The 568,178-nt window shown below is 34.9% G+C and overlaps 6 protein-coding genes and 1 pseudogene across 17 annotated transcripts; 4 read left to right on the top strand and 3 right to left on the bottom strand.

Moving 5' to 3' along the window:
* Positions 1–40,526: 40,526 nt before the first annotated feature.
* On the bottom strand, positions 40,527–48,568 carry LOC127544087 (probable 2-ketogluconate reductase). The gene is made up of 5 exons (XM_051970578.1): positions 48,187–48,568; positions 47,402–47,573; positions 46,429–46,607; positions 45,085–45,181; positions 40,527–42,660 (listed from the first exon to the last, which is right to left on the bottom strand). Exons 1-5 carry the CDS (start codon positions 48,566–48,568, stop codon positions 42,504–42,506), a joined length of 987 nt encoding a protein of 328 aa, XP_051826538.1. The 3' UTR covers positions 40,527–42,503.
* An 18,421-nt stretch (positions 48,569–66,989) lies between these two features.
* LOC127547192 (uncharacterized) lies at positions 66,990–97,240 on the top strand. The gene is made up of 3 exons (XM_051974008.1): positions 66,990–67,076; positions 67,287–67,789; positions 95,331–97,240. The coding sequence occupies exons 1-3, from the start codon at positions 66,990–66,992 to the stop codon at positions 95,374–95,376; spliced, it is 636 nt and encodes a 211-aa protein (XP_051829968.1). The 3' UTR covers positions 95,377–97,240.
* A 533-nt stretch (positions 97,241–97,773) lies between these two features.
* LOC127547181 (uncharacterized) lies at positions 97,774–131,447 on the top strand (annotated as a pseudogene).
* A 225-nt stretch (positions 131,448–131,672) lies between these two features.
* On the bottom strand, positions 131,673–197,743 carry HSBP1L1 (heat shock factor binding protein 1 like 1). 4 transcript variants are annotated; one of them, XM_051970572.1, is made up of 6 exons: positions 197,655–197,743; positions 179,866–179,967; positions 172,835–172,997; positions 169,608–169,674; positions 167,860–167,950; positions 144,822–144,915 (listed from the first exon to the last, which is right to left on the bottom strand). In XM_051970572.1, the coding sequence occupies exons 2-6, from the start codon at positions 179,928–179,930 to the stop codon at positions 144,888–144,890; spliced, it is 414 nt and encodes a 137-aa protein (XP_051826532.1). In that variant the 5' UTR covers positions 179,931–179,967; positions 197,655–197,743; the 3' UTR covers positions 144,822–144,887. The 4 variants fall into 4 exon arrangements, with proteins under 4 accessions (XP_051826534.1, XP_051826532.1, XP_051826535.1 ...); XM_051970574.1 differs by lacking the exons at positions 144,822–144,915; positions 197,655–197,743 and adding an exon at positions 131,673–131,926 and having other exon boundaries at positions 179,866–180,418; XM_051970575.1 differs by lacking the exon at positions 197,655–197,743 and having other exon boundaries at positions 172,868–172,997; positions 179,866–180,405.
* On the top strand, positions 144,806–162,089 carry TXNL4A (thioredoxin like 4A). 4 transcript variants are annotated; one of them, XM_051970570.1, is made up of 5 exons: positions 144,942–144,958; positions 145,059–145,122; positions 147,649–147,722; positions 152,272–152,375; positions 158,530–162,089. In XM_051970570.1, exons 3-5 carry the CDS (start codon positions 147,696–147,698, stop codon positions 158,699–158,701), a joined length of 303 nt encoding a protein of 100 aa, XP_051826530.1. In that variant the 5' UTR covers positions 144,942–144,958; positions 145,059–145,122; positions 147,649–147,695; the 3' UTR covers positions 158,702–162,089. The 4 variants fall into 4 exon arrangements, with proteins under 4 accessions (XP_051826528.1, XP_051826531.1, XP_051826529.1 ...); XM_051970571.1 differs by lacking the exon at positions 145,059–145,122 and having other exon boundaries at positions 144,860–144,958; XM_051970569.1 differs by lacking the exon at positions 147,649–147,722 and having other exon boundaries at positions 144,860–144,958.
* Positions 197,744–206,934: 9,191 nt separating the features above from the next.
* SLC66A2 (solute carrier family 66 member 2) lies at positions 206,935–368,430 on the top strand. 4 transcript variants are annotated; one of them, XM_051970566.1, is made up of 6 exons: positions 206,935–208,890; positions 210,295–210,652; positions 229,168–229,301; positions 240,632–240,685; positions 288,566–288,782; positions 364,967–368,430. In XM_051970566.1, exons 2-6 carry the CDS (start codon positions 210,438–210,440, stop codon positions 365,172–365,174), a joined length of 828 nt encoding a protein of 275 aa, XP_051826526.1. In that variant the 5' UTR covers positions 206,935–208,890; positions 210,295–210,437; the 3' UTR covers positions 365,175–368,430. The 4 variants fall into 4 exon arrangements, with proteins under 4 accessions (XP_051826526.1, XP_051826524.1, XP_051826527.1 ...); XM_051970564.1 differs by lacking the exon at positions 206,935–208,890 and adding an exon at positions 208,924–209,150; XM_051970565.1 differs by lacking the exon at positions 206,935–208,890 and adding an exon at positions 209,795–209,893.
* A 7,332-nt stretch (positions 368,431–375,762) lies between these two features.
* Positions 375,763–546,045, bottom strand: KCNG2 (potassium voltage-gated channel modifier subfamily G member 2). Of its 3 annotated transcripts, none has more exons than XM_051970561.1 (3): positions 545,905–546,045; positions 472,487–473,336; positions 375,763–378,753 (listed from the first exon to the last, which is right to left on the bottom strand). In XM_051970561.1, exons 2-3 carry the CDS (start codon positions 473,240–473,242, stop codon positions 377,929–377,931), a joined length of 1,581 nt encoding a protein of 526 aa, XP_051826521.1. In that variant the 5' UTR covers positions 473,243–473,336; positions 545,905–546,045; the 3' UTR covers positions 375,763–377,928. The 3 variants fall into 3 exon arrangements, with proteins under 3 accessions (XP_051826521.1, XP_051826522.1, XP_051826523.1); XM_051970562.1 differs by lacking the exon at positions 545,905–546,045 and adding an exon at positions 545,285–545,573; XM_051970563.1 differs by lacking the exon at positions 545,905–546,045 and adding an exon at positions 531,149–531,200.
* Positions 546,046–568,178: the final 22,133 nt, after the last annotated feature.

Raw genomic sequence — 568,178 nt, 5'->3', positions numbered from 1 at the left:
AAAAAACCTGTTAGAAACAAATTCTATAATTAGTGTTATTCAAAAGGAGAATGAAAGGGAAAAAAAACCAGAAGAAATGTGTATTGTTTTGGGGAACAAACCCCAAAATCTGAAACAGTTTTAGGAAGAAATTTATTCCATCTTTTGATAGAAGATAACTGACTTGGAAAAGAAGTGTAGCTCCCTTTCCACCATGATCTGAAAGGTTTACATTATATAAAATTTAGATGAGAGTGAAAGACAAATGTGTAAGACCCTGACTTGGTATGTCCTTGATCCTCTTCAATAAAGAAGGATAAACAACATTTTCAATAGCATTGTTGCTCTGACCAGGTGTTCCCTAGGTGCGAGTTCATCTTTCTATAACATACATTCTTCCCACTAGTAATGTGTGTGCATTTATGAAAGAGTATGCCCCAAGTTGATAAGGGAAATGTTTTATTGCAAATCTGCTTACTGATATTATTTTGTAATGTGTCCAAAAATGATTAAAGAATTTTCTGTCTAACCAACCAAGGCTGCAGGAGGGCTTGGTGGGCTACATTCTTTCAAATCTAAGGCAGGAATTGGGATGGTAGTAAAGTAGCAGCTCCAAAAGATGAATTCATAGTTTTCATTTTTTTGTATAGAAAAAGATTAATCCCTGATTCCTGTCCTTTTTGGTGGTTCAGCATGATAATTGATTTTTTTAAAAAGAGATGTTATGTGCCAGTTCTACATTCAGATCAATGCTCTTGTTATCTTTTAGTTCAGTAATCAGTTGAAGGGACTGGAGCATTAATAAGTAATGTTTCCAGATTTATTCAAAGTTGTCTAACAAGGAAACTATGGAGGGTCTAATGTATTATTTCAATTGCTATGTGTTCATTTGGATATAGATGGACATTTGATCTATGAGGTTAATATTGAGAAAAGAGAGGAGGACTTCTCCCAGCTCTATTCTCTATACTTCTTCCCTTTCTGCTAATCAGCTGCCGTACTATCCTGAAGATATCTACATCCTGAGGCTCCAATATGCTGTTTGATGACTGACTTTGTGCCTAACAGATATAGAATACATAAAATAAAAATAAGCCTTTATCTGTGCATACACTTTGATCCAGCAGTGTTTCTACTGGGTTTATATCCCAAAGAAATCTTAAAGAAGGGAAAGGGACCTGTATGTGCAAGAATGTTTGTGGCAAGTCTCTTTGTAGTGGCCAAAAACTGGAAACTGAGTGGATGTCCATCAACTGGAGAATGGCTGAATAAATTGTGGCATATGAATATTATGGAATATTATTGTTCTGTAAGAAATGACCAACAGGATGATTTCAGAAAGGCCTGGAGAGACTTACATGAATGATGCTGAGTGAAATGAGCAGGACCAGGAGATCATTATATACTTCAATAACAATACTATATGATGATCAATTCTGATGGACGTGGCCATGTCCAGCAATGAGATGAACCAAATCAGTTCCAATAGAGCAGTAATGAATTGAACTACACCCAGAACTCTGGGAGATGACTATGAACCATTACATAGAATTCCCAATCCCTCTATTTTTGTCCGCCTGCATTTTTTATTTCCTTCACAGGCTAATAGTACATTATTTCAAAGTCCGATTCTTTTTGTACAGCAAAATAACTGTTTGGACATGTATACTTATATTGTATTTAATTTATACTTTAACATATTTAACATGTATTAGTCAACCTGCCATCTGGGGGAGAGAATGGGGGGAAGGAGGGGAAAAATTGGAACAAAAAGTTTGGCAATTGTCAATGCTATAAAATGACCCATGCATATAGCTTGTAAATAAAAAAGATATAATAAAAAAAAAAGAAAAAAAAGCCTTTATTATTTAGTTTGTCAAGTTTTCAAATCTGAAATATAAATGCATTAAAAATCATTCAAAAAACTATGCTATAGTTTCATTTTTTATATCTGTAGGAAGATAAAAATTTGTGGGAGATTTTAAAAAGAATACCAAAAAAATCCATTTAATTCATGGAAAATAATGGAGTCTTAGAACCAGACAGAATTTTAAATTTAGCTAGTTCAGTATTTCATTTTAGAGATGAAGTATCCTGAGGCCCAGAATAAGAATACACAACAAATTAGTGGCAAAACCAGAGTTAGAACTCAAAACTTCTGGCTCTTAAATCAGGGTCTATATACCAAGTTTTCTTTTTGTAAAATTACTTAAAAACTAGCAAAACTAGGTATTATTTTGAATACTTATAAGTAAAGGCCTAAAGGGGCAAAAAAAATCAATTCCAGAAGATTGTATAAAGTATATGTAGTGTTGTCAAGAGTTCATAAAGAAAAATCTTAATTTCTACTCCCAGGTCTAGTTGACCACAAGCTTAATAGGCCAATAATGTAATATGCCTTTTTATAATTTTTCAAAAGTCTAATATAACTATTGACTGTATTCATAGAAATGTAGCACCAAGTATTATGAAATATTTCCATCATACAGTGCACTGGCCACATTTCACATGCTCAATTTGTGATGTAAAATATTTAAGAAGGACTTCAACAAACTATTGTAGTCAGGGGATGGTGATCTGCATGGCAAGGAGTCTGAAAACTATTATCTGAGGAAGAGTTAAAATTAATGCAAATAGTTAGCCTAAAGAAGAAAAGAATAAATAGATTCACAAAATCTGACTTCAAACATTAAAGATGATAGAAAAGACAGGTCCAATAAATGGAAGTGACAAGTCAGTTAAATTTTAATCACAGACATAGAACCTGAAGAGTTGTGCTACAAATATGAAGTGTTAGCATAATTTTGTTATCTCTAACAAAGCATAAGATCTGAAAAAAAACCATTACACTGCAAAAAAAAAAGTTGCTACAATTTTATTGATTTCATTGAAATTATCAAACTCTTCTAGGAGCCAAGATGGTAATGTGAGCAGGAATCACCTGAACTCTCCCATATTTACCTCCAAACAACTATAAAATAATGTCCTAAACCAAATTCTGGAATGGCAGAGAGCAAATATATAGGATGAAACAATTTTCTCAGCCAAGAGACCGACAGGAAAAATCTCTCTCAGATAAAAGGAGAACACAGTCCAGGTCAGACAGCATCTGGGCAAATCAGCAGCAAGCCCTGCCTCAGCAAGCTAGCAGGCAGCCCTGGCCTCCAGAATGGCTCTGTGTGGAATGGAAAAATGTGATGAAGAACTTACAGGGATGTGAATGCGTTTTCTTTATTTTATTTTCATTATTTCTGTGTCTCCCTATGACTTAAAATGTGGGCGGGTCTCTATTTACTTAAACCTGGGCCAGTTACAGAAATATTTACTTAACATTTATCAATATTTGACATTATTTAGACTATTAGTTTAAACATTGTTAGTTTAGTTATTTGCTGATTTATGGTCTCCTAGAAAGCAGGTAATTTCAGGAAAACTGAAACATTCCATTTCTATCTCTTTTGGCAGTGATATTCAATTAGGAGGCCCCACACTTCCTAATGCTTTCCTAATTTGTGATGTAATCTCTTGTAACAAAAAATTATAAAAATGGTGTGTATCTTGGGTCTTGGGCCCTCTTGCTGTGAGTCTCTTTATCTCTCACGGCCGGACTGCCCCACTGAAGTGCCCAAGTGAGAGAAAAACAGGGCAGCCAAAATAATGAAGTTTTAAGAGCATTTATTGCTAGCTAGCAATTGAACCCCAACACCAACACTGGAGGGGTCAGTAATGAGTGACCTCAGAGCCATATATTTATAGAAAGAAGAGAGAGACATCAAAATATCTCTTGATATATTTGTCATAATAAAGGAATTTCTATTCTAAACAGGAGGCAAAAAAAAAAAAAAAGTTATTACTCCAAGGGAGTCATTCTCAGGCAGCAGCAAGCAGCATTTCTTTAAGCTTATCAGGTTGTCAAGGTCTGAAGATTCTCAGGACAGTACATCTGGGTTGTTAAAAAATACCATCTGCATTAGGGAGTGAAGAACTAATAATAAACTTCTAACTACAAAGATTCAAGATTATGTTTCTCACTGTCCCATTTGGGGTGCTTTTCCACTTCACTCCCCCCTTTTCTTGAGACTGTCAGAGACTGGACTCATTCAAGGCCAGTAAGTGACCCTGGCAACAAACAACTTAACAGCCTGGATCCTCTTCCTGATATACGTGGTTAAACAATCAAATGAGGGGCAATCAGTAGATCTAGCAGAAATAGGACAAGAGAGGTTACCCAGGGGGAGCAATTGAAAAGTGACTGGGACCAAGACATTGATTGGCATTGACACGTCTCCCAGTCCTTGATCTGCTGTTTACCTGCAGAGAGGGACTCTCTTATTACCCCAGAGTTGTTACCCCAGTAGTTGAAACAGCAAGCTGCCCCGAGGGCCATACATACCTCTCCTTGCTTAAGATAGAGAAAATCTAGTCCCTGATGATTCTGTAGGACCCCTCTGCCAAGGAGTTTAGGGAGTTTTCCAAGAAGGATATTTTATTTTCCAGGTCCTTTAAATCCTGGTCCACCTGGGAACCTAGAGCCAACAGCTGGCTGTCCCCATGGATCAGGGCAGTGGTCCCCACAGCCGTGGAGCCTGCTATCCTCAAAACCACTAGGAGGGGAACTAGAATAGGAGCAGCCTTCCTTGACCTATCTAACAGACAAAATGTTCTTCGGCCCCTTCCTCAGAATACAGATAGACCTGAGGGAGCATGTACACAAGCAGGTAAAACTCGGGGGATTCTTTCAAGGAACTGATAGAAGGGATTAATCCCATAGTGCATGCACAATAGGACCCTATGGGGGCCCGTATTGAAGAGTTTAAGTTATCTTTGTGTGGGGAAAGGGCGACAACTTCCACACAGTGCTTCTTGTACGGGGAGCGCTCCAGATTGGAGCCCTCAGACTTGATGCACTGTGACTCCCCCTGCACTCTCCCAAAGTTAACCTGGGAATGTGTGCGGTGCACTCGGGGGGCAGGCTCTCAGCCAAGAGTGAAAGATTCAGAATGTAGGGGGCTTCTGTCCCCTAGGTGGCATTTAAGTCTATGCCCACAAAGTTGGGGGGAGCAGGTCCAGGCAGAGCCAACAGCTTGTGGCAAGGATTAGGGCTGGTCAAGTTTATCAACTGGTGTATCCCATCACAGGGTGACATAAAGGTCCCATAGGGAGACAGCGGTCCTCCTGGCAGTGGAGGCTGAGGAGGTGTATTAGGGTCTATGGAAATGTTTTCCCTTGGGAGGTCCTTCTTTAGGCTATGAGCAGGGCTCCTAAATCTCTTCCTGACACCCCAGGTCCTTCCCAAGAGCTGACATAGGTCCAGATAGAACCATGGCTGCCCATAAGTATCATTTCAGGCCTCCACCTCCCCCCAGTAGTTCTTATTAAAGTCCACACATATCTATGAGGAGAATAGTGGCTGGGCTTCCCCAATGGGGGGCAGGAAGCAAGAGAGAGGATCAGGCCATAAAAGGAGATAAGAGATGAAAAACCATCTTCCTGAGTTGGGTCCTGCAGGCGCCTCGGGAGCAGGGTAATGCTTCACATGTGAACGATGGCTCCGAGCCTTACGGTGGGCCATTTTCACTGCTGAGGGATTGGAGAGGATGGCCTGGTGTGAGCTGGTCCAGCAAGGTTCCAAGGCAGAGCCATAAGGAAATTTTCTGGTCAGGATCCAATCACCCAGTTGGAGGTCTCGTCCAGCAGGCTGGGGCAGGGGAAGCTGGACAGAGGCATGATAGAGAGTTCTGACCACTGCCTGGGTTTCCTGGAGAGCCTGTAGGGACTTGAAAAGGGAACCATTAGCAACATCATAAAAGCCATCCTGCCCCAAGCAGGGAAGGATGGGGGGTGGAGCACCAAACAGGATCTCAAAGGGTGAGAGGGAGAGAACAGAAGGACTAGGAGTCTACCTGGCCCTAAAGAGGGCAAAGGGAAGGAGCCCTACCCAGGTCTCGCCAATGTCCAACCGGAGCTTAGAAATGTGCTCCTTAAGTGTCCCATTCATCCTTTCTACCTGACCCAAATTCTGCTGATGATAAGCACAGTGAAGGCGCCACTTGAACCCAAGGGCCTTAGAAATGAAGGCCAGGCCACTGTCAGACAGAGGTTTGGGGAGCCCAAACCAGGGAATAATCTCAGTCACAAGTTTCTTAGCTACGACCAAAGCAGATTTGGACCTCACAGGAAAGGTGTCAGGCCATCCTGAGAAGGTATCAACAAATACCAAAAGAAAACAATGTCCTAGAACCTGAACTTCCATGTCCATGAAATCAACTTCCCAGTGTTTCCCCGGTGTGAGCCCTCGGGGGCGCAGGGCAGGCACAGTGGGGAGGTGGGGAATGGGGGTGGGAGGGGGGTTTCACCTTAGCACAAGTCAGGCATCTGCCAGCAGCAGTTCCAGTGAGGGTTTTCATCCCAGGCAAAGAAAAGAAATGGGAAAGCAGATCATATAAGGGAGTCCCCCCAGGTGAGTTTAGAGGGCAGTTCTGAAACAAAGAATAGCACAAGGCTCTTGGAAGAATCACATGTCTTTCTGCAGGACGCCGCCAGCCCTGGCCATCAGCCGGGCCAGGAGGATCTTGAGATCCATAGGAGGGTCGGTTGCTCATAGGTTTCGTTGAACTCCCCCTTATCTGGAGCTGGCATATGTACAAGTAACTAGCCCTAAGTTATATCAGTCCTAATGAACAGGATGAGGGAGCTTGCAAACAGGAGAACTGAGGCAGAACAATTCAGGGAAACTGAGGTAGGGCCATTTAGGGAACTGTGGCACAACAGTTCAAATCATTGAATTACCTTCCCCTAGATAACCTGAAAGGCCCCAGAACTATAATGTTGACCATCACTATTTGAGGCACATAAACCAAAATAGAAGTAGAAAAATGCAAGGACTTATATGGCAAGGGCAAGTCTCTCCCTGACAACTCCAAAGGCTCCCTGTTGCAGCATGACAGATGGAGCACCATCTCAGCCAGAGAATCCAGCTTGAGATGGACAGTTCACTGTGTTAGGTGGGTCTGCAGTCATTTGTGCATTTAATTCAGCCTCTGTTTATATAGGGAATAGCAGTGCTCAAGACAATCGTGCTGCCCATTCAGAGGGGCAACCCACTCCAAGGGAGAAGGGTGAGGCCTGGAGTAGCTCCACCTGTCCCTGCCCAAAGCAACAGATAGGGCTGCCACTAGGATACAAGTTCCTGAGCAGAACTATGAGAGTATGCACAGTTAGACCATCAAGGCAGGCAAACTCCAAACTTTAGAGGCCTGAAACATCCTTTAAGAACACTGAGATACAGTTAAGAATCTGGGGTTACAGGACTGGAGACTGCCAAGTCCCGAGGTGCCTGATTTCTGGTTGTTTAAAAAAAAAGTGCCAAACACTGAGTCTGCCAGGGCAACTCCAACAGAATAACAGTTTCAAAGTTAAAGCATAACCAGCAGTCACATTCCAGTAAGTTTAAGCAAGGAGTAAAAACAAAAAAGGACTGCTTAAAGGACTTCTAATTCAATCTGAACTAGTGAGATAGGGGGTGGGCACAAGTACCTAGGGCAAAGTGAACAGGAAACTAGGGATTCCCATTCTTCCCCTTTTCCCAATTTCCTATCTCTTCTTCCCTCCCTTTTTTCTCAGGCAAATGGAATTATCAAAAAAAAAAAAAAAAAAAAAGCAAATAAATTGTCAATTAATCATCCCACATATAAATCCAAGAGTGAATTTCTATACATATCACAGTAGGGTTTCCTAAAAATCATTCAAACATAACAGCAAGAGTTACACAATTTTAACAATTTCCATCCCAATCTCAACACACAGCAATAAATGAGCCATTCAGGTTTAACAGTCATTCATCAACCATTTTCCAATTCCCCATATCAGGGGCAAGGAGTGAAGCATCTCATCCAAAAACTACTTCATGCAGATAAGGGGCAAAGACAGTCTGAGATAGAAAGACTGATCCAGAAGAACTGCTGCAAGATGTGAGGAGGCCAAAATAGACTGGCCAGCAACTGCCCATGGAAAGAAACATGCTTGTCTCACAGGACAACCAAATGTCTGTCAGCTGTAGTCCAAATAAAAACAGTTGGGTTTCACAGACCACTGTTAATTGTCCTCTTATCATTTAGAAACCTATAAAAACCTGAATATCTTCGGACATGAATGTCTAGTAACATAGATGACTAGGTCAAACACTCATTTGCCTAAGTATTTAGGATACAATGATTACATATAACCAGACTGGAAACAGCAAGGTATTATATAATTGAATTGCATTAACAAATTCTAGTGATTATTGGCTCCTATTAGGCACAAGAGGAGAAAAAAATGCAGAAATATGAGTATAACAATATAAAAACTGATCCTTCAGCACATACAGGACACAGGATAAAGAAGCCTTAACCCAGTTATACTCCAGTAATTGTCCCACTAATCATCAGAGAGTGGAGCTTAAAAACTCCCTATAAATATTAATTACAAGCCCATCAAATTTTACCTCCAATAACAAATTCCATTTAACAAAGTTTCAGGTAAATCCCAAACAGGTATTTACCATGACCTTATATTGATAACAGTAAGAAATTTGTTCCAGTAAGTTCACAAGTCATCTTTCATATCTAAGTAGGCAGTGTCATAAGTTGAACATTATACAAATCATTTTGTTTTAAAATACCTAATACATAGAAAAATTCCAAATTACATATTGCCTATAACAGAAACATTTCCAAAAGGACAAAGAAAAAAAACTATTATTTTCAGAAGTCCTTTAAATGATGGGCATACAATCAATACAATCAATTAAAATTTATACAGAATATCCTAATACCACATTAAAGAATCTGAAGGATTCTTTAAAACATCAATTAAACTTTTAAAAATAACTTTACCAAATTATAGATTACATTTATAACTATATCCCTTAACCAAGGAAATCATTATGTATTCAAAAAACAAAAACATAAACAAATGTAGGCTATCTCTTTAAAATCACAGGTGTTCCTGTCAGCCACTGCAACTTGATAAAAAAGGCTGGAACACACTTAGTGAGGGGGGGGGGGGAGGAAGAAGGGGAAAGGAAAGTGAGTTAAATCTACACAAAAGATTCCCCCCTGTTCCCACTTAGGATTCTTCACACAGAAATACTTCCATTAGAACCCTTCCTACTTAACCCTTTTCTTTCCCTCAGCTACATACTATAAACACATTTTAACAACCCTTCTATTAGAGGCTCCATTGCTAAAGTAGCAAAAGCAGTGTGGGGTGAGGAGGAGGCGGAGAGAGGGGTTGTGAGTTGAATCTTTGCCTTTGAAGATAAAAGATCCTCTCCTGTTTTTCTTACCCCCACCTCTTCTCTTTCCTTACTCCTAAAATCCTTCAAATCTACAACTGCTCTTACAAATCAATCTTTCATAAATCACCGTCATTCTCCTTTTCTTTTCCTTTTAGAAGTTTTAAGATTCACAATACAATAAATAGCTAAATAACTTTATAAAACCCACATGTTCTGCAAACATAACCCATAATGTTAACAAATTACCCAATGTTTCAGAAGCAAACCAGATAGTTTTTTTTTTTTCTTTTAAGTTTTTCCTCCTTCTGCCTGAGTGTTTCAAGGCCACTAGGATAAACTTCTTTTCCCAGATGGCATTAAGCAGATAAGGTTTTATTACCATTACTCCTCTCTAGCAGACTTTGAAAATCTGCTTTTCAGGGAAAACTTCCCCACCAGTTTAAAACAGTCAAGTTTTTTTTTTTTTTTTTTTTTTTGTTCTTTTACTTACAAATTAGTACAACAAGTTAAAAAGTTTAAAATCACACACAAAAAAATTTTATACCAAACATAGTTGCAATATGGAAATAAGCAATTGCCAAATTTCTTAACCATTGTTCTTAAAACTTAACAGAGCACCCCAAAGAGATACTAAAGAAGGGAAAGGGACCTGTATTGCCAAAATGTGGCAGCCCTGTTTGTAGTGGCTAGAAACTGGAAAATGAATGGACGCCCATCAATTGGAGAATGGTTGAGTAAATTGTGGTATATGAATGTTATGGAATATTATTGTTCTGTAAGAAATGACCAACAGGATGAATACAGAGAGGACTGGTGAGACTTACATGAACTGATGCTAAGTGAAATGAGCAGAACCAGGAGATCATTATATACCTCAACAACAATACTGTATGAGGATGTATTCTGATGAAAGTGGATCTCTTCCATAAAGAGATCTAATTCAGTTTCAATTGATCAAGGATGGACAGAAGCAGCTACACCCAAAGAAAGAACACTGGGAAATGAATATAAACTGCTTGCATTTTTGTTTTTCTTCCTGGGTTATTTATACCTTCTGAATCCAATTCTCCCTGTGCAACAAGAGAACTGTTTGGTTCAGCACACATATATTGTATCTAGGATATATTGTAACCTATTTAACATGTAAAGGACTGCTTGCCATCTGGGGGAGGGGGTGGATGGAGGGAGGGAAAAAATTGGAACAGAAGTGAGTGCAAGGGATAATGTTGTAAAAAATTACCTTGGCATGGCATGTCAATAAAAAGTTATTAAAAAAAAAAAAGACATTAGCCAGCTAACATACATATTGTGTTATAAATAGAAAAAAATCATGTTAGATTTAAGGCAAAAGGTGATAAACTTTGTTTTTATATGTAGGATTATGAATTTAAGATTTTAAGCGACATTAGAGATCTTTAGTATTATGGATAATAGACACTTGGCATTTTCTAAATAGAATGGCACTTAGAGATCATTTATTCCAATTTTCATTCTGCAGATAAATAAATAAATGACCAGGAAAGATAAATCAATTGTCTATGGTCCAAGGGGTAAACAGCTAGCAGAGCCGGTACTAGCATTGAGTGTCTTATATTTGAGTTGAATTGTCTTTCCATTAACTTATCTGCTTTTCAGTACTTCTTTTCACAGGAATAGCCTACAGAGTTTGTTGTAGAATGGGGAAATGAATGTTATATAATATATATTATTGAGAATAAAATAATATTTGAAAGTTCCTTCCTGTAAAGGCAAAAAAAAAAAAAAAAACTTAACAGAGCTCTTTAAATCAACACAACAGACAAGTCAAACACAAAACAAAAATCACACAGACATAGGGGACACAATTACAACGTTAAACAAAACATTTAACATATACATATTCAGAAACCTTAGAACAGCCCTGAGGAAGTTGTTACAGCTTAAGAGCCTTCTCTCCCAGAAACCAAATGGAGATTTTTAGGCTTCCAAGCCTCAGTTTGGTGCATTTTTCTGTCTTCACAGAGAATGCCCAGAGAACTAGAAAGTGCCAAAAGGCACTCAGAGCCAGAGTTGTGTCACTGGCACATAGAACCAGATAGTCCCAAGTACATTTAAACACAAAGAGACAGTAGACAAAAAATTTTGGAACACAAAAGACAGACAACCAGCCAGGGCACTTCAACAGCGTCCTATGGAGGCCAGTAGGCCTCCTTACTATTGCTGCAAACGGTGTAACAACTTACAATCCTTGAAATTGTAATTTCTGTAAATTCACGCAGAAATAAACCGGTCCCAGAATGCTCAAAGCCAATTGAGTCAAATTTATGTCTCCTCTCCGGTCCGCAAAGATGGATTACCGAGGTCTGAGGCCGAAGAACGTCTCTCTTGTTGGCCACCTTCTAGAGGCAGTAACCCTCTTTGCCCTCCAGGGAAAGGGACTGGCTGTTGAAACAGAGCCAAGGGCTATCTCACTGGGGCCTCCAAATGAAGTGCCCAGGAGAGAGAAAAACAGGGCAGCCAAAATAATGAAGTTTTAAGAGCGTTTATTGCTAGCTAGTGACAACCCTAACACCAACTCCAGAGGGGTCAGTAATGCGTGGCCTCAGGGCCATATATTTATAGAAAGAAGAGAGAGACAGCAAAATGTTTCTTGATACATTTGTCATAATAAAGGAATTTCTATTCTAAACAGGAGGTAAAAAAAAGTTATCACTTTAAGGGGGTCATTCTCAGGCAGCAATAAGCAGCATTTCTTTAAGCTTATCAGATTGTCAAGGTCTGAAGACTCTCAGGACAGTACATCTGGGTTGTTAAAAATACCATCTGCATCAGGGAGTGAAGAAGAAATTTCTAACTACAAAGATTCAAGATTATGTATCTCCCAGTCCCATTTGGGGTGCTTTTCCACTTCACCACCATTCATGAGTTGCTGTAATAAAAACCTTTTCTGCTTTCTACTTTGAGTGAACTCTGAGTAATCATTTTGGATAGGGGTCTTTTGCATCCTACACAGCTCTAAGCAAGCAGCCAACATCAGGCTCCTTCATGTACCTAAGTGCAGAGCAAATGCCACCATAAGTTCCTACTCTTCTCATATGAGTGAATATAGCACCAAACAAGCAGCAAGACCAGCAAGACTTCAGTACAACATGGAGGTTCCCCAAGGTCTTCAGGACAGTACCAATTTAGCATCAGGCAAATAACCAGGGCCTGGAACCCCAGGGACAAGAAGCTTGGAACAATGTCTCTTCCATCACAGAAATGAGTTTAATTTCCATAGTAAGGAAAAAGAATAGAAAAGATAATAATAATAGTAAAAATAACTTGAACATAGATATTATGGTGACAAAGAAGATCAAAACAAACTCAGGAGAACAATGTCAAAACAAAACAAAATAAAACAAAAAAACAATGAATGTGTAAAGCCGCACAGAAAAATACTAATTAGTCTCACAAGCCCCACTAAAAAGCTTCTGAAAGAGCTTAAAAAAAAAAAAGAGTTAAAAAATTAATTAAAAGAGAGAGGAAAAAAAAGTGGGGACCCTGGGCAAGTCACTTAACTCAATTGCCTCAGCAAAAAAAAAAAAAAAAAAGTGGGAAAAGAAATGACTGATACAAAAGAATGTTGAAAAAAGTCAACAGTTTGACAAAGAAAACACAAAAAACTGGAAAAGAGATACAAAAGTTTACTAAAGAACTTCCTAAAAAGTAGGAAATAAGATTTTAAAAACTAATTGAAGAAAATAACTCTTTCAAAATTAGTATTGAATGAATGGAAGCTAATGATCTTATAAGACATCAAGAATCAAACAAAATCGAAAGAATGAAAAAATAGAAGAAAAATAACTTCATTGGAAAAACAATGAACTTGGAAAATAGATTCAGGAGAGATAATTTAATTGGACTACCTGAAAGCCATGATCAAATAGAGAATGTGGATGAATTTTTTAAAAAACCGTCCTAATATCCAGCCAGAGGATAAAATATATATTAAAAGTATCCATCAATCATCTCCAAAAAGAGGTCCCAAAATGAAAACTCCCAGGAATAATTTAGCCAAATTCCAGAGCTCCTAAATCAAGGAGAATATATTGCAAGCAGTCAGAAAATTTTTAAAAAACAAAAGATCAAGGAGTCATAATTAGGATTATATAGAATTTAACAATTTCTACATTAAAGGATCAGAGTGCTTGGAATATAATATTCCAAAAGATAAAGGAATTACTAACTAAACAATAACTAAAAATCACTTATCTGATGAAATTGAGCATAATCCTTCAAAGAAAAAAACAAAAGGTTAATCAATTAAATAGAAGGCTTTCAAGCTTTTCAGAGGAAAAAAACAAGAACTAAACAAAAAAAAAACTGATTTCCAATTTCAAGACTCAAGAGAAGCATAAAAAGAAAATAGAAAACAGAAGGGATTTAATAAGACTAAATTGTTTATATCCCTCACGGAAAGTAATGCTTGTAATTGTTAAGAAATGTATTACTATTAGTACAATTAGAATGAGTCTATATAGAGGATGTGAATATAAGGTAATTTTAAGGAGGTGATATAAAAAATTAATTTAGGAGTGAAAAAGAGAACCACACTGGGAAGGAAGGGAGAAGTAGAATGGAGTAAATTATTTCACATGAAGAGATGCAAAAAAATATTACAATGAAGGGGAAGACAGGTGGGTAGGTGGGTGGTGGGCACCCTCTTAAATCTTCCTCTCACCTGAATTGGCTCAAAGAGAAAATAACATACAAAATCAATTGGATATAGAAAACTATCTTACTCTACAAGGAAGCAAGAGGGAACAGAATTAAGTAAATCTAACCACAAAATGAATAATAAAGAAGTTAAGGAGGAGAGTAGAAAATAGAAAAGTTAGATAGGACAGACCTCTGGAGAAAAATTGAATGGAAATAGAAAAGAATAAACTTTTTTCCTCAGATGTAAGTGGACCCTACATAAAAATTGACCATGTATTAGAACATAATAATCTCAAAATCAAATATAGAAAGGCAGAAAAAACAAATATATTTTTTCACCTCAAAATGCAATAAGAATTACATTCAATAAGGGACAGAGAAAAGAAATATTAAAAATGAATTGGAAACTAATATCCAGCTATAAACTGGGCAAATAACTCTTAGTGATGCGATAGGAAAAATTCCTATAATATTCAACATAGTCAAGACAGTCAAAAATCAATAAATATTATAAAGTACCTACTATTTGTCAGGTACGCTGCTAAGTGTTGGGGACAAAAAAAAAAAAAGGAAAAAAGAAAGTCCTTGTCCTAAAGAACTAATCATCGACTGGGGGAAAACAACAAATAGAAGAAAGATGAAAAGTCTGTTTGGAAAGAAGGGGAGAAAGTACTTCATTTGGGAGCATGACAAATAAGTTAGAGAAGATGCAAAGATGACAGACAGGTAAGAAAGCAGCACTAGAAAATCTCTAGATCCTATGAGTCTATGAGTAAGATATCAATGAAAGAAAACTTTTATGGGCTGGAAACTTTGCTTCTATTTTTATTTTTTAAAGTTTGCAGAATTAGTTTTTGTTTTTGTTTTATTTTACCTTGACAGGGTATCAGGGTAAGTCATATCTAGTCCAGCTTTAATAATTCCAGGTTGAGAGCTTCAACTAGAACATCTTGATCAAACAACTGACCTGAATTAATGTAACAGTATGTTGTTGTCACATCATAGTTAGATTATATATAAGAAGGAATGTTTATATTTCAACCTGTTTCAATAACTTGCTTAAAATCAGAAGTAATGTCTGTTTTAACTGATCAAATGAGAGGAATAAGTAAATATTAAATTATGTAAAATCAAAAGTTATACAAAATTAAAGATGGAATCTAGGACACAATAACTATGACCACATAAATATTTTTGGTGCAAAAAATATTCTTTTATAACTCAAGAGAAATTTAACATATAAAACTTGAGAGGGAAAATGTTCTTACGGAAGGAAAATTGGCCTGAGAAATAAGACAAGGGTTTTAATTCTATTTCTCTCTCATTTGCTAGTGTATGTCTGTGGGCAAGTCACTTAAATTTTGGGTTTTCAATTTCCTCATTTACAAAATTGGGTTGATAATCATAATAATAATATTATAGAGTTGTTGGGAAGAAAAAGAAGATAATCTGCATGAAGTATTTTGCAAACCTTGAAGTGCTATAAAAATGACAGATATTAATTATGATAATTCAATATCATACATTTAGAATTGGAAGGGATGGATCTCAAAGATCAGAGTATAACTACCTCATTATGGAGACATGAAAACTGGTAGTCAAAGAGGTATCTGAGAAAGTATTCAAACCCAGGTCTTGCTGACTCCAAATTCACTATATCATGATGCTTCTCATTTAATTTCAGGTTCAAAATAATATATTTATGTCCCATCAAGTAGTGGTTAAGCTAAGAAAGAAACTTATCATTTATGGTTAGAATCTTCACAGACTTTTATGATGCTCTTTCTGAATATCAAGAGACAGTATGGGTACAGTAGGAAAATAATTAGAGTAAAAGTCAGAAAAACTGTTAAAATTCTAGCTTCAAATGATGTCTAATAAATTTAAAATATTTTAAGATAAAAAGGTTGGTAGAAGGAGAAAACAATATATGTGCACATATTGTGTGTGTGTGGGGGGGTGTATTTTCATGAGGAAAGATAGAGTAGCAATTAATAAAAAGGAGTCTATAAAAATTGTGTGCTTCCCACCAGCCTATTCAGGCAAGTCTGAAAAGTCCAAATTACTTTATTGTATATTATTTGATGTGAAAAGATTCTTCTCTTTTACAACTAGATATCTGGGTGGGGAACAAGATAGGTAAAGAGAGATAGAAGTAATACTATATACTAAAATATACTTTTGAGGAAAAATTCAGGAATTGGAATGGGGAAGAAAGAAAAAGAAGAGTGATAGAAAACATCTGACTGAGGGTGTATGAAGAGAGACACAGAAAGAATTTTATCATTACACTGTGGCAATAATGGAATCATGGGTTTCATTTAGAGAGGCAACGCTTCAGTTAAGTTTAGAAATTCATTTATTACTGTTCCTATTATGACACAGAATCTTCATTTCAAATGCTTTAACTTGCTGAGCAACTTTTTAGTCAATGTTACCCATACCTATGATTTTCAAAGAAGAGCAGGTTATTTCTTGTCCCTTCCAGTTATTACACAAGTACTTATTGTCTGGTGAAATAATTACTTCATTTCCGAAAAATCCAAGATGCAAAAGGGAGCCATGGAATTATCTCCACAAGCACTTCTATTGTGTTTTTAAGACAAAGAAATGAAGTAATAAACTAGTATTTATATCTTGCTTTGCAATGTTTCATAATTATGAGTTGTCCTGAGAACTCATTCTCTGGAACACAAATGTCTTATCCATTTCTACATAAAGTACAAAAGTTTCAGCAAAAATAAACCATAGTATATTGGGAATTGGTAGTAGTTTTATTCATAGTACAAAAACAGAATATCCTGGCACATTGTAACATTTATTCTAAATTAATTTTCTGTTACAATAAGGCTAAGATTCTTTTTTTAGTGCACATTTCTTTATGAATCATGTTGAGAGAGAAAAATTAGAAACAAAAGGGAAAAATCACAGGAGAAAAAAAAAGAATTAACATAGCATGTGTTGATTTACATTCAAACTCCAAAGTTCTTTTTCTGGATGTAGATGACATTTTCTATCCAAAGTTTATTGGGATTGCCTTGGAAGAGCTGAGGTTCATAACCTTGAATCTGAGAACTTGTTTTTAATATTTTTGATAACTTCATTTTACTAGAATTGGTTTTTTTTTGGGGGGGGATCCTGTGAATTTTATTTATTCATTTAAATATATTATTCTGATAAAAATTCCAATAATGACTGATCCAATATAATTGTTTGAAGAGCAGTTTTGAGTGACAAAACCATTTTGACTATTATGAATACTCAAATTAACTACAAAGGACATACAAAGGAAGATGCCATCTGAAATCAGAGAATGACCTGAAAAATAGAAGTATATATGGAATAATTTTACACACACACACACACACACACACACACACACACACACACATTCAAGTCTAATGATAGTCATCTCTAGGGCAGAAAGCGGAAGGAGAAAAAATTACATGATAACTTATGTATTTAAAATCTCAATTGGAACATTTGTTCATTATTTTCACAAAGAAAGATTGTCTCCTTATCAATTACCATGAAATTAAGTGGCTTAAAAGGTCATTTTACCTTCTAATATTCTTTGAGCTGATGCCAGAAATAAGGCCATTCCCATATCTGTAGTACTGTTAGTAACTGTATGTGGAGTATTGGCCAATTTCACACCAAAGATGTCAATCATGTTCAAGCCCAGATGATCCAGACCTGTTCCCAAATTTACACCAATCTTCAAGTTAGGTACTCTGCAAAAGTTCCTGTTCAATATGTAGTTTCCCTTCCCATACATACATTGCTTGTATCTTTTGACAGAAATTTATTTTATTTTCAAGAATTTCTTGCATGGTGATAAAATTAAAATATTTCTTAAAATCTGCTACATGATCTTCATTCATACTATATGTGTCCTTCAAAACTATCAAAACACAAGGTAACTTTTGATCTTGCATAATCTGTGGAGAAAAATAAAGTGTTTCTGTAGCAAAGAGTAAAAAAATCTTTGAGCATATGGAGTGTGTTCTTTAGTCAATCATTGATTTCCTGAAATATGATAAGAATGGGATAGGGTTGTTTGAAGCTTTTGAAAATTTTTCTAGCATAGCTCACAAGACCTAAGAGCTCTCATAAACATGGGTGATATATCTCTTTAACTCTCTTCCACCTTGGCCATTCTTTGTTTTAAAATAAATAATAATAGTAACTGTACCATATATACATATATATGACTAACTGTATTGTCAAAGCACTGTGCTTAAGCACATTGCAATGATTTCCTTTGGTTCACACAATAATCCTGGGAGGTAGATACCATTATAATCCCCATTTTACAGATGAAGAAACAGAGGCAAACAAAGGTTAAGTGATTTGCTCAAGGTTACACAGTAACCACCTCAGACAGAAATTGAAATGGGATCTTTCTGACTCTAGGCTCAGTACTATGGAGATGCCATAGAAATCAACATCATTTTCTATATTTGCTATAAATATCGATATGATAACTTTTACTTAAACTAACTGTAAAACATATAACTACTTGTGACTTTAGCTACTAAAATACAGTCAAGAACTATGTGAATAAAACTGCAAAATATCATTTTGGAGGAAAAAACCAAACCTAAACAATTAAAGAAAAACAATAGGCAGGGCAAATAAATATAATAAAAATATTACCTAAGTATGTTTATTTAGGACCATACCAATCAAATTAATAAAAGATTACTTTATAAAACTAGAAAGATAATGAGGATATTTGGCTAGAGAACGTTTGGGAAAACTACCTGCCAAATAGATCTATCTCACTGCAAGTAAAGTTTTATTGTACTTTTAAAATGTCAAAACCATTCTAAGTCTAATAAATTAGGTGAAGTGAATTTTGCCCTTGGGCCACAATTTGCTGCCCCTAGAGCTGGAGGAAAAAATGGTAAAAGATCCCAAGAAAAAAATAAGAAAAGCAATATGAAGTAATACAGCCTAGCAGTGTCAACTTCAAATTATACTAAAAATATTAGTCAGTAAAAAGATTTGATAGTAGTTAGAAAATAAAGAGGATGAATATAAATAATATAAAAAAGAAAGAGATTGAATAGAAAGAATGGAAGAGATTAGGTATGCCAATTTGCTGAGGCAAAACAATACAATAGCATAATAGCACTATTCTATAAAGTCAAGTTACTTAGCAAGTACTTATTTAAAAATTGCTGAGATTAATGGAAAGCAATCTGACAGATATTGAATACGGTCCAACATTATATATAAATAAGGAACTGATCCAAGTTTATAAGAAAAAAACCATTTACTAATTGACAAAAAATATGAATAGGCTGTTCTCAAAGAAAGAAATACAAACTCTGAACAACTCTACCAAAAAATGTCCTAAATCATTCTAAATCAGAAACATGCAAATTAAAGCAACATAAAGATTCAACCTCACACCAACTAGATTGACAATGACCACCAAAAAGATGGAATGATCATCATTAGAAGAACTTCAGAAGAGTAAGTATATTTTTCATTCTTGATAGAACTTGATAGAAAAATTGCTTATATTCTCTTTTATGCTCATCTCTATCCTATGTTTTGTTAAGAAACTTTTTTCTAACTAGAGATTTAGAATTAATTGGTTCAGCCATTTTGGAAAATAATTCATAACCATGCTCAAAAAAATCACTAAAACTAATTAGATTTTAATCTAGCAATAACACTAATAGGTCCATACTCCAAAAGAATCACAGAAAGAGGAAATGTCAGACCCACACATACAAAACTGTCTATAGCAGCTCTTTTTGTCCCTCAAAATGGTCAAAAGATAGCAATGAAGTTCTCAAAAGAAGAAAAGTAAGCTATGAATAATTATATGAAAAAATACTCCAAATTGGTAAAAAAAAAAAAGGCTAATGCACCAATAAGCTTATATTTAAAGAGATAAGAGGGAAATATGTACATATTTCCATATATATACAAAATTGTTCAAAATAGTAATTTTTTTAGCAAAGAACTAGAAGTCAAGGAGTGCCAATTGTAAAATAAATGAAGAAATTATGATTTAAGAATTTAATGTAATACCATAAGAAATAATGAAAGAGATAGTTTTAGAATAATTTAGGAAGACTTGAATGAACTGATTCAGAGTGAAATAAATGGAAGAATGAGAAAAAATTTATACAATAATAACAATAGTATAAAGAAGGACAACTTTGGAAGATTTAAGAACTCTGACTAATAAAATAATCAAGAATAAATTCAAAGATTTGATTATGAAGTATGCTGCTTTCCTCCTGAAAAAAAAAAAAGACATGATGGCCTCAAGATGCAGAATAAAACACAACAAAAGACATTTTTAGCAAAAGACAATGATTGTTTCTTTTGCTCCAATATGAACATTTGTATAAGTTTTATTGCAATCCTTTTTCTTTTGGAGCAAATTTGAAAGTGAAAAATTCAAATAAGTTCATCAATTAAAAACAAAAAACAAAAAAAAAATGTGTTCCAGTTTCTCCTTCTCCCCACCCGCTCCCCTAGATAGCAAGTAATCCAATATATGTTAAACATGGTAAAAATAGATATTAAATCCATTGTAGGCATACATATTTATACAATTATCTTGCTGCACAAGAAAAAGCAGATCAAAAAGTAAAAAGAAAAATGAGAAAGAAAATAAAATTCAGGCAAACCACAACAAAAAGAGTGAAAATGCTATGTTGTGATCCACACTCAGTTCCCACAGTTCTCCTTTGGGCGTAAATGGCTCTCTTCATCCCAAGTCTATTGGAACTGGTCTGAATCATTTCATTGTTGAAAAGAGTCACATCCATTAGAATTGATCTTCGCATAATCTTGTTGCCATCTATAATGATCTCCTGGTTCTGCTCATTTCACTCAGCATCAGTTCATGTAAGTCTCGCCAGTCCTCTCTGAAATAATCCTGCTGGTCATTTCTTATAGAACAATAATATTCCATAACATTCATATACCATAACTTATTCAGCCATTCTCCAACTGATGGGCATCCATTCAATTTCCAGTTTCTAGCCACTACAAAAAGGGCACTTTCCCTTCTTTAGTATCTCTTTGGGATATAAGTCCAGTAGTAGCACTGCTGGATCAAAGGGTATGCACAGTTTGATAGCCTTATCAAACTGTTCCATATTGCTCTCCAGAATGGTTGGATTCATTCACAACTCCATCAGTGTCCCAGTTTTCCCGCATCCCCTTCAACATTCGTCATTATTTTTTCCTATCATCTTAGCCAATCTGAGAAGTATGTAGTGGTGTGGGATCTAATTCTGTCCAGCATATGTGTCATATGAGATGATGCAAATGATACAAGGAGCTGAGAGGCAACTGAATGTCAGTGAAAACCTCTCTATCCCTATACAGAATATAAATGTTTTCAAAGCACAGCAAGGTTAAAAAAAAAAAAAAACCATGTATTCCTTTGCAAGCAACACCTGCATCTGTAACTATGTTTTATAACCTCTAGCATAGTCAGGGCCACATGAATTCCTGTGAGGCTGCTAGCTCAACTTAGAAGTAAGATAATAGTAGAGATTGATCTGCCACTCCTTAACTCACAGCTGCAGAGACTATGAGAATCGCCTTTTTTTTTTTTTTTTTCTGAGACAATTGGGGTTAAGTGACGTGTTCAGGGTCACCCATTTAGGAAGTGTTAAGTGTCAGAGAACAGATTTGAACTCAGGTCCTCCTGACTTCAGGGCTGGTGCTCTATTCATTGCACTACCTAGCTGCCCCCTGAGAATCATTCACATCCTTAACTTCTCAAAGTGTGCTGTGACACAAGCCTCTGGGATTGTGAGGACCAATCTGCCTTTTTGTGCAGTTCCCTGTTATCCTTTTACAAGCTTTCTGGGTTTCACATTATGCATAGTCCTCACCAAAAAGTATTTTGTAATTGTGTTTATATAGTTCCTAGGTTTGTTTTGGCAGATAAACTCCCAAATATTTTATATTTTCTACACGGGTTTTAAATGGAATTTCTCTTTCTATTTCTTGCTCCTGGGCTTTGTTGATAATAAATGAGAAATGCTAATGATTTGTGTGGGTTTATTTTATATCTTGCAACTCTGCTAAAATTATTGTTTCAAGTAGTTTATTGATTTCCTAAATATGTCATCATATCATCTGCAAAGAGTGATAGTTTTTTTTTTTGGGGGGGGGGGCTATTCTATTCCTTTCAATTTATTTTCTTCTCTTATTGCTAACACTAACGTTTCTGACACAATACTGAATAATAATGATAATGGACATCCCTGTTTCATTTACTTTTATTGGGAATTAAGCCTTGCTAATCATTTTAGACACTGTTTGTAGTATTAAGAAAAACTATGTTCTCAAGTGTTTTTAATGGGTGTTGTATTTTCTCAAAAGTTTTTTTCTATATTTGTTGAGATAATCATATGATTTCTGTTGGTTTTGATTGACCAATTATGATATGGTCAATTATGTTGGCAGTTTTCCTAATATTGAACCAACCCTGTATTCCTAATATAAATTCCATTTTGTCATAGTATATTGTACTCATGATAAATTGCTGTAATCTCTTTGCCAATATTTTCTTTAATACTTTTGCAACAACATAAAAAAGGGGAAAAGACTCATATATGCAAAAATGTTTATAGAAGCTCTTTTTTTGTGGTGGAAAGGAATTGGAAATTAAATGGATGCCTACAAGTTGAAGAATGGCTTAATAAGCTGTGATATTTGAATTAGTGGAACACTACTGTTTTATAAGAAAGGATGAGCTGTCTGATTTCAGAAAAGCCTGGAAAGCCTTATATGAACTGATGCTAAGTGAAGTAAGCAGAACCAGGAGAACAGCGTACACAATAACAACATGATTATATGATGATCAATGATGATATATTTAGCTCTTCTCAGCAATATAGTGATCCAATACAATTCCAATAGATCATGGATGAAAAATGCCATCTATATCCAGAAAAAGAACTATGGAGACTCAATATGGATCAAAGCATATTACTTTCAGCTCTTTTGTTTTTTTCTTTCTCATTGTTTTCACCTTTTCTTTTGATTTTTCTTTGACAACATGAAAAATATAAAAATATGTTTTAAATGATTGTACATCTATAATCTATATCAATGATTGCTTGCTGTCTTGGAAATGGAAGAGGAAGGAAGGAAAGGGTAAAAATTTGGAACTTAAAATCTTATAAAAGTAAAAGTTGAAAACTATCTTTACATGTAATTTAAAAAAATAATATTAAGTGAAAAATTATTTTTGCATCAATTTTCATTAGGGAAATTATTCTATAATTTTCTTTCTCTTGTGTTAACTTTTCCAGGTTTAAGAATCAGCACTAAATTTTGTCATGAAAGAAATTTGGTAGGGCTCCTTCTTCATCTATTTTTCCAATAGTTTGTAAAATACTGAAATTAATTATTATTTAAATGTTTAACAGAATTCACTTGTACAATCATCTGGCCTTGGAGATATTTTCTTAATGAGTTCATTAATATTTTCTTCAATTTATTTTTTTGAAATTGAGTTAACTTTTTTTCCTCTTCTGTTAATCTAGGAAATTTATATTTTTGTAAATATTAATTCATTTCAATTAGATTGTCAGATTTGGCATACAGTTGAACAAAAGAGCTCCTAATTATTTCTTTAATTTTCTCTTCACTGGTGGTGAATTCATCCTTTTTAATTTTGATATTAGTGACTTGATTTTCTTCTTTTTTAAAAAAAACAAATTAACCAAAGGTTTATCTATTTTATTGTCTTTCCCCATAAAACTAGCTCCCACTTTTATTATCAATAGTTTTCTTGCTTTCAACTTTATTAATCTCTCCTTTGATTTTTAAAAATTTCTAATTTGACATTTAATTGGGGATTTTAAATTTATTCTTTTTTTAGTTCTTTTAGTTGGATACCCTTTGCATTGATCTGTTATTTCTCTATTTTATTCATGTAATCATTTAAAGATATAAAATTTCCCCTTAGAAATGTTTTGGCTTTATTTTATAAATTTTGGTATGTTGTTTCATTATTATCATTTTCTTTGGTGAAATTTGGATTGTTTCTATTATTTGTTGTTTGACCCCCTAAGTCTTGAGAATCAGATTATTTAATTTCCAGTTAAATTTTAGTATATCTTTCCTTGGCCCTTTATTACACAATTTTTTATTTCATCATTATCCAAAAGGGATGTTTTTAATATTTTTCCTTTTTATGCATTTGATTGTGTAAGTTACATGTGCTGCTAAAAAAAAGGTAGATTCCTTTCTATAACTATTCAGTTTTCTTCAGCATTCTATCATATCTAAATTTTCCAGAATTCTAGTCAAAGTATTCTATACTTTTCTCTCTCCTTTCACTCTGTTCCCTCCTCACCAGTGTTTTGCTTCTGATCACTACCTCACTCAATGTTTCCTTCCATCAGTACTCATCTTTTCCTTTCTCCTTTCCCTTATACTTCCCTATAGGATAAAGTGATCTTTTTTAATTTCTTTTTTTAATATAGCTTTTTATTTACAAGTTATATGCATGGGTAATTTTACAGCATTGACAATTGCTAAACCTTTTGTTCCATTTTTTCCCCTCCTTCCCTCACTCCTTCCTCCAGATGGCAGGTTGACCAATACATGTTAAATATGTTAAAGTATAAATTAAATACAAAATAAGTATACATGTCCAAACAGTTATTTTGCTGTACAAAAAGAATTGGACTTTGAAATAGTGTACAATTAACCTGTGAAGGAAATAAAAAATGCAGGCAGACAAAAATAGAGGGATTGGGAATTCTATGTAGTGGTTCATAGTCATCTCTCAGAGTTCTTTCGCTAGGTGTAGCTGGTTCAGTTCATTACTGCTCTATTGGAACTGATTTGGTTCATCTCATTGCTAGAGATGGCCACGTCCATCAGAATTGATCATCATATAGTATTGTTGTTGAAGTATATAATGATCTCCTGGTCCTGTTCATTTCACTCAGCATCAGTTTATGCAAGTCTCTCTAGGCCTTTCTGAAATCATCCTGTTGGTCATTTCTTACAGAACAATAATATTCCATAATATTCATATACCACAATTTATTCAGCCATTCCCCAATTGATAGGCATCCACTCAGTTTCTAGTTTCTGGCCAATACAAAGAGAGCTGCCACAAACATTCGATGAGGTAAATTTTTATACTCAACTGAGTGTATGTCTATTTGAACCAAATGCAATGAGAGTAAGGTTCAAACAATGCAAATCTCCTTTCTTTCTCTTTATTGTAATAGATCTTTTGTACCTCTTTATGTATTGTAATTTATCATATTTTACATCTCCCTTTACTCTTCTCCCAGTACATTATTTTTTCTCAACCCCTTAAGTATTTTTATATCATAACATCAAAGACAATTTGTATCATATTCTTCATTTACACTACTTTTAAGTACTCTATTCAAGATACAATTCTCAAGTTACAAGTCTCATTTTCCTGTGTAAAAATGTAAACAATTTAATCTTATTGAATACCATTTTTTTCTTTCCTGCTTACCTTTTTATGTTTCTTGAGTCTTATATTTGAAGACTGAGCATTCTATTCATCAGGAAAGCTTGAAAGTCCCTTACATCACTGAATTTCCATCTTTCCCCCTGAAAGATTATGTTCAGTTCTGCTGGGTAGTTGTATAAACTCCTTTCCTTCCAGATTATCATATTACAGGTCCTTCTATCCTTTAATGTAAATGATGGTAATATCTGTGCAATCCTGATTGTGGCTCCCTGAAATTTTTTTTTTTTGGCTGCTTGTAGTAATTTATCCTTGATTATTAGAATTAATAACTCTAGAATTTTTCACCAATATTCTTTGGAGTTTTCATTTTTGGATCTCATTCAGGACATGATTAGCGAATTTTTTTAAAGAATGTTTTTATTTTTTTTCACAATTACATATAAAAGCAATATTAATATTTGTTTTTCTTATAATTTTCCAGTTCCAAATTCCCTCCCTCCTTTTAGCCTTCTCTTTGAGAAGTACTTTGATATAGATTAAACAAATGCAGTCATGCAAAATATATTTCCATATTTAGTCATGTTTCAAAAGAGAACACAGACTAAAAGAAAATAGCTACTTTAAAAAATAGTTGTTTTTGGTTTTGTTTTTTTAAGTATGCTTTGATCCCCAATCAGACTACATCAGTTTTTTACCCTGGAGGTGGAGAGTATTTTTCTTCATAAATTCTTCCTAATTGTCTTGGACTAGTATTAGTGGATTCTTTCAATGACTATTTTACCTTCTGGTTCTAAGATAACAGAGCAGTTTTCCATGATAATTTCTTGAAAGATCCTGTTGAAGCTCCTCCCTTCCTTTTTTAAAATCATGGCTTTTTAGATAGTCCAATAATTCTTAAATTATCTCTCCTGATCTATTTTCCAGGTCAGTTGTTTTTCCAATAAAGTATTTTATATTTTTTCTATTTTTTTCCATTCTTTAGATTTTGTTTGACTGATTCTTGATGTCTTCCACTTGCCAAATTCTAATTATTAAGAAATTAATTTCTGGATAGAGGAATAGTTCATGACCAAATAAGAGATTAAGAAGATTACAAAAGATAAAACGAACAACTTTGTTACATAAAATTTAAAAGCTTTAGCATAAACTAAACCAATAAAGTAAAAATTAAAAAAAAAAACAAGTACAAGAAAATAATGCGGCAAATATCTCTGATAAAGATCTTATAAAGAATTGATTCAAATACAAATGCTTATTATCTCTTCCTCAATTAATGAATAGTCAAAGGATATGAACAGATAGTCCCTGATAAATGGAATGGTTTCAGGAAAATCTGGAAGACTTGTATGAACTGAAGAATAGTGAGGTAAACAAGGAAAATAATTAAAATGACAACTATAATATTATAAAGTCAACATCAAAAAATCTTAAAACTCTGATCAACAAAATGTTTAACCATTATACCAGAGAATTCATCATGTAACATGTTGCTTATCTCTTGATGGAGTTTTTTAAAATAAAAACTGATACCTTGTTTTTTGGGTCATGGCCAATCAATCAATAAAAATTTATTAAGCATCAAAAAAAAAAAGGAAATTAATTTCTTCAGTTAGTTATTATACCTCCTTTTTTAATCTGTTCAGTTCTACTTTTAAAGTAGCTATTTTCTTTAATGTAATTTTTTCATATCACTAATTCTATTTTTTAATGAGTTTTCTTCAGTCAATTTTTATGTTTCCTTTTTCAAGCTCTTGATTCTTTTAAAAATAATTCTCCTGCATAAACCTCTTTTCCCAATTTTCCCCCACCTTACTTGATTTTTAAAATCCCTTTTTGAACTCTTCCAAAAGGACTTTTTGGTCTTGAAACCAATTCATATTCTCCTTGGAGGCTTCACTTAAAGGCATTATGGCATTTTTGTCCTCTTCTGAGTTTGTGTTTTGATCTTTTCTGTTTCAATAGTAGCTTTATATAGTCAGAGATTGTTTTGCTTTTTGCTCATTTTTAAAAGTAGAGCTTTGCTTCTGGGACATAAGGGGACACTTTTCTAAGCTTCTTGTGCTGAAGGTCAGGGACCTCAGGTGCTTTTAGCTTGCCCACTGAGCTCAGATGGCCTGGCCTAATAGTACCTATTGTGCTAAGTTCCAGAGCCAGCAATTTTCTTTCTACATTGGGACTACAGGCCTCCCAGCTGGCTTGTAATGCCACTATTTAGCTGAGCCACAATCAAGAGGCCTTAGTTGTTGATCTGTGCTATAGTTAGACTCTTGCTGGCTTATCTGAGAACTTGTGCTGAGATGCACCTCCCTTTTACTCAAGTGAGTCAGACCTTTCCTTGAAGTCCTTCTAAATTATCTTAAGTTGTAAAAGTATTTCACTTCATCTTTTTGAGGGTTCTGCTACTTCAGAATCTGCTTAGGGGCTTGATTTAATGTTTCTGAGGTAAACTGGGAAGATCTCAGACAATTCTCTGTCTTCTCTCTGCCATCGTAGCTCTGTCTCCAGATTTAAACAGTATAATATTTTTTTTCCTGAACAATATGATAAAATTTTCCCCCATATGTGCTTCAATTTACAATCTGAGTCCAACAGTTCTCTATGTGAAAGTGGATAAGGTGGATAGCATGTTTCATTATGAGTTATTTGAAATTGTGGTTGGTCATTCTATTTATCAAAGTTAGAAATGAAATTCCATGATTCTAAGATAAGATAAAAAGAAACTGCCTGAAATTAAAGTAACTCCAACCTAAATGGTCTAAACAAGGTAAAGAAAAAAAATTAATTTAATAAAAAGGACAACAATCCTCATACTATTTCTAAGAGAATTCCAAAAATAATCACCTCAAAAATGACAAAGTCCTGAATTCATCCCCTTGTTATTTTTATAGCACATTTCATATTCTATCATAAACATTTAACATAACTTATTCAGCCATTCCCCAATTGGTGGGACATCTCCTCAGTTTTCAATTCAATTGAATTCTCAATTAAAATTCTCCACAAAAATATTTTAAACATTTTTATGTGTCTGGGTCTTTTCATCTTTCTTTAATTTGTTTGAGGTATAGACATCATTGATAGATCAAATGGAAGGAACAATTTCAAGCCTTTTTGCAGAGATTACTCTTTTCAAGAGGAAGAAATACTATCTGGGCAATGACTTTAATTGACCCTAAAAGCAAACAGAAGCTCCACAATTATATGTCCAAGGGGGCATCTGGAGGACCATCTAGAAGATGATCTCAAAAAAACTACATGTACAGTTTTAGGGTCTAAGATCATTTTTTATCCTTCTCTTTTTAATATTAGGAGACACCCTATTTTCCAGAGGTAAGGCCCAGCAAGCCAAATTTGCCCTGAGCATAATAGCAATCTTTTGCACTCACCCTCTGGGTGAACACTGCTGCAATTAAATCATAGAACTGAAAGTCTATGTTCAGGTAAAGACTAAGAGATCCAGATATGAAGCCTTGCTATGAATGGATTTTTTGTCACTAGATAGCCTTGCCTCATTGATGCTATTATGCCTCACCACTGTTGCTACACTACACTGTTTGATTCTTTGTCTAGCCACAAATATATAAATCAAGATTTATCCCCTCTGCCTTGGATCTTCTTCTAGAGGAGGCTCTGACATATGTGTCTAATTCCCACCAATTCCCCAATGGAAAAAAAGGTTTTCTGCTTATAAACTTTGAGAGCTCTTTGGTATTTTTAGAGTTAATAGCAGTTGAAAAATCTCTGTGACTATTTGGCCATTTGTTACCAGAGTTGACACCAGTAACACCAGCAATACCAATTGCCTTTACTAAGTGCTCCTTAGAGATGTGTGGTTTTCTATGACTTATAGTATAAGATAAATAACTAGATTTATTCAAGGTTAGCTAACCTGGAGCTTTCAGAAAGTTTAATCTATGATTTTTGCTATGTGTTCACTTGGATGCAGATGAATACTTGATCTATTGATCATTATTGGGAAAAGAGATAGGGAATTCCTCCCAAATCCTCCACTTCTCTTTTAATCAACTTCTGTAGCACCTTGAAGATATCACCATCCTGAGGATATATGGTAGGTTCAAGAAATATTAGTACTTTTGTTTGAAGGCTACAGAGCTCTTTTAAAGGCTGCTTTCTACCTCTGGGGTCCACTTAATTCAATCAACTCTCACAAATGACTCCAAGAAGCTGTAGCATGAACAGCAGCCATACCCCATAAACTGTTTCAGCAGACTGGATCAGCTAGGTTGAGGCTAACTGAGGGATTTCAAACACTTTAAGAAGTTAGGGAGATGTTTACCCTAAGCATGTGAAAACTCCCAGCTGCATGGTGTGAACAATTTGTTCCAATATCTATAGAAGTGCCTGATACAGGCACTGTAGAGTGTAAATTAGAGCTTGGTTAGAATTCAAAAGCACCAAGGTGATCCATTACATTTTGAACCATCACCATTTTTGACTTTTGTCTTATCACCGAACTTTGATGACTCTGGATGAGTGAGGCTGATGACTTGTGTAACTCTGACTCCCTTAAATCCAGTTTATGTATAAATCAAAAGACATTATCCATATCATTAAAAAAAATGAAACTTTTATTGGAGAGATTTTGTATAACCCTCATTCCCCATTCCCAGCAAGGGAAAGAGAGAAGTAGAATGATATAAATTATATGCCATTAAGAGGCAAGAAAAAGTTTTCACAGTAGAGGGGAAGAGAAGGAGAAGGTGAGTTAGTGAAATTTACTATCATCAGAAATGGCTCAAAGAGGAAATAATATATACACTCAATATGAGTGAAGAAATCTGTCTTATCCTGCAAGAAAGTAAAAAGGGAATGGGAAATGGGAAAGGGAGAGAATGATAAAAGAGAACATATTGGGGGAGGGAATGGTCAGTAGCAAAACACTTTTGAGGAGGAACAGGATGAAAGGAGAGAGAGAATGGAATAAATGGGGGAGGGGAATTGTAAAAAGAATTTTGAAGCTAGTTTCTCTGAAAAGGTCTCATTTTTCAAACATAGAGGGAACTGAGTAAAATTTATAAAAAATAAAAGCCATGCCCAAATTGATAAAGGATCAAAAGATATGATCTGTGACCAAAGGCCTATAAAACCATGCATATCCTTTGACCTAATAATACCACTACTAGGCATGAATCCCAAAAGAGACTTTTAAAAAGGAAAAGGACATATATGTACATAATTATTTATAACAGCTCTCTTCTCAGGGTAAAAAATTGGAAATTGAGGGAATGCCCATCAATTGAGAAATGACAGAATAAATTATGGTATGTGAATGTTATGGAATATTATTGTTCTATGGTAAATGATGAGCAAGATGCTCTAGAAAGACCTGAGAAGACCTCCATGAACTCAAGCAAATTGAAATGTACTATATAGAAACTAATAGCATTGTTTTGGGATGTAAATGACTGCTATTCTCAGCAGTACAGTGATCCACCACTATGCTGAAGAACTTTTGAAAAATCCTATCCATTCCCAAAGAAGAAATTGTGTCTAAATACAGATTCTCTATCTGTCTGCCTCATTTATTTTACTTTATTTTTCTTAAAGGGCTTTATTTAGGGTGGGAGATTTATGTTTTCTTTCACAACATGACTTTTATGGAAATGTTTCACATAACTTCACATGTGCTTTCTTGATGGGGACTGGGAGTAGGGATAAGGGAGACAATCTGGAACTCAAAAGTTTTAAACAAATGTAAAAAAATTGCTTTAAATGTAACTGAGGAAAAATATTAAATACATAAATTAAAAAGGCCAATTTTCTTTTTTTTCCTTCTAATCTTGGTTTTATTTATATAAGAACTTTTTAACATCATCAAAATTATTCATTTTATTCCTCAGTGATGCTAGCTTTTGTTTTTTCATATACTATTCTCTTATCCATTACTATGATAAGTGATATATTCCATATTCTAATTTTTTGTGCTATTTTCTTTTATATTTAGGTCATGTATCTATTTTGACTTTATCTTGGTACATGGTTTAATTATTGGTCTATGCCAAATTCCTGCCAGGTTGCTTTCTGGTTTTCCCAACTTTTTAAAACCAAATAATGAATTCTTATTCCCCCCAAACTTAAATCTTTACATTTGTCAAACACAAAGTTACTATATTCCTTTTACTACCATATATTGAGTGTCTACTCTGATCCACCTTTCTGTTTCTTAGCCAGTACCAGATACTTTTGATATTCACTGCCTTATAGATTAGGTCTGATATTGTCAAATCTCTTTTCTTTACATTTTCTTACTCTTAATTTCTTTGAAATTCTTGATCTTTTGCTTTTCCAAATGAATTTTGTTATTTTTTTCAGTAAAATAATTTTGTAGTAATTAAATCAGGATGGCATTGAATAAACAGTTGGGTGAAATTGTCCATTTTATTATATTGGTTTTGCCTACTCATGAATAATGAATATTTCTCCAATTATTTACATCTGACTTTATTTGTATAGTGTCTTATATTTGTGTTCATGTAATCCCTATGTTTTATGTTCATGTAATCCCTATGTCTGATGTGTCAAATATTCTTTAAAGTATTTTAAATTGCCTAGTTATTTGAAATAGTCTAAAACAATTATATTGGTCACCCATAATATAGTTTCCTTATTTTTCTCTTTTAACTAAATCTATTTTAGCTTTACTTTTGTCTGAGATCAAGATTGCTACCCCAGCTTTTTTTTTTTACATAATTCTACTTCAGCCTTTTAACTCTTTATATCTCTCATTCTTATTGTGTTTCCTGAAAGCAACATATTGTTGAATTCAGATTTTTAATTCATTATGCTTTTTTCCATTTTATGAGTAAATTCATTCTGATCACATTCAAAATTATTTTGGTATTTCCCTCTATCCTATTTCTTCTATCCTTTTTGACTTATTGGTCCTATCCCTACTAATTTATTTAATCTATCCATATCTCTAAAAGTCCCTCCTTTATCCTTTCCTTACTTTCCACCTTAATCTATTTGTCTTAAGAGTTTTTCTCTTATTTCTTCCTTCTCATTTTCTTAATCTAGATATTTTTCTAACAGTACCTCTCTTATTACACCCCTTGCCTTCTTTCTAAATTTAAAAGATTTCTTCAGACACTTAACACTGCCTAGCTGTGTGAACCTGTACAAGTCACTTAACCCCAATTGCCTCAGGAAAAAAAAATTAGATTTCTGTATCCTCCTAAAGATATATGTTGTTCCCTCTTTAACCCATAACCCATTTTCAATAAGAATAAAGTTCAACACTATAAGCCCTCTACCTCCATTTATTTTCTTACTTTCATGCCTCATTTGTATGAAATAGTTACTTAGTCTTTATTCATCCTGATTCAGTTTTATTTAGAATCATCTCATCATACACAGTTCAGCCCAAGGCTTTTTTTCAAACTATTCAGATATTGACAATCATGAATAATCTTCACATATAAGTAACAGCTTTGACCTTATTAAGTCCCTTTTAATCTTTAATGTTTATCTTATATTTCTCCTAGATCTTATATGTCAAATTCTCCATTAAGTTCTATTCTTTTTGACACAAATGACTGAAAGTCTTTTGTTTATTAAATGGTGATTTTTTTTCACTAAGGAATATACTTTGTTGGTTGCAATCTAGGATCTTTTGCTGTGTAAAATATGTTCTAAGGCCTATGTTCCTTTAATATAGAAGCTATTAGGTCTCATGTGATCCTTATTGGAGCTCCTTGGTATTGAATTTTTTTTCTTCTTGCATTCAAATTTTTTCCTTGACCTGAGATGTTTGAAACTTTGCTACGATATTTCCGTAAGTTCTCCTCCTGGAATTTCTAGCAGGTGGTGATCAGTGGATTTTTTTATTTCTGCTTTACCTTCTTATTCTACAATTTCATGGCAATTTTCCTTAATATCTTGCAAAGCTTTATCCAGATTTTTATTTTGATCATAAATTTCAGATATTCCAGCAATTCTTATATTGTCTCTCCTCAATCAGTTCTACACAGCAATTGTTTTTCTGATGAGAAATTTCAAATTGTCTTTTGTTTTATTTTGTTATCTTATGTTATTAGCTTCACCTTGTCCAATTCTCGTTTTCAAAAGGTTATTTTCTCAAGTTTTTGATACTCTTTTTCCAGTTCAGTTTTTCATAATATTTTTGGTTTTCTTGTTCTTATTTTCCCTAATTTTTCTTCAATTTCTCTTATTGAACTCTTTTTAGGTTTATGATTGCCGCTTCTCATTGGGAAATGAATGGTTTGGGGCAGCTACATAGTGCAGTAAATAAAGAAAGAGCCCTGGAGTTAGGAAGACCTGAGTTGAAATCTGGTCTCAGACATTTAATATTTACTATGGAAAGTGTGGAAGAGAAGGGATATATCTAACACACATACATAAGCTGTGAAACACTGAACATGTTGCTTAACTTCTCAGAGCTCTGAGTTCTTATTGAGGTGGAAAACTTTCTGCCCAAAAAACTTAACATAAAGGATCAAGACAGAGCAGGAAGCTAAAGTTTTCCCCACAAAGGGAGGCTTTCTGCTATTCCAAGGCTACTTGCTATTTTTCTTTTTCTTTTTTTTTAAATTTAATTTTATTTAATAATAACTTTAGATTGACAGAATCCATGCCAGGGTAATTTTTTACAACATTATCCCTTGCACTCGCTTATGTTTCGATTTTTCCCCTCCCTCCCTCCACCCCCTCCCCAAGATGGCAAGCAGTCCTATATATATTAGATATGTTGCAGTATATCCTAGATACAATACATATTTGTAGAACCAAACAGTTCTCCTGTTGCACAGGGAGAATTGGATTCAGAAGGCAAAAATAACTCAGGAAGAAAATCAAAAATGCAAATAGTTCACATTCGTTTCCCAGTGTTCCTTCTTTGGGTGTAGCTGTTTCTGTCCATCATTTATCCATTAAAACTCAGTTAGGTCTCTTTGTCAAAGAAATCCACTTCCATCAGAATACATCCTCATACAATATCGTTGTCGAAGTGTATAATGATCTCCTGGTTCTGCTCATTTCACTTAGCATCAGTTCATGTAGGTCTCTCCAAGCCTCTCTGTATTCATCCTGCTGGTCATTCCTTACAGAGCAATAATATTCCATAACATTCATATACCACAATTTATCCAGCCATTCTCCAATTGATGGGCATCCATTCATTTTCCAGTTTCTAGCCACTACAAACAGGACTGCTACAAACATTTTGGCACATACAGGTCCCTTTCCCTTTTTTAGTATCTCTTTGGGGTATAAGCCCAATAGAAACACTGCTCGATTAAAGGGTATGCACATTTTGATAACTTTTTGGGCATAATTCCAGATTGCTCTCCAGAATGGTTGGATTTGTTCACAACTCCACCAACAATGCATCAGTGTCCCCGTTTTCCCACATCCCCTCCAACATTCATCATTATTTTTTCCTGTCATCTTAGCCAATCTGACAGGTGTGTAGTGGTATCTCAGAGTTGTCTTAATTTGCATTTCTCTGATCAATAATGATTTGGAACACTCTTTCATATGAGTGTTAATAGTTTCAATTTCATCATCTGAAAATTGTCTGTTCATATCCTTTGACCATTTATCAATTGGAGAATGGCTTGGTTTCTTATAAATTAGGGTCAGTTCTCTATATATTTTGGAAATGAGGCCTTTATCAGAACCTTTAACTGTAAAGATGTTTTCCCAGTTTGTTGATTCCCTTCTAATCTTGTTTGCATTCGTTCTGTTTGTACAAAGGCTTTTTAATTTGATATGATCAAAATTTTCTATTTTGTGATCAGTAATGGTCTCTAGTTCATCTTTGGTCACAAATTTCTTTCTCCCCCACAAGTCTGAGAGATAAACTATCCTATGTTCTTCTAATTTATTTATAATCTCGTTCTTTATGCCTAGGTCATGGACCCATTTTGATCTTATCATGGTATATGGTGTTGTGTGGGTCCTTGACTAATTTCTGCCATACTAATATCCAGTTATCCCAGCAGTTTTTATCAAATAATGAATTTTTATCCCAAAAGTTAGAATCTTTGGGTTTGTCAAACACTAGATTGCTATAGTTGACTATTCTGTCTTGTGAACCTAACCTTTTCCACTGATCAACTAATCTATTTCTTAGCCAATACCAAATGGTTTTGGTGACTGCTGCTTTATAATATAATTTTAGATCAGGTACAGCAAGACCACCTTCATTTGATTTTTTTTCATTAATTCTCTTGAGATTCACAACTTTTTATTGTTCCATATGAATTTTGTTATTTTTTCTAGATCATTAAAATATTTTCTTGGAAGTCTGATTGGTATAGCACTAAATAAATAAATTAGTTTAGGGAGTATTGTCATCTTTATTATATTTGCTCGGCCTATCCAAGAGCACTTAATATTTTTCCAATTATTTAAGTCTAACTTTATTTGTGTGGAAACTTTTTTGTAATTTTGCTCAAATAATTCCTGACTTTCCTTTGGTAGGTAGATTCCCAAATATTTTATGCTATCAACAGTTATTTTGAATGGAATTTCTCTTTGTATCTCTTGCTCTTGGATTTTGTTGGTGGTGTATAAAAATGCTGAGGATTTATGGGGATTTATTTTGTATCCTGCTACTTTGCTAAAATTATGAATTATTTCTAATAGCTTTTTAGTAGAATCTCTGAGGTTCTCTAGGTATACCATCATATCATCTGCAAAGAGTGATAGTTTGGTTTCCTCATTGCCTACTCTTAATTCCTTTAATCTCTTTCTCGACTCTTATTGCAGAGGCTAGTGTTTCTAATACAATATTGAATAATAATGGTGATAGTGGGCAACCTTGCTTCACTCCAGATCTTACTGGGAAAGGTTCCAGTTTTTCCCCATTGCATATGATGCTTACTGAAGGTTTTAAATATATGCTCCTGACTATTTTAAGGAAAAGTCCATTTATTCCTATGCTCTAAAGTGTTTTTATTAGGAATGGCTGTTGGATTTTATCAAATGCTTTTTCTGCATCTATTGAGATGATCATATGGTTTTTGTTTGGTTGGTTATTGATATAGTCAATTATGCTAATAGTTTTCCTAATATTGAACCAGCCCAGCATTCTTGGTATAAATCCTACTTGGTCATAGTGTATTATCCTGGGGATGATTTTCTGTAATCTTTTTGCTAATATTTTATTTAAGATTTTAGCATCAATATTCATTAGGGAGATCGGTCTATAATTTTCTTTCTCTGTTTTCAGCCTACCTGGTTTAGGTATCAGTACCATATCTGTGTCATAAAAGGAGTTTGGTAGGACTTCTTCAATCCCTATTTTTTCAAATAGTTTATTTAGTATTGGAGTTAATTGATCTTTAAATGTTTGATAGAATTCACATGTAAATCCATCTGGTCCTGGGGATTTTTTCTTAGGGAGTTGATTGATAGTTTGTTCTATTTCTTTTTCTGAGATGGGAGTATTTAGGATACTTCTTCCTCTGTTAGTTTAGGCAAGCTATATTTTTGGAGGTATTCTTCTATTTCATTTAAGTTGTCGAATTTATTGGCGTAAAGTTGGGCAAAGTAACTCCTAATTATTGCTCTAATTTCCTCTTCGTTAGTGGTGAGTTCTCCCTTTTCATTTTTAAGACTAACAATTTGATTTTCCTCTTTCCTTTTTTTAATCAGATTTACTAAGGGTTTGTCTATTTTGTTGGTTTTTTCATAGAACCAACTCTTAGTTTTATTAATTAATTCAATAGTTTTTTTACTTTCAATTTTATTAATCTCTCCTTTTATTTTTAGAATTTCAAGTTTAGTGTTTGACTGGGGATTTTTAATTTGTTCCTTTTCTAGCATTTTTAGTTGCAAGACCAATTCATTGACCTTCTCTTTCTCTATTTTATACAAATAGGCCTCTAGAGATATGAGATTTCCCCTTATTACCGCTTTGGCTGCATTCCATACATTTTGGTATGATGTCTCATTATTATCGTTTTCTTGGGTGAAATTATTATGTCTATAATTTGCTGTTTCACTCAATCATTCTTTAGTATGAGATTATTTAGTTTCCAATTATTTTTTGGTCTACTTTCCCCTGGCTTTTTGTTGAATGTAATTTTCAATGCATCGTGGTCTGAAAAGGATGCATTTACTATTTCTGCCTTACTGCATTTGAGTTTGAGGTTTTTATGTCCTAATATATGGTCAATTTTTGTATAAGTTCCATGAACTGCTGAAAAGAAGGTGTAGTCCTTTCTGTCCCCATTACATTTTCTCCAGAGATCTATCATATCTAATTTTTCTAGTATTCTATTTATCTCTTTGACTTCTTTCTTATTTATTTTGTGGTTTGATTTATCTAATTCTGAGAGTGCAAGGTTGAGATCTCCCACTATTATAGTTTTACTGTCTATTTCTTCTTGCAGCTCTCTTAATTTCTCTTTTAAGAATTTAGATGCTACACCACTTGGTGCATATATGTTTAATATAGATACTGCTTCATTATTCATTCTACCCTTTAGCAAGATATAGTGCCCTTCCTCATCTTTTTGATTAGATCAATTTTTGCTTTAGCCTGATCTGAGATCAGGATGGCTACCCCTGCTTTTGTGACTTTACCTGAAGCATAGTAGAATTTGCTCCAACCTTTTACCTTTATCCTGCATGTATCTCCCCGTTTCAGGTGTGTTTCCTGTAAACAACATATTGTAGGATTCTGGCTTTTAATCCATTCTGCTAACCGCTTCCTCTTTATGGAGGAGTTTACCCCGTTCACATTTATGGTTAAAATGACCAATTCTGTATTACTTGCCATCTTGTTAACCCCGGTTTGTGCTTTTCTCTCTTCTTACCCCCTTCCCCCCTTCCCAGTATTAAGCTTGTGAGCACCACTTGCTTCTCACAGCCCTCCCTTTTTAGTATCCCTCCCCCCCTTAGAGTTCCTCCCCCTATCTTACCCCTTTCCCTCCCAGTTACCGTATTCCCTTCCACTTAGCTTATTCCTTCCCTTTTCACTTTTCCCTTCTCACTTTTCAATGAGGTGGGAGAAGTTTCACCATAGATTAAATATGTCTAAAATTTTTCTTTTAAAGCCAATTCTGAAAGCAGTAAAATACTCACTATATTCATCCCCCTCCATTCTTTCTCTCAGATATAATAGGTTTTCTTTGCCTCTTCATGAGATGTAGTAACCCCACTTTCTCCTTTTTCTGGTACAATGTCCTTTCCACATCTAGTTTCTAGAACAAGGTATACATGTATTCTTTATATATCTTTATAGCCGAAATATAGTTCCCAAGATTAATCTTTACCTTTTTAGATTTCTCTTGAGTTCTGTACTTGTAGATCAAACTTTTTGTTAAGTTCTGGCTTTTTCATCAAAAATAGGTGAAATTCGCTTACTTTGTTGAATGTCCATCTTCTTCCCTGGAAAAAGATGCTCATTCTAGCTAGGTAAGTTATTTTTGGTTGCATACCAAGTTCCTTAGCCTTTCGGAATATCATATTCCAGGCCCTTCGATCTTTTAGTGTGGATGCTGCTAGATCCTGGGTGATCCTTATTGTGGCTCCTCGATACTTGAATTGGGTTTTTCTAGCTGCTTGCAGTATTTTTTCCTTCATCTGAGGATTCTGGCATTTGGTCACTATATTTCTTGGTGTTTTGATTTTAGGATCCCTTTCAGTAGGGGATCGATGAATTCTTTCAATGTCTATTTTACCCTTTGTTTCTATGACTTCTGGGCAGTTCTCTTTGATAATTTCCTGGAAAATAGTGTCCAGGCTCTTTTTTTCCCTTTGGAAGTGTATTTAGTCATTCAATTCCATTTGTTCGACCCTGATTTTCAGTGAAGTATTTTCTTCACTCACTTTTTAAAAATCTTTTTCTAATTGTCCAATTGAGTTCTTTGGTTCTATGGAATTTTTTTTCCATTTCGCCAATTTTGTTTTTTAGAGAGCTATTTTCTGTTTCCAGTTCACTAATCCTATTTTTCAAGGATTTGATTTCTTTATCCACTCTCTCTTTAAATGAGTGGGATGACTTCTCCAGGCTCTTTTGCCAAGCCTCCTTCTCCTTTTCCCATTTTTCTTCTAGCTCTCTTGTGAGAACCTTTTTAATTTCTTCTATGAGATTCATCTATGCTGAAGAACAGATGATCTCCTCCTTTGGGGATTCACCTGGAGACTGTTTGTTTTTAGTCTCCTCAGGATTTGAAGTCTGCTCTTTATCTGTATAGAAACTGTCAAGGGTTAAAGTCTTCTTCAGTTTCTTGCTCATTCTGTCTAATAATCAAAGACAAACTATCAAAGAAACAGAAGAAAAAACCCTTCAATGGAGGCTGCTTTCTTTGGGGGAGGGGCTGGGTGGTGTTACCGAGCTTCCTCTACAGACTGTGGGGGCAGCAGTGAGGCACTAGCCCGACTGTGCTGAGCCTGCGCTCTGAGACTCCAAGAGCGTGCTGAGTCACTGTGAGGGAGGGGTGGCCAGGTCCCGAGAGACTCCAGCTATTTGGGGTTGTATTCTTCACCCCCGATGTTTTTAGCTTCTCTGCTGGGCTGCTGGCTTGCTGCTGGAGCAAAGTATCCGATCCTGTAGCAAAGCTCTCCCTGCAGAGACTGCTGCGATCACGCCCCACCCCCTCTCCACTCTGCTCGGCTCTGAGCTGCCTTCCCTGCTCTCACTGCCGCTGCCCGCAGCCTGCTTCCCATCTAAAACCGTCCCCGCCCTCACGCAAAAACAGACCTTTCCTGACGAGTCTCAAGGATGGCTTCTCTTGGCAACTAATTGTAGGTTTTTTTTCAATCAAGCATTAATTCAGAGGCATGAAATGAAATGGATAGTGAGAGAAAACGTGGAGCTATGCAGCTATGTGCCTCCTCTCTGCCATCTTCTACTTGCTATTTTTCTGAACGGATTATTATACATACCAGGACTTTAAACTGAAATAGACTTTTTTATTTAAAATTCTCTCATTTAAAATTCAATGTTATTTTCAGTTTCAAATTCTCTTGTCCTTCTCTCATATCCACTGAGAAAGCAAGAAAAAAATCTATTACAAATATGTATAGTCCAACAAAACAAATTCTTCGATTAGTCTTGTCCAAAGTAGGGAGAGGGGGTAACAAAGGGAAGAATATATGTATTGTTTGTGAGAACCAAAAAATCTAAAATAGTTTTAAAAAAGAAATTTATTAGGTCATTTGGTAGAGGATAAGGATCTGGAAAGAAAGTATGTCTTCCTCTTTTTCAGACTCTATAAGGTTTATCTTACATAGGATTTAGATAAAGGTCCCCACAAAATAAGCATTCATACACAGTTAAGCAAAGTTGATGACAATAACTTGAAAGGGAGGTAGGTTGAGATGGAAATGAATAACTGTAAACATTCAACAAAATTTGGATTAAGCCAAAATACAAGGGAACCCCAAAATATAAATTTGGGTGGAACCATCACAAGTCCTGGTTGTGTTAATTCAAAACAAGTATTATTTGAGTGGATTCAAGATCTAAAGGAACACTTTGTAGCCATCTCCAACATTCCTAGACAGTTAATGAGATCAGGTAACATTCTGGGAGAAGACAACTTTTAATCATATAGAATTAGATTTAAACATATAATAATTTTCCCTAAACAATAAATCTTTTTCCCCCATATATGCTTCAATTTGTGATCTGAGATCATCAGTACTCTATATGGAGGTGGACAGCATGTTTCATTATAATTCCTTTGGAAGTGTATTTAGTCATTCTGTTTTCATAAGAGTTAGAAACCAGATTCTATGATTCTAAAATAAAGATAAGAAGACAGTACCTGAAACTATGGTAACTACAATCCAAATAGTCTAAACAAGCTGATGAAAAAATTAATAGAATTAATGAAAGTAATATAAATCCTGGTACTATTTTTGAAAGAACTTCAAAATAATAACTTAAAAACTCACCAATCACTGAGCTGATCCTCTTCATCATTTCTTACAGCACATTTAATATTCTATCACACTCATGTAATTTTATTCAACTATTTCTCACATGGTGGGCATCCTGAGTTTTCAATTCTTTACCTCCACAAAAAGAGCTACTATAAACATTTTATGGATCTGTGTCTTTTCCTTTTTCTTTGATTTGTTTGGATTATAGACTTAGTCACTGAGTTAAGGGAAAGGGACAATTTCATACCTTTATACAGAAACTATTCTTTCAAAAGGAAGAAATAGCATCATAGCCAACAACTTAAGTGGTCTGAAAGCATACAAAAGCTCCACAATTACATGTCCAAGGGAGCAAAGTCTGGCTATATCTAGAGGAACAAAATCTAATAAGGACAACACTATTGCTCTGACCAGATGTTCCCCAGGAATGTGCCTCTCCTATGATCTACATATTCCCCCACTTTTAGCGTGTGTAAATTTATGGAAGAGAATACTCCATGTTGATAGGGGAAATATTCTATTGCATCTTTCCTCATTGATATTACGTTAATAAATACTTTTGTTTATATTTCCAAAAATGATTAAAGGATACCATATGTAACCAATTGAGGCTGCAGGAGGACTAAAAGTAAGTGTGGCATGCTATATTATTTCAAACTCAAATCTGGAATTGAAGTGGTAGAGCAGCAGCTCCAAAGAAGGATTCTCAGTTTTCTCTTTTTGTATAGAAAAGTCTCATCCCTGATGGGTATGAGAAATTCTTTCCTTTTAATGGTAATTGATGAAAAGGAAAGCATTGTTTGCTACCCCTATTTCCAGATCAAAACATTGGTATCTTTTTGTGCAGTAATTAATTGAAGGGGAGTAGAGTCTTAAAGTGTAATGTTCCCAGATTTCTTCAAGGTTGGTTAATAAGGAGGTTTTGTAGAGTCTAACCAATGATTTCAGTTTCTATGTATTCTTTTGGATACAGGTGGATACTCAATATATAAGATTATTATTGGGAAAAGAGATGGAGGAATTCGCCCAATTTCATTCTCTGGGATTTCTTCCCCTCCTAATCAGCTGCTCTATCATCCTGAAAATAACTGAGATCCCAATTTCCTGTTTGATGACTTACATATATGACTAACATATATAAAGTATATCAAGTAAAAGTAATCCTTTGCCATTTAGTTTGCCAAGTTTTCATCATTATGATCTTTCCACCCAAAAAAATCATTTAAGACGTACTTCATTAGGAATAGGAAGGCCACCGAAAGCAGCCAGAAGGCTTTCAACCATAGTTTCCTTCATGAGGAGAAGACATTGACGAGTTCCACATCCCATATGAGGTGTCAAAGTAACATTCCTTAACTTTAATAAAGGATGAGATCTGAAACACAAATACATTTTAAAAATCATTTATGTTGAGTAGAGCCAGGAGATCATTGTACACGGCAACAACAATATCATATGATGATCAATTCTGATGCATGTGGCTCTCTTCAACAATGAGATGATTCAGACCAGTTCCAATGGTATTGCAATGAAGAGAGTGATCTATACCCAGAGAGAGGCCTGTGGAAAGTGAGTGTGATTCACAACATAGCATTTTCATTCTTTTTGTTGTTGTTTGCTTGCATTTTTTTTCTGATTTGATTTTCCTTGTGCAGCAAGATAATTGTGTAAATATGTATGCATATATTGGATTTAACATATATTTCTATCATATTTAACATATACTGGACTACTTGCCATTTGGGGAGAGGGTGAGAAAAGGGGGGAAATTGGAACACAAGGTTTTGCAAGAGTTAATGTTGAAGAATTATCCATATATATGTTTTGAAAAATAAAAAGCTTTAATAAAGAAAAAAATTATTCATGTTTCATTGCTTTACATTATTTTGCTGTAGTTACATTTTTGTAGTTATAGGAAAATAAAAATTTGTAGGAGATTAAAAAAGAATACAAGAAAATTCCATTTGATTTATGGAGTAATAATGGAATCTCAGAATCAGACAAAATTTTAAAAGATTGCCTGGTCCAGTATTCTTATTTTATAGATGAGGAAACTAGAGGCCCAGAACAAGGATACAATGCAAGAAATTAACCTGGAGAAGAAAAGACTAGAGACACAAAATCTGACTTGAAACATTTAAAGTATTAATAGATAATGCAAGACATTTGTTTTATATTGCTAATGATGGCAAAGTTAAAATTAATAAATGGAAGTGACAAATCTGTTCAGTTTTAATCATAGATATAAGAGTGAAAAGTTGTGCAATAAACATGAAGGATTGGTATAATTTTGCTACCTTTAACCAAAGATGAGACCCAAAATACTCTACAGTGAAAAAACTATTGCAGTTCTATTGGTTTCTTTTTAAATCATTACCAAATTGTAGTTACATTTTTAATACTTATACAAAGATAAAAATGTAGAAGGTTTGAAAAAAATTCAAGAAAATTCCATTTGATTCATGGAAGAATTATCCATGTAGTAAGAAGTAGAACCAAAGAAAGCTTTAAAGATTTTCTCTTCCCAAATTTCTTAAATTATGGTCTGAGAACCTTTTGAGAGTTTCTGAGACCTATCTGAGGGATCCACAAGGTCACAATTATTTGAATATTATGATATCTGCCTGTTAAAATACTCCATCTCCCAATTCCAAATCTATGAAAATCAACCAAAATGAAATACTGAATATAGAAACAGGTATTAAAATTCAGCTGTTGCCGATTAAGTCAGACATTGAAGAGATTTGTAAAAATATGTAATATTTTTACATACTCTTCTCACTGAACTTTTTGTTTTGGAAAATGTAGTTATTTTGTTATTTATGTTAATATGTAGGCTTATTTTTGCAGGAGTTAATATTTTAAAATTTATATCAGTTTCAATGTCAGTAAAATATCAATAGAAGTAATGATTTTAAACATGTAAAGGGATACAGAAATCAAAAAAATTTTAAACACTAATGTAGTCAAATATTCTCATTTTGCTGATGAGGAAACTAGGTAGTTAGCCTGGAGAAGAGAAGACTAAATAGAGACACAAAATCTGAGTTCAGAAAATTCAAGTATATTCATTTTCCCAAAAAAACTGGAAAAGCTAGGACCATTGGGAAGAAGTGACAAGGGGCTCTTTCTTATAGCAAACCTAAATCTATTTAAATATTAGAACTATTTAACAATGGAATAGATTAACTCATAGAAGTATCAAACAATTTGTGTCTGCAAGATATTTAATTTTAAGTTGGGCAAATAACTCTCAGTGCTGTTACAGAAAAAAATTGCTATAGTAGGTGGGAGATTGGATAGTCAAAAGGCAATAAACATTTATCAAGCGACTACTATGTGCCAGGTACTATGCTAAGTGCTAGGGATAAAAAGAAGAAAAAAGAAAGTCCACGCACTAAAGAACTAATGATCTTATGGGGGAAGAAAACATACAAAAGAAAGATGCAATGTGTAATTGGAAAGGAAGGGAGAAAGTACTTCATGTGAGGGCATAATAGAGAATTTAAGGCCCAAAGATGACAGCCAGGTAGGAAACCAATATTAGAATCCTGTAAGTCTATAAATAAGATATCAGCCAAAAAAAACTTTTATCCTCAAAATCCTTCTATTTTTATTTTTCAAAAAAATTTTCAGGGCAGCTAGATGGCCCAGTAGATAGAGCACCAACCCTGAAATCAAGAGTATCTGAGTTAAAATCTGACCTCATACACTTAATTCTTCCTAGCTGTGTGACCCTGGGCAAGGCATATAACCCTCAGCAACAAAAAACAATTTACAGAAACAGTTTTGTTTTTACCTTGGCAGGGGTTCAGGGTAAGTCACATCCAGTCCTGCAGCTTTAATAATTCCAGTTTGAAGAGCTTCAACTAGGGCATCTTGATCAACCAACTGACCTGAATTAATATAATAGTATTTTTGTCATTGTAATTTAGTTAGACTATATACAATAGAGGAAAAAATGTCCACATGTAAAAAAAAAATTCTCCTTTATGCTTAGAACTTTCACTTAGAACAGACTTGCAAAAGACTTGTGATGCTTTTTCTGAATGTCAATCATTATTCAATAAATGTCTAATTCTAAGACTCAGAAGAGTAGCCAAGTTGCTCTGACAAAGGTATTTTTCTTTTTTGAAGACCAATTCTTCAAAATACTGTTCTTGTGTTTGTTGTAAAATTTTCTGAATTTAGATCATTTACATGTTTAGTGCTATTGCAATAGAAGCATCAACCATTATGATTTAATGCATCTTTCATGGGGTATTCTGTTTACTTAAGATGCTTATGGGGCACTAGGAGCAAAGATTGATATAAACAATGATAATGTTATATGTTCATTATATGTTAATATAACTTTCAATAATTATCTCTTATTTATATAATTATAAAGATTATATAGTAATATATACTCTTTTGTATATATTCATAATATAAATTCTTAGTTTTCCAAAGGAATTTTACCTTTTTTTAATGCTTGTGAGTTGCAAATTCCAAATATTATCAGTATTATATATACATAAAGGAATTAAGGCATAAAGTCATAGTTAATAGCAGAATCAAATCCTTGAACTCTGGCTTCCATACTCCGCTATTTGCTTTCTGATCATCAGTAATACTGACACATAGAATTGCCATTCATATCAATAGTGTCATTTCAATATCTATAGAACTTTGTCTACTTATAGTAAACTCTGTTAGGGTTCTAAGTCTTAAAAGGTCTATATTCAATCATGACTTACTTTTGTCTACTATGTGTAGATTTTTAAATTAGGTATTATAAAAATGTTAAGAAAAAATAAGATTTTGCTGAGAAAATGATTAGACACAGAGTTGAACTTAGAAGACTTAATGTGCTACAATTCTTGTGAAAAAAAAAGGTATTAAAAATCTTATTTCAAAACAATGATTTTCTTGACTTATTTAATAACATGTATTAAAAATGCATTCACAAAAAGATCAAGAACTCGTAACTAGAAAGTAAATTTTAATTCACTTGCTTACCAATCTTGAGTTATTCTTTGAACTAAAGAGACTGCAAGAGAAGGAAGTTGATAGAGAATGCCAAATAGCTCAGATTTATTTTCTGCATCTTTTCAATGAAGGAGAAAAAATTTTGGTAGACATATCTTATGGTATCTATTACCTCTGCCAATGTTTATAAGAGTAGCAGTGGGTTTCATTAGTCCTAGTTCCCTTTTTCCAATCATCTTATAAGTCTGAGGTGTTAAAGGGGGTACCAGCAACACAAAATCTGACTGTTGTAGCAGCTCATCCAGTTTTGCACAGTAATAGGCCCCAACTGCCTGTTCTTCTTCCACCTTCCTGCCAGAGTTAACAGAGAAAATAAAGTAAATTTCCTATTAAAAACAGCCTAAGACCAAAGAAACCTCAAATGACCAAGGTCAAAATCCAGGGAAAAAGTCACTGAAAAGGAATCTTAAACAAGGTAAAATAATTCAGATACATAATTTAGATTAAAGGCTGACAATTAAGTTCAAATTGAATAAAAGAAGCATGATAATAGTGTGGCAAAATGGGAAAATAATTAGGTTTAGAGTTAGAAAAACTGTTCAAATCCTAGCTCCAAGCTCCAAGCTTATAAATCAAAGGGACTTTAAAATTAAAAAGATGGGAGAAGGAGAAAACAGCCTATATATATTCACCAAGATAGATACAGGGTAGAAGTTCTCAAAATGTGAATTGTAGAAAGTGGAGGATTTCCATATCCTTTCAGGGGTGATGATGGTGATAGGCAAGGGTTCTACAAAATTAAAACTACTTTTACAAAACATTGTTTACTATTAAAATATTCTTCTGTCTTTTACTACCACATATCTGGGGGGAAACAAGATAAAGAGAGATAGAAATAATACCGTGTAGTAAGAAGATATACTTTTGAGAGAAAATTCAAGAATTGGGGTCGTGGTGGGGTGGGGGAGAGGATGGGAGGGAGGAAGAAAAGAGTGATGGAGAATATGACTGAAAGTCTATGGGGAGAGAAACAAAGAATTTTATCATCATTATGCTATGGTGTAGCAGCAAATGGAATCATGGGTTTCATTTAGAGAGAGCAAAGCTTCAGGTAAGTTAAGAATTCATTTTGCGGAAAGTTTTACCTGCGGTTCCTATTGTGATACAGAATCTTCATTTCAAATGCTTTGGCTCGCTGAGCAATTTTATAGCCAATTTTGCCCATACCTATGATTCCCAGAGTAGAGCCAGTCACTTCTTGACCCGTCCAATTAATAGAAAAGGACTTAGTGTCTGGTGAAGTAGCTACTTCATTCCCTAAAAATCCAAGATGCAAAAGTGAGCCATGGAATTATCACCACAAACAATATTATTGTGCTTTTAAGACAAAGAAATGAAGGAAAGTAAATTGTGATTTGTACCCCACTATACAATCTCTAATAAAATGAGATGTTCTGAAAGCTCATGCTCTGGAACATACAACTCATCCATTTCCACATGAAGTAAAACAAGAGTTTCAGCAAAAAATAAGCCATAATATAATTTGGAAAAATCAGTATTCTTCTTCAAATATTCACAGAATATTTAATAAAAAGGCATATTGTAGCATTCATTCTAAATTAGAAATCTTCTGCCACAATAAGGCTGGGGTTCTTAACCTTGGGTCTGGAAACTTATTTTAAAATTCTTTGATATTTCAGTAGAATTGGTTTCTTTTTGTAATTCTATGTATTTTAATTTATTCATTCAAAAACTTTTTTCTGAAGGATTCCATATTTCATAACTCATTATCTAAGAATCAGGACAACTTGAAAAGGACTTATATTTTTAGAAGATCAGTTTGAATACTTTGTCATTATTTTCACAAATAAAGACTCCGAAAATCTTTATCAATCACTGTGAAATTAAATGGCTCAAAAGGTCATTTTACCTTCTAATATTCTCCGGGCTGATGCCAAAAGTAAGGTCATCCCCATATCTGCAGTGCTGTTAGTAACAGCATGTGGAGTGTTGGCCAGTTTCACACCAAAGCTGGCAATCAAGTTCAGGTCCAGATGATCCAGGCCTGCTCCTGAGTTTACAATAATCTTCAAGGTAGGTAGGCTCTGCAGTAGCTCCTTGTCAATAACTGGTTTCCCTCCCCATATGTATATAGCTTGTATCTTTTGACTGAAATGTGTTTTGTTTTCAAGAAATTCTTGCATGGTGACAAGATTAAATTGTTTCTTGAGATCTGCTACATGATCTTCATTCATACAATATGGTTCTTCAAAACTGTTTATCAAAACACAAGGTAGCTTTTGATTTTGCATGATCTGTGGAGAAAAATAAAGGGTTTCTGTAGTAAAAGAAAAAAATCTTTAAGAGTATGGAGTGTATTCTTTAGTCAGTCATTGACTTCCGGAATTATAACAAGAATGGAAAAGGATTGATTGGGGGTTGTAGGGAAATTTCTGGAATAGATCACAGGTTCTAGGAGCTCATAATTACCTGAGAATACATGTCTCCTTTACTTTCTCCAACCTTAACCTTACTCTGTTCTAAAATTAGCCATAACATAAAAATAAAGAATATTTTCAATGTCCTTGAAATTTGCTAAATAAAATTCTGTGTTCCTGATGCCTAGATAAATAACTAAAACATTTTATATCTTAAATAGAAAAGTCTTCTTTTTAAAAAAAAAGTGTAGTGAGAAAATAATATCTGCTTTTTGTCCTATTGATCCTTGATGGGAAAACTATTTTTTCCTATGAGATTTTGATAAGATCAGTTGAGTAAATAAAGTGTAATATAATTACTGAGTTGAAAATCTCTTCAGATTATAATAAACACAATACAAAAGAATCAGAATATATATAATCGACTTACATATAATATAAACAAATATTTAGTTATGAACCCTTAATGAAAAATTCACATTTATTTTAATCCTTTGAGTTTGGAGTTCCAGTATCCTATACTGATTTTATGGTACTACAACAGACCAATGTGTCTACCAAGGTAGACAGAACAAAGTTATGGTCTGGGCATTCAAATTTTGAAAATGAATTATCAAAGTCAAAATTTTAACTTTTGTTAAGTTTATAACAAAATTGAAAGCAAAAAAAAAGCTCCAATTATATTGATAAATCAAATGAAGATCAGTTTAAATTTTTAAAAATAAATTCTAGTATGATTTTAAAATAGAAACCAAAATTTTGAATCAAAGGTGAATAAAGAGAATCCATGACAAATGAAGATGAAACAATCAAAAACTATTTTGTCCAATTCTATAACAAAAACACGATAACATTGAGAGAATAGATGAATATAAAGACAAAATGTGCAGTTTAACAGAACAAAATACAAATTTAGATTGATAGAATTCCATCAAATTAAATATGTCATTAATTAAATCATAAAGACAAATCTAGAAGCAGAGTCAGATGGATTTCCCAAGTGAGTTTTATCAAACTATCAAACATTTTACAAAGAATCAATTCGAATATTACTTAAGATATTTACAAAAAGAGAGGATGGGGGAAAAATCCCTTCTAGACTCTATGATACAAATATGTTATTGATACCTAAATGAGGAAGAAACAATGTAGATAAAAAAAACTACAGACCAATAAACCTAATGAGCATCAAGATAAAATATTAAATGAACTATTGGTAGGGAGGCTACAGAGATTTCCAATAGAAAAATGCTTAAAGGACACGAATTTTTAAAGGATGAGTTGCAAAGTATTCACCATCATAAGAATATTCTAGATCATTAGTAATAGGAGAAATACAAATCAAAACAGCCCTGAAATTTTTACCTTGAAAATTGAAAAGATGACAAAAAACAGAAATGCTAAAAATTGAAGTAGCTGTGGAATGATAGGCACATTAACATATTGTTGATAGAGTTGTGACATGGTACAACCATTTTGAAAATTTGGAATTATGCAATTAAAGTGACTAAAATATCCAAACTCTAGAGACTCTAGTAGTGAGATTATCTTCAAGGAAGTTATTAATAAGAATTCCCCATATACATAAAAATATTTATAGCAATACTTTCTGTGATAGAAAAGCAATAAAAACAAAATTGATGTCCATTGATTGGGTAATGATGAATACAGAGAAGCTTGGAAAGATCTACATGAATTGACACAGAATTAAGTGAGCAGAGCTAAGAAAATAAAGTATACAGTATTTACAAGAACATACCAAAAAGTAAATAATGAATGTAACAAAATTATAAAGCTCAAGTATGACCTGAATGAAAATATATTAAAATATTTCCCAACCCATGTCTTAGTTGTAGTAGAAAGTCTATAGATATTACACATTTTTCAAATCTTTAGGCTTTTTCATTGTATCCATCAGTTGTGCTCTCTTTAAAAATATATTATTTGTTTTATGAGATGGCTCTCTGGGAGGAAAAGGATATCGAGATAACTAAGATGGCATAAGACAGAACACATCAATTAAAAACTTTTGTTTTAATTCTCCAATTATTTGGGCTTTTTTCTCCAAATGATAGCTTGTAGTTTTATTCACATAATTCTTGGCTGTATTTTAGTAGTAAAATTTAGTAGCTAAAAAATTTAGTAGCTAAATTAGTAAATTTAGTAGCTAAAAACAAGTACTTTATATATCTTAGTTGTTTTAAAGGGAAGTTATATTGATATTTATAGCTAATATAGAGATGATAGTGATTTCTATGGCAGCTCAGTGGTACTAGGCTGAATCAGAAAAATCCCAATTCAATTTCTGCTTTAGGACTTTTACTAGCTGTGTAACCTTGGGCAAATCAGATAACTTTGTTTGCCTCGGTTTCTTCATCTGTAAAATGGGTATAACAATGGTATTTAACTCCCAAGATTGTTGTGTGAACCAAATGAAATCATTACAATGTGCTTAGCACAATGCCTTGACACACAGTAAGTCATAGACACACACACACACACACACATATACATACACAGTAAAGTTATTTTTATTTTATTTTAAAACAATGAATGGCCAAGGTGGGAGAGAGTTAAAGAGATATCACTTATATTTGTAAGAACTTCTAGGATTTGTCCAAAAGTTCCAACCCTATTCCATTCTTGTTGTACTTCAGGAAGTCAAAGAACACATTCCATACTCCTAAAGATTTTCCCCCCTTTACTACAGAAATTTTTCTCCCCCTCAGCGCAATACCAAATTTTACTAGGTTGGAAATAGTCCAGGAACTTCCTTAGCTACAGAGTCAAGGGAACAGCTGCAATACTAATGAATGAAAATTGTCTTCAGGTTTCTAAGAAAGTACTCCCATTGAACTCCCCTCTTTTTCCACCATGAAGAAGTAAAAATAAAGAGTATAAGAGAAAGAAGTCATGCTTTTGGTTCTGGATTAGGGAGTGGACCAAATGGATTTCTTGTATTACACAATTCCCTGTTCCTTCCCATGATGAAACATTTACATTCAATTAATCACTGGGCCTTTGACAAGCTGATTTCCTTGGTTGGTAAATATTGCTGGGGAAGATTTCCTCAGATAGCCTTAATCATCTATACAAGCTGCCCTATGTATCTTAAATATAATGTATTCAAATCATTTCACTCCCAGCTAGATGATGGTGCCTTTTGCACCTGTTGAAGAATATCAAATTGACTCCAATAAACTATCATTTTCAAATAGATATAAATTGGTCCTCGTTATGGAATGTATGTTTCCCCAGGGAGTAAAAGCATTCCTACTTACAAGCTGTAGCAATGGCCACTGCCAATTTCCTCATTGAAAAGATCTTTCGTATCTGAATGGTACACCAACTTCATTGGTTGTTTCATCTACTAGCTTCCTGATCTATAAGCCAATATTTGCATTGTGCATATCACCCCAAGTACTCAGGGCTAGTTAAAATGGTGTTTTAAAGACCCAAATGGCCAAACTAATTGAAGTTTTATCTTTCCTCTCCTGGAGTATTACCCTAGTCCTACTAAGTTTGCAAGTCTGTCCTTTTGATAAAAAGTCTCTGTTATCATAGGCCATAATAACAGGTTGGCCCATGCCATTGTTTCCCTAGGAGAGTGGATTACAACCAAGAGTACCCTTCTTTCTTCCTGCCAGGCTTATCCAAACCATTCATCCAGAAAATTAATTTTTTCCTTAGTCTCAATTTACACATCATCTACCCACTGTGCAATTCCTAGAGCCAGGTGACTGATTTATTGGACATGCCACCTGAGGAAAAATCCTTGGAGTCCCAATGGAAAGAATCATATTAAGTCCTTTTGATAAACTTGACAGCTATTTAATTTCAAGAGGTTGAGCCACAGATTCATCTCACAGCTGAAGATAGCTCCTGATTTGACTGCCAAACCAAGAGAAAAAAATCAAGATTTACTTAAAGCAGACCTACAAGCCACAACATCCTGAAGAGTCAATCATCCCAAGATCCAGGGTGAAGGCTAAATATATGGCTACCATGACCCATGACAAAACAATCTTCAATCTTATGCTCACATTTTTAATCTGTCTTATCTGTTCTAAGTGTTAACCTCTCAACTATGTTATATATGTTTTCATAAGCTTTGCTAAATCATAATGCTTCCCTTTTTGTGTGTGTTGGCATCATTCCTGTCTGCTAAACCTTTGGTTCAGCATCCTTATTTCACTACACTCCAGGTATTTGCCTGGCAGGCTAACTTAAAACTTAAAAAAAAGCATTCATTGTTGGGACCTGGCCCTGAATTCCTGGGGGATTAATTATACCATGGTACTCTTAGCTGTGTTAAAGCCAGAGTATGTCAACTTCACTGGTGCTGGCTAGCTTTTTGGGCAGACTCATTTCCCTCGTGAATCAGTATATTCTGGAGAACCTGTTCACCAAATATCACATTTCACCAAGAACTTATCCCTTTGTACTAAAGTTCTCATCCAATGGGACTATCCCTAACACATCCACTGGGGATCTAACTGGGACATTTCCTATATTCCAAGCCCCCAGTGCATTCAGTCGTTCAGTTACATGCCCTCACTGGCTGCTGAATCTATGCAAAGAAGTAAGAAATTCACTGTGACCTTGGCACCTGTTGTCAGTTACCTGGAACTCCACTGGTTTTTAATGTAACTACTTGGAACATTGCTAACCTCGCCACAATTGCTCTTGGTAACTACTCAAATGAGCACTGTTTTGCTCTGTTCCAAGGATTTTACACCTTCTTACCTAGCACTCATGTCACTACATGGGAGGGGGTGAAAGTCTGTGGTCTGTGGTCATGACATTTACATCTTTCTTACCTCGTGCTGGATTGGATGATAGAGAGTTGTCACACTGGTGCCTGATATTCACCTCAGGTCCCATCTTCCCCCAAAATTTGTCTCTAACCTTGATCTCCTGGAAGCTAATAATTTATCATTCATGCTGGGCCATTAACTCTTTGATTACCATCAATATCAGATGATATGAATTTCTCCCATGCTCTATCCTGTGGTTTGGCATGGTCTCTTTTGAGATTGCTATATAGGATATCACTGTACAAGTTGCTGAACTGATAAATACTTTTCAGTTAATATCTGCTGTGCATGAAGAACTTATTTTTTCAGGAATGCTCCTGCAAAATCACTATGTCCTTAAGCAGTGCCTTGACTACAGCACAAAGAAGAACCTCTGTTTACAATGGAGAAGACTATTATTTCTTTATTAATTGCTCCAGTGCAATCCAAGTATCACCTGTGGCCCTGGAAAACAAGGCTCTCTATTTCTATTCCACAGGGAAATGGAATTTAGATCTGTTTAGTTGGTTCTTGCTTTGGCTCTTGGACCTGGGCCATCCTTCAGGCATTGGACCTACTGTTAGCTTTCTGTCTGTCAAACTTGTCCTTGTTAAATTTCTCTTTATCCTTATGCTCCACCTAAGTGGCATTCAAGATAATATTTTACTAGATATGGTCATCGACATGTGCAGAAGCCACCTTGACCACAAATGGGGGAAAGAGAATTGTTGTCCTGAAGCCAACCTGTCTTCTTGAATTGCATATTTTCCAGATACACTGGATCCAAGATATGCAGGAGGCCCAGAATGAGACAAGTCCCTCCTGAACTGACATGATTTGCTGTTTCCACCCAAGCTGGATTCTCAGTTTGGCTTTAAGAGTCAAAACAGCTACAAGACAGGTACCATTCAGACTGTACCAGCTGATAAATTGTTAGTGCAGCTAGGATCCTTGAGATTAACAAACCATCATATCTTGATAGTCTAGAAGTTCCCAAGGGAAAAAATTAGTGCCATTCCTCTTAGCTCTGTTTCTCCTCTCTTTTTCTTCCTTTTCCCTCCCTACTGTTCTCTTCATCCTCCCATGTCACTCGCCTTTGGAAGGGGATTTTCCTACATTCCTCCCAGGAGACACCTTACTTCTGTAAAAAATATTCAAGCTCCTGCCTGGATTGGTACTTGATATAAGGAGTTCCACCTGCATGTTCATTTTTCTTTAATAAATTTAGTTTCAATGCATGTCTCATGGAGTTATGACTACTGGTTAACAAACCACCCAGAAGAACCATTCTCCATTTCATTTAAAACACCATTCCCCAATTGATAAATGATCAAAAGACATAAACAATTTTCAAATAAAGTAATCATAGCTATCTATAGCCATATGAAAAAATATTCTAACTCCCTTACTGATTGGATAAATACAAATTAAAGCAATTCTGAAGTGCTACCTCACATCTATTAGATTGGTTAAAAAAAAGAAAAAGAAAATGTTGGAGGGGATGTGGAAAAATTAGACAATAATGCACTGTTGGTGGAGTTGTGAATTGATTCAACCATTCAGCAGAACAATTTGGCACTATGTCTGAAGCACTATATAAACCATGGAAAGGAAAATTTTGCAAGAGGGTTTGGAAAAGGCATATAACTCATTTAAAGATAGATTTGATAAAATGGAAAAAGAAAATAACTCCCAGAAAAACAGAATTTGTGAAATAGAAAAAGAAAATAACTCCTTAAAAAACAGAATTTGTGAAATGTAAAAAGAAAATAACTCCTTAAAAAACAGAATTTGTGAAATGGAAAAAAATTCCATAAAAGAAAACAACTCTTTTTTATTATAGCTTTTTATTTACAAAACATATGCATGGGTAGTTTTTCAACACTGATCCCCTGCAAAACCTTTTGTTCCAACTTTTCCCCTCCTTCTCCTCACTCCTTCCATTAGATGGCAGGTAGTCCAATACATGTTAAATATGTTAAAGTATATGTTACATACAATAATGTATACATACTTATATAGCAAAACAACTCATTTAAAAATTTGATTGGACAAATACAAAAAGAAGTTAAAAAATAAATGAAAATAATTCACTAAAATTCAGAATTGAACAAATGGAAATGAATGAGTCAATGAGACAACAAGAATCAATCAAGCAAAACCAAAAGAAAGGAAAAAAGAAAGAAAGAAAAGATAGAAAAAATGTAAAATATCTAATTGGGAAAACAACTGACTTGGAAAATAGATCTAGGAGGGACAATTTAAGTTTTATTGGACTCCTGAAAACTATCATAAAAAAGGCTTAGACACTATTTCTCAGGAAATCATCAAAGAAAACTGCCCAGATGTCATAGAATCAGAAGGTAAAATAACCACTGAAAGAATTCACCAAACACCTCCTGGAAAGAGACCCCAAAATTAAAACTCCAAGGAATATTGTGGCTAAATTTCAGAACTATCAGACCAAGGAAAAAAATATTACAAGCAGCCAGAAAGAAACAATTCAAATACTGAGGAGCCACAATAAGGATTACTCAGGACCTAGCAGCTTCCAATTTAAAGGATTGAAGGGCCTGGAACCTGATATTCCAAAAGGCAAAGGAACTTGGAATTCAGCCAAAAATAAATTATCCTGCTAAACTGAGCATTTTCATTCAGGGAAGAAGATGGACATTCAATGAAACTGGCGAATTCCATTTATTTTTGATGAAAAGACCAGAGCTAACCAAAAAAATTTGACCTCCAAATATAGAACTCAAGAGAAGCAAAAATAGTAAAAAGAAAAACCTCTTAAGAACTGTATTTCTACATTTTTCCAGTCAAAGGTTCTGATAAAGGCCTCATTTCCAAAATATATAGAGAATTGACTCTAATTTATAAGAAATCAAGCCATTCTCCAATTGATAAATAGTCAAAGGATATGAACAGACAATTCTCAGATGAAGAAATTGAAACTATTTATAGACATATGAAAATATGCTCCAAATCATTATTAATCAGAGAAATGCAAATTAAAACACCTCTGAGATACCACTCCACACCTGTCAGATTGGCTAGAATGACAGGGAAAGAGAATGTGGAATGTTGGAGGGGATGTGGGAAAACAGGGACACTGGTACATTGTTGGTGGAATTGTGAACACATCCAGCCATTCTGGAGAGCAATTTGGAACTATGCTCAAAAAGTTATCAAACTGTTCATACCCTTTGATCCAGCAGTGTTTCTATTGGGCTTATACACCAAAGAGATACTAAAGAAGGGAAAGGGACCTGCATGTGCCAAAATGTTTGTGGCAGCCCTGTTTGTAGTGGCTAGAAACTGGAAAATCAATGGATGCCCATCAATTGGAGAATGGTTGAGTAAATTGTGTTATATGAACGTTATAGAATATTATTGTTCTGTAAGGAATGACCAGCAGGATGAATACAGAGAGGACTGGCGAGACTTACATGAACTGATGCTGAGTGAAATGAGCAGAACCAGGAGATCATTATATACCTCAACAACGATACTGTTTGAGGATGTCTTCTGATGGAAGTGGATCTCTTTGATAAAGAGAGCTAATTCAGTTTCAATTGGTCAAGGATGGACAGAAACAGCTACACCCAAAGAAAGAACACTGGGAAATCACTATAAACTGCTTGCATTTTTGTTTTTCTTCCTGGGTTATTTATACCTTCTGAATCCAATTCTCCCTGTGCAACAAGAAAACTGTTTGGTTCAGCACACATATATTGTATCTAGGATATACTGTAACCTATTTAACATATAAAAGACTGCTTGCCATCTGGGGGAGTGGGTGGAAGGAGGGAGGGGAAAAATCAGAACAGAAGTGAGTGCAAGGGATAATGCTGTAAAAAATTACCCTGGCATGGGTTCTGTCAATAAAAAGTTATTAAAAAAAAATAAGAACTATATTTCTGATCCAGCCATTCTGGAGAGCAATTTGGAACTATGCTCAAAAAGTTATCAAACTGTGCATACCCTTTGATCCAGCAGTGCTACTACTGGGCTTATATCCCAAACTGATACTAAAGAAGGGAAAGGGACCTGTATGTGCCAAAATGTTTGTGGCAGCCCTGTTTGTAGTGGCTAGAAATGGAAAATGAATGGATGGCCATCAATTGGAGAATGGTTAAGTAAATTGTGATATATGAATGTTATGGAATATTATTGTTCTGTAAGGAATGACCAGCAGGATGAATACAGAGAGGACTGGTGAGACTTACATGAACTCAGTGAAATGAGCAGAACCAGGAGATAATCATACACTTCAACAACAATACTGTTTGAGGATGTATTCTGATGGAAGTAGATTTCTTTGACAAAGAGACCTAACTCAGTTTCAATTAATCAATGATGGACAGAAGCAGCTACATCCAAAGAAAGAACACTGGGAAATGAATGTGAACTATTTGCATTTTTGTTTTTCTTCCCAGGTTATTTTTACCTTCTGAATCCAATTCTTCCTGTGCAACAAGAGAACTGTTTGGTTCCGCACACATATATTGTATCTAGGATATACTGTGACATATTTAACATGTATAAGACTGCTTGCCATCTAAGGGAGGAGGTAGAGGGAGGGAGGGGAAAAGTCAGAACAGCAGTGAGTGCAAGGAATAATGTTGTAAAAAATTACCCAGGCATGGGTTCTGTCAATAAAAAGTTATAATTATGAAAAAAAAAAGAACTGTATTTCTGTTATGGGATACATAGAGAATGCATGTATAATCTGATTTTGCTGTTATAATATAAAAAAGAAACTAGAGGTGAAAATGGGATTGTACCAGAAAAAAAGGGGAAAGTGGAGATAAAATGAAAGAAACTACATCTCAGGAGGAAGCCAAGAAAACCTATTATAATTGCGGGAAAGAAGGGAGGATGATGAATATTGTGTGAATCTTACTCTCATCAGATTTGGCCCCAAGAAAGAATATTAGATATATTTGTTTTCATCAAGAAACTTCTCTCACCTTAAAGAAAAGTGGGAGAGGAAAAGGGGAAAGGGAAGAGGTAGACTAAATAGAAGGGAAAACGGAAATAGTACAGGAAAGATATAAGAAATGGGGAGGGTTTCTAGGGAAGAGGACTGCTTGAGGCAAGAAGTACGCATAAGTAAAATAATAGGGAGAAGGGAAAGGGGAAAAGGTAAAATTATAATTTGGGGTTAATAAGATAGCAGGAAATACAGAATTAGTAGTGTGAACTGTAAATGTGAATGGGGTGAACTCTCCCATAAAGCATAAGCGGATAACAGACTGGATTAAAAGCCAGAACCCTACAATATGTTTTTTATAAGAAACAGAGTAAAGGTAAAAGATTTGGAGCAGAATCTATTATGTTTCAGATAAAGTTAAAAAAAAAAAAAAAAGCAGGGGTGGCCATTCTGATCTCAGATCAAGCAAAAGCAAAAATTGATCTAATTAAAAGAGATAAGGAAGGAAACTATATCCTGTTAAAGGGTACTATAGATAATGAAGCAATATGAATATTAAACATATAAATATATATGCAAACATATATAAACATATATAAGCATATATGGTGTAGCATCTAAATTCCTAAAGGAAAAGTTAAGAGAGTTCCAAGAAGAAATAGACAGCAAAACTATAATAGTGCAAGATCTTAACCTTGCTCTCTCAGAACCAGATAAATCAAATCATAAAATAAATAAGAAAGAAGTTAAAGAGGAAATAGAATACTAGAAAAGTTAGGTATGATACATCTTTGGAGAAAATTGAATGGATACAGAAAGGAGTAGATTTTCTTCTCACAAGTTCATGGAATCTGTACAAAAATATATTAGGACATAAAGACCTCAAAATCAAATGCAGAAAGGCAGAAATAGTAAATGCATTTTTTTCAGATCATGATGCAATAATAATTACATTCAATAAAAGGCCAGGGGAAAACATACCAAAAAAGTAATTGGAAACAAAAATAATCTCACTCTAAAGAACTAATGAGTGAAACAGCAAATCATAGACACAATCAATAATTTCATCCAGGAGAATGATAATAATGAGACAATATACTAAAATTTCTGGGATACAGCCAAAGCAGTAATAAAGGGAAATTTTATATCTCTAGATGCTTACTTGCTTAAAACAGAGAAAGAAATGATCAATAAATTGGGCTTGCAACTAAAAAAGCTAGAAAAAGAACAAATTAAAAACACCCAATTAAATACTAAACTTGAAATTCTAAAAACAAAAGGAGATATCAATAAAATTGAAAGGAAAAAAATATATATACTGAATTAATAAATAAAACTATGAGTTGGTTTTATGGGGGAAAAAAACCAACAAAATAGATAAAACTTCAGTTAATTTGATAAGAAAAAGGAAAGAGGAAAATCAGATTGTTAAATCTCAAAAATAAAAAGGGGGAACTCTCCACCAATGAAGAAGAAATTAGAGCAATAATTAGGAATTACTTTGCCCAACTTTATGCCAATAAACTGGACAATCTAAATGAAATGGCAGAACACCTACAAAAATATAGGTTGCCCAGATTAACAGAAGAGGAAATAAATTACTAAAACAGTCCCATTTTAGAAAAAGAAATAGAACAAGCTATTAATCAACTCTCTAAGAAAAAAATCCCCAGGACCAAATAGATTTACATGTGAATTCTACCAAACATTTGAGGAACAATTAACTCCAATACTATATAAACTATTTGAAAAAATAGGGAATGAAAGACTTCTACCAAATTCCTTTTGTAACACAAACATTGTACTGATACCTAAACCAGGTAGGACGAAAACAGAGAAAGAAAATTATAGGCCAATCTCCCTAATGAATATTGATGCAAAAACTTAAATAAAATATTAGCAAAGAGATTGCAGAAAATCATCCCCAGAAAAATACACCACAACCAAGTAGGATTTATACCAGGAATGTAGGGCTGATTCAATATTAGGAAAACCATTAGCATACTTGACTATAACAACAACCAAATTGACAAAAATCATATGATTATCTCAATAGATATAGAAAAAGCATTATCAAAATCCAATACCCATTCCTATTAAAAACACTAGAGAGTACAGGAATAAATGGACTTTTCCTTAAAACAGACAGTAGCATCTATTTAAAACCATCAGCAAGTATTATATGTAATCAGTATTAAACTAGAAACATTCCCAATAAGATCAGGGGTGAAACAAAGTTGCCCACTATCACCATTACTATTCAATATTGTATTAGAAATGCTAGCTTTGGCAATAAGAGAAGAAAAAGAGAGGAATTAGAGTAAGTATTGAGGAAACCAAATTATCACTTTTTGCAGATGATATGATGGTATACTTAGAGAATCAACTAAAAAAACTATTAGAAATAATCCACAACTTTAGCAAAGTTGCAGGATACACATAAATTATCAACATTCGTATACATCACTAATAAAATCCAATGGCAAAAGATACAAAGAGAAATTTCATTTAAAATAACTGTCAATAGGATAAAATATTTGGGAATCTATCTGCCAAGGGAAGATCAGGAACTATATGAGCAAAATTACAAAACTTTCCACACAAAGTCAGATCTAAGCACCTGGAAATATATCAAGTGCTCTTGGATAGGTCGAGCAAATATAATAAAGATGGCAATTACTACCTAATCTATTTATTTAGTGCTATACCAATTAAACTCCCAAGAAACTATTTTTCTGACTTAGAGAAAATAACAACAAAATTCATCTGGAAGAAGAAAAGGTCAAGAATTTCAAGGGAATTAATGAAAAGAAAAGCAAATGAAAGTGGCTGAGCTACACCAAATCTAAAACTATATTATAAAGCAGTGGTCATTAAAACCCTCTGGTACTGGCTAAAAAATAGAACAGCTGATCAGTGGAATAGATTAGGTTCACAGAACAAAATAGCCAATGACTATAGCAACCTAGTATTTGACAAATCCAAAGATCCCAGGTTTTGGGATAAGAATTCACTATTTGACAAAAACTGCTGGGAAAATTGGAAACTAGTGTGGCAGAAACTAGGCATAGATCCACACCTAACACCATATACCAAGATAAGGTTGAAATGGGTTCATGATCTAGACATAAAGAATGATATTATAAACAAATTAGAAGAACATAAGATAGTTTACTTCTCAGATCTGTGGAGGAGGAAGGAATCTGTGACCAAAGAACAACTAGAGATCATTATTGATCACAAAATACATAATTTTGATTATATTAAGCTAAAAAGTTTTTGTACAAACAAAACTAATGCAGACAAGATTAGAAGGGAAGCAATAAACTGGGAAAATAGTTTTACATCAAAGATTCTGCTAAAGACCTCATTTCTAAAATATATAGAGAATTGACTCAAATTTATAAAGTTCAAGCCATTCTCCAATTGATAAATGGTCAAAGGATATGAACAGACAATTTTCAGAAGAAGAATTTGAAACTATTTATAGTCACATAAAAAGATGCTCCAAATTACTATTGATCAGAGAAATGCAAATTAAGACAACTCTGAGATACCACTACACATCTCTCAGATTGGCTAAAATGACAGGAAAAGATAAGGACAAATGTTGGAGAGGATGTGGGAAAACTGAGACACTGATACATTGTTGGTGGAACTGTGAACAGATCCAACCATTCTGGAGAGCAATTTGAAACTACACTCAAAAAGTTATCAAACAGTGTGTACCCTTTGATCCAGCAGTGTTTCTACTTGAATTTTATCCCAAAGGAGTGAAAGGGACCCACATGTACAAAAATGTTTGTGGCAGCCCTCATTGTAGTGGCAAGAAACTGGAAACTGTTTCTTGAGTGTATACTCATCAATTGGAGAATGGCTGAATAAATTATGGTATATGAATGTTACGCAATATTAATGTTCTGTAAGAAATGACCAGCAGGATGATTTCAGAGAGGTTTGGAGAGACTTATATGAGCAGAATCAAGAGGTCATTATACATGGCAAAAAGACCATATGACAATCAACTCTGATAGACGATGAGATGATTCAAACCACTTCCACTTTGTTCAGTGATGAAGAGAGCCATCTACATCCAGAGAGAGAACCGTGGGAACTGAATGTGGATTGTAACATAGCAGTCTCACTCTCTCTGTTATTTGCTTGCATTTTGTTTTCTTTCTCAGTTTTTCTCTTTCTTCCTTCTTGATCTGATTTTTCTTGTGCAGCAAGATGTATAAATATGTATACAAATATTGGATTTAACATATATTTTAACATATTTAACATGTATTGGACTACCTGCCAACTAGTGGATGGGATTGTGGGAAGGACAGGAAAATTTGGAACAAAATGTTTTGCAAAGGTCAATGTTAAAAAATTACCTATACATATGTTTTGTAAATAAAAAGCTTTAATAAAAAAAAATCAGAAGTAAGCAAAACAGCTTTGAATATGAGATTAAATACATGTTTTAAAAGAAAAATTATACAGAACAGCAATTCACAGTTTCATATGAAGTGCTATTTTTCTGTTTTACTATGTGTATGGACATGCCCAAATTATGTAGTGTTTGTCAAATTCCAAAAAAAAAAAAAAAAAAAAAATGGAAGGGGGAATGTAATGATTGTTAATAGTTTAGATTTCTAGTTTTAAAAATTATTAATGCCAGGAAGATTCTGGGAAGATGGTGGAGTAGGTCAGTAAATTTCAAGCTCTCCAGTTTTCTCCCACAAACAGAACAAATTTGTTCCTCAGGCTAAAACTGGTAAAAAAAAAAAAATCAAGATGACATGGGGCAGAACAGGGGTCTTCCTGTTACCACCCAAAAGATCTGAACATAGATCCCAGACCAGATATTAACTAGAGAGAAATCCAAACACCTCTTGACTAGCTCCACAGAAACAACATGGCTGGGGGGGGGGGGGGGAACCCTGGGACTACCTAGATTTGGCTGAAGCCCCAGCAGGAACCACAGAAACTTTCAACTCCCATACTGTGTGAGGAGTTAAGGGGTCTGAGTCCCAGAAGAATGAGGGAACCTCGCCTGACTGGGAATACCCAGGCTCAGTTGTGATACTGAGATGTGGCCCTTGGGCAAGAAGGAGTCAGCACATCCCATGAGTGCAGTAGTATTGGGGCAGGGACACTGCTAGCTGTGGACACAGAAGATTTTAGAAAAAAGTTAATCAATTAGAAAAGGAGATACAGGCTCAAAGATGAAAATAACTTTTTGAAAATTAGAATTGGACAAGACGAGGCTTTTTAACCAATGAAGCTATGAGACACCAAGAAATAACAAAAAACATTATAAAGAATGAAAAAACAGAACAGAATGTGAAACATAAGAAAAAAAAAAAGAGATCTGAAGAATAGATCAAGAAGAGAATATATAAGAAATTTATAAGAATAATTGAACTTCCTGAAAGTTGGGGCCAAAAAAATCCTTGACATACTAATGCAGGAAATAATCCAAAAAAATTGTCCTGGAGTGATAGAACATGAGAGGAAATTAGAAATAGGAAAAAAAAATCTATCAATCAACGAGATCCTTTGTGGAAATAGGAAACATAGGAATGTTACTGCAAATTTCAAAAATTCCAGGTTAAAGAGAAAATTTTGCAAGAAACAAGAAAAAAAAAACAATTCAAATATGTTGGAGCTACAATTAGAATTGTACAGGACTTATCAACAGCCAATAAAAAACCACAGGTCCTAGAATCATATTTACCAACAAATAAAAAGAACTAGGCTTGTGGCCAAAAATATCATATCCAGCAAAATTGTACATAATATTGAACGAGAAAAAAATAGACATTCAACAAACTTGCAGATTTTCAGGACTTTCTACCAACCAAGCCCAAATTCAATAGAAAATTTAACATATAAGAGCCAATAAGTTTTTAGAAACTTAACATGGACAAATTGTTTTATATTTTTTACATCGGAAATGTATATCATATGTTTAAGATTGCCAACAGCAATAAAGTAGCTTAAAAGAATGTTTAAGGCAGAGTTTAGGTAAAAATAGTAACTATGTTAAATATAAATGATGTACAAATAAAAAACACACACAGAGGCTTAAGAGGAGGGAGGAAGGCTTATCTGAAAATCTACATACATCAGGAATGGGTTAAATAGGACACTACATATATACAATATGCCTTTCCAAAAATCTATAAAGAAATAAGGGGGAAGATATAGCCAAACAGGGAAGCAAAGGGTTCAGGAAGAAGACAAGGGAGAGGATCTATGGCTGAGAAGAGGTTAAGTAATAGCAAATCAAGTTAAGGAGCAGAATTAAAGCAAAGAGTTAACAGGCATAAGAAAGATATGAGTGAATGTGTGTCTGTGTGTGTGTGTGGGGGGGATATAGATATAGATGTATGTACACATACACATATATGTATACATAAATATATCCTTTCTTAACTATAGCCTGCTTGGGGGAGGTTGGGGAAATGAAAAGGGAGAAAAGAATAAAGTAAAAAAGCTGCACAGAAAACAAAAGAACAACTTACAAAGAAGTAAAGAAAAGATGGACACTCATGAATATGATTCTTCTAACTAATATATATACTTTCTTGAAATGATAATTCATTGTAATATATTTTTAATCTTTCCTGATGTTCTGTTGAACATGTGACAATATTCTCTTTTGTATTATTTGTTTTGTATTCCTTTTTTGTTTTTTTTTTCCTTATTCTCTTTTTTCAAATAAAAAAATTGTTAATACCTTTTGGCCATTTATTTGTTGGAGAATAACTCTTGGTCTTATATTTCTTGTTTACATGGCTTCATGAAAGATGTTTGATGCAAAGATTTCTTTTTCCTTTCCTTTTTTTTAAAAAACCAAATAACATTTCCCCCTTATTCTAACTGAAGGGATTTGATTCATATTAAAAATTGCTTATATTTTCTTTTATGCTCATTTCTATCCTTTGTTTGGTTAAGAATTTTTTTTCTAAACAGAGATTTAGTAGATACTTTATTCCAAATTCATTTTCAATCCTACAAGTATTTCATTTCTTTTTAGTCTGGTTTCTGTCTCAGTCACTGCTAAGTCTTTCCACTAAGAATGCTCTCTTACTTGCTAAATATTAGACTTTGAACAACTAATATACAAAAATAAATATCTTCAATTTTTAAAGGTCACAAGATATGTGAGAGAGTATGTTATATCGTTAAAACATATACTTCAAAATTAGAAAATAATGATTTATGTGTACTCTTTCAGCTTAATTGAATGATAACTGAGATATTTTTAATAGAATTCTGTTGACTGTAACCTGAAGTTTGGAGTTAGAAATTAACTTTTAAAATTTCCTACTTGTAAAATGACTTAATTAAAAAAAAAAAAGAAATTACCTTTTGATGAAATTGTCTCAAGAATTTCAGAGTTCTTAAAGATGCCATTTATGTTTTTGAACCTGCAACGCTTTATTCAGAGAGGAAAATAAGTTGGAAAAAATAAGAAAATAGATTTATATACAAGAAAAGATTTTCTTTTTTCTTTCGAGGCAATTGGGGTTAAGTGACTTGCCTAAGGTCACATAGCTAGTTAGAGTTAAGTGTCTGAGTTCAAATTTGAACTCAGGTCCTCTTGGCTTCAGGGCTGGTATTCTATCTACTATACCATCTAGCTGCCCCCAAGAAGGGATTTTCTAGTAATGATTATAAGAGGGAATGATTTGCAACTATAGCCTATTATGTGGCAAATGTGTGTGTGTGAGAGAGAGATTAAAAAGTAACACTGCTCTTTCTTTAATGCATGAAAGGTACATTTTTTATTACCAACCATTTAATCAGTGAAATAAATGTCTTGAATCACACACTAAAAAAAAAAAAAAAAAAAAAAAGCCCTAACTCTTTAGTTGCTGTTTTTAAGAAAAAGGAGATTCTAAGTCCTAAGACAAAGGTGAATAAATGCTTGAAATTATAGGAACTCCAACGCAAATGAATAAGCTGAAGAAGAAAAAATTAAATATAAAAATAACATTAATCCTGCTACTAATTAACTACCTCAAAACTCACAGATTAACTCAATTCTAAAATTTATGATTTGCTGTGATCTCTTAGGCAAGGAAGCTAATAGAATTTCTTTACAATCTTTTCATTTTCTGGAATGAGACTTTAATTGGGAAATTGTCATATGACCAATGTGCATGTGATCAATTTCCCTGGCTAGTTATAAAGGTCACATTCTGTGGGTTAGTTTTGGCCATTTTTCAACTAGGGCAGAAATTCTTAACCTGGCATCTTTCACCTTGTTTTATTTTTTAATATTCAGATAACTATTTTATTGGTTTTCTATATAACTATGTGTTTTGTGTATTTAAAATTAAACTTTAATACCAATTATTTTAGGAAGATGTCCATAGGCTTAAGATTGTTCTTAAGGGAGGACGGGGTGCTGAATTTTCCTTTCCTGAATGGCCTATTTGGTGTGCAAGATATTGGGCCCAGAATTATAAGACTGAGGCCGCTTTTTAACATGTCTTCCTGCCTCCAGTTATCTATCTCTAACTACATCATACACCGTGGGGCCAGAGGACCATAAACACACATGAAGCTACATTCTAAATTTTTGCCTTTTACTGGGGAGCCAACTTCACGGCGGCAGCAACTCGGGTCAGCGCAGCAGCGCCCCACCGCATATTCCCCTTTCCCCTAGTTCGCTCCTCCTGCCCTCGCCTCTCCCTCCCTCAGGCAGGTATTCCCATTGCTGTCATTCCAGGGAAAACGAAAGGAAGGAAAACAGAGGAAATAAAGCAAGGTCATGACCGCCTATTTCCAAAACAAACGAGAAGGAACGGATGAACTAGGTTCAACCACAGGGGTATCTGACACCCGATAAAAACAGCCCCGCCCCGGGCTATTCCCCGCCTCCTTCAAGTACATCACTTCCGTTGGTGCGTCCGCCTCTGCTCCGCCAATTGGTGCGTTGTGCGGTGGAGCCCCACTGCCGCGAGTCTGCGGGTGGTGCTCCGAGGTTACAAATACTTGCGGTCGCGCAGTGCTCCCCTCGGGCTGCCGGCCGGAGACATTTTATTTTTCCAGCTCAAGTTTTCAGCTCCGACGCTCACTTTCTCCTTTCTTCGCTTCCTCCAGTCTTTATCGCCCGGGCATCCCAATAAGGAGCAACCGCCACCGGCGCGAGGAGCGCAGCACGTGGCTCTTTGCCGCCTCGAAGACACCAACTGCGGAAGTGTACATGCATTTCGCGCTTCCTCCTGAAGGCAACCTGCGCTGGGCTCGAGGTCGTGCCATTGACCCTTCGCGGCTTCCAAGAAGTCCGCCAGCTAGAGCTCTGCAGTTTTGCATGCGAGACCCAACTCGCCGGAGCATCGGAAGACTGCAGGCAAGGTGGGCAGGAGAAGAAACCCTGGAATATCACATCTGCAAGGGAATTTACCATCCCGTCCCTTTCTTTCTCTTTCCCTTCTTGCCGCCCCTCCCTCACCCCACCCCCCGCCTCCTTTCTCCCTTTCCCTCTCCCTTTTTTCCTTTCCCCCTCTCTCTCTCCTCTCTCCAGCAGCCTTTTCAGTGCCGATGTACTGTTGAAGTTTGCTTTGGTAGCCAGTTCCTTATTGTCGCAGTGCGTTTTCAGAAAGAGTATTGGAACTATGCTGTTAAATATGCACAGATTCTTGCACCCAACTACAATATTTGCAATCAGCAACTCTAGGGATACTTACTCCTAACCTTTCTGACCTGTCACATCATCTTTCCGTGTCATTTGCTCATTAAAAAAAGATTGTAATAGACTTTTACTACTTACAGGTTTGGTGAGTAAACCTTAAAGTGTCACGCTTAATGATGAGTTGTTGTAAGAGATTCAAAGAAAGGCAAATTAAAAGATGGAACTGAAAGAATTAGGACTTTCCTAAAGAATAGGAGGAGAGGGGATTAAAATACAGGGTCTAGATAGGGAAAATATTAACTCACTCGTAACCTTGTAATTTCCTAAAACGATACTCCTGGTAGTGAGTTATCTGATTGTCTTGTTTATTTGATTGATAGTGCCACTTGAGTTTAAAAAAAAAAAAAAGAAGGAAACTTAAAATCAAAAGATCTGGTTAAAACTCGGCCTTTGTTACTTTTATTTAATTACTCTACAAGTCAAACCATTGAAGCTCCCTAGGCTTCAGTAAAATGAAGGTCATCAACAAGAAATCTATACTGTATGCTAGACACTGTGTTAGGTGATCTTGATGCAAAGAATGAGAAAATTCCTATTCTCAAGGAGCTGTTATTCTAGTGGGGAAGATGACATGTACCTATAGATGTACATACAGCTTACACACACGTATATATATGCATATATACAAAATAGGAGATAGTTAAATACATATCAATGAAGGAATGTACAAGTTAGGAAGCATGATATGATAGATGAATTAGCAGTCATACAATGGTTATATAGGTAAAGGGGGAAATCAAAGGAAAACAAAGGAAAACCTAGTGAGGCAAGAGTATTTAGGAGGAGCCAACAATGTTAGATACTTTGGAGAAGTCATGAAGTATGAGGAAGGAAAAGAGGCTATCAGATTTGACAATTAAGAGATTACTGAGAACAGACGTTTCAGCTGAGGTTTGCAAGCCAGATTGCAAAAGATTGAGGAATGATTGAAAGGCAACAGATACAGACAGCTTTTCTAGTAGTTTGGCTGTGAAAGGGAAGACATATAGTTATGGTTTGAATAGGACCTAGTGGGAGTATTTTTCCATTTGAGGAATATTTGAACATTCAGCAAGAAAGAAACCAACAGATCAGGAAAGGGAGAAAAAGAGGAAGAGATGATGTGAGGGCTGTCTACTGAAGAAAGTGGGAAGTGGTATAGACACTAAGGCCTTGTTGAGACTAGCCACATATTTGTTTAAGGACTTAAGTAAAGAAAGAGAATGGAAGATGATATCAGAAGGTTTTAAGATGTAGACAAAGGGAGATGAAAGCATTCAGGACAAATGGCCTTAATTTTCTTAGTAAAGTATGAGAGGATGGATAAAGTTTGAGAAGTTTGGAATATCTATGTAGAGAATGGGAGAGATTATTAAGGAGAAGTAAAGAGAATGCTCTGTTGATATAAGAGCAATAAGATTATTGAGTTTGGAGACAGATTTTCTAACTCCATTCATCTAGCAATATGTAAATCGTAATAGAAAAGATGGCTGCTTGGAATAATTCAAAGGTTAGGGTTAATAGACATGAAAGTAGATTGTGGAAGTGGGGAGGGATATAAGATTTAAGAGTGGAGGATAGTATGTAGTTGAATTAGTGAATTATAGAATGAATTTAGGGAAAAGAAGAACTAGAGGTTAGAACAGGGATGATAGCCTAAGAAAATGCTTAAGGATGGAGAGAATAGAGATGCCATAGACAATGAAGAATAAGTTTAGGAGAAGTAAAGATTAGAGAGATATGTAATTATAGGAAGTTATTCAGTTACATGAATTATGGAGTTTTTGATCTTTTAAGTAGAACACTTCTCTATGATGGTAAGGTCAAGGCTGTGATTATTCCAATAGAGAACTGAGACTGAGGAATTGGAAGGTTAGAATAATTGAAGGAATATCAAAATGTAGGTCAAAATCCTCTTGTATAAGGATAGAAGTTTAGGTAAAAAGGAAGACTAATCCGAATATAGAATCCTTTGTGAAAGGAAGAAAAATGTTCTGGAAACAAATAGATAACTGCTATTAGCCTCAGCCTCCCCAGGAGCAAAGATTATAGATATGTGTCTCCATACCCAGACAAATATCTTCTTGGAGGAAGAGGATTGGAGTCAGAATTTGGTTTTGAATGCTGGTTCTGACACTACCTGTATAGTCTTAGATTAGTCATTGAAGTTTTTTTGGGCTAAGTTTGAGGGGTTGGGTTTTTTTTTTTTAAGTTAAATGTTACAGGTTTTTTTAAAAATGTATTTTTTTTTTTTAATAAATGAGGGAATTATAAATCCTTTAAATGCCTTTTACATACCAGGTATAAATTAAGTGCTAAGGATACAAATACAAAAATTGAGGCAGCTTATGACTTCAAAGATGTTGTAGTCTAATAATAATAACTCCATTTATAATGGAGTATCTAGGGAAGATTAGAGATAATGAATTAAACCAGAAGGTATAATTGACACAACCTTTCCATAAAGAATTGTACTATTAATTTTATTTTTTGAAGAGTAAGAGGATTTCAGGTATATCCCGAGTAGTTGGAACATTGCAAAATTGGGCTTGGGCAAATAGCTAGATATAGCATGTAAAATTAAATTTAATGTTAAAATTACAGATGAAATATAATACACAGAAGGCTAAGATGCCTTTGCAAAAAAGTACAGAAGATTCAAGCTCTATAACATATATTTCAGCAGTAATATTAAAAAGGCACCAAATCAGAAAATAATATATCCTAGAAGAGTTTCAGGTCATGTAATCAATAAGGTAGAAGACTTGATATTTTATTTTATATCCATAACCTTTCACAACTCTTCAAAATTATATTTATGTGTAAGAGGTAAACTAATTGCAGCTATCTCTACAGGTTAAGATACCAAGCTAACAGCCTATTGAATTAACAGCACAAAAGGGTAATCCTTAATATGCTTACTCTATAAACTTTCTCACTCCCTTCTATTCACTAGCAGGACCATATCACCAGCCCTGGAGTTGTGTTTTGGGATTCATTCAATTGTTTCCCTGCTGAAGCTATGATCTTAACCAGCAGAGCCCTCTGGCATCATTCCATCATTCTCTAGCAACAAACAACAGAACTTAATTCTCTGCTTCCCAGGTGGAGATGTGGCTATAGGAAAGCAGACATACTCAGCCTGGAGGGGCAGCCAGCACATTTTCTGTACTGCAACACTCAGTTAGAAAATTAAAGATTGGTATGTAGGATGGAGAGGCAATAGATGGAAGAAGAGAGGAGTTTCAGGAAGGTATGATGGAGTTTCACTAGACCTTAAGGAAACAAGGCTGGTATCCAGTTGGGACTAGTTCTAGTCCCCTAGAAATCAACTTGAAGCAGGGATTAAAATAGGCAAAAATTTCCTAACATGGAGGGGACTAGTTCTCAAGTGAACTTCCATTAAAGGGCAGTGAGTCAGAAAATGATCCATAGTGGGGAATATGAGAAAAGACTGGAATTGCCAGAGTTCTTAAGAAGAAAACTCAGAAAACTTGGATGTGAACAAATAAAGGATAGTTCTCCCAGAAGAGTGTAACCAAAAAAAAAAAAAAAAGTGATCACTATAATGCAAGAAATAATAAAAGAAAATTGCCCCAAGCTTCTGAAAATAGAAAACAAAATGCTAATTAAGGACTTTCAAATATAACATAAAGGAAATTTGAATAGCACAGGATTATTCTACATCATCTAGAAACTGCAAGAATGTATCAGTTAAACAGTGTCTTTGGTGGAACTAAACTGCATGGAGAAGAGGAGAGGATGGGAGTGTACATAAGGAGAAAGAAAATAGAGGAAATATGTGATAGATCCTAAAAGAGCTGGGAATATGAGAGAATAGATAGTGGCAAACAAAGCAATTGAAACAGGGAAAGAAAAGGCAACATCTCATTAGGAGTAGTAGGAAGAAGGATCCTGCTTAATAATTCCCAAGGGAGAGGAAAAACAGTATCTAATAGGAGATGGCGGGCTAAGTGGGTATAATCTGCAGACATTTGGTGCTTATAGAGACCACTGTCTCTGAAAGTGTGTTTCTATAGGTGGAACTATACCTCAGGAAAAAGAGAATTAGCATACCTTTGGACAGTTAACATCCAGAAGGTTTGAACTCAGAGAATACCTGGCAGTGTGGAAAGAAAATGATCTTTGGGTGAAATAAATGTACAGTTGGGTACATATAAGCATATCTACCATGTGGCAGTATTTCTATCCCCTTCATTTCCTGTAATAATTGATATTTCTAAGAGTGAAGGACAACCAAAATGGAGGAAGGACTTGGCAAGAGAGTGGAAGTTTTAATTCCATGAGAAATACAGAGATAAAAGGACCAAATAAAACATAGACTATGGATCAAAAGATTAAAATCTAGACTAGCAAAGAAAAGAGGGGAAATTATTTTTAGAATAAGGTGTGAGAAAAAAAAACAAAATGAAGGAGAGAAGAGCAATTTTACTCAAAAATTAAAACTCTAAAACTAGGATAAGGGGTGACAAACAGCAAAGGGGAAACTTGAGGCTAAGGGGAAGAGGCTGAAGGAAAAGGATTGCTTTGAGTAGATTAGACCAAAAAAATGAGAAAAAAACTTTTTATATAGAAAGAGGGATAATAACAAAAAAATACTTATTCAGAAAAAACAAAGTTTTTAGACAAATGAAAGAAAATGTAAACGTAATTCTCATAATGTTAATTGAAAATGGATTATGATCCCTGTGCAACAAGAGAACTGTTCGGTTCTGCAAACATATATTGTATTTAGGATATACTGCAACATATCTAACATATATAGGACTGCTTGCCATCTAGGGGAGGGGGTGAAGGGAGGGAGGGGAAAAATCGGAACAGAAGCGAGTACAAGGGATAATGTTGTAAAAAATTACTCTGGCGTGGATTCTGTCAATATAAAGTTATTATAAAATAAAATATACAAGAAAAAAATGGATTATGAGTCCAATTTTTTTTAAGTGACAGGATTGGGCAAGAAAATAAAACCCCATAATCTGTTGCTTATATGAAACATACCTAAAAAGCAAAGACATACAGAATAAAAATGAACTGGAACAATATTTACTAATTCTTAAAAGGTAGGAACTGGAGGCATACTATCAAAGTAAAAACTAATTCAATATAAAAAAAATAAAAGTAGGAAACTACATCATGTTGAAAAGAACCATAGACAAACCAACATCAATTGTAAATATACATATTCTATATGCCTTAGCATCTAAATTCACAAAGGAAAAACTAACTGCATTCCAAGAAAACATGGATTATATAGTACCAGCAGGAGATTTTAATGTCCCTCTTAATTTTTGACAAATCTCATGGAAAGATAAAAGGGAAAATGTAGAATTGAATAGAAAAGCTAGAGCTAAGAGACTTAGGGCATCTTTTAAATGGACAATAAAAAAAATTTTTTATATATGCAACTTCTGTGTGTTATAACAGTAAATATCCTTTAAAGGCCAAAATGGAATAAATTAAAATTCATTCTAGGAGTACAAACCAAAGATGATCCAAATGGTCACTTAACAGTGAAATCCTAAATAATGAGTGAGTCAAGAACAAATCACAGAAAAAATGATTTTGTGAAAGAAAATTGAAATGATTAAACAATATATCAAAATTTCAAGTTGCAGTTTAGGACTACTTAAAGAAAAATTCTCTCTCTATAAGCATAAGTTAACTGAATGGAGAAGGAGTCATTTTTACAAACCAGAAATCCAAAATAAAAAAAAGAAAAGAAACTAAAATAAGCACAGAAGAAGAGATACTGAAAATTAAGAAAGAAATAGATAAATTAGCCCAAAAAATGATAAAAATAAAACTAGTCCTTTGAAAAGACTAACAAAATGAATAGACCTTTAGCCAACTTGGTTAAAAAGAAGGCAGAAAATTAGATCAACAAAATAGCAAAAGAACAAGATGCAATAAGTAAAACATGAAAAAAATAATTTCCTGAACCTACTATTTTCAATTATACACTAACAAAAATACAAGAACAGAAAAGAAATAGAGGCATAATTTCAAAGATAGAAAGTACCCAAACTAATAGATTTTACATAATCCATTCTTTAGAAATAAAAGAAATGGGAAGTAGAACTGTTATATTAGTTACAAGGATTCATCCAAAAAATTGTTAATCATGATCGTGTTAGATTTATGCCAAAAATGTAGGGATGGTTCAAAATTTGGAAAAAACATACTCATTAAAAACCACAGTCTTCAAAATCACATCTGTAGATAAAGAAAAACCTTTTGAGAAAATAAGGTATTCATTTACTCTAAAAATCTACAAAATATAATCATGGATGGACCTTTTTAAAAAATATAATTAAGTCTTAATAGGGATACAATAGAAACTTTCCTAATAATATAGCAATTAAAGATATCTTTTATATTTATGATTTAAGGTCTTAAAATGAAGTTTCTCCTTTGTTCTTGAAGATGGTCATGGCATCAGGAAGATGATGCCATGACATGCAAGTGAATTGGATTTAAGTGAAGGAGAACTATGCAAGATCATCTGTCTCACTTTTCCCTCCAGAGCCATCTGGGTCCAGTGCCAGATATAGATCAAGATGGGAGAAAATGGCCCTGGATGCAATGAGAGACCTTGATCATTTTAAGTAGCCTAAGGTTTTCAACAGGTCTCAGTTTGATTGTGGCCTCATCCATTTAGTGATTAAGGGTAGCATTAACAATAAAATGAGAAAGAAATTAAAGGATAAAGACAGGCAAAAAGGAGATTTAAAATATTTATTTAGAAAATTCTAGGGAATCAAAAAAGATACTAATTTGAGACAATAATTCAATAAAATTTCAAATTACAAAATAAATTCTCAAAATGAACAGTCTTTCTATCTAATAAGAAAATCTATCAAAGCACGTAAAACATGTATAAATTGAATTACAAAGTTCTCCTTAAAGAAATAAAGAATAACTTAAATAGCTGAAGTAATATTCAATGCTCATGCCAAGACCATGCCAATGTAATTAAAATGATGATCAAAGTTAATTTACAGATTTAATACTATGCCAATGAAAATATCAAAGCCAATGGAATAGATTGGACAAGAAAGAATCAGAAATAACAATGCATACAATCCAGTATGAATTACACTGGCAAAGATAAATTTCTTAAGGAACAACTCATAATTTGATTTTTAAAAAATCTTGTTATGTATATATGCACATATGTGTGTGTTCTATATAACTTGAATAATCCTTATCTAAGAAATATGATGCATGATATAATGTGTACATCACATGAATGCACACACAATTCTAAGTCTTGGTATAGTTTAAAACCATGACCAAAAATCCCCACAAAACTTTGATACTATATTCAAGAAATCATAAATTGTTCAGATTTATCAGAACCAAAGTAAAAATAAAGATCTACTGTCACCTCCTGAAAGAAACTCCATAATGAAAACTTCCAGTAATGTCATAGCCAAGATCCAGTTTTCATGTCAAAAGAAAATAGCTAGAAAGAAAGAATTGAATTATATAGAACTTGGCAGCATTACCTAATACTTGGCAGCAGCCACTTTAAGGGAACCTTGTATTACAGTATTCTAAATGATAAAAGATAAATGTTAATAACTAATCATTTATCTTGCATAGTTAGCATAATCTTATGGGAGGAAATGGACCTTTAATGACTAGGGAATTTTCAGATATTCCTGGTGAAAATATAAGTGAGCACAAAAATTAGGATAAATTTAAGATTAATACATATATTTGAACAATTGGAAAAGAATAAACTAATGATATACTTACCTTTTAATAGTGAGTTAAAAAAGTGAATTCAGAATCATAATATCTTCAGGGGTCACAGAGAAAATTAAACAAGATATATATAGAAAGGAGACTGGATAAGTTTTTGTTCTGGGTTGAAAGTCTTAAGAAATGGGAGGGGAAAAGTTTTAAACTGGTGGGAACAAGGAAGAAAAAGGTGGTTCTTAGTATATCTTCTGTATGAAGGACGCAAGCATATGTAAGCATGGAAGAAAGGAGGAATGAGCAGCACCTGAATCTCATTCTTATCTGAACCAGAGGGTTAAATAATTGTGTGCATGCGCGCGCACACACACACACACACACATAGAGTTTATTATGTTAATACATCAAATTCAACAAGGAACATTTCATTTTAAATGACTTCTGATATAATTTGCTCTAATCTCACTTGAACTTTAATCCTAGGTCACCAGTTATCTAGTAGATATTTTAAACTTATCATGTTTAAACTGAAATTCATTATCTTCACCCCTAAATCTTCTGCTTCCCCAGTTCTAAGATACCATTATCCTTTTAATGTCTCATGTTCATAACTTGGCATTTAAACTGAATTCTTCTTCCCGCCCCCCCTTACCCTATATATCTAATCAATTTCTAAACTTTCCTGTTTCTACTTTCACATTTTTCAAATTTTATCCCTTCTCATTGATACATTTCAGATCCTTATCACTTCTTACTTAGATTATTAACAACTGTCTGGAGTCACTCTTTTTTTTTTTTTTTTACCATTTTTAAGCCACCCTATTTTCTTTTCTTTTCTTTTTTTTTTTTTAATAACTTTTTATTGATAGAACTTATGCCACGGTAATTTTTTACAGCATTATCCCTTGCATTCACTTCTGTTCCGATTTTTCCTCTCCCTCCCTCCACCCCCTCCCCCAGATGGCAAGCAGTCCTTTACATGTTGAATAGGTTATAGTATATCCTAGATACAATATATGTGTGCAGAACCGAACAGTTCTCTTGTTGCACAGGGAGAATTGGATTCAGAAGGTATAAATAACCCGGGAAGAAAAACAAAAATGCAAGCAGTTTATATTCATTTCCCAGTGTTCTTTCTTTGGGTATAGCTGCTTCTGTCCATCCTTAATCAATTGAAACTGAATTAGCTCTTTTTATCCAAGAGATCCACTTCCATCAGAATACATCCTCAAACAGTATCATTGTTGAGGTATATAATGATCTCCTGGTCCTGCTCATTTCACTCAGCATCAGTTCATGTAAGTCTCGCCAGTCCTCTCTGTATTCATCCTGCTGGTTATTCCTTACAGAACAATAATATTCTATTACATTCATATACTACAATTTACTTTCCAATTGATGGGCATCCATTCATTTTCCAGCTTCTAGCCACTACAAACAAGGCTGCCACAAACATTTTGGCACATACAGGTCCCTTTCCCTTCTTTAGTATCTCTTTGGGATATAAGCCCAGTAGAAACACTGCTGGATCAAAGGGTATGCACAGTTTGATAACTTTTTGAGCATAGTTCCAAATTGCTTTGAGTCACTCTTACATACTTCGGTAAAAGTATTTTCTTTAAGCACAAATCTGACCATATGGCTTTCCTGCTCAATTAATTCAAGTGACTTCTTTTTTTACCTAGGATTAAATACTAATTTTTCGGTTTAGCCTTTAAAGTCTTACACAATGTGGCACCATTTTACCTTTGTAGCCATATTAGATGGTATTTCTCTTCCTTTACTTTTTCATCCAAATTGGCTTCCTCCTATCTCCCATTTCCCTTGGGATTTACTCTTTCTATACTTCCTCTTCATAGAGTTTCCTTTAAATCTCTGCTAAGACAGCTAGATAGTACAGTCAATAATACTGAATTTAGAGACAGAAAAACCTGAGTTCAAACTCTGCCTCAGAAATTTACTAGCAATATGATCTTGAGCAAGTCATTTTATCTGTGTCAGCATCAATTTCCTTATTTACAAAATGAGGATTATATCACATACCAAACAGGATTGTTGTGAGGATCAAATAAATGTAAAGTGCTACATAAATGCTGTTTTCAAAAAAATAAAAGTATACTTCAGGCTTCATCTAGTTCATTAAATCTTTCTTGATTTTCCTCCAGTGGAAGTGCTTTCTCTCTTACTTGTAATTACTTATTTCTTGGGTATATTAACTTTGTTTATTCTGGATATATTTTTATGTATTGTTATCTTCTCATCATACCCAGTAAACATTTATTTATTAAGTACCTACTATGTGCCAGGCACAGTGCTAAATACAGGACATAAATTTAACAAAGAGGTATACAATACATAAAAGGAGTCAAGAAACCAGGTGTCAGGGACAATAGGAGCCACCTAAGACCTGTTGTTCTTTGGAGTTGAAATCAGGCAAAGCAGCGCTTGTAAGGTGTAGTGAGCAGAACATGAGCTCAGCCACAAAATGGAAGAGGATAGGATATTAGGAAGCAGCATCCAATAATATATTGCTTATAAGAAACACATCTTACTGATTCATAGCTGAATTCATTATACTATTATAATCAATTATACAAATGAAATCATACCAATACTTAATATATATGTAATGTAGAATGGTAGTTCTTAAAAGAAAAGTTCATTGAACTATAGGAAGAAATAAATGCAAAAACTAAAATATTTTGGGATTTCAACATACTTTCCTCACTCCTAGCAGATTAACAAAAAGATAAAAAGGAAAAAAGTTAAGAAATAAATAGAACTTTAGAGAAACAAAATATGATAGATCACTAATAATTATTGAAGAGAAAAAGGAAGGAATATGCTTATTTCTCAGAATTGGCCATATGCTAGAGTAGCCTTATAAATTCCAAAAACTGCATCCTTTACTGACCACAACACAATAAAATTATAATCAACAAAGGGCCTTTAAAGAAAGCATGAAAATATAATTGGAGATCAAATAACCATCCTAAAGAATTAGTGAGTCAAAAAACAAATCAGGAACAAATAATTTCATCAAAGAAACAGCAGCAGTGAGATAGTATTTTGGGAATTCAATCAAGGTAGTTTTGAGGGGAAAACTTTATATCACTATTTTTTACCAACAAGCAAAAGAATATATAGATGATTTGGGCATGAAATTAAAAAAAAAAAAAAGCTAGAAAAGCAATAAGCCAATAACATGGTCAGATACCAAAATAGAAATTCTGAAAATCAAAGAAAAGTTTGGAAAAATTCAAGGGCAAAAAAACAATATTGAACTGAAAAAGAGTAGGAGATGGCAGTTTGGTTTTAAAAAAAGAACTAATAAAATCAATATATTAAGCTATTCTGAATTTTTGAAAGAAGGTAAAAGTCATTTTTCAGATTGGCTAAGATGACGGGAAAAGAAAATGATGAATGTTGGAGGGAGTGTGGAAAAATAGGGACATAATTTATTGTTGGTGGAATTGTAAAATGATTCAACCATTCTGGAAAGCAATTTGAAATTATGCCAAAAAGGCTATAAAACTATGAATGCACTTTGATCTAATAGTGTCTCTACTAGGTTTGTATCCCAAAGAGATCACAAGAGGAAAAAGGATCTACATGTGCAAAAATGTTTTTAGCAGCTCTTTTTGTAATGGCAAGGAACTGGAAATTGTGTGGATGGCCATCAGTTGGGGAATGGCTGAATAAGTTGTGCTATATGAATGTAAAGGAATATTATTGTTTTATAAGAAATGATGAGCAGGCTTATTTCAGAAAAACCTAGAAAGACTTACATGAATTGATACTAAGTGAAGTGAGCAGAACCAAGAGAACATTGTACATAGCAACAAGAAGATTATGTGATAATCAACTATGATGGACTTTGCTTTTTTCAACAATTACATAGTTCAAGGCAATTCCAAAAGACTTATGATGGAGAGAACCACCTGCCTCTAGAGAAAGGAATATGGGGACTAGATGTGGATCAAAGCATAGTATTTTCATCTTTTTATTGTTTGCTTTTTTTTTTCCTCATTTTTTTTCCCTCTTGATCTGTTTTTTTGGGGGGGTTTTGTTTGAATACCATGCTGGATATGAAAATATGTTTAGAAGTATTGCACATGTTTAACCTGTAGTAGATTGCTTGCTGTCTTGGGGAGAAGGAGGAAGAAGGAGAGGGAAAAAAAAATTAGGTGGGATTTGAATTCATGAACAATCTCAGACACTTACTAGCAGTGTGATCCCAAGCAAGACACTTAACTTGTTTGTCTCAGTTCCTCATTTGTAAAGTGAACTGGAGAAGGAAATGGTAAGTACTTTATAGATTCAGTGTATGTCTTACAGTTGGTGCTCTCTTTTTTATGTTCTCACAGAACTGTTACTACTTTTTTTTTTTTTTTCCTGAAGCATTTGGGGTTAAGTGAGTTGCCCAGGGTCACATAGCCAGGGAGTGTTAAATATCTGAGATCACTCAGCTCCTCCTGACAATCCACTATACCAACTAGCTGCCTCAACTCCACTACTTCTTAAATGAACTACTACAACACACTTCTAATTCTAATCTCCACACCCCTCGTCTCTCTACCCTTTCAGTCTACCCTTGACACTACTGCCAGATTAATCTTTTTTAATCTGGTCATGGCTGTCCTATAGAATAAAATGTAAACTTCTTAACTTTTCATAGAGTGATGCTTTTCCAGCCTTGTCTCATATTTCATTGTCTCATCCTGTGTGTGATAATCTTGCTAAACTACTACTAGATATTCTTTGTATATATCTAGCACTTCATTCCCTTTGCTAGACTAGTTCCCTAATCCTGGAATGTCCTTTCTCTTACTCCCAAATCTCCACCTTTTAAAATTCTGTGGTCTATTTGAAGTCCACCACAAATGTTATTTCTTCTTTAAGCATTCACCAATCTCTTGCTTGTCCTCCAAGTTGGAAATGTTTTCTTGCCTCCAAATTTCAATAGCACTTTATAATTTTTTATTCTTTATATAATATTCTGTATTGCTGTATTGTATGTTTGGTTTTGTTCTAGATCTTAAGTTCAGGAATGCCAGCCATCTTGTTTTAATTTCTTTTGTTTCTCTCTCCCAAATCTAGCACAATACTTTATACATAATAATTCCTTAATAAATGGTTGTTGAATGAATTATATACAAGTCACAGTAATTTCTTATTGGTTTTTAGAATCTATATCACTTAGGAAGCAGTCTCTTTAATAGCAAATACTATTTTCTAGCATCATGAAGATCTTCTATAGGGCTTGAATCATGTCAATACAGGTGACTATAAAAAATGAATCAAATGCCTTTTACACAAAGCTATAAATCTGTGGAATGTTAACTGTCTCAGTAAATGTACTGCCATGTGGCATGTTAAGTAAATGCAAGTGCTGTAAAATCCAAATTTTTATATATTTTTATGTACTTTATCACAATTTTGGAGCATAATTTTAATCATTACCCTTAAATATGTATATATACATAATAAAATCAACTCATTTAATAAAAAATTAAAAAATAAACTTAAGGAATTTGGAATCAGATACCTTAAGTCTAATCCCAAGTCTGTGTAACATGACATAAGTTATTTAATTTCTCTAGGACTCATTTCCTTTATCTCACATGAAGGGTTAAGACTGGTTTCTTGCTCTTTTATTGGGTGATACTGTTCATAATTTTCCACCATCCTCCCCTATTAGATTTGAGCTTATGTTCTGAACCAATACTGATCATGGCTACTATAGCTGTCTATTTGTCAGATAAGTGCTGAAACTGAGACAATTTCTCTATGTTTAGCTATTTCTCTTTCTTGTGCTGCTTCTCACTGGGGCAATTGATTTACTTCAGTTCAACTTCCTTAGAATATGGTAAAAACTCTTTACATTATAGAGTAGAGAATATAATACATTTGTATTATAGATTGCCATGGCCAAAGAATTTATCATCAAGTGCTTGACTTATTGGTGATAAGTATTCCTGTACTTAGCTGGGTTAAGTCTCATAAAACAGATACCACTTTGTTTCCAGGTCTGTACTGGAAACTTTTGAGGGTGTTAGAACCTACCCAAGTTTACCCTCTGCTGGCAAACCTTCAAGAAGAGAGTCACTCATGTCATAGTGAAGCATCACCGCACAGTATAGGACTTTGGGGAATCATTCATCTACTAAGATAATCCTAATATTAGTTTTTCCTTGCAAAACCACAAACAACATTTTAAATTAGATATATTAGAACTTTAGAGCTCGAGAAGGATCTCAGAAATCATCAAATACACAAGTTTTTAACTCTTTGTGGGTAACAAACCCGTTTGTCAGTCTGGTAAAGCCTAACGGGAGTCCTTCTCAGAATCATGTTTTTAAATGCATAAAACAAAATATATACAATTATAAAAGAAGCCAATTGTATTGAAATGCAGTTATCAGAATTAACTTTTTTTTTTAAGTTCATTGATCCTAGGTTAAGAAACTGATCTAATGCAACGTTTTTCTTAATTGATGTGAAAAAACAAGGTTAGAGACAATTTATATAAAATCATGTAGCAAAGTTAATGGAAAAGTTAGAAGTAGCTATTTATAGATTCTCCTACTAGTTTTTTTTTCTACTTAATAATTTTGTTTGATGTTAAAATTTAAGATCATGTATCATACACAAAAAAATTGAACTATTTAGAGAAAATATTTATAAGACTAATTGAGATCTCAAATCTTTAGTATTTTTCCCTTTGCTTTTAAATTCTGGTTGCAGTTATATCTCCATGAAAAATAATTTGTACTTATTTTATGTCTCCTTTATAATACCTTCCTCTTTTCTTGTCTCCAAGGTCAAGGATAACCCTCTAGGCCATAATTATCAGAGAAGTTGCTGATCTACATTGATATAGGATGTTCTTTTATTTGAGAATTCTATATAGCAATGAAACAATTGATTCCTCCCTTTATACATATCACATAATATTAGTGTAAAAAAAAATAGAAGGAATTCACACAAATTGTATGAAGTAGTTATAAAGTGACATAAGCAGAACAGCAGTGTGCATAGTGACTGAAAGTACAATAATTTAATCAAAAAGGAAGTGAAAAGAATCTGAACTCTTGAGTAATTTTAGTAACTAATCTTGGTTCTATCAAGCAGATGATAAAGTACACCTGCCTTTCTTTAAGAAAAAAAAAAAAAAAGATTGGGTCCTATGGATATAGGATGAAACAGTTGTCCTTTCACCTCACTGGAATTAGAGATGTGGCAAACTGGCCATCTGGAAAATCTCTCATACCCGAAAAGAATTCTGATTTTTTCTTTTTCTTTTTTGAGGTGTTTACAGTATCTTGTAACATCTAGGTTAAATATTTGATCATAGTTTCTGTGTATCTGCTGCATTTGCCTATGGCTTCTACAAAACTCCCCCCAAATTCCCATTTAACTTCTTATGCAGACATACAATAAATTAAAATTGTAATGAAAGGTTAACTGTATATAGACTTTGAGAGGAAGTTTTCTGTTAGGGATAGATTGAGGAGAGAGGAGAGGAAACTTAAAACCAAATGAGTGGTGGTACAGAATAAAAAGGATAACTGCAAAAAAGAAAATATATGTCATATTGGGATTGTAAAGTGATAGTTGATTTTAACCTCATTAATAGTTGGAGACGAACAAATTTACAGGAATTACTGAAAATGATAAAAATTCAATTTGGACTGGCATGTGGAAAAATTGGTACACATATATTACAGATTGTTAGAAATCCTTGAAAGCACATTGACAATCGGCAGCAAGACTATCACAAAAATAATCACATATTTTTAATTTTAAATCCTTTATGAAGAATACATGTTAAAAGTTTGCCTATTAAAAAACATACATTATAATTACAAAGAAAATAGCCTAAAGGTCCAGAAGTTGAGGACTAGCTCAACAAACTGGCATGTCAGTATAAGAAAGACTTAGAATCTTATAGTTATTTTGCATTTGTTTTATTGGTGATTTTGAATGATTTTTCATGTAGATTATAGTACTTTGTGATTTTTTTTGAGGATTATTTGTTCAAATCCTTTGATGCCACTAAAATAATAAAAATAGAAATTTAGAAAAGTTTAGAAAAGCTTTTAGTGAGAAAAGCAGATTCAGAACACTATTTACATATAACTATGTAAAATTAAAATTAATGTACAAATACATAGATAATAGACACAGTATGAAAGGAAATATGATATTGTTAAGATATGCTGGCATGACCATTTTGTATGTTTAATTTTAAAGATAGAGGTTAAAAGATAAAATTCATGATATAATTCTAGTTTCTTTTGAAAATGTGAAATCTCTATATTTTGCCATTGGGAGGAAAAAAATCACATTTTCTTTTATTTCGTAGTTATCCATAGCTAATAACGAGTTAGTTCAGATAATGGGTGTGGCTAAGCTGACAACTCCAAGTACTGAATTTGCCTCATAATAAATAGCATTGGTAGTGTGGAAGGGCTAAAAGATCTAGTTTATTTGGAATGGCTCAATTTGACAGGAAATAATGTCAAGTGAAAGTATTTCTTCTTTTAAAATAAAATCTGGCTTCTGAATGGAAAACTGATGGAATTATTTGGCATTTTATTGTCCAATGAACAATTATGCATTTTATTTTGTTTGAACATACAGAGACTCTAATGTGATATATACCAAAAACAGTTTTTAAAATAGATACGGCGATACAAAGATTTTGAAGAGGAAAGATTTTCAAAGTGCCCATTCTGAAGTAGGGGGGTTAATGGGGGCTAATTTAATAAGAGAAATTAAAAGAATAAGCCACCTATCCCTAGATTACTAGACAAGCTTTTTTTTTTTAACTTTTATTTGTCCTTTTTGACAAAAATGATGAAGGAAAATAACACTTTCCAAGGATCTAGCCAAAGTAGATATATGATCATATTGTTTCCAGTTTAAATTTAGAAGATGGAAAAGAAGCTTAGTTTTGCAACAAAGGAGAAATTGTTGCACTTGTAAATGCAGAAAATTAAATTAAACCTTGAGACACATTATTTGACACTATTTCTTTTTGGTTCAACTAATATATCTTTTATTACAGATATCTTTTTTGTCATTCCTTCCTGAGATGGAACACTTATTAATAATGAACAATCCTTGTATAATGGCTATGCCATCTGTCCCAGAATTTAATTATAGGTCATATGTTATTAGTTGATGCCTGAATCTCAAAACTTAGATGGATATATGATTTTCTCAAAGAGAAAGGTAAATATGACTCTTTATTCCATGATTATAATATAACTGTAAATGAGCACTAATTCTTAATTTGAAATGTAACATTTTTTATGTATATTACATAATAAAACAGTATCTAATTGGAATTTTTCTCACATACTACCTGCAATGGAAGTTTTCTCAGCTTCCATCATAAAAGGGCATTTTAATGTCTTGGAGAGGCCAATTCATAACCAAGAAAACCTACCACTGTATGTCCTGTACTACTAGCTGTATGTCCCTGCACAAATCACTTAGCCCCTTAGTATTCTGGGCATCATTAAGTCTGTTAAGTTGCAGAGAAGTTCCCTGTATGCAATTGTACAAGTTTTCTTACTTGGGAGTTCCCTGTACTTGTGTTATCATAGGACCAGTTCCTAACCTCATCACACTTTCCCCCTTAGGGGCTCTATAAAATCTCTTTCATCTCCAAATCCTCTTAACCTACTTAGTTCATTGAAATAATCTCTTGTAGGAAGCAATAAACTGGGAAAATATTTTTACAGTTAAAGGTTCTGATAAAGGCCTCATTTCCAAAATATATAGAAAATTGACTCTAATTTATAAGAAATCAAGCCATTCTCCAATTGACAAATGGTCAAAGGATATGAACAGACAATTTTCAGATGATGAAATTGAAACTATTTCTAGTAATATAAAAAGATGCTCCACGCCATTATTAATCAGAGAAATGCAAATTAAGACAACTCTGAGATACCAATACACACCTGTCAGATTGACTAAGATGACAGGAAAAGGTAATGATCAGTGTTGGAGGGGATGCGGGAAAACTGGGACACTGATACATTGTTGGTGGAGTTGTGAATGGATCCGACCATTCTGGAGAGTGATTTGGAATTATGCTCGAAAAGTTATCAAACTGTGCATACCCTTTGACTCAGCAGTGCTACTACTGGGCTTATATCCCAAAGAGATCTTAAAGGAGGGAAAGGAACCCACATGTGCAAAAATGTTTGTGGCAGCCCTGTTTATAGGGGGTAGAAGAAGATAGCAGAGAGGACACACACATCTAGCTAAGCTCTCTCTTACCCTCAGACTACTTTTTTATGAAATGGCCTCAGAATTAGTGCTTGACTGAAAAAAAAACCATGAATATTGGGAATACAACATATTACCAACAGAAGATAATTTCAAAATTCCCCAGAAAAGGTCTGTGTTTGCTCATAGGCGGGGACAATTAGTCCAGGCACAGATCTCAGGCAGCCAGTAAGAGCATGAAAGGAAGCTAACTGGACAGACTGGAGTGGAGTAGTGGGTGGTCTCAGCTGGTAGAAAATCTTCAGGAAGAACTTTACCACAGTGTGGCTACTCTACCCTGGCAGCAAGCCAGTAGATCAGCAGAGAAGCTATAAACATAGAGAGTAAAGACTATAACCCCAAAAGGTTAGAGTCTTTCTAGCCCTGGCCACACCAACCCAGGACCGGGAGGGACTCAACATAATGTCAGAGCACAACTGGTAATTCCAGCACAGCCACTGCTGTTCCATTACTGCTTCACTGCTACTTCTTGTTGTCTGTAGCGGAAGCTTGGTACTTCTACACTGCCCCAAAAGCAGACTGCAGTTGTTTTGTTTTGTCAAAATGCATAGTGGCCAGAAATTGTAAACTGAGTAGATGCCCATCAATTGGAGAATGGCTGAATAAGTTGTGGTATATGAATGTTATGGAATATTATTGCTCTGTAAGAAATGACCAACAGGATGATTTCAGAAAGCCCTGCAGAAATTTACATAAACTGATGCTAAATGAAATGAGCAGGACCAGAAGATCATTATATACTTCAACAATAATACTATATGACGATCAATTCTGATGGACGTGGCCATCTCTAGCAATGAGATGAACCAAATCAGTTCCAATTGATCTGTAATGAACAGAATCACCTACACCCAGCAAAAGAACTCTGGGAAATGAGTATGGATCACAACATAACATTTCCACTCTTTCTGTTATTATTTGCTTGCATTTTTGTTTTTTCTTCTAGGTTATTTTTACCTTCTTTCTAAATCCAATTTTTCTTGTGCAGCAAGATAACTATATAAATATGTATACATTTATTGAATTTAGCATATACTTTAACATATTTAACATGTATGGGACTACTTGCCATGTAAGTGGGGGGTGGAGGGAAGGAGGGAAAAAGTTGGAACAGAAGTTTTTGCAAGAATCAATGTTGAAAAATTACCCATGCATATGTTTTGTTGATAAAAAGCTATATTAAAAAAAGAAATCTCTTGTAAAACATTATTTTAGACTAAATTATTAAGTTTTAAATGCCTATAGCAAACTCACTTTTAATGAAGAACTCATTAGGAAGCTAGGTGGGTTCCATGGATAGAATGCTGGGCTTGAAATCAGGAGTCCCTTAGTTCAAATCAGCTCTGTATATGACTGGAGCAGTCACATAACTTCTATCTACTTTAATTTCCTCAACTGTGAATGGGTATCATGATAGCACCTTACCTCCCAGGTTTGTTGTAAGTTCAAGTAAGATTTGTTTGCAAAGTTCTTAATGCAATGTCTAGCATTTAATAAGCATTTAATAAATGCTTGTTCCTTTCCTCCCTTTCCATTTACAATTGTTTCAGTGAACAAAAGACCACAGAAAGCAAAGTCTCATAAGATAAACTTACCACTTGTTCTAGGTATTGCCTCTTCCAATTTTATATTGCAGTGGGAAGAATGTTCAGTGTTTTGTTTCTGTCTTGGTATTGTGAAAGTAAAATCTGGAATAGAGACTAAGACACAAACTTCTGAGCACAATCAATTTATTAGCAAAGCTAGATTTGCCAATAATTGTGGTCAGTGACTCTTCAGTAATCAGAGACAAGCAAGAAAGTTAAAAAGCTTCTTTTTCTAGTAGTAAAATAAGAACTGAAGAATTTCAGAGTCATGAGAAACTTATTTTGATTGGATGAAATAAGTCTCTTGATTTGTGATTAGGCTAGGTACATACTAAAACATTCCCAGTATAACTTGGCATTTATTGCCAGCATTTCAGGACATGTTGGGATTATAATGGGAGATTTGGGAGGAGATATATACTCACCAGATTAGTATCTATTTGGTAGTGCTGAGATACTATCTTAATCAGTTAAATCATTAAGGAAATGATTGCTCTAACTGAAATGTTCAGGTTCTGTACTGAATGTGTTCAAATATTAACTTAGCCATGGGCAATGTTGGCTTGAGAAACAAGGAAAGAGTCTGTGATGAGTTTGGCTTTGTAAAAGCTAAATATTGCAAAAATGAGAAATTTAACTTCATGATAAATGACTAACTTAATTCTATCTAAAATTCATCTAGATTCATTCTTACGAGTTAAAACTATCTAAATTCAATCTTCCGAATCTTATAAAACAAACTAACAGAATAATCAAGACTAACTTATCAAAGACAATAATTCTTATAGTATATAACAGTGTCTGGAGCATAGTAGACATTTAATAAATGCTAATTAAGTGATTGATGGAATAAAGAGAAACTAGCAAATCGTAACAATGATATTTTTCTCCACTGATGCCATTTAATGTTAATTATTATAATACATTTTCAGTTTAAAAGCTAAATAGCTTTATAGTCAAGGTAAAGGATATTCATATCAGCCTGGCCAACATATTCAGTTGATCCAATATCTGGCTACTGCTTGTCCTCCTACTTCTACAATGGGCCTTCAAATTGCAGAAGATGCTAACCTGAAGAAGACACTGAGCAAGCAGAAGTGAGCCTAAATTAGTAACTGGTGTAATTTCAAAGAATAGTTTTAATTGAGGTAGCCTTCCTTCTTCAGAAAGAATGTAATCATTCAAATTCATATGCAAATTATATATCCCAAAACAAATTCTGCTAGGCTTTGAGGAGCTGAGAGCTGTTTTTCTTTGAAACATTTTGGTGGAGTAAAATCAATGCAGTACAACTGCACTTTCTCCTTTTTGCCTCTTGCAACCATGAGATCCTTCCACTTTTTTTATGATAAGGAGAGCTAAGCAGGCAATTTTCATGGTGTGGTGGAGTTAGATTAAATATTATATACAAATATAAGGTTTTTGCTCTGTGTGTGTGTGAGCATACTCAAAACACTGTACTTATAAGTACCTACTTTGGGTTTCATTAAGCAAGTTACTCCATTCCAAATTTCTTAAGTGTTTTGTTATATTATGGGCCAGAACTTGAAACAAGGTGCTAAGTCAGTGGAATTGATAGAGACAATGATTATTTAGCATGGTATTTTAACAGTTCTCTAATTCAGTACATTTACTTAGTACTTACTATAGTTCTACAAGATTCACACTTTTAAGAGAGCATATATAAGTTAGGAGCCTCAACCAGGATTCAATCGGGGAGATTCAAAGCCAGAGAAGGCAGGCGGGAGCTCAAGTTCTCGGAAACAAGATCCGGAAGGCCTCCAAAAAAACTAGCTGAGCCCCAAGTAAAGGAGACAATAAAGGATTTGGACCTTAATCCCTGGCTGTACTCATGTGGTGATTACTGAACTGAAACTAAGACTGCCTCCAGAGACTCCAAGGAAACCCCAACAAGAGAATATTACATTTTAGAGAAGAATATTACATTGTTAGGAATTATTTCCCTAATATTTTTTATCTGCTTCATTAAAATGAGTTATCAAAGTTTTAGAAAGGGTGAGAGGGATATTAGCAAAAAAATTTATGAACATCTACCTACCAGCCTACCTACATATTATTGGATTTTAGACTCTTTCAGAAGCAGTTGATGTGCCCAAATACAAAGGAAAAAGTCTACTTTCTCCAGTTCCAGAGAATTAGGAGTACCTCTGATACCTAAGAATTTAAGTCCAGCTTAAGAATCTCATGAACCTATTGAGAGTAGTAAGATCTCATTTTACTACCATGATTTTCTGTTAATGATTAGAGGAATAATGTGTTAAAAAGTCAAATGCAATATATGATACAACTCTTAAGCTAGTGGATGATTCTATAAGCCATAAATAAAAATCAGTCTTATTGATTACCTCATATTTGTTTTTATGAATATTGGGAAGAGGAATATTTATTATGATGACTCTTTTTATAAATACAGAATCTTTAGTGAATCATCCTTTTTCTGAACTAGAAGGTAAGATTATGCACCTTAGAGTTACTACTATAATATAGTTTGACTTATGTAGAATATTAAAGGGAAATGGTTTTGACAATTCATTGTTTTCTACTGTTTTTCAGGAAGTTTTATTTAAGAGCACAGATAGATAAATGTTTAGTGTTCTAAATGGAACTTTCTGTTTTCTAGAACTCATATTCAGATGAATTCTTGGATTTGAAAAAGCATCAATGATTACTGTTCATATGCTATTACAAATATCTTTCTTTGCACAAACCAAAAAGTATTCTCATTATGAGGTATTCTTGGAAGATAAACAGGTTGATGAAGATAAGCTGAACTGTAGCCTTCTATTCCCCAAATCTACTTTTATGCCTGTTGCCTCCAGTATTTAGTATCCAGTATCTCCTATTGGATTGATATCACATGATGTTGACTTGGACCTAAAAAAAGAAGATGCTGCAACTGAATTTGTTAAAGAAAGGAAAAGAGACATATAAATAATGATGAACAAGAGGCTTTATGGCCTACAGAAAGAGACATCAACTGAAGCACAGAAAAGCAAAGTCAATCTAAAAGGATATAAAAAAGATAGTATTGCCTTGCTCTGACCTAACAATACCTAGTTATGATTTAACTGATAGCATTAACTATTACTATGATACTTTCTCTTTAAAAACAGAAGTATATACTATGTCCAACACAGAAATGAATAATAATGAAATGTTAATTAAAACTATTTCAGAAAAATATCTTTACAGAATTTTATCTGAGCTAGCTATGGTTTTGGACCAAGAGAGTGCTGCTCTTCAGAAAATGAACTAGCCACTAAACTTTAAGCCTGCTGGAGGGAATTCTTCATAAGAAACCATATCCTTCAGACTAAAAAAGCACGATATGAAGTTTGGCTGAACAGAATGCAAATACATTGTCTGCTTAATTGATGAAATACAGAAATAGGTCAGAAGTCTTGTCTCATGTCTTTCTGTTAGTTTTGGACTGAATCCTTATAGCTATGATTCAGGACATTATGCATCTTGATTGACACACTTTTAGGAGTTCCATTTTTTTTCAGGTGTGGAAAATTAGGAAATGACTAAATAATTGAAAGAAATAATCTAAGTGGAAATAAAGGGAATAAAAATATTTAAAGAGAGCTATTAATTAACAGGAATCAAAGAAAGGGGAAAGAATGTCCACAAATGGCAAAAAGTTAGAATTTTTAAAATGCTAAATATAGCTAGAAGTTAGATTGGATTCAACCTCTATTAAATTCTGTGGCCCAGAAGGTAAATTCACTTTATCAATTAGTAGAATTTTGTATAAGCTGCGTTGGTAATGAAAGAATTTATTTAAAATTATCAACTTCTATTTCTATCTATACAGCATGTTGTGAAATCATATATTTCTCATATAAATATAACAATGAAGTGCATGTAAATTAATTGGATATGGATATATGAAATTCATGATTTGTGGTACATTTTCATTCTTTGTTGACCATTAACTTTATTTAATTCTCACCTGAGAAAATGCTAATCTTTGTTATTTTTCATTAAATTTAATGAAAGGACAAATTATATACATTATCACTTTTTCAGTTTTAAAAATAGATGTACAGAGTCCATATGAGCCTGAAAATATCATAGAAATATATTTGATTGTGTTGCTTATAGTACTTCCCAAAAATACAAGGAGAGCCATCCTAATAGAATAATATATTTTATCATTCTATGACTGACATTCTTGTTGCTATTGGCATTCCTATATAAAAATGGATTGTGGCCTATAATCCAGTATACTATATATTCAAATATCTCAGTTTATTTTGATACTGAAAGTTATTCTAACATTTATTCTTTAAGTGAATTACAAAGTAGAAAAGCAGTATTACTGAACTTCAGCAAATTCATTGAGCAATGAAGAGTAGTTTTGAATACAGGAAACAATATGCCCCATAGTGAAAACAGGATTGATTTTGGATTAAGAAAGACCTGGGTTCATATTTCAATCATGATAAGATACTAGATATGTAATCCTGGGCAACTCACCTACCTCTCTGTCCCTTGAACAATTTGAACTCTCAAGACTATAAATTACAGAACTGTTGCTGATCCACTTTGGTAGAAGGAATTCCTTAAGCCAGTAAAATCCCAGGCTAGGCCCTAAAAATAAATACAGGTTAGAAGAGTCCACTTTATTTACATCATTGAATCATTTATTTACAAAATTGAAAACATTTTACAGATTGAAAAAAGAAAGATGAATATAGACAGAAATTTGTGCAAAAGGAGGCTATTAAATTCCTTTGGAACCAGGTAAGCAAAGATAAGAAGAAAGAGAAATAGCCAAAAGAGAGAAATTTTTAAATTTTTTTCTAAATGACATCAGCACCCACATTTGAGGTTTTTTGCATATGTTTTCAGGCTCTATCTTCAGCTCGTTTATGAGACTTGAACACAACTTTGAAAGTCTTTGCCAACACTATGTTCACAATTTGTTTTGTACAGATCAGATCTCATTACGATAAATCTCAGTAAAAGACATCTGAGCAAGGACTAGGAATAATAGATCTTTGTTTTTAAAGAGAATTTCATTTAAATCATTTAAAGAAACTTTTTTACCTTACGTGATTGCCTAAAACATCTTAATTATAATGTAAAATATTTCTCATTATCCAGCAGAGACAGACTTTTATTATCATTCATTTATAAAATATTATAATGAATGTGACTTTATCAGATAAGATCCCTACAAAACTAGCAACTTTCTAGGAACCATTACCTCAATTTTGTCTATCATTATCATATTCCTGTGTCAAGCACTGTGCCATTGAAGTTCTTTCCATTATTCATACTAAATCAAGAGTTCATTTCTGCTAGTTGTTCTGACTGGTTGATGTCAGATGCCAAAGATCCTCTTGAGAAATTCCTTTTATACTTTTCAGATTCTGGTTTTCATTCCTCTCACATCACTTGCAAAATTCACTTACAAGATCACTTGCAACTTTCTCATGATTTTGAAATAAATTCTAAAGAAAATGAGAATTCTACAGTAGATAATTTCATAGAAATAGTTAGATGTTATCCAAATACCGAAGATAATCATGAAGAGCAGAGTTAGTTCTAGCAGTGAACCAAATAGTAATCTCTTACTAGATTATTTAATGTTAGTTCAAAAGTTTAGTGATGCTACTAAAATAATAAATACCAGGAATGAAAAGGAAGCATGTAAGCTCCATACATTTCTGCCCCTGGAAAATGAAAGTTCTTTGACCAATGATGCTGTAGACACATATCATGACATGGCTGCCACCTTGCAAGATGAAATTATTCAGAAACTTGAGAGGAGTGAACTGAAGGCAGAAGTTCCAGCATCTGAGCCAGCACGTGACGCTGAATTCCAGTATAGTTTTTAAGGAAAATCATATAATCTACCTGACTTTTTAACTTTTAAAATTGTGCATTTGGTTTCCTTTGTATGTATGTGTATGCCCTGATTTTGTTTTCATGTCTTTGTTTTTTCCTGTTTTACTATGTGTATAGAATTCTGTTCATCTTTTACTTTCTGGATTTTAAATGTTTTCAAATACTTTGCTATGCTAAACAATATTTTCCTAAAAAATGTCTGCAGTTTATTTTTGACTGAAATGTGTCAAAATAATTCTGTTTTTCTTGTACATTGTATTTAATATAATTTATAATTATGTTTCATTGTAGCAGATATATAAGTAGAATATTTTAGAGCTTGTTAAAATTTTGTTATTGTTAGTTTTTCTATCACTAATATGTACAACAACGATGTAAAAATTGCAGGCATATAAAATGGAAGGAAGTGGCACATGCAGCATGATGTCCAGAAAGAAAACCTAACTACGCATCCAGTAGGGATTAGAAATCACTTCTAACTGACTTTAATTAATTTTTCCTAATAATAAACTAAGAATATTTTATTAAAACAAAAAAATGTAATCTTAGAAGACCTCTTGGCTAAGAAATGATAATTCTTTTAATAAACAGGTCTTCAATGTCAAGCATACACAAAAGAGCAATAAGCTTTAATTTAGGCAAATGAAACAATTCACTCAGCATTAAAAATAGACTTGCTTAATCAAAATTAGGAAAAATAGAATGTTCTTACTACTTATCAGAAAACACAAAGCATTTATTCCTTTAGAAATTATGCTAGATCACATACTTTGTTTCATTTTTTAATTTATTTTTTCTTTAATTCTTTAGATTCATTGCTTTTTAAACCTTTGCTCTACTTGAATATATATATATATATAAATATAGATATAGATATATTCATATGTTTCATTGAAAATTTAGGTGTTAAATTGTATAATTATTGAACTCTCTGGAAAGCTATTGCACTGGGGTTATAATAATGTATACCAACAAATACAGACTTTTAAAAATGCCTTTTAAACTAGAAACATTGATTTCATAAAAGTTTTCATTAGGGCATTTATTCCTTAGATCCTAAATTTAAATTATTCTGCTTAAGGAAAATAAGAAGCTCTATTTTTGTGTCTGTCAAAAAAAAATTAAACCCTAATATTCAAACAGGAATAATTATCATTTTTGTGTATATTTATGTCTTAAGTTATATTTGGTTTTACCTATAAAAATATAAGATTTTAGTTATTTGAAATATGATATTTTTGGCTCCAAAAATTCTAATTCCCAAACACAGAATGTTTTTTAAACTGTAATTTTATCATCTTGCAGCTGCTATAAGAACAATAGAGAAGGCATAATTTTTAATTTATGAAGCTTGCTGCAACTCCATCCTAAATTGTCATAAAAAAAGATATCTGACCCTTCAAGAATGGCATAGCTTTTGTTGGTAAAATATTTAATTGATTACTAATTTTAAACATTCAACAAATAAAATGGTACATTTTTTCTGGTTTATTTGATAATATAGTCAAACCATTGAATTCTTCCTCTCTCACACCTAATTCTTAGAGAATTGAGAATATTTTACTTAAGAAAATCTTTTCTGACATCTATAACAGCAGTGAGAATCAGTGTGAAAGCAATGAATAGAGAACTGATCTTTTGAATCCAAAAGACCAGAGTCTAATTCTTGCCTCTGACATTCTGGCTGTGTGACCAAAGCAAATCATTTTATCCCTCCCTACCCTAGGTACTTCCACAAGTCAAATTCTGTTAAGATCAATATGAGCTGCTGATCCACAATGATGTTGGGAGCCTCCAAACCAGAAGTTTCTCTTATCAAGGAAATCACAAGTCTGGACCAGGACATATCTGGAGGAGCGAATCATAAGCAAACATCGCACTTGTCTATATGTAATTGTTATTGGGATTTACAGTACAGTTATTTATCTAGAAATTATGTGTTGGATTTATTGTAAATTGAAGCATTTTTTCACTCTGAATAATTCTAAATTTTCTTTGTTTTTACTTTATTTTTCAAAGTTACTTTTTTCAGTTTTCCATATAAGTGCCATGTTTGTATCTAGACAAAGAGAAAGCTTCTCCAGCTCTATGATCAGATGCTTTTTCTTGGTGTGTTTTGCATCAGACACTGAGATTTCATCCTGTAATATTACTTTCAGTTAACTCATATGATTATTTTAATTTATTAAGGTCATTTGTACATTATTTTGACTGCTGTACATTAAGTGAGAGTCAGAGTGATGTAGAACAGATGTTTAGCTTTGAATTCAGGAGAAGCAAAGTTCTAGTTCCATCTGTGTCCTCAGCAGTCCTCCCAAGACTCAGTTGTATATTTATATTAATAGTTGATAAAGTTTTCTCACTGTGTGTTCCCACTAATAATGAAATTCCTGGTCTGGAAAGAAAACACTATTCTATCTGGTAATAAGCAATAATAATAATAAACAAAAACATTTTATTTCATGACAGACTACTACTATCTAGTATTTTTTAGCTAAATTTTATATTGATTTTATCAAGTTTTGAAATAGAAGAACATTAAGGCTCTTCTCTAGAAAGAGAAGTTTCTTATATTGTAAGTAAGGTGACAAATATTTGACATTTAGAATGTAAGAAATGTGTAGATCAGTGGAAACATTATTGAATAAACATTTTTCCAGCTAGTAAAAGGTAATTTTAAAATAATTTGTTTTAATGTGTTTGAAGTATAGCATAAGCTATGCAAGACAATTTATTTGAAAAATAAATAAAAATTAAAAAATTGAAAAGGAAAGTGCATAATAATTAAAGTGAAAATGTCATGACAGAGATTAGTATTTAAGGAATGTTGTATGAGAAATAACATTTAGCTTGAGAGTTTAATTTTCAGCTTTTTTATCATGAGTTAAAAAAATACCATAAATCTTTAAAACTGACTTAATATTACCATTGTCCTTGCTCATGCATGCTTTCCTTTTTTTAATCACTACTTTAGAGGGAAAGCTAGTCTAAACAAGTTTTACAAATGATAGAAGAATGAATAAAGATTTTGAGATTATTTGCTTAGAAGAAGGGTTAGTCCAACATTCTTTCAATTTGCTTTAATTTCTTTTCATTCTTGATTTATTGAATATGCTAGAAATGAACATACCTCCTGAACACTGAGGTGGCTGGGAATTTCATTAAATTAGGGGAAGGAATGGAAGAAAGGGAGGGAGAAAAAAATCAGAACACAACGTTTTGCAAAGGTGAATGTTGAAAGCTCTCTGCATATATTTTGAAAATAAAAAGCTATAAAAAAATTTTTTGAAGTACAAATGTCTAAAATTGTTCATCTCAAATTTCTTTTGAACGACTACAATTCTGCTTTACTCATAGAGCACAGCACTTTCTTTGATGTGGACACACCATCCTGGGCAGTCTTTTGCCAGTCTCTCTCAACATCATTAAGTTAATTCCAAAGTTCTTCAAAAAAATCTTGGGAGTGTTCTTGTCTTCTTTTGATCTTCATGTGACCACCTTAAATTCCCATTATTCTTTGCTAGCTCAAAAAGAGATATAAATATTTTTGTACATCCTTATGGTTCATTTTGCATAGGACTAGTTTCTCCCTTAATACACATTCTTTTATTCATCCTTCTCCCTTTTCCTTTCCCTTTTTTCCCCCATTGATTGAGAAAATTGGCATTATTTATGAAAGTGAGAATCTCAATTACATACAGCTTGCTTTCTTTTTACGTGCTAATAAGTTCAACTTATAACTTTTAGGCATCACAAAGCGATGCCATCTAGATATATTCTGGAAGAATGAAAAATGATTTGATATAGTGGAAATGAATGCTGGATATTCAGGAACCCTGGACTTGAATTCTCTCAGATACTCATCAGTTGTGTGACTGGTGACTGGACTGGACAAGTCATTTTAATTTTAGGTTAATCCAGTTTCTAGAGCTAGAAAATAGATGCTATTTTGGGGAGAGGGGCATGAAATAGACTCTGATCTGAAGGAGCTTAGGTTTGGGATGAGGGCAGGAGGACACTATATATACAAATTAGGGGAACTTGTTCTCTAGCAGGAAAACTGAAGAGGGAGAATATATTAACAATTTAGGTTCTTGGGCACTGGGGGCAGAGGGTAAGGTAGAGAGGAGTGATGCTCAGATCTGAGTGGGACTAGCTCCAACACTGCAATGGTTCTACTTGTATATCACTGAAACACTAGAGAATCAGAGCATGTCCTGCTTATTCACAAATCTATTGCAAAATGGACAACTGAAGAAGTCATCTTTTGGCTAAAGCAACTTGGCCGTTGGGCCTCTCTCTTTATACAGAAAGATTTTTATCTGCAAGAGTTAATGGCAGAATGCTTTTAACATTGACAGATGAAGATTTTTCAAAATCCTTATATAACAGAGAATTGTAGCACAGAAAAGCCATAATAATGGAACTGAAGTGTGTCAGAATTTATAAGAGTAAAGTCCCTTACTAATCCATTATTAGTGGAAGTGTGGAATGGGTGCAGCTGTTCTGGAGAGCAATTTGGAACTCTGCCCAAAGAGTTTTTAAACTGTGCATACCCTTTGCTCTGGGCTTATATCCCAAAGAGATCTTAAAGGAGGGAAAAGGACCCATATGTGCAAAAATGTTTATGTCAGACCTTTTTGTAGTGGCAGGAAACTGGAAACTAAGTGGATGCCCATCAGTTGGAGAACAAATTATGGTATATAAATGTTATGGAATACTATTTTTCTGTAAGAAACGACCAGCAGGATGATTTCAGAGAGACCTGAAGAGACTTATATGAACTGATGCTAAGTGAAATGAGCAGAGGATACTGTACACAGTAACAAGATTATACAATGATCAATTCTGATGGACATGGCTCTCTTCAACGAGATGATTCAGACCAATTCCAATTGTTCATTGATGAAGAGAGCCATCTACACCCAGAGAGAGGACCATGGGAACTGAATGTGGTTCACAACATAGCATTTTCACTCTTTTTGTTTTCTTGCATTTTATTTTCTTTCTAATTTTTTTCTGGTTTGATTTGATTTTTCTTGTGCTGCAAAGATAACTGTATAAATATGTATGCATATATTGTATTTAACATATCTTTCTACCATGTTTAACATATATTGGACTACTTGTCATCTAGGGGAGGTGGGGAGGGGAAAGGGGGCAAATTGAGATCCATGATTTTGCAAGGGTGAAGAAATTTTAAAAATTAAAAAAAAAAAGTTCTTCAAACAAAAAAAAAAAGTAAAGTCCCCAAAGGATCTTTGGGTAATGCAAACTTGTTGGAGCCCAGAGGTCTGGGACCCCATTCTGAAGTTTGTGCTGACTCGAGAACAGGGAAATATTACATGCAGTTCCCTGACAAACATGAGACCCGGAACATTATGAGGTTGCTGTAACCCATGTCCAGGTCAAATAGTCACAGTGTCCTGAAATATTTATGTTTTGAGAACTGGCTCTGTTATCAGGAAGTGAGCTCTGGGCCCTTCCTGATTCACATCACACATAAAGTACTTCCTCAGGTTTGGGGTGCAGGGCTGAGGATAAAAAGAGGGAGCTGGAGAAGAAGGCAGACAGGTAAGGATGTAGCTGTGAACGAATGTGCCGTAATAAAGAGCATCTTGATTTCATCTCTTCTGGTTTGTGATTCTCTTTGATGAACACGCTGGTCCTGTCCAGATGAGCACTGAAGACCATGGGAAAGTAAGACCCTGCTGCCCCCAGGTGTAGCACCTGGCACAAAGCTGTCAACCCAGGAAAAGTTATTCCTGTTATATGCCCTGAAGAACTCCCCAAGATTCAGTATGTTGTATCTGTACTTTGATTATGCAGAAACTTTCTTACCTTTCATCCATACAATGTACCCTATATAAGAAAAAGAGTATCATCACAAAATCTGAAAACTTTTGTTTTATTTTTTATTATTAAAGCTTTTAATTTTCAAAACATATTGCATAGATAATTTTCAACATTCACCCTTGCAAAACCTTGTGCTCCAAATTTACCCCTCTTCCTACCACTCCCTCCCCTAGATGGCAAGTAATCCAATATATGTTTAACATATGCTATTCTTTTACATACATATTTCCATAATTATCATAATATTCAAGAAAAATCAGATCAAAAAGGGAAAAAATGAAAAAGAAAACAAAATGCATGCAAACAACAAAAAAAAGTTAAAATACTATGTTGTGATCCACACTTAGTTCCCATAGTCCTCTCTCTGAGTGCAGATGGCTCTCTTCATTACAAGACCGTAGGAATTGGCCTGAATCATCTCATTATTGAAAAGAGCCATGTCCATCAGAATTGCTCATCATATAATCTTGCTATTGCCATGTACAATGATCTCCTGGTTCTGCTCACTTCACTTAGCATCAGTTCACGTGAGTCTCTCCAGGTCTCTCGGAAATCATCCAGTTGATCGTTTCTTATAGAGCAATAATAATGCATAATATTCATATACTAAAAGTTTGAAAATTTTAAAGAGCCCATTTGGAAGTAATGGAGAGAATTCCTTGTTAAATATTCTTTCCTTCCATGTCAATTAATTGCTGAATTTGGGATTAGCAGGATGTACTACTGGACCTCATGGTTTCTTATTAATGCCATGTTGCTCTCTACTCTGGAGTTATTTTCCTTTTGGAGGATTTGGTCAAGGAATGACTTGAAAACTGTTTCTTATATAATGTTGAGCCATTTTTGGAAAGTATCAGCATAGGGACTTTTTGTGGTCATTCTTTGGCCTATTATTTCTCAGTTTATTTGCAACTGTATTTTACTGGGTACTTTAACCCAATTATCAATATTGATCTTATGGTCAAAGAAGTACACAGACCAGAAACCCAATTGTTGTATTACTCTGAGTTCAGCTGGCCTCCAGCAGGTCTGAGCTTTGAAATGTAATGAGTGTGCTAAGTGAAATGAGCAGAACCGAAGATCATTATATACCTCAATAACGATACTATATGAGGATGTATTCTGATGGAAGTGGATTTCTTCGACAAAGAGATCTAACTCAGTTTCAATTGATCAATGATAGACAGAAGCAGCTACACCCAAAGAAAGAACACTGGGAAATGAATGTAAACTGCTTTCATTTTTTTTTTCTTCCCAGATTTATACCTTCTGAATCCAATTCTCCCTGTGCAACAACAGAACTGTTTGGTTCTGCACACATATATTGTATCTAGGATATACTATAACCTATTCAATGTGTAAAGGATTGCTTGTCATCTGGGGGAGGGGGTGAAGGAAAGGAGGGGAAAAATCAGAACAGAAGTGAGTGCAAGGGATAATGTTGTAAAAAATTGCCCTGGTATGGTTTTTATCAATAAAAAGTTATTTAAAAAAAAAAAAAAAGAAAGAAATGTAATGAGTGGAGGCTGCAGTGGGAGTGAGGGTAAGGGAGATATCCACTTTTCTTTAAATCATAATAAAAGGAGCTGCTTTAAAAAAAAAAAAAAAGAAAAAAAACTACACAAAATTTTTCTTGGCATGGGCCATCATTCCCAAACTAGGACTGGCTTATTTATATTGTAATACAGTGATACTTTCCATATACTATATCTACCTCACAAAGGTATAGTGAGGCTCAATGAGATAATGGCCATGAATGACTGTTAGAACTCCTCAAAGAAGATGGGACATACAGTAGTGTATCATAGTATCTTGTAATGGGCTGAGGCTTGAGTTGATGCACTGAGGTCCCAAGCACATGAGGCTAAATAGTAATTGGACCATACTCTATCAATATATAAGCTTGGAGAAAGAATGGCCCCCTCCCACTCTTTGTGCAAGTCCTGATGTGTTGTATAGGAAATGATGATTTTGGTGGGTGGAGACAGGGGAGTGGAAAAGGAAGGGGAAGGAGAGACTGCTGGCTGGCGTCTTGTCACAGCTGCTCGCATTGCCATTGCGATGGCCCTTCAGCTCAGAACTCCCTCTGCTAGCTGACTTCCTGTCGCAGCTACCCATATTGCTATTGCAATCTTTCTTGCCCATATTGCTATCGCAATTCCCCCTCACCTCTACTGAGAATAAAGATTGAAGATTTTTCCCTTAACCTGAATTCCTGACTCCGACTGATTTTAAATATGCGGTCACCACATTTGGCGCCCAAGCGTGGGAACCAAGGACCCTACTTTCACTGAAGAAGTCTCCAGTGACCAGGAACTTAGGTGAGTATAAGACAAACAGGGAACTTATTTTCTTAAAGACTAAACTAGTAACCTTTTCTGGCTGAAATGGGACAGATCCTAGGTAAAGATTCTCCATCCCCCACCCCAACCCCCGCACCCCCACTCCCACCCAGAAGTGGTGCTATAGAAAGCCTGCTTAAGCTGATAAAAGATCAAGTGCTACTTATAACTTGGGAACAGACAGCTAGACTTCTGGGTACATTAAAACGCACCTCCCCTTGGTTCTTAGAGGAAGAGCAAATCTCTCTAGATAACTGGGCATTGATTGGTCAACAGCTCTCCACATATTACAATGAAAACGGTCCTCATTGAATTTCCATCGAGGCATTCTATTTATAAAATATGATACAGTTGGCCTTAAAATACCTTATAAGTTCTAGAAGAAAAGGAAAAAACTCTAGGAATAGCCAAATGGGGAAGCCTGAGATAAAGGAGGAAGACAAAGAACAGATTAATGACCATATCCCCACAGGGCATGGAGACTTAAGTGAGGCTCAAGAGTGTGGTGAATCTGAGGCAGCTTCAGCCCCACCTAAGGAGCAGGTAATTGACTCCCCTCCATCAACTCCACCCTCCGGGATGGAAGGAGGAGGAGTAGTGGGGGGGAGGGGCAGTGACAGCACCAGCACTTCCCCCGCTGCATCCAGCTACTCCCATGAGTAGATTGCAAAAGGGACTAATTAAGGCCAAAGAGGAAGGGAAAAATGTATCAGAATTCCAACACCACATTTTTCTTGTAATTCAACAGTTTAATTCTTCAGGTCAAGAAAGTAGAAGATACGCTCCTTTTGACATAGAAATCCTCAAAGACTTGAAAAAAGTTTGCTCTCTTTATGGGGCTACATCAGCTTATGTTAAGATGTTATTACAGAATTTGGCTTTTGAAATCTTGACCCCTAATGACTGGAGATCTATAGCAAAGATATGCCTAGAACCTGGACAAAACTACTTATGGCTTTCTGAATATACTGAGCTCTGTAGGATACAAGCCCAACAAAACAGTCAAAGTGGAGTTCATGCTTCAATCACCTGTGACCTACTAACAGGTGTAGGTTCCTATGCAGACATTACAGTACAGATTAATTATTCTATAGCAGCATATGAGCAAATTGCTGCTAATGCTATCAAAGCGTGGGCTTCTCTCCACAATAAAGATGACAAGGGTGGGGCCTTCACAAAAATAACACAAGGGCCAAATGAACCCTTTGCTGACTTGGTGGGATGTTTGCAGACAACTATCACAAGAACAAATGGAGAAAATGCAATAACAGATGTTTTGATAAGGCAACTTGCTAAGGAAAATGCTAATGAGGTTTGCAGAAGAATTATATTAGGACTGCACAAGGATGCTCCTTTAGAGGAGCTCATAAGATGCTGTGCCTTTTATAGCCAGGCTATGATGCAGACTTCCCAAAATCCAGACATGGGAAGACAGAGTACCTCCTGGCAAGGGATTTCCAGAGAGACTCGTAGATGCTTTCAGTGTGGAAAAGTAGGGCATCTGAAAGCTCAATGTTGGTATAGAGATAGAATGGGAAAACAGGGTGGGAGAACAAGACCCAATACCCCATGTCCAAAATGCAACAGAAGCTTCCATTGGGCCTCAGAATGTAGACAGATTCAGGAAAACGGGATGAGGGGCCCAGCCCCAGGGCCCAAGGCAAAAGACACTTGGGGCATGATGGCAGCCAATGGTGCACCCAGAGAGTGCCTACAAGTTCAGTACCCAGACATGACCAATCAGCTAGAAAGCCATATGATGGGAGAAGAGGATTACACAGTCAACCAGCCAGGAAGCAACCTGATGGGAGAAAGGAATTACAATTGGGGAGAATAGAGCTGTATGCAGCTGGGACAACTGAGATACCCCCTGGAGAGGTGAAATCTGTTCCTCTCCAGCCTATGGATCCCTTACCTCCAGCACAGTAGGCTTGACTATTTCACCTCCTTTTTATATGTACAAAACAGTGTCCATCCACACACTGATGTGGGAAACTGGGAAATGTGTACATAATATCCCAGTAACTAATACAGGTAGACAATGTGTGACTTATCACCTAGGAGAAGTAGTAGCATCAAATTTACTCATACAGAATCCTAATAAGCAACCTGGTGATAGTCACCCAGATTCTGACTCCAGACCACAAAATCCAGGAATATACTGGACAGCAGCTGTAACAGCTGACCGACCTATGCTCACAATTTATATAAATGGCCTACCATTAGAAGGATTGGTAGACACAGGTGAAGATTGTACAGTCATTAGAGGTGCCAATTGGCCCAGTCACTGGCCAAAGATTAAAGCAGACACCTACATGTCTGGAGTAGGAGGATCAATAGCAGCTGAAGTTAGTGCTGCCCCTATGAGATGGACTTTTGAAGGCAAAACAGGAGTTTTTACTCCTTTTATAGTTGAAAAAATCCCCATCAATCTGTGGGTAAGAGATGTTTTACAGCAATTAGGGTTAAAAATGAGTGCTTCGGTTTTTTAAGCAGGGCTGCTGTTGAAGGCCTGCCAACCCTTTCACCTGTTCCTATCCAATGGAAAACTGATACACCAGTGTGGATAGAACAGTGGCCCTTAGGTAGCGATAAAAGTCAGGCCTTATTAAATATACTACAGGAGCAGCTTGAACAAGGACACTTACAACTTTCTCTAAGTCCTTGGAATTCCCCAGTGTTCGTTGTAAAAAAGAAATCTAGAAAATGGAGGATGCTCATTGATTTAAAAAAAGTGAATGAACAGATGGAAACTATGGGAACTCTTCAGCCTGGACTTCCATCTCCTACTCAGTTGCCTAGAGAATGGCCTCTTTGAGTCATAGATATTGATTGTTTCTATTCTATCCCTCTGGATAAGGAGGATATGAAAAGATTTGCCTTTTCAGTGCCCAGCGTTAACTTAGCTGAGCCTTATAAAAGATATGAATGGACAGTTTTGCCACAGGGAATGAAAAACAGCCCCACTATGTGTCAAATGTATGTTGCTGCTGCTCTTGCTCCAGTAAGAAAAGCATTTCCAAAAGTTATGCTATTATATTATATGGATGCTATATTGGGATGTGCACCTGAGGAACAAATGCTAGAAGCATGCCTACAAAAGATCACAGAAACACTAAGATACTACAAATTGTACATAGCTGAAGAGAAAATTCAAAGACATGCTCCTTTTCAATATTTAGGATATGAAGTATACCCTAAGGTGCTTACAGTACAAAAACTGTCCTTAAGAACAGAGAAGCTAAACACCTTAAATGATTTTCAGAAATTGAAAGGAGACATCCAATGGATGCGACCAGTGTTAGGCTTGACTACCTATCAGTTACAACCATTATATGACATTTTAAGGGGCTTTAAATTCACCACGCCAGCTTACAAAAGAAGCTCAAGAGGCTTTGAGAAAAGCTGAACTGGCTTTATCCAATGTGGTTGAAAGAGTCACTCAAAAACCCTTGGAAATATCAGTTTTACCACACAAAAGGCACCCACAGCAAGTCCTTCATCAAGGAGACAGTGTGATTAGAGTGGGTGAACCTCCTGGCACAACCAGAACAAAGCCTTATTCCTTACTCAGTGCTTGTGGATAGAATTTTATTAAAGGCCATTAAGCGAGCAGTACAATTATCTGGGGCAAGACCTGATAAGATATACACCTTTTACACCAATACACAAACTAATGTGTGCTGTGAGACCATCCCAGAGTGGCAAATTTTATTAGCCATGGCTCCAAATTTTACACATGGGGTCTCCATTAAAGATAACCAGACTTTTATATAATTGGCAATGGATTCTTGAAGAAAAAGTTTCTAAAGTTCCTCTTAAAGGACCAACTATCTTTACAGATGCATCCAAGCACAATATTTGTGCTGTATACTCTCATGACTTAACTATAAAGAGAGTAGTCAGAACTCCTTTTCAGTCCACTCAGCAGAACGAATTGTATGCAATCATGTTAGCTCTCACTTATTACCCAGGAGACATAAATATAATATCTGATTCAGCCTATTCAGTAGGTGTGGTACAAAGAATTGCCGCAGCCCAAATAAAATTTGCAGCTTCTAATATATATCAGCTCTTTAAGGAACTTCAGGAGCAAGTGAGAAAATATCCAGGTAAAATTTATATCTTTCATGTCCACTCACATAGTGGACTTCCAAGTCCTATTTTTGATGGGAATTCAAAGGCAGATAGCCTTTTAATTATGTTAGCCAGTGCGCCTTTATTTCAGGAGGCCCAGGAATCCCATTCTAAATACCATCAGGCTGCTCGATTTTGCATTTACAATTTAAAATATTCAGGAATCATTGGATTCCTTAACACAAGATGAGACTGTTTCAAGGACTTGAAAACCAGCAGGAATCATTGGATTCCTTGAGATGAAAAATTGTTGATGAAACTATTGCAGTACTTCAAAACTAACAGGAATTATTGGATTCCTGACATATGAACTAATGGACAATGGAATCCTTTTGGACTATTTCTAGGACTTATGGACATGTATAAATTCTCATGTTGATTCATGTTATTTGTTACATTACTACTAGCCTGTTGTGTTGCTATGTGCTTATATAATTATGTGTAATGTCTCTTATATTGATGGATTTATGTATACCTGTTTCAAACGAGCCCTTTCAGAAACCCACTAATCTGCTTTGATTTCCCATTTCCTTTGATGTTTTCATCTCCCTTCCTGAGAAGTCAGGGAGGGTGTGCCACCTTCTTTTTATGATGTTTCACTTCTTTTTTTGAGCAGATAGGGAAGGCGTGATCACCTTCTTTTGAGGGTTCTCACCTGCTTGAAGAGTCAGGGAGGTCATGACCACCTATGTTCTAAATCAAAAGAAAGCGGGAGATGTTATGAGCCAGAACTTGAAACAAGGTGATAACTCAGCGGAATTGATGGAAGCAATGCTTGTGTGCTTGGGTTTGCACCTTTAAGAGTTTACACATTAGAGGTCACACATTATAGTCCACACCTTTAAGAGAGTTTACACATTGGTGCTCACACATTGGAGTTCACAAGTATGGGAGATACACAAAGTTAACTTTGTAACTTTGTGAATTCACACCTCCCATAATCCCACTCTCAGAGGAGGAGTAAACCTTTGAGTTGACATTTCTAAAAGAGCATAAAAAGAGCTTCAGTCAGTCAGTCAGTCAGTTCGGAAGATAAGGAAAGAAACAAAACTTGGAAGGAGAAAATAAACTTTTGGATTTTATCAGCTGGCTGTATTTGAGGTGATTATTACTCTGAACTGAAACTAAGGCTGCCTCCAGAAAACCTCCCCAAGAAATCTGCTCCCAGAGAACCATCATATATTTTACAAAAGAAGAGACCACCACAGTTCAGAGACTCACTATTTGCCTTTTGTATTTTCTTTGGATATCTCATAGCTATTTTGCTTATCCACTGTTTTGTGAATCAGGAGAGTAGGCAATGTTGCTGTATTTTGGCCAAGAACATCTGGGTAGATTCCCCTGCACATGGATATCATATCTCCTTGGGTCCTTTGCTGTGCCTGTGCTCAACCCCCTCTCTCCCCCTCCCCCTATCTGATTGAAACAGATCTTTTCTGAAGTTCTTCCAAAATATCTTCTGGTGGAAATTTGTTACATTCCAAATATGTGTGGGTTTTGTCATTCCAAAGCCAGTTCAGAGGCTTGGTCTGGTGTTGATCTGAGAGACACCAGGAAGAGCTCAGATAAAATCCTGTCTACTCTCTGCCACCTTAGCTTCACCCTCAATGAGTCTAGAACCTTCTATAGTGGCTAGCAAAATCGATTTGGAATTGGTAAAGCAGATTGATTCTCCTTCCTCAGTTAAGGATTGGTTAATGTTACTGCATGGAATGTTTCATCCAAGAAGCTAGACTTTTTATGCTGACCAAAATATTTAATTGGCTATAAAAACCAAGTAATCAAAATAGATCTGGACAAGAATTGACTCAGGTCCAAGAATTACACGCCTCATGACTTAAGGTAAATTGTGAAGACTATTCTATTCTCTCCCCAATATCTACTTTCTAGTGAATGTAGCAACATTTCAATCATTAAAGATTTTTTTTATTCTAAACAGATTGGTCTCTTCACTAGAGAAAAAAATAGAGCCTTGAAAAATGGTATTTGCAAATACAAATGGAATGAAACCCCAGTTTTGTAGAAATGTGTTTATTTGTGACTATTTATCATAAATCATTATGATTCATTTTGCCCCCCACCCAGGGAAATACTGGAAATATCTAAATATATTTCTAGCTCTTCATTAAAAGTCTTCATTTTTGCCTACAAGCATCACACTAAAAGAAAGCTGATAAACATAGAATAGGATTATAAATAGGGAGAAAGAACTTATATTCAATCCTGTTTAGCAATGAACATATACTTCTTTTCCAGTCACCACACCCATTTAGCTTTTTCCTGAAGTTTTTGGAATACCAAAAAGCTATTCCTATAACACAGGTCTGACTATGCTTCCAGGAAAAAAATTAAATTCTCTATTTGGCATTTAAAGACCTCTACAATTTAGTTTTAGTCTACCTTCCCAACTTGAAGGTATTTCTGTCAGATACTCTAAGATACAAATAGACCTACTTACTACTCTTGATACATGATACTATCTTCACTTTCTGTATAGGTGATTCTCCATACCTGAAATATGCTCCCTCTTCATTTTCCCCTCCCAGAACACCTAGATTCCTTTAAAGATCCACTTCTACAGAAGGACTTTCCTAATTCTTCTATCATTTAGTGTCTCCCTTCACTCTGAAAAAATTATTTAGAATTTAATTTGTATCTATTTTATAATTACTTATTTGCATACAATTTCCCCTCAATAGAATATAAATTCCTCAATGGCAGATACTGTTTTTTATTTTAGATTCCTAGCACCTAGTTGCAAATAAGATAGACCTGGACTCACCTTTCTGAGTTTCTGAGTTCAAATCTGGCTGTATCATTTTGGGCAAGTCACTTAGCCCTGTTTGCCTCAGTTTCCTCATCTGTAAAATTATCTAAAGAAGGAAATAGCAAAACACTTTACTACCTTTTCCAAGAAACCGCCAAATGGGATCATGAAAAGTCAGACACAATTGAAAAATTACTGAACAACAACTCTAGAACCTGGCATTTAAAAAAATGCTTATTGATTGATTAGTTGGTTGATCCTGCACTACTCTTCACGTTATGACAGTTCATTGTGACTTTCCAAACTATTGGTTGGTGCTGGAATTTCTGGACATTCAGATGTGTCATTTCTTTGTAGCCACACACTCATATTCCTTTTGGTCACCCTACCCAGCAGCTCCTTCCTTCTCATTTAGTACACTTTATGTATATATCTATATTTCCATCTATAGCAATCCAGTATTTGATAAATCTCCAAACTCACTTTCTACAATAAGAACTCACTATTTCACAAAAATTGCTCAGAAAACTGGAAAATAATATGTCAGAAACATGGCGTAGACCTACATTTTACATCCCATACAAATAAGGTTAAAATGGATACATGACTTGGACATAAAGGATGATAACATAAACAAATCAAGAGAACAAGGAATAATTTACCTATCAAATCTTTGGAGAAAGGAGGAATTTGTGATCAAAGAAAAACTAGAAAACATTATGAAAGGCAAAATAGACAACTTTGATTACATTAAATTTAAAAGTTTTTACACAAACAAAACCAACAGAATAAAAGATTAAATGGGAAGTACAAAGCTGGGAAAAAATCTTTACAGCCAGTATTTCTAATAAAGGTCTCATTTCTAAAATATATAAAGAACTGTGTCAAATTTATAAGAATACAAGTCATTCCCCAGTTGATAAATGGTCAAAAGATATGAACAGACAATTTTTAGATGAAGAAATTAAATCCATTTATAGTTATATGAAAAAATGCTTTAAATCACTATTGATTAGAGAAATGCAAATCTAAAAAACTCTTAGGTACCATCTTATACCTTTCAGATTTGCTAAGATGACAGGAAAAGATAATGATAAATTTAAAGGGGGTGTGGGAAAAGTGGGACACTAATGCATTGTTAGTAGAGTTGAGAAATGACATTCTGGAAAGCAATCTGGAACTTTGCAAAAGAGCAATAAAACTGTGCATATCCTTTGACCCAGCCATGCCATTACTGAGTCTGTAAACCAAGGAAATCATAAATGAGGGAAAAGGACGCACAGGTGCAAAAAAAAGTTTATATCAACTCTTTTTGTGGTAGCAAAGAATTGGAAAATGAGTAGGTGTCTATCAATTGGCGAATGGCTAAACAAGCTGTGGTACATGAAGGTAATGGAATATTATGGTTTTATAAAGAACAACGAACAAGCTGATTTGTATAAAAAGGCCTGGAAAAATTTATATGATCTAATGCTGAGCAGAACAAGCAGAACCATGAATATATTGTACACAAAATAGCAGGAATGTGTAAAGATCAACTATGAGTGACTTGGTTCTTCTCAGTAGTTCAATGATCCAAAGCAATTCCAATAGACCTTGGACAAAAAAAATGCCATCTTCATCCAGCACAAGATCTAAGGAGACTTAATGTAAATCAACACATGCTATGTTCACTTCTTTTTTCCTTGTGTGTGTTATTTTTTTAATCTCTTTCATGATTTTTCCCTTTTGTTCTTGTGTGGTACAGCAAATCCAATTTACAAATACTCAGAGATATCTGCAGTGAAGAATAGAAGTGTTTATTCTAGAATCTTTCAAGAAGCAAACTTCTCTAAACTGGAGCTCTACCATAGAGAGAGATTAATTTCCACAGAGATTGAAATGAGTCATTACCACAAGAATAATACTTAGAAGTAACATGAACTTGTTAAATTTTAACCTGAATTTTATGATGGTCAGTTTCACAAGGTTTACAACTTTTGCAAGTATATTTTATAGTGGTCAGTTTTGCAAGTACTTATAACTATTTACCCTATTTCATTTTTCCAAATTCCGCAGATAAACTGAATCTAAGTTATATGTTCAATCTACCTTAGTTAATAATTTTATAAGAAACCATATAATCCCCCACAAAGAAGAGATTTGTTTAGAGGTAAGTAGTTCATTAAACTAGAATAACCAAGGAGACTTACATTATCTCAGACTTCCTCAACAAATAGAGATTAGCCAGTTTATAGACCTCTTAGAATATCTCCAGGCCATTAAATAGTTAGATTCTTCTCTAAGCAGTTAAATAAAGGTCCAGGAGATCAGATATTTCTACTAGAAGAGCAAGTCTTTTGTTCTCCTTCCTTTTCCTTTTGTTCTCAGCCTTAATGATTAATAGACCTTGAAACTGGGTCTGGAATTATCAAGTGACTGTTCTTGAGAAGTCCTCAGTTTCCGGTTACACTCACTCTGATTTTTCTCTTTCAACATGATTCAAAATGCAACATGTATTAAAATAAACTATATATATATATATATATATATACACACATATATACACACACACATACATTTTTTTCTCCTAGGACTTTTCTTTCACCCCAATTCCTAGTGCTCATCTTATTTAAACTACCTTGTAACCTGTATGTATGTGTGTTATATTTCCCAATAGAATGCAAGCTTATTGAAAGAACAACATCTTTGTATCCCTAGGATATAGCACTAAAAAAAAAAAAAATTGTGAATTGATTGATTGATCTCAAAAGTACAAAAAATACCCTGAATTTCTTACAAATTGCTCAAATTCTATTTAGCATCTTTATCTTCTCATTCCTTCTACACAAAGATTTATAGCTACTAATAAAAGATAAAAGGAGAATGAATTCCAGAAGAATGAGAACTAACTATAAAATATACTGCAGTTAACCCACATTGTGGTGAAGGAAAGTTGTCTGCTGCTTTTTGGTAGGTACCTGTGAGGTAGAAAAATTTGGGGAACAATACAAAGAGATAATATGACATAGATAGTATGGTATCGTGTAATGTAGTGTGGTGTGGAATACTGGAGGTAGATAGGATGAAGTTTATGTGCATAAAAGGAAAAAAAAAACCTAGTTTGTATCTGCTTTCTGCTTTTACCTTTTTGTTTCCGTTGCTATTGCTTCAGTGAAAATAAAAAGGGCCCACAAGTCGTAGTTCTATCTAGTATAACTACTCTAATAAACTCTTCAATTGACTACTCAATGTGATGGAGTGTTTCTGTTTCAATAGCTAAAAGGGTTTGGACTTTGCTATTGGTAAGTTAACTTTGCAATATATGACAGTCTTTATATAATAGATATATGCAGTTTAAAAAGTATAAGACATCAGATCATATTAATAACTTTAAAATTCAATTTGTTTCAATAAACATTTATTAAGAATCTAGTAGACATGAGACATTAAAGAGGCATAAAGGATAAACAACAGTTTCTTTTTTCAAGGACATTACATTCTGACAGCTTAAGTTATATACCCAAATAAATCTTTTACAAGATACAAAGTAATAAAGACAAAGTAGAGATCTAGAACACATGACAAAATAAAATGAAAGAAAAGGGACAGTAGTTTTATTGGAAGATAAAGATGAAGAAAGAATCTAGAAAGATTTACTGGAAATAGTGGTACCTGTACTGGGCCTCAAAATGTTAATAGATGGAAAGAGGGAGGGAAGGAGGGAAAGAGAGAGAGAGAGAGAGAGACAGAGAGAGAGACAGAGACAGAGAGAGAGAGAGGAGAAGAAGAAAAAGAGAAGAAGAAAAGAAGAAGAAGAGAGAGAAGGAGGAGGAGGAGGAGGAGGAAGAAGAGAAAGAGGAGGAGGAAGAGGAGGAGGAGGAGGAAGAGAAGAAGAAGAAATTAAAAAGAACAAGATCAAGAAGGAAGAGAGAAAGAGAAAGAAGCAAACAAGGAAGGAAGGAAGGAAGAAAAAAGAAAGGTAGGGGAGGAAGGAAGATGCCAACACAAGAAGAAAAACAAGCACAAAAATGAAAGTTTCTATTCTACCTATAATAAGATGGAGTTGGAGTAGATGATCTCTGAGATATCTTTCAATTCTAAATTCTAGCTTCACATAATCCATAATCTTATAACTGCAAGCTCATTTAGTCTATTCATAGAGATAGGGGATGAAAACAGAATTTGTGAAGTACATTAGAATTAGAATTAGCTTCAATCCTTATTTTATTAGTCATAAGATATATGAATAAATGAATGGGACTAGACCTGATTTTAGTGGCATAATGGACTCCTAGATGAAGAAATTCTCTCTATCCTAGGCCAGTATCCTCTCTGAAACTTATAATCTTAGACCTTAGTACACGGAACTAAAATGGTTAAGTGATTTGTCCAGAGGCACAAAGTCAGTATATGTCAGAGTAAGGTTTGAACCTATGTCATTTTGGCTTTAAGGCCAGCTTTCTGTGCACAATGCCAACCTGCCTCTAAATGAGAATATAGCCATTGTATCAAAGACACAAATGCTCTTTGATTACTTTAAAAGATCTGTAAATCTATATCACTACTATATTTGTTAATAAATATTTTTACTATCATAAGAGCATCCTTCAAAAGCAATGGAAGGAACATTAAGGGTCTCTAACTATTATGTTAACAGTATGATCAAATATGGACTATATGTTATCAACCATCTTCCTTTTAAAATTTCCATCCTGAGGAATTTGTGTCCAAAGAAGAACTGGAACTCATAATTGAACCCCAGATAGATAATTTTGATTATATTAAGTTAAAAAGGGTTTATACAAACAAGATCAGAAGGGAAGCAATAAATTGGGAAATGATTTTTACATTTAAGAGTTCTGATAAAGGTCTCATTTCCAAAATATATAGAGAATTGACTCAAATTTATAAGAAGGATATGAACAGACAATTTTAAGGTGAAGAAATTAAAACCATTTCTATATATGAGGAGATGCTCTAAATCACTATGTTTTAAATTAAAGCTTTTTATTTACAAAACTTATGCATGGGTAATTCTTCAACAATGACCCTTGCAAAACCTTCTTTTCCAAATTTTCCCCTCCTTTCCCCACTCCCTCCCCTAGATGGCAGGTAGTTCAATATATGTTAAATATGTTAAAATACATGTTAAATCCAATATGTGTATACATAGTTATACAGTTATCTTGCTTCACAAGAAAGATCGGATCAAAAAGGAAAAAAAAAAAACCTGAGAAAGAAAACAAAATGCAAGCAAACAACAGAAAGAGTTAGAATGTTATGTTATGATCCATATTCAGTTCCCACAGTCCTTTCTCTGGATATATGGCTCTCTTTGTCACTGAACAATTGAAACTGGTTTGAATAATCTCATTGTTGAAGAGAGTCATGTCCATCAGAATTGATCATTGTATAATCTTTATTGTTGCTGTGTACAATTATCTTCTGGCTCTGCTCATTTCACTTAGGATCAGTTCATGTAAGTCTCTCTAGGCCTCTCTGTATTCATCCTGCTGGTCATTTCTTACAGAACAATAATATTCCATAGCATTCATATATCATAATTTACTCAATCATTCTCCAACTGATGGGCATCCACTCAGTTTCCAGTTTCTAGCCACTACAAACAGGACTGCCACAAACATTTTGGCACATACAAGTCCCTTTCCCTTCTTTAGTATCTCTTTGGGATATAAGCCCAGTAGAAACATTGCTGGATCAAAAGGTATGCACAGTTTGATAACTTTATGAACATAGTTCCAAATTGTTGTTCAAACCAATTCCAATTGTTCAGTGATGAAGAGAGCCATCTACACCCAGAGAGAAGACTGTGGGAACTGAATGTTATGATCAACATAACATTCTCACTTTTTTTGTTGTTGTTTGCTTGTATTTTGTTTTCTTACTCATTTACTTTCTTTTTTTATCTGATTTTTCTTGTGCAGCAAGAGAATTTTATATGTTCACACACATTGGAATTAACATATATTTTAACATGTTTAACATGTATTGGATTACTTGCCATTTGGGGAGGGGGTGAAGGGGTAAAAGAAGAAAACCTGAAACACAAGGTTATGCAAGGGTCATTGTTGTCAAATTATCTGTGCATATATGTGGTGAGTTCAAATGTTGGGTTCTTGTTCTTCTTTAAAATATTATAAAAGTTCTCTCTGGGTGCCTTCCCTGGAATCAGGATTTTGTCGGTCCCAGTTCGGGCACCAAAATATGGTGAGCTTCTTCTTCTCAAAACACTGCCAGGTGACAAAAGTTCAGATCTTTTATTATCTCCAATATAGCCCGGTTAGCTTAGAGGTCTATCTCTCTGCTTGGTTCCAAGAGCTCCCTCTAAATGTCACCAAAATCAAAGGTTTTGTCCTTCAGCCTCTGCCTCTGCTTTCTTCAGCCTCCAGCCAGCTCCACTCTTCATGTCATTCTGGTGAAATCTCTCAAAGTGTTCTCTGTCTGCACCAGAGTGCTCCTCTCCAGTCCAGCTGAACTCTCTTCTGTGACCAGCCAGCCAAGTGGAAAATATATTCTCTCTTGCCTTGCCTCGGAGAGAGGGCTTCTGGCGTAATTCCGCTGAAATCTGACCGAGAGCCTCTGTCTGTTTCTTTTATACAAGAGGGATGAATTGTGGGATATGAGAGAGAGGGATTATGGGTTTTCTCCCATAGTGCTCTCTGGCCCAAAGAGCTTCAAGGGAGGTGTGAATTCCCAAAGTTACAAAGTTTACTTTGTGAAGCTGGCATACTTGTGAACTCCAATGAGTCAAGGTGCAAACACAAGCATTGTACTAATTAGTTCTACTTAGTACCTTGTTTCAGGTTCTGCCCAAAACATCTTCTTGTAAGATTAGATCAACTCTAATGAGTTAGCAGTTTGTAAAGATTCCAACATCTCCCCCTTTCTTTTGTTTTGGAACATAGGATGGTCATGACCTCCCTGATTTTTCAAGGAGGTGAGAACCCCACCTAAAAGGTGATCACACCTTCCCTGACATCTCATGAAGGGAGATGAAAACACCAAAGAAAATAGGAAATCAAATCAGATTAATGGGTTTCTGAAGGGGTACACATAAATCCATCAATATGGGCCAGAACTTTGTAACAGATATACATGGTATACATAAATCCATCAATATGGGAGGCATTATACATAATTTACATAAGCACATAGCAATATAACACAGGCTAGTAGTAATGTAACAACATGAATCAACCTGAAAATTTACACATGTCCATAAGTCCTAGAAATAGTCCATAAGCAATCCATTGTCCATTAGTTCATGTGCCAGGAATCTAATAATTCCTGTAAGCTCTGAAGTACTGCAAAAAGTCTCATCAACAATTTTTCATCTCAGGGAACCCAATGATTCTTGCTGGTTTTTCAAGAACTAAAACAGTTTCATCTTGTGTTAGGAAATCCAATGATTCCTGAAGATTTTAAAAGTCTTTTTAACAGTCTCCTTGTCAGCTATGCTCTTTCAATGGTGAGCACAATCAGCAACAGAACCACCCGATATTTCTTGAGTCTTCTCCTTTATTTCAAGGGTCTGCTCCATCTCTCTGCGATGGACAAGGTGAATGTGGCTCGTCGGCACCCATCTGTCCTTTGATTGATAGTTTGGAGCTGGGTCCTGCCTCTCATTCCTCTGGGTCAATATACATTTAGAGGCCCAGTGAAAGCCTCGGTTACATTTTGGACATGGGGTTTTGGGTTTTCTCTCACCCTGTCTTTTCACTCTATCTCCATTTCTACAATGAGCTCTCAAATGTCCAACTTTTCCACATTGAAAACATCGACGAGTTTCTCTAGAATTCCTCTGCCAAGAAGGACCTTGTCTTTCCATGTTCATCATAGTCTGGGCATAATAAGCATTTGTGCCCACTGTGGCACAGCGTCTAATGATCTCCTCCAAAGGAGCATCTTTGTCTAGCCCCCATATAATTCTTTTGCAAACCTCATTGGCATTTTCCTTAGCCAAATGTCTAGTCATTATTTCTGTTGCTGCATTATCTCCAATGGTTCTTATTACAGCTGTTTGTAAATGTCCCACAAAATCTGCAAAAGGTTCATTGGGACCTTGCTCTATTTTTGTGAAAGCATTATTTCCATCTTTCTGTCCAGGGAGAGAATTCCAAGCTTTTATTGCAGCCTTAGAAATTTGCTCATACACTGTTATGTGATAATAAATCTGTTCTGAACTCTCTGCATACTGACCTTGACCAGCTAGTTGGTCAAAAGTGATTTGTCCAATAGTTCCTGTTTGTCTATTGTGTTGGGCTTGAATCCTACATAATTCATGAAACTCCGAAAGCCACAATAAATTTTGTCCCGGTTCTAGACATGTTCTCGCTATGGATTTCCAGTCATTCGGGGTTAGGATTTCATAAGACAAATTATCCAGTAACATCTTCACATAAGATGATGTAGCCCCATAAAGAGTGCAACCCTTTTTCAAATCTTTAATTTTTCCCAAATTAAGGAGTGTATCTTCTCTCTTTTTGACCTGAAGAGTCGATCTTTTCAATCACAGGATATGCGTTTATAAAATCAGATATATCTTCTCCTTCATTTTTTGCTTTAATTAATGCTTTTTCTAATCTTGTCAAATTCTGCTTTACAGAAGCTGACTGTGTTTCTGTCTCTCTCCCTCCCCTTGTTCCACCCATGAAGGGTTAATTGAGGGAGGGAGAGTCATGAGATGTGGAATCATCTAATTCCTCCTGCTGTGAAGTATCACACTCAGAATTGTAATTAACTCCATTCTCATCTGATTCGTCCTCCTTTTCACCTAGTAAAGTTGGCACTTCTTCCTCCTGTACTTTCCTTTTCATCATTCTATCACTTAAATAACTTCTTATAGCCAATTGTATTACATTATATGTATTAATTATTGAGTTAGGCCCATTTTTATTATAGAATTGACAAAGATCCTCTCCAACCAATTTCCATTCATTTAGATCTAATTCCTTTTCCAGAGAGAAACAAGGACATATGTCCTTTACAATTTGTAAAAGTTCAGTGATTTGCTGTAAACTTATAATTAAACCTTGGCTTTCCATAACTTTGACAATGCTCTCTAAACATTTTCCTTGAACAGAAACAGGCTGTTTTCTAAATATCTGTCCCATCTTAGATGAAATTCTACTTTAACTCTTTTAACAAAATGTCTTTGTTTTACTCACTCTAATTTCTGGGTCAAGAAGACTTTTCCACTGGATCAGGATCAGAGGCTTTTCCACTGGAATCAGGATCGTAGCTTTTCCATTGAAATCCACTAGGAGAGGGGGAGCGGGGGGGGGGGGGGGGTCTGTCTGCCCCACGTTGGGCGCCAAAATGTGGTGAGCTTCTTCTTCTCTAAACACAGCCAGGTGATAAAAGTTCAGATCTTTTATTATCTCCAATATAGCCCGGTTAGCTTAGAGGTCTATCTCTCTGCTTGGTTCCAAGAGCTCCCTCCAAATGTCACCAAAATCAAAGGTTTTGTCCTTCAGCCTCTGCCTCTGCTTTCTTCAGCCTCCAGCCAACTCCACTCTTCATGTCATTCTGGTGAAATCTCTCAAAGTGCTCTCTGTCTGCACCAGAGTGCTCCTCTCCAGTCCAGCTGAACTCTCTTCTGCTACCAGCCAGCCAAGTGGAAAATATATTCTCTCTTGCCTTACCTCAGAGAGAGGGCTTCTGGCGTAATTCCGCTGAAATCTGACCGAGAGCCTCTGTCTGTTTCTTTTATACAAGAGGGATGAATTGTGGGATATGAGAGAGAGGGATTATGGATTTTCTCCCATAGTGCTCTCTGGCCCAAAGAGCTTCAAGGGAGGTGTGAATTCCCAAAGTTACAAAGTTTACTTTGTGAAGCTGGCATACTTGTGAACTCCAATGAGTCAAGGTGCAAACACAAACATTGTACTAATTAGTTCTACTTAGTACCTTGTTTCAGGTTCTGCCCAAAACATCTTCTTGTAAGATTAGATCAACTCTAATGAGTTAGCAGTTTGTAAGGATCCCAACACATATGTTTTGAAAATAGAAAGCTTTAAAAAATAAAAACAAAAACAAATTTCCATCCTGAAAATTAGTATGACTAGAAATCTTAAGGGAGTAGCATTATGATTCCTGCTGTGGAACTGAAATACTTTTTTAAAAATTCAATCAGGGGGCAGCTAGGTGGTGCAGTAGATAGAGCACCAGCCCTAAAGTCAGGAAGACCTGACAAACACTTAATAATTCCTAGCTGAGGCATTGACCCACACTTAACACCGTACATCAAGATAAGGTCAAAATGGGTTCATGATCTAGACATAAAGAATGAGATTATAAATAAATTGGAAGAGCATAGGATAGTTTACCTCTCAAACCTGTGGAAGAGGAAGGAATTTATGACCAAAGAAGAACTAGAGATCATTATTGACCACAAATTGGAAAATTTTGATTATATCAAATTGAAAAGTTTTTGTACAAACAAAACTAATGCAGACAAGATTAGAAGCGAAACAATAAACTGGGAAAACATTTTTACAGTCAAAGGTTCTGATAAAGGCCTCATTTCCAAAATATATAGAGAACTGACTCTAATTTATAAGAAATCAAGCCATTCTCCAATTGATAAATGGTCAAAGCATATGAACAGACAATTCTCAGAAGAAATTGAAACTATTTCTAGCCATATGAAAATATGCTGCAAATCATTATTAATCAGAGAAATGCAAATTAAGACAACCCTGAGATACTACTACACACCTGTCAGATTGGCTAGAATGACAGGGAAAGATAATGCGGAATGTTGGAGGGGATGTGGGAAAACAGGGACACTGATACATTGTTGGTGGAATTGTGAACACATCCAGCCATTCTGGAGAGCAATTTGGAACTATGCTCAAAAAGTTATCCAACTGTGCATATCCTTTGATCCAGCAATGTTTCTACTGGGCTTATACCCCAAAGAGATACTAAAGAAGGGAAAGGGACCTGTATGTGCCAAAATGTTTGTGGCAGCCCTGTTTGTAGTGGCTAGAAGCTGGAAAGTGAATGGATGCCCATCAATTGGAGAATGGTTGAGTAAATTGTGGTATGTGAATGTTATGGAATATTATTGTTCTGTAAGAAATGACCAGCAGGATGAATACAGAGAGGCTTGGAGAGACTTACATGAACTGATGCTAAGTGAAATGAGCAGGACCAGGAGATCATTATATACCTCAACAACAATACTATATGAGGATGTATTCTGATGGAAGTGGATTTCTTCAACAAAGAGATCTAACTCAGTTTCAATTGATCAAGGATGAACAGAAGCAGCTACACCCAAAGAAAGAACACTGGGAAATGAATGTAAACTGTTTGCATTTTGGTTTTTCTTCCTGGGTTATTTTTACCTTCTGAATCCAATTCTTCCTGTGCAACAAGAGAACTGTTTGGTTCTACACACATATATTGTATCTAGGATACACTGTGACATATTTAACTTGTATAGGACTGCTTGCCATCTCAGGGAGGGGGTGAAGGGAGAGAGAGGAAAAGTCAGAACAGAAGTGAGTGCAAGGGATAATGTTGTAAAAAAAATTACCTAGGCATGGGCTCTGTCAATAAAAAGTTATTTTAAAAAAAAAAGATGAAAAAAAAATTCCTAGCTGTTTGACCCTGGGCAAGTCACTTAACCCCAATTGCCTCAATAACAACAACAACAAAAATTTCAATCAATAAAATTTTAAAATATTTCTCAATATATCAAATGTTAGTTGAGGATTAGCATAAATAGTTGTCAACATCATGGCCAGCATATAGTTTATCATGGGAGCAGTGTGGCAGATAGTAGAAAGAACATTACAACCCAACTGCATTGTATTGCTACTATGTGCATATAGTGATGGGTTATTTTATCCAATAGGGAGATTTCAAGAAGTAATGGTAATTAATAGTGATCAGGGAGGTTCTGTACAATTTGGTTGCTTTAAGGGAGAGACGCAGACTCAGGTAAACTGTTTCACTGTTTAAATAAAGATGATTGTATTGCTGTATACTATCCATGGGAATTAACGATGTGTAGTCTGTGTTTTTTCTCTCCTTTGACCTCTTGTGTGCTGGGGACTACATTTGGTACATCCCAATTGGCTGAAAATCATTAGAAGTGAGTCTATGATGGCAAGAATTCCTTAATACAATCAAAACTACATCTCTGACATTAAGGTATTTAAAGCTCTGACTTAGCATCATCAAACTCTTTGAAAACCCCAGGCAGAACTACCCAAGGGATCTGGGCAAATTTTTTCAAGGTTCTCATCTATATAAACCATTTGATTTTTTTTTTTTAATGAGCTACAAAAATTCATGGGCCAATAGTAGGTTTGTTGATTTGTTGATGAAGATGTAATAATTATTAGTTTATAACATTAACTTTTTTCTTAAGAAGTATTATGATTTGAAACATTGAAGATAGTTTGAAGATGAAGATCTAAAAGAACAATCTAAATCTGAATTACTGTCATTCAGCCACTCACATTACAATTGCATGTTTAGTCTACCCCCTTCTCACCACTTGCCAGGATTGCTGCAATAGCTACCTAAAGACTAGAGCTTGGAATTCTCTCCCTCCTTACCTCTACCTCTTGAACCCTCAGTGTCCTTCAAGGCTCCAAAATGCTTTTCTAGCTTTATTTCATACTCTTCCTCTTATTACATACCAAAATGAACTATTCACATCATTCTGATTTTTTATTTTGTTCTACACCTCCATGCTTTTGCTTATATTTCATCATCACTATCACCTCATGACATGAATACATACTTTGCCACATCAGTCTCTGCCTATTAGAATCATTCCCTTCCTTCAAGATTGCTCTCAAATGTCATATATTTGAGGATAGTTTTCCCTGATCTTCAACTTGGAAGAAACATCCAGGTGGTCCTTAATCCTCTCATGACACTTTGAATCACCATAGGAACAAAGATGAGAACTAGGATGGCACTTTGAAATCCCTTCATTTTAGAAATAAACTGATGCTAAAAAGATTAAATGAGTCACATCAGGTCACTCTGTAAGTATGAGGACCAGAATCTAATTCCTAGTTCTCTGACTTCAAAGCCAATACTTTTTTTCACTACACCATTATACTCACTTTTACATTTATTACATTTTGCTTTATATTTATCATCATATCTTATGTCTAATAGATTATGGAGTCCTTGAGGGAATTGTTTCTTATTTTTTATCTCCTTATTCTATGTACAATCCTGGCAAGTATCAGTCTAGCAAAGTACAAAATAATTCATTACCAATAGGTTAGCTACTTGGTAGCAAATTATTTTACCTGAGCCATCATTAGTTGTCTTGACTTTTGTCTTCCCACTGGACTTTAATGATTCTAGCGGAGAGAATAAGGCCAACAACTTTTGCAAATTCTGCCTCACTTAAATCCAATTCATACACAAATCAAGACCCTGGTAATGCCATTGGTCCTCTTCAAGAACAAAGGTTAAACAATTTGGCCATGGCAATTCATGAAACAGAAAAAAACCAGAAAGATTCAATAGTTCTCATAAATATATGGATCTCTTTTCTTTTTGCAGTGAGAAAAGCAGAGTAGAGAAAAAGAGAATAAATGAGGATAAGAATCATTTTTATATATACTCATATATGCTAAACACGTATTATATATAAATTGTATATATAGTACATAGTATTATATATAGTACGTATTATATATAGCACATAGTATATATAATATATAGTATATAGAATCATTTTTATATATACTCTTATATATGCTAAATACATAGTATATATAAATTGTATATATATATATATATATAGTATATAGTAGATATATAGTATTGTTTAGGTACAATATATTAAGAGGCCACAAGGTGGCAGTGTAATTCTGTGTGTTAATTTGGTGTGGGTGTGAATGTGGGTTTGGGTGTGAGCTAAGTATGTGTACCCAAGTGTGTTCATTTTTCCTTAATAAATATTTGTTTAATTGAATTGAATATAACTTTTAGAACATGACTGTCAATATATCTGTCTCCTTTGTATTCTAAAGCTCAGTTTGTTAGTCTGGGTACTGTCATCATCAATGTGGTTTAAAAAAAAAAAACTTTCAGAATGTCACAGAATGAAATAAATTTAGTAATAGTTTATTTTCATGCATAATTAGCCCAGCCATGATACTGGAAGGCTGCTTCCATACTGATATATGTTCCTCCAAAAGAGGAATTGCAAATTGTTAACTACATAAAAAAATGTTCTATTATCACTAATAAGAAAAATACAAATTATACCAATTCATAAGTTTCAACTCAGACTAGCAAATTGACAAAATGTGAGATAGGGGTTTTATAAAATCAGTCATACTAATGGAAATGTGAATTGTTCCAAATATTCTAGAAAGTACTTTGAAATTATGCTTTAAAAAATGACAAGCCTGGAAAGACTTATGAACTGATTTCTGATTGAAGTGAACAAAATCAGGAGAACATTGTATACAGTAACAATAAGATTATGTGATGATCAACTATAATAAACATGGCTCTTCTCAGCAATGTGATGATCCAAGACAATTACAATATACTTGGGAGAGAATGCTATCTGCCTCTAGAGAGAGAACTATGGAGCAAAGCACAATACTTACACTTTTTTTTTGTGTTTGTTTGCTTTTGCTTTCTTGTGGTTTTTTTCCCCTTTTGGTCTGATTTTTCTTGCACAACATGACAAACATGGAATTAATGTTTAAAAGTATTATACATGTAAACCCATATCAGATTGCTTGCTGTCTTGGGGAAGATGGAGTTAAAGGAGAAAAAATTGGGCACATAAAATGCAGAAATAAATGTTGAAAACTATCTTTTTTATCTAATTGGGAAAATTAAATACTATTAAAATACAATTTAATCTTTAAAACAAAAGAAAAAGAAAATGAAAAAAAATCCATACCCTTTGATCCTGCTAAGCATAAAACAACAAAAAATCCCACAAAAATCCAATTATTAAAAAAAAAAAAACATAATAACAAGTAAAACACAAAGTTCAACATTCTATGGAAAATCTTCAACCAGATGCTGCCTTCTACCCCTTCCTCCTTTATCTGAGAGATTGAGACCCAGTGCTAGGAAAAACATCTCCTGATCAAGTTGAAGTGGATCTTCCATCCATTTTCTTTATCTCCCTCAGAAGGCAGTTCCAGTCTGTTGCACACACTGTCTCTTACATAGTTCTTCCAAACTTTTCTGCCAAGGCCTATACTGAATAAATCTAAATCTAACGAAGCCTTAAAAATTGGTCACATTGATTACTAAGACATAACTATTAATCTTCATATTTGCCGCTTTGATTATATGGAGCTATGTTTCCATTGAATCACCAACTGTAAACCAAAATTATATGAGCAGACATCATCAGACTTCACTGGAATTAAATTAGTAATAGGTAATGGAAAGCAACAATTGTATGTTCAATATTTTATACAAGGCCAGCCATGTAGAGTTTGATTATTACTGGTGCTGAATGATTGTTTCAAATGGCCCAGAAAAAGGTGACTTAACATGAATAGACTCCCATGACTCAGGTATGCTTTCACACAAAATCTTTTTTTTATTAAAGTTTTTTATTTTCAAAATATATGCATAGATACTTTTCAACATTCACCCTTGCAAAACTTGTGTTCCAAATTTTTTTCTCTTTCCCTTCCTCCTGCTTAGACAGACATAATCCAATATATGTTAAATGTGCAATCCTTCTACATATATTTCCACAATTATCATGCTGTACAAGAAAAATCAAATCAAAAAGGGAAAAAATGAGAAAGAAAACAAAAACTAAGGAAACAATAACAACCAAAAGTGAAAATACTATGTTCTGATTCATACTCAGTCTCCACAGTCTTCCCTCTAGGTGCAGATGGTTCTCTCCAACACAAGACCATTGGAACTGGCCTAAATCACTTCGCTGTTGAAAAGAAACATATCCATCAGAATTGATCATTCTATAATCTTGTTGTTACTGTGTACAGTGTTCTCTTGGTTCTACTTACTTCATTTAGCATCAGTTCTTGTAAGTCTCTCCAGGACTCTCTGATATCATCCTGCTGATCATTTCTTATAGAACAATAATATTCCATAACATTCATATACCTTAATTTATTCAGCCATTCTCCCATTGATGGCATCCACTCAGTTTCCAGTTTCTTACCACTATGAAAAGGGCCGCAAACATTTTTGCACATGTGGGTCCTTTTCCCTCCTTTAGGATCTCTTTGGGATAAATGCCCAGTAGAGACATGGCTGGGTCAAAGAATATGCACAGTTTGATAACCCTTTGGGCATAGTTCCATATTGCTCTCCATCAACAATGTATTAACAATGTATTAGTTTTGCTTGCATTTTGTTTTCTTTCCCAGTTTTTTTTTCCTTATTGATTCAATTTTTCTTGTACAGCAAGATAACTGTATAAATATGTATACATATATTGGATTTAATATATATTTTAACACATTTAACATGTATTGGACTACCTGCCATCTAGGGGAGGGGTGGGAGGAAGGAGGGGATAATTTGGAACAGAAGATTTTGCAAGAGTTAATATTGAAAAATTACCCATGCTTTTATTTTGTAAATAAAAAGTTTTAATTAAAAAAAAGAAAAAGAAAACAATGTATTAGTGTCCTAGTTTTCCCACATCCCCTTCAGCATTCATCATCATCTTTTCCTGTCATCTTAGCCAATCTGAGAAGTATATAGTAGTACCTCAGAGTTGTCTAATTTGCATTTACCTGATCAATAATAATTTAGAGCATTTCTCATAAAAATGAAAATTGTCTATCATTTAACAATTTATCAATTGGAGAATGGCTTTCTTATAAATTTGAGTCAGTTCTCTATATGTTTTAGAAATGAGGTCTTTTTTCAGAACCCTTGGATGTAAAATTTTTCCCCCAGTTTACTGCTTCCCTTCTAATCTTAACTGCTTTGGTTTTTGTTTGTACAAAAACTTTTAAATTTAATATAATCAAAATTATCCATTTTGTATTCCATAATGTACTCTAGTTCTTCTTTGATCATAAATTCCTTCCTTCTTCACGGATCTGAGAAATAGACTATCCTTTGTTCTTCTACATCTGCTTATAGTATCACTCTTTATGTCTAAATCATGAACCCATTTCAACCTTATCTTGATTAGAGTGTGATATTAAGTGTGATTCAATGACTCCTTTCTGCGATATTAATTTGTTGGAAGCCGAAGGCCCTCGCCCAGGTGTCTTTCTCATGACCCCAGCCCAGGTGCCTTTTCCCCACCCCTTGCTGCAACAGAATTGCAGGTGGTTAAGCAATCCTGAGAACTGCAACCGGGCAAAACGGTCTTGAGAATCAATCTTGAGTTGTCACCACACTATGTTCCTGCTCACTGGACCAGCTATAGCCCATGTTCTTTCCCAGACCACCCTACTTCTATTTCCCATGCTTTTTCCTATATAAGTTGTACCCTGAGAGCAATAAACTGAGACCTTGGCAACAATCAGCTTCGTCTCCCTCCTCTTTCTCGCCCGTTTCTCCTCAGGCTGGATCCTCCTCGAAACCCCTACGAGTAACTAGGTCTCGCCGGTCGAGACAGATGGCACCCAAAGGTGGGGCTCGAGGCACGGACCCTTGCCAAACGGACCCCAGAGAAGTCGTCCGGACCCCTGCTGTTTAAAGTTTCGGCCGCTGAGAGGGACTCAGTAGAGAGTTTGATAAATTGCTGACACTCCCTAACGGTGGGAGTTTGGCTGGCTCTCTGCGGAGCCCCTTTCCAGGCCCCCGAGTTGAGGACTTATTTCGCTGCTCAGGAAGGCCCCAGTCCTTGGTAAGAGATTTCGTCTGTCTCATAAGAAATGGGCCACAAGTTGTGTAATGAACAGGCTTTTATAAAGGATTTCAAAGCCTCCCTCAGGGAAAGAGGAGTTAGGGTTAAAAAGAAAGATTTAGTTAAATTATTTTTGTTTGTTGATTTAAATTCTTTTTGTTTGTTGATTTAGTTAAATTCTTTTTGTTTGTTGACGAAGTCTGCCCTTGGTTTCTTGTGAATGGGCCAGACATCCATCCCGAAAAATGGCAAAAGATTGGGAAAGATTTAAATGTCCAGCTCTCCACAGAGCTGTCTTCCTTATAAAGTTCTCTCAAACAAACCGTCCTCCCAATTTCAGGCCCAGCGGCTGCCCCTCCCTCGCTGCCACATAAAAAGGTCCCTATTAGCAGATCAAAGAACCTGAAATTGGCCTTTCCTGTAATGACTTGCTCTAGCAAGCTCACTGCCCCTCCCACTGATAATGCCCCCTCATCCTCTGCTGAGGGGCCAGATGCAGGCGCAGACACTCAGGTTCAGTCAGATAGCGGGGAGGAGGATGACAAAGATGAAAATGAAAATGAGGAAAATGATCAGGCTGCACAAGACACCCCTCCAAGAGAGTTCCGTAAGCTTAATTTTAAAACCTTAAAAGACTTAAATGCCACAGTCAAAGCCTACAGATCTAATGCCCCCTTTACCCTTTCAGCCCTTGAGGCCATGTCTCACTGCGGCTACCTGCTCCACTCAGAATGGGTTCGTGTAGTTCAAGCAGTCTTGTCAAGGGGCCAGTTTCTGACTTGGAAGGCAGACCTTTTTGATCGCTGCCAGTCCACAGCCGCTGCTAACTTAAACTCTCCTCAGCTATTCTTAGGGTTTGAGCTACTTCCCAACAAAATCCTTTCCCAGAAACTCCAATTGCGAACAAACTGTTTGCATACTCTTAATGATTTTCAGAAACTTCTCGGTGATATCAATTGGCTCAGACCTTACCTAAAACTCACAACGGGGGAATTAAAACCTCTCTTTGACATCTTAAGAGGGGACCCCGATCCCTCCTCCCCACGCTCATTCACGCCTGAGGCACGAAAAGCCCTGACTCGGTAGAACATGCCATCTGCGAACAACACATAGGATATTATGCCCCTAATCAACCCTTCTGGCTTCTCATATTCCCTACTCCCTTTGCCCCCACAGGCTTGCTCTGGCAACAAAAACCATTGTTTGGGGTCCATTTACCCGCATCTCCCTCTAAAATCCTACCCACATACCCTCACTTGGTTGCTACCCTCCTCCGCCTCGGTAGGGGGGCCGCTTTGAAACTCTTTGGCAGGGATCCTGATCACATTGTTTCCCCCTACACAACCTCCCAAGTGGATCAAGCTACCCAACTCATAGCCGCCGCCCTCTCAGTCACCCCGCTTGCTGCCGCACAGCAGGCCCATGCCTTACATCACCTTAATGCCCACACTCTTAGGCTGAAATATTCTATCACTCGCGAACAAGCGCGCCAGATCGTGTGGCAGTGCAAGGGCTGTCTAACCCTCTTGCCCAAGCCTCATTTGGGAATAAACCCCCGTGGCTTAGTCCCTGGTGACCTATGGCAAATGGATGTCACCCACCACCCACCTTTTGGTAAACTAAAATACATTCATGTTTCTATAGACAACTTTAGTGGCTTCATTTTTGCTTCTCTGCAGACAGGAGAAGCTTCCAAACATGTGATCTGTCATGTTCTTGCCTCTTTAGCTGTTGCCCCCAAACCTAAAATTCTTAAAACCGACAACAGCCCAGGCTATACTAGTTCCACCTTTAAACAATTCTGTGCCCAGATGGAAATTAAACACATTACTGGCATATCTTATAACCCCCAGGGTCAAGGAATTGTTGAAAGAGCTCATCAAACTTTAAAAAATATGATCTCAAAATTACAATCAGGGGAAGAAATGTTATATCCTAAAGCGGGTAATTTTAAAACTCTTTTAAATCATGCAATGTTTGTGTTGAATTTTCTTACTTATGATATTGACGGCAAATCTGCCGCTGACCGCCTTTGGCATTCATCCACAGCCAATACTTATGCACAGGCCATGTGGAGAGACCCTTTATCCAACAGGTGGCAGGGTCCTGACCCAGTCCTCATCTGGGGCAAAGGACATGCCTGCATTTATGATTCACAAGCACAAAATGCCAGATGGCTCCCAGAGCGTCTAATCAAACTTCACAACCCACTCAGGAAACCCCCTGAGAAGGCTTTTTCATTGTGCTTATTTTCAGGAACCCACAAGATGAGCACACTCACCTTTGGAATTCTCCTCTGCTGGAGCACTGTCTGGAATCCCTCCGATGCAAGCCAATCCTATCAGGCTTTCAACTACACCTGGATGGTAATGAATATGTGGGGCGACACCATCTGGAGCACATCACGAATCACAGCCTCAGACTGGTGGCCCACCCTATACCCAGATCTCTGTAAATTAGCTTTGGGGGCCCCACCAAATTGGGACCTGGTAGACTATCTTAATCAACAAAAAGCTCCCTCAGACACTCACAGTCCATATATGGAAGGGGCCGGTGGTTGTAGCACGCAGGACAGAAGGACTGAACTGCGCACAGTCCCCTTTTATGTTTGTCCCAGCACTCATAGAAGCCGTTCCTTGACCCATGAATGTGGAGGCCCCGATGACTATTATTGCCATAGCTGGGGCGGTGAGACCACAGGTGATACTTACTGGAATCCCTCCTCCCCCTGGGACTATATTACAGTTACTGCCAACTATACCCACCACTCTTACCACGTCTTTAGCTGGGTCGAAATACCCGAGTGCTCCGGGTGGTGTCACCCTTTAAAAATTCAATTTACCAACCCAGGCAAAAAGTACACTTCCTGGACCCAAGTTGCTACATGGGGCCTCAGACTCTACAAGAGTTACTATGATGATGGGTTAATATTTACTATAAAACTCCTTAAAGGTAGCCCTGGCCAGTATAAAACAGTGGCCATTGGCCCTAATCCTGAACTCCACCCAGGTCCTGGTCAGGGACAGGCTCATAAGCCCGCCCTACCGCCTATTCCCCCTACTCCCTCCTATGGTAGAATGTTTCGCCCAACCCTCCCTAAGGACCCCCCTTCTTCTGCCGAGCTCATTCTTTCCTTGATTAATACTTCTGTCCAAGCTGTCTGCAAGTTCAACAATACCCTCCTGAAAGATTGCTGGGTTTGTTATTCTTCCTCCCCCCCTTTTATGAAGGCATTGCCCATTTTGGAAACCCTGTGTTTAACAATGACCCTTCCTCCTTACTTTGGGGAAGTGATAATAAGTAGGGCCTCACCCTTTGTAAAATTACTGGCCTAGGACCCAACATGCTGCCTCCTTTACAGCTAAGGGAGGTATGTGACCAAACCATTACAATTACTCCAGCCTTCACATACGTGGCTGCCCCTAATGATTCATACCTCGCTTGCTCCTCCGGCCTGACCACATTTATTGTTACAACCCACTTTGTCAACAAAAAGGATTACTGTGTGGTGGTCTCCCTCTTCCCCCACCTTACAATCCATGATCCAGATGACTTTTTAAGATTTTGGGATCGGGGAACTGACCCACGGATAAGGAAGAAAAGAGAGCCCTTGACGGCTGTCACCTTGGCCATCTTTATAGGACTAGGATCTGTGGGTGCCGGAACAGGGATTGCCTCTCTGATTACATCCAACAACCAGTATGTCCAGTTAAGTGCGGCCATTGACAAAGATCTCCAAGAGCTACAGTCTGGCCTTGAGTATCTCAAGGACTCTGTTGCCTCTCTGGCTGAAGTAGTCTTGCAGAACAGAAGAGGCCTAGACCTACTATTTTTACAACAGGGAGGAATTTGTGCTGCCCTAAAAGAAGAATGCTGTTTTTATACTAAGCTTGGCCTTGTAGAAAATAGTATACAAAAAATCAAAGAAAGCCTAGAAAAAAGAAAAAACAAGAGGGAACAACAAGAATCTTGGTATCAGAAGTGGTTTTCTACATCCCCCTGGCTTTCCACCCTCCTCCCTAGTCTTCTAGGACCCCTCATAGGCATAGTGCTATTGCTTTCTTTTGGTCCATGGGCTTTTAACAAACTAACCAGCTTCGTTAAGTCACAGGTCAACTCGGCCCTGCGAAAACCTATTGCAATCCATTACATCGACACTCGTGAGGGTCTCCCATCCCCCACCATTGCCCCTGAGGGCCTCCGGTTTTCTACCTTGGCCATCGAAATCGAGTCTCCGTGGTATTTAAGGGTGTGGAGGCGCCTCCAGGAGACACAATCTCATCCATAATTTTCAGGCTATTGCTGTGGAAGAGCCAATGAAGGGAATATTGTGGCCCCATGATCCAGGAACATCATACCTTATGGCTGCAGGGACACCCAATGATGGGATTATTGTGGGTCCGTTCTCCAGATGCACACCCCGGCAGGTTTTTGCTGGGGTGCTGGGATGGATGCTGCCCACATAGCCTAAGACAGGGGCCCTGCCTTTTCCTGGCCCTGAGGGCCTGGTTATTTAGGTACTGGATATGGATACAGGCCACATAGCCTAAGACAGGCCTTCCACCAGCCCTTGATAAAAGTTTTTCTTCTCTTTCTTTCTTTTCTCCTTTTGCCTTTGAAAGAAAAAAGGGGGACATGTTGGAAGCCAAAGGCCCTCGCCCAGGTGTCTTTCTCATGACCCCAGCCCAGGTGCCTTTTCCCCACCCCTTGCTGCAACAGAATCGCAGGTGGTTAAACAATCCTGAGAACTGCAACCGGACAAAACGGTCTTGAGAATCAATCTTGAGTTGTCACCACACTATGTTCTGCTCATTGGACCAGCTATAATAGCCCATGTTCTTTCCCAGACCACCCTACTTCTCTTTCCCATGCTTTTTCCTATATAAGTTGTACCCTGAGAGCAATAAACTGAGACCTTGGCAACAATCAGCTTCGTCTCCCTCCTTTTTCTCTCCCGTTTTTCCTCAGGCTGGATCCTCCTCGAAACCCCTATGAGTAACTAGGTCTCGCCGATCGAGACATTAATTTTCAATTTTCTCAGCAATTTTTGACAAAATCTTTTGAAAACAGTCCTCTTTGGTAAGTTAACCTTACAAAGAAAAAGATGTGAAATGTACATGTCCTACTCCTAATGTCAATTTAATCTTCAATTGCATTTCAGATATCTGAAATATTTGTGTGGTATCTGGGAACAAGTTCTCATGGTCTTATTCTAGAGTAGATCTCAGTTCAGAGCAACTTTGAAAGTATTTCTGCAGAGATGTGCCATTTGGCTGATGCAAGGTTCCTAGATGTCCCTGCTATATCCTTTTTGCAAATCTGAAACTTCAAAGTATTTAAGTCCCAGGTACCTTTGACTATTTTTCACCCAAAGATTGTATCTTATATGATCACTGCTATCCATTCTAAAAACAAAACAAAGCAAAGAAAAAGCATTAGAATCTGACTTTAAAGACGAGCTTTGATCAGTATTTATTTCAAAATTAAAACTCATAAAATGAAAAAACTAAGTCTTCAATAGGCTAGTAAAGCAATATATATTCCATGAAAGTCATTTATATTTGAGAGCCAATAGTAATTTTAAATTTTTTTACATTTATCTTCATCTAAATCTAATTCCAATTTATTCCCCCACCTCTTTAATATAATTATATTACTAATATCACATTATATTTGTATTAATATAATTATATTAACATAATGAAAGACTATTATAGTATTGATCTTGCGTAAACTAAATATCCTAGCAATTAAGATCTTAATTGATCTTAAGATATGTTATTAAGATTTAATTAATTAAATCCAATTAAGATATGTTATTCAGTGAAAATTCATCAATAGGGCTTATTACAATGAAAAAATAAGGTGATACCATACACTTGTGTTAGTGTAAGTCCCAGTTCCCTATCAATGGAATTTGCTATATGATTTTAAGCTCTTTTATGTTAGAGAAGGATTTATCCACTTATTTCACAGAGGAATTTACTTGGCAATAATCAGGGAGATCAGCCAGATCTCAAATAAGGTTTTAGAAAAGGATAATCCTTTGTCTCCCCAATATTAACAACTTATTATTTCATAATACTTCCTCTCAGCTTAAATGCATATAGAAACTCATAAGTACTTTTTCTTTGCCTGTGAATGATCTTGGTTCCTAACTATCTCTTTCTTTTACAAATTTTGCCGTATCTTCCACTATCATTTGCTATTGAATTATTGCATCTAATCAGTCATTTGGAACTTTTTGGTTTTCTCTCATATCAAAGAGGAGTTAATTTTCTAATGATTTTAAATTAACAGAAATCCCTCTCACACTAATTTTTTGATTCAATTAAATCAAATACAGTTGTTAAATCCCTAAAATTACCAATTTAAAACCTCAACCTTCATAAAGACCATTAACTGCCAGGATCTTAAATTTCAGGGCTCACTATTATCAATTAGAAAAGTGATAGTAAAACTACAACATTTGGGATACATTTGTGAACATCACATTGGTTTAATTAAGTGTAAATTAAACAACAGTACTTTTTGACAACATAGTTATACATTTCTTTGACATTTAAAGAGACTGATATAGCTTTGATGCGGCCTTCCATGATTTTACCAAATTATTATCTTTTATGGGCTATAATTTATTTATATGGTTAACAATGATTTATATTATATCAACAATTATTTATAGCATGATAATTTCTAAATTTCAATTATTTGCTCTTATTAAACACAATTTTGATTAATTAGAACTAATAAATATTGATTAGAGATAACAGGAATTACACTATTTTTTAAAAGTATCTGATAAAGACTAATTTTCTGAACGGTTCTAAGTATAACTTTTTCTCTTTTTCCTTTCAAGTCACTCAAAAAGTCTATTTCTTCTATTTTCTTAACCTAATATCATAGTCTTTGCAGAAAACATTAAAGTTTACTTTCTTTTCAGTTGCTTCCTTATTTTAATACCTGATTTTCTTTCTCTAGGAGCACTTGGGATTCACCTTCAATCTGGAAATCCAAATGTAGGGGACAATACCAGGATTTGCTTGGTGTCTTCAGGTTGACTGATTAAAAGCACTAAGCAACAGAAGGGTAAATAAATTCCTACATACTTTTTATTCTTATGAAAGAAAATTGAAAGTAGTCTAAAATTTTCCTGTTCTGCCTTTTAATTTAAAAAATTCCACAGTGTTACCCAAAAACTTCAGAATCAAAAACTGACAAACTAAAATTACTTTGGATTTATTCTGCTAATCAAAAAATGGAACTGACTGATCTTATAAGTGAAAGATAGTTTTCAACACTTACCTTTGCAAAATCTTATGTTCCAACTTTTTTTTCCCTTTCTTCCCTCTCCCCCTCCCCCCCCCCAGCCCTAGACAGCAAGTAATCCAATATAGGTTAAACATGTGCAATTCTTTTATACATATCTCCACATTTATCATGCTGCAGAAGAAAAATCAGATCAAAAAGGAAAAAAATTGAGAAAAACAACAAAACAGGCAAACAACAATAACAGTGAAAATACTATGTTGTACAATACTATATGATGATCAATTCTGATAGACGTGGCCATCTTCAACAAGATGAACCAAATCAGTTCCAATAGAGCAGTAATGAACTGAACCATCTACACCCAGCGAAAAAACACTGGGAGATGACTATGAACCACTACATAGAATTCCCAATCTCTCTATTTTTGTCCGCCTTTGAAGTGCCCAGGTGAGAGAAAACAGGGCAGCCAAAATAATGAAGTTTTAAAAGCGTTTATTGCTAGCTAATGACTGAACCCCAACACCAATACTGGAGGGGTCAGTAATGAGTGGTCTCAGGGCCATAGAAAGAAGAAGAGACATCAAAATGTTTCTTGATACATTTGTCATAATAAAGGAATTTCTATTCTAAACAGGAGGCAAAATGTTATCACTCTAAGGGGGTCATTCTCAGGCAGCAGCAAGCAGCATTTCTTTAAGCTTATCAGGTTGTCAAGGTCTCAAGACTCTCAGGACAATACATCTAGGTTGTTAAAAATACCATCTGCATTAGGGAGTGAAGATCTAGTAATAAATTTCTAACTACAAAGATTTAGGATTATGCTTCTCACGGTCCCATTTTGGGGTGCTTTTCCACTTCACCATCATTTTTGATTTCCTTCACAGGTTAATTGTACATCATGTCAAAATCTAATTCTTTTTGTACAGCAAAATAACTGTATGGACATGTATACATATATTGTATTTACCATATACTTTAACATATATTAACGTGTATTGGTCAACCTGCCATCTGGGGGAGGGGGGAGGGGAAGGAGGGGAAAAATTGGAACAAAAGGTTTTGCAATTGTCAATGCTAAAAAATTACCCATGCATATATCTTATAAATAAAAAGCTATAATTAAAAAAATTTTTTAAAAAGAAAGAAAATACTATGTTATGATACACATTCAGCCCCTACAGTCCTCTTTCTGGATGCAGATGGCTTTTTCCATCACAAATCTATTGGAATTGGCCTGAATTACCTCATTGTTGAAAAGATCCATGTCCATCAGAGTTGAGATGGATTACATAATCTTGTTTGTTGCTGTGTACAGTGTTCTCTTGGTTCTACTCACTTTATTTAGCATCAGTTCATATAAAGTCTCTCCAGTCTTTTCTGATTATTTCTTGTAGAATAATAAAATTCTAAAATATTAATATAACATAACTTATTCAGCCATTCCCCAATTAATGAGCAGTTCCTTGCCACCATAAAAAGTGCTGCTCTGTTTGTCATTTCTTATAGCACAATAATATTCCATCATATACCACAACTCATTTAGCCCTATTCTATAATTGATGGACATCCCTTTGATTTCTAATTCCTAGCTACCACAAGAAGAGCTATTATATTTTTGTACAAATAATTACTTCCCCTCCCCCCTCTTTTGAATGTCTTTGGGACATAGACCTGATGTTACTATTGCTAGACCAAAGGATATGCACAGTTTTATAGATATTTAAACAAAGTTCCAAATTGTTCTCCAGAATGGCTGGATCAGTTCACAACTCTACCAGCAGTGCATTAGCATGCCAGTTTTCCCACATCCCCTTTTAACATGCAACATTTTCCTTTTTTGGACATGATCTATTCTTGATGAAGTCATACTGGGACTCTGCAACCACCATTTCCCTTGTCTTGACAACCACCTCTTCAATTCTAGAATCATATAAAGAATTCAAATAAAACTCATTGACCTATGACTTGCAAATCATTTCTTTTCTCTTTTTTGGAAAGTGATATGCTTGAATTTCTCTCATTTTTCTTTTCTTTCTTTTTTTTTTTTTTGAAATACAAAGTGACAACTTTCCCATTTACCATGATCTTTCAAATAATCCTAGTAATCACCCCTTCCAGTTCTTTTAAGACCTAAGAGTTCATCCTGATCAGGTACATTTCCAGTGCAAAGGTCATTAATTTTGATGAACACAGCAAAATAATTCTTGACTAGTTTTGTCTTATAAGGTCCAAGCTAGCTCCCTGGAGGCCTCGGGATCAGCCAGAGTCAGGTTAAGCAAAAGTCCTTGATCTTTTATCATGCATGCTGTTGAAGAAGACAGACAAACTGCCAGGAGTTTTGCCAAGGATCTCTCCTAAATTCTAGAGTCCAGAATCTCCACACTTTCCTCCTTTCTGTCCTGTGGCCAAGGTAAGTCTGGCTCATTTTCCCGGACTCTCTAACACACCAAACATTGAGTAAGCACTGAACAGTGACAAGGGCCAATCTTCCAAACATATGTTACTAGAGTTATTGTCTCACATTGAATAGATAATTAGCCTTAAGTGCTCGGCTGTCTGATTCAAGCACACCTTTTAAGAGTTTCGGCTCTTTACATCTTCTCTTTGTTGTTATTGTTCATATTTATTCAAAATACACTGTTCCATCCACCCCAAACAAAAGTACTTACCATTCTTTAATTCTTTTTTCTCCCAATATAGTATGAACAATAACTAAAAACAAAATAAAAATCCAAATCTTTTCTTTATCCTTACCTTTTAAAGTTCATCTCATTCTGAGCTTTAGCATTCCAATCATACAGGGTATCCTAAAAGTATTAATTTAGTTTTGTGTTATGGGCCAGAACTCTGAACTTGAAACAAAGGATTCTTACAAGGTATTAAGTCGGTGTAATTGATAGAGACAATAGTTATCTAATTTAGCATGGTTCAGTATGATTGATGTAATCCTACAAGGAGATGTTATGGGCCAGAACTTGAAACAAGGTACTAAGTGGAACTGAGGAGACAATGATTAAATCTAGTTTAGCATTTATTTAATCCTATAACAAATAATACTTTCCTACTGATGCAATGATTGATTTGACTCACTAGGGAGCATATGAGCTAGAAACCTTAGCCAGAGAGATTCAGAGACAATCAGAGAGAAGGCAAAGGACTGGTGGCAGGAGCTTAAACTCTTAGAACCAAGGGGAGAAATTCAATTAGATCTTCTATCTTCCAGGTGGCTGGCCTGGACTCCTACACATCCCCCACTAAGACCAAGGCCATTTCTTCTTAAATGTAAATTGGAAAGTTCCCCTTATAAATCTCTCCAGACAGAGTTTATTTTCCTTTTTTATTAGTTTTCCATTGTTTCTAAGCAACTCCCACCCCACATCCCTGGGGCTACTGTTTCAGTAGCATTTTAGTCCAGGGTATTCTACCTATCTTTTTGTGAATCCTTTGAATCAGCTTTCTCAAATATCTAGAGTACAAGTCAGACTATGATAGATTTCCTTTCCTTTATCACAAACTGTAGGAAAAAGTATAACTTTTCCCCAGAGATCTCATTATTTTTACCCTAGCAAACAATCCCTTCCTATTAGTGAGAATCAAATCCAAAATAGAATTTCCCCCTATTGTTATCTATGTAGATAAAATTATCACTGAGCAAAATCAAACAGTCTCTAATTGCTCTGCTTTTGGCAGAGAAAATTCTAACCAATGGAACTGTCTGACCATTTCATCCATATATATTCAGTAAACTATAGTGGTTCCTTTTCACCTCCAAGATCAAATACAAAATCCTCTCTTAAGGCATTCAAAGCTCTTCAAAACTTAGACCATTCTCCCTATCTTCTAGACTTCTTACTTTACACCCTGCACTTCCCATATTACTTTGATCCAATGATACCATTTCCTTGTTCTTCTATAAACAAAATATTCAAATTTTCAGTTGGGCATTTTCTATGGCTGTCCCTGTTCCCTGGAATGTTCTTCCTCCTCATCTCTACCTTTTGGCTTCTCTGGCTTTGTTCAAATTCCAACTAAAAATCCCACCTTCTACAGAAGGACTTCTTAAAATTTTTCCACTCATGATACCTTTTCACCTGAAAAATTTTATGCAACCCCATTTATATAGGTATACAAAATAGCTATACAAATCACATATTTATTGACATTTTAAAACAATTCTTTGGTATATGAATAATTTTAACATTTATTAAAGATGAAAGACTAATGAAATGGATATACTTGTTTATTTTTACATAAGTAATTAAATCTTGGCAAAATATTTGATATTGCAGGATATAGAACATCTTCAACATTTTTCAGATTTGATTAACATTTCGAATTTATAATCATCAATGCTGAGAACACACTTCACCTAAAAATATACTTAGGGCTATATGGAACTGAGTGAAGACTTCTCATGGGAATATATAGCTGTAAACTATATCTTAATTGTGACTTATAGGGCTTATAGCTTTACAAGTTGAAAGTGTTTGTCCGCTCCTGTTTCCCACCACCTCTTAATTAGCATTTAAGTACTTCTTTTAAAGGTGATGGTTTTGAATTCTCTGATCTGAGGATATCTCCTTGTATAGCAGTTCTTAAGGGGAAATTTAAATTAGGAGTTTATTATTATTGACTTTTATTCTTTTGTTTCTGGGATGGATTTTCAGGTTTAGGGTGTAACTTGGACTCCCCCAAACAATGGGAAAAAAAGGTCAAGGTTGGGAGACTTCTGTTCTATTTAATCTGGTGTTTTGCAGTTTATGCTTTGTACTCTTTTTTTACTGACAAATTCCTTATCAGATAGGAGATTCCCTTTTTCAAGAGATCATAATAAACCCCTCTTTGCTTCTTTTTTCTCTAAAGATACTGGCCCATACAGGGCCATTTCAGAAATTCTTGAAAATCTTGACCTAATCCCAAGCCAAAATTCATTTAATGATTAAATCTGTGTTACTTGATAACTTGGCAAGTTCTTGAACTTTTAGTGACAGTTGACTTTTTTTTTAATTAATTTCCATTGGGCATGGTTTATGCACTCAATTTAGTTTTTTAGAATGAAAATTTGAAGGGAAGAATTTCTGAAATTTTATCTTCAGGTACTTCACATGATCAATTATTATTCTAACAATTAAGTCTTTGGGAAAGTTATTTTCAATAATAAAATCTTCTGTAACTATAAACATTTCAAAAGAAGGATTTTCTACCCGAATCCCATATGTTAACTTTTTTTAGTAAAACTTTCAATTTTATCTTTTAATGTAAATAGGTTACAATTTTTTTTCCTGAAGCAGGATGTTTATATCATTCAATTTTTTAAAATATCCAACAAATATCACAGTTTTGTGATTATGTCATTATGAAAAAAAATTAACAAAATCAGATTTCTGTTTGGTCAAAATTATTACAACTTAATCTTTTAATTTCAATAATCTGTTTAAAATTCTGGAGGCTTATCTTCCTCAAAAAGAATGTAAGCTCTTTGGTAGTAGGGATTGATTTTTGTAATCAGGGACAGTAGCCTGGGATTTGAAAATAATCTTTTTTTCTTTGCTTTCGCCCTCTTCTGTTACCTTCCCCAGTCTAGAATGTAAGCTCTTTTGGGGCAGGGACTGGCTATGTAATGAGGAGTGCAGATTCCTGCCATATAACTCCTGTAACATTCAATTAACGGGGAATTAGGGGAGGGATTTGTGCTTCAGGATAGGAAATAAAATGCTGCCTTTGGAGTTTCAAAGGCACATTTTTTTTTTTTAATTAAAGCTTTTTATTTTTCAAAACATATGCTTGGCTAATTTTTCAGCATTGATCCCTGCAAAATCTTGTGTTCCAAATTTTCCCCTCCTTTCCCCCACTTCCTCCCCTAGATAGCAAGTAATCCAATATATTTTAAACATGTTAAAACATATGTTAAATCCAATGTATGTATACGTATTTATATAGTTATCTTGCACACATTCTTACAAGAATATAAAATAAATTTTTCCTGCATTCAAAAAAATATACTTGTAGTAATAAGCTTTTGTAATCAGAGTCCATGTCTTTGCAAAGGTTTGAAAACAAATAACTGTTAAAGGAAAGGCTTTTAATGAAGATAATGACTTAATAGTATAGAGAAGCATAACATCTAACTCTAATGACTTTTTTTTTTTTTTGGCTAAATGTCTTCTGATGGATTATGCAGTGAATAAAAATGTTATATTCATTGGTACCAGCTTTACTTTTTGCTACAAATCCAACTTTCTTGCCCATCATTGCTCCAGCACCATTTGTACAGATTAGAATGATTTTTCTTTTCTTTTTTTTTTTTAATAGCTTATGTATACATATTTATGCAGTTATCTTGCTGCCCAAGGAAGGATTAGATCTAGAAAGGTAAAAAAAAACCTGAGAAGGAAAACAAAAATGCAAACAAACAATAACAGAAAGAGTGGAAATGCTATGTTATAGTCATAGTCATAGTTATTGACACTCATTTCCCATAGCTCTCTCTGGGTGTAGCTGATTTTCTTCATTACTGAACAACTGGAACTGGTTTGGATCATCTCATTGTTGAAGAGAGCCATGTCCATCAGAATTGATCATCATATAGTATTGTTGTTCAAGTATATAATCTCCTGGTTTTGCTCATTTCACTTACCATCAGTTCACATAAATCTCTCCAGGCCTCTCTGAAAACATCCTGCTGGTCATTTCTTACAGAACAATAATATTCCATAACATCGAATAACATTTTTCCACTGCAAATCTTCATTTGTGAAAAACTCATTGACGTTCTTGTGTGCCCTTGCAAAGGGCAACAAAACAAAAATTCCTCAAGTATGCTTACTTCATAAACATTTTACATAAAGTAACAACTGTGTTATGTTAGAAATATCAATTGTTGCATGTAAATAAATTGCAAACTTTGGGCTGTGCTTAAGTTTGATAATATGCATCTGGAATTGTCATTACTAATTTCAGAAATTCTTTTGGAAAGTGTCATTTGATAAAGAAATTTATAAATTTTATTCACATACTTTTTCCTATAAATTATTTTTGACATTTTAATAGCAGCAAATAACATAAGATCTCATGTAGGGCTTTTTTACTTTTTGCAGTTGAATAAGAAATCTCATAAAATGCAAGTAAATATTTTTCATTAGTAGTAACAAATTTCTCAGAATATTGTTTTTCTTTATTTGAAGACTTTAAAAGTTGTTCAAAATATTCCTTTAGTTTGTTGTAGTTTACTCCGTGCTTGGCATTAAGATGTTATTTTAGTTCGACTTGTTTCATGCTCTCCATAGCCAAAACTCTATTATAAATTAAGCAAAGGTTTTTTTCATACTATCATAATTATTTGAAGTAAATTCATATTGCACAAATTATTTGATATATTTCCTTTTTCTTATCAGTTTAGGTGCACTATAACCTGGTAATGAAGACTGCCATATTGTCATCAGTATTTTTACCTGTTCTATCTAAATTTAGCCACTTATCTGTAACCAAAAAATATTTTAAAATTTCTCAAATAAATACTAACTTTAGTTTATGAAATTACATTTGTGCTTAATTTTTAAAATTGACATTCACATTTACATATACATACAGCACTGATGATGGAGAAATATTAAAGGGCTTTTGTCTTTACTTGCTACATTTAAACACTTATGTATCTGTAAAAGAAGAAGATAACAATTTTTAAAATCAAACATTCTAACACAATACAATCCAAAGATATAATTTGATATGTGCTTCATAAGGAATGACTGTAGAAAAATATTAAAAGTATTTTCTGTAATTAAACTATCATGTTTTTGTAAGAGCAGTATGTACAATAAAAACACTGCAATTCATAACATACTGTAGTGTCAAATCTGGTCTGAGTCAATGGGCTTTTGGAATGGCATGATATGACTGCATGCACGGGTGCAAAATGTACAAATTATGTTCAAAGCCAAGGCTACAGTGAAGTCATCCAATGCAAAATGGGCAAGCACTCAGAAACATTTCAGGTTCATTATGAATTTGATTTTGAATTAATTATTGCTTGTTGTACATTCAGAAACCTTTTACTATTGCCTCCACACCATATGGAATCTCAATCCACAGTTTAAGCAGCTCTGTTTTACAGGAAGCTTTTTCTAATCTCTCTTAATTCTTTTATTATTTCCTACTTATCTTGAATATAGTTTGGGTATATTTGTATGTTATATCTCTCATCAGATTATGAGTTCCTCAAGGTCAAGAATTTTTTTTTTTTAAACTAGCACAGTGCTGGGCACAGAGTAAATGTTTTTTGACTGAATGTCTGTATAAGCGAAGTCCCCCATCACTATCCTTATCAATCCTCCATGCCAGTTTCATGGTTTGTTTCCCAAATTCTTTCTCTAATTCTTCTGTCTGTCCAAGTTGTCTGTAGTAAATAGCAAGTAACAAAATCATTTGTCTCTTCCTTCACTGATCTTTACCCAAATACTCTAAGCATTGTTTTCTCATCAGTAAAATGAGGTAAGACTTTCATTACTTACCTCACAGAGTTGTTGGGAAAGTACCTTGTAAATTTAAACACTAAGAAAATTTAAGTTGCTATTAAGGCAAGTTGTTATTGATTTGCCTTACAAATTCAAAGAAAGCCTTATTCTTACATTTTTGGTTTGATTTGGTTCTTAAATTTTTCAGATACTTTCAGAGAAAGATAGTTTTAGAACTAGAGGGAGTCTTAGATGCTTCTTAGTCCAATCCCCCCATTTTACAGATGAGAATACTGAGGCCCAGCAAGATTAACTACTATGTCCATGGTCAGAAAATTAATAAGTATCAGGGAACAGAATTTGAATCTTGACTCCTCATGTAGCACTTCATTTACTATGCTATGCTGTGTCTCCTTTTTTTCCCACTTCATTTGGAAGAAAATTTAATGACAAGGCCACACTGTAATCGATACTTTCTAAGGCTGTTGAGAAGATCAAAAGAGACTATGTATATAGTACTCTGGACATGCCAGCTATTGATTGGATAGACAGAAATAAAAATTGAGTTCTCCTTCCTCACCTCTATCTCCTGGCTTGCCTGTCACCTTTCAAGGTTCAAATGTCACCTCTATCCTTTCAGCTTTAAGTGCCTTCTCTCTGAGATATTTATTCGTTTTCTTTTTTGTACCAGGTAAAAGAAGCCATTCTTTGCCTCAATTGTTATCTAGCCTTAATCAATTTATGAATAGCCTAAGCCAAACTGAGACTCGTTAAAGACCTTAAATTAATTTCTGGTATTAATTCATGGTATCCCATGACATCCAAGGCCATTTCCAGTTCTCCTGCTCTATATCTTGCCACTGGATCCAGATGGCTTGGTAGGGGAGAGTGAAGCAGGTGACCTTGTACAGCCCGCCCTCCCTGAAATCCAATTCACTTGCGTGTCATGGAATCAGCTTCTTGAAATCTTGGCTCTCTTCCGAAACGAAGGAAGGACAGACAACTTCCATTTAAATTCCCAATATAGGTAGAGTTATTTGAATGCAGTCTTCCCCACAAGAATCTGAGCCTCCTTCGGCCAGGTTACATTTTTCCGCCTTTTCCATCCCTTCCCTCAGCACTGAGTCACAAAGTAGGCACTTCTTTACTGAAATGGGTTTTCACTGCTGTGGAAGCAGAGTGCGTTAATGAAATATAAGTACCTAGCGTGTTTATCCTTCATTTTATCCCACTTGCTAGTGTTCTAAAAACGAGTGGATAGATAGGAAGCCACTCTACGACACTAGCACAGATAATGTTGGTTACGGAAGAGTTCCATCGGCGAAGAGCTCCGCGAGCCAACAGCCTCAAAGTTCTGTTTGTGCCCGCGCGCGCTCTTTACAAAGACGCGCGTTCGCCAACTAGAACGGGAGCGTGCCCGCACATACGTTTTTGCGCACATACGCTGATGTCAGGGACGAGGACGACGTCGGGTCAGCGGTTCGTCTATCGGCGGTTCCCGGAGCTGGCTTTTCACTCTTTGCTGACGGGTTCGTGCGCGACCTCCCTTCGTGAGGTTTGGGCCCTCCGCGTGTTTCAGCCCCTCTTTCTATTGCTTCGCCATTTTCCTCTGACGCTCAGCTTCGATTACAACCCTTTAGACTGTAATTTGGGAGACAGGGTGGGTGAGGCTTTGGTTTGGGGATCGGAAAAGAGCGTGGAGTCTTGTCCGCTGCCGGCTCCCATAGGTCTCACGTGGACTCGGAATCTCGTCCTCGTTCGGGTCTGAGGCAGGAGAGAGGAAGCCTAAGAAAGGCACCCAGATGTGGCCGGACCTTTTGTCTCTAGTGCCTGGAATCCACTGGCACTGCTCTTAAACGAGCAGTTTTCAGAAAAACTATTAGTTGCCCTTCCCCCATTATGTAAATGAATAAACAAACCCCTGAGGTTCGTTTCGTACAGGCCTGAGTCGGTGACGCCACTGCTTAGACCATTAGTACCTCTTTTGAAGCAAAAATACAGAGGAGCTTAGTGACTTGTACGGGAGCACACAGGGATGGAAATCAGACTTCAATCTGCATCTCTTAATTTTCCTATGCTCTTAACATTTCACATTGTTCCTATTCATAATTTCGGTCATTAATTGGGTTCTTAAACATAAATACTTTTTTTCTTGAACTGTGGAAATGACAAAAGTGTGTGACCTCATATTAAAAGCCAGAATCTTATTTTAAAGCCAAACACTTTAAGTTGATTTTCTTTTTAGTCTAATACAGAAATGGCCTAGCTACACAAAGTTCATCTAAGTAGGAGGGGTGGGGTCTTATTTGACATTTGTAAGAGTGTAACTTTGTAGCTGTAGAATTATAGGTATGGTTGGAATGGTGTGGGAAACTTTTTGGGAGGATGTAGGATATTAGTATTTTGATTTTCACTAGTCTGGGTTGAAGTATTTTAAGTGTCTGTTAGTACCAAGATTATTTCTTAATGTTAGTAGGAATGAGATGGACAAAAAAGAAAAGACCCATGATTTTTAACAAGTGGATCTCTTTTCTGCAGGACTCAAGCTAATTGTTCAAGATGTCGTATATGCTTCCACATTTGCACAATGGTTGGCAGGTAGATCAAGCGATTCTTTCAGAAGAGGACCGAGTGGTTGTTATTAGATTCGGACATGATTGGGATCCCACCTGTATGAAAATGGATGAAGTTTTATATAGTATTGCAGAAAAGGTAAATGTTATTTGAATAAGTTTTTAATATTATGATCCCTCATGTTTGTTTGTTTACAAAGCCCTTTGATGTCCTTTTTCTCCTTTGATCCTCCTAACAGCCCATCAAATAGGCAGAACAAGTATTGTCTTCATATTACAGATGAAAAAATGGAGACCAGAGAGGTAAATTCACTATAAAGGGTCATACAGCTTTATGGGGATGGAGGCAGGATTTAATCCTGAATCTCCTAATTCTCTTTTGCTCTTTGCATTCTTGTACTCTGCTGCTACTTTTAATTGATATCATTAATTAGGTTCTTAATTCTTCATATTTTTTCTTTGAATTAAGGAAATGAGGAATGTATATGATCTAAGATTAAAACCCTCACCTCATGTTGAAACCAAAAATTTTAAATTGATTTGCTTTTTTAGTATGCCAGTATGTGGTTTAGATAAAGTATTTTTCAAGATTTACTTATCCCATCATTTTTAGTTGTATGTAACTTCATTCAGGATTAAAAAGAATCAGAATTATAATAAACATGGTAAATAGAAATCCATCTGTGGCACAGGCTTCCAGCCTAGTGGATAATCAATAAGTACTGTTGATTGATTCTTTCTTGATTTCAGGATCTTGCTGCCTCCTGGTATTTTTTTTTTTACCTCCAACCTTAGCCTATTTTTGTGTCTGTTAATAGTTGAAATTATAAAAATTAGTTTAACTCCATGTAGAAGAAAACAGTAGCCTAAAATTTCAGAGGATATTCCAGGAAGATTATGTCTTATTTTTGAGGAAAAAAAATTCTCCTTTAGCATCTTAGGAGTTCTACTGAAGATATGCTTAATTTTGGTTCTCAGTATCTTTATTTTTAAACTTTATTTTTTTAAACACATCATGAGAGATGTGTGTTATATTCATTGAAATAGATCAAAACTATAATCTTGAAATTAGTGTTTTTAATATTCTTTTACTTATAATGCTCTTTAATATCTGTGAGTGAACTAATTGATCTTTCTCTCTAAAGCAAATTCCATTGACATTTGGAAATAAAACTTTAGACTTGTGTTGTCTAAACCAGAGTACTCTATTTTAGTGTTCTTTTTTTTTCTGACTATATTAATTGCTGACTATTGATGTGTGTTATCACTGTGTTACTAGGTGGTAATCTTTTGATACAATTATCTGGTGGCTGTGGTAGGAATAATCATTTAACATGTTTTGTTTTCAGATGTTGTGATGATGGTAAATTATTCATTAAGAAGAAATTTACAAATTTTAAATGTAATTAAAGATTAATGAAAGTCATTAAAAACATCTTAAATTGTAAAAATAAGCCATGATATTTGGTAATTTAAGATGTTTTTCTTTCATTTAAGTCTTTCATAGTGTTAATAAGAAATACCAACATGAATCTCTACATAAACTCTGTAAAAAATATATTGACAGATCCACATAGACATGCATATGTGTGTGTATATGCGTGTGTGTATGCTTTGTATGTGTGTGCAGGGCAGTTGTAGTTAGGTACTCAGTGGATAGAGTGCTGAACTTGAAGTCAGGAAAACTCATCTTCTTGAGTTCAAATCTGGCCTCAGACACTAGCTGTGTGATCCTGGGCAAGTCACTTGGCCTCTGTTTGCCTTACTGTACTAGAGAAGGAAATGGCAAACCCCTCCAGTATCTTTGCCAAGAAGACCCATGGAAAGCATTGGCATGCTATGATCTTTGAGGTCATGAAGAGTCATGAGTGAATAATAAAAACATTTTATATGAAACTAACCTGACAGTCATTAATCACTCTTTTGTCCAGGATAAAGTTTATCATATTAGGAATGACAATTAACTAGAGATTAGAATTAAAGAAATGCTCTTTCGTTTGACTTCTATATACTCTGTTATACTTTCAACATCTAGCCACATTCTAATCTCTGTCTCCCACCTCAGTAGACTAACGAATCTGTAGAGATTTCTGAGGAAAGCGAGGGAGAAAAACTGCATTTTTTTTTTCGAACTGGGAACCACCACTGACAAGGGCCTACAGTAATAAAGTATATGAACCTTGATTCCCATTTTATAGGTTTTTTAGCTATTATCACACAAAGTTAAACATAGGTACATGAAGCTATAAGCTACCCTTAAACAGTCTACACTCTGCTGCCATTATTCAAAATGAGACTGGAATGGTTGATGATTGTATCAGTCATTTCTTCCTAGTCCAACAAAGCTGTAATAAGTTGTAACTAGCTAGGGAATATAATGCAAGTTTTCATGTTCTGTTAATTATATTTGTTCCTCTTCTAAATCCATTATCATTTCTATGATGTAAACCACTGTATAAAAAGCTAAATTGTATATAACGGTAAATCTACTAGTAAATGAAAACAACTTTAGAAAATTTGAACTTATGGCTTTATAAATTTCGGTATCATATTTCCATAATTTAGTGGAATTTGGATTTAATTTTAAATTAACATCCATTTTAATATCTACATAAAATGCAAACCTAATTTTTGCAAAAATAATTTTTTTCAATGCTTTGTATTCCATACTACCACCCCTCCCACTACCACCACCCTATTTAAGGACATAATAGAAATGTATAATTCTGGAATTTGTTTTGGGGAAGCATTACAAGAATTTTTGATGCTTAAGGTTTCTGTGGGAAATAAGAAAAACATAACTTTCTATTTAAAAATCTCCCTCTGCAGAAATGGCAGATAATGGGAGATCTCCTTCCTCATCTTGCTAGCGAGCCATGTTTGGATATCACGACAGTTTTAAAGTGAGTAAAACTTCCAAATGTTCAGGTTCTTGGTTATACAGTATTTTCCTCAAATATAGTTTGTTGACATACTGCTTTTTCCAATCAGTACTTCACATTGATTTTAACTCTAATTTTGAGGTGTGCACTTAATAATGAAAACTATTTTTATTTTAGACTTTATCAAATCTAGAGTTTACTATTCAAAGTTGTGGTACAATAATATTTTAAAAAATAATTTTGCCATTTTAACAAGTAGTTTCAAGAACTTAAAATATTTCTTTCATATTATATACAAAACATTTTTACATTTTGAATTTTTGAAGCTCACATTAATAATTTGAAGTCACAAGTAGTGTTAATAAATTCCAGTGTTGCTTTGAGATGTACTAGAACAACATAGGATTTTATAGATAGAACGAAACTTGGAATCATCTCAGCTAACACTTTAATTTTATAAATTAGGAAAATTCTGTAAAAGGGAGGTGACTTGCCCAAGTTACACTTCTAATAAATAACTGAGATGGCAGTAGAATCAGGTCTCCTGTCTTCCAAGTCCAGTGCTCTTTATGTCATACCATGCTTTTACTTCATATTCCCTATTTATATGTAATGTGTATAAAAATTTTGTTTATACCTTTTTTTTGAGACTCTTTGGTAGCTGAAGGACAGAACCATGTACATACAAATTAAAGTTTTTAATTTTGGATTATGAGCATTTGGAAGCAGTATATGGGTAAATTATTTGTGGGACTGTGTTAGAGATCCAGTGTGGAGGACTCAAAAATCTTTTTATTTTAGAAAAATTAAATAAAATCACTCTTTCCAGTGGAAGTTGCATAATCAGTCTCTCTCTTTCTCCTCTCTTTCTCCCTCTCTTTCTCTTTCTCTCTCTCTGTATATATATGATGCTGTTTCAATTCTCGCTGAGTTTATGTGACAAAAGATTCTAGTTTCTTATTAAAAGCAGTCCCTATGGAAGATAACAGATTCTCATTAGCTCTAATGACTTATGTCTGTTTATAGAAGTAAGGCCTTAGTCCTAAAAGTAAAAAAGTTGCATGAATCTAACTAAATTGTGGTAGAATAGACTTTAGTAAAATACCTGAATGTCCATACAGTTAGAAAATCCCTGCTTTCAAAGAACTTTCCTTCTATTGGGGGAGATAACATGCAAACAAATAGAGATAAAACAAGCCATATACATGATAAATATGATATAATTATAGGGAAGCCATTGGAGTAGAATGGGTTTGGGAAAGGCTTCTGTGGAAGGTGAGATTTTAATTGGCATCTAAAGGAAGCCGGAGAGATCAGTAGTCAAGTACTGAGGAGAGAGAGCACCTCAGGCATAAGAGGACAGCCAGATAGAATGCTTGGAGTCGAGAATTGGAATATTTTGTTCATGAATCAGTCATTATATTAAATGAGAGTACTGAGATTCAAAAGATTTAAATACACTGGCATGCTGTACCAACTAGTAAGTGAACTTTAATGGGAATAAATGTAAAAACTTTCACTTAGCTTAAAAAAAACTGCACAGGTACAAGATGAGAAGGAGTTAACTGTAATTTTTAAAAATCTTAGAGGTTTTAATTGCTTAAAAACTCAATATAAGTTGATAATCTAGAGATAATATCTCTAGATTCAACTCTTTTAAGATTTTGTGGTATAGTTCATATTATAGATTAAATAATGTATAGTAATTTTTTTAAATGAAAACATTTACTATATCTCAAATTGTAAAAAAAAATATATATTCAATATTAAAGACAAACAAGAACATGCTTTTAAAAAATCTTTTATAGCTCTTGCTTTTACATTTTCATTTTGTATATGTTCTTCCTTCCCTTTCAAAGCAAGCCATTTCTTATAACAGATTTTTTTAAAAAAGATATTTTGCAAAACCAACTAACACATCCACTGTGATGAACAATATGTATCATATTCTACATTCATAGACCACCCCCATACACACACAATTTCAAAGGAGAGAGGAAGATTTTCAAATCATCTTTTAGGGCTAAGCTGGGTAATTATAATTACAACATTCCATAAAAACATTCAGAAATTTAAATTATTTGTTTTGTCAGTATTAAAGACTGATGGAGATTTTTAAAATCTCCTAACCTTTTTTCAGCTTTACTTTAGTATTAAAAATCATAGTGGTAAGGAAATTAGCTTGTTTTTTCCTCAGTAAAACTCAAATCTTGTAAATTAAATGATGTAAGTTACTTTTATTAAGAAGATATTCCTTATAATCTTTGCTTTTATATCGGGGAATTCTAGGGCTTTAGATATAAAGTTCATTCACTGAGTCATAATGATCTTTCTCATATCCCTATGTTTTATCTTGTTTCTCTTATTAAGATTTTGATGTATCTGTTTACTGTTTCTTTTATGATTGAAGTAATGTACATAGTATTGATCTTTGGGCATGGTCAAAAGCATAACTGCAGTATACAGAATTCACTCTGGTTTTCTGTTGGAATGCTATGTAGAGTTACATTAAGATAGAGAAAGGAGGTTATTGAAAGAAGTGAAACTCACTATTTAATATCTTTAACCCAATTATATTTTTGAAGGATGGTATTTGTAATGAGTGGCAGCTAGATGTCACAACAGAGTACAGGGCCTGAAGACAAGAAATCCTGTCTTGCTGAATTTATAACTGGCCTCGCATACTAACTGTGTATCCCTGGACAAGTCAATTAATCCTGTTTGCTTCAGTTTCCTCCTCTGTAAAATAAGCTAGAGAAGGAAATAGCAAAGCACTCCAGTATCTTTGCCAAGAAAACTCCAAATGGGATCATGAAGAGTTGGACATAACTGAATAATAGTAAAAAAAAAAAAAAAAAAAAAAAGTAATGAAACAGCTTGCTGAAATTAATGGTAATGAAGCTACAGTTAGAAATAATTAAAAACAATTTTATTAAAATATTAATTTGATTTAATTAAAATGTAATTATGTATATTAATATCTTCTTCAGCAATGAATAGCATTGTGGAATATCTGTTAATTCATATTGAGTATTCCATAAAAGAACTAAAATAATGTCATCTCTAATTTTGAATGTTTGGGACTGTGTGTGTGTGTGTGTGTGTGTAAAACTAAAAGTTCTATTATGACTTGTCTTACTGTTTTCTATTTCTTGTTGGCCACAGTTTTGTTTAAGATGAAGTCAGTTCATCACCTTCTTGTTTTCTGGTTTACAAATTCGTGTATTTATTTTTCAAACACTTAGCTTCTTTAAACCTAGTTTGCATATGAGAAAAGAGAATAGCCTATTGTGCACAGGTATATTTATGTGGAATGACTCTGTGGGAGAAGGAAGAGAGAAAGATGCTGATAAAAATTTTGATGATACAAAAATTTCAGGAAAACTTCATTAAAAAAAAGAGAGAGAATAATAAAGATCATAAAAGTATAGATTTAGATCTGGAAGGCACCCAGGGACCCTCTAGAGGAACTTAGGTAGGCCCTTAGCGTTTTAGTTACTTGCCCAAGGTCACACTAGCCTTAAGTAGCTGGGTCATGATTCTCTAACTCCAAATCCATCACTCTTTAATGCTGTACCATGCGCCTTTACATTTTGGGGTAACTCTGTGCCCTTGCTAGGAATAGTATCTTATCTTCTATGCATACTGAGTAGATACTATGCATACTGATTAGATACTTGTGTGCTTATTCTGTTAACTGCATTGTGCTAACTATTGAGCAAAGTGGGAAAGAAAAATATATAGTTTTACATATATACATATAGATGTGTATGTGTATAAATATAGTTATATGTGTGTGTATATATAGACATATATATGTCTATATATATACATATATGTATATACACATATATATATAAAACCATACTCTTATTGTTTCATATATACATTTACTTATGTATAATTAAAACTGCCCTGGCCCAGAAGAACTTATTAGTCTTCTAATGACCTGATCTAGGAGTACAATTTTGAAAATCAGCTATTCCTTGCAGGTACAGTTTACATAAAAATTTGTATTTGGGTATTATTTAAGATCAAGATTAGTTTCAAGTGTTCACATCAGAGTAATTGAAAAAGTGGAAACCAAAAGACTAGAAGACCAAGCTCATGGTCAGGTTCAAGGTTATTGCCAAGCCAGGATCCAAACACTTGAGGTGTTTGTTGAGATTAACAAGCTATGTTTGAGACTTTATAAAAGAATGTTTTATTAAAAAAGCCTTTCCACAGTATTTATACTAGTTCAGAGTGAATAAAATACCTGTTGCAATTTCCTTATAACCTTCATAACAGATTTAGATTGTTTTTTGAAACTTACTAAGATATCCTGAGCTACCTTAGAAAATGGAAAAAGGTTGTTTTATCATTTAAGTGTCAAAATTTATAGTTTTCAGTTTTTTTTTCCCCCATAAAAACTATCATGGGGGAAATGGTTCTGGGTAGAAGTATGAATAAATGCCTTAATTAAAAAATACCATGTTATTGTAACAAAATTCTTTTAAAATGTACTTTTTTGAGATGAAATAAAAAAGATATATCCTAATTGATTCTGCCTTTTTTTTTTCCCTGTTAGGTAAAAAATTTTGCAGTTATATATCTTGTGGACATTACAGAAGTACCAGATTTCAACAAAATGTATGAGTTGTATGATCCCTGTACTGTCATGTTTTTCTTCAGGTATGATTTTTTTTTTTTAAGTATTACTTAGTTTATTCTAGAAAGATATTGATGTTTTAACATTCAAAATACCTTTGAGTATGGTACTTCTTATTTTGAAACAGTTAATTTACATTCCAAGTGGAATTAGTTTAGAATACAAAAAATGAATCTCAATTTGTTAATAGAGAAATGAAGTCATGTCAATTTAATGTCTTCAGTAATCATTTTTATAAAATGTGGCTGCTGAGAAAACCAGGTTAAGTGTAATTAATGTATTCAAGAAAGTTTCTCCATTTTGTATGTATATTTGGAAATATGGTGAGATTTCATCATGTATAGAGGCTTTAAAATAATGTATAATATTAATCTTATTTAATATCTTAATATACATTTAATAATTCATGCATAATATTAATCTGTCATTCTATTCCCCTTAAATATGACTAGTTTAATTAAGAAAATAAAGCATTACAGTTTTTACTGCCTACTAATTATAGGAGGAATGATCATAGATGACTGAAGAAGGTGGCATTTGGGAGGAGCACTAAAGGATGAATTCATATCAGAGTATTCTTTGGTAGAAATGGTGGGATGCTCTGCTTTTTCTTTTCATCCTGCATCTCCTCATCCTCTTTATTTCTGTAGGACTCACCATGGAGAAGGTGGCTTTCTTCCTCCATGGAAAGAAGAATAATGTGACCATCCCAAAGCTAACCTAATAAGACACAGGCAGCAAGCTGCAGCTGAGAGTGGGAGGTGGGGAATGTTAGAATCTCAGTGTGAGAAGTGATTGCATAGTATACCGAATAAAACTTGAGTTGTACTTGTGTGCTGCATCACACCTTGTAAGAACCAGCAATATGAGAAGGGAAGGTATATTAATAAATACCACATAAACTGATTTGGTAGAAGTATAAGGTATATGAAGGAACGTTAAGTTGAGGTAGAATTGGAAAGTCAGGTTACAAACTTGTGGAGACTTTTTTTTTTTTAATTTAATTTTATTTAATAATAACTTTGTATTGACAGAATCCATGCCAGGATAATTTTTACACAGCATTATCCCTTGCAATCACTTATGTTTCGTTTTTTCCCCTCCCTCCCTCCTCCCCCCCCACCCCCCAAGATGGCAAGCAGTCCTATATATGTTAAATATGTTGCAGTATATCCTAGATACAATACACATTTGCAGAACCAAACAGTTCTCCCGCTGCACAGGGAGAATTGGATTCCGAAGGTAAAAATAACTCAGGAAGAAAATCAAAAATCAAATAGTTCACATTCATTTCCCAGTATTCCTTCTTTGGGTGTAGCTGTTTCTGTCCATCATTTATCCAATGAAACTCAGTTAAGTCTCTTTGTCAGAGAAATCCACTTCCATCAGAATACATCCTCATACAATATCGTTGTCGAAGTGTATAATGATCTCCTGGTTCTGCTCATCTCACTTAGCATCAGTCCATGTAGGTCTCTCCTAGCCTCTCTGTATTCATCCTGCTGGTCATTCCTTACAGAGCAATAATATTCCATAACATTCATATACCACAATTTACCCAGCCATTCTCCAATTGATGGGCATCCATTCATTTTCCAGTTTCTAGCCACTACAAACAGGGCTGCTACAAACATTTTGGCACATACAGGTCCCTTTCCCTTTTTTAGTATCTCTTTGGGGTATAAGCCCAATAGAAACACTGCTGGATCAAAGGGTATGCACAGTTTGATAACTTTTTGGGCATAATTCCAGATTGCTCTCCAGAATGGCTAGATTCGTTCACAACTCCACCAACAATGCATCAGTGTCCCCGGTTTCCCGCATCCCCTCCAACATTCATCATTATTTTTGTGGAGACTCTTGAATGCCAAGATAAGTAGTTTGGATTTTATCTAATAAATGGAAAGACATTGAAAACTTTTGAGCAGGAGAATGATGTAAATAGACTTGTATGAAAGCAGAATTAACTTGCAGTGGTTGACGATTCAGTTGTAAGTAAGATGAGTCAGGAAGACCTCTCAGATGGTCATTGGAATTGTTTAAAAACAGTAATTGAAATAAAAGATGGACAGAGAGAGATAAGAAAAGTACTATTGCAAAATTTAACTGCTAATTGGGTTTGATGGAGAATGTTAAGATTCACTAACAACACTGATATTCTGAACAGTCTGATTTAGTGGAAAGAAAATTTCAAAACAGGAGGTTCAAATCTCAAGTTAATTTAGACAATTGATGAGTCTTAAGTAAGTTTCTTTTATGGTCAACTATCATGTGTTATAAAGACAAAATGAAACCATCATTACCCTCAAGGATGTTACATTATATCAGGAAAGATAATGTGTTTTTGTCTATTTTATGTTATGTGTATATATTTATTTGATGCAAAATATATATACAAAGTAAATTCAAGGTAATATTTTGAGGAGCAGGGAAAGAGTATAAGAAAAGATTTTATGTAGACAGTATCTCTGGAGCTAAGTTTTTTTTTTCTTTTAATGTTTTAATAACTTTTTATTGACAGAACTCATGCCAGGGTAATTTTTTACAACATTATCCCTTGCACTCACTTCTCTTCCGATTTTTTCCCTTCTTCTCTCCACCCCCTTCCCCAAATAGCAAGCAGTCTTATACATGTTAAATATGTCACAATATATCCTAGATATAATATACGTATGCAGAACCAAACAGTTCTCTTGTTGCACAGGGAGAATTGGATTCAGAAGGTAGAAATAACCCAGGAAGAAAAACAAAAATGCAAACAGTTTACATTCATTTCCCAGTGTTCTTTCTTTGGATGTAGCTGCTTCTGTCCATCCTTGATCATTTGAAACTGAGTTAGATCTCTTTGTCAAAGAAGTCCACTTCCATCAGAATACATCCTCAGACAGTATTGTTGTTGATGTGTATAATGATCTCCTGGTTCTGCTCATTTCACTTAGCATCAGTTCATGTAAGTCTCGCCAGTCCTCTCTGTATTCATCCTGCTGGTCATTTCTTACAGAACAATAATATTCCATAACATTCATATACCATAATTTACTCAACCATTCTCCAATTGATGGGCATCCATTCATTTTCCAGTTTCTAGCCACTACAAACAAGGCTGCCACAAACATTTTGGCACATACCGGTCCCTTTACCTTCTTTAGTATCTCTTTCGGGTATAAGCGCAGTAGTAGCACTGCTGGATCAAAGGATATGCACAGTTTGATAACTTTTTGGGCATAATTCCAGATCGCTCTCCAGAATGGTTGGATTCGTTCACAACTCCACCAACAATGCATCAGTCTCCCAGTTTTCCCGCATCCCCTCCAACATTCATCATTATTTTTTCCTGTCATCTTAGCCAATCTGACAGGCGTGTAATGATATCTCAGAGTTGTCTTAATTTGCATTTCTCTGATCAAGAGTGATTTGGAACACTCTTTCATATGAGTGGAAATAGTTTAAATTTCATCATCTGAAAATTGTCTGTTCATATCCTTTGACCATTTATCAATTGGAGAATGGCTTGATTTCTTATAAATTAGAGTCAATTCTCTATATATTTTGGAAATGAGGCCTTTATCAGAACCTTTAACTATGAAGATGTTTTCCCAGTTTGTTGCTTCCCTTCTAATCTTGTTTGCATTAGTTTTGTTTGTACAAAGGCTTTTTAATTTGATGTAATCAAAATTTTCTATTTTGTGATCAATAATAATCTCTAGTTCATCTTTGGTCACAAATTTCTTCCTCCACAGGTCTGAGAGATAAACTATCCTATGTTCCTCTAATTTATTTATAATTTCATTCTTTATGCCTAAATCATGGACCCATTTTGATCTTACCTTGGTATACGGTGTTAAGTGTGGGTCCATGCCTAATTTCTGCCATAATAATTTCCAGTTATCCCAGCAGTTTTTGTCAAATAATAAATTCTTATCCCAAAAGTTAGGATATCTTTGGGTTTGTCAAACACTAGATTGCTATAGTTGACTATTCTGTCTTGTGAACCTAACCTATTCCACTGATCAATTAGTCTGTTTCTTAGCCAATACCAAATGGTTTTGGTGATAGCTGCTTTATAATATAGTTTTAGATCAGGTACAGCTAGACCACCTTCATTTGATTTCTTTTTCATTAATTCCCTTGAGATTCTCAATATTTTGTTATTTTTTCTAGATCATTAAAATATTTTCTTGGAAGTCTGATTGGTATAGCACTAAATAAATAGATTAGTTTAGGGAGTATTGTCATCTTTATTATATTCGCTCAGCCTATCCAAGAGCACTTAATATTTTTCCAATTATTTAAGTCTGACTTTATTTGTGTGGAAAGTTTTTTGTAATTTTTGGAGCTAAGTTTTTAAAAGAAACTAGGAATTCTGAGAGGTAGAGATGAAAAGGAAGTGAATTCCAGGCATGAGGAAACTATGTGCACTGGCATAGAAACTAGTAATTAAATGCCATGTTTGAAGAACACTAAGAATCCCAATTTGGCTAAACCATAAGAAAGGACATATTATATAACAAGTTTGGAAAAAAAAAAAAAAAGAAGTCTGTGATTAGATTTTGAAAGGTTATAAATGCCAAACAGAGGAGTTGTAATTGTTCCAGAGAGCCATTGAAGTTTGTTGACTATGGGGGAAAGGAATGACATAGTCAAACTTTGATTTTAGGAAAATCACTTTAGCAGCTGTTTAGACTATTCATTAGAGAGGCAAGAAACTGTATGTGGTAGGACCAATTAGGAGACTGCTGCAAATAACTTAAAAATGATGAGGGCCTGAATTGGATGGTGATTTATTTGAGTAGAGAAAGGAACAGATGCAAGAGAGATTATGGAGGTAGGCTATTTAATAGATATGATATTGGGTATTTAATATATAATGGATATTTATAATATCCACTATATTGACATAGATGGGGGGGGTATTTAATAAAATACCATGTTGAAATGAAATATATCTAATGTCTATTCAGAAGTCTGCATAATAGAGTAAAAGCATCAGTGCATTTTAAAAATTGAACTAAATTTCCATTTCAAGAAAGCATATATAATAGAAGAAATTATATTCATGAGTGTCCATCTTTGCTTTCTTGTAGGTTATTCTTTCATTTCCTACTATTCTTTTTCCCCTTTCATTTTCCACCACTTCCTCCAAGCAGGCTACAGTTAAGCACAGGTGTGTGTGTGTGTGTGTGTGTGTGTGTGTGTGTGTGTGTGTGTGTAAATATATAAATATATACAAACACACATATATTCATAACTCATCCATACCCCATATATATACATATATCTGTATATACACATACCTATACCTACATGCATACATATCCACATATATTCAAACACATGTGCACATATTTACCCATCATGCTTAATTAAATCTTTAAGTTTGACTTTGTCTAAGATCAGTGATTCCTAGCCCTACATTTTTCCCCTAACAAATTCTATTCCTCATCTTTGTTGTAGTGTTAGTATATATCTCTTATTTCCTATTCCTACTAACTCTTCTACTTTAATTCTCTTCCTTAATTTGCCTTGTTATTGCTCTTTCCCCTCACTCATGGATCCCTCCCTTCTCCCCCATCCTTTCCTTCCCTCTTTATCCCATTCTCATTAATAACATACCTTATCCCACTCCTGTTAATCTAAATAACCTTTTGTACCCCATCTTATCCTATGCTACTCTCTCTCCCCATCCCTTTCCTATTAATCTAAACACCTTGTCTACCATAACTGCACACCCTTCTCTATCCAGCAGTGAATTGTTAAAGTTTTTATTTTATATATACAAAACCAGAAATGACAGAGAACACTGTATATTTAAGATAATGATGATATTGTAGCTTTCAGTTGTGATAAATCCCTGCTTTTAATGAGACTTAGAAAAAAATAATAGCAGTATTTGACTTTGGTGGTGTATATGTAAAGTACTTAACATTCTTTTTCCTTTTAAAGTTATGTGATATTTAACCTATATCAGATTGTTTCATGTCTCCCGGTGGGGTAAGGGGGGTAGGAGGGAGGGGTTAGATAAATGAGGGAGGAAGAAAAAAATTGGAACTCAAAATCTTAAAAATGAATGATGAAAACTGTCTTTACATGTAATTGGAAAAATAGAATACTATTGAAATTTTTTTTTAATTAAGTAAAAGTCATGTGAATTGACTTCTTTTTTTTTTCTCTTTGAAGGAACAAGCACATTATGATTGATTTGGGCACAGGTAACAACAACAAGATTAACTGGGCGATGGAAGACAAGCAAGAAATGATTGACATAATAGAAACAGTATATCGAGGCGCTCGTAAAGGTAGAGGTCTCGTGGTTTCTCCAAAGGACTATTCCACCAAATACAGATACTGATGTTCTTTTGGAGATGTGAGACTATGTAGAAGCTCTTTGTTTTGTTTTGGGGGATAGGGTGGGGTGGAATTGTGTTTTTGTTTGTTTTTAGCTATTTAAATCCTTTGAGGAAAATGCTTGGAAGATAAATGAAATAAGGAGCTGGCACAGAACATCTTTTTGGAATGAGGGCTATATAGCTTTACATTTTCAAAGTATTTTTATATGATTAAATAACTATAAACAGTTCACAGCTGAAAAAAAATTAAAATATATGAAAATATGATTAGTCTGTTAATTTTTTAAATTTGTTATTAGAGCTCCTATGCTTTTAAGTTAAAACATAGTTTCACTAAATTTGCCTCAGAAGATTAAAAGAGTTTGTTTAACCTTTATATTTTATAATTTGTTATTTCTCTATTTTCATTATTTGATAACTAGCCAGATCTCCTAAAATCCTCCCAAAATGTAAACAAGAAATGTTAATCCTTTCATCTGGCTAAAAACAAGTTCTGTTTTTAGCCAGAACCTTCAGTTATAATTAAAGGACTTGAGATTCAATTAATTCACTTCCTATTTTAGTTGTCTAACATATTTAGTCTTCTTATTCATTATCATTATTTGTTTTCTCTACAAAAAATCTCTGGGGAAGTTAACTCCATATCCCCAAAAGGTAAAAAATTCTTCAATATAAACTTTCCTGGTGGCAAATTAAACTCATTTCTCTTATTCTAATCTGGGTGGTTATTGAAGGATAAGATTTAAAACTAGAAAGAGAACTGAATTGAAAAAAGTAAGGCCCAAAGAAGTCAAGTCATTTTATTTGTATCAAGGTCACATCTTGTAGTAAATAGAGCCCAAATTTGAATCTTGACTCATTCCATATCAAGGACTATTTTTCCAATAAGAGAGGGAAGAAAAAAGGGCAATTTTGCTAATCATTTGAATGAAATTGCAAAGTGAGTCCTTTCATTTTTTAAAAATAAACATCAAGAGTCTGAACATCTAAATTAATATCCTAAAAATGTTTTCCTTAAGGTATTTATTCCTCTCGTTTCCATTACTCAAAAGGTTCTTTTAAAACTGTTAGTGTTTAACCCTCAGAGTTTGGAGTAGAAAGTTACAAAAATGATGTTGTCTTGCATTATAGCCTACTATATTCATCAGATTTGATCTTGAATGTTTTGGGCTACTTTCCAAAATGTCATCCTCGAAGAATGAAGATGAGATTTGATTAAAGATATTCAAAAGAGTGTATTGTCAGGGGCTGCATTTTTTTGAGCAATGGCAGCATAATTGGGATAAGTATGCAAACTGCTGAGGTTCCTTTCAACAGGATGTTGGTTCTTTTATCTCTTGCCCCCAAATCTAGAATACTCTTCCATTTCTCTGATTCTTAGAATCCCTAGTTCCCTTCAATTCAATTTATGATCTGCCTCCAACATGAGATATTTTCTAATCCCAGTCCCACCACTAAGAGTGCTCACCCTCATCTTGAAGGATTGTATGTTACTTTTTATGTACTTTGTTTATTTTTGTAAATGTTATATCCCTCCAGTAGAATGCAAACTTTTTGAGGAAAATGTATTTCTTATTTTTGTAGACCTTAAAAAAGAAGCAGCAAATTACTGCCCAAGAACTAAATCTTCCCTGCTGTCTACAATTTTTCTCAATTGTCAAAGAATTTTACCTACTGTTTTCATTGTTTCTCCCTATAATGACATTTGCACCTAGTTTGGGGGTAGAGGCTAAATTAGTAGCTTAGGACTTTTCTTTACAAAAATGGGATGGCCTTCTATCTGTGTAAGAATTCAGGTTATGGTCCTGAATTTTTAGTGTTAACACTATCCTTTGACAGAAGTGTAAAACATCAGTCTTTTTATTAGTAACATTTATGATCATTACTTCAAGAAGTTCTCAGATAATTTAACCATGAATAATCTGATGTCTAACAGTTGTGAACAGTTTACTTGAAATAATTGATATTTTAGAAAAAAAGATTTAATGTGTTAAAATTATCATTTTCTCTGGGGTTTTAAAAGCTCTATTCCTTTATTACCTCAGCTCCCTGAAAAATCATTTTTACCCTTGCTGGAATTTAAGATAGCCCTCAGCTTTCACAGAGAATGGAGGATTGATACAAAAAGTCTATTTGAAGGATATTAATGTTTCTTGCAAAGCTGTGTTTGGTAGTAATGCCTATTTATATAATAGTGCCTTTTATGAAAGGATCCTAGAGGTGAATTCCTCTTAAAATTTATTACCAAGAAAAACTTTTTTCCCCATTAAACTGGTGAGCTTCCTTTGTTCCTTCTGCTCCAGGTCTCTCCTCTTTCTAATCTATTTTCTATACAATTAGCAAATTAATCTTTCTAATTCTGATTAATATTTTTAAAACAAAGATCTGATCACATTTCTGTCCTATACAAAAATCTTTAATAGCTTTCTATTGCACTGGGTTAAAATTTAGACTTGATCATTTAATTACTCAAACAAGTATTCAGTGATTATTAGGTGCCTACAATATACCAAGCACTGTTATGAGGCACTGGAGTTACATGTATAAATAATAAAACAATCCCTACATATTTAAGTTCTTTACAATCTGCCTTCCTGTATTCTGTTATTTCTTCCCTTCACTTATTTAAGTCAAATTGGTTGTCATCTCTCTGAACTTGAAAAAATGCCATCTTCCATCTCTTTGCATAGTAACTTTGCATAGTCTTTTTCATCTCTTGTGCCTAGAGTGTGCTTCCTCCTTACCCCAACTTCTTAAGAGTCTCTAGCTTCCTTTTAATGTTTAGCTAAGTGGCCACTTCCATGGAAAGCTTTTATAAAGCTACTACTACCTACCCGTAAAATTGTTAGTGTTCTTTACTTTATTGAACTGTTGTATATGTATTGATATGTGGGTTTTTAAATCTCACCTTCAAGGTTTACTCAGGTTCCATCTCTTAATTGAGACCTTTCCTATTCTTATTCCACAGTTTTTAGTGTTTTGGAGGACTCCAAAATTACTCTGTATTCTTAGTATCTACTTATTTATGTGATATATACAAAATATATACAAATAGTACAATGTAATTTCCTTGAAGGCAGGTACTGTTTTCATTTGTCTTTGTATTTTGAATGTCTTGTCATCCAGTAGATTATTTAGCAAGTATTTCTTGAATTGTTGATAGCAAGAACCCTACATATTTACCCTTTCTTTGGCCTTAGTTGTCTGATTTATTCACTTGGAGTAACATTTACAGTGCCTGATATGGGAATGTTGATATACACCCTCTTCATAATTATTTTGTTTTAATTCTGTTATTTTTTTTATTGTTTTGTGTATGCCAGCTTTGTAAACACCATTCATTATTTTTGAAAGTGCAAATCACAAATAAAAATGCTTTATTTAAAGTGATGGAAATAGCATTTTTGAGGAGCAAAGCAACTATTGTCATGATTTAACAATCTCTGAAAAAGAAAAAGGGAAATTCTGCCTAAATATAACACCTGAATCAGAAATTCCAAATTTTCCTTTCTAGTTTGCAAGTGTACAGCAGTGTAGTAAAACATTGAAAATAACAATGTTTTTCCTTAGATTATCAAAACCAAACCTTTTTTTTGGCGGGGGGGGGGGGGGGGGAAGGGGCAGCGGAAATTCTGCTTAACATTTATTTTTTTTTAATGAAAGCTTTTTATTTTCAAAATAAATAATATTTTTTGACATTCACCCCTACAAAACACTTATAATTTTTTCCCCTCCTTTCCCCTCACCACCTCCCCCAGTCCAGCTGATACTTTTAAACTAGCATATTTTTGAATAATGCCATTGAAGTGATATTCCTCAATCTACATTAAGATACACCTTGCCTTTAGTTATAATCAGTGTCTAATAATAGAAAATGTCTGCTCCATTGTGCAAAAAGAAGTGCTGTATTAGAATGTATTACAGTTATGATACCACATTCACAATAGCGATGTTTTTACTTAAATCACTGGGAAATGGAATAGGTTTTGTTCTCATACATTAGTTCTCTTGTTTATTTTAGCAAAATAAAGGAAACTTTTTTTTAAATGTTTATACTTTAATTGATGTTAACTTTTTATTACTGATGATATTAATTTATTTAACAGGTATTTGATGAGCCCCTCTTATGCATGTGTGATGAGCAGTTTTTAAAGGGCTTACATTAGTTGGGGAAACAAAGAATTGACTCATAAAAATTAGCTAATAGGATCAAGCAATTGGTACCAAATGAGGCTTATGGATATTAGGCACAATAAAATTTAAAAGCAAAAGTCATTTTTATATACAACATTGCTTTTCCCTATAGTTTCTTTGTAAAGATTCTTGCATATTTAAACTATAGCCAAATTGATTTATAGATCATTGAGGTTTTTAAACAAACCATGGGATTGTGTGATAAAGTGCTGTCAGGATATAATTAATCATAATAATTTGATATTGCATTCCATGTATATTGACTTTGTTGAAATTAGTTATTGGGAAACCATTATAGAACAAAACCCCTGGTTGTCTAGATAACAATTTCCCTGACTTCTCCCTTTATATTTATTTATTTTTCCACTTAATAGCGTTTTATTTTTTCTAATTACACATACATGTACATTTCAACATTTCTTTTTTTTTTTTTAAATTTTTATTTAATAATTACTTTATATTGACACTCGTTTCTGTTCCAATTTTTTTTCCCTTCCTCCCTCCACCCCCTCCCCTAGATGGCAAGCAGTCCTTTATATGTTGGATATGTTGCAGTATATCCTAGATACAATATATTCAACATTTCTTTTTGTAAAATTTTGAGTTCTAAATTTTTTTCCTTCCTTCCTTACCTACCCCATCCCCAAGACACACTAATCAATCTTATATAGGTTATACATGTACAGTCATTTTAAACATTTTCATATTAGTCATGTTGTGAGAGAAAAATCAAAATTAAAGGGAAAACCCACAAGAAAGAAAAAACAAACTAAAAAAAGAAAATAGTATGCTTCAAACCACATTCAGTCTCCATAGTTGACTTTCTCTAGATGTGGATGGCATTTTTCCATTTCAAGTCTATTGGAATTGTTTAGAATCATTATATTCATGAGAAGAGTTCAATCTGTCATAGTTGATCATCACATAATTTTGCTGTTACTGTATACACTGTTTTGCGGGTTCTGTTCATTTCACTTGGCCTTAGTTCATTTAAGTCCAGACTTTTCTGAAATAGGCCTGTTCATCATTTCTGATAGAATAACAGTATTCCATTACATTCAGATACAATAATTTTCCCTTCATATTTCTTAAACGTGGCTTTGAGATAAAGTGTTTAAAGACAATCCATATACTTTGATAATGGCTATTAACTTAAGTTTTAAGAAAACTCAATTTTGTTACTTGTAAAGTAGATACAAAGAAAATAAGCATTGTTAACTTTAAAACTTTAAAACTATAAAGTAACACTAAATACTGAGAAACAATAATGGATTTCGTGAAATTTACAATATTTTTCCATGCACTATTTTTGGAAGTAATATTTTTTACAAAAAAAAAATGGTAGTTATTTGATCTTTGAAATTTATGTCACATTTTCATAGTTAATTGAAGTTGAAGTTATTCAGAATTAGCAGAAACATACCCATTTTTTATGAACTAAGTTCATTTTTATCTTCTGAAATAACTTGACATCAAAGTAGCCTTTTCTAATTCAGAAATAGACTTTCTGTTGGCCAGTTTTGCTAAAAGTTATGTCACTTCATAACCCTTATTTGAAAAAAGAGAGGGGGGAAGCTCATCTTCTTTTTAAGAAGATATATTTATCAATCATACTTGTGGCAAATTTCTTTGAAATTTCAGATGTACTATGTAAAGTAGTTTTCAAGACAACCTGGAGGTACTTAGTCACTTATGATTTGAAAAACTGGCTTTGCAGATGTTTGTTTCCAGTTATTTCCAGTTTCCCTAAGTATTTCTGGAATAGAAATTTTGACTTTGGAAATTCTTTCTTCTGAACATAAAATTATATTTAGAAAAAAATTTTTTTGTGATTTGAAATTTAAGACAGTAGTTTGAACACATTTGAGAAAATTAGGGTACTTTTATTTAAAGATGAATGTTACATTAAAGAATGAATGGAAATGGATATATTCTTTTTTGGGTATGCTATAAACTATCTCATTCTTAAAACTTGTGTTCAGCTATAGAGTTCACTACTTACAGTGAATTTGGTGATAAAAATTTCTAGGGTGCTTAAATAACTTCCAAGCCTTATATATTATATATGTTCTCATGCTTATAAGAAGACAACTAAGTGCTAAGGAAAATAATTACTGTAGAAACATCAGATAGAATTAGTAAAAGAATACTATTATATAAGCATTTCAGTTAATTACCCTACTGAATTTTCCATAAAAGTGGGTTTGTGAATATGAATGAATGAAAAAATGTAGATTGTCATCCTGTAAGAGGAAATTGGCTTACTTTGGGCAGTTTCTTTTTAAAAGACTGCATTATATTTTTGACAGCCAAAGACGAACAGTGTCAAAATGCTATTTTCACTTGTTCAGTTGATTTCTTGAAGTTATTGGATATTTTAGCTATGGTAAGTTGATAAATTGTAATTCCCCCACCCCAAAAGATTAACACTAAGCTCTCATGAGTATTAAACCAAAGATAAGGAATTTCTACCATACAATAGAAAATGAACTTCCATTTTAAAGAGACTGGGTATCTCAATATTTTCCAAGGGTCCATTTGTGATAATAGCTTAGAGGTTTCTTCAATTTCCTCATTTATAAAATTGGATTGTGATGGGGAACAAATCTGATCATACTTATCAAAAGCATTTGTACATTATTAAGCATCATGTGAATTTCAATTATCTTTTATGAAAATATTTGTGAATTGATAAAAGTATTCCCTGGGTGACACTTTCAATAAAAGTCCTATCAATCATAAAGGTAATCTAAGAACTAAATTTAAATAAGCAAATCTAATTAGTTACCAAAATAAACATACATTTAAAATTGTAATATCTATCATATTGTATGTTTAATTTTTCAAACTTTTGACAAGCTATCTCTTGTAGGAAGCAGAATCTTTATCCATAAAGAATGTACTTTGCATCTTTTAACACTGCAGTAATTCAGGTGTATTTGGGAAAAGTTGAAATAGATGTTATTTACATCTCTTCATCCATAGTTAAACTAAACATCTTAAAATTTAATGTCCAGGTAACTATATAAATAAATTCAGTTAATTACAATAAATACTAAATTACTGTGCTTGATGCTGATGATAAACATAATTAAGATTCTCTTATAGAGCTTATAGTACCACTGGGTATAAGTCACATGCAGAGGTAATTGTAATAGGAACTGGGTATGAACCTGTGTTCAAATGTTCTGCCAATTCTGGTCCATACCTTATCTCCCCTTACAGTCTTGGGAGCCCAGAGCATTTAAAAAGGTAGGTAATTCCCTGATGTTCATACATCTGAATTGGAATTCAAATCCAGGTTTTCCTGCTTCAGAGACTAGCTTACTCTCATATAAAATAGTAATACACAATAAATGCTTCAGAGGAATAAGAATGAAATGCTATGTGAAATCAGTGTATGTTATTTTACCAATACCTCATAACTCCCAACTTTTTAAAATGACATTAGTATATGAGTCATGATTACCTTTTCTATCTTTTCCTTAGTGTGATCTTTTAATGCTTGTGTCAAGAAGTTAATGACCTCTTGAATAACTTAACCATGTAATCCCTCAGTTTATTTGCAACAATCTTCTGCATTGCATTTCAGCTATGTCTTGGACTTCAATATCTTTTGAAATTTCACCAACTCCAAGAACTTCTAGTTCTACTTTAAAAATGTCTATTCTGAGAAATATTTCTTAATTTTCCCACATTTAATTCACACCTCACTGATATTTCCAGTCCCTAGACCTACATTTATTCTGCACTCTCATCATTATATATATCCAGCTTTGTGCTTATGGTCTGCCACTTTAATTCTTCACTAGCCACAACCTTAGAATGCCTTTTAATTCCTGAATAGTTTACTCCATTCTCTTTGAGGTTAGAAGTCCACCTGTTCTAGTTTTGCCAATCTTGCTCTTCCTTGACCCCAGGCTGCCATTGCCAAAAACACTGATTTAGCCTACTACAGATTTATGGTACCTAACTAGAGGTGGGCACCTTACTTTTCCTGCCTTCTGATCCTACTCTATATAATTTTAAAATATATATAATTTAGACTTTTTCCTTGTGTCTCAAACCCAAACTAGAGCTCTATATTCCTGCAGCAAAAGTCTTAACTTTCTAGTTAACTTACAAGTTTGAAGCCCTCAGGTTCTTCAAAACTTGTCAGCATCTCTTTCCCTCTGCAACTGTTTACCTTACTAGGACTAATAACTTTGATTTTGCAATTATTTTATATGGTTATGATCTAGTTCTTAGAAAAGCTAATTTACTCAGCACTGAAAAATGAACCCTTTTGAATTCACAATTATTGTGTATGGAAATTTTTTATTAAGATAACTGCCATCAAGTACTACAAACTCAGTAACAAATATACATGATTATTTTTAATAGAACATACCTGTTTTCAAGTATATACTACTTTCATTTCAAAGTATAGAAATTTAATGCCATAAGCTAAAAATATGAAATCTATAGAATTCCTGACTAAAAATACCAATTTTCACTTACAGAGTGGTATTTAAATCTGTAACAGAAAAAACTAAACTCTGAGGTACATGCACATATAAAAGAAACTCTTAAAAATACATCAGAGACTGTTATTATTAATAGGCTTAATTTATAAAGTTTTTTCTTAACGATGACATGAATATATCTCTCAAAAACTAAATACCTGTTTCAACATGATTTCTCTGAGGATTAAATATGAAAATATTAACCTACTCCTATTTAAGGAGAAAAAATAAGCACTGTAGTTTTTTAGGATAGTTACAATTGATAACCATAAGGAAAAATCAGAAAGCTTAGGAAATTGTCTATAGATTTATAATTTGAAATAATTGTAGATTTTCATATTTTTATTTTTGTATATAGATGGTGATTTCAGGTTGTAAAAACAAGTGTGTTGTCAATTTTTAAAATAAAAAAAAAATAATGGCCTTTAAAACATCAAATAAAAAAACTTAATGGTCCTTACCATTTATTCTTTGTATTTTGGATCCCTGCTTCTATCATGAGATCATTTACATTGTTCTGTAAATCATCAATCCGATTCCCCATTTCTTCCAGTATAAAGTTAAAGAGAACTCTAGTGCAGATTAATTTCATTAGTGCAATAACTTAATCCATTAGATACTTTATGGTAGTCCTTTACTATTCACTATCTTAATTTCCCTATAGTTATAGTAAAACAATTTTTAACATTTGTTTTTAAAAACTTGAGTTCCAGATACCCTTCTCACTCCCCATCCCCATGTTGAGAAGATACATGTGAAATTATGCAAAACAATGGTAGTCCTTTAGTTTGTATATCTAATATCACTTTTGAATTGTTAACCAAAAAGACTTTCTTAAAAGGTCCTTTTTTATAAGCATTTACAACTAATTCTGATAACTTGATTAAATTATGAAGGCTTAAAGCAAATTAAGAGGACAAATAGCAAATTAACTCCCACTGTCTAATTTGTGGAAAGGAAAAAAAATCCTTCATATAATTTTTTTCCTAACTGATAGATTGTTGAATTATTGGAATTTGAGCATGACCATTACTGTATTAAAAGCCATGAAAAGCTGAAATCCAGTGGATTTTATGTTTTATAGAATCAGGAATAACATCCAAAGAAACAGGAATTAACTACAGTGTGTTTTTAATATGTGACTGTAAATGTTTAAACATTTTGAGGACAATCTTTTTAACTAAATTGTTTTGCCCAATTAATTGTGTTGGACAAAATCTGTCTCTTTACACAGGCATATTTTAAGATATTTAAGTGTTGATTTCATTATGCCTTAGGATTAGTGTTTTTTCCCCTTATGGAAACTAATTTCCCAAATTGGAGTATTAGTGAGAACTTGTACAGATATATTTTGCATGCAGATATTCAACAATTTGATTTTTGAAGTGAATAAAATTTGTTTTCAGCAAATAAGTTGTTTTTCTTCTGGGTTTAAACGAGCTGGAAACAGCCTGTGGTACTTCACAATTTTTAAGTCAAAGCCACAAGTAAGAAGAGTTGAAGCAAAAAAAAAAAAAAAAAAAAAAAAAGGCAAAAACATAGTTGAAAATGATTGATGCTCATTAGTGTAAATAATGGGATTCAGATCACACAGACCTAGGGATTTCTTTCAATAATACTTTATAAATGTGAGATTATAAGCTTATAGAGTAAAGGGATTTTTAAGGTCTTATAGACCAGCCCCTTCAGGGTCTTGCCAGATGTCATTTTAAGGCCTTTGACTGTAAATCTAACATTCTTTACATAGTGCACCAACAATGCCTACTAAGAACTTGGCATAGTGTATAGAGAAAAAGCTAAACCTAGGAAGTTCTGAATTCAAATCCTTGGTCTAAAATATTAGCTCTGTAAACATAATCAAATCATTTAACATCTCTAAGTCTCAGGCAGCTGGTAGAAGGAGTTTCCACAATGATAGAATAACATTTTTGACATACTGAGGACAATAAATATGTATTTTTTTTATCCTTGAAAAATACATACCAACTCTCCTTCCCCCTCCTCACAAAATAGGAAATAATGTTCCATCCTCCATGAATATTAATAGATACCTTGGATTATCACCAAAATATATACTTTGCATAAAATATATGCATATTAGAAAAGTTACATGGAAAGAAATATTCAGGAATGTTGATCATGAAAACATTTCTTATTCATCATGCAATTTCAAAGCAACACTAAATTCTTTTAAAATATAAAAGGATATTTTTGAGAGTTATTGTTTCAGTCAGAGCTTGAAAATGTACCTGAAGTTCCTGTAGTAAATCATCTGCCTGGAAAAAAATTGAATATAATATTTAATATACATCTCTGAACATTAGAGTAAAATTGCCCCTGGAAAATTATAAAACTTTTTTAATGATTCTAACTTTAGAAATAGACACTTTTTTATATAAATGGTCTACACATGTGGTTATATGACAGAAATAGAATAGTGTGGCAGATAAAGAATTAAATATTACTCAAGAGACCAATGAAGAGACACCAAGTGCTTATGAGTAGGTTGCAAAATGTTTACGAAGAACTAAAAAGAACTGGAGTAAATAATGCCATCAAATAAATGTATACTTGGGGGAAAAAATCAATCTTATGGCAAAAAGGAGGAGGGATAACTAGTAATTCAGCAATATCCTTTGTAAATTCAAAAGAAATCTTAAGAAGCCTCCTCCCTCCACCAATGTAGCTTTTTTGTTGGATGCCTTTGGCAAACTGAAAAGACATGGACAAGACATATAGGACAGGTAAGCTTGGATATGCTATGATCTCTTTACTTGGAAAGAATGATCATATTGGTAAAATCCATTTAAATATTTTTTAAAAGACTTTAAAAATCATTATTTGCTCTTTTGAGCTGGATTGTCCCGTTTTATGGCTGTGGACACCAATACTTGGTACAAGAATTGGTAAAAAATTTTTAGTAACTCATTCCCAAATTTAATTTTATCTCTTAGACCACATTACTACTTAAAATGCTTATAACATTAAAATTTATAGTGCCTTGTTTCAAAGGTAAAAATCAAGTTTTAAGAAGCTGTTAACTGCTGTGGACAGATTTTCTGAAAACAGAATTTCCCAGCTAAGAGATTTAGACATGTGACATGTGACAGTAAGTACATATCATACTGATCTTCCATTTGCTGATGCTATTCTTGAATTTACCAATTCTGTTTTCAGATTTTTTACCTAAGTTTGTGGTTATCCATGCTTTCTCTATCTCTTAGGACCACAATAATGATTTGGCTGGAGAACCAATATTAGAAGGATGGAGGAGAATTGCCCTAGAAGAAATTCATGCAAGGTTAAAAATGGAAAGTATCTTAAATTTTGTTGTCTACCTCTCCTCCAATTTTGCAGAGAGAGACTATGAAGCCTAGATAAGTTAAAATGCCCAAGAAAGTACAATGAGTGACAGGGCCAATTGAAGATCCCTTGATTTCTGATTGTGCTTTTGTTAATATATCATCCTACTTCCTTCCACAGTAATGTTTACTTTTCAAAACAAAACACAGATGTTGCCTAAAAGTTAAATTTACTAAGAGATTTCCAAATGTTCATTCTCCAGTCATCAGAAACATTTCTAGCTCTAAAATTATATACAATATTGTTAAATTGAATTATTATTTAACATATACTTTTCTTTTTACTCTCAAGTTATAACATTCATGACAACAGTCAATAATAGAGCATTTGTCTCACATGCAAAATCAAGAATTTGGCATATAATATGTATAAGGAAGATACAAAACAACACCACAATTAAACATTTCAAACTTGAACCTAAGATTATATATCATTTGGGGGTGGGAGAATGATGTTGTTTTTTTAATAATTGAACCATAAAATCTACCCTATATACTATAAAGACTACCATAAAGTAGGCAATCCAATTAGAAGGCAGATGAAAAATAGCCAAACTTTTAAATTCTCCTACCACATAATTTAGTTATAACCTAAATGTTAGCTGTCACTTAAAGGAGAGAAAAGAGAGTGCAATTAGTTGGCAAAGCCAATCCAACTCTTGTCTAGAATAGTCTCACAGAGCCTTTCAAATAATAAATCCTTTCATCTAGTCTCGAGAGAAAATGCTGAATTACTGAATTGAATGAGATGTTTTAACACCCTTCCACCCCCAGTTGTAAGATCATTAAATCACTTCAAGAAAAAGTTATTCGAATTCCTAATTTTCTGGCAAGCTTTCTCTTATAATCATTGCAGCTTTGAGAGGCTGGCAGTAAAAGGTCTCAAATGCTAGTGATGGGAAAGGGCTGAATCCAGAGTTAGGGAGTAATGACTAGAACATGGAAAACTGCAGGGCATATAAAAATGACACTGGATTTGTGATCAGAAGAGTTTGCTTCTAAACTCAGCTGTTTTTAACGAGAAGAATGAAGCTTTGGATAAAGGAAAACTCAGTTCTCTAGGCTTCAGTCCTTAAATGTAAATATAGAGTTGGGTCCTGATCATTCCGTTCCTTTGGGCTCAAAAGTTCTAAGATAATGATGTTTTTAAAGAACTTCAGGTCCTATTTTTCCTCCCTAGCCCTTTAGCTTCATGCTTCTAAATTTCATTGGGACGAGGGCTGGGATAAGGAAAGACATTGCTCTACTTTTCCTGTCAAGGTGAAAAACAAAAAACAAACCCCCACCCCCAACCCCCCAAATAGGACTTTTTGTCAGTGGGAGAGCCTTCTGCGGACTCAGATGTCTGGCTGAGAGACGCAAAATTTTACAAGAAGCAGGCTCTCATCATTTAACTGCATACATATGTATGTCGATTATTGTAGTAAGCCGAAGAAAACTAGCTACGCACTAGCCCGCAGATCTGGAAAAAATCTTCGAAAAAGTCGAATGCAGTAATTCCTTGGTCCTGGGTGCACAACCCTTTGGCTTTGCTATCCTAAATCCCGGGAAGCTGAATTCCCAAGAGGGAGGGAGACAGACGGGGAGAGAACGAGGAGTTATGGACGAAACTCGAACTTACAAACTCCGAGAGAGCCAACTCGGTTGAGGTGTCGGTGTCTGCCATCTGTAGCCTCTCCCTGCGTAGCTCCCTTACAGCGGCAACCCTGGTGGTACCCGGCAGCCCAAGTGTATTAAGGAGAAGACACCAACCCAGAAACCGTCGGAGCTAATACGGGCGGCGTCCGGAGCAGCAGCCTCCCACTCTCCAGCTGGTGGAAGGCTTCTCCCGCCTTATGACATATCGCCCGCCAACACTAACCGAGTCTAACCGCCTTCTAGCTCTTCTGGCCTTCCGTCCTCTTCCTGGGGCTGTGACGGAGTTGAGGTAATTCCCACTCACCTTATTTATAAACTCCCAGGACGAAATAACCCAACGTGAATGTTAATGAGCTAGTGGAGTGCTAAGAGCAAGCTTATCTATCCGTGCCAAGATTGAGTTTAAAAAAGATTCTCTCTGGGAAAAAAGTCTCACCCGAACTCCTGATTTCCTCAAGATCCTACTTACTACAGTAGGTGTCAAGGCGTGAGGAGACTGAACGTGAGTAATAGCAGGGATGGAAATAACACCATACTTGAAAGCTGATTTACAAAGTAAAATGCTAATATACATCTGTATGTGCTCATGATATTTTAACCTGCAGTAAAAAGAAAAATAAGAATTAAAACTCAAAAACCAAATTTCGACATTTTTCACCTCAAATGACCTTAAAAAATAGTAAAGTGAAGAACATTTAATTCCCAAGCAAGGTTAAAGCGCTTTAAATACAACGAAATGTTTTTAATGAACACACCTCAACCAAGTGGCTGGTTCATCTTTTTTGGCTGGCTAAATCAGGAAGGAGATAATCTCTAGAGGAAATGACTAGTCCTGTATGTAGAGGTATAAGGGTATAATTGGCTGTTAAGGGTATAATTGGCTGTTACCTTGGATGTTTTCATTTGACTTCTCATTTACTGTGTTGGGTGGGGTCGTTGTTTTCTTCTAAAGCTGAATACTAGGCCCTGCCTTCGATTACAACCAGGAACCCATCAGGTTTTGCAGCCCAACACTGAAAGCTATTTTGGTGGACTGCCAAAGTAATGAGTTGTGGTTTCTATTCTTACATCACAAATGATTGAAGATGTTATCTGGAAGGGGCTTGTAGCCTCCAAGAGTGTGATTTTATTTTTTATTCAGAACAGAGTCCTTTCTAATCTCCCACTTTTTCGTGAACCACAGAACATTTCTTAATGCAGGGGTCTCTTGATATTTGGTTGTTTTACCCAACTTTCCACACAAAATTAGAAGTATGCAGCCTTGTAGTCAACCCTGTAGTAGTCCAACTACAGAAGCAATTAAGCCTATTATCTAATCCCTATGCCCTTCTTTACACATACTTGTAATAAAACCAAGCTCCAAATGCAGTGTTTTGTTTTGTTTTTTGAATCCCTACATATAGCTAATTTGGATTTCATTTGAGGTAAAGTAGACAAAACTTGTTGAATTCATTTCTTTTTTCTTGTTGGTGACAAACTGGCAGATTATTCTCTGTGCTACTTAAATGCATTAGAAAGGAATAATTTGAATTGCTCATGAATATTCTATTCCCCTAATTAACGAGGCAATGCATGGTTAAGTAATTCTTATGGTATTTTACTGAATGTACTCTTGAACAATCCAATTTTCATTATATATCCTGAAAACAAATCACCCAAGTTCTGTTTCTTCATGATGCATAAACATACTGTAATAGCATGTTTTGATCACTCAGCAATAATTAAAGTCCTACTATGTTCCAAGCAGTTGGACTGTGAATTACAATACTGAGAAAATTGATTGTCTTTCTCACTTCTTGTTTTCCTTAGTAAATAAGTTTGGATATTTCAAAAAGGGAAGAATTTACAAGTAGACATTATAAAATGTAAAATGGATAATTTATATTTTAAATTTTGCACAAACAAAACCAGTACAACCCAAATTAAAAGGCAAATAGAAAATGGGGGAGGGGGGAGCGGATTATAGCAAATATGTCTGATAAAAGCTCATTTCTCAATATACAGAAGACAGAGTCAAATTTATCAGAATATAAGTCATTCTCCAATTGATTAATGGTCCAAGGACATGTACAGTTTTCAGATGAAAAAAATCAAAGCTATCTATAATCATATTAAAAAATGTTCCATATCACTATTGATTAGAGAAATGTAAATTGAGATAGCTCTAAGGTACTACATGTGAGGTGGTATCACACGTACATGTATCAGATTGGGTAATATGACAAAAAAGGAAAACTGGGACATTAATGCATGTTGGTGGACTTGTAGACTGATCTAACCATTCTAGAATGCAATTTGGAACTATACACAAAGAGCTATAAGATTGTATATACTGTGACCCAGAAATACCACTATTAGAGCTGTATCCCAGAGAGATTTAAATAAAGGGGAGAGGACTATTTGTATAAAACTATTTATAGTAGTTCTTTTTGTGATGGCAAAGAATTACAAATTATGGAGATGCCCATCAATGTGGGAATGACTGAATAAGTTGTATATTATTATGATGGAATTCTGTTGTGTTATAAGAAATAATGAGCAGAATGATTTCAGAAAAATCTGGAAAGATTTAACGTTGTATACAATAATAGCAATACTATATGATAAACAGCTGTGAATAATTTAGCTATTCTTAACAATCCAATAATCCATAAGATTTATGGTGAAAATTGCTTTCTTCTTCTAGAGAAAGAACCAATTGTATTTTAACAGAAACCAAAGCATACTATATTCACTTTCACTCATTCTTTTTTTTGCTTTCTTCCTTTTTTTTTTTTTAAGTTTGAGTTTTCTTCCACAAAATGAATGATATGGTAATATGTTTTTTATATGATTGCACATTTATAATCTATATTAGACTGTTTATCATCTCAGGACAGGGTGATAGGAGGAAGATAGAGATAGAATTTAGAATTCAAAACTTAAAAAGAAATATTAAAATTGTTTTTACACATAATTGAAGAAAAATAAAATATTATTTTTAAAAGTTTGGATGTTTCTATGAATATCATTGCATTACATTTCAAAGAGATCAGAGAAAGAAGAGAAAGATCCACATGTATGAAATTTTTATAGCAGCTCTTTCTGTGATAGCAAAGAATTGGAAACTGAAAGGTGCCCATGAATTGGGGAATGACTGAACAATTATGATTTATATGTATAATTCCAGAAGGTTAATGATGAAACATGCTACCTATTTCCAAACAATAGTTTTTCCTTCCTTTCTCCCTTCCTTCTCTATTTCTTTCCCTCCTTCCCTCTCTCCCTCCAACCCTCTCTCTCTCCTTATTTCCCTTCTTCTATGCAGCTAAGGTGGTGATTTGCTTTGCATGACTACAGATATTGTAATGAGTTTTATTTTTTTTTTCTTGTCTTTGGGTGGAGAATGGGGAGGAGAGGAGAGAATTTGGAATTCAAAATAAAGATAAAAAATAATTTGTGATATTTAAACTTGAAGAAAAACTATTATTTTTCAAGAAATGATGAATTAGTTTCAGAAAAGCCTTGAAACACTGCTATGAACTAATGTAATGTGAGCAGAATCAGTAGAACCATTTATATAACAACAATGTTGTAAAGATGAACAATTTTGAAAGACTTAGTAACTAATAACACAATTACCAATCACAATTGTAAAAGATTCATGATGAAAAGTGCTATCCATCTTAAGTAAGAGAACTGATGGACTCAGAGTACAAAGTGAAGATGATTTCTTTTGTTTTGTTTTGAGGGGGAAGCATGATTAATATGGGCATTTGTTTTACTTGACTATGTGGGTTTTTTGTTTTTGTTTTTGTTTTTGCCTTCACAAAGGAGTAGATGGGAGGGAAAGAATTCAGAACTGAAAATTCAAATTTTGAATTGATTTTTTTTAAAACAGCATTGTAGAAAATGCCAAGCCAACTCTCTCGAACCTTTGGAATTTTCTCAGAATTCATTCTTAATACTATTCAACCTTTCTGGGCTGCTTCTAAAAGCATCTTTTTATTTCCTACTCCTGCCCCCTGCTGGAGAAAAAGAATGCTAAAAGAAAGGTTTATAGAACATAAAATGTTCACATTGGTAGGGATCTTAAGATCATTTATCCAGATTCTTCAGTTTTCAAATTGATGCAGTGCTAGTGGTGTGAGAATTGAGATGGGGAATCCCCTTTGGTCAGCAAAGGTCCAATGTGAAAGAATTTGCAAACCTGAAATCTGAATGGCAAAAGGGATTTTTATTGGCACTGAGAAGCCAGCTTTGCTAGGAAGACAGACTTCTTAGTGGCAAGATCCATCCTGTCAAGGAGAATGGCAAAGGCTAACACTGAGAAGATGATATCTTCACAGAGGGCAGGAGTCCTGGCAGGCAGCTTTGCCAAGAAGAAAGCTTCATTGACAAAGAAACTTCCTGTTTTGGACTTCTGCAAGATTTGGAGTTTAGAATTGTCTTTTATTAGTGGTCTGAGGCTTGGGCTTCCATTCAGAATTGAATGGGAATCCCTCAATATTGTCAATGCTCCCAAGCCTAGATTTCCAGTTAAAAAGAGAGTACATACACACACACACAATATGATAAGCTCCTGAATGGTGTTTTGAACCAAGTGAAATTAAAGAATTGATCCCCCAAGGCAAGCAGGCAGAAGACTCTGAAAGAGATCAGTGTAGCCCCATGGTCCCACACTTTGGGGAGATGATCCAGTCAAATCCAATTAATGTCAAACTTCTGAGACCCACCCTCTCTAGGAATCTCAGTCATGTCCCTGAGGTTAAATTTTACCTATAAAATCTACTTATGGGCCATCCCATGGCTGCTACCTTCCTTTGTGTCAGCCCCCTCTCCCCCAGCATTCTGTCTTGTGATGTTTTTTTCCCTTTCCCTATGCCACATGGTATCTCCCCTAAGTCCACTATGTTTCCCAACCCCACTTCTTATACCTAATTATCTCTTTTAGGATGCTAAGTACTTTTCAGAATTTAACCTGCCAGTTAAGGGCATGCCCCAACCTCATAGGGTGCTCCCTTTCTATTGGGTAATTATGAGTTTCACTGAGGAACTTGTCTTTCATATGCTCTCCCACTCTATTTCATATTTACTATTTCTGGTGTCTATTGTATCCTTTCATTTTGTCTGTAACCTATTTCTCTAAATAAATTTATCTTTTGCCAAAGAGAGTAGCCATTGTAAATTCTTCACATGACTGAATCCCAACTTTTGGTGCCAAACTTCACATTACAGATCACATCATTTATGTGTACATATTCATATACTGTTTTTTTACTTTGAATTTGAAGGAAATTTTTATTTCATGAGACTTACATGAGCTTCTTTCTTTAACTACATGGTTCAGGTAAAATGTAATAAAGATCTGAATTAGTGGTTTGGACATCAAAGACATTATAGGCATAAAATAAACAACCCAACTACTCTGCAAAACAGTGATACCAGCCTTCATTGCATAATTATGCCTAAAATTTTCTCTTTTCTGCCTCGTGGTTGTCTTGCTTTTTCTTCATGTCCCAGCTAAAATCCCACCTTCTACAGGAGGTCTGTTCTGATTCCTCTTGATGCTAGTGTCTTCTCTCTACTGATTATCTCTAACTTATTCTGTATAAAGAGTCCTTTGTACATAGTTGTCTGAGTTCCTTAAAAGCTGGGACTATCTTTCTTTGGATCCTCAATATTTAGTGCACTGACTAACAAGTATTTTATAAGTACTTATTGATTTGTTTATTTGGTAGTCCATTATACAGAGGAAATAAGGAAGAGGAAAGAGAAAATGACCTTGAGTGGTAAAAATATGGTAAATTAGGATGAGAAGCTGGCTTTGTAGGGAAGAGAATGAGTTTATTTAGGAATACATTAAGTTTAAAGTATTAATTAGATCTCCATATAAATACATCAGGAGGCAGTCAGAAACATGGATCTTAAATGGTCAAAGGATATGAACAGACAATTTTCAGATGATGAAATTGAAACTATTTCTACTCATATGAAAGGGTGTTCCAAATCACTGTTGATCAGAGGAATGCAAATTAAGATCATTCTGAAATACCACTACACACCTGTCAGATTGGCTAAGATGACAGGAAAAAATAATGATGAATGTTGGGGGGAATGTGGGAAAACTGGGGCAGTGATACATTGTTGATGGATTGTGAATGAATCCAACCATTCTGGAGAGCGATCTGGAATTATGCCCCAAAAGTTATCAAGCTATGCATACCCTTTGATCCAGCAGTGCTACTACTGGGCTTATATCCCAAAAAGATACAAAAGAAGGGAAAGAGACCTGTATGTGCCAAAATGTTTGTGGCAGCCCTGTTTGTAGTGGCTAGAAACTGGAAAATGAATGGATGCCCATAAGCTGGAGAATGATTGAGTAAATTGTGGTATATGAATATTATGGAATATTATTGTTCTGTAAGAAATGACCAGCAGGATGAATACAGAGAGGCTTGGAGAGACTTACATGAACTGATGCTAAGTGAAATGAGCAGAACCAGGAGATCATTATATACTTCAACAATAATACTGTATGAGGATGTATTCTGATGGAAGTGGATTTCTTTGACAAAGAGATCTAACTCAGTTCCAACTGATCAATGATGGACAGAAGCAGCTACATCCAAAGAAAGAACACTGGGAAATGAATGTAAATTGCTTGCATTTTTGTTTTTCTTCCCGGATTACGTCTACCTTCTGAATCCAATTCTCCCTGTGCAACAAGACAACTGTTTGGTTCTGCACACATATATTGTATCTAGGATATACTGCAACATATTTAACATATATAGGACTGCTTGCCCTCTGGGAGAGGGGGTGGAGGGAGGGAGAGGAAAAATCGGAACAGAAGTGAGTGCAAGGGATAATGTTGTAAAAAATTACCCTGGCATGGATTCTGTCAACAAAAAGTTATTAAAAAAAAAAAAAAGAAAGAAAGAAATGACCAGCAGGATGAATACAGAGAGGCTTAGAAAGACTTACATAAACTGATGCTAAGTGAAATGAGCAGAACCAGGAGATCATTGTACACTTCAAGAAAAATACTGTATGAGGATGTATTCTGATGGAAGTGGATATCTTCAACAAATAGAAGATCTAATTCAGTTCCAGTTGATCAATGATGGACAGAATCACCTACATACACCCAGAGAAGGAATACTGGGAAATCAATGTGGAATACTTGCATTTTTGTTTTTCTTCCCAGGTTATTTTTATCTTCTGAATCCAATTCTTCTTGTGCAACAAGAGAACTGTACGGGGCTGCACACATATATTGTATCTAGGATATACTATAACATATTTAACATTTATAAGACTGGCTGACATCTAGGAGAGGGGGTGGAAGGAGGGAAGTGAAAAGTCAGAACAGAAGTGAGTGCAAGGGATAATATTGTAAAAAATTACCCATGCATATGTTCTGTCAATAAAAAGTTATAATAATAAAAAAAAAAAAAGAAAAAGAAAAAGAAACATGGATCTTACCTGTGTTGGAGGTGAAGAAAGATCTCAGATTCTTGGATAGCTGGGCAGATCACTGGAAATGGCATTAATAGGAGAGGCTGAATTTTACCATCTAATGTACACCTTGAGGAAAGTGGGGAAGAGCACTGATAGGATTATCTTGCCTGTGAGTGGACTTTTTGTTCTTAATTAGGCCTTTTGTTATCCTTAAGTTGGCCTTTATTTCAGTGATCCCAGTTGAATTCTTTGTCAAATTTCTTCCATTGACAAAATCATCATGACCTATAGTTAATATATCCAATCAGAAAGTCAAATTATGATGTCAATCCCTGAGGTTATTTTTTTCCTATTAAAAAAACCTACTTTTATCCCTTTTCTTTGCTAAAAATCCAAAATTAGCCCAATGTCAGTAGTATAATAAAATCTTTGCCTCTTGATTTGGAGATGGTCTAAGACTACAAATTCTTTTGAGACACCTCTTAAAAAAATTTTTTTTGAGACATCTTGTGACACAGGCTAGAAACCCTAACATTTGTTCTAGGGTAGGTGCTACAACTAGCATGTACAATGTTACTAAAATTTCATGATGAGAATTTATACTTCAGAAGTCAGCAAATATTACAAATTCAGGGCCTGATTTATTGGTTGTTGATTGTGTAGGTTTAAGAAAGTAATAGATAAAATGTGAATAATGAAGATTAAACTTTAAAGGGTTTTAAAATAAGCCCTTGTGAATTTTTTTAAATACCTTTTTATTGATAGAACCCATGCCAGGGTAATTTTTTACAGCATTATCCCTTGCACTCACTTCTGTTCTGATTTTTCCCCTCCCTCCCTCTACCCCCTCCCCCAGATGGCAAGCAGTCCTTGTTGAATAGGTTACAATATATCCTAGATACAATATATGTGTGCAGAACTGAACAGTTTTCTTGTTGCACATGGAGAATTGGATTCAGAAGGTATAAATAACCCGGGATTTATATCCTAGATATAATATATGTGTGCAGAACTGAACAGTTTTCTTGTTGCACATGGAGAGTGAATTGTTAAAATGGAAGAAACTCAGATCCAAAGTGTGGACCAATCACAGTTTACAGAGATTTCAAATACATTTATTGCCTGAGATGGAGCTTGCAGGATGGAGCAGTGAGACAAAGTTCACAGCTTCTCAGAGGGGGATTGGAAACTAAGGTTTTTACACATTTTGGAGTTATTTAGATTTATGACTACATAGGATTAATAAATAAGTACAATAAATTGGAAAGTAAAGTGGGAAGTGGCGGGCTGGGGAAAAAATATATGTAAATATAATAAATCAGGAAACAGGATGCTTGCTGCTCTTTAGATAAACCTCCAAGCTGTCTTGGAGGAACCAAGCTGTCTGGTTCACCTTAGATAAGTAAGTAAAATAAGATGTTTGCTTGTTCTCTCTGAGTTGGTCAAGGATGGTTTTAACAGCTGTAGGCATTTCTGAGGTCAGCTAAAGTTTAGTTCACAAAGAGCACTGTTATGTTAAACAGTGTACAGGAGAAGACTGGCTGGTTGTATTATTCCCATTTACTCATTCCCTGTGAAAAAGAAAAGCTCTAGCATATTTAATGAGTTAACATATTCACAGGTGTCAGGCTTAATTTTTTTTTTTAACCTAGCATCACACTTCTGCTTTACTCTCTCCTTTCTATTATAAATAGTATCAATCTACCATCATTTTGGACATTGGGCACCTATGAATGATTTTTCTCTGTTTTGAATGTAAACTTCTAGAGGACAAGGATTATTTTTGCTTTTATATTTGTATCTTCAGAGCTTAGCACATTGCTTGATGGACAGTAAATGTTTTTTCAATCTATTCATCCACATCTACAGCTTTCTTTTAAGGCAAATGATTTGTCTTTGGCTTGAAGGCATTAAAATTTTTGGTGATTCAACCTGGTTGGCATCTTGGCCAGTAACCTCACTCATTATCACTGCTCTTGCTGCTGTTGCCACCAAGAAAGAGATAGTCAATGGTATAAAATGTTTTGGAGACATCACAGGATGAAAAAAGAGGATAAGATATGAATGAGTAGTGAATTAGGATTATAAAGTCTATAGATTCCATAAATTCTTTCAAGAAGTCTAATAGTTTAAAGGGAATAATAAAATGCCAGCTCAAAGGAATATAGAAAGTTTGGGGATAGAAGAGACTGAAATAAATTTACAGGCAAAAGAGAAGGAATCAGTAGGGAAAGGGAAAAATTGAATATATGTTATTTTAAAACTGTATTCATTTTGGACAGCTAAATGGTACAGAGGATAGAGTACCAACCCTGAAGTCAGGACAATTGAGTTCAAATCTAGTCTCAGACACTCAACGCTTTCTAGCTGTGTGACCTTGGGCAAGTCACTTAACTCCAATTGCATATATATTCATCTTAATCTTAATTACAAAAAGATTTTTAAAGTTTCCATTCACATAGCATAATGCAAAAAAGGATTCGAATATAAAACCATGAATGTCCATTTCACACTATTTACTTTTTTCAAACTATGAAATAAATACTACATATTATTTTCAAAGATGTCCTGCTTTTCTGTACTTCCCTCTGAGTTATTCTCTATTAGGCAGTTTTTTCTCCCTCTCCACCATAAATTGGAGATAGCCACCATTAGACACCAATATGTTACAGACTGAATATATTAAAGAGAAACAAAGGAAAGGAATAATGAAGAACTAATACTAAAGAAAAGTAGGAAGGGGATAAAATCAAGGACAGAGGTATATATCAGGTAGAATTAGATTAAAAAGAAAGACTTCTCTATATTGAAATAAAGAAAATATTTTTGTATAAAATGGTGCAGCAAGATGGTAAAGTGAACAGGGTACTGGGTTTGCAATCAGAAAGACCTGAATTCAAATCCAGCCTCAGAAACTTCCTACCTGTATGATCTTGGTCAAGTCACTTCACTTCTAGTACTGGAGAAGATGACAAACTATTCCAGTATCTATGCCAGGAAATCCTATGGACAGAGGTCTATAGATTTATAAAGTCAGACACAATTGAAACAAGACTGAATCACAACAATATGTGAAAGTTAAACAAACATAAGAAATCAAAATATATAATGACTACAATAATGTAAATGGAACAACAATCAAAAACTGATCAGGGTGGACTAACTCTAAGTGGAGTGCTCTGCATCTTGAATTTAGTCTAGATAAAGTCTTTCTGGGTTAAGCCAGAGCAATACTTTTTGTATGAAATTGAATTCTTTAAGAACAAGATCGGCAATTGGATCTTGCATAGATAACAACACCTAAATCCAAAATAGGAAGTTCTACTGAATTCAGGTTGGGTTCAGTACACATTTGTTTAGAGAGACTCTTAGTTCAACCTGTTTTTCCTTAAATTATTCTACAGAATTCCTTGTCTTTCACAGAGAGAGACAGAATGGTTTTTGGGAAATGTAAGAACAAGCTAGACAGGAATAAGAGCATTTGAGGAGATAGCTAGGTAAGATATGAATAATGATAATCAAGGATCTTGGAAACAGAGTGAGACTGGAGTCACTCTGGCATGGATTAGAGTAGAAAAAATTATGTCACTGGAGGCATTCACAGAACTAAGCAGATTAAAGGTTCCAATTGGAATGTTGGTATGAAACTATCCCTGCAACCTATATCCCCCAAATCTGTCTTGCTGGTTTCTTTTGATCTAGCATTTCCTATTCCTTTCTTGATGATTTATATCAATATAATTTTCCCCTGCTTGCTGATTTTATCTTCTACAAAACAACAAAATGAAGCAACTGGGATTCATTAGAATAAGTTTTGTTGCTACTCATTAAATGCTGCTTAAACATTCAAAGTTTGAAGTCCAACATAATACCTTGTTTTAAACACACAGATCTGGAAAATAGCTGCTATAAAAAGTTTATGAAATATAATCCTGAGTGCTGCCTTGGTATAGTGTAACATGCTAACTACTTTATAACTCCACTATTTTTCTCTCACCAGAAAGCCCCAATTTTCAGCTTAACCTGATTTGCTACTCAGGTTTCTAATTGTCACCACTTCTTCTTGAAGTTTCCAAAATCTTATGTCCCCTTTTGTCAACAGACCAAAGGATATTCTTTATCCTATTCTTTCTGTTTTTTATCATAACAGCTTTTTCAAGATTTCAACAGGTATCTACTATGAAGTGGTACAGAAAAGGATAACTGGGTGGTACAGTGGGTAGAGCATTAAGCCTGGAGTCAGGAAGAGTCATCCTCCTGAGTTCAAATTTCGCCTTTGACACTAGCTATGTGATTCTGGGCAAGTCATTTAATCCTATTTGCCTCAGTTCCTCATCTGTAAAATGAACTGGAGTTGGACACTTAATACATCCTCGTTGTGTGAACCTGAGCAAGTTACTTAACCCCAACACACACACACACACACACACACACACACACACACACACACGTTTCAGAGATGTAGTTTCTGAAAAATTTGGTCATTTTAATAATAGTGCTAGCAGGATATTAATAAAAGGATAGCCATTTGGCTGCCTCTCTAAGACCAAAGACAAGTTATGGTAGTGGTCTCACATGGTGATCTACTTTTGCAACAGAAGTTTCTTTTTTTTTTCCAGATCATATTGAAGTAAAATTTATATTTAATAACAGTCCATGGAAACAGAATGAACATTGACAATAATTTCAATAAGACAATAACAGTGAGAAAACATATCAAAGTTTCTGGGCTGCAGCCAAAGTAGTCTTTGGAATAAATCTAAATATTTATTCACTTATGTCAATAAACTAAAAAAAGAACAGATAAATGAATTTGGCAAGCAATAACAACAACCAAAAAACTCCCAAACTGAAAAAAAAATTAAAATCCCCAATTAACCAGCAAAGTGGAAATACTGAAGATGAAAGGAGAAATTAATAAAATTGAAAGTAAAAAAACTATTAAAATAAATAAAAATAAGAGGTGGTTTTATGAAAAAAAAAACTATCAATAAAGTAGATATTCCATTGGTGAATTTAATTTTTAAAAAGAAGAAAACCAAATTACTAGGATCAAAAATTAAAAAAGAGTGAATAAATCACCAATGAAATTAATCATTGGGAATTATTTTGCCTAATTAAAAGTCAGGAAAAACTGACAATATAAATGAAATGGATATTTATAAAAATATAAACTGCTCACATTAACAGAAGAGGAAATAGACTGGTTAAGTGACTTTGCTCTGAAAAAGAAATTGAACATACCATCAACAAATTCCCTAAAAAAAATTATCCACTGCTATATAGATTCACAAGTGGATTGTACCACACATTTAAATAGGAATGGATTCAGTAGAAATGTGTGCATGTTGTTCTATGTAGGTCTCTTCACAGAGACTTAACTTATATAGTTATATGTATATGTGTGTGGGTGCATGGATGGGTGTGAATGTATATCTATGTGTATGTATATTTATACACATACATATATATGTGTGTGCAACAGAAGTTTCAATGAGGGACTGAGAGTGACAGCAAGTCAAAAGTCAATACTCACACCACCAGTAGCCTTGGGCTATCTAGACAAAAGGATTTGTCTCCATCCACAATTGATTGATTGGTTTGTTGTTGTCTTCATTGTGGAAGAGACCCAAAATTATATCACTGTTAGTCAAGTTACAATATGTTTGATTGTAGTTGATCAAACCAATATGAGCTCGAACTGCTCTGCTACATGTTGGACATAAATAGTCCATATGAACATTTGGGGTAACTTCTCTAATTTTGTGTATCTTGCATTTCTTTTGGGCTAATTCAATTCTGCTTTGCTCATAGAATACAGCACTTTCTCTGATTAGGACACATCATAGTGGCAATCCTGTGAATAGTGATTCTAAAGACCTTGAGAAGTGACCTTGTATCTTTTTCTGATCACCTTATGAGTACTTCCCCTATATGAGTTCTACATAAAATGACTTTTTTGGCAAGCATACATTTGGTATTTGAATGATGTGGCAACTTGATTAAATTCTTTGAAAGGTTGAGTGGGGTCTAAGATGAAGACAATTCAAACGTATTATCAGCAATGTCCTTCACAGAGACTTAACTTTTTAAAATCTAAAATCTGGAAGAAGGAAAGAAGTCTGAATCTTCAAAATATTGGTTATTAATGATCATTTGTTTCAGAAGTCACAAAGAATCAGACATGGTTGAGATGACTGAATAAACTGCAGACAAGATTCTACAGTGAAAAGAGTACTAGACTAAGAATCAAGAAATCTTAGTTCAAATTCCAGCTCAGCCATTAAGCAACTGCATGTTCTTGGGAAGTCATTTTCCCTCTTTTAGCTTTTTTCTAAAAATTATAACTTTTTTTAAGAAATATATACACGGGTAGTTTTTCAACATTGACCCTTGCAAAAACTTCTGTTCCAACTTTTCCCTCCTTCCCTCCATCCCCTCCCCTAAATGACAGGTAGTTCCATACATGTTAAATATGCTAAAGTATATGTTAAATACAATATATGTGTACATATTTATACAGTTGTCTTGCTACACAAGAAAAATCAGATTTAGAAAGAATTCGCAAAGTCTTTCTTGGTGCAAAAAGATACATTTATTTATAAGAAAAGGTTATAGACAAAATGAAAGTAAAATAGACATCAGAAATGGTAAATATGAAATAGATCTAATAGAGCATATATAGTTAGCAAGGAAAGGGAGTTTTAATAATTAACAATGGAAAAAACAAATTCCCGGATGGAACTTATAATTAACCAGGAAAAATGGAATGCACCATGGAATAGTAATACGCCACTGACTGGCACCTAAAAGGAATTTAGCACCCTAAAAGAGTTAGTTAGCTATAACAAGAAAAAAAGACACCATGAGGTATGGGGTAGAAAGCAAGAAGAAAGACACCAGGAGGCAAAATTCAAAGCAGACTAATCCAAAAGGGATTAAGCAAAGATGATATAAGCCATGGACAGATTTATAGGAGAAATTTAACATCAGAATTTTGACAATCATAATGGCTTTTTGATTGAATACAGTAAAGTGGGGTTTCCCAACACCTCTACAGAGGGTGGGATTCTAAGATTAAGCTGATCCCCATCAGTGCCCTTCTTTGCTTGTCTCAGGGAATAATTTATTATAATTTTATAATTAATTAGGAGAAATTCAATGTCAGGGGTTTGACATCATAACTTGGATTTTTTTGAATAAAGTGGGATTTTCTAAGATCTTCACAGGAGGTAGAACTGTAAGATTGAGCTGATCCCTCATCATGCCCCTCCCTGTTTGCTTCAGGAAGTAATAGTATCAATACTTAAGGCTTTCTCTGCCAACCCTACCTAGTTATCCTGAACCTCATTTGGATAAAATAACTGTTTTATAATTGGAAAGTTTCAAATGATTAGAGAGAGAACAACCAAATTACAACTTTTTTGGAATTGGGAATTTTTCTAATTGTAAAGAGTTGAGATATAAACTTGCTGGAAGAATCATTAAGACATTTTTAGTCTTTGACCTGGAAGCTGTGGTCTATTTTACTTTCATTTTGTCTATAACCTTTTCTTATAAATAAATGTATCTTTTTGCACCAAAAGATTTCGAATTCTTCATATGTGAATTGCTACTTATTGAAGTAGCAATTTGGTACCAATAGCTCAGACTGAGGTCTCATCATTTAGTGTGCCTCTATCAATGTCATCCCAACTCTCTAATAGCATGCAGAACATGAACATACAAGAATAATAACAGGATAGCAATTTGTCCTAGCACCATTTGTAAGTGAAATTCATCAGAAAACATGAGTAGAATGAAATAACAGTAAAAATTAATATTTATATGGCACTTTAAAGTTACCTATATGCCTTTTCAATGCCTCATTTGAGTCTCACAAGAAACCAATTCAATAAGTCCCATAGAGACATAAAAGCTAAAGGAGGTGTTTGTGGCAGCCTTTTTTGTAGTGCTAGAAACTGGCAACTGAATGGATGTCCATCAATTGGAGAATGGCTGGGTAAATTGGAGTATATGAATGTTATGGAATATTATTGTTCTGTAAGAAATGACCAGCAGGATGAATACAGAGAGTTCTGGCGAGACTTACATGAACTGATGCTAAGTGAAATGAGCAAAACCAAGAGATCATTATACACTTCAACAACAATACTATATGAGGATCAATTCTGATGGATGTGGCCCTCTTCAACAATGAGAGGATTCAAATCAGTTCCAATTGATCAGTAATGAACAGAACCAGCTACATTCTACAAAAGAACACTGGGAAATGAGTGTGAATGACAACACAGTATCTACACTCTTTCTCTTATTGTTTGCTTGCATTTTTGTTTTCCTTCTCAGGTTATTCTTACCTTCTTTCTAAATTCATAGATTTTTTTCAATGTTCTCTCCTTGATCTTTTCCCAAATCAGTTGTTTTTTTATATGAGATACCTTACATTTTCTTCTATTTTTTCCATCTCTTGACTTTGTTTTCATATTTCTTGTCATCTCATGAATTCACTAACTTCCTTTCTAATTTTTAAGGAATCTGGTAACTTGTGTAAGGTTTCTACCAATCGCAGTCTGCTATTAGCTCTCTTTCCAAGTCTGCTACTAAACCCTTGATTATTGTTTTTCCGCCCAATCCTTTCCTTGGTGGTTCTCATTTCATTTATGTCATGTTAACTGTTTAACTTGTGCCTTTTCTTCTAGAAATTAATTGATAATTGGTCTTGTAGACAACCTGTGCTTCTCTTTGAGGCTTTATTTTTAGTTAATTTGGAGTTATTCTCCCGTTCTGGTTTGTATCTCTGGCATCAAATTAACTCTCTGTATTTCTGGTTACTCTTTCAGCTTTCCTTCCTGGATTTGGACTTTGTTTTGGGGCTAGTCTGTCTTCTCATCTAATGGGATTATAGGAGAAAAAGAGAGAAGAAAAGAAAGAGAGGGAAGAAAGAAAGAAATACTTTTCAATGCCTCTTATGTGTCAGGTACTATGCAAAGTGCTTTATGACTATGAGTGGAATAGAGAGATAAAGTGAAGAACTTACAGGAATGTATAAATTCTTTTTCTGTATTTTATTTTCATTATTTCTGTTTTTCCTTTATCACCTGTATAATATGGGCAGGCCCATATTTACTTGAGCCTTGGCCAGCTAGAAACATATTTGTTTAATCAGAGATGATGACATTTATCCTTGTTCAATGTTATCAATATTTAGACTATTAGTTTAAATGATGTTAGCTCAGTAATCTGAAGTTTGAAGGTCTGATTGATGATTCCTCTCAGAACCAGGGAAACAAAGCATTCCGTTCTAATCTGCTCCTCCAGAGGTTTTAATAAACAACTTTTCTGCTTTCTACTGAGTGATTTGAATAGTCATTTTGGATAAGGGTCTTCTACATCCCTTACAGTTGAGGGCTCATCCAGGATGGGGTCTTTGGGGGAGACAGCTATGTGTACATATCTTTCAGGTTGCAATGCTGGCCATCAGGACTCTACTTCCTTCAATCGTCAATTCTGCTTTCCACTGAGTATCCCTCCCTCAGGTTGTTGTCTAAGAGGGGAGGGAGGCTGCTCACCCAGAACCAGAGACCATGGTGAAAACTATTCCATCGGCCCCTGTCCCTGTCTGGGATACACACAGCCGTTTCCCCCAAAGACTTGAGTTTCCCTGGTTCTTCTGTTTCTAATCTGGTTATATGTAATCATTATATACTAAATACTTAGGCAAATGAGTATTTACCCTGGTCATCTATCTGTTACTGGATATTTGTATCTGTGGATATTCAGAGTTTTTTAAAATGTTGCTAAATAATGAAAGGACAATTAGCACAGTGGTCTGTGAAACCTAACTGCTATTTTTTGGGACTATAGCCATCTGCCTGTCCTGTGAAGCAAACTTGTTCCTTCACATAGGAACTGCTGGCCAATCTATAGTGGCCTCCCCACATTTTGTAGCAGTTCTAGACTGTTCTAATCTTTATCTGTTAGATTTGTTTTTTGTTCCAGATTTTGGTCACATTACAGCTATACTGATCTGCTTTTGGGACCTGGATCAGCCCATTAATCGTTGTCAGCACACCATACCCATCCCCCTGCTTGGACTGAGAGCCAGTTCTCCACCTCTTATCAGCAGGAAGCAATTTTTGAATGAGAGATCATCGCCCCTGCCTCTGATGGACTGATATGGGGGACTTGGGAATAGTTGATGAATGACTGTTAAACCCTGACTTGGTCATTTATTACAATGTGTTTAAGATTTGGGATGGAAATTGTTAAAATTTGTAACTGTTGCTGTTAAGGAAGTTATAATATGTTTATAATATCTATGTTCACTTCAAAATATGTAATTGTTTGAGGGATTTTTTTTTTTTTAGGAAACTCCTCCTGTACTAGTCTGTTAAGTATAGGAACTTTAAATTCACTCTTGGGATTTATGTATGGATGGCTATTTGACTATTTACCTTTTTTTTTGGATGATTCCTTTCCATGAGAAAAAAAGAAAAAGAGATAGAGAGCTAGGGAAATGTGGATTTTTTTTCTTAAAATACCTAAAAGAGTGGGAACCCTTAGTTTTCTGTTCACTTTGCTGTAGTTACTTCTGCCCCACCCCCTATTTCACCAATTCAGATTGAATTGGAAGTTCTTAAGCAGTCTTTTTTTGTTTTTACTATACTTTAGCTTTGAAATCCCTTATGTTGGAATTGCTCTGGCAGACTATTCTCTGATTGTCTGTTTTTAGGAAATCTCCAAGATACAGACATTTGTTTTGGGACTGGTGGTCTCCAGTCCTGTAACCCCAGTTTCTTAATTGGTATCTCAGCATTCTCAAAGGACATTTCAGTTTTGAGATCAAGCCTCTAAAGTTTGGGGTCTGCCTGCCTTTATGGTCTAAATGTGCATATTCTGCTTAGAAATCTTTTCTGGAGCCTAGTAGTAGCTCCTATTCTATCAGAGGAGACAGGTGGAGCTACTCCAGGCCCTCTCTTTCCCACCTTTGAAATCCGACAGACTTGGAGTGCCCCTCCTAGCATGGGGCTGTCTTGAACACTGCTACTCCCTACATAAGCAGATTTGATTTAAGTGCACAAATGACTGCAGACTACTTAACACAGTGAACTGTCCATCTCAAACTGGATTCCCTAGCTGAGATGAGGGCTTTTGTACTGCTGATAATTCTGGGGTTGTCAGGAAGAGAGAGACTTGCCCTTGCCATAAATCCTTGCATTTTCTAATTTCATTTTGATTTATTTGCTTCACATTGGGTTGGCCAAAATTATGGTGCTCCCCATATCCAGGGGAAGGTAATTCAATAATTCAAATATTCAGAAGGAGAGTGTGCAATGCTGTGCCTCAGTTTCCCTAGATTGTCATCTTTGTTAATTTATCTTTGTATTTTTATGTCTGCCAAATGCCAATCTGTTCTATAACTGTTTCCAAGACAGTTGATGGAAGCAGTTTTTATGGTATGAACTTACTGCAATCAGTGGTATTATCCTGATGCCAACCAGAATAGTTCAATGGTCCCTATCAAAATATTGCATATAGAAGATGCTATTAAAAATTCTTCAGAGAAAAGGCTAGAATGTATTAGCGAGGGATGATTTTGATGGTGAACTTGATAAACTATGTACAGATATGTTGATTGATTTTGAACAATGTGTAAATTCTTCATAGAAATATGATAAAAATCATTTACATATTACAAGGGGGGAATTGTGTGGAATAGAGAGATAAGGTGAAGAACTTACAAGAATATATGAATTCTTTTTCTGTATTTTATTTTCATTATTTCTGTTTTTCCCCTATCACCTCTTTAATATGGGCAGGCCCATATTTACTTGAGCCTTGGTCAGCTAGAAACATATTTATTTAACCAGAGATGATAACATTTATTCTTGTTCAATGTTATCAATATTTAAACTATTAGTTTAAATGATATTAGCTCAGTAATCTGAATTTTGAAGGTCTGATTGATGATTCCTCTCAGAACCAACGAAACAAAAGCATTCCATTCTGATCTGCCTTTGGCACCAATTTAACATTCAATTAGGGGAGAGGGCACCTATTTTTCAATGCTCCCCAACTTATGATGTAATCCTTTATATCAGAACCTATAAAAGCTGTATATCTTTACTACTTCTTTAGCCCTCCTACCACAAGCTTTCTCTTTCTTATCTTATGATGGGATGGCTCATCCTCCAGAGGTTTTAATAAACAACTTTTCTGCTTTCTACTGAGTGATCTGAGTAGTCATTTTGATTAAGGATCTTCTACAACCCTCACAAATATGATCTCATTTTATCCTCACAATAACCCTGGAAGGTAGGTGCTATTATTATTCCCATTTTACAGTTAAGGAAACTGAGGCAAACTGAGGATAAATAACTTGTTCAGTCACATAGCTAGTAGATGTTTGAAGTCAGATTGAACTTTGAATCTACCTAACTCCAGGCCCAGCATTCTATTCATGATAGCAACTTCTAATGTTCTTATATGATCCTGGCCTGCCTTAATTAGAATTCTGCTAATATATTCTTTGACAAAACTTTTTCAAAGATCTAAAAGAGATCTATTGTCTACATGGGCTGAATCCATGATCTTCTTTGAGAGACCTGGGCTATAGTGCTTTTTTTAGTTAAATAAAAGCATTAAGATGTAAGCTCATTTTCTGTAGACTCACTGAATACATTTTTAACACACAATATGATGAGGAAGACATGTACTTTATCTTTTACTATGTGATTTTTGTTTTCCCTGTTAGGTCTCAACTTGTTGAAAGGTTTTCATTTCCTGTAGCTTAGAAATTGTAAATATTTAGTAAGGTGACAGTTATTAAAAATATTGTACTTGACTTTTAATAGTTATGTTATACATGGTGATTGTGAGCAACAGTACAGACTCCAATGGTGCTGTGGATCCAATATAATTATTTATTTTCTTATTTTTTCTATAAATTTCAGATAGAAATAATTTTAGTACAAGTTACTATTTTGTAGTTTGTCTCATATAGTTAAATGCTGATTATTGCACAGTGAGTGAAATGTCTGGTTTTTGTAACCAGAGTACTGTGATTCAAACTCATTTTTTGCAGACTTATTAAAAACATCTTCAAGACAATTCCACCAATAGACAAAATTATAGCGAAGAACATGTATCTATCCTGCTTGCATGTTTTTAATTTAGTCTACTAGATATCTGTATTTTGAAAACTTTTCATTCACTAAGTGTTTGATATGACAGCATTTATAAAAGCATTGTTTTTAAATCTATTTTGAATCAATGTAATGTCTGGGCAATAATGGGCTATTACTATGTCTGTAATGATGCTTCTTCAATTCACTAAACTTTATATATGTAATATATATAAAAGGATATTTGGGCCTTTGCTTCTACAACAGAAAGATTTGCCATCTCTAGTAAGCTTGTATCTTTCTAGATTTCTGGTACATACTAAATGTTTCAGCCTACAGTGCTATATGTTGCACAGTTTTCTATATTTCATTGAATCACTATATTAATTATTGAGTTTGTGCTCCTTAAGGATAACCATTTAGTAATATCTGGTGGCAATGACCTGATCCTACATTGTTATTAAGCCCTTCTGTTTTTTAAGACAAATATGCATGACTCAACCTTTTGACACCTCGTTGACATGTTGATTGAATTCATGTGGATGCTATTGAAGTACCTTTTTGATTCCACTCTTGGATTTTAACTATTTTGTAAGCTGTGTACAGAAATAAACTATTCTCTGTTGCATTCAACAAAACCTTTTCTCTTATTTTGGGAAGTGGTTTATTCTAAAAATATGTCTGTAAATTTTTAACCAATCTATCCTGTGTTCTGAGAAGATCTTCCTCTTGGATGAGGAAGTATTAATCTTTCAATAGCAGTCTTGGAACAATGAGCCCTATGTTTCATTATTTATTTGCATACCTCTTTAATCTATTGTTATTCATCTTATACTCCTATAACTATACATTAAAATTGATATTGCATAGGTGTTAATTGCTCTAAATATGTTCTTTCCCTTATACTTTGGCTTTAGATCAATCTCTTAATATATATAGTCTCTGATTTCTCCTTGATAACCTTATTAATGTGTCTTGCCTGGACATAACTATGATATTTGTTTGTAATCATAGCTTCTATCCGTTAGTTTATTTTGGCCTCTGGAATTAAATGCAAATTCTTTAGCCTATAGTCTTCCTTGGTGGACACTAAGAATTTTATACATATGAGTTGCAAAGACTGGGAGTATTTTTACTTTTCTTTGTACCATAAAGGTACCAATGGAACATAAGAATTATCGATTCCTTTTCCTCACTACATGACCAATGTATATTCTTTTCTAATTATAATTATTTTAATTAAACCCTTCATTCCAATTTTTGTAGTAACTTTTGTTAATTTTTTTTTAATTCTGAATTTAACAAATGCCAAATAGCCATTCCTATATGCATAATAGGCTAGAAAAAAGGTTATAAACAAAATTATAACTTTTATTACGCAGTTTGCTTTTCTTTTCAAATAACAAATTCAACATATAATATTCAAATTTATTCTGCTTATTTGTAAGTTTTTATGGCCTTCCTGTTATCTTCTAAGCATTTTTCTCCAAATACTTCTCTAAAATAGTCTTTCTTTTTTCGTTTCCCTTCCCTTCCTCTCTCTCTTTTTCTCTCTCCATCTTTGTTCTTTTCTTCTCCCCCCATCTCTCTCTTTGTGGATATACATGTATATTACATACATATTTATGTTTATCCACAGAGAGAGAACATAAGAATTATCTATTCCTTTTCCTCACTACATGACCAATGTATATTCTTTTCTACTTATAATTATTTTTATTAAACTCTTCATTCCCATTTTTGTAGTTACTTTTGTTTGCTCTTTTGCTTGAGTTACCCATTATTTTCCACCAGCCAAACTTCAAGAGACTACCTGAAGGTTTTTCTGTCTGTTTTGTATTTTATGGCAATGTCAACAGTTTAATCCTTTGGTACCTAGAGCTAATCAATTCTAGAAGATGGCTTCAATGCATTTTAAGGGGAAAAAAATCTAATTTGTGTGGGATAAAGGGTTAGGATATTGTTCCCATCTTTGCCCCTTTATCATAAAGTCTTTAAGGTCATCTAAAGTACCCATGCCTAATTCAAATAGAAAAGTATCACTGTAGTCAGCACATTGACTTATAAAACCACAGATCAATGTTGTGTTGAATTATAGCTTTTATTTATCTTGCTAAAAATTTCCTAATTATATTTTAATTGGTTCACAAACTAGGGAGTTGAGAGCTGGAGCGGGTTATGAGTTTGACACCTCTGTTCTAAAGGACTTTTCAACACTTCAGTGATTTTTGGATTGTTATTGGCCAGCTTTGTTTAGTAAGCAGAACTAAAGAAGGAAATGAAAAACTAAAACAGAAACATAGGAAAAATCAAATAATACAAATAATGCACTGGGGCCAGATCCCTGTGTTCTGTGCTGGACCAATTGCTGCACTCCCGGCCATCTTGGCTTAAAGAAATGCCATACACCTTTGCTCTATTGTACTGCTATTATTAGGGCCTAACTAATAACCCCATGTGCCTGGTCTGACTCTACACTACATTCTGCCAAGAACTGGCCCAGGCCTGGAATACTAATGTTTTCAGACTAAGCAGGACCACTGTTAGAACTCTGTCCTTTTATGCTGGGATTGGATACGGCAGGTCAGAATGTCACTGCTCTTGGCTGATCCGCCACAATTAAAGATGTCAAACACTGCCTCCCAGGATGGCTCATGAAAACTCCAAAGAATCCTTGCCAGCCATTCCAAGGCTTGAGTGCCTCTTTCTGTCATCATTTTCTCTACTACAAGTAACTTTTCCTGCTGCTAGTCAGGCCCCATTAAAAAGCTCAAGAGCTTTAAATTGGCTGTGTGTGTGTGTGTGTGTGTGTGTGTATAAGTATGAAAGTAACTGAAAAGTCCGAGTTAGTGGATGAAGGAAAGATACCTCATTTCTTCTGCCCTATCCCCCCTTGTCTCCAGAAGCTCAAAAAATATCATTATTTCTCAAGGCCAGAAGGAAGAATAGTACTTGAGAGGTAGAGGTGACTTCATTAGTATATTAATGAAATTCCTGCTTACCAGTCAATTTAAAGAGACCTTATAGTCCAAAGGAATGACATTTGCTTTCCTTCTCTGAAGTGGATGAAAAGAATCCAAATCACATTACCAAGAGAATGGCTACCTTTAAACTCATTCTCATCTGCTCTGCCTTTCACAATGATTAGGTTATGAGCACACAGAATAAAAGTACACACCATTAAAGAAGCAGAGGTAATTGCTGTACTCTTCTGAACTGGTTTATTTGCAAAGATTATGTCCAGAGTAAACAAGAGAAGGCTTATTTACAATAAAGGAGATGGTGTATACACCCCAACAGTTGGTGCTGACCCTTGGAAACGTGGCAGGCCCTCCTTCTAATACAGTCACACCTGCTGGCAAGCAGAACTAAGAGGAAAAAAAAATTCTGTGCAGGTGTAAGATGAGGAGTACTTTTGTACCATGTTGAATAAAAAGTTGAACTAAAAAAGAAAATTAAAAAGCAGAGGGAGGCACAATAGCTTATTGCCCTGTGGTTTCCTCGATTCTTAGTGTTCACCAGATCCCAAACCCTGCCCTGTCCTGTACTCTATTCTGCATAGAGGAAGCAGAGGAAATATATAACTTGTACTGAACAACAAAAAAAGGCATAGCTGCTTTGTAATCTGCAAGTTTAGAGGGAGTAACCTGTAAATTATAAATCTACTGAAGTACAATGAACTACATGTTTGCAGAAAGGGAGTTATCTCTAGATAACTAAAGATTACAATGAAAACATTTTTCTACATTTCATGAATAGTTGCTCTAGTTTAGGTCAATAAGGAAATCTCTCAATGTATACAAGTCTTGTATAGAGTAACTTATAACTCTACAAAAATAATAGTAATAATAATTATAACTGACATTTATACAGTATTTTAACACTTCATTTGTATGGAGAAGGGTTTTAAGCAGGAGCAGTGATTTTGTAAAGTAGAAGGAGGAAGGTGATTGGTTCTCTTGCTGAGAACTTGGGTGATATATCTATTCTCTATTTGTGTATATATGTATATATACATGCAGACTATATATATGTACACATATAGTATCTATTGATATATTTCTATACCTATAAACATATATACTGATACATATTTATATATACTGATATATGTAATAGATACAATATGTAAAATTAGGAGTTATCATCTAGAGCTGGGTAATAGCAGAGCTACTAGATGGTACCCAATCATGCTCTTAGTACAATTCAAAAATTCCCTAGACTTCCTGCTCTGGTGTTCAGCCTCAGCTTCAGTCTCCTTATTATCAATAATTCATGGAATATCCCTAGCTGGGGCAGCATCCTGTCCAAGCCCCACTTCAGCATATATAGACCTCTATCTTCCTAAGCAATCCTAGGCTAAAAACAATTACTTACTGTGACTTTTCCTTGGCTTTCTTGATGAGAATTCAGTCTATTGAATTTTCCAGGTTGTTGTGGAGGTATACTGGGCAAAATGATTTCTTTCAGTCCATTATTTTGAGTACACCTCAGCTCCCATGTTTTCAATGATCATCTCTGTTGATGATTCTCATAAATATTTATTCAATCCTTACCTATTCTCCTAACTTGCTAATCAGACTTACATCTTCAAATGCCTATGAGAAATCTATAAATGCATTCCTGGATTTCACAAGTGATTCCAGAATCATTATCTTTCAAAATCACAACTTTGTAATTCCTTTGTACCTTTAGCTTTGGGGCCCACTCTGGTGGAAAGTTCCTCTCAGATCTTCCATTTAAGAAGGTGCTCCACTTTCTCACTACTTCAAGATTCCTCCTCTCCTCCTCTTCCTCTTCCTCCTCCTCCTCCTTCTCCTTCTCCTCCTCCTCCCTCCTTCTTCCTTCTACTTCTGTGAAGACCGAGTTAACACCCTGGATACTTTAGAATCAGCTGGAGTCAGGATAAGCAAAAATCCTTGGTCTTTATTCTTGGTGGAAATCAAAGGAATGGACATAGGAATCTCCACACCTCTCTCCTTCCTTCTCTTGGCCAGGAGTCACCTGGTTTGTTTTACTCCACCCTCTAATCCCTCCTCCAAATCTATACACCAACAGATAGCGCCAGCACAGGGGGCGGGTGAGGGGGGGGAGTGGAGGGAGGAGGCATTTTCCAAGCATATGCTAATAGAGTATTGTCCAATAAGTAATTAGCCTTAAGTGCTCCGTTATCCAAGTACATCTGCTCAGAGATTCAGCCCTTTACATACTTCCTTCTTTTTATTTCTTTCTTCTCCTTCTTCCCCTTTTTTCCTCCCCCTCCCTCTCTCCTTTCCCTCTCATCCTCCTGCTCTGCTCCTCCTCCTCTTCCTCATCTTCCTCTTCTTCTATGTGTGGCAATAGCAATCACTACCAGGGTCCCTGCTAACCTAAGCTAGTCTTTTCTTTTTCTTTTTCTTTTTAAAAGGCAAGGAAGCTGAGTGTTAAAGCTTAAGTTATTTACATGACTTCTTGAATGACTAAGGGTATAAGAGAAGCCAAAGCATGAGATGTCAGTGCCCATCAGATTTGGCAGATGTCACATTGCCATATGAGTCATCAAACCTTATTATCCTCTGTCTGTAGACAATACAGACTGCCTAACTAATGCTGTAATCTTGCTGAGTATCCTTTTCATGTTATGGAAATATAGAGCCCTCCTTTCATTAACTGCCAAGATGGTCTACGAATGTCTCATTTTGTTTCATATTGAACATGAAGTAAAAGACTCAGCTTAGGCAAACCTAGCCTCTAGTATTTTGGCATAGTCAGCAGAGTTGGTTTGAAATGTCATGGGTCATATTGCCATTGAAATGGGGGGGAGGATAACACAGAAGTTTTTAAATTACCAGTCAGGGAAGCACAATATGTTGTAATGAGGTTATTTCCTGGTGGAGTAAGGAGAGTCCTCTTAGAGGGATGAAGAGAAGTCCTCCTTCCTTCCCCCTTCCCACCACATAAGGAAGTGATTAAGTCAGTGAAAGCAAAAAGCGTTCTTCACAGAATTTCTCTATCTCCTTATCTTTTACAACAGATGTTGGAATATAAATTGCGATTATTTTCATGGTAGTCTTTTTACAAACCTCATCATGAGCATTATGATAAGAGATGATCAAATTTTGTATGAAATAATATTTATTGTAACTTTTGAAACCACGACAAAATCAGTACTGCCACTTCCTGCATTTTTCTCACCAAAAAGTTCCTCTGAGCCATCCTTTCATTTAGTTGAAGCATGCTTTCTGATTTCATTGACAGTAAGAATGTCAAGCTTATTATGATTCATTTCTTTTACTATAGACATAAGCCTATCATTGGATAAGGATCTCACATTTAGAATACCAACAACCAAGTTAATGTTTACAATTTTAAAACTTCTTGATTCTTTGCACCTTTTGTTAGAATATTCTTCTCTAAAATGTAATATTCTCTGGAAGCAGGTTTCTTGGGGGGCTTCTGGGAGCAGCCTTCCTTTCAGTTCAGAAATCACTCCAAATGCAGCCAGGAGTTAAAATCCAAATCTTTTATTGTCTCTTTCAAAGTCTTGTCTCCTTCACTTGGGGCTCAGCTAGTTTTTCTGGAGGCCTTCCAGATCTTGGTTTCAGTGTTCTCCATGGGACAGCCTGCCACCACTTCTCCTTAATTCTCCCGACTGCCTTCTCTTAGCTTTTGAATCTCCCGGACTGAATCCTGGTTGAGACTCCTAGCTTATATATGCTCTCTTAAAGATGTGAATCTTGTAGAATTGTAGTAAGTACTAAGTACCTCTAGAAAACTGTTAAGCACCCTGCTATCAATTCTGACAGCACCTTGTTTCAAGTTCTGGGCCATAACATTTTGTCCCTTTTCTTACCCTATGCCCTTATCGAACTGGGAATGTGGCTGCATAATCCTGAGGTCCACTTTGATTTTTTGTTTCATCTGTCACCATGACAAAGACCATCTGCAAGTGGCCAGCCTACTGGTAATAAGCTTCTTTGTACTTAGCTGGGTTCTGGTAAAGCAGACACAGGATATTGCTAGGACTACACTCACAATCTTTCCTGCATGGCAGAATCTGGTGGTGCTTATATTTCATGGGATGATCTTTGAAAACTTGGGTTCCCTTCCACACTTTAAGTCTTCAGAGTAGAAATTTATTTATATAACCCTTGCTCTAGTGTCCCTCCTCTCCAAAGATTTAGAGATCATAACTTGGTTTTGGTCTTGGGAGATGACCCCCAAAAGACAGTTTTTCCTTTTTGTCACATTTCTCTTACAGAAATAAAGGTATAGTTCTTAAGTTTTCTGTCACTTCTAAGTAACAAGTTCCACATTTCTTCATAGATAATCAGTGAATAATTTGAATGCATAATTTGTTGTAGTTGTTTGTCACTGACATCAGTAGTGATATCTTGTCTCAATAAATTGGATTTGAGGCAGATACACATAATTTAAGTATTGTACATGGGAGAGTCTTTGGATTTTACTTTAAAGAATATTATGAGGGGCAGCTAGGTGGTGTAGTGAATAGAGCACTAGCCCTGAAGTCAGAAGACCTGAGTTCAAATGACCTCAGACATTAAGAGACCCCAGGCCAAAAAATATATATATATATATATATATATATATATATATATATATATATATATATATATATAATGAGACATGGTACAAAAACAAAAAGCACTCAGAGGGCTCAATGAACTACATTTGGGAGTTGCTATCAGGGAAACATTTTTTGGCATTCCCTCTCTCCCACAGTCTTCCCAAGACTTGCAATATCTTCCAGTGGTTTCGACTGCTCTTGAGAGGTGAATATATTTTGGAAATTGCTGTTTCCTCTGCTCATCAAAACTGCAGTGGTATAGTACTTTTGCATAGCTCTCCAAATAGGACTCTGTGCCCAAAACATGCACATCAAATACTTTCTTTAAGGAACAGGTGACTTAGAAAATATCCTTTTTAACTTGAGTTCGTAAACACTGTCCATATTTTATTTTCACAATCTGTGTGCAAACATAACTTGCCATTGTTTCTCTCAGGTTGGAGGAAGGATGAGATCCTCTCCTTGTCCTGTTGTCTCCTCTAGCTATAATGTACTGGGAAGAAGGACTAAAGGGGAGTTCTAAACAATAAGCAAAAGTGAAAAATAAAGTTGAATGAGGTTTTTCAGCTAGCTTTTATGAACCACCAGGAGGAGCACTGAATCCAGCCAGTCATTTATCAGGAGGCAGTACTAGTCACTACAACCATAGGCATGCTCATAGTTCACTATCTCCATACCATGGTTCCTGGCCTGTAATTTCAACTAGTGGATGAGAGAACCCTTCAAAACCACTGATAGTCCTAAAAGCTTCTTTACTTAAATCATGATTTATTGTCATTAAAAACGAATGATGTAACTTTGCTTTGGGTTCACTCTCCAACTTGCACCACTATCACCTCTCTCTGATGATATGGTAGTTACTATTTTCAGTGTTCTAAGAGTAACCCTAGGGGTAGATATCTTCTAAAGTGTGAGCTCATGAGCTCCTGAAAGTGTATTTTCTTTCACTACGAGCTAGAAAACTCAGTTCTACAGTAAAGACATTTATTTACTCAAACACCATAGCAAAAACAGTACTTACAAAGCATTCCTAACAGTTGTTACAAAGCATTTCTTCCCAACAGCAGAGGGCACACTCACTTTTTTTTTTCCCCACTGAGGCAATTGGGGTTAAGTGACTGTCTGAGGTCCTATTTGAACTCAGATCCTCCTGAGTTCAGGGCTGGTGCTCTATCTACTGTACCACCTAGTTGCCCCCACACTCATTCTTAAATACATTCAATCAAACAAAGGGCAAACGTGAGCATAAACTTTAAGGCACTTTTGTAGGAAACACAACTGACAAAGTGTAACTAGATTGCCTCACAGGGCTTGTTGCTTTTAGAGTATCACATCTTGGCTGGATGAGCCAATCAATCACTCACTAAACATTAACCAGTGTTCTAAGCATGGGGGACAGCCAGAGAAAATGCCTGGAGCCAAAAGAAGCAGTGTTTTATTTGTGGAACATTGGGAAGCCAGTGTCACTGATCAGAGCGGTTTATGTAGGCGAGAAAGGTTTAAGAAGACTTAGAAAAACACCAAAGAGAGCATTTTGCATTTTAGCCTAGAGGCAAAAGGGAGTCACGAGGATTTATTGAGAGACTCTGTATGTGAGAGAGGTAATTGAATCCATGCTTTAGGATAATTAGTGACTGAAAGAATAGATTGGAGTTGCAAGAAAGTTGAGAAAAGAAGAACCACCAACAGGCTATTATAAAAGTCCAAGTGAGAGATTATGATGTCAGAGTGGTGGCTGTCATAATTGTTTGTTTTTCATTCTCTCAAATCACCATGACATCAGGGAGGCGATGTTATGACATACAAGTAAATTGGATTGAGTGAGAGAGCCTTGCTTTCTCCTCTGGAGCCATCTGGTCCAGTGGTCATTTATAGATCAGGACAACTGAAGAGGGCTCTAGATGCAGTGGGAGACGTTGGCCTTTTCAAGCCTTAAGGTCTTTAACAGATCTCAGTTTGACTGAGGCTCATGACTATTCAGTGATTAAGGGCTAGGCAAAAAAGAAATTAAGTAAAAAAAAAGGTCTTTTTCACCTAAGTTTTAAAAAAAATCATTCTGGAAGGGATGACTCTCAGAATTTCTGGCCAAAACAGCAACAAGTGTTATTTACATTCACTCAGGGAATCAAAGGCAAAGAACTGGGTCTTGGCCTGGGACCTTTTGTTGGCCAATCAAAGATCTTCCTATTCTTTTTAGGATGTTGAAAAAAAATCTGTTTTTCATCTGCTGACTTTCTCCTTTACATTTAAAAGTTTCTTTTTTTTCAATCCCAGCAGACCTTCAGTTTTTGCCAAAGCAGCAAAAGGGCTACATTATCATCTATAATGATAACAATTTGTAGAACTGAGGTAAAAGGAATCTCAAGAAATCATTTAATTCAGTTGGATCTGACTGAGAAGCCATTGTATAGTGTTTCCGACAAGAATTCAACCAACCTCAGTATACCACCTATTCAGAAAGCAAATAAGCAGAAACAACAATAACTTCATTCACTTTGTAGGGTCAATTATTAAATAGTTATTAAATTCTATGTGTCAGACACTGTGCTAAGTGCAAAGAATACAAAGAAAGTCAAAAAACAGTTACTATTCCCCATGAGTTCACTGTCTAATGGGAGGAAGATTATATCCAAACAATTATGTACAAATGGAATATAGATAGATAGATAGATACATTGGAGATAATCAACAGAAGGAAGCTAGCATTAAGGGGCACTGGGGATTCATTCAGATTCAAGTGAGATTCAGCTTCGGAAGCTTTGTAGCTTCACTGAAGTTCCCAGAGGAAAATCAAAACTTATGTTCCTGATAATCAGAGATGGAGGATCAGATTCCAGAGCAATCTCTTAAAAAAAAAAATAAGAAGGCAGACTTACATGTGGTAAAGAGCAAACCATCTGAGAACAGCCACTGCTTCTCTCCCAGTCATCCTGCAGTGTTTCTTTCATTATATTTTATTTTCCCCACACAAACCTAGTACTGCATTTCAAGTTTATTGCCTTGGGAAATTTTAAGTAGTGCTGAGTCAGGAATGTGTAATGACAGAATCATAGCTTAGGTTAAAGAAGTGGGATGATTAGGTCTTATGCTGTTTTAAAAGTTCTTCAAAATCTGAAAATCATAGAATGTTAAAATCTGAGTTGGAAGGAACATCAGAGGCTAGACCAACCAGTACCTGAACAAAACAACACACTTAATAGTTGTCCAGCTTCTACTTGAAAGCCTTCACTGAAGGGAACCTATTGACTTCCAGTCAACCCTTTCTAGGTTTGGAGAACTGTACTTGTTAGGAATATTTTCCTTACACTAAGCTTAAATGTTCCTTTTTTTCAGCTTCTATACACTGTTTCCAATTTTGCCCTTTGGAGCCAAGGAGAACAAATTTCAGCTTTCTTTCACTTGAAGAAAGCTATCATATTCCTCTTTTCTACTTAGTCTTTTCTACTTAGTTTCTCAAACTAATCTTCATATGATATGATCGAGTCCACTTCATATTTTACCCTTCTCTGGACAAACATTTAACAATGTTCTTTCTAAAATGTAGTGCCCAGAATGGAACATAATGCTTTAGATGTTCTGTTCTTCTTTCTAAGCTGTCTTTGTTCCTTTTAAGACACCTTAAGAAAACATTACTTTTTGAGTTCTGTTTCATCTTATTGATGAGTCATAATGAATAGAGAGCCCACTACTACCCTCAGATCTTCCTCCCCAATCTATTCATGTTTCCTCATATACTATTAGTGAAATCACAGAAGGTGTTGCAAAATAGCCTAATCTATACTAGCTTTTTCTTATGTTGTTTCACATCCTCCTTGTAAAATCAACAATGAGTAAGCAACCTTAGATTCAGATGATAAATCTAATCCACCAAAAGCTAGTCTAAGCAAGTTTCTCCTTTTTAAGTCTTAGGTATTCATGTCAAAGAAACTTAGTTATATCAGGATGATTCTAATGCAGAACTGTAGTTTGATAAGTGGGGCATAGTTTTTACTGATATTTTCTGGTTCTTACATCAGTATGGTAATACCACGTATCCCTCTCAGTTTTAGAAAGGAAAAAAAAATATGCAGCACAATCAATCAATACATTGAAAAAGTCAGAAAACATGTACAATGTGTAACATTGTAGACTTCCCACCTCCACAAAGGGGTAGGTAGAGAGTATCTTCTCATATCTCTTCACTGAATTTCACTTGACCTTTATAATATTTTTTACATTTATTTTAGATTTCTTGATGTCACTGTTCTTTCCATTTACAGTATTGTAATTACAGTAAATACTTTCCTTGGCTCTGCTTATTTAATTCTGTATCAGATCATGTAGATCTTTCCATGCTTCTCTGAATTTGTCACACAATTTCTTATAGCACGGTAATATTCCATTACATTCGTGTACCACAATTTGTTTTGCTGTTGCTTAGTCATTTTTTAGTTGTGCCAACTCTTTGTAACCTCATTTGGGATTTTCTTGGCAAAGATACTGAAGTGGTTTGCCATTTCCTTCTCCAGCTCATTATACAGATGAGGAAAACTGAGATAGACACAGTTAAATGTCTTGCCCAAAAGTCATGTAACTAAATAAAAGTAGGAGACTGGATCTGAATGCAGGAAGAACAGTCTTTCTGATTCCAGTATAGTATTCCTTCTATCCACCAGCAACACCTAGCTAGCTGCCCTTCAATTTGTTTAACCATTCCCTATTTGGTGGGAAGGTGTACCTAAGTGCTTGAAGTCAGAAAAACCTGAATTCTGGCTTCAGCAGTCTTTAGCTGTGTGACCCCAGGCAAGTAAGTCATTATTCCTGTTTATCTCAGTTTTCTCATCTGTAAAATGAACTGAAGGAATTTGCAAACCATTCTAGTATCTTTGTTAAGAAAACCCAACTGGGGTCTGGGGTCATGAAGTATTATTATTTACATATCTTAGATACTAAACCTTATCACAGAAATTTGATATAAAGATTTTTTTTTCCTATTTGGCCACTTTTCTTATCTTGGATGTATTAATATTGTCTATGCAGAAGATTTTTGATGTCGATTAATCAAAGCTATCTTTTTTTTTTTTTAATTGTCACTATCTCTTGTTTCATTAAGATTGTGTCTTCTGTCTAAAGCTAGGAAATGTTAAGTGTCTGAGACCAGATTGGAACTCAGGTCTTCCTGACTTCAGGGCTGGTGATCTATCCACTGCACCACTTAAGTTGCTCCCCTTATCTTCAATTTTAAGGTCAAGTGCCATTTAGCATGTATTCTGGAGTGTTGTGTAAGATGTTGGTGTAAGCTTAATTTCTACTAGACTGCCTTCTAGTTTTCCCAGTAGTTTTCATCAAATACAGTCTTTTTTCTTAGGTAATTTGTATTTTCCACTTTATCAAACCACTTTGTTGTTGACTTCTATCTGAATCTTCCTTGTCTCATTAGTTTGATTGATCTGTCTCTGTTCTTTAGCCAATATCAGATGGGTTTGATGACTGCTGCTTTATTAATACATTTGTGTTCTATTAGTGTTAATTCCCTTTTTCCTTATTTCTTTTCATCATTTCCCTTGATATTTGGTTTGGATCTTACTGAGCATCATTGTGGGCACCTCCATTCTAGATCATGACCATTGTTCATCAAAATTTGTTGGTTTTGTGTCCCTTATTTTAAAGCTATGCTCCCTGTTAACCAATGTGACAGAGTGATACTAAGATGATAATGACCGATTATAGATTTTGTCCTATTCAGGAATTTGAAACAAGAGACTCAGTGCCTTAACCAAGATTAATTTGATTATGAAATTTCAGACACTGTAGAAAAGGCTGTTAGGGGAAATATTTTTGGACAGGAGAGCTTGTGTCATCGAAAATCACACTTGCTATGTTACTTATACCAAGTCATATGTTCTTTTTGGGTCTCAGTTTCCTCATCTCTAAAATGAGAGAATTGGACTAGATGTGGCAATAATAAAATTCTCTTGATACTTACCAGTTTTGTAACCATGATCAAGCCATTAAATCTTAGGATGTCTTAGTTTCTTCATCTGTAAAATGGTGTGTTTAGTGCTTATATCATAGGGTTATAAAGAAGCTTAAGTGATCTTCAAGAATCCCTTTAGCTGGGAAACTTTGTGAAAACAATATGAAAGTGTCTTCCTACCTACACCTAAACTTAAGGTTAATTTTATATGTCAGAGACCATTTCTTTTGCTATTTACTACCTCTGCAACTTTCGAAATTTGGATGTCAGTTGAATTTCCTATAATTCCTATCATTATTAAAATGAAAAGTGAAAGCTGCATAAACCTGAAGAAGCTCTCATATAAATACTATATGTATGTACATATATGCTGTATGTACAAGATTCAAATTATAGAGGCAAATTGTAACTCAAATTAAGGAAGAATTTCCTAAAAATTGGAGTATCACATAACCAATAAACATTTATTATAGCACCTACTATATTCGAAGCACTCTCTTTGGAATACAAATAGAAAGATAATTCCAGACCTCAAGAAACTTACTCTGATGAGGAAAGACAACATATAAAAAGAAGCTGAAGTGTAGAATATACCAGTACGATGAAGTACCAAAAAGTCCTAAAACAGTGTAGAGGATGGAAAAGAAGAACAATAAATTGATCCAAACTACTACTTAAATGGAGGTTTTGGAGTTCATGGCTCTGCCCTCCAGTCAGAGAATCTACTCAGAAAGGAAGAAAGGACTGATAAGATTTGAATATTAAGGTTGATTCTATATTGATGGATAATAAGTTTATCTTCTCCCCCTCTCCCCAGACACTAGCCTGGTGATTCTAGGCTACTTTACAGCCTTCACAGCCAAAATTCCTTTATCTGTAAAATGGAGACAACAATAATACCTACCTCCCAGAGTTGTTGTGTGGATGTTTGAAAGAGTCTGAAATGATTCTTCTAAGAATCAGTCTGTGAGGGAGGAAGCTTTTGAGATCATCTGGTCTAATTCTCTTATTTTGTAAATGAGATAACTGAGGGGGACAGTGTTTTAAATTATTCCTTTTCACTCACGAAATTTAAACCCCAGGTAAATGGCTTTATATAAAATAGGTATACAAATCAAACAAAAATATAATTATTATATAATTATAACAAATCATAATTTTGCAAACCCTCCCCCCCCAGAGACCCTATCTGGGGTCACGATGCTGAATTTAAGAAGCTTGGCATTAGCTAACACATAATAAAGGGGCTTGCAAACCATACAATGCTAGATTCTAGTTGTGATTGCCTTTCATGACCATCTAAGCATCCGTGTATTTAGATTTTTTTTTTCTGGTTATACATGTACATGAACTTTTAAAATACACATTTCTTTATGAATCACATTGAGAGAGAAAATTCAAAGCAAAAGGGGAAAAAAATCACAGGAGAGGGAAAAAAAAAGAAAAAAGAATTGAACATATTTTGAGTTGATTTACATTCAGTCTCCATAGCTCTCTCTGAATGCAGATAGAGTTTTCTATCCAAAATCCAAAACTGGAATTGCCTTGGACCTCTAAACCACTGAAAACCAAGTCTTTCATAGTTGATCATAGGACAATCTTGCTGTTACTGTTGTACAATGTATTTCTGCTTGTTCTAATTGTTGTTTCTCCTCCAGCTCCTAACATAAGACTTTATTCTCATTAAGTAGGCGCTTAAGACAAAAGTTTGATGAATGGACCTACGGTATGGATCTGGAACAAGTCAACTCACTTCCTTATCTGTAAAATTAAATTCAACAAACATTTATTGAGCGCCTACCATTTACAAAGCCCGGTCCTAACTAGATACCTTTTCTTGGGAGAACGGGAGTGAGGAGGAAAAAAACAGCTAAGTGGAAAATGGTCCTTCAGTAGGAGCACTCCAAGTTGAGTTCCTTTTGGCATAGCGGCCGTTAGCTCCCACCGCCTCCAGCTGTAGGATACTCTGATTCTACTTCACAGACACCCATATTACTCGCGGTGATTTCTAGCCAACCTCACCTCCCTCTTGGAGCATCACGGGAGAAGGTTCAGGTTACTTCTCTGGCCCTGACTTAACCACCCAGCTCAAAGGCACAAAACACTTATCCTGGAGGGAAAGGTGGCTCCTGCCCAACCTAGCAGAAGCGGAGCGTCGCCCCCGCCTCTAGTCCTCCCCTCCCCCCTCGGCGGTAGCTCACGCTTTCTGTCTCTCGGCCCTCGGCCCCCACCCCCGACATACAGTGCTCTCTAGGACCCAGAGCGCAGAAACCCGGGGGCTTTCCTTCCTCGCTCGAACGTGGGAGGAGTTTTGGGTTCTTGTGACGCCGCGGGAGCTGGGCTCAAGTATTGCCTGCGCGATGTGTCTGGCTCGTGTCACCAATCACTGGGCAGCAGCTGAGGTAGGTGGGGAAGTGGCGGAAGGTGGTGGGGGTCAGGAGGAGGGGTGTAGCACTGGAGGGATCTTCGCGACGCGCGGGGATGGGCGGGGCCGCGGGGCGGGGCCGGGCGGGGGCGCGGGGATGGGGGGGCGGGGGCTGCGGTGAGAGACACTCACACTGAGAGAGAGAGAGAGAAGGGGCGGCGGGCCGGGCCGGGCACGGACTGGGGCGTCCCGGCTCCCGCGCTGCTGTGGTGGCGGCGGCGGGGAAGGGGCTGTGAGGTGAGGAAGGCGAGCGTATTCTGCTGACTCCTGGCTGAGGGGCGGCGGCGGCGGCGGCGGCGGCCCCGGGACTCCACGTAGTGGAAGGTGGCGGGCTGGAGGGTGAGGAGGAAGGAAAGACTGCAGACCGAGCCGCTGCTACCGGCTGTCTCTTTCCAGATGGGTGCCTGCAGTGCCCCCCTCAGCTGGCCCACGGCTGAGCTCCCGTGCGCGCGCGCGAAAGCCCCTGTGTGTCTGCAGCCCCCTCCCTCTACAAAGTTTTTTCTCTCCCCTCCCTTTCCCTTGCTTTGTCTCACACTTTTCCCCGGCTGGAGGTTCTCAAGGAGAGCTGCCACTGCAGTTGCTGGCGGGGTCGAGGAGGACCGGGGCTGAGTGGGCTTTGGTAGAGACTGCCTCCCTCCCTTGCTCGGCCACCGCAGGAAGCCTCCCCGGGGCCCCGGGCTTTGGCCGGGGCGTATGTGCGGGGGCGGTTGGCCCACCTTCCCTCGGTTCCTCCTTTCCACTGCCAGGCCGGGATCAGGTACCCTCCCGGGGTTATCGGGTGGCTTGCTTCTCTCTACTAATGAGGTCAGAGGCGCCCACGTCGGGTATTTAAACCCTCTCTTTCTTTGAGAGGCAGTCACTGGCTGCTCCTCTCGCTGTTCTCCCTTCATTCATTCATGCTCCAGGACGAGGTGTGGCTACTGCTTGCTGCATGCAGCTCACCTGAGTGGCTTTGCGCTTCATCGTCTGTGGACAGACAGGTATACGGCCCAACCTCCCCCCCTCCCCCAGACTGAGCAGGTTCAGTCTTGCTTCTCTCTTCCTCTGGGGACCTGACTTCTCTCTCCCCCCCTCTCCTCCTCCCCAGATGAGTCGGGGAGGCTGGGCTGGAACGCAGACTCCGGCCGGTTGAAAGTGTGGGGAGGGGTGAGGGCGGAAGGTACCCACCTACTTGTGTGTGCTTGGTGGAAAGAGGTGCTAGGGTTCCCGGACCTCCTTGGTGGAAAAACGGACAAGAACACAAGTCGATTTTGTTAAACAACTTTCATTATGGAATGAGGATATGTATTTGTATGTGTGTGTTGGGAGGGAGAGCTAGAGTTGGGTCCATGTGGAACTCCTCTCAAGTTATTTACTTTTCCCTCCTATTTTCTCTTGGCAGGGTTCTGGTGGAGGATTATTACACCAAGATGACTCCAGCTGTTGGGAAGTAACAGAGCGCCGTCTGCAGTGCCCAAGCCTCAGCAATAAGGAAGGGGCTCTTGGAGTCTACTGGACAGTAACTTGGGTGCTTCAAGGCCGCCTATGACTTTCAGGATGGAGGCAGATGGTCTGGAGTGGCTCTTCAACCCTTTACACCAAATTGTGTCATGGGGTGCCTCGGGGGCCATGGTATTTGGAGGCGTTGTGCCATATATACCCCAATACAGAGACATCAAAAGAACTCAGAATGCTGAGGGGTTTTCCACTTATGTGTGTCTGGTGTTATTAGTAGCTAATATTTTACGAATACTGTTCTGGTAAGTCCAGGTCTTTTTCATAGCATGTTTGTTTAAAATTGGATTCTTCCATTTCATTGTACTGTTTGAATGAGAGTATTTTGAAAGGGTGTGGAAACTGGATCAATTTCCCTTTTATATTCTTTAAGCTCTCTTTTGGCTCTCTCCACAATGTCTATGACTAGTGAATTGTGCTTTAAAGCTATTTTGAACTGTAGTCAATCCCTTCCTGTGTCTAAAATTATGGCTACTCATATGCTTTAGATCCGAGTTCTTTTATTTAAGTTAGTTTCTGTTGAAGGATGCGAACTTGAATAAAACTAGACAAAAGCAGAAAACTGGGTGGGTGAATTTGTGGCAGCTGCTGCTGTGAAAAAAAAAAAAAAAAACAACAACATATCAAGTCCAAATAACGATAACTTTTGGATTATCTATCCTGGATTATTCCAAAGGAATAAAGGTAATTTAAGAGTTTGAAATGCTTCTTATAGATTTGAGAACTATAAGGAGCTTTGGAGATGATCTGATCTAATTGTTCTATTTTGTAGATGAGAAAAAACTAAGGCCTAGAGGGATAAAGTTGTCAGCCAAAAGTCATGTTATCTTTTTCACGAAACAAAAACTAAATGAAAGTATATAGAGGTAAGGGCAGCTGAGTGATTCAGTGACTATAGTATAGTGCTGGGCCTGAAGGCTTATCTTTGAGTTCAAGTCTGCTCTCACACTCCTAATAGCTTTTTGACAGTGGCCAAGTCACTTAACTTGTTAGCCTTAATCCACTCTAGAAGGAAATGGCAAACCGTTCCAGTATTCAATGCCAAGAAACCCTCCTGGACAATACTGACTGATAGGGTCATGGAGAGTTGGACATGACTGGACAACAACAAAAAAATCTGGAAAAAAACAGATAAAATAAGCAGTAGGAATATTCTAAAGTCGGTTTATAAAGCATTTGCTTAAAGGAAATAATAGCTTCTGTTCTCAAATTCTGAATAAGTAGTCTGTTTCAGGAAGGATTTTAAAAGAAAGCTAGCAGCCCCCTGAAGAGTCACTTTCCTTGACCCATTAATTTTTGAAGAAGTTAAATCTTCTGGGTTTACCTAATTGGTGCTTCCTTTGAGTTTCTGGAAGTCATGTGATCTCCTCCCCTTCCCTTCCCCCTCCCCCCAGTTCCTCTGATGAAGATAACTCACAAGTACTTGTTTTTGTATGATGCAAATAAAAACTACATTTTAAAGATTTCTTCCCTTCCTTTTCTGCTCTATTTTGGCTGTGACCAGAGAACAGTCCAATACTGACTTACCCTTTCTGAAGTGGTTTCCATTAAGGCTAATGTTGAAAGGAAACTGGGATCCAAAATGTAACTGTTTCTGATAAGATTATTTACTGTGAGTATGTTGATGGGGATTGGAATAAAAAAGTAAGAAAGGAGAAGGTGAAAGACTATCCAATAATGAATATCCCCAAATTTAAGTTATTAGCTTTGTTCACTTGAACAGTTGATCTTTGTGACTAATAAATATATTTTACATTTAAATGAGGAAAGTACTGTTTTAAAAATTATAAACTGAGCTATAATAAGACTCTTTGACAGAATTACTTCATTAAAACTGACCAACATGTTAGTTTAAACCAGATTGTGGGTGTTTATAAATAACCTTTGAGATGGCTCAAAGTAAACAATTCAAAAGCCTTTTCCATTTAAAAAATATACTTTTTGGCAAGATGAAACATTTTAGAGGAAAGAGGATATGGAATTACAGAACCTAGGTTCAAATCTTGATTTTGTTACTTAATATTTGTGTGACCTTGGATACGTTTCTCAATGAGAGCTTTGAGAGAGTAGGCCTAAGTGATTTTAAAGGACTCGTTCAGTTCTAGGATATAACGTAAATTCGCCTGGATAATCTGCCTTTAATATAATATTTTTAAGATCCATTCAAAGAATAGCTCACTTGATGTTTACTTGGTAATAAAGCCTTAAAGATCCACATAGTCAACCTTTATCTAAGGGTATTGGTTATATGCAGGGATCCTTAAAATTATCAACATCTTAATTTTTTTAAAATATACTTTCTTCTAAAATTCTAATTTCTGTCAGTGATGTGGAATTTTTCTAGATTTACAAGGCTCCCTTCATGTCTCCCTTAGCCTTACATCTTTCTAAATTACAAAGTATCCAGAGAAATTGACTTATCTGCCATCATGTTGGGGGAATGGGGGGGGGGAATATGACCCCTGGGAGGAATAAAGGGGTGGGGTATATACCATAGAAATTATTAATTATTGGCAGGTAAATTCCATATGTGCTATTTTGAGCAGTATTAGAATATTCCAAAGGTGCATTTGCCCAGTTTTTGGAATAACTAAGATTTTGGGTCATCAGAGGGAAGGAGTAAACAATTTACTGCTTTAGGGGAAACTCTTGAAAACTTTTTAAGTGGCAGCATACTTTAAAAGTTATTTTCAATCTAAGTATATTTATATTACCCTTGCCATGCTAGAGGTAGTGTTTAAAACAATTGGATTAAAAATAGTTCCTTAGAGAACTTCTGTTTTAATATTTAGAACTCTTCTGAAAGCAAAAAAGTAACAATCAAAGTGACATGTCTGAATGTTTTTATAACAAATTCTGGTAACTGATGCCACATAAATCTTGTGTCATTAGGGAAAAAATTCTTTGGTGACATTTATTTTTATTTGTCCCAAACAGTTTCAGAACTCAGCACAAAATCCAGTTATTCCCTTTTATCTACATAAAGCCTTTAGCAATGTTCTAAACTTGTAGTTCTAAAACCAGAAGGACAATTAAATAAAGATTTGGGAGCTTAAGATAGCTAAGAAAAAGTGAAAAGAAATTGAGAGGGGGTGGGAGTTTATAAAGGCTATAGAAACACTAAATAAATAACACTGTCTACTACAATCTAAATTTAATAAACATCAGCCATTAAAGCCCTTTTAAATGCAAGGATTAATGAGCATTATTCTTGGATAGTAACATCCTGCTGTTTAGGACTGGGTTCTGATATTTAAGAGGGGAATGGGTTCATAAATCCTTTGAGATTAGATTGATAGCATTTTGATGACTCAGTAGCTATATCTCAGAAAACTTTCAGGTCTACTGTGTTGTGGTCATTACATAACACTAGAGAAATACTCATTTTATTTGGATCCCTTCTTGCCATACAGGTTTAAATTATAGATCCACTGAGTACCAGAACTGGTTGGTGATTTTGTGCCTATTTCTATATCTTTCTCTCTCTCTCTTTTTTTAATTGTAGCTTTTTAATTGATAAAACAATATGAATGGGTAATTTTTCAACATTGACCCTTGCAAAAACTTCTGTGCCAACTTTTCCCCTTCTTCCCTCCATCCCCTCCCCTAGATGGCAGGTAGTCCCGCACATGTTAAATATGTTAAAGTATATGTTAAATACAATATACATATATACATATTTATACAATTGTCTTGCTACACAAGAAAAATCGGATTTAGAAAGAAGGTAAAAATAACTGGGAAGAAAAAAATGCAAGCAAACAATAACCGAAGGAGTGTAGATGCTGTGTTGTGGTCCACACTCATTTCCCAAGGTTCTTTTGCTGGGTGTAGCTGGTTCTGTTCATTACTGATCAATTGGAAGTGATTTGGATCCTTTTGTTGTTGAAGTTATCTACTTCCATCAGAATTGATCCTAGTATTGTTGTTGAAGTGTATAATGATCTCCTGGTTCTGCTCATTTCACTTAGCATCAGTTCATGTAAGTCTCTCCAAGCCTCTTCTGAAGTCATCGTGTTGGTCATTTCTTACAGAACAATAATATTCTATAACATTCATATACCACAATTTACCCAGCCATTCTTCAATTGATGGGCATTCATTCTATTTCCAGTTTCTAGCCACTACAAAAAGGGCTGCCACAAACATTTTGGCACATACAGGTCCCTTTCCTTTCTTTAGTATCTTTTTGGGATATAAGCTTAGTAGTAACACTGTTGGATTAAAGGGTATGCACAATTTGAGCAACTTTTTGAGCATAGTTCCAAATTACTTTCCAGAATGGATGGATCCGTTCACAACTCCATCAACAATGTCTCAGTGTCCCGGTTTCCCTACATCCCCTCCAACATTTGGCACTATCTTTCCTGTCATCTTAGCCGATCTGAGACGTGTGTAGTGGTATTTCAGAGTTGTCTTCATTTCTCTGATCATTAATGATTTAGAACACTTTTTCATATAGGTAGAAATTTTATTATCTGAAAATTGTTCATATCCTTTGACCATTTATCAATTGGAGAATGGCTTGATTTCTTATAAATTTGAGTCAATTCTCTATGTATTTTAGAAATGAAGGTTTTATCAGAACCTTTAACTCTAAAGATGTTTTCCCAGTTTATTGCTTCCCTTCTAGTCTTGTCTGCCTTAATTTGTTTGTACAAAAGCTTTTAAACTTGATATAATCAAACTTTTTTATTTTGTGATCAATAATGATCTCTAGTTTTTCTTTGGCCACAAATTCCTTCCTTCTCCACAGGTTTAAGAGGTAAACTATCCTATGTTCTTCTAATTTATTTATAATCTCTTTATACCTAGATCATGAACTCATTTTGATCTTATCTTGGTGTACTCTGTTGAGTGTGGGTCAATGCCTAGTTTCTGCCATACTAATTTCCAATTTTCCCAGTAGTTTTTGTCAAATAGTGAGTTATTATCCCAAAAGCTGGGGTCTTTGGGTTTGTCAAATAGTATATTGCTGTAGTTATTGACTTCTATATCTTTTTCAAGAGTAGATCCCATGAGGTTTTTATTCTCCCAAGTTGGGGAAGGAAAGGGAAGGAAATCAGCACTTATTAGGGGCATATTATATGCCCAGCACTGTGTTAGAAACTTTATACAAATTCTTTATTCTTCAATTCAACCGTGGGAGGTAGATTCTATTATTATTTTCATTTTAAAGAGTTGAGGAAACAGAAGCGGATTGAATTGATTTGCCCAGGATCACATCAATTTTAACAGTAGAATCTCTATAATAGTGTTGATTTTGGAAAGAAAGCCAGTAGTGCCTTCTTTATGGATTCACCTTGTATGTTAGCTGTTTTTTACTCTTACTTTACTTTACTTCTTTTATTGGGATATAATCTGTGCCAAGGTGGACCTGCAGTTTCTTGAAATTGTTGTCATGAATAAGATTGTATTGGAGTTATAAACTAAGAAGTTGTTTTTGGATAGTAAATAGAAGATTGTAATGAATCAATCTGTTTTTCAGTGCTTCAGCAGACTTCACTGTCATACTGAAGTTTTGGAGCATTTTCCTTTACATTGCTATGAGTATTATGTATGTTACTCTATTCATTTTCCTTACTTCACTCTGTATTCATTCAAATATTCTCTTTATTCTTTGAATTCTTCATATACACAATGTTTCATATTGTTTCAATAATACCTTATTCCATTCATATACTTTTTGAATGTTCACCATTTCTAAGGATGTACATCCCATTTTTCATCCAGTTCTTTATTATGAAGAGTACTATAAATTGTGTCTTAAATGAAAATAATTTTAAAAAACACTTAGGTTTAGCACTCCTCTTTGAGCATCTTCACAAGCTAAAAATAGGAATGTTCTTTTACTTAGAATGATCATTTATATTGATCATGTTCTTCCTGCTTAAGAACTTTACATTGGTCCAACCTTGACAGAGATCCTTTTTTAGCTAAAAACATTGTCTGATTTTTAATTTTTGTCATTCTACCTTGGCCCTTTCATTTTACACTTGAAGAAACTAAGGCCATGAGAAATCATATGATTTCAAAGTTTCACTATTGGTTAGCAGTAAAACTGGGATTAAACTCTCAATTCTACAATTCAATTGAATGACAATTCAAATGTCATTGAGTGACATTTTTATCTTTTGCTTCTTTTTTCTAATCAACAATCTAGTATTAGATTCTAACCAGATCATCTTCCTGAATGATTACTAAATTATGAAATTAGAAGACTGTCTGCAAAATTATAGAACCAGAAAGAGAAGTATTTTACTTAATATTAAGTTTTTTTTGTTTGTTTTTGCAGAGAGATCAAATGGTTTACCTCATCTAAACCAGTTTTGTAGCAGAATTGGGATAGGAAATCCTAAAAACAAATCACTCCTCACTTTTAATTTATTACAAAATTCTTAACTTTTTAAAATTTTTATTTTTTTGACTTTGGATCTTGGAAGTCTGCTGAAACAAAATTCCCCTTCTCAGATTAGTGTTTAATGCACTCTCAGGTAAGTGCATTAAGTAAAGATTATATAATATATATGTGTGTGTGTGTATATATATATATATATATATATATATATATATATTTCATTGAAATACACTTAATTTTTTTTAAAGGTCTTAGATCCCAAATTAAGAACTCTTACAATATCTTTGTTCTATCTTCTGTGAATCTGTTCAACATATTTAAGACTGATAGCAACTTTTTTTTTTTCCCTCCAGGATATCTTCTGTCATTAAACCCACTCTTGTTCCTTCATTTAGTCTTGTCTCCTCAACCCTTTTTAATTAGTAGGGTGTCATTTTTCATTTGGTATATTTTTATTTTAATTTTTTTTGTAGTTTTGAGAGTTTTACTTGGCATAACTGAAAGGAAGAAGGAATTATATGCATGAAAAGCTATGTCTGACTGATGCATTGTTGGTGGAGTTGTGAACAAATTCAACCATTCTGGAGAGCAATCTGGAATTATACCCAAAAAGTTATCAAACTGTGCATACCCTTTGATCCAGCAGTGTTACTTCTGGGCTTATATCCCAAAGAAATACTAAAGAAGGGAAAGGGACTTGTATGTGCCAAAATGTTTGTGGCAGCCCTGTTTGTAGTGGCTAGAAACTGGAAATTGAATGGATGCCCATCAATTGGAGAATGGCTGGGTAAATTGTGGTATATGAATGTTAATGGAATATTATTGTTCTGTAAGAAATGACCAACAGGATGAATACAGAGAGGACTTACATGAACTGATGCTAAGTGAAATGAGCAGAACCAGGAGATCATTACACACTTCAACAACAATATTGTATGAGGATGTATTCTGATGGAAGTGGATTTCTTTGACAAAGCGACCTAACTCAGTTTCAATTGATAAATGATGGACAGAAGCAGCTACATCCAAAGAAAGAATACTGGGAAATGAATGTGAACTATTTGCATTTTTGTTTTTCTTCACGGGTTATTTTTACCTTCTGAATCCAATTCTCCTTGTGCAACAAGAGAACTGTTCGGTTCTGCAAACATATATTGTATCTAGGATATACTGCAACATATTTATCATATATAGGACTGCTTGCCATCTAGGGGAGGGGGTGGAGGGAGGGAGAGGAAAAATCGGAACAGAAGCGAGTGCAAGGAATAATGTTGTAAAAAAAATTACCCTGGCATGGATTCTGTCAATATAAAGTTATTATAAAATAAAAGAAAAAAAAAAGAGGAAAAAAAAAGCTATGTCAGTATACTTACCTCCGATGAGACTTTAGTTTCTTAGGGTGCTAGTAAATGTAGATGAATGAGTATTGAACTAATTTGCTGACAATAGTCAGCTGGTAACATATGAATGTTTAGTTAGACTCTGTCCTGTTAACTCACCCCACCTTCTTTTCGTACATAAGTTTTATCCGAGATGCCCCAAATCATAGCTGCCTAATCAGACCACTCTGCTAACTGGATTGTAATTTCTTTCAGAATGGGCATTGCAAATGACTATAATTAGTGCTAAAATAATTTGAATGAAGTCAGAATAGTGAGTCATCATTTTTACTTTTATATATAACATATTAAAAGATAATTTGCTTAAGCTTTCTGTTTTTTTTTTTTTTTTTAACCTAAATGAAAGCTACTTTATCAAAGTCTTTCTCTGCATGTATTTGTGGATCATGTGGTTTTGGATGTTTTTGTTTTAATGATTATGTTAATTGTTTTCTTAAGGTTCAACTCTTTGTTTTCACTGTGGATAGTCTCATCTAAGGATGTTTATAAATTTTTTTTTTTAAAGATTAGTTTTATTTTTTTAAATGTTATTGTCATTTAATGAAATCTTTTCACTAATTTGAGCCCTTATTAGGGGAAAAAAAAAAAGAGGTGAAAATACTCTTTGATTGTATCTGACAACGTATGCTATACTCAAAACTCATGATTCCCCATTTCTCTTCAGAGAGGGGATGGGAAGAGAGTGTGGTTTAATTCTCTGGTGTCAAAGCTTGAAATTGCTCTAAGTTCCAATGTTTCTAGTGTTTTTTCCCTTTATGCTGTCAGTCATTTTTGTGTATTATTTCTTGTTTATGATTACTTTGCATGAGTTCTAACAAATCATGCCAAATTTCTCTACTTGTCTTTTCATATCATAATATTTCACTCTTTTTCATACAGCAGTTTGTATAATCTTATACCAGATGCCCTCTTGATTTCCAGTATTTTTTTTAACCTCAAGGTCTTTACCTTTTTGTTCCAAACATTTTTTTGATAGTCCTCTATCTATTTTTTCTTCAGCTTCTTATCATTTTCCTTTTTCTGAAGATTTGCCCCTTAATGGTAGAAATCTGGCTAGCCATTGAATCTTTTGGTAGAGAGTAGAGCTTAGGTAAATATTGAGTGAAATGAATTAAAAGGGAACTAGAGACCTTTTTAGTTTTCTTGGGTAGTGACTTATGTAATCTTAGAGAACTGCTTCAGGACTCCTTAAATAGGCAAGCCTTGTTTCACAGTCGGACAGTGAAACATTCGCTAATGTCCTTTGCCTCAAAGTGTGTGGCTCAGTACTTCTGGACCGTGCCTTCCTGAAAATCTAATGATTTAGCTTTTATTTATTTTGGCAGTGGCTATTCCTCTTTGTTATTTTTCAGAAGATTGTCAGTGACTATTTATTTCCCTGAAATGCTATTTGTTTATGCTGCTGGGATGGATATCCTATACAGTTCTCTTCTCCATAGTAAAACAGGTTTTGCCAAGGCTTGCTGGGAAGGAAAAGAAGGCAAGCAGGAATCTGATTTGTAATGTGCATCCTTCCTTGGCAGTTGTAGAAGTTATGTGACGACTTCAAACTCACACAGATTTTTAGAGTTCTGTGTGGGTAGGATCAGGTTAGTCAGATTGAGAATGTTGACAAATTCAGTTAAATGGTATTACTAAAGCACATGTTTGAGCCTGCAAGCCTCCCTGCCCCCATGCTTAAAGAGTTCCACTGCCTCTCTAGGCTAAAATACATAGTCCACATTGGCATTTAAAACCTTGCACAATCTGTCAGTAACCTGTCTTTCCAGCCTTCTTTACTTGGTTTCCCCTACCTGTAAAATTGTATTCATTACTTGTCAGTGTACTTTTTCACCAGTTGGCTCTCATGCCTGGGATTCATTTCTTTCTCTGTCTCTGCATTCCTAGCTCCAGGGACTTTTACTTGCTTTCCTATCTCAATCGAATTACCTTATGTTTACTTTGTATATACTTTGTATTTACTTAATATGTTTAATATTTAATTCTCCCATAGGAATTTTCTAGTTCGTATCAAGCATAGAGAGTACTTAAGAAATATTTGATATTCTTGTAGCATCAGGTTAAGATGCCTCCCATCCCCATTATTAATTTTATTTTCCTTTTGGTATTTTGGCTTTAGACGTGGATGTTTGATTTTTTTTTTTTTAGTAATTATTATTATTATTTAAATATTTCATTTATTACATTAAAATTATTATTTCCCTCTCATATTGGGAACTTTTGCTCTTTTTAATTATTCTTGTTTTAAACTCTATTTCTTTTGAGATTGTTTGCCTGTCCTTTGAGAGTTTGTGTGTGTGTTTTTTACTGTTTTCATTGCTTTATTATAATGGGAATTTTGAGGAACTAGTCTCTTTTGAGTAGTCAATAACTCAGAAATTTTAAACCAAAATTATTTGATTTGATTATGAGTGCTTTTAAAGGTGTTTTTTAGTTAAAAGGTTCATAAAATTCAATTTGAAAAAATTCTGTAGGCTTTTAAATAAATGTTTATTTAGATTTTGTAGGATTTGGGCATGTGTGATTTTTGGCTTATTTTATACTTGTCTGAGTTGTCTACTCTAGTAATAGTTTGGGGTTAGATGTTTTAGAGGAGGAAGTTCTTTCATAGATTTTATCCTGCTTGTTGGATTGGTAGAATAATTTAGTTCAACAAATGTTTATTTAAGCTCTTTGCCTATTTTGACTCTGGGAAAACAAAGAAAAAAGTAGGGCTTACCCGCTAGGAATTTATTTTCTTTTGGTGAGAAGTGAATGCCACAAGTTTATAGATGATGCAATTTGAGGGAGAGAAAACTGATGTGGTATTATCCTTGTTTTTATAGATGAGGTACAGAGAGGCTCTATCTTGCCATCTTTTTTTGAATTAAAAAAAATTCTGAACTTAAATAAAATAAACATTTTCATAAATGTTGTGGTGCAGAGGAGGATTGCAAATGAAATTGTGAATCTATTTTGTAGAGCTTGTTTTTCTTTTTAGTACATAATTAATTCAACATTTAACTTCAAAGTTGTCATGTTTGTCTTTGATTCTTTCTAGCCTTTCTTCTGTTTCTTTTCTTTTTTTTTTTTTGAAGAAGACCCTATTCTTTCTATTTCCTCTTCCAATTGGGGGTCTGAAGAAGAAAAGCAAAAATATAGTAAGTATGCAGTGAAACAAAAATTTTCACATTAGTAATGACTAAAAATCGATTCATTTTGCATTTTGAATCCATTTCCTCTCTCAGGAGGTAGAGTGCATGTTTCTTAAATTCTCTAGAATCATAGACCATTTCATCAGAGTCCATAGACATTCTTTTGGTTTTGCTTACTTCACCCTTCAACTCAACATATGTCTTCGTAGGTATTTCTGAAATTATCCATGATGCAATAATATTTCATTATATTCTTTTTTTAAAATTTTTTTTATTTTTATTATTTTTATTTTTTTTTAATTTCATTATATTCTAATGTCATAATTTATTCAGCCATTCCCCATTAATCTTTTAGTTTTTAGTTCTTTGCCATAATACAAAAGAGTTACTATCAATATTTTTGGTTCTTTTTTCTCTGATCTTTTTGGAATCTCTTTAACTGTGGTACATTGGGTCAAAAAGTAAACACATTTTAAGTTACTTTTTGGGTATAGTTCCAAATTACTTTATAGAATGACTGGATGAATTCATGAATTTACCAATAGTGTGTTAGTATTCCTTCACCTCCTCCCATTTGTCATTTTCCATTTTTTTGTCATCTTTGCTAATCTGATGACTCTGAAGTAGGACCTCAGAGTTGCTATAAGTGAATTTCTTTAATTATTGGTCATTTGAAACACTTTTTCATATGGTTTTTGATATCTTGGATTTCTTTCCTTGATTTCCTATTCATTCTTTATTTATTTATCTGTTAGAGAATGCTTGCCTGCTAATCAGATGCTCAGGGTTTACTAGTTCTGACTATATCTTTCAAACCAGAACTGGGATTATTCTGCTTATTTTGAGTTCTTTAGATAATCATGATTCTTTTAGATGAAGTATTATAAAGGAGAAACAAAGTATAAAGTAGATTGCAAGCCTGAAGACAAGTTCTCATCCAGTAGGTTGAAGACTTGAAATCTCTCTGAAAATTTTAAGACTATATTCACCATTATTATGCATATTATATGATTTCTAAAAATGTTATATTATCATGGAAAAATCACTGGACTAAGTTAGAAAACATGCTGCTGAGTCCTTTCTCTGTTCTTTTCTAGCAGAAAAATTTTGAACAAGCAACTTAATTGAATCTTTTTTTAAAATTATGTACAGATTGCTCTTGCATTTTTTTATATCATATGTTTTTCAACAATATGTTTTTCAAAATATAAAGATAATTTTTTAACATTCACCCTTGCAAAACTTTGTATTTCAAATTTTTCTTCCTGTCCCTCTCTCCCCTCTCCTAGGCACCAAGTAATCCAATATAGGGTTAAACACATTCAATTTTCTAAACATACTTCCACATTTATCATGTTGCAAACGAAAAATCAGAAAAACCAATCAAGCAAACAACAGTAACAAAGTTGAAAATACTATGTTATGATCCACATTCATTTTCCATAGTCCTCTCTCTGGATGCAGATAACTCTCTTCATCACAAGTCTATTGGAATTGGCCTGAATCTCCTCATTGGTGAAAAGAGCCACATTCATCAGAATTAATCATCACATAATCTTGTTGTTGCTTTGTACAGTGTTCTCTTGGTTCTATTCACGTCACTTAGCATTAGTTCATGTAAGTCTCTCCAGGCTTTTCTGAAATCATTCTGCTGATCATTTCTTATAAGAATAGTAATATTCCATTACATTCCTTTTTTTAATTATTTTTTTAAATTTTATTTTATTTAATAATAACTTTATATTGACAGAATCCATGCCAGGGTAATTTTTTACAACATTATCCCTTGCACTCGCTTCTGTTTCGATTTTTCCCCTCCCTCTCTCCACCCCCTCCCCTAGATGGCAAGCAGTCCTATATATGTTAGATATGTTGCAGTATATCCTAGATACAATATATGTTTGCAGAACCGAACAGTTCTCTTGTTGCACAAGGAGAATTGGATTCAGAAGGTAAAAATAACCCGTGAAGAAAATCAAAAATGCAAATAGTTCATATTCGTTTCCCAGTGTTCTTTCTTTGAGTGTAGCTGCTTCTGTCCATCATTTATCAATTGAAGCTCAGTTAGGTCTCTTTGTCAAAGAAATCCACTTCCATCAGAATACCTCCTCATACAATATCGTTGTCGAATTGTATAATGATCTCCTGGTTCTGCTCATTTCACTTAGCATCAGTTCATGTAAGTCTCTCCAAGCCTCTCTGTATTCATCCTGCTGGTCATTCCTTACAGAACAATAATATTCCATAACATTCATATACCATAATTTACCCAGCCATTCTCCAATTGATGGGCATCCATTCATTTTCCAGTTTCTAGCCACTACAAACAGGGCTGCCACAAACATTTTGGCACATACAGGTCCCTTTCCCTTCTTTAGTATCTCTTTGGGGTATAAGCCCAGTAGTAGCACTGCTGGATCAAAGGGTATGCACAGTTTGATAACTTTTTGGGCATAATTCCAGATTGCTCTCCAGAATGGTTGGATTTGTTCACAACTCTACCAACAATGCATCAGTGTCCCAGTTTTCCTGCATCCCCTCCAATTATTTTTTCCTGTCGTCTTCATTACATTCCTATACCATAATTTATTCACCCATTCCTCAACTGATATTCACTTAACTAATTCTCTTAAAACAGATGTAATATTTGAACTATTTACAATGTTCTGTGAAAGAATTATTATAGTCAAATGCTTTATAATAGTTTTATTAATCTAAGTTTTTCTTTCATCTTATTATTGTATCATATTTCTTTAATTGTTGGAAGGGATTTTAGAAATCATCTCTAATTCCCTTATTGCAGATGAGGAAATTTGAAATTCATAGTGTTTATGACTTGCCTAAAGATTGATTTGTTACTTTTTTGTCATATGAGTGTTATAGCGAATAGAGAGCTGTCCTAGAAACCAGGAATACTTGTGTTTAGCTCTTGTTTTTCACAATAATGGCTGTGACCCTGGGAAATTTATTTCACCTTTAAGGGCTTTAAACAACTTTCTAAGGCTAAGCTGCAGAGGTGTTGACTGGTATTGGTGGAGGTTTCCTCACCCTGAAAGTTGCTCAAATCAATGAAATCATAGCTCTCCTTGATAAGTGATTATATTATTTGTGAACATCTAAATGCGTTTTAGAGTGACTTTCTAGACTTTGTCTTTTTCTCTGTTTTTCAGTATTTTTACTTTTACAAATTTATAATGGAAACCTTTTTGATATGGTTATAATTCCAATTCAATGAAATGCAGAAAATATTTTTTCCAAGTAATGGAAACTACATTGAGAATCAGGAATTTGAAGTTTTGGTTTTGTCTCCACAAGTGACTGCCTGGAATTTTAGTTTACTGAATTTCCTCATCTATAAAATGAATGAGTTAAGACTAAATGATCTCTTGGTTCTCTTTCTAGCCTTGAAATTCCAATTACTCTCAAATTCTGATTGATTAGAATTAATTCCATAGCCCAATAAGATTATTTATGTTTGGCCTAATAACATTTATTTCCAGTTTCTAAAGTGGTAGATAAATCGATAAGCATTGAGGAGTAGCATCAATTGGCCAGATTTATTAAATAAGTCAACTTTTAATAAGCATTAACTGTTTACTCTGTGCCAGGCACAGTGCTCTGAACTGAGGATATAAAGAAAGGCCAAAAAATACTCCCTATTCTTAAAGACCTCATGGTGGGAGAAATAGTATTCAAACATCAATAAACAGGATTTATATGAGGTAGAATGGAAATAATCTCAGAGGGAAGGCAATAAAATTAAGGATGACTGGGGAAGGCTTTTTTGTACAAGACAGGACTAGCTGAAACTTAAAGGAAACCACCATGTTTATTGTCAGATTTGAGGAACAGCAAGGAGGGCCATAGTCATTGTATTAAAGAGTACAAAGGAATCTGTAAGAGGGTGAGGAATGAAAAGTTAAGAAGGGGTTGGGTTATGGAGGCCTTTAAAAACTACACAGTAGATTTTTATGTTGAGTTTTTATGCTTGGTTTTCAATACTGTATAAAGCACTTTGAGGATTACCTAGGAATTATAACAAATGAACCCTTCAAGAAGCTTTTAGTCTAGTTGGGGAAAAACAGTACTGCCACATGACTACATTATTTGAATTTAAACATTCTATATCGGGTGTCAGGGCTTCAAAGACAAAATTTAGATTTTTTTTTTTTTGGAGTAGTGAACAAATAAGTACTGAATATATTAATGATTGTAAATGGAATTTAAGGATATGGAATTTGCTTGAGTTGAATATAGAGACTTATAGTGAGGTTCAAGAAATGGACTTCAAAAGTACCAAATGGAGAAGGCATCGTTAGCTAACAGTCTGAAAAAGATCTGGAAATCTTAGTTGTTAGCAGTATTGTATGTGTGTATGTGAGAGAAACCAAAAAGTCACCTTGAATTGAATTAAGAGAACCATGTGTTCTAGGAAGTAAGAGGTGATAGTTTTTCTGTACTCTGATCAGGTCAGACCAGTCTAGAGTTTTGTGTTCTGTGCACCATAATTAAGGGAAGGATGTGAAAAAGCTGGAGAAAAGTACCAGGATAGTGAGAGGCATTAATATTATGCCAAAGGAGTACTAGTTGAAGAAATTTAAGGAGAGAAGGCTTGGTGGGGGATAGCCATTATAACTGACTAAGAGGTTAGCTTTGTTGTGTAGTTGTAATTGTAATTGTAGTTGGAAATTGTGAAAATTTTGACTTGTAAAGAAAAAAGTTCTTACAATTCAAATTAACTAAAAGTGGAATGTGTTGCTTCAGAAGGTGGTGAGCTCTCCTTAGGAGACTTTCAGATAAAAACTGGATGGATTGTAAGTGTCTCTTGAGTTCTCCTCCAATTCAGTAATTCTATGAAGTTCAGAAGAGAGAGCTATTGGGAATAGACTGAATTAATTTAGAGAGGTATGGTTTGAATTGTGCTATAAGAATGGCAAAATCATAGAGGACAATCTATTCTGTTTGAATCAGATGGATCATTTAGATTTCTTAATTCATTTACAGGAGAGGTAGCGTGATTGATTAGTAGATAGAAAGGAGCTGGCCTCATAGTCAGAGTTCAGGTTGAGTCTGTGATTGGCTTTGTGACACAAGACAATGTGGCTTAACCTGTCAGTGCTGTTGGGCAATTCTGAGTATATATTGTAGGAAAGATGGCTAATAAAGGGAGTTCTGAAATTTAATAAGTTTGGTTTAATTCAGTAGCAAACATTTATTGGTGACTTTTCATATTCAGAGCCCTATTAGTGCTAAGATAAGGGGGCAAGCCACATAAAAGTAAGATAGAGACTCTGATTTAATGGAGTTTACAGGCTTGTGTTTTGATAGTAGAATGCCCAAGGTGACCAGTGATGACCTTTTGATTCATATAGCATTTTGTAACTCTCTAATTATATTTCTGTCCTACTTTGTGTGCTATGGCTATTTTGGGGTCATTTTTCTACTAGATGAGAAGCTCCCTGAAGATACTGCCTTTTGCCATCTTCTTTAGGGCCAAATGCAATTCTCTGTACACAGTAGGAGCTTGATAAATTTTGAATGAATGTATATATATGTGATACACAACTTTATCTTTCTCTTCCTATTTGTGCTTTGTGGAATTCTAAACAGCTGTCATTGCTTGGCAGCTTTACTAATTGTGTTGTTCAGGCTGGAAGACAGCTGTTCATAAAGTGATTTTCCTGAGTGTGTAATTCATAAGAGACAAGACTATAGGAGTTTGGGACTCCAGGCCTTGTTAGTCAGAGAGATTTTTCTATTTTGAATATCCAGTTGGCTTCCCTCTCTGTCAGATAAAAGGGGATTTTAAAGAGTATAGAAGTTGTGGAAGGGCAGATAATTCAGGCAGAGGACTTAGAGCCCAAATCCTAACTGCCATTTGCTCTATGACCTTGGATAAGTCATCTTACATTTCAGAAGCTATCTTCTTATGGAAAAATTGGATTAGACGATTTCCTTTCCAGTTCAGAAATTCCATGACTTTTCTGAGCAAAGTAGGTACAATATAGAGCCATGGGTCTGGAATCCAGAAGACCTGAGTTCAAATCCAACTCTGACATTTACTGACTTGTGTGACCCTGGACAAAGCACTTAACCTGTTTGCTTTAATCTAGTGGAAAGGGAAATGGCCAACCACTTCAGTACCTTTATCAAAAATATCCCTTGGACAGCATTGGCATGCTATGATCCATGGGGTCATGAAGAGTCATGACCGAACAACAAAAACATTTTATATGAAACTAACCTGGGATTCATGCTCACTCTATTGTACAATGATACTGTGTCAAAAAAATGTCCTTAATCATTCCTGAGACTGGATTCTGGACAGTGCAAAACTAGTTATTTAGAGATATAAATTCTGTACATATGAGCCATTCAGCAAGTATTTACTAAGTGTTTACTGTGTTCTAAACACTGAAGACAGACAGACAAAAAGGAAAAGCAATCTTTACCCTCAGGGAACATGTGTTTTTTATAGGGGAAACAACATGAATACATAAATATACATATAGGATTCATGCAGGCAAAGGTGGAAATAACAGAAAAGGTACTAACAGTTGGGGAGGCTGGGAAAGACTTTTTCTAGAAAGTGGGATTTAAACTGAATCTTGAAGGAAACTTGGGATTTTCAGAGGCAGAACCTTCCAGGAAAGAAGGTGGGAGTGTGGGAAAAGAGAGAGAGAGAGAGAGAGAGAGAGAGAGAGAGAGAGAGAGAGACAGAGACAGAGAGAGACAGACAGCTAGTACAGTGCAGTGAAAAGGGAAGACACAAAACATTGTATTCAGGAAGCAGCAAATAGGTTACAGGAGTCATGTAAGAATACTGAAAAGAGAAAGTGACCAGGTTGTAAAGAGCTTTATATACTCAAACATGTATTTTATAGGTTTTCATGGATTAGTAAAGGAGGATAGACTTTTTTCCTTCTTTTAATTAGATGAATACAAATAGGAAAGAATACAGGACATTTAAAATAACAGTTGCCATTTATATACTATTTTTAAAATTTGCAAAGCCTTAGGTGTTTTTTTTTTTTTTTTTTTTTTTTTTTTTTTTTTTTTGAGCCTCAAACTCAGTTAGGTAGCCGCTAGAGGTGGTATTATCTCCATTTTACACCCAAGAGAGATTAAGTGATTTGCCTACGGTCACACAGCTAGTAAGAGTAAAAGAAATGACTTTAACTTAGTTCTTACAGACTCTAAGCCCAGAATTCTTACCTACTGTGACATGTAATGCAAAGAGAACTAGTTGTCAAGTTAGAAGAATTGAATTGAAATTATGGCCCTGCTAATTTCTTCCTCTATGACTCTGGACAAATCACTTTATTTCTTAATCTCCATTGTGTTCTCTTATGTACAAGGGTGGGGTCGGATGAGATGATTTGAAGTCTTTTCCCATTATTGAATCCTATGATGTTCAAGTAAACCCACTTCTAAGGCAAATGTAATATATCATTCTTAGAGTTTCTTAACCTAAGATCTAGACACCCCAAAGCAGATAGGTATATAGGATTCTGGGAGCTAGGAGAATGTTTGTGAACTTCAACAGGAGAAGAAAATTGCATCTTTATTCCACTAACTTCAAACTGGTATTCCTTCAATTATAAATGCAGGCAAATTACAAATACTATTTTGAGGGGAACATAGGTTTTCCCCAGACTCTTAGAAGTATCCATTACACAAAAAAGGACTAAAAGTTGCTGCTCTAAGGTAAATAAGGTAAATAACAAAGTGTGCATCACTGGTGGTGGTGGTAGACATCATGGGTACTATTGTTAATGAAAAAGTTTGGAAATGTGGAAGGTAAAAGGGAAGGAAGAAAAGGGTTGCCTATGGCCTAATGTCTTCTGTTTTGTTTTCTGTCTCCTTAGGTTTGGAAGGCATTTCGAATCTCCTCTTCTGTGGCAAAGCATTGTTATGATCTTTACTATGTTATTGATGTTGAAACTCTGTACCGAAGTTCGAGTGACAAATGAGCTGAATTTAAAACGTCGTTCCTTTGCAGGTTGGTGATTAATAAAGTTATTATTGACTTTATATGTAAGAATCATCCTAAATTAGCATATAAAGCATATCTCATTGTCATCTGGATTACATAGGAGCTTTTATGTCTTCATCATCCTTATGATCACTTGCTATTGATGCTAGAAAACTAATTTCCAGTCAATAACTTAAAAAGTAGGATGCATATTTACTAAAGCCAACATCTATTCAAAGGACAGCTATGTCCTAATTCTGGATACCATGTAGCATTAACTATAACCTTTGTTTCATGCAAATTCAGGACTGAATTAGAAAAGGGAATATATTACTTTGGCTGTGTTTTCTGGCCACGCTTCTAGGTCAATAAAAGATTGTTGACCAAGCAGGCTAAAATGGTGATTTAATCTCACTACTCTTAGGTATAATTTGTAAATAAAATACATTGTTGAAATCTTTCCATTGTTTTTATGACTGTTTATCCTCTACCAATGCAACCTGATTCTCTGGTGGTAGGTTAATGTGTTCTGTGTAGGCAGGCAAACTCAGTCAAATTGAGGTAGGGTCCACTAATTTATTAATTTTGGGGGGCTGTGGTTTTACTCAAGCAGGAGCACCTGGTAAGAATCTTCCTTTATTAAAGTATATTGGTAGCTGCTATACTGCTTAGTGTAAGAGCAGGAATTCTTAACTTGTGGTCTTTGAATTTGTTTTTAAAAATATTTTTGTAGCTGAACAATATTATTAGTTTACATGATGTACATATTTTATTATATGCATTTTAAAATATCAGACTGCCAAAGGGCCCATGATACACAAAAAAGTTAAAAACTTCCAGTTTAAAGAGGACTTGGGATATCAGAGGTTAATTGACTTGTACAGGGTTAGGTTCTGTGTCAGAAGCAGACTTTTAACCCAGGTCTTCCTAGCTACAAAACGTCATCAGGTTTTAAAAATTTAACTTTAGCAAATTATTGTTCCTGTTGTAATCTTGTAAAAACACTTTTATTTTTCTTTATAAGGAATCTTGACTTCTCCTCTCTGGTTCCTAAGAAAAATCTAGGCTGGCTTTTTTGATACTTGTAGACTATTGTCCTTATTCATCCCTTTTATGTTTTTGCCATGTTATGAAATTTTTTTCTTCCATATGATATGATCTTAGGTTTTTAGGTGTCCTCAGTAGGAAGCCAATTCTTCATCTCCTAGGGATTTGACCTATATGAAATACTTCTCAGTTTGGAATTGTTTGGGGTGATCTGCCTGATTGTCCCTTAATTTTTATTCTTGGCATTCCTGATCTCTTTAGATCTCATTCTTCATGTGCTTTTGTTTTTTAATTAAGAGAAATATTTGGTCAGTCTAAATTGTCAGAATTTTAGTTTTAGATAGAGGTGATAATTTCTGGATTCAGTGTTTTTAAACTTCATTGTCATTAATCCCCTAGAGTGTTTTCTGCTGACTGCCAGGAGGCAGTCTGATCAATAAGCAGCTTCTTCTTCTTCTTCTTTTTTTTTTTTTTAAATGGTGATTTTTATTTAAAACTGTACAAGATGAAAATAAGGTTGACCTTATCATGTCACTAATTCAGTCAAGCAAACAAAGGTATTACTAAAGGTTGAATGAAGCTCTTAATTATTTCTGAGAATTTTTTAAGTGACTTATACTTTTAAATCTCTATCTTGATAATATTGATTTTCCTTGTGGACTTCCATTTGCATAGACCCATCAAACCTCCCTCTCCCCACCTTTTTTTTCACTTTAACCTTGTCTATGACCTTTTGTAGACTTTGACTGACCAGGGACCCACTGGGTTCTCAGTCAGAAGTCATGTAACTGCCTGAAATATGATCAGGTTGCTTATTAGCAGGACATGAAGGATCTTCTCTATTAACAGATTAGTCATTACCATGGGAAATAACACAAAAGCCTTAGCAATGTTTGTATCCAGTAATAACTAGTCAAATTTGCTTGCTGTTTATTGTTGACCAAATTGTCTGAAATGATTAGAAACAGGCTCTTACTATCTTTTATCTTAAACAGCATCCAGGGTTTAATAGTAATCCTCCATCCCCACTCTATATCCCCACCCCTTAATGCTCCCCCCAAAAAGTGAGGTAACAAGGAAGCAGGTTTCTGAAATAAAATAGAATTTAGCAAAATTAGATATTTACATATCTTTACTGAACTGCTTGAATACTGCAGAAGAGCCTTAACCCTAAGTGTTGATTGCCCCTTGTATACTTGTTTGAAACTTGGCATGTTTTTCAGCTAGCTGCTTCTAGGCAACAAAGCTAGGCATGAGTGAAGAGAGAAATGACTTGACATTTGCAAAGTGGTATGTATTATTTCTTGCCTTCTTTTAGTAGAAAAGGTTGTTGGGGGAAAAAATGTAATAATAAGGTTATTGTCTATAGCAAACTTAGTTTTTATCACTCACTTGCTACTTCAGAAATGCTTCCATAAAGAAGGACTGTTGTGTTTTGATTTGAAACAAAACCCAACATCAGTGATTTATCCATGTTTACAAATGTACTGTCAAATACTGGCCTAAATATATTCAGGACTTCTGTGACAGATGTCACTCAATCATAAATGTAAGAAGTCATGGAATGTTTTGAACTATGACCTTCTTTTTACTTGAATAAATTGGCAAAAAACTTGGAATTAATTTCTAAACCTACTTTCTCTTCAGAAATTTTAATGTATTGAAGACAGTAGAGCTCACAATGTTGAGCTCTCCAATTTTGAGTCCATATTAAATCAACAATTTATCTCTTAAATGTTTACTTTGTAAAAGAAAGACATAACTCATAGTAGATTCCAGAGAGAAACAGAAATGTCTTTTTTTTTTTTTACTCTCCATGTGACAATATAGAAAAACAGGTCCCAACATTATTTTAAACTGACCACAGTGCATCTTGATTTTAGGCTAGTCATTTGTAACTTGATTTATCTTCTATGTATTGAGTTAGGAGTCATATGAACTCATCAGCATCAGTTTTCCCCTTGTATGTTTCTGTTTCTCTTCTGAGAATTTTGCCAGCTCTCAACCCTTCATCCATCTTCTGCCTGGATGAGCCAATGAAGAATGGCTTGTCCTTAACCTGAAAGGTCAAGCTTTTATTATGAAGAAACTGCTGGAGTTTTTTTGTAGCTAAAGATTTCCATGGGAAAGTCAGTCTTTCTGAAGAAAAAGGTAGGAGGGGGAAAGCCTAAACATTTGAGAATAATGGTAATTTTTGATTTTATAAGTGACAATTTTATTTCCACTTTTTTGCAAATGGAATTTTAAAGGATAGAGAACTCAAAAGTTACAGAGCAAACATTCTTAACTTTTTGTCATGGTCCTCTTTGGCAGTCTGATGAAGTCCCTGGGTCCCCTATTAGAGTAATGTTTTTATTTTTATTTTTATTTATTTATTTTAGAGTAATGTTTTTAAATGCATAAAAGAAAACTTGAGATTACAAAGGAAATAAGTTAAATAAGCAATCAAGATACATTTAAAAAAACAATCTATGAATTCCAGATTAAGAGTTCCTGTTGTAGATGTTTCTAAGAGTATGTGAAAGGACATGGCTAGTTAATCCTACACTGTGATTCTTGTCTTTCTGTGCTTACTTGCAACATTCATCTTACCATCAGCAGACTTAGTTGTTGAATGTTCCCTATCATTAAGGTTTTGAATACAAGGCTGGGACTTAGAAAAGCCACAAGAAAAAAGTGTAATAATTTAGTGAGCTATTGGCTTTAAAGCATTATTTTGTGGATTCTTTTGATTTATTTTAATAGTAGGGGAATTCAGTCCTGGAACATCCTGTGTGTTGGAAAATTCTTCACTACACACTTGTATAGCTATCAACTGGGGAATACATATCATTGTGGTTATGGTATTTTTGGTGGTACTTGCCCTCCTGATTTCTTTCCAGAGGCTTATTAGACTGAAATTGTATATACCTGAAAGGAAGAAAAAATAGTTTATCTTTGAAATTGTCTTTAATCTTTATGTATAGGGTCAGTTCCAACATGGACTAGATTCGATCCCTCCTCTCTGAATCACGATGAGTTACTAAGTATGAGAAATTAGAGATGGATTATTTTGGAGAGGAAAAGTTTGCTGGGCATAGGTAGAAGGAAGCAAAGAAAATAAAAAACCTATTAATTGGTTAAATTTACCATCTTATTAAATGGCTCTTCCTCCTCTCACCAAAAGTGTGAATCAGTCCATATTTAATGTGAAGTTGCATAATTTTGACTTGCAACAAAAGTTCATGCATGTCCTGGAAGAATTTTAATAGCATACATATATTATGAATTTCCCTCATATGTGAATATTCCTCAAATGATGCTTTTGAAAATGATCTGCTTGGAACAGTATCTGCCTGATCTTGGACTTAGTTTTGAGAATTCTTGTCTTTGCTACCAGTAACAGAATGCTGACCCAATAATGTTCTCTGTACCTATGGACATTCTTTAGAGCACTTCTCTTTTTCCTGAGGTGAAATTTATTTAGAAAAATACTTTAATATGTTGGGTATTTTTTGGGGGTGGGTGGGAGGAGGGTCTGGAGAACGAGAGAGGCAGTCAGCACTAAGTTGCCCAGGGTCATACAGTAAAAGTCTGAGATCAAATTTGAATTCTGGCCTTCATGACTCCAGGCTTAGTCCATTGTGCTATCTAGATACCCTTAGAAAAATACTTTATTTTATTTTTTTTAATAACTTTTTATTGATAGAACTCATGCCAGGGTAATTTTTTACAACATTATCCCTTGCATTCACTTCTGTTCCGATTTTTCCCCTCCCTTCCTCCACCCCCTCTCCCAGATGGCAAGCAGTCTTTACATGTTGAATAGGTTACAGTATATCCTGGATACAATATATGTGTGCAGAACCGAACAGTTTTCTTGTTGCACAGGGAGAATTGAATTTAGGAGGTATAAATAGCCCGGGAAGAAAAATAAAAATGCAAGCAGTTTATATTCATCTCCCAGTGTTCTTTCTTTGGGTGTAGCTGCTTCTGCCCATCTTTGATCAATTGAAACTGAATTAGCTCTCTTTATCGAAGAGATCCACTTCCATCAGAATACATCCTCAAACAGTATCATTGTTGAGGTATATAATGATCTCCGGGTTCTGCTCATTTCACTTAGCATCAGTTCATGTAAGTCTCGCCAGTCCTCTCTGTGTTCATCCTGCTGGTCATTCCTTACAGAACAATAATATTCCATAGCGTTCATATACCACAATTTACTCAACCATTCTCCAATTGATGGGCATCCAGTCATTTAGAAAAATACTTTAAAAGAAATCAGTCTTTCTCTGTCTTACTGTAACTATTGAAGGAAGGAATCAGAATCAATATTCTTTTTGTTCTGTTGGGCTTTACAGAGCAATGACGGGTGTTTAAAAAAAAAAAAAAAATCTGAAGAATACCCTCTTCCCCAGCTCTCAGCTAATTTTCTTTGCTATTTCTCTGCCTAAAATAGTTTTGGATCTTTGTTGCTAAATTTCAGCTTCCTGATAGGAAAAATGAAGTCACCTCCATTTCTTTTCCTCACAAATCATCTTGGAGATGATATTGTTCTTTTTTTTTCCACTAAAATTTCTAGGCAGTAAATTTTTAAATGCCATTTTTTTTTTTTTTTGCTCCCTTTCCATTAACTTAAAAATTTTTTGTAAGTTTTATTTTTCATTCCTGAATATCTTTCTTTCCTGTTTCTAGTAAACTTTCCTTGTAACAAAAACTTAATAAAGAGAAAAAAAATCATCACATATAACATTACAGCCAATACTTCTTGCATCTGAGGATATGTGCAGTGTTCAAAACAGTCTCCTATCTCCAGGAACTGAGGGAACTGCATTTTCTGAGCGCTTTTTTAGGATCTTTTCTTGATCATTATGTTTGCTTTTATTGCATTGGTTTTAGCCATTGTGTGTATATTGTTTCACTGGTTCAGCTTACTTCACTATATCAGTTAATATAATTATTCCCTTGCTTCCCTGAATCTTTTATGTTCTTTTTTTTCTTTATGTTATAAGAATATTTGTCACTGTTTAGTCATTTGTAACTTGATTCCTATTTGATTTTTCTTTTCTTTTCTTTTTTTTTTTTTAAATGAGACTGGCAGTTTGTAAGAGGACTAATTGTGTTCCTTTTATGTATGACTCTGTATGAGGACTATCTTGTTCTTTTTACTTGCATGATTTGTTTGGAACATTCTCATTATTTTCTGAACATTAGGCATGTTAAGGTCTTTGGCTTTGATTCCTCAATATCTCATGCCACCTGTGGCACTGGGAGTTCATTCTTAAAGAAAGGATTCTTAATCTGTAATTTTGGCAGCTCCTTTTTCTTCTCTCTCCTTTTTTCTGCTCCTTCCTCCTCCCTACTTAACTCCTTTTTTTTTTTTTTTTTTTTTTTTTTTTTAAACTGTACTTCAGTATAATTGGATTTGTACTCCTAGGAATTGAATTTTTTTGCATTAGAAAAATAATCTCTGAAGGGGTCTGTGGATTTCATCAGACTGCCTAAGGGGTCCCTGGCACAAAAATGATTAAGAACCCAACTGTTGTTCTAGAGCTACTGTCAAGTGATTCAGATTGAGATTTATCTCACCTTTTTAGATTCCTTTAATTAATCTGTTGGGGGCAGAGCAAATGAATAGAAAATTGGTCAAAAAATAGGAAACTGGAGAGAGAAAAAATAAAAACTAGAGGCCCAGATAAATATGTTTTTATAATAATGGCTAGCATTTACAAGATAACTTTTAAGGTTGCAAGCTATTTTATTTACAAAGATTATATTATTTTATCCTCATAACAACCCTAAGAGCTAGGAGCTGTTATTATCCTAATTTTATGAATGAGAAAGCTGACACAGACTGAGGTTAAAAAACTCACCCAGAGTACTTGAATGTAGAAAGTATCTGTGGCCACATTTGAATTCAGCTCTTCCTGACTGGGCCCGGTGTTGTAGTCACTGTACTTAGCTCTGGACTGATAGTCTGGATGCTTGGTTTCTTTTGGCTGTATGCCAGGAATTTCTTATATCATATCATCTCTATGTTCCTGTTGATCTCTAACACATTATATGATTTGCTTCATCTATTGGATGAGGATTACTTTTGAGAGACTTTTTTTTTTTTTAAATTTAAAACTCAGAGACTGTGTGCCAGCTCAATAAGACAAGCCCGAGTATACAACATTTTACTACAGAAGACACATGCCCCCACAAAGCAAGTCACTATGTCATAGAAGCAGTAACAGACAGCTAGCCCATGAGTAAGTGCTTGGTCTGGAATAAGAGGCAAATTTGCCTTAGATACTTAACTAGCTGCATGACCCTTGGCAAATCACTTAATCTCAGTTTTCCTTTGTTTTCCTCATTTGTAAAATGATGATAATAATAGTGCATACCTTACAGTTTGTTAACGAGGATTAAATGTGACAATATTTGTAAAGTATTTAGTGCTTTGACACATAGGTGCAAAATAAATTCTTATTCCCTTTCTTTCTCCTGTTAATCAGGACCCCATAATATAGGACCTTCTGTCCTACATTTCAGATACAGCACATTAATCGAGAGAAGAGGAAACTGGGGAAGGGAAGAATGTGCATATTTGGGTTTGTTTTTTTTTTTTTTTTAAGGTTGTTTTTTTCCTGGAGGCAGAACCCATCAGAAATCTTATGTGACTGCTTTGGGTGTTGAGAGCTGCTGTAAATACTACATGTTGTTAAATTTGCCTTTGTTTGCTTATAATTATTTGTTAATGAAATTTCATTTCAAAGGCAGCCAAATCTGATGTTGTCTTAAAGAAATGAAGCATAGTTCTGTCTAGACATTTTCCTTATACTCCCAATAAGTCTGAATTATTGATTTTAACTTAATTCTTTCTGTTCTCCTCCCTAAACAAAATTAAAACAAAGCCAAAATATCCATTTTGTTTCCAGCTTTGGTTTTTTTGGCTTTCTGTTCTATTTTAGAGCTGTGAGTAGTATCTATTTGTAAATTAGCAGAATACTTCAAATGAAGTTTTAATGCAGTGGGTGAAGTGTTAGAGCTCCTCTCCAAAAAAATAATTCTCAGGCACCTATACAATAGAAGTTCTTAAGCTTTTGTGTCCTGAAGCCCCTAATCAGATGAAAAAACATATGGATTTGGGACAGCTAGGTGGTGTAACAGATAGAGCACCAGCCTTGAAATCAGGAGGACCTGAGTTCAAATGTGGCCTCAGACACTTAACAGTTCCCAGCTGTGTGACCCTGGGCAAGTCACTTAACCCCAGTTGACTCAGGAAAAAAAAAAGCATATGAATTCCATAGAATATTTTTTTAAATGCTCAAAATAACACACATGGTATTAACAGAGGAAATCAATAAGCCAATTACTTTGAAATACAGGTTCTCAAAATTTTAGGGGGGAAAAAGTATATAAATCTCCAAATTAAGCACCCCTGTTCTAGGGATTAGATAATTCTGTGCTAAGACTGAGCCCCTTCCCTGCAGCTATTACTAGTTTCTTTTTATGAACTTAGCCTTTAAAAATGGACATTAGACTCTGGTCCAAAGACTCGTTAAAATAAATAGCTGGTATTTACCCATTTACAACTGGTATTTAGTTTAATGTGTCCTTGAAAATAGCTTTATAGGGCCAATTTTGTTAATTTATATCAGATTCTATATTTTACAAAATGCTTTCTTCACAACAACCCTGTGAGAGATAGTTAATGATGAAGGCTGTGTGATGGTGCAGAGTAGATAATTAAACTTGTGGAGGAAGAGAAGGCAAACTGTATTAAAAGAGTATTGGGGGTCAGGGCAGGAACTGCAATAACCTCACCTACCAGCTCTCAGTGGTTCTCTTTTTATTAATGTGCCTCTCCTAATTTACAGGGAGGAAACCACTGTCACTGTAGTCTTATAACTTACTGTACTTATGCCAAACAACCTTGTATTTATAAAACTGGAAATTGAGGCACAAAATGATAAAAAGCTATCTAATTACTAGAGACAGTTGGATGGATAGGGTGCTGAGCCTGGAGTCAGAAAAACTTGATGTATGTGGCCTTGGACACTTAATAGCTATATGACCATGGCAAATCACTTAAGGTCTGTTTATTTCATGTTTTTTAATCTGTAAAATGAAGATAATAATGACACCTACTTTCTAGGGTTGTATAAAGATTAAATGAAATAATATTTGTAAAGTGATTAGTATGGTGTTTGGTACATAGTAGGTGTTTTATAAATATTTGCTGCTACTAACTACTAACCACTACTATTCCTGTCCTCTCCCACTACCACCATCACTACTAATTATTATTAGTACTAATACTGCTACTGCTACTGTGATGACGTTTCTACTCTGAAATGTTGCTGCTCTTAGATCTTTACTTTTTACAAGTAATCCCCTGTTAATTTAGTTATAACTTTTTTATGTTACTTGAGTCTATTCTTTGACCTTCATGAAAGTCACTAGTAAATGTGTGTCTCATGAAGTAGATGGAGGAAGGAGCATCATTGGGTTTCTTGACTTTACATAGAGAATATATTAGATGGCCACTGCAGTCTTCTAATAGAAAAGAAAAAAAACAAAGTTGTGTTTCAGCGTTTTAGAGCAATTTTGTCTCTGAACCAACTTGAGGCATTGATTATTATAACTACAATAGAAGGGAGAAAATAGTAGACATTCAAGTGGCATTCAGATATGGCCATCATATCTCTGCTTTTCCTTTTTTTTTTTTTTTTTTTTAAGTTTTGTTGATGTCTTATTTTACATTACAAAAGTTTACAGATTACTTCTACTTTGTGAAAATCTCTTAGAACAAAATAAACCAGCTAAGTAAAACAACATAGCCTTCTGCTCTGAAAATGAATACAGCATTTCACAGCTGTTGCAACCCCATCATTCCCCAAATATGAATAGTTAAAAACAAAAAATTCTTTTAGCAGCTGTATTGAAAAGGTTTTATGTTTCATTCTGCAACTTAAATAAATCAGTCACCTTGCAATAGTAAATATAGCATATTTCATCACTGGTCCTCTAGAATCTGAAATGGTAAGTTGTATTAATCATAGCTCTCACAGTTTCTAGTTTGTTTTTTACAGTGATTTAAAAATTGTACTGGTTCTGTTCATTTCATTATCAGTTTATAAAAATCCTCAAAATTGTTCATTTTACGATACTGATTTTATACCATAAATTGTTCCTGGTTCTGTTCACTTCAGAACAAATTGGACTGTTCTGCATCAGTTCATACAAATCTTTTTATATCTCTTTGAAATTATCTATTCCTCATTTCTTGCAAAACAATAGCATTCCATCGCATATATATAATCTACAATTTGTTCAGTCGTCAGTCATTGGACATCCTCTCAGTTTCTGGTTTTTTGGTTACGATAAAAAGAACTGCTATAAATATTTTTTGGATATAAAAACCCTTTACTTTTTCTTGCATTTTTTTTGGTGGGGGGGCAGGGAAGAAAAAGAAGATTATAAGCCTAGCAATGATATAGGTAAGGAGTCATAACGGTTAAATAACTTTGTGTGTATAATTCCAAATATCTTTTCAGAATAATTGTATTCATTTACAGGTCGTCTAATGGTACATATATTTATTTCCCACAATTTCTTCAACATTTATCATTTTTCCTTTTGTGGTGTTATTTTTGCCACTCTGAAGAAGGATGGCGTGGACTCAGAATTATTTTAATATGTATTTCTCTAATTAATGGTGATTCAGGACATTTTTTTCCCACATGCTCATAAACAGCCTGCATTTCTTTCCTTGAGAGTAGCCTATTTGCATCTTTAGACCATATATCAATTGGAATGTCTTTTTCTTACAAATTTGAATCAGTTCCTTATATGTCTTGGATATATAACAAAGAAACTTGATGTGAAGATTTTTTTCTTAATTTATTTCCCTTTTCATTTCTTTTTTTCATAATATAACTCACTGAAGAGTTAAATTATGTGGCTTTATTTTCATTTTAGATCTTATCAAAATGCATGGGGACTTTTTGCTATCTTTCCATGTATGTGTTGGAAGGTGAAGGGATAAAAGTTTAAGAGAACAGGAGGGGAGGTTATGGTTGGGTGATATATGTGAATATGGAGTAAGGTATTTGGAGTGATGGGGCAGTGAGCAGGAAAGACAATTCTAAAAAGTATAAAACCTCAAGAATTGTGGCTTGTTCCTGTTAATGTTCCATAGAAGAGAAGGGTGGGGAGACAAAATCACTTACTTTCATCTCAAACTTGTCTGTTTGTTTTTTGTTTTTTGTTTTTGTCTTTTCTTCCTTTTCTGTTTGTTTGTTGTTGTTTGTTTGTTTGTTTGAATCTTTAAACTATAGCTGCAGATAGTAAGGATGAAGAAATCAAAGTTCCACCCAGGCGGTCCTATCTGGGTATGTATGATACAAACCCATGCTGCATGAAATTGCCATCTGAACACATTTTGTTTTTCATTTCTATTAGACTATTTTTCCTGCTTCCTAGTTTTTCACTTCTAGTTTCTCCTTCCCAAGCATTTCCGCATTCCTATCATTATTTCATTTCTGTTCAGTTTTTCCTGTTACTCTAGATGTGGTTGCATGCAAGTCATTTCTACCAAGAATCCAGATAAGCCATTTTACAAATTAACCAACTAGCAATTTGGCTCTTTTTAAGCATGACTCTGTGTGTAGCTTTTATTTTTTTATTTTTTGGTGGGGGGCGGGTAGAAGGTTGTGATGAGATTGGGATGAGTATGAGTAATAATACCAGGATTATTAATGGTATTTTTTTGTGGTTTTGTCTTCACCTTCATTCCTTTTCCATATCTGGTATGCCAAAAAAATATTAAATTGTTTGTAGATGTCAACTTTTTGTTTTCTTAGCATGTTTTTTTCTCTGTTCCTGGACATTTAAAAAAATAGTGTTAAAGTACTTGTGAATTTGCTGGTTATTAGGTGCACATTCTTCCCACTGCCTCCAATTCATTTCCCTAGACTACCATCCTTGCCTTATTCATTCTTCAGATTCTGTGTGAATTGGAGTTTGCTTATTCTAGTACAAGTAGTCTGAAATTCATACTTGGTTCCTATATACCTACTAAGCCCAAAGGAAAACTTAGAAATGTGTGATTTAGTTTCAGCAATTGTAATTCCTAAGGAGAAAGACATTTGGGAATATAAAATATAAGACCATCTACATGTAGCAGAATACCTCTTCTGCCTAGCAATATGAATGTTTTATTTAAAAGAAAAATAGGATATTTCTAACAAATGTAAATGAAGAATGATTTGTACTTTTTAAAGTTCTATGGATAATATATATCTTCTAAGAGTGTACTTATAATGCTCTTTTTTGCTTTTGTTATTTCTTTCCTTGGTGTTTTAACCCAAATGGATTGTCACCTTATTGTCTGCTTAAACTTTGTTAGTTTGAGAATTTTTATGTAAAAGAAAGAAATCTAATGCTAACATTGACTTTTTTTTTTTTTTTTTTTTTTTTTTTGCTATCCACTAATGCTTTATCATTGAGTATTTACAGAAAACCACAACTTAATGATTTTCTTCTTGGGAAGGTGTCTGAAAGCTTTGAGGACCTCAAAGGGCAAAAATGTCTTCTTTAAGCAGATTTTTTTTTTTTTTTTGCTGAGGCAATTGGGGTTACGTGACTTGCCCAGGATCACACAGTTAGGTGTTAAGTGTTAAGTGTCTGAGATCAAATTTGAACTCAGGTCTTCCTGACTTCAGGGCTGGTGCTTTAACTACTACACCACCTAGCTGCCCCGGCAGAATTATTTTTTATAGAAGTTGATGTTTGTTGAATTGGTCTCATTTACTTCAGGCATCTTAAAAACAGGGAAATTGAAAATGTATTCCAACTTTACTCTTTTAGATATTTTGTAAGTCTTTTTCATTTTTTTGTATCCATTGTACCTCTTTCTAACCCCTTTAGTCTGTCGTTCAGTACTTTCTATACCTCTACAACTTGGCTCTACCCTACATTTTCAACTTTGCTGACACTATACCTTCCATATATATTCTGTACTTGTGCAAAATGAAGTTGTTGGTGGTTTTTTGACCATAACCCCAAGATTTTTTTCCCTCTCCTATTCCATCTGTGCCTGTAGAAATCATATACATTTGTCAGAACTCAGTTTACATGACACATCTTGCATGAATTCTTTCCTGATTTTTTTTAATTCCATATTTCTACAAGATAGACATTATTTTTTAGTCCTTGAAGTACTTTGTACTTCTTCTAATGCATTTATGTTATTTGTGTGCCTCATCTTTCTTGATTGTTAGCTTCTTGACGGTAGGAGCTGTTCTGACATTAAAACATACTTAGTATTGATTCATTTTGAATAAATTGTGATCTAAGATGAAATGAATATTTTCTGAGCAAAATTTCACTGACTTAAAAACTAGGCTAATAAAAGAGCCGATTGAATTTTTCCTTTTAAAAACATTTATTAAATAAAATAAGTAATTTTTGTAAAGTGTCTTCCAAAGTTGATGCCTAAAAAAATTCTGAGGAGCAAGGCTGTTGTTTTTTCATTGTGGCCCTTTTTGGGATGGAGGTGAAGTTATTATAATTTTTTTTAATGGCTATATTACCTTTAGCTTAATGATCTTTTTTTTTTTTTTTTAAATGTGGAGATATCATGGGTTCTGGTGGCATGTCCCTATAGTTTGTAAACTTTGCTTACTTCAGTGTTTTTCCCTAATTTTAAGTCCAGAAGCCTTCCCCCAAATTACTTGTAGATTTGACTCTTGTACTATTCCTCAATGTCTCTTATCTTGTCCCCTTGAATTGGTAGTTATGATCTGGATTTGTTCTGTCTTCATTATAGGAGACAAATTTTGGATTAAATTGTTGGACTCTACATAAAATCTGAGATGTGGGAGGTAATAAATTACAAAGAATTGTTAACTTTCTGTATCTATAAAATAAGAAGCTTTTATTTCCATACTGAAGCATCCTCTTGCCTACTGCTGGTTTGGGCGTCTGCCTGCACATACCTTGCCAGTGAATTCTGACTGTTAGTGGGAACATCTGCTATGAAGCCATCCCACTAGCTTAGCCAGCCCCCTAGTGTCACTCTTTGTCTGCACAGTCATTAATTGCACTTGAAGCCTTGTGAAGCATAGATGAGGAGTGGAGAATGTTGTTTGTCTCTGTTTTTCTCGAGAGACATTTTATTTTGAATAATTTGTAGCCTTTTTAGGACAAGTAGTCTGAAGAAAATTTTAGGCTAATAAAATTTAATCCCCCAACATACAGTCTTTGTATATTTAAATGGATTCATTGAGGGGCTCATATACAACAGATACAGTTTTATTAGATAGTATTTTCCAAATTGTGAAGTGGATAGTGCAGATATTATCTCCATTTCACAGATAAGATTTGAATTTGAAGCTTGGGTTAAGTTAATTTTCCCTTACATTGCTAATGTTGGGGCCAGAGTATTGTTTTTTATTTAAATAATTGAGAGGAATATATGGTTGCCAAATTATGCATTAGAGAGTAGAAGAGGCATTAAAAAATTAAAAAAAATTTTTTTTTGGGGGGGAAATCCTTTTACATTGAAAAATCTCTTTCCACCATTTCTTTGACAAAGACTCAATTTTAATTGATAAATGATGGACAGAAGCAGCTATACCCAAAGAAAGAACACTAGGAAACGAATGTGAACTATTTGCATTTTTGTTTTTCTTTCCAAGTTGTTGCAGTATATCCTAGATACAATATATGTGTGCAGAACCGAGCAGTTCTCTTGTTGCACAGGGAGAATTGGATTCAGAAGGTAAAAAACAAAAATCTGGGCCATTTGTATCCTCTTGATCAGTAAATACAATCAGTTAACATTTATGGTTAAATACAGGCTGCGGATATTGTTTTGCTTTCTTCAAGCTTTTGATCTAAGATGAATAAACTGTATCTGGACTGAAATATCAAGGACTATAGACACAGGAATTGTCATCATAAAAATTTATGTAAAAACTATATTATGTGCATCAAAGAGCTAAGAGAATTTAGTAATGATAACAATTAAAGAAATTTGGTTGAAATTAGGAAAAACTATATTTTTAGATCCTGTCCTGTGTTTTTATATCCTATAATTGCAGGTGTCTGTCCCTCAAAGGGACTCATGAGATTTTGGGCAGAATTTTAATTTAAAATTAATACAATCTATTAACATGTGAACTTAACACACCTACATTTTTAATGTAATAATAACATCTTTTGCTTTCTAACCTCCATTAAACTGCTCTTTCCATGCCTTATTTTAGCAGGAAGGTTTTCTGAGTTCTCCAGGATAAAGATGTGACTCTTGTCTGTGCCAGGGGAATGAAAACTCCTGCAGATACTCACCCTGTGTATGGCTAAGGCCCAGGGAGAGACTTTTTCTGTCCTAGACCTATTCTAGTTAACCTTGGAGAGGTTCATCACCAGATGACTGGCTACTAGGTTTTGGCTTGTTAGCCAAGAAATTAATGAAAGATTATCTCCCTAACTATAGTAGTAGTTACATTTATTGTCTGTGACCCAAATTCATGAAATCATGGCTCTTTACTGAAGTACTTAATATTTGTGCTTAGACTCTTTATCACTTAGAAAATTACTTTCCACATATTTGAGTCTTATAACATTTCTGTGTTATTATTATTCCCTACTTTATAGGTGAGGAAACTGAGGCTGTAAAAGGTTAAATGATTTGTCTATGGTCACACAGGGTCCAAGGCAGTATTTAAACTCAGGTCTTCCTGACTCTGACTCCCACATTACTCACTGCATCATCCAGCTGAATAAAGCAGATGTTATCATGATTTAGCTTTTTTTTTTTTTTTTTTTCCCTAAATGAAAGATGAATGTTAACTTACTGTTTTAGGGGGCAAGAGAGAGAGGGAGAAGAGAATTTGGAGATCAGTTTTTTTTTTAAGTGAATATTTAAAATTGTTTACATATAATTAGGAAAAAATAAGTTATTAAGAATATACTTAATTTGAAGAAACTTAAATTTGGAGAAGCAATTGTACTTGACTAAGGTGACTTACTAAATGTCACCCAAGTTTAGGATCCAAGATTTCTGCTTATCCATTGCCCATTCCAAGATGTCATATGATAAAGAAAAAATAATACAGATCATCTTGGCTGCATTTCTGCCTCTTTCCATTTTCCTTCAGTTCTCACCACAGAGAATATGATCCATTAATCTGTTGCTGTTTACATTCTGAACTCTGCCTTAGCTCTGCTAGAACAACAAAATCCCAAAGGTTTTGCCTCTAGAAAGAATGGAAAGCAGGGAAAATTTTACAATGCCTATTGTAATAACTGTGACCAGGACTTGTGTATAACACTTCACAAGAGAAGGAGTAGGTCCTAAGAAGAAGCTAGGAATCTCTAGGCTGTGAAGTAGGTAGGATTAAAGCCAGATAGGAGTTACCAATGTGGCTTAACTTAATACCCTTAAGCAGAAATCTTTCCTTGTTTCATGCATTATTGATGTGGTGTGTGGCATCTTCCTGATCCTATGCAGAGCTTCCACTGAGACACCTTCCTGATTTTTCAGATTTGGTTGATTCTCTATTCTATGCTGGACACCCATGTCACCATTAAGCTTTGTTTTCATGAAGAAAAAGAGAGGCAAGGAAGTCCTTGGCACTCATTTGAACTATTAACATATTCTGTGCTTTATACTAAGTAAATCTTTTGTAGTCTTTATCTGTGTTGGGTCAGTAATTCATATTGCCTCTAATACCTGAGGTTAGGACTGCTATCAGCAGTTCTCCACTACATAAGCAAAGAGTTTGTGATATTTTGTCTTTGTTATTTATTCTCAGAGGGAATGCTGGCCTCCCGCTAAGGAGAAGTTGGAGAAGTTTGGTGAATGCTTTTCTACTCTCCAGGTTATCAGGGAGAATGAAATGTCCCTTTAAAAAAGAAAGTGGAAGCCTGGCATTTTGGTGAAAAGGATTAGAAGAGGCAGAAGGGAATCCGGACCTCTGTTAGGAGATTGGAAGATGAAAGAATGTGAAGAAGAGTAGACAGGGAAGAAAGAGGACAACATTTGGAATGAGGAAATTCTTGTTAAAGAGAAGGGAGGAGCTGCTTGTCCTTTTGAGAGTGATGAGGCAAATTCACAGGTGCCCTCAGAATCCTCTCATAAGAGTCGGAGAGAAAAAGAAGACTAGTAATGATGGTTGGTGACTTCTTGCTAGAGGTGTAGTGCAGAGACGCTAGATAAGTGATAAAAGAGAGATATGCTGCCTTTCTTTTCTAGATGTAACATGCCAAAACTCTCTGCTATCTGCTTGTGGCCTTACATGGGTGCACAAATACAATACAAAGGGGTCTAAATATTGCTAAAGATAATCTTAGAAAAAGATAATTTAAAATGAAGATAATCTTGGAAAATCTTAGGAGGACAATTGGGTGTTTTCATTCTTGCTACTGATTGAAAGCAAAGGCTTCTTTTCTAGAAAAGCAAAGCAGATTTGGTATAAGAAGGTGCTGCCTGAGAATTTAGATAACCTAGATAATTTGAAGCATACCTTAAATTAGAAAAATGGCAGGCTCTTGACCAGTGATAGAGTGTATCTAATAAAAGCTGGAAAGCTAGAAAGAATGTATTTGCCTAGGTGCTTATGAATCTAATCAAAATGGCTTTTTAAAAATTATTATTATTAAAGGAAAGAGGGGAAAAAAACCTTTTTTTTTTTTGAGTTGGTTCCAATTTGATCCCATAGTGATAATCTGGAGAACTAGCTACCTGGAAGAATACCAGTACAGCCACCCAGAAATAACCCGGAGACAGAATTCAAGAAGATAACCATCAATAAAAGCCATGGATCACACACAAAGACTGCCCACAGTATGAGTAACATGTAGGATGAGTTAATAACTCATAAGCAAATTTGGTATCCCTGAGACTTTGTAGCATAAAACCTCTGACAGAAATGTGAATCTGGAAGAATTCTCACTTGAAGGAAATGAGTAAAACATTGCATTATGAGATCATCATATACTCCTTTGAAGAAATTCAGGAAACAGAGGAGGGGTAAGCATTATAGGTCTTAGGGAGAATCTCCCATTATTTTGAAATCTTTTGAAGCTTTCTGCTGAAAGCTAAGAGCAGTGGTTCTCAAACTTTTGTTCTCAGTATCTTCATGTTAAAAAAACTATCGAGGATCTGTTCCAAGAGTTTTTGTGTTCACATGGGTCATATTTATAGCTATTACTATATTAGAAATAAAAAATGATTTTGAATTTGTAGACCCTCTGAAAGGGTTTCAGAGACCCCAACAATTCTTTGGACTATACTTTGAGGACCACTGGCTAACAGGCTAATAGTTCCCTTGCTTAGTTTAGTGGTAACTTCATTTATCAAAGGTGGAGAAACCAGTGATCTGTTTATTACCAAGAAGGAGAAACTAGTTGCTGGGGTGGAAATGATGGGAACCAAGGTGGAGCATTGATCACTCCTTTCATTGTGATAAAGGAGTGGAAAGCTGGACATACTTTTTTGGCTTTGGGAGAACAGATTTCAAAAAGATAGGTATGATCCTGTGGCCTAAAATTTTCCAGGAAAAAAATGACCTAAAAAATATGACTCTCAAGAAAACAATTCTGAAAACAAACAATCCCCGTCAATAGAAAATACAAAAAGTCTTCTGCAGGGATACAGAAGACTATAAAGGGCATTCAGATTGATGCTTAAGTTTTAAGACAACATGTACAGAAATTGGAAGCAATGGCAAAGGATAGATGTTGAATTTAAAGATTCGGCACTGCCCTAGAGCGGCAGGTTGTAAATAAGAAAATAAGTAAGCCAAGGTTGATGAAGAAAAGGTAGGGATAGCAAAATTAATATTTTTTGTTATATCAAAGAAGGGATGTGACTGCTGCTTATTATAATGATGAGACAGTGCAGTAGAAATGGAAGTGAAACTGCTTAAATCCTTTCCAGCTCTAGGTTTTTGGTTTTTTGATTGTAAAGGACAGAACAAAAATGGTTAATAGGGAGTTGATATACTGCCTAGGAAGTAAGATAATAAGAAAGTATTTAGCTGCCGTTATTAAACCCATTATCAGGCCCTAATGTTTACATCTGGGAATACTAAAAGAACTGGTGAATGTGATTATTGAGCAGCTATTAGTGATCTTTGCAAAGTCATGGAGAAAGCAAGAAAAGTGCTGCCAGAATATAGAAAGACACATGCTTCCAAAACAAAAACAAACAAAAAAAGTGAACAGGGAGTCTCAGAGGCCAATGAATTTGATTTCCATTCTTGGCAAACTTCTAGTATGTGTCATTAAAGAGATCATTAGTGAACATCTGGAAAAGAAAACCATGATTACAAAAGACTAGCATGATTTTGTCAAGCCAATTTTAGCCTCATTTCTTTCTCTTTTTTTGGAAAGGTTACTAAGACTGACAGAGTCAGGGAATTGTTATAAATAAAGTTTGCCTAGATCTAGCAAAACATCTGACAAAATCTCTCATGCTTTTCTTTTGGGACACACAGTAGTTTGGTTAGATAGACTTAAGAATTGGTTAAATGGTTGAGCTATAAGAATAGTCATTAATGGTTCAGTATCATTTGGAAAGGAGGGCTTTAATAGAGTGCTTCAGTAATCTGTTTCATGTTTTGAAAAGTTAGGAAGTAAATCTGACAAAGTTTCAAATTTTTTTTTTTGATCATAGATTCAAAATGAGTCTATAGTATGGTATAGCAACAAAAAAAATTGGTGTGATTTCGACTGTAATAAGGGAAAGATGTAGAGACCAGGACATTGCTCTTATATTAGATTTTCATCACCCCACACCTAAAGTGTTATAATAGTTTCCAGATATTTCCCCAATTAAATCAATCTTCCCCACAGTTTCCAAAATAACAGTATTTAAGCATAGGTTTGACCATCATTCCTTTACTCAGAAACTCTGGTATCTTATTATTCTAGATCAAATATACATTCCTATTTGACATGAAAGCCCTTTGAAACTTAGTTCTATATTCTTTCACCCTTACTCATGTCCAGCCAAATTGGTTTCTGTGCTGTTCTTCACATAAGGCATTTCTTGCCTTCATGCCTTTGCATAGGCTATCCCTTAGATTTAGAATTTGTTCTGTAGCTCCACATCATACAGTCCCAAGATAATTTTTATTTTAAATTAAATTTTGTTTTATCTGTGGAGAGGGATAGGATGCTTACTTGTTGATCATCTGGAATCAGATGATCAGATGAAGGGTTTCAAAGTATTCTTATATATATATGATATATATATATATATTCTTATATTTATTATATAAGTTGTATTTTTTTCTGATTACTTTATTCATATAAATCTCAAATTTCATTGAAATTGGCCCCATTTCTTATACCATAGCATTCCATTATATTTATAACCATAATTTGTTTAATCATTCCTCAATTGATGTTCACCTTCTTAGTTTCCAATTCTTTGCCACCACAGAGAATGTACTTAAAATGTTATACTTTATGGGTCCTGTTCTTTTTTTTTTGTCTCTTATAGGCCTAGTAATTGTTGAATCACATTATGACTTAAGGCTTATCGTTTCCTATTATTTTTTAGAAAGGCTGGACAAGTTCATTGTATGTTAATCCCAAGTTATTTTGAATATTCAACTCAAGCACTTCGCAAATGAAGCAGTTATAAGGAATGAAATGGAATTTAAATTAAACCTAATATCCCTTTCTTCCCCCAGCTACCCCCATCTAATCTTCCTTCTGCCATCTTGTATTTATTACATATTATTATTATAGATAATTATTTATTACAAGTTTTATACATATTGTATAAACTTTACTTGTTTACATATTTTCTTTTCTGATAAAATATCAATTCCACCAGGGTAGAGACTATTTCATTTTTGCCTTGGTCTCTCCTGCTTTGGGGCTTTGGCTTTTTCAATAGTTCATAGGTCAGAGGGCCAAAGCCAGAATAAAAACCTGACTATTTAGCTCCTTTTTTAGGACCAAGCAAGAAGCTAGAAACAAGAGGAAGAACTAGGATCTTGCTTAATCCACCCTCTGACACTTAATGAATATTGTTGATAGTATTTTGCACATAGTAAATGCTTGACAAATATTTCTTACTCTATTCATTGGCTGGGGAGGCTATAATAATCTGCTTTGGTCAGACCACATGTGTTCCATTTTGGTTGCCACATTTTAAGAAGGAAATAGCTACTGAATGTCCAGAGAATGGTGGCCTGGATGGAAACAGCCCTTAAATGTTTGTTTCTGAATTGAAATAATTCTGACTTTGTTTATCGTCAAGAAGATGGATATTGCAATGAACTCTCCTTTGAATTAGTGTGACTATTTCTAATAAGATATTTTTAATTGATCATAGTGATCACAATGATTCTGTCACAGAAAGAGCAATGAAGTTATGGTGGAAAAAGTATTTGATTTGAGTGACTTTGGGCAAGTATTTGAACCTTAGTTCCTTGATTCAGGATTGTTGTGATAAAATGCTTTGCAAACCAATAAAGCCCTGATTATGAGCTATTATGATAGTTCTGTTAATTATTAGGTCTGTGCCTTTGCTCTCTTATCAGGAAATCCTTCCCATCCCCAATACCTACTCTTTTATTGCCTTTTCAGGTTTTAGCCATTCTTCAAAATCTACTTTGAGTTTCATCTTCCTGAATTCCTCCAGTTCTGCAATATTCATAGTTATTTTGCTATCTTATGTTGTTCTGTTGTACTTATATTACCCATGTCTTCCCAAATTGATTAGTATGCTTGTTGAGGGGTTGTTTTATATTTGAACTTCCATAACAAATAGGAGAATGATTGATGACTTAAATCTTTGGTATAGGAAAAGCCTTCAGAAATGATGACATATCAGGTACTATTGTATGAGGTTGGAGAGATGAGCCGGCAATTCTGATTGGTGTTTTTTAAATTGTAACACATTAGTTATGTGTGTAATGGTAAGGGAAAGGGGATGAATGAACCAGCAGTTCTCCCTGAGTAATGAGAATTAATTATAGGGTAAAAAACATAAATAGATAAGAAGGAATGGCTTTGAACAGAATTGAGGCCTAACACATTTAAAAGGAAGTATTATAATGCCAGGGAAACTGCAAGATAGAGAATAGAGAGTTTTTAATATTTGAGAAGGAGAGATTGTGCTGGGGGACGCTAACCTTAGGTAGACAAAGGCAGGAGGGAGTGGAGTCCAAACTCTGTTAAGTGGAAATCTCCAGGCAGGGACCATCAGTCCAGTTCTGAAAAGTTGGAGGTAAGATCATAAATTCTTACGAATTGGAAGGACTTAGGAGGTATCCAACTAGAGCCAGAAAGTCTGAAACTTAGAGATACCAATTAGGTATCTGAGAGTTTTTACCATGTTTAAAATATATTAGCTTACTTGCTATTTAGGAGTGGGGGTGAGGGTAAGGAGGGGAATTGGAACATAGGGTTTTGCAAGAGTCAGTGTTGAAAAATTATGGAAGGATAATTCTGGACTTCTGGAATTTTATCTTTTGGAATGCCAGATCTCTACAGCCCTAATTATCTCAGTTCTAATGTGCAGAAAAGAAGGGTTGCAACCAAGGGTAGTGAGGCAGAACAATTCAAAGAAACTGAAGCAGGACAATTCAGGGAAACCGAGGCAGGACAGTAAAAGGGAACTGTAGTACAACAGTATAAAACCAAAAAAAAATAAAAACAAATTTAAAAAGAAAATTTAAATTTTCTTTGTGTATTTTCCTCTCGTGGCTATATTTCACCTTGCTTATCCTTCAAAAATCCATCTTGGAGAGTTGGGAATGTGTGTGTGTATATATATATATATATATATATATATATACACACACATATATATACATATATACACACATATATATATATATACATATATATGCATATATATGGAGCAGAAGGGAAGGAAGACAAATTATCTTCCTCCAGGCAGAAGGAATATATTTGGTATTCTATTCTAATAGTTTAGCTCTATAAGTTCTGCAGGGTGGGATAAGATCCATTTCAGGTGATTTTTTGGAATCAAGGAATAATAGAAGAGGCTTAAAGATTTAGCTATTGCCAGATGTCTAGTGAATTGTGTTTTTGAGGTTGCAATTAGTTTGAAACATTTTTTTAATAGTGGAATTTTACTTTCTAAAGAAAAACTATTTTGTGGTTTAATAGGTCACAGTGGCAGGAAACATGATGCACTTATTTTATCTGATCTTTTTCTTAAATTTTCTTCTACTTTCTCTCCTTTCTTAGAAATTTCTCTTCCAGTCTTAGAATTAATCTGTAAGTTATTTGTTCTTAAGTTTTTCACTTCCAGAAAACAAATCTTTGATTTAAAAAAAAAAAAGTTAAGTATAATTGTATTGCTTGGCTCCCTAATTGCCTTTTAGTTCTTTCTTATTTATTTCTTTCAAAAAAATTTCTTTTTCCTTTTCTTTTTCTTTATTTCTTAAAGCAAATTTCTGGTTATTGCCTGCTTAGAATTCAGTTCTTGGGATGAAATAGTTATCATTTTAACTGTGCTGCCCTCATCACTTCATAGGAGGGCAGATTGTTCTCCCTGGAGATGAACGGTTCATTTTTTTTTTTCCCCTTGGGTAGTTGAAAATGGAAGCATCTGTTTAATTACCAATATCTCTCTTTTCTAAAGCCTTTCTGTCTTTCTGTCCTTTTTGCCCCAGGCTTTTTTTTTTTAGTATCCTATTCTCCTCAAATGGACTTTTATTACTCTCTTGCTTCCCACCCCCATCTTTGCCACTGTTGGTATGTTAAAATGTATTTTAAAAAAGCATTCGCTTATTAACTTTCCTGTGCCTTATCTTCACAATGTTAAATTCTCTGTAAATATCATTAATAGATTTGAGTTAGTGGTCAAGAGTACTTTGTTTTATTGGGTTTTTAAAAAGACTTCTGCTGGGCTTGTATTGTCACATTGGTTATCTCCTGCTTTACTTTTAGCCTTAAACTATTCTTACTCTTAGTAAATATTATGTTAATATTATCTCATTTGAACTTCACAGCAATTCTAAGAAGTATGAGTGTTATTATTATCTCAATTTTATAGTTGAAGGAAACCCGAGTTAAATGACTTGATCAAGATCACACAGCTATTAAATATTTAAGGCTGGATTTGAACTCAAATCTTCCTGAGTTCAGGCCCAACATTCTATGCATTGTGCTTACCTAGGTGCCTCAGATCCAGACTTGTTGCTTGATTCTCACTTAATGTCATGTTCATAAATGGGTTTGCTTTTTTTGGATTTGTTTAATGATGCCTTTTTTTTTTTTTTTTGGAACAGCCATTTAAAAAATATTATTCCTTTACCACAGAATCCCACCTTAAGCCAAGAAAAATTCAATCAAAACTGAATAATTTGGGGATCTTGGAGATATTACATTCAGTGCACTGAATCCTAGTACTTAGCATTGAGCCCAGCACATAGTGAACACTTAATGTTTGTTTAATGATTTGCATTTCCTCTCTGTTTACTAGAAGGGAATTGTGTATCTGTCTTTCAGTACCAGAATTGGTTGTTGGATTTCATCTGAGTTAGCCTTTTAGTACTTTAATTTACATTATTATAATCACTGTTCTGTTTATTCACTTTGTTCGTTTATATGGGTCTTATGTTTTCTTATTTCTAAGAATGTAGTAATATTCCATTACATTCACATACCATAATTTGTTTAACTATTTCCTAATAGATAAGGAATTTTGTTTCTTATTTTTCAATGCCACAAAAATGCTGATCTTAATATTTTATTTGCATGATCTAACTTTTTTTTTTTCCTTTGTGAAGATTGCTTTTTTGGGTAAACATGGTCAAGCATTGAAAAGCTTTGTACTTTTGTCGTATGGAATATTCTTTCAAGTGAGATTTGGTAATCTTCACAGTGGCAGTGCAGCCATTGCTGGAAAGTGATATACTTTGCCAAATGAGAGTTCCGGTGAGATTGTGCCTTTCTAGGAAAGAAACCAGTGAGCCTAAGGTATTTCTACTTTGAAGAAAGCAGACTTTTGGTTTGACATTTGGCTGCAGTATATAAGGCAGTGACACTATGACATTAGTCACTCAATTGAGGGATTTGGTCAGCAGGGTGAGGATTTGGGGGACTAAGAAAATCATTTCTTGGGTTATTTATTTGAATTTACTTGCATTTGCTTTTCTTGTTAGAAAAGATTTTGCTTGTAATGGCTTAATTTGGCCACATGAGTGTACTCTTGAGTTTTCAAGGGGATTAGAAAGGATGATTAACGCTTGAAAATTTTTCCCCTCCAAATAAATAGTGAACTATTAAAATGATCATTTTGATTTTAAGAAACCATTAGTAAAAGTTTTGGTCTGCTTAGCAAAGCAGAATAGGAAAATGCCTGTAGTTTTATTAAATGTAGCTCTGTGGTAAGTAGATTACTGTTGTAAAAAATACTGACAGTCCAGTTATCTTTTTGAATATTCTAAGATAAGATCCTAGAGCTGGAAAGGGATATTGGTGTTTCAGTAGACAGAACCCTGAGCCTGGAGTCAGGAAAACGTGATATGTGATTCCAGGTTAGTTACTTAACCTTTGCCTGGCTGAATTTCCTTTAAAGTAAAATGAAGACCATAACAGCATCAGTCTCCCAGGGAGGTTGTGAGGATTGAATGAGATATTTGTACAAAGTGCTTTGCACATGGTAGTTATTGAATAAATGCTTGTTTTTATTGAATAAATGCTTGTTTTCCTTCTCATTTTCTACACAAGCATCATAGATTTAGAACTGAAAGGAACCTCAGAAGTAATTTAAGTCCAGGCTTCTGACTTTGCAGATGAGGAAACTGATGCGCAGCAGTTAAATGACTTACCAAAAGATAATCGAAAGTTACCTAGCTACTAAGTATCTGAAGTGGGATTTGAGCTCAGATATTCCTTATTCCAAGTCCATTTCTCTGTATAAGGCTGTCTCAGCTCATTTCTTTTATCTTCCTTGTTTTACCATGTGAAAATTGAAGTAGAAAGAGCAAGTGTCTTGGTCAAGGTCTTGCTCTTAGTTAGCAGAAGGACCAGATTCAAACCTAAGTAGTTTCCCTTCACATCTAGGGCTCCTTTTCTACTACTTCTTCTTAGCCCTGATTCATGACGTCTTCTTCCTTGTTGCTGGAGACAAAGTGGGATAACACACAGAGAGATGGGACATAGAGAGATGCTAAATCAATAGTTTACAAATATTTCAAATATGAGAATCCCTTTTGAAATACTAGTTTTGTGGACCTGCATATGATAGGTATACTGTTTAATATCATTAATTATATCAATGTTTAATATTATTGGTATAATATCATCATATAAATAGATGAAAATCTTTTTGTAAATTCAGTAATGCATTTATATTTGTTGATCAAAATCAAATCAATCAAAAGCGCTTGCTTCTACATTTGAGATATAGTAATGCATATACATATGACATTCAATCTATGGAAGGCATATGTGCTTATTTATTTTACTGAGTCATTAAATATTTTATTGGAGCTAAATAAAGAATACAATGACAAATCTTAAAATGAATATAGATTTAGTGATACTTTACAATAAGTCCAACTCCACTGCCCACAGTATGAGAAATGCTGCTATAATAAGATATGCTGCTACAGTATATTGTTCTGTCACTATTTGGTTTTAGTAAATATACTAAAATTGGAATGATAAGGGGGAAGAATAGTATATTGCTCTTCGTGTAAATTGTGTCAGGAAATTTGTAATATTCTAGTCTCTTATCTTCACAAACCAAGTATAAATTGTTTTTCTCTTGCGTTCTCATAGCATTTTGTAACTATAAACTTTTATATAATTATATACATTCTAATTTCTTATGGGGTAGAGAGGTGGAAAGTGACAATTGATCCATAGTCTTTTTAATCCTCTGCTTTCCTTACAGTGGCAAAAGAAAGGAAGGAAGGTACCCAGCACAATGAGTGGACCTTTTATGGCAAATATATGGAAGGAAGAACATAGATAAAAGTTGTCTGGGATAGGCAGGCATAGTTGGGATTATTGGAGAGAATAGTTGGATCAAGTGGTTTCTGAAGTTCCTTTCAACTCTAAATAATGTGTTTTATGATCCACATATTATTAATGAGATCATAGAATTATTTGTGTATTTGTGTACATTTTTTATTCCTTCTACGAGAACTACAGAGTCTTTGAGTGTTTCATATATCTTTGTATTTCTACTTGGTATGTAGCACAATGCCTTGCATTGAATAAATTTGTTCTTGTTTTAAAATTATTTGTTGACTTTCTAAGAGACAATAAGGATGACTTTGATAATTCCGAAAGAGATAAATGTTAGCAAGGATGATCTAGCGTCTTCTGTTGACTTCATGTAATTCAGGCTAAAAAACAGTTATCGTTTTGGGAAAGTAAAGAAAGAATCCTAAGTTAAATAGACTCTCACAAAGACTTAAACATAGGTGCTCATAGTATAGGAAAAAGGCTACTTTTAAAGTCAAATCAATTCCCAAGTAATAACCTTAGTTAGCTGTTAACTTAGTATGGTCCAAGGTAGTACTTGTGAACAGCTGATGCAAGAGAGAGAGATCAACTTTGTTTTGTGCTTGATTTGTTAGGGGACTTTATAATATCACAGAACTGCTTGTGTATATATGTATATGTATATATCTATATATAATTATAATCATACAAAAGCTAATACTGTGAGAGAGAGTGAATGTGTGTGTATATGTATGTGTGTTTGTGTTTGTGTGAAATGTACAGAAGAATGTGCTTTAAAAAAAAAAAAGCCTAGGATAGCTTGTTGTTTTGTAGTTGTTGATGTCTTTAAGAAGTGTGCTCTGCTGCTTAAAATAATTCTCTAAATAAGTGACTATTTTGGGGGAAAGTGTTAGTGACATAAAAATTGTTAACTTTTCCTATGAGGCTAATTAAGGATGACATTTGAATATAATATAGATAAATTTTAAGTTTTGAGATGCTATACTACTGCATTTAAAATTTTTAAAAAATATTCTGCTGTTTGTGTGTGCTTTAAATAAACCCTAAACAAAACTATAAAAACAATATGACATTTATGTCCTTTTTTTTTCCCTCTGGTTTTTCAAATCAAAGGTAATTTGCACCTATCTAATGTTCTTTTTCTGACCACCCCTCTCCCAACCCTGTTTAATTAAATGTCCATATATTTGTGAATCGTGTATATGTAATAACAAAACTCAACCTTTTGTAAATATTTTAATGATTTCTATCAGTATTCCTGCACTTTTTTAAACCATATCTGATCATTAAGCCGGAACTGTAGTCCCTACTCTCCTGACCTTGGTCTCTGAGCCTGCTCAACTCCCTGGTTATAGAGGTCTGCTCTTTTGGATTTCTCATTATTTTCCTCTTCTGCTGTCACCACTGTAATTGCAAGCTTTAGTCTGGCATTCTTCATTATCTCCAATTTCCCTCATTATTACTCCATCTGCCACATATGCCAGATCACAAGAAGAGATTTTTCTAAGGTTTATTTGTAAACGTTTTCCTTTATAAATATATACATTCATTAATAATATACTTGAATAATGTAATTAGAAAAGTATGCAAAAGAAAACTATCCAGTCCCAGAATGGGACCAGATGGTCTTAGTATTTGGATTTTCCAATCTGATTGTTTAAATTTTTCAACTCCATTTCAAGATGTATGTTCTTTTTTAGATTGGGAAGGAGCCAACCTTTGGGGTTCCTATAAAAGAATTGTTCCTTCCATCTATTAATACCTCCTTCTATCTGAATTTGATGGATTGAGTTTACCTTATCACATGATCTTTCAAACTCATACTAAAATCTTCAGGAAGACTTTTCATTGATTTGCAGATTTTTGTTTTATCTGTCCACATTTCTAAATTATTATCTGTTAATTTAGTTTTCCAAATCAATGACAAGACAAGGAAATGGAAACAGATAGTATTAGAATCATTTTTTGATTCTACCACTATGAGTGTATATTGCAAAGAATACACATCCTAAAAATACAGAGACAGACTCATTTGTCAACTATTTGTTACCTACTCATTAATTTTACTACTTTTTCCAAAGGTATTTATGTCCCTGAGAGTCTCCTTATCCCATATACGTAATAGAAATATATAATAAAGTTCTATATACTATCAGCTGAATCAGAGGCACATCTGAGAGAGATACACAAAGCGTCTTGTGCTAGGCAAGGCAAGCCACCTCCCTTTATACTCTTATGGAAATAATGTGACCCTGAATCCCAAAAGACTTGGGAATAATAAGAGGCCTCTCCAGTTTTTCCGAGCTGTGGGTGCCTTCTTTTCTGAGATTACCTTTTGTCAACTCAAAATGAGATAGAGATGAGATCAAATGAGATAATAATATTTGGTAAAATGTTTTGTAATCTTTAAAGTTCCATATAAATGCTAGTTACTACCATCATCACCACCACCACCATCATCTTTGCTCTGTTTTTTATCTTTATCTTGTATTTTATCTGTATCATACCTAATTGTTCACATGTTGTGGACTCTGTTAGAATATGAGCTTCTTAGGGGCAGCTAATTGGTATAGAGGATAGAGCACAAGCCCTGAAGTTAGGAGGTCCTGAATTTCTGGCCTCAGACACTTAACACTTCCTGGCTGTGTGATCTGGGCAAGTCTCTTAACCCCATTTGCCTCAGACAAAAAAAAAAAAAGTGAGCTTCTTGAGGGCAGGGATTTTGTGTCTTTTTTTGTATCCTTTCTATTGGCATAATGCCTTGCACTCAGTAAGTCCTTAATGAAAGCTTATTGAATTTGTCTAGCTTTTTCTTTCAGACATCTCCTTAATTAGAGTAAATATAACTAATAAGACTAAAGTTTTAAATCTGTTGTCTTTTGAAATCCAATTTCATTTTTTTATGAATTTCCTTTTGATATGACTTTATCAGAATTTGACATCTTGCTCGAGAAATTGTAGGCTTGTTTTAACTAAAAGCACATATATCTAGTTGTGCATATTTTAACTGTTAGTCATAATGATCATTCTATAAAACATTCTTGGAGTTTGTGATTCACATTTTTTCTGTTTATCTTTGCGGAGAGCATATGAAGCCCTTGAATTCTAACTAGAAAACATTACTTAAACCAGGTGTTTTCACTAAAATACAGACTTTTCAGAATTTGTCTTTCCTCACTCACCAAATCTTAAGGGAATTACTCTTTTTTTTTTCCTTTTAAAAATATTTTTGTCTAGTGTTTTCACTGAAGTTGGCAAATAGCAGTTTTAATCCACTGCAGAACTAACCTATTAATCTGAATAACCCTTATTTTACTCTATCTCCCTTTCTTCTCTTCCCCAACTCTGTAGAAAATTCAATTGGAGAAATTCATAGAAGCTTCTGCCTTTTCTTTGTCATTTCTGATGCCCCCTCTTGATGAGATCCTGAATAACTAGGTAGGGTTGGCAGAAAGATTGAAGTATTGATAAGATTATTCTCCTCATAACATATAGGGAAGGGCACTGATCAGTTCAGCCTTAAGTCCCACCCTCTGTGGAGGTAATTAATGGGTAGCCTTGCCTTGCTGTGTCCAGTCAGAAATCCAAGTTATGTCAAATCTCCCCATAAATCTGTCCCTAGCCCATGCCATCTTTTCTGAATCCTTTTTGGATTAAACCTGCCACAGCATTTTGCCTCATGGTGTCTTTCTCCTCACTTCTCCCTCATGCCTCATGATGTCTTTCTACTTCTTCTAGCTAATTAACTCTCAAGATACTAAATCCTCCTGTGCATGTAGCCTGCCTGTCAATGGAATACTTAGACCTCATGGCATATTCCTTTAATGAATTCTTCCAAATTCCTTTCCTTGGTAACTGTTGCTCTCCCATATTTCTCTTTCATATTTACCATTCCTGGTGTCTGTTGTATCTCTTCATTTTGTCTGTAATCTCTTCTCATAAACAAAGCTAGCTTTTACCAGAGAGAGTGGCCATTGTGAATTCTTCATATAACTGAACATCAATCTCATCATTTGGTACTGAATTGCAAACCTATCATTGTCATCCATAAATCCTTCAGAGAATTCAGGAAAAAGTAACATATAGGTGGTGCTGAGATTACATATTCCCTAACCATTGTATTCTCATGGGTATGATTGTAGTTCTATGCTTGAGGCAGTAGGAAGGGTTATCTTATAGTCTAATAAGAATTTTTAAGACATGTCTAAGTGAAACACATGACCAACTTCTGCTTTGTTTTATAGTACATAGGTAAGGTAAAGTTCCCTTTACGTTAGTTTTGCTTGAAGAGTTCATTTCCTAATATTATATGGTTGCAGAGTTGTCCTTGGGCTCTTTGCTTTCCTTTAGAACTTGTTGAGATATTGCAATTGATGAATTAGTGTGAGTATTGGTTTGACTTCTGAGTGATTATTTTAGGTAGCAGATGATTTGGGTGAGATACTGTCAGTAGTTGATAGGTGACAGGAATTGCAGTTAGTTCCCCTGATCTATTTACTAATATTTTGATTTTCCCCTTGTCCATATTTTAATGTAACCAAGGGAAAAAAGAATTAAGTAACTTGGAGTAATTAGGGGAAAAGTTCATTTCAAGTAGATTTCTTATTGACAACAGTTTCAAAAAGAATAAAATTCTTTTGTTTACATAGCACTCCCTCTTGTAACTAATTTGAATATATTATAGTCTTTAAAAAGACACCTCTAATATTAAAGAAGGGAAAGATACCTGTATGTGCAAAAATGTTTGTGGCAGCCCTTTTTGTAGTGGCTAGAAACTGGAAATTGAATGGATGCCCATCAGTTGGAGAATGGCTGAATAAACTGTGGTATATGAATGTTATGGAATATTATTGTTCTATGAGAAATGACCAGCAGGATGAATACAGAGAGGCTTGGAGAGACATACATGAACTGATGCTAAGTGAAATGAGCAGAACCAGGAGATCATTATACACTTCAACGACTACATGGCTCTCTTCAACAATGAGAGGATCCAAATCGGTTCCAAATGATCAGTAATGAACAGAACCAGCTACACCCAGAGAAAGTACACTGGGAAATGAGTATGGACCACAACATAATATTTCTACTCTTTCTGTTACTGTTTGTGCTTGCATTTTTAGTTTTTTTCTTCTCAGGTTATTTTTACCTTTCTAAATCCAATCTTTCCTGTGCAACAAGATAATGGTATAAATATGTGACATATATTAACATATACTTTAACATTTAACATGTATGGTACTACCTGTCATGTAGGGAAGGGGGGTGGGGAGGAGGGAAAAAGTTGGTACAGAAGGTTTTGCAAGGATCAATGTTGAAAAATTACCCATGCATATATATTTTGTGTATAAAAAGCTATAATAAAAAATAAAATTAAAAAAAAAAAAGGACATCTCTAGGAAAAATACACCCTTGACAGAAATCAGTGAAAGTGTCATAATACAGTATTTGAAGTGTAAGCAATGGCTGGTGAATTAATATGGTCCCACAAATTTGCCTTCTATTGGGATAAATATGTCAGGTATAAGCTTTCAATCAGAAATTTTAAGGTAGTCTTCTTTTCCACATTTTCTAAACAACCCAGAATAAAACAGGGCCATAAATAAACAAGCTTTAAATGAAAAATCAACTTAAAAAAAAAGTGTTTAACTTGTCCCTATCAATCCCTTCTTTTCCTAATCTTTTTTTGTCATTAAAACCTACTTTCTCTACTCCTCCCCTTCTTGAAAAATGACTCCCAAGCCATTTACTTCACATTTCCTTTCAATATTAGTTTCATTGAAAAAAAATTTTTAAATCTGTTGGAATCCTTACAAAATGTTAAGTCATTAGAATTGATAGAGACAATAATTATCTAATTTAGCATAGTTCAGTATGATTGATCTGATCCTACAAGAAGATGTTATGGGCCAGAACTTGAAACAAGGTACTAAGTGGAATTGATAACAAGCAATGCTTGTGTGTTTGGGTTTGCACCTTTGAGAATTCACACATTAGCCTACACAGATTAGTTCACAAGTTTGGAAGATTCACAAGTGTTCACAAGTATGGGAGATACACAAAGTTAGCTTTGTAACTGTGAATTCACATCTTCTATAATCCCATCCTCAGAGGAGGAGTCAACCTTTGAGAGAGCATAAAAACAAGTGAGCTCAGTCAGGAGAGTCAGTTGAAAAGATTGAGAGGGGAGCATCAATTGGAGATTGAGAAGCCACAAGTCGAAGTTGAGCTAGAGGCACAAGCTGCAAGAGCTCTTGGAACCAAGCAGAGAGATAGGCCACCAAGAAAACTAACTGGGCTATTTTGGAAGAAACAATAAAGAACTACTTTAACACCTGCCTGCATTTGGAGTGATTATTACTTTGAACCGAAACTAAGGCTGTCTCCAGAAAACCTCCCCAAGAAACCTGCTCCCACAGAGAACAATCATATATTATAAAAAAGAACACCACATTTATCATTTTAATTTTTGATTCTCTGGGCAATGGCTCATAACAATAAATCCCCTTTTTCTTTTGAATCATAAATTTTATTTAAAATTAATAAGCTTTTAATTTTTCTTCCTTTCACTTTCATTGAAAGTAGTCATTTGACATTTGTTTTGTTTTTTTGCTGAGGCAATTGGGGTTAAGTGACTTGCCCAGGGTCACATAGCTAGGAAGTGTTGTATCTGAGACCACATTTGAACTCAGCTCCTCCACTGCACCATTGCTGCTCTCAAGAAACTGATGGGGAAGTCTGATGGAGAAGATAGAATCCACACAACCATGTACAAAAAAGATCTATACAGGATAAATTGGAGATAATCATCTGTAGGGGAAAGCATTAGAATTTTTTTTAACAGCTTTTTATTTACAAGTTATATGCATGGGTAATTTTATAGCATTGACAATTGCCAAATCTTTTGTTCCAATTTTTTCCCTCTTTCCCCTCACCCCCTCCCCTAGATGGCAGGATGACCAGTAGATGTTAAATATATTAAAGTATAAATTAAATACAAAATAAGTATACATGACCAAACCATTATTTTGCTGTACAAAAAGAATCGGAGAAAGCATTAGAATTAAGGAAAATCAGGAAAAGGTTCTTGGAAGGAAACTAGGTAAACTATGAGACAGAGATGAAGAGAGAGTTCCAAACATTGGAAAGTGCTCAGGATGGGATACGGAATGTTTTTTGCAGAGATCAAGGAAACCAGTGTCACTGGATTGAATGGTACACTGGATAGGAAGTGAGTGAAGATATATAAAATAAAAAACTAATAGAAAACAAAACTTGGAAAGATAGGAAATGGCTGATTATGAAGGGCTTTGAATCAAACAGAGTATATTTGTTCCTGGAGGTGATAGGAACCCACTGGAGTTTATTAAATAAGAGTATGTCTCTGACTTGGTCATATCTATGCTTCTGCAAGGTCACTTTTACAACTGAATAAAAGATGGAATGTAATGGGAAGAGAACTGTGGCCAGGAGATCAACCTACAGGCTTCCCAGGCTTGAGGTAATATTAAAACCCTTTTTAACAAAAAAGTCCATAAAGCAAAACATTTCCACATCATTCATCCTCATAAATGTATGTTTAATTCTGTATCTTGAATCTATCACTCATCTGAGAAGTCCTCCCTTTATTTGGATGGCTGTCTCTTTGTAGTATGTTGTATGACTGAGATGATTTGCAGAGGTCAGCAAAATAAACTATATAAAATTAGTTGCTTAGAGTCATTTATTTAGTAAAGGATAGATGACTGCCAAAGGTTGGGCACCTTTTATATACAAATTTATGTAGTGCTTTCAGGTTTCCAAAGTACTCTCCTCAAAATAGACCCAAGTAGGTTCACCTTAATCCAATTAAGTTGGGTTAATTTCCCTTGATCCTTCATTAATGGATAGGCAAACTGAAACCCAAGGCTATACTTCAAGTTTTAGAACCCGGGCTAGAGCACAGGTCTTTGGTCTGTATTTAGAGCTCTTTCTGTGATATCCTTCCTCTAATAGAATTTAAATCACTTTTTTTCAATCAAGCTGATATAAATTATTCTTCAGTTGAGATGAATAGACAAGAGGCTCTTTGCAAGATAGCATCATTTCTAAATGTGGGGATTTGAGAATTACCTATGCCTCCTTTTCAGTATCAACACTTTAAAAGCAGTGCTATTTACAGCTCACCATAGTTTCCCTCACTTCCCCCCTAAGGCAAAGGGGAATTGACTGTACCTTGCTTGACAAGCCTGCAGAGAGCTAAATACGTCTCATTAGCCAGGTGCTAGTGCTGCCTTGTTATAGGGATGTTACTGCTGGGCCTGTGACTGTGCAGCTAGGCTCTGCTTAGGGTGCCTTCATTCTGATTTGGTGATGAGCTTTTAAGGAGAATTTGTCCAGAGCAGGAAGAAGAGTAAAAGAAATGGACTGTCAAGTATTCTTTTAACTCTGAACTAGAGAGTGTAAAAAAAAAAAAAAAAATGCTTGATCCTGGGCATTCACTTCATTTGTGAATGCCCTAGTACTACTCTGCATTTTTTTACATTGCCAGGCTCTCCTAATTCCCAGGCCTTCAGAGAATCTTCTGGTCACTGTCTATTGCAGTATATAAACCAATTTTAACCAGCTTACCTCATTCTGAGGTCTTCAGAGGTCTCTGACCAGTTTCACAAATTGTAGTTTAAAAACTGGTAGCATGCTCAAGAACAGCCACTTGCCAGTTTAGTCTTTTATTCATGTGTTCATATCCTGCCCTGACCTCTTGTTGACTCCCATGTGACCACCATGTCTGGGAGAGACCCATGTGTTCACAACCTGCCTCCAACCTCTTGGGTACTCCCAGATTAAAGAGACAGACTTTCTCCTCCATAGAGTTTAAATAGCTCTTAGAACTATATTTTCACAGTAATAAAAATGGAATAACAGGGAACAGAAAAGGAATAAGAAATATATATATATGTATATATATATATATATATTTAAAAGTTAGTTTACAAATGACATTTTCAATGAGTGATCTAAATTAAAAAATATAATTAATGTGCTTTTAGAAGACCTGAATTAAGCCATGTTTACAGTATTACTTTCACTGAAACCAGAAAACAAGAAGTCACAGCTGGCTGGCAGACTCTGCTCAAAAAAGTATCTAAAAGAATTGGTAATACTATATGAGTTTAATTAAATACTCACAGGCAATGAAGCAGCATGGATGACATGTGAAAAAGATTGGGTCTGCCTTTCCAAAAGGAAAAACATAGTGGATAAAAATTGTATATTGCCTAGACTATGATCTACAGTTAGATGGGTCGATTGACATAATTAATCAATCATTGGGTTCACAATGGGCAAGTACTTGTCTGGAGGATTAACTAAGTCTGGGGTACAATAAATAGGTGATTAGACTTGATTGTATCTGTAAGATGGACAGGGCATTTCAGGATTCTTTCACAACCCTTGCTTCTGCTGCAGCAAAAGCCCATGTTTTTAATTGTAATAATCTAGTAAGAATGTGTGACTATTAACCATGAAATTTCATGGTCACAGAATAATTAAAATAACATAACAGAAGAAGAAAACGTATGTGGTGAATCTAAACAGGCTATAGCTTGCCCTCAACTTTGAAATGCCTATAAGAAGTGGCATAAGATACATTATCAAGGGGCATCTAGATAGCACAATGGATAGAGTGCCAGCCCGAAATCAGGAGAATCTGAGTTCATATATGGTCTCAGAAACTTTCTAGCTGTGTGACCCTGGGCAAGTCACTTAACCCCAATTGCCTCAGCAAAAAAAAGTGTGTGTGTGTGTGTGTGTGTGTGTGTGTGTGTGTGTGTGTGTGTGTGTAAGATTATGTGTAACTGAAGCAGGAAGGACCAGTGATAGAGAATGAAGAAAACTCATTTTTAAGGAGAGGATGGATAGATCAATGGTTCTCAAACTTTTGTTCTCAGTATCTTCATGTTGTTAAAAAACTATCGAGGATCTGTTAAAAGAGTTTTTGTTCACGTGGGTTATATTTATAGCTATTTACTATATTAGAAATAAAAAAAATTTGAATTTGTAGACCCTCTGAAAGGATTTCAGAGACCCCAACAATTCTTTGGGATAGATCTTTTCCTAAACATCAGTGAACAAAAAATGCCTGTTTGAATTTATAAATAAAGCATTCATTTAATGAGTACTTGTTAAGATGATTAGAATAACTCACTTTGCTGGATTTTATGTAGTGTAACAAAGATGATAAGACTCAAACATAACCTATGTTAAGATATGGAAAAGAGCTGTAGCTTCATAGATGTAGGAAATTCTATTGAACACCTCTTAGCAGCAAATTACAATCTATCTTGTATAAATTGAAACATTTTAGGGAGTAGCTTTTGTCATACAGTGATTATGACTTAACCAGGGCCACACAGCTAAAAAGTATCAGAAGCAGGTTCCCTCTTTCATGTATTAGGATATATTATAGTTAAATATCATAAGACTAGAATATCAGTATGTGAAGATAGAGAGGGAGGCCATTCTAAGTTTGAACAAAGATAAACATAAGGTAAAATTTGACCACCAAGTTCTTTCCTTAATTCAGCAAACTCAATTTTTATCTACTGATTTCTTTCCTATTGCTTATAGATATGTAATATTTTTAAAATCTCCATCTGATTGATCATCTCCCTCAAGTTTTTGTCCTATATCTTTCCAACCCTTTCACAACCATATAAAGTCTTTAGACTTTGCTTCTTCACCTCTCACTCAGCTCTTTGCATTCTTGTTTTAGATTTCATCATTCAACTGAAACTACTCTTTCCAAAGTCACTAGTGACATCTTGGCTGCAGTCATCAAATTTTTTCTTGGTCCTAATGTTGATTTTTTTTTCAACATTTGAAATTGATCACTCTCTTCTTTCTGGGTTTTTGTGACACTTAAAGGACTTGTCAAACCTTAAGGAATGCTATATAAAGCTGTTATTTCTTTTAGTGTTACTATAACTGTCATGACCATTGTCTCTACCCCTGCCCTCAATCCTACTTGTTTCTTCTCTTGCCCTCTCCCTCTAGGTAGACCCCAAGGTTCTGTCCTTGGACTGCTTATATTTACTCTTTTGATGTGTTCATCTATTCTCCTGGGTTCAGTTACTTTTCACAGAGCCAGTTCTCATCCCTGTTCAACTTGAGTTCAGCTTTATCAATTGCCTAGTTGAATGTCTTGTGGGTATCTCAAACCTTACATGTCCAAAGCAGAACTCATTATCTTGTTCTTTTCTTCCTCACTTTACTTCTTAACAAGCTCAGAAGAAATCTCCTTCAGTATAGCTGTAGATTGTATCCTATTATAAAATAATTTCTTTTTCTCAGGAACCTAATGTAAAATTGACACACACACCCTTTCTCTCCACAGAACTTTGTCCCTAATTTATCATTTAACAGATAGCAATAAAGAGGAATGCCTTGGGAATGAAAATAGTAGGAAAGACAGCAGCAGACATGATCCTGTAATGTGCATTATGTTGATTCAGTGTCTAAGTATAGAAAATATGTAGAAGATGGTTTTTCTTTTTCTTTTTTTTTTTAAATAGCATACCTCTTTTGTTACAAACAGGTAAGCAAGAACTTAGGACTAAATCTGCCTCTCAACCAATTTTTGTGATGGCATCCACTTAGCTTGTGTTGAAAAAAAGATTTTAGGGACTAGGAGATACCTCACTTATGCCATCTCTACAGAGGGAAAAAAAAAAAAAAACCTGGACATTGTCTATATTGTTGGCTTTTATATGAGAAAATATAGAAAAAATATTTTTGCTTGCATTAATCAATGAACACATCCTTTCCTACATACTTCTTAACCCTTTCTTTTCTTGGTTCTTTTGCATGGGTTATTTACCTTGATGTTTGAATATTTTTCTCAAGTTGCATGACTTGTACTTACTGGTTACCAGAATCCCATGAAATCTGGGCTACTAAATCGAGTTTCCAGAGTGAGGCAGGCTGTTGTTTCTTTTCCTTTTATCTTCTCTTGACAATATAAGAAAAGGAGAGACTTGTTTTAGCCTTCCCTGGAAAGATGGGGCTTTTTGTGGTAGTATTTTAATCTTTTTTTATTGAAGCTCTTCATAAAGTTGAAAAATTCTTAGTAATAATCATTTTCTGCTCCCTTAGTAGAAAGTGAAGAATGGAAATACCATTATAGCTAATACAAGGACCTGCATCGTTCATCTACTTTAATGGTTCCCTTACGTTTTCTGTCCAAACTTTTTCAAATTGCTTTTTACCTTTTGTAAAATACCTCCTCCTCTCTAAATTCTCCACAGTTAGTTTTTTTAAACCTTCATAAGATTCAAAGGTCATTGGACTCCATCATGTAATAAATATTTTCAACTTGCCTATGAGTTACAGCAGATATGTAGTCTGATTTTAGCCTTTTAAATTGTATGAAAATCTAGTTCAGATATTTCAATTTGTATATTATAATTGAAAAAAAAATAACCCCAGGATTGGAAAATATTAAACAAAATCCAACATAATGATAATCAATATTTTTTCAAGGGAGAGGAAATTTTTTTCCCTTCTAAACTTTTGAAAGGGCTTCCAGCTCTCTAATAATAACTGTTGATTGAACCATAATGTGGCTGTTGCCTTTTGAAGTGATAATTATTTGGTGAATGATTAAATTTGGTGTCCCTTTAGAGTTTTCTCTAAGAACTAATGTCTGTAGGAGATAAACCTTGGGAGGTGATAAATATGTGCCTCTGCTTCTATCGTAGCTCTCTTTCATGTTTAATCCATTAGCCTTAAGGACAACTGCCTACCGTGAACAAATGGTCATTAGGAGGAATCTGATCAAATGTAGAAACAAATCCTTAGGAAACCTCATTGAAAGAATATTAATTATAAACAAAAACACTGCTGTAGTTAGTTCTTATTCATGCAACAGAGTCCAAGCTTTTACTGGGAAAAGTAATTTATCTGTAATGAAGTTATTGAAATCCTAAATAGACACACAAAGTGTCCCTTTTTTGGTGGGTTTAATAGGATAAAATTTGATTAGTAGATAGTTTATTTAGTTAAATACAGGTTATCAGATTGAAAGTTACCCACTTTGATCTAGTGGACCTTATTCTATGCCATATCCTTTCATGAGATTCTAAAGACTTGAGATTAACCAAAAATGTTAATTGTTAGTGGTCATGACTAAGAATACACCTTAAAAATATAAGTTCTTTGATGTTAAGGGAATTGAGTAGAACCAAGAGAACATTGTATATAGCAACAAGAAGATTATGTGATGATCAACTCTGGACTTGGCTCTTTTTCAACCATGAGGTGATTTAGTTCAATTCCAATAGACTTGTTATGGAAAGAGCTAGAGAAGTCTATGGGAACTGAATGTGGATAACAAGATAGTATTTTTGCCTTTTTTGTTGTTTGCTTGCTTTGTTTTTCTTGTATTTTTCCCTTTTGACCTATTTTTTCTTTTATAGCATGACAAATATGGAAATATGTTTGGAAGAATTGCACATTTAACTTATATTGGCTTACTTGCTAGCAAGGGGAGGGGTAAGGTGGAGAGGAAGGTAGAAAAAATTGGAACACAAAGATTTGCAAGGGTGAATGTTGAAAATTGTCTTTGCATATATTTTGAAAAATAAAAGGCTATTGTTGTTTAAAACAAACAAACAAACAAACAACTGTGAGCTCTTTTTATTAAATTCCTGCTGTGTGCTCAGGTCTATATCAGAAGCACACATACACACAAAATTTTAAAAATCCATTCTTGCAAAGAATTTAATTTTTGCAATACAAATGGTTTTTCAGGGATTCTTGCAAACTTGTTTTAATTTCCTCCCCTTCTCCTCTACTTGCAATTACCTACAAGAACAAAATGCAAGAGTAAAGTGCTTTGGAAGAACCTAACTTCAGTGAAAATTGCCAGCTAAGTTTGAATTCTGTCAATTTTCTTATTAAAATTAATGTTTCCCCCTTAAAATATTGTATGGTCAGTGAAGATTTTTATTTTTATTTTAAACTTTAAATCACTGTGAGTTATTTATATGTTCTGTATGCAAATTCAGAAAATTTGAATTTACATACAGGGCTTACTAATTTTTTTTTTTTTGTCAGCATTTAGAAGTTCTTCTTTTGTTTTTTGGGGATTGAATTTCACAAATCTTTGCACCTTTTGTACTTGAGACATAGTAATATGGCTAGAAAGTTAAGAAACAAAGCAGTCATGGTCCTCTAGAGAAACTCACATTTTACTGAGGAATATGTGGTAAAAATAAAGATTTCATTTTATTTTATGTTAGTTTGAATTCCAAAACTCCCCAACTTTCTAGATAGGTTTCAATTTGAGACAATTTAACTATATATACCACAAGGAACCCCAACTGTTTGTTTTTGTGACTTTATGACAAAATAAGATTAACATATAAATGAATAATTGCTAGAGGAGAGAATGTTTGAAAGACTTAAGATCCATACAACAGACCAAAGGGCTGAAAATGTATTCTCTAACAGATATATTCATTGCATCAATTTAGAAAACTACTCATAATAATACTATTATTTGTCTCTTTCTGGCCAGAAAGGATCGGAAGTAGAAAATGAATTTTCAGTTTCCCCTGTGAACACTATTTACTCTCCTCCCCCTGCCTCCCAATTCAAACAATTCATAGGACAGTGGATTTGAGCATTTGATTTCTCTTTCAGAATTTATTGTTGACAATGTGGTAGTAATATATGATTAGGTGATTCAATTGAAAAAGAGCTGCTCCTGGAGTCAAGAAGACCTGAATCCTAATCTAGTCTTAGACAGTGCTTAGCCTTGTGATCCTGGATAAGTCACTTAACATTTTCTGCTTCAGTTTCTTCAACAGGAAAATGGAGATAATAATAAATGCTTATTTTCCAGAGTGATTGGGAGGATCAAATGAGATAGTGTTTATTAAATGCTTATCATAAACACTGTGTATATAAATTGACAATAAATGCTCCCTCCCTTTCCTCCCTTCCTCCATTTTTTCCTTCATCATATATAAAATATACTTCTCAGGAAGACTGAAAACAAAACAGAAATGAATCTTTCCTCCCTCATGTTTCCATGTATTAAAAGATTTATATATTCAGTATTCATATTATATTTGTTAATTTCTTCCTATGTGCCATGCACTGTGATACAGTCTAATAGAGGAAGATCAGGCAGTGTCACTAATGTCTGCAGATCACAATTCAATTCAAAAGATATTTAATTATTACTATATATGGCTATGTAAGTCACCTGTGCTAAATGCTGTAGATACTAGGAAAACAAAACTATACAGTAATCTGAGAAGCAAGTGAGCATTAATAAAAGATTAGGGAAGGAACAGAAATGTAGAATAAAACTACATGAAATATAAATTATTTTAGAGATGTGATTTTTGATGTTCACTGCAAACCAGCATGACCAAATGGTCTATGAAATAAATTTTTTTAATCATTTTTTTGGATGTATTTTGATGAACTTAAAAAAGATTCTCTGAGATTAACTTGATTAAGCCATCCTTCAGAAGTCATTGACATGTGTTGAATTTCTCTATAGTGCCATCATCTTCCAGTCAGCTATTTTTTTAAAATTGTAAGTTTCAGGACTGTTGCTTCTCTTCATTGGTAGAGGTATTTTTCACATCAAGAGAATCTTATTCTGATTAAATCATAGATCTAAAGGAAAAAAAATATAATTCTCTTTTGTGCACTGTTCTAGCTCTAATGTTGTATCCAGTCTTTAAATGGAAGGAACATGCATTATTGAATTTACTACGATTTTGTGAGAGAGTCTAGGGTGATTAGTATTTTATTCCCTGGTGTCTCTTTCTGAAGTCTTTTCAAATAGCTAGGCAGAAAGGTGGAAAGCAAGAGATAGTAAAAAATCTGTTTTGGTTTTCTCTATGCAGATTTGAAAATGTTACTTTGATATTTTTCTTTGGAAAGTGAAATGTAACTCCTTAGGAAGTTGAATAGAGCAAGAGTTTGAAATAAAATCTCTTTACCTCACATCTTAAGCATCAGTTGTTCTGGTACTTCTTGATTCATGCCCTCTTAAAGTGGAAGGGGGAAAGTGAAAAGTGATGCTCGAGTTCTCCATTTCCCTGCCCTGGTGTATTAACAACAATAATAGTAGCAGCTGATGCTTGCCTAGACCTTAAGGCTTAAACAAGTTTTTAAAATTGATTTTTGTTTTTGCATGACATTTACATGTTATATCCCTACTTTATGAGGTAGCTCCTATGAAAAAATAAAACAGTTAAGTAAAACTAAGCATGAAGAGATCTCATATGAAAGTACATACAGTGTTTCACATATGTGGCTTGCCCTCCCCCTCCCCCATATCTCTGTTTAAAAAACAAAAACAAAAAAACCAAAAACCAAATCTATTTTTTCCCCACTCTCATCCCAATGCCAATGGGAAAGAAAGAGAAAAGCCCTAATATTTGTTTGGCCATGGGCAATTAACCCATTAAACTTCAGTTTTCTACAAAATGGTGGTACCTCTAGTACCAGGAAACTTCTTTGTAAACATTCAAGTGCTACATTAATATGAACTATTCCAAGGAGTCTAGGAGCAGTTCATCCTCAGTTATTAAATATCACAATCCACACTTATTTAATCTGTTCTCCCTTAAGTCAGTCATGGAACTTAGAGTGTGAAGAGACCTCTGATCTCAAGCAATATAGAAAAGAAGTCCCCATTGTAATGTAGCCAGAATGTGATCATTGAAGCTCTGCTTTAAGATCCTCCACTAGGGAGACCCTGCTACCAACTGAAGCCAACCACTTCACTTATGAATGGCTTTAGCTATAAAGAGGAATTTTCCTTTACATCAAGTGAAAATTTTATTCTTTGCAGTTTATACTTATTCCTGGTTCAACCCTCTAGGGCCAAATAATGTAAGTTGAGCTCTTTTATATAAAAACTCATCTCATATTTGGAGATAGCTTTGATGTGTTCCCTTAGCCTTTTATCAATCAGTCTGAGCATTTATGTTCCAGGCACTCTGCTAAGCACTGGAATCATCTTCTCCTCATATGGCTAGGCTCAAGGCCTTTCACCATCCTTGGGTACCTCTTTGACACTCTCCAGTTTATCAGTGTCTTTGTCATGCCCAAAACATTACATAGTATTTAGATGTCATCTGTCATCTCATGAGGGCAAGTACAGTGGGGCCATCACCTCTTTGTTCCTAGGAGTGATGCCACTCTAAAGCACATCAGTATGGTGTTAATTGTTGCTGTTTGTTTTGTTTTGTTTGAGGCAGTTAAGTGACTTGTCCAGGGTCACACAACTGTCTTAAAGCTGGATTTGAATTCAGATCTTTATGTACTTGGGCTGGTGCTCTAGCCATTGTGCCCTAACTACCCCTACCATTGTTTTTGTGTGTTATTTTTTTGGAGGGCAGACTCAAAAAGGAGAAAAGAACATTGAGTTTGGAGTGAGAAGACTTGGGTTCAGATCTTGATTCTGTCACCGCCCATGTGATCTTGGGCAAGTTATAAGCCTAAGTTTGTATACATTATTCCCATAACCACTATTGTTTCTGCCCTGCCTTAGTTTTACTCCAAGACTGCTTAGAACCCTTTTTTGGAGTTTGCCATCCCATTTTTGGTGTCTTTCTCCTATTTCTTTTCTTAGTCATCCAGAGTGAAGCATGTCCAAGAGTGCCTTTTGTGGATCCCTGCATATAATATTTTAACTATGAAAACTCACTTTCTAGTTTTGAACAGAATCTATTTTTTCATATGTCCCAAAATGCAACTTTAATTTAAGAGAATCAGTGGTAAGCCTGCTACTAATTCTGAAAGTAGGTAGTAGACCTCTTTGATTATTAGGTAAGGGGCTCTCGAGATGTGAATATATTGTAGTAGGCAGGAGTGTGTGTGTGTTTAATGGACGCTTTTCTCATCAAGTAATAAAATATTCTTTTCTGCATAAAAATTATATTATTACCAAATAAAGTAAATTGTCATTATCATCAACATTGCAGTACCCTCTTCTGCTTTAAAAAAGTCTTTTTTTTTTTTCTTCTGTAATTGTGACTTTGCATGCATAGGGAATTCAGTCCCCACTCAAAATATCTCCTCTCTCAGTTACTATTGAAAAATGAAATGTGAAGATTAGAAGCTTCTAACCATAAATTTGTTAGTGAAGGAACAAATATTTTAGAACTCAACTTGTTAAATTTGTTTCTTACTAACTCCTTCCCTTCTGAGAAAATGGATGACTTAAAGACACCTTAGTAGAAAAGGGAGAACACTAGCAGAGCTTGACATATATCTTATTAGAAAACTCTCTGTATATGAATGAATATAAATTTGTGAATACATGTATGTATATAGATACATATAAAAACTGTATTTTCCTTACAAGTTAATAGTACAGTGCTTTCAAATCTAAAATATCTAATGTCTCATTGAGGAGTTTTTCTTTCACTCTCAAAGATAACAGCAAGAAAATGATATTTTCTCTCTCCATCACTCCCTCCCCCACATACACATGCATAGAAAATACACATATATTTTATACATCCAGTGAGAAATCTCTATGTAGACATATACAAAGAAATGTATTTTCTATTTATATACACATACAGGCACACCTATATCTTTGAGGGGGAGGGAGTGACTAGAGGGAAGAGGGTATGTGAGAACATAGGTGCTAAGTGGTACAGTAGATAAATCACTACCCCTGAAATCAGAAAGATCTGAATTCAAATTGGCCAATGACCCATAATAACTATATGACCCTGAGCAAATCACTTCATGTTTGCTTCAGCTTCTCATCTGTAAAAAGAACAGGCTATAGAAAAAATACTGAAACTTAAATGAAAGTTTTCTCTTTTAAAAGTTAAAGTAAGTTGGTACTCAGGAGTCAGAGGCTAAGTGATCATTTTTTACTTCAAGGATCCTTAGAACAACAGGATTACTGGAATCCATACAATAATTTCATAAAAAAAGAAATGAAGACATTTGTTCATGAAACACCAAGTTTCTCAATCCATATTAGCATTTCTATACTGTGGAAGAACCTGGAACACTTATGAAGGGCAGGCAGTGCCTAGTAGTGAGGGGAAAAAAATCCCAACAAAACAACACAGAGCCTGTGCCTCAGAAGTTGTGACTGTTATCCTAGAGCATCTCTGGTATTGAGTGGTGACACTAAAGGTGTTAAAAATACAACAGGAGGCCTGAAATAGGAACCATTTGATCCTTACCTGGGACATTGATATTTATAATTCTTTCTGTGACAAAAAAAAAAAAAAAAACCAAACTTCTCCTTTTTATGATTGAAGAGAAATGGAAACTAAAGAGGTGCCTATTAATTGAGGAATAGCTACATAAATTATGATATATGAGTGTAATGGAATTCTATTGTATCCTAAGAAATGAAGAAAGTAATTTTTTTTCAGAGAGAAATCTGGGAACACTTATGAACTGGAGTAGAATTAAATTAGCAAGAACTTTCCTTTCTTTCTTCTCTCCTTGCTTCCTTCCCTCTCTTTCTTCCCTCCTTCCTTTCTTTCCTTCCTCCTTCCCTGTCTCCCTTTTTTTTTTCCCTTATGGGACTTGCATATATGGAACCTTATGGTCACATAGCTAGTAAGTATAAAGTAACTGAGACCTGATCTGAAGTCCTCACTTCAGCGCCACTGCTCTATCCATTGTGCCATCTAGCTGCCCCAAGAAAAACAGTTTTGTACAACATTGTAAAGGTAAACAACTTTGAAAGAGTTAAGAACGCTGATAAAAGCAGCAACTAGGCATTATTCCAAGGGATTCATAATGCTCTCTCCTTCTTGACAGGGAGATGATGAACTTAGTGCAGAATGAGGCACACACACACCATAGGAAATTATTTTGCTTGATTATGATAGTTACAAAGGTTTTGTTTTTCTTTTTTCTTCCTCAATGGGTGGTGGTAGGGAGATGATAAAATAAATTTTTGCTAATTAAAAAATTTTTGATTAAAAAGTGATTTGTAAATTTTTTTAAAGACTTATTTTATTTATGTATATAGATAGATAAATATCAGTTCTTTACCTTTGGGGAAAAGGCTTCATAGTGATATAATACAGTTGATCAAAGAGTATACAAAGTTTAGTGATTTGGGAGTTTAGTTCTAAATTACTTCACAAAATGGTTTGACCAATCCATAGTTCCAGTGCAATAATTAGTGTGATATGAATGATTTTTTAAAAAATGATTTTTAGCAAATGGGTTATTTCATATCTCATCCTGTAACAGAGAAGATCTATGATATAGATAATTTGAAAGAAGACTGGGTTAAAGGAATATTAAAAAATGAGAAACAATTTGACTGAATGTGGTACTTGTTGACTAAAAGAATATTGGCAATAGTTTGGAATTAAGAAGAAATTTAACAGTGCTTTAGTTTCTTAAGTGATGTTTTTTAACAGGGAGTTTAACTTGGAATTTTTTGAAACCTAGACTGTTAATATTAAAAAACTTTTAAAATAAATTTTCTTTGGTATTTTTTTTATGTTACCATGCATCCCTTCCCTTCCTCCTCCCAAGACACCCATTCCATATTACAAACACCATTCTTTTATTTATTTTTAAAGCTTTTTTATTTTCAAAATATAGTACATATAATTTTTCAACATTGACCTTTAACACTATTCTTTTAGAAAAAAAATTAGCACAGCTTATTGATACATTGATAAAGTCTGAGAACATATGCAATTTGTAATACCTATGTATCACTCACCTCCATGAAGAGGTGTCCTCTTTGAGTCTTTCTTGATCTTTATTAATTTAGTTATATTCATTTTTGATTTTTTTGGTGTATTGTTCTTTCCATTTACATTGTTGCAGTTATTGTATGCATGCACACACCTCACACACACATAGTTTTTGGCTCTGCTGACTTTTGAGAACTGTTTGCTCATGGCCTTTGTCCACTCATCTTTTAGGAAATGGTATATCTACACATAAATGCATACATATACACAAATATATACATATATTTATATAAATTGTGTATATATTTTGAATACCAAACACTTGTCAGGGAAATTTCATGCAAAGATTTTTTTTTCCCCACTTGACTCCTTTTCTTTTCATCATAATTATATTAATTTTTTGAAAAGCAGGAGCTTTACAATTTTACATAATAAAAATTTATCATATTTTTTATCATTTCCTTTTACGTCTTGTTTGTTTTACAATTACTCATAGCTGTGTGAGGCTTATAAATGGTTTCTCTTAAATTTTTTTTCTTTTTTAAAAAATATTTATTTAAAACTAAGAAAAAACAAAACAAGAAAGGCAGAAAAAAAAATAAAAACCATATGACCAGTATAACATCAAGAAGCATTCAAAATATATAGCAATAAATTTCCCTTTCAAGAAAGCATACATATATACACAGAATTTTTTTTTATCATGTAATCATAGTAGTAAGATCATAGATTCATTTAGAATGTAGTATGCAATATAATGTAAGGTTTTAGGCTAAGTGTAATTTGTACCATACTGCTTTCCAGATTTTTCCCAGTAGTAAGGAATTATTTTTATTCAAACAAGGGATTTGAGAACAATATTGGGATTTTTATTTCTTTCTTGTCAGCAGCACTATTTTAGGAATTTGTAGGAGTCCTGAAGTTCCCAGTTCAGGGTCAGCTAGTTGATTCTGAGGCCATTTCTCCAAGCTGGTGGTTCATCTTCTACTCCTCAGAAAATCTAAGTATTCTTACTGAAGGAAACTGACTTAATCTTTAACTCTCTGTGGATCTTAAGAATTCAGGAAAATAAATGGCACCTTTTCTTTACTACTCCCCACATTCCATCTCCCTAAGATAGAAAACTCTTATGAGAAATGAAAGAGATGGAAGGGATAAATGCAAATTGTAACTTCATTCTTTTTGAAATTTATTGGAGAACAGGTCAGAAGTATATGTGTTTATTAACTTTTTAGTATTTTACTCTGGGTAGGCATTTGATACATACTGGTTAATGAATGACTATTTAGAAAAAAATGAAGTAATCTTAGATAGTCATAGGGTAATAGGAAGATAGCAACCTTTTAACATTTTAGCATTTGTACTGTATGTAACATTTGACAGCTACATGTAGTGACATATGCAGAGTGAAGAGATCATTTATTTCTCAAGGAGTCATGAGAGGCATGGGATTTGGCTTCATCTGAAACATTTTCTTATAAGAAATATATATTCTGGAAAGAGTACATAGGAGATCAGTAAAGTTGCAAATATGGGATTAATGAAAAGATAAGTATGTGTATACATGCACACATACACATACATGTGTGCATATAAATAGATATACACACATATATCTGTTTCTCTGGATAACTTAAATGTTAAAAGAAACATGATTGTAGAAGAAATTGTTGCTGGAATAAAATTAATAAATAAAATTAACCCCAGACTTAATGGGAGGCAAACTTCATGTGAAATAAAGTTCATCTTCCAAATGAAGCATCGATGATATCTTTAACAGCATTGGAAACTTTTAGTAGAGAATTCTGCTTCTAAAGAACCCAACTTTCTCTGATGAATTGGATTGATTGAAAGATTTAATAACTAGTTCTTTTTTTTGTCTGGTTCAGTTAATGACTTTTGTCAGTTTTCATCTGAGTCAAACCAAATTTGTGAAAGGCAGCAGATCCTGCCTGCTATCTTCAAATCTATCTTGTCTTCAGTTTGGTCATTTTTAATTCATCTGCCCTTTATGTCATTTAAATTTCTTCTAACATAAAAATCTTGATAACCGATAGAAGTTTTCTGTTACAACTTTTCATTTCTTGCTAAGGCCTAGACATTTGACAGTCAGAAGGTGTTAGTTTGTTTTGCTTTAAGAAAGGTTTTAGCCCTGTATTTTAGAAGAAGTATGGCTATAATCTTTTCTATAATTCCTTTTATTTTAGATTAGGGATATCATTCGTTTGAGAATGTGTTTGGTGGGGAAATGGGAGACTTTTCCCATACCTCAACCTGGATCGATCTTAATCTGGAAACCTTCTCTCTAGACTGACAGAGAGAGGATTTCAGGCATATTTTCTCTTCTACAGTCTAAAACACAACTGTCTACTGTAGATGCCAGTGTTCTATGATGAATTAATGATTCGGAACTGGATTTGTGGCCTTCTGTGAAAAATTATAAATTTATAAACTTCACCCAGAGCCTTTCCAGTCTCTTTTAATTCTAGTACCTTCCTGATGAGAAATTATTTCCATTTTATCTTTTATGTGTGTTTGTATGTATATTTCTGTCTTATTTGCATGTAGTAGTTTGCATGTCATCTCTTCCATTAAACTGAACTTCCTCAAAGCAGGAAGTATTTATTGCCTTATATACTATATATAGTATATGTTATACTATATTATACTATAGAGTCTAGTATCTGCTTCTCAGATGACTTGTTGACTGGCATATGCTGACTTACTCTGTTACTCATATCTTTGTCACTCCTGAATACAGATATTTTTAAAGTTATGAAAGTTTAACTTTCTTGAATTCATGTAAGAAAATTTCAAAAAGTTATACTTCTCATTTTAGATATGTCTATATTACATAAGTATTATATCTATTTTTATCTACTGTAAAATATAATATTCACTTATCACCAAAATATAATATTTACTTGTATATCATTGGATATGGATATGGGATGGAGTTAGAATAGAGACTACCTGTGATTTTCTTGCTGCAAGATCAGAACTTAGTCTTAGGGAATTGCCTAGAGCAGTGGTATCAAACTCAACCCCACCCCCACCCCCCAAAAAAACCAAAAACTAAAAACAAAAACAAAAACAAAAACCAGAGCAGCACTTAAGGATTCCTGGAAGCTGCATGTTGCCTTAGAAAACCACATAATAACATTATCTTTGTTCTATAGTATTTGTATTCCTTTAAATTTTTCCCAATTTGATGCTACTGACCTAGAGTACTTAAACTCACACAGCCTTGGGACTGAAACTCAAGTTTTCCTGGCTCTGAGGACAGATCTCTATCGACCATGCAATATTTCCTCTCAATTATATTATTACTATCATTAGTATAACTGTGTAATATGAATTTGTTACGTACACATACATTTATGTATAACATACATTTCATTAAAATGAGACATTAGTAAAGTTTAAGGATTAAGAGAAGGCTTTGATAACTTGCTTAGAAGAATCTAGATGAATTTAAAGAAGTACTAACCAATAAAGGACCACATGGAACTCTTTTTTGTCTTTTCCAGGCAGGCTGATCACTTGTGATTTTTCAAAGGTACAAGTATAAGTCACTGCTGAAAAGAAACAAGACTTCTGCCATTTCTGAATTGCAGAGGAAAACAAGGCATATTTAAAGGGATTTTTAATTAGAAGTTGGAAAATGTCTTATGTTGTTCTTTAATGTAATAGAGATTGGAACCTTCTTTAAACAAAAAAAGATAAACATATATCTAGTTCCAGTAACATGAATTGTGAAAATTTAGATTTATAGTCTATATTCAAATATATGGTTCAATTTTTAGCTTAGTGGAGCAGGGAATTTTAACACTTAAATCCTTTATATCACATAATAATCTTGATAAAAATTTCAAAATATATATTCTGCTTCTATGTAAGCTGCAATTGTCTTATAATTCATGTTCTTGCCAGCATAATAAAGATATTTTTTGTTGTTCTGAGGCCTTGCTACCAAGCAAAAACATTTGTTCTTCCCTCATTAACAAAGAAGCTAGCATTCTTAAGTGCCCTGTGTTAGGTTTAGTGTGTGTATCTATCAGTCATGGAACTGTTACCATCTCTGTCATGAACTAGTCATGTAAGTAGCCAAACACAGTCATCTTTTCCCATTTCATCTGAGATAACCCAAAATAGGTCTTGTCAAATAGTGCAGTCTTTTAATACATATCTATGTGTAATATAACATGTAAATAAATAAAATAATATATAAAAATAATGTTGAATCTTCCTATGCTTCCTTTTAATATTTCATGCATTTCGTTTCTCTGACAGGAGCGGGGGAGGGGAAGGCCCAAAGAACTCATCTCTCTGAGTGATAAAGGAACAAAATTCAGGACCTTAAAGCATTTGGCACCAACTAAACTTTCAACTTATTTATTGTTCTCCTGCCTACTTACTGCTTTGTCCAGGGTTTTTCTTGTTAGTTGAATGTCACCAAACAGTTGTATTCATTTGGGGGTTGTTATGTTTTTATTTTCTCAATCCTGTAGATCTGCCTTAATGATAATTTAAACAATTTTGTTCTTATCGACTTGTAAATGGCATGCTTGTTTTGTGTGAACTTAAAAAAATATTTCTAACATTTAGGTTTTACCTTTTGATTTGTATTTTCATAGGAAGACAAAGGAAAGAACTGTTCAAGACTCTTATCAACCATGGTGTACAAATGCTAACTCTTGGACTCTGTTTACATTGTGCGTGTGTGTGTGTGTGTGTGTGTGTGTGCGTATCCATATATATGTATTAGTTTATAACTATTTTCTTATTTCTAGACATTTTCCTTATGTACAAAATTGGGATAATACTTATCTTTTAGTTTTAGAGCACTGAAGGAAGACTGATACATGAATTTACCTTTAAGAACTTGAGGGGGAAGGGCAGAGCCAAGATAGCAAAGAGTTAGACAGGACATTGCCAGAGATTCTTTTGATTCTAAGGGAAGAATCAAAATTAGATCAAGTTTCTGAACAGATTTTGGTGTGACAGAATCCATAAACTGTAGAGGGCAGAACTCTGAAAAGTTATACTTAAGACTCAGTATGATTGATGTAATCTTACAACAAGATATTAACTCAGTGGAATTGATGAGATAATGGTTCCCTAGTGATATAATGATTGGCTTATACTCAGTATGATGAATTGATGTAATTGTAATAGAGTATTTAAGAAGTCAGAATCAGACAGAAGTCAGAGACTGAGATGTGCAGACTGCTGACTGGCTGACCGGAAGAGATGAGAGGCTGTAGACTGGCTGACTGAGACTGCTGGCATAGACTGGGAGACTGAAGGAGACAATAAAGACTTTGGACTTTATTCCTGACTGTTCTCGTGGTGATTATTCTGCTGAGACCAAGGCCTCCAGAAAGCTAGCCTGGACATGACAACAAACATTCAGAGTGTAATAAATTTCCAGCTTAAGATATCTTGGAAGTATTTTAGGAAAAATCTGTCTCACTTGGACAGTGGAGAAGGTGGCCTGCATGGGGAATCTAGTGAGAGGCTCTTAACTAAAGTACAGCAACATTGGCTACTCAGAAGGCCAGCTATGAGACCTCTAAGGCAATCATAAGGCAAATTGTGAGCCTCTGAACTCCAGCATAATAAGTGGAACTTAGCCAGGATTACCCAAAGAAATTCTGCAGCACCATTGGCCCCAGTGGTGAGAGATCCAAGTCCCCCTGAAAAAGAAGCTTGGGACAATCTCCCCTGTGCTCTAGGAGCTGTGCTCAATTTTTTTAAAATGAGCAAAAAAAGCAAAAGGAGCCCTGACCATAGAGAGCAAAATGGAGATGGGGAAGATCAGAACAGAAACCCAGAAAAGCACATCAATAGCAAAATACCTACAGGCAAAATCTCAAAAGGGGATACGAACAGGTCTCAAGTTCAGAAGGCTCTCCTAGAAGAACTCAAAAAAGATTTTAAAAGAGAGAAGAAATAAGGGGAAAAATGAGAGTTATGCAGTAAAATTATCAAAGTTTTTTGGGAAAAACCAAGAGCTTGGAAAAGAAAGTATATAAATGGACTGAGAAAAATAATTCCTTAAAAAATAAATTTGGTGAAATGGAAAAAAAATACTGAAGCAAACAACTTTTAAAAGATAAATTTGGTGAAATGGAAAAAGAAAACAACTCCTTAAAAAATAGAATTGGTGAAATAAAAAAAAACAATCCACCTTTAAAAGTATAATTGGCCAAATGCAAAAGGAGGTAAAAAAGCTAACTGAAGAAAAGAATTCCCTAAAACTTTGACAAATGGAATTGAATGATTAATGAGACATCAAGAATTTAAAAATGAAAAAAAGAAAAAGAAAATATAAAAGACCTTATTGGAAAAACAACTGACTTGGAAAATAGATCCAGGAGAGATAATCTAAAAATTGTTGGACTGCCTGAACTCTGTGATGGAAAAAAAAAAAAAAAAAAAAAAAGCCCGGACAACCTTTGAAGAAATAATCAAGGAATATTCTGTACCTAGAGAGTAAAATAGTTATTGAAAGAATCCACCTTTTAAAAGAGACCCCAAAATGAAAACTCCAAGGAATATTGTAGCTAAATTCTAGAATTATCAGATCAAGGAGAAAATACTGCAAGTAACCCAGAAGAAACAAATCAGATATTAGAGAACCACAATCAGATCTAGCAGCTTCCACATTAAAGGATTGGAGGGCTTTTATGATATCCCAGAAGGGAAAGGAACTTGTACTACAGCCAACAATCAATTACCCAGCAAAATTAAGCATTGTCTTATAGGGGAAAAGATGGACATTCAATGAAATAGGGGATTTTCAATCATTTCTGATTAAAAGACCAGAGCTGAATAAAAATGGTGATCTTCAAAGATAATACTCAAGAAGCATACAAAGGTAAACCATGTAGGAAAAAGACTTTTTTTTTAAGGTTAAAATGTTTTTATCCCTGTGTGAGAAGATGATACTAGTAAATCTTAAACAATGTTTTTGTCAGGACAGTCAAAGGAATATACATACAATAGAAGGTGTAGGTATAAGTTGGCTTTAAAGTAATGATATAAAAAAGAAATTAGGAATGGAAAAAGGATTGCACTTGGAAAAGAGGAAAGGAGAAGAAAAATGGGGGTAAATTACATCACATGAAGAGAGGCACAAAAGATGTGTTAAAGTAGAGGAAAAGAAAGGAGGGGGATGGGCATTGTTTGAACCTTAATCTTACTGGACTTGGCTCAAAAAGAGGATATATATTTTATTTGGTATAGATATTTGTCTCATCTTTTAGGGAAATAGGAGGGGAAAGGGGAAAGAAAAAGGGGAGGCTAATAGAAAGGAGGGTGCTGAAAAAGGGAGGACAGATTGAGAGAGGTCATGGTCAGAAGGATTTTGGAAATTTAAAGTATCTGGAAGTTAGTATGTTTAATCTTTTAATTATCTTTTCTTTAGAACTTTGCAGGCACAGTAGAACTGTAACCACATTTTTACTTATTTGAATTTGTTCATTAAGAAAACCATTATTCTTAAATAAAAAAATTTAAAAGATAAGTGAAATTTCTTTACAGTACGAACTTTTGCCATAAACTCTTATTCCTTAGTGTTCATATCCATATAAGCTCAGTTTAGTACTCATCCATTTACCTATTTGCTTGGGATAAGTTACTTTCAAGCAAGTAGGAAAGAATGTTAATTTTTTGTTGTTGTTTTACTCCAGACTTTCCCAGAAAAGACTGATTTTTTTTTTAAAGAGAATATGTGGGCAGGTAATTTCTTTTGTACTTATTAGGTATTGTACATCAGCTAAATCACATGGGGGCAGATTTTGTGGGTGGTTTTGTTTTTTCAATTTTGATTAAATTTACGTGTATTTCTCAGTGTTGATAACCTTTTTCAGTGCTTAATGCAGCTAGGTTCTGGGACAGATATAAAAAATATGCTAGGAAATCCATCTTGGTATATACATAAATGGAAGTGTTCTGACAGTTTTTCATTTTTCTGCTATGATATTGTCATTTTAGCCTGAGTAAAAATCTTTAACTCTTAACTTTCTGCTTACCAGATTTGATTTTATGGTGGGGAAGGTCTGGTGTGGAGGAATGGTCTAGTTTACTTTTCTCTCAATTTCTGTCAGTTGCTTGTCTCAGTTTGTCCTCCATTCAACTACTAAAATGATTTTCTTAAACGATAGGTCCAGTCATATCATCTCCTTACTCAGTAAACTCCTATGGCTCCCTATTGTCTCTACTATCAAATAAACATATTATGTTTGGCATTCACAAATCTTCATAACCTAGCCCCTTCCTTACCTTTCAAGTCTTCCTACATCTTACTTTCTGACATGTACTCTTGAATTCAGTGCTACTGGCATCCTGCTATTGTAAGAACACGACACTGCATGTCTCCATTCTAAGCATTTTTTCTGGCTGTCCCCAATGCTTAGAATCTCCCTCCTTATCTTTGCTTCTTGTCTTCCTTGACTTCAGTCCCAACTAAAATACTATCTTCTACAGGAAGCCTTTACCAACTCATCTTTATTCTAGTACCTTCCTTCTGTTACTTTCTTTTTATCCTGTATATAACTTATTTGTGCATATTCACTAGTTTTCTCCTAATAAATTATGACTATAATTATACTTATGTTTATAAGTTACAATTATAATTTCTGTAATTTCTGCCCTTTGAGAGCAAGGGACTATTTTTTGCCTCTTTTTTGTTGTAATTTTTAAAAATTTTAAACTTGACAAGAAAAATTCTGGTGTACATAGGAGACTATAAGAGAGGATTTTTTCATTGATTTATGCCATAGAAATATTCTAACCCAATTACATCCAATCTGAGAAATTGTGTATGGGAATTTTTTACCCCAGTTTGCTGCATTCTTTCTATTCTTGATTACATAGGTTTTCTTTTTACAAGGAAATTTTAATGCAAAATAATGGAAATTATCTTTTTTATGCTAAAATAATGCTCTCACTTTATAATAGTTTAAGATTTGAGTTTGCTGAATATATTTCCTTTATGTCTTCTTTTCCTCTCCCACCAGTTTCTTTGAAATTCCTGACCTTTTGGTCTTTCAAATGAACTTTATTACAATTTTTTTCCAATTCAGTAAAATAATTTTAAAGGCAATTTAATTGGAATGACTTTGAATAAATTGGTTGGGTAAAATTATCATTTTAAAATTATTGGCTTTCCCCACACATGAACAATAAATATTGCTTTAATTATTTAGATCTGAATTTATTTGTATAAAAAAAGTATTTTATACTTATGTTCATGTAGTTCCTGTGTCTGTTATGGCAATTATATATATGCTCAAGTATTTTCTATTATCTAGATATTATAAATAGTCTAAACCAAGGCTGAATAATATTGCTGACAGTATAGTTTCTGTTTTGTTAAATTTATTTAACCTTAACTTTTCTGAGATCATTATTTTTTTAACATACTAAATTCTACTCCTGCCTTTTCTTTTATCTCTCTGTCTGTCTGTCTCTTTTTTGGTGTTTCCTGATAGCAGCATATTGTTGTATTTTTAATCTGTTATCAGTTTCTATTTTATGTATTTATTTATCCCATTCAAATTGTAAGTTGCAATTACTTGTGCTTTTTCCTCCCTCCTATTTAAGTTGATTTTCTTGTTGATTTCAATGTTTTCTTCTTAACCTGGGAGCTATGAAACTTGGCTATAATTTCTGTAAGTTTTCCTCTTGGGTTCTTTTTCAGGTGGTGATTGGAGGATTTTCAGGACAATATTCTTTGACAAATTTATTGTAATATTGTATAAGATTCCCTTTTTTAATCACAATTTTCAGGTAGTCCGACTATTTTATTATTTCTCCTTGATCTGTTCTCTGTTCATCTGTTTTTCTGATGTTTCACTTTCTCTTTTATTTTTTCATTTGTTTTATGATTTGTTGATGTCTTAGAACATCATAAGCTTTCCCTCACACAATTCTAGTTTCAAGGAATTATTTTAAGTTTTTGATTATTTCCAACTAGTTGATTTTCTTTTTTTTTTCTTTCTAATTTTTTCTCAATCACTCTTATCTGATTTTGAAAGTCCTTTTTAAGTTTTCCTAAAAAATCTTTTTGTACTTGGAACCATTTGATATTTCTCATTGAAAAAAATGACTTTTTTTTAGCTCTATTATCTTCTCAATATGAACTCAGATCTCTATCCCCATGGTAACTAATCTATGGTTGGGTTTTTTCAAGTCTCAGGTTTGTCTTTACTCTGTCTGAGGCCCAACCATGGGCTTTCCTCTTCATTCCTAAGAGTCATCTAGGGCCCCCAGCCATAGTCCTGCAAATGATCTTGCTCTTTGGGGTCCCTTCTGGTAGCTACAAACTACTGTTTGTACTGTGCCTTGGAACTAAAACCAGGGACTCTACTCTCCTGCACGTGCCCACAGCCAACAAGGTCCCTGTCTCTAGCTACTGCACTCACCAGGTATGTCCTAGCTCCTTCCTGAAGCCACAGAGTGAGATATATCTGGTTAGCACAGCTCTACTTGTCTTCTTTTGACAATGGAAGTTCCTTCAATGTTCTACTAGTCATTGGTCAGACCTCCATACTATGTTCCAGATAAATGTTTCCAAGGTTGAGGGTGCCTCAATCCAGCTGACCTCAGAACTTGTTTGATTGTTGATTCTGCAAAGTTTGGCCCTGGACGTTAGATCTTTCCTGGAATTTGTTCAGATTATTTTAGGAGAAAGATTACTTAACCCTGTGCTTATTTCTGCTGCTTTTGAGATTTTTTTTTGGGGGGGGGGAGGGAGGTAACCTGAGCATTTAGCACAGTGTCTGGCATACAGTAGGTGATTAATAAATATTTATATACCTTATAGTTTCCTTTTGATTTGTAGTCTGCCTGCCATCCATCATTTTCTTCAATATCCTTTTTCTCTTCTTTACATCACAGCTCCTGACTTCTGGCCAAGTCAAATCTGCTTGTTCTTTCTCAAAGTATAACTTAGATTCTGCCCCATTCCTTTGGTCATGTTCTCTTTTTATTGATTTTTTAAAAAAATCACATCCTTCTAGAACCAGTTGAATATCTTATAACCTTTAGGAAATCTATGCAAATTCCATTTCCTTTCAATCACATTTTGTATTCCTTGACTGCATTTGTATTAATTTCTCGAGATGTTTTTTCCTCCCTCCCAAATTGATTTTGGGCATCATAAGGGTTGAAGTATGGCTTCTTTTCCTTCACTATCTCTTGTAGTGCTTAACACAGTATAACGTTTGTGTACAAGATTTGTGTCGACATCCCTTATGTTTAAGGATTCACCACTTCTTAAAGAAACTGACATAGCTGGCCAAAGAAATTGAACCTGACAATTTAATAGCATATGAGAGAGTAATGTTAGCACTATGATTTCTCCATGAAAATCCTTTTTCTTTTCTATCAATTGAATAGAAAAGGGTGTGTGTGTGTGTGTGTGTGTGTGTGTGTGTGTGTGTGTGTGTGTGTATCTATAATATAATGAAAATGCTTATTGGAATCTTATATTGCCAATAAACTCACCTACAAAGCAGATAACAATTTTCTTCAAATGTTTTACACTTCTTTCTCTCCTTCTGTTGTTAGATTTTGATTTGCACTATTTCTGGCATTGGAGCAAATTCACTGACTATGTGCAGTGTGTACTGACTTTCACGGGAGTGACTGGATACATCACTTACCTCTCTCTTGATTCTACTCTGTTTGTGGAAACGCTGGGGTTTCTTGCTGTATTCACGGAGGCCATGCTGGGTGTGCCACAGCTCTATCGAAATTACCAGAATAGATCCACTGAAGGAATGAGGTAGGAGAAAAGGGGATTTGGGGTTGTTGCTGACCATTATTTATATTCTCATTAGGAGGCACCCTTTGTTTAATATCTGTTGAAAACTCCTGGGAAGTTATATACAGGACACATTTTCTAAATCAAATTCAAGTTTACTATCCCTGGTACTTTTAATTTCAAAGATATTTTATCTTTTCTTTGTATTGGCAGAGCCAAGTCCTAGAGCTAGGAAAGGTAGATTGTGTCGCAATATGCAGGGAATATGTAGTTCCAACAAACAACTTTTCTGCCAGAAAATCTCCCTCTATAACTTACCATTATTTTTTGATCAGATAACATGATGAATGTAAAGTTTCTATAGGGAATTAACATAAAAACAAGATGAAGAATCAATCTCCAATAGGAAAGTGGTCAAAGGATATGAACAAACAGTTCTTAAAAAATAGAATTGCAAAATACTACAACTATATGAATTATTGTTTCAATTGCTAATGATAAGAAAAATACTAAACCAAATAATTCTGAGGTTTTACCTCACCCATAGCAAATTGGCAAAAAATATTTTATATTTAAGGGAAAATAGGCAGATGAAGTTATTGCTGGTAGAGCTGGGCCAATTCACAGTTCCACAAAGGGAATGTAATTTGGGTTTGTGCTTTAAAAATGTTTATACTCTGACCCAAAGATCCTGATGCTAGGCATAGTACTCCAAGGAGGTCAGAGATAGAAAGATCCCAAATACAGTAAGATATTCATAGCAGCACTTTTTGTGAGAACAAAGAATTCAAACCAAAGTTGTTGTTTAATTATTTTGGTCATGTCCAACTCTTTGTGTGAATAGCTTTTTTTACAGATTTACTTTGTAACAAACAGGTTTAAGTGACTTGCCTAGTATTAAGTGTTTTAGGATGATTTGAACTTCTTGATCCTTGACATGACACTCTATCCACTGTGACACCAAGCTGCCCCTCAAACTAAAGTAGATGCCCATTGACTGGGAAATGATTAAATGAATTATAAATGTTAATGTAAAAGTCATATTGCACTTTTTAAGTGATGATGAATATGAAGAAAGTAGAGGTAAATGGGAAAACTTAAATGAATTAATACTGAATGATGTACTAGAAAGGACGCTGACTATGACATTAAGGGATTTTAGCTCAAATACTCCCTGTGATTACTACACAAATGGAATAAGGCCGGGGTGGGGGTGGGGGGGAAATGGGAGGGGAGTTCACTTATGCAGATAGTTGCTTTGAAATGCAGAAGTCTCTTCCCGTTGCTCCTCCTCACTTGTTACATTGCCACCTTTAGAAAATTACTCCCTCCTGTGCCCTTCCACATTATTTCATAGTTTCCATTTAGGTGTTGTCTTTACCATTAAAATGTAAGCTTTTTGAGGGCAAGAACTATGAGGTTATGTGGTACCATAGAAAAGACCAAAGCTTCTTAAACTGTTAAGTCATGACCTCAGATAGGGTCATGTAACAGATCATGGGCTTTGGCAACCAAAAATTAATTAAAAATAAAAAAAATATAATGATGTCAAAATGTTTCTGGCTTTGCCTTTGTCTGTGTTGCATATTATATGACTTGACAGCAGCCTTGATTCTGAATACACATATGTATTTTGCATTGCACATGTACAAACATTGCCAGAAACACCTTGCCTCAAATTTTAGAGAGGGTCACTTAAAAATTTCTTGATCTAAAAGAGGTTACAAGAGTAAGAATTTTTAAGAAGCTCTGGAATAGAACACCACAATACCTAGAAGAGAATAGAATTAGTACCTAGGTTCATTCTCAGGCTAACTAAAAACTATAGTAACTTCATGGGCCTGTTTTCACACCTGCAAATGAGAACCAGATGGCTTTTGAACTGAAGTGAATCAAGCCAAGTCTAGAGTCTTATGAAACTAAGCCAGAAAAAGCCCATTTAATTTTTAGATAAATCAAGTTTAACAAAATTTAGCCTTGAATTGAACTAAAATTTTTGTCCTCATGACTTTTACCCATTAGCGATATTGTTATTTGTCCTTTGTTCTTGAGGAGGACCAATGATATCACAAGGGTGATATCTTGACTTTTGAGTGAATTGAATTTAAGTGAGGAGGCAGAGCTGTGTAAAGTTTTTTAGCCAGCCTTTCTCCTCCAGAATCTACCTTCTACTGTTGTATAGAACAAAGCTGTGTGGGTTGTGACCCCATATTGAGTCAAGTAACTGAATATGCGTGTCACAAAAATCGATTTATTATTGGTAAATGTTTGACTTATATATCATGTAAAAATTTCTAGGGTGAAAAGGGCTTGCAAATGGAAAAAGTTTTAAGATGTCATGTTATAGAACAAGTCTATTTTCAAGTATTTGAATATAATTGTCCATCTACCCTTAGATAGACTCTTTTCTAGCTTAACCTCATATGAGCCCTGTCTATTCTATAAATTATGATTCTTAGATATTAAAAAAACCCAAGGCATGTATGTACTATTATTGCTACACTATTAATATATTAATAATATGACTAAAATATGAAGTCACATAAAAAATGATTCTTGGAGAAATACCGTTTTTTTTTTTTTTTTTTTTTTTTAAGCATTTTACAGTTGGCTGTGTATTAATAGTGACTAAGAAAGCCTGGGTTCTAGTTAATAGCTATGTGACCTTGAGTGACAGCCTGATTAAGCCTTATCCCAAATAGGGATTTTGTGCTGCTTAGTCCCATAGAGTTGTTGCAATTATCTTATTAGATAGATTAAACATGTTAAAGCATATTGTAAACTCTAAAGGTATTTTATAGATGTGAGCATCAACATTTCTGTGGATGGAAGTCTGTGTCTAGCTATTAAATATAGTATCCAATATAATTTATGATAAGGCCTGGTTGGGGCTTATTGAGTACCTTTGTTGCCAAATTCCGCCTTGTGGGGGTGTTTCTAAGAAGTCATTTTGTTACCAATTATCATAAAATTGTTCAGGATAATCAACTAAAAGTCAAAATATTTAGTGGGAACTTCTCAACATTTAAGTCCCTTCCTGCTCTTAGCATTTGAATTTTAAATCATTTAAAAATTTTTCTTTACTTGGATGATTTCCCATTGTTTTGACCAGAATTTTTCATTGGTTTTATATATAAGATTATATCTTGGTGTCATTTATTTAGCTTTTAAAGTCATCCACAACTTGGTTCTAGTCTACCCAGCCTCATTGGTTATATTATTCCTTCCAAGTAAGCTCATTTTCTGTCTTCTCCTTACTCTGTGTCTTTGTGTTGGCTCTTATGCCTGGGGAAATACCTTTCCCTCCCTACTTTTTTAGTATACAGGTCCTCTCTCTCTTTTTAAAAAATACACATTGTTTTATTAATCACGTTGAGGGAGAAAAATCAGCAAAAACCATGGGAGAGATTTAAAAAAAAAACAGGAAAAAAGAAATGAACATAGCATGTGTTGTTGATTTACATTCAGTCTCCCTAGTTCTTTTTCTGGATGCAGATGGCATTTTCTGTCTGAAGTCTGTTGAGATTGCTTTGGTTCACTGAACCACTGAGAAGAACCACGCCTTTCATAGCTGATCATTGCACATCCTTGCTGTTACTGTGAGCAATGTATTCCTAGTTCTATTTATTTTGCTCAGCATCAATTTGTGTAAATCTTTCCAGGTTTTTCTAAAATCACTTTGTTCATCATTTTTTATAGAACAATAATATTCAGTTACCTTCATATACCACAACTTGTTCAGCCATTTCCCAATTGATGGGCATTCACTCATTTTCTAATTCTTTACTGCCACAAAAAGAGCTGTTACAAACATTTTTGCACATGTAGGTCCTTTTCTCTCCTTTATGATTTCCTTGGGCTAGAGATGCAGTAATGGCACTGTCAGGCCAAAGTGTATGCAGTTTTATAGCTCTTTGGGTTTAGTTCCGAATTGATCTCCAGGATGGTTGGATCATTTCACAACTCCACCAACAATGCATTAATGTCCCAGTTTTCCCACATCCTCGCCAACATTTATCAATATGTTTTCCTGTAATCTTGTCATCAGCCAATCTGAGAGATATGAAGTGGTACTTCAGAGTTGTTTTAATTTGCACGTTTCTAATCAATAGTGCTTAGAGGCTATAGATAGCTTTAATTTCATTATCTGAAAATTGTCTGTTCATATCCTTTGACTATTTATCTATTAGGGAATGACTTGTAAATTTATACATTTGACACTGGCTGTAAAGATTTTTTCCCAGCTTTGTGCTTCCCTTTTAATCTTGTTTCTGTAAAAACTTTTAATGTAATCAAAGTTGTCCATTTTATCTTTCATCATGTTCTTTAGTTCTTTTCATACTTTTGCAGATCCTGCCAAATTGAAATGTCTTGAATATGTGCCTGGGAATGTAGAGTATACTATGTTGGTCTGCAGAGGGACCAGCGTAACTTAGTAAGAGGAGTTTATTCCCAGCTTGGTTACAGGGATGATAAGTTTTAGGTCTTATCAACTCTTGAAAGTTATTTACTAACATAAAATGACTATGATTAGTATTTGTGGAAGGAGAACCCACAGTGAAGAAATTCTAGCTATCACAAAAGGATTGAAATAACTTTTTGGCCACTTAGTTATTGTCTTGTCTGTTTATTCTCTTTTCCTTTCTCTAGTGCATCAGAAGTTTTAAAAAGTAAGGTAGTGGACAAGTCCTTCTTCTTGTGGGTTACTTTCTTTGGCTCTCTGTCCTTCCTTCCCTTATAGTAGAATTTTCCAAACATTCTGTCCTTAATTGTCTCTTGCTAAACTTTCTCCATGCAATTTTATCCATTCTTAAGGCTTCAATGATGATGTCAATGAAAAGACTTCTGAATTTTTGGTTGCAATACTGATTTTCTCCTTGAGCTTCGTGTGTGTGTGTGTGTGTGTGTGTGTGTGTGTGTGTGTGTGTGTGTGTGTGTATGTGTGTATGAAAATATTCAACCTATCCTTACTCTTAGCTTCTCTGTTTCTCTTAGTTTACTGGTACCCAAAAGTTTGATTACTCTTCTTCACATGTAGTCAGTTGCCAAGCTTCATCAGTTCTACATCTGCAGTATCTTTCTGTTGTCTTTTTCACTAACAGGATAGACTCTTGTCATCTCTCATTTAGACTATTGCTGTAGTTTTTTAATTGGTTTTCTTGTTTTTCATTTTTCTTCCTTTCTTCTCCTGACCTTCATACTATTATTATATTAATCTTCAATTTAAAGAAAAATTGCTATTAATTGGATTGTTTAATATTTCATAAGCTTTTGCTATATTCAAGTTATGTTAAGCCTTGGGGAAACAGCCCTAAAAACCAAGGAGTTTCTGCCTTCTAGAAGCTTATATTCTACCTAAGGATATAGCATATATGGAGATATATAAATATCAGATTCCTAGAGGCAGAAGTGAATACTAACTACCAAAAAAATAAAGATCTTATGCCATTCTTTTGTTCAAAACCTTCCTAGTTGGTGCAGTGGATAGAGCACCAGCTCTATATTACTGAAAAACACAAATATCAGAGAATATCCCATTTTTTGATTTAAAACAAGAAAAAAAAGAAAAGTGGAAAAGGAAAACAAAACAGAACATTGTTGTGCCCAGCCCAACATCAGGGAGGATTCAAAATATATAACAATAAAGTATCAATTCAAGAAAACATATATCATTGTAGAAGAAATTATATTCACTAGTGTCTGTCTTTTCTTTGCTTCCTTGTAGGTTGTTCTTTTGTTCTCTACTTCATGCTTTTTTACTTTATTCTTTTTCTCCCCTTTTCCCCTTCCTCACTTTCCCCAAGCAGGCTATAGTTAAGCATATATATTTATTTATATATGTATAAATATATACATACACATATGTACACATACTTATAGATATATGCATTTTATACACTCATAGACCCACTCACACATACATATATCTATATGCATACATATCTATACTCAGACATACACACATGTATGGGCACGTATTTAATCATGTAAACATGCATCTAAAATAATATTAGTATGGCTGATTAATGTAGATTTCTCTCTTGATTGAATCTTTAGTTTGACTTTGTCTAAGATTGATGATTACTAGCTGTACTTTTTTTTCCCTAATTAATTCTACTCCTGATCTTTGTTGTGAGAATTTGTGTATATCTCCTTTTCCCTATCCCTACTAACTCTTCTGCTTTAATTATGCTCCTTAACTTGCCTTGCTGTTATAACTTAACATCTCCCCACTTATGGATCCCTCTATGTCTTCTTTCCCCACTCTTTGCTTCACCTTCTGTCCATCTCTCTCCCCTTATATTTTTTATAGATTTTGGAGGGTATCATTGAAGCGGGTTGTGGTCCCTTTAAGAAACTGCATTTGTGATTCCTTTCACATTACTTCCAGCCCCTCCTGGCTGATGCATTATCAGTTTAGGCTTGTCCCAGCCCCTATCGGATTTACCAAATGATAAGGTTTAGATTTGGGGAACCCAAATGAAATTAAGGTTTCTGATGGTCAGGGAGTTAAATGAGATCTAGTGGCAGGTTTGGGGTTCAGGGTAGGTTTGGCTCCCCTGTACCCCTTTGGGATTCGGCACAATGGTAGGGAGTTTTGGGGAACCCCTTTTTGGCAGCGCAAGAAGTTCTCTGAAAAGGAATTTACAGATCCGAAAACCTAGATTGATAAAAGAGGTTTATTATGAGGATTGGAAGTATAAAGTCTAGTTAAGGAAATAGGTGAGGGTAAAGAGAAGAAGGCACTGGAAAAGAGTATTCCAGTGGGCAGAGGCTCCTTAGCATGTTTGGAACCTCTGCAAAGAGAGGATTTTAATTTGGTTCTTTTTATAATGAGATATTAAGCTAAAGAGGGATTGGGGGGTGGAATCCCAAATTGGCTCAGATCCAATGGGGGCTGGGACAAGCCCAGATCTCCTATTGGAATTCAAAGGGATTCTTTTGACCAGGATTTGTGAATCAAAGCTCCTGGTTTCCTGAACTGATAATGCATCAGCCAGGAGGGGCTGGGAGTAATCTGAAAAGAATCACAAATCAATCTACAAATGCAGTTTCTTAAAGGGACCACAACCTGCTTCACTATACTCTTCTTGGTATATGTTACCTATTTAACCCATTTACAATGTAAGTAGGTTTTCAGGTCTACAAGTCCTCCCTCCCCCTCTAACGTCTCTGTGTCTATTCTTTGTCTGCATCTCATTTGTATAACATAATTACTATTTTTAGCTTTTCCTAGGTGGTTTTGCTTTTTAGTCAGATCATTCAAATACTTCCCCAATCTTTCTTTTGAGCTACTCAATTTGCTGATGTTAATCTTGAATATATGGTATACATTTCCATGTAAAAAACAATTTGTCCTTGTTAAATTCTTTAAAATTAATCTTTGATATTGGCTTTGTATATTAAATTTTCTATTGAATGTGGGTTTAGTTGAAAAAAAGTCCTGGAAATCTGCAAGTTTGTTGAATGTCCATTTTTTTTTTCCATTCAATATTATGGATAATTTTGCTGAATGCGATCTTTTATTGTGGTTACTGCTAAGTCCTGTACAATTCTAATTGTAGCTCTAGGGTATTTGAATTTTTTTTTCTTGTTTCTTGCAAACTTCTCTTTGATTAAAGGGTCTCAAAATTTGGCAATAACATTCCTTTATATTTTCCCCAAAATATCTCTTTGAAATGGTGATCAGTGGATTTTTCTACTTTCCCTTCATGTTTTCATTCCAGGACAGTTTTCTTTGCATTATTGTGTCAAGTTTTTTTTTTTTAAGTCACAGTTTTCATGTATTACAATTATTCTTATATTTCTTCTTCTTGATGTGTTCTTCAGATCTGTTGTTTTTCTTATAAGATGTTTCATATTCTCTTCATTTTTTCATTCTTTATATTCTGTTTTGTTATTTCTTTGCCTCTTAACTTCACTGACTTCCCCATGACCAATTCTAATTTTTCAAAGAGTTATATTCCATCTTTAGAGATTCTGTATCTCCTTTTCTAGTTGGATATTTCCCCCTCCCCCCCATCTTTTTTTTTTATTAGTTTTTATTTTATTCAATTTTTTCCTCAATCTCTCACTTGATTTTTACATTTTTTTTTAGTTCTTCTATAAATTCTTTCTGAGGAGGGAGCCATTTAATGTTACTCTTTGGAATAGAAGCACCTTTTTTTTACTTCAGTGTTCTCCTGAAATTGAACCCCTTTCCCCACCTATTCCCATAGTTTCTATGGTTGAGTTCTTTGCCAATTAATTTTTTTTTTTTTAATGAAAAGTATTAGTGTAAGCACTTCTCATCGTGGGGTTTGTGTGTGTGTATTGGAGGGGAATAGTGCCTCTAGCTTCACTTTAACTCTCCCTCTAACCCCAAACCCCAAATCAAGACTCACCTACCTGCAAGTGCCCATATCCAGCTGGGTCCCTGTTCACACACTTCATTCACAGGATGTGCTGGTTCTTTTTTGCCCATGGCTGCAAATCTGCAGCACAGGTAGGGCTAAGCAGCCCAGGTTTCCTCAGTTTTTCCAGACAAAGAACCTGACTCCTCAAACAGTCCCAGAAATGCCCTTGCTATTTCTGAGGAGCTAACTTGGAGATGTTTACACTTCACACAGTTAATCCCTGCCCTGAGGATTTAAAATTTTCTTGGATTGCACAGGGAAGACCTCTATTCTGCCCCAAATCTTGATTTTTCACGGTTTTCTATTGGCTTTGAGGCTCAGATTTGTTATGTTCTTGGGGGAAATCTGGAGAGATTAAAATTTATTGACCTACTCTTTTATCTTCCCAGAATCTTCCTTATTCACACTTTCTTACCAAATAAAATATAAACTGTCTATCTTGGCATTTAAGGTTGTTTGTAATCTCTTTTTTCATGTCTACTTTTCAGGCTTCTTGATATTACTATCTTTTTAGAGTGTTACAGAGAATAGAGTTGGGAAGAACTAAATCCTGCCTCAGACACTTAGTAGCTGTGTGATCCTGGACAAGTGACTTAATGTCTTCATCTGTAAAATTGGGATAATAATAGAACCTCCCTACTAGGGTTGTTGTTAGGATCAAATGATATAATAAATAAGTATTATAATATGTAAATAAATAATATAAAAGAATATATATAATATAAATATAATATAAACATGTAAATAAATATATAAGCATGTGGTAGATGCCAAAAATATTAGTTATAATTTGTTATAGATAAACCAGATTATATTCAGTTTTTTAGACACATTTCAAGTTTTTTGCCTCTCTGCATTTGTTCATACAACTCCTTAAGCGTGGAATGCCTTCTTCCCCATACCTTTTGAAATCATATCTTTTCTTTAAAACTTAGATTGAATGACCCTTTCCCCATGTTTTCCTCATTTTCCCTGACCTTTAAATTGAAAATATTTTAGTAACTTTTTGTATACTGTAATGCCAGAGAAACTGAGGCAGGAGAGAGATTAGAGAGTTTTTAATATTTTATTAATGGGAGAGTAAGATTGACTGGACAGGACTCTCGTCTCAAATTGTCCAGCCAGACAGAGATAAAGATATACTGGGACCAAGGAATTCATGTTGGTCCCAGGTCTGGAGGAGACTATCATCTCAAAGAATCCAGCGTCCAGCATCCACAGCCAGCCGCCATTCTCCAGCAATGAATGGAGGAATCTCTAACCTTTATATACCTTTTAGAGACAAAGAAGAGGGAAAAAGAGCGGGAAAAGCCCAGCTGGAAAAGGCTATGATAAAGATGTCAGTGAAATATCTTGGAATACTTTAAGGGATGTTGTAAATTTCTCAAGGACAGAAGATAATCAGGAAGTCTACTCTCTTGTTTATCTTACTTGGGCTAACAATTTATATCCTTAGACTAATTGGTCCTCAGCCTTCATGGACCAGAGGGAGATTTACAGCTTAGGGGAGTAATTAGGGAGACTGAGACAAGGGAAACTTGTACAAGGAAACTGAGTCAGGACAGTTAAAGAAAACTGTGGCATAACATTCCACACTCTCTTTCCTAAATATTCAAACCTTTGAATCTTAGCACCTTCCTCTAGATACCCAGGAGGTCTTTGACCCACCTTATGTAAAGCAAATGAGCCAAAAATAAAACTAGAAAAATGTAAGGACTCATATGGCAAGAGCAAGTGTCTCCCTGATAACCCCAGAGTTAACAGCTGTACAAAGGCTCCCTTGTTGGAAGCATGTCAGGTCCTCTACAGTTCTGGAGCACCATCTCAGCCAGAGAATCCAGCTTGAGATGGACAGTTAGATCTGTGGTCATTTGTGCACTTAACTGTCTCTGCTTACAGATCAGCAGGACCAAGGGCTCAAGCCCATTCAGAGGAGCAGATCTCTCCAGGGGAGAAGGATGAGGCTTAGTAGCTCCACCCGTACCCACCCAGAGAAACAGGCAGGGCTGCTATTAGAATATAGATTTCTGAGCAGATTATGCACAGTTAGACCATCAAGGCAGGCAAACTCCAAACTTTTTAGGTGCCTCATGCCAAACTTCAAGGTCCTTTGAAATGCTGAAATACTTAATGAACTGGGGTTACAGGAATGGAAAAATAGATCAGAGAGATTGCCAGTCCCAGGACAGGTGTCTGATTTCTAAAACTTTTCTAAAAAAATAATCCCCAAAACTGAGTCTGCCACGGCACTTTTAACAAAATAAGGGATTCTAAAACTAAAGCATCCAAATTCAATCTGAACTAGTGAGATAGGGGGTGGGGCAGAAATGCCTAAGACAAAATAGGAGCTAGGGGTTCCCATTCTTTTTAGTATTTTGAAAAAAATATACCAGTTTCCCCAGTGTTCTATCTCTACCTCCCCCTTTTTCTTTCTCACGGAAAGGAATTATCAAATGACCATTCCCCATATAAATCCCAAGAGTGAATCAAAATCCCTGTACATAACAGACTAGTACAGTAGCATTTCCTAAAAATCCCTCAAACAAAACAGCAACAGTTACACAGTGTTAACAAATCCCATCCCAAATCTTAAACACACAGTAATAGATGATCCAGGCAAGGTTTAACAGTCATTCATCAACCATTCCCAAAGTCCCTCATATCAGTCCAAAGTACAGTAGATTCAGGGTCTAGTCCATGGCTCTCATCCAAAAAAAAAAAACTGCTGTTTCAGGCTGTGAAGTGATAGGAGGCTTATTCCTTGCAGAATGGGTGCTTCATGCTGACAATCAAAGCTGATCAAAGCTGATTCAGGTTCCAGAAGCAAACCAATATCTGTAATTTGACCAAAATCTAGAACAAAAACACAGATCTAGCAAATAAAGATTAGATCAGTCTCAGATAGAAAGACACAGTTCACCAGACTGCTGCAAAATATGAGGAGGCCAAAATAAATTGGCCAGCAGTTTCCTATGTGAAAAGACGAGTTTGCTTTACAGGCCAAGCAAATGGGTGCAGTCCCAAGTTGTAACATCAGTGAGGTCTCACAGATCCCTGTTAATTGTCCTCTTATCATGTAGAAACCTTAAAGAAACAAAACACAAATATCCAGTAACAGACAGATGACCAGGCGAAATACTCAGTTGCCCAAGCATTTAGGATACAATGACTACATATGACCAGACTGAAAATAGCAAGGCATAACATAACTGAATTGCATTAACAGTTCTATTGACCATTGCTCTGATCAGAGAGATCAGTTACAGAAGGAAAAATGCAAGAACATAACTATAACATAACATAAGCAGTTGAGTTTTAACAGCTTATCAATCAATTGTCCCAGTAACTGTCAGAGGGTGGAGCTTTAAAACTCCCAAATAGCATTAACTAATTAACTCTAAACCCAAAAACTTTTACTTCCAATAACAGATATCATTAATCAAATTTCTGATAACTCTTAAACAAACATTTACCCTAACCTTATAGTAATAACAGAAAGTAATTTCGTCTCAATAAGTTCACAACTTAGAACAATGATCATATCTGGGTAGATGTTACATGAGTGAACATTATACATACAAATCATTTTGCTTTTAAAACACCTAATACATAGAAAAATATCCCAAACTGCATATTGTCCATAACAGAAACATTTTCAAAAGGACAAAGAAAAAACTATTATGTTCAGAGGCCCTTTAAATAACCTCAGGATGACCCAATACAATCAACTTAAACTTATACAAAAAACCCAATTCCACATAAAAGAATTCAAGGTTTTTTTAACATAGCAATTAAACTTTTAGAAATATTCGTACCAACGTATGGATCACATTTATGACCATATCTCTTTTAATCCAAAAAACATTTATGTATCAAAAAAACAAATATTCAATCAATTTAACCTAAAAGTATGTCCTTAAAAATCAGTTTGCTGAACTGGCCGTAATCAGATAAGAAAAAAAGCGGCAGGAACATACTTAAGAGGGGTGAGGGGAGGAGAGGATTCCACATGGCCACCCTTCCCCCACTCCTGCCCCCTAGAAAAAAACTTCCCTCAGGTTTCCCATTCAAATTTCCTAATGGGGATCCTTTTCAAGATTTAACCCATCAGTTTCCCAATATCAGGTTTCTTCCCAAATTCACCCATTTCCAACCTTCTCTTTCTCCCTGGCTACATACTTAAACAATCTCCTTAAAGAACTTTCCTATCAGATGCTCCTGATGCTACTGTAAAGTAGCATAAGACAGTAGAGGTGGATGGCTCCCTCCCCCACCTCTTTACCTACTCCCAAGTCTTTCACCTTCCTTAAATCATGCAAACCTCTAATTGCCCCTACTAATCAGTCTTTCCCAAATCACCTGCATTCCTCTTTCCTTTTCCCTTCAAAAACCTGTAAGATTCATACTATAGTGAATAGTCCAAACCTCCAAAAACCCACACATGTCCAGCAGAGCTGGTTTTAAAGTATAACTTATGTTAACAAATAACTCAATATATTTCAGAAGGTAACAAACTGAATCAAACTAATACAGCTGTTTTTAAAGTTTTTTTTTTTTCTTTTACCACATTCCTACTAACAGCTGTTAGCATCTTATCCCAAAGCTTTTTATTGCCCAGGCCAGGGTAAGCTTGAATTTTATTGCTCTTTACTCTAGTAGGCTTTTCCTTACTTACAAATTAGTACAACAGGTTAAAAGTTTTAAAATCACAAGCAAATTTTCAAACAACCAATTCCCAAATTTCTTAATCATTGTTCTTAAACTCGACAAAGCTTTTAAATCAGCAAAAACAGACTAGGGGCTGTATTTTAACTTTCTGAAATTCCAAATCCCTTTCAATCTATTTTTTCATTTCCTTTTTTTTTTTTTTCTTTCTTCCTTTCTTTCTCTCCCCTTTCTCCCCCTGTCTCACAGGCTGCTGCAGTCAGCCAGAGACAGAGAGAGAGAGAGAGAAAGATTTTTCAAACTTCTTGATATTCTCTAAACCTGCAACACAGAGGCTGAAACCTTATCTCTTACAAGCTTGCTACCTTTTAACACAGACACGCACAGACAAACATGGAGCTCCATTTTAGTAAGCACAGTTGCAACGTTGTTCTTAAAAATTTTTCCAACCAATAAAACAGACAAATCACACAGAACATAGAACACACATCACACAGACTACACAGTTACAACATTAAACAAACATAGAACACATAACATACCCAGAGGATATTTCCCAGCGTCCCAGAAAATACCCGTCTCAGAATTTTTAAACCCGTCGGTATTTATTCTGAGACTACAGGTTGCTAGCAACAGACCAGACCAGAACCAGAACCAGAACCAGATGGTACCCCAAAAGGTACCCAGACAGACTTACTCTCCCAAATGCTGAATCGATTCCGTTGTCCACTGTAGTCCGGACTGAGACTGAAGAACTGCTTCCTTTTCTATCCAGAGTGCTGATCTTTCCTGAGGAACAGACCCAGGTCCTGAGCCCAGGCCTAGGTGGAGATGGAGAGGTCTCCAATCTCTAATCCAGTTCTCAGTTTCTATTATCTCGGGGGAACCTCCAAAATGTAATGCCAGAGAAACTGAGGCAGGAGAGAGATTAGAGAGTTTTTAATATTTTATTAATGGGAGAGTAAGATTGACTGGACAGGACTCTCGTCTCAAATTGTCCAGCCAGACAGAGATAAAGATATACTGGGACCAAGGAATTCATGTTGGTCCTAGGTCTGGAGGAGACTGTCATCTCAAAGAATCCAGCGTCCAGCATCCACAGCCAGCCGCCATTCTCCAGCAATGAATGGAGGAATCTCTAACCTTTATATACCTTTTAGAGACAAAGAAGAGGGAAAAAGAGCGGGAAAAGCCCAGCTGGAAAAGGCTATGATAAAGATGTCAGTGAAATATCTTGGAATACTTTAAGGGATGTTGTAAATTTCTCAAGGACAGAAGATAATCAGGAAGTCTACTCTCTTGTTTATCTTACTTGGGCTAACAATTTATATCCTTAGACTAATTGGTCCTCAGCCTTCATGGACCAGAGGGAGATTTACAGCTTAGGGGAGTAATTAGGGAGACTGAGACAAGGGAAACTTGTACAAGGAAACTGAGTCAGGACAGTTAAAGAAAACTGTGGCATAACAATACCTCTTATATTACTTAGCACGCTTTATTTTGTATTAGTTTCTAAGATACACATTACCTGTTATTTCTAATGCAGGTTAGGCAGTGGGTAGAGTGCTAGACGTGGAGAAAGAAATTCAAAGAGAGGAGGGAGGGAGGGAGGATAAGGGAAATAAGAGATTAATTTACTTCTGTGGGGCATTTAATTCTGTTAAGTTTTAATTTGATTCTTTTTGAAGAAATACATGCTTTGCCTTTGAGAGCAATTGTCATAATTTAAAGGGAGGACCTCATGAGTCTCCTAGGTTTATATATAGTGGAATTCTCACCCTGTTATCTCCTTTCTTAAGGAAAAGGTTGCAAAACAAAGATGAAGATACTGAAAGAATGCAAATGGCATTAAGAAACAATTAATTGGGTTCACCATTACTTAAGCACATTGTGAAGCTTATTTAAATCTGATTGATACTTTTAGCTCAGCTGATAAGGTATGATAAATACCTTTCATATCTTTCTCTCTTTTTTTTTTTTCTGTTGGCAAGGATTTCCCTAGGAGGTTCCTTAGGTATCAGTTAAGAAATGTGGATGAGACTGAGTTACATGAGATACATAAACTGAAATAAAGAGCTCCCCATTTCCTTTTGCTGAACTCTTCAAAGACATTTGACTTGTTTTGAAAATGAAAACCAATTGCATGCCTTGGTGGGAGTCTCCATAACATCTTTCCTTGTGCCTTTTCCATTTAAGTGGCAAAGAAAACATCAGGCTTCAGGAGAAGCATTGTACTTCCAAAGAACAGAAAGACTGCTCATTAGCAAACATTTGTCTGTTTGATATTTATTTTACTTTAGATTTGCCAGTTCCTAGGCCCATATGTGTTTGCATCTTGGTTATAGGTAGAATGAATCATAAAATGTTAGAACTGGGAGATAAATCAGGCCCATTATCTTCATTTTATAGAAGAACTGTGATTCTGAGCATTTGCTGCACATGCCTTTAGTTCTAATTTCTAATGAGAAGATAGATGCTTTTTTCAGATTTTCATAAAATGCAACTTTGGCAAACAGTAGGAAAAGCTCCTTTAAATCAAAATAAGATATTTTTATAAGAAGGTAGGAGAGAGAGAGATATGGATACAGAGGAGATTTGAAGAGGGTAAGGAGTTTGGGTGAGCAGGGGAGAAGAAGCCCTTGCTAACTGGAAACTTCTAATTAATTACTCTTTTTTTAACCTTTAAAAATGATGTATAGTATTAATTAGTTTTTTCCAAAAAAAAAAGTCAATTGTGTGAAATGGGAATTTTATATTGAATTCTCTTTTGTTGTGCTGTGTACAACAAAATATTCTTTTTTTTTTTTTGGTCTTTAATTTTTAACATTTTTGGTATTTAATTTCAAAATGAATTTAAAAATTTAAACAATACTAATTTTTTTCCAGTTACATGTAAAGATTTTTTCCAATTATTCTTGTTAAGAAGTCAATAAACTGGGGCAGCTAAGTGGCGCAGTGGATAGAGCACCAGCCCTGAGTTCAAATCTGGCCTCAGACACTTAACATTTCCTAGCTGTGTGACCTTGGGCAAGTCACTTAACCCCTATTGCCTCAGCAAAAAAAAAAAAAGAAGAAGAAGAAGGAGTCGATAAGCTAATTTGTTTCTGCACTATTGAAGAGATGTAAATTCTTTCAGGGACCTCTAAATTTCAGCATCCTGAAACAAAACCTTGGTTGTCCTGCTTTACTTATACTCTGGTGACAGAGCCTGAACTAGACCTCTATGCTGCTTTTATTCATTCACAATGAAATATTTTTTTTTTATAATTTTATTTTATTTAATAATAACTTTGTATTGACAGAATCCATGCCAGGATAATTTTTACATGACATTATCCCTTGCAATCACTTATGTTTCGTTTTTTCCCCTCCCTCCCTCCTTCCCCCCCCCCCCCCAGGATGGCAAGCAGTCCTATGTATGTTAAATATGTTGCAGTATATCTAGATACAATACATATTTGCAGAACCGAACAGTTCTCTTGTTGCACAGGGAGAATTGGATTCAGAAGGTAAAAATAACTCGGGAAGAAAATCAAAAATGCAAATAGTTCACATTCATTTCCCAGTATTCCTTCTTTGGGTGTAGCTGTTTCTGTCCATCATTTCTCCAATGAAACTCAGTTAAGTCTCTTTGTCAGAGAAATCCACTTCCATCAGAATACATCCTCACACAATATCGTTGTCGAAGTGTATAATGATCTCCTGGTTCTGCTCATCTCACTCAGCATCAGTCCTTGTAGGTCTCTCCAAGCCTCTCTGTATTCATCCTGCTGGTCATTCCTTACAGAGCAATAATATTCCATAACATTCATATACCACAATTTACCCAGCCATTCTCCAATTGATGGGCATCCATTCATTTTCCAGTTTCTAGCCACTACAAACAGGGCTGCTACAAACATTTTGGCACATACAGGTCCCTTTCCCTTCTTTAGTATTTCTTTGGGATATAAGCCCAATAGAAACACTGCTGGATCAAAGGGTATGCACAATTTGATAACTTTTTGGGCATAATTCCAGATTGCTCTCCAGAATGGTTGAATTCGTTCACAACTCCACCAACAATGCATCAGTGTCCCCGTTTTCCCGCATCCCCTCCAACATTCATCATTATTTTTTCCTGTCATCTTAGCCAATCTGACAGGTGTGTAGTGATATCTCAGAGTTGTCTTAATTTGCATTTCTCTGATCAATAGTGATTTGGAACACTCTTTCATGTGAGTGGTAATAGTTTCAATTTCTTCATCTGAAAATTGTCTGTTCATATCCTTTGACCATTTATCAATTGGAGAATGGCTTGATTTTTTATAAATTTGAGTCAGTTCTCTATATATTTTGGAAATGAGGCCTTTATCAGAACCTTTAATTGTAAAGATGTTTTCCCAGTTTGTTACTTCCCTACTAATCTTGTTTGCATTCGTTCTGTTTGTACAAAGGCTTTTTAATTTGATATAATCAAAATTTTCTATTTTGTGATTGGTAATGGTCTCTAGTTCATCTTTGGTCACAAATTTCTTTCTCCTCCACAAGTCTGAGAGATAAACTATCCTATGTTCCTCTAATTTATTTATAATCTCGTTCTTTATGCCTAGGTCATGGACCCATTTTGATCTTATCTTGGTATGTGGTGTTAAGTGTGGGTCCTTGCCCACAATGAAATATTAAGATACACATTTTCCAGTCATAGTGATAGTAGATAGTAATTTGTGCTTCTGTTGCATATTAGGATTATTTGATGATCCAGGTAACCCTTGTACTTGATTGAGAAAACTTGCAGACTAGGGGAGTTGCTGACACTTAACTTGTATTCACTGGTCCTTTGCCTAAAGTTTCTTAATTTATACATTAGTCATCAAGTTATGAATGGTTTGTGTTCTGAACATTGCCTTCTTATCTGATTTAGAACTTGAAATGTGCATATGGAACAAATCTCCTTCATTTATTTCTCACCACATGTTAAATCTGTACATTTATTCTTCTATTCAGAATACAGCATCTTTCCAGATCATGTATTTCTCAGCAGTTCTTAGAGAACAAAGAATACTTGTGTTCAAAAAAGGTGGGTAGGGATGAAGTATCAATTCAGGCACTGGTAATTATGTTTTTGTGAGTTGTCATAAGTTATATTGTATTGAGGGAATCTCAAAATAGAATGAAGAAGTTTGATTTTTTTTTGTAAGTTTATAAGTTTCATTACCATTACCATCCCTTTGTTATAGAGATTTTAAAAGTGCTTTTTTGTTATTTCATTTGCTTCTCACAGCATCTTTATGAAGAAAGTAGGGACATATAAGGAAACTGAAGTAAGTTTGCTCAAGTTCACATTGTTGCTAATTCTGAAGTTATGCATGAGTTTGTGTGGCAAAACTTTAACCAAAGGCTGTATCACATTACTACTTGAGCATCTTGTTTTGCCAGGGGAAAAAGTCTTATCATGGACTAGTGTCTAAACTTAGATAAAGTATAGAAGTGAGTGGACAAGTTTTACCCACAGGTGGGAGTTGTGAGATAAGATGTGAAGGGAATGTATAACACCTAATAATTCTTACAATATCAACTGTTTAGACAGAACCATAAATTCTTTTTGGAATGGATTTTAGAAATCATTTCAGTGCCTTATATGATAATTCTCTCTAAGATCTCTGGAAAATATATTTTAGTTGTTAAAGATTTTATTATTTTTTAAAGTAGCCTATTCTGTTTTCTTAATAAGTTAATAAATTCAGAATTGGAAGAAAGCTTCAAAGCATTTCCCCCACTGCCCTCCCTACTTAATTTATGTTACAAATGAGAAAACTACAACACAGAAAGGTTAAATGATTTATTCAGAATCACATATGAAATAAGTGGCAGAATCAGGATTTGATTTCAAATCTAGCATTCTTTAGACTTCATGCTGGATCCCATTGCTGATCAATAAGAACTTCTTTTTTTTTTAATCTTCAGAAATTCCATCTATTTATTTACTATAGCTTTTTATATACAAAACATATGCATGAGTAATTTTTCAGCATTGACCCTTGCAAAAACTTGTGTTTCAACTTTCCCCCTCCTTCCCTCCACCTCCTGCCCTAGATGGCAGGTAGTCTCATACATGTCAAATATGTCATGTTATATTAAATATGATATATGTGTACATATTTGTACCATTATCTTATTGCACAAAAAAGATTGGATTTAGAAAGAAGATAAAAATAACCTGAGAAGAAAAAACAAAAATGCAAGCACACAGTAACAGAAAAAATGGAAATGCTATTTTGTGGTCCATACTCATTTTCTGTGGTGCTCTTTTTCTTCTTTAAAATAATATAAAGGTTCTCTCTGGGAGAGAGAGCAGGTTTCTCGTGGAGATTTTTCTGGAGGCAGTCTTAGTATCAGTTCAGATCAATAATTACCTCAAATGCAGCCAGCTGGTAAAAATACAAATGTTCATTTCTCCTTCCAAGTCTTGTGTCTTTCCTTGGGCCCGGATAGCTAGATTCTTAGAGGTCTATCTCTCTGCTTGGTTCCAAGAGCTCCCTCCGAATGTCTCCAAATCCAAAGGTTCTGTCCTTCAGCCTCTGCCTCTGCTTTCTTCAGCCTCCAACCAGCACAAAGATGGAATGAATCTCTTGTCTCCTTCACTTGGGGCTCGGCTAGCTTTCTGGCGAGTCTTTCAGACCAGCTTGGTCTCAGTGGGGGAAGTACAGGAGCCCAGACACCACAGTGGTGTGAGATGAAGATGAATCTGGTTGTGCCTCTGAGAGAGCCTTCTCAATCTTCCGCTGAACTCTCTTCTCGTAGCTTCTTCCTCTGAAAACTCTCTTGACTGGCTCCTTTGAAGCTCTATTTATTCGAGAGAGAGGAATTGTGGGATACGAGAGAGAGGGATTATGGGTTTCTCCCATAGTGCTCTCTGGCCCTAAGAGCTTCAAGGGAGGTGTAAATTCACAAAATTACAAAGTTTACTTTGTGCATCTCCCATACTTGTGAACTCCAGTGAGTAAAGGTATGAACACAAGCATTGTATTAATTAGTTCTACTTAGTGTCTTGTTTCAGGTTCTGGCCCAAAACATCTTCTTGTAAGATCAGATCAATAATCTATCAACTCTAATGAGTTAGCAGTTTGTAAAGATTCCAACAATTTTCCAGTGAAGAACTTTCTTAAAGAAACCTCACTCAGCCCTCTTTGCAGTGGCCAGAAACTGGAAACTGAGTGGATACCCATCAGTTGGAGAATGGCTGAATAAATTGTGGTATATGAATATTATGGAATATTATTGTTCTGTAAGAAATGACCAACAGGATGATTTCAGAAAGACCTAGAGAGACTTACATGAACTGATGCTGAGTGAAATGAGCAGGACCAGAAGATCATTATATACTTCAACAACAATACTATATGATGATCAATTCTGATGGACCTGCTCATCTTCAGCAATGAGATGAATCAAATCAGTTCCAATGGAGCAGTGATGAACTGAACCAGCTACACCCAGCGAAAGAACTCTGGGAGATGACTAAGAACCATTACATTGAATTCCCAATTCCTATATTTTTGCCTACCTGCATTTTTGATTTCCTTCACAGGCTAATAGTACACTATTTCAAAGTTCGATTCTTTTTGTACAGCAAAATAACGGTTTGGACATGTATACTTATTTTGTATTTAATTTATACTTTAATATATTTAACATATATTGGTCATCCTGCCATCTAGGGGAGGGGGTGGGGGGAAGGAAGAGAAAAATTGGAACAAAAGGTTTGGCAATTGTCAATGCTGTAAAATTACCCATGCATCTAACTTGTAAATAAAAAGGTATTTTAAAAAAAAGAAGAAGAAAAAGAAGCCCTACTTATTCTAGTTCTATCTCCTGGAACTTCAACTTTGGAGAAAACTTGGAAGATGCCTTTGGCAAGGATTGGGATTAGGTCCAAGGAAAGACACTTCTGAAGTGAACAAATTACTGAAGATCAAGTAATGAATAGTAGAATTGGCACTGGACTGTGAGGCCTTTTAACTCCTAAACAAAATTGAGCTTCATGAGAAAAGCACTTATTTCCATTTTTGTAATGACAATTCCACAGTTGTAAGCTTTAAAATTTTAAATGATTGTTTAGTAATACTTTGGTTTTGTTTTCCCAGAAACTTGAGTGGTATGTAGCTAGGTGATGGCTAAAGATAAATCTTTAGATAAAATGTCCAGTTTGGTCTCACCTCTACTCTTTATGATCTTTGTATATGTTATATAATTATTTTTTTTTTTTTTTTTTTTTTTAAATTTATTTATTTTTTTATTTATTTATTTTTTTTTTTTTTAAATTTTTTTATTTAATAATTACATTATATTTACACTCATTTCTGTTCCGATTTTTTTTCCCCTCCCTCCCTCCACCCCCTCCCCTAGATGGCAAGCAGTCCTTTATATGTTGGATATGTTGCAGTATATCCTAGATACAATATATGTTTGCAGAACCGAACAGTTCTCTTGTTGCATAGGGAGAATTGGATTCAGAAGGTATAAATAATCCGGGAAGAGAAACAAAAATGCAGATAGTTCACATTCGTTTCCCAGTGTTCTTTCTTTGGGTGTAGCTGCTTTTGTCCGTCATTTATCAATTGAAACTCAGGTCTCTTTGTCAAAGAAATCCACTTCCATCAAAATATGTCCTCATACAATATCGTTGTCGAAGTGTATAATGATCTCCTGGTTCTGCTCATTTCACTTAGCATCAGTTCATGTAGGTCTCTCCAAGCCTCTCTGTATTCATCCTGCTGGTCATTTCTTACAGAACAATAATATTCCATAACATTCATATACCACAATTTACCCAGCCATTCTCCAATTGATGGGCATCCATTCATTTTCCAGTTTCTAGCCACTACAAACAGGGCTGCTACAAACATTTTGGCACATACAGGTCCCTTTCCCTTCTTTAGTATTTCTTTGGGATATAAGCCCAATAGAAACACTGCTGGATCAAAGGATATGCACATTTTGATAATTTTTTGGGCATAATTCCAGATTGCTCTCCAGAATGGTTGGATTCGTTCACAACTCCACCAACAATGCATTAGTGTCCCAGTTTTCCCGCATCCCCTCCAACATTCATCATTATTTTTTCCTGTCATCTTAGCCAATCTGACAGGTGTGTAGTGGTATCTCAGAGTTGTCTTAATTTGCATTTCTCTGATCAATAATGATTTGGAACACTCTTTCATATGAGTGGTAATAGTTTCAATCTCATCCTCTGAAAATTGTCTGTTCATATCCTTTGACCATTTATCAATTGGAGAATGGCTTGATTTCTTATAAATTTGAGTCAGTTCTCTATATATTTTGGAAATGAGGCCTTTATCAGAACCTTTAACTGTGAAAATGTTTTCCCAGTTTGTCGCTTCCCTTCTAATCTTGTTTGCATTAGTTTTATTTGTACAAAGGCTTTTTAATTTGATGTAATCGAAATTTTCTATTCTGTGATCAGTAATGGTCTCTAGTTCATCTTTGGTCACAAATTTCTTTCTCCTCCACAAGTCTGAGAGATAAACTATTCTATGTTCCTCTAATTTATTTATAGTCTCGTTCTTTATGCCTAGGTCATAGACCCATTTTGATCTTATCTTGGTATATGGTGTTAAGTGTGGGTCCATGCCTAATTTCTGCCATACTAATTTCCAATTATCCCAGCAGTTTTTATCAAATAATGAATTCTTTTCCCAGAAGTTAGGGGCTTTGGGTTTGTCAAACACTAGATTGCTATAGTTGACTATTCTGTCTTGTGAGCCTAGCCTTTTCCACTGATCCACTAATCTATTTCTTAGCCAATACCAAATGGTTTTGGTGACTGCTGCTTTATAATATAATTTTAGATCAGGTACAGCTAGGCCACCTTCATTTGATTTTTTTTTCATTAATTCCCTTGAGATTCTCGACTTTTTATTGTTCCATATGAATTTTGTTGTTATTTTTTCTAGATCAATAAAATATTTTCTTGGAAGTCTGATTGGTATAGCACTAAATAAATAGATTAGTTTAGGGAGTATTGTCATCTTTATTATGTTCGCTCGGCCGATCCAAGAGCACTTAATATTTTTCCAATTATTTAAGTCTGACTTTATTTGTGTGGAGACTTTTTTATAATTTTGCTCATATAATTCCTGACTTTCCTTTGGTAGATAGATTCCCAAATATTTTATGGTATCAACAGTTATTCTGAATGGAATTTCTCTTTGTATCTCTTGCTGTTGGGTTTTGTTGGTGATGTATAAAAATGCTGAGGATTTATGGGGATTTATTTTGTAGCCAGCTACTTTGCTAAAATTATGAATTATTTCCAATAGCTTTTTGGTAGAATCTCTGGGGTTCTCTAGGTATACCATCATATCATCTGCAAAGAGTGATAGTTTGGTTTCCTCATTGCCTACTCTAATTCCTTTTATATCTTTCTCGACTCTTATTGCCGAGGCTAGTGTTTCTAATACGATATTAAATAATAATGGTGATAGTGGGCAACCTTGCTTCACTCCAGATCTTACTGGGAAAGGTTCCAGTTTTTCCCCATTGCATATGATGCTTACTGATGGTTTTAAATATATGCTCCTGACTATTTAAGGAAAAGTCCATTTATTCCTATGCTCTCAAGTATTTTTATTAGGAATGGATGTTGGATTTTATCAAATGCTTTTTCTGCATCTATTGAGATGATCATGTGGTTTTTGTTTGTTTGGTTATTGATATAGTCAATTATGTTAATAGTTTTCCTAATATTGAACCAGCCCTGCATTCCTGGTATAAATCCTACTTGGTCATAGTGTATTATCCTGGTGACAATTTTCTGTAATCTTTTTGCTAATATTTTATTTAAGATTTTAGCATCAATATTCATTAGGGAGATTGGTCTATAATTTTCTTTCTCTGTTTTCAGCCTACCTGGTTTAGGTATCAGTACCATATCTGTGTCATAAAAGGAGTTTGGTAGGACTCCTTCAATCCCTATTTTTTCAAATAGTTTATATAACATTGGAGTTAATTGTTCTTTAAATGTTTGGTAGAATTCACATGTAAATCCATCTGGTCCTGGGGATTTTTTCTTAGGGAGTTGATTGATAGTTTGTTCTATTTCTTTTTCTGAGATGGGACTGTTTAGGATATTTACTTCTTCCTCTGTTAGTTTGGGCAAGCTGTATTTTTGGAGGTATTTTTCTATTTCATTTAAGTTGTCGAATTTATTGGCATAAAGTTGAGCAAAGTAACTCCTAATTATTGCTCTAATTTCCTCTTCGTTAGTGGTGAGTTCTCCCTTTTCATTTTTAAGACTAACAATTTGATTTTCCTCTTTCCTTTTTTTAATCAGATTTACTAAGGGTTTGTCTATTTTGTTGGTTTTTTCATAGAACCAACTCTTAGTTTTATTAATCAATTCAATAGTTTTTTTACTTTCAATTTTATTGATCTCACCTTTTACTTTTAGAATTTCAAGTTTAGTGTTTGACTGGGGGTTTTTAATTTGTTCCTTTTCTAGCATTTTTAATTGCAAACCCAATTCATTGACCTTCTCTTTCTCTATTTTATACAAATAGGCCTCTAGAGATATGAAATTTCCCCTTATTACCGCTTTGGCTGCATCCCATACATTTTGGTATGATGTCTCATTATTATCGTTTTCTTGGGTGAAGTTATTAATTATGTCTATGATTTGCTGTTTTACCCAATCATTCTTTAGTATGAGATTATTTAGTTTCCAATTATTTTTTGGTCTACTTCCCCCTGCTTTTTTGTTGAATGTAATTTTCATTGCATCGTGGTCTGAAAAGGATGCATTTACTATTTCTGCCTTACTACATTTGAGTTTGAGGTTTTTATGTCCTAATATATGGTCAATTTTTGTATAGGTTCCATGAACTGCTGAAAAGAAAGTGTATTCCTTTCTGTCTCCATTACATTTTCTCCAGAGATCTATCATATCTAGCTTTTCTAGTATTCTGTTTACCTCTTTGACTTCTTTCTTATTTATTTTCTGGTTTGATTTATCTAATTCTGAGAGTGCAAGGTTAAGATCTCCCACTATTATAGTTTTACTGTCTATTTCTTCTTGCAGCTCTCTTAGTTTCTCTTTTAAGAATTTAGATGCTACCCCACTTGGTGCATATATGTTTAATATAGATAGTGCTTCATTATCCATGCTACCCTTTAGCAAGATATAGTGTCCTTCCTTATCTCTTTTAATTAGGTCAATTTTTGCTTTAGCTTGATCTGAGATCAGGATGGCTACCCCTGCTTTTTTGACTTCACCTGAAGCATAGTAGATTTTGCTCCAACCTTTTACCTTTAACCTGCATGTATCTCCCCGCTTCAGGTGTGTTTCCTGTAAACAACATATTGTAGGATTCTGGCTTTTAATCCATTCTGCTAACCGCTTTCTCTTTATGGGGGAGTTTACCCCGTTCACGTTTATGGTTAGAATGACCAATTCTGTATTACTTGCCATCTTGTTAACCCCGGTTTATGCTTTCCTCCCTTCTTTCCCCTTTCCCCCCCTTCCAAGTATTAAGCTTGTGAGCACCCCTTGCTTCTCACAGCCCTCCCTTTTTAGTATCCCTCCCCCCTCCTTAGAGTTCCTCCCCCTATCTTACCCCTTTCCCTCCCAGTTCCCGTATTCCCTTCCCTTAGCTTATTCCTTCCCTTTCCACTTTTCCCTTCTCACTTTTCAATGAGATGGGAGAAGTTTCACCATAGATTGAATATGTCTTAAGATTTTTCACTTAAAGCCAATTCTGAAGGCAGTAAGATACCCACTATATTCATCCCCCTCCATTCTTTCTCTCAGATATAATAGGTTTCCTATGCCTCTTCATGAGATGTACTACCCCCACTTTACCCTTTTTCTGGTACAATGTCCTTTCCACATCAATTTCTAGAACAAGGTATACATGTATTCTTTATACATCTATATAGTCAAAATATAGTTCCCAAGATTAATCTTTACCTTTTTAGATTTCTCTTGAGTTCTATATTTGTAGATCAAACTTTTTGTTAAGTTCTGGTTTTTTCATCAGAAATAGATGAAATTCGCTTACTTCGTTGAATGTCCATCTTCTTCCCTGGAAAAAGATGCTCATTCTCGCTGGGTAAGTTATTTTTGGTTGCATACCAAGTTCCTTAGCTTTTCGGAATATCATATTCCAGGCCCTTCGATCTTTTAATGTGGATGCTGCCAGATCCTGGGTGATCCTTATTGTGGCTCCTTGATACTTGAATTGGGTTTTTCTAGCCGCTTGCAATATTTTTTCTTTCACCTGAGGGTTCTGGCATTTGGCCACTATATTCCTTGGTGTTTTGATTTTAGGATCCCTTTCAGTGGGTGATCGATGAATTCTTTCAATGTTTATTTTTTCCTCTGTTCCTATGACTTCTGGGCAATTCTCTTTGATAATTTCCTGGAAGACAGTGTCCAGGCTTTTTTTTTCATCATGTTTTTCTGGGAGTCCAATGATTCTCAGATTGTCTCTCCTGGATCTGTTTTCCAGGTCTGTTGTCTTCCCCAGAAGGTATTTCACATTTTTCTCCATTGTTTGATTTTTTTGGATTTGCTTGACTGATTCTTCTTGTCTCCTCGAGTCATTCAATTCCACTTGTTCAATTCTGATTTTCAGTGAAGTATTCTCTTCACTCACTTTTTTAAAATCTTTCTCTAATTGTCCAATTGAGTTCTTTTGTTCTGTGGAATTTTTTTCCATTTCGCCAATTTTGTTTTTTAGAGAGCTGTTTTCTGTTTCCAGTTCACTAATCCTATTTTTCAAGGATTTTACTTCTTTATCCACTCTCTCTTTAACTTTCTCCAGACTCTTTTCCCATTTTTCTTCTAGCTCCCTTGTGAGAGCCTTTTTAATCACTTCTATGAGGTTCATCTGTGCTGAGGAACAGCCGATCTCCTCCTTTGGGGAATCACCTGGGGACTGCCTGTTTTTAGTCTCCTCAGGATTTAGAGTCTGCTCTCTATCTGTATAGAAGCTGTCAAGGGTTAAAGTCCTCTTCAGCTTCTTGCTCATTCTGTCTATTAATCAGAGATAAACTACCAAAGAAAAACAGAAAAAAAACTGGAGTCTTTCTTTGGGGGAGGGGCTGGGTGTGTTATCGAGCTTCCTCTACAGACTGCAGGTGGCAGCAGTGAGGCACTAGCAGGACTGTGCTGCGCCTGCGCTCTGAGATCCCAGAGCGTGCTGAGTCACTGAGGGGGGGGAAGGGGGGGGGGGGCCAGGTCCTGAGAGACTTCAGCTGTTTGCGGTTGTATTCTTCAGCCCCGGTGTTTTTAGCTTCTCTGCTGGGCTGTTGACTTGCTGCCGGAGGAAATTATCCAAACCTGTAGCGAAGCTCTCCCCGCAGAAACGGCTACGATCACTCTCCACCCCCTCTCCAGTCTGCTCCCGTGCTCTCACTGCCGCTGCCCTCAGCCTGCGCCCGATCTAAAACCGCCCCAGCCCTCCAGTAAAGACAGACCTTTCTTGGCGGATCTCAAGGATGGCTTCTCTTGGTAACTATTTGTGGGTTTTTTTCAGACAAGCATTGATTCAGAGGCTTGTAATGAAGTGGATAGTGAGAGAAAGCGCGGAGCTTATGCAACTGTGAGCCTCCTCTCCGCCATCTTAACCGGAAGTCCATATAATTATTTTAAGTGAATATCCCTGTTAATGAGAACATTGGTGTCATCAGTAGAAGAAAATCTTTGCAAATAGAATTCAAGAGCAACTGTTTTTCCTGTTGTTACTCAGTGCTGAGATACAGAGTATGAGTGCTTTAGAATCAATGTGTATCACCTAATTTTCTGAGCAAACTATTTCTTCTATAGCAAACTATATATATGCCCTTCTTTATTTCTGGATGTTATATCCTTTGAAAGTTTTCTTTCTTAGTATTTACCTCATATGTGTTATGCAGCTCTCTGGGAAATTTATGAGTAAAGGTTTTTATTGTCTTCCTCCTACTTAAGAGTAAAGGTTTTATTGTCTGTACAAAAAAAATGTTGATGGTATTGCTCTAAAAGTAAAGATGCCTAAGATAGAAAAATATTGAGTCTGTTGTGGGTCCATGTCTTAAAAGTAGAGGAACCAAGAATATTAAGACTGGAAAAGAAAAGATTTAGCGGGGAAAATAACTACCTTCAAATATTGGAAAGGCTATCAGGTAGTCGTGTTCTTGTAGGCATCAGAAGAGATGAACAGCACAGCAAAGTTGCACGGTGACAACTTTGGACTTGATTTTAGGGGGAGAAAACCTTCTCAACAATTAGAATTATCCAAAAAAATGAAATGGGCTGCCCTTAGAGATAGTAACTTTTCTCTCATTCTAGGTTTTCAGTACAGGCTGGAAAATCCTTTGTCAGGATATTATTTTGGATTTTCTTTCATAGTATAGTTTCAACTCATAGCCACTGAGGTCTCTTCCAACCTCCACAAAATTCAGTAATATGTTGGCTATTTTGCTAGGAAATAACTTTCATTTGTCATCTTTTCTGTGCGGAATGTCTGCTTGTATCAAAAACCCTGTAGAGGAAAAGACTAAATTGTAAGTAGTCTGATTCTCTTGGCAATAAAAATACCTGTTTGCTAACAAATTACTCTTGAAATCTATCATCTTTTTATGTTTTACTCTTTTAAAAATATTTTGGCTGTATACCTCTAACTCAGAAGTGAGGAATAAAGTTCTTTTTCCTCCTCTTGACATGCAGGAACCAAAATGAGATATTCATGATAATCTAACTTGTTATAGGCTATTTTATGTAGAATAGTAAAATGTTAAAGTTCACCAGTTTTTAATTAATAAAAACCTTCAGTACAAACACATTTAGCTAATGCAATAAATATCATAAATAGTGAGCAAATAAGTGTGGGTGTAGAGGATATGACCATAAACTTAGAGGACAGAGAGAGAAAAATGAATTGATTCAGTTTTCCTGGCCTATAAGTTAAACATACATTTACTTATGACAAAAGATTAAGGACATAATTTTTGCCTTTCCTAGGTTTCTGTGTGTGCCAATGCAAACTGGGGATCAGAGGAACTTCCAAGAAGGCAGTGGCAGACAGATTATGAAAAACCTTTTGCACCAGCTCCTAATACACTGAACTTTTTATTTAGGGACAGAGAGGCAGTGCTTGCTTGATACTAAATATTCATGTCCTTGCCCTTTAGAAATGGCCTCGTCTTTTTTTCTTAGTCTGTAAAATATGGCAAATAATACTTGTGGGATATATATCTTAGAGCTGATTGTTGTGAAAATCAGGTAAACTTGATAAACCTTAAAGTGTCATGTACATATTATCTATTTAAAATAAAAACAATACCGATTCATTTTTATAGTATTATTTTGTATTATGGGAGGGAGGAAAGAAAAAAAGGAAAGGATAGACTTGTTGAAAGGAGAGAGAGCTAAGAAGAAAGGAACTGGTGGTAGAGTCTGCCAGAAGAGAGGGGAAGAATAAAGTAGACCATTTATGTCTCCCTTGAGGCATCTGGGTATTGTCACTATCTATCATTTCTTCTTGAAAGGCTAATTAGTTTAATAACAATTGTTCACAGCTTTTCAGTGCTTTAAAAAAAAATCAGTAATAAATAAGTCTTCAGAGCCATTACTTTTAATGACTTGGCCACAGTAACCCAAGGGAGAAATATTTTTTCTGGATTGCAAAAGGAGTGACCAGAACAATATTATTATCTGGACTGAATGAAATAAAGCAGTACTTTACTGATTCCCCATGGTTACTCTGACTTAATTATATCAGGGATTTTAATCATCTTAGGTCTAGATATGTAAGAATTTTTGTTTTCATTTGGGGGGTACCATCCTTATGAGGCTCACCAAAAATTGGGACCATGATCATACTGACTGAATTCTAATTAACTTCAGGGAGAAGTATAAGAATTGTAGAAGCCAAACTAGGACAGAAGAGATTTAATTGACTGTAGTTGTAACTGTTTATAATAATTGGTGTTCATTTAAAGCACTAGAATATGGGTTGTACCTCTGGAGAAGTGACCCTTTGACCTTATAATTTATTTTCAGCTAGCACATTCTTATGGGATGCTAAAGACTAAATGAAAAGGGTGTCTTATTGAGTGTGTGATAGGCAATGACCTTTTCCCTCAGAGGTTTGGGTTACTACAAATGTCATCATTAAAAGAAGATATACCTAATCTTGTGCCTTGTATGGTAGAGTATAGGCAACCATAAAATATCTGTTAAGTGAATGAATTAGAAATGTTTAAACTTTATACTAAGAAACTTTTCACTTAGTCACATTAGCTACCTATTATTTTTTTCTCCTGGACCTTTTCCATCAAGCTCTGTGAATATGAAATTACTCCTAATTTAACATAGCATATTTTCCTTTATTTTGAAGGGTTTGCAACTTTATTTACAGGGGATTATCAATTTTAATATTCTGGTTCAAAAAATTAGATAGCTGTGGTGAGATTTGAATTTAATTATAGCTCATCCTTCCGAGTCTCATTATCTTGCAGGATGTGAGACAGTAACCTACAAATCTGATCTTTCAGATGGACAATCTCAAATTCTATTTGCTTGGAACAATGGAAAGCATTAATTTTAAACTCTGACAAACCAGGAGGTTATAGAGGTTTAAATGAGATCATCCTTATTGCTTTGACTTTTCTTCACTTTCCTTGAAGTTGGCCTGGACATTAGTAGTTAATAGTTTGTGGCCTTAAAGGTACTGTGGCATCATCTATCTAATGCTAGTGGGAATGCTGGCTTTCACATGTCTTGAAGCATTTATTTCCTATAATATTTGCCATTTAAAAGAAACCATCTTCTAGCTGAAGTGGAGGTGGAAAAGCAAGTAATAGGAATTGGAATGATGTCACATGAAGTTCTTAAGTAGCTTTTGAGGTCTGCTAAGGCCTGGAGGTACTTTACCACATAAATGCAAATGTTTAAATGCTTTCTCTGTCTTTGAAAAGGAAGAGAAGAGAAGAGGATTCTAAATGTCATCATATGAAACAGTCTCCAGTCTGAATGAGTGACAATGGAAATTATTAGAAAGATTAGGCTAGGGAGGAAGTTAAGTTAGGAGAGGAACTTAAATGAAATTAGCAGCTGGTCTCAATTATGCTAAGACCCTTTTATTTTTTTAAATTTTATTTTTTATTAAAGCTTTTTATATACAAAACATATGCATGGGTAATTTTTCAACACTGACCCTTGCAAAACCTTCTGTTCCAACTTTTCCCCTCCTTCCCCTCACTCCCTCCCCTAGATGGCAGATCATCCCATATATATTAAATATGTTAAAGTATATGTTAAATACAATATATATACATATTTATATAGTTATCTTATTGCACAGGAAATATCAGATTTAGAAAGAAGGTAAAAATAACTGGGAAGAAAAAAAATGCAAGCAAACAATAACAGAAAGAGTGTAGATACTGTGTTGTGGTCCACGCTCATTTCCCAGTGTTCTTTTGCTGGGTGTAGCTGGTTCTATTCATTACAGATCAATTGGAACTGATTTGGATCCTCTTATTGTTGAAGAGAGCCATGTGCATCAGAATTGATCATCATGTAGTATTGTTGTTGAAATATATAATGATCGCCTGGTTCTGCTCATTTCACTTATATGCTAAGATCTTTAAGTACTGTATGTATGTGGTCTCTGTTACCTTTTGGTTTCCTAGCCTAATAACTTTCCTTGTTTTCCCTGGATGTGTTTTGAATTTTAAAGAGTTGAATATGTTTGAAGTTATTCCTTATTGGGAGGCCATTGTGCTGAGAACTGAAATTTGGAAGTAAAGCTGCCAAATTAGCTGTATCACTATGATTGAGCCTTTTAAGTCTTGGTTCTTCTGTAAAATTGGGGTGGAAAGTACTATATTAGCCTGAATTACTGATTCATGACTTCTGCATAATCTTAAATATTTCAGGGGAGAATCTTGCCTTGAATATAATTCTCTTGGTGTCATTTGGTTTTTAAAAATGCAAACCACTTTTGTTTTTGTTATTTCTCTTACTCCCATGATTTTACTGTCAATGCAATTTGTGATACTTAAACCAGGCCAATAGACTCCTGTATTGGTGGCTCATTAAGGTGTCTTTGAAATCTTTGAAGTTTTGAGGTTTTTTTTTTTGTTCTGGTTCTTAATCTGTAGGTAGTCATAAATCATTTTCTTTTTTAAAAAATATTTTATTTAACATTTTCTTTTTTTTCCAATTACATGTTAAAACCATTTTTAATATTTTGTTTTTTAGGATTTTGAGTTTTGTATTCTCTCCCTGAGACAACAAGCAGTTTGATATACATTATACATATAGTTTTCTTAAAATGTGACCATATGAATATAGTCTTGAAAACAGAACCTTGACTAGATGTTATGATGTGCATGAAAGGTGACAGCAAGGAAGTATTTCTTGCCCTCTAAGACCTAAACACAACTTTGAGAAGACATTAAAATTCAACCTTGTTGACCTCAAGTATTTTTGAAATAATAAATCATTAAAATGTTGAAAATGCTACCAGCAACTTGTTATTAAAACGCAGAGTTTAAAAAGATCTTTTCTTATTCTAAATAAACAGACATAATTTTTAGTAGTTGCGTGTTGCTCTTTGATTAAACTACTAGGAAGTTCAGCTTCCATTCCATCAACAAACTAGCTTTTATACTTTTTCACTTTTTAAAAAAATTAAGTAATTGGAGTTTTCTGAATCAATGAAATGAAAATTGAGGATTTGTAAGTATTCCTACTAATAATTAATGCAATAAATTCTATAAGCAAATTCTACAAGATTATTTGCATTCAGCCTTCTTTATTCTGCATTAGGTTTAAAGAATATATGACAATTATTTTGCAGGGATCAGGTAGGAAAGATGAGAGGAAAAATATAATTTATAAATAACTGCCAATTTATATTTCACTAATACAATACAGTGAGACAGGAACACATTTAAGGTTTCCTTTAAGACCATGTAGAGACATTAGAATTAGATCTCGTTGAAGAACCTTCACTGAAGTCAAGGGCTGGCAATCCTTTATTTTTTTATTTTTCAATGAATAAGCATTTATTTTACCTTCCTCCAGCTTCTTCTCCTACAAGGAAAAACAGAAAAAAACAAAACCTTATAACACATATTCATAGTTAAGCAAAACAAATTCTTACATGGCCATATCCAAAAACATGTTGCCCTTTTGTATATTTAATCTATCTCTTCTCTTGTCAGATGAGACAACTAGGTGGTGCAGTGGATAGACTGCCCAGCCTGGAGTCAGGAAGACTCATCTTCCTGAGTTTAGTTGGCCCTAGCTGGGTGATCCTGGGCAAGTCATTTAACCTCATTTGCCTTTTTTTCCTATAAAATTATCTGGGGAAGAAACTACTCCAGTATCTTTGCCTGGAAAACCCCAAATAGAGTCATAGAATTGAATACAATTGGAAAAAATCCAACTAAACAGCATTCTCTTATAAGGAAGCAGGTAGTATCATTAGTCCTCTGGAGTGATGATTAGTCATTGAGTTTTTATCAGAATTTGTAAGTCTTTTCTAAGCTTTCCTCTTTACAGGACATTATATACAGTTATAGTGTAGATTATTGTTTTGCTTACTTCACTCTACATTAAATCATACAGATTTTCCAGCATTTCTTAGGGCATTTTAATATTCCATTATATTAATATACCATAATTTTTTCAGCCATTCCCTAATTGATGGGTATTTCTCCCCCACATCTCTTGCCCCCAGTTTCAAGTTCTTTGCCAACACAAAAACAGCTATTATAAATACTTTTTGAACACATAGATCCTCCTCTTCTTTTTTTGATTACTTTCTGGTGTGGTCCTAGAAGTTGTATAAGTCAAAGGCATGCACATTATAGTAACTTTTTTTGAGCATTGTTCCAGATTGCTTTTTTAGAAAAGCTAGACTGATTCTCAGTTCTATCAATAGTATGTTAATGTGCCTATTTTCCTTTTCCACTCTAGAATTTGTAATTTTCCTCTTTTTTGGTCATCTTTCCTAATCTGATAACTATGAGATTAAACTTCAGAGTTGCTTTAATTAACATTTCTTTAATTAGTGAGTTGGAGTCTTTTTTTTTTTTTTTTCTAATGCTTATTGACAGCTTGTGTTTCTTCCTTTGAGAACTGTTTATCAATTCGGTAGTACTTATTTTTATAATTTAAATCAATTCCTTATATATCTTGGAAATGAGACTCTTAACTGACAATCTTTTAGATGTTATATCCCAAGTTGCTGAACCTAATTAATAGGGCAATAGCAGTAGAACTCTAGATAACTTAGGCTCTCTTCCACTTTCTTATTTGCCAAAATCAACTTTAAAAAATCGACCCAAGTATAACTGCAACTCAGATATTACTAAAAAGTGATCAGCTTTATTAGATACTTGCCAATTGTCAGCCCTACCCACTTTCCACATACACATTTCTTCATAGCCCATTGCCTTACTATTGTAAATTATTGCATATATTTCTTAACACATTGGTATAAGTTGTTGACTTTTGGCTTAGAAGACAGAAAATTAAAATGTGATGGGAAAATTATTGAATAGTATAAGTGCTGCTGTGCACTTTAAATTAAGTGCTACTTTAATTGCATAAATTACATAAATAGCTAAAGAATAGATATAACACACTGAGTTCCTATCTTTAAGGAGCTCATTGGTGAAAGGGATATAAATCCTTGATAAAGGTTATGATTAAACACATGTATAAATTGTGTAAATGATAACTACCATGGGAATTAAGCAGTGAGAGATCAATGAGCAATTGAGGAAAGCATTATTAGTAAATAGAAGAAGACCTTGAAAGACTGAAGGGATTTTTAGTTAAAAGAAAGGCCAGAGAAAGTAGATTCTAGGAAGGCAGAGCAAATTAAACAAAAAGATTGGGTTTGAGAATAAGCATGGCATGTTTGAGGGTTAATGAGGGAAACTGATAGAAACTGAAAACTCAATTTTAGGAGTTATGGGAGGGATGGGGAAGAATTATTAATAAAAATAGTATTTTTAAGAATCTGTGCAACCTTTAAGAATTGCTATGCCCCAAAAGTTCATCTATCCAGCTAATCCAATGGTAAGCCATACCCTGCTTATCAGGTTGTGTCTTTAGGCAACAATCTGTCATCAGGCTATTATACTCAAGGTATTACTAGGTGGTTAGGACCCACTGTATTTTTCAAATCAGGAGCCACCTCCAGATCATTATGGATCATCAAAGTCAAAATGTAATAAAGGAAGATCACATTACTCTCTTGAATATCAAGCTGAAGAATTTGGACTCTTAACAATAAATAATATTAAAAATGATGATAATAATCCAAATTCAGTAGCGTTTTAAGCTTTGCATCATACTTTCTTAGCCACAGTTCTTTGAGGGAGGTTTCTGAAAAGTTAAGTGGCTTGCCTAGGGTCAGAGAATTACTTAGTATCATAGTGGGATTGAATTGCAGGTCTTCTGTTCTTAAATTTTACCACAATATTATACTGTGATTTACTAGACTGATGGATTTGAATTCCCCTTTGATCAAGAGACATTAGTGGAAAAGAAATAATAATTTAGATATAAAAAGGAAGAAAATTAGAAAATTTCCAATTAAGTAAAAGTTTTGATAGAAATAGAGAAGTTGGAAGCAGTTGGTTTGAACTGCAAGATGATTACATTTGTGTAGTTTAGTGTGTCTTTTAGGGTGACTTCTATGAGCCTCTCTTCATAGGATTAAAATGCAAGTTAGTTTCTTCACAGTAACTGTTAGAATAGGTAAGTGGTCACATTTCCTGGGGGCCTGGGACAATCAAGATAGGTTAGTTTTGGACCAAGTATAATATGACTGGTAGCTTAAAAGCTATCAAGACTACTCTCCATTTGGGGGACAAGGTTAGTTTGATTTGGTGAAGGAAATTTTTTTCTTCAGTGGAGAAGAAATGGACCTTAAAGAATAATGATGAATAAGTTTTTATAGTGATTGCTGGGAAGTAAAGAGATGGACCTACGGAGAGGAATGATTGCAAAATGTTCTATAGTAATTTTAGGGGTTAATGTTTGTCTGGTTTAAAAAAAAAGTCTTATGTCTATGTTGTGATAAAGGTCTAGAGGGAGGTAATTGAGAGATGATAGCAGGAAAGTGTTTAATTGGTTAATTTTTTAATTGAAAGGTAACTAATTAGAGGATACTCTTCTATTTCCAATTTGTTGACAATACAAACATCTACCATAAATATTTTTGGATATATTGATCTTTTGCAATTTTTATTTTATCAGCTTTGAATTTTCCCCCTTCCATTGAGAAAGCAAGAAAAACAAAATCTCTGTTAGAGACATATATAATTAAGCAAAAGTGATGTGGGAAAGATTAGTTTCTAGATTCCCATCCCCTCCTAGTGAATGTAATTACCCGTTGACTCACAAATCCTGGTCCCTTTGAATTCCAATAGAAGATCCAGACCTGTCCCAGCCCCACCCAGATCTGAGCCAACTTTGGGGCTACACCCAAAAGCCTCTCAAGAGCTGGGAACCCCTCTTTGCAGAGATTCCAAACATGCTAGCTATGTGAGGACCCTCTGTCCAGTGCCCTCCTTATTTCTACCTTCGCCTATACTTTAACCTTGCTTATCCAATAATAAACCTCTTTTATCAATCTAGCTCTCTGGCCAATAAATGCTTTTATTGGGGACTCGCGCTGCTACTAGATCCCATTTACCGCCATATCCTTGCGCCGAATCCCAAGGGGGTTGCAGGAGAGCTTTGCTTGACTCCCTGTACCCCAAACCTGCCACTAGACCTCAACTAAACCCTAATTTCATTTAGGTGCCCCAAATCTAGACTTCAACAAAAGAAATTCCTGCATTAATTATGTTAAAAAAACCATGCATTAATCTGTACTTTTGAGCTCTTCACTTGTCCATCTCTAGATGGGTTGTACACTTCATCTTTAGTCATTTGGAATCATGGTTGAATGTTGTATTGATTAGAAATTTTTCAAAATTTATTTTTACATTATTGTTAGTGCATAAATTGATTTCTTGATTCTGTCCATTTTACTCTGCATCATTTCATATGGTTTTTCCCTCGTTGCTCTGAAATTGTGCCCTGCATCTTTTTTTTTTTTTTTTGACAGCATAATAGTATTCCATCACAGTCATCCACCATAAACTTCCCTAATTGAAGGCTATTTTCTCCGTTTCTAATTTGTTACCATTTCAGATAATTGCTATACATATTTTTATATCTTTGAGTGCTTTTTTTTTCTTTGAACTCTGGAGATATAGACCTAGCTTTCCATTTACTGGGTCAGTAGATATGCACAGTTTAACAGATTTTTAAGCATAGTTCCAAATTAATTTCCAGAATAGCTAGATCAATTTGCAGCTTCACCAACAGTGCATTAATGTATTTATTTTCTTTTTTTAGTCAGTTGCCAATCTGATGGTATGAGGTAGTACCACAGTTATTTTAATTTGCACTTTTTTGATTAGCAATTTAGAGCATTTTTCCATATAGCTATTGATAGCTTGGCTTTCTTCCTCTAAGCACTCTCAGTTCATCTTTTTCCATTCAACACACATTTATTTAGTGTTTAGAATATGCAAAGCTTAGTGCTGTTGGGCTAGGTTTGGGGGATGCAGAGAAAAAAAAACCAAAACAGGTCTTGGCTCTCAAATGAATAAAACCAATATACTTGAATATGCAGAGAATCTATGATCTCAGGAATGGGGGGAATACAAAGTGTGGAAACTCCTTTCACCTATGCAAATTAAAATCCTCCAATGACTTAGTAAATAAGTTTTAGGGAGTTATTTGAATCCTGGGAGAGTAAATGTCCCCAGGGTAACACAGCTTCTAAAAATTACAAGTGGAATTTCAACAGTCTTCCTACTCCATACCCAGTACTCTGGGGCCAGACTTCCTGAATTCAACTCCTGGACCTGCCACTTATTATCTATAAAAATTGGAACAATTTGCATGTTTTGGCCTTCAATTTTTTCATCTGTAAAATGAGAGAAATGAAATAGATGTTTTAGTTCTCCTGTAGTTCAAGATCTGTTTTAGATCAATACCCTATGATTGATTGTATAAACTACTTCCTCTGCCTCTTTAATACAAATACATATGAATATCGAGTATGTGAATTAAATTGGGAGCACTTGATATAGAAAGTGGCATCTGAAATGAGCTTTAAAGGAAAAGAAAATATTAGAGTTAATCACAAACTTTGCCTCTGCTTTTGGAAGAGTTTTTGACATCTGTTTTAGGCATCCATTTTAAAGTAATTGTTAGATTGCTAGTCAGAAAACTGGAGTATTATGAGAGTTTAGGCAAGAAAGAATGAGGGCCTGAAAAAGATGCTGGATGTAAGATTGTGGATGAAAGAGGATTTCAAAGTAAAAATGAAGGATTTGACAACTGATTGGATAGCTGTATCTTTGGGGTAAGGGAGATAGAAGAATCAGTGGTGATGCCATTAATAGAAATAGGTTAAGCTAGGGTTTGGGGCAGGGTGGATAGCGTAGGAGAAAATAAGTTCCCTAGTAAACCATTTTAAACTATCAGTGATCTTAACTTTTATTTAAAACTAACAAACAACTGCCTTTATTCTTTTTAGATTATGAATTTATGAATTTTAGACATCAAAGCCAACCTCTATAAGCAACCTCTGGGGTTTACAAATGAATTATTAATCATGTTTATACACAGTCCTGATTAGGGAATAGAAATTAGTTATATCAGAACCAGTTAGTCATGAGACAACTGTCTTAATTGAAATGCTGAGAAGTTATCTAATTTTGAAAAGATAACTGTAAATCATGGACTTCTTAAGTTATTCCCTTGTGGGCCACATGATTAAAAATCTATATTTGTGCTGGCCACAATAATGTAATTATAATTAATTACATTTAGCCTCAGTTGCAGTTATTAATTGATCTAAAACTGCTAGCATCACATCTCATTGTAGTCAATTATAGAAAAGTAACAGGAGGCAGGTAGTTTGTTCCTGCTAGTTAGTTAATTAGCTAAAATCATTTTCCCCTAAGGCTCTGTCCTGACTCAGTCTCTCTTCTCTTCAATTGCCAAGTTCTGCCATGCTTACCTCAAAATACCTTATTTCTGGCACTTCTTCCCTTTCTTCCTCCCTCTATCCTTCCCTCCTTCTGTTCCTCCCTCCCTCCCTTCCTTCCTCATTTATTTGTTTGTTTGATTGTTTCTTTAAAACTTAAAATACAAAATAGAAAAGGGGGGGGGAGGGAAGCATTGCCAGAACATGAGAGGATTCAAAATACAAAACAAATTTTCATTTTAAAAAAGCCTATATAATAAATACTATATATTATTTTCAGGACTGTCCATCTTTTCTTTGTTTCCTTGTAGATTTTCTTTTATTCTCCGCTGTGTACTTTTTACTTTATTCTTTTCCTCTTCTTCTTCCCTCCCTTCACCAAGAAGATAAAATTAAGATTGTGTGTGTATACATACATATATATGCATATACATATATATACACACATATATCCATACATGTGCACATATACATTCATATGCATTTATGTAAGATCATCTATGCTTATCTGTTTCTCTGAAGGTGGTAACATCTTCCATCATAAGTTCAAGCCTTTCCATACTTTTCTAAATTTGCCAACTGATATTTTCTGTGCATATTACAACTTTATACTGTCTCGTTATTTTAAATAGTCTGAAACCTAAAACAATATTAATATGGCTGACATATAATTTTCCTATTTTTCTCTTTTGATTAAATCTATTTTAGCATTTAGTTTGAGATCGATTGGCTAAGATGACAGGAAAAGATAATGACAAATGTTGGAGGGGATGTGGGAAAACTGGGACACTAATATACTGTTGGTGAAACTGTGAACTGATCCAGCCATTCTGGAGAGCAGTTTGGAACTGTGCTCAAAATATTATCAAACTGAGTATACCCTTTGATCCAGTATTGTCTGGGTCTGTATCCCAAAGAGATAATTTAAAAAAAAGAATCCACGTGTGCAAAAATGTTTATAGTAGCCCTTTTTGTCATGGCAAGGAACTGGAAACTGAGTGGACACCCATCAGATGGGGAATGGCTGAACCAAATTATGGTATATGAATGTTATGGAATATTATTGTTTTATAAAAAATGATCAGCAGAATGATTCAGAGAAACCTGGAGAAATTTACTTGAGCTGATGCTAAATGAAATGAATAGAATCAAGAGAATATATTTCACAGCTACAAGAAGATTATGCAATCATCAATTCTGATGGATGTGGCTCTTTTCAATAGCAAGGTGATTCAGGAAAGTTCCAGTGGTCTTGTGATGAAGAGAGCCATCTGCATTTAGAGGATTGTGGGGACTGAGTGTGGATCACAACATAGTATTTTCACTTTTTGTTGTTCTTTGCTTGCATTTTATTTTCTTTCTCATTTGTTTTTTCCTTTTTGATCTGATTTTTCAAGTGCAGCATGATAATTGTGGGAATATGTATAGAAGAATTGCACATGTGTAACATATTGAATTATTTGCCATTTAGGGGTGGGATGGGGGGAGAGAAAAAAATTTGGAACACAGAGTTTTACAAAAAGGGTGAATATTAAAAGTATCTATGCATGGATTTTGAAAGTAAAAAGCTTTATATTTATATATTAAAAATCCCTCCCTTATCCTCTGCCTTCTCCCTATTCCCTTAGCCTCTCATTTATTTCTGAATTTAGAAGAGTTTTATATCTTTCTATATATATGAAATATATATTTTCCTCTTTAATCCATTCCCAATGAGAGTAGGGTTCCATAATTACCAGCCCTCTTCCCATATCTAATTCCTCTGCCAGTTCTTCTTGCACTTCATTTGTATAAGATAATTATCTTTTTATCTTTTCCTACATGGTTTTGCTTTTTTTTTTAGAATTATATCCTATTCAACTTCATCTCTTTTCTTTATCTTTTTTTTAAAGTACCCAATTACTAATGACAGACTTATGACATATGATTTACACTTTGACATATTAAAAGTAAACTCTCACTCTCTTTATTTCCTTTGTAATTAGTCCTTGTTGTTTACCTTTTATTTCTCTTGGATCTTATATGTCAAATTTTGTAATTAAGTTCAGGTCTTTTTTTTTTTTTTTTTTTTTTTTTGCAACAACATGCTAAAGGCTTGTCACTTAATCGAATGCCAAATTTTTTTTCCCTTTAGGATTATGCTTAACTTTGCTGGGTATGATGTTATTAGCTGGAACCCTAGTTCTTTTGCTCTTCAATATATAGTGTTCCAAGAGCTGTGACAGTCTTTCAGTATAGCAATTCTAGATCTTGGGTAATTATAATTATGGCTCTGCTGCATTTGATTTGCCTTTTTTCTTGTTACTTATAATATTTTATCCTTAATCTGGGATTGTTGGAATTTGGCTATAATATTTCTGTGATTTTGCCTTGCTAGTTAGTTTTCCCTCTTGTTCTAATACTTCAGGGCAATTTTCTTTATTTCTTGTTTTATTGTATCAAGAGTTTTTTTTTTTTTTATTGTAGCTTTCAGGTAGTCTGAGTATTCTTTTCTCATGAGATGTTTTACATTCTCTGTTTTTTCATTCTTTATATTTTGTTTTGTTATTTTTGGGTTTCTTATAATTTCTTATAATTTCACTGGCTTCCTTTTGACCAATTCTAATTTTTAAGGAGTCATTTTCTTCCTTATGATTATAGATCTCCTTTCCATTTGGTTGACTTTCTTTTCATAATTTTTTTGTTTTTCTTAGATTGTTATTTTTCCCCCTTGGTCTCTCATGTGATTTTTTTTTTATCAAAGCTTTTTATTTTTCAAAACATATGCATAGAAAATTCTGCAGCATTAACCCTTGCAAAACCTTGTGTTCCAGTTTTCCCCACCTTGTCCCACCTACCTCCCTTAGATGGCAAGTAGTCTAATATATGTTAAACATGATAGAAATATATGTTAAATCTAACATATATACTATATAAGAAAAATCAACTCAAACCAGAAAAGAAAATGAAGAAAATAAAATGCAAGCAAACAACAACAGAAAAAGTGAAAATACTATGTTGTGAACCACACTTAGGTAGCTCTAGGTGTAGGTGGCTCTTTTGATCACAAGCTCATTGGAACTGGTAAGAACCATCTCATTGTTGAAGAGAATCATGTCCATCAGAATTGATCATTGTGTAATATTACTGTTGCCATGTACAATGAGCTCCTGGTTCTGCTCATTTCATTTAGCATCAATTCAACTCATGTGATTTTTTAAAATAACTTTTTATTGACAGAACCCATGCCAGAGTAATTTTTTACATTATCCCTTGCACTCACTTCTGTTCCGGTTTTTCCCCTCCCTCCCTCCACCCCCTCCCCCAGATGGCAAGCAGTCCTATACATGTTAAATAGGTTACAGTATATCTTAGATACAATATATGTGTGCAGAACCGAACAGTTCTCTTGTTGCACAGGAAGAGTTGGATTCAGAAGGTATAAATAACCCGGGAAGAAAAACAAAAATGCAAACAGTTTATATTCATTTCCCAGTGTTCTTTCTTTGGGTGTAGCTGCTTCTGTCTATCCTTGATCAATGGAAACTGAATTAGATCTCTTTATCGAAGATATCCACTTCCATCAGAATTCATCCTCATACAGTATCGTTGTTGAGGTATATAATGATCTCCTGGTTCTGCTCATTTCACTTAGCATCAATTCATGTAAGTCTCGCCAGTCCTCTCTGTATTCATCCTGCTGGTCATTTCTTACAGAACAATATATTCCATAACGTTCATATACCACAATTTACTCAACCATTCTCCAATTGATGAGCATCCATTCATTTTCCACTACAAACTACTAGCCACTACAAACAAGGCTGCCACAAACATTTTGGCACATACAGGTCCCTTTCCCTTCTTTAGTATCTCTTTGGGGTATAAGTCCAATAGAAACACTGCTGGATCAAAGGGTATGCACAGTTTGATAACTTTTTGAGCATAGTTCCAAATTGCTCTCCAGAATGGCTGGATGTGTTCACAATTCCACCAACAATGTATCAGTGTCCTTGTTTTCCCACATCCCCTCCAACATTCCGCATTGTCTTTCCCTGTCATTCTAGCCAATCTGACAGGTGTGTAGTGGTATCTCAGAGTTGTCTTAATTTGCATTTCTCTGATTAATAATGATTTGGAGCATATTTTCATATGGTTATAAATAGTTTTAATTTCTTCATCTGAGAATTGTCTGTTCATATCCTTTGACCATTTATCAATTGGAGAATGGTTTGATTTCTTATAAATTAGATTCAATTCTCTATATATTTTGGAAATGAGGCCTTTATCAGAACCTTTGACTGTAAAAATGTTTTCCCAGTTTATTGTTTCCCTTCTAATCTTGTCTGCATTAGTTTTGTTTGTACAAAAACTTTTCAATTTGATATAATCAAAATTTTCTATTTTGTGGTCATTAGTGATCTCTAGTTCTTCTTTGGTCATAAATTCCTCCCTCTTCCACAGGTCTGAGAGGTAAACTATCCTATGCTCTTCCAATTTATTTATAATATCATTCTTTATGCCTAGGTCATGAACCCATTTTGACCTTATCTTGGTGTACGGTGTTAAGTGTGAGTCAATGCCTAGTTTCTGCCATACTAATTTCCAATTTTCCCAGCAATTTTTGTCAAATACTGCGTTCTTATCCCAAAAACTGGGGTCTTTGGGTTTGTCAAACACTAGATTATTAAAGTTACTGGCTGACAAAACAGCTTATTAGCAGTCTTCCCCCAATCTTCCCTTGCTCCATGGCCAACTCCCCACATTGTCTGGAAGGCAAAAATTCCTGTGGCTAAGGCCAAGGTTGTTTCCTAACCTAGCTAACCTGGAGGTGTTTACACCTCCAAAACTCCATTCTGGGATTTTCCTAGAGGTCTTTATGGTATTAGGAAGACTATTTTATTCAACTCTTGTTCATTTTTACTGCTCTGCATTTGCCCTGAGGTACTATTTTGTCTTGTTTATAGAATAAATATGGAGAGTTCGGAATTTTCTGACCTATTCTTCTTTTTTCACAGAATCCTCTCAAATATACTTGCTATACCCCTGAGACTGGTATTCCTGACAGTGTGTCCTCTCATGAACCCATCTTCCATATTACCTCCCAAGTAATTTTCTTAATGCACTGTTATTATTGTGTCATTTACTCTTAGCAGTTTCAGCAACTCTAATGGGTTCAACTGTCATCTCTGTGTAGGTGACTCCCCATTTATATAGCCAGGCTTTATTTTTATCCTAAATTCCAGTTCAGTATCACTAAGTATCTCCTAGGCATTTACAACTCAAATTCAACATGACCAAAACTGAATTCTTTACCTTTCTCCTTTCATCTGTCTCTCTTCCTCATGTTTTTCTTTCTGTTGATGGTACTGCCTTTTTTCCAGTCACAGATTCACAATTTTAGAGTCTGCTTAACTCTTCCCACTCCCTCACTCCTCATATCTACAAATCTTGTATCTACTTCCTCAATATTTCTTGCATCCATCCCTTTCTTTGGTATACTGTAGTTCAAATCCTGGTCACTTTTTATCCTGGAATTTAAAGTTCTATACAGTGTGGTTCATGTTTACCTTTTCAGACTTCATATTATCTTATATATTCTGTTCCAGCCAAACTGATCTACTTTTTGTATTCTCTTTCTCATTTCTACATTTTTATATAGACTGAGTCACCTCTTAGAATTTCTGGTTTCCTTTAAGGCTAAATTTGAGTTCCACTACCTATATGAAGACTTTTCTGATCACCCCAAATTAGCATTACTTTGCTTCTAAAAATTATTTTTATTTACTTGTTTGTGCCCTAGTCAAATGTAAAAAAGCCCTCTAACTCAGAGACTCTATTTTGAGTTTATATGTGGATTTGTTTTCATTATAATCCAATCCAGTAAATTATTAAGTACCTACTATGTGCCAGGCACTGGCTTAGTGATGGGAATATAATTAATAAAAAGAAAGATAGCCCCTGTCCTCAAGAAATCTACTATGTAAATGGGAATTTAGCACACGAATGGAGGCGGAAAAAACATAGGATAGCAAAGGGGGAGGCACCAAAGGACATTTTGCATGGGGTGAAGTGGGAGAAGGATCTTGTATCATGAAGTTAAAATCAGGTAGGGCAGCAAATGCAAAGTAGGTAGAGCTATGTTCAGTTTCTGCCTTCTCTAAAAGAAAACATTGGGAGGAGCTTGATACTTGGCCTTTTAATTAGAGGGGAGGATGCTAAAGAGAGGGGTATAGGGCAGCAGATGCAAAGTGCTATGAGATTGACTATGCAATTTATTACCTTTTCCCCCACTCCTTTGTGAGAAGAAAAAGGTGAGCAATGGTAATGTCAAAATATGAGTTTGGGGGGGAGTGAGAGAAGAGAGATGGAGAGTCATTGTAGTATCGCAAATAATCTGCAGAAGTATTACATTCCTGTATTCTCTGCTACTGTGAGGCTGAAGATATCCTGAACTCCAGGATTCTGAGATGTAGTAGGCTAAAGCCACAGGTGTTCAACTAAATTTGACATTAATTTGGTAAGTCTCCAGGACATGGGGAGATTATTTAAAAAAGAGGCAAAACCTGGTTGAAAAAGGGAATATTGATTAATATGCTGATCAGAGTGGGTTGAATGCCTGAGTTGCTCCTATACTTTTGCCTGAAAATTTTGGAAGACCTAGTCTTTAAAATAAACAAAAACCTGTAGAAATGAATCTAAATAAATATAGCTGAGCAGAACACTTCTGAAAATAGCATATATAATAAGAGATTTTTGATTTTATTTATAATCCTCTTTATCCTATTTGCATATGGAAATGCTCATTTTATTTATTATTTAAATTCAAAATAAAAAAAATTAAAATGATTGTTAAATTGAACTTTTTTCTAAAAACCTAAAGTGGGGTAATATTTCGATATCAGATAATTGATGTCTAAGTGAATGAAGTCTAGCAAAAACATAATATTACCAAACAGGCAAAGTATAGTGTGTTCTATAAAGGGAGAGAATCTTACTGTAGTGAAATTTCTCAGGATATTATTCACAGTGGTGTCATTCACTTATTTTTTGGTCCTTTCTGTTTATTTAGTCACTGAGCTTCTGTGGAAAATATAGATGTGGAACATATCTGTAATTTTGAAGATTAAAATCTCTTGCTCAGTGTTAGCATGCTGTAATTTAGTACTTGATTTAGTTATTTCTCAAAATCCTCCAGCTCTTGCATCCCCATATTGTGCACATATGTGGAGGTAAAAAGGGTTGATTTTGGGAATCGTGTAGAGCAAAGGATGTTAGGAATTCCTGCTCTCCCTTCTAATGTCAGTGCTTTGAGTGATCAGACTGAAAAAGGCAAGGTTGAGAGTTGAGAGTCCAGTTTGTGCTAAAAATGTTTTGCTGAATTAGGCCAAGTGCACTTCAAGTGCTGACTTAATGTTTCTACTTGTATCCCTCATGGATTCCTCATCAGAAGGTGCTATGGTATGTGTGGTGGATAAAATGGGATCAGGGCACATAGAGAGGAGGGTGTGTGTGTGCGCGCATGTGTCTGTCTCTGTATATGAGTGAAGAGGCTTTTTATGGCATTCCTTTTGATTGTATTATTTTCCTAGTGCAAAAAGTTTTTGACTGATAATGGTAAAAATTGAGAAGCAAATTTCAAAGTTGCTACTATCTCAGATTCAGCAAGTTAGTCACCCTTAAAAACAGAAAAACAAAAAACTGTACACTGACCAGAACTGCATGGCTGATGTACAGTAGGGGTGTAATTTCAGCAGCCCAATGCCTGACTTCTATTTTTATTGAAAAGTTCAGGCATGTGTGTGCAAACCACTGTGGCATTTCACAGCGGAAGTTGCTGTCTGGTGCTTGTCTCTTTCTTCTTGCTGGCACATTCCCTCCTTGCTGGCATATGGCAGTGTGCATTTCTTATTAGTAAGAGTATAGACAGTCAGAGTATATTGCTTTTTGCAGAATGAAAGGGGAAATATGCTTTTAAGTAGTCTCTGCTCATGATATTTTTGGGATCCATAATTTAGATCTGAAAAAATTGATTTAAATCACATTTTTTATTCAGTGAAGGCCTAGTTTCATCATTGTTACTCTATTCTTTGCACTTTAGACATCAGCCTTTTTTTTTTTTTTTTTTTTGGCAATCTTCTAGTGATATCTTCTTATATGTATGCCAATATTAATTCAAAGCAGGTTTGGGCCACAAGTAACTATAAAATAAATTTGCTAACCATAATCTTGGCTGTACTGTTATAAAAACTCCCCCCCCCCCTTATCTCTGTAAATCTAAAATCCATTGTCTTTGTGATTAAGCACTGAATAGATTTGAGAATTTTGGTTATGTGGACTTTTGAGTGTGATTTAGGCTTGATTGTTAGAATTGTGCAGAAGACCCTAGCCTTCTACTTTAACTTAGTTGAACACCTAGGATCTAAGGGGTGATATTTCTTTTCCAAAAGATTGCTAGCACATGCACAACTTAAATAGTTTGCCTTTGCTAAGAGGAAACATAAAATCAAAGACAGAACTGAGAGCTTCATCTCTTAGATCAGTGGTTGCAAACTTCCTTTTGTCCCTCCAAATGAGATAAAACTCATCTAAACTCTTAGCTTCTCTATTACCTAGAGCCTTTTACCTGTGTCCTGAGTTCCTGATCCTCTCTAGGAGGATGAGGACCACAATAATTTCATGGTTTTTTTAACTGTTGCATAACATGTTCTGGTTTTTTAAGTAGTTTCACATTATTTCTTTCTTTATTGGAAAAGTTTTATTGATGACTTTTATTTATATGAGTTTTGTGGATATGCTGTTTCACATAACTACATAACTACCTATCCTTGTCACAATTTAAAGAAAATTTAAAGAAAACTCAATCTATTAAGCAAAAGCAACTGACATAATGATTGAACATAGTAATGTATATAATATTGATTAATCAATAAACATTTAATTCCTTCTTTGTGCCAGGCACTGTGGTAAATGTTGAAACCAAAAGACAGTACTTCTAGTCAAGGAAGAAAAGAGAAGGTCAAAGAGAAGAGAGTGATCAATGCATAGAGTTTAAGGAGAATGAGGATTGAAAAAATACCATTCAATTGGGCAGTTAAGAGAATACTGGTAACTTTAGAGACAGCAATTTTGATAAAATGGAAAACTTTTGTAGTGGTGTGTGAATTATTTGGGATAATCCATAGTTTGATTATGGTTTCATGTTTTTGTAACTGTAATGGTAACGCATATGATGCATGCCCTTTAACTGACACTAAACTTGATTCAGTACATCTGACCTTGGCCAGATGAAGCCAGATTTAGCTGATTTTCCCACCTATAGGGAATTTTTTTTTTTGATGAGGAATTTGGGGTTAAGAGACCCCAAGATCTTGCCCAAGGTCACATAGCTAGGAAGTGTTGAGTGTCTGACTGTTGTTTGAATTCAGATTCTTCTCACTTCAGAGCTGGTGCTCTATCTGCTGCACCACCTAGCTGCCCCCGATAGGGAAATTTTGTTTCATACATGTCTTACATTGCCTTCTTTTGTGTTTTCAGTTTTAAGGTTTTGATGAATGAATCTTACTACAAGAAAATCCTGCAAAGAGTATAGCTGCTAAAAGACCACACTTCAATAACTATTAGAGATGTTATAACTGTTGTTGATAAGGGAAGTTAGGTATTTGGCACATTATTTAAGTCCACAGTATAACTGGATCAATCACATTGATACTGGAGGGAGAAAAGAAATACTCCTTTTTCTCCACTGTCATTTCTAGACTTCTTTTACCTTCTTTACTCATCATTCCTTCCTCTTTTAGTACACACAATTAAAATTTCCCATCTAATACACTTCACTCGTCCTGAACTTATTTGCCTCATATAGATCTCCAAACCCTCCATCCTTATCATTCCTCACAAGCCATATCCTCTGACTTTACTCCTTCACATTCTCATCCCCAAAATTAGGCATTTCAACTATCTTTTTCAATAAAAATGATTGAAAGTTTCTTACATTTCCTTGACTTCTGCTCTCAAACCTCTTTCCCTTTTGTCCTATCAGGACCCTTCTTTTGCTGAGCCTCATCTCTGAATTACTCTCACCACCAGTCCTCTGAACACAAATTCTCACAACTCTATTGACTTAGTATTTAATAAATTCCTTTAATATTAATTTTAAGTGGACCCTCACTATCACTACATAATCCTTTTATTTCTCCCTAAATGATTTGTTTTATGATTTCTTATCTCCCCACAGAAGCTATTTCGAATTTAATCTTAATAAAGCATAAAAAAAGCTTCTTTTTTGCCCTTTCTCAGATGAGGACCATCCCTTTTACTGAAAAAATGGAGGCAGTCTGATGTGAGTTTTTTTCTTCTTCATTCTCTTTACCTCAAAACCCCTCAACATCATCTGTCAATATCTCTACCTTTCCTAAGAATAGGAATTATTCCTCTGGTTTCTCCAGTGAGATTCAATACTCTATTAGTACTTTCCTATTGGGCATTTCAAACTGGAGGTCCTGGAGATATTTTAAACTCAATATGACCAAAACTTAACTCATTTTCTTCTTCCCTAAATCCTTCTATTCCAAATTTTCTATTTCTTTTCAAGTCCCATCCTTCCATTCTCCTATGTTTGTAACTTTGACATTATCTCTGACTTATCATTTCTTCACATATCTAGTCAGTTGTCAAATCTTGGTTTCTACTATAGTTCTCAAATCTATTCTTTTCTTCATTTGCATATCTCCTCCTTAGTTCAGGCCTCAGTTTTCAACTAAATTACTGCAACAGTTTTTTAATAACTGTCTTTCTACTCCAATTTATTCTACATACACTGTTTCCTTAAATGCTTATCTTATTGTGTGACTTCCTTATTCAGGGAAATCCAATGATTTGCTGTTTCTTTTATGACCAAAAATAAACTCCTTTGTTTTAGTTTTTAAAATCTATACATCCTGGCACTAGTTTGTCTTTCTAGCTTCATTGGTCATTGCTTATCTTCTTGCACTCTGCAATCCAGCTATTTAGTTTTGTGTTCTCTCCCTTGTTCTCTCCCCCTTAATTCTCTTAAATTGTTTGTGCCTGCTGTCCTTTCCAAACTGCTTTCTATTTAGTATTTTGTTGATATTTGTATTTAGTCACATTACATTTATGTGGTATATGTATTTCCAGCACCTACAACAATGCTTGACATAATAGGTGCTTGATAAATACTTCTTAAATGACTTGTTAATGTTCATAATAAATATTTGGTAGAATTTGGATATATGTCTTCTCAACTCCAAATCTAACACTATCAACTATGCCTTAAAGCCTCTCATTCTTCTACTTTTGAAGATCAACCACAAAAATATAATAAACTCTCAAATGTTCTTAGAATTGTGCTCAAGGAAGAATTTCTTTTATTAAGAAAATTCCAGTCCAGTTATATAATGGATCTGTTATTAAAGATTCCCATGGAAATAAGAGCACCCAACTTTAATTAGATCAAAGGAAAAGGGGGAAAAGAAAAAGAATAACCCATATTTCTCACATCAATTGTTTGAAAAAAGGAGAGTGTAGATATAATTTAAGCCCCTTAATGGATCAAGAGAGATTAAATTAGCAACCTTTATAAAGTGGTCTGAATTTATGAATTGGCTTTTGAAATATTTTAGGAAGAACAAGGTAAAATGGGGTTCTGAGCAATTAGAAAATGAGAGTTTGTCTTTGTATCTAGGGACTTAATGGTAAGGAGATTCTTGGGCACATAGAATATATATAAGTACTAAGACCTAGTAATTGCTGCCTAACATGTGCCTTTTCAGTCTCTTTTGAAATGAGAATGCACTCAACATCTGGAAGGAAATGAAACAATGAAGGACAAACCAGTTTCTCTTAAAAAAAAAAATTAATTGAAAAATAAGTGAGCCAAATTAGGTTTTGTGTAAATTCACTAAATGATGTGGTTTACTTCTAGAGTAAAAGACCTTTACTTTATCAAAGGTATACACTAAGTCTATAGAATGAATGAGAGTCAAGTATGTAGTTAAATATGCTAGCACAGATTTGGGGGGGTCATTCTTTCCCTATTTAAAATGTAACTTTAACTGCTCTTATACTGGTAGTTATAGTGTGGGGTTTTTTGTTTTTGTTTTTACCCTCATCATATTTATCACATTCTATCATTGACTTAAATTCTGTGTTCCTAATAAAGGGCAGGTAGACATAGATATTTCTATGATTGGAGTCATAGAAAATCTTTGTCATGCTATAACTTTTAAGTGCTCTTATAGGGAGAAGTGAAGATTATATCAAGTGAACTTAAAAAGAGTATCTGCGCACGTGCAGTGTGTGTGTATGTGTGTAAGTAGTAATCTTTACAAAATATAGAGTGATAAAGATGAACAATTTTGTATCTGAAGATATTTTTTGAAGAATCTGTTTGCTTACACACACACATACATACACACACACACACACAACCTCATTCTTCCTATTTACCTTTCACAGTCATATTTCAAGTATCATTTTATAGGAATAAAATTTAAGAGTATGCATGACTAGTTATAATGGAGAGAAGGTATTTTTATTTTGTTTTGTTTTTTATATATAAGCCCACCCAATTACAGTGTGTTAGGCAATAAGGAAGCAAGACAGGGATATCTTCTTTGTAGATATCCTACAAAGCCTATCAGTGGCAAATCACTGAGAATCAGATTCTCAAAGCAGCTTTGGAGGGAGGAAAGGAAGGAGGACAATAATAATAATTAATGTATTCCTTTATCTTTTTCTGTTAGTCAGGGCATGAAAGACTGGGAGGGAAGTGTAAGTCTTAAACTTGACCATTGCTTAGATTAGCTTTTTTCTGTTTTTTTATTTATTTCAACAAATATGAAGTACCTTCAAGTGTGTATTTTGCTTTATATTAGGGACTCCATTGATTTATTTCTATATTTTTTTGTTGAGGCTGTCTCATTTCCATTTTCTTTTATAAGGTAAGTTAGATAATTACATTGCTGAAAGAAATCCTGAATTTTAGATTCCAAAAGACCACTATTAGTAGATAGGACTTTTTGGAATTGAGTTTAATAGTAGTGTTATTCTGGTGTTCCAGGATATTTGTATTTTAAAAAGCAAATACAAAATCACTATGTTTTTAAAGAAGTTATCACTGCTGAAATACATTTTTTTCTTGTTGGCAGGCAGTTACTGTTTGTGCCCTAGACCATAAGCGACTATTATTAAATTGGCAGCTCCCTGTAACTAGATCAGCTGATGTTCAGAAGGAAAAAAGCCACTTGTTTAGGAGGCTGGTTGTCACTAGTTACTGTAGGGATTGTTTACACTGCTGGGTTGTGCTATTTTGGGCATGAATCCTCTTCAGCCTCTGGCTAGCAGCTATTTCAGAGCAGAAGCACAGCTCCTTCCTTTTCTCTGTATGCCTGTCCACATTCTTATTTGTTCTGGCATCTCTTTTGGAAGTTGGTTGGTTGATTGGTTTCTGTTTAACTATGTGGTTATCACAAGTTATTTAGCCTCAGCCTCAGTTTCCCCTTCTGCAAAATGATGATAGTATTTCTTAATTTACTGATTTCATGAGATTTTTGTGAAGGAAAGCACTTTATAAACTTTAAAAGTATTATTAAAAATGCAGGTGTGTGTTATTAGAAATAGCACTAATCTGTGCCCTTTTAAAATCTATCTTTTTAAAAAAACAACTTAACAACAAGTTTTTGAAGTCCTGCAACAGTCTTTTTATGTGTTAGGGAATCCAATGATTCCTGCAGATTTTGAAGTCCTGCAACAGTCTCAGCATGTGTCAGAGAATTCAATGATTCCTGCAGATTTTGAAGTCTTGTAACAGTCTTATCACGTCTCAGAGAATTCAGTGGTTCCTCAGGGTTTTTAAGTCCTACAACAATCTTTTCATGTCTCAGGGATTCCAGTGATTCTTTAGGATTTTGAAGTCTTGCATCAGTCTTACTTACAATTTTTGATGTCCGTGAGTCAATTGCCATAACTGCCATATTCATGTCAATTGAAGATCTACCGTTTCTCCCTCTTCCCTACTTCATACTGAGAAAGTAAGAAAAGCAAAAGCCTTATTATAAATATGGATAATCAAGGAAAACAAATTCTTTCATTGACCAAGTCTTTTTATCTAGCTAAATCTATACTTTTGAGTCCATCAGCTTTCTCTCAAGAGTTGAGGGATTTGCTTCTTCAGTCCTCTGCAATTTTATTGGTTACTTAATTGACCATAGTGGTCAATTTATTCATTTATTTATTCATTTATTTAATTTTACAATGTTGTCATTAGTATGTGTTCTGCATCAGTTCATCAAGTCTTCTTAGGTTTCTGTAAAACCATCCCATTCATCTTTTTTTTAATAACAGAGTGCTACTTCTTTGGAAACCCTTCCCCTCTCCCCAAAATACAGGATAAATAATATGTATGTAGCATGGGGTAGACCATGAATAGCTTCCCAGTAATTCCTTTTAGAGTTAGATTTACTCTAGGTAAAAGCTTTTTTTTTTTTTAAAGGACATGCATTGTTACTGGTCAGTTTCTATAACTTTTTTCTGTCTTTATGACTATAAAAAATTTCTCAGTGGGTGATTGTTTCAAAACCATCTTAACTTAAAACATCTGAAATTTTCAGTGTTGTCCTCTTCAGAAGTGACTCACAGAGTAGACAGGAGTGTGGGATTATGGTATTCCAAAGGTTAGAACACCTTTTCTTAGGTTTTGTATTTTTCTTATGAGAGAAAAAGGTAGGGGTCACAGACCATGAAGGGATTCTGGTTGGTAATTTTACCTTTTGTTTTCAGTCACGTGTCCTAAATAGCAACAATTGAAAATGACCCATGTTTTCTAATTGAACTGGGATTTTTTTCCTGTTTTCTTTGTGAGATATGAACAAAGGGCCTTACTGGATTTAAGTCTCAACTGTACTACTTATGAACTATATAACCATGAGCATGTGTATAAAGTATGGGCTAGTTCCTTAGGGAGCCTCGGGGTCAGCCAGAGTCAGGATAAATTAAAGTTCTTGGTCTTTAGGGGTAGAAGTGAAGGAGATAGACAAACTGCCATGAGCCTTGCCAGTGATATATCTTGGATTCTCTAGTCCAAAGTCACCGACTTCTCTCTTCCTGGTCCTGCTGCAAATTGACTCTCTCCTCTTTCTCCCTACTCTTTAATCCTTGCCTATGATTATCTTAACACCAAACATTCAGCCAGCAACAACTGTGAGAAGGGCCATTTATCCAAACATATGCTAATAGAGTCATTGTCTCATATTGAATAGGTAATTAGGCTTAAGTGCTCAGTTGTCTGATTCAAGTACACCTTTGCAGAGTTCCAACTCTCTACATTTCCTGCTTTATTTTGTTTTAGAACACAGGACTTCCCTGACTTCTCAGGAAAGGAGGTGAAAACACCAAAAAGGAGGTGATCACCCTCCCTCCCCCACTTCTCAGGAAGGGAAGTGAAAGCATTAAAAAGGAGATGATCATGCCCTCCCTGACTTCTCAGGAAGATGACAAACACCAAAGGGAAGTGGGGAGTCACGCCACATATTGCTAGCAGGTTTCTGGGCTGAAGGGTCTTATTAGACCCATCACAAACCCATCAGCATGGGAGGTATTACCCAAGTATATAGCAATAAAGCACAGGCTATTAGTGATGACTCTCCCCATAGTTGGTGCAGGCTCAGTGTGATGTAACAAACAGAATTGTATGTGGAAGTAGTGATATAACAAACAATATGAATCAACATAGTGTTGTAAAAGATTTTCAGAAGTCCTAGAAGGAGGGTATGTAAACAACAGTCACACGTACGCCTCCTTCAGCAGCCAAGAGATAGTCCAAAACCAATCTATTGTCCATTACTTCATGTGTCAGGGAATCCAATGATCCCTGCAAGAAGTTTTTGAAGTCCTGTAACAGTCTCATCATGTGTCAGGGAATCTAATGATTTCTGCAGATTTTGAAGTCTTGCAACAGTCTTATCATGTCTCAGAGAATCCAATGATTCCTGAAAGTTTTCAAGTCCTACAACAATCTTTTCATATTTCAGGGATTTCAGTGATTCTTGAGAGTTTTGAAGTCCTGCATCAGTCTCATTAACAATTTTTGATGTCCATGAGTCAATTGCCATAACTGCCATGCTCTTTCAGTGGTGGGCACAATCAGTGATGGAATCACCTGGTGTTTCTTGGGTCTTCTCCTTTGTTTCAAGGGTCTGCTCCATCTCTCTCCATGGGACAAGGTGAATATGGCTTGTTGGCAGCCATCTGAGTCCTTCTCCATCTGTAGAGATACAAGCAAACCTTCTCTCCCAAGCAGTTAGCCTATCTGGTCCCTTCCATTCACCACTTTCTGGATCTCTCCACATCACCTGGCGATTATCAAAAGATAGTGGAGCTGCTCACATTACCGAAGCCAGTGCATCTTTATCAAAAATAAAAAAAATTAATGGTATAGAGAGCTAAATTTAGAAGTTCTCTAGGTTACCTGTGGTTCCCCCTTTCTTTTGTTTTTGGAGGAGTGTCTTAATGTCTCTGTTTCTCTCTACTATTGCCTGTGCTTGTGGATTAAAGGATATGCCAGTGGTGTGTAAAATCTTATACTGTGCACAAAAGTGTGCATAATATTTAGAAGTATATGCAGGTCCATTATCTGTTTTTATTGCTTGTGGCACACTCATAATTGCAACTGCTTGTATAAAGAACTCAGTGACTACTCAGGCTCTCTTTTACTGCTGGTATTGCAAAAGTCAGTCCTGAAAAGGTGTCTAACACAACATGAATAAAAGGCAGATGACCAAAAGGTTTATAATGGGTCACATCCATTTGCCAGATTTCATTGGGTCTCAAACCACAAGGCTTCTTCCCTGGAGGAGCATGGAAAGGAAGGCAAGCTGTACAGGCTTTTACTATGCTCCTAGCTTCCTCTTTTGTATCCCAAATTATAAACATAAAGCTTGAGCAGCCTGATGATATTTAGAATGAGATTCTTGAAATAAAGGCGTATTGACCAACATAGTTAGAAGACTATCTGCCTTTGAATTACCATAAAAAATAGGACCTGGAAGTCCACTATGAGATATAAATCTTACCTGGATGCTTTCTTATTGGCTCTTGAAGTTCCTGATATATATTAGAAGCTGCAAATTTTATTTGGGCTGTGGCAATTCTTTGTACCACAACTACTGAATAAGCCAAATCAGATATTATATTTATATCTCCTGGATAATAAGTAAGAGCTAGAATGATTGCATACAATTCATTCTACTGAGTGAACTGAAAAGGAGTTTTGACTACTCTTTTTATAGTTAAGTCATGAGAATATATAGCACAAATGTTATATTTGTATGCATCTGTAAAGATAGTTGGTCCTTTAAGAGGAACTTTAGAAACCTTTTCTTCAAGAATCCATTGCCAATTATGTAATAGTTAGGTTATCTTTAATAGAGCTGTGGCCAGTAAAATTTGCCACTCTGGGATGGTCTCACAGCACACATTAATTTGTGTATTGGTGTAAAAGGTGTATATCTTGTCAGATCTTATCCCAGATAATTGTACTGCTTGCTTAATAACCTTTAATAAAATTCTAGCCACAAGCACTGGGTAAGGAGTAAGGCTTTGTTCTGATTGTGCTGGGAGGTTCATTCACTCTATCACACTGTCTCCTTGATGAAGGACTGCTGTGGGTGCCTCTTTTGTAGCAAAAACTGATCTTTCCAAGGGTTTTTGAGCAACTCTTTCAACCACATTGGATAAAGCCAGTTCAACTTCTCTCAAAGCCTCTTGAGCTTCTTTTGTAAGCTGGCATGGTGAGCTTAAAGCACTGTCTCCTCTTAAAATGTTATGCAATGGTTGCAATTAGGTAGTCAAGCCTAATATTGGAGCATTCATTAGATATCTCCTATCAATTTCTGAAAGCCATTTAAGGTGTTCACCTTCTCTGTTCGTAAGGAAAGTTTTTGTACAGTAAAGACTTTAGGGTATGCTTCATATCCTAAATATTGAAGGAGCATATCTTTCATTTTTTTCTGAAGCTATATGCAATTTGTAGCTCCTTAGTGTTTCTATGGTCTTTTGTAGACATGCTTCTAACATTTGCTCCTCAGGTGCACATCTCAATGTAATCCATGTATTGTAATAAACATTACTTTTGGAAATGCTTTTCTTACTGGAGTAAGAGCAGCAGCAACATACATTTGACACATAGTAGGGTTGTGTTTCATTGCCTGTGGCAAAACTGTCCATTCATATCTTTCATAAGGCTCAGCTAAGCTAACACTGGGTACTGGAAAGGCAAATCTTTTCATATTCTCCTCATCTAGAGGGATAGAATAGAAACAGTCTTTAATGTCATAACCCAAAGAGGCCATTCTCTAAGCAATTGAGTAGGAGATGGAAGTCCAGGCTAAAGAGTTCCCATAGTTTCCATCTGTTCCTTTACTTTTCTTAAATCAGTCAATATCCTCCATTTTCCAGATTTCTTTCTTACAACAAATATAGGGGAATTCCAAAGACTTAGAGAAAGTTGTAAGTGACTTGGTCAAGTTGCTCATGTACTATATCTAATAAGGCCTCAATTTTATCGCTAGTTAAGGGCCACTGTTCAAGCCACACTATTGTATCAGTTTTTCATTGAATAGGAACAGGTGAGAGTGTTGGCAGGCCTGCCTTAAAAAAATGAAGTACTCCTTTGTAATCCTAATTGTTGTAAAATGTCTCTTCCCCACAGATTGATGAGGATTTTTTCAACTATAAAAGGAGTAAAAACTCCTGTTTCGCCTTCAAATGTCCATCTCAAAGGGGTAGCACTAACTTCAGCTGTTATTGATCCTCCTACACCAGACATGTAGGTGTCTGCCTTAATCTGTGGCCAGTGACTGGGCTAGTAGGCACCTCTAATGACTGTATGATCTGCCTGTGTCTACCAATCCTTCTAATGGTATGTCATTTATATAGATAGTGAGCATAGGATGGTCAGCTATAACTGCTGCAGTCCAGAATATTCCTGGATTCTGAGTCTGTATCAGTAAACCTGATGCTACTATTTCTCCTGGTTAATAAGTTACACATTGTCTACCTGTATTTGTGACTGGGATATTATCTACACATTCCCCAGTTTCCCACATCAGTGTATGAGTGAATACTGTTTTGTAAGCACTTTCAGGAGGTGAAATGGTCAAGCCTACTGTGCCTGGAGGCAAGGGATCCATAGGCTGGAGAAGAACAGATTTCACCTCTTTCAGGGGGTATCTCAATATTTCCAGCTTCATACAACTCTATTCCCCCCATTGTAATCCCTTTCTCCCATCAGGTTGCTTCCTGGCTGATTGGTCATGTCTGAGGACTGAACTGCTAAGGGCTTTCTGGGTGAAGCATGATGTAATCCCTTTCTCCCATTAGATTGCTTCTTGGCTGGATTGGTCATGTCTGAGGACTGAACTTCTTCTTCTTCTTCTTTTTTTTTTTTCAGTTTACATTCATTTCCCAGGGTTCTTTCTTTGGGGGTAGCTGCTTCTGTCCATCCTTGATCATTTGAAACTGAGTTAGATCTCTTTGTCAAAGAAATCCACTTCCATCAGAATACATCCTCATACAGTATCATTGTTGAGGTATATAATGATCTCCTGGTTTTGCTCATTTCACTTAGCATCAGTTCATGTAAGTCTCGCCAATCCTCTCTGTATTCATCCTTCTGGTCATTTCTTACAGAACAATAATATTCCATAATGTTCATATACCACAATTTACTCAACCATTCTCCAATTGATGGACATCCATTCACTTTCCAGCTTCTAGCCACTACAAACAGGGCTGCCACAAACATTTTGGTACATACAGGTCCCTTTCCCTTCTTTAGTATCTCTTTGGGGTATAAGCCCAATAGATCAAAGGATCTACTGCTGGATCAAAGGATATGCACAGTAATTTTTTGAGCATAGTTCCAAATTGCTCTTCAGAATGGCTGGATGTGTTTACAATTCCACCAACAATGTATCAGTGTTGAGGACTGACCTTCTAAAGACTTTCTGGGTGTAGCACTGGCTGCCATCATGCCCCAAGTATTTTTTGTCTTGGGCCCCTCATCCTGTTTTCCTGAATCAGTTTATATTCTGATGCCCAGTGGAACCTTCTGTTGCATTTTAGACATGGGATTTTGGGTCTTGTTCTCCCACCTTGTTTTCTCACTCTGTCTCTATGCCAACATTGAGTTTTAAGATGCCCTATTTTACCACATTGAAAGCATTGACAAGTCCCTATGGAAGTCCCTTGGCAAAAGGGACCTTGTCTTCCCATGTTCGTATCTTGGGAAGTCTGCATTATAGCCTGGCTATAAAAGGTATTTGTGCCCACTGTGGCACAGCTTCTTATGATCTTCTCTAAAGGAGCATCCTTGTGTAGTCCTAGTATATAATTCTTTTACAAACCTCATTAGCATTTTCTTTAGCAAGTTGCCTTATCATAATTTCTGTTGCTGCATTTTCACCAATAGTTCGTATGACAGCTGTCTGCAGATGTCCCACAAAATCAGCAAAGGGTTCATTTGGCCTTTGTGCAGTTTTTGTGAAGGCTTCACCCTTGTCGTATTTACCGGGGATAAAACCCCATGCTTTGTTAGCAGCAGCAATTTGCTCATATGCTGCTATGGGATAATTAATCTATACTGAAATGTCTGCATAAGAACCTGTTATGCACCTGCATAAGAACAGGTGCAACCAACACCTGTTAGTTGGTCATAGGTGATTGGAGTATTAACTCCATTTTGACTATTTTGCTTGTATCTTACAGCACTCACTATATTCAGAAAGCCACAACAAGTTTTGTCCAGGTTCTAAGCATGTCCTTGCTGTAGATTTCCAGTCACTAGGAGTTAAAATTTCATAATCCAAATTCTGTAATAACATCTTAACATAAGATGATGTAGCCCCATAAAGAGTGCTTTATGGCTTGCGCCTTTTTCAGATCTTTGACAATTTCTAGATTAAAAGGAGTGCATCTTCTCCTTTCTTAACCTGAGAGTTAAGCTGTTCAATCACAGCTTTTTCTATTCTCAAATCAGCTGTATTCTGTCCTTCCTCTTTGTCTTTACGTAGTGCCTTTTGCAATAAAGTCATAGGAGTTGGTGATTGTTGTGGGGAGGGAGGTGCGGGTAATATCCACTCATTTCACTCCTTCACTTCACCCCTTAAAGACCAAGGACTTTAATTTATCCTGACAATGGCTGACCCTGAGGCTAATTCCTTGAAGTTGGGCTATGAGAGTGAGAATCACTAGGCCCTTCAAGTTCACTTAACTCCTCATGCCCTTTGGTGATATTTCCATTAATCTCTCCCTTCTCCTCCTCTTTCCTACATTTCCTCATCTGGCTGTTCTTAAAACTTTTTTTTATTCTAGAACTTGCAGGATTCCTTAAGGCCAATTTTATTATGTTTTATATATATAGAATGTTCCCTTAGAAATTGAATCAGGATCTTTTATCATTGTAGTATTCACATAGTTGATCTCCTACTAGTTTCCAATTATCTACTTCTATTTCTTGTTCCTTAAAGAACCAAGGGGATGTGCAACATAATGTATCCACAAGTCCATCAATCTGCTCCCAAGTTACAATCAAACCCTGTCTCTTTATTAGTCTGAGTATGCTTCCTATAGATCTCCTTCAGGGTGGGATTGGGGATGGGTGTAGGGGAGAATCTTTTCCTAATATCTGCCACATTTCAGCTAGAAAAGAAGAGTTACTTGTTTATATCTTAACAAAATAAGTTCCCTGTTTGTCTATTAAAATACTCACCACATTTCCTGGTCACCAGAACTTCTTCAGTGAAATTAGGGTCCTTGGTCCACAGTGGGCACCAGTTGTAAAGTACGGACTAATTCCTTGGAGGGCCTCAGAGTCAGCCATTGTCAGGATAAATTAAAGTCCTTGGTCTTTAGGGGATGAAGTGAAGGAGTCAGACAAATCTACACGAGGATTGCCAATGATGTATCTTGGATTTCTAGTACAAAGTCACCAACTTCTCTCCTCCTAATCCTACCACTAATTGATTCTCATCTCTCTCCCCCTACCCTCTAATCCTTGCCTATGATTATCTTAACACCAAACATTCAGCCAGCATCAGGTATGAGAAGAGTCACTTATCCAAACATATGCTAATAGAGTCATGTCTCATATTGAATAGGTAATTAATTAGCCTTAAGTGCTCAGTTGTCTGATTCAAGTATACCTTTTCAGAGTTCCAGACAGACTTCTACACATGTGACAAACTTTTCTGAGTCAGTTTCTTTATTTGTAAATTGGGAATAAAGAAAGGCAGAGTTATATTTTATTGGATAAAAGACTAATCTTGGAATAAAAAAGGCTACCTACCCCTTGAGTGTTTTGACACATACTGTGAGACTTCCAATAAGTCACAATCTCTCAGTATCCTTAAAATTATAAGTTACTGTGTGGAAAACATTTTATAAGTCCTAAAGTACTATGTAACTGTGAGTTGTTGATTGTTTTCACTATTTGAAAAATATTTTTATTGAAATCATTAGTTTTTTTGTTTTTCCCTCTGAGGCAATTGGGGTTAAGTGACTTGCCCAGGGTTACACTGCTAGGAAGTATTAAGTGTCTGATGCCAGATTTGAACTCAGGTCCTCCTGATTTCAGGGCTGCTGCTCTATCCACTGTGCCATCTAGCTGCCCCCAAATCATTAGTTTTTATATCACCTATTTTTCCAGTGTTTTCTTTTTCTTTCTTTCTTTTTTTTTTCATAATTATAACTTTTTATTGACAGAACCCATGCCTGGGTAATTTTTTACAACATTATCCCTTGGACTCACTTCTATTCCGACTTTTCCCCTCCCTCCCTCCACCTCCTCCCTTAGATGGCAAGCAGTCTTATACATGTTAAATATGTCACAGTATATCCTAGATACAATATATGTTTGCAGAACCAAACAGTTCTCTTGTTGCACAGGGAGAATTGGATTCAGAAAGTAAAAATAACCCGGGAAGAAAAACAAAAATGCAAATGGTTCACATTCATTTCCCAGTGTTCTTTCTTTGGATGTAGCTGCTTCTGTCCATCATTTATCAATTGAAACTGAGTTAGGTCTCTTTGTCAAAGAAATCTACTTCCATCAGAATACATCCTCATACAATATCATTGTTGAAGTGTATAATGATCTCCTGGTTCTGCTCATTTCATTTAGCATCAATTCATGTAAGTCTCCAAGCATCTCTGTATTCATCCTACTGGTCACTTCTTACAGAACAATAATATTCCATAACATTCATATACCACAATTTGCCCAACCATTCTCCAATTGAGTTGGGCATCCATTCATTTTCCAGTTTCTAGCCACTACAAACAGGGCTGCCAGAAACATTTTGGCACATACAGGTCCCTTTCCCTTCTTTAGTATCTCTTTGGGGTATAAGCCTTTCCAGTGTTTTCTTTCTCTTTTTCTCTCCTTATCTAGGTGGTACACTGAGTAGAGCGTGGACGTTAAGTTAGGAAGAAGACTTGAATTCAAATATTCAACAAGTATTTAACCTATCTCATCTTCAGTTTTCTCATCTCAAAATTAAGAATAATGATTGAATATATCTTTCAGGTTTGTTCTGAAGATAAAATCAAGCAATTTTATAATAGGGAGGCTATACTGTGGAAAGAATACTGTCTCTGAAGTTGAGGATCTGGGTTTGAATCCCACCTTTGAAGCTGCCTGTATATGACATTAGACAAGTCCTTTAACTTCTTTGTACCTCAAATGGTTGGGCTTGGAGATAGGAAGATTGAGTTTGAAATTTGGTCTGACACCAACTTTGTGACTCTGGACAAGTCACTTAAAGCTCTGTTTCTTAGTCACTGGAGAAGGAAATGACCAACCACTCTACCAACCACTCTAGTATCTTTGCCAGGAAAACCCCATGGATAGTATTGACATACCAAAGCTCATGGGGTCATGAAAAATTAGACATGACTGAGCAATGGAAAACAGCATCTTTTGTAAAGTACTTTGCAAGCAATAAGTGCTTTTATAAATGCTAATTATATTGATATTTGAGTGATTCATTTTCTAGGAGGACAAGAATAAGTTGGAGTACATTTGCACAATGTTCTTTAACACAACCCCTTATGTAACCACAAATATTCTTCTGGTGTGGTTATATGGTTGTGAATCCCAAGTAATTAAACTTTATGGAAGTTGGTGAATGGATGTGGGTATAAATGAGCTACAAAAAAATTACCAATAATGAACTGTTTGAGAAATTTTGGGAAATATATCGAGAAAGGATGTAAAACTGTTCCTACATCAAAAGGGAGAAATAATATATCAGTAGGCCCAGTACTGCATTGGTAAATTAGAAAAAATCTTAAAGGAAAGCCTCTTAACATGTTGGGTAGCTTTGTAGTATATCTCTGAGAACATATGAGTATGAATCAGGATCATACTGCATGAAATAATTTTGGATAAGTTTTGTTCCGTAAGATAAACGAAATGGTTCTTTAGAGGAGGCTATGAATTTGATAAATATGTAATCTTTTTAGATAATGTTGGGTTGGGGAGTGAGTTTGATAATAGCTAACATTGGGCAAAGTTAAAGGGTTGTAAAGTGCTTTACATTCTCTGATATTTTCCCCTCCAACAATTCATTGAAAGCAGTTGTTACGATTATTCACAGTCAAATGAGGAAACCAAGGATAAGGGAAATTAAGGGGTTTGCCCACGATTACACAGCTAGTTAGGGCTGGTCAATCATACCACTAGACCATAAATGTATTATGCTCTCTCAGAGCCATGGTTGGTTAGACAAAGTCCCTGTAGTTGACATTAAATTATTTTTTTCATTATTTTTCATCACCATATTTATTAAGCTGTTGCCAAATTCAGTTGTCTGCTTGATCTTTAAAAAAAGGATAATTTTTAGTTTTGGTTTGTAGCTTCTTTTAATTAATATTCTTAACTCCAAACCAGCTAGATGGTAGAGTGATGGAGTGCCAGAAAGGAGTTCAAGAAGATTGACCTGTGTGAGTACAAATCTGGCCTCAAACACTTACTAGCCATATGTGACCTTGGACAAGGCATTTACCCTGTTTGCCTTGGATTTAGGGACTAAGAACTCATTTGTAAATATGAGCTAGAGAAGAAAATGGAAAAGTACTTCAGGTTCTTGCCAGAAAAACCCTAAATAGAATCACCAAAAAAAATCAAACACAACTGAAAACAACAAGAAATTAACATCAAAAACGATATACAATGAAACTGACCATTTTTGATAGTATCAGGTGAATGGCTAAACAGATTGTGGCATATAAATTAATCACATTGAATAACGCTTCCTTCTTTTTGATACAGATGGGTGATAGACTTATCAGTCAAGTTTACTGTGTGAAACTTAATTTTATTTCACTGGTTTTCTTTGTTATGTGGAATGATTGATTTTTTTGGGGGGGGTTGTTTTTGTGAGCTGGAGATTATATTCAGAATAATTTTGATATAAAAATCAAAGTCACCAATAAAGCTTTCAAAATTTTTACAAAAAATAACATGTAACATAGAAGAAGTCTTTTGCTGTTTCTTTGATGAGTTTCTGTTATCTGAGATAAAGTTGTCAGGGGTTTTTAAATTTTGTGTCACTTTTAAAAGCATCCTCTTAATTTTATTCTCTTCTACTCAACCATTCACCTCAGTAGTTATTACATATTGATTGGTATCTTCTCTGCTGTACTCATCACCCATACATTCATCAACCTTTATTGAGCACTTTTGTGCATATTTATACTTTGAGATCTTTGCAGGTTCTTTGTTCCTCTACAAAGTTCTGTTAATATCATTTTGGTTTCATTCTTTTTCTCTTTGGAGATGGTCTGGAGGAATTGTAAATTCCTCTATCATAGTGAATTATAATGAATGAGAAAGAATGGAGGAAAACTACAGAAGAAAATCTTCAATATAAGAAAGTAGCAAATGGTGATTTTGGTGTATTGCCTAGCCCATAACCATCATCACTGTTTTATGTTCATTATTAATTGCTCACACTTACTTGCTTGCTGCAGTCTTGCCTTGGCAATTGTCTTGTGGACACCTCAAAATGAGTATCCTTTAAGCATCTCATACTCAACATGTCCAAAACTGAATTAATTTTCTTTCCCTTCTCCCTTCTTCCTAACTTCCTTATTACTGTCAAGAATACCACCATTCAGCAGGATGTTCCCAGGAAAAATCTGGAAAGTCCTCCATGAGCTTATGTAAAGTGAAATGTACAGTGTACAAAGTAATAGCAATGTTGTGGCATGATCAGCTGTGAATGACTTTGCTATTCTCAGTAACACAGTGATCCAAGATTATTCTGAAGGTCTTATGATGAAAAAAACTATTCATACCCAGAGAAAGAATTTAATGTGTCTGAAAACAGATTAAAGCATATTTTTAAACTTTATTTTCTCTTGAGTGATTTTTTTGGGAAGAGTAGAGATCTGTGTTTGATGTTTCCAGAATATTAATCTTACCTTTGGCAACTGAGTACATCTGATACTCTTATTTTTTACTTACCTATAAACCTACAGAATGTTTGTCATCATGAAGAAATGATAAACTTATTCTCTAGAATTTATAAACCAAGATAGTTATTTGCCTTAGAGGAAACTTTACTATAATGAATGTTTGCATGTGGAGAAAGAAAGTAATAAATTCTTGCTCTTTAATTACATTTTTCATTTAATAATTTGAGTGTTTTTTGTGGGGTGGAAAACTATAAGTATCTTTTTAAATGAGATCAAATGAGGTAAGATGTATAAAGTGCTTCTCAAACTTAAAAGCCTATATAAATGCAAGCTATTTATTAATATTAATTGTAAAGATAGAGAAAAAGAAGAAGCATGTCTAGTGTGCCTGTGCTACTTTTCTTTTAGATGTATCTTTCAGAATTAGAATTGTCATAAAATAGCAGTATACCTATTTCTTTACTTTTCCCTCTCTTTTGTTTTTATTTGCCCTGAGAGATGAAAGAATTAGAAGTATTACTGTGAGGTTGGGGTGAAGAAGGTCATAGAAGGAAACAAGGGAGAGAATGGGGAGTAAATGTAGGAGACTCAAATCCTGCCAGGATAAGGGAATACTTGTGGAGGTTTTGTTTTGAAAACTGACTAGATATAAAAGAAGTAGGAGAACGTGAATTCTGTAACAATTAAAAAAATTATGAACATGATATACATCAAATGTGCATTTAAATTTTTATCATTTAAAAAAATATCACTACAATTTCTGTTTTACAACTCTTCCTATTCCCAATGCCCTCTCCGCTCACTGTTTGTAACAACTAAGTATGAAAAAAAAGAAACAAAATATTTATATATTGATACAGGTTTCTTAGTCTGTGGGGAAAAGTTTCTCTTGCTTATCAATATAGTAAAAATGTAACTGATTCTCTACCTAGAGTCCATCCAGTCTGTCAAAGGATGGGAAGCATAGTCACTCATTATTTTCTGAAGTCCTGATTTTAGACATTGCATCGATCAGAATTCTTAGGTCTTTCAAGTTGTTTTCCTTTCCAACTCTTTTTATATAGTTTTGAATTTATATCTATTCATACAAGTCTTCTCTTACAGCTTCATATATATTACATTCATACTGTAGTATTTCAACTATCCCCCAATTTATAGGCATTCTGTTTTCAATACTTTATTATAACCAAAAAAAAAAGTTGCTAGAAATACTTTTCTAACCTAGGACCTTTCTTTCTCTCTCTTTTGATCTCTTTTTAATATACCTAGTAGTAAATAGCATTGCTGGGTCATAGGAGATTCTCATTTTATTTACATGATTGGGGAAAGAAGGGGTATAGTTCCAAATTACTTTTCCTAATCAGTGAACCAATTTTTAATTATCAGTAATATATTAGTGACTCTGTCCTCCCAGAATCCTTTGTCAATTGTACTTTTCCATTTTTGTTATCTTTGCTAGTCTGAGTATGAGTTGTTGTTAATTTAAATTTCTCTTAGTTTTTTGAAGCTCAAATTTTGCAGAGAGCTTAGAAAAGATTTCTATAGCCAAAATGGCCACCTTCATTTCAAAAATCTATTTTTCAACTTTAGGCATTTGATTTCATTAATATTATCAGAGAATGTCTGATCTAGGTAAGTTAACAGAGACAAAAAATGACCAGGAATTGATTTGAAAACCTAAATGTTGTCTTCTAAGGAGAGGTATAATTAGGTCAGATCTTTGGGGCTGTCCAGGGAGGAGGGAAGGTCCAAAATCAAAGAAGGAAAATGCCATTATTTTCCTATTGAATTATCTAGTGAGTACTGTTAGACTTTGGATGGGATAATGGGCATGTTTGTGACATGGTGAGACCTGCATTTTAGGGAGATTACTTGGAAACTGAAAGGAAAATGAATTGGATTGCAGAAAGGCCTAAATCAGGGAGATTATTGATTGAGAAACTATTCTTATAATCCAGGTCAGAAGTAACCAAGGTGGTGGTTGGTTAGTAGAAAGGAATGAGGGGAAAAGTAGATTCTCAATCTTCTGGGTTGGAGGAGTAGTGTAGGAAGAAAAATAGAAAATAATTTAAAAATATATATATAGCCATGATAATTCTGGAAAGGGAAAGATAAAATAACTTACCTTGAATAAAAACATAGAAGGATGACTAGGTTTGTGAAGGGAAAGCCTTGAAATTGTATATCAGGATTAGTTTAAGGAAGTAGGAATGTTTAGCCTGTAATAGAAGTGTAAGTATGTTTAGGGATAGTGAGAAAAGAGAGACAAGGAGGATAAAATAGCTGTATTCAGATATTTAAAGAATGGCGATATACAAGAAGGATTAGGCTTGTTCTGCTTAGCAATGAATGGAAGTTTTAGGAAAGCAGATTTAGATTTGGTAAAAGGAAGTAGAACTTGCTAGGTAAATAGGCTGGTTTTAGGGTAATAATTGTAGTTAGCATTTTATATAGTGCTTTAAGGTTTTGCCAAGACTTCAAAGTCCTTTATAACCTGCTTTTCCCTTTCCCTTTCCAGTCTTCTTATACTTTACATCCCTATTTCTCTACCTACTTTTTGATCCAATAACATTGGCCTCATTCTTTCTTGAACCAAGACCCTCCATCTATTTACTCTTGGCATTTTCACTGGCTATCAAATATGCCTACAAGACTGTCCTACCTCATCCCTAGCTTTAAGTCCAGTTAAATCCTATCTTCTTGCAGGTAGCCTTTCTTGATGTCACTTAATACTAATGTCTTCCCTATCTATCTTGTTTTTACATAGTGGTTTGCATATTGTCTTCTTTGTTAGACCTTGAGCTCCCTGAGAGCAGGAACTTTCTTTGTATTGCCAGTTCTTTATACAGTACTTACCATGTACAATATCTAGTACATAGTAAAACCTTAATCAATGTTAATTTACTATCTCATTTTATCTACACAATGATCTTGGAAGATAGGTATTTTTGTTTCTCCTGTTTTTACAAAACAAAAAGTGGAGACACAGAGTAGTTAAATGATTTAATTAGCTTCACAGAATCAGAAAGTGTCTAAGGAAGGATTTAAACTCAGTTCTTCCTCACTTCAAGTGCATTTGATAAAAGATAACTAAGTGCATCGGATAAAAGATACTAATTGTCCCCACTGCACCAAAGATCTTCGAGGAAAGGCAAAATAGACTATCTATCTTGTAGAGCAGATTCTTGTATATAAGTACATTTGATAGTATATAAATACATTTAGTACTAGTTGGCCTTTGATATCCTTTCTAATATTGGGCTTCTTATACTTTTAATTTTGGGATTATTTGAGGGGCAAATGAAAAACACCAGAGAAGTAAATCTTAATACCTTATGTTTTAATTCTTAGTAGCTAATGTTTTAATTCATTTAAATTTTTGTCAATAGTTGAGTTGAGTTGTTAGTAGTAGCTACTTATTTCTGTGGGGAAGTGTTTCTTATTGCATATCACTTGTGATCTGTATCTTGAAGCATAAAATTTTATGTCTCTTGAAGAGACATTTTTAAGACAATTTTGTGTGACAATAAGGGCAGTCCATGTTTCTGTGTATTCTGGAATTATACATCTTTAGGTGGTGGCTGGCATCCTGTCTATTCACAATTATTCCGCCAAATGTACCCAGGTCTTTTAAAGCTTGACTTGTGAATCCCAGTTGCTTCTTTGTGACTATCACTGTGACTACATTGCAGACTTGGCTTTGTGCCTTCTAAAAATAGAGATCACAACTATAGAAAACACCAACTAACAGAGATTTCTGCCAAACTTGCCTTGTTTCATGGGTGATAGTGTTTTTAGTTCTTCTCTTCTTGGCTGTTGACTGGTAATAGGAATGTATCATCTTTGGTTTATTATTTGCCTAATTGCCTCCATCTTCTCTCTTGGGATTGTTCCTTGGTTTAATCCCCATCTCGAACTCTTATGTTTGTATTGCTCATGATGATTCTTGCAGGATTCAGTTTACAGTCACAGCTGTTGGTTTTATTAAATCTCAGATTGTTGTTATATCCCATTTCTGCAGTTTTTTTGTTGGCCATCTTTCCTTAATTTTGTTCTCTAACACAGCTGCATGATTTTACTCTGGGTTCTAAAGCTGTTTTTCTTTTCTAATGTGACTGGTTCTACAAAGAAATTCCCTTCAGAGAAAACAGCCAGAATAGGTTACGTGCTGCCATTTTTTTTTTAAATGGTATTGTCACTGAGACAAATCCCATTATCTCAGCCTCACCCTATTTTACTTTGTCCCAGCTCCCCATTTTACAATAGCTGGTTTCATTTCTGCACTCTTATAGATTACTTTGAGAGAAGATTATTCTTCTCCATTTTATTATTTAAAAGGTACAACTTTGTGAACGTACTTTTTTGAATACATAGATTTCATTATCATCTAACTAAAAATCTCAAAATGTAGTGGTGTAGGTACTTGATAGAATCAGGGTCAGGTTATTGTCAAATGGCTAGATGCTACTTTGTCAGGAAAAGCAAGAAAACTAGTATCCAAATGGGAAATTGTCACTGTAGAATTCCATAGCATTCTGGTATGTAGCCCTCTATTTCCTGGTGATACAAAATCTTCCTTGCAAGTTGAAAGGAAGCTTGTTACAATTTGAAGAGCATTAAGCCAATTTGCAAGTGGTGATTGGATTACAAGCCTTTTAAACCAGTAGACTTTTAGGGATTTGTGATCAGTCAATTGGAAGATAAGAGATGTGGATTCCATGTAATCCTGCCCTACAACCATATTTTACCTTGTTTCCAACTTTTTCCACTTAGGCTTTCTCTTCCAGGTGTGCAAGCATTTAATTATTCATCTTCTGAACTAGGTATATAGTCTTCATACTTTTAGAATCCAACTATTGAGTACTTGGATATCCATAGTGGCAGCTGCCTAAGTGCCATGGGGAAAAGTTTCCTATCTTCAGCATAACAATTGCCTTTCCCCAGATTATTTAATGACTATGACAGACATCCTTCAGATGCTTCAAAGCAATTGAGAATCCTATGTCTTTGACCCCTTTCCATTTTACATAGAATAGAGTGAATCTTAGAGATTGAGCTAGGTGGTTGGCTTATGATATACATCTCATATCTCATTATATTATTTTCTTCCCAAACCCACTCCTTTTCTAAACTTTGTAGTTTTTATTGAGGTTATAGCCATGTTTCCAGGCACCTGAGTTGAAACCTCAGTAAGTCAGTAAATATGTATTTACTGTGTACCAGGAACTGTGCATACAAAGAAAGACAAAAGAGAATCCCTGGGGGCAGCTAGATAGTGTAGTGGATAGAACACAGGCCCTGGAATCAGGAGGACCTGAGTTCAAAACTGGTCTCAGACACTTAACATGTCCTAGCTGTGTGACCCTGGGCAAGTCACTTAGCCCCAGTTGCTTCAGCAAAACAAAACAAAAAACCACAACGATTTCCTCTTTCTTGACTAGGTTTCAATCTCATTACTTCTCTTTATGAATATTCCTCTAACTCAAAGATTCTTAACTTTTTTTTGGGGGGGGGTTACTATGGTGGTACCCATTTGGAAATTTGGTAAAGTCTGTGGAAGACTCAGAATATATTTTTTTAAATACATAAAGCAATACATATATGCTTTCAAAGGAAATGTTATATAGAATTGCAATTTTTAAAAGATTTAAAAAAAACCAACTCAAGGTCATGGAGGTTAATAATCTGACTTTAATGCAGAATGTGAAGTCCAACATCTTGGGTTCTATAAAACATCCCCCCTCTTTCCTTGATATTCTAAATCCTGTACATATATTAAATTTATTTAGAGCATGCAGTGGATAAAGTACCAGCCCTGAGGTCAGGAGGACCTGAGTTCTGGTCTCAGACACTTAACACTTCCTAGCTGTGTGACCCTGGGTAAGTCATTTAACTCCAATTGTCTCAGGAGGAAAATTTTTATTTAGAACAAGGGTGCCTTTTTCAGACCATTTGAAGAGGTCTTCATGTCCATGAAAAGAAATAAGATATTTTCTATCCCAGTTAGGCAAGTTTTTCTCTGACCTTATAAAATATCTTCTAAGTATGACCATGGGACTGATTAGACTCTTTGCAGTGTAATAAAATAGTCATAGCTTTTCTTGGTAGGAACTTAAATTCTGAATAAGACTTCTGGGTTCATTTTTGTGCCTACTTTTTTATTCATTATGAGTTAGTCTCTGTGTTTTGATGGTTACTTGTTTCCAATTTAAGATCAAAGAGAAAGTACCTTTGGGCTCAGTTTCATCTATTTGGGGATATATGCCATTTACTGAGCATTTATTAAAACAAGTAGCTTCCAGACTCCTAAGCATGTTATTCTAGGAACTGTACAATCTGGTTCCAGTCTTTCTTGATCCTTTGCATGGGCCTGTACATATACAATATGGTCCCAGCCTGTTTTCTTTTCTTTATAGAGAGAATACATGTTATGCTCTTTCTCAACTAGAAGTAATTTGATAAAATGGAATAAAGTGTTAGATTTATCATTTAAAAGAAAACTAGGTTTAAATCCTGATTATGGCACTTAGTAGCTTTATAATCATAGGCAAGCTATTTAATTTTACTGAGTCTCACTTTCTATTCTTAAATGAGGGTAAAAATGCTTGTATCTCATTATCCTGATAGGAGTAAGGATTATATGCTGTAGTTTTTATTTTCCAATTTAATTGGTTTACTTCATTCCTCTCTCTCAATGCATTCTCATCCCTTCCCTCCATCCCCAGCCCCAAGACACATACTGTACTTTCTTGAGTTATTGTTTACTTGGCATACCCATCCCTCATTATCTCGTCTCTCCATAGCCTATATAATTAAAGGCTTGTTAAATCAGGTTGAATTGCCCATCTTTATTAATTGAAATCTTTCATACCTTTCAGTGTAGTACAAATGCTACTTCTTCTGTGAAGCCTTTTCTAGTTCTCTTTAGCTTCAGTCACATGGGATCTACCTTCTTTTGGCTTCCCATAGCATTTTATAGAAGACATGTATATATATCACAGGCTGCCTATTGATATATTTGTTTGGTCTTCCCTTAGTGAAATTAATGGAAGACACAGTACTTGTCCTCAGGAAGCTTATATCTTACTAATATTTTGAAGTACTGTTTTAGGTGCTAGAGATACAAAGATGAAAAATAGTATTTCCAATGGCCTTGAAGAATTCATTGTCCAATTGTGGTGATGGTGGTTGTGTGCAAGTAGACTGAGGAGTCGGGGCAGATGGGGTGGAGTGTTGTGTGTCAAGAAAAAGTAGAAAACTTTTTGTCTCTTCCTCTATCGAGGTATCTTGCCCATAATATCCACTCAGTCAACTATTGAATATGCATATGACCACTATTGCTATTTATAGAGATACCAAATCATGAATACAACAAAAGTAGCTCCTGAGACTAAGGACTGTATTTATTTAAAATTACATTGTTTTTCAATTAGCTAGTATTTTTCTTTCCCTTTCATCATCCCATATTCTGCCCCTCTCATAAAAGAAAAGAAAAATCCTTGTAGCAAATACATAGTCAAACAAAAGAGTCTCATATCAGCAAAGTCTAAAACTGTGGCATTCTGCATATTCAGTTCATTACCTCTGTATGTAGATGTACAGCATGCTTTCTCCTCAAGTTCATTGACTAATGAGTGATCATTTTGTTGATCTTTAAAATTTGTTTATCTTTATAATTTTATAATTTCTTCTTTAAGAACTCTTGTTGCAGTATAAATGATTTAGGATCTGTTTCAGTTCATACAAGTCTTTCCAGATTTCTCATTTCTCCCAAAGCCCAAACATAGTTCCTTGAGGGCAGGGACTATGTTTTCCTTATTTGGCTTCACAATTCTTAGCCCAGTGTCTGGCACATGTTTATTGGTCTTAGTGAGTAAAGAATTGGCCTTGGAGTAGTTCAAATGCTGAACTAGTTCAAATACTGCCTCAGATACTTACTAGTCACTTGAACATCAGCAAGTCAACCTTTCAGCTTTAGTTTTTTCATCTGTAAAATGGAGATAATAATAGCATCTACTTTTGTGAAGATTAGATGAGATAATAGGCATAAAATGATTTGCAAACATTAAGGTATTGTATAAAGACTAGCTGTTATTACTATTATTGGGAATTATTATTGGATATATATGCGTAAAATGAACTTCCAAGAGATAGTTATCCTAGAATCTTCACTGATACCAAATGTTGATCTCCCTTGTGATTAGGAAAACTTGCTCTATAGTTAATGAGAGGCTATAAACTTGCCTTAATAAAGAAAACAGGGGGCAGCTAAGTGGCACAGTAGATAGAACACCAGCCCTGAAGTCAGGAGGACCTGAGTTCAAATGTGGCCTCATACACTTAACACTTCCTAGCTATGTGACCTTGGGCAAGTCACTTAATCTCAGTGCCTCGGGGGAGGGGGGGGAAGTAAGAAAGAAAATAAAAAACTTTCTTTTTTTTTTTTTTTTTTTTGACCATGAAATCTTTTTAGAGCTTTTTATTTTTTAAAATCATGCGTAGACAATTCTTCAGCATTAGCCTTTGCAAAACCTTGTGTTCCAATTCTCCCCCTTCCCCAACTCCTTCCCCTAGATGGCAAGTAATCCAATATATGTTAAACATGGTAGAAATATATGTTAAATCCAATATATGCATACATATTTATACAATTATTGTGCCACACAAGAAAAATAAAATCAAACCAGTTTTTAAAAAAAAAAGAGAAGCAAAATAAAATGCAAGCAAACAACACCAAAAAAAGTGAAAATGCTATGTTGTGAACCATACTCAGTTCCCACAATCCTCTCTCTGGATGTAGATGGCTCTCTTCATCACTGAACTGGTTTGAATCATCTCATTATTGAAGAGAGCCATGTCCATCAGAATTGGTCATCGTATAATCTTGTTATTGCCGTGTATGATCTCCTGGTTCTATTTATTTCACTTAACATCAATTCATGTAAGTCTCTCCAGACCTTTCTGAAATCATCCTGCTAGTCGTTTATTACAGAACAATTGTATTCTATAACATTCATATACCATAATTTATTCAGCTATTCTCCAATTGATGGGCATCCATTCTGTTTCCAGTTTCTTGCCACTACAAAAAACATTGCCACAAATGTTTTTGCACATGTGAGTCCCTTTACTTCCTTTAAGATTTTTTGGGGATATAAGCCCAGTAGAAACATTGCTGGATCAAAGGATCTACACAGTTTGATAACTTTTTGAGCATAGTTCCAACTTGCTCTCCAACACGTTTGGATTAGTTCACAGTTCCACCAACAATGTATTAGTGTCTCACTTTTCCCACATCCCCTCCAACATTTGTCATAATCTTTTCCTGTCATCTTAGCTAATCTGAGAGATGTGTAGTGATATTTCATAGTTGTCTTAAGCATTTTTCTAATCAGTAGTGATTTAGAGTACCTTTTCATATGACTAGAAATAGTTTCATCTGAAAATATAAATTTGAGTCAGTTCTCTATATATTTTAGAAATGAGGCAAAAGCTTTAATTTAAAAAAAGAAGAAGAAAGAAAGCTGAATTGCCTCCATGTGACACACCGGGCAAATTGAGGTATCGTTTGATGAAATTATTTCAGGAGATCTAATTTCTAGTTCTGGATTTTCCACTAAGTAGCTTTGTGATTTTGTCAAGAAGCTGTGTGTTTTAGTCAATAGAGATCCATTATTGGTGTCAGGAATACCTGTGTTCAGGTCCAGCCTCTGACACAAGCTGAATGGACAAACCTTGAATACATCATGCAATCTCTCGGGAATTGTAGAGAAGGTGTTTGTATTGGTATAGAGAATTTCTCTCTACTTAACACTGAAGAAACAGGTCATGTTTTAATAAAAACAACTCCAGGTTGAATGTCTTTCTGAGCCTCACCTTCCTTATCTGTAAAATGAGAGTGTTGGATTAAGTTATTTCTAAGATTCCTTGGGGCTTTCAAACTGTGAAACCAGGCCACTGAGCAGTTTGTAGGAATCTAGGTTCTACTTGTATAAACTTCTAGTTTTTCCTTGTTTCATTGGACAAAAGCCCAGTATCCCATGAGATTTTTGATGTCTGAAAAATGAGAAATGAGATTCCCTTTTTCTTTTGGTCTCTAGTCTATATACAGTATAAGAGTATAATTCAGGGCAGAAGGCCCAGGCCTCTGGTACTGCTAGGCCTGGCACTGTCCCTTGACTTTTTGGAGTTCAGTTTAGGCTTGACCTCTAAGGTTGTTTCTTATTCTCATCACCTATGGGTCTAATATGAGCTAACGTAATCACATAAAAGGAGCACCTTGCATGAATTCTAGTAGTTACAATGTATTAGAAAGCATAATAAATTTGGAATTAGACAGTCCTGATTTTGAATCCTGGCCCTACCCTGAATGTGTCATTGCTTGAGGGGAGGTAGCCACTCAACCTCTGGAGAGATGAAAGGAGTTGTACTAAGTGTAATGAGGTTGAACTAATTTCCCCATGAATTCAGAGATTTTTGCAAAGTATAGTAGAAGAATTTAAATTTAAAGTGAACTTTATTTTATTAAAAAGGAATCAGTGTGCCTTTCTCTATATATTGCCAGGTAGTCTTTCTTATTTGTCTTTCAATTGTTTTTTTTTCCTTACAGCATCAAGATGGTATTAATGTGGACCAGTGGTGACACCTTTAAGACCGTGTACTTCATCTTGAATCAGGCTCCTTTCCAGTTCTCCATCTGTGGTTTGCTGCAAGTGCTGGTGGACATGGCCATTCTGTTGCAAGTCTACCTATATACTTACTACCCCCAGAAGCCAGCATCCCATGCAGCACACCCAGTTAGTGCAAAAGCCCTCTGAAGGCAGAGAGAGAAAACACCTGCCATCATTGAGGGGGACACCAGCATGAGAGCTCTGCTTTCCTACATGGGAGCCTGAAGATACAGCTGCCTCCTTCCAAACAAAAGCAAAAAAAGGACTGGGAAATGTACTGGGGACACTGGTGAGGCTGTGTGGAATTAGGGGGAAAGGCATGAGGCAAGAGGAAAGGAAAGCTAAATGTCCAAAATCTTGAGAGGGTTAGCTTTAATAATCTATTGTACTTCAGTCTCACTAGTTAAGAAGGATGTTGAAAGTTTTGCTTTTGATAGATTTTTTCCCATACATACTCATGGGCCTTATTCTACTAGGATAGCACCGGTATATTGTTATGTGTGCATGCTCGTAAATGAGCATTTATATGGAAATGTGTTTTATATTTCAAGGGCTGGGTTTTAAATTTTTAGCTGATATAAAAATTTTTTTTCTACTCATTTCTCCCCACATTTAGAAAAAAACTTACCACCCATAAAAGTATTTGATTGGAATTCTTAACATATTTATAAATATTATGCACATTGGAATTTGAGTTTAGGGTACTCATTAAAAAAGCTAGTTCTCTTGATGTGCTGGGAGTAGCCACCATAGCCAGCAAAACTGGATGAAAAAGAAAAATGATTTCATTTATCAAGGGGAAGCAGTTAAAATTCAGTTTCAAGTTTCTATCTTTAAATACAAGTTATCTCTTTGGTTGAATCTACATTTAGCACATAAGCACCAGTCACCTTTTAAAGGGATTGTCCTCTAATTTCCTTTACTGCTGGGCAGCATGGGAATTGTTTTGACTGTCTGAAGACCTTGTAGTAACTATGAAGGTTGCTAAGAGTAATGATGAGTTGCCCTCTTGGGTCCGAATAGGGGCAGAAGAAATTAGTTTATTACTATTGGCCATAGGTAATGACAAAGAAAGATTGGCAAAAGAGAGGCCTACATTGGGTAAATTCTGCTAATCCTGATCATGGCTTACTCAGACCCTCAGCTACTACTGTGTGAGGCAGTATCTGAGTAGAAGGAGAACCTTGATAGAAATTTGTGAGTAATAGACAAACAGGAAAGGAGGAAGATCAGAAATACTGACATGAGTAACCAATAATTCCTTATGATGAAAAATCCACAGACCCAGATCTCTTATTTAAAAAATAGCTCTGTTAATTCATCCTGACAGAAGTACTCAGTGCCAAATAGTGATTATTTGTGGCCTGAGGGGAGATAACACAGATATTCTGTAGTATACAAGTACAAGGGAAACATCATCAAAGTACACCTCTTCCAGACAGATTCAGTATTATGTTCAGCGCCAGAAGGATCATTGAGGTTAGTGAGGGACAAATAATTTTATATATCTAAACCATATATGTGTATATATGTATATATGGCTTTATAGTTTTATATATATGCGCACGTATGTGTATATGCAATATATACATATGAAAAAGAAGTTCTACGTAATGAATTTTATATTTACATATGTATTTATTTGGCTAATGTTGGTGTTGGTTTCTGAGATTCTGTTTTTGGAATGGAGCATTTCCATGAGGTTCTGGCATGTACTTTTCATCACCAGTTGCCCTTGGCCTCTACTAGTTGTTTCCAGAGGCAGACATATCTAACAAACGTTTGGGAATCAGGATGTCCTAAAACTCTTGGGCATTGTTGTTTCTTTGCTGGCCTTCTCCCTAAGACCCACTTTATTTAACACTGCTGTGGGTATATATGAGGATTTCCTTACCTCTGGTCTCCTGGGCATTTGATAATCCTTTTTTAGGTCAGGAAGAACTCAGGGGATACTACATCCAGTGTCTTGCTTTATTACAGGTGGTGTTTTGCACTGGATCTGCATGCTGGCTCATGCCATACTCTGATGAACTAGATAAAGGGGCATACTTTCAGTAGTGACAAAGCATTGAGTACCTACTGTGTGCAAGGCACTAGGCCTGTTTGAATGTTAGTCACTCAACAGAGAGAACCCACACAATTTCAGGTGGGTTAGCTCTTGTATGACTTCACTCTTTGGTGAAGCTTGATCTCAAAACTCCCATTTCCTAGGAAGGCCAGGGGAATACATACCTCTTTCTCCTTGGAGACATAATGGCTAATCCCATCTTTGGATTTGCTTTTTTTAGATCTGTTTTCTTTTTTCTTTTTGGCATTATACAAACACATATGTGCACACATAGCATTTTACTTCTGTTCTTCAGGAAAGTCCAATGGCACAAGCTGCTGGAAGCGGGGCGGGGGAAGCCTTAGAAAAAGGCACAGTCTTACCACAGTCTAACGTCAGGAATGAACTCTGTGTTAGTGACATTTATTATATCTAAAACTCAGGAATGCTGTTCTTTCAATGGCCTGGCATGGAGTGCTGTGGGCCCAATTCTATTGATTTTGTTTGGTGCCATATGCTCTTATGCCTAAAGTGACCTTACAGAGATGGCATTTGGGCGGCCTGGTGGGCCAGGAACATCTTTGCCTGCCAAAGCTTCTTCCTTATTCCAGTTCTGTTCTCCTGACTAACCTGACTTCTTTATTCCCAGCTTAATTTACCTTATTACCATGGCAGAATCCACCTGTTTGTATGCACACTGTCATCCTGTCTTTTGATGCCTGGTTGTACAGAATATAGCCAGGTAGTATTGCTTTAATAGTCCTTGCCTAGGTTTCTTATTATGTGGGCATGTCATAGCCAAAATTTAGTTCTAGGCTATTTTCTATTCTATTCAACTCTTAAAAAATAGTTTATTTTGAGGCTCATAAAATAGATAAACATAAAAGACCAAGTGTTCTGAATACCTATATCTTGATAATAGGTAATGATATTGAGAAGAAAATGGCAGTGTTGTTTTGTTTTGTTTTGTTTTTCCTTTTGCAGGGCAGAGGAAATATTTTCTGTTGCAGATGTTAATTTGTCTGCAATCTGAACCAAAGCTCTACAGACAAGTGTTTTCCAAAGGGGCTGCAAGATGCTAGGTGCCGGGGTAGTGGAATAATGCTTGAAGGATGTGCAGGGGATGAATTCCCCTGGATATTTGTCCTGTTAGATGCTTTAAGAATGTTACTAAGTTTTACATAATAATAAAGTAATAAATGTAGGAGATGTCTGTCTAAAGCAGTAATTGCCTAAGAGCTAACATGTGAGTGACTCACGTCAGGCACTTTTCTGTTTATATTATGCACATTCTAAAAGTGTTCACAGTATTTGGTGATTTTGATGACTTTAAATAAACATGAATTCAATGGGGGACTTTTTTTGAGTGGATTTCAGGTTTATATAATTTTTAAAAGGTCTTTGAGTCCAATCATTATAATGCAAAGAATTATGACGACTTTGTTCCTCTCGTTCCTTGGTCTTGGCTACTTGGCTCAGCCCCTTCCAGGAACTTTTACTAATCTGCCAATCAACAAACATTATGTTGTCAAGAACAGTGCTAAGCATTAGGGATTCAAAGAAAAGTAAAACTGGGTCCCTGCCTTCAATAAACATATGTTATAATTGTGAACAAAACATGCAAAAATTTTTACATATGAGATATAATTTTTCTAATGGAAGGTGCTCTCAAAGGGAAGACTCTGATGGGGTAAGGAAATAGAAAGTGGAAGGGGCCATACATGAACATATTCTTCTGTCCCTATCATTTGTAGCTAAGTTTTTCTCTCCCCAAATCACTAAACTTCAAGGTTGGAGTACCTCTGCTGCACAAGCCACTATTCTGGGGCATTCAGTTTTCTCCAGGACCATATATTCCTTGAATTGTCACTTCTCTGTATTGCACTCATTTTCATACTCATCTGGTTTTGGTCAGCCAGTTTATGAATGATGAATCCCTGGAAAAGTGTGTGTTTGTATATGAGAGGGAGAGTCCTGTCTTTCTTTCTCTCTCTGCCCCCCTCCCCACTTTTCTTTTCCTACCATCTTCTTTCTTATATATTTTCAAATTTATTACAAGAGTGATTTGGAGGAGAGAAATGAGGATTTCCAATTTAATGAAAAATTTTGATCACATAACCAAGTGTGAGGAATGGCATTCTTTGTAATTTATTATTCCCAAATAGGAAAAAGTTTATTTTTCCCCAAATAAAAGTGAAACATATCAAATTATATATTTACACTTAAAACTGCCATGTACTTCTACTATCCATACACAAAACCTCTTTTATGCAATGGTTCAATTTTTTCTGGGAAATGCTACTATCTTGAGTGTAATTCCTTTGGAGGATTCAACCAGTCAACAAACATTTATTAGATACTTATTTACTATGTGCCAGATACTGTAATAAGTGCTGGAGATACAAAGACAAAAAAATGAAACATTTCCTTGTTTACAAGAAATGTCCATTCTAATAGGGGAAGACATCCCTGTACAAATTAGTAAATACATACTGAATATATACAAAGTTGATACATGATAATTTTAAAGAGTGTAAGGATCCAAGTAGCCCAAGTCTGCAAGTTAGACAAGTTTATTATTATTGATCCTAGGTTGTTCAACCTTGCAAAAGGAAAGCAAGATCCAATATGATCTCTTTCAGTGCATGTGGTGGAAGGAAATCAGAAGGCAGCTAGGCTTGCTTTAGGGTGACCCTACCATGTGGGTTTAAAACGGAATGTGCCAAACTGGATGGAAACCGAATAGAACAGAAGGCTGGTAATTTGTTTTTCTGTGTGACTCATTACTAATTCTACTTGTTAGTTAATTATTGAGATCTGCTTGGTGATGAAGCCTAACAGACAGGACTCCAGAAGGTCACAGGTACAAATTATACTTGTCAGATTTTGGTGAACTTTTCCCATAAGCTCTAAGTGACTTTTGCTCTATACTAGAATCCCAGCCTCTTTTCACAAGTGAACACTTCCAAGCTAAGCAGTCAGCTCTATGTTAGCCAAAAGGTAACACTGCATCTTTCTTGTCTGTGAACAAAGTAGTCTGAAGAAGAAAGCTAGAAGTGTAGAAGTATTTATTAATTACCTAATATTGTGCCAGGTGTTCTGCTGATTGCTGGAATACAGTGAAAGGAAAAAAAAAAAACAGACTCTGCTTTTATAATCTAATAGGAGAGCAGCCTGAAAACAACAGTATGGCAGCAAAAACCATATTCAGGATAAATTGGAAATAATAAAAGGAAGACTAAGATAATGGAAGACTGGGGAAGGCTTCTTGCAGGAGGTGGAATTATAGCTAGTATGTGAAGAAACCAAAAGGTACAGAGGAGAAAAAGCATTCCAGGTTTGGAAGGTAGCCCATGAAATATCTGGAGTTGAGAGATGGAGTTTTTTGTTTAGGAATCAGCAAGGATGCCAATGTCATTGGATCCCACAGTTGAATGAAGGGAATAAGGTATAAGAAAACTGAAAAGGTAAGAGGGCTCCAACTTGTGAAGGGCTTTCAATGTCAGAGATTTTAGGTTTGTTCCCAGAGGAGATAAGGAACCATTAGAAATTATTGAGTAGGGAGCTGTGCTTAATGAAGATCATTTGGATAACTGAGTGGAGGTGAACTGGAGTGGAGACAAATGATTACTTAAGCAGATCACCCAGCAAGCTATTGTAATGAACCAAATGTGAGGCAAAGAAGGCTTACAATATGATAGTGGTCATCTTGGAGGATAGAGACCTATTTACAGGAGATATGATGAAATCAAGGATGCTAGGTTGCAAGCCTGGGTGACTAGTGTTCTTCATAAGAGGAAAGGCACTGGCATTATGAAGGAGGATAGGGAAAGGCTTCCTGGAGAAGGTGGGATTTTAGCTAAGACTTGAAGCCAAGGAAGCAAGAAGCCAGAACTGAGGAATAGAGCATTCCGTGCCTGGAAGATAGCTAATGAAAATGCCCAGTCAACAGATGGAATGTCTTGTTTGAGAAACAGCAAGGAGACCAGTATCATTGGGTCACAGAATAGTGAAGAAGATAAGGTTTAAGAAGACTGAAAATGAGGGGTAGGGGTACAGGGAATGAAGAGCTTTAAAAGCAGTCAAACAGGATTTTGTATTTGATGGAGATGATAGGAGATGATAGGAAACCACTGGAGTTTATTGAAAAAAAAAAGGAATGAATATGATCAGACTTGTATTTTAGGAAGATTAATTGATTAGATGAATAAAGAATAGACTGGCATGGGGAGAAGGGAGTCTAGTATCTTGCAATTGTGATGTTATAAAGGTAGAAGCCATAGACTTGATTACTATTTGGTTATGGGAGATGACAGAGAAATTGGCTATCATGTGAAGCAGCTGTTAGATCTCTTTGGTCTCCTAGAGCAGAACCAGGAACAATTAAAAGATTTAAATTTGTCCCAAAATGGAAATGACATTCCTCTAGAGGTGGGGAATTCCTTCTCCTTTGAGGTCTTCAGGCAGCAGCTGGATAATTGTTTGTCAGATATATTTTAGTGGGATCACCAGATGAAGCCCTTTCCAGTTCTCAAATTCTGATTCTGAAACACAGCTGGAAGTCTTCAGGGGCCATCTAGTGAGTCCAAACTCATTGTACAAATGAAGAATAGGCCCACAAAATGAAGTTGCCTTTGGGCACATAGCACAATTGTTTTCATATCCTATTTTGGAAAGGAAAGAATACGTTAAAATAACAAAGAAAAGGGCAAAAGATGTTTATAGATTTAAAAAACAAATCTTCTAATACAAAAGGATGGGAATTTCCTCTGATATGTTTCTTGAGTCATACTTTAAGTTCTCCCCAATGCAGAGTGAAATATCTGATGATTAGGAACAGCTCTCCACTCCTTTCATCATTGGTTATTGGTGTATTCCTAGAAGATCTCTCTCCTTTGGAGTTGAGGGGGCAAAAAAAGAGGAAATCCATCTATCTCTGTTGTTTAACATTTCTCTGTTTTTAAGTGCCTAGGTCTGGGGCAGAGGGTGGCAAATTTGTGGTTCACTTCCTCTCAAGCTGTAGGATCTGTAATCAAATAGAACTGGCAAAGAGCCATCTTTGAAGCCTGCTAGCTTCAGCTTTTTCTGCTCAAGTGAGGACTGAATCAGATTAGGAAAAGAAAGCATTTTCATGGCTAGATTTTTATTGAATTTCCCAAATATTTGAAGATGGAAAATGAAAAGATAAAGAATATAGATTTTAGGGCTGAAACAGACTGTAAAATCAAAAGGCATTTATTAAGAAGCTGTTTTGTACCCACCACTGTGCTAAGCTAAAACCTTGAAAAGAGAAAAAAAAAAAAGCAGACAACAACAACAAAACCTAATAAAAGTGTCTGTTCCCAAGTAGCCACAGACTAATTGAGGACACAACAAGCAAACAATTTAAATAAAGAGACTATTTTAAAAAACAGAATAAAGAAGGAAATAATCACAAAGAACAGGCACTGAGTGTTAACAAGGTTCAAGAAAGATTTCTTATAAAAGTTGGGATTTTAGCTGGAATTTGAAGGAAGAAGCCAGGAGAAACATGAAGAGAAGAGAGCATTCTAAGCATGAGGGACAGCCAGTGAAAATGCCCAGAGTCTGGTGTCAGGTGGGAGGAACAGGAAGGAAATCAATACTTGGATTCAGCAGTATGTAGAAAGGGATGAAGTGTAAGGAGGCTGGGAAGAAAGAAAGGAATCTAAGTAGGATGGGCTTTAAAAGCCAAACAGAGGTTTTATATTTGATCCTAGAGACTGAAAGAGGTGACATGAGTTGATCCATGCTTTGGAAAGAGAAATTTGACAGTTGAATGGAGGATGGATAGGAGTGGAAAGAAATGATGCAAGAAAACCAAACCAAAGATTATTGCAATACTGCAGGCCATGAAGTGATGCTGAGGATCTGGAGGAGCATAGTGATAAAGTTGCTGAGGGTTCAAGAGATGTGAAAGTAGAATCCAGCTTGAGAGAGGAGTTTGGACCTGGATAAGCAAATCAAAGAATTATTTACATAGAAATGTTAATTAAATCCATAGGAACTAATCTATAGAGGGAGAAGAGAATAGGACTCAGAGAAGTGAATAGGGCTCAGGGCAGAGCTTTGGAACACACATGGTTAGTGGGCCTAACCTGGAAGAAGATCCAGTGAAGAAGACTTTAATTTGGTTGGAGGAAAGCCAGGAAAACAGGGTCATGAAATTATAGAAAAGGGACTATCAAAGAAAAGGAAATGATTGATGATGTAAGAGGCTGTAAAAAGGTTCAGAAGGATAAAAAATGAGAAAGGCCTTTACATGAATGACTAAGAGACCATACATAAGTTTGGAGAGAGCAGTTTCTAGCCCACCTCCCTTACTTTATAGGTGAGCAAATTGAGGACCAGAGAAATGAAGTAATTTTCTTTTAAGTAGCCAAGAAATTTGATCTCTAGTCCTCCAAATCCATTGTTGTTCCCATTACACTGAGGTACAGTCCACATATTAACAATTTTTCCTAACATCTCAGAATCTCAAAACTATTATATCCAATCCCACTTCCACCTCCAACATCCAGACACCTCCAACTTAGCCTTACAGTTACAGTTTAAGGGCCCAAAATCTGTTTAATAATTCCATTAGGAGCAGCATCAAAGTAACTTATTTTACTCTTATGAGTAATATAATGAGTCTTTTATGAAACTGGGCGTGTGTAGTCTAAACTCCTCCTTTTTCTTTCTTAAGGTTTATACTTTTACTGTTTCACACTTTTGACATCTTCCATACCACATCTCAGAGTGTTACACGCCTTCTGCATTACTACCATGTCCTAGGGGTTGAGCTTCCAGATTTAGCTCTTTAGTGATACAAAGTCATTTAGAGGAATCCAGTGATAGTGGTGCACAAAACAACCTCATCTGACCTGGGCAGTTTCATGTTTTAAAAACAGAAAATTTCCTCTTACCTGATTTCCCTCCTCTCATTTTCCTCTGAATCAGAAGAATGACTGATCTTGTTTCTGGAATGACAAGCTGGATCCAGAATGTATGGGACAGGCTTCCTTATTGAGGGAATTCAAAGCTTTTTGCAGAGCATTCAAACCTCTCAGGCAATATCTCAGCTGAAAAAGAGGGCCTGAGGATGCCTGCCTTTGAGCATAGGAGACTTGGCTTGCTGCCACATTCAGTGACAGTAGATGTCTTCTTTTGTCTTATTTCTAATGTAAAAGTTAGAGGGATGGACTTAATTGTTCTCGAGTGTCTGACAGAGCTGTTCATGGTATGTGCCTTTAACAGGACCAAACTGGGTAGCTCCACAAGGGTATATGACTGCAGCTTATGTAACACCTGCTAGCTCTGCTTTAGTACCTTATGGCTTTTATGATGATAAGCACTAGAGGAACATTCAGCTGGTTCATTTGTTTCTAAATGATCACAAGGAATCCATTTTTTTTTTCCTATGGCATACCAAGATTTAGAGTCCTGCTTTCCCAGACTGCCCCTCCCCTTTATCAGTCACACTGTTTGCCTTCAAGGTAGGAAAATAATGCCAGTGTACTTTCTCTTTTAAATTTAAGAAAAAAAAGTTATTTTTAACATTTATCATTTATCTAAGAAAGGTTGTTAATAGCTATGAAATGAAGGTGACATCCCATGACATGTGAGGTCAGTTATATGAGTTACCTGGAAGGGTTCAAAAGTTGAAAGATAAAGAAAGGAAGAGACTAGGGCTGTCACACAAAACAACGGGGTGAAAGGAATAAAAAAATGGCCCTTCTCATCCAGTTTATAGACTCAGGAGATTTTTAATTCTGGAAGATCTTAATGGATCCACTGTTTTCTATTCTTTTGTCACTGGGAGCCAAGCCTTAGTACTCTATATGGTGAAAGCTCTCAAGTGCTCTTTCTCCTTTCAACTTCCTCCTCCTCCCACTCCACTCCACTCCCCCTTGCACAGAGTTGCTGGGCTTCTGGGAAATCTGAGACAGATTTTTTTATTAAATGATTGGCAACAACATAATGAGGGAGTGGCCTGAGGAGACTGGGCCTTGATATATTTATGGCCATTTCAGAAAAGGATATTTTCATTAGGAGAAGCTACATGTCTTTCTCACCTCTAATGATCTTTAAGCACATCAGAGACTCATCTTTGCTACCTCAAAGATGAGAATACCAATTATCATTTATCTCTAGGCAGATGATTCTCAGATCTACTTATCCAGCTCTGACCTCCAGCTTTACATCTTGAGTTGCCTAATGGACAATCTTGAACTGGATATCTTGTAGACATCTCAGATTCTACATATCCAAAGCAGATCTTGTCTTTTCCACAGATTCTCTCTAATGAACTTACCCCTCAGTTTCAAAGGCTTCCTAAACACCTAGCCTTGAAACCTCAAAATTATCCTCAACTCTTCACTCTCATTCACATATCCCCATCCATTGTCAAATCTTGTTGTTTCTATCTTCGTAACATCTCTCCTAAATGTTTCCACCTAGTTGCTACCCCGGTGCAGGCCAGCAATAGTTGGATTATTGCAAAATTCTTCAGTAGGACTTGCATATATAAGTTGTCTCATGCCAATCCAAACTCCACTAAGCTGCCAAGATGATCTTCCTAAAGAAGAGGTCTAACCATGTCCTGATTTTGCCTTCTGGGGTTAAATAGCACAAGTTTGACCCCCTCCCACCTTTGCCATTGTTCTTGAAAGATTCAGTCAGACACTGTTGTGTGTAGAAGAGCTCTGGCATTTTTATTAAATTATAACAGATTTCTCAACAGGCCCTCCCCCCATCAGCCACCCTTCTTGCCCCTGAGTACCAGTGGCTATGTTGTCTTTTTACAACTAGGCTGCCAATGGGAAGGATAGCAGGACTCATAGTGTGCCTTGGAGCTGTAAGACAAATGGGGACAATGACCATTTCTTCTGCACATAAATCAGTTTCTCCTCCAGAGCCCAGGAAGCCTTATTTTTTCAGTTCCCAGAGACAAAGGCTGATGGTAAAATGGCCTGACATCAGGCTTTTATTGTTTACTTGTTCTTAATTAAAAATTTAAAAGCAGCAGGACTTAGAAATTCCCATTTCTCTCTATTTCCACAAAATACAAAAAAATTCATGCTTATGGGATAGTGTTGCTCCTAGCAGCTGTGGATTTAGCTGTATGGGGGATGGTGGAGAGGAATTCAAAGTAGAGGGAGAATTTATGCACACAATGTCATGCCTACCATTGTGGGGGGAGAGAGGAGGGGAGGGTTTCCCAACCTGTTATGTCATTGATGCAGGGAATTCTCGGTGAGAAAATTCCATCTACCAGAGCAGATCAGGAACTCTTCAGCAATTTGGAGATTTCCTGGACCCCTGAGAGGTAAGTGAAATGTCTAAGGTCACCTAGACCCTCTGTCAGATTCAGATGCAGTTAATGTAAATTGGGTATCTGAGAAATTGCTCTTCTTTCTCCATAGTTTATTTATCTGTGGTAGGTTTTGGTATACTGCAATTTGGGGAAGGCAAGAAGGTGGGATGTGGGGGAGAAAGCAATTTTCTCATTACATAAAAGGGGGAACTTATAATGTCACTGTCATCTAAATTGGGTTCTTAACCTTTTTTGTGTCATGAATACCTTTGGCAATTTGGTGAAGCCTATATACCCTCTCAAAGAATAATGATCCATTGCCTACAGTCATAATTGGAGGAAATGCTAAATTTCATTTAGAGGTTAATGGAAATAAAGATGTAATTTTTTTTCTACTCAAGGTCACAGACCAAGTGAACTCTATCTAAGGATTCCTTAGGGGTCCTGAGTTATTTTAATTACCATCAATGATGGCATGGCAGAAATTTAAGAGAGACAGAAGGTATTCTGAAGAATCAGTGAGATGATTGTGGCTTTTGCTGATTGTTCACCCTGGGTTGAATGGCCCCTTCCTGAAATTGAAGGCTTTCAGTATGAGAAGGAAAGAAATTAGCAAAGTCCTCCTTAAGTATATGTGAATTTATTATCATATGGGGGAGGTGAAAGGGCTGGATATTTTCCCCCCATCTAAGAGCAGGTGCTAATTAAGGGACTACAGAGAATGAGGTGGCCATCTTGGCTCAAGAACAAGGTATCTACAAGAAGAAAAGTACCTACAGCTAAAAGTCAAGCTAGTCTTGATTATTTTGAATTGAAGTCTTAAATTTCCTAAGGCGTTTGGAATTTATTTTTATGGAGTTATAGAATTCTTTCTAATGGAAGTAGGAAAAGAACAAGGCCCATGATCTGCTTTTTAGAAAGACTGTTTACTCTCAAAGCCCAAGCCTATCTTTGACATTCCACCTCCTCATTAAAAAGGCCAGCTGCTGAGATGTTAGGTGTCTGTCTGGATAGGTTAGGTTCATCTGCAGCCAGAGCTTATTGGAGCAATATACATGTTTACTAAATTTATGCATAACCATTAAGAGTCAGGCTTAGACCTATCAGCAGGTAGCTGTGTTTCTGAAGCCTGACTCTCCACCGAGACCTCCTTCCCCTTTTTCTGATGATATCAGGAAAGGGCTTTGTCTAAGTGACTTAGCCTTATTTTTAGAGTTATCAGGGAGAAGTAGCATTTTCTTGGCGTCAGTGCCAAGTCCACAAAGGAGCCTCCAGTCTACATTCATGTCAGGGTGACTTAACTAAAAAGCTTATGTACAGTGGAGCTGGATACATATTGGCTCTGTACCAAAACTCAAAAAATACTTTATTTTTTAGAATGAGCTTCCCTAACTATATTCCCTTCTCCTATCTCCCTTGTTCACAGGCAAATTTATACATAGTGCCAACTGTCTTCATTTTAGAGGCTGAGGAAGAAACAGCTCCTCTTTTCCCATTGCTTTGGGTGCTGACTTGGCCATGACTTTCCTGGCTTTCCATCAGCAGCTCCTTCTGGCAGCATGATTTGCTAGTGCCCATTGTTGCTCCAGGACAGCAGCAGCTGCCGGTCCCCCAGGTAGGAAGGAGCTATCCATTGCCTGAGAAGAACTGTCTTCTGTGTGGGACCTGGTGCTCTCTTCCAAAAGGTGCATCTCATGATTTGCAGCCCGCTGCTGTTGTTCTTTTAACTCTGTGTAGGAACGAGAGAAAGTATGGAAGATGGAGGTAACTGGGAAGGCCATCAGCAGGATGCCACTGAGGATACTGCTCAGAGCGACCACCTGCCCAGGGATGCTTCGGGGTACCATATCTCCATAACCCACAGTTGTCATGGAGATGACTGCCCACCAATAGCTGGTAGGGATGCTGGTAAACTCCTTTCCAGCTCCTAATTCACTCTCTGCCAGGTAAACCAATGGGGAGAAGAGGGCCATGGCCACACAAAGAAAGAGGAGAAGAAGCCCAAATTCACGGGTGCAGCGGCGCACAGTCAGCCCCAGGGTCTGGAGGCCCAGGGAGTGACGGGCCAATCGCATGACGTATAGGATACGCAGCGCTCGAAGGAAACGCAGCACAAGTCCCACTCGTTCCAGGTATTTATTCCCAGCGCCACCTGGCTTGCTATTTCGGGCAGAAGCCAGATCCACAATAAGGGAGATGTAGAAAGGCAGGATGGCCAAGATGTCAATGATGTTGAGTGGTGTCCGGAGGAAGGCGCACTTGCTCTCAGCCTGGATTGAGCGGAGAAGGAACTCAAAGGAGAACCAGGCCACGCAGACAGTCTCCAGCACAAAGAGGTTGTGGCATTTGGGGGAGCATTCACCCTGGGGAGGAGAGGGACAGAGAGTTGGCCACGGAGAAGAAAAAGAAGGCAGGAAGCAGCAGGAAAATGAACCCTAGATTCATCTTTGCCCTGGTGTGAGAGAATTCATTTTTCAGCATAAACCTCCCTCCCCACTTTCCCTTCATCTTTGCCTCCCCAACTCCTTCAACCCTAAGTATTATTCAAGTAGAAGAGAATAGAAAAATGATTACTATGCCTTACGTTTACTTTGTGAATGTGCAGTTCTCTAGTTTTAATTAAACTATTTATGTCTAGAAGTGATTGTGGTTCCAATAGAGACCTGGAGTCAGGTCTTGCTTCTGATCTATAATGCCCTGGATGTGGAGATCATCCTCCCTCCCATTGTTCCAGACAAACAGGCATGGGCCAACATGGACAGAAGTTCCCAGTAGCAATTAAATCACAGGTCTGGCATTCCCTTGGATAGAGATTTCAGCTTTCTCTTGGCTGTGAGGATCATAAAGTCAACCCATCATACTTGTATTGAGAAGGAAGGGATAGGAGAGGGACTTGGAAAATCAGAGGGAAGTCTCCACTACTCTCCTCTGGACCCAGGACTAGTGCAGGCTTGCAGTCATTGTGGAGTGCCCATACGTAAAGGCTTACTCATTTCTCAGTAGTGGGGTTAAAATGCAAATTGTTATTGGAAAAATGATTCTCAGTCATGCTGTGCTATTCCACTTGACTGTCAGTTTGCCACACTGAGATAAGTTCTGTTTTATGTACACTGCTTTATCTTTAATATCCTGTCTATCTCCTTGGTCCACCAGGAGAGTTTTATTTGTAATACTCTCCATTTTAGCAAAGCAGAGTACTCTCATGAAGAGCAGTCCAATGTCTTCTTTAGGCAGAGCCTGTTTCAAGTTCAGGAACTGACCTCTGTTTTTCCTCAAATCTTGGTTTGCTATTGCCAAACGAGCTGAAATTCTCTTTTTGTAGGTTTAAGCAATTAGTGGGCGAGGAAGCAAAGCCATAATGCTATACTTTGTGTCAATGTAAAAAAAAAAAATAAGATGCCTCCTATTAAAGACTTATCACTGACCACACAAACAACATGTGTTATCCCAAAAAATAATCGTAGGAATCTTGACTATTTATAGATCAGGTGTGTCCTGCATTCTCCAAACAAGTATGAAACCTAATCAATGGCCCTCTTGTGCAACAAGAGAACTGTATGGATCTGCACACATATATTGTATCTAAGATATACATTAACATGTATGAGATGCCTGCCATCTAGGGGAGGGGGTGAAGGTAGGGAAGGAAAAAAGTCAGAACAGAAGTGAGTGCAAGGGACAATGTACAAATTACCCATGCATACCTAAGGCAAAGATCAGGGCCTTTAGAATATTGGTCTTCTATAATACAAGGATGTCTTTCCTAATCAGCTTTTCTCCTTTGTTCTAATTCTCCTATGGGTTCCCCTTCCCTCTAACCATAGTGTTCTTCAAATATCTGAGAATAGAGAAACAAATTATCCATTTAAATGATTAACTTTAGAATGTAGAAGGCAAAAGACTGCAAGCACTGTGGCCTTTCAATATCTGCTGATGCATTAACTTATTTGATCCTCAAAAGCCCTGGGAAGTGGCTAGTGGAACTATTATTATCTTCTTTTACAGTGGAGGAAAGGAGTCTAAGCATTTAAGTGACTTAAGGAGGGTTAAACCTCATGTCTCCCCTCACTCTAAACCATTTTCCACATAATCATCAAAGTGATTTATCTTATAGTTCAGACCACATCATTCTTCTATGTCACAACTGTTACTCAAGAATCAAATAAAAGCACCTCCACTTGATTTTTAAAGTCCTTTACAACCTTTTTCCAGCCTTATCACACATTATTCCTATCTAAGCTAAGTTCCAGCTCAACTTTTTACTGTTCTTCATACATGATGTGCCATCTCCTGCCCCCGTGCCTGTAATGCTTTTCCTCCTCACCTACATTTCAGAATTTGCTATAAGGCTCAGTTAAAGTGCTGCCTCTATGTGAAACCTTTCCTAAGTTCCTGGCTGCTAGTGCCTCTCTCTAACATCAAGTTGTATCTGTTTTGTATATATATACATCATGTATATACAGTCATGTAATTTATGCATACATATGTATTCAAGTACATCATGGATATCTATATTATACACACATGAATATTATGGGGCATGTGTATACACATGTGTGTATGTGTATACACATAGATTGTGTACAATCTTAAAATTACAACATATGCATGTTATGTATATATAGATATATATATTATACACATCACATTATAAGCACACATTTACATGCATACCATGTGTATATGTGTACATATTTATATATGCAATTTGTGTACACATATATGATGTATGTTTATATGTATGAAATATACACATCTATTATAGAATGTGTTTCTTGAGGGCAAGGTTTGCTTTTGATTAAAAAAAAAATCCCTAGTCCCACCACAGCTTTTACAAAAAAAGGATTTAATATTTGTTTACTGATTATTGATGCTACTCCTTCCCCAAACTAGAGTATCCAAATATACAAATAAAGAGGCAGCATGGTATAGTAAATATTCAGTCAGTAAACTTGGGTTCTAGTCACACTTCTTACATATACTATGTAATCCTGTGCAAATTAACTTCTCAGCAGCTAGGTGTTGTATTGGATAAAGAGCTGGACTTGGAATCAGGAAGACTTGAGTTTAAATCCAACTTCAGAAACTTATTAGCTGTGTAACCAACACAAGTAACTAGACAAGTCATTTAATTTCTGCTTCATTTTCTTTGTCTGTAAAATGGAGATGATTATAGTACCTAACTTCAAGGGCTTTTTTGAGAATCAAATGGGGCAATATTTGTAAAATGCTCTGCAAACCTTAAAGCCCTATATAAATCCTAGCTAGCTAGTAGCTAGTAGTAGTAGAGGAGTTTTCTCTCTGGGAGTTCCCTAGACCAGTGAAATTATGGTCCAGATTAAAAATAAAAAAGATACAAATAAAGTACACTAACTTTGATTCCCCTGAGAAAGTTTGATTCTCCTGTAAAAAAAAAGTACAGTCTCTAGCACATAATAAATGCTATATAAATGCTTATTTCCTCCTCTCTCTTCTTGAATAATGATGGCTTTACGTTAACCTCATGTTTCAGCTTCTGGAAGAGGCTTCTGTCACTATACTCTCCTAGGTACTTATACACATGACCATTTATGCACAGAGAATAAGCGTGCAGCTATGGTCAAAGTACAGCCATTTATCATTTCCTGAGAACTCAAGAAGCTAATTTCATTCTAGTTAACTTCTCTTTAAATATTTTTTTTAAAAAGACCATCACTACCCCATTGCTTGAGGGAATTTATGTGTGTATTGAATATATCTGGCCTCTTTCCATTAACTTTAGTATTGTTAATGAGCTGTCCAAATCCAATATCCTACCCTCTGCATAAATCATCATCTTCTCTTGCTTAATGTTAAATATTGTACACATGCTTATTACTTTGCTCAGAGGTGGTTCTATCTGGACTGCTAAATGGTGCTTAAATCAGTCACTTGGGGATTGATCTAGTTTGGCTGAGAATTCCTGATTGTGATACTGTTCTCAGCAATAAATTTCTCTTAACATTCTTCTTCTTCCTCACCCCTACTCCCAAAATCTCTTAACCAGTAAAACTATATGGTGCCCAAGATAGGATTGCCCTTTTGTGTAGGTAACTTGGGCTATTCCTTCCATGTTGTGATTTGAGATGTGCTAAGAAGAATGCTTCTTTCTCAAATCCCTTTTTGTCTTCCAGACTAAAATAAATTCCTTATTCATATCTTTGTACTAAATGCTAGCTGGGAGAAAATGATGGGTAAAAAAGGAGAAAAGGATGATAGTAAAGATATCAAGTTTTTTCTTGCTAGCATCTTAATAGTGTGCTCAGATCCCCTTTCTCAGATATGAAATTAATATGGGAGCTTTGAGGGAAAGGAAATTGTGAGGAGAGGAAGAAGAGAGATCTGTGTAATCTTTAAACAGCACACACTGGCTTAAAAACATCAGGCTTGATGGTAGGGTTTTGCAGTGGGCACAATAAGGACAATAAGAAAAGAAAAGAAAGAGAGAATCATGGAATGCAGAGAGAGCAGTGAAAGGACAATGAGTACAAATTTCACCTACTTCATAATTTTTCTGCAGGGTTTCCTTCCAAAGCCAGCAATGCCTCCAATGGGTAGGGCAGCCCATGTGGATATTAGTAGTCAGTTCAAAGGTTTTGTATTCATCTTATCTTATTAAACACATTTCTAAGAACACTTATCTTGGCAGTTTCTACAAACTCTACAGTGGTTTGAAGGTCCAAATAAACTTGTATTAGAAATTAGAGTCCTTTCGTCTCTTCCATGAGCTGTCATTAGTGTATAAGGTATTTTTCAGATGCTAGTAACTACATGATTCAACCTCTTCATTTTAGAGATGAGGAAATTGAAGACAAAAGGCCCAAAATAATTTTCACAAGGTTACACAGATAATATGTAGCAGAGATGAGTGGGATTTGAACCATGGTCCTCTGACTCCAAGTTTAATGCTTTTTTACCCCCAATACGTCATACTGTGTCCTGATACTTAAATTCATTTACTTTTAGGTAAATCAGTCTGTCCTCTATACCTCCATTTTCCCTTTCTCAGCTTTGAAAAAAATAAAAGAGATGTAGAAGTGAAAGAACTATTTAAAGTAATTTCTTAAGTGACCAAAAGATGTGAACAATTCTCAAATGAAGAATTACAAATTACAACCAACTATATGATAGAATATTCTAAATCACCAAGGCATGCAAAATCAAAATACTTTAAAAATTTTATCTCATATCCATATGAAAAAGATGAAAATAATCAGTGCTGAAAGGGCTATGGGAAGACAGGCAAATGTATTGGTAAGTCTCTGCATTGATCCAGTCATTTAAAGAAAATAATTAGAATTATTCAGACATTAAAAAGTGTCTATATTCTTTGATTTAGAGATTCTACTGCTAGGCACATATACCAAAAAGGTCAGTGACAGAAAGAAATGCTTCATATACACCAAAATATTTGTAGTCCTAAAGAACTGGAAACAAAGTAAAAAAAGCTCATTAATTGGAAAGTGGCTAAACAAGTTGTAGTACATGAATATAATGAATATTTCTCAATTGATGAATTTTCTCTGATGAATACAGAGAAGAATGAGAAGACTTACACAAATTGGTATATATACTCAAGTAATCAGAACCATGAAAATAATATACAAATTTGCTACAACATTACAAATGGAAATAACAACAAAGCAAATGAAACAACCTTTTTTTTTTTTTTTCCTTTAACATAATGCTATATCTTCTTGACTGGCATGTTCACCAATTATTCTCCCCATGCCTGGAGTTTTCTATTAGCTTCTCTAGCTTCCTTCAAGAATTAACTCAAAGAATCAGGAGATCATTGTATGTAGCAACAACAATATTATACAACAATCAATTCTGATGAACGTGACTCTTTCCAACAATGAGATGACTGAGGCCAGTTTCAATGATCTTGTGATGAAGAGAGCCATCCATACCCAAAGAGAGAACTGTGGGAACTGAGTGTGGATCACAACATAACATTCTCACTCTTTTTGTTGTTTGCTTGTATTTTGTTTTCTTATTCGTTTTCTTTCCTTTTCGATCAGATTTTTCTTGTGGAGCAAGATAATTGTATAAATAGGTTTACATACATTGGATTTAATGTATTTTAACATGTATAACATATATTGGATTGTTTGCCATCTAGGGGAGGGGGAAGGAGGGGAAATTTTGGAACACAAGGTGATGCAAGGGTCAATGTTGAAAAAAATTATCCATGTATATGTTTTGAAAAATAAAAAGCTTTAATAAAAAAATAAAACAAAATCAATTTTCATGACCTGGGTATACAGATGTATCTACTTGAGCATTTTGCACACAATAGCAGCAGATTAAATTTTTATTAGTTGGGGAAAAAAAAACTTAGCTCAAATTTTAGTTTATCTACAAGCTTAGTTTCCTGTCTCTGAATCCTATTTATACATAGTTACATATATGTTGCCTCCCCCATTAGAATGTGAGCTTCTTGAGCAGGTTTTGCGTGTGTGTGTGTGTGTGTGTGTGCGTGTGTGTGTGTGTGTGTGTGTGTGTGTGTGTGTGTCTTTCTTTGTACACAATGGTTGTCACATAGTAATTACCTAAAATGCTTGTGGACTGGTTGACTTGAAATTGAAAGCTGCAAAATTATAACCAAGTATGCTTTCTAAGAAGAAATATGAAAAGGCCCCTTCTCTCATTTCTTTGCATTAAGTGAAGGATCACAGGTATGGAACACTGAATATTATGTCATATATTTTGGTTAGTTTTGCTGAACTGTTTTTATCTCCCTCTTTTTTTTAAAAAATGAGGGATGATTCTTGGGGGAAAAGAAGAATATTTTAGGAAAATGTAGGTGATGTAAAAACAACATATATGAAAAAAATGTATTTTTATTGGTGAGCCAATCAATTCCTGTTTTTTTCTTCTAGGCAATCAATCATACAATTAAAGTCTTAAGGACTTTAGTTGGGTTTATGCATTGAGTAAGAGATTAGATTATCTATGTATAACATTTCTTTAAGGTGATGATCTAGCCTCTGTTTGAATAATTTCAATAACAAGAAATTCACTGCATCATGAGGCAGCTACTTCATGATTATTAGGAATTTTTTCTTCTTAATTTTGACCAATAAGTTGGATAACTTTTTTCTGATCCTCATGACTTCTCAAATCTCTCCAAAATAAAAATTACAAGAGATAAACTGAATACAGCTGTTTCCACATGCTGAGACACCAAGAACTCTAATAGATAAGAGTGAAGAGTTGAGAAGACTATTCATTAATGTAATGACTCAGCAACCCCTTCCCATCAGCCCTGATGTTTGTTCTACAAGAGTTGTATAATAGGATTCCTGAGTTTAGGCTCTAGGATCCACCCAGTAATTCCCTTGTTGATGCTATAGTGTCTGTACCTCTGCCCTCACTTCACCATTTTCTATCAGAAAGCAACAGAACTCAACTCTGTTCTCTCCCAACATACATATACCTTGTGTGGAAGAGATAGAGATATAGGAAAGTGAGCACCTGTATCCACCAAGCCTGAAGGAAAGAGATTATCATTCAGCTGAAACCAGTTCTATCCATTAGAATTCACTTTAAATAGAAACAGGTTGGTGAACCATGAGTTGCTCAGCATAGGAGACCATATTAACTTCAAGGTCTTTCTCTCATGAGATTAACTTTCAAAGGAAAAAGACCCAGAAAAGCAAAAAATAGAATAAAAGGGGAAAGCACTGAAATTACCAAAGATCTCAGGAATAAAAAATCTCAGTTAAAAATCTTGAGCATAATCAAATAAATCAATAAGGAAAATATTAATAACAGAAGGAAGATAGTCCCCAGAGCATCAAAATAACTCCAAACATCTCTGAATAAATTTTATAAGATGAAGGAAAATGAATCAATGCTTAAAGAAGCAGATGATAGTGTGGATTCTCAAGACAGTATAGAATCACAGCATGATGTTTCTGAATGATTTAACAAAAGAAATTAAAAGTAGAATTTGTGTTCTGAACAGCAAAACCATTTGGCAGAATAAAAAACTTGAATCCATGGAGGCAAATTTTGCCAACAAAACTAAGGAGAGAAAAATGGATTGAGAATACAAATATACAGAAGCAAAGGATAATCTGAGAGAAGGAAAAAGCAATAAAAAAAGAACAAAAATATATTTTCTCTATATAAGTAGAGCAGATTTATCTTTAATATATTATGTGAAGAGATAACTTAAAAATTAAATACCTTCCCCTCAAAATGATAAACCTGAACACTAAAATGAAATAAATACAAGAAAAATGTTCAGAACTTTTGAAAATCAAAAATAAAGTACCAATTAAAAGAATTCACACATTGCCTCTAGGAAAATAAACAAAAACTTTATGCCACAAACTCCAGGACATACAGAGATTAAATTGAACAGTTGCAATGAAAACAAATTTTATGAGTGACCAGGAGAAATATATTAAAATATAATGCAAAAGAAATATGAAAAACACAAAACTATTCTGCACCCAACAGGAACCATAAAGGGGAATGGAATAATGTGTTCTGAAGAGCAACAGAACTCAAAATGCAACCTAATGTGACGACTTGCCCTGCAAATCTGAATGAAAACATGAATTCTGAGTAAGAGAAGATTCAAGGATTTCTGCAAAAACCCAGATGCAAATTATTTGCTTTGATAATTTTGTTGTCATTTTAGTTCTTGACCCATTTTGGTGTTTTCTTGGCAAAGATACTAGAGTGCTTTGCCATCTCCTTCAATTCATTTTACAGATGTGGAACTGAGACAAACGGGTTTAAGTGACTTTCTCAGTTACACAGTTAACTGTGTGTCTGAGGCTGAATTTGAACTCATATCCTCGACTCCAGAGCTCTATCCACTGCACTACCCAATATTCAAACAATAGAAACCAAAAAAGCAAAGTAAACAAATCTAGCAACCTAGGATGATACAAATGGGGGAGGGAGGGAATCACCCTAGAGAAAAGGAAAAAAACCTATTAAGAAAAAGTTGCCAATGGAGTTACAATAATAATGATGAAATGACCAAAAAAGATTTTATTCTAAAAGTATGCAAGGAGACTAAGAAGAAAAGTGAAATTTAAATGGAAGTGATGGAGGAACAGGCTTCCTAGACCTGACATCCAGGCAAGTTATAGGTAGGTAGGGGTGTGTGTGTGTGTGTGTGTGTGTATTTTGTGTGGAAGAGATAGAGATATAGCAAAGTGAGCACTCATCCACCAAACCTGAAGGAAAGGGATTATCATTCAACTGAAGTCAGTTCTATCCATTAGAATTCACTTTGGTTAGAAACAGAGGCTGGTGAACCATGAATTGTTCATCATGGAAGAAGACCATATTAACTTCAAGGTCTTTCAGGAGATTAACCTTCAAAAATTAATGGGATTAAATTGCAGAATTTTTTTTTGGGGGGGGCACATAAAAAGGAGAGGGGAGGAAGATGACACATCTATAAAATGGTTAAAATATGCTTTGATCAATGAAATAGTTTTTAAAAATGAAAAAATATTTCTTGTATCTCTGGAAGATAAAAAAAAATGGGTGAAGTGACAGAGGGAAGAATTGCAAAGGGGGAAAGAGTGGGTGAAAAATAATAGGCAATGGTGGGGGGAAGTCTCATTGATACAGGTTTTGGTGGGAGAGGGGGTACAGTACCCTGTCTCAAGAGAAAAAGAAAGCCTCTGAGAGCAAATAATATCTAGAAAGGCAGAGACATGAGCCTAGAAAGGAGATTTGGCAAATGGGAGAAAAAATCATCATGGGAAGAACTCATAATAGTAATAAATTGCACTCAATAACATAGTAAAATTATTACAAAGGGGTATTTCTTCTAACCCTCTATCTCATACAAGAATTGAGACTTCCATGACTGAGGTGCAACAGGAGAGAGAAAGTCTGCGAAGCAACAACACAGGATCTGGAAGAGGGAATTCAAGATAAGTACCTTAGAAGCTTTAATTCCAGCAGGAATACAGAGACTAAAAAAGGAATAAATATATGATCATTTAAAGAATAAAAGTTTAGAATATGTAGAAAGGGAAGAGAATGAAAAGAATTTCAGAAAAATCCTTTTTTTTGAAAAAAAAAAGTATGGAAAATAAAAATAAAAGTTGAAGAGGAGAAAAGAAAGATTTTATTTTGCTAGTAAAAATAAAGATAGGGGTAGGGATGATTGGATAAGTAGTAAAAGGAAGAAAAAAATAGATACCAGAGCTCCAAGGAAAGAGGTGACACTTGGGAAGTTAGGGATTTAAGATTGTGGGAAAGTCTTTGGGAACAGTGTTGTCTTGAAATTAAATTAAGCAAAAATAAATGAGACAAAGCACTTTCTTCACGGAGTGTAATGCCAAAGAAACTGAGCAAAACAGAGACCAATTCAATAGTTTATTAAATGGAGAGAGATACTGGGACCACATGGATCTTGGTCACAGGGCTGGACAAGATTATCATCTCAAAGAATCCAACCCGACTACTGGGACAGCAAGCTTTTTTATAGTATAACAAGAACAGTGACATAAGTGGGGAGGTACCTAGGTGGGATAACCTAATGGTGGGGGAGGCCCCTAGGATGACACAATGGAGGGAGGTTACTGATATTCTAATGACATCTAAAATGGATAAACTTTTATCCTGTCAAACATTAAGAAGGAATGTCTATAACCTAAAGATATAAAACCTTTATCTCATCAATGATTTAAGAGGGAATGATTATAGCCTGGGGTTTTGGGGCAGAGCAACTGAGGTAGACCTTTTTCTCATCAAACATTAAGAGGGAAAGGTTATAACCTGAGGCAGAATAACTAAATAGGACAATTGGAGAAACTGGGTCACGACATTAAAAGGGTATAATAGGAGGAAGTGAAACAATAACAAAAATAATTCAGGAAATTCTTATACTAAATTCTGCTTCATAATTTCGGCCCAAGTCAACCTTATTTTTATTTTCTGTAACTGTATAGAATAAGCAAATCCTTTTTTCCCCCATGAGCAAGTCTTCCTAGAGCTGTAACTATTGTGGGATAATAATACAGTATTGAATGCCAAAGCACTAGAATTTAAAGGGAACTTTTATCACTTGCTTTTCTTTTCACAAAGTAGAAGAAGCTGAGCTTAGTGCTTAGTTAGTAAAATGATTATTTTATATAATATATAATAATATGATTATTGTAGTTACATGATAGGATTTTCCCTAATTCCCTGTTGGCTACATTCCAAGTAAGTCCCTTACTACTTTACTTCCTCTAAGCAATCACAAGGAGTTCCAGGGTCTGTCTTCCTGCCATCCGGCAGTATTCTAGGGCTTATCTTCCTTGCATTTTCACTAATGGGATTATCTTAAATCAAGTTAAGGATTCATCTAAATTGACTTTAATTTTATTTGTGCTACTTGCTCTAGGTGCAAAAATTGCTAGTTCCATCTTTTTTTTTCTTTTATTTTTAATAGTTCAAAATAGAAATCAGGTCCCACAAAGCTTCTCATCCTGTAACATACTATGAGAACTATCTGGAGGCAAATCATTGCTGATATAGGATATGATGCCCATCTTGTGTTTATAGAGTAGGAGGGTAAATGTATCACTTTCTCCAGCAGTTTAGAATGGGGAGAGGAGCACACAAAATAAAGCCTGAATTCCGTGTGCCATCTTTCAAATTATGGCTTTGAGGGATATTATCTACCATTCAAAAGTTTGTGTCTTCATTAATAGCAAGTATTATGGATGATCAACTGTGACAGACTTAGTTCTTCTCAACATTATGTCTAGTGATCCAAGACAATTCCAATAGACTTGGAATGGAAAATGCCATCTGCTTCCAGAGAGAGAACTATGGAGACTGAATGTGGATCGAAGGATACTATTTTTGCCTTTTTTTGGTATTTGCTTTTTCTTTATGACTTTCCCTTTTCTGATTTTTCTTTCACAACATGACTAATATGGAAATAGATTCAAAAAGAATGTGTGTGTATGTATTTACACATATACATATATATATGTACATACTATACACACACACACATGCATATAATCTATATCAGATTGCTAGCTGAATTAAGGGAATAAGGGAGAAAGAGAGAAAAAATTTGGAACTTAAAATCTTACAAAAATGAATAATGAAAACTATCTTAATATGTAATTGGAAAAATAAAATACTATTGAGGGGGAAAAAAGTTTGTGTCATCACTTTCTCTCTACCATCTCCCTCAAGGGGCTCTTTCAATGCATCTTTTCTTAATTTTATTTTTAAAAAATAAGAAAAAAGAAAAGGAATACAAAACAAAATGAAACAAAATATGCCCATTGTCATATGCCCAGTAGAACATCAGGAAGGATTCAAAATATATAACAACAAATTACCAGATCAAGAAAATATATGTTCATGAATTTTGAATCATGAAAATTATATTCATGAATGTCTATCTTTATTTCCTTGTAAATTGTTCTTTTGTTCTCTGCTGCTCACTTTTTTTACTTTATTCTTTTTCCCTCATTCCCTCTCACACCCAAGCAAGCTATAGTTAAAAAAAGATTTATTTATGTATACATATGTAGATATATACATACACATACATACCTACACACAAATATCTTTCTTATCCCTGCTGACTCTTTGCTTTAATTCTGCTCCTAACTTCCCTTGCTGTTACTTAACCTCTTCTTACCCAGGGATCCCTCCCTTATATTCTTCCCACATTCTTTGCTTCCCTAACTGTCCACCCCTCCTCTCTTATTTCTTTATGGATTTTGGAAGGTGCTATACCCTTCATGGTATATAAGTAGTGTTGCCCATTTAACCCATTCCCAATGTGAGTAGGTTTTCAGAACTACGAGTCCTCCTTCCCCATATAATGCCTCTGTGTCTGTTCTTCCTCTGCACCTCATTTTTATGACATAATTACTAGTTTTTACCTCAACTGTCCCAGTCTTTCTTTTGAGCTGCCCTATTGTTGATATCAATCTTAAATATATGGTGTTCATTTCCCATGTAAAAAAATGTAAATTTATGTTTGTATATTATGATGAATTCCTTGACATTGAACTTTGATATTGACTCTTGATTGATAGAAAGTCCTGAAAATCTGCAAGTTTGTTGAACATCCATTTTTTCTCATTCAATATTATAGATAATTTAACAGATGATATTTTTGGCCACAGAGGCTTAGTTTTTTTGGTTGTTGGTAGATATGATTCCAGGACCTGTGTGTTTTTTTTTTTTAATTGTGGCTAAGTCCTGTATGATTCTAATTGTAGTTTCAGCATATTTGAATTGTTTTTTTCTTATTTCTTGCAAAATTTTCTCTTTGCTCAGAGGGTTTCAAATTTTGACAGTAATGTCTTTTGTGTTTTCCACAAAGGATCTCATTGAAGTGGTGATCAATGGATTTTTTCTATTTCTATTTTCCCCTCATATTCTATCACTCTAGGACAATTTTCTTGGATTATTTCTTGCATTATTGTGTCAAAGTTCTTTTTTTGGTTATAATTTCAGACATTCCAGTTCTTATATTTGTTCTTCTTTGTCTGTTTTCCAGGTCTGCCATTTTTATAAGATGTTTCACATTCCATTCTATTTCCTCCTTCTTTATAATCTGTCTTGTTATTTCTTGGTCTCCCATAGCTTCATTTGCTTCCCCTTGCTCAATTCTAATTTTCAAAGAATTATTTTTACCTCTGAGATACTGTATTTCCTTTTCTATTTGATTATTTTTTTTTATAATCTCATTTTTCTTGGATTTTTTCCCCCTTCAGTGTCTATTTGATTTTTAATCCTTTTTTGGGGGGGAAGGGGTTTCTTCTATAAATTCTCTCTTTTAAAATTTATTTTTTTAATTAATTAATTTTTAAATTACTCTTTAGGGTATAAAGTTTTTTTTTTGTTGTTGTTGTTGTTGTTGTTGTTTTTTTGTTTTTTTACTTCAGTGTACAGACAGGAAGAATCCTGGTCTTCCCTGTTCCCACAGTATGTTTCTATGGTGGAGTTCTTTCTTATTTGCCAGTTCACTTTTTTTTTTTTTAAATAAAAGGTATTAGTGTAAACACCTCTAATCATAGGGTAGAGGGGGGATGGTGCCTCTAGCTTCACTTCAGCTCTCCCTTCTGACAAGGAACCTTAAACTAAGAGCTCCACCCTCCAGCAAATGCCTGTAGCCAATTCTGCACTCACAGATCTGCTGATTCCTTCTTGCTGAGGCCATGTCCTTTCAGCATAGCTGGGCCTGACATTCCCAATCAGCCAAGGTTCACTCAGTCTTCCTGGACTCAAATACTCAAATGGTCTGGTGGTTCCTGTTGAAGCTCCAGCCACACTCAGCTTGCCTCAGAGCTCCTCACTTGATGTTTCTATGGAGCTAGCCTGAAGATGTTTGTACTTCATACTGATTAATATGCCAGATTGGGATCTTTCTTCTGATTTTTTTGGGTTATACCCATGTTATATTCCAAGTCTTCTTGATTTTTCACTATCTTTGTCCTGAGACTCAAATTTGATCTATTGGTGGGGAAAATATGGAAAATTTGAAATTTACTAACCTACTCTGCCATCTTCCCACAATCCTCACAATGTGTCAGTTGAATTAAGTTCCTTAGGACTTAGCATTTTTTTAGCTAATAAGAGTCCTGTATCCTATTCTTCATGACCTGATTTGGGGTTTTCTTGACAGAGATACTGGAGTGGTTTGACATCTCCTTCTCCAGATGAGGAAACAGAGTAAACAGGATTATATGACTTGCCCAGTGTCACACTGGGCATAAAGTGTCATAAAGCCAGATTTGAATTTAGAAAGATGAATTTTCCTGGCAGTCTATCCCCTAAACCACCTAGTATCATACTTCCCTTTATACATGCAGCATGAAACTAGAGCATCTCCTTGGTCTCATCTCAGTGGGAATGGATGTTACATACAAAACACAAAGGGAAAGGAGTAATGGAGAGATATCTGACAATTTTCAAGTTTATAGAACACTTACTTGGCTAGTAAACTGTCAGAACTTTCATGTCTCTGAGTGGAAAGAGCATAAAACTTGAGGAAATCTGAGCTTAAAATTTTCCTATGATACAACTAACATCTTAGCCACATTTTGTTAACCTGTAAAATGGTGATATTATCTGATGCTATCTATAAGATGTTGTGAGATAAGTATTCTATAAATTATAAAATTATGATATACAAACATAAAATATCAAAATTAGAATTGGTAGAAAGCTGTGCAACTATCTGCCTAATGTATAAATACCTGTGTTAGTACTTCAGATAATTCAGGCTCTATAATGGTGTTGGTGGCTTTTTTTTTTTTTTTTAAAGAAAGATGATTAGAAAGGTCTAAAATATTTAGGGTTGAAAGATATATCAAAGATCATTTAGCCCAGTCCTTTCTTTTATAAATGATGAAACTGAAGATGAGAGAAATTTTGTGATTTGCCCAGTCACACAGGAAGTAGCAGAGCTGAGATTTAATCTCAGGTTCAGCGCTGCACTTTTTCCATCCAAACAAACTAGTTACTTTCCAAAAATGCACTTTGCTACTGTAATCACCTATCTTGGCTAAATGGTAAGCTTATGACTTTTTAATAACAATATATAACAGGGAGATTAGAGCTATTTCAGGCTAAGTGGGGAGGCAAAGAGCCACAAATCAAATGAAAAACAGTGAGGCTCTTGGCTAGAGCTGATCATAATTCAAAGAGCAAATAATTGAGGACAAGCTGAATCAACTACCTGATCAAGACCAAATACCACAGAGCCTATGAGGAAACAACATGGTGCAGAAAAACGTAAAGGGATAATTGCAAGTGGTCACTTCTTTAAGGCCTTCCTAAATAGGAGTAAATTTCCATGGGTCATCCTCCATCCACCCTGTGTCATACAGTGGAGATGCTACAACCCCATTTCCCAATGTACAGGTAGAGGGAGACTATCGAGGGAAAAGAGAAGAGAGCCTGGGCCAGAATTTTAGGATATACCTGCAGAAACAGTGTGAATGATAATGAGCCATCAAAGGAGACTCCCTTGATCATAAATGAAAGAGAACTAAGGAGATGTAATGTTATGAAAATCCAGAGGGGAGAGAATATTCAGGAGGAGAACATCAAATGCAATAAACAGAAGGTTGAGAAGAATGGCACTGAGAGAAGAACATCAAATCTGGCAATTAAGACATCACTGATAACTTTGGAGGCACCAATTTCACTTCAGTGATGAAATCTGAAGATAGATGCCAAAAGGTTGAGGGGCAAATGAGAAGGGCGGGGGGGATAAGTACAAATGACATTCTCAAGAAATTTAGCCACAAAAGAAAAAAAAAATGTGGGATAATAGTAGGGACAGCTGGATTCAGTGAAAGTTTTTTTGACATGAGCTTGTTTTTAGGCACAAAGGAAGCATTCATTAGCTAGAGATGGAAGATGAGTGAGAATAGAAATTATAGAGAGGATGATCTACTAGAGAAGATGGAATAGAATGGAACCAGTTACGTATTTTTAGGAGTTTGGCTGGGGAAATGTAGGACTACAGCTTGAGTTTTAAGAGTCTAGTGAAGAATTCTTAGGGATGGGAACATTTGGGCACATTTGAAGACAATAGGTAAGCAACAAGTAGGAAAAGATTGAAGATTTTAGAGGAAGGGAAGGGTTGATTGAGTATGTATTTGCTAGAGAAGATGAAATCAAATGTCCATGTAGAAAAATTAACCTTACCAAGCAGAAGGCAACAGAGAGAATGACAAATGATTAAAGGCTCAAAGAATGTGAAAAAAGAATTCAAGCTGAATAGCCTCAATTTTTTTCAGAAAGAGAAACTGTACCCAACCATTACAATAGAAGGTTTAAATATAACTTCTGTGGATAGTGAAACAGAAAATCAACTGTCTTGCTGCAGTGAGGGCCCAAGTTCAATTGAATAACACAAAGTTTTAATGTGCTCAGTCAGTAAGTTATAAAGACTCATTTCAGCTTTGTCAAGAGCTTTTAGAAAAGAGCAGAGAAGAAATGGCATAATTCATAGGCAATTCATAATTAAGGTTTAGTAGAAGATGAATACTTAAGAGAACAAAAAGGTAAGATATTTAAGAGCAGAATTCAATGTAGGGTTGAAATTGCTAACTATAGAGTTGAAATTGGACTTGTAGGAAAATGAAGTCAGAGCAGGGTTAATAGTTTGAAGAATTACTGATGGATAAAAGAATTGGAGGTCTCAATGAGGAAGAGAAAATATAGAAGAGGTGAGGCATAGGGAGAATTGACATGGTAAAAAGTTGGATTCAGACAGGGAATGTCTGAATTTTTGCTCAAGAAAATGAAATGTTTGCATGTAATGGTGTGATTGAAAATGTTGCCATCCCTATAAGTGGCTGAGATGGAATGAAAGTACTATTCAGAGTTTCCATTATCCCCCATATTCAGTTGCCAAATTTTGCCATAGGTATCTTTAAAACATCTCTCAAATTTGATCCTTTCTCTACTTACAAAAGTACTACTTTAACTCAGGTTTCCCACCTGTATTCCCACAGCCTCCTAATAATTTGGGTACCTGTGTCCATCTCCTCACTCTACTTTGTCCTGGCTTTTGCTGCCAAAGTGGCTTTCCTGACTTTACTCTAAACTCCAGTAGTTTACTATTATTTCTAGTATAAAATACAAACTACTCTATTGAGCTTTTAAAACCCTTCACAACCAATTTTCCAGCTTCATTGGACATCCTTCTGAACTTAGTGATCCAACCTACTGCTGTCTCTTTTCCTCAATGATGATTCATGTCTTGTGTGTTCCTTTGTACTGGCCATCTCTCATATTTGGAAGACACACATATGGTCTCTCTTTTCCTTTAGGATGGACTTCAAACACCATATTATGAAGTTTTATGACCTTTAAATCCCAACTAAAGTTCTACCTTCTATGGGATAAAATAGAAACTTAAACTGAGACCTTAAACTCTATCACAGTCTGGTTCTAGCTTATCTTTGAAGGTTTATTATATATAACTCTTTCACATTCTCTATGTTTTAACCAAATTAGTGTGCCTCCTGCCTTGCCACTGGATCTCCCACCTTTATACCATTGTGTAAGCTATTCCTCATGAGAGCAGGTCCTGCTTCCTAATCTATATGATTTAGATACCCTAGTATCCAATGAGACTCAACTCAGATGATAATTTCTCAGAGAAAGCCTTTCCTAATTGCTTTCCGTAGTGAAATTATTCTGCATCTGTTCACAAATTGTATTCCCTGCACCCTATCTTCCAACCCCCATAACCAAAGATTATGATTTTTTTTGAATAGGAACAATTTTTCATTTTTTCTTTGTATTCTTGGTGTCTGATAGTGCCCTGCACACAGTAAGTACTTAATAAATACATACTGGGTTGGATAAGAAAGTGTCTCAGGTACACAACTACCACAGGCAATAATGTATTTTGCAGCCTCAAAATTGTTTCCTCAGAAGAAAAGATTTTAATTTCACCTAAGAAGCAAAACCAACATGAAGATCGGGTCAAGAGAGGACAGATTTTTTTTTTTTTTTTTAAATACGGGAAGAGGGAAAGAGTAGTTTCTGACCACCAGATCAAATCAAATGACATTAAGATATCATTTTGACCTCTGCAACCTGTAATACTAGTGGCAGCTGCATCCTATTTATAAGTATGAGCCCTTTAAGAGTCAAGGCACAGCTGAGAACAAATAAAGAATAAAAACCAAGCTTCTGAGTAGCTAGAATAGTCAGACAGCTTACGCATTTTACAGAGAAAAGGAGAAAGTGGGGAAAGAGTCTTTTAAGGTATTCAGTAAGGCTTACTGAATTATTTTATACACATTTAACTGTTCCAAGCCAACAAATAGATTAAAAGTAGCAAATTAGAAGAAATGCAATGGCAAAATTAAGAAATAACAGATGAAAGACTCAACAGAGGGAAAAAAAAACATAAGGCACATTAGTCTGGGAACCTTTTACATAGGGGCAAACAGCTATCATACCCTAGCAAATCCTGATGTTACCACTCAAGTACAGCACAAAACAATAAATGAAGTTTTGCATATATAAAGGGAAGTTTGAGTTTGATCCTCAAGAAGTAGATATCATTGAAACCCATGGCCTCACAAGTTTGTATAAAAATATGCAAACAGACTGGATAAACTAGAGACTATCATAATGAGGTAAAACTTCAGTACACTGTGGCTTATAATGAATTTAGCAAGAGAACAGTATATCTTAATCAAAAAGGACAGAATAAGTAGTAGTGGAAGGACAGATTACATTAAGGAAAATATATTTATGTGAGGAAATCCAGGAACCAGAGTTGGTGGGAACACTGAAAAGGCCATTTGGGTAAGGGGAAATAGAAGTAGAATATTTTGATAGGAATATTCTATAACTGACCTAGATAGAAAGAAGAAACAGATAAAAAAGTAACCAATTTTGGAGGCACAAAATGATAGTATTTCAATTATACAGACATCTATTTGAGTTATCTGCCAAAAAGAAAATAGCTGATAAATTCTTGGCTTGCTTTAACTCTTCAAAAATTGGAGGAAATGAGAAGGGAACCTGCTAATTTGGAATTGATTCTGAGCAGTGAGGAAAAAAATTACTTGAAGCTGAAATGATAGGAACCTTGAGAAGAAGTGAGGGAAAAGCTAGGCCTAGAATGACATGCGCCTTAGAATTTAGTACAGGAGTCCTCAAACTATGGCCCGCGGGCCAGATGCGGCAGCTGAGGACATTTATCCCCCTCACCCAAGGCTATGAAGTTTCTTTATTTAAAGGCCCACAAAATAAAGTTTTTGTTTTTACTATAGTCTGGCCCTCCAACAATCTGAGGGACTGAACTGGCCCCCTATTTAAAAAGTTTGAGGACCCCTGATTTAGGAGAACATGTCTTAAAGAGTTCAGAAAAAAGTTAAGTAGGATCCAAGTGAACTAAAATTCAAGAGGGAAAGTCAGTTTCAGAGGGATGGAAAGTATTCAACAATGAAATTACCAAGATACAATTACAAATAATTCCAATGGAGAAGAAAAGGTGAGGGGGGAGTTGGAGAAAATAAATGTGGACATATAGAGAAGTCCTCTACTCAGGTGTTTAAAAAGTTTATTCAATTCAATTCAATAAGTGTTTAGTAACGAAAAAAGGTGTTTTTTTAATCATATAATTGAAGTTTACTATTAATACCGATTATTAAACTAGGACTGAGGTTTTCCTTTCTATTATTTCCTTATTCAGGGAATAGTCCCTATAGGTCATTCAATCAGTCTCTAAGGGACAAGGCTAATAGGTGACATTGGCCTAATCCTTGGGATCCATGCTCCACAATCTTGACAGAACCCTACCCAACTAAGAGATCTTAATTGCATTTAGAGAGTAAACAGAATCTAATCTAGTTGAATTCTTGACCTTGCTGACATTATTTCATCCTTCCACTGAAGTCCAGGGTAACCCAGTCTATGAAGGAAAAAAACAACCAGAGTTATCTGGGATTCCTTTGTCCTGATTGCTGGAGGTGGCTGAATTTGTCATGATCATGCCATATTGTTAGTAGGAAAAGCTGAAGGCTTTTAGTCATCACTATGTCTACCCTTTCATTAATTGTTCACCAATCAGGGTAGAATTTTTCTTTTTCTTTTTCATCTTTTAAAAATATTTTAAAATCAAAATAATAAAAATATTTTATTTTAAAATAAAAAAAATATTTCCCCCCAGTTACACATAAAACAATTTTTAACCTTTGTTTTTAAAACTCTGAGTTCCAAATTTTCTCCCTTCCTCTCCCCCCTACCCCCCCCAAGCAGGAATACATATGAAGTTATGTAAAACATTTCCATAAAAGTCATGTTTTCTTTCACAACATGACTGTTCACGACAGATCTCCCCCACCCCCCCAAAAAAAAAACTCAAGAAAAATAAAGTTTAAAAAATTATCTGTATTCAATCTGGATTCAGAAACAATCAGTTCTTTTTCTGGGTGAGGATAGCATTTTTCATCACTAGTTCAGGTTGATCTTTCAGCTACTGGGACACTTTTTCTAAAGGTATTTAAGCATTCCGGAAACTTCATGGTTTTTTCAGGTTATTGGGAAAAACTACTGACTATCAATTTGTTGATTATCAGCTAGCCTGATTAATAAATTGATTACTAATTAATCAGAAATTCTTTTTTGAGTTTTTCATTCATCTTATTAAGGACCCACTAAGAGTCAGGGACATAGATTCTCGGGACACAAAGCCATGAGTGAACCAGTCTTTAATCCAAGGAATTCACATTCCAAAATGTGAAGATTTACAGAAGATGAAAAAAGGGAAGGTTATAGAGGATGATTACAAAAGACTGCAATGTTATCTCAAAGAAACAGAAGCATAACTTTTATGTACAAAAATATTTATAGTAGTTTTTTTTGTGATGTCAAAAAAAAAATCCCAGAAACTAAGAGGAAGGCTAATACATTGGGGAATGGCTAAACAAATTATAACATATAAATGAAATAGAATACTATCATATTATATGAAATGATAAAAAGTTACTTTAGAGAAATCTGTGAACATGTGTATGAACTGTTGCAGAGTGAAGAGAAATAAACCAAGAGAACAATGTATACAATGACAGCATTGTAAAGACAAAAAACTAAGACTTTAGAACCCTGTTCAAAGCAATCATAAATCATGATTCCAGAGAGTAGATGAATCTATCGGGATTTAAATATATTTGGACAAGACCAATGCAAGAATTTATTTTGTTTGATTACGCATAATTATTACAGACTTTTCCTTTTTTATTTTGTTCAGTGGGGAGATATGAGAGGGGAGAGAAAAAGATTTCTGCTAAGTGAAAAAAAATAAACACTATGAAATAAAAGTGATATAAAAATATAACAACAAAAACTGTGAGAAAAGCAAGCATTGGTTTCTATGAAATATGTTGGGCACAAGCTGTCCCCACCAGACCTTTGTAATAGAGATACAAAGCTAGAGAATTCTGAAGAGTTGTTGCTATCCCTCTAGAGAAATGAATGTCATTCTGGATCTCACTATCTAGTCCAGGAGGATAGCTTGAGGTGTGAAAAAATTTCATGTACAATATGAGAACTTTATCTTCATCTCTGGAGACCAAGATATATATCTGGAAAATATGCTCCCCCCCACCCCCCCAAAAAAAAAACTCAAGAAAAATAAAGTTTAAAAAATTATCTGTATTCAATCTGGATTCAGAAACAATCAGTTCTTTTTCTGGGTGAGGATAGCATTTTTCATCACTAGTTCAGGTTGATCTTTCAGCTACTGGGACACTTTTTCTAAAGGTATTTAAGCATTCCGGAAACTTCATGGTTTTTTCAGGTTATTGGGAAAAACTACTGACTATCAATTTGTTGATTATCAGCTAGCCTGATTAATAAATTGATTACTAATTAATCAGAAATTCTTTTTTGAGTTTTTCATTCATCTTATTAAGGACCCACTAAGAGTCAGGGACATAGATTCTCGGGACACAAAGCCATGAGTGAACCAGTCTTTAATCCAAGGAATTCACATTCCAAAATGTGAAGATTTACAGAAGATGAAAAAAGGGAAGGTTATAGAGGATGATTACAAAAGACTGCAATGTTATCTCAAAGAAACAGAAGCATAACTTTTATGTACAAAAATATTTATAGTAGTTTTTTTTGTGATGTCAAAAAAAAAAAAATCCCAGAAACTAAGAGGAAGGCTAATACATTGGGGAATGGCTAAACAAATTATAACATATAAATGAAATAGAATACTATCATATTATATGAAATGATAAAAAGTTACTTTAGAGAAATCTGTGAACATGTGTATGAACTGTTGCAGAGTGAAGAGAAATAAACCAAGAGAACAATGTATACAATGACAGCATTGTAAAGACAAAAAACTAAGACTTTAGAACCCTGTTCAAAGCAATCATAAATCATGATTCCAGAGAGTAGATGAATCTATCGGGATTTAAATATATTTGGACAAGACCAATGCAAGAATTTATTTTGTTTGATTACGCATAATTATTACAGACTTTCCTTTTTTATTTTGTTCAGTGGGGAGATATGAGAGGGGAGAGAAAAAGATTTCTGCTAAGTGAAAAAAAATAAACACTATGAAATAAAAGTGATATAAAAATATAACAACAAAAACTGTGAGAAAAGCAAGCATTGGTTTCTATGAAATATGTTGGGCACAAGCTGTCCCCACCAGACCTTTGTAATAGAGATACAAAGCTAGAGAATTCTGAAGAGTTGTTGCTATCCCTCTAGAGAAATGAATGTCATTCTGGATCTCACTATCTAGTCCAGGAGGATAGCTTGAGGTGTGAAAAAATTTCATGTACAATATGAGAACTTTATCTCTGGAGACCAAGATATATATCTGGAAAATATGCTCCCCCCCACCCCCCCCCGCCTTTTTTTTTTTTTTTTTGGATTTAGCAATACTTAATATTGAAAAACTTAAAAGTTGGAATTTTCTGTGGTATGCAGATGATATTTGAAGGCATAGGGCCTCCCTCTTTTCCCATTCCCCACCGGTATTAGAAAAGCTCGAATCTTCATTTTAAATTTGGATCATACTATTATTCAGATGTCTTCGGTAGGAAGCAAATATGGGGTTAACATGTAGAAGACAGAAGACAGACAAAGTAGTTGATAAATTCCAAGTTGGTACAATAGAGAAGAAGGTTTTCAGGTACAAGTGGTAAATGCTGTCCATTCTTTCTTTGATAGTACAATACATCTTTGTATATATTCGTTTATATTTTGTTGTATATTTTTATTTGTATATATTTTATTTGTGTGTATGTATAATGTCTCACTTTAGTAGAATAATCCTTTTTTTGTATCCTTAGTGCAACAGCTTCTTAATGCCTATTAATATGTGCTTTGATTCAAGTAAGCATTTTTAATAATGTCAATTGAATTTTAACAAAAATTCAATAGAACTATACACACATATATACAAATACACACATTAAGAACAAGACTTCAAATAGGACTCAGAAGTCCTAAGGAAAAAGGGAGAAAATATTTTGAAGTAACTTTGTTTTTATTTTTTTGTTGAGGCAATTGGGGCTAAGTCACTTGCCCAGGGTCACATAGCTAGGAAATATTAAGTGTTTGAGGCCAGATTTGAACTCAGTTCCTCCTGACTTAAGGACTGGTACCCTATCCACTGTGCCAGCTTCTGCCCCTTGAAATAACTTTGTTAAGATTATCAGTGTAGTAACTGAAAAAAATTAATCTGACACTCCAGGTCTTCTTGGCTCAGGGAACATTCAAATTTGGTCTAATTGTTGCAAATGATAAACTTATTTGTCATTTAGTCCCCTCTATTTCTGCCCCACTGTCCAATCTGTTTTATAGGTAACAAAATTGAGGTTTAGAGAGCTTAAATAATTTATCTAAGGCCACTTAGTTAATTAGTGATGCAGTCAGGATTTGAATCCAGACCTTTTGTCTCCAACACTTTTTACTGTAGCACATTATCTTCAACTTCAGAATGTTGAAAAAAGAGGCAAACATAACATAATGACTAAAAGGTCCCACAAAGAGGAAGAATTTAGATAGAGAATTTAGTATCCTGAGACAAGCTCTCTAGATATCTATTCCTGGATTCTATCTGGCAATTAAAGTGATATATCCTGAAGCGCCTTTATCTTTCTTTTTCCTGAAAACAGAATTTTGAAAACAGGAAATGATTTTCTGCAGTAGTTAAAAAGTCACACCTGTTGACATAGAGTCAAAATTTATGCCACATCATTAGAGTGCCAAGAGAAACTACTGCAAATTATAAATCTATGTTCAATGATTGTTTTCTTAATGCCAATGTAAACTGTAAAAATGCAGGAGAACTTTCACAGGTCTAGAATATCATGTGAAATTTCTAGCAAAGTTATCCTGCCTGCTAATTTCTGAAGCTGCTGGGTGGGCTCATAAAATCAATGCCTGTTGTACAACATTAGCAGGGTTGTTTGATTACCTATGAATGTTTCTTCATTCCTAGTGATTTCATTTCTGGCATTAGAGCTGCACCTGCTAATGAGATTGCTGTCAAAATGGTGTTGAAGATAAAAGAGGTTAAGAAGCACTCAGGTATTTCTCAGGTCATAGAGGATTAAACATAACATTATGTAAGCATAGTGTGTCCACACAGTTTGGGAGAACATTCCTATTGGCCCTTAATCTAAGAGACAATGGAAGGGCCAATGGGAATACTTCCTCAATCAATGACAGTACAATAGATTCTGATGCCTGCCTATACCTAATATAAATTTGCTCCCAAAATTACTAAGCAGGAATAATATACATTTCCTACATATAAAAAATAGTGCTAGAAGTAATAAAGCTCAGACTGAGTTAAGCCTGACAGTGAATCCTAAGGACAAAATTGATTTAGGGGAAAAAAGGAGATTACTGCTTAGAATGCATGGGAAAATGAAAACAGAGAAAAGGCAAACATTTCTAATTCTTTGTTGTTTTGTTTTGTTCTCTTTGATAAGAGGAATGGTCTTCAGACTAAAGAGAAAATAAAAATAGCTAATGGGGAATCAAACCTAAAGATATGTGAGAAAATAGTAAGTCCCCATTGTCTTTAAAGCATTAAACCCAAACAACTTGCATCTACTATGATACTGTCATTGATATCTAAAAGATTGTGGAAAATAGAAACTGAGAAAGCCAAACAAACTAATATTTAAAGAAAAGGAAATAGATAGAACCTTTAAACTACAACTTCAAGAGCTTTATTTTGATTCTTTTTTTAAAGCTTTTTATTATCAAAACAAATGCATGGGTAATTTTTAACATTCATCCTTGCAAAATGTGTTCCAAAATTTTTTCTCTCTCTTTCCTACATCCCCTCCCCTAGATGGCAAGTAATCCAATATACAAAAAAAAAAAAAAGATAAAAAGGAAAAAAATGAGAAAGAAAATAAAATTCAAGCAAACAACAACAAAAAGAATGAAAATACTATGTTGTGTGATCCACATTCAGTTCCCACAGTTCTTTCTCTGGGTGTAGATGACTCTCTTCATCATGGAACAATTAGAACTAGTTTGAATCTTCCCATTGTTGAAGAGACCCACGTCCATCAGAATTGATCATAGTATAATCTTGTTGTTGCCATGTATAATGATCTCCTGGTTCTGTTCATTTCACTTAGCATCAGTTCATGTAGGTCTCTCCAGGCCTCTCTGTATTCATCCTGCTGGTCATTTCTTACAGAACAATAATATCCCATAACATTTATATACCATATCTTATTCAGCCATTCTCTAATTGATGGGCATTCACTAAGTTTCCAGTTTCTTGCCTCTACAAAAAGGGCTGTCACAAACATTTTTCCACATGTGGGTCCCTTTCCTTCCTTTATGATCTCTTTGGGACACAAGCCCAGTAGAAACACTATTAGATCAAAGGATATGCACAATTTAGGCATAGTTCCAAATTGCTTTTCAGAATGGTTGAATCAGTTCACAACTCCACCAAATAATGTATTAGTGTCCCAGTTATCCCACAGCTCCTCCAACATTCATCATTATCATTATCATCTTTTCCTGACATCAGAATTGTCTTAATTTGCATTTCTCTGATCAATAGTGATTTAGAGCACTTTTTCATATGACTAGAAATGGTTTTATTTTTCCAAATAAATGTAAAGGTTTTTCCACATTCATTTTTGTAAAACTTTGTTATAGATTTTTCTCCCTCCCTTACCTTCCCCCTCCCTGAGACAGCAAGAAATTTGATATAATGTGTACAATTCTTTTAAAGATATTTGTCAAGGAAACTAGGTGGCTGGATAGATAGAGCATCAGCCCTGAAGTCAAGAGGACCTGGGTTCAAATCTGGCCTCAGACACTTAACACTTCCTAGCTATGTGACCCTGGGCAGGTCACTTAATCCCAATTGCCTCAGGAAAAAAAAAAAAAAGAAAAAAGAAAAAGAAAGTAAACATATTTGTCATGCAGTGCAAGAAAATCAAACCAAAGGGGGAAAAAACCATGAGAAAGAAAAAAACAAGTTAACATACCATGCTTTGATCCATATTTATTTTCCATACCTCTCTCTCTGGATGTAGATAATATTTTCCATCTCTACTCTATTGGAATGGCTTTAAATCATCAAATTGTTGGAAAGAATCAAGTTCAGTCACTGTTGATCTTAACATAATCTTTTTGTTACTATATACAATGTTCTCTTGATTCCGCTCACTTCACTCAGCATCAGTTCATATAAGTCTTTCCAGGCCTTTTTAGAGATTAACCTACTTATCATTTCTTATAGAATAATATTTCATTACATTCCTATACCATAACTTTTCAGCCATTCCCCAACTGATGGGCATCCACTCAATTTCTAGTTCCTTGCCACTACAAAAAGGGCTGCTACAAACATTTTTGCACATGTGGGTCTTTTTTCCCTCTTTTATGATCTCTTTGGGATACAGACCCAGTAGTGACACTGTTGGATCAAAGGGTATGCACCTGCTAATCATTTCTTATAACAAAATAGTATTTCATCATGATCATAATGTTGATCCATTCCCCAATTGAAGGGCATCCCCTCAATTTCCAATTCTTTGCCATCAGAAAAGAGCTGTTATAAATATTTTTTGTACATATAGGTCTTCTTTTTTCTTTTCTTTTTTTGTCTCTTTTGGGATACATTCCTAGGTATGGTATTACTAGGTCAAAGGATATGCATGATTTTATAATCCTTGGGCATAGTTCCAAACTACTGTAAATAATGGTTAAATCAGTTCACATTTGTCATTTTCCTTTAGTATTATTAGTAAATCTAATATGTAAGAGATAATACTTTAGAATTGTTTTAAATAATTTGATTTCTCCAATCAATAGTGAGTTAGAACATTTTTCACATGGCTATAGATAGGTTTGGTTATTTCATCTAAAAACTGCTTCATATCTTTTGATCATTTATCAATTAGGGAATGGCTCTTATTTTTATTTTTATAAACTTGACTCAGCTCTCTATATGTTTGAGAAATGAGGTCTTTATTAGAGAAATTTGCTTCAGTTTTTTCCACAGTAACTATTGCTATATGTATTTTCCTTCATCCAATTCCCCCCCACTGTGTTTTTTTTTTTTTTTTTTTTTTTTTTTTGGTTCTCTCTCTCCTTTCACTCTGTACCTCCTCAAAAGTGTTTTGGTTCTGACTACTGCCTTCCTCAAACAATCCTCCCTTCTGACACTCCCTCTTCTCTTTTTTTTTTTTCTGAGGCAATTGGAGTTAAATGACTTGCCCAGGGTCCCCTAGCTAGGAAGTATTAAGTATCTGAGACCAGATTTGAACTCAGATTCTCCTGACTTCAGGGATGGTGCTCTATCCACTGTGCCATCTAGCTGCCCTGACACTCCCCCTTCTCTTATTCCCTTCCCTTCCTACTTACCTATAAGGTAAAATAGATTTCTATACTTAATTGAGTGTGTATGTTATTCCCACTTTGAGTCAATTCTTATGAGAATAAGGTTCACTCACTCCCCTTTAGTTCTTTTTTTTTTTTTTTTTTTTTTTTTTGCTGTAAAGATTTTTTAAAAATAACTTTTTATTGATAGAACCCATGCTAGGGTAATTTTTTTTACAGCATTATCCCTTGCATTCACTTCTGTTCCGATTTTTCCCCTCCCTCCCTCCACCCCCTCCCCCAGATGGTAAGCAGTCCTTTACATGTTGAATAGGTTACAGTATATCCTAGATACAATATATGTGTGCAGAACCTAACAGTTTTCTTGTTGCACAGGGAGAATTGAATTCAGAAAGTATAAATAACCCAGGAAGGAAAACAAAAATGCAAATAGTTTATATTCATTTCCCAGTGTTCTTTCTTTGGGTGTAGCTGCTTCTGTCTATCTTTGATCAATTATAGTTCTCTCTTCTTGACCTCCATTGTAAAAATCTTTTATTATCTCTTTTATGTAAAACAATTTACTCCATTCTACCTCTCCCTTTCCTTCCTCCCTGTATATTCCTCTCTCATTTCTTAATTTCATTTTTTAGATATCATTACTTCATATTCAACTCATATCTGTGGCCTCTCTCTCTATATACTCCTTTTTACTGCCCTAATCACAAGAAACTTCCTATGACTTACAAGAATCATCTTCCAATGTAGAAAATAAACAGTTTAACTTCATTAAGTCCTTTATGATTTCCCTTTCTGTTTCCTTTTTTTATGTTTCTCTGTAGTCTTGTTTTTGGAAGTCAAATTTTCTATTCATCTTTGATCTTTTCATCAAGAATACTTGAAAGTCTTCTATTTCAGAGTATCCATTTCAGAATATCCATTCTGACCTTCTGAAGGATTATACTAAGTTTTGCTAGGAAGGTGATTAATTCTTGGTTATAATACTTAGCTCCTTTGCTTTCCAGAATATCACATTCTAAGCCCTCCAATCCTTTAGTGGAAAAGTTATGTCTTGTTTTGTCTTGTTTAAGCCATAGTACTTGAATTGTTTCTTTCTGCCTGTTTGCAATATTTTCTCCATGATGTCAGAGCTCTGAATTTTGCTGTAATATTCTTGGAAGTATTCATCTTGTGATCTCTTTTAAGATGTGATTGTTGGAATCTTTCCAATTCTAATTTACCATCGTATTCTAGAAAATCAAGGAAGTTTTCCATGACAACTTCTTCAAAGACTATATCTAGGCTCTTTTTTTTTTTTTTTTTTGATTATGGTTTTCAGGAAGTCCAATAATTTTTCAATTATCTTCTTCTGACATATTTTCCAGGTCAGTTATCTTTCCAAAGAGATATTTCACATTATCTTCTAATTTTTCATTCTGTTGATTTTGTTTTAATGTTTCCTTATTTCTCATAAAACCAATAGTTTCCATTTGTTCAATTCTAATTTTTAAGGAATTATTTTCCTCAGTGAGCTTTTGTATCTCCTTTTCCATTTGGCCAATTCTACTTTTTAAAAAGTTGGGTTTAGTCCCTTCTCGGCCTTTTGGCTAAGATCAAGTATAAAAGTTGGGTTTTTTTTTCTCCTGTGAATTTTTGTGCCTCCTTTTCCCTTTGGTTAATTTTGCTTTTAAAGGCATTCTTTCATTGTTTTTTGTTAAACCTCCTTTACCATTTGACTTAATCTGTTTACAAAGCTGTTGATTCATTTTTCATCATTTTCTTGCATCTCTTTCATTTCTCTTCTCAAATTTTCCCTCTACCTTTCTTCCTTGATTTTCGAAATCCTTTTTTGAGCTTTTCTATAGAACAACACCAATTTATACTTTTCTTGCAGGCTTTGGATGTAGGAGCTTTGACTTTGTTACATTCTTCTGAGTATGTGTGTGTTTTGATCTTCCTTGTCACCATATTAACTATGGTCAGAGTTTTTTTTCTGTTTTTTTTTTTGTTTTTGTTTTTGTTTTTGTTTTTTTGCTCATTTTTCCAACCTATTACTTAACTTTTAAATCTTTGTTAAGGTAATGCTCTGTTTTCAAGTTTGAAGGTACACTATTCCAATCTTCAAAGGTTTTGTGCAGTTGTTTTCAGAGATATTTATTTCTTGGGATCTGTAAATTTTCAGTTTTTCCAAGGTGGTATGATCTAAGGAGAGATATTAATTACTCTCTTGGCCTTTATTCTGGTCTGTGAGTGACAAGTACTCTTTTCTAATCTGAAACTATGAGAAAGGTCCCCACTCTACCATGGTCAAAAGCTCTGGTATATTAGTGCTCTTCCTTTCTCTCTGGTACTGCCACTCAGGACTATGACGTGGATCTGAGTGTGGACAAAGCAACAAAGTCCAGCCTGAGTTATAGCGAAGGAGATTTCTGTAATCTCCTTTTGACCAGTTGTTCAACCCCCATACGTATGTCTGTAGGATGAGAGCTCCAGAACCATTCACTGTTCCTGCTGATTCAGTAGCTCTAAAGGCCTGCTCCTGGTTTCCTGAGGCCAGAATTGTACTGGTACCACCTGCAATGGATTGTGCTCTACTCTCAACCAGGTGTCAGACCTTTCCTATTCATCTTCGAAGTTGTCTTTGGCATCCATGGGATGAGAGATCTGGATAATGCTACTGCTACCACTGATTCAGTCACCCCAAAATACACTCCTGATTTTCTGGGTCCAGAGCTGTGCTTATGCTATCTACACTGGACTGTGCTCTACTCTCACTATGTTGCAACAAACCTTTCCTAAAGACTTTTTAAGTTATCCTGGGCTGGAAATTGTTTCATTCCATCTTTTTGTGGGCTACCATTCAAGAATTTGTTAAAAGTTATTATTTAAAGTTATTTGGAAGGGTTTGGAGGAGAACTCATATGAGTCCTTGCCTACCCTCAGCCAACTTAGCCTCCCTCAATTCGTCTTTTGATGGGGCAACTAGAATGGTAGACCAGAATAATACATTAGACACAGTATGCTAAAATTTCAACAAATCCTTTTCCATGTATTTTCTTTCTATTCTTTTGGCTAAGATTGAGAAAAGTAGACAAGATAAGAAGCATAGGATTGAAGAAGTGAGTCTATATCATTTTGGAGAGATATTGTCAGTGGAGTGCTGCAAGGATTTGTCCTTGGCCTGATACTGTTCTAACATTTTTTTTATCAATCATTTGGATGAAAGCATTGACAGCATACTCATCAAATTTGCATTTGCTAAGTAGCTAAGGGAAATAGCTAATGTACTAAACAACAGAATCAGAATTCTAAAAGATCTTGAAAGGCTAGAACAGTGAGATTCAATAAGAAGAAATTCAATGGCATTAAATATCCATTTCTATATTTAAAAGGGGCAGAGCTAAAATGGTGAAGATAGGAACTTTCCTGAACTTTCCTGAAAGCCTTTCCAAATACCTTTAAATAATGCCCTAAAATAAATTCTGGAGCATCCGAACCCATAAAAATGTTGTGAAATAGTTATCCAATCTAAGACAACTTAGGAGATCAGCAAAAAAAGGTCTATTGCACTGGTGTGAGAGTGGAGCACAGTTCAGTGCAGAAAGTACCAATATAGACCAGGTCCCAGCAAGCCAGGAGCAGACCTTGGAAGATACTCAATCAGCAGCAGCATTAGCTACTGCTGCTTCCAGAGTTCTCAGCCCATAGACAATAAGGGGGTCAAAGAACTGGTCATAAGGAGATTGCAAGGGTCTCTTTGTTGACACTGGAAGTAGGACTTTGTTACTTTCCCCATATTTGGACCAGGTTGGAATCTTGAGTGGCAGTTCAAAGGTGAGGAGGAGCACTAGGACATCAGGATTCACAACTGCAGTGGAATACAAATGCAGTGCATTTGTTCCAGTTCATAGTTCCAGAACAGGAAAAAAAAACAAAAAACTTTGTGGTCATTCACAGGCTAGCTCACAGTACAGGAGAGTAGTAAACACACCAAATCTTAATTCATACCACTTGAAAGAGCTGAAAACTTATGGGTCCCTAGAAGTATCTCTGAAAGCAGCTGAACAAAATCCTTAAAACTTGGGACAATGAATTGTCCATCCAGGAAACAGAGTCCCATTTTAAAAAAGAGTTAAGAGTCAAGAAATTGGATAGAAAAAAATGAGTAAACAGGAAAAAAAATTCTGACTATAGAATGACTAGGTGGACAAGAAAGTTCAAAACACACACTCAAAAGAAGACATCAGACTCAAAACTCCTACATCCAAAGTCTCCAAGAAAACTATAAATTGGTCTCAGGCTATGGAAGAGCTCAAAAAGAATTTTTAAAATCATGTGAGAGAGGTAGAGGAAAAATTGGGAAGAGAAATGAGAGTAATGCAAGAAAATCATGAAAAACTAGTTAACAGCTTGGTAAAAGATGTACCAAAAATCTGAAAGAAAATAACACCTTAAAAACAGAAAATGGGGAATGGCTAAACAAGCTCTGATATATAACTGTAATGGAATATTATTGTTACAAAAATGACTTCTGAAAAATTTGGAATTACATTAACTGATTCATAGTGAAATGAGCAGAACCAGAAAAATATTGTACCCAGTATCAGTAATATTATTCTATGAACAATTATGAATGACTTAGCTATTTTCAACAATACAATGATCCAAAACAATCCCAATGGGCTAATTATGAAGCATACTATCCACTTCCAGAGAAAGAACTGATATTGATGAATACAGAATGAAAAAAGTTATTTTTCACTTTTTTTCTTTTATTCAAGTCTTCTTGTACAAAATGACTAATATGGAAATGTTTTACATAATTATGCATGTAAATCTATTTCTGATTCTTACCATCTCAGAGAGGAAGGGGGAGAGAAGGATAGAATTTATATATCAAAACTTAAATAAAAATGTTATTTTTTATTAAAAAGCCAGAAAAGGTCAAATGATAAAAGAGGTATAAAAATCCATTGAGAAGAAGAATGCCTTGAAAGGTGAAATTAGTGAAATGGAAAAGGAGGTACAAAAATTTACTGAAGAAAAATAACTCCTCAAATGTAGAATTGGCCTAATTGAAAAAGCAGCACAGAAGTTCACTGAAGAAAATAGTTCCTTAAATTAGAATTGAACAAGGGGGGAAATTGATATTCAGTGAAATAGAGAACTTTCAAGCATTTTCTGTTGAAAAGATCAGAGCTGAATAGAAAATCTGACTTCCAAATATAAGACTAAAGAGAAATATAAAAAGATAAATAGGAAAGGAAAATCATAAGGGACTTAATAAGGTTAAATTGTTTACATATGTACATGTATGTAGTGCAAAAGAACTTTCTCATGATTAGGGCAATCAGGAGTGTATATACAGACAGAGGCCATAGATATGAGTTGATTATGATAGGATGATCTCTAAAATAAATAAAATTAAAGGATGAGAAAAAGCAATGCACTAGGCAGAAAAGGAAAGGAAATGGCATAATGGGACAAACTATTTCAACATGAAAGAGCTTTTACAATGAAGGGGAAGGTGAGGGAAATGGCAGGGTACATTTGAACCTTACTTTCGTCAGAATAGGCTCAAAAAAGGAATAAGACACACATTCAATTTAATTCAGAAATCTATCTTACCATACAAGAAACTAGGATGGGGAGGGAATAAGAAGGGAAAGTTGATTAGGGGAGAGAGTAGTCAGGAGCAAAACACTTTTGAGGAAAGACCGGGCAAAAAGAGACAAAGAGTGGAATAAATGGAGTGGGGGTAGGATAGAGGAAAATATAATTATCATTACAGTGATCCTAGACAGATCTGAAGGACTTATGATGAAAAATACTATCCATCCCCAGAAAAAGAACTGAGGGAGTTAAATTTTAAAAAACAAAGTTGCTTCATAAGTGATGGGTATACTTGACTTGGTAGGTGACACAGTAAATATAGTACTGGATCTGGAGTCAGGAAACCTAGTCTTCCTAAGTCCACATTTGGTCTCAAACATTTACAATCTGTGTGACCCTAGACAAGTCACTTAATCTGTTAGCTTCAGTTTACACATCTGCAAAATGATCTGGAGAAGGAAAAGGAAAATTACTCCAGAATTTTTGCCAAGAAAACTCCAAATGTGATTGTGAAAAAAAATGACTAAGTAACTTTGGTTAAAAAACCATAAACATGCATGTTTATGAGTCATAAATATGAGTCAGCAATATGACATGGCTACCAGAAAACCAATGACTTTGTGGAAGGGAATCAGATTCAGAAAGAGGGAAATATGATGATCCTTCTCTATTCTGCCCTGGTCAGAACACCTGATTCTAATATCTTAGATAAGGGACAAAGGCCAAGAAGGGACCTATCCAGATGAAGGGTACTGAACAACCTAGAGGATTGGTCATATGAGCATCATTGAAGGAACTATACATGTCTGACAATCAATGAGAATTTATTAAGAGATGATTATGTGTTGGGCACTATGTTAAACATTGGAGATTTAAATAAAGAGAAAGCATAACTCTTGTCCTCAAAGGAGCACAAAGGGTATGGAAATAGGATTCAATTTGTAATGTTTGGCCTAAGAAGGTAAAACTTGGAGCAACTGATGGAAACTAAAAAGAGCTAGATTTAGATGTGTTTTTTTTAGCAAGAATTTCCAGAGAACTGGAGCTTTCCAGAAGTAGAATGAGATATATCATTCGATACTTGGTTCGCTTTATGAGCAGAGGTCTTCAAGCAGAAGGCAAATTGCCACTCTCTCAGGATGTTTTAGAAGGCATTCTCATTCAGATTTCTGAGGTCCTTTCCATTTCTAAGAGTATGAATCTATGATTGTGTCATGTTTTAACATGTTTCATGTATGGAATTTAGGCAACGGGGAAGGGAAAGATATATTTTAGTCAGATTTTTATACAAAATGGTCTAAATTAGTTTACATACAAAAAAAGTAAGTTATTCAGAAATACTGGGAATTAATAGTTCCAGAGAACAGAAATAATACTGAAAGCATGAAGAGAACCCTCTTCCCTGTCCAAATGAGAAGGGTATAGGGGACAAATATGGCTGAACATAGAGAGGAAAATATTCCTAAGATAGTAACAGCAATAATTTCTAACATTAATAGAACTCGTTAAGCTTTGCAAAGAGATTCAGAAACATTTTTTCCTCAAAACAACCCTGGGAGGTAGATGCTATTATGATTTTTACCATTTTACAGGTGAGAAAACTGAAGCAGAGAGAAAAATCAAGTGACTTGTCTAAGGTCACACAGCTAATAAGTATCTGAGGAGGGATATACTATGTCCCTAGTTAGTACCTAAATCTAGGTACACTTTAAATAGCAAAAAACTGATGCTTTTCAGAATTCATTACAGATTTGCTCCTAGATCATATAGAATTCCTTAAGTAAATGAAACTCCAGAAAGCTTTCCTAATCAATTATAATCAAAGAAAAACCATCATTACCGAGTCAGCAGTAATTTAGTGAACAATTCAGAGTGGAATCAATCCCAATCATGATTCTAAAAGATTTTGATGTGTATGGATTAAGAAACCTGAGCCAATGTACACACATATATGTACATATAACAGATATAATGTATGAGTTTGTGTGTATTTTCTGTCCTTTACTTAGAAAAAACAGCTATGGAGGATAATCAGAATGAATATTTTTGCATCTTTTAGCCTAATGACCATATTCAGCTAGTCACCAATTTGGCTATGAAGCAAATTTTGCCTTAATTCATCTTAGCTATTCTGCATGGGATGTTTTCTCATCCTTTTCTTCTGTTAATACAACAAACATGTATCATACCATGCCCTGTGCTAGGTTATGAACATACAAAAGTGCAGATTTTGGTAGTTTTTGCCTTAAAGATGTTGCATTCTATTTTAGAGGGGGAGCTATGGGGAAAACAGCATGCACAGACACACATACACATAGATATGATCCATATACATATTTTTATGTATATATGTATATATATATAGTCTTTGAAAAGCAAAGGGATCTGTTGAAGTTTTTTTCTTGAATTTTATTGACATTGAGAGTTTTAAGCAAGTTCTATAATTACAAATGCGACTTGTCTAAGTATTCTCCATTTAACATATGAGTTTATTAATATGTGAAATGATTCCTTGTCAATGAGAGACTCTGAGTCGTTTTTTTTTTCCTGGTAGTTTGATGGATTTTTTTGCTGACTCATCCACTATCTTTCCTGTTTAACCTTGTGACTAATAGCAGGCATTTATTAACAGAAAACCAGGGTTAAAAATGTTATCTGTGGCCATGGAAAAATTCAGTGCAGTAATGAAATTTGACACTTGCACCATAGTCTCATCACAGTATCTTAGGATTCAAAGCTGAAAGGAACCTCAGAGATAATCTTATTCCTTGTCCTTAGTTTTCAGATGAGGAAACTAGGATCCAGAAGGGTTAAGTGATTTTCTCAAAAACAAATACCTATTAAGTAGCTATGTCTGGATTTGAACTCAGGTCATCCATGCATCGTTCTTTCACTATACTATATTGGTTTCCCTGAGCTGACTTTTCCACTCTTGCTCTACATTTTAGTGTCAATTGTGACTGTTTGGGTTGTCAATCTTCATTATATATTCAGAGACTGATTATCTTGTGAATTGGTTATTTAGGTTCCTAAGAATCTAATATATTTTTAAATTACTTTTTGATCTTTCCACTCCATGCTCTGAGTGACTTTTCTCTTTGGGGAAGTAAAGGGATGATGAAGAAAAGCAGTATCTTTAAATAATTTTTCTAGGGGATGGTACAGAGAATGTTGAACCTATTTACTGAGTCACCTTGCTCACTTTGCCTTTGAGAGCTCCAGTTTCCTTATGTGTAAAACGAATTATACCATATGTAAAGTTTCTTCCAGTTCTGAACTCTTTGAATGGAAAAAAAAAGTTTGGGTACTCTATTTATTCTGTAATCTGCCCCCTCCACTTATAGAACCATTTGATGAACAGATCACAACATATTAAGATCTAAGAACTAAAAAGACCTTAACAATCTAGAATCTTGGAAGGAAAGGACCCTTTGAAGTCCAGTTCCCACACTTTACAGATAGGGAAGCCTTGGCAATACCAACATTAACTTCAGAATACATATTTGTTGTACTTTTCAGTTTGAGAGTTCACCTCTTTAACAGTCTCTTAAATATCCTATAGAATTTTTCTGAGAATAAAAGGTGGTGAATTTGTGTATCCACGGAAGAATAGTTATTTGTCCCAAGATTTAGCATTTCTAATCCATAGCCTGCCTCTCTGTCTGCCTGCCTATCCCTCCCTCTCCCTCTCCCTCTTCCTTTCCCTCTTCTTTTCCCTCTCCCTCTCCCTCTCCCCCCCCCTTACTTTTTTCTGAGCTGTCATCATGTGAGAGAAAAAAAAACAACAGAGTTTGAATTAGCAGTGTTAATGAAGCCAAATTCAAATAACTCTATTTCACAGGCTCTTTAGATTTCTTTTGTCAGGGAGCTAATAGTAGTTGTTTTCTACTCAAGAAACTCATATATGTCAATGCATCAACCAAAAAAATTACAGAAAAAAGCTGATGTTCCTGAAATTCAAATCAAATACATTTCTCTGTTATATCTGGCTTCTTCTGAAATTGTAAGCATTTTCAGTATTATGTAGCAAATGTAGAATAATAATAATAATGAAATCCTAAATCCAAGATTTGTCTTTCTTTGATCTCAAAGCTTTACCACCATGCTGGAATCCTGCCTCCCACTGTGTGTATTTGATTTCTTCACTTGTTTTTTTTTTTTTTTTTTTTCTCCCTTGCTTTCATTTCTAGGTAACAAATACATAACACAATTTCACTTCTGCTCCTGGACCTATAATATTTGATTAGGGATTTCAACTCCTTTTCAAATGCTTCAAGTACATAATAGGGCATAGTCTGTTGAACTTTGTAATAACTTCATAATAAAAAGAACACATTGGAAAAGGATGAGGAATGGTAAGATCCTGTCATGTATAATGTGCAGTAGTCACTGGGAACACTTATTATGAATCTACTGTATTTTATGAATATTTGTTGGTGGAATAAATGAATAAATTTTTTTGTCATTTTAATTTTAATTTTTTTATTCTACCTTTTTATTTAGAAGATATATGCATGGTTAATTTTTTAGCATTGACAATTGCAAAATCTTTTTTTCCATCTTTTCTCCTCCTTCCTCCCATTCCTTCCCCCAGATGACAGGTTGACAATACATGTTAAATATGTTAAAGTATAAGTTAAATACAATATATGTATACATGTCCAAACAGTTATTTTGCTATACAAAAAGAATCGAACTTTGAAATAGTGTACAATTAGCCTATGAAGGAAATCAAAAATGCAGGTGGACATAAATAGAGGGATTGGGAATTCTATGTAGTGGTTCATAGTCATCTCCCAGAGTTCTTTCGCTGAGTATAGCTGGTTCAGTTCATTACTGCTCTATTGGAACCGATTTGGTTCATCTCATTGGTAAAGAGGACCACATCCATCAGAATTGATCTTCATATAGTATTGTTGTTGAAGTATATAATGATCTCCTGGTCCTGCTCATTTCCCTCAGCATCAGTTTATATAAGTCTCTCCAGGCCTTTCTGAAATCATCCTGCTGGTCATTTCTTACAGAACAATAATATTCCATAATATTCATACACCACAATTTATTCAGCCATTCTCCAACTGATGGGCATCCACTTAGTTTCCAGTTTCTGGCCACTACAAAGAGGGCTGCCACAAACAAAATGAATAAAATTGTACCTCTGGCCAGCTAGTTTATAAATCATGTGTTTGGACTCCTTTCTGTAAAATGGTTCTTTCAATCTTGACATTCAAAAGTCTTCTTAACTATTCTGTCCATAAAAGAAGATATCATTTAGCAATAGTAAAAAGCTTGAGTGACTGAATTTAGAGCACAGAAAAAGAGGATAAGGTCCACCTTGCTTCTGTACACTCTTGACTTTGTATACAACTTTGGAATTAAATTGAGAATGTCATATTAGAAGATAAGTATTCTAAGAATAAAAGTTAAATGGAAGCCAATAGCATGTTAATAGAGAAAATACCAAAGTAGATTTCTTGAATCGATCATTAGTATTGCTACACATTAAAGTATATTTGAAAGGTTAAAGGGACTTTTCATGATGGTGAGTTAACTAATTAAGTATTAAATCTGTATGCAAAAAAAGAGAGAACAGAATGATATATTTATAGACAAAAGGTAAATTAAGTAAGCACTGACTGTTTATACACTTATATGCCACAAAAAAGACATAGCATTATGTATTTATAACTAGAAGGAACATGAGAAATCATCTAGGCAAACTGCTTGATTTTGCAGATGAGGAAACTGAGGCCCAAAGACAGAAAGTAACTGATTCAAAGTCATAAAAATAGTAAGTAGTTCTTTAAAAATTTCAAATTAAAGGAAGAAGTTCTTCTTCTCTCCCTTTCTCCTTTCCTTTCCTTCCTTCCTTCCTCTCTCCCTTCCTCTTTTCTTTCCTCCATTCCTCCTTTCCTTCCTCCCTCCCTCCTTCCCTTTTTTCCTCCTTTCTTCCCTTCCTCCCTCTCTTTCTTCCTTCCTATTTCCCTCCCTCCCTTCCTTCCTTCCATTCCTAACTACACTAGGATCCATTACAGGGAAGTGTCTTTATAATTTTCATATTTCTTACACTAGAGGTTTCTAGTACCCTTAATGTGTCATCCATTTTTTTTTCCCATGGTGCTCTAAGGTCAAAAGAAATACTTAAAAGTTTTATCAACTAGTTATAACAAAAATGTGAGTGCCCCATGGAGCCCTTTGTGATTTTGCTGTTGTGGCTTATACTTAAGGAATAGCAGCCCTATCATGGCATAAACATAGCATCATCCAATAAATATTTGTTATTTGATTGTTTCAAAGTAATAACAGAAGCTTATGTTTATGTAGAAAATGTTTTTCATATTCTGTATCACTGTTTTACATATTAATTCTATAAGATAGTTATTATAAATATTATTATTCCTATTTTTTAAATGAGGACACTGAGACTCAAATAGGTTTTATATATGTTTATAAACAATTAAGTATTACAGGCAATATTTGAATTCAGAATTTTTTCGATTCCAAGTTTGGCATTCTTTTCACAATTCCATATAACCACACATGCAAGGGGAAAAGAACCACCAAAAACCAAAGTACAGATGTTGTGATGTTTAGATGGTAAAGTGATATTTCTTCATTGATACTTTTAATGGACCCACGGCCTCACTGGTGTAGACCACCACCACTGATACATATTATAATCCATTCACACAATCTCATTCAGGAAAATTCTTGTCTATGTCCTCCCACAAATCATTTATATATAACATATACTTTATACTAGAGGACTTGGTACTATTTTAAGCTTTATTATTTTATTAGTTTTAAGTTTTATTAGCTTAAATGGACTTTGGAAATCCCCTGCATTTTGTTCACCCTTGGACTGTACCTCTATTATCCTTTTCCAAGTTCCTCTTCCAGCCATACATATCTTTCATGCTACTTTTAACTGAAGTTATCATTAGAAAAACGAAGCTGCTTCCTCAGATCCAAAGACTGATATATTATATACAGTATATAACAAAGGTTTTTAAAACCACTCATTTAAAGGTGCTCCAAATCACTACTGATCAGAGAAATGCAAATTAAGACAACTTTGAGATACCACTACACACCTGTCAGATTGGCTAAAATGACAGGAAAAGATAACAACGAATGTTGGAGGGGATGTGGGAAAAGTGGGACACTGCTACATTGTTGGTGGAACTATGAACAAATCCAACCATTCTGGAGAGCGATTTGGAACTATGCTCAAGAAGTTATCAAACTATATACACTCTTTGACCCAGCAGTGTTTCTACTGGGCTTATATCCCAAAAAGACCTTAAAGGAAGGAAAGGGACCCACATGTGCAAAAATGTTTGTGGCAGCCCTTTTTGTAGTGGCAAGAAACTGGAAACTGAATGGATGCCCATCATTTGGAGAATGGCTGAATAAATTATGGTATATGAATGTTATGGAATATTATTATCCTGTAAGAAACAACCAACAGGATGATTTCAGAGAGTCCTGGAGAGACTTGTATGAACTAATTTTAAGTGAAATGAACAAAACCAGGAGATCATTATACACAGCAACAACAAGAGTGTATGATGATCAATTTGATGGACGTGGGTCTCTTCAACAATGAGATGGTTTAAACCAGTTCCAATTGTTCAGTAATGAAGAGAGTTATCTACACCCAGAGAGAGGACTGTGGGAACTGAGTGTAGAATATAACATAGCATTCTCACTCTTTCTGTTGTTATTTACTTGCATTTTGTTTTCTTTCTCAGAGTTTTTTTTTTCCTTCTTGATCCAATTTTTCTTGTGTAGCAAGATTACTGTATAACTACGTATACATATATTGGATTTAACATATGTTTAACATATTTAACTCGTATTAGACTACCTGCCACCTAGGGGAGGGGATGTGGGGAAGGAGGAAAAAATTTGGAACAGAAGGTTTTGCAAAGGTCAATGTGGAAAAATTACTCATGCATATGTTTTGTAAATAAAAAAAAAACTTTAATAAAAAAATGACAAAAAAACCCACTTATTTATTACCTGTTTGTTTTATTGTGAAACTAAATTGGGAGCAAACGGCTCCTTTTGTAACCTAATTACAAATTCCTATGAAGAGGCAACCTGAAATATCCTAGGCTTATGACATGGGATAAATGCTATTTCTCCTTTAATCTGTTTTGTTCCTGGTTTAAGAGAACTGAGCATACCTTAATTACCTGCAATTCAAGTAGAGAAGGATTAGCTGCCCTGAAAAACAAAACAAAACAAAACAAAACTTCTCCCTTCCTATAAGCTATTAGAAAACAAAGTAACAGAAGATAGTGTATTTCAGCAAAACCTTCATTTCAAAACAAAAGAAAAAAGAACCATTTACATTTTAGCATGGGCAAAATCTGATTAAATCAAACATAGTAGGTCCTTAATAAGTATTTGTTGGTTGGTTAATTTTCATAGCAGCTTTCCTCCAACTATTTAAAATTTTAATTGATGAAATATCTTGTCTCCTGTACAACCAAGTGACCAGGAAGATATATAGGAAGCCCCTGATACCTTTGGAAAGGCAAGAATTACTTTCGAGGAACCCTGCAAAGACTTTTTCTTTGGGAAAATGAAAATATCATGTTATATATACCAAAAACATTAGATTAGGAGAGGGCTGCTGTAGGTGAAAACTGACTTTACTTCAGGAATAGGAACTAGTCACAGTCCATAATATTGGTTTTCTAGAACAGGAAGGGGAATTGGTACTATATCTAGAGATATTGTGCATTCAGTTCTTTACAGGGGCACTATTTAATCCAATGTTTCTCTGTTCTCAGAGTTACCACTGAAAAATAATCTCAATATTAAGTGAGGTAATTACATTAATGACATTAATATCCTAGAGATTAGCAGTCTTGAAGATTAGTGGCAAAAGTCTTGAAGATTAGTGATAAAACTTACATTTAATCTTTCAGTTTGGGTGAAGGGTAGATACATTTAGAAAAAATCATCCAAAATTTTTCTAACAAGGAAACAACTGATTCATATCACAGTCTTTTTTTACTGCTGTCCCATTCATAATAAATAAACTATGGATTCCAACTGAACTTGAAATCCACCAATACGAGTTATGATATATATATATATATACATATATATATATATATTTTAAGTCTCTGATTTTTAAAAATTTAAAAACATTTCTTGAATTCACTCTGTGTAAATGTGTGCCAATGAGTCTAGCTAGTCTGGGAAAAGATTCAAGGAAGAGAAATTAGAGAAGTTATAATTGCATAGCCTTAAAGATGTTTCTTTATATATATTAATTTGGGTCAAACTAAAAAATGTTGAAAAACTTTACTGTGTTTGTCACCCTTAATTGGTAAAATGGATCTTGGAAATCAGGGGAAATTTCTAGAGGAAGAGGATAAAACCAAGGAAAATGTAATGAAATTGTAAGAAAGTTCATAGATCATAGAACTAGAACTGAAAAACTGTAGCAACCTCATACTTCAAAGATCCATCATTTCATCAGCATATCCATCCTCTTTGATGATTGACCCTACAGGTGAGACATTAAGAACCCAGAATCACTTCCACAACACAGGGAAGAAATAGAAAAAGACTTTAGTGAAGGCACCTAGTTTTAAGTTTCATGGATGTCATCCAAGATATGGAAGGAACAAAAATGTGTTGTTCTAGGAATCAGGCAACATGGCCCCAGGTTCTAGTTTTACTGTCAACTAGCCACATAGTGACAGGAAAGCCACTTAAACTTCCCTGGGTCTCAATTTTTTTCCCTACTCCAGTCAAAATCATTAAATTGCCTTCTATGAGCACATCACTATGTTAAGTGCTAGAAAGAAAACAAAAACCACAGCAGAGCAAATGAAAAACCCAGTAAACAAAATCTAGCCCTTGCCACAGAGGTCATATTAATCTGTATAATAAGGGAATTTGACTAGATAATTTTATCAGTTATCAATGATCTGTTAATGACTAAATCTAATGGCATTTTCTCAGTTTGCATCATTTTGGGGGGGTCATTTCTGAAGCATTTGTGGCTGCTGACTACCTTTTCCTCTGGCATATTCTCTCTTCTTCAGTTTTTAATGATACAGCTTTTTCCTGGTTCTCATCCTATCTGGTACAGGTGAGTAGGCAGGCCTCCAAATAAGTATGTGAGCTTTGAAAAGCCTCATTCTCAAGATGAGTTTCCAATATGTTGCTCTGAAAAAAAATACAGCCAATCTTTTTTTCTTTTCAAGGATTTTAGACTCTCTGACTTGGACATTTTACTATTTGTCAAGAATGTAGCACCACCTACCATATCTATGGTTTTTATTTATTCTTTGTGAGGTATTTATCATTACAATGAGTAAACTAAAGAAAAAATATAATATTCAAATGTGAATTAATGGGTAAAATAAAATGCAATGTGGTATTCAGTAACCACTTAGAAGTAAATCCATCTGTGCCCAGTGATGTGATGTAGTTATTTATTCATTCAATAAAAATTTATGATTCAGAGGCCCCACAGAATATATTTTACTCCAAATGGTAAAATTAAGCAATAAGGGATGGAAGTAAAAATTGTGTTGTAAAATCTTTAAGGCTTGGCTAGGGATTTCATGTCTTTGCTATTGTTTATTTAGTTTGTGGGATTTTTGTGTGAGATTATAATTACTACCCATTATGTATTTACTAGTCTCTTGTTCCCAAGACCAACATAAACACTCATTCACCCATCTATCTGCTCATTTATTTATCCATTTATCTTTTACATATTTGACAAACATTTATTAACTAACTCACATGAATAAAACGCAGTGCTTTTTTTCTTATAGTGGGGGAGATACAATATAATGAAGATGTGAGCCTGCTTTTATGAAGTTCATGAAGTTCACTGTCTCACACAGGTAATAAAATACAGACAGTATTATCCATCAACTGTGGGCAGCTAAGGGGCACCATAGTGCACAGAGTACTGGGTCTGGAGTTAGGAAAACTCATCTTCCTGAGTTCTGGACTCAGACATACCTGACTTGGACAAGTCAGTTAACCCAGTTTGCTTCAGTTTCCTCATCTGTAAAAATGATTTGGAGAAGGAAATGGCACTGTCATTGTTGTCGGACACAAGTGAAATGATTGAATGATAACAATATCTATACACCAACGATAATGCAGAATATAACATAGTAACAGCAAAAGATAAGTCTATTTTGTAAGATTAGAAGAAAAATACATTTCTGACTGCCTCAAGTTTCTTCCCTCCCCAATCCATTCTCCACACAAATATCAAAGAAAGATTCCTAAATATATAAGTCTGACCATGCCATTCCCCTGATTAATCAATTCCGGAGGCTCCCTACTACCTTTATAATTAAATATAAATTCCTCTGCTTGATATTTAAATCCCTTTATAATCTGAATTGAATCTACTTTTCCAAAGCTTTAAATCCTAGTTACAGATTATTTCAAGTTATTAGAAGTTTAAAAATTTATTACACATTCATTTTTAAAAAAAAATTTACTCTAAAATGTAGTCATAGAATATGGCTTTCTAGCTATTACTTCTGCATGATATTCTGCAGTCATCCCTGTTTTATTCCTTGCAGAGACTGTTTCATGTATTGAGTCCTCTCCTCCACCAATTGGAATTTCTAGGTTTTCTTATATCATTTTTTTAATTTAAAAGTATTTTTCTAATTACACATAGACAATTTTTAATATTCATTTAAAATATTTTTTAATTTAAAAAATATACCAAATTTTTTCTCTCTCTCCCTCTCTAAGAGTGTAATTTGGTATAGATTATATGTTTAATCAATGTAAAACATATTTTCAAATTAGTCAAACAGTAAAAGAAGAAACATATCAAAAGAAAAAACAATGAAAAAATAAAGTGAAAATAATATGCTTTGATCTGTATTCAGACTCCATATGTTCTTGCCCTAGATATGAATATTATTTTTCATTATGAGTCATTTGGAATTGTCTTAGATCACTGCATTGTTGAGAATACCTAAATCATTTAAAGTTGATCACTGTATATACAGTGTTGCTATTACTGTGAACAAGGGTCTCCTGGTTCTACTCATTTCACTCTGCATCAATTCATGTAAATTCAGGTTTTTCTGGAATCTGTCTGCTCATCATTTCTTATAATACAAGTAGTATTTCATATATTCATATACCAGTCATTTCAGGTGATGACTATCCCTCAGCTTCTAATTGTTTACTTCCACATAAATATTTTTGTACAAGTAGCTCCTTTGCCCACCCCCTCCCCACATCTTTTTTAATCTCTTTGGGATATAGATCTTGTAGCTGTATTGCTGGATCACAGGGTATGCACAGCTTAGTTGACCTTTGAGCACAGTTCCAAATTACTCCTCCAAAATTTGGTTAGATCAATTCACAATACCACCAACAGTGCATTAGTGTCCCAATTTTCATGTAAGAGGAATTTCATAACTATTGTTTTTATAATGCCATCTCACTAAATGCTTTTGCTAAAAATTATCTAATAGGTACTATCAGTGTATTCCTAATTAATGAATCACTTGTAATAGTCTCATGAGCTATAGTTATAAGACTAAGTACCTGCAACCTGAAGTAGCAAACAAATAGTCACAATTTTATAATCAAGATAATCCTATGTTAATGAATTTGCTAATGTTTAATTATTAGCTACCTATAAACATATGTAATAAAAGTTCATTAATTCAAAAATTGTAACAATTATTCAGGCTATTTATTTACATTAGGTTTGAAAAAAGAACTGACAAGCAAATTAGTACAAACAAGAATGTAGACAGAGAAAGGGGTATTTAATCTATTTAAGGGAATTGTTTTAAATTTATATATAAACAATCTAGGTGCTTTATGATTGTTTTTCAAGGTAAGATCTTATTGTCAATTTGCCAGCACTATTATTGATTATTTTGTATCCCTGTTTGTAGAATAATATTCTGTAACATGAAGGGGGCTCAGAGCTCTATCTAAACAACTCTTTCACTTTGGGAGAGGAGAAAATGAAGATCAGAGAAGTTAATTAAATTGCTAAAAGTTCCAACTTTAGCTAATGACAATGCTAGGACTCAGATCTTCTGATTCCGAACCAGAAGCAATTTTATCACCTTAAAAATAGTCTAAAATTTTAACTTTCTTGAATCAAATTGTCCCATTCCTCAGCACAATGTGGTATTTGCAACCTCTGTCACACATTCTCCACTGAGCCCAACAAACCCAAGTAATAATAATTTTATTTAATAATATGAAATAATCCTTTAATTTGAAAATAAAGATAAGCTTGTTGTTTAAAAGGGGGTGGGGCAAAGAATGATTTAAAAATAAATGTGATTCATCTAACATATATAGGACTGCTTGCCATCTAGGGGAGGGGGTGGAGGGAGGGAGGGGAAAAATCAGAACAGAAGCGAGTGCAAGGGATAATGTTGTAAAAAAAATTACCCTGGCATGGATTCTGTCAATATAAAGTTATTATTAAATAAAATAAAATATTAAAAAAATAAATGTGATTATAATAGTGAAAATACCCTAGATGCCTTGGTTAGGAACTTACATGAAGATCATTATACCAACAAGGCCAGTACACACAATAGAATGAGTAATGACCAATACAAAAATACTTTATCTCTTCATGTAGTTTGTATTCAAAGTCCACAAACATTCCATTTGATAACCAACCTGTGATATCTCAAAAATTGAATCAGAATGTCAGTCTTGATGATCGAGAGGTTGTTACACCTAGATTAGGGGTTCTTGATTTTTTTTTTTTTGGTGGTCTAGTTAAGCCTATAGATCTCTTCTCAGAATGTCTTTAAATGCACAAAAGAAAATGTATAGGATTGCAAAGGAAGGTAATTATATTGAAATACAATTATCAAAATACTAAAAACAACAAACAAACAGAGTTCATAGACCCCAAGTTAGGAATCTCTGGCTTGTCAGAGATTTAACTTCTAAATTTTGTCTATATGTTCCGAAAATATAATTCTGTAATGGCAAAGCACATGTAACAATCTCCTGGAAATGCTACCTGAGAAACTTCAATCCATAAAATGATTTAATTGTGGATTTACACAATGTTATGCAATAAAATATTGCATCCCTTCCCTCAATGGAAAAATAGTCTCAATAATTGCTGATATTACTGACTGTGGACACCATTGATAGATGTCCATTGTGGTATGGTATTTTGACAATGAAAAACATAGTTCAACTGAATATTTTCTGCCTGCTCAGAGGCTATTAGTAACCAGTAATCAATTGATATTTAACCAGTTGAGTGGCCCCCTTGACATTCTTAAAACTATCAATAATATGCCTGTTTTGATGATAAACATATTATTTCTGAATGCACATTGAATTCAAATAAAACAAAAAGAAATAGTGAAATATTCTATGTGTACTGGTGTGAATATCATTTGACCCACATCCTAACAAATGAATACACCTGAAGCAAAGAACATATAATTATCTTTGATTTTTTTGGTATTATCTAGACTCTCATGGAGGTCCTATGAGACATACAATAATGAAAAACAACAAGAAAGAGATGCTAGTTGAATACTTTGAAGAAATAATCAAACATGACTGGGAACATAGATCAAAAGCAGTGACTGTTGTAAAACTAATCTATCACCTTTAAGTTTTACAGGATAATGCTAAATTAAATTTTTTCAAATCCACTTTTAAGCTTTACATGATATACCCTGTTCTATAGGTGATATTAAAAATGAATAAGACTCTTCAAGCTCAGATCTCAAATTATTTATGCCAAGGAATGATATGGATAAAGAACTTATGAAACTCAGAATAGTGTCAATCTCTTTTTCAATGCATATGAAAAAGTATGTAGAGAATAATATATTGATTCAGCTAACAAGAAAAAATGTCCACTTGTATTGATGCTGCATTTTAATTCTTGTGTCTCTTTGATATAAAAGAGAAGCAATAAAAAACAGCTTCATGTTAACCACTCTGAGATTCATTGATTACCAGGAACTGAAAACAACAATTGGAACAAAAGGCTTAGAAATGTGTCTATCAGGAGAAAACCACTGAGTTTAGATAGATACTGGGAGAGACAATATGAAAGTCACTGGCAACAAATTTGTAGTGCTCTTGAATGAATTGAAAACTCAAATCAAATTGCTGAAATATTGTTATGGATCTGTTCCTACAAGTAGCACTACGAAAACCATCAGAAACATGATTGATTACAGAGTTGGATCGGTCTTCCATGGTCCAAGCCTCCTCCAAGTCTGTGTAATGTTTTTCAGTCTTACCATATCAGTTAGTTCAAATAAAAGTGCCTTTGCAGAACTAATATATGTGAAAAACAAAGAAATATAGTGTTCCTAATTACAAAGACATGATTGAGGAATTTAAGACAATATTAAGTACAATATAAGCCCACATATAAAATATTTTTTTAAAATCACAGTTCAGGAAAACCAATCAACATCTCATCTATATTTGATGATATCCCACTATACAATTTCTCCAAGTAAAAGAAAGTACTTTTTCTATTCTCTGCTCTCATGCCAAGCTTGGTCACTATAATTACACTCACTGCTTATCTTTCTTTTAGGCATTTTGGTAGATCTTATGAGCAGGAAAAGATGGAAAGAGCCCAAAGGTGAAATTAACTGGTCTATCTTTTCCAATAAATTATGTTTCACAGTTGCATCTATAAGATAGTTATTTGCATGTGTGTGGTTTTGAATTTACAATTCTGATATGTGCTTCCTTTTGGAGTTTGAAAAATTCTAGTATAGAAGTTGATATATGTATATGTGTATGTATGTGTAAAGATACACTGGGTAATGTGTTGGTATGGGAAAAGTCTTAGAAATAACATACCTGGATCTGAACCTAAATTTTGATAACTCTTTAACATGTAATCATTAGCAAGTCACCCAACCAATGTGAGAACCTTACTTTTTTCCCAAAAGAAATTATTTATTTTTAAACATTCTTTTATTTTTAAATTTTAAGTTTCAAATTCTTTTCCTCCTTTCTGCCCCCTCCATCATCCAATAAGAAAATAAGCAATATGATATCAATTATATATGTGAAATTATGCAAAATGTATTTCCATACCAGCCATATTGCAAAAAGAAAAAGAAATATGAGAAAATTGTACTTCAATTTGCACTCAAAGTTCATCAGATTTCTCTCTCAAATTAGAAAGCATTTTTTCATCATGAGTCCTTTGGAATTGTCTTGGATCATTGTATTGATAAGAGTAACCAAATCTTTCACAGTTGATTATCATTATAACATTGCTGTTACTGTGTATAATAATTACCCAGTTCTGCTCACTTCAATCAGTTCATATAAGTCTTGCCTCGTTTTTTCTGAAACCACTCCCCTCATCAATTTTTATAGCACAACCATATGCCATAATTTGTTGAGCCATTCCCTAACTGATGTTTTCCCTCAATTTCCAATTCTTTGTCACCACAAAGAGCTGAATATGTATATTTACATATAGATCCTTTTCTTTTTTCCTTGATCTTTTTGGGATATAGATGTGGTAAGGATATTGCTGAGTCAAAAGATATGCACAGTTTGATAGCCCTTTGGACTTAGTTCCAAATTGTTCTCCAGGTTATTTGGACCAGTTCACTACTCCACCAATAATTCACCTCTTTTCCCTCATCCCTTCTAGCATTTGTCATTTCTGGTTAATGGTATCTCAGAGTTGTTTTAATTTGCATTTCTCTAATCAATAGTGATTCGCAGCATGTTTTTTTTCCCATATGGCTATGGTTAAATTTGACTTCTTTTGAAAACTTACCTGTTCTTATACTTTGACCATTATCAATTGGTGAATGGATCTTATTTTTATAAATTTGACTCAATTCTTTATATATTTGAGAAATGAGGTCTTTTTTAGAGAAATGTGAAATAAAATTTTTTTTACATTATTCCATTCACAGGGGTCCTCAAACTATGGCCTGTGGGCCAAATGCAGCAGCTAAGGAAGTTTATCTCCCTCACCCAGGGCTATGAAGTTTCTTTATTTAAAGGCCCACAAAACAAAGTTTTTGTTTTTACTATAGTCCGGCCCTTCAACAGTCTGAGGGACAGTGAACTGGTCCCCTATTTAAAAAGTTTGAGGACCTCTATTGTGTCTTTTAACAAAATGTAGCTTCCCTATCGCTTTTAATTTTTGCTTTGTCTTTGCTTTCTCTAAGATCATGACTGTTACTCCTGCCTTTTTCACTTTAGCTAAAGCATATTAGATTCTGTTCCAGTCCTTTATTTTAACTCTGTATGTGTGTTTCTGTTTCAAGTGTATCTATTTATAAACAATATATTATTGGATTCTGGTTTTTAAGCCATTCTGCTATTTGCTTCCATTTTATGGGTGAATCATTTCCATCACATTCACAATTATGATGCCTGTCTATTTCCCTCCATTTCATTTTATTGTTTCTTTTCTTTCTCTTTTTATTCTCTCCATCCCCAAAAGTCTATTTTGCTTCTGGCCATATTGCCTTCCTTAATCCCCCCTTCCTTCTATCATTTCTCCCTTTTCTCCATTTCTTTCCCTTCCTATTTCTCTACTAAGACAGATTTCAACACACAAATATATGTGTGTGTATGTGTATGATCTTTCTTCTTCGAATCAATTCTGAAGAGTAAAGTTCAAATATTGCCCATCATTCTCCTATTTCCTCTTCTACTCTAAAAGCTTTTCCTTGTGTGCCTCTTCTATCTTGGAAAGAGTTCCCCATTCTAATTTTCAATTCCTACCCTCCCACCCCCCACTTCTCCTAGCACATCTCTCTTTCTCATATATATATATTTATATATATTTGATGAGGCAATTGGGGTTAGTGATTTGCCTAGGGTCACACAGCTAGGAAGTGTTAAGTATCTGAGACCAGATTTGAACTCAGGTCCTCTTGACTTCAGGGCTGGTGCTCTATACACTGCGCCACCTAGCTGCCTTCATATAGTTTTTGAGGTCATTCTAACATAATTGATTCACATCTATGCCCTCTGTCTACATAAATTTCTATTAATGGCCATAGGTGGTGCTATAGATAGAGTAAAAGGCCTTGAGTCAGGAAAATTCATCTTTGTGAGTTCAGATCTGGCCTTATTTACTTCAACTGTAAAATAAAATGGAGAAGGAAATGACAAACCTAGTATCCTTGCCAAGAAATTCACAAATGGAATGCAGAATCAGATATGATTGAAATGACTTTATAACAACAATAATGATAAAGTTCTTGGGAATTATATGAATTATCATCCCATGTAGAAATGAAAAGAATTTAACGTTATTGAGTCCTAAGGGACTCAATAATTTCTCTTTCACATAATAATTTCTCTTTCACATGTTTTCTTTTCTATGTTTCTCTTTAGTCTTAGATTTGAGTGTCAAATTTTCTATTAAGCTCTGATATTTTCATCAGGAATGCTTTAAAGTCCTTCATTTCATTAAAAATACACTTTTACCACTGAAAGATTCCACTCATTTTTGCTGGAAAGATGATTTTTGGTTGTAATTTTAGTTCCTTTGTCTTCTGAAATATTCTATTTCAACTTCCTAGCTTTTTTAATGTGGAAGTGACTAAATCTTGTGTGATCCTGATTGTCTCAATGATACCTGAATTATTTCTTTCTGACTGCTTGAAATATTTTATTCTCTTATGACTTGGGAACTCTGGAATTTGGCTATTCTATTCCTGAGAGTTTTCATTTTGGGATCTCTTTCAGAAGCTGATTCTTTCCATTTTTATTTTACTCTTTGCATCTATGATAGCAAAGCAGTTTTCCTTGATAATTTCTTGAAATATGATATCTGGGCTGTTTCTTTTTAAAAAGTATTTTTGATAGTCAATAATTTTAAAATTATCTCTCCTGCATCTACTTTTCAAGTCATTTCTTTTTCAAATAAGATATTTTACATTTTCTTTTATTTTTTCATTCTTTTGACTTTTGTTTTCTTATTTTTTTGTCTCGTGGAGTCAGTTTCTAGTAGCCCAATTCTAATTTTTAAGGAATTATTTTCTTCATGATTTTTTATACTTGTCTTTCCATTTGGCCTGTTCTGTTTTTTTTTTTTAAAGGAGGTCTTTTCTTCAGTGAATTTTTATAGCTATTTATCCATTACGTGTATTCTGCTTTTTAAGTAGATATATCTAGTTTATCTTTCATGAGTAGGTCATGGTTTTCCAAGATGTTATTTTCTTCATTTGTGTATGCCTCTTTTAATAAGTTCTTCATGTGTGTTCAGGGAGGACTAACACCTTTGAGTAAGGGCTTGCTGAGCCCTTTCCAGGGATGTTCAGTGACCTTTGGTGTCTACTTCTCACCCAATTCTCACTTATGGCTCCAAGAAACTGTAGCATGTGCAGCAGTTATATCCCAGTAAAACCAACTCAGCAGATGCTCTAAAACAGCTTGAGGGCAACTGACAGATCTTAAATCTGTTGGTGATTAGGGGGATGTCCACCCCAATATTATTAAAATTCTCTGTGTAGAATGTGTGGATAAGAACAATTTGTTCCAACAGCCATGAAGATGGCTGAAGAAGGTGCTGTGGAAAACTTAGAGCATAGTCAAACATAGAAGATGCCAAGGCCAGAGCTATTACCAGTTATCTTAACTTTGTCTTGCCATTGAACTTTGATGATTCTGGAAGAAAGAATGAGGCTGACAATTCTGTATAGTTTTGTATCTTTTAAATCCAATTCATGTTTAAATCAAGACATACCCCAAGATATCACTGATTCTTGTTGAAACCAAGGACTAACAACAACAATTCTTTTTCCATAATTTTCTTACATCACTCTCATTTCTTTCCCCAATTTTTTTGCTATCACTCTTATCCCTTTCTTTAACTCTTCCAGAGGGGCAAAGCCAAGATGACAGAGAAAACACACATTTCTTTCTGACCTTCTCCCATAATCCTCACACTAATTATCAAATCCAGCCTCTGAATTAGTTCTGGACTGGCAGAATCTACGAATACTGGGAATGTAACAAATTATCAGCAGAAGATAATTTTGAAAATCACCAGCTAAGGTCTGTTTCAATCGGGCAGGAAGAAAGGTGGGCCAAGCACAAGCAGGCCAAGCACAGATGCCAAGTGCAGACCTGGGGCAATGAGGGCTCCGCGGGTTAAGAATATATGGGGAGGAATCTACAGTAGTATTGGCTACTCTGCCCTGTTTGCAAGCCAGTAGATCAGCAGAGAAGTTATAAAACATCCAACAGAAACACAAAAAATAAATAGTAAACCCCAAAATGCCAGAATGTCATGGGACCTGGCCATACCAATACAGAACCATGAGTGAGTCAGCATGCACTCAGTGCAGCTTCTGCTACTTGTAGAGGAAGCTTGAACAACCTCCCTTGCCCTAAAAGCATTTAAAAAAAAATAGTAAAAAAAAAAAAAAAAAAAGCAAAAAGAGCTCTGACCATAGATAGATTTTATGGTGAAAGACAAGAACAGATTTTAAATCGTGAGGAGACTAAAAGCAGCTTGTCTCCAAATGAAGTCCCAAAGGGTGATATAAATTGGTCCCCATCATACAAGGCTCTCCTAGAAGAAATTATAAAAGATCTTAAAAGAGAGCTAGAAGAAAAATGGGGAAAGGCAATGAGAACTTTACAAGAGGGTTTGGAAAAGAAAAAACAAATTATCTGAAGAACATTCACTACAAAATAGACTTAGTGAAATGGAAGCACATAACTCCTTAAAAAATAGTTGACAGAATGGTTCCTTGAAAAACAGAATTTTTGAAATGGAAAGGAAAAATAACTCCTTAAAAAAACAGAATTTGTGAAATGGGAAAAAAACCCACAGAACAAAACAACTTATTTAAAAATTCAATTGGACAAATACAAAAAGAAGTTAAAAAAAGTAAATGAAGAAAATAATTCACTAAAAATCAGAACTGAACAAGGGTAAAAGAATGACTCAATGAGACATCAAAAATCAGTCAAGCAAAACCAAAAAAAAAAAAAAAAAAAGAAAAAAGAGAAAAAAATTTAAAATACCTACTTGGGAAAAGAACTGACTGGGAAAACAGACTAGGAGAGACAATTTAAGGATTATTGGACTTCATGAAAACCATGATGAAAAAAAAGAGCCTAGACATTATTTTTCAGTAACTCATCAAAGAGAACTCCCCAGATGTCATAGAATCAGAAGATAAAACAGCCATTGAAAAAACTCACCAAACACCTCCTGAAAGAGACCCCCAAAATTAAAACTCCAAGGAACATTGTGCTAAACTTCAGAACTATTAGACCAAGCAAAAAACATTACAAGAAGCCAGGAAAAAAAAAAAACAATTCAAATACCAAAGGATCTAGCAGCTTCCACCTTAAAGGATTGAAAGGCCTAGAATCTGATATTCTAAAAGGCAAAGGAACTTGGAATGCAGCCAAGAATAAACTAACCAGCTAAGCTGAGCATTTTCTTTCAGGGAAGAAGATGGACATTCAATGAAACAGATGAATTCCATTTATTTCTGATGAAAAGCCCAGAGCTCAACAAAAATTTTGACCTCCAAATATAGAACTCAAGAGAAGCATAAAAAGGTAAAAAGAACTCATAAGAATTGTTTTTCTATTATGGATATACATAGAGAGTGCATACATAATTTGATTTTACTGTTATAATATAAAAAAAAAACTAGAGGTGGAAAGGAGATTGTACTGGAAAAAGGGGAAAGTGGAGGTAAATGAGGGAAATTACATCTCATGAAGAGGCAAAGGAAACCTATTATATTTCAGGGAAAGAAGGGAGGGAGATAAACATTGTGTGCATCTTACTTTCATCGGATTTGGCGCAAAGAGAAAATATTAGACATATTTGGTTTCACAGACAAACTTCTCTCATAGAAAAGTGCGAGGGGAAAGGCGAAAAGGAAAGGGGCATGCTAAATAGAAGGGAAAACAGAAATAGTAGAGGAAAAGTATAAGAAAGGGGAGAGACTCTAAAGAAGAAGACTGCCTGAGGCAAGTGGTGCTTTATAAGTAAAATACTGGGGAGGAGGAAAAGGGGAAAAGGAAAGAGAAAAGTATAATCTGGGGTTAATAAGATGGTTGGAAATACAGAATTAGTACTTTTAACTGTAAATGTGAATGGGGTGAACTCTCCCATAAAGCGGAAGTGGATTGCAGACTAGAATAAAAGCCTACAATATGTTGTTTACAAGAAACACATTTAAAGCAGAGTAATACATACAGAGTAAAGACAAAAGGCTAAGGCAGAATCTAATATGCTTCAGGTAAAGTCAAAAAAGCAGGGGTAGCCATCCTGAATTCAGATCAAGCAAAAGCAAAAATTGATCTAATTAAAAGAGATAATGAAGGAAAATAAATCTTGCTAAAAGATATAGATAAAGAAGCAATATCAATACAAAACATATATGTACTTAGTGGTATAGCATGGAAATTCCTAAAGGAGATATTAAGAGAGCTGCAAAAAGAAACAGACAGAAAAACTATAACAGTGGGAGATCTCAACCTTGCTTCCTCAGAACTAGATAAATGGAACCACAAAATAAATAAGAAAGAAGTTAAAGAGGTAAATAGAATACTAGAAAAGTTAGATTTGATAGATTTTTAGAGAAAATAGAATGGAGACAAAAAGGAGTACACTTTCTTCTCAGCAGTTCATGGAATCTATACAAAAAATGACCACATATTAGGACATAAAAATCTCAAAATCAAATGCAGAAAGATAGAAATAATAAATGCATTTTTTCAAATATGATGCAATAAAAATTACATACAATAAAAGATTAGGGGAAAATAAACCAAAAAGCAATTGGAAACTAAATAATCTCATCCTAAAGAATGAATGGGTGAAACAGCAAATCATAGACACAATTAATAATTTCATCCAAGAGAATGACAATAATGAGACAACATATCAAAATTTGTAGGATGCAGCTAATGTGGTAATAAGGAGAAATTTTATATCTCTAGATGCTTACTTGCATAAAATAGAGAAAGAAAAGATCAATTGCAGAGGGCCAGAACTCTGGAGAAGTGTAGAGGGCTGGAACAAGTATACTTGAAATAAGGTGTTAACTCAATGGAATTGATGAAATGATGGTTCTCTAGTTCACAAATATACTTAGTATACACAAATAAAGTCAGATCTAAACAAATGGAAAAAATATCAAGTGCTCTTGGATAGAGTGAGCAATTATAATAAAGATGACAATAATACCTAAACTAATCTATTTGTTTAGTGCTATACCAATCAAACTCCCAAGAAACTATCTTATTGACCTAGAAAAAATAACAACAAAATTCATCTGGAAGAAGAAAAGGCATGAATTTCAAGGGAATTAACAAAAAAAAAAAAAAGCAAATGAAAGTAGCCTAGCTGTACCAGATTTAAAACTATATTATAAAGCAACAGTCATCAAAATCATTTGGTACTGGCTAAGAAATAGAATAGCTGATCAGTAGAATAAGTTAGATTCACAGCACAAAATAGTCAATGACTATAGTAATCTAGTGTTTGACAAACCCAAAGACTCTAGCTTTTGGGATAAGAATTCACTATTTGACAAAAACTGCTGGGAAAATTGGAAACTACTATGGCAGAAAATGGGCAGTGCCCCACACCTAACATCGTATACCAAGATTAAGGTCAAAATGAGTTCATAATCTAAACATAAAGAATGATATTATAAACAAATCAGAAGAACATAGGATAGTTTACCTCTCAGATTAATGGAGGAGGAAGGAATTTGTGACCAAAGAAGAACTAGAGATCATTAATGATCACAAAATAGATAATTTTGATTATATTAAGTTAAAAAGATTTTGTACAAACAAAACTAATGCAGACAAGATTAGAAGAGAAGCAATAAACTGGGAAAACATTTTTACATTCAAAGGTCTTATTTCTAAAATATATAGAGAATTGACTCTAATTAAGAATTCAAGCCATTCTCCAATTGATAAATGGTCAAAGGATATGAACAGAGAATTTTCAGGTGAAGAAACTGAAACCATTTCTAGTCATATGAAAAGGTGCTCCAAATCACTACTGATCAGAGAAATGCAAATTAAGACAATTCTGAGATGCCACTATATGCCTCTCAGATTGGCTAAGATGACAGGAAAAGATAATGATCAATGTTGGAAGGGATGTGGGAAAACTGGGACAATGATACATTGTTGGTGGAACTATGAACAAATCCAACCATTCAGGAGAGCAATTTGGAACTATGCTCAAAAAGTTATCAAATTCTTCACACCCTTTGATCCAGCAGTCTTTCTACTAGGCTTATATACTGAAGACATCTTAAAGGAGGGAAAGGAACCCATATGTGCAAATATGTTTGTGGTAGGCCTTTTTTGTAGTGGCAAGAAACTAAAAACTGAATGGATGCCCATCAATTGGAGAATGGCTGAATAAATTATGGTATATGGATGTTATGGAATATTATTGTTCTGTAAGAAATCACAAGCAGGATGATTTTAGAGAGGCCTGGAGAGACTTACATGAACTGATGCTAACTGAAATGAGCAGGGCCAGGAGATCATTATACATGGCAACAACAAGATTATACTATGATCAATTCTGATCAATGTGGGTCTCTTCAACAATGAGATGATTCAAATTAGTTCCAACTGTTCAGGGATGAAGAGAGCCATCTGCATCCAGAGAGAGAACTGTGGGAACTGAATGTGGTTCACAACATAACATTTTCACTCTTTCTGGTGTTTGCTTGCATTTTGTTTTCCTTCTCAGTCTTTTCCCCTTCTTGATCTGATTTTTTTTTGTGCAGCAAGACAACTGTATGACTATACATATATTGGATTTAACATATATTTTAACATATTTAACATGTGTGGGACTACCTGCCATCTAGGGGAAGAGATGTGGGGAATGAGGGGGAAATTTGGAACAGAAGGTTTTGCAAGGGTCAGTGTTGAAAAATTATTCATGCATATGTTTTGAAAATAAAAAGCTTTAATAAAGTTTTTTTAATTAAAAAAAAAAACAAAAAAAAAACTCTTCCAGAAATTCTTGTTAGGGTTTAGTTCAATTAGCATTTTTCTTTGAGGCATTGCTTATAGCTGTTTTCACATTATTGTCTTATGAGTCTGGTTCTTAGTAGCTTTTTATGGTCAAATTCTTATTTTGTTCTTTGTTCATTTTTCCAGGTTATTTCTTGACTTTAAAATTAATGTTAAACTCTGCTTAACTGGGAGTAGGGAAGAACTGTCCTAAGTTTCAGGCATTTTCATGTTGCTGTTTTCAGAGCTAGTTCTGCGAGCTGTAGGTTTTTGGTACTTCTAAAGTGGTGTGATCCAGAGAGATGTAGTCATTGGTCTCTTGGTCTGTGTGTTGATCTTTATCCAGACTGGGTCCTTGCTCCCCTGAAGCTTTAAATATTAGAATTCCTCTTGGCCTGCAAACTGACAAGGCCACCTATTCCTTTGTGACTTGCCACAAGCACTCTTTTCTACGCTGGAGGGGTAGCAATCCAGAGCTGCAGAGGGGCAATAGAGCTGGCAATCAATGCCAACTATATTCAGTGCTAGCGAAGGGTTGCCTGCAATTTACATTCATGTCCCTTTTCTACAGCAGTCAGAGCTTTAGTAGGAGAGAGCTGCCAGGTGGTCTTGCCAAATGAACAAAAGCAACCTAAACAATTGCATTTTGCCAAAGAAGTGAAGCTTGGCACTTTTCACTTGCCAGTTAGTCTCTGCCAGAGAAGATAGAGCACTCTTTGAGTTACTCATCATTTCCCAACAGGAACTCTACCACCCTTGCTTCTTAGAAACTCATAGTATACCAAGAAAGGCAATTAAGGCTACCATAAAATTATGGTGCAGCAAAGCTATTAGTTTGAATTCCCTAATACAACTAGTGTCCCTTAATAGCCAAACTGTCTGATAAGACATAGTCATTTCCTCCATCCTGAAAGAAGTGGGCTATTACTTGAAAACAAAACATAGCAAAATACCACAAGTTGCTGTGAAACAAATAAATAATTTATTTTTATATTGTTGGGTGCAAATTCACAGTTACAGTCAAAGACATAACAAAAAAAGGGATAGGAAGAACATAACCATCACAATTATATCTTGCTTAGTATTTTATGTCTGTTTTAGAAAGGAGAAAATTGAGGAATCTGAGATGAGTATGAAATAGAGTGGTTTCTTAAGCAACATGGGAAAATCAGTAATACAGTGTAATATGGCAAAGCACAGCAAAGTTAGTACAAGATACTATATTTTCATATTATTTCCTTTTTTTTTTTTAAATGGATGAGATCCTCAGGCAGTGTAAGTAAAGTGGAAGGAGAGAGATAAACTGACTCAATAGACTGTAAACTCTTTAAGGGGAGGATTATAGTGGTTCACATTGTATTTTGTATTGTTATAGAACGGAATCAATTATTTGGGTAGTGACAGTTATATTAAAAAGGTAACAAATTTCTTGTTTCCTCCCATTTGTATAAAGGGAGATAAAACTAGTATTTTCTTTTTAGGAGAATATCATGAAGGGGAAACCAAAAGTAATTTTTTATCCTTAAGGAGTAAATCTTTAGCTAGATGCCTCATGGAGAATGGTGTGTAATTCAGCAACAGTTAAAAGGAGTATCATATTCTATTAAAGCAAAAGATCAGCCTTGCTGGGAAATCAATTGACAGATGCTGATCGTTCAGCCCAAATTTGACTTCAAGACTTGGGCATGTGTGTCTGAGAAATTTCTCTTGTCTGAATTAAAAATAAATCATTTTTGCCACCTTTTCTTTTTTAAATTTTATTTTGTTGAAAGTTCTCAGAAGCTATTTACTTTTTCTTCTTCACATTCCATTCTACAGATTACTTGGTTCATGGTGCCCAAATTCCCAAAAGACAAGCATTGGCTTAAGTCATTTGAAGACTAGCAAACAACTTGAAATTCTTCTCATCTTTAGTAATGATGTGAATACTCTATTGTAGTCATTTCTCAAAGACACAAATGGTCCTGAAAAGTGAGTTGCCAACTTGAGTTTTTTTAGCAAAGCCACCTCCCTTCTCGAGTACAGATGGTTTCCTTGGGAAGATGATCAATTTGGAATTATATTCTTTTAGCTGCTGCACATTTGCCTGGAGAGATTCTATATAGACTGATTTCAGTGATGAGAGTCCACACAGATACCAATGGTTCATGTCATGGATAGCAGCCACCTGAAGCTCTTCCAAGTTGAATCCTTTAACAGCATGTACTTTGGTATTAGACAGTAACAGCATTTCATGATGGGCCAAATAGATGCAGGATTAGAGCAATTTGTTGGACTTTTGCTTGATGGGGCTTTTGTCTCTAATGTTCCTTGTTGGCTGGCCGGTCAAACTATGTGGCAACTCATCTGACAATCTTTGTGGAAATGGGACTTCATGCCATTTTGGGTAGATGCCATGGCTATTGAGAGCCCTCCTCACAAGCACCAGAGACACATAGAAAGGAAAGCAGCATCCTAAAGTACACTGGGATAGCAATGATTTCTTACCTTTTCTTAAGAAATTTTTTTTCTTAAATTGTTGTTTTTTTATTTTTTTATTGTCATTATATCATCACATTTATTTCAGAATACATCTTCAGCTCCACCCCCTTGTTTATGAAATAATTTATTTAAAAGATAAAAAGAAAGCAGTTTTTAGAAAGACATTGACAAGCTGAAATGTATATAGAGAAAGGATGGTCAAAATGGTGGAAGAGTAGGGATATACCAGGATTAATTGAAGAGAATGGAAATGTTAAACATGGAGAAGAAAAAACTTAAGGGGGGGATATGATAGCAGTTTTCAAATACTTGAAGGGCTATCATATAAAATCAAATTAGCTTTTCTTTTTTTTTTTTGGCAGCTAAGCACAGAATTAATGCCAATTATTGAAAGTTACTTCATAGCGGAGAATACAATATATACAGAGAGAAGTAAACACTAAATCTATTTGAAGATGAGAAAGATCTGTGATTTTTGACAGTGAGGGAAATTCTAGGCTGAGAAGTAATAACTTAGGAGGTGGGAAAACTCCTTCCACTAACATGGACTGAAATTGAATTATATTAATCTTAGGGAATTGTTTGTGACACAAAGTAGTTAAGTAATATGCCTAGGGTCTCATGGCTAGTGGATGTTAGAAGTGGGAGTTGAACCCAGAAACTTTTTAAAAAAATGTTTCAAGTATATCTCTTTCACTTTTTCCTGTTTACTTTTCCATTTACATGTAAAGATGGTTTTCAACATTTATTTTTGGAAGATTTTGGAAGATTTGGAAGATTGAGTTGCAATTTTTTTCTCCCTCCCTCTCATTTCTCCTCCCTCTCTGAGACAGCAAGCAATCTGATATAGGTTATACATATACAACAATGTTAAACATATTTCCATATTAATCATGTTGTGAAAGGAAAATCAGAACAAAAGAGAAAAAGCATGAGAAAGAAAAAGCAAAAAAAAAAGTGAAATAATATGTTTTCATCTTCATTCAGTCTCTATAGTTCTTTTTTTGGACATGGATGGCAATTTCCATCATAAGTCTATTGGAATTGTCTTATATAACTGAGCCCATATTTTGATTCAAAGCTGCCCATAGCCAAGGGGCAGTTGGGTATTACAGGGGATAGAATGCTGGGCATAGAGTCAGAAAGACCTGAGTTCAAATGCAGCCTCAGACAGTTGTTGGCTGTGGAAACCTAGGCTTGACCTCTGTTTGCTTTAGTTTCTTCAACTGTAAAATGGAGATAATAATATTACTCTCAGGGTTGCTATGAAAATCAAATAATATTTGTAAATTATATAGAGAATGCTTAACACAAAATAGGCATATTACTTAACTACTTTGTGTCACAAACAATTCCCTAAGATTAATATAATTCAATTTCAGTCCATGTTAGTGGAAGGAGTTTTCCCACCTCCTAAGTTATTACTTCTCAGCCTAGAATTTCCCTCACTGTCAAAAATCACAGATCTTTCTTATCTTCAAATAGATTTAGTGTTTACTTCTCTCTGTATATATTGTATTCCCCACTATGAATGATTAATAATGACTTATTCCCTTCGCTCCCCCCATGAGAAATACTGAAAAGTTGGCATCCCCAGTGTTGCAAGTTTAGGTAGTATGGGATAGTGGATACCACTGATCAAGAAGTTTTTAGAATGTGAAAAGTTAAGGAAGATTAAGATTCCACAGAAAAATTAAGTGATCAATAGAAGTCTTGAGTAAACAAGGAAATGGGGAGCTAGGAAGGTACAGGTGGATTCAGCCAGTCATAAAGAGTCTTATAGTTCTAAGAAACCCACAAACTTAAGATAATAGCTGATCCAGCCCAAACTAGTTAGGGTCAATGTCCTGACTTGACCAAATAACTATTGTGCCTGTTTAGTGGGCTAATTGAATATTAAACAATACACCCTGTAGGGGGAGTTTTCAGCCATTTTTGAACATGGGATGTATGACGAGGCAGGAGGAACAAGTTATACATATTTTGGGGAAATATATAGTGGGCTTATCAGAAAGACTGTAACCTGGAAGGGAACAGACTAATCTAGTCTCTGAAAAGAGTGACTGCCCCAAACTAACAAATATAAAGCTTCTCTCACTTCTGCACTCAGGGGCTCCTTCTTCCTGAAGAGGCTCCATTTCTTTTATTATTATTATAGCTTTTTATTTATAAAACATATGCAGAGGTAATTTTTCAACATTGACCCTTGTAAAACCTTCTGTTCCAAATTTTCCCTTCATACTCCCTCCCCTAGATAGCAGGTAGTCCAATACATGTTAAATACGTTAAAATATGTTAAATCCAATATATGTATACATATTTATACAATTATAGAGTCTTGTTGCCATGTATAATGATCTCCTGGTTCTATTCATTTTACTCAGCATCAATTCATGTAAGTCTCTCTGGGCTCTTTGAAATCATCCTGTTGGTCATTTCTTACAGAACAATAATATTCTATAACATTCATATACCATAATTTATTCAGTCATTCTCCAATTCATGGACATCCATTCAGTTTCCAGTTTTTAGCCACTACAAAAAGGAGTGCCACAAACATTTTTGCACATGTGAATCCCTTTCCAAGAGGCTCCATTTCTAACTAGAAACATTAAGATAATTCCTTATTCTTCTTTAATAAATTTTCCTCTATATCTGATTTTCATTGTCAAGATTGTATTTCTAACACCACCTTTTCTTGGTGGTTCCATGTCCAGTACTCTGGAGTTGGAAAACTTGAGTTCAAATTCTATCTTGGCCACCTATTAATTGTGACACTTTAGGCAAATGACTTAACCCTTCTGGGTCTGTTTTCTTTATGTCTAAAATGAGGGACTTGGATTAGATGATGTCTTGGTTCCTTTCTAGCTCTAAAACTATGATATAAAAGCTACACAGAAAAAGAGATAGGAAGAAGAAAAAGATAAAATTTTAGATCAGAATAGGGAAAAGCCTCATGTCAATTAGAGTAAAAGTTTAAAAGTAAAGAGGATGGCTTTGAAGCTTTGAGGGCTGAGGATTTCCAGCAGAACCTAGATGACAGCTTGTGAGGTCTGATGTAGCAGGGATTCATGGTGGAGGGAGGGGCTGGAATAAGATGGTCTCCTACTTTCAGTCTATAGTTTTATAATATTTTCATGGAGCAATAATAGTGGCATACTAATTTCACAGGTGAGTAAGCAGAAACAGAATATGGCTTGAAAAATAAATAATTTGTAGATTTGACCAAAAAAAGATATTTAGGAATTGGGTTCTATTGTGCCATCTTCTTATTTCATCCTGTTTCTTCCCCAGGAAGAATCGCATTCTAACCTGGTATGTGGGTGGAGGTTGATGACTGGTGGGGTGGTACACTGGAGTAGAATGTTGCCTTTATTATATATGTGTGTGTGTGTAAAATATATTTAAGTTTGTCATATTTGTATCTAATTAAAGTAACTGCTCAGCTAATGAAAACAGATATTTTGGGCTATAATATCGCTTGGCTTGTCAAATTCAGAAATTCAAGTTAAATTCTACTAAAAATCTAAGAAGAAGCATGTGGATATAGAATATAGGAAGAAGAAGAGGGTAAGGAGAACAAAGAGACAGAAGCCTATTTAGATGGATACTTTCGATTTTTTTCTAGTTCATGTTTTCAGTTTTTAAATAGGCTTTTAAATGTAGAGCATATGAATACAAGTTTTCATTAATTTAAATTTTTCATTAATGAAGATTAAGAAATTCATGCAAGAGAATCACTTCCCCCCCCCCATAGCTTGTTCAGTCATTTTCCTGAGGCCCAATGAAAGAGCAAATTACCCATATAAATATCCTATGAGATTGAAACCAGACGAAAATTTTTAAAATCAGCTAATAGTGCACAGTGCCACTATTAATGTAGGTAAGTAAACAGCTCTGCAATGACAGGGCTTTAGTGTTCCATTCCTGGAGTCTCCACTGATTGCAAAGCAAAAAGAATAGGGTACATATTAGAAATGTTGCTGAGGAGAGCCAGAAGTGGGCATCTGATTACAGGCATTGGGCAGCCCCATAAACATAAGCTTGGTATCACCTAGGAATTTGAGAAAGGAAAGAAAAGGATTGAAGTAATAGTGGCAAAAAGGGTAAGATCAGATGTGTGATCCCCAGGAGATTATAACTAGATATTTTCACTTTCTTCAATTCAAACATTTGAAGCTCGAGTAGATGGGTAGAAATATAATGATGAAATAAGAGAGAATTTCTCCCTCATCCAGTTTACGGTCTAGTTGGGGTACATATGATGCTTATGCAGCATATAATATGTAATAATAAATGAAAGAAGAGGCCATGTGGAGCGAAGAAAACAATTCTAAATTTGGAAGGGAATAGGGAAGGGAACAAGCTTTTGTGAAGGATCTACTATGTGTCAGGTTCTGAGTTAAGTACAGCAAAAATATTATCTTATTTTAGCCTCACAACATTTCTGGGAAGTAGGGTGCTATTATTTTCCCTCTTTTACAAATAAGTGAGGAATACTCCTCAGGAAACTGAGGCAAAGAGGGTTAGGTGATTTACCTGGGATCATACAGCTAATAAGCAGCTGAAGTGGGATGTGAACTCAGGTTGTCCAACTCCAGAAGCAGTGCTCTACCTCTTAAATCTAGCAGATTTGGAGTTAGAGGATGTGGACTTCATATTATGCTGCTATTACATTCTACATGTATGCATGACTTAGGCTAAGTCATTTAATTATAAGTTAAATTTATATAGCACTTTAAAGTTTACAAAACACTCATCATATGTTATTTTACTGGGACCTCAGAACAATCTCACAAGACAAGCACTGCAGTTATAATAATCCCCATTTTCTCGAAGAGGAAACTGAGACTCAGAGAGATTTTATTGTCTTGCATATGGTCACAGCTAGGAAGTTGTAAAATCAGAATTTGAATCTTGGTTTTGATATGTGGAAGGGAAACCTGGCTTGCAAAGAACTAGCAAAGGCTTTGTTAAGAATAGGTCATGGCACACTGGGATTTTTAAATTAGTGAAACAGAGAAATTGTATGAATATTGTTTATCCAGGAAAAAGCATGTTATATTAACTTTATAGAGAAAATGTGAGGTGTAGAATAGATGATAATGAAGTCATATGAATTTGGAAGTAATCAGGTGGCCACACCTCAAAGTGAACACAATGGATGACAGTGAAAATTATTATTACTTCTATTACCAAAATAATACAAAGCATTTTTAGGAGTATATTTTAGCTTACAAAGTATCTGCCTCACAACAATCATTCTGTGAGGTACATAGTACAAATGTTACTAATGCCAATTTAGATATAGAGAAACTGAGGCTAAATGTGTTAGGAATGACTTAGTTGTACAGCTAGAAAGCAGCAATCAATGAGAATTTATTAAGCATTTATCATGAACAAGACAATGTATTAAACCCTGGGAATGGAAAGAAAAGCAAAAATATGGTTCCTGCCCTCAAGAATCACATTCTAACAGAGGAAACAAGCAGCTATATACATATAAGATATATACAGAGGAGATGGAATATAATCTCATAAGGAAAGCACGATGAGAGAGAAAGAGAGAGAGAGAGACAGACAGACAGACACACACACACACAGAGAGACAGAGGCAGAAAGAAAGAGATGGAACTGGGACAGTCTTCATACAGAAAGTTGGGATTTGATCTGATTCTTGAAGGAAGCTAGAGACAATAGTAGGTAAAGCCGAAGAACAGTGTAAACATGAGGATCAGCTAGTGCTAAGGTACAGAATTGTGAAGAGTTTGAAATACCAAATAGACCACTTTTAGATTTGATCCTGGAAGGTAAGAGGGAGCCGCTGGAGTTTATTGAGTAAAGGTTGGGGGAGGGAAGTTGACATAGGCTTGCATTTCAAAAAAATTGGCAGTTGAGTGGAATATGGATTAGAATGGGGAAATAATTGAGAAAGGGAAACTAGTAGGTTACTATAATAGTCCAGGTGTGAGGGGATGTGAGTCTGCACTTGGTAGTGACATACTAGAGATGTTGGTGAACCTGGGAAGATGATATTTCCCTCAAATAGTAATAGTAAAGTTTGGGAAGAAAAGAAAAGCTAATGAGTTTTGCTTTGGATGTGTTGGGTTTGAAATGCCAAATAAAAATCCAGTTCATGCTATCCAAGATAGGAAACAACTCAGGAGAGAGGATAAGGTTAGGTATATAGATCCAAGAATCAGGTACAAAAAGAACAATGATAATTGAATCCATTGGGAGTTCAGGGGATCTACAAGCCAAATAGTATTGAGGAAGAAGAGAAGAGGCCCTACAACATAACTGTAGGGGACACCCATAGTTAATTGGCATGACCTAGATAAAGAATCGGTAAAAGAAACTTTACTGATCATAAAGAATGATTAGACAGATAGAGAAACTGAAGATTGCAGAGAGATCACGGAGATAGCAATCTTTCAAAGATGGGAAGAATAGGATCAAGGATGTCTGCAGAGGAGTTTGCTTTGGCAAGTAAAGGGCCACCTCTTCAAGAGGGGTAAAGACAAAGATAGTGAGAGTGGGGTGGGAGAGACATGTCAATGAAGTGAGATGAGGAAGAGAGAAGAGGTAATTCGTGGTGAATGGCCTCCATATTTAAGTGAGATATATGCTGAGGTTCTCATATGAGAGGGTGCATATAGGGAATTCAATGTAAAGTTTGAGGAGGAGTGATAAGATATAAAATAATTACTATAATGAAAGAGTGGATCATTTAGGAAGGCATAAAAAAGTTGCATTGCTGCAATGAAGCCTAATTTCAGATTATGTAAAATTTTTAGTAAAACCAATGAGCATGGTTTTGAGACTTCTAGCTTTATTCAGTAACATATGAATAGGACAAAAGGCAGCAAATGATGGGACTAATTCATAGTTGGGGTTTGGCAAAGTATTAATGATGATAGGATAAGGGGGAAGGGATTTGATTGTGGAGAATAGTGCAAAGTTGAACTGATATATCAATGTATTGAGATAGGGGATGAAGGAGAGTTCAACCAAAGTAGGGTGATAGTGTGGGAAAAATCTGAAAAATCTAAGCAGTAAAGGAGTTGGTAGTCCTGGTGAAAAATGAAGAATAGGGTGGGGGGGTGAGGTGGGTCATACATCAAAAAGAAAAATAGAATGATTGAATGTTATGATCACATAAAGGAATTTCTGAGTGCATGAGCATGGAAAGTGGAATCCTTATGAGTGATGGCACTCAATAGTATGACATCTTTCTGTCTAGAGGTTGAAATGGAGAAATAGGTCATGGGAATTGAGTAGGCTGAGGAACTGGGAGACTACAGTATTTGAAAGAGTGTCATTGTTTATACAGAAGTCTCCTAATAGGAATACAGGAGTTAGGAGACAGACCGTGATCTAGGTATTGAACTTATTAAGGTAGGAAGGAAGAGGAATATTCTGGGTGTCAATACATAACAGCCATAGGGAGCGAAAATGGGTGGTAAATTCAAATAGTGGAATCTTTAAAGGTTATGAAGTGATGGGGGTAGAGGGATAACATAGAAGTGGCAATGAGGAAAAAAGAACATTCCAACTTGCTCATCAGAATCAGTTAGGTATTAAACCCTGGTCTCTTGAAACTAAACACCACAGTCTTTCTGCCACACTTATAAGAGATCAGATTCACAGAGAATTCACTCATCTGGTTATCTTTTCTCTGACTGCAACACTCATATCTTTGGATTATAAAATTAAGTGAAGTGGTAAAGTCAGAAGTTCAAGTTTGGTATTCCAAAATTTCTAAAAGAACATATTCAGAAATATCACAAAAAAGATAACTTCACAAGCTTAGGAAGGAATTCCCTAATCACCTCCAGCTTCTATTATTGTTTTGGTCAGACTCAGCTTGTAATCCAAGAATTCTTCTGGGGCTTTTATGTATTTTCATTTGGTATCACCTTGTGAGGTTAATGACTTCTATAAAGTTACTGCTTTCCTACTGGGTAAAGTAGTATTTAAGTCTAGTCACAGGTTTAATTAGTTGAAGAGGCTTATAGAGCACATGCAAAGAAATTACTCCAGGCAAGAACTGGTGGCAGCAGGAAAGAGACAGAAGGAACCAGCACCCCAACAGCTGTTAAAATGCAATTTCTGTAAACAGCAACCAACAAAACCTCCAAAGCAACTAGCTTTGGGTTTGGGTTGTGAAAGTTCATTTATTTCCAACTTTTCTTTGTTTTATTTATTTTAAGGTCATTGTATCTCAGGATACAGTATACCAATCTCTAGATTCTATAATCTACCTAATTTCCAATTTCCATAACTCTCTTAAGAATCCTTATTCAGAAAGTCCTCCATTAAGAACATGAACTTTCCTCTTCTTATTAACTGCTGTTTAACTGGCTAATCAGCTAATGTTAATCAGATAAAAGGGTACCTCACTGGAGAGAGAAATTGGTACAATGACATACCTATACAGGATCACATCAGAACAAATCCCACATATACTGGTATTTCACAGGATTCTTCTTCCAGTCTCTACAATGTATATGCTTATGTACTCCTTTTTGAAAAAAAAAGTTTTATTTTCAAATACTATTTTAAGTAGTATTTTTAGTATATTATTTTTATTTTTAATAGTATTTTATTTTTGCTTTTACACGTAAAGGCAATTTTCAACATTCATTTTTATAAAACTGCAAGTTCCAAATTTTTCTCCTTTCTTCTCCCTTCCTACTCTAAGATGACAAGCAATCTGATATTGATTATACTTGTATTAATGCAGTCTTAGACATAGAAATAACTTTAATAACTTTCTTTTACTTCTTATGGTCTCTTTCCAAGCCCTCATCCTCTATCTCCACAATACTGAAAACGAATTCTTCTAGCTCTCCTATAGTTCTTTGCCATGCCTCCATATTAGGTGCTCTTTCCTCCTTCTCTGCATCCTCTCTTACTTCCCTTTTTTTATTAGAATGTAAGATCCTTGAAAGCAAGAGTGACTTTGTGGGCTTTTATATATATCTTTTGCATTTAGCCTATTATGTTACACATTCTTGCTCCATCTATATTTATTTCCCTTTCCCCAATAACTCTGTGACTCCATTCTTTTTCTCAGTGTTCCGAATCCTTCTCTGTCAAATGGATACAGGAAAGTCTAAAAAATGATTAATATTCAAATCAGGCAAAAATATCTTTCGAACTGACTTGTTACGCAGAAGTTTGGTTAAGGCTTAAATTTTCAAAGAACAGAATTCCAGAAGCCCTCATGTAAGAATTTTCACCTCTAATAGAATAGAATATAGATCTTTAATGAATGTTTATTGATGAAATTTCTAATAGCATTCTATATAGTTTTCTTCACAATGAGATAAAGCTGCAAGCTACCTGTTTTAAGGAACAGGTTTCAATCAATCCATTAATAAACTATTTTTAAGAGCCTTCTGTGTGCCAGACACTGTGCAAAGCACTGGTGATACAAAAGAAGGCCAAAAAAAAAGTCCCTGTGAGGCAAATAGATGGTGCAGTTATAGAGCACCAGTCCTGGAGGCAGGAGGACCTGAGTTCAGACATGCTATGGACAAGCCACTTAACTCTCATTGCCTTGACAACAAACAAAGAAACTAAAAAAAAAAAAAAAAAAAAAAAAAACCAACAACCCAACCCAACCCAACCAACCAATCAACCAAACAACAAGAAAACACATTAAAAAAAATAGTCCCTGCCCTTAAAGAAATCACAAACTTAATGGAGTACCTAGTATTTAAAACCAGTACCTCTATTTTACAGATGAGGAAACTGATTCTTGGAGAGGTTGAAAGTTAATATAATTAGTAAGTATAAGAGCAGGACTCTGATTTCAGATCTAAGATTAAGGTTCTTTTCATTATACAATGATATTCCCTTCCAATGATACCTGAGAACCAAGTATTCACCTGCAGTTGCCATAATATCTTATGAAAATAGATTTAGAGCTTGGAGGGATCTTAGAGATGATCTGATCCATAGCTGTCATGTTATAGATGTAAGTTACTTTTCTTAAAAACTGTTCTTATAATTGAACACCTCTAGGTTTAATGATTTAATGCAGTTCACATTACTTAGGTCTCCACTCAAATATTGTGTGGTTTCTAGTCACTTATGACTCAACCAATTCAACACTCAAAGAATGCAGTTTATAAATTAAACACAATTCAAACCTCACAGAGCGGTAACAGAATATAGTAAAATAAGAGCTGGAACTTGCAGCCAAAGGCCTGTATTCAGATTCCAAAACTCTGCCACTTAATTTACTTGGATGACTTTTGGAAAGTCACTTCATTTCTCTGAGAGACTGGTTTTTCTCATTTGCAAAATGAGTCATTTGGACTTGGTGAGCTCTTGTCAATTCAATCTATAATCTTCTGATTTCTCATATCCACTCCAATTCTGAATTATGCAGGGAAATGCCAAAAGGAATAAAAATGATACATATGATGAAATATCTGATGCCCACATAGTGAAATCATTTCAGTTCAACTTACTCTCAATAATCATTTTAAACTTATTTTTATTATCCAACCTGGAAAGAAAGAAAAAAGGAATGTGAGCGTACATGAACGTTAAAAAATGAAATTCAGGCAATCTCTTTTTCTCCACCACCCATCTCTGATGTGCTTTCAGTGACTTCCCATTAGACTTGTTTTAATTACCACAACAATTTTTCATAATAATTCTTGAAAGCAATGACTCCCCAGGTTGGTGTAACTTAGCAGAGTGTCTTACCCAGTTTTCAGAAGCAATTAGGTAGTGGAGAGGGAAAACAGAAAATGAAATTACCTATACTGTGGCCAACTTCCCCTTGCTCCACAATAGAAGTTAGTCAGAAAAATAAGATGTGCTTGACTCTTTGATGTCTCTTTCTCTTCTGAGAAGCAACGGAGATTTAGATAGACTTGAGTTTGAATCTAACCTCACACAACACTAATTACACTCATTTTGTGACCTTGAGCAATATTTTCTATTTTACTCTATACTGTCATCAAAGCAGAACAAGATACCAAGAGCCTTTATGAAGAAAAGAAGAATTTATAAAGAAAAATGATGAGAACTGGCAATACCTCACAAGTCATATAAGAAGTGTCTATTCTTTTTCCTTCTGCTATGCCAGCATTGGGTGTTAACTGCACATTGACTCATAACAGAGATCCTTAGAAGTAGGAACCTGAGGTTGACCTATGTCAATCTCCTCATTTTACCAAGAGGGAACTAAGATTGAGAGAAGTGAAGGAATTTGTTTAGACAACATATCTAGTTACTGTACATCTAGGGCTAAAATTCAGATCTCTGGAATCCTGGCCCAGTGCTCATAATACTACAGGACATTGATCAGAAAGGTCTTAATAATGATTTTCTAAACTATATTTTGTCTATCACCCTTCTGAAGGGGCAAGTGGGAAAGGAACATTTGTGATGACAAGCATTGTGGGAGCTAGAAGAAATTCTTTCTTATCTTATTTTTTTGGGTGCACAGTGCCTTAAATAGCTATAAGGGGTAGCCAAATCATTTTACAGACACTTTCTAATTATATTTTACAGGGTGATATATTCCTCTTGGTATATCAAGCATGGGGTGAGTGAGATAAATGCCAGTATGGAATCCAAGAAAGAACTGAAAGACTTACATTGACAAGCCCAGATTTCTCCTTTTATACAGTAAGAATAGATTAGGATTCTAGGATTTAGGGCCAGAAGAGAACTTTTCCTTCCTCCCACCCCATTTTACAGAAGAAGAAAGATACTACAGTTAACCAGGTGACTTAATGAGAGCTATACAGATAAAGGAAGAACAAAACTAGGTCAATCCCCAGTCCTTTGGTTTCAGAGCAAGTTCTCTTTCCATAGTTGAATGCTGTTTATTCAATAAGGTTCCTTCTACAGTTACAAGGCACCATATTCTGAAGAACTGGACACAAGAGTCTCAGCACTTAATGATTGCAGCAGGTACAGGTCGAATTGAAGAAGTGTGGGATAAATTAGGGAATGAGCCCTTTGAATAATGGCCTCCTCCCAGACTATTTTTAAAATCTTTATTTTTTCAATTAAGAAGCATTTGCTCTCCTTCCAATCTTTCCTTCTCCACTGGTTAAGAAAAGAAGAAAGAAAACAAAGTTTTTGTTAAAAAAAACATGCATAATTGAGGGAAAAATCCATAGCTTCATATTATAATTTAAATTCAGAAATCCTTCATGATAGGAGGTAAGCTGAAGGCATGGATGAGTGAAAAAGGCCGGAAGAGGATGGCTCACAAGTTATGTGCTTCTATTAGTCCCATTATCTTCAGCTTATATCTATCTTAGGTTTCTTATGATTTTCATATCTTTTCAAAGTCCTAGAACATTTGAATCAGAAAGGACCTCAGAAACCATTTGTCCAACTCATATTGCAACAGTAATTCCCTTTTCCTTATCCTGAAGACAAGACATTATCCTAGCCTTTTCATGAAAACCTCACATAAAAATAAACCTACTCCCCAATGCAGTCCATTTTACTTTTCTAAATCTACAATGATTGTGATTCTTCCCTGGGTCAAAGTAGAAAATGTCCATCTTTATTCTACCAGATAACTATAACTACTTGAAGACAGTCATCACATTTTCACAAGTCTTTTCTTTTAAAGGTTGAAGAACCCCCATTCAGTCAATTGGTCCAGTGAGGGCTATGAAAGACATGTAAAAAGAACATCAATAAAAAACTTAAAAAGCAGAGAGGAAAAAAAAGAGAGTTGCAAAAGGTAACTTAAATAGAACATTTTGTTACTACTTTGTTAAATCATATTTCCTCAAAAAACATGGGAAAATTCATATCTTGAAAATTTTTTTTAAAAAAATATTTAAATATTTGCATTTATTGATGATTAAGTTCATAGTAAGAATGGCTTTTAAAAATTCAGAGAGGAAAGAGTATCCAGGAGAATAAGATAGCCAACAACATTAAATGCTGCAGAGGTTTAAGAAAGGTCAAAACTGAGACTAGGCCAATGGATCTAACAATTAAGAAATAGCAGGTAAACTTGGAGTCATTATCTATGACTTTCTGAAATGTGGCTCCCAGAATACAATATTATATTACAGATGTGTGCTTTATGATCAGAGCAGAGTACAAGCAGAACAATTCATCACTTTCCTCATTCCGGATGCTCTAAGAATTTTAAGATTACTTTTGTTTTCACCATGTGAACTGCTTGCTCATACTGAGTTTGTAGAATCCTAAAGAGCTACAAGAATACAATGTAACAGCTTTAAGTCCCTGTCTGTAAGGTGACACTTTGGAGATACATCTAGAAAACTTTGGATCTTTGTTTTCATCTGCCACTGAAACATTATTAGGCTTATCACCTGAATTTGTCCATTTCAGCCTTTGTACAAAGAGGTTAACACTGGATTTAAGTACAGTTTATTTCTCCCAGAGGATTTTTGGAAGTTTAATTAGAAAATACCTCTAATGTGCTTTAAATGCTTTGAAGGCAAGTCCAACATAAATACAACCTTTTATTAATGTGCATACATTGTAATATATATTTCCAAGCAAAGCAATTCAAGGGGCAAGAATGCACTGAAAATGCTCAGAAGGCCTATGAAATTGCTTTCAAACGTGATAGGATGGGGACAGTGAGAGGAAATCACTGCAATTATCTTCTCAATACCTTTGAATAAACATAAAAAGAAAAGAAAAGAAAAGAATAAACAGATGACTCAATTCAGCAAACCTTTGTTAGGTATCCATTAGCAAGTTGCTGTCTTAAGTGCTGAAGATGCAAAGACATAATGGGACATTCCTTCCCTGTAGAAGTAAGTATACATTCTACTTAAGAAAAAAGGTGACAATATATTCACAGATAAGCAAGCACAAGATACCTAAGTATAAGCTTCTATTAGATGTAGCAGCTCGGATGTGCCTTAAAAGTAGCAAAGGATTTTAAAAGGCAGAGGTGAGGAAGGAGTATATTATAGGCATGTTCAAAGGTATTAAAATGGGAGATGTGATATTGAGTATAAGGAATAGCAAATAAGCCAATATAGATGAAGCATAGACTACAAAACAGGGAAATATAATTGAAAAAGAAGGTGAGGGTCAGATTGTGGAGGCTGCATTTTTTCTCCCTAGATACAATAGGTAGTCACTTATGATTTTTGAGGATCAGACTTCTTATGTAAAAATACTATGGTAAATGATCTCCAAGTGCTAGTTAAGATGCAAATTTAAGAATTTTTTATCCATTAAGAATGTCTATAATAATAACTGCTCATTTATAAAGTGGTTTGAAATTTTAAAAAAAGAGAATACTAGATGATAGAGCAGCATTAGTCCAAGCACCTAAATCATTTCTAGATCAGGACTTAATTAAAGCTTCTTAAGAAAACCTGCTAAACATGAGGCATTATGATATAATGGTAATGATAAAGGCTTGAACCTAGGATTCAGCAAATAGGAGCTCCTGGTTCTGATAATGTTAGGAAAGCTAGGTGGCATAATGGAAAAAGTTTTAGGCTTGGAGTCAAATATGGCCTATATACTAGCTGTGTGAGTTTGGGTAAGTAATTTAGTTCTGTTTGCCTCATTTCCCTCATCTAGGAAATAATGTGGAGAAGGAAATGGCAAATTAGTCCAATAATTTTGCCAAGAAAATCCCAAATGGGGTCATGAAAAGTTGGACATGACTGAAAATGACTAAATAACAACATCAATCTGATATTGTTGAGCCTTAGACAGGTCATTTAATTTCTCAATCTCAGTTATCTTTTCTCTTAAGAAAAATTAAAAATATTCAGCAGTCACTAAAAACAATTTTAATGTTTAAAACAAGGGCATTGGTGCCAAAGCAGCTGGAAGAAAAGCCAGTTTTTCTAATTATCTCAAAACAAAAAACAGGGCTTTTGTGGGAGTGGAAAATGGGTGTCATTTGGCTACTTTCTTTCCCATAGGTTGCTAGCACCACTTCTAAATATCTAGGAAATTGATTCATATTATACAATGCAATTACAATGCATCTATTTCACTTGTCTGTTTAGTATTCATTTCATTTATAATACTTAAGGATTAATCTATATCCATAACATGTTTGAATGGCTACTATTCTTGGAAGTAACTTTGGTTACTTTTTATGGGTCTATTTTGATCAGTTTTTCTTCATGTTGCTTCCATAGAACATTGCATGCATTCACTAATTCACTAAAAAAAATCAACTTTTGGGGAAAAAAGATAATAGTGAGTAACATTTATGTTAACAGTCTTGCTCACTGAAGAGCCCTACTCCTCACTCCATCCTCAATAGCCCCGTACTTTTCAAACACATTCTATACTTACTAAGAATTAACTCATCACAACTGCTCATTTGAAGCTAAATCCTGTAGTATTATCCTATTCGCTCCATGCTACAATTAGGAAATGATGGTAGAAAACTTAAGGACTCTAATTAAATCTCTTCCAAAGATGAGGGTCAAAATCATGTCTTTGGGCTTCTCTCTCCCCATCCCCACCTTGGCTTTTGAACATGTCTTTCCCCAGACTAAAAAAACAGTAAAATTAATAGGCATTGCTAATAGGTTTCTAGCAAATGTTTTGAAGCAGCAGTGACAGAAACAGTTTGCATAGTGATTCCTTCTAATCTCAGTTCTCTTTTCTTTTTTCCCCACAAAATTTTATTAATTAAATTTATTGATTGATTTTGTTTTTTAGAATTTGTATTTCTCAACATATCCCTTCGCTCCTTTAGATGGCCATCCATCATAAGAATTTTAAAAGATGGATAAAATCATTTCAACATTAACTAATATTTTGAAAAATCTGACACTATAAGCAGTATCCTGCAGCTATGGTCCTCCACCTCTGCAAAGAAATGTATATGTGTACATATGTAGAGAAACTACAATTCTCTTCTGCCAGATCAACTAAATTATACCTTACATATAATATATACTTCATAATTCTTGTTAAATTTACTTGAATTGAAATAAGAGAAAGAGTGGGAGATAAGGTGATATAGTAGAAAACACTGGATTTAGGAGTTAAAAGACTTGAGTTTTACTTGGATACTAGCTATGTAACTCAATCTTTTTGTACCTCAGTTTCCTCATCTTAAAAGTGAAGCTCTAAATCTATAATACCATGATGCTTACTGGCTGATAGTCACAGATTTAGAGCTGACAGGGACTTTAGAGATCATCTCATTTTAGAAAAGGAGACACTGAAACCTATGACATGAAATGACTACGTCAAAGTCACACTAGTGACAAATGGGAAAGCTAAAATTTCTGAAGCCCGGTCATCTAACTGCAAAACTAGCATGGTTTCCATTGCACTCTTAAGACCACAGGACAACCACTTTTTTTTTTCTAAATTTCTTCATTCTGTAAAAGAGGAATGAGAGAGAGGAAAGTGGTACAGAAAACTGACCTTGGAGTAAAAAAAAGACTTCCATTTAAGACTAAGTTCCAGAGAAGTTGTCAATCTGTAGCAGTAGAGAAAATTTTCTTGGCAAAAGTTCCCTCTACCAATCAAGTTCCCCTTCTCCCCATTATCCCCTCTCCACTTTTCTTCTCACCCAATGAGAATTTATATAATATAATATAATATATAATATAAATGCCATTTATATTGCCTATACCTTCTAGAATTCTTCTGAGGAAGGTATTCTGCTACAAAGTGTGATGGGAAGGTGAACCCTTGTTACACTGGGTTTTATTTCTGCCAGGTGCAATTAATTTGCCCTTAGGTTAGTTTATCTATCTATCTATCTATCTATCTATATATAGTGCTGCCAAGTTGATACATTCTCTCATATGTGGAATATCCAGGAAGTCAAGTATTTATTGTTGACCTACTCACTACCTTGTACTGTGAACCCACCTTTGGCTGGTTCAGAGAAATAAAGGTACACATATTACTGTCCTTAGGCCACTTCTCAGTTCAACTCAGACAATAATATCTGATCGCCAGATGACTCCTGTATTCCAAAAGCTAAGTTAGACAAAGGAATGGGGAGCCTGTTATAAATATTTTTTTTCAAAGCTGTAAGGCAGTATTTTCCACTATCCTATCTATGCCTTTCATTTTACCATCACAGTCATTTTCCAATATCCTACTCCCCATAGTGAGCTTTCCTTGGTGATAATAAAAAGCTGGAAAAAAAGCTGAAAGGGCTGACTTAAACACATTGTATATCAATTTCTTTGTAGTATTTTGGAGCAGTTCAAAAGTCTCTGGCACAAGGCTCTATAGTGCCTTGTCCATTGCTACTACTACTAATAGTGTCAACAAATATATTTCCCATTTGATGGATGTATACCTACTTTTACATCTCTGTTAAGACCCCATAGAAGTGTGAGTAATCTACTGCATCATCACTGATGCTAATAAGTACTACAGAGGAAGAACTATTAGCATGATAGCTCCGTAAGTCAGCAGAGATTAAGAAAAAGGTGCATGACCACTGACCCTGGAAGAGCAGTGAATGAATTCTACTCATTGTCAATTATTTGCCAAAAGTTATCCAGTGTCTTCCTCAGTGGGAACTGTTGTGATGCAATTGTTTGAGAGTAACTGCAAAATCTGAAGGATGATCTTACAATTGTTAGTCACTAATTCCTCTTTGGTATAAGTTTCACATGTTGAGAATCAGGAGTTTTGGTCCTTGATTCAGAACAGGAATTTGTCATCCAAGTTCTTTGGAAAATATAATATGCCTCTTGAAGTTCAACTGACCCACAAGCTATCAGAGGTCAAGAGTTCTTGGCTTGGGACATGTTAGTAAAAAGAGCATCCAGATTCTACCTCTATTTAATAATATCTAGGAAAAGAATTAGATTCCGTTCTGACATACTGGTAGGAGACCCATCTTCACTGGAAATGGCTTTTTCTCTTTTTATTCTGCTCTCCCAGCAGTCCCATGTCCCACTTAGAATGCATTCAAGTCAGCAGGATCAGAGGTTATTAGGAAAACCCATCCCCACTAGGGATGCCTTTCTCCCTCTGGCTTTCCTCCCCCGCCTCACTCACCTCCTCCCACCCCATCCCCCAAGCTTCCTAGATCCCATTTAGATTGTTTGAAAGCTCACAGTGGTAAGAGGTGGGATAACCAAGTATAATTTCTTAGATAAGAAAGAGGACCACCAGATCTTGCCATCGGTCCTGCTACTACACCCTAAGTATGATTTTTGGATATCTTTTACTACCTATAACATTGGGCAAGTCATTACCTCTTTTTTGGATACTGGTTTCCTCATTTATACAATGAGTAAAGAAGAGAAAGGAAGGGAGGTCCTGTTCATTTCTAAATCCCTTGATATAAGACAGTTCTTATTTTAGGTGCTATGCTGCCTTAAGAAATGAGTGATAGCTCACCTTCTTAAAGAGTCTAGTATAATGTTTTATGCAGATAACTGCCATTGACACTAATGAGGCTTATCTAGATGAACCCTCTGAATATGTCATTGGAAGAATAGGCTTTTAAAAATAGAGAGTTGGACAGATTCTTGCTAATGTTGGGAAATACTTTCTAGTTAAAATGATGCTAACTATGTCAGCTAACAAAGCAACCCCCAAACCAAAGGGCCTTATGGAGTGATGACCTGGCAATGGTGGCTAAAAGGAAAAGTAATCCATCAGGGCTTTGTTCTTGCAGAATTTCGGCACTGGCTCAAATATTTCAAACATTTTTGCCTCTAGCTTCTCACATATTGCTGAAGTGTTTCTAATGAACTCTGCAGTTGAAATCCATGCCATGAAATCTATAGCTAATTTCTGCTGGTCTCAACTTAATCATGTGAATTCTTAAAATAATCAATTCACATAGCTAGTCAAAATCCCATCTAAATGTAAAAGGAAGTAGTGATTTTTGAACAACAAAACCCAAATTCCACCTCACAGAACTTCAACGAAGACAAACTGTTCTTTGAAAGGTTGACAAATACACACACACACACACAATCTGTTCCCATTATTAATCAGAATACAGGCAGGTATTCAACAATTTTTTCCGTGACATTGCTGTCTCCAAGCAACACAGCACTAATCACTAGATAAAAAGAATAAATTAGTTATTTGCTGAAATAAAAATATCTGTCCATCCCTCTCCTAATAATTCTGAAGTACCTCTCATCAATGCATCAAAGAGTCAAGAATGAAGTTGTCACAATAATATGTTCATCCTGGATCAACCTGTTCGTTTCTGGAAATAAACATTTCAGCTCTGCCTGAGAGTTTACTTAGCATACCAAGAGCCCTTTAAGACATTAGTAATGTATTTTGTTTTGTTGACATTACCTTTTAATTGTACTAGTCACCATTTTAAAACAACAATAACAATAATCTCTTCTAGAATATTCTCTGAAAATTAAGCTTCACTGGTATATAAGACATTTCACTGGCACTTCATCTACCATGTGCCAACCTGGGTACTTTCATCTCACTCCCTTCACTTTCAATTTGTTTTATGCATTGTCTTGTTCCATTAGAATATTAGCCCAAGCACTGCATTTGGAGTCAAGAAGACTTGAATTCAAATCCAGCCTTGGATACTGACAAGCTCTGTAACTTAGGGCAAATCATTTCAAACTTTGTTTTCATTTCTTTGTCTGTAAAATGTGCATAAACATAGCAGCACCTACCTCCTAGGGTTGTGGTAAGAATCAAATAAGATAATATTTGTAAAGCACTTAGCACAGTATCTGATACACAGTAAGCACTATAGAAATATTTTCATCATTATCACCACCATCAAGGCAAGGATTATCTTTTTATCTATTTGTATCTGTATTCCCAGTGCTAAGTACAGTGCCTGGCTTAGTGCTTAATAATGCTAGTTGATTAACTGATAGTGTCACAATTCTCATGTCTCTGCTTGTATTCCTATTGTGATAGTTACTTACACAACATTTTATCATCACACTGGGGAGGAGAAAGAGGGGAGAGAACGATTAATACACACTCTCTTTGTTCCTTCCAGATCACTGCATATCTAAAAGGAAGGTAATGGTGTTGTAGTGGAAATTGGATTTGGACTCATTTGGCCATTGAGCAGATCACTTAGACTCACTTTCAATCTCTAGATGTCAGTATGCTCAGTTGCAAATTAAGAAATTAGACTAGATGATCCTTGAATGTCCTTTCCATCTCTCTGTCTGTGATCTTATGAAATCTAAGATAGTCTACAGGAACACCTCAACTGTCAACACAATATGTTTCTTATATCTCATTTTGAATAATTATCCCCTCAATATTATCTGAAATTTCAGTCCTAATAATAATGTAGCCTTTTCTCCATTTCTTATCCCTGATACATTCAAACAATTGTTCCATAGTCTCATTGTCCCTCATGATCAGCTCTTTGTGACCCCATTTGGGGTTTTTCTTGGTAAAGATACTGGAGTGGTTTGCCATTTTCTTTTTCTGCTCATTTTACAGATGAAGGAAATTAAGACAAACAGGATTAAGTGACATGCACAGGTTCACAAAACTAGTAATTGTCTGAGGGAAGATTTGAATTTAGGAGGAAGTCTTCCTGACTTCAGGCCCATCACTCTTTCACTGTGTCCTTGAACAGGAAGATAGAGGTTTTCTGTGAATACAAGCCCATAGAGGCTGAGTAGCTAGAGTGTTGGCCTTTGAATCAGGAAGACCTGTTTGAATCCTACCTAAGAAACTTGGTAGAAGTATGATTCTGACTGGGCAAATCACTTAACCTCTCTCAGTCTCAGTTTCCTTATCTGTGAAATGGAGATAATAGCAGCATCTAACCCCAAGGGTTGTTGTGGATTTCAAATGAGACTATATGAAAAATCCTTTGTAAGCCACTGTTGGTATCTTTTAGCATTTACATAGCAGTTTATTATTCTTTTTAAATTGTTAGCATTTAGATAGCATTTAAAGGCTGAAATTTTTTTATATGTTATTCCATTTTATCTTCACAACATTAGGAGGTAGATGCTATTATTATTCCCAGTTTATAGATGAGGAAACAGAAGTAAAGTAACTTGTCTAGCATTACACAGTTAGTAAATATATAAAGCAAGACAAGCCATGTTTTCCTTACTCCAAATCAGATGCTCTATATACTGTGAAATCCAGCTACCCACTTTATAATAGCTATTGTACCTCTAATATCATTTTCACATTGGACAGTACCATTTTCACATTGGACAGTGCCATTTCCAGAAAAAATTGCTTCCATGAGAGACTTCTTTCTCTCCATTTGCCCACAAACTCTATTCAACAAACATGAATGAAAGAAATGCTCATGTCTTGTTGAGTGGAATTAGTCCAATATGTCACTAAGGTCAATGTGCATGTCAACTGAGCTAATGTAATATGTGAAATACTCAACCCTGAATTTGGAATCAGAAGACCATGATTTGCATCCTTGTGAAGACACTAACTGATTATGAGTGAGCAAACTGAAGTAATGATAGATCATTATCCTACCATCTTGCTCTAAATTCTATTTGGGTATTTATTTCATCACAGAGTGATAGTGACCCTGGGTTCTCAGAGACCATGCCACTGGACTACAAGATCTGGCATATCCTATCCCAACATGGGAAGCCCTCACTCATGATTCTATAGAAGGACTCTGTGCCAGTGGTATGAGAACCAATCTAGTTAAGTTCAGTGCCACAAATGCCCATAGGTTATGAATGTCTTAGGTGATAGAAATTCTTGAAAAGTATTTACTAAGGTAACAAAAGGTTAAAATCTGTATCAAAAAATAGAACATTCACATTGATGAAATCAAAGGATCTTTTTAAAAGTACAAAGTATTTCTTAAGTTTTGCCCCATTTTCACCCTAGAAATTTTTACATAATCCCAGGTTTATAGGTTTAAAAATAAATACACCAATCAAACATTTACTGAAAATAAATCATAATTCTGTTATTCATTCACATTCAGTTATACACTCAGTTATAAGACCCCATATAGGATCACAAATTACAGTTTAAGAAGCTGAGTCTTATAGGATTGTCATTAGGCTCAAATAAGAAAGTTCTTATAACCATGAAGTGCTTTATAAGTATCAGACAGCATGACATAGTGGATAAACGGCTGATCTTAGAGTACTGAAGATTTGGATAGGAGTCCTACCCCTGACAGTCAGTTAGTGTGACCATAGGTAAATCCATCAAATTTAGTCCCCTAGGCAACTATAAGCATTGCAGATAGGTGCTGAACTTTAGTAGTGAAAGGAATTTCTATACATGGAATTCTGTGCATCAGTGAAATCATAGACCAAACTTAAAAGAAGTGATAAGCTGAAGAATTTTTGGTTATTCAAGTCCCACTTTGAAAATGTACTGTACCACTCATCCTAGATGGATTAAAAATATTTTAGTTATACTGTTGCCCTAGAGCTTACCAGGCTGCAGAAGCAATGAGTGGCTTTTGGTGGCAGATACAAGGATACTTTGTGTCATAGCAAAAAAATCTGAAAAACTGGCCTGCTGTGGAGGCACTTAGTAGAAGTATCTAATAGAGTAGCTGTTGATATGAAGAAAATGTAGCTTGTGATAGATCTTGTAAATCCACAAAGCAGCTTAATTTTTCTCTTGTCTTTAAATCTTAGTCACATGCGCTTGGAAATAGCAAGGGCTTTTGTTACTAAAGTGCTTTATCTCTTTCTCTTGCTTCTTCTCCAAATAAAAATCATAATCCTTCCCTTATGACATTACAGTCACCTTCCACAATGACCCAATTTGATGTCACCAACACAGGGTTATGACTTTTGATTAGATATCCTCATCCCAATATATGAGGCACAAGGAGAGAATCCTCACAGGAAAAATCTTTTAGCTCTACTCTGTTGTTGGGGGTTAAAAACAGAAAAAGAATATTATATAAAAAACTTCTAAGCCAATATGCTATTCCATAAGAACAACATTTCATATTTCCATAGGCCCAGAAGGAGCCAAGAGGACTTCATCAATTAAAGATATGCAAATCCAAAATAGGCAGGTGTTGTGCTCAGAACCAGGCAACACAGCCAACTCTCTCTTCTGTCACGCTCCTAGCTCTAGCACTTTAATCATTCCACCTTTGACTAATCTTCCATTCAAGAATCTGGCACCTATTTCTAGGAGACTAAATAATAGGCATCCTACAGAGTGGTTGATATCCTTTATGTACACTCTATTCAGCTTGTACCCAGCCACTTGTCACTGCCAGATTTAGCTTGAGAGAATTTTGTTGTTGTTTTCCTTTGGGGAGAGTGTTTCTCAGTGGAGGCTACATAGTTTAACTCTCTAACTAAATAGTGACAGAGCCAAGACATCAGGAAATGGGGAAACCCAACCTATCTGCTATTTGTGCCAGGATGGTGTCCAAACTGATTAATAATAACATAGCTAACCTAGAAATAGGCCAATGATTTTAAAATGGTAAAACCACTTAAGTGTATACTATAATTGCCTAAAGCAACCTTACAATAGGATTGATTCTTATGGGCAAAGTCCCGCTGGGGGCTTCATGTTATCATGTTGAGCAATATCAATACACTAACAGCGACTAGGAGAAAGGTTTATCATCATCAGAACTCTTCTTACACTAAAAAACATTATTACAGCACTGTGGTATATAAAGCAGTGGTACTTGACTAATTCGTGAACATCTATGGCCAACAACAACAAAAAACAACAAACTCTACTTCTGCAATCCATTAACAATACTCCACAAAGTTAGGCCTAGGTTTCTCCCTGAGAATACCTTCTAGTTTCCAGTGCCTTTTTAACACTGGGCAAGCAAACTGTGGCTATCAAAAGATCAAATGATTCTGAGCTAGAAGGATTATAGGGTCACAGCACTAGAGTTGTAAGAAACTTAAAAAAAATCTAAACCAACTTCCCCATATTACAGATAAGGAAAATAAGGCAAACAGATAAAATAGCTTTTGTAATGTCATACAAGTAAAAAGTAGCAAGAATTTAGACTGAGATTCTCTGAGTATAAATCCAGTCCTCTTTTCACTGGACCACATGTATCTCTACTATGTTTCTAGGTCTTAATTATATCATCTACCATTCCCTTCCTTAACATACATACTCTTCTCACTAGTGCTTTGTATATTGTTTGGAAGGGTGACCCAGTTCTTATAGAGAAGAGGAAATATTCTAACTACTTTTATTGCAGTGCAATGACTTTGCTTTGAACCAATTGTGACTTCTAGCTGGTTGGTAAGTACTTTGGTGGGTCCTTGTAATCTCTGGTTTTGAATATACATAGACTCACAAAATATCTTGAGTCTGAGATGGTTTTTCTGAGAGTGCCACATGAAAGGGAAATTTCCCTGAGAGCTACCATTTAGGCAATTCTGGGTCCCTGATCTCAAATAGCTTCAATAATGCCAGGTCCTTCTTTCCAAGCTCCAGACAAGGCAATGAAGGAGAATGATGACTTAAATGACAGCCCTGCTTGGTCTCTAGTTGACAAGGAAGCTAACTCTGTTTCAAGGGAAGTTTGCTTTAAAACCCTTCACAGAATCTCAGAGTTGGAAGATACTGCTGAGGCTATCAAGTCAAACTGGTTCTTGAATTAGTCCCTCTTTTATGATGTCCAAATAGTGGTCTTCCAGCCTTTACTTGAAGACCTCCAGTGAGGGGCATTTCTTTCTTTCTGAGGCTGTCCATTTTCTTTTGGGGGAAATTTTTCCATTCCATCTTATTTAAATCTATATCTGAAACTTTCACACATTGTTCATAAAGCATTTGACACAATGCCTAGCACATGAAAAGTGTTATATAAATGCTATTATTATTATTATTACCCTTAGGATCAGGCAGAAAAAAATTGAATCTTTCCCCCCCCAAAGCCAGTTATCATGTGTCACATATCATGACTCACAATGTCCACATTTTTTCTTCTTCAGGCTAAATATTTATTTCAGCTATTTCATCTGATTCTCATATAGCATATTCTTAAAACCCTTTGCCATCCTACTCTCTTTGCCCTGGATTCTAGTTCACAATTATCCTTCTTAAAATGTGGCTCCCCAAATTCTACAGAGTATCCCAGATATAATATGACCAAAGAAGATAACAGTAGGGGGTTATAAACTCCCTATTCTTGAACACCTGGTTTCTCTTGCAAGAGAACACATTAACTTTATTGGTTACCATATTACAATTAACACATATTGGGTCTACTAAAAACTCCAGATATTTTTCAAATGAACTTCTATATAGCCACATGTTTCCTATCTTGTAATGTTAAAATAATTATTTTTGGAACCATTTATTTCTTAATAGATTCAGCCCAAGATCATCTCTGTTAATATTTTTGGGGATTTTTTCATATCCTGGTACCCACTCTCTCAGATATACACATAGTCTGTTAAAGATGCATTGGTATCCATTGGCATCAAATACTTTATTCAGAGACTTCTAAAACACTTCAGTTGCAGGTACATCCTACCATTGACATAGGACAAAGATTGGAGAGATTAAGCAGACTTTAAAGATGATGCTTATTCTTCTTGGTTTTTCCTCATCTTGGCTCCTCAGCTGACACCAAAAATAATTGATTTGTCTATATAAAACAATAGTCAATCTTTTCAATTGCTTACCATATATCCTAATTACTATAAATCACAATAACAATTATAACATTCATATGTATTAGACTAACTTTGCTGTAAGTTATTTTTGTTTAAATATAAAATTCCATTCACATCTCCTAAGTCTTCAAAGTGTTATGCTATGCTATAATCTCTTTCTCTCTCAGTAATATACATACATATATACATACATATATATATATAAAACAGAAGCTGTTTCTTATAGTCTTACTCTTTTCCCCCTGAGGCAACTGGGGTTAAATGATTTGCCCATGGTCACACAGCTAAGAAGTGTTAAATGTCTGAGATCAGATTTGAACTCGGGTCCTCTTGACTTCAGGGCTAGTGCTCTATTCACTGCACCACTTAGCTGCCCCTAGTCTTACTTTTTTGGTGAATCTAGTCAAACACAAACAGTTCAACTGAATAAAAAAATAAATTTCAAAAATCAACTCAAATAAATTTCAAATATGGTTTATTCATTCACTCAATATACATATATACATATGCTATATGGACTATTTGTCCTAACTGCAACTGAAGAAAAGGAGTTCTTATTATAGCCTGCTTTCAAAGTAACAAAGTTTGAATAGATGAATAAAACATTAGAAGTTTCTTAAAAGGTATAATTTCCTTTCTCCTCAACCCCTAGCCAAAATAGGAGAGGGAATAATACTACCCCTGAGATAAGTTTCACCCCCAGACTCCCCTTCACATGGCTTCCTGGTTATATAGGACAATAAAAAGTCCTAGCCACATGGGTCTGGACTCTTGGACATTGTGGAATGCAAAAAACAAATGAATCACAATATCCTGATAATCTACTGACCAGCACATAGAATATCCTGATGACCATGTATAGAGGAGCCAAGTGCTAACGCATCCTTGTTGCATATTCTTTTTGTATTAGGGCAAAGTAAACCTCCTTTGCTAAATGTTCAATGACTTATGTTGTGTTTCATGCCAACAATGAAGCTAAACTAAAGAGATGTTAGTGTTAGAGGTGCACCTCTAACACAGGTCTAAAACTCTATAGTTCTCTATGACAATTCTTTCTTATAGGTTCTGGAGTTCCTTAAAACAATAGCAATAACAATACTTGACATTTTCATAGTTTAGTTTATGGCACATTTTACATATAACATTTCCTTTTATCCACACAACAACTTTGGGAAGTAGATGCTATTATCATTTCCATTTTACAAATGAGGAAACTGAGGCAAATGAGGAACATGAGGTTGAGTGACTTACCCATGATCACATAACTCCTAAGTTTCTGAAACTAGATTTGAACTCAGACCTGACTTCAAATTGGAGAACCAATAAAGATTTCTGAGCAGAGGAGTGGCATAAAGGAGTGCCATAAAGAAATGCTTTATTAAGAAAATTTACTTTAGTTTCTATACAAAAGTGAAATTAAAGGTATTAAATAGTGTTGAAACTGGAAATTTTTGGGGGGGAATTTATCTATTCCATGCAAGTTGGTAAGAATGGTGGTTTACACTAGAGTGTTAACAGTGGAAATAAAGAAGAAAGGATGGAAAAATTCATAGGGTCATAGGACTTTAGAATTGAAGTTATAAGGAATCCCAGAGGTCATCTATTTAAATCTCTGATTTTAGTGATGATGAGCTACTTTATGTCTTCATGGTGGAGGAAGGGCTAGGTATACCTCCCAATGATCTGAAGCAAGCACATCTCAATTATCAGATAACACTTCCGACTGAATTTGGGCAAATTATTTAAATCATTTATATTAAAATGAGAAATAAGAGTGTTGAGAATGAATTTTTTTCAGATAGGTAAGAAATTTAAAAAATTAATTATAACAACAGTATTTAGTATTTGAATTTTAAAGCATTTTACTTCCCTATTTTTCTCAGAAGTTAGTCAATATATTTATACCTTGATCACAAAACTGAAACATATATGAAGAGAGAAAATATTAGTGGAGGTAACCCTGATTTCTCAGAGATATACCCCTGGCTGGCAAGGTCTTCTAGGTCTTACCAAACTGCCAATACTTCAATATTCCTTAAAGTATTTGAAATATTTTTGAAATATTACAGCCATGGGCCAATGGAAGAGCTGGCTATAATTCAAGTCACTCAATATTCCATCTTAAGCATCTCTCTGGTAATTGTTTCCTATTTTAAAAGCTACAAAAGTTAATTTTCTCTTCTCCATATTATGCTTTTTAAAATCCCCTAAGCATATTTTTTAAAACATTAGCTGTTCTTATGAACAATGTTTTTGTTTTGTGAGGAGAGAAGCAATAAAGTAGATATCATTTAGTTTAAAAAGATGAGTGCAATGTTTACATGCAGATTCTGTTGAGTTAGGTCCTACTGCTGAGTAGGAATTAATATAGCATTTTCCCAGGGTGAATCAATACTTTCAAGACACTCTAGTAGTTGAGTAGGTTAATCCTCTTCCTCTATTCATAAACATAGAGCTGGAAAGGACCTCAGAGATCATTTAGTTTAGTGACCTAATTTTATAGATAAGGAAATCAAGACTTAGAGACTATAAGTAATTTACCTAGAATTACCTATTTGCTAAGTGGCAGAGCCAGGACTGCCAGTCAGGTTTGAAATAAAGGTTACTCCTACTACAAATCTAGCAATCTTTCCATTGCCAAATCTTATTTTATTTATTCCCCTTTATTCCACTCTTAGCATTTGAATGGTGTTTTTCTCAGAATATCCCAATGAGACAGTACACTATCAACTTACAGATGAACAAATGGAAACTTAGTGAAGTAAGGATAACAGCCCATGGTCATATTACACAGATAGGACTAAAAGTCATGATATTTAGGGATGGAATTTGATTTTTAGGCCATACCAGAGACCCATGACAAAGAAACTGTTGAAGTGTATTCATAAAAGCATATTTTCAGCTGGAAGATATCTTTTTTTTTTAAGTGATAAAACAGATAGAGAGGTTAAACATCTTTCCTAAGTCCACACCATCTGTAAAAGAGGCAAGATTTGAATCCAATTCCTCTGATTCTAAAGTCAGTGCTCTATACCATCAAGTACCATAGTTTGTTTGGACCCATCAAAACTTGACCTCCAAAGACAAGTCTCCAGGAGCCCAGAGTTACTTTGGTAACTGGATGAGTCATCACAGGAAGATTTTGAAAAAGTAGAAATCCCAAAAAAGGCTGATGAACTGAACTTTCAATGGAATTCTGCCAACTCATGTCAGTCTCAGTCCCTTTGGAAGGGAGGTGATCTACAGATACTCTTATTCTGTGGAATGTACTACATGAGCCAAATGAAGCAAATCTTAAGATAACTACAACAGTCTCTACCAAGAAAGACAGATTCCCCACTTACTCCTGTCCAAGAAGTAACTGTAGCTTTACTCCATCAGTCCAATATGTCAAGGAAAAAAAGAAAAGGGATAGCTACCATTACTGATCTTCACCTTGTTCATGGCATCTCATTATGCATGTGCCTGGATGAATCAAGCTGCCACAGATGTCAAGGGATAAGACTTTGATTGGAAAAAAAACCTTTTATGTCACATTTTAAAAAAAGGCACAAAGAAATTGGGTCCTCCAAGAATTTCCTTTTGGAAGGGAGCAGTTTTATGCATCAACATCATTAGGGAAAGCAGCAAAAGCTACATTGCTCCAATTGTCTTACTAAGTGGGGATAATGATCTCTCTCCAAGTTTTCCTGCCTTGGCTCCTGAAAACAACAATCAATAGAGATGTTGCAAAGATGAAAGCAAGCTAAAACTAGTTACAGATTGTCAAAAAGGGGAAACTTATTTTTTTAGTAACTGCATTAAGGCAATTCCAATTGTTAAGAAAAAGTATCTTTCCCCTTCTTTTAAACTCTAAAAAACCCAATTGGGTAGGCTTAATTAGGATGTCAGTTTTAATGTGGATACAAATTAAGGAGTTCCATTAGAGCTTGTCACTGTTTAAGGCACATGAACTTCAGAGAGACTTCTAAGGGGCCTGTCATGTGACATCCAGCTCCAATGACTCATTGTGGAAGCCAAGTCGCTGGCAGCAATCAGCACTGTTTTTAAAAAGCCAAAAAGCAATTTCTTTAGCCACTTATTTTTTTTTAATGGATTCACATTTAGAAAATATTTAAGTCTTATAATTTACAAGATGTCAAGTACCAGTGGAAAAGAAACAAAAAGCAAAACAAAGTACTAAAAGTTTATAAGTTTCCCTACTCTCCTCCTATGTCCTATCTGCAAAAGGTTTTTTTTAAAATATTAAATCTATTATCTTTAATTGACAAAGAAAATAAATTTTGCATAATTCTTCTTTTCATGACCAGATTGCATTTTAAAAAGAAATCCCCAATGAAAAGCTTAGTTCATAGGCATACCCTTTGTCTCACCTACAATGATACACATTCTATACTCCAAATAAATCAAAGAAAGGAAAATAAACCACACGAACAAAATTATGTAGGACTGTTCTTTTTATAGCTCAAAAAAAATGGAAACTGAGAGGGTTCCCATCAATAATAAAATGATTGAATAAATTATGATATATGAAGGTGATGGTATGATATTGTGCTGTAAGAAATGATGAAAGGAATGGTTTTAGAGAAACCTGGAAAGACTTTTAAGAAGCAATGCAGAACCAAAGAACTATTTATGCAAGAATAATATTGTAAAGGCAATTAACTTTGAAAGATTTAAGGACTCACATCAACATAATGACCAACTATAATCCCAGAAACCTCATGATTAATTGTGTTACTTGCCTCCAGATAGAGAGGTAATGAACTTGAGTACAAATTGAATCGTGTGTGTGTGTATACATACATATATATACACACACATAAACATATATTTTACAATATATAGACCTATTGTATATTTATAATATACACATGTGGATAGATACATATGAGTATAATATTGGGGAACAAGCACTATAAGCTTTACCTCAGAGTGATGATCACAGGTTGCTAGCAGATGAGTAGGAAGAATATGTGCAAAGAGATGAAGAGATTTTTAGAAAATCTGCCCTTTAGGGTATCTTAGTTTTTTTGTAAAACATGAAAGTAATTGAAATGTTGAAGGCATTACTGGCCCCCATACACTCATGTTAAAATGCCCACAAGGTAGGAAGAAGTCCCCACAATCAAACAACAGACACCACCATTCTCTGAGGATACAGATGTGAGACATTTCCACTATGTCCTGGAGGGAAGGAGGGAGGTGATCATATAACACATTTATCATTAGTCAATAAAAGATGTCTTTAGCATGGGGATTAACTAACAATCTGGGGAATCAGGGAAGATTTGTTGAAAGTAGCAGCATTTGAACTGGGTCTTGAAAGGACTCAAAGATTTCCAAAAGTAAAAGTGAGGGTAGGGACAAACTAAATGGGAGAGTAAAAGTTTTTGTCCCATGGCATTGAGCAGCTAAAAGATATGAAAGAATTTGTATGTAGTTATTCACAAGAACTATTATTAGAGAGAAAGATGTTTTTTATGGATTTTCTTGATGTTTTATACTACAACTGTGAGTTTATAAAATTATAGGAGAAGGTAGTGATTCAAGAAGGGTGGGATGTATGGAAAAGCTGAAAGATGGAACTGATGATGAGAATGCTGAAAGTAAGGTATGCTGGAGAAAGGCTCTTTAGACTTGCTTCTGGGCTCCTTAGTGCCCAAGACAGCCTCAATTCCTCTCTAGGACTTGTATGTAAATGATTATGCAAAGGAATTAAACTATATATTTGGATTTTCAAAGTCATAAAGTATTTTTTTTTTAATAGCAGAATCAGAAACTTAGACTCAATCAATGCTTCTGGAAATGGCAGTTCAGTAATAAGTTACCTAAACAATGAGTGAGGCCAAACCAATTTCTTTAAATTTAAATTAAAGTGCAAATGACAACCAGAGCAGATAACTTCTCACTAGCAACAGCTTTGAATGAGAATATTCAAGAGAATGCAAGGACAGGCTATTTTCCATCAGCTTATCTATCTGTTCTCTAATAATGATTTGGTTCTTGGGTTCTAAGAAGCTGATTGCACATCATAAATTCTTGACATTTTAATGACTCTGGTAGAGCGGCTGAATCCTTGTTCTCTTGTGATAAATGTGTCAAAGTCATCCAAGCAGTAACTTCTGTGTTTCTTCCATTGTTGGTGAAGCACTCAGTGCCAGAGAGGCCTAGAGTAAGGGTGAAATGGGATGAGGAAAGAAGGGGAAAGGAGGTGCTTATTTAACTCATGCCTCTAGCCTAGTGAAACACACAAACTGGATTAAATTCATGTGTTAATTGGTTGCCATTGTGTGAAACAAGCCTTATACACACACACACACACACACACACACACACACACACACACACACACACACTGATTTCCCACTCCAATTCCTTTTCAGATAGAACTAAGTTGGAAAATGATGCCCAACTTCTTGAAGAAGAAAGGGAGCAAATAGAACTCTAAGATTTGGAGCAGAAATTTAAATGTGGTTGTGTTTCTAGATAATCAGAATCTTTTACTTTCAAGTTATTGAAAACAAAAGGTAGGCTCTCTGGAGCACATGCAGAGGGAAGGTAAAGTAAATTAGCATTATTAAGCACTGAATAAGTGCCAACCAGTATGATAAATATTTTACAAAGATTATCTAATTTTATTTGATAGATACTATTTAATGACCCTTATTTTACAACTGAGGAAACCAAGGCAGTCAAAGATTGTAAGGTGTCCAGAGTTACACAACAACTAAGCCTCTGAGGAGGGATTTGAACTCAGGTTTTCCTAATTCCAGGTCCATTGTCACCCAGCAGTGCTGAAGACTTTTAATGAAATTTTATCACTTTATTAATTGCTTAAAACTCTAGTTAATATGTCTTATGGTCAGGAATAACACATCCACTGAATTGTATCATTTTATATATGCAGAGCATATAGTAGACCCACACCCATTATTGAACACTTACAGATATCACAGAAAGCTTGCCTGCTCTGTGTGTGTGTGTGTGTGTGTGTGTGTGTGTGTGTGTGTGTGTGTGTGTGTGGTATATAGCAGTCTAGTCCCAGGGAACCTAAAGTACCAAGTTCAAAGCCTTCACCTGCAGACACACTCACCCGATCCTCCTCGGCTCGAATATCTGGCATAGTGCTCATGCAGAGGCTGACTGCAGTGATGGCCACAAAGGAAACAGAGATGCAGGCAAACATTTTCCCAGGAATCCCAGAGTGAGGATTCTCTACCATGTCCCTGAGCTGTCTCATGCACTGAGCCAGCCGACTGCCCTCCTGGAAGGCACAGGGTGGAGACTCATTCACCATCAGCTCAGTCTCATAAAACTGAGCCTCTGCGACTTCTTCTTCTTTATGCCGAAGTCTCCTAAGGCAGCACCACTCCAGGCATTCCTCCTCAATCCCCCAGTAAGCCAGCTCATCCTGGAAGGAGAGGGCACACATCTCTCGAAGGAGCCTCAGCTTCCCTGCAGTGAGAAAATTCATGATGGTCTTGAAGGCACAAGGGTTGCGGTCGAAGAAGAATTCATTGCTGCTGACATCGTAGTCATCACAGACACTCATGATCTCATCGTGGTTGTGACAGGACTTCAGCCGCTCCAGCCGAGTCAGAGGGCAGTTCTCTAGGGTAGTCCAAGGTAGTCTGTACTTGATGCCGCCCACATTGATGATGACATGTTGGGGCCAGTCCTCACAGTAAGTGGGGCAACAGGAGTCTTCTCCAGGATGCAAGAGCCTAGCTTTCTTGTAGAATAAGCCCTTCTTAGCCTGCACCTTGCAGAGCTTCTCGAAGCCACTGTAAGAGTACGGGGTGAAGTTGGGGTCGGGGTTCCCAGAGAGCAGAGCCATTTCCTGATACATTGGTTGTGATCATGGAGGTGTCCAGCCCTCTTTGAGGTGAAAAGCCTAGATCCAGAGAAGAATGAGAAAATGGATGGCGGTGGGAGGGCAGTGTCTGAAAAAAACAAATCCAAAAACAACAACAAAAAATGTAGTATTAGGGTAATGAAAAAACATTAAAATGTCTGCTTGGGAAGTGAATTTCTCAATTACCATTCCCTCTTTCCCTTGCCTCCCAACATGTGGGTATTGATAGTTTTGGGGAAAGATGGATGACTTAGGGACTTAGTTTCTCCCTTTTTGTCCATTCCCTTTTCTAACCTATTATTAAAGTTATTCGGTTACAATAGAAAAGTCACTTTTTCTCTCTAGGCATCTAGGTAGCTTAGTGGATAGAGCCTTGTGCTTGGATTCAGAAAGATTTGAGTTCCCTCTTAGATACTTACCAGCTTATTGCAAGTCACTTTATCTCTTTTTTTTAAACCTCAGTTTCCTCAATAGTAAAATGCAGATAATAATAGCACCTCACCTCATAGAGCTGTTGTAAGGATCAAATGAAATTTTTATGTGTCTGGCACATAGTAAGTCCTATCCCTGCCTCACACCTCAGTTTCCTAATGTATGAGAGAGGTAAACTGAATGATTTATTAGATCCTTCTCATCTTCAATATTTTATAATTTTTAAAATTGAACTCCCAAATTGAATGGGATTGAAAAAATAATATAAAACTCTCACCCTGGCCAAGCATTTTTAATCCTATCAAACTTCCTACTATAGCCATTTAAGGTGGGAAAGTTAACTTCATTTCCCTTTGTTTCCTTTCCCATAAAGAGCACAGGAATAACCAAAAAGTTGATAGACGCATAAGTTAACAGTGAACATAGATAATCTATAAACTAGGAAACTATATAGCTTAGTGAAAACTTTCTTAACTATCCTGAACACTAATAGAGTGATGGATTTCTTCAAAAGCTAATCAGTAATTCACTCTCTTTTCAGTGTTTAGGGTAATTGTCTCAAGGCAAAAAAAAATTAAATTTATTTGCAGCAGATTACTTTTTAAAAAAATATAAAGTAACTTGGGATTTACTTCTAATACTTTGTATAATAGTCAAACATGGCATAAGTAGATTTGTTATCAGTGTCTGGCTGAACAACACACCCTGCCATCAGATAACTTGTGGTATTGAAGAGTGATTACTATAAACACACACACACATACATATGTATATATACACCATTAGTTCTGAAAAAATAAAGCCAGAAAAATTTTCAAATCAGTTCCTAAAAGGAATTCTGTGGCTAGTATGAGTGATTGTTGCTGATGAACATCCATCAGACATTTGTGACATCTATGTTGATGGACAGATGTCCAGCTATGAATCACAGGAAAGGACTTGGAATGGTTAAAACTCCCTTGGTGTTTAGACATCATTCATTTACTAATCATGTGTTACAATTGGATTTTTGGTCATGGGATGCCTCTTTAAGAGGAGCTGTCTGTTAAAAGGTAAAGCTTGGAATGGTTTTTTTTAGGATACATTTTTACTGAACTAACTTTATTTTATTTTAGGAAATAAATGAGACTAGCAGAAGGTAGAAATACTATGTTTATCTTTAATGAATGTATACTTCTAGCACACTCAGCCCGGCATCTCAGACTTGTTAAATACTTTTAGCTTAGTCAACACACTTTAAAAAGGCTGTTTCAGATGACATGTTAATGAGACTAATTCACTCTGGTGCAGTTCAGAATCTTCCCATTTTAACTTTTATAGTCAGGGAATAAACATAACAAGCTAATTTGCTAGTGCTGAAACATTCCCTTTTAGTACACTATGTTTGCAGTTAGGAAATGATATCACTGAGACAAAGCTATGGCAACTTATTAGCAATATCACATGACAGACTGTTTCAGTGCCCAGTAGTGTGGTTTGTCCTTCCACAGTAGTAGAACAGAATCCTTCTCCCTTGCCTGCTTACCTGTTCCTAATTTATTTCCTACAGTAATTCTCCAGAAATAATTTCCATGTCTTCATCCAAATTGGTCCAAATACTGACTACCCCTAGGGAAAATATGGTATATGAATGTAATGAAATACTACTGGACTATAAAAAATGCAAAAAGATAATTTTAGAGAAACTTGGAGAGACTTGTATGAACTAATACATACTGAAGTAAGTAGAATCAGGAGAACAATTTATATTATTGTTGTTCAGTCATTTTTCAATTATATCTGACTCTCCATGGTCCCATTTGGGGTGTTCTTGGTAAAAATACTGAAATTGTTTGCCCCTTCTTTCTTCAGCTCATTTTATAGATGAAGGAAACCAAAGCAAAAAGGATTAAATGACTTACCCAGTATCATATAACTAGTAAAGGTACTCCTGACTCCAGCCCTATCACTCTTTCTACTCTACCAAATAGCAGCCCATCTATATAATACCAACAACATTATAAAGAAAAAACTTTTGAGAGACTTAAGAAATTCTGATTGATGCTATGACCAATCATCATTTTAGGGGACCGATGAGGGAACATGTTATACCCATCCTGATGGAAAGGTGATGAACTCAAAATGTAAAATGAGACAGACATTTTTGGACATAGCCAATGGGGAATCTGTTTTACTTGATTGTATAAATTTGTTGCATAGGTTTTGTTTGTTTGTTTGTTTTCTTCCAGTGGGGAAGATTAAGAAGGAAAGATAATAAATACTTGAGCATTTGTTTTTTAATTTTTCAAAAGGTTCTATTGGAAATACTTTCAGAATCTTAGCAATAAAGAGGAACAGAGACCAAAAATAATGTATATATGCATATTATTCAGCTACTTCCTTCAACACCTACTATTTCTATGACTATAGGAATGTTATCTAACTTTTCAGACAATTTTTGAAGCCTATAAATTACACACGATTATATAGTTATAATATGTTAATATAAACATATACTGTTAAAGATCTAATATCTTTAGGGTGTTTATACACACACATCTTTTGTATATATGAATATATGCATGCATATTTGTATGAGTAGAAAGTTTTCAAAGTTGGGAATTCCCAACATTGATGAAATCACAAATCTGAAACAAAAACATATGCACACATATTTTAAATTGATAGACTTGTCCTATTTGATTTTAAAATTATATAATAAAGTGACAATAATCAAATCAAATTATATAGACTAAAAAAGTAACTAGTAGAATAGGATATGTAGCCAAAACAATTAAAAGAGCTTAATAAATGACAAATAGAAGTGACATATTCAAATGAAAATAAATCAATATTTAATAATTTTTGATGGGGACAATTGAAGGAAGAAGAATTAATTTGGATCTATTCCTTATACCATGCACTGTAATAAATCATTGCTGGATTAATGAGTTAACAGTTTAAAAAATAGCTTTTAAAAACTAGGAGAATATATAATGTCATTCCTCTTCTAGCTAGGAAGAAAAGATAAATTTCTGACTAAGAAAAATGATTCTTATCAGAGATACTATGGGTACATTTGAAAAGATTAAAATAAAATTTTACATAGGAAATGTAATAACATATAAAAGAAAATTATCTGGAAAATATATATAACAAACATAATTGATGGATTTATAATTCAAAATTAATAATTTATATAAAGACATGTGGTTAATATTCAGATTCCAGGTGATCTAATGATTTACATATGAGATAGCACAGAAAACTACATTTGAAATCAGAAGACCTGTGTTAATCTGGTCCTATTCACCTTTCTAACTATGTTACCTTAGACAAGTCATTATATCTGCCTCAGATTCAGTTTTCTCATCTACTAAATGATGGGTTGAGCTAAATAATCCCCCAGGAGACATTTAGTTCTAAATCCAGTGATCCTAGTGACAGGAAGTAAGTCATTACATGGAAAAAAAATTGCATTACTTTAAGAGTAATTAAAAAAACTTTTAAGTGGTTACCCTTATTAAATGGCAAAAATTAATGTGACAAAAATTTAGAGTTAAGCTGTGTAGAAATAGACATATTTGGATATTACTTTTGATACTATAAATTACCCTAATCTTTCTGGATGGTAATATCAACAGCATATAACCAGAGTTATAAAACCGTTCAGATCTTTTGATCTAGTAAATATGCTTCTGGGATTTTATCCCCAGGAAATAACCCAAACAGAAAGATAAGTGATTTGTACTCATATATTCAAAGCAGTATCAGGAATAATACCTAAACAATGTAAACAGCTCAAATGCTCATAATAGGAAGATGACTACACAAACAATGACATATTGTTGTCAGGGATAACTAAATAAAATGACAAGTATATGGGTTGCATAGACCCTTGGGAATGCACTTAAGAAGAAAATTTTAAGTAGAAATATTCAGTATATCAAATGAAAAAAGTAGAACACAAAATAATACACACTCATAGAGTGATTTTACACATATAGAAAAATATATATGGGAAGATAATTTACAGTTATATAAATTCTGATTAGTTCCACCCTTTCTATCCTATCCATTCTTGGAATTAAGTTCCTATGTGAAAAAATCACTAGCAGAACTCCGAGTTAATGTAGGGAATAGGAAAGCATTTGGAAGGAAAATGAGGAAGTATAAAGGAGGGAAAATGTGTATGTTATAGCCAATTTTGATGTAGTGGAGAGGTAATAGAAAGAATACTAGGAATCGTTAGTTAGTACTAGTACTAAGTTTGAGTTAGAGGACACTAGGATTAAAATCTGACCTCTGACATTTTATAGTTTTGTGATCATGGGCAAGACATTAATTATCTCTGGATCTTAGTTCCTCACAAGTAAATAATGTTTTGCAAAGAACTTTTTATAGATGAAGAAACTGAGGCTGAGAAATTGTCACTGCTCTGAAGCTCATTTCAAACTCTGGTCTGTTGAACTTCAGATAGAAAACTTTAGCCATTGTACCATTTAGCTGCCTGTAAAATAATACCTCATGCATGTGCTCTGAGGATTAAATGAGCTAATTAATGTAAGGAAAGTTTTTTGCAAAACTTAAATATATAAATATAATTTATTATTATTCAATTCATCTCTCTTCCCTGGAATGTAATTGTTTGCAGGGTTATTTGCATAAACCATACATGCAAAACTAGTAAATTACATTTTAGGATATTCAATATAGGAACATAGTAGGAGATACTTATTTTTTCTAGCAAAATATAGTCCTAAAGGTCACTACTTTGGAGTTTTCCACATAGCAGCTTTATACTCTTCCCCTTGTCACTTAATATAGCCCCTCCTAAAACCTGGAACCCAAATAGCCTCAGGAGATATTTCAGATGCAAGCAAAAAGTGGAAAGCAGATGAGTCGATCTCAGTGGACTGTGGAAGAAAAGATGACATGGAGAGATAGTCATTACTGAGAAGAGTGATTTATAGAGACAAGAGGTCTTCCCTAAATTTTCCATATCCTTCAATCTTATGAAACTCTTTTTTTTTACCAGTCATTCATTCCTTGCTCAGTTCCATTCCTATCCTTCAGTCTATTATTCCTTTTTCTGACAAAGTATTTGTTTTATATCAACATTAGTGATTTGGAGCTGAATGGATTCTAGTTTCTACTTTTTCAGCAAATGGAACAGAAGGAAAAAAAGAAAGGAAAAAAGGAAGGAAGGAAAAAAGGAGATAAGGAAGGAACAGTGAGAGGAAAATGGAAGGAAGGAAAGGAAGGAGAGACAAAGGAGGAAAGAAGGAAAAGAGGGAGGGAAGGAGGGAAAAAGAGAGATAGGAAAGGAGGAAGGGAAGAAATAAGAGGAAGGGAGGGAAGAAGGGAAAAATGAAGGAGGGAAAGGAGGGAGAGAAGGAGAGGGACGGAGAAAGAAAGAGAGAGAAGGAGAGAGAGGGAGGAAGGAGAAAAGGGAGAGAGAAGGAGAGAAAATGAGAGAGAGAGGGAAAGGAGAAAGGAATGAAAGGAACAAGGGAAGGGTAAAGTAATAGGGAGAGAAAAAGGAAGGAAACAAGCATTTATTATATACTTATTATGGGCTAAGCACTATGCTAAGTGCTTTTACAATTATTAGCCCATCTGATCCTCAAAAAAAAAAAACTCATACTAATATACTAACTCAAACTAATTTAACCCCTCTTTTACAGATGAGGAATCTGTGACAAACAGTTTAAGTGCCCAGTGTCAAACAGCTAATAAGTAATTGAGGCCAGATTTTAATGCAGGTCTTCCTGATTCCAGATCCTGTACTCAATGTACTGTGCCACCAAGCTGCCCCAAATAACTGGAAATTAAAAGGGTATGTGTCAATTGGGAAATGGCTAAGCACATTAGGATATAGAATCATAATATAGAAAGAAGGAAGGAAAGGAGGGAGGGAGAGAAGAAGGAAGAAAGAAAGAAAGGAAGCAAGGAAGGAAAGAAGGAACAGAAGGAGGGAGGGAGAGAAGAAGGAAGAAAGAAAGAAAGGAAGCAAGGAAGGAAAGAAGGAACAGAAGGAGGGAGGGAGGGAGGAAAGGAGGAAGGGAGAAAGGAAGAGAGGAAGGGAGGGAGGGAAGAAAGAAAGAAGGAAGGAAGGAAGGAAGGGAGGGAGGGAGGGAGGAAAAGAGGGAGGGAAGGAAAGAGAGAGGGAAGAAAAGAAGGAGGGAAGGAGGAAAGAAAGGAGGGAGGGAAGGAAAGAGGGAGGGAGGGAAAGAAGGAGGGAGGGAAAGAAGGAGGGAGGGAGGAAAGGAAGATTATTGTGTCATAAGAAATGACAAAGGAAGCACAGGTCCTAGAATCAGGAGGATTGGAATGCAAATCCAGCTTCTGACACTTGATATTTACTAACTATATGACCCCAGGCTACTCATTTAACCCAAACTGCCTCACCAAAAGAAATGAAATGGCAAAGGAACTGGATTGAGAAAATTTAGTGAGACTTGTAAGAGATGAAACAATATGCGAATAGAACGCAATGAGTAATCACAAGGCAGAAATGAAAAACATTTTTGAAAATCTTAAGAACTCTGATTAATGCAGTGATCAACCACAACTCCAGAAGATGAATGATGAAGAATGTTTTCAACCTCTTACTAGAGATGCAGTGTGAGGCATACATTTAGACATGGCTAATGCATGGATTTATTTTGCTTAACTATGTTTATTACCAGAAAGAATTTTGGGGGACTAAGTATGGAAAAAGAACAAGGAAATTATATAAAACAGTGTTTAGCACACATTAAGTTCTGTATAAGTGCTTATTTCCTTCCATTTCCTTCTTTTATAAGAACATATGTATATACCCAACTTGCTAGCATTATCATAAATAATACAACTTAGCTTATAACTGATAATATTTAAATTGCCCATGTGAAAGAAAATATATTTTGTGTTTAATTCTTCTAAAACACTATCCTTATAACCACTCTTTGAAGGAAAGTACCAGCATTTCCCCCATTTTATAGATGAGGAAATTGAGGCAAATGATCTACCCATAGACAATAAATGTCAGATAATGCTTTGAATCAAGGACTTACAGCTTCAAGTGCAATATTCTTTTCATAAAGTCTCCTCTAAGCTGGCGGCATCAAAGATACAGCAAAGTTTCAATCATTTAGGAGAAAAAAAAAGGGTTCAAAGGTACCTTGTATCCATTTAAAAACCAAACTAGATAATAAAACATATATAGCTTTTGGAAGAAACACATAAATGAGTGAGTGGCAAACTCAAAAATACCTCACTAAATATTATAGTCTTTAGGAGTCTAAAACATGCTAATGACCATAAAATACACATTTAATTTTTTTCATGTAATTTTAATAATGAATCACTTAGAAACTTTGATGATCAAGGCTCAACTAATTGAAATTTGATTTCGTTTATAACAAAAGGTCACAAATCTTGACTCTTCCCTATATGGAAAACTCTCAAAAGTAAGAGAACATACACAATTCTTTCCTCTTGTAGCTTTGCAGCATTTTCCTCCTATTTCCTAGTTGGCCATACCACTAAGGTCCCTGGAGCACCTGAATGCATTTATTTATAAACCTCTGGTTAGTGGAGGCAGCACCAGTGCCACACTCCAAACAGGCTCAGGGAAAATAAACCAGCTTGGAATGTGTGAAGAAACAAATTAAAGATAGTCTCTTGAGGAATTGCCGGAGATAACACACTTTGAAAGTGGGTGTAGAGAGTATGTATATGACTGGATGGATATCCTATTATCTAGGTGAAAGGGGAAAAAATGAAAAGGGAGAAAATGGATTTTTGGAAGGTTTAGAAAATGAATTTGTAGTTAATTATTTCAGAGCTGAATAGACCATTTTATAGTCAGGATCAAATAAAACATTAAGTGGAACTAACCAAAACTTTTTTTTTAGTAGACAATTATTTATGAATTTCACCAAAATGAGGGAAGAGATTTTTTTCTTCCATTTTTTTGGGGGAGGGAGAAAGCTTTTCTCTGGGAAAGGGGAAAACTATTCTAAAATTTTTGTTTAGATGAATTGAGTTCTAAGCCTTAAAAAAAAAAAGTTCCCTCATTTCTAGTTTGGTCAAAAAAAAAGTTTGTATCTTCTTGGAGTGTTGTATATGATCACAAATGCTGAATGCTTATAGCATGGTAAGATTTAGGCAATAAAACCAATAAACAGTTAGCTGATTATCAAGCTTGCTGTAAGTAGGATGCTCTCTGTAACTCCAACTTTGTTGAAACAGAAACATATTAACATCCACTGCTGATATAATGAGAATGTGTCAACAATAGAATTTAATCATGTGTACTGGGCTTGGAATCAGGAAGATTCACCTTCATGGGTTCAAATCTAGCCTCAGACAATTACTAGCTATGTGACCCTAAGCTAGTCATAGTTTCTTATATGTAAAATGAGTTGGAGAAAAAAATGGCAAACTACTCCAATATCTTTGCTAAGAAAATCCTCAAATAGATTAATAAACAATCAGATACAATTGATTCAACACAACAACTTGGTATCAGATATTTTTTAAATGCCCATCTTTTCATGGAAGAAATCAAAAAAGTCATTTTAGATCTTTTGGGTTCAACATTATAAGTCACTTTTCTCCATCATCCTGCCCAAGTTCATGAGCAGAAAGCAATATAGCAAAATACTTAATTCCATCAAATTCTTGATAATTGGGCAAGTACCTGATCATATAATTTCTCAGTAACTCCAATAACATTAGCCAAATTAATTTTAAAACTTATTCTTGTTACCAAAAAACTAACACTAGACTACTAAATGAAAGAAACTTTTATTTGGTTCAAAATCTATAGTGTATCTACTTCTCCATTCACCTTGAGATTGTTTGCATCACATTTTACCTAGTTTTGATTGGCACATCACTGTATGGTGTGTTACCCCGATGTCAGGATTCAGTGGCAACTCTTGAACTTGGAATTACTGACGAATATCTGTGACTTTCTGCAGTTTCTTGATATCAGCAGTATGTAACATTTGGTCTTTGAGCTTATCAGTTCATGCACAAGTGGGGCTTAAAAATAGAATTTCCTGATGTTGATGATAATGCTGTCACAGTTTTTAAAAGTGGCCTATAATCTCCCACCTGTCTCTCAGGTTCTGTCCAGCTCAAAGAGTCCTGTAGGTGTGCTTCAAAGAGCACAATCAACCAGGAGAGCAGAAGGCTTTTTAAAGTTGAAATGCATTTGAGTATCTTGGAAAACAACATCATTTTTGGGGAAACTTTAGGGGCAAAAAACAACATTTGAAGTCCCTCCCTGACTTCAGCAAAAATCTTAGCCATATCTATCTGAAATGACTGACTATAAGACTGGCTTCATCAAAAGTTGATGACATATTCATTCAGTCAGTGTTATTCAAATAAAGTATATACCATTCTTTGATCACAAAGTTTGCTAGAACATTTTGGGAGAGTTTATACCCCTGAATCTTGGCATTTCTTTTTGAAAAGCTAGTTCCCTATCCTCTGATTCATACAGAAAAAGAGAAAAGATTTACAAAATCTCATCCGTGATGCTGGAAAGCATATTATTTTGTGTTGTTGAGTCATTTCAGTCATGTATGACTCTTTTTATCATCCCAATTTGAGTTTTCTTGGCAAAGATATTAGAGTGGTTTGTCATTTCTTTCTCGAGTGCATATTATAGTTGAGAAACTGAGGCAAACAGGGTTAAGTGATTTGCTTAAGGTCACACAGCTAGCAAGTGTCTGAGGTCAGTTTTGAATTTATGAAGATAAGGGTTTCTGATTCTAAGTCTAGTGTTCCACTACACCATTTAATTGCCCACAAAGTATATTAAGTTCCTGCAATAGAATTACTACCTTATCAGGAATCCCTCATAAATGGTGATAAGGATAGAATCATATTCACTTTAGGGACATTGTGCTTAAATCAGTTGGTCAATCAGTTAAAAAGACAAGGGTTTGCTGTGTCCCAGGCATCATGCCAAACACTAGTGATATAAAAAAGGTATAGTCCCTACTCTCAAGGAGCTCACAATTTAATGTGGAGGGGAGCAATATACAAACAATCATGTAATGGGAGATAATCAGCAGAGAAAATTGGTTATTAAAAAAAACTTTCTTGCAGAAAGTGAGATTTTAGCCAAGACTTGAAGGAAGTTAGGCAAGTGAGGAGATATAAATGTGAAGAGAGTTCTATACAAGGGAAACAACAAGTGAAAATGGCTGGAATTGAGAGGTGGACTGTTTAGTGTAAAGAGAAATAAGGAGATCAATGTCACTCATTTGCAGAGTTGGGGAAAAGCAGTATAAGGAATATGAAAACTAGAAAGGTAGGAATGGGCCAAGTTATTGAAGTCTTTAAAAGCCAAACAGAATTCTGTATTTGATCCTGAAGGTAATAGTTATGGTGAGAGATTGAATTTCTTTACATATTTTATGCCATCATTGGCATAAGTTTTATAGCACATCCTGGACATTCTATCCACACCTGCTTCCACAATAGGACCTTTGGTCTAAGTCATTTAGAGCTACATTTTGTTGCTCTATTCTGGCTATATCACTTATTAATTATTTGGCCTTGAACAAATAAACTAATGAATACTTAGGTGGCACAGTGGACAGTGTCAGGTCTGGAGTCAGGAAGATTCATCTTCCCGAGTTCAAATCTGGCCTCAGACACTAATTCAGACCCTGAGCAAGCCACTTAACCCTGTTTGCCTCAGTTTCTTCATCTATAAAATGAACTAGAGAAGGAATTGGCAAATCACTTAGGGATCTTTGTTAAAAAAAAATCCCAAATAGAATCATGAAGAGCTGGACATGACTGTATAACAACAACAACCTCACCTATTTGAGTTTCAAATGGCTCCCAATTTTCTAGAGTGGCATTGTATTTAATTTTCCCTATGACTATTAGATTTAGACAGATGTCATAACCTGGCTCTTTCCTCAGTGTCATTTATAAATTCTACTTACTATTCAATCACAGAATGAGATTAAATGCCCAACATTGAATAAGATAGTGAAACTCTCAGTCTGTTGGCAATGAAGTGAGATTTTGAATGTAACATAACTTGGGTGGATTGTATCTGAATAGAAAATGAATGATAGAGGATACCCAGGGAGTAGCTGCATAGTAACCCAAAATAACACCAACTAAAAGAAATCCTAGGAAACACAAAAAACACAATTTTAAACCCTACAATAACTTGGAGAAGCAGTATGGTATAGTTTTAAAAGACCCGTGTTTTAATTCCATCTTTGCATTAGCTAGATGTATAACCTTGTGCAGATAATTTAACTATCCCACACCTCAGTTTCCCCCCCCCCAATAAGAAGTTGGACTAGGAGATCTAAGTTCCCTTTTCAGCCCAAATAGTCTAGATTCTATAATAATTTCAGGAGGCAACATCAATAGAAAGTATGACCTCAAGTATAATTAAAAAATTATAAGATCCATTACTCTGATGACTGAAATCATGCCAATGAAAGCTAACAAAAAGCATTTCTAGTCTGATCAATTTCTGGCTATATCACTTATTAATTATTTGGCCTTGAACAAATAAACTAATGAATACTTAGGTGGCACAGTGGACAGTGTCAGGTCTGGAGTCAGGAAGATTCATCTTCCCGAGTTCAAATCTGGCCTCAGACACTAATTCAGACCCTGAGCAAGCCACTTAACCCTGTTTGCCTCAGTTTCTTCATCTATAAAATGAACTAGAGAAGGAATTGGCAAATCACTTAGGGATCTTTGTTAAAAAAAAATCCCAAATAGAATCATGAAGAGCTGGACATGACTGTATAACAACAACAAGTTAATTCCCTAACAATTAATTCCTCCAAGCCACCCTTTCTTTATCTCTCTGAAGGTATAGAATATGCATACACACATATTACAAATACCTGACTAGCATACCTGCCAGGACATATGCTCCATGGAGGAAAGGAGTAGGTCTTAAGTGTTGTATAACAGCCAATCCCTAGCACGGTGCTCTCACACAATAAGGACTTAATAAAGAATTACTGTATTAAGGCATTGTATTAGAGAGGTGATAGAGCAAATACACAATATAGTCTGAATGGCAGACTAAGAAAGGAGATTTGATTTTAGGACCAAGATTGTCTTGAATGTAAGATAAACATCTTCCTTTCATGTGTCATGCCCACAAGATATGAAATATTTTGGTACCATGCTGCAAACAAAGATAAACATTGTTTCAGTAATTAACTTTTAAGTATCATAGGTAAAATGAAATGCAATTTGCAAGTGAACTGGTTCTGACATGATTTGATGTAAGAGACATAAAACATAGATTGTAAACTGTATCCTCGGGAGCTGTAAGAGTTCAAACAAAGCATCTTTCTGCACTGCAGGAGATTAATGATACATCACTATAACTAACAACTTCTACATAATTCTTTTTTTAAAGGGCATGACATTTATAGACAGTAAAAGAATGCTTATCTTGAAATAATGCCACTTTTAAGAAAGCCTTGCATGGTTCCAATTAAATGTCATGTTTCACACTCACTTCCAATCTTAGCCCCACAGCAGAAATATATACAGAATAACTAAAAAAGCATACATCACACATTTCATCACATTAATCAACACAAAAAGGAGGCATATTTTCCAATTTTTAAAAATCCCTTTGGGTCTCTTGCCTCTCCTAATTTTATAGAGACATAAAATTATCAAGGAAAAGATATATGTTTGTGTAGGCTTTTACAGCTTAACAATTTCTTAGGGGAAAATTTACTGTGATTAAATAAGTTCAGGAAGATAATTCTGTTTAATAACACAGAATAATAAGGTATGATAAATGGAACTAAGCCCAGTTTTTGTTAATGTTAATGAAGCTAGTTTCAGGAATCCCCAAGATTTATTTTCTTTCTCCCACTTCCTTCTAACAGTTTGAGTCTTTGCTGTTTATGACATAAATATCCTTACTTTTGATAAAAATAACATGACTGTTATTCAGTAGTGATGGGATATTCCATTTCAACTAAGTAAATTAAGCTCTGAATATAAACTTTTTATATGTTTGCAGAACCAACCTTAATAGAATACAGCGATATTGATAATAAAGCTTTCTTCAATAGTATTATATTTTCAAGGTATTTTTCAGACACTTGTGTTATTCATTTCAGCCCTGGATTGCTAGATGTTCTATTTCAATTGGTTCCCTTGGACCAATTTTTTTATATTTCAGGTAAATTTAAACAAATATATCACAGCACCAATATTACATTGTTATTCAGACTTTTTTTTCTAGTTGTGTCCAATTTAATAAAACTCCACTTGGGGTTTTATTGGCAAAGGTACAGGGATGGTTTTCCATTTCCTTCTTCAACTCATTTTTACATGTGAGAAAAGTGAGGCAAATAGGGTTATATAACTTTCCCAGGATCACACAGCTAGTAAGTGTTAGAGATTAGATTTGAACTCAGGGAGATGAGTCTTCCTGACTCCAGGCCTGGTTCTCTATCCACTCCTGTTATAATCACATTAATTCATATTAATTGGGAAGAAAAGCTATTTGAATTGTTGAAAATCATGAATTATAGAACTTTTTTTTATTAAAGCTTTTTTTTCAAAACATATGTGTGGACAATTCTTCAACATTAGCCCTTGTAAAACCGTGGGTTCCAATTTTCTGTCCCTTCCCCCATGCCTTCCCCTAGATGGCAAATGATAAATATATGTTAAATCTAATGTAAGCATACATATTTATACAATTATTGTGCTACACAAGAGAAATCAAATCAAACCAGTAAAAAAGCAGCAAAATAAAATACAAGCAAGCAACAACAGAAAGAGTGAAAATGCTGCATTGGGAACCACATTCAGTTCCCACAGTCCTCTCTCTGGGTATAGATGGTTCTCTTTATCACTGAACAACTGGAGCTAGTTTGAATCATCTCATTGTTGAAAAGAGTCACATCCATCAGAATTGATCATCATATAATTTTGCTGTTGCCATGTATATTGATCTACTGGTTCTGCTCATTTCACATAGCATCAGTTCATGTAGGTCTTTCCAGGTCTCTCTGAATCATCCTGCTGGTTGTTTTTTACAGAACAATAATATTCCATAACATTATATACCTTAATTTATTCAGCCATTCTCCAATTGATGGGCATCCATTCAGTTTCCAGTTTCTAGTCACTACAAAAAGGAATGCCACAAACATTTTTGCACATGCGAGTCCCTTTCCCTCCTTTAAGATCTCTTTGGGATATAAGCCCAGTAGAAACACTGCTGGGTCAAAGGGTATGCACAATTTGATAACTTTTTGGGCATAGTTCCAAACTGCTCTCTAGAATGGTTGGATCTGTTCACAGTTCCATCAACAATGTATCAGTGTCCCACTTTTCCCACATCCCTTCCAACATTTGTCATTATCTTTTCCTGTCATTTTCGCCCATCTGAAATGTGTGTAGTGATATCTCAGAGTTGTCTTAATTTGCATTTCTCTGATCAAGAGTGAGTTAGAGCATCTTTTCATATAACTAGAAATAGTTTCAGTTTCTTCATCTGAAAATTGTTCATATCCTGTGACTATTTATCAATTGGAGAATGGTTTGAATTCTTATAAATTTGAGTTGATTCTCCATATATTTTAGAAATAAGACCTTTATCAGAACCTTTGAATGTAAAAAAAAATGTTTTCTCAGTTTATTGCTTCCCTTCTAATCTTGTCTGCATTAGTTTTGTTTGTACAAATAGTTTTTAACTTAATATAATCAAAATTATCTATTTTGTGATCAATAATGATCTCTAGTTATTTCTTGGTCACACATTCCTTCCTCCACAGATCTGAGAAGTAAACTATCTTATGTTCTTCTAATTTGTTTCTAATATCATTCTTTATGTCTAGATCATGAACCCATTTCGACCTTATCTTGGTATATGGTGTTAGGTATGGGCCAATGCCTAGTTTCTGACATACTAGTTTCCAATTTTCCCAGCAGTTTTTGTCAAATAGTGAATCCTTATCTCAAAAGCTGGGGTCTTTGGGTTTGTCAAACACTAGATTACTATAATCATTGACTATTTTGTGCTGTGAATCTAAACTATTCCATTGATCAACTATTCTATTTCTTAGCCAGTACCAAATGGTTTTGATGATTGCTGCTTTATAATATAGTTTTAGATCTGGTACAGCTAGTCTACCTTCATTTGCTTTTTTCCCCCATTAATTCCCTTGAAATTCTTGACCTTTTGTTCTTCCAGATGAATTTTGTTATTTTTTCTAGGTCAGTAAAATAGTTTCTTGGGAGTTTGATTGGTGTAGCTCTAAATAAATAGATTAGTTTAATGTATTGATCAACCTGCCATCTAGGAGGGGGGTAGGGGAAAGAAGGGGAAAAATTGTAACAAAAAGTTTTGCAATTGTCAATGCTGAAATGTATAAAAATGCTGATGATTTATGTGGATTTATTTTGTATCCTGTAACTTTGGTAAAGTTGTATATTATTTCTAATAGTTTTTTAGTTGATTCTCTAGCCTTCTCTAAGTATACTGTCATATCATCTGCAAAGTGTGATAAATTATAGAACTTTTAATAGAAATGCAAATATATTATTTTAAGTAGAGAAATATTATTATAAGAGAATGAGAGATAATGTAGAATAGTACAGTTTTTTTTTCAAAGAAATGGGGATTACTAAACTATATATAGGGATTCCTGTGGATTGCATACTCAGAAAATCATATATTAATATTATCTATGTTTTGCTGTATTTTTATTTATTGTACTAAATATTTCCCAATTATATTTTAATCTAGTTCAGACTACACACAGTCTGTTGCAGTCTGTGAGTTTTAAACTTCTGACAAAATGATTAAAGGATAGCTAGGTGATTCAATGGATAGAGCTCTGGTCTTGGAGTTAGGAAGACCCGGGTCCAAACTGGTCTCAGTCACTTACTAGCTGTGTGACCCTAGGCAAGTCACACCACCCTATTTGTTGCACTTTTCTCACATGTAAAAATGAGTTGGAGAAAGAAATGAACAAACCATTCCAATATCTTTTCCAAGAAAACCCCAAATGGGGTAATGAAAAGTCAGACATAGCTGACAAGATTAAACAACCAAAACAGTGGATTGAAAGCTGGCTGCAGACTAAAGAAGATCTATTTTGTGCCCTGTCTCTTGATTCATACCTTTTTTAATAGTACTGTATTCTCCCATTCTTCCATTTTCCTCCACTCTACATATTCTATGATTCTATGAACATGATACTCCATCTCTAGTCTCCATGCCTTTTCAGTGGCTGTCCTAATGTCTGGAATTTCTGTCTCCTCTTCATTTCCCTGGCTTACTTCTAGACTCATTCTCATATTTTAACCTATATAATATGAAGCCATTCATATTCCCTTAGCTGCTAATGCTTTTTCCTCTCAGAATAGTTTCCATTTATCATGTATAAATTTTGTATATGTCTAGTTACTTAAATATTGTCTTCCCTATTAGAATGTAAGCTCCTTCAGGGTAGAGTAAGTTCTTGCCTTTTTTTTGCATACCCAAAACTTAACTCATGGTCTGGCGTATATTAAGCACTTGGTAAATATTGGTATTCATACTTACCTTACTTTTGATCACAAATAACATTTCTTAGGTTGATAATCCACTCTATTCATTAAAATTCACAGAATATCCCATCCAATGAGGATTTCTCTCATAATCCATGTTTTCCAATACCTATCAGACCATCATCCCCCAAGTCGGCATTCTGAAGCAAGGCATTATATATTTTTTTACCACTTTAATTGTTACAACATTGTTCTTGACATTGACTTATGTCCTTTTTCAATGCTATTTTTTCATATGATGGCCTTTCAAATATTTTAATATTGATTTCACTACATACCTTCCCTAATCTCTTCTTCACACAAATATCCTCAGTTTATTTACTCCAGTCTACTTTTGCAGGACTTAAAAACTCTTCCTTGTTTTGACTTTTCTGTTTTGGATGGTCCACAATTAACAATGTCTTCCCAAAATAGGGCATCTAGAACTCAACATAACAGTCAAGATGTCATCTGCTCAGGGCAGAATGACAGGACCATTACCTTCCAAACACCATTCCTTTCTTAATGATGCTTTTTAATGATTTTGCAGAATACTCTATTACACAAAAGAAATCTCCCTCCATAAATACCTAGTTCCTTACCAACTACTCTAGAATTTTTTACTCAATCTTTTCTTTTTTTCCCCCACCATGAGAGCTTGATATAAAATGGCTTGAAGGTGGTCTAAATTCTCTGAAATTTTCTGAACCTATCAATTTTTGTCCTTATTGTGATTTCCTTCTTTCTTTTCTTTTTTAAACTTTTTGTGACCTTTCCCCTCCCAAAAATAAAACTCTATTTTTCATTTAAATGTAGCTGAATAGACTATAAATGAATTATAGGTTTTAGGACCCTGAAGCAATCTGAAATAAGTAATGGCTTTAATGAAATTATCTTCAATTTGTATTGAGTCAGCTTTAGTGCACTGTAAGTCAGCAGTACTTAAAAATGGAAAAAAAACCCTTCCAAAAATCCAATAGTACAAGACTCTTGTATGTACATACCAATTCAAATTAAATTATATCAGATTTCTAGTTTTCAATAGGATCTTATATCTTACAATAGATTTATTTTTTTTAAGTTTATGCATCATAGACTGGAGAATGTATAAACAAATTGTGATGAATTCTACTGTTTCTATAAGAAACAAATAAAAAGAATTCAAAGAAAATGTGAAGATAAATGAACTGATGCAGGTGGAAGGTAGAATGAGGAAAACTAATGTAGACAAAGACTTCAACAGCATGAAAAGAAAGAACAACAACAAAGAAACTGAACATTGCACAATTTTAATAATGGAGCTTTGCCCTGGGAAAAATTAAGAAACTGTACCCTATTTTCTTCATTATATAGGTGAAGGATTATGGTTATAAAGTCTATCTTACAATGTGTACAATATTTTATACTCATAGTTGAAATTCTTTCATTTTAAAACTTTGCTATATGGTTTGCCTTAATCAGTATGGAGATCTGGAAATTAATATGATATATTCTTAAAAGCATATATAAAAACTGGGTTTACACTCCAATTTTTAAAATTAAGATAACTTAATTTTTAATTAAAACCTTAGTCACTAAAATAGGTTTTTTTAATGACTTAAAGCTGTTAAAAGTTATCATGAAAAGAAGGGTGGTTTAATATAATGACAAAAGGAATGAGAGCTCAAGGATACCTTACATGTTCCTTGTGTCTACACTCCCTTTACAGATGAGGAAGGGTCACACTACTAATAAGTGTCTGAAGTAAGATTGGAACTCAGGTGAGCATATATCTAAATCTATCATCATATATGTGTGTATATGTAAGGGGAAGGGAGGAAGGGAGAGAGGGAAAGAGACAGACAGAGACAGAGAGAGAGACAAAGAAATAGAGAGACAGAGGCAGACAGAGCAAGAAACAGAGAGCAAGAGAAAGACAGAGACACATGCACATATACATACATATTTAACATGTATACCCATCTTGAATGTAAATTAGTTGGAAGAGATTCTTTACAGTCACATGAAGTAAGCTTTATGATATAGTACTATGAAGTGTTTTTAAACCTTTAAGGTATAATATAAATGACCATTTTAATTATTGTTGTTATTATTGTTTTGAAAGTTTAAAAGAAAAAGTTGCCCCTTTCTTACTGGTTCACAGGTGCTTGTGCTTGAAGCAAACTGAGTTCCTTTTCTCTTCTTCACATTTGGAAATCTCTTTGAAGGAATTCAAACTAATTTTTATAACCTGGTTCAGCTGCCTTGGAGAAAGCTGAATTGAGGAAGTATGTTTAGAAATGAAGAATATCTATCTGACCTCAGAAATATTCAGTGGCAAGTGTTGATGTAAACAGGATAATTACTACCCAAGCTCTAGAAAGAGAGACTAGAAACTGACTATGAGCTAGTCCAAAGCAAAAAACATTCATTTGAGTGGTCCCTGAAACAGGCATTGCTTTAATTACTTTGAGAGATCCTTTGTATAGATGGTGGGCCTAGGGTATCAGAGGATTAAAGGGGCAGGAGACTTAAATAAGCTAAACTCAATGTCCCACATGAAGGAAAGAGTGGTGTCACTGTTAGATTAAATGCTAAATGGGCCAACTACTCTAAAGCAGGACTTAGAGAAGTAAATAGAATCATCTGCTGGATCACAACCAAAGAGCAGAGAAGGTCCCAGCAACAATGGTGAGAAGGAGGCACACCTGCCACAGATAGATAATACTTGTAAGAAGTAAGATCTCCACAAAGAGTTAAAACTTTATTTTAGATTAAAGTACCACTTATTGATGATAATTGATTCAATGAAACAATTTTTTGGCTTATTCTTATGTAGACTGAACTAATTTTAAAATTCCTTTTAATTCATCATTCTATATAATTCTGTGATTCCCTCCTTCTTAGACATAGAGGTAAGTTTTGGTTCATCGTATGACCACAGATTCTAAATGCAGAAAGTCCAAATTTGTGAGGTGTTACTGAACTTCAAGAACTTGTATGATATTTTTTTTTTCCTAAGAGTGTGGATTTAGCTCTTGGTTCAAATTTTTGAAGCTATTTGTGTGATGTGAAGCTTCCTGCTGCAGTAAGCCTGGAGTCCTGATGCTAACCTCAGGATGTGCAATGAATGCAAATGAGTAACACTTATTTTTTTTTTAAGATTAGTGGGAGTTGTATGCCTGAATCATCATAGGAAGACTGGAGCCACTTGTTTTAAACTTATTCCAAAAACAATTTTAAAAAGAAAGATTTGTTTAAAAACTGAAGTCAGTGGGAAGTCACAAAATCTAAAATTTACTTTACATATATGTCCTCAGAAATAGTCGACCAACATTTCCATTCTACAATTTTGGCAATCCAAATGATGCAGTAAAAAGACTATTAACTTTGGAATAAGAAAGATCAGAGGTTAGGGAAACCTAATATTAGTTGTGTGATCATGGGCAAGTTAACTTCTTGTAGCTCAGTTTCCTCTGGTTAAATGAGGATAATACCTGCATTATCAAAGGACTGTTGTAAAGAAAATACTTTATGATTTAAGTGCTATGCCCATATTGATTTTACTTAAACGAGATCACAGTGCAGCATATAGAGTAAGTATTCAATAATTACTGAATGGAGGAGAGAAATAAGAAAAAAAATCTTAATTCATTCTTTGTTTTATTTATTTTATTTTATTTATTTATTTTATAGCCATGTTCCCATGGCTCCCCATCACCTACTTTATAGATCAAATACAATTTCTGTTTGAAATCAAAGCCCTTCATAATCCAATTTTCTCTGACTTTTACACTTTACTCCCTGCTCTATACTCTTTAAGTCAGTGAAACTGAACTCCTTGCTGTTCCAAGAATAAGACCTCCTCCTTTAAACCCCAATTAAAACTCCATCTTTTACATGAAGCCTTTCCCTCTTATTCCACTGCCTTCCTTTTCTTAATTATTTCCTGTTTATCCTGTACATAGTGTGCTTGTATATAGTTATTTAATAATTGTTCTACCTCCTTAGATTATGAGCTTCTTGAGGGTGAGGGAGTGTCTTTTGCCTCTTTTTTGTATCCTTCGGCTTAGTATAGTGCTTAAGCACAGAGTTGGGGCTTAATAAATGTTTATTTTTCTCACAAACTGGTGAAAGACTTCATCTTTCTGAATCTGTTTCTTCATGTGCAAAATGGGAATATAAATTTTTACACTACCTGCCTCACAGAATGGCTGAGGGAGAAAAAAGTTGTTAACTCTAAATGTGAGTTAATGATCATTATTATTACAATTACTAGTATAAGGGGTCAGATCAGAGATATGAATTTTTTGAGATAGGCCTTTCTTAACCAGATCAGGAAACTCCCCCTTTAATTTAGATCAGCATCTTATTATAAGAAAAGATAAATGATCTGCCCTGGTTCACATAACCAGTATATATACCAAAGACTGGGGTTTTGTTTTAAGGCCAGCTCTCCATATATTATATAACACTAGCTCTCATCACTTAATCCTTACTACACCTGGAAAAATTAAAGTCCTTTTAATAATCTAGTTTTGTTTTAAATCACAAAATACAGAAACAGCTTACATTTTCTTTTTAAAGTCATCCTCAGAGAATTTTGGTTAAAAAGTTCTCCTAATTAATGTCAATTAAAAAAAATCAGGTTGTTATTCCTTAAATTCTACTAAGTTTTCTGGGTTTGGAGCTTAATTGCATGGTTAGTTCCGATAGCTCTTAATTGGAAAAGATTCAGAGACTTCTTTATTAAACTCTTTAGGAAAGGTCAATAAGAGATACCATTAATTAGTGCACTTTAAAAGTTTGGGGATTCAATTCAAATATGTTGTTTAGAAGCATAATGATATCACTTATAATTTGGATATACTTAATTCCATTTTAAAAACCATTATTTGTCACATAAAAAAACCCTATAAAATGTTCTTTAGCATATAATTTCATACAGAATGACTAGTTTTTCTTTTGATTTTTTATCCTAAGTAGCCCATTTTTTAAATGAATATAACATTTTCTGTACCAAAATAAATAAGAAATTAATAGAAAACAATCAGTACCTTTCAGTGTATTAAATTAAGAGTTGTTTGTTGTACTGTCATAACAGAGAATAGAAATAGACTTTTTCTTAAACTAACACTTCATTAAATCAAATTATACATTACTTTTATCTACCTCTCTGTATAACCCCTCACCAATTATAATACGGACACATACATACATATGTATTTGCAGATATATTATATTTATATACATACATACATATGCATATATGTATGTATATATGTACAGAGGTAAATTGAAAAGACTGGCATATTCTCTCATGATAGGGTCAGATGCAGTCCCTACAGACTTGTATTAGGTTCACTGTGTCTTTTTTGAGTAAGCAATTATGCAAATCATAGCCCAAACCCCGATCCGAAATGACATTCTCTCTAAACACCACTCAAGAGAGCAATCCAATATTGTACACAAAAACAGTGAAAGCAGCAAGGCAAGTAATCAAAAGTAGTCATTTCCTACAGCCAACACAAATGAATGTGATCTCTTATAGTCACTCAGATGGGGGGAATAGAATAGAAAAGTCCTAGAGAAAATTTATGTGGAGATAGGAAAGCCATTTAGTCATTGGACAGATCTGGTGAGGAAATTAAGTGAGCCATCATGCCAGCAAATAAGCATAATTTTTTATTCTCTTTGATTATGTTTATGCTTTAAATTTTCTCTTGTATTGCTATCTTTATCATTTTTATAGCAATATTAAATAACAGTGGAAAAAATTGCTCAATTTACTCCTCAACTTCTTAGGAAATGTCAAATAATGTTAACTTTTAGTTTTAGATCAATAATTTTATTGTATTAAAATATCTCTGTTATTCCTGTACTTCGTAGGGTTTTCAGCACAAGTGAGTATTAGGTGAAGGAGATTTTCCATTTCCTGTTGGCACACTGTCAATGGTTAGCACAGAAATCTTGGGGGCAGACTAGAACCTGCTGAAGCCTCAAGATCTACCTTTGAGTCAGTAGGATTCTGCTGGCACTCCCATATCCCAGAACCTTGGCTCTCCCTCTCTGCTCCAGTTTGTTTCTCTCTGGCAGCTCTGATTTAGCTTAGCTCCTTCTGCCTATTGCTACCAGTGAACACACTGGGACCATGGAAATTGAACTCAAGCTCTTTCTATCTCTGTTTAGTATGTGGCTCCCTTTTTCTTTTTGAAATTAGTACCACCCAATATACACACAAAACATCCCTTCCCCACATTGCTCACATCTTCTCCAATGAATTTTTTTAAATCATTCTTTCCTCCATCTATGAAACTTAAAATGTGTTCAACAATAAGCAGTCTTTTGTAATAAGATTTCTACTTTAAACCACACAAAACAATCCTGAATAAAGGCAAGGGAATCACTCTGCAGTATACTGAATGACCTAATTTTCACCATTTTATATTAATAAATTATCCCTCATTTCCCAGATGTCTCATTTTCCATTCACATTTTTAATACTACCAACTGCTTATCTAAACTACTAACAAAATGAACATGGTTTCACTTTTATACATCGCTTTCCTCTTTGGAAAAGAAAGTCTTCCTCTTACTCTACTTGCTAATTTCACTAGATTAAGATAGACACTTCAATTCTGTGGTGAATTTGTTTCCTTATGAAATTAACTACACTTTCCACAACCCCAAAATAGCTTCTTTTGGGTCTTTTAATATTTTGTGTACATTAATGGATATGGTGGTACATTCTTTTGCTCTAGATATATGTTTGACACAGCTCCTTTCTTAGTCATTTATGTTCTAAATGTCATCATCTTTTACATTACTTCTCATATGGAAGTCACAAGCATTGGTAACAGAGTACAGTTTATATATTTCTAGTACTTTTCATTACTCTTTGGGTCATGTTTTCATTCTTTGAAGGTCATGGTTCTATGATCTTCAGTCATATAGTATTGCCAGAAGAACATTCCTATTGAATAGAAAGGTTTTGGATGTCAAAAAGCTTTTTGGGATAAAAGTATTGTATGAAATTTCCAGATGCAATCTAGCCTTTTTTTTTCTTTTTATTCAAATCTGACTCCATATTATTATGCATCTGTAGTTCATTCAGCAGACAGAAGGGCAGGCAACAGCATTTATTAAGTGCTCACTATGTGTCAGGCAGGCACCAACTGTATTTATTAAGGTTGATTGGTATTTACCATATTTCATGCCCTCTGAACAAAGTACTTAAGATTTATAGATTTGATGATTCTGAGGATTAAATAAGCTTTTTGCCTCTTTTATTTTTTAAAGTATAGAGTTTCAGGTTTGCCCATACTCATATATAACTCATTGAAGTTGGTTTATATTAATCCTCTGCTAAATTTTCTAACTTTTTTTTTTAACCATTACTTCCTTCCACTAGTACCTGTGCTTACTTTTCCATTGGCAACAATGAATATTAAAGCATATATTGTTTTGGCTAAGAAACACTGTGATAGTCTTCATGGAATTTCTCTATTTCATATTATAAAATTCTTCATAGAAATTCTCCATTACTTCATTTACTGTGACAAATACTGATACATAAACTTCTTCATTGTGGCCTTTTGGCTCATAATGAGCAATAAAAGTCAAAATGACTAAATGTTCCAAGAAATGTTTTCTTCTGTCTTCTGTGCTAAAAAGCTTTTCTGCCAGTTCTTTTCTTTGCCTCACCAAAAAGTTGTGTACCAACATCTTTCCATTTGGCTGCAACTTCTTTATGTCTCTTAACTTCATGTACAGTAGGAATATCAATATTGGTACAATTCAGTGCTGTACTAGTGTCTTGATTTGTTGCTCTTTGAACTAACACCTCCCAAGTAAAATGCCTACAATTAAATTAATGTTTACAAATAGTCTAAAAATGGTCATTTCTAGCAGCTATAGCAAACTGGATGTGTCAAATAGGTGCTTTCTCCCCAATAGCTTTGCTCTTCCTTGACATAACTACCAACAAAAAAAATCTATAAGCTGAGATTGAGGTTTTGATTAAGGAGTCTGGAGTTTGTTTCCTTCACATTTCTTCTTCTTGCCTTTAGCAAAGGAAGAGACATTCAGGTGTATCAAACTATGAAACTCAAAACTTATTCCCAAGATGCTACTGAGAACATTGGATAGTTTCATATTTCCTCAAATTTCTGCAGCAAAATTCCATTTGTTCATCCTAATTTTTGCTGAGCTTTATTGAGAATTTATGCAGAGATTTCCAGTGATTCCTATACTATCTAATCTAGGAATTCCTAAGAAACCAAAAAAGTATTGGAAAAGACACTAAGCCAAAGTTCCATCTCCAATTCAGCAAACAAAACTTGCCATTTTCAAAAATACTTTTCAGATGCTTTACTGCCAACCTATGGAACTCTGCCAGAGGTCAATGCTTAGGATGACAGATTTAGCACTAAGAGGAGTGTGAGAGTTCATCTAGTCCTTGACTCAGGATGATTTGATATTTTTATCAGTAACAGATAATGAAATGGATGTGTCCTCATTAAACCAAACCCATGACTTCTATTATTTTATTCAGAAAATATGGATATTCATAATGAAATAAGCTTGGTTGTTAACAGCAATGTTTTTGAAACCTTGGCTTCAATATTTAATATATCATTAATAAGAGACTGACTTGATGGACTTGCCTACCTCTCATCTTTTTCACTTTATTATGTGTCACTGTTCAGAACAAGATGTAAGTTTTATTTGCTTTCTCTGAAGCATCTGACAATAACCACTGTCAAACACAGGATAATGGATTTAAGACCATTGTTCTGTTAGCGTTGGAATTCTTTAGATTACATTTTTAAAGAGAGAGACATAGATGAAGTGAGAATGAGAACGCTGGGTCAAAAAGCTAAAAGAGTATTCATACAGCTTCACCACACAAATTTTAAGTGTATTGGAAAAATACATGAAAATAAAAAGCTCTGAAACTCATTCTATATAATTATCAAGTGAATCAACAAACCATAGCCACCAGCTACTTATATATGCTTTGAATTGTTAGCTTTTCTTTTTTTGTGGTAGCATATTCTTCCTGGAACTGTCTGAATTTCATTCTCCGTACTGACTGATCATTTTTGAGCACATACTTTGAGTTCAATTCTGTTTCAATGCCACCTGAAGTCACTGCTATAGGAAGAGTGTCCTACAAAGTTTGCTTAAAGTGACTAAAATGAGAAAGAGAGATGCACAGCGAGAGAGAGAGACTGAGAGATAAGAGACAAAAAGAGAGATAAAGAGACTTACACAGAGAAAGACAGAGAGAAAGAGATAGAGACAGAGAAAGATGAGGACATATGAGGGCATAAAAACCACAATGATTGTGTCTGTACAACTTAATCTCCTACTAGGTTTTAACACAAACTCTCTAAGTCAGGCCAAACTCTTCCTCCCCTGTCCCTGAACTAGGCTCATTTCTCCCTTTGCTGATATTAATTTCTTCTGCAAGAACTAAGGTCGTCTTTTTCAAATCTTACTTCTTCCATGAACCCTTCCCTGACTGCTCTTGCCCTCGTTAAACTCAGAGTGATAAGACCAGATTGGACCTTGAGGATCATTTAGTTCAAGTTTCCTAATTTTTCAGATGAAGAACAGATACCCAGAAAGGAGAAGGAGCCTTATCAAATGGCCACATAGTAAGTGGCAGAACTGGAACCAGAACCTGTTTTCTGATTCCAAGACAGAATTCTTTCTATCTCACTATGACACTGTTTATTTTTTCATTGCACTTAGAATCTGTACCACAAAATCTAATACTTGATATTCTGCTTTCTATTATTTTTAACTTTTATGTATATAAATCTTATTTCATCAAATAGATCATAAGTTCCTCAAAGCCAGAAGCCATATTTCAAAACAATACAATCTTAGGCTAAATTAAGAGAGGTTGTGTTAATAAAATCTACCATGTAGACGTTGATATTTCATTATGACATGGAAGTGATCCTTGAGTTTCTGTTAGTAAGCTTTGTATATGATCTTGGCAATAGATTATGACATTTTCTGAGAATTAATCAAAGCTATACATGGAGTGGCTCATCACCAACAGGCTAGACACTTAATGATGAATTCTTTGATCATGGCACCAACCCAACAAACATCAAAGAAAAAGACAAAAGGGTCCTCAGTTCTATGTGAGTTCCTCCCCCATTTGCAATGATGGTCACAGAGTAATGGGTAAAGGAGACAGAGAGTGCTAAAAATTATACAGTTCTTAGACTATGTATAAGCATTAATTTAACTATTAGTACTGTCAGTGTGAAATTCTTTTCCAGCCACCAAAAATGGACATGTTGCTGGAAGAATTTGATCATATCCATCTTGATATTCTCATTACAAATGAAACCAGAAAACAGATCTTTTCAGATATTACAAAAATGAAGGAAAAAATTTTTACAGAGAATTTGATGAGACCCTCCAAAGTATTACACACTTTATACTTGATGTCTTGTATACAAAAGTAGCATAAGGAAAGATGGCAAAAGTATTAGAAAATAAGATTCAGGAAGGATTAAACATCTACTATGTGCCAGGAACTGAACTAAATGTTTTGCTAATATTATCTCATCTTATACTCACAAAAAACCCTGGGAGGAAACTGAAGCACATAAAACTGAAAGTCACTTGCCTAGAGTCATAGAGGTCATATATGACTGAGGGGAGAATTTATATTCAGGTCTTTCTGACTACAGGCTCAGAGCTCATATTTCCAGAGCCATCTAGCTGGTTCAAGAATAATAAGATCAAATACTTGCAGACCACATAAAATTTTCACACATAATATTGTGAATACTTCCTTCAAGAAGAGCGTTAGGAGGTACTTGTCAAGGCAGGAACAGAATAACATTCAAAAAGTGGGACTGATTGTGTTTTAACAGACAGGAAACAACTGGCCAACAATGTGGGAGTTATTTCCATATGAGCCATCTGTATATAGCCAACCCACAAATTTATCAGACAACAGATCAGAACCGATATTAAATTAGGAGAAATAATAAAAATGAGAAAATAAAGTAGTTGGCTGATATTTTTAAAATGGAAATGGGAAAGAAACTAGTAGTTAAAGAGGAAAGCAAAATTCCCAAATTCCCATGACAACTCTTCAAATATTTGAATGCTATTATTATTTCCCTATAAGTCTTCCCCATCTATGGCTTAACTATTTCAAGTTGCTACAACCAGTTTTGATATGCCATGGTTTTGAACCCTGTTACTGCCTTCATTATCAGAGTTTGTCCAACCAGCAATGCTCCATCTAAAAACATCTTATTATTCAGAAACTGAACTTCAAAATATTCCCACATTGATCAATAGTAACAAAGTGAATGACAAGTAAAAAAAATCCAGGCCCAACAAAATTTCAGAATCAAAACACGATTCTATCTTTCAGCATATATTTGGGCAGTTGAGAACAACTGAAAATTTCTGGTTTATTACTTCATGCTTCCCTTGCTTTAAATAGAGGAAGGCATAGGCATGAAGTTAGTTGTTGCCACATTTAATCTATGTGTACTCATTTTGCGCATGTTCCAAAATTCATTGAACCTGGATATATTTTTTAAAGCAAATTCAATAAATAAATGCATCATTTATTTTACTGTTTTAAAAAAAATTGTTTCAAAATATCATCTTAAAAGCCTTTTTTTCCCCAACAAAGTATTTCCAGATATATATCTAAATCATACAATATTCCCCAAAGAACATAGCAACCAAAATAACTTTGCTCAACAACCCACTGGATTATTAATATCAAACAAGGCAGAAAACATGGAAACATATGCTTGCCAAAGGTGTCTTCCACTGTTGTGGATGCTGTCCAGCATACATTATAAGTTGCAGAAGAATTCTCTTTATACAGAAGGCCCTAACACTTACATTTCCCCTTAATTCTGGGGAATTCCATAAACATACCTTATCCCTGATCATCAAATTCTCATTTCAATCACCTCCAAGCCAAGAACTTCACTTCATCATGGGTAGTTATCTGTGCAGCTATCACTCCCAAATTCTAATTCATGAATAAATAACTGTTCCACAAAAAATCTTTTGTGAGCATTCTTTGAGACATAATAAAGCCTTAGAAGTGTGTGCCAATCTTTGTAGGAATTTTTTCTCTCATAAACTTTGAATTTCTTCTTATTTCTTCTGACCAATATGCACAGCTAGTTATGTATTATACAACCTGCCTCCAAATCCACTGTACATGCCAAAACCACCCACTTGAGTGTGTTGCTGCCTTACACCAGCTTACAACACAGATATACTCCCACAGCAAAGAATCCCAAATACCTTCTGATTTTAAAGAGGTGAGACCCAAGAAAATGCAAGAATAGTTTGAACTAAGCATATTGTGAATGAATCCTAATGGTCATAGAAAATGAAAAGTACAGTTCAAGACAGACTATTACCTATGTTGTAGTGTATGTTTATTTTGTCAAAAATTTTCCAATTATATTTTAATCTGGTTCTGGCCTCGAGTTTTGTGAGCTACTTTCCCTATAGTCTCAAATCTGATGTTGTTTGAAACAGGAACAAGAAACTTTAATTTTACACCTATACCAAGAAAAGAAATAATTTAAACACAAGCTTTTAAAATGCCTGAATTTACAAGGGTCAATGAGGGAAAGCATGCATCTTTCTGCATAGAATATAAGCAGACTTACACTCTGAATATCACTGCTACACACTCATTCATTTAATATTGCCACTTCTCTTTAATGTATTTATTATAACTTACCTTCTCAGCCAAGAGAAAGCAGAGGGGTGGCATTTGTGTGTAGCTTCAGCATTATCTCCTAGCATTATATTGTCTAGGGGTATGAAATGCATGCAAAATTCTCCAGCTGATGGTTCTGATTACAAAGCAAACAGAAACCAAATACAAATTGTGATTGCATTGATTGCCTTCATTTATACCATCTAGATACAAAACATTTTAAATGGCATCATTTTTTGCTTCTCCACATCTTTGTCACCTACTCATTCACTTCTCAACCTTTTAGTTTGACATCCATTTCTACGATCCATCTGAAACTGCTCTCTCCAAGACCACTGATGACATTTTAAAATCTTCAGACCAAAAAGGGATTCTTTCCTGCCTTCCTTGAGATCTCTGTGACTCTAGACACTATGGATTCCATCATTCTCCCTTTTTTGTGGATGCCTTCTCTCCTGGTTCTCATCACATTTCATTGTTCATAGTGCTCCTTCAATTTCTACTTATATCAAAATATGTTAGCTCCTCACCCTTCTTCTGCACCATCTTAAATGTTGGTTATTCCTGAAAAGGTTCTGTCCCAGGTCATATTTTGTTTCTTTTCTATAATCTCTTAGTAAACTCATCTATTCCATGATTTCAATTATTACCTTTCTAAGATAATAGCCTAAATCTTTATCTCCTCTATGGCTCAAAGCTCCAATCCTAATTATCTATATAATAAGTTCGTATTAATGTCCTGCCTGCAACTAAAGTTCAACATGTCTAAAAATTAATTCATTATCTTGCCCTATTCTAATGCTACCCATTCTATTAAATTTTCTATCTATTAAGGACACTAATGATTTGTCAGCCACCCAGATTTAGAATCTTAAAATCTTTTGTGCTTTTCTGCTCCCTTATATTTTGTTTCTGATTGGTTGCCTAACCCAGAAGTTTCTACCTTTGCAATTTTTCTCCTTTTGGTCTCACTTCTCTATTCCCACAATGACTTCTCTTGTTCAGGCCTTTGTCTAGACTACTGTAATATACTACCCTTAAGGTAGTTTTCTTGGCCTTGTCCAGATGATCCTCTCTCCACAGTCATCTCAACAATATATTACTAGTCCCTTACTCACCATTCTTTAGTTCAGTGATTCTTTATTGCCTAACAGATGAAGCATTAATTTATGGTTCCTGTTTTCAACTCTCTTCAAAACATTGCTTCAAATTATCTGTCTAGCCTATTTCATATTACTCTCTTTTAAATATACCCACTTGAATCAAATAAGACAAAAATCACCATTCCATCTTATATTTTCCTTTTATAGTATTATGATTTTGTTCTTCTTTCCTCCCATCTTCAATACTTGAAATCTCTCCTTTCCTCAAAGACCCTCAGGAGATGCATACCACTTTGTCCTTCCTGAAATCTTCCTTGAATGCTCCTAGGTCAAAGTGATGCTTCTCATTTGTTTCTTTGTAAGGTATTTGGAATTAAGTGACTTGCCCAGAGTCACATGGCTAGGAAGTATTAAGTGTCTGGGACTAGATTTGAACTCAGATCCTCCTGACTTCAGGACTGGTACTTTATTCACCATGCCATCTAGCTGCCCTAAAGTGATACTTCTTTTCTCAAATTTCTCACAGTCCTTGTTATGTTTCTCCTTTTCCCACTCTTCCTAGTAATAGTCATTTGTGCATTTGGCCTTTGGCCCATAAGATTTAAAAGCAGGGTTTGAATTGCATCCATATTAAAATTTCAGCGTTAATAGTAGGATAAATATACACTAAATCACATAAGTATAAAACTGATCAAGCCAGGTAAAAATAACTAAAGGGGCTTTGATAACGCTCCAAGTTTCTCAACCTTTCTAAAAACAGTTATGAGTCCAAAGTGTTATGGATAATAATATAACAACATATACTTTGTGAAAATGGACAGCAACATTTTAATTTGAAATGTGTCAAAAAGTGTCAGAACCTTTTTATATTCTTTCTGGGGAGTTTAGTTTTGAATAAAGGTGAATCTGGAAAATTTGTCATCCTAATATAAAAAGAAATTAATAAATTATCAGAACATAACCCAAGAGGACTTTATTCAAGAAAGTGAATTAATGGTTACAACTTTCAACCATGGTCATTTCAAACTGGGATGAGAACCAACAATATTTAAGGTGTATGGAATATTGACTAAAAAGAACAAGAAGAAAGTTTGGAGGATAGCTGAGGAAATATGTATTAGAAAGGATTTTTAAGGAAGATGGCAGCCTATTAGGACCAAAAAAGAGCCCAGATTCCTCACAAAAAAGTAAAGCTAGAAGAAGATAATCATAAAAAAAACCCTTCTCCTTTGGCCAAATTTATACTTAAAAAAAAAAAAAAAGATGAAAAAAGGACCACCACCCAGCAGAGAGTGTTCCTGGAGTCCCAACCCCAGAGGAAAATAGAACCAAAGCACAAACTGCCTTGGGGATCCAGAAGCAAGAAATATGCCAGTATTTTAGAGATTCTATACTTGACTTGGTATACCAAAATTCTGATACTGAACTATGAGAAGAGATGAGATTATACAATTTCCTAAAGGACCTAGTCTTAGTTATTCCATTCAAAAAAAATAGCACCAGCCCCCATCATGCAAGATTATGGGAGAGAAGAGAGTTTAGGACAGAATTTGTTCACAAATGCAAAATTCCAATCCAGAAATCATACTGGAGAGGTAAGTTCTGAGAAATATGTTTCAAATGCAAAGAAGAAATACCTTGGACTAAGAGAAGCCCAAAGGAATGAACTCAGAGTAACTTCATATAAAGTGTAAGTACAGCCTTAGAAAAAAGAATAACTTGGCTGCAAGGATTACAAGGGTTTCTGGAAGAAATAAAACATGAACTATAAAATATAAAGTTAAAGAAAATCACACCTTGAAAATCATAATTTGATAAAATGAAAGCAACAACTCTAAGAAGCAAGAGAAAATACTGAAATAAAATGAAGAGATGAAGGAAAACAAAAAATATAAAGTATGTGCTATTTTAAAAAATGGACATGAAAAATGACTTAGCTAGTTTCAGTATTACAATCATCCAAGACAGTTCCAAAGGATTTGTGATGAAAAATGCTATTTACTTCCAGAGAAAAACTGATGGAATTTGAATGTGGATTGAAATATACTTTTTCCTTTTATTTTTGTTTTGATGTACCTTCTCTTTAGCCACATGGTTTATATAGAAATGTTCTGTATGACTGAACATGTGTAATCTATATCAAATTGCTTATCTTCTCAAAGAAGATAGAGGGGAGGGGAAAAGAGAGAAAATTTGTAACAAACTTTAAAAACACACAAAAAAAATTCTTCACGTGTAATTGAGAAAAAATATGAAAAAAATGGACATGGAAAACAAGTGGAAGAGAGATTATCTTAGAAATATCAAAATATGAAAAAATCACGACAAAAAGCTTGGACATGCAATTTCAAGAAATCACAAATGAAAACTGCCCAGATGTCTTAGAAACAGAGGACAAAGTAAAAATACAAAGAATCTATTAGTAACTTCCTTAATGAAAGCACAAACAAAATACTACAAGCAGGCAAAAATAAAGTGTTTCAAATACCAAGGAATTACATTCAGAATTATACAAAACCTAGCAATTGTCACTCAAAAGAAAAGAAGAACTTGGGATATAATATTTTTTTTTAAAAAAAAGGTTTACCAACAAGAATAATCCAAAAAGTAAAAAAACTAGATTAATAATGAAATATAAAACTTCTAAGGACTCCAGATGAAAAGGCAAGCACTATATAAAAACTTTAAAAAATAAAAAAGTCAAGAGAATCACTGAAATATTGAAAAAGAAGTATTCCTGATCATTTGGAAGATATCATGTGATTATTGTTTATATCCTAAGAGGGCAAAAGACAACTTGTCCTCTAAGAACTTTAATATCTTCAAGGGTCATAAAAATGCCAATAAGACAAAGAGTTTTGTTTAGTTTTTGTTTTGATGTTACTAGGAAACGACAAAAATGCGCGGGAAAAGAGAATATGTGAAGAAGTATAGGAGGAGAAAGGGGGAGGTAAATCACAATTTCACATAATATAGAATATAAAGTGAAGAATATACAAATAGAGAAGTGGGTGAAACAAGTATCCCCAAAACTCCATCTGAACATATATAGTTACAAAGAAATACATACATTCTTATAAACACACACATACACACAAACACAAATACACATGACATGGAAGCAGGCAGGGACAGGGATAGAGGAGAGGAATAGTTGTAAAAGGGAGAACAAGATAGGTAAGAGAGTAGTCTTAAGCAAAACAAATTGCAATGCTTGGGAGTAGACAGACATAGGGACTGAAAAACAGTATAAATCTATTATCTGGGATCAAGGAAAGAGAGGAAAAGGTTAGGGTTTGGGAATAAATTGCTCCAATTACATGTCACAAGTATTAGGTAAACACTTTCTTTTTTGGCCTTTTGGAGGTGAGGGCAAAGAGGAAAAAAGTACGAGAGGGCAGAATGGAGGGAGATACATGACTATCATAACTGTAATCATGAATGAAGTCACACATAAGAGAGAAGAGATATCAGAATGAATTAGAAAAATAGAATCCAACAATATGTTGGTTGTAAGAAGTACATTTGAAACACAAATAAATATTTATTCATGGTCAGAAATGACTGGGGAAAATCTAATAAACTTGGGGTGAATTGAAAAAAGCAAGGATAGTAATCATTTCAGACAAGGATAGAATAAAAATAGGCATAATAAAAAGGGATAAGTAGGAAAGCTATATTATGCTTAAAGGTACAACAGATTTTTATATTTTAGATAGATGAAACAAATGACATAACATATAAGGTCTTAAAAGTTTATCAACTGAAAAAATTGCTATAGAAACTATAGTTAAAAGATATGACTAATAAAAAAGATTTATGAATTTTCTAAATTGGACTGCTAAAGAATATGTGTCTGTCTTATAATCTATGGAACTTTTATAAAAACTGACCATTTAATAGGGGACATAGAAATACTACAAAGAAATGTTTTTTTTTTAAAGCAAAAGTAACAAATATCTTTCATAGACAATAATGCAATAAAAATAGTAACCAATTCAGTGAACAAAAAAGACATAGAGCCAAATAGGATCTGAACAATGAAACTCTAAATAATTTTTGGGCCACAGAAAAAAAATCATAGAAACAATAATTATGTAAAAGAAAATGAAAATTCAAGTAAAGTATTTTCTCAGGGGAAAAATCATGTCTCTAAAATATGCAACAAAATTAACAAAATAGAAAAAGAAGATAAATGAATTGAATATCCATTTAAAACATTAGAAAGTTAACATATAAAAATCCAAAAAAATGAGAGAATAGATAAACTGAAAAAAAACATAGAAGAGATAAATAAAACTAAAAATTCATTCTTTGAAAAGGCTAATAAAACTGATGAAGTTTTAGTCAATATGATTAAAAAGAAGACAGAAAATAAAATCAACATAGTAGTAAAAAAGTGACATATTTAGAGAGGGTGATTTGGCAGAGATATACTCAAGAGATACAATAAGACATACATTTTTAGACACAGCAAAGTGCGAATTTGTTTTGCTTGACTATATGTGTTAGTTACAAGGGATTTGGTTTTTTTTTTTTTTCCCTCCAAAAGGGGGATGGATGAGAGATTGGAGAGAAATGAAATAGGATAGAAAAAAGAAAGAAAGAAAAATGGGTCATCAAGGCATCTTTTTTGTTCATGCATAGAAAAGAACAGAAAGAATCACTGACAAGAATAGCTACGAAAGCTGCAGGTTGGATTTGTTACACTTTTATTTTTAAATCAAACTTTACATTATAGAGAGCCACAGTTTTTTCACAAATGCCTAGAAAGATTTATGATGAATTGATGCTATGTGAAACAAACAGAACCAAGAGAACATTGTACACAGTGCATGTGGTGATCAACAGTGACAGACGTGGCTCTTTTCAACAATGTAATGATTTAAGGCAATTCCAATAGATTTGTGATGGAAAGTGCCAAACACATTCCGAGAGAGAACTATGGATCGAAGCATAGTATTTTCAACTTTTTGTTGTTGTTGTTCTCATGTTTTTTTCCCCCTTTTGATCTGATTTTTTTTTTTGTACCGCATGATGAATATGAAAATATGTTTAGAAGAATTACACATTTAATCTATATCTAACTTGGTGAGGGTAGAAGAGAGGGAGACAAATCTGGAACACCAGGTTTAGCAAAGATAAATGTTGAAAATTATCTTTGCATGTATTTGGGAACATAGAATACTATTAAAATTTTTTTTTCAATGTGCTGGAAAGATAATACACTATGAGTCAGATTTATACTGGGAATGCAGGGCTGGTTCAATATCAGGAAAACAATTACCATAATTTACCATATATGCCATATGTGATATTATTATCATAATTTTATCATAATTACCATGTCAATAACAAAACTAACAAATCATATAATAATCTCAATAGATTAAGAAAAAAGCTTTTGACAACATACAGCACCCGCACCTGTTAAAAACAATAAAGAGCATAGGAATAAAGGGAGTTTTCCTTAAAATGATAAATAGTATCTATCTAAAACAACCAGTAAACATTATTTGTAATGGAGAGAAGCTGGACACATTCCCAATAAGATCAGAAGTGAAACAAGGCTGCCCATTATCACCACTATTATTCAACATTATACTACAAATGTTGGCTTTAGCAATAAGAAAAGAAAAAAGAAAATAAATGAATTAGAATAGGCATTGAAGAGAGAAAATCATCACTCTTTGCAGATGACCTCATGATATACTTAGAGAATCTTAGAGAATTATCCAAAAACCTACCTGAAACAATTAACATCTTTAGCAAAGTTACAGGACATAAAATAAACCCACACAAGTCATCAGCATTTCTATATATTACTGACAAAGGCTAGCAGCAAAGGATAGAAAGACAAATTCCATTAAAAATAACTGAAGATAAAATATTTGTGTGTCTATCTGCCAAGACAAACTCAGGAACTATATGAACAAAATTACAAAATACTTCTTACACAAATAAAGTCTGATTTAAACAACTGGAAAAATATCATTTGCTCATGGGTAGGCTGAGCTAATATAATAAAAAACGACAATTCTCCCTAAATTGGTCTACTTGTTCAATGCCATACCAATCTGCCAAAAAAATTTTATAGAGCTAGAAAAACCAATAACAAAATTCATCTAGAAGAACAAAAAGTCAAGAATATCAATGAAATTAAGGGAAAAAAATATAAAGGGCAGTGGCCTATCAGCATCAGACCTAAAACTCTAATATAAAAGAGCAATCATCAAAATCATTTGGTACAATATAAAAAATAGAGTGGTGGATCAGTGGAATAGTTAGATACACATGATGCAATAATCAAAGACTATAGTAATCTAATATTTGATAATTTCCAAAATTATAGCTTCTAAGATTAGAACTATTTTACAAAAATTTCTGGAAAAATTGAAAAATAATATGTCAGAAACTTGGCATAGACCTACGTATCATACCCCATATCAAAATAAGGTCAAAATGGGTACATGATTTGGGCATAAAAGGCTATTGTTCTTAAGCAAATTAGGAAAGCAAGGGATAGTTTACTTATCAGATCTTTGGAGAAGGGAGGAATTTATGACCAAAGAAGAATTAAAGAATATTATGAAATGCAAAATGAACAGCTTTGATTATATTAAATTAAAAAGATTTTGCACAAACAAAACCAACAGAAACAAGATTAAAAGGGAAATACAGAGCTAGAAAAACAGCTAATGTTTCTGATAAAGGCCTCATTTCTAAAATATATAAGAATTGAATCAAGTTTATAAGAATACAAGTCATTCCCCCAATTGATAAATGGTCAAAGGATATAAATAGACAATTTCAGATGATGAAATTAAATCCATTTATAGTCATATAAAAATATAAATCATTATTGATTAGAGAAATACAAATTGAAACAATTCTGAGGTACCACCTCACACCTCTCAGATTGACTAAGATAATAGGAAAAAAATAATGATAAATGTTAGAGGGGATGTGGGAAAACTGGGATACTAATGCATTATTAGTGGAATTGTGAAAAGACTCAACCATTCTGGAAAGCAATTTGGAACCATATCCAAAGTGCTATCAAATTGTGTATACCTTTGATTCAGCAGTGCTGCTACTAGCTCTGCAGCCTAAGGAAATCATAGAGAAGGGAAAAGGACTTACATGGGCAAAAATGTTTTTAGCAGCTCTTTTTGTGGTGGCAAAGAATTGGAATATGAATAGAAGCCCATCAATTGGGAAATGTCTGAACAAGTTATGGTATATGAAAGTAATGGAATATTATTGCTCTGTAAAAATAATGAACAAGATTTTAGAAAGGTTTGGAAAGATTTACACAAACTGATGCTGAGTTAAATAGAACCAGGAATACAGTATATACAATAATAGCAAGATTGTGTAATGATCAGCTTTGAAAGATCAACTTTTCAGTAGTTTGGTGATCCAAGGCAATCCCAAAAATCTTTGGATAGAAAATGTCAACTGCTTCCAGAGGGAGAACTATGAAGAATAGATATAAATCAACACATGCCATGTTCACTTTTTTTTTCTGTTTTTTTTTCCCCTCTCATGTTTTTTCCCTTTTGTTCTGATTTTCTTGTCCAACACGATTCATAATGAAATGTGTATTTTTAAAAATTAATGTACATATATAACCAGAAAAAGAAAACAATAAAAACATAAAAAATAAAAAATGTGCTGGAGAAGGAAATAACAAACAACTCCAGTATCTTTGCTAAGAAAACTCCAGACAGAATCACAAAAAATCAAACATGATTGAAATGGCTAAAAATCAACACTTTGTCAGAAAATCCTTCAAAGCATGATACTAATTCCTAGTCTTTTGAACTCCCAGGGTTGCTTTCAAAGATGTAAACATCTATATCACAGTCACTGATTGGTCACCTGCAAAGAAAAACAAAAACAAACAAAACAAACTACAGAAAATGCAGCTGGTGCCCAGTGCTTTAGGCTTGGGGTCATCTGGGAAAGCCTTGTATACTCTATCATGTCTCACAATTGTCAAATTGCATGGAACAGGAAAAGGTGTCAGAGAGATAGTTTTACATGCAACTCACTCTAAAGAAAGAAAGAGTGAGGAAGCACTCTCCTTTTTAAAGTGATGCTTGCCCTAGCATACCGATGCTATGGTGTGCAGACAATAGAAAATTAAAGAGTAAAGGACACTCCAGTGTTAGCTGTGTCATCCAAAAATGCCAATTCATTTAACAATGAACCACTTATGTTCTTTGCAGTTATCAGAGGAGCTCTACTCATGCTACATGGGATAGCCCTTTAGATCCATTCCCATACCTGCTCTATGGTTGTATTCACCAATCCAATAAACCTAAAAGTTGGTTGTAAAATTTGACTAAATATTTATTTAGTCAAATAAATTGATTAAATTTATTTTATATTGACTAAATTGATTGAAGAGGAAAGTGACAAATGTTGAAGGAGACATAGAAAAATTGAGACTAATTCATTGTTGGTGGAGTTGAGATCCAACATTTTGGACTGCAATCTGGAGTTATGCTCAAAAAGTTATTAAACTATCTACACCTTTTGACCCAGCAAACCCTCAACAAGTTCTATTTCCAAAGTTGATTAGAGAAAAAGAAAAAGAATCTAGATGTTTTTAAATGTTATAGTAGAACATTTCTTTGTGGTGGCAAAAAAATGGAAATTGCAGAGATGCCTATCAAAATATGGAATGGCTGACCAAATTGTGGTATAAGATGCTATTATGCTATAAGAAAGGATGAGTTCAATGATTCTAGAAAAACATGGAAAGACTTGCATGAAATAATAAAGAGCAAAATGAGCAGAATAAAAAGAATATTGTATACAGTAACAGCAATATCGTTTTAAGAACAATTTTGAGTGAATAAGTTATTTTGACTATTATAAATGCCCAAATCAGCTATAATATATATAAAGACACTATCTGTATCCAGCGAAAGAACTGAAATAGAAATATATGTAAAATAATTTCACATAAAATCGTACATATACATAAACATGCTCATATACACATGCTCACACCTCTTTGTATCTAATGGTAGCCCTCTGGGAGGGTAGAAAAAAAGGGAAAAAATGTACCTGTAATTCTGTTGTATATTTAAAAAAGAAGGGCAAGTTATGCTTAGTACATTTTCAGTTTTATGTACAATCACCTTTTTATTGTACTGTGTTATGAAAATGCTTGTTTTATTCTGTAAGTATGTATTATGTAAAGAAAAGAAAAAATCTTATAGAAAGGATCAAACCAAAATTGTATTATCTTTGGCTTTTGTGTGTCTCTACTTGGCAAGTCAGTCTAGCACTGGCTGACTAAGCCTCTTTTAGTTTCTGCAATTGATTTACATCAATTATACTTCTGTATGAAATTATTATAATCTGTATCTATGTCCTTTTTTCCACCCATTATCCATTAAAAAAAAATCACCTTACTTAAATAGATCAAGGTTGAATTCCTTCATCTGCATATCACATCATTTCATTTTTTATTTTCTTCTCACTTTGTACTAATTTGATCTTTTTTTAACCACTGTATACCATTGTAAATATAGATGTGTGTGTATAGATATGTATGTGTGCATACACATATACGCAGACTATTGTAGGACTATACACAGATCATGATTCATGAATTATTCCCATATCAAAAATGAGCTATTTTCTATCTGCTAAATCCAAATCACATACTTATTTTTGTCATGTTGTTCAATGCTCACCATGCCCAGTAGGAGGTAGCGGGAGCATGGTATAATGGAAATACTGCAGAACTTGAAGTTTAAAGTTCTGATTTACAGATTTACTAGTTGTATAATCTGGGATAAATCATTTAATCTGTCTCAGTTTCCTAATCTGTAAAGTAAAGATAAATAAAATTATCTTTTTGATAGGGTTGTTATGAGGACCAAAGAGTTAATGCATGTAAAATGCTCTGCAAACCTTAATCATTATATAAATGTTTTCATATATTTTTTTCTTTTTGCCTCTTATACTTAGTCGTGAGGATGTTCTCATTTGTTATTCCTGACCTTCCAATATATTTCTTATATATTCTCATATATTTCAAGTTTTCTGTTAAAATCACTGAGAATCAAAGTACCCATTGACTTAATTTCAAAAGTCTTGTTAAATTTCTTTGTAGAATTTATCAATTTCTCAATCCTTTAATATGTTAGTAAATAAGCTGCAATGATTTTCATTGTCATCTTTTTGCAAATATTTATCATGAGCACAGCAACATGAGATGACCAAATATGCCATGCAAATGATATTTTTTATTGTCAGTGAACATAAAATAAAATCAACTCTTCCAATTCATTTCTTGTCTTTTCCAAAACTAAGAATATGAAACATTTTTTCATTTAGTTTTAATTTCTTTATTCTAGTTTGATGTATAGTGGGAATGTTAAGGGGGATATAATTTTATTCTTTTATAAGCATATCAACTCCCTGGATCAAAGAGTATAAGTAGTTTAATAACTTTTTGGGTGTAATTCCAGATTGCTCTCCAAAATGACTGGATCAGTTCACAATTTCACCAAAAATGAATTAGTAGCCCAATTTTCCCACATCTCCTCCAACATTTGTCACTTTCCTCTTCAATCGTCTTAGTCAATATGATTGGTAAGATTTTACAATCAACTGTTGTGGAGATTGCATTGGTAAATACAATCATGGAGCAGGTATGGGAATGAATCTAAAGGACCATCCTATATAGCATGAGTAGAGCTCTTCTGCTGGAATCCTTACAAAGTGTTAACTCATTAGAGTTGATAGAGACAATAATTATCTATGGTTCAGTATGATTGATCTCATCTTTCAAGGAGATGTTATGGGCCAGATCTTGAAACAAGGTACTAAGTGGAACTGATAGAAACAATGCTTGTGTTCACACCTTTAGAGAGCTTATAAGCAAGAAGCTCTTAGGGCCAAAGAGCACTCTGGGACAGACACAGAGGCACTCTGGGAGATATAGAAGTTTACAAGTTCACTCTCGGAGGTAGAGTCAGATTCATTCCATCTTCCATCTTTGTGCTGGCTGGAGGCTGAAGAAAGCAGAGGCAAAGGACAAGCTGCACGAGAGCTCTTGGAACCAAGCAGAGAGATAGGTCTCTAAGAAAACTAACTGGGCTATTTTGGAAGGAGAAAATAAATGTTTGGATTTTATCAGCTGGCTGCATTTTGGAGTGATTATTACATTGAACTGAATGAAACTAAGGCTGCCTCCAGAAAACCTCCCCAAGAAACCTGCTCCCAGAGAGAACCATTATATTATAGAAAAGAAGAGAACACCACATTTTGGTGCCCCGAACATGGGTCTGATCAGACTCTGATCTCAGTGGAAAAGCTTCTGATCCTGATCCAGTGGAAAAGTCTCCTTGACCCAGAAATTAGGGTGAGTACAACAAAGAAATTTTGTTAAAAGAGTTAAAGTAGAATTTCAGCTAAGATGGGACAGATGTTTAGAAAACAGCCTTCTGTTTCTGTTCAAAGAAAATGTTTAGAGAGCATTGTCAAAGTTATGAAAAGCCAAAGTTTGATTATAATTTTGCAGCAGATTACTGAACTTTTAGAAACTGTAAAGCACATATGTCCTTGTTTCTCTATGGAAAAAGAATTGGATCTAGAGGAGTAGAAATTAGTAGGAGAGGATCTTTGTCAATTCTGTAATAAAAATGGACCTGACTCAATTTCCAAAGACATACTTAATACATATAAATATAACTGACTTTAGGAAATTTTATAAGTGTTAAAATAAGGAAAAAGAAGAAAGAGCAAGAAGGGGAGGTGCCAACTAAACTAGATGAAAAGGAGGAAGAATCAGATAAGAATGGAGTTAAGTACAATTCTGAATGTGATACTTCACAGCAGGAGAAATTAGATCATTCCACATCTCATGACCCTCCACCCTCAATTAACCCTTCATGGGTGGAGGAAGAAGGGGGAGGGAGAAAGGCAAAAACACAATTGGCTTCTCCTGTGAAGCAGAATATGACAAGATTAGAAAAGGCATTAATTAAGGCAAAAAATTAAGGAGAAGATATATTTGATTTTATAAATGCATATCCTGTTATTGAAGAGAGTGATTCTTCAGGTCAAAAAGGGAGAAGATACATGCCTTTTAATTTGTAAAAAATTAAGGATTTGAAAAAGGAATGCACTCTTTATGGGGCTACATCATCTTATGTTAAGCTGTTACTAGATAATTTGTCTTATGAAATTAACCCTGAATGATTGGAAATCCATATCTAGAACATGTTTAGAACCGGGATAAAATTTGTTGTGCCTTTCAGAGTATCATGAATTATATAGGATTCAAGCCCAATGCAATAGACAAACAGGAGCTATTGTACAAATCGCTTTTGACCAACTAATTGGTGAAGGTCAGTATGGAGAGAATTCAGAACAGATTTATTATCCCATAACAGTGTATGAGCAAATTTCTAAGCCTGCAATAAAAGTTTGGGGTTCCCTCCCAGGACAAAAAGATCGAGGGGAAGCCTTCACAAAAATGGAGCAAGGTCCCAATGAACCTTTTGCAGATTTTGTGGGATGTTTGCAAACAGCTATCATAAGAACCATTGGAGATAATGCAGCTACAGAAATAATGACCAGACATCTGGCTAAGGAAAATGCCAATGAGGTTTGCAAAAGAATTATATTGGGACTAGACAAAGATACTCCTTTAGAGGAGATCATAAGGCGCTGTGCCACAGTGGGCACAAATGCTTATTATACCCAAATTGATGAATATGGAAAGACAGGGTGCCTCTTGGCAAGGGACTTCTAGAGAAACTCGTTAATGTTTTCAATGTGGAAAAATTGGACATTTGAAAGCCCAATGTAGATACAGAGATAGAGCAAGAAGACAGGGTGAGAGAAAACCCCAAACCCCATGTCTAAAATGCAACCGAGGCTTTCACTGGGCCTCAGAATGTAGATTGACCCAGAGAAATGAGAGGTGGAGCCCGGCTCCAAGATATCAATCAAAAGACAGATGGAGCATGATGGCAGCTGAGGTTACACCTAGAGAGTCTTTAGAAGGTCAGGACTCTGATGTGATCACTCAGCCTAAAAGTAATCATATGACAGAAAGAATGTACAGTTGGGGAGAATACAGGCTTTTTAACCCAACAGGGCAGTGTCCAGTGCGAGCAGCTCCACTATTTTTAGATAATCACCAGGTGATGTGGAGAGATCCAGAAAGTGGTGAATGGAAGGGACCAGATAGGTTAACTGCTTGGGGAAGAGGATTTTCTTGTAAATCTACAGGTGGAGAAGGAACCAGATGGGTGCCAATGAGCCATATTCGCCTTGTCCATCAGAGAGAAACAGAAAAGCAGAAAAACTTCAAAACAAAGGAGATTTAAGAAACATCTGACACAAAGAGCATGGCTGACAATGAGACTGTTAAAATAACTTTAAAATCTTCAGCTTTCAGTTCTTGAAAACCAGCAGGAATCATTGGATTCCTTGAGATGAAAAATTGTTGATGAGACTATTGCAGTACTTCAGAGCTTACAGGAATTATTGGATTCCTGGCACATGAACTAAGGGACAATGGATTCCTTTTGGACTATTTCTAGGACTTATGGACATGTATAAATTCTCATGTTGATTCGTGTTGTTACATTACTACTAGCCTGTGTTATATTGCTATGTGCTTATGTAATTATGTATAATGCCTCTCATATTGATGGATTTATGTGTACCTGTTTCAAGTGAGCCCCTTTAGAAACCCGCTAATCTGATTTGATTTCCCATTTCCTTTGGTGTTTTCATCTTCCTTCCTGAGATGTCAGGGAGGGCGTGACCACTTTCTTTTTATGGTGTTTTCACTTCTTTTTTGAGCAGTCAGGGAAGGCGTGATCACCTTTTTTTTTTTTTTTTTTTTTTTTTGAGGTTCTCACCTCCTTGAGAAGTCAGGGAGGTCATGACTACCTGTGTTCTAAATCAAAAGAAAGGGGGAGATGTTGGAATATTTACAAAGTGTTAACTCATTAGAGTTGATAGAGACAATAATTATCTATTTTAGCATGGTTCAGTATGATTGATCTGATCTTACAAGGAGATGTTATGGGCCAGAACTTGAAACAAGGTACTAACTGGAACTGATAGAAACAATGCTTGTGTTCACACCTTTAGAGAGATTATATAAGCAAGAAGCTCTTAGGGCCAAAGAGCACCCTGGGACAGACACAGGAGCACTCTGGGAAATACAGAAGCCTACAAGCCTACTCTCGGAGGTAGAGTCAGATTCATTCCATCTTCCACCTTTGTGCTGGCTGGAGGCTGAAGAAAGCAGAGGCAAAGGACAAGCTGCAAGAGAGCTCTTGGAACCAAGCAGAGAGATAGGTCTCTAAGAAAACTAATTGGGCTATTTTGGAAGGAGAAAATAAACATTTGGATTTTATCAGCTGGCTGCATTTTGGAGTGATTATTACATTGAACTGAAACTAAGGCTGCCTCCAGAAAACCTCCCCAAGAAATCTGCTCCCAGAGAGAACCATTATACTATAGAAAAGAAGAGAATACCACACTCTTCTAGCAACTTCAGAGAACAGAAGTGATGCATTGTAAATGAATGGGAATTTTTGGATGACACAGCTAAACACTGGTCAAGGATCCCACATTTAAAGTACTAGTAGTCAAATTAAAGTTTACAGATAGTCTAAAGATTTTTATCATCATCTCCTCCTTTTTTTTTTTTCCAATCACTCTGCCACACTAACTGATGGCACACGTGGAATAGGGCCATCCAGGACCAAGGGTCATTTTGCATTTCCCTTTGTTTCCTAGGTTGCCAGGCCAAAATGTTTATCCACAAGTATCCATTTTACAGATGAACTTAGATCTCATCATCTAGGAGAGTAGGCCAGAAGACTAGATCTATTGCCAGTATCATGCTAACCAATTTTCCACCATGATAGACTTTGCCAGAGATTAAATTGCAGTGATATAACCTTCAAGAACCCAGAATCAAATACAGTGCCACAGGGAGCCATCAGAAGAGGACTTTGTGGATGTCTTTTTGTAAGCCTTAAAGTATTATATAAATCTCAACTATTATTTCCTTCTGATTCTAAGATTAGTGCTTGTATATCTACCTCATATTTTCTTATTGAAGGTATAGGAATAGATGACATCAACAAACCAAAAGAATTCAAAGGGAAAGAAAGATTATATAAGAACCCTAGGAGATACTCACATTTGATGAATAAAGCAAGGGAAAAGAAACCAGCAAAACCGATTGAGAAGAGAGATAGGAAGAAACTCAGTATACAGATATATAAGTTAGAGAGGGACAATGTATCAAGAATGAAGTAGTTGACAACAGATAATTTTCAGTTAATTTCTTTGTTTCCAAATTCACAAAAGTTGCTGCTCTACTATCATAGACTCTTCAAAAATTTTTCTTGGACTATGTTTAAAGTTGCTAGAAGTTTAACTTCCAAATAAGGGGTTATTAATAAGAAAAATGGTTCAAGTGTAAATAACCCATTTGATATAACCTGCCTTCAAAGAAATTGCTTTTAAGTGGTCCAATCTAACATTTCTTTTGAAATGTACTTCTCTAAGCTCTTGGTATACAAAAACTTTCTGGCAAGTGTGTGGTAGTATATTATATATCTACCATACAGATTTCCCACATCACATTCATAAAGATACCTAACCACATCCCATAGATAAATGAGATAGATAAATGTCTCAGTTAATTGCTTCACAACTGAAACCCCCAGTGAAACACATAATAAGTTTGAAAGTGCATTCTATATTCTAAAGCATAATTAGGAATCCCTAATGAGACTTCTACTCATAGACTTTAATTTGTGTACTGGCATACGGTAGGTGACTTTCAGATTTAAGATGAAATGAAACTCTCTGCCAGCAGTACAACATCCTGTATCCCTTCCAGGATGGAATATTTTGTTGTACTCTTCCTCATTCAACTGAACAATCTTCTTCCAATAAACATTTATTAAGCATCCACTAGTGCAAAGCATTGTGACAGACCCTGAGAATAATAAAATTTTAAAAAAATTAGTCCTTCCTTGTAGAACCCATATTCCAGCAGTGAAAGGAAGATATAGAAATAACCATAATACAAGTTAAAATGGATCAAATATAAAATTCTCTGTTTTGCATTTAAAGCCCTTCAATACTTCCTCCACCTCCATACCTTTCCAGTCTTGTTACATTTTATTCACTCCCACATATTCTGCAATCTAATAACACTAACTAGGCTCCTTGCTGTTCCAAGAACATGTCGCTCCATCTCCCAACTTTTCATTCCACTGGATCTCTCCCTCCCCATCTCAACTTCCTGATTTCTTTCAAGTCGCAGCTAAAATTCCACCTTCTTCAAGAAGATGTCTTTTAAAGCTAATGCCTTCCCTTTGTCGACCACTTTTAATTTACCCTACATATATCTGGTTTGCATATAGTTATATAGTCTTTCTTATTAGACTGTGAACTTCTTGAATGTACAGAGTATCTTTGACCTTTCTTTGTATCCCCAGTGCTTAGTATAGTGTCAGGCAGTCAATCAGTTAATAAACATTTATTAAATGTGTACTCTTTTCAGGGCCCTATGTCAAATGTTAGGCATATAAGGGGAGGAATCACCGTTACTTGGTAAGAATCAAAGGCTTTATGAGTCTTCAGAATAGCTAAGACTTTCAGCAAGTGGAAATGACTGGAGTCCACATAAAAATGTAAATTCTTTAGGAATACAGACTTTTTCTTATATTTCTGTCCTCCATACTTAACTATATTTCTTATACATATTACATTATTATATTTCTTTCCACATTTTTTTTTTATATTCAACAGTCATTTCAGTAGTATCTGACTTCATTATCCCATATGGCAAAGATACTGAAGTAGTTTGTTATTTCATTCTCCAGCTTATTTTATAGATAAAGCAAACAGAATTAAGTGTCTTGTCCAGGGTCACACAGCTAGTAAAACTAAGTATCTGCACTCAGGAAGATGTGTCTGCCTGACTTCAAGCCTTGTGCTCTCTATACTGTACTCCTTAGCTGCCCCTCTTTTCACATAATGTTTAATATCCATTTTTTAAATTTTTGAGTTCCAAATTCTCTCTCTCTCTCTCCAGTTTGTTCCCCCACCCTTTGAGAATGTAAACAACATGATATCAATTATATATGTGAATAATTCATAAATTCTTGTTGAATTAGGATGATATCTGAAAGAACAGAAAGTCAGGAGAAGGGAAGAGGAGACTTAGGAGCAGTAATTAGTTAATTTAGCTGAAGCTACAATGCTGGAAGGAAAATAGGATGAGATAAGGCTGGAATAGCAAGTTGGAGAGTCTGCCTTTGTGAAAGTCCATGGATAACTAGCCTGTATTTTATTAGGTAAGCTTCAGAAAGGGTTAAGCAATGAAAAGGTGTGTAAAAATCCTGCTCATTCAAAAGCAGGCAGGCAGGCAGTCATCAAAATCCCATTAAGCATGTAATCACTGGTTTATGGCTGCTTTGGAAAAGAAGGAAACCATGAGGACTGAAATATGTGATGATAGCAAGCATGCAATGGTTTTCAGAAGGGTTAGAAGAAAGAAGAATAATGTGAAACTAAATATTCTGTAGATTTATATTATGAACTGGAGAAATATATTGTTATTGCCTTAAATGATTAATTCCATTTAATGAATGAAAAAAATTAGACAAAATCTTTATCAAATTGATTGTCATTTTTGTACTTTCTACCTATGTGACCTTAATCATGGAACTTCTTTGAGTCCTAATATCTTCACTTATGTAATACAGCAATTAGACTAGGTGATGGCTAGAGAGGTCAAAGCACCCAGCCTGAAGTCCAGAAGAGCTGAATTCAAATCTCACCTAAGATACTCATTAACTGCGTGACTTTGAGTAAGTCATTTAATCTCTCTTTGACTAAATTATTTATCTTTAAAATACAGATAACAATAGTACCTACTTCCAGGGGTTGTTGTGAGTATCAAATGAAATAGTAATTGTAAAGCACTTAGCACAATGCCTGGTGCATAGTAAGGAGTGTGTGTGTATATATCCACTATTATTATTATTATTATTATTATGGTCATCATCATCAATAACAATAATTATCATGATTTTTAAGGTCCCTTTCAGCTCTAAATCCTATGATCTCAAGACATATCCCAGAAAAATCAATCCTTGGATGATGAAGAGGGCCCTAATTAAAAAAAAAGTCAATCACCACAACGAGGAGACTTTATTTGCATAAAATAAACACTGATAACATAGAGAATTACTTATTTATCTTTTAAAGCCTAAATCCCAATAAGCTCAGTGCTTGTAATTATCCTACCCTAGAGGTTTCTTCTTTTTCTTTTTTAATAAACATTATTAGGAACTATGATAAAGTACTTTGTGTATTCTCTGAAATGTTAGGCACTTAGAAAATGCTAAAAATAGAAAGCTAAAACAAAAGGATTTTAACGATTTTAACTGGCTGCATTTCATACCTGCTGGCTGCCAATTCATATAAAAATTTTTCCTTCATCCATATTTTTCCAAAACTATTTTCTTTCCTAACACATTTTCCCTGTTAAATTATAAACAAGCCCACACCAGCTGTAAGATATTTGCCCTATATCACTAGATTCCTTGGATGAAATTTGGATACATTATTATTCTTGGTACAATAGAACAAGAGGTTGAAAAAGATTTTCTTTCTCCTCTGACCTAATGGAATCCCTCTCCTCAAAGAAGCCTTCTTCTTTTTTGTCACAAGCATAGTGCCTTGTCTGTCTTAGGAACTCAGTACATATTTGTCGATGTAAAGAAGGAATCATTCAACAAAACTTGAGAGACATAGTTGGGAGTGGGGTGAGGAGGGAAGGAGAGAATAATAGGAAGAGGGGGAAAGAAGGAGGAAGAAAGAAAAGAAAAAATATTGCTTATATCAAAGATAAAAATGTATTATTTATCAATTTATGGTTCTTCATTCCTTTGCAGAAGTAGGTTCTCAAATGTTGTACTTTGGACATATATTCAGACTTTTTCGATGCATTGATTGATTATGCTGATTTTTTTCTCCTTTTTTGTATTAAAATCACTTTTTAAATGTGAAATGGCTCTCTGGGAATGGGATGGGGAGGACTATTGGAGAAAATTATGATGATATAAAAAAGATATCAAGAAAACATATATATATATATATATATTCCTGTATCTATATATGTATATATATATAACATGTATATGTATTATGTGTGTGTTATACACACATTCAATAGAACTTGTGGTGATGAAGACAAACTTAGTAATTCACATCAAAGGTAAAGGAAGAATGTCACTATGTTAGAGCCTTTCTCAAAATAACTTACTTATACCTCCAACTAAATCTAAAAGTACTCTTAATTATGCTGTGCTAGCAAAACATCATTTTTATCCCAGTGAGCATTGATGCAGCTTGGTTTAAGTAGTATTTGCTTTAATTTTTCATATCAGATGCCATTTCATTTCAGCCAAAAAGTCGTACAATTTAAGAATTCTTAGTATGCTACATCTTTGCCTTCCAGCTTAAGGGGGTGGACAAGAATTGCTCATTTAAAAATGGTTGTCAGTGGTGGCTATGTGGGAAGACAGGGAAAATATAGAGAAATGAAGTTCTAGGACTTCTGGACTCCACCACTATACAAATAATTTAACAGTACAGTAATACTTTATTAATTCTAATTCTATGAAACCAGAAAGGGAAAAAACCAATAAAAACTCATTGGTTTTGAATTAACCAACTTTAGATTAGTCAATACTTTTATTAAAGAGCAAGAGGAAATTCCATTGACTGAGGAATAACAAATTTTATATTTTACCCTATTTTGAATTTATTATACTAAAAAACACCCCCAAATTTTACTAGAACAGCTATGGATCCAAAAGTAAAGAATTTTCATCAATGGTTTAGGAATATGCTGTTTTTAATTCAACCATTTTCCTTTTTTAAATTACTTCAATAGTTGAAAAATCTATATTTTCAATGCCATGAGGCACTACCTCTCCAACACCATTTACAACCCTTCTTACATCTTAGTCAATGGTTATTGAAAAATCTCATTACCCTCTGATCATCTTAATAATAAACCTTTCTGTTTTAAGTAATAATGAACAGTACAAATCAAAGAATATATAAAAATACCTATTGAAATTATGGAAAAGCCAAAAAAAAAAACCAGACCCAAAACAATAATGAACATAATATGATTATTATAAATGAAGACAACTTCTAAAAAAGGAATAAAATTTCAGCCAAAAACAATATGCAATGCTGATACTAACTCATAAAATGTATGCTTGTCCTTTTTTTCTACTAAAATGTAAGGCTGAACGTAATTACAATCATTCTCAGTTGTCATTTTGTTTAACTTTTAGTGAAGTGGGGAGGATTATATATTGTGCAGGATTCAGTTCTGAGTATGTACAATTCTGAGTACATATCAATTCTGGATGATCTATTGAAACAAAATATGGTGAGCAAAAATGAAATGAGAGGTTGCAATTAAATCATTTCCAAGGTTTCTCTTTAAAACCTAAATGTTTTTGATTCTAGAAATTGCAAAAGATGATGACAAATGAAAAGTACTAGATATCTTGAAGGGATCTGCATTTTCTCAAGAACAAATACCTCAAGGCAACTGATTGAATTGATTTATTCCTAGGTCAAGATTTATGATCTATTTTTTGCCAAAGATCTTCTTTTCTGGTGAAGCCTAATGACTCCTCATAATAATCTTTTAAATGCATAAAATTATATACATATATACAATTAATTATAAAAGAAACCAATTATTTTTGAATAAAGATGTAATTTTGTTTCCACCCATAGATCCCCTATAAACTACTTATGGTCCCCAAAGAAAATCAATCCCCAGATTAAGAATCCTTTTCCTAGACAGAATTTTCAAAATTAGCAAGGAAGATATTTTAGGAACAAAGGACAAGTTGTGATGCTTTTGAAATTATATACTTTTGGAGTGGAAAAGTTACAACAAAGGGTGCATGATTCAACCAATATTTTCTGTTTGGTTTCTAAGACCATTCATAATTAGACCCAAGACCCCAATAGCAGAAAAATAGAGATTGGCTACAGAATATTTCTGCCAGACTATATCATAACAATTTTAGAAATTCAATATGATTTTTTTCTTGAGACCTGAACCTCTTATCAACTTTTTGATTTCTCTTACTAGCATCATCATCTTCTCTGTCAACCAGACTCTTCCCTTTACCTTACCTATTCATTACCACCAAATCTATCCTCATGGCTTCCTCTCATCTTCCTCCTCTTTTCTTTCTTTATATTGTCACCATCATGGTTTAGGCCATCAGCACCTCTTGTTTGGACAATATTAATAAACACCTATGCTATCTTCTTTCAGTTCATCCTTTTTCCTATCCATCCTAACATAGCCTGAGTAATTTTCCTAATATATAGATCTCATCTTACTGTACACAAAATTAAAAAAAAAACTTTGCATGCAATTTATTGGCTATCAAATAAAATAAAAATCCTTAGGTGGCATTCAAAGGTCTCCATAATCTGATGCCAACAAATCTTTCCAGATTTATCTCATACTTCTGTTATATATCTTAAATTTTAGCCAAACTAATTTTATTCTCTCTTCTATCACTGTAAATTAGTATCTATGACCAGAAAAGGCTCCTGGTAACATTACTGCTTCTTAAAATCCTTTTCATTCAAAATGCCACATCCTCTATGAAATCTTCCTTGGATATATTTCCTTCCTCTTTGTAACCCTGAGATTAAACTTATTCTTCCTTAATTTTTTTTAAATTACATTTTAATGCTAACTTGGATTATTATTTGCATAGAATTTTATCTTCCCTCTAGTATGCAAATTTCATTGAAGATAAGGATTGTGACAATTTTCATCTTTGCTTCTCCATTATCTAGGAAAATGCTTTTCCAAAGGAAGAAATTACCTTTTAGATCTATGGGTAAGTGTAGGATTCACAAGCAAAGGATAGAGAAGATCACAAAAGATCAAATAGTTAATTTTGATTACATGAAATTAAAATTTTTTTAATATGCACATATTCAATGCAGCTTTAGTTAGATAGGGGTTATAACTAGAGAGGGAAATCTTAGCAGAATGTTTCTTTAAAAAGGGTCTTGTTTACTATTTATAGGGAATCAATTCAAATTTTTAAAAATAAGAGCTATTTTCCAATTCATAAATGGTCAAAGGATATGAATAGTTTTCAAGGGAAGAAATCCAAACTGTCTAAAGCCATATATTTAATAATGCTTCAAATCACTAATAATTAGAGAAATGTCAATTAAAGTAACTTAAGTTCCACTTCATACCCATCAAATTGACAAAAGATGAAAATGACAAATATTGGAGGACTGATAAGAAAGCAATCATATTAATTCACTATTGATAAGAATTATGAATTGGTCCAGCTATCCTGGAAGCCAATTTAGACCTATGCCTTGCAATATGATTAATATTTACCAGCATTTCCCCACCACATGGGTTGAGCCTATTCTTCCCTGACCTCACTTTCTCTAAAACCACTCTCAACCCAGTGATTAGTTTTCTCTAAAAGGACACAAAGTTGTCTCTAGGGCTTGAATGACTCTTGGTTACTTTGCCCCAACTTTGCATAAAAAGCCCTATATCTATAGAGTCCAGACCTCTGAACCTGTCCTGAAATTCAGATACGTTTTTATAAAGAAGAAAAGAAGACTGTATCTATCAAAGCTGAAGATAAGTGCTACTCTATCCTGGTTGGTATATATACACACAAGCACACAAACATGCATCCTCTCACACCTATTTATCTATACACATACAGAGGTGTATATATATATATACACACACACACACACACAAATACATATATACTCTATATGAGCATTTATTAAACACCTACTATGTGGAAAGCATTGCACTGTAGTTGTCAATATATTTTGTTAACTATATCTAAGAATGTTTCATTTGATCCCAAGACTGAATCTGATCTAATGGGCTCTATTAGCATCAAGTCCACCTCGATATCCCGGAGACTACTCAATTGTACATATCCTTTGACCCAGTGATACCACTAGTTATATGACAAAGATCAAAGAAAGTATATAATGTCTTATGAGTACAAAAATATTTACAATAGTTTTTATAATGATGTCCAAAACTAGAAATTAAGTTCCTCAACTGGGGAACTATAATGTTTCATTAGTGTGTCCTAAGAAATGACAAAAAGATATCTCTCTTAGAGAAATCCATGAAGACTTGTATGAATAAAGTGAAGAAGAATAAAGATAATCAAGTATATAATTACATTAAGAAAAATAATAATTTTGAAAGATTGAAGAACTATGATCAATGCAATGATCAATACTACTGTTGATGAATTCTATCTACTTCCTGACAGAGAGGTGATGGACTAAAAGAACATAATAAGACATTTAATTTTGGACACAGCCTAGAAGAGATTTTTTTTTTTTTGCTTAACTGTACATATTTGTTTCAAGGGTTTCTTCTGGGGAAAAAAGAAAAATAATAAATCTTTATTAATTAAAAATAAATTTAATCTAAATATCCTATGAATGTGTATGTGTACACACACACACACACACACAGGTGATTAATAAATACTTGTTGAAGCATTTGAAGGGAAAAGGAACAGATCAGAAAAGAAAAAGAAATGTAAATGAATTTTTTAAAAACTCTAGTAATTTTAAAATTCAGGAGAGAAAGCAAACTACTTACTATTTATGTTTGTTTTTTTAGGAAATGGATGGCCAAGGGTTATGATAACGACCTCATTTATAAAACATATAGAGAATTGACTCAAATTTATAAGAATACAAGCCATTCTCCAACTGATAAATGGTCAAAGGATATAAACAGACAATTTTCAGATGAAGAAATTAAAACTATTTCTAGTCATGAAAAAATGCTCGAAATCACTATTGATCAGAGAAATGCAAATTAAAACAACTATGATACCTCTTAGATTAGCTAAAATGACAGGAAAAGATAATGATATATGTTGGAGGGGATGTGGAAAAACTGGGACATTAATACATTGTTGGTGGAGTTGTGAACTAATTCAACCATGCTGAAGAACAATTGGGAACTATGCCCAAAGGGCTATCAAACTGTGCATACCCTTTGATCCAGCAGTATCTCTACTGGGCCTAAATTCCAAAGAGATCATTAAAAAAGGGAAAAGGACCTATGTGTGCAAAACTGTTTGTGGCAGCCATTTTTGTAGTGGCAAGGAACTGGAAACTGAGTGGATAATCCACCCATCAGCTGGAGAATGGCTGAATAAATTTTAGCAAATGAATGTTATGAAATATTATTGTTCTGTAAGAAATGATCAGCAGGATGGGATTTCAAAAAGGCCTGGAGAGACTTATATGAACTGATGCTAAGTGAAGTGAGTAGAACCAAGAAAACATTGTACACAGCAACACAAGATTATATGATGATCAATTCTGGTGGATGTGAGTCTTTTCAGTGAAGTGATTCAGGTCAATTCCAATGGTCTTGTGATGGAGAGAGCCATGTATACAGAGAATTGTGGGGACTGAGTGTGCATCACAAATGATATTTTCACTTTTTTGTTATTGTTTGCTTGCATTTTGTTTTCTTCTGCTCTGATTTTTCTTATGCAGCATGATAATGTGGAAATTACACATCTTTAACATATATTGGATTGCTTGCCATCTAGGAGAGAAGATAGGGGAAGGGAGGGAGAAAAATATTTGGAATATAATGTTTTGCAGGAGCAAATATTGAAAACTATCTATGCATATGTTTTGAAAATAAAAAGCTTTTTTTAAAAAAAAGATGGATGACAATACTCTCATAAGTAAATCTAAATTTCCTCATTTCTCACCTACCTATATTCATTTTGAACTTCTTTGATTTGTCTAACATATCCTGCCCAGCATATTGCCCCTCTCCCATCCTTTCCAGCTTCCTTTTTTATCTTGTCTTCTTCCATTAAATTGTAAGCTTTATCTTCATTAAGTATCCCAGTACTTAGGACAATGTCTGGTACATTTGTTGTTGTCATGTCCAACTTTTGGTGATCTCATTTGAGGTTTTCTTGCAAAGATACTAACTAGAGTGGCTCTACATTTTCTTCTTCAGCTCATTTTACAGATGAAGAAATTGAGGCAAAAAGAGCTAATTGACTTGTCAGGCTCACATAGCTAGTTTAATTATTTTGAATTCAGGTTTTCCTGATTCCAGGCCCACCTAGTAGGGGTTTAATGTTTACTGACTAATTTATAAAACAAGACCTGATACCTGCTCTCAAGGAGCCTATCATTTTACAGCGAGGATAATACATAAACACAAATAACTATAATATTAGGTAGAATGTAATAAGGAGAAAACATAGACTCACAGAACTATGTGTGATTTGAGGAAGAAAATGTCCCTTTATGTTTATTCATTTTTCATTTTTCTCAATTCTTTCCCTCAGTTTGTCACAGAGGGAACTAATAACATAATTTTTAGAATATTTACAAACATTAATTTAATAGTTGGCACTCTTAGTGACCTGACTTCAAATTGTGCCTCAGACACTTACTCACGTTCAAAGCTGGATAAATTCTCTCAGTGTCTCATCAGTAAAATTGGGAATAATATAGCACCTATCTTACAGGACTAGTGTAAGAATCAAATGAGATAATATTAAAAGTACCTTGCAAATATTAAAGTGTTACATAAATTCTAGCTATTATAATTGTTAACATGCAATATTTATTCAATAATCAAGTTGATTATAGAACTGAAAAAAGATAGCTATCCTGATTTTTATTTTTGCAGAGGCAATTGAGATTAAGTGACTTAACCAGGGTCACAGAGCCAGAAAATATTAAGTGTTTGAGGTCAGATTTGAACTCAGGTCCTCCTGACTTCAGGGCTGGTACTCTATCCATTACACCAATTAGCTGCCCCCTGATTTCTTTTTTAAAGGAAGAGTATGGGGCAGTGGATACCATACCAGCCCTAGTGTCAGGGGAATCTGAGTTGAAATATGGTCTTAAATATTTACTAGCTGTGTGGGTAAGTCACTGAATCCCTATTGCCTTAAAAAATAACTTTTTTTTTAAAGGAAAGGAAGAGTATGTGTAGATTATAGGATAGTGAAGCTGACTTCAATTCCTCAGAAAATTCTCTAACAAATTATTAAAGACATAGTTAATAAACATCTAGGATTGGGAGCCAGGATTACAAAGAGCTAGCACAGTTTCACCAGTAATAGGTCATGCTAGACCGATTTTCTTTTCTTTCCTTGCTTGCTGGCTTTTTCTACAAAAGCAATCAATTGGAGAATGCTGTAGATATAGTTTAGACTATAGCAAGCATTTTGATTCTGTGACCTGCAACCATATTATCATCCTTGCTGTAACTAAAATCAAATATGTAAAGAAATTACACATTCTCCTCTTAGATGGGAAGAAAGGAGTTGGCAGGGAAGACCTCTTGGAGGAAGGGTGGGAATTGAATTTCATTTTGAGTATATTTTCTTCAGTCCCCATTTTCACATTCCTCCTCCTTTTCTTCCTCCTCCTCCCTCTCTTCTTCTATCTGGATTTTGCCAGACAGTAGAAATGTTTTTTTGCATGGCAAATTACAAATAGATGCCTGCTGCTTTTCTAGTTGACATCCTTTCAAATGACACCCTTCATGCGACAACAGGTTTGCACTTGTTTCTGTCTGCATAAGCCTTTAAAACCAGAGAAATAAACCCCAAAGGAAACCACTACACTTGCATGGTCAACAGAGTGGAGAACATTAGTGTATTCTTTTAACCAAGACTGGGGCTCAATTGCAGGGCAACCCTGAATGCAGAATAAGTACATAATTGAAGAGCAGTTTAACATCCCTCATTAACCCTGAGAAAGCTGAGTCTTCATAATGGATAGAGCTAGAAACTTTTTTTTTTTTTTTAAGAACGCCAGGGGAAAAGCTAACAAGGAAGGTTTCTATGCAATAAACTAACCATAGAAAGAGAAAAATCTGTAATTTGATTAAAGTCTGTTTGAATATATTTCTACTATATCATCTTAACTCACCTTCTGTTCAGCATTATCAGGATGGAGGTTTAAGATGTTCCATCTAGGAAAAAAAATATTTAAATACAAACTGTGCAAGAATAAGAGAGACTATATGTATGTTTTAAAAAAAAAAAAGTTCCATGCCAGTAAAAATCATGCTGGTATATATAGGACTTGCTATATGAACAGGATCAGACTCTTTCAGGCAAAATATTACAGTACAGTAAGGGGTTAGTCTAGGAGTCAAGAAAAAAGATGTTTTACTCTTTCTGCCACTAATCAGTGGAAATCATTTAACCCGCATTTCCTCCTCTTTAAGATAAACAGGCTGCACTAGATGACTTCTGAGTTCCTTTCCAGCTCTCACATTCTGTGATTCTATATTTGTCATCATCATAATAGTCTACATTAGCAAGCTACATTTAACAATTTAAATCATAAGAAAGAAGTAGAGGAGTGTCTCTATGAGGCATGTGAAAACAAAATGAGTAGATAAAGAGTGGCAGAGCTAGGCAGAAGGAACAAGGAAAGGAAATATTCCCCACCCCACCCCTCATTTTCTTGCTATCTCGTGCTTGGATCTATTAAATGTTAGCAAAATTAGCTGTCCTTGGCATGAAAAGGAAAAGAATATCCTTTTCTTTTTAAGGAGTTTGCACACCATGTTCCTGAAAAGATTCTTCTAGATCAATGTTTCCGATTTCAGTATGAAATGGGATTATTTTAATTTAACGGCAGGATTTGTAGTTTCATTAATGTGCATACTCTCCCTGAAAATAAGACTATTTCATTTTTTATCATTTTTTAAGAACCAAAGACAACTTTAAAAAATAGTGGGCTCAATGGAGGATTTCAGGATAAACTAGGAGACCAAAAAAGTCTTTGCTGCTTGAATATTTATTCTATCATTCCTTCTGTTTTTATAAAAATAGGGTTTGAGAAATAACTATAACATGCTTATTAATAAAGACTCCCTTTTGACATTCCTATCATGCAGGAAGAAGTCATCATGACTCAGTGAATAGAGGAGACTAAAGTTAGGCAATGATCAGTAAATGACACCATTGACAATTCATAGGGTTTTAACTAGTGACTGCTATTTTCCTAAGGGGATATATCTCAAAATACTTCAAGAACATATTTTGTTATGGGCCAGAACTTTTGTACTTGATACAAGGATTCTTACAAGGTGCTAACTCAGTGGAATTGATAAGATAATGGTTATTTAGTTTAGCCTGATGATGAATAGTTCTCTAATTCAGTACATGTACTTAGTATTTAAATATAGTTCCACAAGATTGACACCTATTCTACAAGATTCGCACCTATGATAATATTAGAATAGAGCATATAAACTGGGACAAACTCAGTCAGGGTCAGACTCGGAGAAGACAGAGAACTGGAGGAGGGAAGCTCTCGGAGCCAAGGAGAGACATTCTCCGTCTTCATCAGCCTCATGGTGGCCTGTCTTCCTGCTCCCCCCACTAAGACCAAGGCCCATCTGAAGGGCTTCAAGAAAGCTAACCCGACCCCAGGCAAGGAGACAGTAAAGAATTTGGACTTTGGACTTTAACACCTGGCTATTCTTGCCCTGATTATTTTGCTGAAATGAAGACTGTCCCAGAGACCTCAGAAAACCAACAAGAACACTACATTATTCTATCATTGTATGGGTACTACAACCACAAGCCCAAATTAAAATTCCTATGAAACTCAGTAGATGGTGTTTGAGACTTGCTATGGTGGGAAAAATTTAAAAGCAGTGATTTGACACATTGTATAGAGTAATGGACTTGGAGTCAGAAACATTTTAGTTCAAATTATTAATTATGTCATCCTGGCTAAATCACTTAGTTCTGTTTGCCTCAGTTTCTTCAACTGTAGAATAGCAGCACCTACCTCCCAGAATTGTTTCAAGGATCAAATGAGATATTTGTGAAAACACTTAATACAGTGCTTGGCACATAGCAGCTGCTATATAAAGTCTTATCCCCTTTCTTTTCCTTTCCCTTCTTTTTCTCATCCTACAGCCCTAGAGCAATGATGAATCTCTCTGAATTTGGTTAGTCTGGTGCTTGGACAACATACAGTGAGACAGTAGGCCAAGAATTTGTGCTTTGGAAACAAAAGATCTTTTCTGCCCCTAGTGAAATGATAAATTGTTCTTAAATCTTTTTCATTAAACCTATGCCAAGTTCTCATGGAAGACAGCCATCATTAGCTAAAGTAGTGGTTATTAGAGAACATTTTCATTGTATCAGTAGCAATGTCAGATTCTTGAGTGAAATTTTAAGTTCCTATGCAATTTCTTACAATTTGGTTCATCTACCTGAAGTGATATTCTTGCACAAAGTATAGTATGTACAGATTTTACTACAACTTGGCCATTAACTACAGGATCAACTATAGTAGATAAAAATTATGGCTTAAAGCATAAAATTCCAGTTTGCAGTTTAGAATCTTCATGGATAGAATGTTTACTTTCTGAAACTATTAAAGTTTGGAAGAAATATAGTTGTGAAAGAATCAAGGTTAGTAAGCTTGGACAAGTTGCTTAAGCTTAGTTTACTCATTTATAAAACAAAAATGTTGATAATATTTTCATGGTATATAGAGGTGGATCAGGAAAACCCAAGGTAAAATAGGTAAATAATTGGAGGCATCATAGTGTCATGGGCAGCACATTCATAAAAGCCAGAGCTCAAGTCTTATCTCTGACAAATATTGGCTAGACAACTCTAACTAATTCACTAAATCTCTTACTGCTCCAGGAAAACTCTTTTAAGATACTAAGTTTCAGGTCATTTGCTAATCTGTACTCATAGAAGGAATTTCCTAATTCAGAGTTAAAACTTATATAAAATGTGTATAATTTTAAAAATTACTTTTTAAGCAATTATAATTTATTACATTATTATTGTTGTTATCTCATAATGTAATAATTTCAACTGAAGCCATACTAAGTAAAGAATAATAACAGGATCCACATAGAAAATCTAATTAGCCTAGTTATTCTCCCTCCCTTCTTCCTTTTCTTATTCCTTCCTTTCCCTCCCTCCCCCTTTCTTTCAGAAGCTAGGTGAGAGTAAAACATTGAATCAGAAGTCAGGACCAATTGAGTCCAAATTCAGCCTCAAACATTTTCTGTTTCCCTAGGCAAATCATTTAACTACTCTCTGAAGTTTCTTCACTTATCTCACAAGATTATTGTGAATATCAAATGAGATTCTTGTAGTTGGTGCTTAATAAATGCTTGTTCCCTTCTCCTTCCCTACGCTCCATCATTAATACCTTTGAAAAAGTAATGTTCCTTTGAGAGAGTACATGCACTAAATATGCTATTTTTAAAAGTTGAAAGTGCTAACATATCATAGCTCTATGTCTTCAAAAGCATATGCTGAAATTAATCAAAGGGCCAGTCAGAGACTTTTCAACAGAGCTGTAGAATTTTTTATGACTTGATGAAATCTTTTATCTTTACCTATGAAAGGCAATGATAAAGAAGAAAGTGATGGAGCTGTCTACATCGGTAGGCATGGGGTCAATAGATAGCAAGATTCTATGCCAAAAAAACCCAAAACTTGATTATGATGGATCTCAAAGAGGAAAGTATTTAAATCGTCACTATTGAGCCATGATGACTAACCACAGCAATAGCATAATTATTTCTAAATTCTTAGACTGTGCTTTAATCTCTTCTATATCATTGCTAGAACAAGCTCCAGAAGATAAATATTTTAAGATGTTCAGCATCTTAAGTGCTTGGGAAATATTTGCCTTACTTTCCACCCCAAATCCAGAATCACTAACTAAAACCATTGGTATAAGGGAGGAAAATCCATGCAGGGACAACACAGCTAAGCACCAGGGAAGCTTGAGACATGGCAGTGAAGCAAATTTCAAAGCCATACATTTTAATATTGATAGGTCAGACAGATTTATCTATGAGCTTCAAAGTGAAAAAGAATTATAATGTAGGGAAAATCATATCCATTCAGAAGGAGTTCCCTCAGCTTTTTATCTCTACTCTATATAGTACCACCCATCCTCCCTCCTTTCCTAGCTATCTCAAAGAAGTATCTCTATACCTCATTAAGGTTAAGCTCTCTCCATGTATGTCTTTGCTCCTATTCTCTCCTTCCCCTTTTGTGTCTTTGCTTTACAATCATTTCTTTTCTGCCATTCATCATAGATCCTTTATCATTTTAAATTATCATTTAAATTTCTGATTTTTAATATTGTCTTCTCCATTGGCCCTTTCCCATCTGTCTATAAACAAGCATAGATTTTCAGTTCTAAAAAGCACTTCTTTGACCCTTCTCAGCTCCCTCTACCTTCCATCATATTCTTTTCTTCCTTTTTATAGAAAAGTTATGTTAACCACAATTCTAATTAATGTAATGACCAATTATGCTTCCGGAAGACTACAAGGTGATGGACTAATATGCAAAATGAGATGCACATGAACATGGACAATATGGAAATTTGCTTTGCTCATTGATGCTTTTGTTACAAGGGTTTTCTTTTTCTTTTTTCAGTTAGAGGAAAGGTAGAAGGGAAAAATAAATACTTAATAATTGATAAGAATGAAATTTAATTTTTAAAATGTCAATACCTAATACAATGTTTTCTTACCTCTTAGTCTGTTCTTTCCCCTTATAATTTGGCTTCTATCCCTATCACGTTACTCAGTTGCTCTCAGAGTACACTGATAACTTCACAATCACTAAATTAAATGGTCTCAATTCAGACTTTATTCCTTGACTTCTCTGAAAAATTTAACACTAATGACATTTGCCCATTCCCCTGCTTCCAAACATTTTCTCCTCCTCTGTCATCAAAGATGTTAAATCTTGCTCACTTTCAGACTCCCTGTTCTCTTCTTGATCCTTAAAGTAGGTGTTGGGCTTTGGATTTTTTTTCTCTCTATGCTCTTGCCCTCAGCAAGATGATCTCATAATTTATTTATCCACTCTTGTCAGATTTCATCACTCATTCACTAAATAGTAATTCAGGCAAGATAAAGATCTGAACAGAGTTTTAGTTATATGAGTAGATAGAAAAGGGATGTTCTGAAGAGAGAAACTGACAAGATTCAGCAGTGTTTTAGATATGTGGAATGAGGGAGACTTAGTAATTAAAGATTGAAGATTGAGTTTATGGCCCAGGTGACTGGGAAGATGGAGATGCCTTTGATGAAAAATAGGAAAGTTTGGAGGGGGAGTTTATTGAGTAGGAGAGATAATGAGTTCTGTTTTAGACATACTATGTTTGTAGTGCCACAAAACACCCAGTCTGAGAAATCTAAGAGACAGTTGGAGATGCACAACTGTGGTCCAGCAGACAGGCTAGGTTTAGATAATGTCTGGGAACCATTTTCAAAGAGATGGTGACTGAACTCATGGGATTTGATAATATTACCATGAAGACAGTATTAAGTGAAAAGAACAGGGAGCCCATTTCAGGGATTCCATTTCAGGGATTTGGGGGACACCCCATGTGACATAGACAAAGCATGCAAAAGGAAGTTGAAGAGTAGAAGGAATAAGAAAAGAACTAGAGGAGAACAATGTCTCACATCCTAAAGTGAAGAGAGAATCCAAAGGCAGAGAGAGAGGATTACTGACAGCATAAAATGCCAATTGAAAAGTCCACAAGAATTATTATTTTCAAAGATCATTAAATTTGGCAGAAGGTTTACAAGAGTCAGAAAAGTGGAAGTTGCTTTCTCAAGTTGTTTAGTCAAGAAGAGGAAGAGAAACATAGGGCAATAGCTAGCAGGATCAAGGTAGATGAGAGAGAGGGAGAGGGAGAGTTTTAAAAGGTGGGAAGGGGAAGAGAATATGCATTTATATGGTAGCTTCTATGAACCAGATACTGTGCTAAGAACTTTACAGATACTATCTCATTTGATCCTCAAAGCAAACCTGCAAAGTAGGTGCTGTTATCATTCTGATCTTATAGTTGAAGAAACTGGGGTATGGAGAAATTAAATAGTTAGCCCAGAGATATACAGCTAGAATTGTCTGAGGTCAGATTTGAACTTAGGTCTCCCTAACTCTAGATTCATGGCGCTATCCACTATGCCTTCTAGGTAACTTGATGCCTAAAAGGATGATAGAAGACATGGGCATGTTTGTAAGCATTAAAGAGTCAGTAGAAAGGAAGAGATGAAAATAAAAGAGAAAATGGAGATAATTCTGAAACAATCTGCATGATATGTCTGTGAGAAGGGAATCAAGAGCATATATAGGAGATTGACCTTTGCCAAGAGAAAAGCCATTCTTCATCCAAGACTAGCATAAAAGAATAAAGAATGAAGGAAGATATAAGACTAATGTCAACGTTAATTTTTTTTTCAAAGAATATGAGGCAAAGTCCCAGGAGTAGGGGAGATTATGGAAAGCTTGAAAAAGCAGGATGGAGACTAGGAAAGTAAATCCATTCAGGAAGAATAGAATGCTTGTCCTGTTTTTTTATAAATCCAATTGGTAGTAACAAACGCATACCAATGCCACTATTTCATTTAAAATAATTTTTCCAGTTCCCCCAAAAGGAAATTTTTCTTTTTGGAAAAAACAAAAGGCTCTTAAACTAAAACAGCCCCCTGAAATATATTACCTTCATTGATATTCTATGCCTATTTTAGTATTAACATAGTGCTTTATGAATACAGATATACACACCAAAAAGTATGTAAATGTTTTACCTCACTTATCCTAATGGTAACTTTTTGAAGGAAATAGTGTTATCATTACCCCCATTTCAGAGATGAAAAGATTTCTGACAGCTAATACATCTAATAAATGGCAGAACCTGGGACAGCATTATTCTTCTCCCTCTTTCCTTTCCTTCCTCAAGTGATATATAAAGAAAAGTATGTAGAAGCATCCCAACCTCCTCACAATTTGCCATTGTCTCTATAGTGAAAAGGAATACCTTCTTTATCCATTTGCCCATACAGTAAATCTGTACACTAGTTTTAATGGATTTTATTTTTCTGTCATGTGTTCAATTAATTGCATTGATTGCTATGCTGTTAAATATGATGTTCTGACTTGAAAGATTTCATATATAATATTTTCCTCCTGATAATCTGAAAGAAAAAAATAGAACAACCCCCCCCCTTCCACATACACACACAGACCAGAAACAAAAATCTAATTAGTTCCTTTAAGCTATAATTTAGCAAAACTTGCTGCTGGATTTAGTGAAGAACTTTTTTTTTTTCCAAATTAGCCTGAGGGTTTTTCAGACTACTGTGGATCCCGATAACTCCAACTCTTTGATTTTACATTATAGAAATCCAGCCTAAGATTGAGACTTCACAACTTTAAATATCTAAAAGAGTAAATTAAATTGTGACAATTTAATCTCCAAAGATTCCCAATTATATTTAAAATACACTTTTCCTTAATGATGAAAAATTTTAACAAGGGCTCAGGTTATCTTAAGGAAGTCCTTTCCTGATCTGCTAGAGAGAGGAAACAGATGTCTACCATCTGGAATAGGGTACAATTTGTTAACATGTCTTTGGTAATAAGCCATAAGAAAAACAAAGATGTTAAAAGCAAAAAAAAAAAATGCTATGCTTTTAAACTTCATCCAAAAGCACAGCCCCATTTCAATGGCTTGGAAGAGACTGGGGAAAGACAAGGTTAGCTTATAAACTTGCCTTTGGGGATTGAGGGGCAGCAGTAAGTTATGAGAAGTTATGTATACTTCTTATTTTCAAATTTATCTCTCTTCCACCAGTATGTCATTTTTGTCTTTTACTTAGGACAGTAAGAAGAACCACAAAGCACTTAGATTTATTCAACTGAATTCTGTACTATGCTTAATTTAGTTCATTATCTTTCATCCTAAAGAATATCTTTCATCCTATAAGAATATTCAATTGTGAATATAGTCTTTATTACATCTTTAAAAACACGTTTCTCTCTAATTCATAGTTTTTGACTGATCTTTAGACTAGTGAAATTGATATGTTGTATATTATCTCCATGAAGTGGTATGGTAGATATTTTATTTTATAATCTAGCAATTGTTTTGAGGACTGAGACTTAGAAAAGATTGGTTATCTATCTGCCTAGAGTGAGTATTTTTAAGCTTCTTGTCTATGATGGGTCCCTTTACACAGTCTGGTAAAGTCTATGAACCTCTTCTCAGGACTAAGTTTAAAATTAAATAAAATGCATAGGATGACAAAGAAAACAAAGAAAAATATTGAAATACTATTATAAAAAATTTTATAATAGTTCACAGACATTCCTGTCTGGTACAAATAACTATATAATATGAGATACATAATTTCGGTCCTTAAAAATTCATTTTTTAAAACTAGCTTATCTATTCTTTCATCTTAACTAATGCTTCTCCTCTTCTCCCACTAAACTATTAGCTTTTTGAAAACAAGAGCTTTTTTTTTCTTTTTTACTTTCTTTGTAAACTTAGGACTTAGCAGAGTGTTTGACACAAAACAGGTACTATAAAGGCCAATTCACTAAATAAAGACAGAAAATTTTGTATACTTGTAAATATTTGAAACCTTTCCCTAATATAATCATTCTACTTATGACACTTTAAAAAAACAATGAACAGTTTATCATTGATGGTTCAGAAGAAAATGAGACAATCTGGTGTAGTATATAAAAAGAGTCAGGAAGACATTCATTCAAACCCCATATCTGGCAAAAATACTGGCTGTGTGACTACAGACAAGGTATTAACCTTTCAGTGCTTTAGGTCACTTTCTAAGACTCTTAAGTTGCAGAGAAGAGGTTGATTGATTAGCTTGCTGGAAAAGTTCCTCACTATGAATTACCTTTAGAATAAAATTACATGTCCAATAAAACACACACATATATATTCTTACAAGTAAAGATCTAATAGAACTAGAAGGGACCTTAGGATAAACTATTCCACCATTTTTTTATAGATTAGGAAATTGAGACCCCAAAAAGATTAATGACCTACCCCTGGTACTAATAAGTGACAGGGCTAGAGCTAAGTCTATGGTCTTTTCTGGCTCCTATTCCAGTGTTCCTTATCTATATCAAACCACCTCCACACTTAATATTGTTAGGGTATTATTCTGATGGTATATAAAAGAGGGTCTACCAAATATAAGATATCAAACTGATAATATCTCAGCTACTTTTCATCTCCAGCACCACATCCAAGTAAGTGAGACTAGCTCTCCAGAAGTCAAGCATATTACCTTTAATTTTCCATTTCATTCTGCTTTGATCCCTTCGCAACTTGTCATTCATTTACTCATACCCCTTTCAGCACAACCACATCTTAATTCTGGCCCCATATGTTCCCCTTTTCTTACTTCCACCTCCACATTTCCTTCTACACTGGCACACAAGCTTGGAACAACCTCCCACTCCCTCTACAACCCTCCGACTCTTTCTGCCCTCTTTTTATTATCTCAAAAAAGATGCACTTCTTCAAGAAAATCTTCTGAAATCATCATTAGAGGAAAATGATCTCAAAGGGACACTTTTTTATCAATGCATCATAAGAACATGTGATTTCTTCCTCAATTTTGTTTGATTCTCATTTGCCTGGTAGACATTACAGATACCTTGCATTAAAAAAAATTGTTAAAGGGTACTAGATTTTGAATTCCTATACTTCCTCATATAACTTATATGATTGTGGCTTGTAACTTAAACACTTGAGGTTATATGAAGGAAAGTGAATTAAATAAATGATCATTAAAAACTCTTAGAACTACAGTTTGTTACTTTCATTCTTCCATTAAAGTCCTGCTTACATGCCTCATCATGGTAGGGCAGTCACCATTGGGTCTTGAACAATCTTTGCCTGGCAAGCCCTATCAAGGAAGAAATGCTTCCATTAGGGGTAGTGAGGGATGGTTTGTCTACTGTCTAAGGATCAGCCAGATTCAGTACAGAAATTTTCAGTACAGTACAGAAGAAGAACCACATCAGAAGATTGGTTAAAAAGTAATGGTTATTTTTGAGAGGGAGGGTAGTCACAGAAATTCATGAAATTGTCCACAAAGGTGTCAAAGTCTATATTGGGAGGTAACACTGACAAAATCATGGATTAAAAAAAAAATTCCTATTTTATGCATTGTTGTATCCTAGAAGTCATGAAATTGGAACCAGAAGATCAGTTTATAAGATTTAGAAGCTGTATAACCATAGGCATGCCATAATCTCTTGAACCTCAGTTTCCCTATCTATAAAATGAACATAATAAGATTGTATTACCTAGGTATTAAACTGTTGTGTGGAAAGTTTTCTATAAACTCTAGGGTTATATTATCTATACACGCACACATATGTATGAATATATTGTGTGACATATACACATATATGTATATACAGAGAAACAACAGGAACTATTAAGTTCTGTATCATTTATTCATAAACAGTATATATATCTATGTACATATATTCACATATATAATTGTATATTTGGTGCCTACTAAGTGGTAGGAATTATGTTAAGTACAAAAAAACTTTTTAAAAAAGTAATACAAAGACAAAAATAAATTCCCTGCTCTTGAGAAATTTATATTGGATAAAAGGAGGCAAGAATAGATATAAATATATGTAAAATAAATATGTTAATTATGAGGGGGAGACAATAGGAGATAGAGGGTACGGATGGACAGGACAATCAGAAAAGACCTCATTGTGATAGCATTTGAGGAATTTAGGGATTCTAAGAAGCAAAAATTTAAAAAGATGCGTATTTTAGACAGAGAGGATGGCTTAGACAGAGAGGATGGCCTGTTCAAAGATACAAAGAGAGTAGATAAAATGTCCTGTGTGAGGAACAGTAAGATGACTAGGATAGTTGTGCTAAAGAGATTGCATAAAAGTTGCACCAGATTGTCAGTTGGAGGAGACTGACTCTAGTCTTGACTCTAGAGGTTACAGGGAGTCAGATCTATATTTTTAGATGTTGTTTATGAAGTTGTGTAAAGGTGTCCAACTCAAACCAGAATAAAACATAATTAGAAAATGTTTAACAAAATTAATAAAAATACAATATAACATAGATAATGTTAACTTGAGTTTTTTTTTTTTAAATCAGTATGTGTCCTGCAGGCACAGATGTTTCTATTAGTGTTTGAACCATTACTGTGGAGGATGGAATGGAGAGTGGACAGACTGGAGTCAGAGAGACTTATTAGGGACTATTCACTCATCTAAACAAGGAGATAAACTAGGGAGGTATATATGACTGGAGAGAAGGGGCTGAATTCAAGAAATGTTGTGGAAGTTAAAATGAATAAAACTGGTTGACTAATTTGATATGTGGAATGAGGGAAAGGAAGAAGGCAAGAATGACTTTAAGTTCCCAAAATTGCCAGAATTTTCTGATTTAAATCAGTTCATTTATTAAGCATCTAATATAAGCAGAGCACTATACTGAACCTTCAAAGAAAGAAGATTCTAACTCCACCAAAAGTATTTTACTTCATTTATATTAGCTAGGTTTCTTTCTTTTGCATCCCCACATCTACCAAAAAAATGCCAATAATTTTTTAAACTAGCATTCCAAACAATTTAAAAAAATTTACAAAGTAAAACATGGAAAAGGAAAAGAAATCAAATGCTATTATGGTTTTGACACTGAAAAAAGAAAATCTAAAGGTTGTTTTCAGTCTTTTCAGTTATGCATGCTATTCTATTAAGCTACAAAAAAATAGATCTTTTAAAAAATTACTATATAATTCTTGATCTCTATGGTAGATATATGAGAGATCCAAAACCAAGTGAACTGAATTATGCAAAATATTCTTTCAAAATGCAGAGTCCAGCATATGCCATTACACTATGATGTCAATGCCCCAACAATAGAATACACCCATTAACTTCCTAGCTATTATTAATAAGTTAAAGTTCTTATATTCAGTTTGTACCTTGATTATTATTTATAAATATTGATAAGTAGATGTAAAAAACAGAGCAGAAACATCTTTCATCTAAAGGAATGTTTCTGTTTAGTCAGGTACCAATGTTTCCATGTTACATCAGAAATTAAAACTCCATTGCACTTTGACTACATTGACATGAGAAAATATAAATTGTGGAACAATTAACATTAATTGAATATATGTTCTATAACCAGAATATTTTAAATATACTGCTTATTGAAAAAAAAAATCAGATACTGAAGAGTTAATCCAGTCTTGCACTTAACAGTTCCATAGGGATCATATCATAATGTAATCAACCCAAGCTTTCCTAACAATGTCAAAATCCATTATTCACAGCATGCCACTTGATCATAAAATTAGATTTGAGCAAGAGGGTTTTATAGCCTTAGAGAAATAGGGGTCCTTGGAGCAAATGGAAGAGGGAAACAAGAGAGGGGAAGAGAGGTTTTTTTAAGGGAGGAAAGAGGAAAGACTTCCTAAAATCCATACTAACCACACAAATACTATATATTAGCAGTCTCGATCATAAAATGCTAGAGATTAATGTTTCTTTTGTGTTTGGGGAGGTACAGTGAGGATGAGGGATGAGAAATAAAGGGAGGATAAAACATTAAACAGTTTAAAATCACATCTGATGCTTTCCTTGTATAACTATCATCCAATGTGCAACTATTAAAGATAGAGAGATTAGGGAGTCTAACCCGAAACTGTCAGAATTTAAACAGTGTTATTAAAAGAACATCTTAAAGACATAGGTGGAGAAGGGAGGGCCTATGTGCAAGAAACATGCAATGGAGATACCTAAACTCTAATCAGACTACTCCGGTTGTTACCACCGTGGTTCTCGGTTCCCGGAATAGCAGGAAAAAGGGAAAGCCCAGGGTGAGATCTACAGCTCCCTCCCATTCGCAAAGAAGTACATCCAGACTACAATGAGCCAAAGAAAAGGGATGGTTGTTGCTGATTCCAGCAAACCAAAAGAAACTCACAACTCTATCAGACCTTTCTTTAGCCCTATGCCGCTCTGACCCTAAAGTAAACGTCAAAAGCAACGGGGAGGAAATGAAAGGAGGAAGTCCACAACTCCCTTCCGTCAGAGCCAACACTAATCTTAGTGGAATTGATTGAGGTGCAATACTCTGCCAGAGGCAATATTTTTTATTTGCTTTAATCAAGAAATATGCCCTCGCTCCCACCTTGCGCCCATCCGGACTAATCTAAAATTCATAATCTAGTGTCAATCTTTCTTGGTGTTACCCCACCTCCTGGCCAAGCCACCTCTCAGTCCTCTATCTGACTGATTAGAGAGCAAATTAGAGTTCCAGCCACTTTGCTTGAAGTTTCCGTCTAGCCTACAAGACAGCACCCAGACTGTATGCAGTTAGTAGTAGCCTTCTTTATCTTCAGAAAAGAAAGCTAAAGACTGGTAGAGAGGTCAGAGAATGGCTGAGCCCAACAGAGTGAGAAAGGTGGAAACGTGGGCTGAGCATGAAGGGGAACGAGGAGCAGCCCTCTCAAAGCTCGCCCTATTCGCTCGGTGATTTTGCAGGTGGGGGAAGGTTCATGTAGACATAACACCTACATCAAAACCCAAGGCAAATCATGCGAGAATCAATACACTGGGCGAACATTCCCTTATCTTGTTAGCAATAAGAGAAAAGCCTGACTATCCCTGGCAGCGAGCCTCAAACTCCCTCCCAGCTGCAGCATCGGCTTTCCCAATACCTCCCACAACTCCACACATCCTACGCCAGAAAGAGACCCAAGCCCTTTCACCTCCCTCTCTGCTTCCTTACCGACTTTGACTTTACATTCCTGGGAAAGGCGATAAAGCCCACCTGTATGTCTCCTCTATGTAAAAGACTCTAAGGTTCAAAGATGTAGAGCTACCAGGGACCTGGGGGCCATTTAGCCTGACTCCCTCGTTTTAGAGACCCAAGGTCATACAGGTAGAAATCATCAAAAGGAAAGTTTAAATCCAAGTCCTTAGATCCCCGAAATAAGACTTTCCCCTAAGATGCGCAGCTCAACTCGCTAAAGTCCTCCAGCACTGAGCAGAGAAGGAAACTTTTCGTCTCCAAGGATCGTCCCCTTCCCTCTCTTCCACCCAGTTCTTACGAGGTCCTCTCACTTCTTGCCGCTTCTTCCCCTTCACCTCCCCGTTTGGGCTACTGATAGTGCAGCACCGTAAAGCAGAACAAGGGCTGAGCAAGTTCTTTAGGTACCTGCAGAAGGTCCCGGGTACTTGCCTTTCCCCCGGCAGCCTCCGCCTCCGTCCAGACTGCCTGCCTCTGCCCCCTGCAGGCGGTGCGGCTTGGCTCGCGGGCAGCGCGGAGACCCTCAGGGACAAGAAATGGACCCCGAGCTGGCTGTACACGTGGGGTACCAGAGGAAGTTCGCGTCTCGAGTGTCCCCTCGAGTTGCGGCGGCAGCAACTGGGGAGTGGGCTCCTGAGAGAGCCGCGAGAGCTCTACCGACAAAGGGACAGACGAAGCGGAGCTCCTCAACGCTCCAAATTCCCTCTTCCCACCCCCGCCTCCTTCCTTGGCTTTCCCTACCCCCTGAATGAGCTGCTCTCTGGTCTCCCCAGACCTCCACACTCACGCTTGCTGGCTTTAGCTGAATGAACCCACGCGACGGCCGGGACATCACCGCGTCCTCCGCCGCTTCCCCCCTCCAGTCCTGGGATCAGCTGAAGCTGCAGCCGCCCTGATTTCTTTTTTCTCCCTCGTCCTCATCCCCTGCACCTTTCCCTCTACCTTGCCTGAGTGTCGGAGCCGCTGGGCGCAAAGGGTCTCTTCCCCATTTTAGCTCCAAGGGTTAACAAATAGGTCAGCGGACTTACAGGTGCAGCCCTTAGCAAGAAGGGTGTCCCGAGGCTTCTCAGCTAACCAGAGACTAGGAAATCTGCTTCTGCAGACCGCTTCTCACTCGGAGCTCTCCGCCCCCTAGGAAACTCATTCTCACGCTTATTCTCAGTCTAACTTAGTGGCGCCACAGTCGGGCTAAGTGCAAGGGGCAGCAATAAGGCAAACATCACCCTCTTTCCTACTAGTCCTCTCCCCCTATATTCCACACCTCTAATGAAGGGGGCACCTACTGTTGGAAATCCAGACATAGATTGCCACCACTTAGGTCTCTTCTCTCTCTTCAAACTGCAACATAATCAGACCATAACCTCAATAGGGGGAAAACAAGAACCTGATTTTGGTGTAAAAACAAATGTGGAAACAGAAACTTCAAAGAAAAGCCAGGTCATTTATGTTAGCGTCAGAGGATAGTTTCAAAGTCCCTTCTTAGAAATATTTGCAAAATTGGATATCTACAACAGAATATTTTGCTGGCAATTCAGAAGCGAAGTCTAGACATTTGTCATATCACTGAGAGGGCAATTTTCCAATCACAAATTATCGTAGTGTACCAGGTCAAGAAGGCCAATGCTGCTATAATGAATTAGTAGTTGTTGTATCTCAGTAATATTGACAATCACATCTCGGAAGAATACGATGGCTTCCCCCGAAAAGGTCAAAGTGCTTGAGTGGATTGTTTTATCATTTATTTTTACAATTGGAAAATAATTTTTTTCCTGTAACCGCAAGGTAAAAGGCTAAAGACCTCGAATAGGATGCTACTCATTTTATAGAATCATATTAAAGTTGAAAGTTATCTTAGAGGTAATACTGTCCAACCTCATGTTATGAAGGATTATCTTCTACAACATTCCTAAAATGTTTAGTGATCCAATCTTTGAACACTTCAAGTCATAGAGAGATTACTACTTCATCAAGCAGTTTATGCTATGTTTGGACAGTTCTAATTATTGGAAATATTGAATAGGACAGGGCCAAGGACAAAATCTATCACCAGAAACCATTCTGGTTCAATACCTTAATTAATATGCTTTGGATATTACTGTTAAAAAATGATGGATGTGATGAATAGAGAAGCATGAAAAAAGATCTGATACACAATGAAGTAAGCAGAACCTATAAAACAAAGTACACAATCTTTACAACAATGTAAAATGTAAGAACAGCCACAAAATACAAAGTGAATGTTGCAAAATAGTAGAGAACAAAAACATAGCCTCAAAGAAAAGTTATCCATTTTGATCCAAGATATTCCTATCCCACTGTTTTGTAAATGTGAGAGAGCCAGGCACATATTTACAAATGTTTTAGCTTTCCTGATCAGTTTTTACTGATTTTTTCTTTTTTCTTAAAAATATTATTTGCTCTATAAGAAGGCTCTCTAAAAAGAGGAAGGATACTGGGAGAAGTTTTGCTAAAGCAAAAGATATAAATAAAAATGTAAACTAATATTTTTGGCTGTTTGTTCAAGTTATCATTCTATCTATCTTACTATCCAACCTACATTTTTCTAAAAGAATATAGGAGACACTTGGAAATCATGATATACTATGTCTGTTGCATAGGATCTGGTGATCCTGTCACAAAAGGTTAGTTTGTTATGACTTTATGAACTGGTGCTAATTACTGGTAATCTCTACTTTACTCCAATGATCATTCAAAACTATCTGTCAAATAACCCATTCTAGAAAATTCTTCATCCAAATCAGTTTTAACTTCCAAAAGCCACTTTTAAAATCTTTTTTGTTATATGAAATAAAATTTATTCATCACTAGACTTTTAGCATCTCCTCTGCTCTTCAAGATTCCTCAGAGCTTGAAAACAGTTTTGCAATCACAACTGCAAGGTGTTTTTTCAGGTTGTAAATTTTTAACCACCTTATAGCTAGATGTGGAAGAGAAAAGATAAAAGGCAGAATGCTGCATGTAGCCTATTTCCTTACCAATTCCTTTCTATTTGGGCACATTATTTCTGGCACAGATCTTCCCAATAATAATGATAAGGTTATATTAATTGGATGCAGACAATTCCAGCTGATGACAATAGCTCTATTAACACTTATTCTGCTTCCAGGAGTGATGGAAAGGAAGGGATTTAAGCGAATTGTCTCCATTTTGATTCAAACTTTACAACAGCTTGAATTCAGATGGGGAAATATATTTCCTTTTAATTCCTTGAGATGGGTGATAAGCATTCATTTTACATTTCCTACCAGTTTCAAAAAAAACTCGTGCTATTTTAGATGATCTGGTACACTAAAATACTTTAAAAATATAATAGATGTAAATAATTCACTTCACAAGAGGCTTAACAAAAAGTTAACTTATTTAATCAATTTCATGTGATAATTTACTGGGAATTAAATCTACTAATAACAATAATAACTGATATTTTGTAGGACTAGGAAGATTGCAAATGCCATATATATATATATATATATAATGTTCCTGTGTTGATGAAACAGGATTTGAAAATGTCATCCAGCCCAAAAAGATAATATACATTCTTACCACTGTGGAATAGGTATGACTGTTTAACTAAATATCAACCATGGACTTAATGGAAGGTTCTATGCCATGGTCTTCAAATGGGTTACTCCCGGATTTCTTGTACTTAATGTCAGATTATCTTTTAACTCGGGAAAAATTAACTAGTATTTATTTTTATAGCCTCTGTTATCCATCATCTTAGGGTATTTTTAGTCCAAGGTATAACAAGTTTCAAGTCTTTGTGTCAAAAGTTTGGTTTTAACATTTTTGTAGCTAATAATATGTATTCATGATTTTCATGTTGTTTTTAGAATTCTCTTATAGTGCTACTTCAGTAAATTTCCATCCAAGAACATTATCATGTAAATCTTGTATACTCTTTAACATTGTTGAGAACTAAATTAGTGCAGGAAAAAAAAAAAAAAAAAAAAAAAAAAAAACTTCTACTGCTTCTCTATGCCAGAGAAGTGACTCTGAATATCCTAAAGCTATGTCAATGTCCATGCTCCAGCCCAACTTACCATGCTGAAGAGGCTTCACATTTAGGGCTAGCATCTATGAATTGTGAAGAGAATTTTGCCAGCTCATTGCTATATATTGGGTAATGAATTATTGCAAGTCACAAATAGGATCTCAGGTCCTAGATACAGCTTTATGGGTTATATCTGTGCTTTCATTAGGATACAGAATTTCCAAGGGAAGAACTCCATTTATCTGAGCTGGTCTCAGCACTTCTCTACAAGTCATAGTTTTAACGAATCACCCAAAGTGGTGGTATCAAACAGATACAAATGGAGACCACTAATCCATACATAAAGATACTGGAGTACTGGGTTTTTACAGGAGTGAATGTTGAAAACTATCTTTGTATATATTTTAAAAATAAAAAGATGTTATTTTAAAAAAATAAATACATTTAATGTGGGAAAGCGCAATTCTTTTAAACATTTTCCATATTTGTCATGTTGTACAAGAAAAATCAGACCAGAAAGAAAAAACAAGCAAGCAAACAAACAATCCACACTAAGTTTTCATAGTTCTCTCTCTCTAGATGCAGATGGCATATCTCATTCCATTTACTTTGTTTTAAAATGTAATGTTATCTATGTTTTATTGTATTTTTATTTATTTTGTTAAATAATTCTCAATTGTTTTTTAATTTGATTCTGGACTGACTTAGTTTGGGACTTTGTGTTAGCCTAGGACATTGAAAGTCAAAGCCACTTGCCTTTATACAGATAAGTTTCAGAGAAGAGACTTGAATTCAGGTTTTTCTGGCTCTGAGGCCATTGCTCTATCCACAACCTATGACTACTGCTCTGAAGTATTCTTATATTTTGGGGAAAAACACATTTTGAGTTTTGTATAGCTTAACTTTCTGCCAGATTGACTAATCTGGTTTAAAGTTCTATTTTCATACCATAGCAAGGCATGAAGCTCCTCTGAGCTCAAGTGGCTATGTCAGCAATATGCAAGTAGAGAGAAGTCCAGTTGTTTTGAAAAGGCTTAGATAATGGGACAAGTAAAATGTTAGACCATAGCCAAAATAACTACATTAAGGGGCTTGCTACTAGAAGGCTCTATTGATTAATTCATTATTATTGGATTTTTTTTTCCCACAACAATAAATGAAACTGTATCCTTAGAAATGTGTAAGAAGAGTACCCAAGGGAAACATCAGCAAAAACTTAAGATTTACCAGAGGCTAAAAGATGGAGACATTGTAAAGTTAAAAAGAAAGTTTGACCTCCAAAATCAATATTTCCCACTCTAGAAGAAGTAGAAGGCTTGAATAACTTGAATAATTTCAAATGAAGAAGTCAGCAAAACAAGTGAGTGTCTCCAGGATAAAGAGTTCATGTTGTTGTACATCTACATGAGATTCCTAAAGAGATACGGGAGATAATGAAAAATACTAATCACCAAAAGGTAATAAACAATCAAAAGCTATTTATAGAAGAAGGAGGCTTTTGAACAGAAAAAAAATTGTTGAAAAAGGGAAGCAATAATCCCCTCTCTTTCCTTTGGGTGCTTTAACAATCCCAGAGCTCAGACTCTGAGGGCGTCAAAGGGAAGGCATTCCTGGAAATCCTAAAATAAAAGTCATAAAACATGGCAACAGTCTAATTTAACAGAGTACATTATTCTTCAGTCCATCCATTAGATAAAAATGAAGGCACTGCAGTTGCCTACTGAAGAACAAACTCAGTAGATTGACCAACATGGCAGAGATATGGCACCCTGAGAAAAATCTAGCAACAATGGCCTGTGTCTTACCAGCTTACCTAGTATTGTGTGGCTTGCTGATCCCTTTCAGATGCTTCCTAGTGGCAGAACAGCCTACCCAGAACCTGGTGAAAAACCAGTAAGCCACCAAGTAACCTTCTTATTCAAATTCAACAGCATATTGACCCTTCCAGCTAAGGAAGGGTCTATATCCCATTCTAAAAGAAAAAGATAGAAACCTGGGTGGCCATGGGGCTTATGAAGAAACATGCCTTACCAAGAGGTAGCCCAGATTAGCTGTGAAATGACTTGTATTTATTTTGTGACCACTCTCTAGAGAGAAGAAAAGGAAGCACATCAAGGCTATAAATTGCCTTGGCCGTGTGTGTTCTTTACATATGAGCCCCAGTGCCATTGTGCACTGAATTCCTGTCTACTTTTTCTCTCTCCTAAATTCTGAGTATATTTGTGGAAAAATATACCCAGGTATTAAGGAAAATTATTTGTACTTAATTGTTCTTCCATTTGAACACATCCCTTTGTTAAATATATAAGTAAACCTACTGGATGATTGCTAAGAGGAAGTATAATGGTTATAGTTCATGAGCTAGTGTTTGAAAGGATAACTACCCAAAGGTTACTCTGTGACTATGGGGACAAGTAACGATCATACGTTTGGGGACCTAAATAACCATTGTCGTAAATTGGGCAAGTAAGCAAATGAGGGCATTACAATTAGAAAAGGATTAAACCAAATTAATTAAGGGAACATTAATGTATACAGATAAAATGATCAATTATTTGAAGAATTAAAGAAGGCTATAGATGAGATGAAAGAGGAAAGGAAAAAAGAACTAAGATTCAAATCCAATTTCTCTACAATATACATGTCTCCATAAAGAAATTATATAAAATAATTATATAAAAAGTTTAGGCTTAAAATATACCCTAAATATATTCTGATATAGAGATTACCTTGAATGTTACCATTCAGGAAAAAAGTTTAACATGCTAATTATTACCCAAACATGAAAAACAAAGTTATACTAGATTCTTGAGTAAATAATGTGTGTATGTATTATCTTTCAATATTTATTTGCAAAATGATATTTTTGGGTGTGAATATTATAGTATACAGGTATTTAGAGAAGACTAGTATTTTTGTTCTGAGGGCTGCCAAGCCATTTTCAGGGTTTCTTTCCACTTTTGGTGTTCACCTACCTCTCAACTATCACCTATGGCTCCAAAACTCTGTATCATATACAGTGACCACATTCTGGTTAAAGTATTTTGATAGATGGGCTAAACCATGCTGAGGGTAAGCAATAGGCCTCAAACACATCAGTGGTTAGGAGGGTATCTACTCCAAGCACGTGAAGATGCTTCTCTTACAAAACAGGTGAATGTGAAACATTTTTTCCCAATGGGTCATGAAAGAAGCACAAACAGGTACTGTGGAGTGCTTAGGACTTCATTAGACTTTGAAGACATGAAGGTCATCTACGTTATCCTGAGCCATTGCTAGTCATCTTGATTTTTGTTTTTTCCACTAAACTTCAATAACTGGAATAGAGAGTGAGGTCAATGATTTTATGTAACACTGCCTCACTTAAATCCAATTGATGCATGAGTCAAAAAAATGTCATTTTGCCATTTTTATCTGTTCAAAGTCAGGTGGCAACAGGCAAATGATGAAGCAACAGGGGCAGATACACTGGGAGCTTTAGTCACAATTCTGTGCACAGCAAGCCCTGGTTGTAGTCATCTTTGCACTGGACTAGAGCAGCAGTGAGATTTGGCAGCCCTTTGGGTGCCTGAGCAGCCTTTTTTCCCCCATAGTATTTTATTTTTCCAAATACATGTAAAGATAGATTTCAACATTCATTTTTTTAAGCCTTTGTATTCTAAATTTTTCTCCTTTCCTCCCCCATCCTTAACAATGCTCTACTGGTTCTGCTCATTAATTCATGTAGCTCTTTCTAGGTTTTCCTGAAATTAGCTTCTGAGCAGCCTTTTTAAAAGGACTGCACTGCTTACCTCCTAGTATGAAGGAGGGATTAGAACAGATGCCCTAAAAATGGTTTGCTTCAATTAACATAACCCTGGCTTGCTTATTAGGATAGGTGCTGATCCTACCCTGTGGTTGAAAACAAAATGTACAAAAACTTCTGCAAAGTTGTGATATTTGGAATGTGTACACACTTATGTACAGCACAAAATCTAGTAGACTTGAAAGACATACAGTTTTTATAATAAGAGAACTCAGCAAGTATTACATCCAAAAAACAGTCCTCAGTTAAACAAAGCAAATGAAGGTCAGCTTACCAATGTTGAAGCTAGATACATGTTTCATTGGAGTGGATACAGTGATAAAGAGTGCCATGAAGCTGGTGTATGTTTTACAACCAAAACTAATTTATTCCACAAACTAGTATGCCTCCCCAAAAGAATGAATGACAGGTTTATGATAATGTGATTTCCACTTACAAGAAAGTGCCAGACCAACTATGATCAATGCATATGTTCCCACTATAATGAAAAACTTTATGAAATACTGGATACCCTCATCATCAAAGTGTCAAAAGAAGACAAACTTGTATTTCTGAGTGACTTTAATGCTAGAGTAGGCGCAGACAATCAGATACGGTAAGGAGTGCTTTGGAGGAATGGAATCAGAAATAATGGCAACAGTCACTGCTGAAGACTTGTGCATCTCATGACCTTTTCAACAACACTGTCTTCCATTTATCTAAATTCAATAAAACTTTACAGATGCATCCTCACAGCAAACACAGTCTATGGCATTGTAAAGAGAAGAGACAGACAGGATATGAGAGTAACAAAGGCAGTGTATAGTGCAGAGTGATAGATTGATCACAAGCTTATCTTTTCCAAACTGAACAGTCACCTTCAACAAAACCAGCAGCCTCAAGGCAGGAGATTAAATATAATTAGATTAGAGCCCTTCTCAGTGCACTGAATTTACCCTTCTGAGTTATATCACTCCCAAATATCAAGACTAGTTTGACAAAAGTGATGGAGAAATTCAGAAGCTGCTAAAAGAAAAACAAAAACTTTATAGGGTTTAGAAAATAACACTTAACTCCATCAAAAGTAAAATGCAATTGAAACAGAGGATTCATGAATTGAATTGAATTGCATTGAAATATGCAGAATTCTTGGCTCAGTGAAAAGGCAGAAGAAATTCAGTTTTATTCTGATAGTAATAATCTGTTAAGGACCATGCCTAAGTGAAGGGGCAGATCAATTCTCCAAGAGCCTCCAGAGCTGTGAATCATAACATCTGAAGGAGTTACAAAGCAGCCTTTGCTGACATAGATGTTCTTTGTGGATGGGGAATGAAATAAATTTGAGGCAAGAGGGAAGAGGAGAAAGGTCAGACAACGCAACTGCCTCTCAAGTCTCCTTGTATCATTATCATCCGTTCACATGCTACAGGTTTGAGTTAGACCTCCAGCAGCCACTGGAAAGTGGGCCAGTTATTCCTGCCAGAGCAGCCTCCCATATCTCAACAATAATCCAAAGCCCTTTTATGATGCCCTGAGTGCTATTTGTGGGCCAAAGATGTATAGTGCATCTCAACTACTCAGTGCTGAGTGAACCACATTGATTAATGATAAACACATAAATCTAGAGAGATGAGCTGAACACTTCCATAGTATAATCAAAAGACCATCATCAATAAATGTGAAGCCATTGACCATATACCTCAGTTTGAGGTCAATCCACTTCTAATTGAATTTCCAACTGAAGAAGAGTTTTAAGAAGTTAGTGGGTTCCCCTTATGTGATAATGTATTTGGTGATCCTTCTATTCAAACTGAGATTTATGAGATGGGGGACCCTTGCCCATACCAAAGCTGACAGACATTTCCTGGGCTACATGGCAAGAGGAGGTTCAAGAATGCTTCCTTGTCCATCTCTATAAAGGAAAGAGAAATAGGTCATTTTGTGCCAATTATGGAGGAGGTATGTACTGGCAAGATTCTCACCAGAGCCCTCCTTAATAAGCTGATCCTTCATTTAGAAAATAGCCATCTACAGGAAACAATAATGACAAATGCTGGAAGGGATGTGGGAGAACTGGGACACATACATTGTTGGTGGAACTGTGAACAGATCCAACCATTCTAGAGAGCAATTTGGAACTATGCTCAAAAAGTTATCAAACTGTGCATACCCTTTGACCCAGCAGTATTACTACTGGGCTTATAACCCAAAGAGATACTAAAGAGAAAGGGACCTGTATGTGCCAAAATGTTTGTGGCAGTCCTCTTTGTAGTAGCCAGAAACTGGAATCTGAGTGGATGCCCATCAATTAGATAATGGCTGAATAAATTATGGTATATGAATACTATGGAATACTATTGTTCTGTAAGAAACAATCAGCAGGATAATTTCAGATAGGATGGGAGAGACCTATGTGAACTGATGCTAAATGAAATGAGCAGAACCAGGATATCATATACAGCAACAACAAGACCATACAACGATCAATTCTGATGGATGTGGCTCTCTTCAAAAACGAGATGAATCAAACCAGTTCCACTTGTTCAGTGATGAAGAGAGCCATCTACACCCAGAAAGAGGTGGGCTACACCATAGCATTTTCATTCTCTCTGTTGTTTGCTTGCATTTTGTTTTCTTTCAGTTTTTCTCTTTCTTCTTTCTTGATCTGATTTTTCTTGTGCAGCAAGATAACTATATAAATATGTATACATATATTGGATTTAACATGTATTTTGACATATTTAACATGTATTTGACTACCTGCCAGCTAGGGGAGAGGGTGAAGGGAAGGAGGGGAAAATTTTGGAACAAAAGGTTTTGCAAGAATCAATATTGGAAAAATTACCTATGCATATGCTTTGTAAATAAAGTTTTAATAAAAAAAATAGTCATCTATCCTACAACCAATGTGGCTTCAAAAAAAGCCTAGGAACAGTTAATAAAATGTTTGTTGCTTGAGAACTCCAGGAGAAATGCCAGAAACAGAATAAAAAATTTGTGTACAATATTTGTCAGTCTGACCAAGACCTTTGATAACTGTCAGTTGTAAAGACTTAAAGAAAATCATAACAAAATTTGGCTGTTCAGAGAAGCTCATGAATATTGTATGCTAGTTCCATGATGACATGTTATCTGGACAATGGATGATGCTGTTGTATTTTCTCAGTTATCAATGGATTGGAGCAGGGTTGCATGCTTGCTCCCATGCTTTTTACGATGATGTTTTCAGGGACATTGTCAAATACTTTCAGTAAGGACAAAAATGGCATCAAAGTTAGTTGATTTATTGATAACATTAATTAACTTAAAAAGGCTACAAGCTAAGGCTAAAGTGGAGGGAGAGTTAGTGTATGATTGCAGATGATTATGCACTCACTACAGCTTCTGTGGCTGAGATGCCACAAAGTATGAATTTATTCTTGGCCTGCTTGCGCTAATTTTGGTCTGGCAATTAATACCACAAAAAGAAGTTGTCTACCAGCCAGCACCACACCATTTGTACATGGAACCATTGGCTATAGCAAATGTAAAAACTGTGAGACTATGATGTAGATAAGTTCACTCAGCTTGGCAGTATACTTTCCAAAGATGTATATATAGATGAAGAGGTCAATGCATTCATTGCCAGAACTAGCTCAGTATTTGGGAGGCTCTGGAAGAAAGTGTGGGAGAGAAGAGATATTAGTTTACCTACCAAACTGAAGATCTATAGAGCCATTGTACTGACCTTAATGATGTATAAACTATAAACCTAGAAAGTAAACAAGTGTTATGCCAGGAAACTGAACTGTTTCCATTTGAATTTTCTTAGAAAGATTCTGAAGACAACCTGGCAAAATAAGGTATTGGATACCAAGATACTTTCTTGAACTGAACTGCCAACCATTCAAATTCAATACAGATAGCACAACTCAGGAAAATGAATCTTCCTGACTCTTTCTACTCTATCTACTGTACCATATGGCTGCCCATCATGCTTGAGGACCACACAGACAACATTTGTGACTAGAATGAACATATAGAGGGAATTTACATTCCTAACAATGCAGGACTATCCATGAAATCCACGTTATTGTGCTAATTTCACTATATTTGCTTCTTACTAGGTATAGCATCACTATTGGTATTGAGACATGTTGGGAACTGATGGGCAGATCTAATGGCATAATCTCAACAGAGCATTGCTCTGTTGAGATAGCAGCATTTTGAAGAGCATAGAGACATTGGTTTTAGTCTTATTAATGTTAAAAAAATTTATATATCAATGAGGTTTTTAAAGTATTCTACATGTGTTTCTTTTAAACTTAAGATAGACAATTGGCTGCTCACTGGTTACAACTCACTGCTACCAATTGTATTCCTCATAATCTTTAGTTATCCAACTATTAGCTCAACTCCATTTTACAATGGCATAGGGACTCAGGGTCCTCTCAGATATAAGAGAAAGCTGATAGTTCTTTACTAAAAAACTATCATACATAGTAAACGAAAGGTAGAAATCATTGCTCTTTTCAAAGTCGAAACCTTTTTTCTGCAAAATCGAGAGCTTCCATGTCCCAAATAAATACTACAAAAATATAGAAAGAAGCAGTTTAAGTATCATCCATTCTCCCACCAAAAAGAAAGAAAGAAATGATAAGAATCATGTAAGATATGATGACTCATACTATAAATAAAAGGAGATCTTAGAATACAATGTTGCAGGACAAAGGGATATAGGATTATAACCAAGAATAACTTACCTTGCAAATCCAGAGAAACCTAAGATGAATTTAGCAATTGGAAGGAACTATATGAGTAAAGTCAATTTAAAAACATTTATTAAAAGCTTACTACATGACAGACACTATACTAAGAACCTTGTAAATATTATCTCATTTATTCTTCACAACAAACCCTTAAAAGATATGTTTTTATTATCTCTATTTTATAGTTGAGGATACTAAGGTAGACACAATTTAAATGCCTTGTCCAAGGTCACATAGTATTGGAAAAAGTATTCTTATAGTGGTATCCTAGCTGGGACCTAAACAAAATCAGAAAATCCAGGAGCTGGAGACAAGGGAGAAGAGAGTTCCAGATATGGAGGACAGCCATTGAAAATGTCTGGAACTGAAAGAGAGAATTTCATATACAAGGAACAGCAAGGAGTCAAGTGTCATCCTAACACAGAGTACATGGAAGGAAGTAAAGTGCAAGAATACTAGAAAAGTAAAAAGGGATCAGATTGTGAACTTTAAAAGCCAAATAGATGATTTTATATTTGATTCTGGAGACAAGGTAGCCTTTGGAGGTTATTGAATAAGAGGGAGAAAGGAAGGAAAGAAGTAGTCATTTATTAAGTACCTATTATATGGCAAGCACAAAAGTGTGGTTTTTTTTTTTTTTTACAAATATTATCTTATTTGGTTCAAAAAAGAACTTTGTGAGGTAGATACTATTTTTATTCTTGTTTTATAAATGAGAAAATGGAGGTATACCATGGTTAAGTTACTTGTCTACACAATAACTTATGAGGGATTTGATCTTGTCTTCTCACTTCAGAAAGCTAAGTGGCAGGACACTGGAGGGATGTGGTATGACAGACCTTCTAGCCTGGAGTGGGAAGAGATTTGTGGTAGGAAGACAAATCAGAAGCAATAGTTTAGGTGTAAGGTGATGCGGGCTTGGACCAGGATGGTGGCAGTGTCAGATTGAAAGAGACAAATATAAGATACTTTATGAAGGTAAAATCAAAAGAATTTGGCAATAAATTAGATATGGGGGAGGATGAAAAAGTGAGGAATTGAGAATGACATTTAGATTGAAAACCTAAGTAAATCAGGAAGATGATAATAGTAATAGGGAAATTGGGAAGAAGGGAAGGTTGGGGAAGGGATTAGGGAAAGAGATCAACTTTGGATATGTGAGTTTAATACAGTCATTTTTCAATATTTCCATGTTTAACTTTAACAACTTCAAGTATTCATATTCATATTATATTAAGTAATCTCATTTTCACTTTTGATTGGCAACCTTGCATATTCACAGGTACACATAGTAGAAAAAAAAATCAGAGGTGGGATGTGTACAAATTTGTGAATTGGCTGGTATCCTACTAGGTGTTTCACTGGTCTTGTTCACACTATTGTTGTAAAGAGCTCTCTGTATATTTGTTGCATATTGTCATTGTTTGTTTTTAAAACTTAAGTTTTGTTACAATTATTCTGCCAAAGCATAGCTCTAAGTCCAAGTATTTAAAATTACTTATGTTGTCCATACAATGACTCAGAAATGGGAGATGGAATTTAATGTGTAAGGAACAGCAAGATACCCAGTTTGGTTGCATGAAACAGAGTATGACTGGAAACAAAGATTGGAATCAGGTTGTAAAGAGCTTTAAATACTTAGTAAAACAGTTTGTATTGATCCTAGGGGAAATAGGAAGAAACCAACGTTTTTGTACAGGGAATGACAGATCACCCAAGGAAATCATTTTCTTCATAAATAGCCCATGTCCATGCTTTTAGTATGCATATCAATCAGCATCTAAGAAGAAGAGTTATGTCTAGGTTATAGTGAAAATTTAAGCTGTAAAATCACCTAGAGAATTGCCATTGAATAGGTGCTAATACTTTCATCTCTACCCTGATAGGGAATAGTGCTAAGAATTGCTCACAGAAAATCACAGGCCAACAGTTTTTTAGATAAAAGTACAACATCCATTAAAATAAAATTTTAAAAAAATTATAGGAGACAGCACCCACAAAGTTGAAATTAAATCCCTCCATTTCCATTACTATGACTTGGGAGAGGTCAAAGTCCTCTATCACAGACAGCTCTCTAATACAAAGTTAGATATTCCTAAAACCTTCTCTAAATTAGCATACAAATGAATCATACTTGGATTTCAAAAAGGCAAGAACTTGCCTGCCATACTTCAGTTTGCAAAAAGGTAGTTTAGGACTTTGAGTTTGGTTTACCTAGCAAAAAACAACAAGCAAAGCATTAGAGACATGGACATTGATGACCAATGATGGGCATTCTGAGCCTATTCCACTCCTGCCCCTTTTTAGGAGTGGGAACAAGATATACGATTTTTTTTAGTATAGTGAAGTTTTAGTGAAGAAGTTCTGTTACCAATGCAAATTTGCAACTTATAGTATTGGAAAGTTTTCCAGGTGTATATATAGGTTAAGTAATTTATGGAGTCACATAGCTCACATATAATAGAGACAGGACTGAAGTCCAGGTTTTCCTGTTGCCTATGCTAGCTTTCTTTCCACTATGACATGCTGCGTATTGCCAAAATAACTTAAATGTAATCAATAAATTAATAAAAATTTATTAAGTACCTATTTTGTGCCAGGCAGTGTACTAAGTGTTAGGAATATAAAAAAAGGCAAAAAACCAGATCCTGTCCTCCAGGAACTTACAATCTAATTGGGGAGACAACATGCAAACAAATATATACAATTTATATAGAGGATAAATAGGATAATTTAAAAGAGTGTAAGCACTGAAATTAAGAGAGATTGGGGAATGCTTCCTATAGTAAGAAGGTGGAATTTTAGGTGGGACTTAAAGAAACAAGCATTTGTTTCTATCTACACTGAGCCCTAATTATTCTGCAAATCTATGGGCAGCAGGTCTCTTTTAAGATATTTAAAACTGATTGTGTGACATGGGAGACACTGGCACAGGACCACCCAGCATGGTGTGCTTTCATCAGAGAAGGTGTTATGGTCTGTGAGCAAAGCAGAATTGAATTAGCAGAAGAAATGTAAGATCCGCATTGTACACGACAATGGCAATATTATATGACAAACAATTCTGAGGAATGTGACTTTCCAGCAATGAGATGATTGAGGCCAGTTCCAAGGATTTTGTGATGAAAATGGTGAGGTTTAGATTTGTGGTATCCAGATGAAATTAGGGTTTCTGGTGATCAGGGAGTTAAATGAGGTCTAGTGGCAGGTTCGGTGTTCAGGATAGGTTTTGGTGCAAGGGCAGGGAGTTTTAGGGACTCCCTTCTAGCAGCAAAGAAGTTCCCTGTAAAGGATTTTACAGACCCCAAAACCTAGACTGATAAAAGAGGCTTATTATGGGGATTGGAAGCATAAAGCCTGGTTAGGGAAATAGGTGAGGATAAAAAGAGGATGGCCCTGGAAAAGAATATCATTCCAGCAGGCAGAACTATGGAAAATGGATTTTGCACTGAGAATGTGGTTCTCAGTGAGCAGAAAGACCTGGTAATAAAGGGCACTGCCAAGGTCCATCTGCAAAGACCTTAGTTGATGGAAGCTCATTATGTTGCTTATCTTGGGGGGTTGAGAAATCCAAGCAAATCATCAGAATGGGGGCTGGGACAGCCCAAGTTGGCTCAGATCTGATGGGGGCTGGGACAAGCCCAGATTTCTTATTGGAATTCAAAGGGATGCTTTGGACCAGGATTTGTGAATCAAAGGCCCTGGCATCCTGGATTGATAATGCGTCAGCCAGGAGGGGTTGGGAATCATAAAAGAATCACAAATCAATCTGAAAGAAATCTCAAATGCATTTTCTTAAAGGGACCACAACCTGCTTCAAAAAGAGCCATCTACACCCAGAGAGAAGACTGTGGGAACTGAGTGTGGATCACAGCATGACATTTTCACTTTTTTATTGTTGTTTACTTGCATTTTGTTTTCTTATTCATTTTCTTTCCTTTTTGATCTGATTTTTCTTATGCAGAAAGATAATTGTATAAATATGTATTCATATATTGGATTTAACATATTTTAACATGTATACCATATATTGGATTGCTTGCCATCTAGGGCAGCGAGTGGAGGGAAGAAAGGGAAAATTTGAAACACAAGACTGTGCAAGGGTCAGTGTTGAAAAATTATCCTGCCATATGTTTTGAAAAAAAAAGGTTTAATAAAAACCAACAAACAAAAAAAAAGAAATATGAGATCTCTGTTAGAGAAGCCACCCCAAATATTTATAGCAACTATTTGTGTCCAACCTGTGGCACAGCATTCTGAGCTTCTATTGGTCTGAATAGCCACAGTTGAAAACACTGTAACTCGACTAACTTTGTGATGCCATTTGGGTCCTCTCTGAAAATGAACAACCAACCAACCAATCAACTGGCCAAAGTATGAATAGAAAATTCACCCCTAAATCCGGAAGATCTGAGTTTCAATGGGAAAGTCATTAAACCTCTCTATGCTTTAGGCAATTCTCTAAATCTACAGAGAAAGTAGAGGAAGTTTACTCTTCCAAGTATTCCAGATAACAATGAAATTCCAGGGCTTATTCCTATTTTGCTATACATGTCTATCAGCAGCAGAACTCTTCCCCTTCCCTCTTAGTCTCTATTTGGGGTTATCTTTTGGGCCAAGAGAAAACTCACTGATATACCAAACAGAACTTACTTAGATCATGTCTCACAGGACACAGTAGTTAAACATTTTCTCAGGTTGATGGAAGCTGATTGTTCTTGAATTATAACTTATACACATGCTTACCAAGAGGGTAGAGTAATCTAGATGCAAATAAAGTCTCTTGTTTTGTATACCTTTGTCTGGAGAGAAATCAAAATTTTTTTATTACAGACAACTAACTTATTCCCAAGATTCTCTCTGGCTTAACAAACAAATGAATTCGAGCTTTCTTAAAAGGTGAGGTTTAGTAGGAAATGGTATTTTTCTTCACTCATATAGCCCACATGTTTGCTTTTGTTATTTACTTATCTCAGCAACAAAGACCCCTGCTTGAGTATTACATTTTGACCAACAATAGCCCAAAAGGCAAGTTTAAGGAGGCATAATTTCCATTTAACTCATCCCAATTTGTCTTTATTATGCACATCTATCATTTGGATAATTCTTTTCTTTGAATGATTGATTTGGTCAGCAATCACTTACAATCCCCTTCTATAAAGAATCTCTACTTCAACCAGAGTAAATGAAATATACCATGTGCTGGTAAAGATTTAACTATCAGCTACCCCAACATAAGTATGCACTACACGCTTTAAATTATTATCCACATCATTACATTTTCTTTATCACTTTCTTCTGTCCAGACAATCAAAGAAACAATGCATCAAGCCTTGACTGGTTAACAGTTACCAATTTCCCAGATGCAAATGCCCAAGCTGAAAATTTAATAACCAGTCCTCATGAGTGGGTTCTAGCACATCTCTGGGTATATATGAATATTTGTGAACATACATAAAAAGTTTACACTTAACCTAACTATTTAGAATAAAGTATATTCAGTTAAATATTACTTGACATATAATCACTGCCATAAATGTCAAACATGAGTACATTAAATTAAAGATATAAATCTGTAGCTTATATATAGAAATAAACCATCTGTACTAAATACAGTAATAGTGTATATATAACATTGCATAATAACATAAAAGACAATGACATTTAATGCAATAATGAAAATATATTGCATAGCAAACAATTCATATGCAATACCTAATAATATATGTTGTCAGTGAATACAAAGTACAAATTATATGCACTATGATAATTGGCATCATTTATATTGATAACCTTTTATCTTGTTTCTCCTAAAGTGTCATTTTTGAACCTGGTCACTGACTTAACAGGGCTAGCATTTCTACAAAGACTTTCTATGGCTGTTTGTATTGGTAGATTTAACTTACAGTCACAATTCTGATATATATATGGCCACTATCATTGTCCTCAGGCTCTGGGGTACCCCTTATTCACTGGGAAGTCTCACAAATGAAACATAAGGCGAAAAAGAATGCCACAGGTCAATATCCTCAGACCTACTAGCACCCAGTCCCCATTGTGAATTTGTGGATATAACAGACTAATAATCTCTGTTATCAGGCTTTATGGGTGCCTTTTTTTCCCTAGAAGTGATTCTTTTGCTCACCCCTCCCCTTTATCTATACAAAGATCTAAGACCTTTGGTACAGAAAACTGTCTAATTTAGAGTTAGACATTCCCAAGACCCAATCTATCCCCCAAACACAATTAAAATAAAGCCAGAACAGAAGGCAAATTTAATGAGGCAAGGATATTGTTCTCCATTCACTCAGTCAACATTCCTCCCTCTATTTTGCATGTTAAGCAACAAAGCCAGTTGCTTTTGCTGTATTTTGGTTAGGGAAACAGCTTTTTTTCTAAATATTTAAAGGACTCTAAACAGAATGGCCAGTTTCATCTTCCCTTTTGTCTAAAGCTTTCAGAATTATAGAAGGCATCTTATCTGGTCCTATTATTCTGTCAGGATATATTCCTTTGTTGTCTATCTGAGATGATCTTCGGGTGTTTTTCCCCTTCCCACTACTTGTTTCATAGGAGAAAAATGTCTGTCCCTAACCCATTCTCTTCTCTAAAGGCTAAAGTAAAAAAGAGCCAGTCTATTTTATCAATCTACTTTTGTCAGTAAATCACCCTTCCCCTCTCCATGCCCCTTTCTGATTCACTGAGCTTCCATAACATGCTTGAAAACATTTCTTTTCTCTGATTCTATTTTCTGATTCTTCTTTTTTCTTGTTCTTTGCTTTGGCATTTTTGTGCCTCTAGATTTCAGTGCAGCATCTTTCATTTCTAAAGTTGTGCATCTTTCCCATGTACACACCTCTGCCATTAGCTACTTTGAGTCTCCTTTTTTCATCTACTCTGTCATTCCTATTTATTGCTAGAACAAACACATAGTACCATAGGGCATATACAATCTATCTTTGGATTTTTTTTTTTTAATTTTCCTTCTGTGTCTTTTGCCGTTATTTCTCTTTTCCCATTTAAATTCTCTAGCACTAGCTGACTGTTTCAAAAATTTGCTGTGTTTTTCTGCTTCATTCTGATGTGTTTGAGGCTCAGCACCAAATGGATATTGATGTTCAGGCACCAGATGATGAGATTGAGGAGAGCAATTGGCACCAAATGTTGTGATTCTGTCATGTGAAGAATTCACAATGGCCATTCTCTTTGGCAAAAGGTAGTTTAGTTAGGGGAAGAGGTTACAGACAAAATGAAGAAATATAATCGACAACCAGGAATGATAAATATGAAATAGATTTGGGAGAGGAGTTAGTTAGCTTTAAAAAGGAGAAAGACACTATGAGGCACAGTAGGAAGATGAGAAGAAAGACACCATGAGGCAGAATGCTGTGTTAGGCTAATTCCAAAAGGGGTTCAGCAAAGATGGTAAGAGATTTATAAAGGAAATTTAACCTTGGGAGGTTAATATAACTTGGATTTCTGACTGGACACAGCAAGGTAGGGCTATCCACATCCTCCACAGAGGATAAAGCTATAAGATTGAACTGATCCCCATCTCTGCCCTTCCCTACTTGATTAAGAGAGTAATCTTATCTCTTCAGTCTTTCTCAGCAACCTCACCTAATTACTCAGGATCTCATCAAGTCAAAGTTCTAAATAGAAATATAACTAAGATTTAAACACAGTCTCTTAAATATTTCTTCTGGTCTGCTTACCATGTACTTTAGGAAGTCAAGGATTGATTTTTTTTTTGTTTTGTTTTGTCTTTGTATTTATACATGATGCAAAGAGTAAGAAAGCAGATATATTCCTTAAATGCTATGTGGAATCTGAATTTTGCTAAGTCAAACCACAGTTTAAGTGTGGTAAGGAATGCTCACTATTGAAAGGAACTCTGTAGTGAAGCCCTAATGTGAATGATTACTCTCTGATTTATATGTTGGGTAAGTTCCAATGTGCATATTTTAGATTTTTTTCAATCAAAGGAGTACCTTAGTCATATCATAGACATATTATAACCAATTTTCATTTTTACTTCAAGTAAGCAAATTGCATGTTCATATAGTTGATTCCTTCTGCTTGTATTGCTTCATGCATTTTGATTTCTATGTTCTTTCAAAATGGTATACCTGAGTAATTTACATAATACATCTGCAATATTGCTTTCATTAAGTTAGTCATGATTCAGCCAGTACAACTGGAATTCATCTAGTTTATCATTTAGTTTAAATCGACTATATATTAGAAAGATTCTTTCATTATCTCTAGGAATTTCTTACATACAATATGATGTTCATTTTCTAGGTTATTATAGCTATATAAATATAAATCTATCTATACTAAATGATTTCCTTATCATAGAAAATAATTGAATCTATTTATTAGAAACAGACTTAGAAATTAGAAATTTAGTAGAGGAAATCTATTAATATGTGGAATTACATATTTGTTTGTTCAATCATGTCTGATTCTCTATTTGAGATTTTCTTGACAAAGATCCTGAAATAATTTGTCATTTCCTACTCAGCTCATTTTATAGATGATGTATTAGAAATTGAAATTTCTATTAGAAATAGAAATAGAAATTGTAATATATTTTAAAATTAGCCAAATTATTTATTTCTATATAATATTTAATTTTTATGGTTTGGGGATTTGTTCTTATTGTGCAATTGTGTTTGACTCTTCATGACCTCATTTGAAATTTATGTTTTGTTTTGTTTTTTTTGCAAAGATACTGGAGTGGTTTGCTATTTCTTTCTTCAGATCATTTTGCAGATAAGGAAACAGAGGCAAATGCAACTAGTAAGTGTCAGAGGCTGGATTTGAACTCACGTCTTCCTGATTCCATGCCCAGGGCACTATCCACTGTGCCACTTAGCTGGGTATTATTTTTCTCCTAATCATATAGTAAGGACTACCATATAAGTATCTTTTGCCAGAAGGCATATTATAGCTTTCATCAATGCTGGTAACAGGGAATTGATTGCTAGTTAAGGGTTAGCAATTTAATCCAACAAATATTTCATAGCTTGCAACTAGAATTTATATTGTACTCTGTGATTTGCAAAGGACTTTGTGGGATAGGTGCTTTTATGGAAGAGGAAGCTGACACTGAGAAAGTTTACAAATGATTTATCTAGGGCTATTAGGTATCTGTGTGCCAGGCACTGTGCTAGGCTTTGGCAATAAAAGGATGAAAATAAGAGGTTGCTGATCTGGAAAAACTTTCCATTCTATTATTAGGTCAACCTTCTGTGGTATTCAATTTTTATGGTTCTGGGAAGACTTAATTTGACCTGTTGTATATGTAAATCTGGAGTATCTGAGGTCTGTGGTCAGGAAAACCCGATTTCAGACACTTACAAGCAGTGTGACCCCTAGACAAGAAACTTAACCCTCTTTCCCTCAGTTTCCTCATCTGTAAATAAGCTGAAGAAGGGAATGGCAAACCATTCCAGTATCTTTGCCCAAAAAACCCCCCCAAAACAAAAAAAACAAAAAACCCTTCAAATGGGGTCATGAAGAGCTGGACACATCATCTGTAAAATGAGCTGAGTAGGAAATGACAAATTATTTCAGGATCTTTGTCAAGAAAATCTCAAATAGTATCCAGAAGAATCAGACATAATTGAACAACAAATATGTAAATCCACATATTAATAGATTTCCTCTACTAAAAATCTTCCAAAATTCTTAAAATCTACTAAAAAAAAAACCCTCCTGTATCTTTGTCAAGAAAACCTCCAAATGGGATCATCAAAAGTTGAACACATCTAAACAACAACTTTCTCCAGCCTTGCTTCTGTATAAAATGGATGCTCTGCTTTATTTGAACCTATCATTATACCCCAAGTACATCTAATTGATTCCTTCCTACCTTCCCATTGTGTTTTCACATTGATGCCCTTTGTTTATCTAAATCAAAGAAAAGTTCAAATATTACCTTCTCCCTAAATCTTTTCAGACAATCCCACCCTCGGTGCCTATGCCTGACTTCTTAGAATCTGTAACACTTGCTTTTTTCATTACCTGTTAACTGCATAGCCATGATACAGTACAGAAAGTATTAGCTTGTGAAGTGGGCTTATCTTTGGTGCTCTCTGCCTATGTGATCTTGGGCAAGACAAAAGATCTTTCTGGTTTTCAGTTTTCATATCTATAAAATAAGGAGTTGGACTAAATCTCCATAATCTCCCCTAACTCTACATCTTAGTTTTAAAAAAAAATTTTTTTTCTGTTCTTTCTTCTCAATTAGATTGTAAGAACCTCCAGTACAAAGAATCTTAACTTACACATCAATATTTGCTCCACATTTAGTTCAATATTTCACAAAGAGAAGTTGTTCAGTAAATTTTTGTATTATTTCTATCTTATAACATTATGATCTCTATACTATAATTACTATAGTTACTATAGTTGACAGCAAATTGTTCACATTTCAGTTAAGGATACTTTGGTATTCAGCTGCTTAAGGATCCTTCAACTTCAACTTAAAGGTCCAACACTGATAACATCCATTCTAAGTTCCAAGTTGGCCTGCCAGAAAGAAATTCTTTTAGAACACAGTCCAACAAAGGTTAAAAAATGTTTTTTAATGTAATTAAGGGGAAATATTTATTTAATATTTAATTTCCTCCAACTACAGTAAAAAAAAGTTTAATAAAATAAACATTAAATTAAAGTCCTAAAGTAAAAGGTGACCTCTAGTTACAAAAGTTATGAGATCTTCCTTGATTATAAATGTCATTTTAA

Source organism: Antechinus flavipes, chromosome 1 (genome assembly GCF_016432865.1).
Source record: "Antechinus flavipes isolate AdamAnt ecotype Samford, QLD, Australia chromosome 1, AdamAnt_v2, whole genome shotgun sequence".
NCBI classification, from domain to species: Eukaryota; Metazoa; Chordata; class Mammalia; order Dasyuromorphia; family Dasyuridae; genus Antechinus; species Antechinus flavipes.
Note: the sequence above shows the minus strand (reverse complement) of the source record. Positions and strands in the feature narration are given on the sequence as shown.

Coding starts and splice junctions, on each gene's coding strand:
- LOC127544087 (XM_051970578.1), bottom strand. CDS start 48,568: ATGCAAAATCAAAAGCTACCTTGTGTTTTGATAAACAGTTTTGAAGAA. Junction 47,574..48,186: donor AGCCCGGAGAATATTAGAAG/GTAAAATGACCT, acceptor TTGGATTTTTAG/GGAATGAAGTAGCTACTTCA. Junction 45,182..46,428: donor TCTTATAAACATTGGCAGAG/GTAATAGATACC, acceptor ATATTAATTCAG/GTCAGTTGGTTGATCAAGAT.
- LOC127547192 (XM_051974008.1), top strand. CDS start 66,990: ATGAAGCTACATTCTAAATTTTTGCCTTTTACTGGGGAGCCAACTTCA. Junction 67,077..67,286: donor CAGCGCAGCAGCGCCCCACC/GCATATTCCCCT, acceptor CGATAAAAACAG/CCCCGCCCCGGGCTATTCCC. Junction 67,790..95,330: donor ATCGGAAGACTGCAGGCAAG/GTGGGCAGGAGA, acceptor TCCCTACCCTAG/GTACTTCCACAAGTCAAATT.
- TXNL4A (XM_051970568.1), top strand. CDS start 144,806: ATGTCGTATATGCTTCCACATTTGCACAATGGTTGGCAGGTAGATCAA. Junction 144,959..152,271: donor TATATAGTATTGCAGAAAAG/GTAAATGTTATT, acceptor TTTCCCTGTTAG/GTAAAAAATTTTGCAGTTAT. Junction 152,376..158,529: donor ACTGTCATGTTTTTCTTCAG/GTATGATTTTTT, acceptor TTCTCTTTGAAG/GAACAAGCACATTATGATTG.
- HSBP1L1 (XM_051970572.1), bottom strand. CDS start 179,930: ATGCCATTTCCAGTGATCTGCCCAGCTATCCAAGAATCTGAGATCTTT. Junction 169,675..172,834: donor TGAGGAAATCAGGAGTTCGG/GTGAGACTTTTT, acceptor ATTTTTTTCCAG/GCAGATGATTTACTACAGGA. Junction 167,951..169,607: donor TGAAACAATAACTCTCAAAA/ATATCCTTTTAT, acceptor TTAACTTTATAC/TGGAAGAAATGGGGAATCGG.
- SLC66A2 (XM_051970566.1), top strand. CDS start 210,438: ATGACTTTCAGGATGGAGGCAGATGGTCTGGAGTGGCTCTTCAACCCT. Junction 229,302..240,631: donor AAAACGTCGTTCCTTTGCAG/GTTGGTGATTAA, acceptor TTTAAACTATAG/CTGCAGATAGTAAGGATGAA. Junction 288,783..364,966: donor AGATCCACTGAAGGAATGAG/GTAGGAGAAAAG, acceptor TTTTCCTTACAG/CATCAAGATGGTATTAATGT.
- KCNG2 (XM_051970561.1), bottom strand. CDS start 473,242: ATGTATCAGGAAATGGCTCTGCTCTCTGGGAACCCCGACCCCAACTTC. Junction 378,754..472,486: donor TTCGAGCCGAGGAGGATCGG/GTGAGTGTGTCT, acceptor TCTCCTCCCCAG/GGTGAATGCTCCCCCAAATG.